The sequence below is a fragment of the Thermobia domestica genome, chromosome 10 (genome assembly GCF_964235325.1).
Source record: "Thermobia domestica chromosome 10, izTheDome1.hap1.1, whole genome shotgun sequence".
Lineage (NCBI taxonomy): Eukaryota > Metazoa > Arthropoda > Insecta > Zygentoma > Lepismatidae > Thermobia > Thermobia domestica.
Window position 1 is genome coordinate 180,462,258 of NC_137463.1, and position 522,627 is coordinate 180,984,884.

General features: G+C 36.4%; 4 protein-coding genes across 8 annotated transcripts; all 4 read left to right on the forward strand.

Moving 5' to 3' along the window:
• The first annotated feature begins 6,471 nt into the window (after nt 1-6,471).
• LOC145662860 (uncharacterized) lies at nt 6,472-24,632 on the forward strand. The gene is made up of 3 exons (XM_081728797.1): nt 6,472-6,546; nt 21,535-22,000; nt 23,766-24,632. The coding sequence occupies exons 2-3, from the start codon at nt 21,552-21,554 to the stop codon at nt 24,565-24,567; spliced, it is 1,251 nt and encodes a 416-aa protein (XP_081584923.1). The 5' UTR covers nt 6,472-6,546; nt 21,535-21,551; the 3' UTR covers nt 24,568-24,632.
• A 43,158-nt stretch (nt 24,633-67,790) lies between these two features.
• Nucleotides 67,791-124,721, forward strand: Ate1 (arginyltransferase 1). Of its 3 annotated transcripts, XM_081728798.1 has the most exons (11): nt 67,791-67,997; nt 91,855-91,981; nt 96,393-96,535; nt 102,478-102,597; nt 103,358-103,501; nt 106,595-106,800; nt 108,359-108,520; nt 113,921-114,082; nt 117,701-117,882; nt 120,228-120,480; nt 124,332-124,721. In XM_081728798.1, the coding sequence occupies exons 1-11, from the start codon at nt 67,901-67,903 to the stop codon at nt 124,476-124,478; spliced, it is 1,743 nt and encodes a 580-aa protein (XP_081584924.1). In that variant the 5' UTR covers nt 67,791-67,900; the 3' UTR covers nt 124,479-124,721. The 3 variants fall into 3 exon arrangements, with proteins under 3 accessions (XP_081584924.1, XP_081584926.1, XP_081584925.1); XM_081728800.1 differs by lacking the exon at nt 108,359-108,520 and having other exon boundaries at nt 67,792-67,997; XM_081728799.1 differs by lacking the exon at nt 113,921-114,082 and having other exon boundaries at nt 67,794-67,997.
• A 20,534-nt stretch (nt 124,722-145,255) lies between these two features.
• LOC145661695 (uncharacterized) lies at nt 145,256-145,750 on the forward strand. Its single transcript, XM_081727025.1, has one exon. The coding sequence runs from the start codon at nt 145,256-145,258 to the stop codon at nt 145,748-145,750; it is 495 nt and encodes a 164-aa protein (XP_081583151.1).
• A 29,155-nt stretch (nt 145,751-174,905) lies between these two features.
• On the forward strand, nt 174,906-441,645 carry LOC145662862 (brefeldin A-inhibited guanine nucleotide-exchange protein 3). Of its 3 annotated transcripts, none has more exons than XM_081728801.1 (32): nt 174,906-175,094; nt 181,557-181,684; nt 182,850-182,983; nt 188,626-188,760; nt 192,084-192,249; nt 193,572-193,710; nt 195,504-195,779; nt 197,791-197,923; nt 201,057-201,154; nt 202,951-203,135; nt 210,664-211,013; nt 215,241-215,348; nt 221,656-221,803; nt 226,578-226,759; nt 228,132-228,294; nt 229,664-229,693; nt 237,542-237,649; nt 252,830-253,048; nt 254,703-254,934; nt 261,224-261,385; nt 264,561-264,725; nt 266,680-266,971; nt 275,548-275,727; nt 282,289-282,553; nt 287,467-287,635; nt 289,700-290,007; nt 297,502-297,672; nt 300,706-300,829; nt 388,191-388,419; nt 391,400-391,653; nt 395,732-396,848; nt 434,118-441,645. In XM_081728801.1, the coding sequence occupies exons 2-32, from the start codon at nt 181,600-181,602 to the stop codon at nt 434,331-434,333; spliced, it is 6,543 nt and encodes a 2,180-aa protein (XP_081584927.1). In that variant the 5' UTR covers nt 174,906-175,094; nt 181,557-181,599; the 3' UTR covers nt 434,334-441,645. The 3 variants fall into 3 exon arrangements, with proteins under 3 accessions (XP_081584927.1, XP_081584929.1, XP_081584928.1); XM_081728802.1 differs by lacking the exon at nt 174,906-175,094 and adding an exon at nt 175,105-175,658; XM_081728803.1 differs by lacking the exon at nt 229,664-229,693 and having other exon boundaries at nt 174,907-175,094.
• The last annotated feature ends 80,982 nt before the right edge of the window (nt 441,646-522,627 follow it).

The following is a 522,627-nucleotide window of genomic DNA, read 5'->3' on the forward strand; positions in this document are numbered from 1 at the left end:
TGTGACCATCCTTCCTTGAGAATGATATAATCGAAACATTACAAGTTCCATCACCGGATATCATCCTGGCTGGCGTAGCCAAATTTGTTAGAAAATAATTTTTTTATTTGTTTATGTGTGTATTCTTGTCTACTGTGGTTCTCAGATGTTCGCTTTCTCGGGACCAAGGTGCGTTTGAGTATATCACCAGTTTAACCAGCTACAAGTCTATGTGGCCATCACAGAAGAATAGCTCGCAACCGGGGATGCACTCACTCGCTCCATAGACATGAGAGAAAGAATCGAACTCAGAAGACCTGCCTTACAAGTGTATTATCTAAATGAAGTTTGCGCAACGGAAAAAAAAATAAATAAATAAACTCGAAAATTTGGAAAAGTAAATAAAAAAAAATCTCAGGATTCGTGACATTCACTGATGGGTTCCCCGTAACGTTTCACTCATATCATTTTCCCTTCGATGATTCATTTTATCGGATTGATAGGAAGACGCACTATTTTGATCTCGACTAAATCATGTTTTACTATAAAATTTCTACTCTACTGTATCTCTTGTATATGGAATAAAACATAATTGTCAACCAGAAGCTTTACTTGTTTCACCGAAGCTCTATACAAACGGTTTACATTTAGTTTAGGGGCACAACAATACATCGCATTACACTTTTAAAGAACTATTTTTCCCGTGCATGTCACAATTCGTGACCAGCCATTTTAAAATATTACATGCACACATACTCCCATAGCTTTCAATTTTATTTTACATATTCCCAAGATTTAATACTTTATTAATAGTCACTTATTCTCGACTATATCAAGGAAAGTGCCTCTCATTGGCATTCATATCTTTAATTTAAAAAAAAAATGATCATAAATCTTATGTTTTAGCTGTTCACAGCAGTTACTACTACTAGGCACCCCTTTTCCATATTTATTCTTTTCTTGCCTACACATTCTGTCGCAAAATACACATGAAATCACTAAATCCTTAACCTACACTAACCTAAGACACATTCACACTACACACTCACACCAACAAATTTGTTTGTTTACAACGTAAAAACGCTTTGGTTGGCAGTCCAGGCCACATTTCTTTTAATGGGAATTTGTTACTTAAAAAAAACAATTATATGAATGTTCGCACGGTGTAGAAAACCAATTGCCCCTATCGAAAACCTGTGACAAAACGACCCATCGTGCTTCTTTCATCAAAGTACAGCTTCGGTTTATTTTCTCATACTTTACGGATACGTTGAGGTTAAAAAAAATCTTTAAAATTAAATAAAATATATTGAATATATGTTCTATACCGGAGAACGTCATTCCTATCCTATTTGTTTAACTTGGTTCTAATGGACAGCCAAATGATGCATAGCCAAATAAAAAAAAAAAAAAAATCGCAACAATAATAAAGGATACTGCATATAACCTTACACATTTTTAGGCTTTCTTTGAATAACAGGAATTTAGATGGTCACTCTAAATGAAAATTTTACACTCGCATGCATATTCCGTCAGTATTTGCTCTACCTTTTATTCCCCCCCCCCCTTTATAGATAAGCCTAAGCCGTCACATATTGTCTCAGTAATTGTGTAGATCCTACGGGAAAGGAATTTACGAAGACATAGTTATATTATTATGCTTCACTGAACACCATATTCCAACTGTATAACTTGGTGAATTTCGAGGTTAAAAGAAAATATTCATAGATCCAGGCTACCAAGTTACTTCGATTGAAACCACTTTAGAAATAAAGTAAACCTTACTTACAGTTCGGATGAGTTTATATATAAGAATCCAATGGTTGTCCTTACGAGTACCAGTTCCTGTCGACCATTCTTATTAGTCTTGTGATGAATTTCATAGTTCCATAAGAAAACAACTATCACTCACATCCTGTATAATATCCAGTCCAATCTGAACCAGTTAAAGTCGATTAACTATCACGGTTCTTCCAAAAAATCAGGATCCAATTATGTAGAAATCAGATTCCGTCCATAGTTCATACAGACAATTTACAACATTGGGCTGCTTCGCTTCACTAATTCCCCTCGCTACTCGCTCCGTTCCGTTCCAAGAAATAACACAAAAATATCGCAAATTTTGCAATCAAACCTTTTTAGATCTTTTAGTAGGAAAAATCCGGGGGTATGTTTAGTACAAGGGGTCCAGAAGCACGTAAAAAACACAAAATTTACAGGAGAAATGAGTGATGCAAGTACTTAGACGTAACATAACATTACCAAATCTATGCTAACCTAACATAAACTAACGTAAGCTAACCTGAACTAACCTAAACTAACGTAATATTAGTAGAAATAAGCGAAATTCTAACATTTTTTGGAAAATTATGCGGGACTCCTACACTAGTATAACATAAACTAAACTAACCTAACGTAACCTAAAATAGCCTAATCTAACTTAAACTAACCAACCCTACCCTAAACTAACCGAATGTGAACAGAAATTACCAAACTTACAACATTTTTTAGAGAAAAGAGCTGGACCCCTTCTGCTAAACATAGGCCAAAATCCGTTCTGGAGCGGCTTCCTTTACCACTTTATGCCAATAATATCTGACGGGCAGTAACTGAGGATTGCTCTCTTAGGCTGACGCCATTACAGTACAACAACAATGTGACGTAACAGTCTGAAGATTGAAGATGAGCTAATTATCAGAGAGTTCAAAGGAAAGCGACCAATTGTAAATAATTCTGTAAATCTGTGCTACTGACGTCACACAAGACAAGATTGAAGATGATGCACCAAAACCGAGTGAATCTTGACGATTTTCTATCAAGATGGCTGAAAATCTAAAGAATTTTATGAAGAATAATTTTAGAATAAAATTTTTAAAGAAAATTTTGGGAGAATTTTCAGAATGTTTTTGGAGATAGGAAAAGCGTTCTACAGATGAAAATAAAAGAAATAAGCAGAATATTATTAAAGAAATATAGGAAATTAAGATAGAAATAAACAAAACATAGACATTAAATACGAAATAAAATCCTAACCTATTTTAATGCACGTCCTAACTTAATCCTACCTTCTATATTACAAGTAAATTAAATGACAACATTACATCCTTTCATATCCTATACTATATGTTATTCTACACTATTATACAGAGCGTTCGAAAATTTTCAACATGATAACTCCATGTTGGGAGGTATCAACCTGGGCAATTCGCACGGGATTGAAAGGTGCCCTGCAACGAAAAATATCTATATTTGGCGTCTATACTTCTGTAGTGATGGCTTTAATGCACTACAAGGAAGATGTAGAACCTCATGGGTGTCTGCAAATCATGAGCGGAGCTAGGAATTGTCTGTTGGGAGGGGGCAGACTTCTTGGTATTTCTTGGAAGTCTTAGTATGTGGCCATCTTATAGGTGGCATTTTTAGTTTTTGTCAAAACGTTGGGGGGCAATGCCCCCCATAACTCCGTTCATGCTGCAAATACGTGACTACACATTAATATTATACATGGCTGTAAGTCAACAGCTTCGAATACTAGACAACAACGAAGTCTGATATCATTAGCAGATATGCAATCCAACACAGCACGCCTATTGATCTCCGTCTTCCAGCATCCTCCTCTCCGAGCTGTTGCTACAGCAACGACAAACTGAATAGTGCTCCTACCAACAACAACGATCAGGACCTGGGATTTACTTAGGTCTTACTGAAAAATTGAACCTCTTACCAGCACGAGAAAATGGGAGGCTCCTCATAATGATTAGAAAACATTGTTGTTTATATTCTCGCCTTCGTCTTCATATTGCTCAGACTCCCTTTCATCAATATAAACAACAACAGCGCCCCTCCCACTTATGTTCTTGCGGAGAAGAAGAAGGTTGTATCGACCACTTGACTTTTCAGAGCTCTTTATTGCCTGTTTAACGTCCTATACTCAACACACTCACTCATTCTGTTTATTTCACTACTCCAATAACAGTAATCTTCTTACTAGCTGACAAAAACTATCTCGTTCTTTATCGTCTGTTACAATATTACATAGTGAGCAACTTTGGTTTATAATGTGGGCTACAAAGTACAACAGTGTAGTGCTCTCTTTATCATAACCAGGGTAACCATAACATTTTCAGCTGAAGACGGGACCGGTTCCGGCTCTTCAAAAATCATGAGAAATGAGAAACAAGTCAGTGCGTAACTTAGTTCCTGTTTACCTTAGCAGCAGTACCTAATACATTTATATTGCATTTGTGTCGCCAACGCTCAAAGAACACCATCGCCTGCCAAGTGTCAATTTGCCAGCATCTGTTGCCATGTCCGTAAGAAATTTAGCGTTGAAAAAATTTGCGATTAAATTTCGGTAATAGTATACATGAGACCGCCCTTGTTTCCGGTGCTCCAGGATACTTCTTACTCTTGCATTACGTAGGGAAATGATGTTATTTCATGTGCAAGTGGTAACAGAACACATAGGAAACCCAGATCATCTTGTATTCACACTCCAATATAAAGTGTGAATACACCCTGATCTGCGTTTCTTCTGTGTTCTATTACCACTTCCACATGAAATACCATTTCCCTACGTAATGCAAGAGTAAGAAGTATCCTGCAGCACAAGACATGCGATATGCGTTAAATCCCCCCCCCACAGTCATATATAAAATACAAGGGCACTACACATGCACATAGAAAGTACAAGGGCAAATGTGAGGAATCAAAGTAAAAAGACAATAAGGAGCAGAAGGAGCGCAAGACATGCGATATGCGTTAAACCCCCCTTCCCCCCACACACGCTCAAGGATAAAGTACAAGGGCACTACACATGCAGATATAGAGTACAAGGGCATAATGTGTTAAAGTAAAAAGAGAATAAAGAACGGAAAGCATTAAAAAATCGAGTTTAACTCTACAAAAGAACGTTCCATTGAAAAGCGAGGAGGAAAAACTGCACCTCGTTTTCCTCCTCGTATTTCCAATGAAACGTGTTTTCCAACAGCGAAACATGTTCCTTTGCCTAAAATAGAACCGCATCCCTACCAATCCATAAGACAACTTACCGATGCGGAGCAGCACGTGCTCCTGCATCACACCAACAGCACAGCACTTTTTTATTTTATTCTTATTTCGACGATCCCACACTTATACAAGAAGCAGTTCACGTGAAACGAAATAACCATTACAATCCTACTTCCATCTTGTTAATGACTTCTTTTTCATACCATGCTGCCACCTACCGCTGCTTATATCAGTGTGTGCAAACCCATCACTAAAATGGCATCTGTGCTTAGAGTTCCAAGATGTAATACGATTAGCGAGGAATTTTCCTCAATTTATACACGTAATTCTAAGCATCATAATTCGCATTGAAATGACCAGAAACTAAAGTAAACATAAATAAAGCAAACTTCGCGTTACGTTCTTTTCACGAAAACCTGTACGCAATGACTCCCAAACTTCCTTTCTGACTGCAAACACCGCTAAGCAATCATGCATGACTTGGTACTACTAGATACACCTCAGACATTTGCACATCAGCAGTCGTGAAGGTAAACACGACTGAGGAACAACAACAAAGTATAAGACAACTACGTTTTTTTTTATTTTCGTATCAGTCGGTAAGTAAATGAAAGTGGGTTTGTTACCCCCTATTTAAGTTCGTAGATACTCAATGAATAATCCCTAAAAGTATGAGCGTCCAGCTCCTTCTGGAATTGATGCGGTCTTACGTATACTATATCCTAAGTTTCCTCTATCTACATAAATACAATTTACTTATAATGACTATATTTTTAAATACCTAAGAATGAATGTGAAAATTGACTATATAATGGCTAGAAGTGAAAAGAATGTGGCTAGGATTGCTACTGGCCCTGAAATAGCAACTCTGGACTTTTAGGCCTACCTTTGTTCTTATCATCGTCCTGATATCAAAGCTCCCCTCCTCTCCCTCTGACTTTCTCTCTCTCTTCGTTCAGAACGGGGTCAAATAATTTGATACTTTGAAAAAGGAAGGATGTTGAAATTTGTTCAACGAACAACAAACTGCTAAAACCTCTGCTGCCTTTCGAGCAGTACTACGAACTATAGATCTTTTTAGTTTAGGGAATTTCAGTTCAATTCTTGCCTCTTTGTTATTATTTATTATTATTATTACAAGGAGTAAAGGTACAGGGTTTGTTATTTACTTCTTTCACGTGCATAAAACGGGACAAATACTACATTTTTCCATCCACTGACGGGACGACCGAGACACGCCGCTAAAACGGGACGTATTGTCGCCCTATTCATAGCAGAATGTGGTATATAGTATCTTCGTAGTTAGTGTTCCACCTGAAATGATTGATGTATTGTGCTTCTCATTTCGTTCCCGGATTCATCCTGGATAATTCATTTTTAAATATCCAGATCCCCATTTTGCAGATTGGACTGCTCAGTGACCATCTGTCTGGAGCAGCAAAACATTGGAGAGAGATATACCATTTTACCGTTTGGGTTGCTCATTGGTCATACACTTAAACCATCAAGGGGGAGAAGAAAGAGACGTAGCAGTAAGACGTATTAACTTAATAAAAGGTGATTTGATGTATTTTGTGTAATACTTTGTGTTTTATGAATGGAAAGTATAGTCTGTTTTATTTATTTCTGCGTTGAACATGACCATATATTTATTTAATAATTATATATGATAAAGGTAACAAAAAAAAAAAAATATTCGTGTTCCCCAGTTAATAGATCCATATGTAATTCACGAATCTACTTGTGCGTGTAGGTCAAGTTTTGGTACACCACTGAAAACGTTGAAAAGTAATCATTCTTTCACTAATCATCTTCAGGTTATCTTTACAGTGCCCGCTCCACCTGGTATACTCCCTCAGAAACGAGAAATTACACCCTATTAACTGGATCAAAACTTCCCTAAACATAAGTTAACCCCTTATTACACCTTCCCTACTTATCCCTTTGTTACTCTACTCTTCCCTATTCTACTACGTCCTTTGAAAGTGGACCTTCTCGATGCGCAGCTGGAGCGTGTAAAGTTCACCGGGAAGGTTTTAGAACACGGGTCCCCCAGGCCCATATCCACGGTTGGCTACAGGACTGGAACCCCTAAATTTTTATTGGCCCCCTGAAATTTGCACGGACTTGCAATTGAACTATAATATGGTTGGATCATGCCCCCCTAAATTCTGCCCCCTTCCTACATTTTTGGGTTGGCTACGGGCTTGGCCCACATAAGTTAGTAGCTGGGTTTGGTTTCTTTCTCTACCAAAGTTTAATATTCATTTCACACAGTTTACAGCATAGATAAAATTCAAGCGGACGTCAGAAGTAACTTGAAAATTACAAATCTTTTATGATTTGCGTATAAATACGGAGTCGACAGGGCAAAAAGCGAACAAAATTTGTGTTAGGTAGCCACTAAGATGCAAAAATATAAAAGGCACGGCAGTACGAGGCTAGTGGCCCTGTGCGATAGCTACATTCGAGAGGGGCAGGCGCGTAGGCGACGGTAGATAGATATGTAAGAGACTTTAGTGATTTTTTTTTGTTATTTTATTTTATTTATTTATTTTTTTTTGGGGGGGGGGCAATGATACAAGTTCAATAGCGCTTGTAACGGTTGTACATTAGTAACGCTCCATTGTAAACATAAAATACAACTTCGGCTTAAGTTTTGAATTACCCCTCCAGTTTCAAACCTACAAAAAAGCAGTTAAAACATTAAAAGTTATTAGGTTAGGCTAGGTTTGGTTAAAGTTAGGTTAGGTTACCCGGTAAGACTTTAGTTAGACTAGAACAGTGAATGGAACTAGCTCTCATAAAAATTTAATAGATTCTGTTCATTATTCTTTTATAATTCTGTAAAACTCAACACGGAAATATCACATTCAACGCACTAATTCGTCACCCTATACGACAAACATGCTGCTGAATCATCAAAACTTTCCGCGTCTTGCAAATAAAATGAAATCTTTGAGTTTTACGTCCCACGATTATGCCGGTTAGGCTAAAGGAGACGGTGATGAGTAATGAATGAAATGGTGGACGAAGAAAGTGGGAGGAAACTGGAGAACCCTGAGGAAACCCACGCACACGGTGTTTGTCCACCACAAAGTTCAATTGGGGGGGTCTGGGATCGAACCCGGGGCCCCAAGCACAAGAGATGAACGCTCTACCACTGAGCCACCGCGGCCCCACGTCTTGCAAATAGTATCACTTCTACATTATTATTTTTCTTCTTCATATTAAACAAAACTTTACTGTCAAACTTACGCATCTAAACATCACATAAGTACCCCACATTATTATTTCTTACCTCATTTCTCCTGTAAATTTTCCTAATTTTTATTTCCACTCTAAACTTAACCCACAACTTCTGTATACTGTGAAGAAAAAGTGTAAAATAGTATTAAAATGAAATGAAATGAAATTTTGAGTTTTACGTCCCACGGTTATGCCGGTTAGGCTAAAGGAGACGGTGATAATGAGTAATGAATGAAATGGTGGAATGAAGAAAGTGGGAGGAAACGGGAGAAAACCCACGCACACGGTGTTTGTCCACCACAAAGTTCACTTGGCGGGAGCAGGGTTTGAACCCGAGACCCCTAGCACCAGAGGTGAACACTCTACCACTGAGCCACCGCGGCCCCCAAAATAGTATTTAATACAGTTATGTAATGCACTCGCATGTTCTATCCGTCGTAAAGCACTTTTGAACATTAGTAACCCTACACTTGTAAACCTAAAATACGGCTGTATTATTTTGTATTTAATTCTGTCACCGTCAAAAATTTCTTCCTTCTAAATATGTATTTTCATACAGAATATTGAATTTTACCTGCAAATTTTTCAAAATGTGATGTGCCAAAATTTGACCAGCACCCTTCTTTCATTGGGAAATGCACTCCTAGTATGTTATGAGTTATTTCTCGTGGAAGAAATTATATTTCTGGGTGGCGGATTCACTTCATGGGTTAAGCTCCGCAGATGGCGGCCCCGAAATACTAAAGTTACGGGAAAATGAACAGAATTAGACGAAATGCCAGCATGAGAATAAGAAAGAAGTGAAGGATGGCATTTAGAATCTTCCCCAACTCGTTTCGTGGTTCCAGAACCGAGTACCTAGCTTTTGTCTAAATTATGATAAAGGTAGAAAACAGCGATCCCTTTATCATAATTGGGATCCCTTTATCATAATTGGGATCCCTTTTGTCTAAATTATGATAAAGGTAGAAAACAGCGATCCCTTTATCAGCGATCCCTCTCTTGGCTCACTTAGCTATATTTTGTGAACTAAGTAACAGTGGAGATCTTATATCTCCAAGATTGGGGCAGAAACTGAAATATACCCAAAGTGAATGACCACCATAAAAGAAAGAACAAATAAGTATAATAAAACGTTGAAAAGAAGCTCATGTGGATCTTACCCAGAGTCGCCATTTGCGGCAGTTTAGCCTACTTTAGGAAGGTTAAACCGTCGTGGGTACAAATACAGCTCGTATAAAAACTACAGTACGTAAGCTGGGTAGGGCTAAGCTGGTAAGTACGTAAGCTGGGGTGTGTAAGCGCCGGTTGGTATGTGCGTAACCAAGGATACTGAAGACCGAACACCCGTCTTAATTGACGCCGTACTTGTCAGACAGCTTTCTCGTTATGGATCAGTACTTAACACACAGCGTCGACATACTAATTTAGTCCCTTATAGAACATAACGTGCTTAGAAGCGTATACTTTGGATTACGTTTTAAAATTATTAGGAATGTAAAAAGTACTATTCCCACATATTTTCATTGTTTATAATTTCTATTTGGAAATAATGTGAGATGTTTCTTCTCTAAATTTTACAAATTTATGGATCCACAAACTGGGGTAGCTAGTATATTTTTGGCATTTATTCCGAAGTTAGTCGTCCACCTGATTTTCGATAAAAAGTGTAAGGTTAGGTCGGCTAGACCAGAGATAAATTTCCGGAGTTAGTCGCCTGTCTGAAGATTGTCCTTACTATCGTACCGTTTTGTTTCACAAACTGTATTTCTATTAGTTCACATCCATGACAACGCCTCTGCACACCTGCAGTCATGTTTAGAATAAAATTGCTCGTTACTTTTCCACAATCCAACCATGTGTTAACCTTGTGCCAAGTAGTTCCCTCCGCTTGCCAAATAATTTCGTGTTTATAACCGCTTATAAAAAAAAAATAAATAAATAAAAAAATAAATAAAAACAAATTCCGCTCTCCTTACATATTGTCAAGCATACTAACGAGCAAATTATCCACTTCTCGGTAAATCTCCACATTTTTCTAGAAATGAACGACTAACTTTGGAACTTATACAGGGTGTCTATCCGTCACGAAAGTCACGAAATGAGAAAACGGTCATGAAAGTCAAGAAAATGTCACGAAATTTAGGTTTTGAGTCACGATTTTTTTTATCTGTACAAACATACGTACAGATTGGAAAATTTTGTTCTACAAAACATCAAAATTCACCACCTAAGATGTGTATGGTCGGCTTCAGACGCTACAAAATCGCTACCAAATCGCATGCATGAAAATTCGGCCTAATTCGCATTCAACTTCGCGCTTGAGGATGTTCCGAAATTTTATGGTTTGATAAAGAAAAGGTCACGAAAAAGTCACGAAATTTCATTTTGGAATTTTAGTAGACACCCTGTTATACCATAGTACCATATAATAAATATAAGAATATGTTTAGTCTGTAATATTACTATTATAGAATGAATCTGTGAGCTTACATAAAACATGTCAAGATAGTTTTATATACACAAGACATAACTATTGATGTACAATTTATCTTTTATGGTACAAATATTTATACTCGTGCAGACTTAATCCGTCAAATTCAGAACAGATATAATTTTTCTTGTGCTTCAAATGATGCCCTAAGACATTTTACACTCTAGTTTTCAAATTGATTGTTAATATTCTCTGATGGCTTCGTAAATACTAGAACAGCTATGGAAGAAAATCATGGTGTTTAAATTTGGTTCCCAATTCTGTTCTAAGTTTGACTCTTTTAAGTAGCTCTGTTTTAGCAAATTAGCGACACAATGTAAAAGCGAATAATACTAATAATATCATCATCAGAATGTTGTTGATCATCACCACCTTTATATTAGAATTGAAATGAAATGAAATCTTTAAGTTTTATGTCCCACGGTTAGGCTAAAAGAGACGGTGATCATGAGAGATGAGTGAAATGGTAGAATGAAGAAAGTGGGAGGAAACGGGAGAGCCCCGAGGAAACCCACGAGCACGGTGTTTGTCCACCACAAAGTCCATGCGGCGCGAGCTGGGAACTTTTATATTAGCTTCACTACATTTATGTTAGCTCAAATGAAGAAACATTGCCTACCTGGTAAGCTGTCCGATATAAAATTTTAGTTTGTAACGATTAATTTGTTTGCTGGAAATTGCTATTTGTGGGACCTTGTGCGATGTCTACGTTCACTTCTTTAGCGGTTGGGCCGTTGTTTTATGGTGGTGTACACTGCGGAACCAGTTCAACTTTCAGAACCTTTTAGGCCTATATCTTCAAAATTCGGAGCACACAAAATTTAGTTATTTTCTCCGTTTTGGAAGATATTGTAAAATCCCAAGTTTTAATGTAAAGATAACTTGGTTCTCAGTCCCGTCTCTCTCTTCTGATAGGTGAAAGAGGTAACTTTGCAATAATACACTTTTAACTTCGTATACTATCCTTGTCAGCAATTCCCACGCGACAGTTACTTTCAAAGATATGTCAAGAGGCTGACGTGTGACGTTTCTTCCGCATTGCCTACTCCTATAAATAGTTTTCATGACTGATTAATATTATCTGTTACCCAAGCTTTCGAAATAGAAAATTTAGACGTGAGTTTCATTGATATTTTACTCGGTTAAGTAAGTTTGTAGTGATCAATATCATGCCCGTGGGTTTTCTCAGTGTACTCCCGTTTCTTCCAAAATTCTCATTCCACCGATTTTTCCATCATTCACTTGCCTTAATCGTCCGTCTCCTTTAGCCTAAAGGGCATAATCGTGGGATGTTAAACTGGAAGATTTAATTACACTTCATTTTATTGATGATTACAAATCAAGTTTTCTTTTATCATTTGTAGTTCGAAGGAAGTATGTTGATTAGTGTTTCAGTTATTTTGTGGAAGTCAATCTGTTAGTGCGTGTAGTCTATTAGTAAATTTACCTACTCCTGAATTTCCTGCTGAGGTATATGGGTTAAAGATGTTCTGGGTTATGTATCATATATTTCACGCATACGTCCAAGTAAACTTGATCGATACTATATGAGTTGTTCGATAAACGTTCAAGTAGCATTTGCACTCATATTTTAGATCTGTACCTAGATGAGTTAGTAAGGATATTTATATGGCAAAGTAATTTTTTAGGTCGATTTATTTCTTACTCTCCTTAGTTTAGAATGAATATGTTGAATTAAGTATCGAATGTAATATGTTGCAGAAAAATATCTTAAAGATGGGTCCTAGTTCGGAATTTTATGAGTTTTTCCATTATTTTCACTAATAACCTAATTTATTGAAAAGGGTAATTTATTGCGCAAGAAATAAATGATACTTACCGTATGTTTGGCTAACTTGTTATATTAAACATTTTGCTGAAAGTACGCCATCCTGTTTGCATACTGTATAGACCACTTAGCAATTCATAATAAATATTATGACTGGACATGGAATGGGGGGTGCCGAATCTTTCTGTTGAGTCTTGCATTTTGTGGGATGCCCTTATACATATATATATATATATATATATATATATATATATATATATATATATATATATTGTAGTTGAATAAAGTAGTTTTTGTTCGGAGTATTAATGGAAGTTATCTTTGTGTCAATATTTAAATATACGTTCTTGCTTTATGGATTTCTATGACAACTTGACTGTATGGGCACATTTAAAACTACGTGATTTTGTTATGTAGATATATGATATGTTTCGATCGCATACTTTGTAGATGTTTCGTCATGTGCCACGATTTGCCTCCATTGTGCAAAATTTCAGAATTCAATGGTATCTGGGCGCATGAAGTAGTTTTGAAAAAAAAATGCTAAGTTATGAATACCACTCATTCAACCTTTGGAACTTTTTGTATAAAATAAAATACAAATTCTGATCAAAGCATATACTATCTAATAAATAGTAGCATTACAGTTTCGGCAAAGTATCTTTGCCTTCATCAGACACATTATAAAATATAATTTCTAAAACTACAGCTTATATATCTCAGTAAATGACAGGAGACCATATCTAGGAACGAAGAAGATCCGTGTTTTCATTTTTAACAGTTTTTAGTTGATTGAATACAATTTTTATAATACAACTTTCACTGTTAAGAATCTTAAACTTTTAATTGGCTATCTCTATTCAATACACCTGTCTTACCTTTTCTTTCTTGTCTGCATTATCCAATATCTTTATCCGTACATCATGTATATTTAGTCCAGTAGTCCAGTTCATAAGTTCCTCGCTTCCTTCCTTTTGTATCCATTCTGATTCTTTCCATTTTCTTAAAATTTTTCTTCTCTTTCTTTCCAGCCCCTCTACATCTATCCAGTCTATTTCATGTCCTGTCTCCTTCACATGTTTATATATATTGCGTTACTATCCCTCTTCAATCTAGCGTCGTTCCTGTGTTGTTTAATCTTTTCTTCCAACCTCTTTCCTATTTCTCCTATATAACTCATAGCACAGTCTTTGCATTTAATTCTATATACAACCCCTTCATCACTTATTTTCCGCCACAGGAAAGTGATTCAACAGTACAATAGATGCAATATGCACAACACCACCACATAGTTCAAGACGGTGTCAGCAGTTCCAATCAAGCAACTAACTGTCACAGATTATGTATATAATTCTGACATCAATCCCAATATGCATTTTTCTGAAGTTAGAAAGGCAGATCATGATTTAACAATTATGGTAACGGAGGAAAACATTGAGAAGAACAAAGTGACACAAGATTACCCAAACATAGGTCACACAGAAGGAAAGGAAGAAGTGAATAATAGTAGATATGAAATAAGGACTTCGAGGGACAAGGAAAATGTACGGATAACGATGATTGTTCTAGAAATCAATAGAAGGAATAAATAAAAGAGTAATAAATATAGACCGAATGTTAGGCAAGATGCCTGACTTTGCGGAATTTCATTTCATTCGTTCGTCAATTTGAAGTTTACATTGCGTATTTCGCCTTATATTATTTGTTTCCTTTCTTTAAATCAGTATTTCATGATAATAATTATATCATGTAGATACAGTTATTGAAAGATGATTAATGAAAGAGGAAAGAACTGATTTTTTAACACACCAAATCTTCTGTAGATGTGAATTCTATAACGTACAAAGAGTGAAAAAGTGACTGACTGGACCGGGACTCAGACCCGGGACCTCCGGCATACCGTGCAGATGCGTTAACCACTGCGCCATCCAGTCCGCTTCCCAGAACAGACACCCATTTTCGAGGTCGATGCTCTCCACTCGGACCACGTGAGTTATATCACAGACCTCTGCTGTGCTTGGACAATTCTTGTGTCCATATATTGAACACCTATGACGGTTGTAATTGCATGTAGATATTAATGAAAGAGGAAAGAACCAATTTATAACACACCAGATCCTCTGTAGATGTGAATTCTATAACATACAAAGAGTGAAAAGTGGTTAATTGGACTGAGACTCGAACCCGGGACCTCCGGCATACAGTGCCGATGCGTTAACAACTACGCCACCCAGTCCGCTACCCAGAACAGCCATTCATTCTCGAGTTCGATGCTTTCCACTCGGACCACGTGGGTTGTACCACAGACCACTAGTGTGTTTGGACAATACATGTATTCTTATATTCAGCATCTATGACGGTTGTAATTTCATATAGGTATATAGGTTTCTGTATTTCATATCTATATGAAATTACATGGGTGCACCCACTGTTTGCCCTCATTTAAACTTCCCATATTCAAGGGGACTCACATAAGATAAAACTTCCTTATTTCATTTTATATGATGTGAACATGGATGTATCGATGAAGGATGGGATAGGCTCACCATATATATATAAACTTACATGAAACAAAAATGTGATCTGAACTCATCTTAGTAAAATGTTTACTATTAGGACCCCCCAAAATAAGGTATATTTCTTAAGACTTTAAACTGTTTCAAATATTCACTCCCTCAATTAGTAAAACATGAAATGGGTCCACCATACCAGTTCCAAAAGGTGCTGCTGCTGGCCCATCATCTCAACAAAATAATCTACCATAAAATGAAACAAAAATGTATTCTAAGCCCAACTTCAGTAAAGAGCCAATTGGGTCCTCTAGAAGTAATAAAAATGTTTATTAATGTTTTAAATTCTAGGCGACACAACTTGTTTTTCTTATGGGCACCATCTTCCAGAAAAGTTCCAAGTTACGGCGTTTGTATCATTGAATGACTATCTTCATTTAGTTCGATTTTAGTGCCAATTTTTTAATAAGAGCCTTTTTCTAAGTGCTTAAACACACATTCTTTACAGGTTTACCACATTCTGGAAAATCAGGGAATGTCAGGGAAAGTCTTGGAAATCATGCATTTTGTGTAAAATGTCATGGAAAGTTGGGAAACGCAAATCTGCAAGTGTGACATTTTTTTTTTTTTTTTTTTTTTAAATCTTAAAAAATGTTCCTTTTGCATCAGTTGTACAGATTGATATGTTAAGAGGACAACAATGATACAGCATTTCCAGTGATGACAGTGATGCAGTGTTGCTATTTTCTGCTGAAGCAGTGAGGTAGTGTGTGTATTTGTGTATAAGACAGAGAGGGGTGGGGGGATAATTGAACATGTAAAAGCAGAAATCGAAGTATGACTTGTCATCTTCGTGGACATCGGTTTTAAGACAGAAAGTCTACTGAAAGAACTGAAAGCATCAGATAAAAATAAACTAGCTTTCAAGCTTGACTGTCGAAACTTTCTGCTGGGAGAAAAAGAAGTTTGTGGAAAGGAGCACTGAAGCTCAGTACGACCTCTGTCAGCTTTGGACCCCAGGGTACATAAGAACTATTCAGAACTTGTCCAGACTAGATTGAAACGCATCCTACAAACTATGCATGAGCATAACAGAATATCTGATCCTGTAGCTGAGAAAGCAAAGCTTCAATTTATGTCTTTCTGTGCTGAAATTCAGGGATCTCTTGACTTCAGATAATACGAAGAGAAGATGGGCAGCATCAGGTTAGATGACTTCTTGACAAAGGTAATGTCCAGGAAAGAAGAATATTCTGATTTGTGGCATGCTGTGAAAGTGTTTAATTTCATCCCACGGCAATACCTCAGTGGAGGCGGGTTCTCAATCAATAAGACAACTATTGTAGAAAACCAAATCGAAGATTCTGTGGTATCGCAAAGGCAGGTGCATTATGCAATTATGTACTATGGAGGTGTAGAATCTGTTTCTGTTGATCGTGGAATGCTTCTCCCAGTTCGTTCAGCTCAGAGACGCTATGATGAATACCTTAAACAGAAACAAATCAAAAATGCTGAGGAAAGTAAAATCAAAGGTGAAAAAAGAAAACTAAGTGCTGAAGTTAAGAAATTGGAAGCAAAGAAGAAACAAATGGAATTATGTTACAAACAAGAACAAGACGCTTTCGTAGAACAAATTCAAGAACTGAAAGGAAAACAAAATTTTGTTTAAAAATTTAAATGTGAGGATTAACATGTCTCAGCATTGGCAATATTAAGACTGATAGTGGGCCACGGTGGCTTAGCGGTAGAGCGTTCACCTCTGCATGGAGTCCTTGGTTCGATCCGAGCTCGCACCAGGAAAACTTTGGTGGGTAAACACCGTGTGCGTGGGTTTTCTCGGGATTCTGCCGTTTCCTCCCACTTTCTTCATTCCACAATTTCAATTATTTCTCATCATCACTGTCTCCTTTAGCCTAGCTGGCATAATCGTGGGACGTAAAACTTACAGAAAGATTTCATTTCATTTCATTTTAGAACGGATAGTAATAGGTCTCAGGGAGAGTTGGCAATATATTCTTGTCTGTATGTAATATTGTTTTTTCAAGAAAAAAAAAAGTGTAATTTGCAATGTCGAGGTATGTGGTATTCTATCATACATATGTTATACTTACGTGATAAATTTTATGAAAATAACAAATACTCATATTGAAGGTAACAAATATGTAAATGGTAATTAAAGGAGTGTGTTGCACGGCTATGGGGATAGAGGATGCTGTTAAAAAGTGTATGATTGTACTTACCCCATATTTTTCCATTTATATGCAAGAATTTGTCAGGGAAAACTAGAACTTTTGTCAGGGAAATCAATCTTCACTTTCTTGTGGGAACCCTGCTTTAGTGATCTCCCAAGATATTGCTGGGGTGAAGTCCAATTCGTCTGATCGGCTGAGTACGGTAAAAGAAGTAGTGCATGTTGAAGGCTCTTGTTTGCTATATGTCGTTTTGCCTTCAGGTTCGGGTCAGGTTGCCTTCAGGTTGTTTTGCTTACTTTTGTCGTGAAGAGACAGAGAGAAAGAAAGTATATGACACTTATTTCAAGTAGAGAACACAATGAGACGTTTACCTGGTTCTTGGCATTTAGTGTTTAAAAATCCAACTATGTTTCGGAACATTTACTTTTAATTCTCATAAAAGAATGAAGAGAATTGTGTAATATTCCTTTCACAAAGATAAAATATTTTACTCCATCTTGGCAGTTGCCTATTTTTATATTTGAGCTTCCTTTCCTTTTTTTCTTCGTTCTATGCTGAAAACTTAGATCTGATAGAACGTCTTGGACTGCATTGTCTACTTACCCGTGCCTTGTGAGATCATAGTGATGTTGTTAGCCGGGTACTTAAGTTCATTTATGATTCTGTGGTTGCTCACGTTCTCTGAGTTTTTTAGTTTGTAGTTATTGTTTTATTGCTGCTAAATTTTTATATTTTCTCTCGCTTTTAGTGTTTTTTCTATATATTGTTCTTCTTATATATTTTATCTTATTTATTCTTTTATCTTCTACTTTAGCTTTTTTTTCCTCCTGTTTATTTAGCAGCGCCTTTGTTCATTCAAACACTATTCGTTTTAGCCTTTTCCTCTTTTACTTTTGCAGTCATGAGCAGCCGAGTCAGTCGTGACGGAACTTATAGCCTCGATGCTGCGTCCCCATTTCCTCCAATCATTCATTCATACATACTAGTACTTGTTTTGAACGAGAATGGGGAATGGCTGAAGCTTCATAACGAGGAACTACATAGTTTATACGGTTTACCCAACATTGTTAGGGTCGTCAAGTCTAGGAGGCTTAGGTGGGCAGGTCATGTAGCTAGAATGGAAGAAAGTAGAAACGCTTTCAAAGTCTTGACTGGTAGACCCATAGGAAAACGACCATTAGGAAGACCTAGGCGCAGATGGGAGGATAATATTAAGATGGATCTCGCAGAGATAGGAATACAAAGTAGAAACTGGATGCAATTAGCTAAGGATAGAAGTCAGTGGAGAGTTTTTGTGAACGCGGCACTGAACTTCCGGGTTCCATAGGCCATAGAGTTAGTTAGTTAGTTAGTACTTGTTTTGAACGAAACATGTTTCAAATTTAGAAGAAGAATTTTAAAGATTTTTAAACTAATAGCTTTTTCATACTCCATGATCATCGTGTCTTGAAAATGTGTATCGTATGGTGCAAATATTAGTGTTCTTTCCAGGGACGCTGCTGGGGTGTCAAATAATTTACACCCCAGACGCCCCCTTACATGGAGCTAATGTAAATTAATTGCTATTACATGTTTCTGTTGTGCAGGACACATTCTTTAGCGAGTAGTGACTAATTGCATCTCCTTCACATTTTCAATTTTTACTACGAACAAAATTTCCTGAAAGAAAGCCTGGTTATATTTTCAAACCAAACTTTTCACTGTTTTCTACTTTCGGCACAGATAAAACTTAGTTATGGGCAGAACTAAAGTCTTCACAAGAGAGATTTAGGACTTTGGAAGCGCCCATGAAGGTTTTTATTTTTGTTTATTTTTATTTATTTGTAGGTAGCATAATTTTTCATTGAAAATGGTACAACCGAACTTCGATTGTACCCTAATGATTCCTTGAAGAACGCTAATTATAAATGAAAATTTAGCATGAATAAGCATTCTCTTTAGATCGAAAGGTCAACATTCTGACGGGAGGCGTAAGTGGACATAGAATGATTTTGTTCAAAATAAGGGTGACAGAGACTACCAAATGAAGTAGTCTACTGTTTATTTTTGAGGGATACCGGGAAATTGTGAATTGGGGGGGGGGGAACAAACACTTTGGAAAGATAACTACTGCTGGGGTAGAACAAATATTTTCATATGTAAGTGTATTGTAACAAGTAATAAGGCGATTGTAGAATATTGCGTATGAATTATTTTGTTTATTCTCTTTTCGTCAAACATAAATTCAAAGACTATTTTTCCTCTATCTGAAAGCACCAAACTTAATATCGGAAATAAGACTACTTTTCAGCAAACTCTGTTTTTGCTTGGGAAAGCCAGCTACTTGCAGACCCCACGTGAAAGCAGCAGGTATCTTGAGGGAATTAAATCATATGAACATGGCAGGAAAAATTTCCCCTCTTTCGTATGACTTGAAAGGCAGAATTATTTATTGCATGACTGTACAGTCTTACTCTTGTAGTGGAGTTCAGTTTTTAAACGCATCATAGGTTACAAGAAAACACGTTTTTCGGAAAGTTATTTTGACTAGAGACTCGATTGTTTTCAGACTTTTCATTATCCTCTTCTTTTTCTAGTCTGTTCACAGTTTATAATTGACAGCTGCTTTATGATCATGAAAGACGATTACTTTCAAAAGGGCGGACAAAAGTATGCACACTATATGCTCCTAACAATTCTTGTCAGCATGGAATATGTTTATTATTATTATTATTATTATTATTATTATTATTATTATTATTATTATTATCAAAAGTATTATTTAATATTTTAACACGAAAATCATATTCACGAAGAAATTAAATGTCGACTAAAAGCAGGGAATTCGTGTTACTATTCGGTTCAAAATCTCTTGTCGTTGCGAATTCTGTCGAGGAATTTGAAGCTTAAAATATACAAAACGGTAATCATGCCTGTTGTTTTGTATGGCTGCGAAACATGGTCACTTACTCTGAGGGAAGAACATAGACTGAAAGTATTTGAGAACAAGATCCTGAGACGAATATTCGGACCCAAGAGGAACGGGAATGGCGGAAACTTCATAACGAGGAACTACATAATTTATATGGTTTACCCAACATTGTTAGGGTCGTCAAGTCTAGGAGGCTTAGGTGGGCGGGTCATTTAGCTAGAATGGAAGAAAGTAGAAACGTTTTCAAAGTCTTGACTGGAAGACCAATCGGAAAACGACCATTAGGAAGACCTAGGCGCAGATAGGAGGACAATATTAAGATGGATCTCGCAGAGATTGGAATACAAAGTAGAAACTGGACGCAGTTAGCTAAAGATAGAAGTCAGTGGAGAGCTTTTGTGAACGCGGCATTGAACCCCCGGGTTCCATAGGCCATAGATTTAGTTAGTTAGTTAGTTAGTTAATTATTATTATTATTTATCGTACGCGATTTACCGTTCATTGTAATATCACTGCTCAAATGCAAACTTTTTGCAGCAAGACATAAGCTATCTTTCAGCAGCCTTGCCTTTCGGAATACTACATGATAGTTATTCTATATTATTTATTTTATTTCTATCACCTTAGTGTGATTGCAGTTTTACGGTGTGCATAAATGGGTTCCGTGGACATTACTCTTCCTTTGTGCTTAAGATTTAACCAATAGAATTTACATTTTTACACTGGGCTATTTTAAATCTGTGTTCTTGCCAAAATTAGGTAACTCAGTCCTAGCCAACGTAACTTCCAAACCCTGCTCTATCCTTAACCTATCCTGAACTAAATCAACAATTGTAGCTAGCTTAAGCTACAGTAGCCTACAAGTAACTTTCTCTTTCCTACGGTTGCTTATGGATAACTAAGACTTGTTCAAACTGCATTCGTTTATTTGCTGTCTGTCCAGTTAAAAATTCTTGGAACTGCATACTTATTCATGCATTAGGTGTTTAAGTCATTGGAATTTGGGCCTTTAAAGTATCCAAATAGAGGTTTATAAATTGGATTTTCCTGTGATTTTTAACACTGTTTTTATTACAACTTTCAAGGGAAATAAACTGGTCAGTTACATATAAATAATGGAGACAGGATACATTCCTAGAAACTATGAATATTGTAACACTGTTTTCATATAGAATTGGGCATTTTCTTGCTCAAAATGCAATATTTAATCAAAAGAAGGAGATAATTACATGTATGGTAATATAAAAATAAATAAGCTTGCATTGATTATTTTTTACGGCATGAAACAAAAGGTTAACTCACTGGTTTACTGCTGTTAGAAATATACTATCAGATGCTTACATGTAAAATTAATCGTGAATATGTAACTATAACTAACAGTATTTCCTTTCTTTTTTTAGATGTGAAAGCAGTCATCATGGATCCATCCATAGAATTTGTAGTAGTAAAGGCAGAGGTTGACGAAGGAAAGTTTCTTTCGGAAGAAGCAGATGATAATGATCAACGAGGACAACACCATGAATTGATAAATGTTAGGGAGAGGAATAAAAGTGTGAATTGTGATAGAGAATTCTCTGAACAAGAAATGATTTTACCTTTAGTAGAATCAAAAAGTGGGTATCAAAGTGATAACTTAACTAAAATGTCCACTGTGTTGCATAATCAAACTTCAAACAATTTCAAGTCGGAAGTTTTTCACAGTTTTGATGCTTGTCCAAATCAAGTCCTTACAAACTGTAATAGCAATTCAAATGAATTGAAAAACTGTGTTCAAGTGAATTCAAAAATAAAAGACGAGAACAATTCTGAGAGCATCGTAGAAATAAAGGAAGAGAACAACCCTGAAAGCATCGTAGGCTTTGCAGAGTACGTATATTTTCTGGGTTTTCTTTTCCTGTTGTAAACTTGGTATTCAATTGTATAAAGTTTTCTTTTTTAAACTTTCTTATGTAATCTCGTAATAATAAAGTAATTCTAATATCTGTGTCGTAAAAATTGGTTTCTAACAAAATTTGAAAAATAAATCGATTGCTTTTGTCTTAAAGAGTAAAATCCAAGTGACAGATGAAGTTAGTAATGATCTATTTTGCATTCAAGATTGATGTAGGATGTGTATAGTAAATAACATTTTGTATATAATATTATGAGAATTTAGAAAGATACACATACAGAAATAGATCGATTAACTTTCCCAGAATTCGTATATTTTCTAAATTTTCTTTTTCTTAAACGCGTATTAAATTGCATACGACTTTTTTCTTTCTACTAACAAACTTGTTTTTTCTGTACTTTATAATGACACAGCTAGTGCAATATTCTGTAACAGTTTTAACAGAACAAAAACTCTATTTTTCTTAAAATAGTCTTTAGTGTAGCATAAGAACAGTAAGGAATAAAATATCGAAATAAAGATGAAATTTAATTGTGTTACATCAATTACTAAAAGTGAACAATGAATTTGTAAATCAAATTAAAGAGTCAAATTAAACCAGTACTGGTTACAATCTCTTATTGTCATAAAGACAATATTTTATTGATGAACCAAATGATTTAAGAGGAACTGGCACATGTAGAAAGGAAGTACAGTAATATAAAGTATATCTTTCGTAACAATGTAGCCATTTAACTGAAAACATTTAATAGTATTGAGTTCGACATTTAACACATTATGTAAGCTTAATTACATAACAGATAATTCATAAACTTACTCAATACTAGCCCATTATAAGCCGAATATTCAAGTATTCAAATCCGCCTGTCACTTTAGAGACCTCCCAAAATCACGTGGTATTCAAATAGACAGTTTTCTATTGTCATACTTTACCCATAGCAGATTCTGCTTAGCTTTGACCAGACAGTGGTCTTTCTTTCTGTATGTGAAATTTTTGCGTTCGTGGAAATTTCTTGGAGGCATCTCCATTGCGACTCGAAGATTTGATGCAGGATGATCTTTCGTTGATCATCCTGGTCTTTTTATATGAATTATTGTCCTTGTTTCAATTAATTTTCCTTTCTAATTTGCTAAAGGCCTATATTGTATTTTAAAGTTTACCAAATCTTAGGAAAGTTCACATGACAAAATATTGTTGTTATCTAATGATGGAAAAATAATAAGTATTTTGATTTGTTATTCACCTCAATATTTGCTTTCAAATTTTCATGATTTTACTCGAAATATTAGTTACTTATATCTACTGACAATCAATATTATATTACTACAGATGCTTTTTGATTATTTGCAAGCACCTTTCTTCTGCTTCCGACAATTTAAGAAAGATTACATATCCTGTTCTTGTGATTTTAAAAATAATGTCATGCGTGTACAAAATTTAAGATATTACAAAAATCTTAGTCCAGTTTCATCCACAGGATTGACTTTGTGATTTTCATGACAAAATTAATGATGATTTTTTTCATTCATAGTTAATCATTTCATTACACTAAATTTCGATTTATTTATTTGTTTTAAAAAAGATATTCCCTTCTGTAAAACAATTTGACCCAAGCTTGTGGTTTAATTTTTCTCACTAAAAGTTATTATTATTATTATTATTATTATTATTATTATTATTATTATTATTATTATTATTATTATTATTATTATTATTATTATTATTATTATTATTGGTAGGTTACCAGCAGAGCTGCCTGCAAAAGAGCAGACGCACAAAACATATAAATGCCCTCGCTGTGATAAAAGTTACCACCAAAAAGGACATCTAAACTTTCATTTGAAGAAACACGCTGGGATTCGTCCTTTTACGTGTGACCATTGTGGGAAATCATTTTTCCAATCATCAAATCTTAAATATCATATAAGGACGCACACAGGAGAGAAATCATTTAAGTGTCATTTGTGTGAGAAGACATTCTCATTGGCGTTTAGTCTTAAGACTCACTTACGAATACATACTGGAGATAGGCCGTATCCTTGTCGGTATTGCGAGAAGGCTTTTATTAGGAAACATGGGCTCGAATGTCACCTGAGAACTCATACAGGACAAAAACCTTTCACATGCCCACACTGTCAGAAGAATTTTGCAGAAAAAGCTCAGTTAATTCCTCATTTGAAGCTTCATTCTGGAGACCAGCCTTATATTTGTGAAGTCTGCGGACGAAAATTTGCAACTGTAAGATATTTGAGGAAACATATGGTTGTGCACACCGGAGAGAAAAGATATATTTGCAAAGTCTGTGCGAAAGCCTTTGCAGTGGCTACTAGCTTGAGAAATCACATGAGAACTCATACAGGAGAAAGACCATACAGTTGTCAGATATGCAAAAAGTCCTTTTCTGAAGCTGGTTATATTAAAGTTCATATGAGAAGTCACACAGGAGAGAAACCGTTCAGGTGTGAGCACTGCAATAAGACTTTCATGGTAAATAGTGATCTAAAGAAACATCTAAGAAAAATACACAGAATAGTTACTTAAATTTTTCTGCCTTATCATGGTTTTCTTTGGTATTCCTATTGCAAAATTAAATACTTTTCCAGTAACCGCTTGTATCAAATTTGTGTCTAACCCGAGATGCTTTTTTCTGATTTTGAGTATTATTAAGCGGTTCCAGTTCTCACTGGATCATATAGACGTGTAACATTATCATTCTACCGAAAATCGCACGATGGTGGTTACACGACCATTTTTAAAAATTTTGATAATTTGAACACATATTGGTACATGTTTTGCAAACAATGATACGATTAGAAATATCGGATTCCATTCCGTATTCTAACGGCGGCCATATTTCCAACATGGCGTGTAGCAAATCATGAGAAAATCAGGATGTATGCGAAATTCAATATTTCAGAAATGGAGTGCAAATATGAGACAAACACCAGTGGAAAGATTATGAAGTGACCCTTAATGCTGTGCTAAAAGCTTTTTACCACCTCAATTTCAAATGCCTTCAATAATACCACAAAATCATAAATGAGCGTCAGGCAAATTACCACTTTTAAGTCTCGAAAACTCTGAGAAGGAATTGAGGCAAAAATGTCCTGTATGGACTTCGTATTACGCTAAACGTACAATCACTTCATAGTTTTAGAGTTGGCAGGTATAAAAACTGTAACGTTGGAAAGTTATGAATAAAATGGTGTCAAGATACAGGGTAGTGATAAGTATTTCTTTCAACTATAACACATGCGATAGTACTGATAAAACATGAGCACACTGTAATACGATTGCTTCTTCCTGTGGGTTTAGTTGGTTCTAGATGTGTCAGTATTCGCAAAACATTTAAGAAGGGTACGAAAGAGGCATCAGTTGACTTCGCAAATGATGTTCTTTGTTCCGCTGGTTTGAAGAATCGAATATACACATCATTCTGTTCCAGCTTGACATCTTCAACCATTGACAGCCACCATTGTAATCATAATAGCAGGCAAAGAAATCCTGAATGTGAAAATCAGAATGATGGAATTGCATGAGCATTGATATTAACTGTACATCTTCATGTTCACTTGTATTTTGATGTTGTGTAACACCGCATTGGACTTATCTATGTTTTGTTCTTATGTGAGATACGGGTTTGCGTATGACAAACCTTTCTGAAATAGGAACATTATCTTGTACAGCTTCCGTGGACACAAATATGTAGTTGATTCTGTGATATTTTTCTCACAAAAGTCGTACAAATCTTGAGCTGTCATGATCTAGTTTGTGTATGCTGTTTGAAGACAAGTTCGTGACGCTTCTCGTTTGGTTGTACCACCTACACCGTCGCTTGGGCCTTTGCCGTGAGCAGATGCACAAAATTCCACTGAACCGAGAGATCAGTCAGATTCGTGATGACAGAGGTTGTAGATTCTGCTTTTGTTTTAGATCTAGACAACTGCCCCCATCACTGAAATAAAGCTAATTTTTTTTACCGATGGCAAAACCTTCTTCAATTGAGTATTTATTTATGATTATTTATGAGTTGCATCTAAAATGTATACACAGTAATAGTGTCGTGTTGTAAATGATCACTTATAATACAGTACTGTGACTGAATATTGTACCATGTAATCTATAATAATACACAAAAGGTAAAGGATGTAGAGGACTTCGAAAATACCCAATGATAACTTTGTATCTCGTCTTGAATTACGAACGTGTAATTTTCTGCAAAATCAGCTAATACTATGCAATTAGTGTCATCGAGGTTGAATTTACATTCCTTTAAATACAGAGATTGAGCTTTTGATATATAATAATTCTGTTTCAGGGCTAACACTTTCTGTATGAGACTCAGCACTCAATGAGGGAGCACGGTGGCTCAGTGGTAGAGAACATACCTCTAGCGATGGGTATCTGGTTTGATCCCCGGCCAAGTAATTTTGTGGTGGACAACATCGTGTCCGCGGGTTTTATCTGGGTACTCCCGTTTTCTCCCACGTTCTCCTTCCACCAATTCTTTCATCACCATTCACTTGCCTTCATAATCTGTCTCCCTTAAGAGTTTTCATCCCGGCGAAATTAAAATACCGCTAATTTTACAGTAATTATGTGATATCTTCAAATAGATAAAAGATAATTGAAATATGGAACAAGAGCGCCCTAGACAATATTATTTTGCGTGAGGTACCGTTATCAAAAGTCACCTAGTGGCTTTCCGTTTTCAGCTGTTTAGAAACGCGAAAATAAATGTCGATTTTCAAAATGGCTCGAAATCGAAAGCAGATAAGTGAGTCGTGATAACGGTATCTCATGTAAAATAATGTTGTCTAGGGCGCTCTTGTTCCACATTTCGATTATCTTTTATCTATTTGAAGATATCACATAATTACTCTAAAATTAACGGTATTTTAATTTCGTCGGGATGAAGACTCTTAACCTAACAGGCATATTCGTGGGACTTTAAATATTTCATTTCAAGATTCAGTGAATTCACTGGAACTGAAAACAGTGTTTGTTAATGTGAACATGTCTGTACTCACTCAGATTTAACATTGATACCTTCATTCATTTCAGTATTAAGTATATCATCAATAATTTCTATAGAACATACATTCATCATACACCTGTTCCTACGTATATAACATGTCATCAATTGTAACAAGTCTTAGGAGTCAACATTTAGATGTGTTCCTTCTAACATAAGCTTGAGATTATGATGGTAAATATACGTAAACTGTGTGGGTACCTGCGGACCCAGTAACGACACATTATTTAGATCTCAAGACAGAATTTGGAGAATTGGACTCCTCCGTGGCTAAGCGGTTAGCGTACGCGCCTTTAGCGTGGGAGGCCCGGGTTCGATTCCCGGCGGGAGCTCATGTGGTTCGGATTCCACGTTAATCAGTAGGTCCACGTCTCATATAGCCTCGCTGCTGAACGGGACGTTAAACTCAAAATCAACTCATCATCAATCATCATAATTTGGAGAAACCTATGTATCGTTGGGCATATAGTTTTGAAATGAATGTACAGTTCTTTCAAGTTACACAAAATCACTCGTTTTTGTGTGCATTCTTTCACTGAAATACAGTCAATTTTCCAACAAATATTCTGCTGTTTTTATCGAGCTGGTAAAAATCTTCAATGGCCTTTATTACTTCCACACTAAACTGTTTTCGACCTTTCTTCTCAAGATCTGGAAGAACACTATGTTTCTTGATTAGTTTCTTACTGATTCGCATAAGATGTTTCGACACCTACAGTTCGTCGCAAATTTTAGACTTCGGGCAACTTCTTGGCATTAAACTAATAATTTTAACTTTTTTTTTTTTTTTTTCATTGGTAGCACGCGCGCACTTAATCTTCTATTTTTCAGTAAGGACATCATTTTCCTTGCACCAAGCATTAGCACAATTCTGTCTTCCATTCATAATTATACTTGCTGAAAATGTTTGCTCCAAGTTTTTGTGCAATATGTTTGCTATTCTCTTACACTTTTTACGTAATACACCCTTCCGTTTTCCAGCAATGAATCTTTTTAGTTTTGATACTGGTGATATAACTAATAGAGACGAAGTGTTTTCGCTAATACAATATGTGCGAAATGTTAAAAGATGCGTATATGTTTCAGGAAACCTCAAACTTTTCGTTTCAGAGCCAGAAATCGCGCTGATATTATCGCGAATTTTTTAGAAATTCGACATTACTTGCAATAAATGCGGATGAAAACGAAAAAGTGGAATTCTTGCTAATAATAACTAAAAAGCGCATTTTCAATATTATTTAACTTAAAAATCGTTGCATTTTACCTTTGAGGCTGTTTCGTATGTAAGTGATTTTTTTTTTTTTTCAAATTAGAATAATTTTTCAAAATAAAGTCATCATCTCATGCAAGTCAGTGGCTAGGAAATTTTAGCAATATCAAAAAACAGCAAATTTGAGGTTCAAGTGCAAGCATCATTTGTCAGTGAACATGGAAGTTTTGTTATTCATTTGATTAAGGAAATAGAAGGGTTCAATTACTCTTATGCTCACCTTATTGTCTGGAAAACGAAAAACTTCCGAAATAAATTAGAGTTAGCTCAAGCGGGAAAATTTGGGTCTACTCCTGCAAAATTAATTAAAAAGGGTAGTGTTTTTCACCAGACTTAAATTGAAGTAAAGTTGAAAACCTACGTGTCAAAAGTATCGATGAAGCGGCAAAATTATACGCAAGCAAGTGAGGACAATTCCGTGTGAAGAGTTTACGAAAAGCTCTGCGAATTATTTTATCCAGAAACAGTTTCACTTCATAAAGATGTAGACATCAACAAAACTGAACTGTTGTTTAAATCGTTGACTGTTTTGTGGTGAAAATATTCATGATCTGTTGGTTGCTTACCGTGAATTTAAAAGTAAGGTTATTGAAGTTCTCAATAGTGAGGATAAGAAAGTTGGCATTGTATCATTGTTAAACAGTTTAAAAAGTTAACCATAGATCTTTTGCTATCAGCTCATTACTTTCAATATGGCTGCCAGTCTCGAGTGTTGATGCCGAGAGATTCTTCTCCAAGTATAATATGATTGTTACTAACAGAAGAACAAACTTAAAAGAAGAATTGGTTTTGCTGCATGTTATTCTTTAACTGAGGACGAAGTTAGAGTAAGTGTTTAAATTTTTGCATTAATTTATATATTTCAGTGAATACATTAGCTAGAATGTGCACCTAATCAAGGTATATCCTCATTTTTGTATTAGATTCATCTTACTATCAAAAGTATACTGTTTACAAGTACCATAATTAAAAAAAGAAATTTGTGCTGCATAAAAAATAAATACAACAGAAATGCGAAAATTGTGATAATTAATGCTACAAAATATCAAAATTGTTGCGAAAAAGTTTCGTCTCTACTAATACAGAACACGCCTCGTCTACTTCATTTAGGTTAGATTCTGCATATACATACTCTTGGCCACTCCCTGGTTCCGTATTATCTACATCTGCATAAACAATATTGCTTTCTAGCGCGTTGAACATAGAACTTGGCAGGCACAAGTTCCAGCGGTTTTTATTATTATTATTATTATTATTATTTTATTTTCCACATGATCATACGTTATTTGCATCTGTAATATTTTCCATAAGTAGAAGCTTTGCTGTGTACGTACTTAAACACACACTATTTGGTAAGCAAAACAATATATTCACATTAAAAAAGAAGAAAAAAAAGAAAGAAAAAAACTACATACGTGTTACACTTTCGCTAACTAACACTACGGCTTCATTAGACACTATCTTCTGATGATGTCTGATAATCTCTGATAGAAGATAGTGTCTGATGAAGCCATAGTGTTAGTTAGCGAAACTGTAACACGTATGTAGAGTTTTTTTTTTTTTTTTTTTTTTTTTTTTAATGTGAATATATTGTTTTGCTTAGCAAATACTTCGTTTGTGTTTAAGTTATTTCCATGTTAAAGTAGAATGTCACACAAATTTATTAGGAAGTTAATTTGAGTCACAATCCTGCTTTGGGCGCATGATTTGCATGTTTTAGTTCACCAAAACATTGAGTGAATGCATAAAATTTCTTTTGCATTCGATCCCCCCCCCCCTATCAAATGATCTCGGATTCACGGAGCTCGAATTTAAAAGAATAAGTGTGTATCTAATTAGAACGTGGAGCTCCTTCGTGACTAAAAGGTTAGCATATACGTCTTTTGCGTGAGTGACCCGGGTACGATTCTCGGCAGGAGCTTATGTGGTTCGGATCTCATAGCATACAAGGATAGCATTCACGGATTTCACCGGAGGTTGCAGGAATGTATGGATGATGATACAAAATATAAGGCTAAATAAAGATCTTAACATTTATTTCACTGCAATATCATTATTTTTTTTTTTTTTTTAAAAAGAAAGTTATAAGCATTTGTTTTATAGCAAGGACTTTAGAACAGCCCTGTATTGTAGAATTACTACATGTTTGAAATTTATACAATAAAAGACAAATTCTGACCAAAGCATACACTGTTCTATTAGAGATCTATCAGGCATCATCAAAAGATAGTGTCTCATGAAGCCAAAATGTTAGTTGGCGAGACTGTAACACGTATGTAGTTTTTTAATGTGAATATAATATTTTGCTCAGCAAATAGTTTAGGTTATTTCCATGTTAAAGTAGGGTGTCACCCAAATTTATTAGAAAGTAAATTTGAGTCACAATCCTAGATAGAAATAGCGTCTAATAAATAATAACGTTACAGTTTCGGCTTCATAATGTGTCTGATGCGGGGCAGAGATACTTTGCTAAACAGTAACGCTATTATTTATTAGATAGTATGTGGTTTGGTCAGAATTTGACTTTATTGTATACAAGAAGTTCCAAAGCTAGAATGACTGGTATTGAAATTTATATTGTAAAACTCTGTCCCATATAGGGTGTAGGTAGAGCGAGGTAATAAAAAGAGTGCCCGGAATCGACTCCCACTACCGGCTTTTATTATAAAATTCCACTAATTAATAGTATTTTACAAAAATAGTACAAAGGTATTTTCTCTATGCTTGTGAGGTTAGAAACAGGTAGTCTTTGACCGACAGGTCGCAAACAGGATCTCCACAAAGCCCCATAGCAGGCTAGGCAGAGTGGCGAAAGATTCCCCAAAGCTTCGTGGCAAGCAGTGAGGGGATTAGGATTGCAGAGCCCCGAAGCAGGCTAAGCCAGGTGAAAGGAAAAGCCTAAAGTCCCGAAGCAGACTAGAGGCTTGGGGTTAGGTTACTCCTAATGTTCCGAAGCAAACAATAGGAGGGACACCAGTGAACTGATACTGATCCAGAAACAGAAACAGAAAAGTTAGAGAAAAGGACGCTCCTCAGGAAAGCCCGCGTCCTGACAGACCGGGCTTGTCTACATGCCTCATCCATCAACCATCTGTCTACATGCCTCTCCTCACATGCTGTTAGTACCCTAAAGTATCTGTCGGGGAGAGTGTGTGTATCGCGGTTTCTATCTTTTCGGAAGACATTTACACGCGAATCTATAGTTGTGTAGATAGAAGGAAGGAAGGGTAAATTAGAAGATAGGAAAGCGCGTAAGAAGAGTTATTTTGATTTTGATAGAGGGACAAAACACCTGGGAACCAGGAAAAAAACCTTAGTCCTTAGTCGGTCGTGCTGCATGATTAAGTATTTACATGGTAAAACCACTTTAGAAGGGTGGTGAAAATCCATGTAAACATGTCTGTAATATATTAAATTAGCTGTTAAAGCAAAAAAATCTATCTGAATATTAGTGATGCAAATCTGTGTTGTCTGTAATGGGGAGATGTATGGTTAGTGGGGAATTTTGTTATTTTTTGAACATGCTATCCTTAATCATCTGGCCTTCTTCTGCCCGGTTGTCGTCTGTACCTGAAAAAAGACTTATGTTGGTTTTTGATAATGGTGTAGTACATGCCTACATGCCTCAGATTGTCAGTTTTAAGATAGTCATGTTAATACGTTCTGTACTGGTATTTACATATTTACACTTATCATAGATGTTACAATATATACTCTTTACATACCTTTTGTATAAATATAAATATACATGAGGATATACCACATACTTGTTTTGCACCGTTTTGGTGACATCATCATTTTATAATTTTAGCTTTATAATTTATATTATTTATTTTTATTTTCCTTTTTATATTTTTTATAAATTTTGATTTTTGTCATTTTTTGTAAATTTTGTATTTTATGCTTTTCAAATATTTATAAGGTCATTTGTCGTATATTTGATTATAGTTGGTATGTAGTTTTTTTTTTTTTTTTTTTTTTTTTTTTTTTTTTTTTTTTTTTTTTGTTAATACAATAAATACAGTAGTTCTTAGTAAATTGAATAATCACCTGAATACATGCATATCAGGTTGGTCAGTTTGCTATAGAAGGATTTGTTTCGGTATTTTATGTTTGTTGCAGGGTCCTATGTCATAGTTTCCTAATGAATTTACTAATTTGTTTTCTGAGTTTTCTTTATCTGTATAAAATTTGATTGCCAAGTTCTTGATTGTTTTTTCGATGGGTAGGATGTTTAGTTTGTATTGTAGTGGAATTAGTGTGGTGTATCTTGGGCAATTGGTGATTATTTTAGTTATTTTGTTTTGAAATAGTTGTAATTTTCTTAGGTTTAGTTCCAAGGCTTGTCCCCATGAGGGCGCTGCATAGGTTAGTATTGAGCGTATTAATGTTTTATATAGAATTGACTTTGCATGTTCGCTAATATGCTGGCTGCTTAGTACGCTTTTCAGTTCATTTGTTCTGCCTGTAGCTTTTGCGATTTGTGCATTGATGTGATCTTTAAATGTTAGTTTGGAGTCTAATATGATTCCTAGATATTTTACCTTGGTGGTCCAATGAACTGGTTCATTGAAAATTTCGACTTGTGTTGTTGGTGCCTTTTGCGCTTAGTGAAGTAGATGGATTCACACTTATTTGCATTAATTTTGATTTTCCATTTTTCAAACCAACTTTCTAGCTTTGGAATATGTTTTTGTATGTATTTTACGGCTTGATTGGGTTGCTAACTATTAGTGTAGATGCAATTTCACCTGCAAATAGGGTCAGGTTTGTGTCATCGTGTTTGGGTATGTCGTTTATGTATATATTGAATAGGACTGGTCCTAACAGAGATCCTTGTGGCACGCCTGCTTCTGTTTTATGGGTACTGGAGGTTGCTGCTCCTACTTTAACAAAGAACATTCTGTTACGCAAGTACAAGATTTTTATATATATATATGTCAGGTATGCCAATGTTATTGAGTTTGTAGAGTAGCCCTTCGGTCCAGACTCTATCGAACGCCTTTTTGATGTCTAAGAATAGGGCTGCTGTGCCTTTTTTTTTTTTTTTTTTTTAATTATCTCTTACATTTTCTATTAATCGTACTAGTTGTTGTGTAGTTGAGTGCTTATTCCTTAATCCGAACTGTTCATTAATAAGGGTATTGCGTGTTTTAATGAATTTCTTAATTCTAGGAGAAGCACTGACTCGGTTGGTTGTGCAGGTGTGCATAGTAAGCTGATCGGTCTGTAGTTTTGCGGGAATAGGGAATCTTTTCCCGGCTTTGGCAATGCTATTACTTTGGCTATTTTCCAGCTCTTGGGAAAATAGGCTAGTCTCATTATTGCATTGATGATTTGAACTAGAAACTGTATTGCTTTTGGTGGTAAGTTTTTGATGCAAATGTTTTGTATGTTACCGTGACCCAGTGATTTAAGTGGTTTTAGTTTGGTGATTATTTTTGTTATTTCGTTTCGGTTAGTTCTTTTGGCTGAGGTATTTAAATTGGCCGTTTTTATACTTTCAATTTTTTGCTTGTCAACTCTTTCATGCCTTCTATTGTCACCAATGTCATTAGGCCTGAAAGTTTTCTCAAGTGTGTCTGCGAGTGCGCTTGCTTTTCTTCGTCTGTGTAGACTAACCCGTTTTCGCCATGGAGGGAAGGGGTGGGTGTGTAAGGCTTCGTCAAGTTTTTGGTTATTTTCCATATGCTTCCGTCTGTAAAGTTTAGAGTTACTATCTTTTTGTCCCAAGAATACACCTTATAATTCCTGATTTCAGATTTAATGATTTTTCTTACTCTGTTAATATTGTTTTGCTGCTGGATTTCTATTGCTTTGATAATGTTTTCTTAAGCTGTTTCTGAGTTTTATTATGTCTTTAATACACACTGGTAACTTAATTCGATTATGCTGATTGCCTGATAGTTTAAGAATAGCTTCATATGCTGCTTTTATTATACTCTCTGTTAGTATTTCTACTGCCTGATCTATATGGTCATTGTTAATTATTTTGTACTCGTCTGGAATGCTTTTTTTTAATTTTTTTTCTTTATACACGTTCCAATTTGCTTTCTTGTAATTTAATCCGATTTGTTCAATGGTTAGGCCGGTTTGCTTTTTATGGTAATGATGATAGGTTGATGGTCAGAGTCTAGTTCATTTTCAGTGAATATTTCCAAGTTACCGTTTATGTTTTTGTGTAGAGCATAATACAATACATCTGGTCTGTTGCCATTCGGTGGGTAGTGTGTTGCTCTGTGCTGAAATAATACTTGTATGAAATGCAAGAAATTATGCAACGGATCGTGTTCCGTTGTTGTTGGTTACTTTACTGCAAAATAAGGGGTGATTGGAGTTAGTCCCAGGCTAGTATTACGGATGGTGCTGTATTTGCTAATTTACGTATGCCATCTGTATTAATAGGTATAGAGGGTGAGTTATATATACCGAAAATTGAAATTGGTTTATTATTTAGATGTATTTTCACCCCCGTCGCTTCAACTGTATTGTGTGTTCCTAATTTTAATTCTGCATGTTTAATATTATCTCTCACTATAGCTAATGTTCCTAATTTACTTGTTCCTACGTTTTTGTCGTTTCTATATAGTTTGTAGCCTGAAATTTTTGTTTGTGGTACCAGGTTGGTTTCGCTAAATATTCCTATATCAATTTTGTTTTCTTGCAAAAAGTCCGCGAGTTCGTCTACCTTTTCGTTAAGCCCGCAAGCATTCCAGGCGAGTATTTTGAAATTATTATTACTATTTAGTTGTTTACCCATCTTCTTTTTTTTATGGTGTTAAGCTGCTTTTAAGTAATTTTCCTATCCATCTGATGAAATGCATTAAGAAGTTCTGTACGTGGCCAAAAACAGAGTCTGTCAAGATTTCCTGCAATGTGAAATTCTAAAAAGTGAAGTTTAGATTCTATATTTTGTTCAGTGATAGGTTCTTTCTTATTTGTGGTCTGTTGTCGTTTGTTTGGTCTTGTGTCTCTTTTGTGTATGTGATTGTTTCGTCATCTGTCGTGGAGCTGTCGTCTTGATTCGAGGTGCTTGGTTATTTAGGTTTGCTGGGTCTGGTTCTATTCTGAGGAGTAGGATTGGGTCTTGTTGGTTTTGGGTTTGATGGTGTTGCTTGAGTTTCTGGGGACTGAGATTTGGGTTTGGGAGTCTTGTCCATATTACTACCTGTAGGTGCGTGTGCTGTGTTGTTGTTTCTTTGCGTTCTGCCAGCCACTCCTTCATTTTTCTTACCAGCTGTATATGCCAGGAGTTTTCGGTACTCCGCGCAACCTCTGTAATTGCTTGGGTGGGGGCCCTTGCAATTAGCACAGGTAGGCGGGACACTCTTGGGCTTTCCGCACTGTGCAAATCAGTGGTCCTGTTCATATTTCACGCACCTGGGATGCAGAGCGCATTTGCTTGCCGAGTGTAAAAACCCTAGCATCTGTGGCATTGTAATAATTCTATTTGGAGGGCCTATATTCCTCGATTTTTATTGCCATACATAATATGTGGCGCAAGTTCGCAAATCTCTGTTTCTTAGCTACGTCTAGTAATCTTATTAGAAAGAGTGGTATCGGAACTTTCACCGTCCCTTGTGCTTTGTTGTTTTTGTCTCTGTATTGTCGTTTGCTCATTTGGTGTGCTGTGATTCCCTGTGTCTGTAATGCAAAGTTTATGTCTTCAGCAATCTTGTCTGTGGGTATGTTAATAGGAAGCCCCCAAACTACCATCTTGACACACTTGTTGTTTGATTTAGCAGCGTAGATGTGCGCTATTTTGTGTCTCTGTACATAATTAAGGATTTCTTTGTAAATGAATTCATTCCTCGCTGTGATTTTGTATCCTTGCTGCGTGTGTTTTCCTGGAATGTTTCCGTCTGTCTGGATACATTCATAAAGTCCTGTCTGTTTTGTATGATTATGGGGAGAAGTGTTTTTTAGTCCTTGGCTGACTATTTCCTGACCTGTTATGATTATTTACATTAGTTTTTTGATTTAGAATGTCTGCATAAGTTAATCCTCTTGTTCTAGCTAAAACACTTTGACTATCTGAGTTAACGTCTGAAATGTCTGACAGTTCTAGTTGTAAAAAAAAAGTAACAAAAGTAACCAGAGCAAACTTAGCTAAGGAGTAACAGTAACCAAACTAAAGATCTCAACAGACGTCAGCTTTTCACAATTAGAGTTCTAATTGTGAAAAGCTAACGTCTGTTGAGATCTTTAGTTTGGCTACTGTTACTTTTATAGTTAAGTTTGCTCTGGTTACTGTTATTACTTTTTTTTTACAACTATGATAATTGTTTGTGTACACTTTAGTCGTATCGTTCACTTACAACGTTAGGCTTACCAGTTAGGCCTAACGACATAAAAATTTTCCCACATATATAACATCCCACTAAAACCAATCATTACCAAATTGTAAATACGAATATATACTTTTATACAATCCGTAATTCCATTAGGAACTGATACAAACAAAAGCATATTTATAAAATATAGAACTATCAACAAATACTTCCAGCAAAAAGTATGTAATCTTTTCACTTTCACTTTTCTCCCTTACGGGAGATTTATAGTCCCAGCCGTAGAGCCATGTGGACTGTTTCACTAAGTTTGTTTCGAATAAAAGTTAGTTGAATTAAACATTTGTATTAAAATGGCCGAAGTTGCCTGTTTTAAATAGACTTGTTTATCACACTTTCAATGTAATAAGGAAGGATAAGCGGCGCATGTAGATATTAAAAGAGAAAGACATTGTATTAAAATTGTATTAAATATCAAAATTGTCAATAGTAATAAATTGTAGAGTAAAAAATTGAAGAAAAACTGAGAGCAAATGCTCTCCAATACTTAGGTGTACAGCGCCATCTCTTATCCCAACTGAATTTAAGCACAGCACACATGATACTATTCTTTGTGTCTTCTTTTAAACATCTTTATACTTTGCCATGTGCAGGTACTGATTACAGCACTTATATCCCAACATCTTTCCCGGGTCTCCGCAAACAGTTAACTCCGAACATTTTCGTCGGGTCTTCGTAAAAAGCCCTCCTGTACTACTCGTCCTACCTTTATGAACGGCAACCTACTCACTGACATAGTGTTCCTGTTCTGAAGCACCTCGACATCCTAATGCTTCTGAGCACTAACCTCCTTTTGAGCACACAGCTTCTCCTGAGCACCAAGCTCACTTTAATCTGAGCACAAACCCCCCACTGAGCACTTAGCTCCTCCAAAAGCTCCTCCTGAGCCTCCACTGAGCACTTAGCTCCTCTTAAAGTTCCTCTTGAGCTTCTACTAAGCACACAGCTCCTCTAAAGTTTCTCCTGAGATTCCACTGGGCACACAGCTCCCCTGAACTTCCACTGAGCACACAGCTCCTCTAAATGCTCCCCCTGAGCTTCCATTGAGCTCACAGCTCACTTTAATATGAGTGCAAAGCTCCAACTGAGCATACAGCTCCGACATCTGCATAGGATTTTCGATTCTTCAGATACTATATTTGGCTACATTTGGTCGAACTAAACTTTACTTATCCACTTGTCTTTGCTTGATTTTATCTGGGAGATATCGATCTTTTCCAACACTGCGCCATTTGTTACACCTGTGATATTTGTATATGTGATGGAGGCTGTGTTATATACTTTAGCCGCAACGTTCACTTATAATGTTAGGCTTACCAGTTAGGCCTAACGACATATAAATTTTTCCACATATATAACATCCCACTAAAACCAATCATTACCAAATTGTAAATACGAATGTATACTTTTATACAATCCATAATTCCATTAGAAACTGATACAAACAAAAAACATATTTATAAAATATTGAACTATCAACAAATACTTCTAGCAAAAAGTATGTAATCTGAATTTAAGAACAACCCACATGATACACTATTCTTTGTGTCTTCTTTTAAACATCTTTATACTTTGCCACGTGTAGGTACTGATTACAGCACTTATATCCCAACACTTTTCGTACTAGGTTTACTTTTACTACTGCCTACGCTGTTACCACTTTTCTGGCTGTCACTATCGGAACTATTACTAGTGGTGCAAGTTGACTTAATATCTGAGTTACTATATTCGTCTTCAGATTCTGAGCTCGTAGTTTCAAGGCGCTGTCGTCACTGTCTCTCACCTCTATTAGGGTTTTCGCTGCCTCCATCGTCGTGGGCATTGGCGCGTCTCCTTCTTCATGGTTGATTCACTATTGTCACACCACTGTTGTTGGACACTCACTCAAGCAAGAATTAATCCGATTTAGGCACTACTAAGATTTGTTTTTCTTATTTCCTATTGATTTCTGCCCCTTTTCCTTTTTCTCTAACACTCACTAGAAACTTTTGGTAGCTAACTCTTGTTTTTCAGGCGGCGCGCGTCCTGGATGGTCCTTGCATGTTCCGGTTTCGTTACACGTTTATGCTAACAAAATTTATTATTGGGCGTTCCCCTTACCCTAACTCTCAGGGTTTAGATCTCCCTAGGAGGGTAAAGACCTAATTCAGAACCCCGAAGCACTTCCGCACGCGAAGACACTAATTTCGGCACTCCCGAACTGATTATTTGCTGTTTTCATCGACTAACGTATATTTCTAATATATTTAGGGACGGTACCCTATTCCCTAATTACCAGGTCTCTACACGTGTAGATTCCGTAAACCTAGTCGCTCCCATTCTCCTCCTCCTCTCTTCACTGGTACTGATCCTGTGCTTCGGTGCTTTCTTGGCAGGCCTGGGGCCTCTGTAGGAAGTTACGGGCCGAAGCCCTTGTCTTCATTCATTGTGTTGGAATTCTCGGTTTTGTTGTGCTTTTAGATCACTTGGATTGGGGTTGCAACTATCTCAAGGCCCATTTGTTCAGTTGTTGGTTGAGTGTGTTCATCTTGGTGGTCCGGACATCTTGTATGAGTTTCTTCTGGGTGTCTTCGTTCCGATTGCTGCTATGTGTGGATGCTGGGAGTTCGTGATAGTTCTCCAGAATTTGGCAGAACGTCTTTGCCTGACTTCCTGAAGGAATGGAAGATCAAGATCTTCATGAATTTGCTCCAGCCTCGTGTCCTTTGAGTGCCCTGTGATGGCCCTGACTGCTCTGTTTTGTATGACTTCTTGGGAGTTCAGTTCAGTCGGCTTTTGAATATGTGTTCCCACGCAGGGTGAGCGTATAGGAGTATGGGGCGTATGTTCATTTCGTATACGTGTCTTCGGGTTTTGTGGGTGAGGAAAGGGGGAGGAGGATGGGAAAGAGGGCTTGGAGCCTTTACGACGCTTTCTTTGTTGTTGCTGTTATATGGCTTTCGAAGAGCAGTTTTCTGTCAAGCTGGACTCCTAAGTACTTCGCTTCGTCAGCTTGAGTTAGGGGTGAACCGGCTAGCTGGAATTGGAGTTGCTGCCGGTTGCGGTTCCTGGTGAAGTCTACCACGACTGACTTTTAGGACTCTGTCCAATGGTCCAGTTGTTCAAGATGTCTTCGGAGATAGGCGGCGGCATATCTGATGTTCTCATGACTTCCAAAGATTGCCGTGTCGTCTGCAAAGGTAGCCAGGGTTGTGGTTGCGGTAGTGGGACAGCTGTGTATAGTGCGTAAAGGATTGGGGATATGCAGAAGCCTTGGGGGACCCCTGCTTGGATGGCACGTGGAGTGGTGGTGTGTCCTGCGTGGGCAACTCTGAACTGTCGGTCACTGAGGTACGATTTGAGGAACCGTATCTGGTAGTGTGGGAATTGCTGCACGTGTAGTTTATGGATTAGGCCGTCTTGTCACACATTGTCGAATGCTTTCTCGACGTCCAGGAATACACCCAAGGTGTGACCTCCTTCGTTGAACCTGTCCTTTAGTAGCTCAACCACCCGAACAAGTTGCTGTTGGGCGCTGTGGCCAGCATGGAATCCAAAGTGGTGCTCTGTTAGTAGCTGTGCGTTCTGGATGTGTTGAAGAAGTCTGCTCTTGAGGATCCTTTCGAACACCTTACTGGTGTGTGACAGAAGGCTGATGGGCCTGTAGTTCGATGGTTGAGTTCTGGTTTTTCCTGGTTTGGGTATAATCACTATTCGAGCTTCTTTCCATGGTTGAGGGTAATGGCCAAGAAGGAGAATCGCATTAAATATCCTGGTGAGCAGCACAAGGGCCTTTCGTGGTAGATGTTTGAGGGCCTGTGGACTGATGTCTGGACCTGATGCTCTATGTGCGTTGATCTGCCGTATTGTCCGTTCTACCTCCCTTGGGGTGGTGAGCACTTCAGGTGAAGTTGGTTCTTCTAATGGAGTATGGTGGAGACTGCGGTGAAACTCTGCTCGAATGTAGGCTGGTGGGGAGTTCGAAAGTGGTTGCATAGTCATTTCTAGGCTGTCTGCGAAGAGTTCCGTCTGTTCGTCTGGTTCGTGGAGCTGGCCTTGCGGTCCTTGAAAAGGTAAGGTTCTGGTTCCTGAAGATGGCCTCGAGATGGTACGGACCAGCCTCCAGAAGTCTCTGCTGTGACTTTCAATTTCCTGTAGCTTGGCGTTCCATCTGGCCAGCTTGATTCTGAGTAGGCGATTGCGCACCCTCGTTGTCAATTTGTTCCAAAGCGTTTTATAGCTTGGGTGCTTGGTCCGTTGCCACTGTTTCCTGGCCCAGCGTTTGAGTTGGATCAGAAATGTGGTCCAGCATTCCTCTGCTGTTGTGGGTTGCGGCGTCCCTCTTGTCGTAGTGGTTGTGAGCCTGTGAGCGGTGTTGATCGATTTGACTGCTGCCTCCAGCTCGTCCGTCGTGTCAAGTGGCATTCGTGGATCTGTCAGTTCTGCCATCAGTTGTGTGAATTAGTCCCAGTCAGTGGTGGCGATTTTCGGGAGCCGAGAGCTGCTTAGGTGGTGAGTAATGGAAACTGTTTGGATGACTGGAATATGGTTGGAGCGCATGTCATGTATGACATCCAGACCTTCGAGGATTGCAATGTTGGCCAGTAGAACCATGTCCAACACATCCGGTCGACCCCCATTGCGAGGGTAGTGCGTCGGCTCGGTGGGTGCGGAATGAGGTCCATGTGCCTTAGGGCTTGATGTAGCAGCCTGCCGTTGGCGTTGGAGATCCTTGAATTCCACTCCGGATGCTTGCAATTTAGATCGCCACCGATGACAATTTTTCGCCCTAGTTGTCGTAGCGTCTGTAAGTCGTTTGGGTCCAGCCTGGTTCCTGGAGGTCGGTAGGGGGCGATCATCTGTATGCGTCCTTCAGATGAATGCAGTGTGATTCCCGTGACCTCTAGGGATGGCAGTTGCATGGGTGGGAGAGGGCCATGCGGTAGGGAAATCTTGATAAGGATTGCTGTTCCTCCCCGGTTGGTTGCGCCAGGGCGGTCAGTTCGGTATATACTGTAATTGCATATTCGGAAGGAGATGGGAGGTTTGAGGAGGTTTCCGTGACTAGTAGGACTTCTACTCGTTCACGATGAAGGAAGTCTTCTAGGATGGGTTTCAGAGTGCGGATCCCTTCCGCATTCCAATGGATGACACGTAGGTCACTGAAGATGTTGCTCTTAGTTTGTGCCATCAGCCATGGGTCTGGCAACTACTTCCAGCATGGTTGTCATCTTGTTGATTGAGTCAGGCGCAGCAGCAACTTTCTGGAGGCCTTTCTTGAGGTTGTCGAGGAAGGTCTTGAGGTTGAGCCCTTGGAATAAGGACATGATTTCTTTAATCGTTGAGGCAATAGAGTTGTCGTTCGCTGTCTTGTCGGACGATGGGGCACTGGACGGAGGGTGTGTTGGCTCTTGCTGTGTTTCGGTGTTTTTGTTTCCTTTCTTCTGACTTTTCACATGTATGTCATTGGTTTTTGCTTTGTTCGAAGTGGACGGTTCTGCTTGATTGGAGCCGTTGGTTGGCGTGGGCACTGGTTCCTTCGGTGGTGTGGGTTTCTTGATGTCTGTGAGATCTGGATGGACCTGGTTGTCCTTCCTGTTTTGTGGCTGCCTCCTCGCTCTCAGCCTTGAGAAGAGGACACCCTTGGTAGCTCGCTGGATGATTTCCGCCGCAGTTCACACACTTAGCGGGGGTTTCTCTTGACGTTTGCGGGCACATTGTGCTAAGATGTGAGTTCTCGCACTTAACACATCTGGGATTGGCCCTGCAATATTTTTGGGAATGGCCTACGAGCTAACATCGGAAGCACTGTAACACATTTGCCCCCGGTAGGCTTCCACCTGTGTTATGTAATTCATTTGATATTTGAGGTTGTATATTTCTGCTAGTCCTGGTGATTTTTCAAGTGACAGAAGGAACAGTGGACGTTTGCCGCGTTCGTCACATCGTCCCTTGAGCTGGGTGACTTTTTCCACTGGGTACTTGAGAGATTCCAGTTCTTTTATTTCAGCTACGTCGGTATCAATGGGCAGTTTTCTGATGACCACCTTGAGTAGTCGACCTGCTTCTGGAAGCTCGGATGCGTACTGCGTATTGGTTTGCATGAAGTACGTTTCGATTTTGGCGTAATCTTGCGTGGATGAGAACTGAAAGCGGATAGAGTCTTTGCAATGCCGAACGGTTGGTGGGACCTGGCAAAATTTAGACAGATCTGATGAAGTTGTGATGTTTTTCAATTCCATACACTATTAGAGGTGAGACATTCTTTTTGGCCACTGGTGGCATTTCTTCATCATCGGTTGGAGTGTCTGGATTGGGATCGTCGCCATGGTAAAGGGCTGAGAACTTGTTTCGGTCACGGAAGTCCACAAGAAAGGTGGTTGGAGATATGTTTGGTCGACGGGTCCTTTTCTTGGGGTGCTTAAAGTCAGTGTCCGAATATCGAGAATCACTTTCATCAGTATCTGATGCCATTTCCATCAGTTTGCTTACTGTTTCATCTGTTTTGTCAGGGGTGCCGTTTCCTGGTGGCGGGGGCATGCTGCCGGAAATTTTGGGGGGTTGCTGGTGGTAGCCACTGATTGCAATTCTTGACTCAGAGGTGGAATGGGTTTGGCTGAACGTTACGGCGTCGTTGCACTGACGCTAGACTGATAATTTTCATCGATTTAAACTGCTTCGTTAGACTGCCCATTGATCTTGGTTGGGGGGGCTTTCTCACTGGGGGGCATTTGGGTCCGTGGGGGTGCCTTGCCCTGTTGGTTCAGGAGGTTGCTTCGTCATGGCTGGTAGGTATTTCTAAGACAGATGTCACTGTACGGAATCGATATGGACCAATACACTCGTGGCTCTTGAAAGAGCTGTTGTGCACAAATGTGACCGTGGCTCTTGAAAGGGCCGATACGGATCACTATTTGGGGTGGTGTTTTGACGGAGATTCAACTACTCTGTACGCTGTAATTGTCGGGAGCCTTTTGGGCTTGCCCCCGACTGGCCTATTTTTCTTTTTGCCTAGTCAGTCTATCGTTGTTGCTGTATGTTGGGAATATACAGTTTATTTGTATGTGAGGGCACTATTTTACTCTTCTCTTCACTCCAGGATCACCGGCTCCTGTCGGTGGTGAACTGCGATGGATACGGAAATAAATTAGAGATAAAGAGGGCCCCTTAGCAAGACAGCTCACCCCCTTGAGTGATGTACAAACTTATATCTACGTGCGCCTCCTACATACAGTTAGAGATCTAAGGCAGCATGTCGAGTATTGTGTCGCGTCACGGTTTTTATCCAAAGACATTTACCGGACACGTGTGTATTAGAGAAAGAAAGAAGGGTAAAATCGAAGATAGGAAAGCGCGTGAAGATTTTTCGCCTCACCATTGGCTTGAGTAGTAGGAGGAAAAACCCATGCTAAATGGGTACTTCGATAAGCTATTTCAGATTGCGATTGATAAAACAGAAAACAGAAGTTAAAAATAAGGACGCCCCTCAGGAAAGCCCACGTCCTGACAGAGAGTAAGGCATCAACCATCTGTCTACATGCCTTTCCTCACATGCAATTAGTACTCTAAAGCGTCTGTCGGGTGTAGGTGTGTGCTGCGGCTTCTATCTTTTACGAAAGACATTTACACGCGATTTCGGTCAATGTGTGAAATAGAAGGAAAGAAGGGTAAACAAGAAGATAGGAAAGCGCGAGAGAAGATTATTTTGTTTTGATAGAGGATAAAAAACCTGGAATAGTATTTACATGCAATGCTGCATGCAATAGTATTTACATGGCAAAACCACAGTTGAAGGGTGGCCAAAATCCATGTAAAATTGTCTGTAGTAATAAATTAATAAATTATCTGTTGAATTGCAAACCTATCTTAAAATCTGTTAATTTTCTATACAAATCTGTGTTGTCTGTAATGGGGGTAGTGTGTTGTTAGTGGGACATCTGTTATTTTTTGAGCATGCAAATCTGTAGTCTTGTTCCTTGGCCTCGCTTGGTCGTCATCGGTTTGCAGTGGTCACAGCGTTCTATCTCTTCCTCTCCAATGGTTCTGGTTTCTCGCTGTTTCCCCTGCTTTTTGGCTTCTGATTTACTGTTTTTGGCTTGGTGATGTACATCTGACCATTTGTCGTGGTTAGAGTGTTTATTGTTAGGTGAAAGATATTCTTGGTGGCTGTAGCTATTGTTTCAGGGCCTGGCAGTTGCTGGTGTTGTGACCGTCAGTATTGAAGTGACCCATGTTATGATTTTACTTTTTGCTCTTTTTACTGCCTCTTCTATTGCTGCTATTGGTGGTGGCTGGATGGATTCTTCCTGTTCCTGTATGCTTCTATTGTATTGTTGGTTGCTGGTTTGGTCCTGTCTCTGATTTCTTGAAATTTTCTTCTGTGATTATCCTTGGTGTGTGCTTCTGGTTAGTAGCCTTTGGTCTCTTAGGGCACTCTCCACTCCCCGTCCTGTGGTCAGAGATCTTGCAAGTGGCACAGAAATTCCTGTTGATTGGTAGTTTGCATGGGTCATTATGGATATCACCACACCTGTGGCAAACTCACTTATTTGTGCACTGATGTTTCAGGTGGCCATAGAAACAGAAACAGAAAAGTTAGAAAAAAGGACGCCCCTCAGGAAAGCCCGCGTCCTGACAGAAAGTAAGGCATCAACCATCTGTCTACATGCCTCTCCTCACATGCAATTAGTATACTAAAGCCATTGTCGGGTGTAGATGTATGCCGCGGTTTCTATCTTAAACGTAAGACATTTACTCGCGAGTCTGTAGTTGTGTGAGATAGAAACAATGAAGAGTAAAGAAGATAGGAAAGCGCGATATAAGATTATTTTGTTTTGATAGAGGGATAAAAAAAACCTGGGAACCAGAAAGAAACCCTTTGTCGGTCATGCTGCATGCATAAGTATTTACATGACAAAACCACAGGGAAGGGTGGGTAAAATCCATGTAAACTTGTCTGTAGTAATAATAAATATTTTTTTTTTTTTGTTATTTTGTAATATCCTTACTTAAAATCTGTTGGTTATTATACTAATCTGTGTTGTCTGTAGTTGGGGGAATATATTGGTAGTGGGACATCTGTCATTTTTTAAAGGATGCAAGTCGGCTCATTGTCCATGGCCACGCCTGGTCGTCAGTTTGCTTCCGTCATAGCTGCTTTATCCCCTGTCTTCCTTCTCAGCTTGCTGTTCCTTCGGCTCTGGTTTCTTATGGTCTGTGCTGGTTATCCGTTTTACTGTGTCAGCGAAAGTTATTGTGATGTAAAGGTGCCCAGTTGTAGTTTGGAGTGTATTTACTGTATTATCAAAAATCTTTCATGGAAGCGGTTTGTAAGGCCATTGTAAGATTTTTCTGCTGTTGTTGTGATGTTGTGGTGGTTAGTATGTATGTCATCCATGTTATGATCCTGTTTGTTGCTTCTTCTATTTCTTGCTTTATCCTTCTTTGTAATTCCTTGTTAGGTGTTTCCGAGTTGTTGGTTTCTTCATGGTGAGTCGCCTGTTGGTCCTGATAAGAGCCTTTGGTTGTGATTGTTGTTACATCTGTGTGCGTTAGAAGTGGTGGTGGTCTGGTTGATTGCGTGGCTCTTGGTCTCTTGGGGCAGTTTCCGCTACCAGTACGGTGTGTGTCGCTAATACATATAGCGCAGAAGTTTCTTTTCCTGGGTGTTTTGCAGTTCTCTCTATGTGGTTTCCCACATCGGTTGCAGATTCTTTCGGCTTGGCACCGGTTCTTGAAGTGCCCATATTGGTAGCAATTATGGCAGGGCAATGGTCTTGGTACTGTTCTTAATGTTTCTACTTTGTAGTGGGTATGCCGAATTTTCACTACAGTTAACAGTAATCTGCTAATGTGTTCCGGGTTCTCTGAGAAGATCCTAAGTAATGGTGTGGGTCCTTTGTCAGATTTTATGCGAGTTATGTCTCTAATGTTAATCATCTGTCTTCTTAGTTCATCCTTTACTTCATGGACTTCTATGCTAGTAGGGACACCTTTGACAACACATGTAAATGTTGTTTCTTTTCTCTCTCTTTTGGTTTCTGCCTTGTTCTGCTTGGTTCTGGGTCTTCAGGTGATTTATTCTTCTTACTTCTATTTGTTTCCAGGGGAGTACGGGTCGCTGTCTCTTGCTGCTTCCTATTTGTGTCTGTTGTTGCTCTGGATTTGTGGTCCTGAGAAGGGCCGAGTCCTTGTTTGGTGTCTTCTTTCTTCTGTTTTCTCGACTTCACTACGGTGAAGTCATCCTCTTTCTTGTGATTGTCAGGCATGTCCTTATCTTGAGGAGATGATTCGTGGTATTCATAAGGGCAGGTCTTCTTACCAGTGTGTGGTTTCTGCATCCTGGTTTTCTGGTTTTTCACCTGTATGTGCGTGTGGCCCTTTGAAGAGACGGGGCATGGTTTTTCCTCCTGGGTGTGGTTAGTTTTCTCTGCCTGTGATGGGAGTCTTGTTTTGGCTTTGACGATTTGACCTTTTCTCTGGGTTTGGTTTCGGTACGCTTCTCTAGGATCTTAGCCCTCGTGCCGAAGTCTGCATCTTGGAAAACTTTCAGGAATCTGTCCCTCGTAGTTTCCGATTTGAAGAGTACTCTGTATGTGGTGTCTTCCACTTGTACCACATGGAATTCTTCTTTTAGTATCCTCAGGCTGATCACTCTGTTTAGACAGGCTACTGTGGCTCCTAGGAAAGTCTTCTCTATTGTAACTGGGGCAACTTTCGAGAACGAATCTTCAGGCTGGGTTGCTTCAGTGACTGTGACCACATCGATGAATTCTTCATCTTCCTCCTTCTCTGGTGGTCTTCTCGTCGGCGTCTTCTTCCTGGGTCTGGGCATGACTCTGGTGTGTATTCACTTGGTCCTGAAAATGGCCACACTGTTGTTCTTAGCACTTGGTGAGAACACTGCACTCGGTTAGGGTTTTGGTCCTAAAAAGGGCCACACTGTTTTTGGAGCACTCTTTGCACTACACTAAGTTTGAGGGTTATACCCCTTGAAAGGTACTCTCTGTCTCTAATTAGAGTGTTTTTGCTGCTCTAATGCTGTCCCGGGGAGATAGTACTGTGTTCCCGTCAGCCGACTGTCGCCAAAGGCTGTACAACCTATATGGCCAGCGCGAAGCTTGACTCCGACCAATCGGATTGTGACTTTTGGGATAACTTCGAGGTCGCGCAAGAAACTGAACAAAAACTAGTTGCAGAGTTCGAGAGAGATGGCTCCGCTGCTGCTCCAAATTTCTAAGGGGAGAAAAGATATTGACTTACTAAAGTCTACAAGATTCCAGAAAATGTTACCTGGAAAGTTCTTATTTCTAAAATCAAGGCAGTACATGAATGATTGGAGTTCCCGTTTTGCAATTGTATTTAAAAACAGCACGGCATTTAAATTTCTCAGTGTCGCTATCTTCGAAGTGAATTGAATTGAACTCACTAGAACTTTTCATGTTTCTTGCATTTTCCAAACCGCTCTCGGCAAACGGTATGATCTTATGGAAAGCCTAAAAAGTTATCTCTTTTCTTAGAATTGTTCGGACTGATCACAACAGCACAAGTAGAAGGCACATTTTTTGTAACATGTGTGTTGAGCTCTCATGTGGCTAAGCGGTTAGCATACGCGCCTTTGGTGTGGAAGAGCTGCGTTCGATTCTCGGCGGGAGTTCATGAGGTTCGGTAAGCTGTAGGTCCACGTCTCGTATATCTCACTGCTGAACGGGACGCGGAACTCAAAATCAAATCAAAGTAATGTGTGTGTCATTCCTAATTACTCGATAATACTAAAGACAAGTATTAGAACTATGCAAACTGAAAATAGCTTAATCTTCAATATACTTCTGCATAATGCGCGCGCCGTCAACAAGAGATGTAGTCTGCTCCTGAATTATTATTATTATTCAGGGTGCGAAATCGTTTGAAAATATGGGGGGGTGGCGGAAGAAGTTCAATGATCCACACTAATGTCTCGCTGTGCTTCACACATGAAATGGGGGCTCCAAAAAGTTAAAATATTCATGGATTATTATTATTATTATTATTAGTGTATAATAATAATAATAATAAATGTTCAAACTAGTCGTCATTGTTATTTAAATTACTTTAATAATATTATTTATTCATTTAACCAAAATTGGTAGGCATATCTACTGCGTTTAATATACATTTCGGTGCGTATGGCCCAGGGTTAGACTCCCGTTTGAGCACAGTTCCGTTGTGTTTACCATCATATTGAGGACTGCATTCACGAAAATAGCGGTATGAGATCTAGAAGACAGAAATAATACCGCCTGAGAACCGATGTGCTAAGTAAGCATTAGACCTATGAAGCTGAAGCCCTCCACCTGGCCAGCTATAAATCCCCATAAGCTGTAGAGTCAGAGTACAGTTTTATTATTATTATTTATGAAATTTTGCGTTTCTTCGCGTTTCTTCGTAGACATGAAATATGTAAATTACATTAAATTACGATTTAACACAATAGCCGGCATAACTGTGGGACATAAAACTAAAAAATCTCGAACGTAAATAGAGTAGTAGTTCTGAAACTACTTTGAACATTAGTTGTTGTCCCATTCAGCCTAAGCGCTGAAAAGGGACACTAAGTACAAATCAATCCAAACCAATAACATACTAGATTACTGAAATATACTAAATCGCTCTGTAATAATTTTTAATTAACCTATTGTGAATGGGCTACTTATTGTCACAGGTTTTGAGAGAGTAGAAACGCTCCAGTACAGAATAAGAAAAGCATTATGCTATGGTACGGCTGTTTCTGTTATGTATTGTTTGACTACGTAATGTTAAAATTCATAATTACCTAGGTATACTTATAAAATTCATTCATAATTTGATTTCAGTTTTGTGTCTATGCTTAGATCAGGGTCTATATTTCTGGTTCTCTTCTCTCTCAGCAAGCGCTCCGGTACAGATAAATTTTGCACTACAATTCTGCTTATTAGAAATAAAGTCTATTATTGTGGCCTGTGTCCATTGTGCTTTTTGATCAACGTCAATTAAAACATGATTCCGATAGAGCATGAAACAGATAATTTCAAATTCACACTATTTCTAAAGGAGGATCGTGGATATTATAACATTATATATTATATACATTAACCAGTTTTAAGTAAAACCAGTCTTGGGAAGTAACGTAACGCAAGTAACGCGTTACTTTTTTCCAAAGTAACTGTAACGGTAACGCGTTACAATTTTTTAAGTAACGTATTGTCATCCGCAAAAAAAAGTTCGCATATACTGTAACTTCCACATTTTCATTAATAACTCAGTTTTCTTAATATATTATCGCTTCTTTGTGCTTTCCTTAACAAAGCAGTGTAGTAATGAATAATTATTTATGATTTTTGTGAAAAAATAAAGCAAAATAAGAAAATTATTTGGTCTAGGAATTAATTCGTGCGGGTGGACAAGAGATGGCGCAACGAACGGAGCGTCCCACAGTTCCGTGTATCCACACATGTGTTGCAAACCCCTGTCATCGCGTATCGTTCGTAGTATAGGGCAGTGGATTAAAGCGTCAACAACACCAGTTTGTAGTTAAGTGAACATGGCGCAATTTGTGCCTGATAAAGTGTTTTTGCGGGGTGTCCTGCTGCATTACTTTAACATGCAGAAAAGTGCGACTGAAAGTCATCGTATTTTGGTGGAAGTGTATGGTGACCATGCTCTAGCTGAGCGAACGTGTCAGAACTGGTTTGCACGGTTTAGAAGTGCTGATTTCGGCTTGGCAGACCAAGAGCGAGCTGGACAGCCAAAAAAATTTCAAGACGAAGAATTGACAGCATTGCTCGAGCAGGATTCGTGTCAAACGCAGGAACAACTTGCATCAGCATTAGGCGTTGATCAAACAACAGTCGCCAAACGCTTGAAAGCCATGGGAATGATTCAAAAGATGTCACATTGGGTTCCACATGAATTGAAAGACAGAGACGTTGAAAGACGAAAAACCATTTGCTAATTGCTGCTTCAACGACAGAGCAGAAAGGGGTTTCTGCATCGAATTATTACGGGTGATGAGAAGTGGATCCATTACGAGAACCCTAAACGAAAAAAGGCCTGGGTGAAACCAGGTGAACCAGGTCCATCACAACCAAAACGAGATATTCACTGTGCAAAGGTTATGCTGTGCATATGGTGGGATATGAAAGGTGTGGTGTACTATGAGCTGCTGCAACCGGGTGAAACTATGAATGGAGAACGTTATCGACGACAATTAATGCGTTTGAAGCAAGCTCTGGCCAGAACACGACCAGAATGGGAGAACAGACATGATAAACTTATTGTTCATTATGATAACGCTCGCCCACATGTCGCAAAACCGGTCAAAACCTATTTAGAAAATGTCGGATGGGAAGTTTTACCCCACCCGCCGTATTCACCAGACGTTGCTCCTTCGGACTACTACTTGTTCGATTGCATGAACAACGATTTGATTGGACAGCGGTTTACTTCTTCAGAAGATATCGAAACATGGGTCTCTGACTGGATCGCTTCCAAGGATGAGGACTTCTTTCGCCACGGAATCCGTACATTGCCTGACAGATGGGCGAAAGTGGTGGCTAGCGATGGACAATATTTTTCTTAAGGTATTTATGTATTTTGTGTTTGTACTACAGCTTCAATGTGTGCGTACCAACCGCACGAATTAATTCCTAGACCAAATATAAGCAAAAAACTGTGATTGTTATGAAACTTTAGTCTGTCAGATAATTACGCGAAGAATATCCCGAGGGAAATTCACTCCATACAGTGCACAGGTATTAGGAGCACTCACAAATACGTAAAATTGAAGGAACAGAAAATAATGCATTTTTGAGATGAACATACAATTCACACTTCACGTGAAGTTCCAATATGGGAAATCAATCAATATCTTCAGTTGAAATTACTGAAAAAAACAGAAAATGGCTATTTAAAACTCCAAGTGTAAACCTGCGCTTGGAGCGAGTCTATTTCTAATATCAGAACGCGTTATTTCGTAACATGCCTGCGTGGTCAAGCGGGTTTAGCAATGCTGTTGAAATTCTAGAACCGAAGGGTGGCAGTTCGAGTCTGAGTGCGGAAGGGCTTTTTTTTTTTTTTCTTTTTCTTTCTTTTCCTTCCTTCAATATAGTGAAATATTTTTTAAAATATAAATGTCTAGTTTGAAGTGCTTAAAAACACAAGACCAGATGAACAATCACTTTTCAAAGCTCAGTCACATTTATTCACTATGTTCATCAATTAGGCTATATACGAAGACACTAAAATGTGGAACGTTAACGATCCTTATTAACGTTAATACCACATTCGTTATAATAAGAACAGATTTGTGATCTGAATACCAACCTTAAACCATACATCCAAAATGAAAATTATTCATGTTCTTGATACCTATTGCAACACTCAGTTGTAATATAGAGAGTGAGAGTGCGAAAGAGAGATAAAATACTGTATACAGGGTGCGGAAAAATTCCCGGAACGGTCCAATATCTCGCGAAGTATAAATATCACCAAAACAAAAAATAACACATGTTAAATAGTTTTAAAGAAGCTATCCAATGATAGAAAACACAATCACCTATCCTTACCTCCTTAGGGACTACGGGGGATAACTAAAATTTTAAATGGGAACCCCTATTTCTTATTTCATATGTGGATTCTCCAGAAAAAGTGATAGTGATTTGATCAAAAATTGAAAACAGTGTGTGCGAAGATGAAGTTACATGGAATACAATATCGATAATTGTTTTGCAAAGTAGCTTTATGAAGTAGTTCTTAGTAGTACGGTTATTTACAACAAAAATAAGTCATTTTTGTCACCATTTGTATTTTCTTGCAAATTATTAAATATGGACAAATGCATTATTTTATGAAAGTTAAAATGTATGAATTCGTTATGTGGGTAAAAAAAATCACATGAAAATTTTACTCTGCGTGGAAATCGAACTCATGACCTTTCATGCCGCAGTCCCGTACGCTAACCGCATGGCCCAGAGCTCGACACTGAGAGGCCACATTTTCATAAAGATTTGCCGCCTCCATTTTTTAGGTGTCGATTCAAGTGCTATCCGTGAAGGCACTGTTTTCAATTTTGGGTCAAATCACTGTTGCTTATTCTGAAGAATCCAAATGTGCAACAAAATATGGGGATTTCCATTTAAAATTTTAAAGTTACCCCCGTGTGAGAATGGAGGGTTGCGTTTGGTATCATTGGATAGATTTTTCAAAACTGTTTAACACGTGTTATTTTTGTTTTGCTGATCTGTATATTTCGCGAGATATTGGACCGTTCCGGGACTTTCCCCGCACCCTGTATAAGCTTGTATTTTTAATTAAAACACTGTAAATCATAATCTGGATTTTTATAAAGTAAATGAAACAATCATATAGAAAATGTATACAGTTTAAAATTGAATTAAATTGCAATTCCAGAATCTGTAACATTATACATTTCTTATTTATTTACATCGAATGTTAACTTATTGTATAGTTTATAGCATGAGTATCAGCTGATATGTAACACAAAATTATCTATAAATTGAATTTAAATAGGAAATGATATAGTTGCTATAAGAACAAGTTTATGAAAATGAACTGTATAATAATGGTTGTATTTGAAACAGAGATTGCGTAATGGAGTAAATATTTACACCGCCAGCTTTGCAATACTGTGCGGTTTAAATTGTCAATCTCATCAATTTTACTTATTTCGCTTGAATGTTTATGGAATTTAGTATAGCATTATGAAACATTCAACAACTGATCTAGTAGTGAAACATATTTAATAAGATTACCGCACATTACGGTAGATTCCGAGATCGCTCCCAGCTTTGCGAGCACTTGATAATATCTTATTATTATTTCAGATAAAATATTATGTGGAAGAGCTAAATTAAATTAGAAAATGAAATGAAATATTTAACATCCCACTATTACTCCCTTTAGGCGGGAAGGTTCTAGATTGCTGGTCCTCACATAGAGGAGAATTTGGATTAGTAACCAGTTTGGTTCTTTTCTTTATCAAATCTCAATACACAATTCATATAGTAATGTCGAGCAAGCGATAGCGATTGAAGGCAGGTTAACCAGGTTGATTGCTTTCTTCATCACCACTCAATTGGTATACGGACCAGTGTTCTAGAATCCTGCTATATTAGGCTAAGGGAGAAGATAATTAAAGTAAGAAAAATGATATAAGAATTGGTGGAATGAGAAAGTGGAAGGAAAAGGAAATGCTTTGAGAAAAGTCACGGACATAATGTTGTCCACCACAAGCTTACTTGAACGGAATAAAACCAGAGACCGCATGCACCAAAGGTAAGCGCTCTACCAGTGAACCATCGCGCCCCATAAATTAAATAAGAAAGATAAGTAGTAGGCATTTTATAATTGAATATTGTATGTAAGAAACTTATTGTCCATAAAGATTCTTTCTCTTCAAGCTTTTGTAATTGATGTTTAAAATTGTCCGATGCTTTGCAATGCGAGTCAAAGGAATAAATGCATTTTTTCGGGATAGTATCGTCTGCCCCTTGCTGCTATTGGTGGTATAAAAGTAGTGTTGAGTTGATTTTTAGTTTCTTGTTCCTTTTGTTATGTGAATATAGACTAGACCAAAATTTTTTACTGGTGTTCATTTCAGGATCACTCGGTAGCATGTTTTTAGTGGAGGAATGTTACGTGAATATAGATTACACCAAGTCAAATATTTTGACAAAGATATACATTTTTATTACACAAATAGTTTCTGCTTTTCCTTTTACTGCAAATGTTTGTTTCTAATAGTGATTTTTATTCTTATTGTATCCGTGAATACACATTCAAGACTTTTTTTAAAAAAAATAAGTTGTTTAATAAGGCACTGAAAAGTGTTGGATTTTGTAACACTCTAACACTTAAAAACATAATACTGAGTGATCCTGAAATGGACACCAATAATTAATTTTGGTCTAGTCTATATTCATGTAACACTTTCAACAGCGAGGCTATATGAAACGTGGGCTTACTAATTAACGTGGAATAAAAATAAAAAAAGTCTAGTGGCTAGCGCGAGTGTTTTTGGTTCTTGTAGTCTCGGGTTCGATTCCCGGTAAGGGTCGATTCAGGTTAAATTTTCAGGGGAGTTTATGAGAAAAACGTTAAAAAATATAATTGCAAAAGTCTGATGCCAGTGTTTTGTAAGCTATTGACAAAATAATAGAAAGACAGGAAAGAAATTCTCTTGAGAACTGAAAGTGAACAATGTTTTCGCATTTATGCTTAATTTGCTATTAGTGTGATACATTAAATTGAATATAATATAAATATTAGACACAAAATTCGCTACTTCACGGTTGATAACATGGTAAATGCTAGGTATTGTTAAACATTAAACGTAACACCTCAATTTTATATCAATAAATAACTTAAATAAATAAATAACAAGACAGAACAATACTAACCTATATTTGCATGGTACATAAATTAAAAACACGTTGTTTATCATAACAAAAAATGGCTGAACCGTTTGAAATGAATTTTATTAACATAGTTAACACCTACCTCGGACTGGGTTGTTGTCACGCCATTTTTATTGAAATGCGTATCCAAACAGAAGAGAGGGGGTTAAAATGTATGCCAAAAATAGAATCTCTCACGTTTGTGAGATGAAATATGATACATAAATTCCTTATTTAAAACGAGTGTGCACGTGTCCGACCGTGTTTAGAAATTTCGGTACTAAATGGAGAAGAGGGGCAATTTGTATCGTTTTTACTCAATATTTAAGAATGAAGACATCGAGATTGTGTCTTGTCTTCACAGCAAAACGGATGAAGCACTTGAAATTATCTTTTAAATATACGGTATTTAGCATTTAGTCCAGTCGGATTCATTAACACATATGTCGTAAGAGGAACAGATGGATATAAACACCTTATTTTAAAATATGTGAGCCCATCTTCCGTTGTCCTTAAAAATCCACTTTTGAGGGGGAAATGGGGCAAGTTCCAAATAAGGCGGTCAATATGTAAAAGTGACGTCGTGTTTGTCTGTCCGATCATCACGGGAAATCAAATCAGCCGTTTGAAATAAATATTTGAATACATTTAGTATTTGGAAGAAAATGGTTAGCTGACGTTCACTAGAAACTTGACAAAACTTCGATACAAATTAGAGGATAGTCAGCTATGCCTAAATCTAATATTGTAGGTGGCAGTGAAAACGACGAATGAAGTAACAGCGGATTAAAATTTAGCATTAGAAGTCATTGAAAAACAGAATGTGATGCGCGAAAACGAGAAAAAAAAGAAAAGGAAAGACATAACGTTGCCGACGACAACACACTAAATGGTGCTTATTGAAAGACCCATAAACGCTATTCATTAGCTCATTCTTCACGGTTTGGATTGCAAAAAATAAAACTATTTTTTCGTGCTAATACGCCTCTCAAAACGAAATGTTATATTTCTGCAAAATTTGTTTTTCTCACATGACTGGATAATTTTTTAAAAAATTCTATTGTGCTGAAGAAAACAAAACCATATGACAAGCTGTATTTGATCTGAAGACCCCATGATCTTTACTACATGTTGTTATTCATTACATCAGCGAGACGTTGTTTGCAATGACACTGATACATTGAGTGGTTTGTTCGAGAAAGTTGCTTGTCTCGATTTTGTTTACTCTTTAGGTTTTTCGTAGAATACATGAAAAAGAAATACATTTTTCGCTTAGATATCCAGGAATCCTGTTTTAACTGATCAGAAAACAGCAATCTACTGGTGAAATGATATGGGGTAATGTGTAGCATTTTGTTTTCACGCCATCGATAGCAGCAAGGGGCACATGAATTACATAAAAAGGGAGTGTGTTGTTGTGAACTACTAATATCTTTTTCAAAAAATCTACGTGTTACTTCGTAGCTCAGGGTATATGTGAGAGATTACAATACACAAGTTCGCACGATCGAATCTTGTCCACTGCTATTATGTTTATTTTTTTTTTTCATTTTCATTGTTTAACGGTGAAAGTGACGTAGATACATTTTCATTGGCATTCAAAAAAAAAAAAAAAAAAAATGGAAGGGAATACGTAGTCCTGAAAAGGGCTGTTTATATATAAGTGTCTAATAGGAGGTCCAATGACCTTCTACATCGATGACTGCCTGGAGCCTTCTGGGCATGCTTTCGGTAAGTCTGCGGAGAAAGCGTTCACTACGGGAGACTTCCTCCCAGCTGTTTTCAACGATTTCCCATAGTTGATTTTTTGTGGATGGAGGCGGGTTAGGCCAGTTCTCCTTCATCACCCTTTTGACCTCTGCCCATACTGTCTCAATTATATTCATATCGGCTCCACGCGGTGGCCAATCTAGGACCTCTAAATCAGCCTGCTGCGAGAGCCAATTCTGAACTAATTGACACATATGAACCGGAGACCTGTCGTGCTGAAACTGGATTACTCCATCGGGGTAGATAAAAGGCACAGATGGCAACATAACATCCCGAAGGATATGTAAATATTGTTCACCTGTAAGACGCCCCTCTACCCTATGGAGTACTCCAAGACACTGTGATGTCATGAAACCCCAAGCAGATACAGATACGCGTCCACAGTGACGTTTGTGGAAAACGTATCTGGGATCATGCCTGGAGCCTCTCGGACGATACACGACTACTGGGCCATTATTTGAGGAAGAAAATGTGCATTCGTCTGTGAAGACAACATGTCTCCAATCACGGATCACATTTTCTTCCGCAAACTGAGGCCGTCGTCTTATATGCTCTTCCGAGAGGAATTCTTTCACCGCAGCACGACGGGCGTGAAGATTAGCCCCCTAAGACGCCGTACAGCAGTATCTCGAGAGCCTGGAAAAGCTTATGCGTGCCGAAGTTGTCTGGCGGTCATGTTGGGATTAAGTCGCGCAGCAGCAACAAGCCTACCACTACCTCGGCCTATGAAAACGCCTACCACTACCTTGGCGCCGCATAGTTTCTCCAGTCTCTCGAAAACTCTTTATCCACTTCTGTGCTGTTCTTGGTAAAACTCCACACCTTTCAGCGGCTTGCGCAGCGCAATAGCCTTCATGCACTAAAGCAAGAACACGCTCTTTTCTATTCTCAGCCATTTCTGACTTCTACCCTTTTCACAAATTGCACGTTGAATGAGCACCCCTTTTAGTTGAAGCTATTAAACAACATGCGCAGTTGGTTACTCCAAGAGCTAGTAAGATCGTAGTTTTTATTTGCTAAGAGGCAGAAAACACGTTATTTCGATATATGTTGTTTGACTACAAGGGAGCACTTCACAACTGATTACTGAGTGATAAGATCTGTGGTATTCTGTTCAACTTTCCTTTAGGCAATTTTAAACGTAATAGACAATATTTGTCTGACCTTGTCAGTGCCTGAGGCAGAAGACAAAATCAATGAAAATGTTTTCAACATAACATTTTCAATTTATGTTTATCTCCTATCCGTTTTTGTTACGATTGCCTCCTTTAGAAATATCAGATTTTTTTTTTTTTTTGCCCCTATAAGGAAATGCTATTGCGGTTTTCCAACGTTCAATATTTTTGGCAAAATTAACACTTTCAAATAAAGCTAAACAAGCATGTGTTTCACAGACAAAACAATATGTAAAGTTCTACTTTACAGTTAGGCAACATTCCTTCAAAAAATTGCAACTATAGTTTGCATCTCAAGTAATAGGGTAAATGTGCCAGTAGTCGACCATTTAAGGAGATTTTCAACTTTGTTAAAGTATAAAAAAAATCATTTTTTACTAATAACTTTTACTGCATATGTCATTAGAAAGAACAGTGTTTAAATTTTACGTTTGTGTAGCTCGCATAGGAAATCTTCTATACATAATTACATAGGAAAAAGAAAATACCAGAAACCCTGAAAAAAACAGTAGTCGGCCTATGAAAACCAGAGGTCAGCCATTACTTTAACCAGTACTCAGCCACACTATAGAATTGACTTTTTTAATGGAATTTTAGAGATCAATTCCTCAGTAGCAAATTAAGGGACAAATATATTGCACTCAGAGTTCCTACAAAGAAAAACTACGTGGAAAACAGGCCCGCAACTAGAGAGAGCTAGGGGACCTGGCCCTCCTAAACTTTTCGTGGCCCCTCCAGACCTCAACACAATTTAGATATGTGTAAGAGATTTTTAATGACTTGCCCCCCTAACATATCTCTGCCCCCCCAAACCTCTGTGGCTAGAAGCAGGCCTGGTGGAAAATATATTGCGATACAGGAAAAAAGACTTCTTGTATGATATTTACCATAAACTAAGAAAAATGTGCCTCGGCCTAGACTAGCCTATTTAAAACTAATATATAGGCCTCTTTATATTTACATTTATATTTACATTGATATTTATATTTAGCTATGACATTAACCCTTTAATATGAAGTTCATTAAGCACATTCAGGACACATAAGCACTTGTTTAGCAGGTTCCTCGTACAATAATACACTGAGGCACGTGCATTTAAAGTGGTACCAGTGATCACAAAAGTGACACCCAATATATTTAAGTGTATCGTTCTCAATATCACTTATAAATTCTTCTTCAGGCCTTAGACGGCATTTCAACAACTTCTTGCGTCTCGTCTTTTTAACTACTAATGCTACTTGGCTTGATAGTCCTTTTCTTTTTGTTTGACTTAAAATTTTTCTTTCTTTTGTATTCTCTCCCTTTTTCATTTTAGACATTCCTCTTCTAGTTTTCTTTTCTTTTCATTCTTTACCATCTGATAATTTCTCCATGCTTGGGAGGATACTGCACTTTGAACTTTTTCTCTGGGCACATGTTTGGTAGTTTTGTTTTTGATTGGAGCTAGCCAGAAAAGATGCTAATCAAAGCCAGATGATATGGAAGTATTTTACGAAGGTTTTCTTTGAATTTCTTCTGAGATCATATGGAGTTATTTCTGGCTCTACTGACTGTAGAAACAGAAGCAGACCTTTTACCTTGCGTCGCTTCAGTACAAGATGCCATAACGGATATGTTGTTTTCCTAGTTTGAGTCAGACGTAACGTCTATTTCTGATATCGAAGATATATTTGTAGGCTCTAGACGGCCAATTGCTAAAATTTGGTATGTTCCAGGACTAAGATATTGAGCATTTCACTAGCAAGTATCTACTGATAGCAGATCGATCCTCTTCGGACAGAACAATAGCCTTATATGTGTTCATTAGTGTAGAATAAGAAGACTCTTTGGATAGAGTATCCTCAACGCACCTGATTGCAAAAACATCTGACACTGAGTCTATTCCAGTAGATGTCTTTGGACTGGTTGAAAGAAACGCTAAATCACGCGTTCTTAAACTGTTAGACATATTTTCCTCACGCTCATAGTGAGTTAGAACGTAAATATTTATGATTATTCTGTATTGTTTCGGCAATCAGGCAACTCTAGGAACAGAGCAGATAAGAACAGATAATAATAATAATAATAATAATAATAATAATAATAATAATAGTTGAAGAGCAATTGCAGCCTTGGAATTAAAAACGTGCAGAACAGAAACGCGACATTGTGCGGAGTAATTTAAAAAAATAAATCAATTAGATATGGATAATCCTTACTTCCTCATAGCTACCTTAGATTAAAAGACTAAGCTATGATCAGGGTCAAGGGCGTCGATCCTGCTAGGGCCGGGGGCCCGGGCCCCCAAAGCTTATGTAGGGCGTATGCTTAGGGTAAAATAAATACTCATTACCTGTCCTTTTTAAATTTTAGAGAAATAATTCAGACCAGCCATAAATCCTTAACCTTTTTTCCCCCAGTTCTAGAAAAATACAAGAATTGAAATGGTTACAATACCAGACTGATATTAAAGTACGGGACAAAAATAAACGACCAACATCGTCATAAGTTTTAATGGCATTTTCGATCGTTTAATTTTGTCCCGTACTTTATAACTGTTATACTTGTATGATGCAATTAGTGACATCATAACAGTTACTTTTTCATTAAATCGTTAGAAAAGTCTTCTACGTATTAGTTAAGTGTCTTAGTTGTATGTCATGTGTCATTTAAATTGAATGAATGATAAGTGGATGACTACTGGAGTATATGTATCCAGTAGTCGTCCGTTGAAAGTAATGGGGGGCTGACCATTGGAAATTGAAGTGAAGAGTCATTTCCAGTAGTCAGCCCCTAATGGCTGACTACCGGAAAACGTTATCAAAAATGCAACTTGTAGTCAGCCCCCCTTATTTCTACGCAATATCTTGTTTTGTATCACAAACCACGAATTTTTGATAAGCTACGATACATTCATGCATAGAAGAAAGCAATAACTCGTACTATTTTACAATAATATAATTTTAACTTAACTTTGAAGTAAAGCTTCTTCCTTATTTTTTTATTAACAAAATGCGCACTTTGCTCACTTGCATCAGCAGACCTCAAATGATAAATTTTCTTTTCTGCCACGAGGAGTCACACCAGGCCAGAACAAATGAGGTTGAATACTGGAGCTCTGATTTAAGTTGTAGTTGATTATTTGTTTGATAACAAGCTACTGTATGTTTATTTAATATGCTTTTTACTGAAAAATGGCTGACTACTGGAGACGGCTGACTTTAGGCACACTTGCCCTCCTAACTAACTAACTAATTCTATGGCCTATGAAACCCGGAGGTTCAATGCCGCATTCACAAAAGCTCTCCACTGACTTCTATCCTTAGCTAACTGGATCCAGTTTCTACTTTGTATTCCTATTTCTGCGAGATCCATCTTAATATTGTCCTCCCATCTGCGCCTAGGTCTTCCTAATTGTAAGCTCAAGTAATATGTAACATAATAATAACAATAATAATAATAATAATATCTTAGTATCAAACTTTAAGCGATTTTTATATGATGCATATATTCATGAAAATAGTCACTACTTGTTATGTACTCATTTGGTGTTCCCCTAGGGTTACTAGGAATTGAAATCAGGATTTCTGACTGTGCAGTCCAGTATGCTAACTGTATGACTACAGAGCACGGATCTGACAAAAATCATTTTCATAACGTTTTGCTACCCCTCCTTTTCCCGTATCGATTAAAGTGCCATCCGTGAAGGAATTGTTTTCAATTCTGGGTGAAATCAGTCACTTTTTTCTGGAGAATCGAAATGTCCAATAAGAAATGGGGGTCCCACTTTAAAATTTTAAAGTTACCCCTACCGCCAAAGGGAATGGGGATAGCGGATTTTGTTTGGTATAATTGAACTATACATATAAAGCAGAAACATATATTCTCATTTTGGGCGGGTGTTTTCAATTTGATATTAACTTAGAAATCTATTTGAACTTTGGTAGTGCTAGCATTTCCATAGCGTCATCTTCGTATACAAACAGATGATGAATAAAAGTGACAGAGGTTTGAAAGCTGACAGTTTATCTGATTTTGTTTTTATAACCAATTCAAATGTTAAAAATGTAACGTTGTATTTAGAAAAAATAAAATATCCTTATATTGAAAGAAAACCGGACTGGGAACCGAACCGTCAATCATTACTGTAATTCAAGCGCCTCGCTAAACCCACTTATTTTCTTCTTAATTTACGTCGCGAAAGGCGGCCCCGAAGTTCACTTACCAAAGTCTACTTTCCCCTTATCAGTACTTTCTGTATATTTCCTACTCAGTTATACACATTTTACAGTAACCTTGAATGATAGGGACACAAACACAGACACGTCGAGAACATTGAAAATTCCAAAAGTTCTCCCACCGGGAATCAAACCCGGTACCCTATACACCACAGACACACATGCTAACCAGTAGACCACACAGCCAAGTTATAAAACCAGCGCGTTTTAATAATTCTACTGGAAATGCACGAGATATGCACTTGTAATACATTGAGTGATTTATTCGAGAGGCAAAGCACTTTACTTTGAATTCATTTCTTGGTTTCGTTTCTGCTGTGTTTATTCTTTGTATTTTTCGTACACTACTTGAAAAAGCAAATACATTTTTCGCTACGGTGTCCAGAAATACTATTTTAACTGATCATAAAACAGAAATCTTTCGGTGAAATAATATGGGGTAATGTGTGCTATTCTAGTTTCATACCGAGTTCCTTCGTAGCTAAGCGGTTAGCATACGCACCTTAGACCCGGTTCGATTCCCGGTGTGAGCTCATGTGGTTCGGATTTCACGCTAATCAGTAGGTAAACGTCTCATATAGCCTCGATGCTGAAATGGATGTTAAAATCAACTCAACATTATTTTATACCATCAATTGAAGCAAAAGGTAGACGATACTATCCTGTTAAAAACATGCATTTATTTCTTTGGCACATATTACAAAGCATCGGACTATTTGCGACACTTCAAGAAAAAGATGCTTTATGAATATTAAGTCGCTTCAAGCGTTCAAATCGCTTTGTAAAAATCCAGATTATGAATTGCAATAACTTTTTACGTTGTAATTAAAATTACAGCATATATTGTTTTCTATCTCTCTCACATACTTTCTCTCTCTCTCTTTCTTTCTCTATCTATACACACCTGTATATTACAATAGGTATCAGAACATGAATAATTTTCATTTTGGACGTGTGATTTAAGGTTGGTATTCAAATCAGAAAGTTGTTCCCATTATAACAATGTTAACGTTCCTCATTTTAGCGTCTTCGTATATAAATGATGACAGGGTGAACAAATGTAACAGGCTTTGAAACGTGATAGTTCATCTGATTTTTTTTCAAGCACTTCAAAGCAGAACTTTATATTTAAAGAAATGTTTCCGTATGTTGAAAAAAATCAAAACTGCCAGGATGCAGATTCGAACTGCCGCCCTCCGATGCTAGACTTTCAAGAACACTACTAAACACGCTTGACCACCGAGACAATTCATGAAAGAACATGCTGTAATAATGCTCATATATCGCTCCAAGCGCACGTTCACACCTGAAGTTTTAAATAGTCATTTTCTCCCTATATCAGTAATTTCAACTGAAGATATTGACTGATTTTGCATATTGGAACTGTGCATGAAGTATGAATTGCATATTAAACGCAGAAATACGTAGTTGACTCTTCAGTTCATGTTTCTGTTCAATAGCTTCACATGTTAATGAGTGTTTCCTAATACCTGTGTCATTTTCCCTCTTTTTTCCCACGGGATATTCTTCGTGTAATTATTTGACACACTAAGGTTTCATAAGATTAAAGGTTTTTTGCTTATAATTTTCTTATTTTGCTTTATTTTTTCTCTAAAATAATAAATAATTATGCATTATTACACTGCTTTGTTAAGGAAAGCACAAAGAAGCGATAATATAGTCAGAAAAGCGAGTTATTTATGAAAATGTGGAAGTTACAGTATATGCGACCTTTTTTTTTTTTTTTTTTTTTTTTTTGCGGATGAGGATACCTAGTTTGCGTTACTTTTTCGCGTTACATTTCGGATGAGTAACTACAATATATGTATATTTTTTTTTTTCGGAAACAAATGTTATTTCCTGTAAGTGAATTTCTCAGAATGGAACAATGGAGCATAAGCGATGTCAGTGACCTACAATTCCTGCACTCTTCGCCTTTCCCGTTTCGCCTTATGACCTCTAGCAATGAAATTAGCATGTAAAACCTGTTATCACTTTTCATCTTAATGCAAGGCGGAACGGGAATCTCGATGTGCATTTTCCCGTTTCGCTTTACGAACTTTACGTTGGTAGGCTTGCAAATACATTCATAGATACAATTTGATTTGTTTATTTACACAACAAAATATAGTGCCACTTGCTGCTTTTGGAAGATGAGGACAGCCTCAGGGAAATCACGTGTACTGATTGCAAGTACCTGGAAGATTTTGTCTTAGATTTTGACAGCTCCAAATCAATACATTTAGTGAGTGAACTACGAGTGCAATAGTACTGGTAGTCTATTTTACTTTGAATGTGTTGTTTTTATAAAGATGGAGAACGAAAATATTTTATCGTTCGAACAATTGAAAGAATACTTTTTCTTAAAAGCTGAAGATGGTGAACAGCAGTGGCGTATTTACGGGTGGGGCTTCCGAGTTTAAGCCCCCCCGAAATCATAGTAAAGTATATAAAATATCTTGCAGAATTTTCACATTTTCAGGCAAAGCCCCCCTGAAACAAAATCGTAAGTACGCCACTGCTGAACAGAATTTAAAAGTAAAGTGGTGCCCCGGCGGGAAATATTTATCAACAATTAGGGTGCCATAATGAACGACATTCAGTAAGGGTTTAATATGAATAAACGGTGTTTTGATGAGCAGGCCTACTTTGTTGATGTAATATTGATGGTATGTAATATTAGGGTTCTTTTAGATCAGTTTGCATATCTTAAAGTCCCGTTGATTATAGAGTTTGGAACAACTAGCTTTAAAAAGCATGTATCGATTTTAGAGTTATTGGCAATTTTGATTCACCCCCAGTTCATGTGTTCTCATTTCGTCAGTTGTAGTGTAATGTTTCTCAATATTCTGTATTTTTAATTTTACATAGCAACATTGTTATTATTATATAATTAGTTTAGCAGAATAATAATAAGCAACCATTTTTTCTAACGCATAGGGATGGGCACGAGTCAAGCTAAAGCTCGACTCGAATCCAAATCGAGTTTCGAGTCGAGTCAAAAGTAATATTCTCGAGTCGAGTTCCGAACCGATTTACTGTTTTTGGCGTCGAGTTTCGAGTCGAGTCGAGTTTAATAAGTGGCTCGCTCGTTTTAACTCGTTTTGAAATCATGGGCTGATTACATTGGAAAGCGAAAGCCATGAGAAATGTAAGCTAAGCAGTAATATGGAATACTTTTAGTGTTGCTCACGAGAGGGGACACTGCTCGCATCTCGTCTCGTTTCGATAGCGAGACTACAAGAGATTTTTTATAACAAGCTTAGCTCGGCTCGGCTTAACTAAGCCGATGGCTCGAGCTGGCTTGGTTGGGATAAGCCATCTGCTCGGTTCGACTCAACTAAGCGAAGGGGTCTAGCCGACTCGGTTGGGTGAGTTGTTGGCTCAGATCACATCTCGGTTTGAGTCGATAGTGAATGAGCTGTGAGCCGATCTGCTCGAGTCGTTGACAATTCTAAACCCGGGCCGAGCAGTTTTGAAGATATTTGGCCAGTGCCCTATAACTTTTAACAACGTTTGGCTCGAGCCCGAATACTCAACCTAGACCCTCAACCCAAATTCAGAAGCTCTTGAACAATGTCCTTTACTCCTAGACTTCACGACTACCGAGGTTGGCAATCAACTACTTTTTTAGTATTCATATATACACCACCTATCTTTCATGTTTATACACAGTATTGTTATAATTATAATAATAATAATAATAGAAGAAGAAGAAAAATAAGTTGTAGTAGTAGTAGTACTATTGATAGTAATTACATTGTCTATGTAAGATACTTGAAGAGAGTACTCGAAACTATACACCAGATTTGACTCGACTCGACTCGAAACTCGACCCGAATTCGAGTCGAGTTGGAGGAAATTTTTCAAGCCAAGTTCTCGGGTCGAGCTCAAAGATGTCTGTTTCTAGTCGAATCGAGTTTCAAACAAAACTTGCTCGAATTCACTCGTGCCCATCCCTACGAGTAACGCAGTATGGCATTTTAGTCAATGTTACATTACATTAAAATGTTCATATAGTAAAAATTTGTCAAGTAAAAATTTGTCCTTGCATTTACATAAATCGATTTAGAACGTGTAATAATAATAATAATAATAATAATAATAATAATAATAATAATAATAATAATAATAATAATAATAATAATAATAATAATAATAGCGGTAGTAATAGCAGTACGGAAAACCGAAGTAATAAGATTTTTTTCCACATATTCAAAGTTTCGGACCTAAAAGTAACGCGTTACTTTCGAAGTAAAGTAACAGTTACTTTTTTGAGGCAAGTAACGCGTTACATTTTAAGAGAAAGTAAAGTAACTTGTAACGCGTTACATTTTTACGAGTAACTTACCCAACACTGAGTAAAACCAAAGCAATGTGACTCAGCAAGCGAAAATGTCGCTCTTGAACTCCGATTGAACATTATAGCAAAAGAATAGTAAGTACTGTATATATAGTAACTAGCTTAGCAAAACAAAGAAAAAAGTTCTATAATAGACGCAAATGTAAAAAATTTTGGTAAACGTGTAGTCTATTTTGAAACACAGATTGACTAATATATCTTAATAATAAATATGTACAGTACATCCTAACAATAAAAACGGAAAATTACTCTTAATTAGCTCTCTGGAAAGGACGCAGAATTAAAGCAAAAATGAAGCTAGAAATCTTAAACTGCAACATCAAACGACACAATTTGATACCTATAATACATATATAATAGCCTTCTACAATATTTCACGGTTTGGAACATGTGAAAAACTGCATATCAATGTCTCGCATGTGATGTGAGCGCTCTGCCACTGAGCCACCGTGTTCTCTTGTTCATCTCAAGGAAACAACTGCAGGAAAAAAGAAATATATGAATAAGAAAACTGTCAGCCTCAACCATCCTCATCGACTCTCCTCTGACCGGTCATAAATAAGCCAACATACTGAGTTTGGTGACATCGTTCACCACTTACGGTGTGTCGGCATCGGACAAACATTGTACATGAAGAGAGCGAATGAACTTTTATTTTCTTTTGGATAGCTCCAAGTCTACGCTAGAAGATAAAGGTCTTCATATCGTTACAACTATTTTTTTTTTTTTTTTTTTGAACTGAGATTTAAAATTGTTTGTCAGAGAATTTTCACTATACTTATATTTTCATATTAAGGTGTTCCCCCTACAGATTTTGGTGGGAGGGAAATGCAAGCATAAAATTTTTGATGGGGGAAAATTTCTCCCGTCCCCACAGGATTTCGCACTCTGTTATTATTATTTTAAACATTAAGATATGTGTAATTAGATCGTATTGTGTATGTGATTGGGCTGAAATTGTATGGGGTTGCGTGCTTGAACCACTCTTCACCTTAAAGATATTCTGGTTACGCTAATGGTACGACTACTAGTTAAAATGCTTTAAAAAAATATTATTAGTCATTTTTTATACCCCAGCATTTTGAAACTGTTATATGCGTTGGAAAGTAGGAGGAATTCCCAGTCAGCGATTCATTTTCCTTCGACCTTGAAATTACCGACTACAGACGGAAGACAACGAACCTTCGTGTTTTGCGTCTGTGATTCTAGTTCTGCTACTTTTCCGTTCACTGTTCACTGGTGTGCTTTCTGTTGTTGATGTGTTCATGCATGGAATACAGTGAAATATGTCAACGAAAGATTACAGCATTGTAGAATATTTTGCTGAACATGAAGGATATCGTTGTGGTTACTGCAAATCAACAGACACCAACTACAGTCATGGTAAATGAAATTTTTATTCAAAATGCGTATTTAGTATGAAAATGTGGTGGTAATTACCGTCTCATGTGTGTTGGTGTTTTCTTGTTGCAAGTATGAAGCTGTCATACCAGGTCGAAAGTTTTGTGTGAATTTCAGGTTTCCGTATTTATTCATTGTCATTCATCCTGAATATATTTATTAATTTCCGAGGTATTCTTTTTTTTATACAAACTAGAAGCTAGTTATAAATTAAAAAGTCGAAGACCTTTCATTAAGGCAACCGAACGGCGTTCATACTCATATATCAATAAATTTTAAGGCCTATGTTTAGCAGAAGGGGTCCAGCTCTTTTCTCTAAAAAAATGTTACAATTTTGGTAATTTCTGTTCACATTCGGTTAGTTTAGGGTAGGGTTGGTTAGTTTAAGTTAAGTTAGGCTAGTTTAGGTTACGTTAGGTTAGTTTAGTTTATGTTCTATTAGTGTAGGAGTCCCGCATAATTTTCCAAAAAATGATAGAATTTCGCTTATTTCTACTAATATTAAGTTAGTTTAGGTTAGTTCAGGTTAGCTTACGTTAGTTTATGTTAGGTTAGGTTAGATTTGGTTACGTTCTGTTACGTCTAAGTACTTGCATCACTAATTTCTCCTGTAAATTTAGCGTTTTTTACGTGCTTCTGGACCCCTTGTACTAAACATACCCCAATTTTAATTTCACTTAGGTAGCATGATCTTAAGTTACTCTTCATGGTATAGTGGGTAACGCGCAAGTCCCAAGATCGATACGCGGTGGGATGCTTACCCGAAACGAAAGTCTGGTAGTAGTTTTGTTACGTTGTACAGTAATACACAATGGCTAAGTGATAATGAGCGTTCACTTAATTGTGCCAATCCAGTTTATGGGACCGTAGATTTATACGATTTACAGAAGGAATACCGGGTTAATTATAGGGTCATATTCTGCAGAAGGGATCCAGAAGCACGTAAAAACAAAATTTACTGGAGAAATGGATGATGCGAGTACTTAGACTTAACATAACGTAACCAGAGCTAACCTAATATTAGTAGAGATAGGCGAAATTCTGTCATTTTTGGAAGGTTTTGCTGGACCCATACACTAACACAAACTAAATGTAAGCAGGATTTACCGAAATTGTAACATTTTTTAGAAACTATTGCTGGGGGTCCATTGCAAACCATGAGAGAAAATACAACGTAATGTAACCTAACCTAACCAAAATTAGGCCGTTGTTATTTTAAAAAAGTATGAATTCTTAGGAAAAAATTCTTGGCCCCGTTATTAGAATTTATTAGAAATATGTAATGCTGGTGCAAAAGAGGAGTGGGCTAGACTGCCGCAGGTGGCGGCCCCAGATGTGATCCACACGAGCCTCTTTTCGACGTTGTATTACTGCTTATTTGTTCTTTTTTTAATGATGACCATTCACTTTAGTATATTTTGGTTTCTCTCCCAATCTTGCACATATAAGATTTCAGGTGTTATTTACATTAAAAATATAACTGAGCGAGTGAAGGGGGGGAAGGTTCTAGAACACAGGTCCCCCCATATAGGTTAGTAGCTAGGTTGGTTCCTTTCTCTACCAAAGTTTAAGGACAATGTGTAGCAGACGGGGTCCAACTATTTTTTTCTAAAAAAAAGTTACCATTTCGGTAGTTTCTGTGGACATTAGGTTAGGATAGTTTATGTTAGATAATATTAGTGTAGGAGTAGAGCATAATTTCCGAAAAATATGATAGAATTTCACATATTTCTGTTAATATTAGGTTAGATTTGGTTAGGGTATGTTAGGTCTAAGTATTTGTATCTTAAATTTCACCCGTAAATTTTGTATTTTTTACGTACTTCTGGAACCCGTCTGTTAGACATGTACCAAGTTCAATATTGAATTCACATGGTGTTGTCGAATGAGTGTTAGAGAGAGAGAAGGCGGGTTAGAGCCCCGCAGAGCACGTTGTTTTAGGTCATTATTACAGCTAAATAGGAACGGGGACCTGTGTTCTAGAACCTTGCCAACGAAGGGGTTGGAAGCTCCGCAGGGCTCGTTTTCTACGTTTATCACGATTTACACAAAAACAAGGTACTCGGTCTGGAGCAGTGAAACGAATTGGGAAAGATTCTAAATGCCCTTTTTCAATTCTTTTTTATTCTCATGCTGACATTTCGTCTGATTCTGTTCATTTTCCCATAAATTTTGTATTTCGGGGCCGCCATCTGCGGAAGTTAATTCGAGGAGTGTAAGTAATCAAAATATATCTTTAACACCCATAATAATACTCGAGCCATTCCATGTAACATCAACCGAATTATCAGGGAGAAAAACTCGTCGTCTCAGTATTCGTTGAAACTTGGTGTACATGTTGGCCCCTATGAGAGATGATCATGCATCAAATTTTAGCTCGGGTTTGCTCGAGCACACGGTTCTACCAAATAGAAAATTCATAGGTAAAATACGATGTAAAACATTTTTCTTTAAGAAATGAGTGTGAATAAAAAAAATTACTCTCAGTGCGCAGCATATTGAATTGAATTTTGAGTGCTAGTGAATTTAGTGGATGTGTAGGTTTGCTCTTTACCCTGGTTTATGCGTATACCCCTGTCGCTGACGCACTTTCTCCCTATGGACGCACCCCATCGCTGTTGCTCGGGCCTCTTTACTCTGTGGAATAGCGTTCGGGCTTCGTAGTGGCCACCTAGCACGAGTTGGTTCGTATTTTATACACTGTAGTTTTCGTGCCATACGTCCACACTGTATTTACACTCAGCTCTCCTAAAGTAAATCTGCAAGAAGTGATGGTACTTCTCTTTTCCTGCATGCTCTGCTGAAAGAAATAAAAAGCTCTTAACCTGAAAGTGTAAGAAATGTTTCCAGATTTGGTGGAACCGTCTGCTTGAGTAATGCCTTTAACCTTGTTTCCCCTGAAGTTTCAGAGTACAGGGTGATATAAAATGGACAGATTTGATGTTCTTGTAGCTTCAATTGGTCATATCTCCTGTAAATATTAAGCTAGAGAGAGAAATAATATTCCATATTGTAGAGGAAAGAATAGGCTACAAGATACGGCAGGAACATTTGTTTGAAAATCAAACATTTTCGGGAAAATTTTGGATCAGCGATATCTCGGAAAATGCCCATTTGATTTCCTTGAAATTGTGTACCAAGATACCCCATATATCCGGCATATGTGTGCCAGATATCAACTTGGTCCAGGGATGGGCTCGGAGTCTACAATGATTTTCGTGTGACTTTATTGGGAGAGACACAGGGGTACGAATGTGGCAACTTGCCAATTTGTCAGTACTGGTAAAGTAAGGTGTAACTGACCTAACAGTAATGTTTTTCTGCTGCAATCTGTAATTCAGTAATCCTGCTGGGATATTTGGAACATTCCATTATCAATCGTAGTACATTGCATTGATCTAAATATGTGAACATTCTGGAGGATTCGTTACAAAGCAGAGGACATTGACACTGCATGTCAGTAAGGTCTTAGCTGTAGACTAAAGTGTTCAAGCGTAGCTAGTGATATCCCAGTGACTATACGACAGGTTTCCGAGTGTCAGTAGTGGATAGTCCCGTGATCCAGGTGCAGCATTACCTGTAACTGTGCATTCAAAAGCTGCAGTGCTGCATAGGTGATTCGGACTAACATTTTCCTCCAGATGTAGCAGATGTGCTCTCACTGTCTGCTTGTGACACCGTCTCTTTTGTTGATCCCATAACTGCTACTGGCCGTACATACACGCTCAGCAACAAAGGGATGGAAGAAGCAAGTCGACTGCTTCAACACAGGAACCACTGACAATCGATCACTTCCAGCAGATCAGTAATAGCTAAATATTTCTTACACGTACTTCATCAGTATTGCCAAATTGGCACGTTGCCACATTGGTTCCCCAGTTGTCTCTCCCGACATGGTCACACGAAAATCATTGTAGACTCCAGACCCATTTTTGGCTCTGGACATATGGGGCATTCTTGTGTCGGATATATGGGGCTACCTTGGTACACAATTTCAGGGAAATCAAAGGGCACTTTCTGAGATATCACTGATCCAAAATTTTCCCGGAAAATGATATTTGATTTTCATATAAGTGTTCCTGACACATCTTGTAGCCTATTCTTTCCTCCTCTATATGGTATATTATTTTTCTCTCTAGCCCAATATTTACTAGAGATATGACCAATCGAAGCGAACAAGATGCTACAAAAACAATCAACTTTGTAAATTTTCTGAAACTACTTTGTAAATTTTCTGAAACTACAGGGGATAAAGGGCTACAATTTGGTGCATGATCTTCTCTTATAGAGGTCTACATGTACACCAAGTCTCATCGTAATCTGACACCATGAGGTTTTGGACTTGGTTGATTTCACATGGAATGGCTCATTCCTGAACGTAGTCCAAATTGTATTTTCCACGTAATAGTCTTTAGGGAAGTCATGATTAATTGAATTGCTATGAATGCAGTGTGCTAAGTCATAATCCTTAACGATGCAAATGTTCGAAAGCCGTCCCACGATCTTCGTTTACTAGCATACCCACCTCGCTGACGCACCTGCTTCCTACCAGTGCACGTCCTCACAGGTCAACTAATTTCGCCCTGCGTTATGCAGGTTATAAACATTTCTTGCATTTAGTGGCAATCAACCATAGTTTGGTTGGTGTTTTGTTGCATTGTCATTTATATAGTATGTGTCCGCACGTTGTACTTTATATCCATAGCAGTTACGCCGTAGTAAACTGAATCTGCACGCAGCAGTATAGCTTCTCCCATAAGAAATATTTTCTAACGTACTAGGAGTCAATTTCGTGATAAAAGAAATGTAAATCATGAATCCATGTACGAACTCATGAGCTCAGCTTCTACACACTTTATCAATTCGAACAGATTCAGTGGATCAGATAAAGTGTTTGTGCTTATGTCAGGTGAAGCATTACGCTCTCTGATATCTTCCCAAAGAATATTTTATTTATTTGGTACAGAGTAAGATCTTTTTGTGTAAACTCTTCAATGCACGCACCAATTGCGCATCGATAAGTAGGACTGCTTTAAAAGGGTATAGTAGAGTAGGGACGGGTTAGTTTAAGGTTGGGGATGTTCGGACTCGCTTTTCAAAAGTTAATCGAATGTAATTTCTCGTGTCTGCATAAGGGTACCAACTAAAACCGGCATTGTAAAAGTTGTCCGTTTTTCTTCATCAAATTAACAGGTAAAAATTACTAATATCGCAAAGGAGAAGAACTTTTCAATGAACTTATTCATGTAGGTAGAGAAGGCTAAAGTTCCACTGATGACAACCTTATAAACCTGTTTTCAAAGTTATTTTCCTAATTAATTGTGGTTATATTAATATATCTTACCCTAGTCATGTTTCATTTCCCTCCTTCAGTTGTAATTATTATTTTTATTCTTTTTTTTTCTTTCTTCATTAAATACGTATGCATCTATATTGTATTACTGCGCAAAAGTAGTACCTTTAAAACAGCTAAGTGCTGCGAACTCCATACTATTCAGAGATAACAAAAACAGTGATTCAAAAGAATTATTAACTTTCATTGCCGTGTTTCTGTCAGTATCCGCTTTCATTTTTCTTTCAAGAGCCCGTTGGTGGCTATATGGATAATGTCCGTGCCCTTGGCGTGGAAGACCCAGGTTCCATTCCCGGTGGGAGCTCGTGTGATCCGGATCCCGCGATGGTATTTAGGTTCACGTCTCATATAACCTCGCTGCTGAAAGAATTACTGAAAGTCAAATTCAAGCCAACCAACAGTACAAGCAAACTCGATGTAGTATGTGTTCCTTTCTTTTCTTATTACACTGTTAACAGCCATCGTCCCCGTATCAAGAGGTTCGGGGACCTGTAGAGGGAAGGGGTTTGGGGACGGAGCTCCAGTAATAGTTCACAGTGCTGATACATCCAGCTCTAACGAAAATGTTTCACTAACACACTAAAAGTGGGGGATTTAGAGTGTTAGTGAATAAACTAACAATAAACAGTCAGCTAAGAACAAACAATAAGAGAAATTAAGTCAATATCTGTATGGATAACAATAAGAAACTATATAAAATGGCATATGCAGATCAGTAGAGTGCTGTATACTTACTTTTGGACCACCCTGTACTAAAATATAAAGTAATAGAGGTAGCCTAAGGGTTTTTTAGTGAACACCGTAGAACTTTGTCTAAGTTTGTTTCATAATCCTGTTTTAACCTGAAATTATCTAATATAGCCTATTAGCCTATAGGCCTATTATAGTCAACTCACAAAAATATTTGAATAAATCATTACTTATTTCTACTTTCTTTCTTAGTTATTTTCTTGTAACTCAGCCAAATATTTGTATATCTGTATGTAATAAACACATAATAACGAAAACTTCTTTGTTTCACAATTGGAGTCCTTTATACCTCTGTACCACATACAGAAACCTAGGGACAATAGGTGTCTCATAATTACCCTTTGGAGAAAAATTATGAATCAGCACAAATTTGACATTCACTGATCAATTTGAAATAACAGGAAATTTCTTAGCAGTAAATTGTTACTCTATTGGTACCATAAACTGCTGCCTAGGTTAGCTGCTTTCAAAACTAATGTAAGCTGAGTAACGTGGAAAAGTTGTGAAATATGTCTCATAGTTACCCTGACTGATCCTACTTAGAAATGAAGTGCCAACTGTTCTTATTTTTGTAGAGTATAAATTTTGCATTTATAATTACAAGATTACATTGCCACGCGACAAACATCGTTCTTCACTATAATTCACGGATAGCGTTATTTCTGGCTCTGTGTATGGCACAGATAGTGAAGTAGGCCTGTTGTGCGGTAAATCTTAAATAATTGATTACTATGTTCAACGCTGAAAACTATTATTTCGTCTCCTGAACTGAGTCCCCTCTCGAGGTTAAGGGTATATGCAGCTGCAAAGTTTACGTAAGCGCTAACTCAGTTTTGATTACTGTTGGCCGTAGCAAATAATTGTAATTATAGTGAAACTCGTTTCATGATAGGCTACATAACGCAAATAATATGTTATCTCTTCATTTTCTGATTACCATTAGGAAAGCGTATTGAGGAATCCAAATTTTACAACGATTTAGCTATTTTGTTAGGTAATATTGGCTTTCTTTATGTTTGCTTGACTCATCATTACTTATCTTGTGCAAATAACTTATCTATGTTAAGATAAGGTAGAATATATGCTGAGCACAAATATACAGTATGCATAGACTAGATTGATATTGTTCGAGTCTTTTTTTTAAACTCTGTTGAAGTTATCTGGTGACGAAACAATGTGTATAATTTAATGAAGTAAATTATAAGAAAATATCATTCTTCGTTCTGTTGGTTTCATGGGAGTGGCGTGGTGTAATATAGCATGCATTTGCCTCATTATTACATAAATATGTATGTCTATTAAACGACGAATCGTGTGTTCATAACCAAGAGGAATGTAAGGTTAATAATGAACAAGTAATTAAAGCAGTTAGCATATTGCCTTCGGCTTTCGTCGGACTCATTGAATAGAAACAGGGAGGTTGAAGTTCATGAAACGGCAGAGTTTGAAAAGCTCTCTTCTAGCCTAGGCACCAATTCTGAAGATCAGACGCTCCAATAATATAAATTCATTTCAATATATAGGCCTAAATGTTTTGGTCTTAAAATATACCCTTTCTTTCCGGTATGCTAAGATAACTTTTCAGTCAAGATTGCTTCAAATTCTGTGTTTGAATACGGTATTTGATATTTCACGTTTCATAGTTAACCTGGAAGGTTCTAGGACATATCGGAATACTCGCAATTCAACAGAATTAAATATGTTTGAAGTTCAAGGTAAATTGGAAACATCCGATTTTATAACAAATTTAATACGAGGGAGGGGGGGGGGGGTCAAAAAGTAATGCATCCTGTGTCACAAAAAATGTATTAATGAACATAGAACAAGACAAACTATTGTACAGCATAGCCTGACCTGTCCTCTACAGAATCCTACCCTTCAACATATTCTCCATGAATTTGAACACATTTACGCCATCTTCGAACCCAGACGTCAAAACTTTTTTGGAAAAATTCAGGAGGTTGCTTTTTGACGCATTATTTTACAGCTGTTTTAACTTCATCCAGATCATTGAATCGGCAACCATGTAAGTGTTGTTTTAAAGGGCCAAACAGATAAAAGTCAGAAGGGGCCAAATCAAGGCTGTAGGGTGCGGCACAACTGACCAATCCATTTTCGCAATCGCCTGAGTTGTGAAAAATGACGTGTGAGCGTGCTTTATCGTGATGGAGTTTGATGGAATGAATGTCTTTCAGTGGTCTCTTCTTTCATAGCACTTCCTTAAGTTTACGAAATGTGTTTACGTAGGTTTCGCTGTCAGTTGTGGCACGATCTTGCAGGAAATAAACAAGAATAACACTCTGTGTATCCCAAAAGACTGTTGCCATAATCTTCTGGGTTGATCTGGAAAACTTGAATTTCTTGGAACGGGGAGAATCACTGTGGCGCCATTCCTTGGATTGCACTTTGCTCTCAGAGTCATACAAGTATGCCCACGTCTCATCTCCACTGATCACATTTTGGAAGAAGTCTTGATTTTCAACTGCAAATGCGTCCAGGAGCTATTGACAAATGTCCACTCGCCTCCTCCGATTATCAACAGTCAATTGCTTAGGTACCCACTTAGCACACACTTTGTGATATCCCAAATCAGTAATTATTCCTTGGGCAGAGCCATACGAAATGTTCAAACTATCAGCAACACTGAAATGTAATGCGCCTGTCTGCTCGAATCAATTCCTCAGCACGTTCTCGATTTGCATCTGTGATCGATGTTGTCGGCCGGCCGCTTCTTGGTTTATCAGCGATTTCTGTTTCTCCGTTGCTAAACTTCTTCACCCAGCGCCGTACATTGCTAATATCCATTACCGCATCCCCATAAACATTCTTCAAGCGCATATGGATTTCCTTAGATGGACAACCTTTAGCCAAAAATTCAATGATGACTCTCTCTTTTAGCTTCTCATACATGGTTCTAATAACTCAATCTGAAAAAGACTACATTAGTGGAGGAAGGCTACCTCTATAACGCCATGCATAGATAAGTCAGTAGCTGTAATAGAAAAGGAAATGAGGGAGGCATTACGTTTTGATCCTCCCTCGTATATATATATATATATATATATATATATATTTTAAATCAATTCAAGAATAAAAGTCAGTACTACAAATAGGCGAAAAGGCTAGGTGCCAGGTTCATATTGCCATTCGTAATAGCGACCTGGCCCCTGAAGTTTTCCGAACCCCTATTATAAGAATAACATTCTCAGAACTAGATAATTTTGTAAAATAACTTATGGGAAATTACTTGTTTGTATTACAGCAACAGATATCTTAAACTGATAAAGTTATATTCCTATTAAGATGAAATAAAGTTAACACTAAACATATACAAACAGTGTCTGGTTCTTAGGCCCCTGTTAGTGAATGTTATATTTCTTTCCTTCGACTCATATTGAAGAAACTGATTAATAGACTTCTTGTAGAAGGGAAGGGCTTAAACGGAACACTGGACCACTAGATAGTTTGCAGGAGACTGGAGTAGTTGATTCGTCGTCATCCTGGAATTGTCGTAATTGATTGCTAGAATCCTAAGTTGAGTAAAAGTGAAAATTCTCCCAAGATAGAAGTTTCTATATAAAGTTGGGTCCATATCGCATCTTGAAAAAGCGAATGATAAAGTAGAAATTTTACTTTGCATAAGTTATAAAGGAAAGTTGAGTGTAATACTTGACCAAAAGTTTATTTTCCATTCTTTAATTCCATTCCCTCTCCTTCAAATCATTTCGTATCTTGTCTTTCTGTCTCATCGCGGGCCTTCCTTCTTCCTGTTATTTTCATATTTCGAATTATCTTTCCCATATAATCGTGCCTACTATAAAATCGTTCTTCATTCTATCTTTGCTCGTCACATCACACATGTGTCTTAACATTCTTATCTCCGCCATCTTCATCTTCTTTTTCTGGGTCCTTGTTATTGCCCAGGCTTCACATTGTACATTATTGCCGGCCTTATTATCGTTTTATGTATACGGCCTTTTACCTGTAACCTACTTTTTTTTTATGTCACAGCATCCCGCTTATTCTCCTTCAGCTTAGTTAGCCAAATTGTATTCCGTATTGGGATTTTCTATATGTACTCCCCCATCCTGGTCGAGGTAGATCCGGTAGCGATGAGAATCCACTGTCTTTGTTGAGTGCCATATATTCTGTCTTTGTACTACTTATCCTCCGATTTCTCCATTCTTGCAGTTTATTCTCTGACTTATCTTTGGATATTTCGCATATAACGACATCATCTGCAAACAGCGTACGCCATGATGCTTTTACTTTTTATTTCCAATAGCAACATATCCATTACTACATTGTACAAATATGGACATAAAGCTGATCCCTGATGTAGACCAGCTTCCACAAGGAAATCTTTTGTTATATCCACACTACTCTTCATTTGGGGTTGTTCCTTCGTACATGTCTCTTACCAACCGAACGTATTTCTCAGGAACCTACTTTCTAATGCATCTCCATGATTTTTCTTGCCTAGGTACTCTGTCGTACGCCGTTTCCAAGAGTATAAAAACGAGACATAACTCTGCTTACATTTTCCTATATCGTTCCATCAACAGCTCAGTGCAAAGTTCACGTCAGTTGTTTCTCTTCCTGGCATCAAACCAATTTCTTTCTCTCCAATGGTGTTTCTTGTTCAACTACTCTTTCCTAGATCTTCATGGTATGATAACTTAATTCCTCTGTGATCAGAGAAGTAACAAAATTTTACTAGCCCAAGAAGAAAGCTACTATTCCACATACCAGTCATGATTATTATAGTCTTTACTGTTTAATAACTTACCCGCACCGATGAACCACTCGCCCCGGGCAAGTGGGCGAGTGCTTATTTGCATCCCTGATATATATATATATATATATATATATATATATATATATATATATATATATATATATATATATATATATATATATATATATATATATATATATAATATGAAATCATATATACGCTATCTATTCCTTCTTTGCCCATACTTTGAGAATTTGATCAGTTCCCAATGATTTCCTATTGTTCATTTTCCTAACTGTGTTTTCCACTTCTCTCTCTGTTGCCACTCCATCCTCATAGATTTCCCTCTGATTCTTCTCATTTAGCTTATCTAATTGTCGTGGATTATCTTTTGGTTCTGCAGCACTTTGCTCTTGTCGTCTTTTATCTGCTTGATTGATCTGATGTCCTCAGATACTCTACATTATGCTTTGCGTAGTCCTAGTATATGTCTGTTTCTCTCTCTTTCCCAGCCCTGCATAAGCCTCGTGTATTGCTTTTGCTATTGTCATAGCTCATTAACTATCTGTTTTGCTAATTCGTATTCCGCTTTGTGTTCATACTATATGTTTCATCCCGCCTTTTCTTAATCTCTTTCTCATACTCTATTGCCACTTGCACTCCCTCGTTCCACCACCAAATCTCCTTTTGTTTTATTGGGTCTTTCCCTGTTTTCCCGAGCACTTCTTTTCCAACTTTTTTCATGGTATGACTATTCATATTTCATCATTGTTGCACGTTTTGTTTATTGTAGAACTTTTCTTTGAACTCAATCCTTGGAACTGGGACATTTTTAAATCTCCTCTATTATCCCACAATCGGATAAGCAGGGGGGAGCGGTGGCTCAGTGGTAGAGCGTTCACCTCTGGTGCTTGGGGTCCCGGTTTCGATCCCAGCCCCCGCCAAGTGAACTTTGTGGTGGACAAACACCGTGCTCGTGGGTTTTCTCGGGGTTCTCCCGTTTCCTCCCACTTTCTTCATTCCACCATTTCACTCATCTCTCATCATCACCGTCTCCTTTAGTCTAACCGGCATAACCGTGGGACGTAAAGCTCAAAAGATTTCATTTCGGATAAGCAGTCTATGCTGTGGAGTCATACTTTTTCCATTTATCAGCGTGCTGTATCTGATTTTAAGATGTTTCCTGTGGCACATAATATAGTTGATCTGACTGCTTCTGCTGCCATGCTTGTAAGTTAAAAGCTGGCTGTTTTGCTTCTCGAAATCGATGGTAACTATAGTGAAGTTGAATGCAAATGCATGGTCTTCTATCCTTTCACCTTCTGCATTCCTTTCTCCAAAGCTATGTTTCCTTAACAGTCCTTCTTCGTCTGCTTTGCTCTTTCCTATATTTCCGTATAGACTGCCTCTTCTTCCTTGCATTCTACTTAAGGATCATAGGCACAAAATATAATCACTTCATTACCTCCAAACTCCAGCTTCATGCTCATAACCATGTCGCTCTTAACCATCCCATGCTCATAACCGTCCCATCCCAACTCCTCCATTTTTTCCTCTTCCACTTGCTCAGCTGTAAAAAAACTTATGTCATTCACTGATTTCTTTTTATTTTATTTCCTTTCCGTCGTGTTTTCACTTCTCTCTCTTTTATTTATTTATTTATCAAGTTTACGATCTCCCTGCTCTTTCCATTTAAAGCTCCGAAATTCATGTTTCAATCCTTCCATTGATTTTCTAGTACTTCACTTCCCTCCAATGCAGTCCCAGGAGATGCTGGTATCAAGTCCATTTAAATTATCAGGAATGGGATCCGATAAAACCTTCCTGAATCATTATGGAAGATGGAGTATCGTAAAGCAAAGATTTATTATTTTTATCAATAACACAATTTATAGTAGTGTAAGACAATAAGTTTCTCTGAAATACTATGTAGTACTGAGAATTGTTGCTGCCGGCGGAGGCGTTGACAGGTACAGTCTCTCCCAAAATTGATTTTAACTGCTTATTAAGCTTCATGAGTTTTAAATTGTAAAATTTCGCAACACAGTGGTTAAGAACCACTAGTCTAAGGAATAAAGCTCCTGTATTTAATAGCCGACGGCTCGACTTATATGTGGTACTTTATTTCTCTGCAACAACTCGCCGGATCTGAACCTAATTTGTTGTGCAAGTACCCTATAAATAAAGGAATAAAGATCGCTATATTTTGTGACAGGTCAACAAGGGACAGTCTCAGTTTGGCTCGCATTGTGTGTGGTACTTGTTATTTCTCGATAATTATTGGCTGGATTTGAACGAAATTTGGTGGACAAGTAGCCCATCATGTAAGGGTTAAAAATTGCTTTGTATGTGGTACTTTATTTCTCGGTAACTATTGGCAGGATATGAGGGAAACTTGGTGGGCAAGTAGCTCGGCAACAGAGGCCTGTATCCCGTAGGTTTCACTCCCAGAATCTTCTAAGTTCAGTTTGGCTTGTTTTTCAGGTGTTCAAATAATAACACGCTTTGTTCAATATATGTGAAATTGTAATTGCAGGATCTGTTACACGAACATTTGAATTGGGAGCTTCTTTCAGTTTTTTCCGGTCTGCTGCTTATATTCCAAGTTCAGAATGTATGCATGCCATAGACCGGTCATTCATATGTTATAGCAATAAAAATAGGTTAATTATTTTGTATCCAGTTCAATGGTATTTGCGGAACTGTACTGTACATGACAGGTTATATTTTTGTATTATCTTCAAAGAAGGACATATCATCAGGATTATGTCACTTGCCTTCACATAATTTTACCAATGTTTTTTAAGTCCTTCATACATCTTTGTTGTAACGAATATTTTTCTTCCTGTTCTTCCCCTAGAATTTCCTTAAGGTCCAAACTATTTAATTATAACACGACTTTTCAATTCAAGAACTTGTGGTTATATTCAGTAAATTAGGTATTTTTATCTTTTAACAATCTGATTAAACTTGCGAAAATGTGAGAAATACATTACGATATTCTTTGATTGAAATGAACTTTACGCACTGCGTGATCTTATTCTGTTTACTGCTATGGTATTTGCGGAATGCTGCTTTTAATTGCCGTGTACTAGTATTTTTAGATAAGGAGGCATAAACAAGAATATCCTGTCCAAGTGGTTTGACAACTAAATTACCTATTAATTCCGTACTAAAAAGAAAGAAAAAAAGGAATAATAGGTTGAGTTTCTTCTTTACTGATAAGCGCTTCTATTTTTGCACGTTATCATATCAGGATTTGAAATACTGTTTATGGATATGTACGAGGTGTGTGAGAAAATTAATGGAATTTATTTTCTTTTAAGTAAGTTTTTATTCTTTTTACAAATCAAGGTTATTCTCTTCAAAATGGTCTCCTTGCACAGCTACACAGCAATGGAAACATTATTTCTATTCTTCGTAGCAGTGCTATAAACCTTCTGCTGAAATGAGTCAACGGGAAGGGTTAACTTGACTGCCGTGTGAAGGTGTAAGTCAGCAGCGTTGTCAGTTCGTGCACAGTGTTGCATCTCATTATTTTTCTGACATACCTTGTATATGCTCGTCAGTAGCCGACTAAATAAGAATAATCTGTTTGTCAAGTTAAATATGTGTGTACATTTCAGTATATTATTCGATATTTGTGTTTATTTTATTTTATTTTATTTTATTTTATTTTATTTATTTATTTTTTTTATTTTATTTTATTTTATTTTATTTTATTTATTTTTTTTTTTTTTTTGTGGGATTAGCAAGGAATGGAAAGATCGTTTACATGAAAGCAGACAGCTCCCGATGTTAGGTGAACCTGGCAAATAAGTGATATTCAGTTCTGAACGTACTGGCACTAATGTCAATCCTAAAACTTAGTGAACATTGCTTGAGGTATATGTTGCCCCTTATTTGAAAATAATAGTAATTGTTTAAAAAACTTAAATTATTTTGTAATTAATGCATTATCACCATAAGATTTCTGCCATCAATGGTGGGCAGAGGTGCAAAAACGCTTTCTTAAAAAAAAGCCTCATTAGAAACCGGATTCTGGTGGGAAAGATGGAATTCTTTCATTTTTTGAGTAATTTTGATTTTCTTATTCAAGTACCAAATTTGTTTCCCTGTAGTATATTCTACGATTAAAAAAAAAAAAAAAAAAAAAAAAAAAAAACCTTTACAGCATTCACTACTTACGAGCCCTATGTCAGTCCGAGCTCTTGTCTTTGTTGGTTTTCGAACTGGTATTTCATGTTGGGTGAGGACGTTGAAATTATGCAACCCAACATATCAAGGGAATTATGTTGGTTGCGTAACTGCTTTACTGCTTTACGAGTATCTAAAAGATATATGTATATCTTGTCATGTGTGTGGTATACGGGTTGCCTAAATTAAAACAGACAGACAAGAAAAAAGTACTTGAAACTAAGGAACGTATATAAATCAACATTTATTTTAGTATAGAATTTCTTTTTATATCTGGTTTTTTGTTCGGGAAACAGTTCATTGTAAGCTTCGGATGTATTGTTAGAATCAAATATAAGTTTAGTTTGCAAAATTAAAGCCATAAATGCCCATTTTGGGATGATGTTAGTGAACGGTAGTAAAAGTAGTGTATTCTGTTTTTCTTTATATCGTGTCAATACACAGTGTCTGAAATAGATAACTTGAATATAATGTGTTTTAGCCTTCTTCTGTTCGAATTAACAACCTCAATAAATAATATGTATATAGATAGTTTGCTATGTATATAGATACTTGTTTCGTGTAACACCCTACATAAAAGATGCCAAGATGTCTTTCGCTTAAAAAAAAAAAAAAAAAAAAAAAAAAAAAAAAAGTAGTTTGTGCATAAATTTTAAGTGATAATTTCCCAGTAAGTCTAACTACTACATTTTCAGAACGGTTATTGTTAACACTTAAATTTTCACTAAAACGTTTTTGTTGTAGAATATTACTCTAATAGCTCTACAAACAATTCGTTCGATCTTAGAAAATACACTGAGTCTTCCGATTTGGCTGTTTTCTTTCCCATCGAGTGATCGATTATCCGTGATTTTGAAACTTATATTTTTTTCTATCTTCAAAGTGCAGTAATTAAATGCTTTTTCATGTTATAATGGAAAAAGAAAGGTGGAACGTACTATTATTTCTCCATTAAAATTGAAATGTTCAAAACTTCCCAGGCAAAAGCTGTGGACAGAAACAAGTTTTTTGTTTTTTTTTTAAGTGCTGTTTTTGTTATGGGCCCATGTATTTCCATTGCTTTTTTTTTTTTTTTTTTTTTGTCGTGAGATATTGCTTCAGAAGCAAAATCCTTGTACAGTCAGCAACAAAAGTTTTTTCCATTTGATGACAAAATTAAATCCTGAAATTCTACGTCCCACGTCAAGGCTAAAGCAGACTGTGATGATGAGAAATGAACGAAATGGTGGAATGAAGAAAGTGGGATGAAACGGAATAACCTTGAGTAAACCCACGCACACGGTGTTTGTCCACCACAAAGCTCACTTAGCGCGAGCTGGGATCGAACCAAGGACCCCGTGCACCAGAGGTTAACGCTCTACTACTAAGCCACCATGGCCCCATATTGGAAAGCATCATAGGAGTACACTTTAGTACCAGTTTTATCTTAATAGGTAGCGTGGTTATCTTACGGTATCGTGCTTTAATTCGTTTTTCTCAAAAAACTACGCATTAGGATTTGCACTCACCATATCATTTTGTTCAGTGAGCTGTGTCGATTGGTATGTGTCTCATCTTAGGCCCATATAATAGTAACATTAATATTGTTCAACACTAATAATATTGTAGAACTATATTTGACATTGCCAATTATAATATTCTACCTCCCTTTTCTCTGTCTATCGCACATCGCTGAATACAGTTTCTCAGAATCTAATTCTTTCATATCATTTCAAGCACTGGCAGTATTCTGTTATTAGACTTACAAACTATGCTATGCATGTGTCGGAAGTTTTATAGAACAGCTATGTCCGTCCATCTGTCTTTTGACAGATATCATAGCAAAGATGGTAAGATATAGCGAGAGGCGATTTTTTGCGATCAAGTCAAGGTCTCAAGAATAAGTTCCATCTCCTCTCTTAACCCTCTGTTCAAACCGGAAGTGGTAGATATCAACCATTTCCAGTTTCAACGTTGATCGCCATCCCCCACTCCCTGGATGAAAAACTATAGTATAGCGACAAGCGGTTTCTTGACACAAATTTGACGTCCTAAGAATGAGTTTTATCTCAACTTTTTATCTATCTGTTCTAACCGGAGCTGGTGAAACTCTACAACACTGATCGCATAGTGGATAAAACAGAAATGGATATTAACAAGCAATTTCTCGATATAGATTCAGTGCTGGAAGAATATGTTTCACCTCTGACTTTATTCCTCTGTTGTAATGGCAAGTAGTAGACATGAATTAGCGTTATGTTTCAATATTAAGTTCCATAGAACAAAACACTGTCTACTAATAGCTTTTTTATATAGATTCAGAGTCCGAGAAGTAGGTTTTACCTTCGATCTTATTTCTCTGCTGCAAAAAATAGTTATAGATGTGTTACTAGGTTTGAGTATTGAATTTGCATAGTTTGAAAATCTGCCGTAGCTTCACACTGTGAAAGGAAACCTTTATCTCTCTCTTTTTTTTTCTTTTTTTTTTTCTCAATATTCTCAGGCTGGTTTCTACCTTGATTGGTTTATGTGAATCCGTTACAACCGGATAAGGAATTTTACTCTTTTTCACAGTTCTAGTTCTTTTACAAAATAATCTATTCCTAACTGTATAGCTACGGCAAAAAAGGTCAACACTGTTCTGGACCTTTTCCAAATTAAATTTTCTGCTGTACCTCAACAGTTTATTACATATTATTGTTAGACTTCCAAATTATGTTGTACATAAGTCCGGAAGTTGGAAGTCTCATAGAACGGCTTTGTCCATCTATCGACAGGTATCAGAGCAAAAATGGTAAGAGGTATCGAGATGCGGTTTATTCCTATCGATTCGCCGTCCCAGGGATAAGCATAATCTCCCCATTATCTCTATTCAAATTGAAAATGGTTCAAATTACAGGACTCATACCGAGTCTTTTTTTTTTTTTTTTAAATAACTAAAAGTTACTTTTTGGGGGGAGTAAAGTAATTTTTTCGTATGATTTATGTTTCGCATTGGCAGTTTCCTAAGAAAAATATAAAAGTAAATAGTAAAAGGCTGAGGCTTGTTAGTAATTACTCTTCTGAAAACTTTGAGCTCCTCTGTGGCTAAGCGGTTAGCGTACGCACCTTTGGCGTGGGAGGCCCGGGTTCGATTCCCGGCGGGAGCTCATGTGGTTCGGATTCCACGTTAATCAGTAGGTCCACGTCTCATATAGCCTCGCTGCTGAACGGGACGTAAAACTCAAAATCAACTCAACTCAACTCTTCTGAAAACTTTAGTATTTGCTGCTATGTACAGCTGTTCTGCCACATGTGAACCAAGACAGCTTTATTCTCACTTCAGCCTTTTATTCTTTCTAAAGCACAGTGGGTGGTTAGTGGGTGCTTAAACTCTCAATGCGGGTTTGAGAGCCCTTCTGTGTTTATTCTTTCTTCTAGAACCATGCAAAGTATGTAATTGATAATGAATCTCTAAACGCAAGTAGTCCAATTTTTTTATTAGCTGTCAAACTTCAGTAAAATAATTTTTAATTTTAACATGTTAAAATATTACGTATTTCAGCTATGATCCAACCTGCCCTATGTTGGTTGAAAAAAAAATAATGTAAAATTCAGTTTATGTCCACGTTTGGCATCAAGGTTTAAAGTTACTTTTTGATGAGATTTTGGCCACTTTTGCATGTGCATTTGGTAGCTTTTCAACTATTTAGAAGAAACAGACCACTATGAACCCTGAAATTAGTCATTTCCGGTTTCGTTGTTTATAGTCAGGAACGGAAACGGTAACAGATTGGTTTTTTGTACATCATTCTGCGTCGCAAGACAACACAGCATGACTATCCACAACATTCTACCAAAATCAGAAGTGGCTCAAATTTAATATTACTTCCGGTTTCAACATATATCGCCATAGAACGAAAATGGTAACAGGTAGCTAGAAGCTGTTTTTTGCAAATGATTCAGACTCTCAAGACAACATATCATGACTATCCACAACACACTGCTGACGGAAGTAGTTCAAATTTACTAGTACTTCCGGTTTCAATAGTGTTCTCGTAGAGAAAAATTGTAATTGCTATTAAAATATGTTTTTTGCAATCAATTCAGCGTCCAAAGAATAAGTTCTAACTGCTCCATTCACTCTCTATTCAAACCGGAAGTGGTTATAATTGACCATTTCTGATTTCAAAGTTTATTGCTGTAGAACGAAGATGGTAACATATAGCAGGAGACTTTTTTTTTTTTTTTTTTTTTTGCAGACATTTCACTGTCTTAAGACAACATATAGCCATTCACAACAATACCGAAACCAGAAGTGGTTTATATTTAATATTATTTACAATTTCAATATTGATGTCCGTTGAGCAATCACGATAAATGCTATCAAGATTTGGTTTTCTGCAGTCGATTCAGCGTCCCAAGGATAGCTTTTATCTGCTCCGTTAACCCTCTATCCAAACTGGAAGTGGTTCAAATTAGTCATTTCCGGTTTCAACGTTTATCTGTATAGAATGAAAACGGTGACAGCAAGAAGTGTTTTTTGCAAACGGTCAGCGTCTCAAATAATGTACCATGGTAATCCCGAACATTATCAAAACCGGAAGTGGTTGAAATTTACTACTTCTGGTTTCAATTCTGATTTTCATAGAACAAAAACGGTAAGAGAAAGAGATTTTTTTTTTTTAATTTAGCTTCCCAAGAAGAGATTCCGCATTCTCTACTAACTCTCTAGTCAAAACAGAAGTGGTTTGAATTACTCATTTCCAACTTCACCATTTATCGTCATGGAACAAAAATAGTAATATATAGCGACAAGCGGTTATCTGCAGTCGATTCAGGGTCTCAAGAGATCATACCATCACCGTCTGCAACTATACCAAAGCCGGAAGTGGCGGTACTACTTCCGGTTTCAGTACTTCCGTAGAGTAACAACGTTAAGAGAGATCGAAATTCTGTTTTTCGTAATGTGTTCAGCTTCGAAAGAGTACTTTCTATCTCATCCGTTAGCAATCTATTCAAACTGGAAGTGTTTGAATTAAACGATTTATGGTTCCAACGTTTATCGCTACTAAGGGAGCGCGGTGGCTCAGTGATAGAGCGTTCACCTCCGGTGCTTGGGGTCCCTGGTTCGATGACAGCTCGCGCCGTGCGGACTTTGTGGTGAACAAACACCGTGCTCGTGGGTTTCTCGGGGTTCTCCTGTTTCCTCCCGTTTTTTCATTCCACCATTTCATTCATTTCTCATCATCACCGTCTCCTTTAGCCTAATAGGCATAAACGTGGGACGTAAAACAAAGATTTCCTTTATCGCTACAAAACAGAACAGTAAGGGAAAGCGAGTAATTCTTTCTGATATGAATTCAGTGTCCAGAGAACTGGTTCTGTCTTTGATCTTATTAATCTATTGAAAGCAGTAGTTATAGATGTACTACTTTGAGTATTGAATTCACATAGTTTGAAAGTCTTAGTTCGACACTGTGAAACGATACCTGCTTGTTTATTTTTTGTTTATTTGTTTATTTATTCTCATTGTTTATTTTTTCTTTCGTTATTGCTATATTACATTGTCATTTATATACGTCTGCTTTAGCTGTAATTACAAAGTTATGTAACTTTTTTTTTCACCATTTCGTTCTTTATCATTTAATATCATCACCGTCTGCCTCCCTTAACTTTGAAGCACAAACATTCAACAAAAAATAAATAAATAAATTAATTAATTAAAAAAATAAATGGTTACTATAATAAATTTACTTTTGTTCGTTAGTTTATAGTCTTAAGTACAAATTAATATTTCTGTCTTTTTTACTATTTCATCTCGTATTTTGTAAACTTATACATATATTTACCGTCTATTGGCTGTCTGTTAATATTAAAACATGATATGAACTTACTTTATATGTTCTCGTATTTTATCACTCCAAAGTATTCGAATTTTCGAAGTATTTCATGTATCGGTCCGAAGGAAGAAATGCTTGTCAGTTAAAACAGCCGAAAGGATAGGTACATAGTCTTTTTAAAATAAATAAATAAAAATAGAAAACTGACTATAGATCTCTGGAAAAATCCAGTATTCTTAATCATAGATAGAAATTAAACAAGGTAATTTTGAATCCTCTTAGCCAATCGAGATTCTTTTTTCAGGACAAAATATTAAATGTAGTTATTACTCTTATTGTATGAGGAAAAAGTCTCAGTCTGTGAGTAACGCTGTTTCCTAATAGTTATCATTTGCCGCTCTGCGATGTGTACTGGCTTTCGAATGACAACAGATGGCACTAGTGTGCTTTCAGTTTCGATTTAATTATTTCAAAATAGGGCAAGGTCGTAACCGTATTTAGATTTTAGCAATTAATATTTATGTAGTGCAATCTAATTGGTGGGAAAACTAAAAAAAAAAAAAAAAAAAAAGTAAAAAAAAATTAAATGTAAACAAATTACAATTTCCAATTAGCGACAACTGTAATCTATAGTGAACAGCAAGCCGAAGGCTTGGAAAGAACGAGTGGTTATTTTAAATTAACTATCCAACTAACTCTATGGCCTGTGAAATCCAGAGGTTCAATGCCGCGTTCACAAAAGCTCTCCAATGACTTCGCCAACTGGATCCAGTCTCTACTTTGTACTCCTATTTCTGCGAGATCGATATTAATATTGTCCTCTCATTTGCGCCTAGGTCTTCCTAATGGTCGTCTTCTGATTAGACTTTCAGTTAAAACTTCGAAAACGTTCCTAGTTTCTTTCATTCTGGCTACATGGCTCCTCACCTGAGCTTCCTAGATTTGATGATCCTAACAGTGTTTGGTAAACAATACAAATTATGTAGTTCCTCGTTATGAAGTTTCCGCCATTCCCCATTCCCGTTCCTCTTGGGTTTGAATATTCGTCTCAGGATCTTGTTCTCAAATACTTTCAGTCTATGCTCTTCCCTCAGAGTAAGCGACCATGTTTCGCAACCATACAGAACAACAGGCATGATTATCGTTTTATATATTTTAATCTTCCTCGACAGAATTCGCGACAACAAGAGATTTTGAACTGAATAATAATACGAATTCCCTGCTTTTAGTGGACATTTAGTTTCTTCGTGAATATGGTTTTGGTCTGTTCATATTGATCCTAGATATTTGAAAGTATCCACTTTATTGAAAGTATTATTTGATATTTTAATGCATACATAATTTGCAGTATTACGATGACGACAAACTTCCATGTATTTAGTTTTCTCTGCGTTTGCTTGTAAACCCATGTCCCTGTAGCGTTTAATAAGACCTCTGCATTTCTTTCTGTTGTTCTCTTTATCATCCTCTATTAAATTTACATCATCAGCATACGCCATAACATGGTGAATACCTTTCAGCTCGAGACCCTGGTTACTGTCTTTGATTTTCCTTATAGCGTACTCCAGGACAAAATTGAGTAATAATGGTGACAAAGCATCTCCTTGTTTCAAGCCATTCTTGACCTGAAAGCTCCTGGAGTAGAATTTTCCTACCCGGACTTTACTTTGGGATTCATTTAGACATATTGTAATTAATCTAATTAGCTTTTTTCGTATTCCAAATTCTGTAAGAATGTTGAACAAAGTTTCTCTCCTAACTGAGTCATAAGCATTTCTAAAATCAATAAATAATTGATTTTAGATAGATGGTTATTTTAAATAGAAAAGTTAAATGGATATCATGTGTGAATTTTAAGAAAAATGACACCAACAAGTTAAAAAAATATCAATTAAAAGTAAGTTGAGACCATAAAAACTGAGAAGAAAACTGGATTGACGTATTTGTTATATCTACGAGTAACCAATATGTTAAAAGGAGTTCCCAACGAAGCCAACTTAAATTCTCCTTTTTTTGTTGTTTAACATTTCTTCTGCACCTTCTTCTTCATGTATGATAAAAGACTTAACGAATGTGCTTGAAATACATAGTTTGTGTGTTTGTGTATGTGTTGTGTGGTTTTGCGTTTTCGGTAAACAGTCGGTGTTTCTTGGGATCTTAACAGTATTGATGCAATATATTGAGGTGTCAAAGTTCGTGTATTGTCAGCAGAAATATCACCAGAATTAGAACTGGAAATCTAAAATTTGAAAAAATTAATCTTGTAACAGAAAAAATTAAAATTATATTAAAAAGTAAAATTTAGAAATCAAAAGCTCATTCGGGTCATTTTTTTTATAAAACACAAAATTTAATCAAAAAGCCGTCGAGATCCGACAGAACTGGTTGCGTGATTTCAAGATCTGAAGAAAGGAAAAAACAAGTAAATCGCTTATGTTCTTGATGTCATATGGCTACCATTATTAGTTAATTCAGTGTTTAGGAGAGCAGCCCCTGGATTTTTTTTTATATATATTTTAACAAATCCATAATATTCTCATGTACCTGTTTCTTTCCATTGTCGTCTATTTTTTAGTTGATCCTTTCTTTTTTGATGACAGAACATGAAGTGATTCATGACACAGCTATAGAGCGTTCATTTCTGGTACAAAGAGACCCTAGTTCAACCACAGACCATGTAAGCTGTTGGTGATCATTATCGTGTCTGTGGATTTTCTTGGCGTTCTCCCGTTTCCTTTCACATATTTTTGTGTAATTTTTTTTCTTATTTATCATTTTCTTTTTCATCATCCGTCTCCTCTAACCTATAAAGTGCACAACCATGTGTCGTTATGCTAAATTTCACTCCCATTTTCATGAAAAACTTCGAAAATTCTAATCAGTGAAATATTGTAAGAAAGATATGTACAGGTAAATTCTATTTTACAACTAGGTTGTGCAATTTGATTTCAGTTCAGCGTCTTCATATATTCATATTAATAACTTTTTTTTTTTCCATAGGCATGTGGGCTCACACCATGACAGTTGAAGATTATCAAAATCTTATTGATAGAGGATGGAGACGTAGTGGAAAGTACTGCTATAAACCTACAATGAATGTTACTTGTTGCCCTATGTATACTATCAGGTAAGCTAATATATGAGTTTAACTCAAAGCATTTCTACGGTTAAAATATATGGCGCAGTTTTATGTCGCAAGCTACTAATACTAATACTGGTTAATAAGCTACTAATTGTCTTATGTAATGTGTAAATTGTAATTTTTCCCTATGTTGCAGGTATGGTCTGTATTACTTTTTAAGTTTATTAGTGTTAGGAGGAAAGAAGCTCTTATAATGTGTAGAATTGAGTAATTTAGAAGTGGACCTACCTGTGAATATCTGGTACTTAGGAAAACAAAAGTAATAGTGAGCGAACGTTACCCAAGATAATGTTTTCATATTTAGTCTTCCAGTACAGTATTCTCATATCGTAATTTGAGGAAAATTATTTGGTAAGACTGAAACTATAAAAGGTATTATGTAAAGGAATTTTAACTTTACATTTCCATTAGCTTATTTTAGTGTGTCCTGTGTTGAAAGCACACTTGCTGAAATTTTTGGTAAATATATATACTATATTTTCTACGATGTTCACCTTCATGGAGAGAAGAAGATTTACTTAAACGTTACGATGATTCCATCAAATCTGGATTACAATCCATCCTTAATTGTTTTCTTCCTCATATTGCATGGCTTCAGGCTTCTCTTCCGATCAGTTTTGGAGGATTAGGCATCCGACGAGCCTTAGATATGACTATTCCGGCCTTCTTGGCATCATTCTATGGTTCCAAATGCCTAATCGAATCACTTCTCCAACAGGATATAATTTCTCATGAAACTTCTGAGATTGAGGATTGCTCTACAACTTGGTCAATATTAGTTGGCTTAGAATTACCGGAAATCAACACCAGATCAAAACAAATCACATGGGATATGCTTATCATTAAATCACACCTCTCCTTTTTACTCCAGTCAGCAGACAACTTAGAAGACAAAGCCAGACTAATCTCTGCTTCCTCCTTAGAAGCAGGTGCTTTTCTCAAAGCGCTACCTTCGCCCACGCTCGGCCTTCACCTAAATAATGAATGTTTCCGAATAGCCATTGCGTTACGTCTAGGGGCAGATATATATGTGAAGCCCACAAATGTCAAGCATGTAAGAGCGAAGTAAATAGAAAAGGTTTACATGGCCTTTCATGTTCCAAAAGCGCAGGTAGACACTCTCGCCACTCAAATGTTAATGACATTATAATGAGAGCACTAATCTCAGCCGACATACCTGCAATAAGATAACCTATTGGGTGTAGCAGAACAGATGGAAAAAGACCAGATGGGATGACTCTGTTACCGTGGAAGGGAAGTAAAGCGCTAATTTGGGACATTACATGTCCAGATACGTTCGCTCCTTCCAATCTTCCCTTTTCTTCAATTCAAGCGGGAAATATAGCCAGCCGAAATGAAACGGAAAAAAGAGAAAATACAGTAATCTTGCGGAAAAATATCATTTTATAACTATCGCTATTGAATCCAGTGGTTCATGGGGCAGAGAAGGTATTAACTTTATAAAAGAAATAGGCAGACGTATCACGCAGTTATCTGGCGATGACAGAGCAAGCACTTTCCTCATACAAAGAATAAGTATGGCAGTTCTAAGAGGCAATGCCGCCTCAATACAGGGTACCATGCCCAAAGGCAAAGAACTAGAAGAAGTATTTCTACTGTAAGGCATTAACATGAAAGATATGAATGACACGCTAGAACAAACTGGAGGATTATCTATCGTCTCTCTACGAGAAACCATTGACCTTTTCTTAAACATTAGTCTTAATGTATTAGGAAGAGTTTAGTGCGAAGCTTTCCATGAGAAATCCGCAGAATTTGTTGGTGAAAGTGTCGCTCTAGGCATCGAGCCGTTTTATTTATTCACTTATTTTTAAATTCTAACATTTATTATTGTATTATTATTGAAGTTAATTATTTATGTTTCGATAAATGTGAATAAGTACTCATCTAATCAATAACTATTTTGGGTAATTGTTTGTTCTCTATTTCGTTATCTCATATGACAAATGGAGGAAATAAATTATTTACATAACATCAATTTCTCTATAGGGGCGAATTCAATTATATACACAGAGTGAAAAAAAAATGCACTACAGGACCAAGAATTGGACTCGAGTATCTTGCTTACCGTACCGATGCGTTAACTGTTATGCTACCCAATCTGCTCCCTGAACATTCTATCTCTTGAAATTAGTGCTGAGCCATTCAGACCATTTTAATCGTGTATTTTTCACTTTGTACATTATTGAATTCGCTCCTATCGGGAATTGGTGTGGTATGAAACCTGTTAGTTCTCATATAATACACATCAATCTTCAGAGGTATAATGGCAGAAATTTCATTTCATTTTTGGAAGGCAGTACGTAGAAAACACACTTGCGAATCATATTGTACGCACCACAGAGTGCCATGTATGAATTATTAATTTTACTTCTAAAGGACAATAAGGAAAACTGTTTATGCTTCCGCTATTCAGAAGCCTGGGTGGTTAATGAGGCTTCATTCCTCAATTTGCGAGGAAAGAGCAAATTATACTCATTCTTTTCGACGAGTGTGGACATATAAAGAGCATGCAGCAGAAGACGGTCAGTGATTTGTAAAACAATGTGTTTCTTTATTTCTTCAAATTTCCTGAGCAACCAGTGATCATGATGATTAATACATTTGGCACAAGTGCTTTTCATAAGTGTCTAAAGACATTTCTTGCTTTAGTTTTACCATAGCACTCACAGAATCAGTGTGTCCCAACTTGGAAACAGAATACATACCTACACAGTCGAACTGGTACCACAAGAAAATCCATCATCGCAGATACACGTAATACTTCTATTTATTTCATTAGATATGGTTCACTGGTTACGTAATTCCTATCTTGTTCTCGTTCCTCGTTACAACATTTTAGTTATATATGGTGGTTCTATAAATTATACTTCTAGTAGGGTCAATTCATATGAAATGTTTTTTAAGGCTCCTTGGGAATTTTCAGTTTTCATATATGTACTATTACTGTATACATTGGCAGCAGGAAACTGGTTTCTAGAATTTTTAATTCCAGCCCGTTTGTGAGTGGCGACCACTTTTGTTGGGCAGCGCGTGCCAGTTAGTGACTTCGCAGACGTTCGCATAACTTGTATATCTCAGAATTAGATTATTCAAGAAGCACCATTTTCTTCAGCGTTTCTTTAAGTTTGTCTCTTAGCATGAAAAGTCTTAAGTGAATCCTAGAATAGATGGAAATTCGTCTCTAAGTGTAGTATCGAAAGTTAACGAATTCCACTTTTTAAAGCTGAAGTTTATAATGGAGGAGTGAAATATCGAAGTTGATTTCTTTTATAAGTATGTGGTACTACACTTAGAGCAAGTGTAACAACATTGACAAGTGCATCCTACAACTTCTATGATTTTAAAAAAATTGAAATTCTGTAATTGTTTACAAATCTTGAAGTATATCATCTCTGGTGGGATATGGAATATATAATACTCTAATATAATCAGATCTGCTGTCTCTTTTGAGGTATTATACAGGGTGGTCCGGAAGTGGGCGTATCCCCTTTAGTTTCAACAGTATAGTGTTATGGTAGAATGTCGGTACACAATTACCTTGAAGTCTTAAGAGTCACAAACATCGGTACGATCACCATCCATGTCGTAACACAGCTGAATTCTGTGCCAAGTTCTCGCAGATGTTTTGCGGAGATACTCTGGGGTCACGAGGGTGAAGGCGTGTTCCACAGCTGCTCGTAATTCCTGCGTTTTGTAATATCGAGTGTTTCTTACTTGTTGCTTTATGAAACCCCAGAGAGCATTATCTGGTGTCGTCAGATCGGGACTTCTTGGAGGCCAGGCAAAGGGAGCTTGTGAAGATGCACAACCTCTTCCAATCCAGCGGCCAGGAAATGTCTGATTCAGGTAATGGCGCACGCAAATCGCGAAGTGTGCTGGTGCTCCATCGTGTTGTATCACAACAATATCTTTGATACCATTTTCTTCCAGTTGAGACACTAACACTCATAAAGCATCTCCAGATAAGAATGTCCGTTATCCATTAACATTGTCTTCGAAGAAGTACAATTAGGGGTACGCCCACTTCCGGACCACGCCGTAGTACGAATCCAATAAAGAATAAATCGGTCTACCATATAATATTCACTTACAAAAAAAATTAAACAAACACTTACCATGCTTTGAATAATTTGCACAGAAATAGGGTGCTTCTGTAAGAACGTAGAGCAGGCAAAATGAAAAAGACATACCGTCATATGAACAACTCTTCTGATATATTAGAGTACGTAAATGTTTAAAGAAAGCTGTATTACGTTAAGTTGTTTGCACATAAATATCATGTTTAGATATAGGTACAACACACGAGGTGTATATAAATTATGACATGTCAGTATTGTATAATGTTCTTTTTTAATTATTTTTTTTTTTCCAGATGTAATGTTCTTGATTTTAGAATTTCAAAGTCTCAGAAGAAGGTTTTGAAAAGAATGCATCGTTATTTATCTCACGGAACAACTAAAGCCTCAAATGACGAAACTAAAAGTAATCCAGACCAACAAGACTATGACCCAGGAGGTAGGACGCTAATTTGATTTTATTTAATAACAAGCAGAATTGTCCGTTCTTGGTCCAGTAAAGCATAAAATTAAAGAAAAATATTTGAAATACATACAGTCCTGGCTTTTGAGTTGATTTTGAGTTTAACGTCCCTTTCAGTAGCGAGGTATATGAGACGGGGCCTACTGATTAATGTGGAATCCGAACTACATGAGCTCCCGTCGGAAATCGAACCCGGGTTTCCCACGCCAAAGGCGCGTATGCTAACCGCTTAGCCACGAAGGAACCCAGTCCTTGCTTTTGACTCAAGAATTTAGTCTTCTGTATTTTTTTTTTTTCCGAGAAGTCATTAAGTAGTTAAAGTACTTTCTTCGAATCGAGAAACTATAGATTAATCCCATTTCATTGAAAGCATTGGGAAATCTAAATGGGAAACAAATTAAGTACAGTGCGTTTCTTTGCGCTCGAGGCTGAGGGCACGACACATAATCGGCCAGTGCTGTAGGAGTTTCCTGAAGACGCAACCTAGTTGAGATTAACAGAAGATAACGTTAGAACTAGAATACATAAAATGTGTTTCTTAATTAAAATTAAAGTTAGTGAATTAACTCAACTTAGTTTTTCCATTCTGTTGGTAATTAATTTATGCATTGTACGAGGGTTGCTATATATATTTCTGGCCTAGGCAACACTAAGTGTTGCCAGGTGCAATCTGACATTTCCATTGGAAAGTTTGACATTTTGTAGCATAAATGTACTCAGAACTTTTTGACTTACGACAATTTTTTTTTCTTTTACAGGTACTTGAAGAAATCAACTTGGCAAAAAAATGGAATTAACTCGTGAACATTTTCGTGCGATCATTTTTCACAACTTTCGACGTGGATTATCACGACAAGAGTGCATCGATGAACTTAAATCTTTGTATGGCGACGAAGCACCATCCTATAGCACTGTGAAAAACTGGTACAACGAATTCAATCGTGGCCGACGCTCGCTCAAAGACGAATTCCGTGAAGGTCGTCCAAAAACAGCCGTTGTGCCAGAAAACATCGATGCCGTACGTGAACTGATAATGCAAGACCGTCATGTGACTTACCGTGAGATAGAGGCATGCCTAGGCATTTCTTCCACCAGCATACATTCGATATTGCATGAACACCTGGCCGTAAAAAAGGTTTGTTCTCGTTGGATCCCGCACAATTTGACAATCGCTCAAAAGAAAGCTCGTGTGGATTGGTGTAAAGAAATGCTGAAAAAATACGATCGCGGTGCTTCAAAAGACGTTTATAAGATCGTCACAGGTGACGAATCATGGATCTATGCGTATGAGCCCGAAACAAAACAGCAATCGACCGTGTGGGTCTTCCAAGACGAGCCAAATCCAACGAAAGTTGTTCGTGGAAGAAGCACTTCGAAGCAAATGGTCGCCTGTTTCTTCGGCATAACTGGTCATGTGGCGACTGTTCCGCTTGAGCAACGTAGGACGGTCAATTCTGAGTGGTACACCACCATTTGTTTGCCTGAAGTCTTCGGAGAAATTCGAAAAATGAACAAGAGAAGACGAATCATTGTGCACCATGACAATGCGAGCTCTCACACATCGGCTCAAACCAGCGCATTTTTGACCGGCCAAAACGTCGAAGTGATGGGTCATCCGCCGTACAGCCCTGACTTGGCACCCAATGACTTCTTTTTATTCCCACACATCAAGAAAAAAATGCGTGGTCAACGATTTTCGTCGCCAGAAAATGCTGTTGAAGCATTCAAAAACCATGTTTTGGAGGTGTCTCAATCGGAGTGGAAAAAGTGCTTCGAAAATTGGTTTGAGCGCATGCAAAAGTGTATAAATCTTGATGGAGAATATTTTGAAAAACAATAAAACCATTTTCGTTGATAAATATTCGTATTTTCATTATTAGGCCAGAAATATATATAGCAGCCCTCGTACAATACCTACATTGAAATTATATTCGGAATTGATACACACATCGCAATTGCATTCGAAGAACAGCAACAACACTTGAATCATTGACAAACGTATGTGTCCTGCATCGTATTCCTACGTTCTACGTGCAACATTTGTCGATAATAACCGCTCACTTCTTTCGGCCTTCAGCGAGGTTTCAATTTTCAGTCAATTTTAATTACAAAGAATTTCAGTTACATTATTATTATTAAAAGTATTTATGTATTCTAGCTCCAGCTTCAAGGTGGAATATTATCTAAAATATTTAATATTTTTGTCTATTGATCTGAGAAAGCTAGAATTTACATTTGTACCTCTAAAAAGCGTGCAATTTATCCAGAAACCTGTTTTTTTTTCTCAAAATTATCATTTTTACTATATATATATGTTCAGTTTCCTTATGGGCTTATCTTTTGTGAGTACGCGGATGGCGACCACGAGGATACCTTAACTGAAGTTGTTTCTGCTTTCACTTGCTTGTGACAGGCTTCTTTCTTTCTTATTTATTTATTTACTCGTTCCTGTAGTAGAGTTCCCATAGACCTGGAAAGTCTTCAGGTAGAATTTCTACTCATATTTTATACAGCACGCTTTTTGTTACAACTACATTCCGTGTAGTATAGAAAGCTTCTTCTCATTTTCATTTACGTATATTAATCCATATTGTGAATTCGGAATATTTTTATTGTGTAATTTGTAACTCTATCTCTGTTTTGCTAGTCATTCCTTTTTCCCTCGTGGCCATGTGGATAGCGTACTCGTTTTTGGCGCAGGTTCAATGCACGTCAGAAGGTTATGTGGTTCGGATCCCGCGTTAAGCTATAGATCCAAGTCACATATAGCCTTGCCTTGCTGCTGAACAGAACATATATATATTCTCCTACTTTCAGTGCAGTGAGTTAATATTGATCCGTTATATGAGTAAATTTTGTAAGAATAAAGTCACTGGCCGTCCCTCATCCAAGAATATGCGGTAATATGAAATCTTAATGTTGCCATGGAAGAGGGAGAAATTCTTCTCTGGGATTTTACTTGCTCTGACACTTTTTGCGTCATCTAACTTACTCTGACACTTTTTGCGTCATCTAACTTACTCTTTCTTCATCACTTGAAGGCACTATTGCAGCCTGCAGAGAATGCGACAAAAAAAGAAAAAATAAAAATCTACGTGATGGATATATGTTCGTGACCGTAGCATTGAATCAAGCGGCGCTTGGCGCCTCGAAGGTCTTAATTTCATCAAAGAAGTATGCCAACGTATTGCATAGATTACTGGTGACAATCGGGCTACTGCTTTTCTTATCCAATGTATGAGTATAGCAGTTCAGTGAGGCAATGTGGCTTCCATTTTAGGACATTACCTCCTGGCAAATCATTAGAAGAAATTTTTCTTTTATAACTAACTGTGTAGAATCAGTAGTTGTTTTTCTCATATCCTTTTTGTTTCTTTCTTTTCTACTAATCATCGTTTTACCTTTTTGTTACCTTCTCTGTCTTTTATATCTTTCACAATTGTAAATATAGTTACTTCATTCTTTTCAACCAATTTCTTTTTAATTGTTGAGTGTTACGACAACCATTCAGCATTACAAACTCTTTATTGTATTATAATTCAGAAAAGTGTAAATAGTTAAGAAGAAATAAATAAATGTATGATATCAATTTAACATATGCTTAGAATTAATAAATTTTAGAACTTTTTTTCTACCAAGAGGCCTGAATCACATGGCAGTTAAAGGTGAGAACTTTGCTTGCTTTTGTTAGTCAATGCACATTCTTCTTAACTGGCCATCTGCGATACGTATATGAGAACGCATTCTCAGAATGAAAATATAACTTGAGTTTCCTGACTTATGTGGAATTTATTGTCCCTTTGCAGTACCGAGTACATGTGGTTTGGGTTCCACGTTAAAATTATACCTCCACGTCTCGTATATCTTTCGGCCTGAAAAAGGCTCAAAATAAATAAGTAAACATAACTTTTTGATAGTAGATGGTTGGATGTAGCAGTTGATTTACCTGTTTTTCTTGTGAGTGACTATAAGTGAAATTAACATAGGAAAAAATGAAACAAAAGTTCAAAGTTTGTACATGACACTATGGTTTCTCTCGGAAAAATCCAGACTTGTATAGTATAAAACTATTAACAGGAGTAAGCTCTTCCTGTTTCAGGAAAGATATTAAACCACGATAGTTTACTGGTGAGAATGACACACTTGCTTGCATTATCTCAGAAGCGTATTTAATAATTTTGTCACATTAATAATTATAAAGAACATTTCGACAAATGAACGTTTAATTTATGATCCTATAATGTAGCAATGTTTACTTCTCCGAAAGATTCAGGTAGAGTATTTATTAATGGGGTGATGAATTTGTTTTCGCGATGTTCTCGGATATGATTAGAATAAATTTGTTTACTTCATAAATATATATCATTAATGGTTCTACAATGTGCCATTAACTTCTCTTTAAAAAATCTTGACAGGTGAAGGCTTTTATAAAAATCGAACCGTAATATAGTGTGTTAATTTTGTCTTTTGCCGTGGTACATGTTCATTTGAATTCCATCACACCGTATGAAATTCCCGGTGGACAAACATTGTATGCATTTTTCTTTTTCTCAGGAGGGTATTTGATTTGTCACACATTTATCATTCCAGCCATTTTTCTGTTCATTCATTTTCTTAGCATTATTTTGTATAAATCTATTCAAATTGAAAGCATACAATATTATCTGGAAATTTTATTACAAATATTAGTCATAAGTCTTCCAATATTTCCACAACTCAAAGAGAGGGCATGTATACGGCATAATCGAGCGTAAGTACAAGGTCAAACTGGCCTAAGAGGTAGTTTGACAAGCGGACTATATAAAACGGAGACCTTCACTCCATCATCAGTTTTTAGTGGCAGTGACAAAAAGTGATCAGCAAGATCTGATACGTGAACTGTTACTGTACGAATTCAATTTTGGGCATAACGCTGCGGTAACAGTCCAAAACATATGAAAGGGAAAGGTGAAGTGAAGTAAAGTAAAAGTGAAGCATAACACAGCAAATCATCGGTTCTGGAAATTTCGTGCAGATTGTAAAAATGTAAAAAATCAGCCAAGGTTCGGATCCCCAAGGATAACAGATTCTGAGGTCATATGAAACATCATCCACCAGCACACAACCATTGTCAGACCAACTCAGCATATCCCAGACTCAGTAATATGCTACCTTTACGAACTCCAGGAAACCAAGAGGAGCTCCCACATTACACCACATGAGTTGACTCCAGTTCAGGCCCAGAGAAGCGTGAATGTGTGCCGATAACTGCGTGATGTGCGTTTCCTGAAACGAACTGTCACAAGCGACGAAAGTGTGTTTTCCCGAAATCCAGATGTGTAAAAACAGCTGTTCTGGAAGGACCAACATTCAGAACCGGTTGTTAAACAGTTTAGTTTCAAGCTTAGTTTTGCTGTGTTTATTATGGAACTACTAGGAAGTAATTCACTTTGAGTTCGTTCCTAACTTCGTATCATCAATACTGACTTTTACTCTGAACAATTAAAGGGGACATATGCTGTAGTACGCCAAAAATATCCTGCATTGGTGAACAGAAAGCGCGCCCTGCTACAACAAGATAACCGAAAACACACTCGGATCGAAAACGCAACAAAAATTTCAGGAACTTGGTGGCGTTGAACTGAAGTTACACCCGGCTACACCTTGCCTCTTCTGATTACTATTTTTTTCGGTCCATGCCTCGCTTCTTGAAATCTTAACCAGGAAATAGCAATGACTGACTTCTTTGTCTCTAAGAACAAGACGTGGTATTAACGTAAAATTGAGGAAGTGACGTAAAAGTGAATACGATGGGCTGTACGTGAGTGTTAACCTGGTTTCATTGTGCTTTAATAAATATAGGTTTGTTATGTACCAGAATATTGCAAGACTTACAACTCACTCTTGTATTCTTATCATTTTTATTATTATTATTTCAGAGGGAATGGGTGCTGGAGATGTTCCAATAGCAGATTTTCAAAACAAAGCATTGAGGGCAGAGAAGAACATTGAAAAAACCAAAGTGGCTTCTGTCGATCCTTCTTTGAAGGACTCTATAGGTAAGATTATTTAAAATACCGTATCTAGATCGTGATACTCATAACACTTAAATAAAATGTGAAGGCTTGATAGAAGTTAAAGAAAAAGCTAGTTCTTGGATTTTCGTGAAATCACTTAATTCCTATGCATTTAAACTTCTTGTATTAAAGAGAATAAAGGAATATTTCTTTATTTCCGGTATTTAAGCTTTTAGTTTAAAATAATGAAAGATGGATTTCAGGGCTTTTTGATGACGCAGAAGAGAAGAAAAGGTGTTAATAAATACAGTTAACAGTTGAGCCAACATGGGTTTTTATAATTTCAATTGGACTGAAATTCATATTCTAAAGGAAAAAGGAGCTTAAATTTTTCGTAAAGAGTAATGCCATAAACGTATTCTACCTGTGCAAAGAATAAAGAGGAAACATCGTACGGCTCTGAGGTAAATGAAAACTGATTAAAAATGTGATTATTTTTCTAAACTTAACCATAAATAATAGTGTTCGCGGGTAAACCTAACCATAAATGATAGTGTTCGCGGGTCATGTAAGATTTACTTAGTCATGGAAATTGAGGGTAACCAATACCATAATTTCAGCGCGAAGACCAAGATGAGTACCTTCTGAGGTATGAATAAGATTGCTCGTTACGTGGTTTGAAATGTAATTGTGATAGGTGAGTGTGATATCTGTTAGTATCTGTGTTGCATTGCACTTATAAGTGATCCATACATTAAAATAAGATGTAAGGTTTCTGTGCAAATTACCTCTTTCTTTCCAGCTCCATCTTCAGCTATTTGTCAGACAGAAGCAATGGATGTGGACAAATCACAGTCCCATACAGTGGTAGGAAGAAGCACAGATGACAGTTCTAGACCGAAATCTGAATCGGATACACCTCTTAGCCCAAAGAAAACTCCAGCTGGTAAATATTTGGGAAAATTTTGTGTTCAAGGCCAATGTAATCCGTTGACTTTCTTAAATTATTAAACTTAAAGAAATGCATAGTACAACAATAGAGTATTAAAATGATTTTTAAAAAATAGTGGATGGATTATGTAACTTTGTAATAGTGTGTTTCAAAAGCAAAATTTTTAAAAAAAATTACGAATAGTTTCCATCCAAATCAAAATATGCTGTTTCAATCGTAGCATGGAAACTGGAATTATCTTTGGTATACGTCTATCATTTAATAATTACTGAAATATTTAATGAGTACTCTCGTCTGCCTCAGATAATTTTTGAGTCATTTCAAGAAAAGTTTATAGTAGTTCTGTGAAAGTTCAGAATTTAAGAGTGGAACTTTTGTTACTGATAATAGCGAAATACCCATATATGAAAAATACCCAGACCGAATGGAGGGAAGAAGGGAATGAAATACGTGTTGCATATCAGTAAGTTGTGGCACCCCCCGGGCACGGATACATGCTTGATGCGGCTTGAAAGTGACTTGTAGTATCGTTCCTTGAGGCAAGCAAGTCCGTAGCTGCTGTAACTGCGTGTGGTCTGTTTGGTGGTAGAAAATCAGGCTTTCCAGTGCTACTATATTTCCTGTTTTTTAACGAAACCTCCTATATTTTTGTGGCATTGCTACTTCCACTTGTAAAAATAACATAAGGAAATAAAGTGTGGGTGGTTGGAGGGCCTTTTGTCTCCATAGTAGGGTGGTTGAATGGAGACTTTTCTGTGTTTCATGCTTTCTGCTTATTGTCTAAAGATAATTATGCCTACCTGTTACAAGGCAATTAATAGGTGCTATGCAGAACGCCTGGAGAAAGTATAAAGATTACTTAGAGTGCGGATATAAAGAGGCCGCAGTGGCAGAAATTCCCAGAGAAGAAAGTGCGTTAAGAAATGAGAAGTAAGGAGCTATATTAAAGGAAGTTTCAAAGAGTGAACCGTCTTTGAAGAAACTAAATAAAATGACGAAACAGTACAGAAGGAAATGGAAATAGCTACTAAACTGATGAATAGAGGCACGAGTTTTTTGCAATGCGCGATAAAACGAAATGCGTCAGAATTAAGTGATTTTCAGTTTCTTGACGTTTTAGGATATTCTATGTGTACTTTTATTGGTTTCCATTGCGCGACAAAACGCGAAATTGGCAGTTTTGCGCAAAATTTCTAACAATACGCGAAATAACGCGATATTTTAAAAATACACTTTCATTAAATTTAAAAACGAAAGTTTTCCGCGGACGAAACGGTAGAACGGTGCATTTTGGTAATACGGACACTGCTATAGAGAACGTACAACTTTTAACAAGTGATTCGTCTGGAAAGTGCAGTGTAGTGAATGTTTTAAATGGGCAAAAGTTCCGAAGTGATGATTGTTTCTAGTTTGTTGTAAATGCACTTACGTATGCGTAGCTTCCAACAAGCAGTGCCAATTGAGAGATTTTTTTTTCCAAGTATGGACTGGTAATAAGTGACAAACGTACAACAATGAAGGAGGAAAATGTGGAAACATGTAGCATGCTTACGTTTAATGCTTAATTGTAACTTGTGCCTATGTGTTTTCAGAAGACAGCAAAACTTTCCTACTCATAATAAGTTTAGTTACTGATTTTTCTTCAATTTGACTTAAAAATATATAATTTCTGTAAGTGAAATATTCAGTGTATTTTGTTTTTAGGTAATTAATGATTTATTTCTGTAGTGATCTATGAATAATAGGAACAACTGTAAAAATGTCAAGGAATATCTTTCCCACAAGAGCTACAAAATGCGAAACGTTGTTTGGAAAATGCGACAAAACGCGAAATTTTCAAATTCTTAGCGCGAAAAACTCGTGCCCCTACTGATGAAAGATGCTCAGACAAGATTATCTTCTGTGCTATCAAAAAAGGACATGGTTGACGTTAGTGTTGCCCAGGCAATGATCCAGACCGCATTCTTGAGGATGAATAACTACAAAAAATTCAAGACGAGCAGAACAAAGAGAATCGAAAGATGGCAAATAAGCATATTCAGGCACTGAAGAAAATGAAAATGTAACTGATACTTTTACTGTTGTATATATATTTCCTTAGATGCACTAAGTTCTGTATGCAATTGTGTATTTAGATGCTTAACAAACCAACTCTATATCGTGTGTGTGTGTGTTTTTTTTTTTTTTTTAAATTAATTTTGTATTGATTTTTACAACTTACGTATATAATTTGAAAAAAAAAAGGGGGGGGGGGGATTTACATAGAAATGATAGGATGTTGTAAGTGATGAAATTATTCATATCTTGGAAACATATACTTACAAACACTGATTTTCTGATACAGATCCTTTTTACATTTTGCTTTTGGTCGTTACTTAGTACTGGTGAGCTACGTACGAAAACATTAAGAAACTCGTATAAAATTTTGCAACGAGATAATTACCAATTTAGTTATATTTAGAGTAGAATGTATGTTCATGTAACAATTGGTATAATTTCCATGTGATTTTTTTTTTTTTTTTTTTATTATTTCTGCCTATTGGATAATTGATGTGTACCTTTTTCACAGCTTTACGAAACCTATATTTTTTTTCGTTATTTCCTATATTTTTTCATTAGCATTGGAAAGCCTGGAAAATGTATCGAACTCGGGTCTAATTTAGGTAGAGCCACTCCTCATCCAGAGTATGTACCCATTTTCACATGTTTCAGTTATATTTTATACAGTTTTCTGGGGTTTGTGAACTACTACTGGATGCGGCACTTTGGGAAGCGGTGTCTCTGTGACGCGTTTCCGATATGAGGTTATTCCAGGTGACGCTGGAAACCGTGCTTTTTGAGATACAGTGTCCTATGGGCAAACCTTTCTGTGTTAGAGGATTGTTCTATGCCACTGCTTTTCTGATGACGAACACTGTATTGGAGATTCGAGCGGGCTGGAGCCATGTTCGTTTCACAATGTCGGGTCGGGTACGTGCCGCAAGGGTTTGTTGGGCACATTGGCGGATGATGAGACCTAGTGGTAGAGTGGTAGAGATTGTCTTGCTGTCTTTAATGATTAAACGTTCTGTCATTTCTATTCCACAGACAGTGGTTCTGATAGCAGTCGACCTCCATGTAAAAAGGCAAAACTTTTGAGGTTGGAGAGGAAGCGTGCGAAATTTCTCTCTCGAGGCTTGACGGAAGAGGAAGCCAACAAAGTCATCCAGCAAGGAAAAAGAAACAATAAGCCTAAGTCACTAGAAGCATTTATTGACGAACCTTTACCACCAAAACCTGCTCATAGGTTACAGGTACGCTCAAACATTTTTAAAAAAATATATTGTATACTCTTTATCATTACGAGATGTTAAATATGAAATACTGAAGTAAATGAATACTCCACTGCAGTAAGTGTGGTTTTCCGCCATCTGCTGTCGTTGTTGTTGTTGTTCACCATATTGGATATCTTTCATATCTGAATTAGAATGGAATGGATTGATTCTGAGCAGCACCAGGTTAATCAGGCGAGATCTGCTATTTAAAGTAGGACTCGAACCAATACTTGGATTTCATCCGAGGCAGGTACTTCCACTGAGAATTGAACTCTGGACAACGTTTACAGAAAGCACGTGCGTGCGTGCGTGCGCACAGAGAGGAGACATATTTCTTTTATATCTTCACCCAGCATTAGTATAGATGATACCAAGATACGGGTTCTGATTTCATACTTAATTCTGTGGTAATCTTCTTCCTATTGGTATTTCGATAATAACTCCTTTCTATATTCTGTATAATCAGCATAAATAAGTACACTCATCCTTAAGTTTTACGAACCTTCCATCTAACGGATATTGGAGGAAACAGACAAAATCTGGAGCAGTCGATTCAGTTCGAAAGGTCTGCCTTTAAACTGAAAATGTTGAAGTACTGAATGTATATTTGCAGTGTAACAAATATTGTGCACTGCCAGGTTGAAGAATATACTTCATTAAAAGTGCAGTACTGTATTATTTCTCTTTCTTTCGTAGTATAATTATGGGTATTAGCCACTACAGACTTAGTGTCGGAACGTAACGGATATCCGTAACATCGAACTGCTATTACCTTCTTTTAGTCTTAATCAAGGAATGAGTGTACTTGTTAGTTCATTATTTCCATTTTTACATACATTTAAATGAGATAATTGATCATGGCAGAAACATAATCTGTAAAATGAATTGAAATCTCCCAGTTTTACGCCCTACATTTATGCCGTGTAGGCTAAAGTAGACGATGATAATGAAAATGAATGAAATGATGGAATAAAGAAAGTGGGACGAACCGGAAGAAGCCCGAGAAAACTCACACATACAATGTTTGTCCACCACAAAGCCAGCTTGGCGCGAGCTGAGATCAAACTAGGAAACCACCGCGCACCAAAACTTAATCTGTTAGTGAAGTCTGGAGCGGAGAGTGAATGCAAAAATGTAACTCTTGTTATTTTGAGCGTATTTTTGATAAGTGTGTATTGCACTGTCGGTCTTTATAATTTTGAATTTCATAGAAACTTCTTTTACTCAAAATTTTTCATTAAAAGTTTTTATTTTATGAATGGGCACCTTTAGTTATTTGAAGAATCTTAATTCATAGTAAATTTTCTCGAAAGATATTTATACATCGTAAGTTTCTTTTAATGCTGCATCCAGATCTGCATTGACGCAATTTTCATGTTGGTTCTAGCAATCCTTTTCTTATATTTATTTGTTTAGGAAGCAAAATATTGCTTTCTAACATTCAGACTATTTGCGTAATTGTATAGTTAAATTTTTGTTAGTAACTGTACTTGCTTTCTTTGTATGTGAATAGTGTTATATGTATGCTACCTCGTAGATCAAACTTGTAAGATCGTCACCCCCAAGCAAAGAGTTCGAGCGAACATCCAGGCAAGCTTATCATGTGTACAAGAAATACCAGATGATCATTCATGGTGACCCGCCAGAGAAATGTTCAGAGCGACAATACACAAGGTTTCTTGTAAATTCACCATTGAAGGTAAATGCAGCATTACGGAAACAGTACAGGGAATTGAATCAAAGATTTTGAGTCTCTAATTTCGTAGATAAAGCTGTTCCCCTTTTTGTATTTTGGGTAGAAACTAAAGATTAAAGTAATGAAGCTTTTACTTCTGGGGAAACAATGTAATAATGTCATAAATACAATCTTTATATCGATTATACACAAACAGCTCTTCAGCATATATTATATAGATACAAGATCTTTGATTCAGTTCTCTTTATGTTAAGTGTCAGTTATAAGTTTTAAGTCTAATTGTGCTCTTGTTGCATTCTTCTTTGAAACAGCTTAGCTAACAAAATCATTATGACTTTTCAATTATTACCTTGTTTCTTCACGTTCACTGCTGTCAAATAAGTGCGTATTCGCCATATTGATGTCCTTGAATCGCCTCGCTCAATGGATCTTGTACATGGAAATATTCATGGGTGGATATGATTTGTTTGAACTTGTCTCCCGAGTAGACTCTAGCATAAATTACATTTTCCCTGTCTGCGCCCGCTACAACACGCGAGTCCTTGATATTAACAGTATTCAAAGATGTGTATGCAACCATTTACGAGTCTTGATCGTGACGTAAGGGAAATATTACGAGACCACATATTATTAAAATAACTATACAAAAGACAAAGTATGTTCATTGGTACAGGTGTATCTGGCAGTACATTTCAGTGGATCACAAATTGAGGAAAACTTAGTTCAATGAGCATTCAATAATAGAAGAAGAGTTGGAAACAAATTATATAGTGCCTGTTTTTGGGCTAATTTACGATTATGTTAGATGAAACAAACAACAAGATAAAGTTAATTCTGTAAGTATTTGGAGCAGTTGTTTGTGCATTCAAAAATACCAAGAACGTGAAATGGAGTTGACTTTAGCGTTAATTGATCATTCCATTGTTAACCTGGTGAAATAAAAGAGAAAAATAACTTTGCCAGTGGCATACTGAAGAGACTGTAAGTGACTAATAAAAACAATATATGGCTAGGAAATATTAAACCGTGAGGTTTACGTTCATTTATTTATTAGACTTTCAAACTATGCTCTGCATAAGCGTCGGAAATCTTATAGAACGAATTTGTCTGCCCGTTTATTTGTCTATCGACAAGTATCAGATCAAAAATTATAGGAGATATCAAAAGGCAATTTTTTGCAATCGACTCAGCGTCCCAAGAACAGGTTTAATTTTTCCGTTAACCTCTTATTCAAATCGGAAGTGGTTGAAATTTATCCATTTCTGATTTCAATGTTTTCCCTGTATGACAAAAACGTTAATAGATAGCGACAAATTGTTTTTGTAATCGTTTCAGCGCCTCAAGGGAACATATCGTCACCATCCGCAACACACTACCTAAACCAAAAATGGTTGAAGTTTAGTACTTCTGGTTTCAATACTGATTTGCATAGAGCGAAAATGGTAAAATATACCGAAAAGCAGTTTTTATGCAGTCGATTCAGCGTCCCAAGAATAGACTGCATGTCCTCGGCTAACCCTCTGTTCAAACCGGATGTCGTAGAAATCAATCTTTTCGGTTTCCACATTATCGCCATAGAATAAAAGTGATGACAGAGAGCTACAAGTTGTTTTCACAGTCTCAAGAAAACATATCATCACCACCTACAACACTCTACCGAGACCGGAAAGTAGTTGAAAATTACTAGTACTTCCGGTTTCATTATATATTTTCAAAGAGCAAAAACTGTAAATGATTTCGAGGAACTGTTTTTTTTGCAGTCAATTCAGCGTCCCAAGAATAATTTCTGCCTCCTCCATAAACTATCTATTTCAACCGGAAATGGTGGAAATAAACTATTGGTAGTTTCAACGTTCATCAAAACAGAAACGGTAATAAATGGCGATTAGCGTTTTTCTAATCGATTCAGAGTCCCAAGTGTAAGTTAAACTAATCCTTTATTCAAACTGGAAGTGGTATAAATCAACTATTTCAGATTTCCGCGTTTATTGCCTTAGATTAAAAACGATAACTGATAGCGACAAGCTGTTTTTTGCTGTCAGTTCAGCGTCTCAAGAGAACATATCATTATCACTTGTAGCATTGCTGAAACTGATTGGGAGTTACCAGTACTTCTAATTCTAAAATTGATTGTCATAGATCAGAAATGGTAAAGGATATCGAAAAATGGTTTTCGGCACAGATTCACCTTTCAAGAATAGTTTTGTCTTGACTTTTACATATATATCTGTGAACCGGAAGTGGTGAAAATCTGCAAGTTTTCAATTACAACACTGATTGCATAATGGATAAAACGGAAATAGTTAGCGAGAAGCTGTTTTCTGATACGGATTTAATACCAAGAATATGTTTCAGCTCTGGTTTTATTCTTCTGTTGCTGCTGGAAGTGATATACATCAATTACCACTTCCGGTTTTAATATTAATATCCATAGAGCAAAAACAGTAATAGCGAGTAATGGTTTTCTAATACGGATTCAGCATCCGAAGAACATGTTCTATCTTGTATCTTATTCCTCTATTGTAACCATTAGTTACGGATGTACTGCTTCAAGTTTGGGTATTGAATTTGCATAGTTTCGAAGAGTAGCGTAGATTTACCCATAAGACTAAACTCAATTGTTTATACATAAATCTCGGTTAATAATTACTGAAGACTACTGACGCATTATTCATATTAAGTTTAGTAATTGGCTACGTACTGGCATTAATTTTATTTATGCTACCATTTGTATCTGTTCGCTAGATTAATTTTGTGCATTACATGATTTTTGGTAATCACTACAATTAAATTAACACCACCTATAAAGCCTACTTTTCTTCTTTCAAAGTAATATGAAACCATGTCATTTATCGCACTGATAACTTATTTTCAATGAATATACACAGATGGAAAGCGGAATCCTCTATATTCTTCTAGTGGGATTGATAATTCAATAGAAAATGAACAAATAGTCAGACTCGCGAATTTTTGAGATCTTAAGCTTGCAAGTTGAGAACAACTCCTATACGAATCTTAATCAAAGCGTGTAAGTAATTTGTGCTATTCAATTTCCGAGATAAAACGGGGGGGGGGGGGGTATGCTCGGTCAAAAAGGTGTAACAGTTTTCAGGCCAGCCATCCTGAGTAAGTTTTTCTTGGGTTTTCCTTATTCACACCAGCCAAATGCCGGGATCGTACCTTAGATACAGGTCTCAGGCCACTACCTTCGCACTTCCCGAATAGTGTGCTCTCCGAGGGGCTTCATCATCCATCATACGTGACGGGCTTAAGACCAGAGACCAGTAATGTCCACAAATATAAATAAATAGTGTCTAATTTTACATTATTATTTTTTTCCCACCGAGAATAGTGTGTTCGTGAAAGAGGTTAACAAACAAATATTTTTACTAGCTGAAATTCCGTTCTTCGCACGGGGATGAATTTAGACTTAAACGGCATCGAGAGTATCACTATTTATGCCGACGACATCGAAAAACTAATATCAAATTGAACACTAATATCAGTCGTTTTTGGATTTTTTGTCACCCTTCTATACTGATGAGGGCTGAATTTGGATTTAAACTGCATCTGGAGTGTCACTAGTCATTTAAGCGACCGCGAAAACTATGGATTGGATTCTTAATATCGGTTGTTTTTTATTTATTTTAATACCCCCCTCCTCCTTCTAACCCTTGCAAAAAATTTGATACAAATTTAAGGCCAGGGTCCACTCATGTACAAAAAGTCATGAAAATCGATGCACCAGTCTAGGAGAAGTAAAATATTAATCATAATTACATTCATTTTTATTTATATAAATATAGTACACCAAAACATGGTAACATGGTACTTATCTATGTTATACCAAGCTATATGAACTGACGTGACCCACTAACATAAAATCACAGTTACTTCTGGTTGACATGGAAAGTTGAAATTTGGCATACTTATAGCTTTAGGAGAAACTAACAGGAAAATGGTAAAAAAGTTTTTTTTTTTTTTTTTTTTTTTTTTTTTTTAATAAATACATTTTCAGTAGGTGAAAAGGGTTTTAAAATTCCTTATGTTATTTATTTATTTATTTGACATAAAATCTCGTGTTTTAGGTAATTGAAATCAAAATAAAAACTTAAATTCATCATATTTTAATTGATGAGGTCATGAAATATTTCCGTTTAAAGTGAAGTTCCCGTTTAATAAGGGGTCCGTTGAAGATAGTTTTTATTGTATATTATCGCCTCCATCGGTATGCTCGTAGGTTTTTGATAGCGTTATCTACGTAAATCACCAACAATAAAAATTTCTAACTTTAGTGATTTTTTATGGTGAACTGAAAGATCTCCCATTATTAGGCACCTCAGGTAGGACTTACAATGATGAAATTTAGCATGTTCATAGCCTTCCGAGACTAACGCACAAAAAAATTGCGAAAAGTGAATATTTTTATTTCTAAGACGTCTAAGGAGGAGAAGAATAATTTCCCCATGTTATTTAAATGATATTATTTTTCAATGAAAAACTTAAAAGTTTAGGTATTTCTAATTGTGATGGAAACTCAAAGCTCGGCATGATCGTAGGTTTTTAAAACTAACGAACAAGAAATTCGTCAAAAATAATTAATAAACAAAAGGTTTTTGTGAGATTCTGTTGGACTTTTTTAAAATTCGATCCCATGTATTTTAAACGGGAGTAATTCTACATTCCAAAATGTTTAGATACTTCCATGTTTATATACATAATATGTACCTAAACCGATTTTATAAATATAACGAAAGTTGTTGACACGATAGCATTCACAATTTTCATCGTATCATGGCGATACATGCTGTGCATTTGGTTGGTAGAATACTTGGTTTCATTTGTTGATCAGTTATATCCGCCATATTAATTCAAAATGGCGGCCGATTGAAGATACAAAAGACCTATAACTTCCATAATATTGATGCTAGAGGAAGAAAAATTAAAAATGTTAATTCTCGTAAATTATCTCTCCAACTCTTTGTTTCAATCACTTTTCGCTACGTCATCTTGTTTCAAAATGGCGACAGTTTTAAAATTTAAAACATGCATAACTTCCTTATTATTGGTTGCAGAAAAGTGTTTTAACAAAAAGTAAAATTGGTACCAAAGAAAGCACAATCAAATTGGAAAATCATTTGAGACAGGAAATTCATCACAAGACTAAAGGTAATCGCACCTGAAATCGAACTTTGCAATGAAACCGTATATGACAACGCGACCGAACTCTGTATTCATAAAAATAGTTCGTGACGCTTGATAATTCTTTGAAGCACTTAACAACTAAAAATCAACGAGGAGACGTATAATTATTTTGTTAGCTTCGCTGTTGTTCAAATATTTTCATCAAAATTTCAATTTAATACTTATACAATTAGATTTATTTATTGATTTTTTTTATAGATTAAACTTGTACGTTCTTCGCCTCCATCTCCCGAATTTCGGAACACTTTTGAAGAAAGTCATAAATTATTTATGAAATACCAGATGATAATCCATAAAGAAACCGAAGAGGAATGCAACAAAAATTGTTATCGTGATTTTCTTGTTGTATCACCATTAGAGGTAACTACAGTAGTGTTGTTCGTTAATTCTTTGAATGTAGTTTGTAAAGTTTCATTATTATTTTTTAACAAAAGAAGTTCAGTTGCAAGTTAAACAAATTACACAATAATAAACAGCTCGTAGTGTAGAAACTGCAAATTTCAAGAAAACGAACATAACACTAATTGTAAATACTTCACTGATATTTTCTAATAATATTGAATGTTTCGGTTGGTCCCATCAAAAGTCTTGGTTACTCTTTTTAGCAATCGTATAACTGCTACTATATACTTGTTTGAGTCAGTCCAAAACGAATCGAATCTTGCCAACTGTTCCTGTGAACAAAAATATGTAAACATTTACTCTAATGGAAAACCAACTTCATTATTCTCTTGATATTTCTAATGGTTTCCAAAATATGTGATCTTAAATAAATAAATAAAAACTTACCACACGAGATCTGATTCAGGTCGAGAAAATCTCTGTTCGTTTGGACTGATAAAAGCTAGATCCCAGACTATTTATTTTGTATTTTTAATTTGGTTTTGTTTTATAGTAAATCTTCTACAAAACTTTTACAAAATATTATCACTTAAAAATATATATATATATATATATATATATATATATATATATATATATATATATATATATATATATATATATATATATAGATATATAGATATATAGATAGATAGATAGATAGATAGATAGATATAGATATATAGGAAAATGAAGCAGAGAAACGAAAGATTTTTCTCATTCGTAGCTTTTAACTTGGCATACTATTTTGACAGCATATATGTGTAATATACCATTCATTCAAAAGAACATTTTGTCAGCTTTCAAAGGGTATGAGGCACGTCATTTCACACATTGATAGAAAGCTAGAACTAAAAGAAAACGACATCGATTGCTGAGACTGTTTTGCACCCGGCTATGTATTAATCCACTCGCTGGGCCGGGCTGTCTCACAAACGGCTGTGTATGGCAAGGAGTTAAATAATTCATCCTAGAGGGAAAATTCATAGAATCTTGTTGGGTGATAACTTTATGAAGATTGTTTTTGTAATTAGATGATTTATTTCAAGAGCATTAAGAGTGAAATATTCATAGACAGTGCACGAAAAAGTTTATCATGACCTAGGTTCCAGCTCTAAAAATACTGTACACACTTTTTAATTCTTCCAAAAGTCAAGGAGAGTTTTCTGTACACGTTGCTGCTTGGCTTCCCACAAACATTTCAGCCTCAGAAACCACACTAAGCATGTAATAATCATACCGTAACTGTATGAAAATTGCATTTCGTTCAAAACAGTCACGTGGTATATGTGGACTTATATGACGAAACGGCCTTTGTCGCCTAAAGACTAAATGTGTAAGTAGAATAACAAATGAAGGAAGACCTTTTCATAGAGAATGTAGTGTGTGTGTGTATATATAAATCTCTCACAGGGTGTCTAAAAGTATTCTAAAAGCCGCATTTCGGGACTTCAAATTTTTTGTTAAAAGACTTATTTTCATTTCCGTTACTCGTGTAACACAGTTTCCGTTTAATGAAGGAAATTCAACACGCTTTTCATATTTTAATTGATGAGGTCATGAAATATTTCCGTTTAAAGTGAAGTTCCCGTTTAATAAGGAGTCCGTTGAAGATAGTTTTTATTGTATGTTGTTGTGGTAAACCAGAGATTCGGGTTTGGTTTCCGACCCAGTTGCACATTTTCATCCTTCAAAATCCCCACATAATATTATTTAGACTTAGTTGGTAATTGTCGAATACTCATTCTTGTAAAGCAAAGCCATATGGCTAAGTATATAATGGAGACTTAGAAATATAAAGACCTAATCTTGTGTCCGGGGAGCAAAAGGTTCATACAGCTTCGATGCTCTCTGACATCTCTGCAATGTCTTCAATTGCGCTGTTAAACTAGTTACTTATGGGTGGGTTCCTTCCTTCTATGTAGACTCTTTTTTTAAGAGAAGTAAGTAAGTTATATATTCACTTCCAAAAATTGTCTTAAATATTAAAGAAAATTTAAAAAAATGAATAAATAAAATAAACTATACGTGTAAACACATAAACACAAACTTCTAGAAAAATGTGAAATGTATTTTATTTAAAATTTGAGGATTTCATGGCTATTAAAAGTCGGTTACAGCGCCGAATATTAAGAAAATTGTGAATTAATTCAGATAAACTGTTACAAGATTTTCATTGCAGATTTTTTTTTTTTCTTTTTAAAATATTCGTATACAATTTGCTGTGAATAAATATTAAAGCTAATAAATACACAATCTTATTTCAGTATTTAGGTATATAATGTCTTTGCATTTTGGAAGTTATTTCCTAAGAATTCGTTAGTGTACTTCCAATTATAAGAATTTTCTATTACTTTATTATTATTAGCAAGAGCAATAGGGTTTTCAAGCATTTAAAGACAAACGTGTAATATATTTTCTGAATTACAATTTTGACAGGTTCTGGTAAGACAGATTGTCGTTCCCAAAGAGTAATAAATATTAATTTTTATTTTAAGTAAAATTTCGTTTTAACATTTTGAAGGATATTCCTAGCAGCTGCTAAAATGGCAGCCCAGTTTACATAAATTATCACACTTTGTTATTATTAGTAATACATCCACATTTTAAACAGTAAGTAGTAAGTAAAGTGGAGTAAATACAGTTGCAATTTTCCATGTAAAGTAGGTGCACTTATCTTCCTGTTGTTAAGTAGAAATGGTGAAAGGTGTAACAGAAGAGAAAATTGCAACTTCATGGCAGCGCAGTTGAAAAAGAAGAAGAAGAAGAAACTAAAGAGCATCGAAACTGTATGAACAAAGTTTTGCTCCCAAGATACAAGTTAAGGTATTTATATAGGGTGTTACAAAAATTTGTTACAATGTTTTGGGAATAGATTCCTCACATCGAAGAAAGAAAAACGATCATGTGAACTTAGGGTCGGAAGTGCATAGTTTCGCAGTTATAGGGTGCCGAAAACGTGAAAAAATGAACTTTAAAGGTTCACAGTTTTACTACTATAGGACCGATCGTAGTCGGGTCAAGACATCACTGAGGAACTAGTACGTAAACTATCCAAATATCCAGCTTTCAGAACCTCCAGTACTTTCACAATCATTTGTAGAGAGGCTGTTTGGGATCACACTCCACCTACTTCTCTAAAAATTGGTGTGCAAGTGCTGGAGCATTATTAAACATGAATATTTGGATAATTCACATACCAGTTCCTCAGTGATGTCTTGACCGACTACGATTTAAAGTTCATTTGTTTCACGTTTTCGGCACCCCGTAACTCCGAAACTATCCACTTTTGAGCAGGTGCAAGTGAACTTTTTTTTTTTTTTTCTTATTTTGATGTGAGGAATCTGTTTTCAAAATTTTGTAACACCCTGTATATCTAAGTTACAAAATATACATCCTATAGCTACATTTAGCAAATATATAATGTGCGTTAACAAATACAATTGTAATACATACCCTATATATATATTACAACAAATATATAGTTCTTCACGTATTGATTTGACTATCGCTCTTTCGTACTTCAAACAATTTAATGTTGCATAGTTTTCATACTGCCCACTTTTGAATATTTAATAGTGTTTATTACTGTTTTAGCCGTTTCACAGCGATGAAGGACCACCTCAGGGCTATGGCTCGTTTCATCAGCAATATTGGTTGGACGAACGACTGATAGCAGTCGGTGTGATAGATATTCTACCACATTGTGTTTCATCAGTGTATTTTTATTATGATCCAGATCTAAGTGAATTGTCCTTAGGAACCTACGCCTCTTTAAGGTAATGATTTACTTATTATTTTTCACTTATTTTATTCCGTCTCGGAATTTACTGCTCGAATACATGTTTTTGCATTTTTGTAAATATACCTAAATCGAACTACAGAGGTTAGGAATAATAAAGTACACACACACTTCAATATGAAAAAATATCTCCATAAAAGATTTACTACTAGGTTTGTAAGTCAGTTTTAACTTCTGCATTCACATTAGTTGCTCAAAAATAACATTAACTACCATTAATATTCAAACACGTCTGTTTTCGGCAGACTGTTGCACGGACGATATAAACTACAGTGGTCGCAATTACACTACTTTCAGTGGCTTCGGTTATATATATAACTTTTAGAGTAATTATTGTCGTGTACTTGATACTCACTTTCAATTTTCCGATACCATTTCAAAAACAGTCTTGCGTAGCTCGAAAGTCAGACGTACTTTATATATTTCTACTCTTGACGGGCAATGCTATCTTTAGCAATGTTTATTTTTTGACAGTTCCGGAAACAACCTAGCACCATAGTCCAGTTTGAATTTTTAATAAGAGCATAGACAAGTCATTAGAATGTTTATACCTATATTCTTGTAATCGATCACTCCCTTATCTCTTGTTGACATGGTGTTGATTAGCGCATCAATGCAGATTTTTTAAGACTCTTGAAGTTGTCTTGTAGACGTTTCCCTGTTCTGTATAGGGTTAATTTGGTAGATGGTCGGTGATTAAGTAGGACACTTAAGCGTATCAACTGTCTTCAAACAAAGAATCTTCTGAACGAGTCGTAATTCATTCTTTAAATCATCGTCATGCATTAAAATAAACTAACGATTAAAAACACACCTTGCCTAAGGTAACAAAATATCAAAACCCGATGTACATTTGCAAGTCTGTTTTTTCATCTACGGTATGAAATGGGCCAACTCAAGATGCGATAAATACATCGTATAGCATGATGACAGAACCATTGCCGGTATTAGTTTAATCTTTGTGTGATGTACTTAAGTTGACTCGCTGGTTGATTGTCGATGTGCGAACTGTATTCCATCTGTTTCTGAACATAAGCTTCTTTGATTAATCTCTTTTCCCAGTGATCCCTTGCTCTCAATATTTTTAAGACAGAAAACTTGTGTGTTGACGTAGTTGGAGAATTGCCAGAATGGAAATAGAAAATTGGCGATTAATCTGCTTTAGCAGGTTTACTAGCTAACGCTGCCAATAGCATATTTAAGACCAAAGAACACGTCAATAATGTAAATTTTAACATAAAGAAATTGTAATCTTGATAAGCGATAAACATACAGTAGTCTTTACAAGTGTATTTTCAGCATAATTATCTCCTCATGTCTTAGTTGCATAGTAACAGTTTTGATTTTCTTTTTCATTACAGTAATGAAAATCAACGTTTTTTTTTTTTTTTTTTTCTGAAAATGAATGTTTTCATTATGATTTGGTACCATCGAAGCATGTTTGTTTTATTAAATTAATTGAAGGGGTTAGAAGATGAAGGTATCATGTTATTCTTTTTTCTTTCGAAAAATTGAGTTCTCGTAGTGAATGAAAGTATTGTGTTACTTTGCTACGTAACACCTCTATTAAGCGATTCCTCGTTTAGATGCAGAGATAGAAATTTGTAATATGTATAGTGATTCACTAATAAATGCAATCATAAAAACTTTGACTTCAATTTTCTCGAAATATACAATTTGTTACATATATATATATATATATATATATATATATATATATATATATAGAGAGAGAGAGAGAGAGAGAGTTGTGATGGGCAAAATAGTTTCTATAGGTTTTCCCAACGTTCTGCAGCTTTCTCCCACATTCTCATTCCATCAGTTCCTTATATGTTCAGGGGGCACGATGGCTCAGTGGTAGAGCACTTACCTCTGGTGTGTGGGGTCCCTGGTTCGATATCCGGCCAAGTAAGTTTCTGATGGACAACATCGCGTCCGTTGGTTTTATCGGGGTTATCCCGTTTCCTCCCACTTTCTCATTCCACTAACTCCTAGATCATCATTTACTTGCCTTAATCATCGTCTTCCTTAGCTTAAAAGGGCATAATTGTGGGACGTTAAACTAAAATATTTCATTTAATATTTCCTTTCATAATCACTCGCTTTCATTAATCAACCGTCTCTTTTAGTCTACAGGACTAAAACGGAAAGAATTTAATTTAATTTAATTTTAGCTAGCACAGTATATCTCGTAAAATTCTTGAGAGAGGACAATACATGAATAGAATAAGTGAATATATTCCAATAAAGTAACGTTTTGTTCGTTAAATATCTTTAAGTTAGCAAATAAAATTAATTACTTTTTTTCTTCTTCAATTTCAGAGAAATAGCGTTTACGAGGTCTCTGCAGAGGAGCGTACCAGCGTTGAAATATTATTATATGGGGTACTATATCCATTCTTGTCCAAAGATGAGGTATAAAGGACAGTATCATCCTTCTTTTCTTCTTTGCCCAGAAATCTATACTTGGCATCCTATTGCATCTTGTAAACCGAAATTAGACGTTCAAAAATATTGTAGGTTTGAAGAAGACCCTAATGCAGTAGACGAAGATGGACAAGTTGCAATTAATGAGGTACAGTTGGATCCATAAAATATAAATGAGACTGATAAAACTTTCTCTGTAGATATGTAGACTGAAAATTAAATCCGTGCTAAGTGCCAAAAATAGAAAAGTTCGGTTTAGTGTCAAAATGTGGGCTATGTGCGTAACACTGCTCAGTTAAAATCGGGCTGTCTACTATTCACTGTGGAAGTAGATCAAATACTCGTCAGAAGAATGCGCGTAAGCCTATGTGCTATCAGATCTGAAGTAATATTTGGGCTTTTTACTCAGCATTTTCATTTTGGCACTAAGCACGGATTTTATAGTCAGTCTATATGTAGTTGCCAGATCTTATCTTTGCCGCGTAAGTTTTACGTTTTTTTTTTTTTTTTTCACGATTTACGCTATACGTTTTTATCGAATTTCTTCCATTTTTTTTTTTTTTTAATAAATAAGAGAATTGATAGTCATTTTTATATGTTAATGCAATTTCTTTTTAAATTAGAAAAACTGGTTTCTCACACACGGTTAACAACTCAATTCAACGATGTAACTTCATAGTTAGAAAGAAAGTGCAACATGTTGCGATTTTATCTCCTATCTAACCGACACCCCAGCCTTATGTTTAAGAATAATTTTTTAGCATCTTACCCTTCGTCTGTTAATACGATGTCCGTCATATTGCAGTTTCGATCGATGTTAGGAACAGAAGCAACTGAGAGCTAATAAAAGCAGAACTCCAAGTGATTGTGAATTTCTATTTCTTTTTAACGTACAAGAACATATTTGGGACTGTTAAGAGATGCAAAATCCTGATTAAAATATAATTAAATGTAAGTTTAGCGTTCTTCCAGCATCGAGCTATATGAATAAAAAATCTACAGCTTAATGTATTATCCGAACCATATGAGCTCCCACCGGTAATTGTAATATCCTTTTTTTTTTTTTCTTTCTTCCTTTTATATGTTACAATTATTTTTAATAGAATTTCCCAGTTTCCAAATAAAATTATTCTACGTTCCTATGTAAAACCATATATGTTTCTTTTGTGTAAGTTCTGAATATCATACGTATTCCGGCCCGGGATGTTAAAATCAACTTTTTTTTTCTTCTTTCTTAAAAAATCGTAAGATCATTTTTCTTTTAAAAATCTCACTCGTTTTTCTCTTAAAAATCGTAATATCCTTTTTTCTTTGAAAAATCTCAATCATATCACTAGATCAGTGCTAATTAGGAAAACTGCTGTTTGCCTCTTAAACTTAGATAACCTCGAGACAGTGTTCATGACAGTAATCTGTCCACTTTTAATTCAGTGCAAGAGATACGAGGGTCCTTGCAAAAGTAATGCTCCACAGTTTTTTCTGTTTGTTTTTTTATGTATACTGTATTGTTTGCTATTTATGCAGCACATTAAACAACCTATATGCTTTTCTTGTCATTAGTTTAACCCGCTCCCACACTCTCCTGCCTTTCAAAATGACTGCTGCGCTTGATGAAGCAACGTATTGTGATTTTTTTGATTGCATAAACTATTTTTTTTCTCGTAAATACGCATTCAGTTACGTATTTCTTTATCATTATGGACACAAAAGTCCCGGCAAACTCATAACAATACTTTTCGTTTTCAGTTTAAACTGGTCGTCTCAATACACTGCCTTTCCTTCGTATTGGGCCCATGACTCATTCCTTTTATATAGGTAAAACAACCTTGTGTAGACATTAACTTCCGTAACTGGGATTGGATTTCAATGACTGAGACATTGAGTGCCTTAATGCAGCGATCCAGTTAAACGCACAGGTATCGTGGGTGCAAGGAGGAGCTAACCCCCTCTCCCGTATAGACGTGGCAATGATCATTGAGCTAGAAAGACAACAAATGCTACTCGCAAGTTTTTGCACAACTAAATGCAAACGAAAACGGGCGTAATTGCTGCACAATGCGTAAGTTTTGAGATCTAGCATGAAACATATCCAAACATTTAAATTTTTCCGGACTACGACCATCGTCACGCACGTGCTTTCTACGCATTTTTTACCATGTCCTCACTTTTTTCTCCATGTAATATCAGTGATGATTTTTTGCAATAGTTTATTCATATACAGAATTACTTTGTGGCCTAAGCATCAATTTTTTAGCACTTTGCCTTCCTGAAATATTACGCCTCAAAAATGGCATCAAAATAACAAATTTCAACTTTCGGACCCCCCATAAATCTGCGGTGCCGGTAGTATTATAGCTGTGGATATTTCTGCAGACTGTTTACATACAGTAGTACTCAAGACAAAATTTATGACCCCCCACTTTATGCCATTCCAAAATACAGTCCCTTTACAAGTGTAATTTTTTGTCGTTTTTCTGATGATTTCATCTATTAGTTTGCAACCCTGCATATTTATTTACAAGCAAATATTTATATTCTCCGTGTACCTCAGTCTCTTCTAAACATTTGTTTTTGTTTGGTGTTCGTCTGATTAATACGTCTTGAGCAACTGTAGTTTTCGTAAATGCTTGCAAATACAAAAATTGTCAGTCCACCTACAACAAAGATGGCCGCCATTCAGGAACACTTGTACATACTACAACGTGAAGTGTTATTGATCTTCTCATACTTAAGGTTCATCACACTCCAATTTCTATAATTTTCGGAAAGGTAGTCGCGCAACCACTTTCACCATTTTTGGACCACTTCAGATGGATTGACCCATATAGGTCCCAACCGCTTCCTTCTATCCCCATTCCTTCCTTCCTTCTCCATATCTCCAAGTAGTGTGATAGCCGAGGGATGTCATCCCTCGTACGTGACGGGCTAAAATGAGCATAGAGGCTGTAAGCCCAGAAATAGAATTTGTAAACTTGGATTGAATTTGAGCTTACCATTCATTTCAGCAGCATGGCTATGCGAGACGTTGAACTACAACTTAGCGTTGATCGAATCTCATGAGTTTCTGCCAGGAATCGAACCCGAATCTTCAACGCTAAAGGCACGTACGCTAACCACACAACGACAAAGGACCTCATTATCGTTTACAGTTTGTGCATAAACTAAAACTTGAGTTAGTAACGTTTTACAAACTAAAATCCCATTTCATGAAAGAAATTAGGCTCAGAACAAATCTATCTTTTATTGAGGCCGTTAAAATTCGAGGGGAAGACAGAAAAGCAGTATCCAGGTTTCCTATTTCAGACATATTGAAACGATATAACAGTAAAGAAAGAAGTTGTTCTGTAAATAATTAAGTTTTAGTACCGTTAATCTAACATCATACCCAAAACTGTCGTTAATATCTTTAATTTTGTAAACTAAATATAGTGTTCCACGACGGAGAACGAAATGCAAAAGAAATTTTATACCAGAATCGAAATAGTATTGTATCTGCTTCTGCGGTTTTGATACTGTTTTCTTGTCTGTCAGTTTGAATTAAAGCAACTCGTAAAACACATATGGCAAGATGCGTAACTTAGACAATGCATCAGGTGTTCCGACAACCAAACTGACACTATGGATAGATTAGTTAAACACAAACAAACTATTTGCTGAGCAAAACAATATATTCACATAAAAAACTTCATACGTGTTACAGTTTCGCCAACTAACATTTTGGCTTCATCAGACAATATCAGAAAGATAGCCTCGAAAACCAAATGTTATGTGCACTTTTACCCATCATAGCATTTATGATTATTGCTGTAGTTTATTAAGTTGAGATAATCATATATAAATGTATCTTTAATACATGAATATTCCCACAAAATTACAACCCTAGACAAGAAAAAAATTGAAAGAGAAAGAGACATGTCCTTTGGGGTTTACAGATTCTATTATGTATGTGCTAAGCTATATACTACAAAGCAAATCTGAAATGTCTTCTTGTGTTTACAGGTTCTAATACTTTCTCATCAGAGAGCTATGCCGTACTATATTTATAAGGCTATTAAGCCTAACGCAGGTGACGAAGAGGAAATCAAACAGTATGCTACACTTGCAGGAATGAAGAACGCAAGGAAGATGCTTCTAGTTAGAGTTTAGTAGTGTGTGGAAAAATTGTTCTGTACAGCTTTTCTTTTTTGTTTATTTGTTCCTGACAGATTGGTGTTATTTATATATAATACAACCTTTTATCACAAATAATGTGAAATTAGCGTTCAACGTTTAGCTTTAAATAGATGAAAAATAAACCCATTTTTTTGATTATTTACAAATTTTATCTGTAATCACACTGTTTAATTTTAACAGTGGTTTGAAAAAATAAATATTTATTTTGAAACTGAATTTGAATATTCATTTTTCAGCCTAAGTTTTTTCAGAGTCCAAAAACTTTTGAACAAACATAAATATGTTGAGAACTAGTGGTTATTATTTTTCCACTGAGTAATGGAATGGTACCAAATTAAGGTGAATGTGTTTAAAACTTTTGTATAGATAATCAGAAACATTATAATCAAGATTTCTGTACAAGTTTTCGTAGCGCACGGTAACGCTATAACCTACAATTTAAAATTGAATTCTTATAATTTAATTTTATGAAGACATATTAATTGCTTAAAGCCTTTAGTATTAAACTAGAGGAATAATCGGGTCTCCTATACAGTCGAACATTTAAACCGGAGCTGTCATCAAATTTTTGTTCCACCAAGGAAAGTCACTGAAGCAAGTTCATAAGGAAATCACCGAAACTCTACGGGACTCTCCTCCGTCATATGCAGTTGGGGAGAAGTGGGCATCACAGTTTAAACATAGCTGTTTATCAAGAGATGATGCCCAATGTGCAGGAAGACAGAAAACAGTGACTGTCCCCGAAATCGTGGATGAAAATCATCACATTATTCTTGAAAGTCTCGGAATCTCAACAAAATGTGTGGCAGAGATTGGACATGCGCAAGCTCTCGGCAAAATGGGTTCCCAGAAATCTGTCAGCAGATCGAAAGCATGAAAGAGTGAGGGCATCGAGAGAGCAAGTCATCTTCCATTTTGACTGCAATGCTGACCAATTTCTGTCACGAATAGGAATCACGGACAAAACATGATTGTACCACTACGATCCTGAAATGAAAGTAGTCAACGGGTGGCACTCAGGTTCTCCTCGCCTCAACCATACTTCTAAGATGTAAGGGCGAGTCTTCGCGTTTACTGTGTATATTTAATATTAAATAAATAGTGAATTAAAAGTATGCAGTCTAGATGTTTAAAAGGGTAAGTCTAGCCAGACGTATATATTGTATAGTATAATTAATAGCTATATTCATATATGTGTGTGTTGATAAGATAAAATATTTTAAATTTTATTCTTGTAATTGTATATATGCTTCCTTGTATATTATTCTTGTTTCTTCTAGTTGCTTAACGTTATACGTTCAAATTTTTTCAATATAGCTTTTCTAGTATGCGATGGAAAATTCCAGAGAGTAAGGACGGTTACAAAAACATTTCAAACGATTTTTTGCGGATTTTTTTTTTTAGCGAAAATAAGAAATAGCTTAAAAAAGATATGGTTACTCAAGGATATATAAGCGAAGGGGGCCATTGCATTGTGCGGGAGTTGGGAAGGAATCTTGTCTGTTAGAAGTCTCCCGTCGTTGGTCTAGGTCATTGCCTCGCCTGGATTTTTTTAATTTTTTTTTTTTTAAATATATAACTTTCCTGTCTGTGAGGGATCGGTTTGAGTGCTAACCGAATGACGGAGAATTAAGTTCTCTGAAGCCTGAATGATGGATGTAGATTTTTTTTTTTTTTTAAGTTAGGCATTCTTGAGGGACTAACCTAAATGATAGAGCAAGGAAGAAATTCCTTGGTCTGAGTGATGACCGTGGTTAGTATGGAAATTTAGTTTCAGATAGAAATAAGCTTGAGTGATAGCTTATTGGGATGAATGATTCCCGTAATCTTCTAGCTAGGAGAAAGTAAGATATTGAGAATTAAAAAAAAAAAAAAAAAAAAAAAAAAACTGAGGCAAACTTAATTAAGATACGTACTTTTTTTTTAACCAAAGAAACTTAAGTAATGATTTTCTCTTTGAAATAAATAACCTTCTGTGGACTGAGTGATGTTCTTTGACATTTTTTGACGGAAGGTTGGAGTCAGGCCTTCGTGATAGATTTAGGGTAGGGCTGAGCTGCGAAGAAATGACTGATCAGTGAAGCCTGATTAGAGACTGATAGGTTGTTGTGCTTGCGTTTCAACATTAAGGAACAGGGCTCCGAAGTTAAAGAGCCCTGAAGAAGATTGTCTTACGCTAATTGGAGAATTCATTTTTTTAAAATTATTCTGATTTAATTCCTGAATAAAGATTTTTCTTTTCCCTGAATCTGGTTACAAGTTTTATTGAGAGGTATTCACCTGAGTGGTTTGGATTTATTAAGTATTATTTATGTTAGTGTTCCTAATGGTTAATATCTCCTAGAGGAGCCTGAAGAGACATAAGAAAAGACCAGCGATAGATGTTAAAATTAAAAAGGTGGAAGGAAACACTACATAAATTGGGGGCTCGTTGCGTGATTTTTTAAATATTAGACGAAAGATAACGACCCACCTCATAATAGCGGAAGATTAAGTTATTAAGATCAAGCAGAGTAAAGAAAGAATCCATGACAGTACAATAAGCTTAGAAGAACTTGAGAGCGCTCTGGGGTTAGAAGAAAGTGAGGAGGCTAATGTGGCCAATATACTGGAAGAAATTAGGAAATTAAGAAGTTCTAGTAATAGTGAGGATACAAATGAAACAATTTGTAATTATAGAAAACCAAAGAAAGTGATAGATACTAGACTATCAACACCAACCTTTTTCGGAGAGGAATCAGTGCCCCTTTGAATTTCTCGATTTTCGCGAAGAATGGGGGAAACAGAAAAATGTGCCGGAGAAAGATATTTTGGACTTAGTACTTCCTAAAGTGTTATTGGAAGAACCAGGGCGTTGGTTTAAGTTCAGAAGGCCATTTGAAAGCTATGCCGAATTCAAACATAGTTTTCTACAGGAACATTTCAGTTTTGATTATAATTCGGAGATTGAAAGTATGATATCAAATAAGCTTCAAAATCTGGATGAATCATTAGCAAGGCTCATAAGAAGTATGGTAACCCTGTTTTCGAGACTAAGACCCACCGACGGAAAAAGAACAGATCTCAAAAACAATAGCAAAGTCCCACCCAAAATTTAGGCAAGTTTTACAAGAATTTTGAATCGTTGAAACAACTCGAACAGGAATCATTAAGGATCCAGTCCTATCTTCTAGGAGAATATAACTACATGCAGCAGGCGAGTATTAAAAACTCATATTCTCATGCTATTGCAGCTATCAATACTAGAGAAAGAATAGGAAAATCAGACGCAGCCCAGATAGCAATTTCTGCCTTAGATCCGGCTAAAGTAAATAGTTCGCTTAATGAGATAAATACACGGCAAATTAGTCAAAAAGAGGAGAAAAGAGAGTGTAATGCTTCGCTTGCAGGAAATACGATCATAAAATCTATGAATGCCCAGATAGGAAAAGAAAGACAGGAAAAAGTAAAAACGTATCAGCCTCAGTTTTAGATAGAATAAATAGGGAAAAAGTTGAGGCCTATTTATTTGCATTTTTTACAGGAGGAAACATTATATGTATCTATACAGTGGTTCTTGCATTAGTTTATGTAATACTAAGATAGCAAACCAATGGAAAAAAAGCGGTGCTCATTACGAAGAGAAAGAATTTGAAATTTCGCTGGCTAGTGGCCATACAAAAAGTGTAGCAGTTATAACTCCAGTTTTTTGTATAAAGTCTAGAAAGATTAAACATAAAGTCTACGTTTTGGGAGCTTTGAATATTCCACTCATCTGTGAAGCAGACCTGATTCAAAAGGTTGGCATATCTTTACACTTGAAAGATGGTGGGTAGAAATTCTCAGATGAGAATTACATAACTCCTTTTGCTAGACCAGATCGGACAGATAATGAAAACAGATCAACATTATGTTACCAACGTAAGCGTTTTAGAAACGATAATTCACGGGTATATTTGCAAATAATTGAGGGCCGAGAGGGGGGAGAGAATATTTGTGACCAGAGAAAAAAAGAAAATGGGAGAAAAAATTCCGAGGCGAAAATTGTCACTTTATTAGGTCATATTCTGTCCATAATTTATGTCGTTCTTGAAATAAACAGGTGATCTGTCGATTTTGGAATTTTCAATGCACGATCCTTTTATTTTTTGAATATTGCGCAAAGCATTTTCTGTTCATAGAGATTGGTGAGATAGTTTGTATTATGTTGATGTGAATGAAATGTCCGGTTTGACGTCTGGTTGAGAACTCATATCAGCGACAAAACACATTGATGGACTGAAGTTATGCATCTAACGTTACAAACACTATACACGTTTAGCAAACGGGCTGGGATACCCGGACAATTAGGATACAGTGGATTGTGGAGCAAGGTAATATGAAAATGCACCATAGACAACACAATTGCGAGTTATTTTTCTTTACGAATTAAAATTGGGATATTCTACACAAGCCGCTAGAACATTAACGTCGCATTTGGGCCAAGAATGACGAATGAACACGAAAGTGTTTTATTCGTGTGATATTGTGTTGCCAATGAAATGAATAAAAAGAATAACTATATGGGATCAAAATACAAATGTGACATGCGCAAGCTCTCGGCAAAATGGGTTCCCAAAAATCTGTCAGCAGATCGAAAGCGTGAAAGAATGAGGGTATCGAGAGAGTAGTATACTCTGTAGTATATACTGTTCACAGATTTCAGTATTTACGTGCAAATTATTCACTGTTATTCTAGAGAGTTATATGCGATATGTTCAAAGTAAGACCGAACTTTTTAAATAGCGGGTCAACGGCTGCAGGTGGCGTGCTCTGGCTACCGTGCGCACATAACGGCATATTGATGAAAGATCACTTTTATTGGGTTCCGATGTATGAGTTAGTTGTCGAGTAACAACTCATTGAGTGACGTCGTGCATAAGCTGTTCGTCACATTACTGAAAAAGCAACAAAGGAGGAGTTGGAGGAACAGCACGTCTATGTGGAACTGGGAAAACTGTACTGGAAACATTCCAAATGCTTAACGAAACATAGAAGAATGACTGCATGAGCCGAACGCGGTGCTAGAATTGATGAGTTTAAACGTTTTACGGGGGGTTGCCGAAGGTCCAAGGTTTAGACGAGCTTTCACGTCAACAGACAGACAACATCCTGAGATTGTGCGCGATGTAATTGAGGTTGCTGAATACTTGGTATAAGTGTAAAACCTTACTATTATATCCTAAGTGAAAAACTTGTAAATTACCTGGCAAACCATCGCACTTCCGTTGTGCCCCACGCATCCTATTCTCCGGAATTGGCCTCTGCAGGTCTTTTTCTACTTTCCAAGTTAAAACCACGTTGCAAGGACGTCGTTCTAAGTCCACAGAGGAAATGCAGGAAAATGCGACAACAGTACTGCACGGCATCGAAAAAAAAAAAAAAAAAAATTCCAGTAGGCTTTCCAAAATTGGATTCCAGCGGTGTATTAATAGTAGAGGGGAGTACTTTGAAGTAGATAATCGTTAAAAGTTTGTGTAATGAGTAATATAGGAAGAACAAGAAGTTCGGTCTTTTTTTTAAATACGTTCGTATATTTTAAAACTAGGTTTTAACAGTTTTCTGGGAGGTAAATTTCGAAGTCTGGGGGTTAGTGTTCCTGGTCATTTCCCTGAAAGAAACACTGGCCATAATAAATTCTTTAAATTGTTAAATAACTGCATCACTCATGTATACAACATTTCAGTGGTCGAAGTGAGACGGTATGCGGTGGTATGCCATACCGCCTCTGGTTTTTAATTAATGAAGACATACTGCCTCTGCTTTTTAAATGATCAAGACATACCATCACTGGAAAGTGGGTGCTAATGTTCCTTTAATAAATCCATTTTTACACACAGTAGTTGATGAAGAGCTTTGCATGTCAAAGATTTTATTTGTTATGTAGAAATAATTTCTAAGTTGGCAAGACCAAAAAAAAAAAAAATCATATTTTTTGTATCTTTTGTTTTTAAAATAAGGTGTCTGCAAAGAAATTCACACCTTCCTCCTATGCAAGAACTCGTATTGGTTGTAGATAAGGGTCACACGACAGAAAGGAATGAGTCATGGGCCCAATCCAAACATCTAATGTAATTGAGGCGACTTGTTTAAACTGAAATCGGAAAGTATTGTTATTAACCCGTAAGTACTCGCGCCCTTTTTTGTCATACCAGTACTTGATATTAATTTTTTACAATATAAAATATATTTTTATAATAATTAAGACAATGTAGCATAACTCTAGACATGTTTTTAAACGTACTTGCTGCAATTAATTTTTTGTGTTCGTTTTGAGACATTTTTTAAATATTTTTTCATCAGGACTTCTGGCTAGCAACACAAAAGTTACCTGTTTGAGGGTCTGTGAACACCCCGCGCGAGTACTTAAGGGTTTTGCCGAGACTTCTTTTGTGTCTACAATGAAGTTCTTCCAAGGTTTTGAGTCATTGTGTAAATAGAAATGCAATCTTTTAGGCAACATACTCGCACCGTATTTCAACATTTAGATAGCCGGTATTTCGAGTCAAAATCGTAATAAAACATACCACCTCTGCTTTTTTCCACTTTGAACACTGTAACATTTACGTAGAAAAATGTCATGACTCAGGAATTCGTAACATTCATACCAGGTTGTGATAGGACAGTAAATGCAGTCAACTAATTTCATGTTTGCTTCGTAATAGTGATTGATGTCTGTTAAATAAAGCATGATGTTAGTTAAATGAAAAGCAATGAGACAGATTTCTGTGTAACTTCGAGTTGCACCGTTGAGAGTTATATTTGACGACCAAACCAATATGAAGACCAAAGCAAACTTCAATGGAACCGGGTCCCTAATACACTCCAATATCAGCCTACATGGTACTAAGGGTATCTTCAGTTCGACAGCAAAAGCTGTGATACTAAAGGTACTAAACGTGTTAAAAATTTTCTTTTTTAGTTATCATTTATATTGAACTAATCACTCAGTAATGATATAACCCCTTCTTTGTTGTCTATCGTCATCAATAAGAATGTTAAAATCAATGCGAAGTATAATGCAAATTTCGAGGAAACTGGGCCCCTAAACACTCTCTAGGATCGACATTCATGGTACTAAAGGTATCTTCGATTCGACGGCAAAATTGTGGTACTATAGGCAGTGAACGCTTCAGTTTTAAATCACCAATAAGATTACTCGCTTAGTGATGAAATAAAATGTTGACAGTTCAGTGGCAGTGTTCGATTCTAATATGATACGCAAAGTTGTCTTTATTGTGAATGATCAACAATTACTACGTATGAGTGCAAACGGAAAGGAACTGTATTTAAAAAAAACGTTTCATCAGTAAATTGTACTGTCCTCGAATGTTAAAGTTATTATATGTTCATACAATTAAAAATACATCCAAGTACAAAAAAGTAATTATCTTTATTACATGTGGCTCGAGATTCAATAACTCTGATAGCTATCAACATTAAGTTTGTGGTCTTGACTGGGCTTGAGTTTCACGCTTTTTATTTGATAGTGCTAAAATCTTGTCTCAACGAATAGATAAATTTATCAATGAATAAGCTTTCTTAAATCTCACAAGAATTGGTTAAGAAAAGACTACAAAAACAGTTTCCTTAAACAACTAATTCTATATTTAAAAATGTAAATAAATTATACGAGGGAGGAGTAGATATGCCTCACTATGACAACCTGAGTCAGCAAAATTTTGCGTGGGAAAAACCGTGGGAACATTCTCGTGAGAAGAATCTCCTTGTTCGTGGGAATATTGTCATGGAAGCGTGAGAAAAAAAATGAAACGTAAAGGAAAATAACTGTTGAATAGGAGACTTTAATCTTGAGGTCATTAAGATAATTTTCCTTGAGTGGCGTTGGATTGTGGTGAAATGATAATAAATATATGTACTAAGGATGTAACATCATAGAAATTTTAAACTGTAATTAACGAGAAATTTTCATTACAGTATACAACGAAGCATTTTCAACGATCACTTGATTCATTTTCTTCAAACAGTGTGACATAGACATGACTTTTCTCTGTTCGTAACTTCTAATCATAAACACGAGAAGTTTGCTTATGATGTACGATTGCAACTAGGAAAGTTAACATGATATTTAGAATATGAAACCATTTTTGACACTGAGTGCACTTTATCAGACCACTTTAGGATCATGTGGATAAAAATACTGCAAACAGACACTATGCAATAATTAGGAAATGGTGCAGCACAAGTGGTTCTTCAACAAAAAACTATGAAAAGTAAAGGACAATAACTGATGAAGAGGATATTTGACTTAACCTTGAGGTCATTGAGATCATTTCCTTTGAGTGGCGTTGGATTGTGGCGAAAATATTAGTGGGAACAATTTCATGAAAGAATGACCGCGGAAACATTCTCATTTAAGTGTAAGAGCCAAAACTTAAGGATGAAAAGGAAATCAGTTTGTGTGTGTGGTTGCTCGTTACATCTTGCTTGATTATGAATGAATCTTGGGATGAGATGTGACATGAGACGTCTTGTAAGACTACTACTACTACTACAATGATGTTGACTAGTTTACGATTTAAGGCAATTAAAATAGTAATACTTTAACTGTACAAACAGCCTGAGGAAAGAAAATGCAGCGTGAACTCTGTCTGTCTGTCTATATCACTGTCAAATCTCAAACTAAATGAAATGTAGCGTTCGCGGTGAACCAAGGAAAGACGGTGAAGATGATCGTGGAAACGTTCTCACGTGGGAATATTCTCATGAAAGCGAGAGAAAATATTACCGATCCGTGGGAACATTATCAGATGATGATTGTGTAAGACATGACGTCATATTGATGAAGTTTATCTATTGTGTGTTTGTAGAGTAAAACGTTAGTTCTTATACAAAACGTGGCTAAATATTTGGCATACACGTCTTCGGTGTGAGCGACATGGGATAAATTCCGGGCGGGAGCTAATATGGTTCCAGTTATTAATATAGAGTATTATCCAGAAATAATATGAACATACTAAAATGTTAAGTTATTGGTTCCCGTCTTATATACCCTTATGAAACGCTAAATTTCAACATAAAAATTACGAAGATCTTCGTGGGAATCCAGTTGGATGGAAGTAGTCCCTCGTTTGATTCCGTCAAACTTTGGTCCACCTTCTCATATAGCCTCACTGATAAAAGGATGATAAATTTCAACTAACAAACCCCTATTGTAAAAGCCAAGTTATGCAAGTACAGCAATATAATAATTTTCATGAAATTTAATATGAAATACACCTTTCTCTTCCTTATCTAATTTATATAAATTCGACAATCACTATTTAAAATATGAAATAAATCCGATCAATCGCAAACAACAACAAAAAGTTATATTTTTGAAGTTAGGTTTTCAATTTTATATAAGTTCCATATAATACAGGTAGGTAGGACGTATAAAACTGGGCGTTAAAGATTTGATTACGCAAATTCCGTAAACGTAGCGAATTGAACCATTACTAAATTATTTATACCCACTTTTTGAGGGTCATCAATTGCTTTAATCAAAAGGAGATAGTCAGTTTGTGTTAACTTTGAATTTATCAACCAAGCCTCGTATAAAACGGAAAATTCCTGAAATTGCCTCTCTCGCAAACATATGTATGTTTGTCTATATATATATGTGTGTGTGTTTGACTTTGAGTCGCCCAGAGCACCTTATATGGAGCAAAAGAAAGGAAATAGCCCACTCACTTCGTCACCGTCAGGCTTAGCTTTCGTTCGGTCCCGAAGGTGTAAGAAATCGGGAAATTTTCTTAGAGACTCTCTCTCAACACAAAGAGAGCTCACGAAAGAGACTATTCATTCGCCCGTGTGGTGTTAAGAAAGAAGGTTTGTGCAGACGTGCCCTGCCTAGATCCACTCATCAGCAGAAGTCACGTGGATTCAGTGATCATTATATTGTGATTGTTTGGATTGTACGTTGGTTTAAACTAATAATTTGGTTGTTGTTGTTTGTTGTGTTTAACTTGGAAAGCGCGGAGAAAAACTGTTTAGGAATCTCACCTTGGACGCCGTTGGAAGGACTACAGTTCAGTGTGAGTGGAGAAATCATTCGGCACCACCTCCATCACTTTGGGAAGCACTGCAAATTGGGTCGTTGGTCTATGATTTGAATCCGGGCCAGAAGGCAACGCGAGCAGACACCTATGTTTCTTTGCTGTCTCGTCTGAGTAAGGAGCCATTTCTAGACAGGGTGTTGACGTGTGATGAGAAATGGGTCCTGTACGAAGCTCCACGGCCCCGTCATCATTGGTTAGCATCCCATGAACCGGTTCCAAAACAGCTGAAACCGGCTCTGCACCAGAAGAAGATCCTCCTGTGTGTTTGGTGGACTACTCGCGGCATCGTACATCGGGAACTGCTACCAGCTAGTCAGAGCATCAATAAACTGTGTGCTTTCAGTAGCTGACCCGTGTTAAAGAAAAACCGAAAACTCTGGAGCAAGCACTTTGAATCTCAAAGTGGTCCTTCTGTTACAGAACAACGCTAAGCCTCACGTGGCTAGGATGGCCCGGGACACAATTTTATGCCTTGGATGGGAAACACTATTGCATCCACCATTCTCCCCGGACATTGCACCGTCCGATTATTACGTGTTCCATTCCTCGGACAATCATCTTAGAGTGTGTCAGTTCAAATTTCTAGTAGAGGTGAAAAATGCACTTATACATTCTTCGCTTCACGGCCCACCAAGTCCTACCGCTATGGAATCCATGACCTTCCTGAACGTTGGCAGAAGGCTGTTGATGCTAATGGGGACTATTTTTGATCTTGTAGGTACGTCAGGTGACATATCGATGTTCGAGGGTGGTGGGTGAAAAAGCGACAGAACTTAGTTCCTTTATACTTGGTTCCTATCACATTAATATTTCAACAATTGACTACGGGCATTTCCACGTGTTTCGAACTGACAGTTGGGAACACATGATGCACTTCCAGTTAACACCTTTGCTGAAATAAAAGCTCCAGGATACTGTAACTTTGTTTGGTTATCAGACATTTCAAGGCCTTCATTTTGACTAGGATACCATTTCTACAATGACAGTACTTAAACAGAAATTAATTATTGAAGTTGCTGTTCCGGACTGACAGTTTTGCAACCTTAGTTTCAAGCTAAACAACTCATCATTTTAATTATCTGAAAGTACTGATAATCAGATAGGGTCCCATATCACAAATTACAGCAGAGAAGTGTAGTATTACGGTATATATATATATATATATATATATATATATATATATATATATATATATATATATATATATATATATATATATTGTATGAAGGTAATTTATATAATTTATAATAACAGTGATATTAAATTTATAAGCCATGTACCGGACTGACATTTCTATGTTCCGGACTGACTCTTATGAAATAATACTAGGATACTGGGAATACGAGTGTAATGGACAACAGTGTTGTGCACTAAATGATATATATCAGCACTTAAAACATGTGTGCATAAGCTAATAATCATAATCTTACAAAAAATGACCACAAAAGCTTAAAAAAAGAAACTTACATTGTAGGACGATATTGACTACAAATATATAATATTGTAATTCTTCCACTTGAAATGGGTCAACATCAGTTAATTGTAATGGACCATAAAATACAAACTGCCGAACTATATTGTCAACTATTTGTGGCCAACGAAAACTCTTTCCTATCTGCTCTAAGAATTTAATTGTAACAACAGTCATCTTTGCTGCAATTGAGAGCTCTGCCGATGTAGAACTTCTGATAGTAAAACACGGCGTAATAAAGATGTTCTTAAAGGGTTACTTCTTCAGATGTTGCTGAAGTGTCTTGTGGTGGCATGTGGCGTAAAAACTTGTGTCTCATCTTCTTTTCTGATGCATGGTACCTGGCGCATTCCCTCTGGCAATATCCTATTACCTTGAAGAAGTGGTTCTCAAGCAGTCTTGGAATGGCCACCATATCTTTCCAACATTCATCAGGATCCTTTTTCTCAAATTCAATTTCATCCACTGGCACTTCAAAAACCTTGATATGCCTAACCCTGTTTTCAACTTGTTTTACGAATTCATGTGCATTTCTAATAAAGTTTCCACTTAACATCAGAAGTTAGCAAAATGTACGTTGCTTGTTGATGTTTTATGAAAGCATGGCTCAAAAAAACAGGAACATAACCAGTCAGTTCATCCAGCAGGTCTTGAATTGTAAATTGCTTGTGTAAATGTAAATTGTCAAAATACAAATAAGAACCTCTGAAGTATAAGACCGCGTTTCCATTTTACATGAATCTTGTAGCTGTCATAAAAAATCTTGAAACCCTATAATATTTCTCCATGTAAGCATAGTCTTGAAAGGGATATACAACATTTTTTTTTCATCTTACAAGGAGTTAAACCATATGCAATTTTCTGGGGCGTCTTGCTTGCTACCCTGTTATCGTCCTCCCGCTGACATAAAGGGAAAAAACAGTTTCGCAGCTTCAGTAATAACGGAATCTTTTGGACAGGGAGGGGAAGCAAGCCAAAATACACGTTTTTAATGAGGAGGTTCACTATTTGTCCATTAGAGTGTAGTGTTGCATGGGTGGGGATATTTTTCTTGCTTTCAGAAAATTGTAAGTTGTAAACAGTAAATAGAAAGATTGGTGTGAAAGATTTTTTGTTACAGCTACAAGATTCATGTAAAATAGAAATGCGGTCTTAGCTAGATGTTTATCCGGCAGAATATCTTATGAGATTTGGGAGCAACAGCAAGTCTAGGCAGGAAAAAGAAAACATCTGTCAGTCCGGAACACACACTTTGTCAGTCCGGGACACAGTTTAATGTCAGTCCGGAACACAGTTTACTCGGTTATGGGAGAAGCTACAGTAAAGTCCTATGGCTCATTTGAAAGGCTGTTTAAAGTAGGCAGAAAATATGAAATATTTTTTAAATTCACAAACATAGAGGCAAGCTACATAACATTAAAAATGGAGAACGTTCCGGGCTGACACAAATGTAAATCGTACTTATTTAATTTGGAAGATAATTATATTTACGCACACACACACTATATTCATTTGCTTGAATTATGAAGTACTGATCAAAATGCATCAGTGAAATCTAATCACTTGGATAATCTATGATTTAATTAGCATTATTTGACAGTAAAATACAAATTGTGTTCAATTAATCTGTTTTGATCTGGAGTCTATATGAAATTAACTTTCAAATGCTGTATTGCACATGTGCATGCCAGCAGTTTCATTTTTTCCATAACAGATTGACATTTGTCTAAAAATGCCCTTCTCGGAATTTTGGGGGTAGTCAAGATACCAGATGGACGGAAACGAGGTGTCTGACATTCTTGTCAACGAGGTGTCTAGCCAGCATTATACAACAAAAAGGAATAATATATACCTACAGTGGTGCTATTCAGCCGGTTCACTAGAACCGGTTGTTAAAATATTTCGAGTTCGCAGAACTGTTTGTTATACCCAGACATAAACGCACACATGCACGATCTAACCAAGAGTCAAAGAATCCAAACAAATTAGTGAAACCATCTCTGTACTTTTCCCGCTGGCTTGTATTGTTTTGAGAACAAACAACTTTCAATTGTTTCAACTAAATGGATAGACAGAAAAATTTGAATGGGTAGATAGAAATTTGAATATGAATTCCGGGATTTTGTTCGGGATACTGGGAGCTGTGAGTGTAATGAATGTGATATGTATCTAAGGGATCGTCCACATATTACGTAACACGGCAAAGGGGGAGAGGGGGTTCGACCTTGCGTTATGAAGTATGACACGAGGGGGGAGGAGTTTAATGTCTTCGTTATGTAATCTGTTTTTTCTTTAATCATTATTTTTATTCTCAGGTTTATATGCAATCTTTTAAACAAATAATTTTATTCAGTTCTTTTCATTTTTATAAGTACATATTTACATTAATTTGGAAAATTGAGAACATACATCCTGTATAAATTGAATCATGCAGAAAGGATTTGAAGACGTCACTAGAATCAACATGACTGGTGACGAACCCTGCGTGTATTACAATACAATAAAGCTCTGTTTTGTAGCTATCGCCGCGATGCAATTACAGTACACGCTTTTCTGGAGTTAGTTTTTAGCGATCGTTTAAAAATGCTCTAGCGTTCTCACACGTATCAATATTTCTGAGAATAGATTTAAAACTTTTGATTTGAATCTTTACCCGCTCTATTTTCCAAGGGTTTTCGCATGTGAAATACAAGAAACTCTTTTTCGTGAAATAATATTTTCCGCGACAAAACGATCCAAGCAAAATAAGAAATTAAACACCGAAATCGTCGGGTATTAATCTCATACTGATTTTTTAATCTTTACATTTGAAATTTTCAAGAAAAATCGAGTTTATTCGCATTCTACCACTGATTTAGGACAAGAAGAATTTGAAAAGGGGTAAACTGAAGTTCAAAGAAGATGGCCGAAAGCTTGTTCACAAACGAGATGTCCCTGCTCCTTCACGTGTCCAGCCACGTCTAATCTGTGATCTACGGGGAAGAGAACTTCTTTGTATCGTCGACACGGGGAAACTTCAAATACAGGAAGCATCCTGGATTCCAGGAGAAAGAGGTCAATGTCAAATCTCTAGATCCTGTTTCACTTGTAACTTCCTGCAACACTTCCTCCTTGCCAATCATCGATGACTTAAGAGGTTGGGTGCGATCTCCTTGGGAAAACGACAGTATGAAATTTCGAAGAATTAAGACTGGGTAATTAAACATTACACAGGCCGACGTTTTTAAACTTTTGAAAAGTTACAAAAACAAAACTCACTGATTCTGACTAATTTTAGGTCCCTGAATATGAATATGATATCCATTTTACTATATTAGCTTGCATTTTTGTGTAACGCATAGTTGCCAGATTTACCATAATAGGGAAAATGAGTTATCATGAAGTATACCGGCCAATGAGCTGTTTGCGTGCCGAAAGGGAATCAACTTCATTTCGACAGTTGGTCAAGAACGACATTCAGTTTTAAAAGTTCTTAAAATTAATTTATTGAATCAAACCAGTTAAAAAAAACTATATATTTTGTTTGTGCATTAGCACTAAAAAAAACTATATATATTCTGTTAGTGTAGGCCTATTATATTAGCATTTACATACACAGAGTAATTTATAAAGTCTAATGTTTAGAGCTGCAAATAACACCATCTGCTTTATTTTTTTCTTTTATGAAATGTTGGGTCCTCTCTCTTCACCGCCAGCAATAGTCCCCCATCATTGCAGGGTCCCAACGTCCTTGATATCGAGTTTCCATCGTTCCTATATCATGGTAAAACCGTTCTCCCATTTCATCGCGTACATCTGCAAGATTTTCCGGAAAGAAGTTGAGGTGGGAGTGCAGAAAGTGGGTTTTCCAAGACATGCGACATCTCAGAGCTTCATATGTGACCAGAAGTTGCTGCACCAGAGGCTTGTAATTTTGAGCTTTAGTTTTGCCCAAAAACCCTTTTACAGCTTGAACACAAGTATGCAAGGCATTTAACTCTTTGTCGTTCAAACTCTTCAAACAATTCGTCATTGATAAATTTGCGAATATCAGGCAGTGACGACGCCAGAGGGGGCAAGGGGGCGAGCGCCCCCTTAGTAGCTACTTCTGCCCCCTGACTGCCACCTAGACTGCCCCGCCCCCAGACTCCTACAATTCTACATGTAGTATTTTATATCAGTATCATAACCAATCTCATTATCAAATTGTAGTCTACTTTCCATGCATTTACTATGTGGCAAATTAGTCCTCAAGCTTTCTTTTTGGAGCGTCTGGGTATGCACGCATATTTCTGTTTTCTAATTTAGTGCCTTTTGAGGTAAATTTTAGTTATACTTCTTTCTTATGATTTTTAATTATTGTGCCTAGCGAACAATAGTAGATTTGGTTGACTTGTTTTCTTCTCATTGGATCAACTTCGATTGGAAACAAAAGAAAGGTAAAACCAGTTACGTAACTTGTTTGTATTTATCCAGATTTGAAGTTTCCTGTTTCATATTTTGTTTTAATTAAAGGTTCTATACTTCTTTTTTCTGAAACATTATTCTCGGCTTTCAATATTCACGAGATGTGCTTATATCTGCTTAGTTTGCAACTACCAGGGCTTAATTTTTTGAAGGGGACAAAAAGAGTTGTGTTTTCCCTTCCTGCAAATGATAATAATAAAATTATGGAATGAAATTGATTCCCAATAAAACGTATTGTCAGAGTGATGATCTTTAGTTAGTAATTGGTTTATACTAGTGCTCCCTTACTTATTTTGTTTCAAAGTACTGACGTGACGTCTACCATATTGACTAGGAGCTGCTGAAAAATTCGTAGCTCAACCCAGAAGGAGTGTACGTGGAATGGTGAAGTTTTACCTCTTCTACACTTTGCCCGAGAGTCAATATACTACCTTGTACAGTGCTCCAGTATTTGCAGAAAAGTTAAAAAATCAGAAGATTTCCTCGCACCACTGTTCGTAGCACTACCCCTATCAGATCTAAAATAGCGTCCTTTCAAGTGTTATTTAATTTTGGGAAATAAGTACACGTAATAGTTAGACTGAGCTAAGTCTGCGGAATAAGAATGATGATCTAGACATTGAAATCCTAGATTATGTGATGCCAGTTGTGTTCGCAGGGGCTTGATGGACAGGTGTATTCTCCTGAATGAACAGAATTCCTATCTTTTCATTTTCCGCGGCGTTGAACTTTGAATTTTTCTTTCAGTTTTGTAAGTAATGTAGAGATTCTGGATTAAATATCTGACCGTTGCAGAGGTATTCTGTGAGCACCACTCCATACTTATCCCAGAAGAATGTTGCAACCTACTTCTGTGTCTTGAACTTCTTGGGGCGATGGAGAAATGAGTGCTACTACTCCATTGACTGTTGTTTCGATTCAGGATCATAGTGGTGCAACCATATTTCATCTATGATTACTATTCGTGAGCGAAATTGATCAGCATTACGGTCAAATTGGAAGAAGACTTCTCTTAATGCCGTCACTCTTTTATTCTCCTGACAGATTTTTTGGGAATCCATTATGCCGAGAACTTGAACATACTCAAGCCATTCTGAATTATGCCACCGACGAGTTCCAAAGAAATGTCCAGAATCTCTGACCAAGTTTGGCTGAGAAGGTAAAAACTGAGAAAGCCGCAGCCAGACCTCAGACTATAATAAGTATATCGTGAGTTTACTATACGCTTTAAAAACTATATAAATAATAGCTTAAATTATTTTTGTAACTCAAAAACTGGGGTGACCTAGGCCCTCCGGCCCTGAGCTATATCCACCACTGGCTGAAATGCTGCAATCTTCAAGAATAATGTCACAAATTGCATCCATGATTTTGGGAAGAGTCATTGCTTTTAATCATCCTGGATGTAAAGCATAATTTGTTGAGAAATCGCCACGTTTATACTAAGCCACTTACTTCTCCACCACTGTATATAACGAAGGAGAGTCCTGTGGTGTTTCACTGATTTCCTAATTAATTTACTTCGATGACTTTCCTTGGTGGAACAAAAATGTTATAAAAGTTAGAATCTGGATGTTCGTGAAATTATCTGTTTGGGCACACATAATCACTTGAGAGGCCTGAGAAACAACAAGAATTTCATTATTAATATGAAAATTTTTATTTGTACGTACAGACATATGTTTTTCTAAACTCTTGTTTCATTTTTCTACCTAGTACCTACACTCCTTCTGGATTGGACTACGACATTTTCAGCACCTCCTCATAAATTCTCTCTCTCTCTCTCTCTCTCTCTCGCTCTCTCTCTCTCTCTCTCTCTCTCTCTCTCTCTCTATATATATATATATATATATATATATATATATATATATATATAGAGAGAGAGAGAGAGAGAGAGAGAGAGAGAGAGAGATAAGATATATACGTAGCATATAGTACTAGACGAATAATGTGTTACTTGTAGCATACGCGAAAGTAATTCAATTTATGTTTAGGCTTCAAAGTTTCATTGAAAAATATTTCATTTGCAGACGTTACTTATTTGTTAGTTACAAATTTTACTTAAAATAAGTTTAATTTATAATCATATAGGTCTAATATGAAAACAGCAACGAAATTACACAATGTAATGTTAAATAAGTCAAACGTAATAAATGTCATTTTTGGTATGGCAAATAGCCGCCACCCCAAAAATGTATCTGCCCCTCCTTTGCCCCCCTTAAGAACTTAAAGCTGGCGTCGTCACTGATATCAGGTCCTGGGAAAACTCCTTCTTTTAATTAACCATCACTTAGTTTAGGAAAACACTGTCTAAGATACTTAAATCCTTCACCTTCTTTGTCCATAGCTTTTAGAAATTCTTCATGAGACCCAACTTAATATGAAGAGGTGGAATCAGCACATTGGCTGGATCGATCAGAGGCTCGTACTTGACACTGTTGGTACCGGGCTTAAATGTCTCTCTGGGGGCCATTCTTTTTGTGGAAAATGTTTTCCTGTGGCTCTTGAGTCCCAAAGACATAAAAAACAACAGTACTTTGTAAATCCACCTTGCAGACCAAGTAATATTGCAATAACTTTCAAATCTCCGCAAATTTGCCAAGCATATTCTTTTTAGTTAAAACGATTTAAAATGAGTGCGAGATTCTCGTAAGTCTCTTTCATCGAAACAGAGTGTGCCACAGGAATAGACGGCAGCTTATTTCCATTATGAAGTAAAACTGCTTTCAGACTGTACTTAGACGAATCTATGAAAATACGCCAATCGGATGGATCATGTTGAATTTCTAATTCATTCATCAGACCATTGATGTCCGTGCATACGTAAAGGGAACCTTCCATTCTGTAGTATTCTGAAAAGGGCTCGTTCCTTTTCCTGTAGTGAGTGTAAGTAGTTCCAGGAGCCAGTAAATTCCACTCTTTGAGTCTAGCGCCCAAAATTTGAGCTTTCTCTTTCGAAAGTTGTAATTCTCTCACTAAATCATTCAACTCGTGTTAAGGATGAAGTGAGGCTCATCTTTTACGTGGAGGGAACTGTCTCTCCGATCTTCATCTGCAGATATTGAGTTGGTGTTCTCATCGCTCCCTGTAGGCGCTGTAATATCGATAGTTTCCCAATCTTTCGGAGGAGTGGGTAGGTAAATTTTCTCTATGGGGCACTGGTCTGATCGCGTATTGCAAGTTTGGGTATTCGATGGCACGTTGTTTCTTCTTCTTACTTCCTGCTGTATTCGTCATACAGAAATAGCAATCATCATAATGATTCCGGGGTTCTCTCCATATCATCGGAACAGCAAAAAGCATCCTTCGTTTGGTTCCTTTAAGCCAGGCAGTCAGAGTCGCATAACACATCAAACAACACACATGAGGGGCCCATCTTTTATCTTGATCACCAATCTTGCAGCCAAAATAAAAATAATACGCTTTCCTAACGTCATCATTTATCGATCTAATCTGCAACTTAACCATAAATACACCACAGATATAACAAAATCTGTTCGGTGAGTTTTTACCTCTCCGGGGAGAACTTGACATTTTGCACAGAAAAGCGAAACTTAGAGTATCAGCACAACCACTTAGTCCATAAAATCACTAAAAGATACTGAAAACAAAGGCAAATAGTTCTAAAAATACGGTTGAGGAGACCGGGGCTTGTTGTGACAGTTTTGTTTCTATTAAAAGTGCAAACAATATGCACGATCTGGCGACGCTGATTGACGCCTACAGTCACGAATTCACAGTCTATTGTTTCCCATCAGTGTGAGTCGCGCCGAGCCAGAGCAAAGTAAAATGCTGGTTTTGTGGAGGTCTTGATCTATTTTTGAAGGTAAGTTTGATTTCTGTTTTCTTTAATATAAAATAGTTGGAAATATTAATGGCATTTCCTAAAAACTAAAGCAACTATAATACACATTTAAACGGTTTTGTTTCTTGGTAAAGTAAAACTGAAATACTGAATTGCCAATAAAAGCAAAAAAAAAAAAAAAAAAAAAAAAAAAAAAAAACATTGAGGTTAGTTGTGACAAACTGCTAGGGGTAAATTGTGACAAATGTCACAACTGACCCCGCAGAAAACCAGACAATAGAAGTTCATTGTCTAATTAATTTTATTAATTTTACATAAGGGATATTATTCATGTTTTGTTAGGAAGTGGATACTTTATTAGTATTGGGAAGAAATTTCCGATTTCTAACGCATAAAATCATTAGCACACTGTTGATTGTATATACATCAATGTTTGCAGATTTAGTCTGGTTTCTTTTGAATATGTCTCTTGTGGATGAGTGTACTCAAGGAATCCCGGATTCGATTCCCGGTGGAGACACAAATGGTTCGGATCCCACCTTAGTTGTAGATCCCTCCTTAGGACGTCATCACCATCCCATGGAAAAGAAAGGCAAACCGCCATGGGTTCACCATGCCCAGATACTTTGAATCAAATACTGGCCTTTGGACAGAACACCACATCATCATTAACAATAACATCCTTTTGCATGTAATTTGCAGCAATTTGAATTTGCATTTTAATGTTTGCTTCAATCTTTCTCGTTGCAGATGGTACGAACATATAAGAGAAAGAGAAAGGCCAGACTCCAATTGAAGTGCACATAGATGCAGCACGAGCATACCACGAAAACAAGGGATCTTCAAGACAAGTGCAGCACAATATGAGGTTAATAGACAGTCACTGTACAGATTCTACAAGAAGCAATTTGTTGCAGGTAATTAGAACCTAGGACTCAGCTTAATTTGCATGGAGAAGAGATTCTACCGACTTAGATTTCATGGTAAAGGTCCTACTGAAAGTATTGCAGGAAATAATCCATCAGGTTGGACGACAGGAGACCTGTTTGTGCAATTCATGGAGCATTTTGTCAAACATACAGGCAGTTCTCTTCAACATCGTGTCCTTTTGTTGTTTGATAACCATGAATCTCATATCTCAGTGCAGGTAATCAATTATGCCAAGAAAAATGGTGTTATTCTTCTGTCATTCCCACCTGACACGTCCCATAAGCTGCAACCCCTGGACAGAGGAGTATATTCTTCATTTAAAAAGTTAGTTGTAAATGGAATAGATGCATGGATGGAAAACAATCCTTGGTGTGCATTTAGTATCTATGACATTCCGACTATTGTGAAAACGGCATTTCCTCTTAGTGTAAATCCATCTAATATTACTAATGCATTCAGAATAAGTGGTATATATCCCTTTAATAGAGACATTTTTACAGATGATGAATTTTAGGAACCGCAGGTAACTGATCGTTACATTGAAGATGATGGCCACGTTATAAAGTTAGCACTAGGACGTACTTCGCTAGACACATCACTCAAGTTCAACAACATCCTCATCCAACGAACTTTTCAAGTCATAATGAAGAACAAGGACCAACTAACATTACACAAGAAGTGAATTCAGAACTCCCAGATTTACCTGTGAGGAAACAAACCAGCCTTATCCAGCAACATACCGTAAAGAATCTGAAACCTTATCGACTTTGTCAATAGACCTTCTACAGGTAAAGAAAAACCACAACTGTCGTCTATGCAAGTAATGCGCCTTAAGACGAAACATCCAGAAATGACAGTAACCCTCATCATGTAGTCCCAGCGCCCTTCGTCCATTACCAAAAGCTATACCCAGGGAAATTAAAAGAGGAAGGAAGAAGCGAGTGTCCGCTGTACTCACTGATACTCCAGTTAAAGAAGATTAGGAGCAGAAGCAGGAGCAAGACATGAAAAATCTCTGAAGAAAGGTATAAGCCGTAATATTCTGAACGGCTCTATGTAAAAAGGGGATGAAAATTTCAAAATGTAAAAATGATAGTGACGATGATAGTGAAGATGATTGTTTTTGTTTTGTGACTCTGGAACCATTTTCTAATTCCAAACCCAGAGAATCGTGGATTCAATGTGTCGACTGTAATCAGTGGTCACACGAAGCGTGCACAGAAGGTAATCCTATTTATGTGTGCCACAATTGCAACTCGGACGATGATAGGGGGTCTATGTGGTCTAGGTTTGCATCATAAGTCATTTCTGAAAGAAATTGTGATTCTATTATAAAACTGAGTATTAGGAAGGAAGTATTGTTGGTGCATTTAACTGTGTACGATAACGATAATTTAGAAAGAGTATTCACATGAGAAATTGAAAGTAGTTTTTTTTATGTATGCAAAATATTTTTCTTAGGAAACATTACTTTTGCGTTATGTTTAGCACAATTTATATTAAAATTACATTGGCGATATCGGGCACATTTCTTTCTGTCACAACTTACCCGATCAAAGTCACAATCTACCCCAGCAAGGGGCATATTATGACAAAACATTTGTGTTTGTTTTTTCTATTGTATTGTTCTTATAATGAAAAATACAGATGCAGAAAAAATTATGGAAGTAGTCTAATGTCCAAACTTTATTTTAAGACAACATTTTCTGACATTTAATAAAAAATAAAATCCTAGAAAAAATAAAAACTTATTTTTGTCACAACAAGCCCCGGTCTCATATAAAATAAAACTGAAGTTACTGACGTAAAAATTCCAAGTCAATTCTCCCGACAAAATACTTAAAAACTTGAGAGATTACTTACTGCAATACATAAGAGCAAGACTGAGCCACGCAATAACAGCACAGTCGGCGCTTTTTTCGCCCGCGTCATCGTGTCGCTCACACAGACCCTATTTGTGCCACATAGAACCTATTTTTTTAAACCGTTTTCTGTGGTCTAAAAACAAACAAACAAAGGGTCCTCCCGGTATATATATATTATATATATATAAGCCAACAACAAGGGGGTCCTATCTGTCGCCAACTGAGTGAAATCTAATTTATTTCTTACTCAAATAGCATTGTCAGACCGGTTACTTCGATGGCAACTGAAGCCTCCCTACAAAATGGCAAAATTGGCAACAAGTATAACGCCAAAATACGAGCTAAAGTAGTAAAACGGCTATCAATTTCGAATTCAGCATCCTGAAATTAGTCAGAATCAGAGATTTTCCATTTTGTAACTAAATTGACGTCTGCCACAGGGGCGTCATTTCAGACTTCGCTTGGGGGGAGGGGGCAAGAGCACCACCGACATAAGACTTTAACGTTTTGTACTAGTATATTAGTAGACAATCGATTAAAGTATATGTATTCTTCAAACTCTTAGGGGGGGCAATTGCCCCTTCCTGCCCTCCCTAAATGACGCCCCTGGTCTGCCAGTGTTATGGGTTTAAAATATTATTACGATACTACCATTTTCTAATACTTTGATTTGTTGGCGAAGAAACACTACAAATATATTCAAAATACAAGCATTTTGTAATGAAAAGTTCTTCCATTAAAATTATTTTTTGTTGTTATAACCCCCAAAATAAACAAAATTGGTGAAAAACCAAAAATCAAAAAGCTTTATGTGACAATGGGGAAGGAGTTCAGCCGTGTGACAAGGGAAAGAGAGGGGTTAAAATTGATCAAAAACAGCGTTACGTAATATGTGAACGGCTCCTAATGCCTATGACTTGTGCTATCTACCTGCAACACATTTTTAAATGACTCCAATGTATTCATTAGTTCTCGAGATGTCCACTCATGTCCCAAATGATTGTCACACATCTATAACTGTCTTCTTGTAAGAATATAATTTGGTAATGATTTTGGAAGGTACTTTTAATACTGATACTATGTGTATAATCGGGAAATGAATATTTGTGATAAATTTCATGGTAAAAGAATTATAAGTACGGAAATTAGAAATAGTAAAACAAAATGTTGCTAAATGGACAAGGAAGTTTTATTTTTGTTTTATTGTTCTTATTTACTGTTCTTTTGACATAAAATTTGCCACATGCATGTCTTTGCAGATTATACATATACTAACATTGTAAGAAATACCGGGCGAATTCGTTATCAAATTATATTCCTACAACAACATATTTATAGACATGCGACAATAATTTTGGACATGAGTGTACCTTCGAAGCAATGCGTACAAAATAAAATGGTGTTTTCATTGATCTCGATCGATTTCTTGTCATGACCAATACTATCATTCCTCAAAATAATGGCACTTTCTTGGTCGGATACCCTATATATTATATATCAGGGCAGAAAGTTTCAGGTCGCCAGGTCGCCAATGGCGATGATAAACTTAGAGCCGACGACCAGTATTCAGTAGGAATGGTTTCTACCTAAACTCAGGGCTGCTCAGTTTCTGTTTCGCCCGAAAATAGTCACTGAGTGAGAGAGAAAACGGAATGTGAAGTCTTCACAACGGACATGGAAAGTGATCTTCACAACGTTGTAATTTGCTCCTCCTTTATAGTGAAAACTTATTACAAGATTCCCAAATTTCCTTCTAATTGTCACATTTTGTGCAGTTTTACCTATGTGAGTACTGCTTCATGTGAGAGAGGCTTCAGCAGTCTCAACAGAGTCAAGACTGCCTACAGGAATTCACTGAAGATGACACACTGGATGATTTTCTTACGATTTCCATCAATCGCCCTTCACTTAAGGAGTTTGATCCGAAAACTGCAATCGACAACTGGTACATACTTCAGTGCAGAGAGAGAATGTTAACAAACGTGGACGGTAAGATATTTTTTAACATGCATATGAATTGTCCAATTCAAAATTGATTATCCTGGATTTAATTGTCTTCTTTTGAAATTTTATGTCCTGATGTAATCTCTTTCTTTGTCAAGCTAAAAGCTTTGGAAAGGAGTGGGGGCAGAGAGACGGGCTCTCATAATTTGTACGTGAGAGAAACTGGCGACCATCATTTTCGAATTGGCGAGTGCGTCTGATTTTGAAATTTTGCGCCATATATATATAGCAAGAGAGAGAGAGAACCGGTTGTTAAAAGATTAGAATAGCACCACTGTATGTCTCACTAAGAAATAACATATATCAGGATTCTTAGAAACTTAAAGAACATTCAGGTGCAATATTCCATCCGAGATCTGCAAATCTTTTCTACTAGTGGAAACATTTAGCAAATAAAGAAAAGGGGAACGTTAAGGGGAAAATACTGAAATCCAGGAAAATAATTATTCAGTTGTAGTTTGAATTTTATGGTTCTATATTTTTTCTACCTTCTTTTGAGAGCGAACAATAAATCTGAACTTTCTACACTTCCTTTCGTAATTTTTCTTCTTTTGAGGTTTTGGCAAATGATCCAGGCCGCACTTTGTGTCTCTTTCTCAGGGGTGTAGCCAGCAGGTTTGTATAGGGGGGGCCCGTCGTTTCTGAGGGGGGGGCAGCTACAATGTACTAAGCCAAAAAAAAAAAAGTGTTGCTGCTAGTGTTTTTGAGGCCTGAAAGAAAGGAAAATTTTGGTTTTCATCTGGAAAACTAAAGACACTATTTTAGCTTCTTCTTCTTCTTCTTCTTCTTCTTATTATTATTATTATTATTATTATTATTATTATTATTATTATTATTATTATTATTATTATTATTACCCATAAATTATATTCAAGATAGTTTTTATTATGCTTAATCAAGAACTACTGCCCGGGACCAAACGCTATACTTTTGTGCATAACTATAAAGGTAACCAAGAAAGTTCTGTCCCTTTTCGTGGAAGTCTGTGTTCAATTGGACCTCACACCGTGAGTTGAATACGAGTGGAGATAAGACGAACGTCAGTTGTTGGTGTGGGTATATCCAACATACTACCTGGTTGTGGCAATTCAGACACACCGTGAACTTGCGTAAAGACAGAGGGAACATGGGACATCCACAGAGCGTCATAAGAGCATGTATGCTGAACGAGTTCAAATGGAAATCAAACGCCGCTGTAGCGGGACAGAAGATATGCCAGGCCTTTGGTGAGGGTGTCGTGACAACGCGGACATTGCAGCGATGGTTTAACAAGTTTAAGGACGATGACGAAACACCCGAAAACATCATGTGCCGGAAGACCAACACATGTACAAAGAGAAACTGGGACTATAATTCAGTGTGTGAAGAAACCATTCGGCAGCACATCCATCAACTTGTGAAGCACTACAAGTTGGGTCAATTGGTCTCACATATTTTGACTCCGGGCCAGAAGGAAACGCGGCAGTCGCCTGTGTTTATTTACTGTTTCGGAGCCATTTCTGGACAGGGCGTTGACATGTGATAAAAAGTGTGTCCTATACGAAGCTCCACGGCACCGTCATCATTGGTTAGCATCCCATGAACCGATTTCAAAACAGCCGAAACCAGCACTGTACCAGAATAAGGTCCTTCTGTGTGTTTGGTGCATCGTGCATTGGGAACTGCTATTAGCTGGTCAGAGTATCAATGCAACTGTGTAGTTTCAGAGGTTGAGCTATGCTCAGCAAAAACTCAAAACTCTGGAGCCATCGCTTCTGAATTGCAAATGGGTCCTCGTTTACGGGACAACGCTAAGTCCCAAGTGGTTAAGATGACTCAGGACACCATTTTCCGAATTGGATGGGAAACAATATTGCAACCACTATATTCCCCGGGTATTGCACCATCCGATTATCACCTGTTCCATTCTTTGAACAATCACCTTAGAGGACGCCAGTTCAAATCCCTAGTAAAAGTCCAAAATGCACCTGATACTTTCTTCGTTTCACGGCCCACCAAGTTCTACCGCGATGGATTCCGTGGCCTTCCAGAACGTTTTCAGAAGGTCGTCGATGCTGATGGGGACTATTTTTGATCTTCCAGGTTACGTGACATATCAATGTTCGAAGGTGCTGGGTGAATAAGCAACAAAACTTTTCTTGGTTACCTTTAAATTTAAGACCTTGTATACAGAACCTATCTACACAAGATTAATTTTCTTTGAAATTTCACTTAATTTCTTTACGGTTTCCTGACAAAAATATTTACTATTCGTGACTAATATATATATATATATATATATATATATATATATATATATATATATATATATATATATATATATATATATATATATATATATATATATATATATATATATATATATATATATATTATTACACTGAGTAGAAATAAAAGAGAGAGCGAATGAAATCCAAATTGAATAAAAACATTGTTTCTCACCAAATTTTCCATCCTCTATGTCTTTTAAAACACTTGTTAAAGCATATAAAAATATATTTGTTAAAGCATATAAATCGCAGTAAATTGTGTAATCTGCTGTCACAAAAAAAAAAAAAAAGTATCCTATTTTTCGATCGGTATAAGGAAGAGATACTATACTATTTTTCGATCGGTATGGAATAAAACAATATTTCTCCTTACTATTTTACCATAAATTATTAATTGTCAATAAAATTTGTTACTTTTAAATGAATGAAGAGAGATAATTTTACTATGATGTTTTAAAAGCTGGTCATTTGGGGGGGGGGCAGGAAACCATTTGGGGGGCCCGGCCCCGATGCGCCCCCCCTTGGCTACACCCCTGCTCTTTCTCTTTAATTATTGTGCAGATGGATTTCAGTTGTAAGACAGAGAGAGGTCTCAAGTATTACTTATGGGTGACGATCCCTTTTTATGACAGAAAAGATTTATCCATGTCCGTCCATATGAAGAGCAAAAGTAGATGATTGTCCCTTAGAACTCAATAACATTTCAAAAACATAGAAAGTACATGAAAATATGAGTAAAAGTAAAAAGCTATTTACTTTTATAATACTATTTATATATAAAATTGGAATTCTTTGGACTTTTTCTACTCCAGGAAGTTTGGACGAAGAAAACTGAAGCAACTAATACTGCACGTTTTTAGATTTTTTTTTTTTTTTTTTTAAAATCTGTATTTCATGTATAAATTTATATTTGTATGTTATAAGTAGGGATGTAATGGGGCGTAAACGAGAGTATACGGCGTATACCCACTTAAAATCTTTGTAGTTCAGCGTATACTCACCTTAAATTTACGAAAGAATGAGCGTATATTGGGGTGCGTATACGGCAAATAGTCTCCCGTATATGCTATGCTTTTGAAAGCGATCGAGCGTATACTTACCAAAAAATTCTAGCATTACACCACTGGTTATAAGAATGAGTTTTGTACCTATCCAATAATAGATCACATTTTCTAAATGTCATAATTACATATTCAAGTGTTGAGTTAGGTATTGAGTCAAAGTCTGTATGGGCACTATAGCCTTTGGCTAGCTGGGGACTTCGTCCCCAGATCCTCGCTTTCCTCGGTCTACGGCTCGAAACACATTTCATATATCAAATTTCACAATACTCACATGTCTCCAGTCTTAAGGGATTTCGACATATGGCTACCTTCTTATAACAATTGCAAAACCCACCCTTTTTCTTCCATTCTAGGGCAAATCAAAAAACTGTAAGATACTTGTTTAGTTATTTTAAGTGAAAAGCTATCACCTTCAGTCCCCCTGAAACGTCCAGGTTTTTCGTTGGTTTATATGTATGAATGTATGATAGGGATACTATATTTCAAAACTAAAAACCTGGGACACTATGCTTTCATCTTTAAAGCATGAAATAAAAAGGGACAAAGTTGAATACACTTCCTTTTAACAAAAAGGAAAAGAAAATAAAAAAAAGAAAACCAAAGCAACCCTAACGTACGATAGCCTCAAATTATCCCTCCAAAAAATAAAGTTCTGGCTGCGGACCTCTTCAAGGACTGTGTATAAAGATGAATGCTCCACACTTCCTTGACCTCGCCATTCATGTATTATACTGCTTGTAGACGATTCCAGAAAGCTTGAACAGGAGTCTTGTTCAAGATCATTCAAGACCATTTGATGAAAAAGACGTCGGCACTGACGTCATTTTTGTCTCGAATTCAATAGTTTCGTTCAAGAAATTTCGTTTCGGTTCTGTTCTAAATAGAGATGCAAAAAAACCGGCTTTTTTGAATCGATGGTTTTTTGCACATAAAAAGCCGGCTTTTTTCGAAAAAAAAAACAAGAATTTGGGAAATTTTGGCTTTTTTCATTTTCATGATTTTTCTGTTTAAATAGCTTTCTTATAGTATACTCTAAAGTTAAATAAGATTTCATGACCTGAATGCCATATTTCGCTCTGGAATTCACCATTATGATGAATGGAGCACATGGTTTATGAATTAAAGTAAACATAAATTACGTAGTATTTGAGGGCAATTTTAGAAGCTGTTTAACCTTATTTTAACTTCTGAATCATCGACATTTTTTTCTTCTCGAGATCATTTTTTTTTAAGTCATCCGTGTTTCATATCTTGGAGCTTAGCTTCTAGCACATAATTAAACTTATGTTTTTCAATATATCCATCAGAGCGTACTTCCACATTTCCGTTATACTGTAGCTGTGCAATGATTTAACAATAATCTTCCGGACACAACTTTGAATACCATTTGATAGAAATAATCAGTATCGGATTTAGAAAAATATCTGGGAGGGGCTTTTCTGAATAATGTTTGGTTTTTCTAAAAATTTCTAATTTTTATTAAAGAGGAGCTTAAGTTTATGAGTACAGGCATAATAAATATTTCGTTTCGTTTGTATGTTCAGCTATAATCTTTCAGATACAACCTTGAAGACCATTTTATACTGATAATCAGTGGCGGATTTAGAAAAATATTTTGTGAGGGGCTTTTTTTTTATTAATGCTTAGTTTTTCTAAAAATTCCTAATTTTTTATTTGAAGACAGCTTGAAGTTTATGAGTAAAGGCAAAACTAATATTTAGTTTGTTTTAGAAATTCCGTAATTTCGGGGTAGAGACTTCAATCCGAAAGACATCCCCACCCTAACCCTCTTTGCAAATCCATCACTGCTGGTAATTAGTAATAATAAAGATTTAAAAACGATTAGAAAGGAAGTTGGCCAGGACACACAGTACACGCACTATCTCTACATTTACAGATGGGATCAAGAAAACTTTTGTCAAAATGGTCGAATGTGGGGTTGAATCCCGCGCGAAAGAAGCGCAAAAGCTAACCACTCACTCATGTTTGTTGTGCTTAACTTAAATGTATTCTCTCTTTCTCTTTCTCTATGGCCACAAAAGCTCTCCATTGACTTCTGTCCTTATCCAATTTAATCCAGTTTCTATTCTGTATTCCTATTTCTGCTATATCCATCTTAATATTGTCCTCCCATCTGGGCCTAGGTTTTCCTAATGGACGTTTCCCGATTGGATTTCCAGTTAAAACTTTGAAAGCGTTCCTACTTTCTTCCATTATGACCTACCCACCTGATCCTCCTAGACTTGATGACTCTAACGATGTTTGGTAAACCATATAAATTATGTAATTCCTGCTTATGAAGTTTCCACCATTCCCTATTCCAGTTCCTCTTGGTCCAAATATTCGTCTCAGAATTTTATTCTCAAATAATTTCAGTCTACGTTCTTCCCTCAGCGTAAACGACCATGTTTCACAACCATAAAGCATAACAGGCAAGATTATCAATTTATATATTTTAAGCTTTAAATTCCTTGACAGAATTCGCGAAGACAACATATTTTGAACTGAATAATAACAAGAATTTCCTGATTTCAGTCGACATTTAATTTCTTTGTGGGTATGATTTTGGTCTGGTAAAACTAATTCAAGATTTTTTAGAATATCCACTATGTCGAAAGTATTAATTGATATTTTAACGCACTCATAATTTGCCATTACCAATATCCTTGCAAGCGTTTAATAAAGCCTCTGCATTTCTTTCGATTGTTCTCCTACTAGATTTACATCATCAGTATACACCATAACCTGGTAAACACCATTCAACTCTAGGCCCTGGTTACTATCTTTGATTTTTCTTGTAGCGTACTCCAGAACACACCTGAATATAACGCATATCCTTGTTTCAGGCCAATCTTGACGTGGAAGCTTGTATTTTTATACTTGGACTATACTCTGGGATTCATTTAAACACTTAGTAAATCTAGCTTTTTCGGATTCCAAATTCTGTAAGAATGTTGTACAATGTTTCCCTCCTAACCGAGTTGTAAGCCTTTCTAAAATCAATAAACAGTCGATGAACTGGGTAATATATTCCCAATTCTTTTCGAGTATTTATCGAATGGTAAATATCTAATCGATTTCGACTAAATACACACTGATAATCTCCAATAATTTCATCTCCGTATGGGGTCAATCTTATTAATATAATGTTGAGAAATGCCTCGATAATTATTACAATCAATTTTGTCTCCTTTCTTGTGAATGGGAACAGTGATTGATTCTTCCACTCTTTTTAAATATATTCCATAGTTTTTTCTTTTTGGTAAAAAAAAAAAAAGTTTCGTAACGATATGTTGAATTTTCTTGTTAAAAATTCAGAAACCTTCAGGACTGGGTAAACCGTGTTGGTGGTTATATATTCTACAGTCTAGGAAACCATACGCTCAGATGAACAGTCTATTACGTATATGATCCATGAACAGAAAATTCGATACTTTCCCGATTCTGCACAAGCTTAAGGAACAGTCAGTGCATTACAGAATTTGGAGCTTTACCGATTTTGCAGATCCGAAGCACCTGATAGGTGGTAACAGATTATTACGTTTGTGATCAATCAGTGAAAAATTTGTTCGAAATATTCATACAATGTATATGAAAGTTAAAACTTAACTGAAAAATTTCAAGAATGTACAGAACTACCCGAAACGAAGCTCTTGATGTGCATATTTGTCTCATGTTTTTTCTTTATTTTGCTTCAAAAAGATGGTGTGTGATATTTTGAAGTAAAAATACTATATACAATTTTGCTAGTTATTTATGTATCATTTTTTAAGTTCTTATTGTATATAAGAGGCTAAAATATTATTACATATATTGGTTAATCCTTTGAAATTCATAATGTAAAAATGTTAAGAATTAAAAAAAAAATCTTTTTGAAATTCATAGTTTATTTTCGAGGTTTCATATTATTATGTGCATCAACCACTAATTAAATGAGTTTTCTGTTGTACAGAAGCGAAATAAAGTCTGCATTATCAGTTTAAAGCAAAATTTTCAAAAAAGCCCAAAACTTCCCAAGCAAAAAAGCGAAGCAGAAAAAACCGAGTTTTTTTTTCAAAAAAGCCGGTTTTTTTTTCGAGCCCTTGCATCTCTAGTTCTAAATAATCCAATTCAAGAACGTTCAATAGACAATCAGCGCTCGAGTTGAGTGCAGGAAATACGAAAGAACTATGATGGCGTCGTGACAGAACGGCAGTTGTTGAATAAATATCTTTTCATTACTCTCTTCCATAATTATCTGATGTTCAAAGCAGTGTTGGGAATGGGAAGTAACGTAACACAAGTAACGTTTCCTAGTAACGCATAACATTTTCCCAAAGTAACTGTAACGGTAACGCGTTATTAATTTTAAAGTAACGTACCTAGTTTGCGTTACTTTTTTTCGCGTTACATTTCGGATGAGTAACTACAATATATGTATATTTTTTTCCGGAAACAAATGTTTCTTTCCTGTAAGTGAATTTCTCAGAATGAAACAATCGAGCATGAACTACGTATGTCAGTGACCGACAGTCACAGACACACAGAGAAACAGATAAGTTCATAGTGCCACTTGCTGTTTTTTGAAGATGAGGACAGCCTTAGGGAAATCACGTGTACTGATTGCAAGCACCTGGAAAATTTTGTCGTAGATTTTGACAGCTTCGAATCAATACATTCAGTGAGTGAACTAGGAGTGCAATGATACCGGTAGTTTATTTTACTTTGATTAGTGTTGTTTTTATAAAGATGGAGAACAAAAATATTTTACCTTTCGAACATTTGAAAGAATACTTTTTTCTTAAGAGCTGAGGATGATGGTGGACAGAATTTAAAAGTAAAGTGTCTGAAGTGCCCCGGCGGAAAATATTTAACAACAACTAGGGTGCCATAATTAACGATTTACAGTAAGGTATTAATATGAATAAACTGTGTTCTGATGAGCAGGCCTACTTTATTACTAGAAAATAGTTTGCTGATGATATGTAATATTGGAGTTCTTTCAGATCAGTTTGCTTATCCTAGAGTCCCGTTGATTATAGAGTAGTGTAATGTTTCTCTATATACTCTATTTTTTAATTTTACATAACAACATTGTTATTATTATGTAATTAGTTTAACAGAATAGTAATAAGCAATCATTTTTTCTAACGTATAGGGGTGAGCACGAGTCAAGCTAAAACTCGACTCGATTCGACTCGAATTCAAGTCGAGTTTCGAGTCAACTCAAGAGTAATATCCTCGAGTCGAGTTCCGAGCCGATTCAGTTTTTCGCGTCGAGTTTCGAGTCCAGCCAAGTTTATAAATGGCTCGTTCGTTTTAACGGGATGATCTACCTTTTCTCGGCACAAAAATTTTTATATTGGACCTTATGGGGAGAACATGGCTACCGAATTTCCTCAGTTTCTAAGGAACTAGGTATCTCTAATGGGAAAGAAAAATTTTGCAGCATTCTACAGAAGTTTATTAACAAGTTGAAATACTTAAATTGTATATTTGTGTGCTAGTTTAGCAGAAATAAATTATTAAAAAATAAATAAATTAGTTTCTTTTTATACAAATTATAATATGTCTAACTTTGGAACCAATTATGGTAGAAAGATCAACTTTTTTTTGTTTTATTCCTTGAGAAGAAACGACTCTAATAGTTTTAATCACAACCATATCTGATACGCCAATTAAAAAATAGTATTTTTATATAAGTATTAAAGTCCACCTGTCAAAGTTTGACGAGGGTAAGTCACGCCCCACTCTAAGCTTGGCCGCGGAAAGGGCGGGGGTTGGTGAAATGGAGGGGGAAGGGGGTTGATGTCTGAATGAAGCAGGTTCTCGACCAGTTTCTGAGATTACCTGTCAGCTGCCAAATACTGTTAGCTTTATAGAGTTTGTCTCCTTCAATGGTTCCATGCTAAGAGACTGGACGATGCGGTGTGAAGTATCCTCTTTTCCCCGTTACCTCTGGATGGAAGTTCATCAAGATGCATTCTAGAGTGCGCGGGAAGAACAGTATATATCAGAAAACGCTGTTATTTTGGGAATTTTCTTCCCTTCCGGACAAATATTATAGCATACAGTAGTGGCGAAGGGAAGGGGGGCAGAGGGGTGCCCCCACAGGACTCCGACAATGTAAAGTCCTGGTCTCCATATATAGGTGTCCGTAAAAAAATGTCACCTAAGTTTTTTTTTTTTTTTAAATAATGTCTTGGGAATATATTTCAAATTTGAGGTGTTTTCCTGGTAGCCGTCATTTTCCAATATGGCCGCCGCCCTACGTAAATCTCTCTCTCTCTCTCTCTCTCTCTCTCTCTCTCTCTCTCTCTCTCTATATATATATATATATATATATATATATATATATATATATATATATATATATATATATATATATATATATATATATATATAAAGAGAGAGATCGTGAACCAAGGCACTTAGAAAGATAATTTTGGTGTCAAACTATAGGTTTCTGAGGCCGATGAATTTAAATATGGCATTGTTTATTGCCACTTAGAAACCTTACAACCTGGCAACACTGTTGTCTAACGATTAACTGTATAAAGTTACAAATGCGTATATGCACGCATTACTCTAGGATGTAGCGTACTTCCTCAGGACTAAACGAAACCTACTTTTTCTGGTAGCTGTCATCACGACAAGACATATTTTACATGGTAACATGAGAGAACATTTGTCTAAATCCAATATGGCAGCCAATATGATGGCTAATTACTAGGCAACCAAGTAATGAACTTATTCAAATGCCTGTCAGTCCTAATTGGCCTAGAGCCTAGAGAATGGGAGAAAGAGGCAGGATACGGTCTCATTGAAGAAGCGTCTCCTGAGGGGGCGAGGGAAATTTTAAAGACTCCATTTTTTAATGAAAAACACGGTTTTGCCTCCTTGTCCGCAGACAACACTGCACACCAAATGCTCTATAAGACGTTCTCTAAATAGCCCTGTTAGATCCAACCTGTATTGTATGTAAACCGTGCATTTTCACGGGGGAACAGCGGAGCAAAAGCCCTGTTTTTTGTGATATTTCTGGTTTCTCGTGCTTACTTCGCTAAGACTAAGCACTGTAAGTCAATCTCCAATTATCCTATAGCAGTGTTAATTTCAGATCATTTCCTCCGGAGGCACCACGCACAGGGGGGAAAGCGACTAAAAATTGCGTGCTCCACAGAAATTTCTGCGAAGATCTCAAGCACCCGAGGGTGAATTTCGTAGCTCTTGGGAGAATTCCCTCCCCCCCAGAATCACCCCTGAAATCATCACTGTCCTAGGGAGTTGAAACAAGAAGCAGGATACGCAAAAAAGAACAAACTTTCAGAGCATTTAGAGTTTAGGCTCGTTGCGCTAAGCGCCTTCTTAGGACGAGGATATGGGAATTGAAAAATGCACGTTTTCTTTTATTTATTTATTTTTTATTGAAAAGCATGTTTGCCCTTTTTCGTCTCCAGACAATCATGCAGACGACACACACCAATTGTCTTATACAAAAATGTTGGCATGATAGCTCCTATAAGACCCATTTGGAACGGTGTCCATACTGTGCATTGTTATATGGGGACAAGGGAGCAAAGCCCTGTTTTCTTTAACTTTTTCGTTTTCCGCGCTTACCCCGCTAAGACTACGCACTGTCAGTTAGTCTCGATTTATCCTAAAGAGTTGAAACAAGAAGCAGGATACGCAGAAAAGAATATACTTTCAGAATGATGACGTCCTATGAGAGGGACCTACAGCTTAACGTAGGATCCGAACCACTTGTGTCTTCATCGGGAATCAAACAAGGGACTCCTTGATTATAAGGGATGAGCGTAACTATTCATCCACGACACACACATACATACATACAAACATATATATATATATATATATATATATATATATATATATATATATATATATATATATATATATATATATATATATATATATATATATATATATATATATATATATATATATATATGCAGAAAACACTGGATAGATTTCCACATCACCCGAGGGGTACTATCCATGATGCGTTACCTTTTTACTTTTACAATGGAAGGTTCCTCTGTAGGCATATGAAACCATTGATTTGCAGTTTCTGTATGCAGATTAAGCTACTGAGACTATTCACTAATGACATCCATGCACTTATTTACAATATTTACATTAGAATACGATTAATATTTTGTAAACAGTACGTTATTGCAAATGTTTACTGTGATGAATTACATATGAGTAGTACAGAGGAAGAATGACGAATATCACATTTTTAGTAAGGTTTGGTTGTTAGGTTTAGAATTTTTTTTCCTGCACCAAGATATATAACATGGGTGGTAACAATAAGTTGTAATCCAGTCGTGGATGTACCCATGAGTGAACTACAACCTGCGTTCACCATCCATTTTATATATTTTGGTGCAGAAAAAACATTTTCTAAACATAACCGAACCTGACTGAAAATGTGGCTTTCATCGTTCTTCCCATGTACTACTTATATTTGAGTGATATATGAATTTGTATATTTACACAAAGTGACAGTTTCTCACAAATAAACTTGTGCTTAAGAATGCGTTACACTGCCCAGTACATACTTACAATATGCTTTATATTTGTGGCCACTAAATAGTTTTATTGTTACTGATAGGGATGGCACCGAGACCGAGACGGACTTTTAAATACCGAGACGAGACCGAGACAGACCTCTATAAAGCGAGACGAGACCGAGACGAGACTTAGGTCAGTCTCGAAAGTCTCGGTCTCGTCTCGAATATTGATATAGATAAATACTAAAATTTCCTTCACTCAAAATTTGTTTCGTTGCTGTGTTAGATAATATGAGAACGGTTGACTGATGTACACTGGCGTATTTAGGGGGTGGTTATCGGGCTCAAACCCCTCCCGAAATAAATTTGTGATAATTTTTTGCATTGCACGTACAACGCAAATGTTTCTCACTCGTTCCTCAAGCCTCTCCCGAAACAAAATCCACTGCTGATGCGAATAGAATTCTCTCTCTCTCTCTCTCTCTCTCTCTCTCTCTCTCTCTCTCTCTCTCTATATATATATATATATATATATATATATATATATATATATATATATATATATACATATATATGGTCGCGGTGCCACCCAGGTCCGCCCTGCCTGGGTTCCCGGGGCCCAACTTTAATTTTAAATGGAAGCAAGGAGTGAGTGGTACCTCGTTCGATAGATCTTGAAAAACTAAAAAGCGTTGTGGCAAAAGATCTTTCATATCGGGTACTGTATTCAAAATGGCCGCCAAGACATGTTCCTTCTATCAGATACAGTAAAATGTGCAATACCACTAATATGAAAACGGTTGAACATAAATGAACCGAATAGAAACTCAAACAGAAAATGTAATGTGGCACATCGATTGATATTGTCGCGGAGACTCCCAGGGCCACCCTTCATGGGGGCCCAGGGCGCAAGTTCAAAATTGTAAATGGAAACATGAGGTGAATGATACCTCGTTCGACATATCTTTAAAAACTAAAGAGTGCTGTTGCAAAAGATTGTTCATATGGGTCACCGTTTTCAAAATGACCACCAAGACATGGTACCTGCATCAGGTAAAACGTCCAGTATCACTAATATGAAAACACCAGAAGAAATATTCGAATAGGAAACCACAGAGGGTATTTATCATTCTATAGCTCGGGAATGTTGCAACAGTCGAAAAAATGATTAGAGAAAAAGTGCCATAATGGAAAGAAACAAATCTAACTCCTAGCTCCAACCTCGCTCCGTAAGTGAGTGAAGCGCGAAGGATCAGTGAAATTGCAAATGAGAGGCTTAGTTTTTGCAAATTGTATCTACGAAACAAAGTTGTTTGAAATGTGTTTTTATAAGAGACTAGCAGCGTTCACCCCGCTTCGCTGCGGTCACCCCGGAACGCAATAAACTTTGTTACTTAGATAATTTTTACTTTTTCGCTTTCAAGTGATATGATAAAAACCATAGAAGATTGCAGTAAATCTTAACATTATATCGCCTGTCATTTATGTTAACCCGCCCCGCTTCGCTGCGGTCATCCCGGTGCTGGCATATTGTAAAAGTGTCTGTAAAAATAAGCAAATCAATTAAAAAATTTTAAACAGAAGATTCAAGCTATTTTCCGCTGTATATCGCCTGTCATTTATGTTAACCCGCCGAGTGACACGGTCATGCGGGTTGCATATAAATACGTTTATTTTTACCTATGATGAACTAATAACAAAGGATTTGTACGTTATGGACACTTGAATGGTCAATTATCTCAAGACACTGGTAATTAAAAATTAAAGTGATATGATAAAAACCATCTAGGGTCCAAATCCTAATAACCCCCCAAAAATGAAAGAAATTGGTTCAGCCGTATTAGCGTGATGAGCGGACAAAGGATTTTGTACGTTCTCTTTTATATATATAGATAAATGTCTGTAATCGAGATATCCCCGTAAAAAGATTAAAATGGGCCATCCTATATATATATATATATATATATATATATATATATATATATATATATATATATATATATATATATATATATATATATATATATATATATATATATATATATATGTATGTATGTATGTATGTATGTATAGCCGCGGACACAGTATATGATCAAGGGAGGGGCTAAACCATGGTTAGCCGCTTTACCCAGTGTAAAGAAAGTAGGATTGAAGCCCATTTTATCCAGTGCATACCTGAGCGTTAAGGAGGGCTAAACAAGCAATGTTGCTAAAGCAAAATAAAGTTGTATTTTCTCAAATTGCGCTACGTAAAGTATTACATATTTAGTTATTTAACAAAACCACAATAGCCCATACATTATTTATGTAGCTTGCAAATCTCCAATAACTCAAATGGCATGGACGGCAAGGTATATAAAATAACAGGTAGCCCCAGTTCGCGATTAGCGTTCTGATTGGCTCCCTGTTCGTGACGTCATATGGAGGTATCGGTGAAGATTTTTTTTCGCTTGCCTGCTTGTTACACTTCGCGCTTTATTCGTAAAACTGGATTCAAAACATAATTATGATATTCCTTGTCTTTCCAAATACAAATAATGAGTTATTTCTACTCACAGATTAGACAATATAATGTAATAAATATATAAATACCGTCAATAATGATAAATTATCTATACAAATGAAAATGAATATAATGTTTACTTACTAATTCATTCTAGAGCTTTGGATCGATTTTTATAATTTTTAGTACCGTACATGAGTTGACCTGGCCCTTATTATCTTAATTAAAGGCGAATCCTAAGGGGTAGAAGGGGTTCAAAATTTGTACCTAAAATACAGTATCTCACAAACCTATTAAGTTAGAAAGATGAAATTCGGTATATAAACTCCTCTTTAAGCTTAAATAAAAACATGTCCCATTGTTTTTGAAACTTTCCGTTCTAAGGGGAAGAGGGGGCATTTTCTATTCATTGGAACAATGTTTGATTGCTAACCTCCTCGATCAACTTTAACGATTTTTGGTACTTTAATGCAACCAGACCTAACTTAGGATCTTATCATTTTTTCGTCCGGGATGAGAGGAGATAGGAAGGAGGTGACAAATAATCAGAAACAATCGAAATTGGTGTCCAGTAAATAATTTTCAGGGTCACTGAATAGTGACCACTGATACCCTTTAAAATCAAATTCATCCTCTTTGGGCGTGGGGAAGGGGTGGCATTATGGATTTTTGTCGTTGCAATTTCATTGAAACGTGAATTCTAAGGGTGGAAGGAGTTCAAATACTTTCCATAAACCAATCCTCTCAATAAGAACATTTCAGGTAGTAAAAAAATAAAGCAAACATTATTCAAAATTTCAGAGATTCCGGGTATGTAGTAACAAATTAGGTTAGGTTGTGTTAGGATAGATTAGGTTATGTTAGAAATCTTATCCACCCTAACCTAATATAACCGAATCTAGCCTAACCTCATTTGATTAGGTTAGGTTAAGGTAGGTCAGGTTAGAAATCTAACCTAACCCGTTGTATTTAGTGTGTATTAACCAAATTGTCAGAATCATTACTGCAAAATATTTCCTTTACATTACTAATATTTGTTTATTACTCAATATAACACATTTTACATTATGTATTACAGGTTATAAGTTGCACAGATACCTATAGAGTGGTATACATACATAAAAGAACCACCTTCACAGGAGAAAATTTGCAGTTATTTGTCCTACACTGTGCCCTTCGATTCATCGGAATTTAGTTTTTGTCGCTTAGCCCCCTCTCTCGGCCAGCCCTTTAATTATAAGGATATGGTAAGAGTGCACTTTGATCAGAACAAATGATTTTGTCACACGATGTGGCATTCGAGAAGGAATAAAATCAATGTGATTTGTACGTAACAGGTACGGTTCGGTTAAACAAGATTAGATTATTTTAGACTAGGTAAAGTTAGGTTAGGTTCGGTTCGTAATAGGTTCCTATGAATGTTCTGCTCAAAATGCACTTTGAGCACTTTGCTAGAATAATGTTTCAGATACTTAACAAAACTCACGAATATCATTTAAACCTAACAAGGGAACCTTCCGAAAATGATAGTTGCAATGAAACATGTGACCTATACCAATTGAAAGAGCTGTAACAGAGATGAGCATTCGCAAAAAATTAGCTGCCCATAGCAATAGGTTCAAGTAATATAAGGAGTGGAAGTTCGGGAAACAGTAAGGTTGGACAAGTGGGAAAAAGTGCAATTTCGAAAAAAAAAAAAAAAAAAAAAAAAAAAAAAAAAAGGAGCACGGCAAAATACAATGCTGACAAGTGATGTCTAGAAAGAGACTTGCCACAATAGGGAACAAATAAAGGCCACCAGTGGTGTTAACAGTGTTGCCAACTGGAATAAAAATACACGTTTTGTAAAGAGCACTATATAAATCGAGTGCATTATTCAGTGTCAACCTGTCATGTAGAACATAAGATATGACGTGTATAATCAGTGGTACAATCTAACAAAAGAAATAGAAAAAAACAGAAGTACGAAAAATACGGAAAAGACGGAGTTGGCCATAATGCGCCACATTTGACCACGAGCTGTACATATTAGAATGAACAAAAAGAGAAAGCACCAATTATGCAGGAAACCGACTTACCTAGAATCGAAAAGAAAAACGAGTTCCAAAGTTGGCAATACTGATAATGAAAATCCAGACAATTCTAATATAGTTAGGCCACTCGCTTCACAAAAAGAAAATTCCGGCAACAGGCATTAGCCTTCGCATCATTTGTGCATGCTCGTTAACATTGTGCGTGCAATTGTTCGATGAGACAATGGTCTAAGCAGAAGATACATTTGCAGTGACCACAGCGGAATACTGCCAATCCGTCACACATGGTACAATGATCGCCTGTGAATGTCTCGAAACAGTACTCTAGAGGTGTGGGAATCTTTGGTGGTCTTTTTATCACATATCCACACTTGTAGAAAGCATACATAATCAAAGGCTTGATTAAACATGCCATAAGGTGGTAATGGGTTAAGTCTTGAAGTTTCAGAAAGTTCTCGCGGGACCAAATGTTAAAGTGAGTATCTGATGACACAAGCTCTCTAACGCAGCGCTCAAAGTTCTTGTATGGTCTAAAAAATAACATCAAGTGGTTGTATCAGACCCGTACAACCAGGAGATATCAGCTCTACTTTGAAATTCGGATTGTACATGCTCGTAGAGCAAGTTGGTTTCTTTGATCGCTGTCCAAGAATCAACAAGTAGCACAACATCAGTTAGGTTTCTTTCTGCCAAACTTGGTCAAAACACGTTGGCATAAAACACGCTTAAATCACTCTTCCGCATGTTTGCGGTTGTATTTGGGAAGGCCTTAATATTCGGAAGAGTTGACAAAAAGTCAAAATGGCCGCCAAAAATATCTGCTCGGTGACAAGAACAACGTGCATATTTGGCGGCCATTTGGAAACCCGTGCTTCATATAGCAAATGTTTCTTATAGGCGGTGTTGCATCTATCCAAAGAAATATCATCCGCCCCCTGTTCGTATTTGAAATGTTGCGTTAACCCCTCGAGCCGTATGATGGGGGCCCTGGGGGACTTGCTTCTTACAAACTTTTCTTGGCCCTCGACATAAGTACATTCCTGTGCAATTGGATTTTCAACATCTCTTTTCGCTTCGCAGCAATTTGAGATCACAATGTTGGATGCCATGTTAAGACACAACATATATTTGTGGCGGCCAGTTTGAAAACCATGCTTCATATAGCAAATGTTTCCTATAGGTATTGTTGTACATTCCATGATCTATCGAAAGAGGTACCACTCGGTCCCTGTTGTCATTTGAAAGTTTGAAGTTGGCTTCTGGGGCCCTATGATGGGGATCCTGTGCGCCCTTGCCTCTTACAGACTTTTATCATCCCCTGACATTGGTACATTCCTGCACAACTGAATCCATTTCAATTTTGTTCGTTTCGCAAATCTTTCAGGTCACAACGTTTGGTGAGACACCCTGTATATTCAGACATACGACCCAACCATGACATAATACACACTACAACTATTATCGGTTCTCGGCTCAACCCAACCATTTCATGTTCCCCGACTTGACATTGTCTCAATCACTCCAGCATTGATGCATTCCGAGTGATGCCTGTTGCCGGAATTTTCTTTTTGTGAAGCGAGTGGCCTAACTATATTAGAATTGTTTGGATTTTCATGACCAGTGTTGTCAACTTTGGAACACGTTTTTCTTTTCGACTCTAGGTACGTCGGTTTCCTGCATAGTTGGTGCTTTCTTGTTTTGTTCATTCTAATGTGCACAGCTCGTGATCAAATGTGGCGCATTATGGCCAACTCCGTCTTTTCCGTTCTTCTACTTCTGTACTTCTGTTTTTTCTATTTTCTTTTGTTAGATTGTACCACTGATTATACACGTCATATGTTCTACATGACAGGTTGACACTGAATATTGCACTCGATTTATATAGTGCTCTTTACAAAACGTGTACTTTTCATTGCAGTTGGCAACACTGTTAATCCCACTGGTGGCCTTCATTTGTTCCCTATTGTGGCAAGTCTCTTTCTATACATCACTTGTCAGCATTGTATTTTACCGTGCCCCCCTTTTTTTGCGGAATTTGCACTTTTCCCCCCTTGTCCAACCTTGCTGTTTCCCGAACTTCCACTCCTTATATTTCTTGAACCTATTGCTATGGGCAGCTAATATTTTGGGAATGCTCATCTCTGTTACAGCTCTTTCAATTGGCATAGGTCACATCTTTCACTGCAACTATCATTTTCGGAAGGTTCCCTTGTAAGAATATATGAGAGTATACATTTATATTCTCGTTGGTACCCCCTTCCACTTCGCTTTACGTACATAAACTTCTTAAGCTTCAGGCCCTCAGAAACAAATGTTATAAAAGTAAAATTAATTATTGTTGTTACACACCTGTTTTTCAACTTGACTAGTGTCTAGTTTATTTTTCCCCATGCCAGTTTGTTATCAATAATGAAGGAACAACGTCAGATCTTAAACACTACTTTTGCAGGAAACTTAGAAGCTCGTTTTTTCAAACTCTTTGATAATCCTCTGGTGAAAAGTGAGCAGAACATTCGTGCGTTATCCACATTAAAAGTGTTCTTTCGCTTACAGCGGGAAATCAATCTTCTTCGAAGTTCATCATTTTTAGGGAATCGATGGAACATTATTTCATTTGTACTGCTTCCTATGTTATAAAAATGAGCTACTGCACAAGTAAGATAACTTTTCCCCATCTTGAAACAGTAGTGTTATTGTTTATGCAGAATTTCACATATTTTGAAAAATACCGCGATACCTTCACGTGACGTCACCGACCGCAAAGTATCCTGGGAAAAATGAGAGCAGAAAAGCTATGCCGAGAGTTCCCTGCATTTGACGGTGCAATGCGCAACTCAACTGTACCTCAGCGTCAAAGACTATGATCATGGTATAATATATTTCGAATGAAGGAAGGAACAAAGTTACAAGAAACGGAAAATTTAAATGTTTCTAAAGATTTTACTTCGAAAACGCGCTGACATATCACGTCTCATCATGCAGATGCTTCCAAAAGACTTATGCTTCCAATGCTTATAACGCCATTTACAACAATTGTTATTTCAAATCGTTTCAGAGATACCAAACACATTGGTAGTGATTGTTATACTGCTTAAAATGACGCATTTTTATTAAATTTTTATAATGATTATTGCTTTCCTTTGCTTCTATAACATTACAACAGTTTTTGGTGGTTTTAATTACAAGTCACAGTTACATTATTTTAAGCAGTGTTGCCCACTTAAATAGATAGCTAAATGTTATTCTAAATATGTGCAAATAACGTAGTTAAACTGCAAAATATTTTAAAATTACTCGTAATTTGTTTTATGGTGCAAGAATGCTTTCAAGAGACGATGTTTTTCATAGTATTTGGCTACTTATAATGTTAATGTTTAAATCTTCGTTCCTAAATGCAAATTGTAATTGAGATTAAATGTAACTGATACATTTTCAGTAACACTAGTTGTTCTGCTTAAGCCTTAGGCCTGGTGTACACTTTAGATTAAGATCGTGCTTAATTAAAAGTTCTAATTGCACTCTAATTACATTTCACTTGCTTTAGTTTGACCACCGATCACCCCAAACTCGATCGATACCATATAGCTATATGCAATTATTCAAGAACTTACAGTTAGTAATACACAGTGTTCACTTTTGTTTTGTTTTGTTTTAGTTTAACGTCCCACAGTTATGCTAGGGCGGCTACAGGAGACGTGGAGCTAATGATTATAGTGGAATCCGAACCACTTCGGTCGTTCAACTTTACCCCTACCGGAAATCGAACTTGGGACCACGCGAACCGAAATCAAGAGTTCTAGCCGCTAGAACAAATGGAGGTCCTCACATTGTGTTGATTGAAATCATTCAGTCAGTGTTGTCAGATCCGATTATTAAAAAGTATTGTGTCTGTACTCCGAAAGTAGCGAATTCGAACTATTTGTAGCCCAAATATACAGAAATGAATACTGATGGTGCTAATGAAATAATTTAATATGAGCTGGAAAGTGTGCTGGACGTATTGCAAGAAGAAATTATGATCGACGGACGACAACAATTCTAGACTGGATACCACGAGACAAAAACAGCCTAGGAAACCTCAGCATACAAGAAGGTGTGACGAAATCAAGAGCCACTGGAGGAGTAACTTGGAAAAGAATTGCCCATTAGATAGTTGTGGAGAAGACTTGGAAAGACCTTCATCCAGCAATGGATTGATAATGGTTGATTATGATGATGGTGATATTTTATTATATCTGGACCTCGGAGGTAAACTAAACCAAGTCATAATTTCGTAATTTTACAGAAGCGAAAAACTGGTTCCTCAACTAAGACTAAATATATAACTTTTACTAGGTAAGGTAGGGTAACAATGGATCCAAAATTTAATGAAAATCATAGAGCGAAAAAAGTATTTTTGACTATTCAATCCATCATGTTGCAGCAAAACTACGAAAATTAATACAAAAGAAAACTAGAAAGTTAAGAATCACTTGTTTTGGCGAGTGAGAAACAATAGATACAGATAACTCGAATTACCTATATACTTATATAATATGTATATATTATAAAATTTCAACGTAATAAACGCAAGATTAGTTTTCTCGAATAAAGATTGCATGCACCGTTGAGAGCTCAAGAATAAGATTAATCTATGTTACGGCACTGGATATGTGCTTACGTAATGCATTACGACCTTATGAACTAGTATAAGAACAGAATGCACTTAAAATGAGACGCGAACTATGCGAAACATCGGACTTTGAATCTAACTTGTTTTGTGATCCAACTCGAGACCTCACATAGCAAAGATGAGTGTAGTAGCTCCCACCACAAGGTTCAGGACGTTCGTGTTATAAAGTGTCAATTAAACACGGAGATGTGAAACGGTAATAAAGCATTTCATAAATTTCAAACAAATACGTATATTGTAGTAATACTTTACCCTATTTGTTAAGATAATGAACGTTATATTCTGTTTTTAAAATTATAGTCAAAGCAGAATGTATTGAATAATGAGAAATTCTAAAGTTTCAATTTCAGTACGATTAAATACATTCGTGCTGCTATGTGTTGCGTTATCCGTTAGGAGGTATTGAACAATTCTGATTCAAAGGAAGGAAATAAACTACTGTATAGTACTGGAGTTAATTTAATAGAGTTTAATTGTATAGGCAGTTCTAAGGCTAGATGAGACAAAGTCTATTGCTGAAAGTGAAATATGGGTTCTATTAGGGTTTTAGGGTGATATAAACACTGATCATTGAACTTGGAATAAAAACAGCACTAGCAAATTAGCTATGAAGAGGTACACCATAACATAATTCTAAGTCAAAATGAAAGGAAAAAAATAAGCGGAAACGACAGACTGTACGAGAATAATGCTTTCACTATTTTAATTTCACACTATTTATCTCGAGACTTTCGAGACGAGACCGAGATTTGGTACTCGAGACCGAGACCGAGATCGAGACAAGCATCTGTCGACCGAGACGAGACCGAGACTGATTTTTTACTCGAGACGAGACCGAGACCGTTATTCATAAACCGAGACGAGACCGAGACTGTACAAAGTCTCGTCTCGTCTCGTCTCGATACCATCCCTAGTTACTGACACCGAGGTTCACATCACTACTTCCTTTGTACCTTTTTTGTGAATTGTCATCTGCCTTCGTGAATGGCTTCTTTGGTTCCCTGATTGGGAGCCCACGAAACACACGAGAATCAGCGAGCTCTGGTAGTATACATTTCATATACGTAAAACCATCGCAGTTTTGGCACAAGGTCATTGAGGAAGTCTTCATTACGTTCTATTGTTATAATGTCATAATTTTCATTCTGATTACTAGGTATCTCACTTGCTACAGGGATGAACACGAAAAGATCACACTTCTTCATTCCAGCACAAAGCATTTGCTGTTGAATTTGGTAGTAGTACGTGTGATTTTTTGGGAGAAAAAAATTTTCATTCTTGCGTAGCCAGAAGGATTTTATTTTTTCGTAAGCTTCAGCGATACTTTCGCAAAATTGTGCACTGTAAGGGCACTTTATTTCCAAGAGATATGGTTCTCCTTCATCTGGATAAACGACACCATCAGGACTTGCCCCTAGGAAGGGGTTTTGTTTGTCTATGAATAGGCCACAAGGAATAACTGAGATTCCTAGAACCTGTTCATATTTTCTTCGTGCTATAGTCTCGTGTGCTTTCCCCCAATTTGTCGCAACAGTGTTATATTCCTTAGGATACACCAGGTCCTTCACTATCTTTGCACAACTAGTGTTTTGTTTTCTGGAAGCAATCCTTTTTGCATTTGATGCAGTAATCCGGGTTTTTCTTTCCTCAAACCAAGTCTCAGTTAGGCTTTGATCACGTGTTTGTTCCTCAATTATCTTGATTCTTTCACTACTGACTGCCACCTTCCGTTCATAATAGTCCTTACAGGGCCGGATCTGACACGCCGAGTTTTTTTATACAGCCCGCGAAATTGGCCGTTATTAAATTATCCGATAATTATTTCTTCTGAAAATGTCATATATTACCTTTTACAGCCCGTGACGACAGTAAGATTTCTGTGATTCGGCCCATCCCTGTTCCTACTTGCAAATGCCTGATTTATAGCATTTACGCTATTAGTAAGCGCTACTGAGGTCAATAAGAGTTGAATTATATTTTTGCGAGGGGCGCATTGTTATAGCATGTTTTCTAACGCACAAAGGGATGTTCTGAATGGGGGCAGGTATGTGTATGTTTAGCCAATAGAGCCATTTGTATCTTCGTGGCTTTGCACTCTAACTCCAAATAATAATAATAATAATAATAATAATAATAATAATAATAATAATAATAATAATAATAATAATAATAATAATAATAATAATAATAATAATAATAATATAACTTTTGCCTCCTGAAAATAACCAGATGGTAAAGTTATAGTCGATACATTTTTGGAATTCGAAGGCATTTTAGAATGCTTGTCTATCATCTGGCTATCAGAAATAATTGATCACCATTTTCTCTACATACCTATAATTTCCTTACAGGGTAGAAACACCTCCTCGGAAGAGTGAGAGAAAAAAAAGAGAGAGAAAGTGGCCGAACTTGGGCTATTGAACGTGAGGACAGGATGTTTACATTCGCACATTGACACCTGCTGTGAAAACGGTCCCTTCATATCTCTCGGGACGAAAACAGAAGAAAAGGGTGGGCGCGGATGCCTTACCCTCGTCAAACTTCTTGACAGGTGGACTTTAATACTTATATTAAAATACTATTTTTTAATTGGCGTATCAGATATGGTTGTGATTAAAACTATTAGAGTCGTTTCTTCTCAAGGAATAAAACAAAAAAAAAAAAAAAAGTTGATCTTTCTACCATAATTGGTTCCAAAGTTAGACATATTATAATTTGTATAAAAAGAAACTAATTTATTTATTTTTTAATAATTTATTTCTGCTAAACTAGCACACAAATATACAATTTAAGTATTTCAACTTGTTAAAAACTTTGTAGAATGCTGCAAAATTTTTCTTTCCCATTAGAGATACCTAGTTCCTTAGAAACTGAGGAAATTCGGTAGCCATGTTCTCCCCATAAGGTCCAATATAAAAATTTTTGTGCCGAGAAAAGGTAGATCATCCCGTTAAGTCGTCTTGAAATCATGGCCTGATTACACTGGAAAACGAAAGCCATGAGAAATGTAAGCTAAACAATACCGTAATATGGAATACTTTTAGTGTTGCTCACGAAAAGGGACACGGCTTGCATCTCGTCTCGTCTCGATAGCGAGACCACAAGAGACTTTTTTATAGCAAGCACAGCTCAGCTCGCTTCAACTGAGAAGATGGCTCCAGTCGGCTCACTTGGGGTGAACCATCGGCTCGAGCTGGCTTGGTAGGGATGAGCCATTTGCGCGGTTCGGCTCAACTGAGCCGAGGCTCTAGCCGAATCGGTTGGGTGAGCTGTTGGCTCGGCTTACTTCTCGGTTCGGGAGGATAGTGAATGAGCTGTGAGCCGAGCTGCTCGAGACGTTGACAATTCTAAACCCGGGCCGAGCAGTTTTGAAGATATTTGGTCAGTGTCCTCTAACTTTTAACAGTGTTTGGCTCGAGCTCGAATACTCAACCTAGACCCTCAACCCAAATTCAGAAGCTCGTGAACAATGTCTTTGACTCCTAGACTTCACGACTACCGAGGTTGGCAATCAACTAGTTTTTAGTATTCACCTCCTATCTTTCGTTTTATATGCAGCGTTGTTAAAATAATAATAATAATAATAATAATAATAATAATAATAATAATAATAATAATAATAATAATAATAATAATAATAATAATAATAATAATAATAGTAATAGCGGTAGTAATAGTAGTACGGAAAATTTAAGTCATAATTTTTTTCACATTTTTAAAGTTTCGGACCTAAAAGTAACGCGTTAGTTTCGAAGTAAAGTAACAGTTACTTTTTTGGGGCAAGTAACGCGTTACTAACGCGTTACATTTTAAGAGAAAGTAAAGTAACTTGTAACGCGTTACATTTTTACAAGTAACTTACCCAACACTGGTTCAAAGTGTGCTATGATTAATTTTTTGCGTTGCATTTTGCTCAGCAATTTTTGCGAAGGTCAGTACGGAATAAGTCCAATGAAGAAGATGATTATGTAGAACAGTGCTGTCCAAATGGCGGCCCGCTAAACCATTTTCTGCGGCCCACAAAGCTCTTAGGATTTACGATTGTTATTACTGATATTATTTTCTTATTTATATTTATTCATTCTTTTAATGTTTCTACTCTTCTTTCGAAACAAAACATCCATTTAGCGATTTTGTACAACAAAAAGGTGCGGGAATCCATGCAACACCTTTCCTTTAATTTTGGAGTTCGGTCGGAAAAGAGTGTCAGTGATTGATAGTAGTTATTTGTGTAAATTGCATTTTCCACCATGGAAATTGTGAAGAATCGCTTCAGAAGCTACCTTGGAGATTCTTCTCTTTTACATATCTTGCAGGCAGGAGCGTCATTTCAGATTTGCGTGGGAGGGAGGGGGCAAAACCCCTTGATATAAGTAAAATTTCGCGTATTTCACTGATTTACTACTATTTTATTGATAAAATATATAGAAATCTCAAACTCAGGGGGCAATTCCCCCTCCCTTTCCCCCCCTAAATGACGCCCCTGCTTGCGGGTCTTGTAAACGCTACTAGTCACCCATATTTGTTACACTGAATAGGTACACATATTTCAAATGCATTTTTATGTTTTTCTTTTCTAGCGTATTATTATTATTATTATTATTATTATTATTATTATTATTATTATTATTATTATTATTAATAATAATAATAATAATAATAATATTAATATTATTATAAGCTGCGGCCCTTCACTTTGCTGGTAAAGACGGTTATGGCCCTCAGGTTAAAGCTGGGTATTTTTGGTGTTGGTGGGAAATTTCTGTTCTCAAACGTGAGGAAACTAGAACTGCACATACTTGGGGGTGTTGCACTTATTCTAATACCACAGACTGAGTGCGGGTACTGCGTGTGTGATTTCTACACATATGTTGCAGTGATAATAAAAGAAAATGATACCTTATTTTAAAAAGGAAATTGTACATATGGAGGTAAATTCATTATATTCGTATATGAAAACCTATGGATATCCTGAATGACATTAATGCCTGCTGTTGATTAAATGCAGGATGTTGATATTGAAGAACCGATTTGTTTTGTCAAATTTGTTAGTTTTATAAAATAAAAAGTGAATATTTAGACATTTCTGAACTTCATTGCTTATGTTCATATCATTCTGCTTCAGAAATTTTTCGAGGATTGTATGCGTAGATACGTCGATACATAGGTCTGCCTTCGTGGACAATCAATACTGCAGATGTGGCATTTCTTCGGTTGCTTGTAAAAATAAAACTAACCCTATCTTTCTCAACCAGTAGTGAAATAAACATGAAGTCTTATCTAAAGATATATTGTTGAATGTTGGGAATAGTCACTTACTTGGATGTGTGTGTATTTGCGTATAGATACGAGTCAGAAGTGCAAGGCTGATTTCGCAGTGAATGTTGCAATTATAAAACACCTCCTGGGAGGTGATCAAGAAGATTAGCAATGTTGTTAATGGTCTCAACATGTAGTTAACACAAGATCCTTCGTCTCTCTCTAATAGAATAAGCGTATGTAATTAACTTGACTGAATACTCAAACCTGTAATGTTAATGTAATTCTTGAGATACGTAAAGCGACTACTTGAAATGAAAGGATTAAAAATCGATTCTCAGTCAATTCACATATTTGCTTACTTTGCATTAGAGTTCCATGCCTTCGCACGGTTTGATGGCTTTTTTTCTCCACTATCATGCCGAATGAATGCTAGGTTCTTTCGTCAATGGTAGGTGAAACAGTTCATCCTAAAGTTCTTTAGTGTACGCAGTAAGAGAACATGAGTGACAATTCATAAATACACTTTCCATTTTCTTACAGATGTAAAGAACAATCAGTATAGTTTCCTGCTGAAGTGTGTCACTGGGATCAGAGTGGTGGTGTATTCTGCGTAATCAGGAAACTAGACTGGGTCTGTAATAAATAAATAAATAAATGGAATCAGCTTCGGCTTATTCAAAGCAGGAACCTCCTTTGTCTACACACCTTTTTACGATCCAGTGCATCATGGACAGACTACTGGAAGTGAGGGCATTACTCGCGCAGACGGTTTTACCAAATTTTCACGTTAGGTTAGGACTTCGTATTTTTTTTAGCAGAGCATGCATTAAATGAAGAGCTCCATTACTACTTGCAGTTTGACTTGAGGAGGGCTCAGTATAAAAACAGAGTGGCCATTTGGCATAAAAACTACAGTGCATAAGACACGAACCAATTTGGGCTAATGTTTAGCAAACGGGGTCCAGAAGTACGTGAAAAGACTAAATTTACGGGAGAAATGGAAGTACTTATATCTAATATAACCGAACCAAATCTAACCTAATATTAACAGAAATAAGCGAAGTTCTATAATTTTTTTCGGAAATTATGCTGTACACCTACACTAATATAATCTAACATAAACTAACCTACCTACCCGAAAATAACCTAACCTAATGTGAACAGAAACTACCGGGATTGTAACTTTTTTTTTTTTTTAGAAAAAATGGATCCCGTCTGCTAAACATTGTTCCTAACTTGTGCTAGGTGGCTTCTAAAAGTTAGTCAGAGGAGGAGCGCAGCAGGGGATGTGATCCATAGGGAGCAGGGGCGGGGGATATACAGAAAAACGAGGGTAGTGCAAGAGCACAATCACACACAAAATACTCACTCAAAATTGAGGCATTTATTCCGAAGTTGGGCGTCCGCTTTCGCCAGATTTTTTCGCTGTTTTCTCTTTTCCATATTTTCTGCAATTTGTTATTAGGTTCCTTAATCCGTGCTCTTCACAAACTTTTAAAAGATTTTGCTCGTTATCAACGTATTGCTTCATAAATGTTAAAACTTAGTTCATTGCCCTTGTACATTCGCCATGTTGATATCATAAATGCTCGTTTCTTTCCTACAATGCAACTGTTCAGTTACCTTGCGCCAAGTAGTTCCCTCCGCTCGCCGTATAGTCCCATGTTTATAACCGCTTATATATAACAAATAAACAGATTTTTCGAGACTCATATATTATCAAGCACACAAACGATCAAATTATCCATATCCTTCCTGTAAATTTGAAAAATTTTGCTGCAAACGGATGCCCAACTTTGGAACTTAACCCAAAATTGATATCAATATGCTGTGCACTGACAATATTTGCTTATATGCAAACTCTCAATCCTTCAAAAATGTTTCACATTGTAATTTACTATTGATTTTCTATTTGGTAGAACCGTCTCCTCGAGTGAACCCGAAATGAGATACTTTGGTGAAAAGAAAGTAGTCACCGGGGACAAGTCTGGGGAGCACGTGAGCTGCGGTAACAAACCTTTTTATGAGAGGAGGGGTACTTACGAACAAGTATTATGTTCCTGCGTTAAGGAATCGGACACGAAAGTTGCACACAACTTCCATTCCTTTGAATTGTCCTTTAATATTTGGTGAACAGTTTCCTTATTCACCACCATGAGGCTTGATATTACTAGCATTTCGACAATTGAAAATATACATGGAACTTCGTCAATCATTTCAGTTGTTCTGATACATGTGGTTAGAGTGTCATCTTCCATAGACTCCCAGCACTGATTTTTTTTTTTTTTTCTTTCAGCAACACGGCAACTAAACAGGCAATTATTCTCATAAACCATTTTCAAGATTTCGAACTTTCCGTTGGAGTTCTCTCTAAGCGTACTAGAACTCTATATTCACCCTTGTTCCATTGTGGAAACAATGAAGAGACAGCACAACACCAGTCTATACACTTAGCCGCCCCGTCTCACACCGCACTGTCGACCAATTAAGTAAGAACTTTTTGTATGTACTCCCAAAGTTACACGCAAGAATCACCAATATGCAAAACATCCGTGCCAAAGCTAATTTCGCAGAAAAAAAAATAGTTTTGTTTCCTAATTACCGAATTTCCTAGTTACCTTAATTCCGAACTATTTCTGACTCATTATAAACATAATAATAAAACGGACTTTATTATACGTGTATTTGTCCCGTGAAAGATTTTAAGTACCCTTCTGAGTGTAGATTCGTCGAGTACTCTTCCTCTTGTCGTCAGTGAGTTGCAGGCTTTTAGAATAAAATTAATTATTTGTTTCTAATAGGCCCTCCTGGAATTTTATGAGTTTTATTAAGGTGTTCGGTTTTTCTTTGTATATTTACTCCGAGAAATACAGATCTCAAGAACTTGAATGGATCACCATCAATTTTGAGCAAGTTGTAGACAGTAAAAGGTTAGGAATTAAATTTGTTATTGCAGGTGATCCCAGGTGGACAATTAAAAAAAAAAAAAAAAAAGTCCGTTTCCCATGTATTTCTATGGGAGTAATTATGGATATCGTCCTTGCTGGATAGGCTACCCACAGTGCTCATGAAGTTAGCGGGAGATTATAATGCTCAAGATGCAAAATACTAAATTGTCCTTGAAATAAAACGCTAAAATGAAACTGACTTACTTTCTACTCTACAAATGTAAAGGCGTAAATATTTTCTATTGTAAAGTATTTATCCACTCTACTGAAGTTTTAATTTGGAGATGAGGAGCGAAGGGAAATGCAAAATTTCGTATTTGATGTTTCACATTATATACAGTATGAGAAACCCAGCTCCTTCACGTGTGTACACTACGAGACTCTCAATTACTTTTAAGACTTTTACTCAGTGCCATTTGCTGTTACGCAGAAAAACTACGATTTCATCCGTTGCTTTGAGTGTGTATTTTCACCACACCAGAACATGAGTGTATGCTTAAACGGCCCCGTTTGATGACCGGTTCTGAAGTTGACCCTTGCTCAACCACTGTTTTTGCACATTTGGATTTCGGGGGAGGGCGAGGGGAATCTCGTCACAGGTGATAATTCGTTTCGAGAAACGCACGTCATACGGAATCCGCACCAATTGTCGGCACATGTCCACTTTTCTCTGGGCTGAGCTAGGGTCAACTTGTATGTTATAATGCAGCAGCTCCTGATGGTTTTCCCGACTTCATGAAAGCAACGCATTACAGTACATTGGAACGTGGCGAGTTGCTTTTGTAATCGTCGGGTGCTGGTAGGTGAACTTTCTTCAACCTCAGAATCTATTATCCTCGGGCAGCCGGACCTTTTCTGATCTTCGACATGTTTACAATGTGCACGAAGTTTCTGGAACCAGTGAATTAAAGGAATAGAGAATCCAAAAGTAAACCAGCATTGATTTTCTTTTTCTTGAATACGAAATAGTTTAAAATGAAATTATGAGAAGTGAGATGAGTTATAAAACTCGGCGTTCGTAGATGCAGAGAAGTCCGTAGGTCTCCCTTATTTGCGAAAATTCTCCCGCGGAGGTGATTGTCGAGGGAATGAGACAGGTGGTAATCTGGTAGCACAAGGTTCGGTGAGTTCGATTCCAGGTGGGATCACTCGGTCGAAAAAGTGTAAGACGCTTTTTCAGGCCAGCCACCCTAAATGAGGTCTTCCTCATTCACACCAGGCAAATGCCGGGGTGGTACCTAACTTATAGGTCCCAGGCCGCTTCCTTCCTTCCCCCATCCTTTGTTGCTTCTCTTTCCCGGATAGTGTGCTCGCCGAGGGACGTCATCCCTCAAAACGTGAAGGGCGAAATGGCCTTAGATGCCGAAAGCCCAGAAATTTAAATCCTAACCTAACAAGGTCCGGTTAATATGGTGCATGACACTATCTCCCAGCCAAGTTGCTGAAGGGTCTTCTTTGCCACATGTGACTAGGAACAGCACATCCTTGCGATCCATCAATCTCGGCTCCTGTCGCAATGCACAGTGCACCCTGTGCAACTGCTGAGAGTAGAAGTCAGAAGTGATTGTCTGATCAGGAGGAAGGAGCTGGTAATGCACCACTTGCCGACAATTCCACCATACAGAGAGCATAACCTTTCGTGGGTGCAGAGGTGATCTTGAGATGTGAGGAAAGGGTCACGTGGTGGCAACGAAAGTCTAGTGCGCTTGGGAGTGTCATAGAGGACTCACTTTCCGTCACCAGTGAGCATGCGATCAAAAATGAGTGTGTTCAGGTGCCGAGTGAGCACGTCAACAGGCAGTCACTCGTTCCTTGTTGGCTGCCACAATATGTGGGGTATCCACTTTCTTAACTTGCATGACTTCCTTTCCCATGCGGATACCCAGCGGACACATGGTATCTTCCTGCAAGTTCATCACACGTTAGACCACTGTTCTCCTCGATGGCTGTTTTCAAGGCGTCGTCATCCAATACATGTGGTTGTCCATTTCGAGGTTCATCCGAAAGGCTCACATCTTCCGTACTGAATCTCTTTACCCAATGCCTGGAGATGTGTTTGTTCATGGCATTCTTCTCAAATGTCTGGTATATGCGGCAGCTGAGAGGCCCATCGTAAAGCCATACAACAAAAACACACTCGAACAAGCTGCTTCGATACCTCCATCTCTCTTCGGCACAGGATGAGCTATAACTGCTGTGTTGCGGAGCGTGCCTGTATTACTAAAGTTCGATGATCAGACTAACTTCCGATAGTTTGTCTGACACGTGCGTCATTTCGTTTCCTCTTTGTGAGCGCATGATTAATGGGACTTCAGAAACTTCAAAAACTTTTTTGCTTACATTGTATAAAACAATCCTTACAGCAGTACAACTGAAGTACTACTTATAATACTTGTAGTATAATATTTGATAAGTTGGAGAAATAACTGATTTTGTATCACTCCAACTCTTCTATAGATGAGAATTTATTTATTTACAATGAGTGAAGGAACACATGATTAACGGAGCACCGACCGCAGGAGTGGAAGAATATATAGCTGTTAAGAGAGCGGACTGAGTAGAGTAGTGATTAACGGATTGTACGGTAAACCAGATACTTAACTTCGAATCGAGGTCCATTCGTGTATATTATTATTCGTTGAGTATCACTTGTATTTAATATCGCTTAAAATGCGTATAATATTAAAATAGTGTAATTTAAATTCATTATTAGTGTCTTTGGGAGAATTTAACAACAAAATACTGATGAGCATTTGCTTGACTACAGCAAGTGGTACGGTACCATGTATTAACAAATTGAATTTATTATTTGTAACGTGGTTATCTATATTAATGCAAATAAATAACACTTGTGATACGAATATGTGACAAATTTATAAGGAAGGATATTAAAAAATACAGGTTGATATAAAAGAAATGACAATAAAAAATCTTATGTATTCTGTACTGTTTGTGCATTAAAAGCATAGGACTTCCGTGTTATTATAAATCAAAATTGTATACTCATACCAAGAAATTGTTAAATTATTTTTCTCAGTATATTTGAGAAGATTTTTCTTCTTGATACATAGAAGTTCGTATGTAAGCATCCAATAGTTGTGAGAGGTTTTCTTACTTTTCTTGTACCATTCTATTCCAATTTTGTCATTCATCATGCTTAAGTGCTGGTTCTTTTCTTTGTAGACTTGAATATCGTAAAAGGAGGATTTAAACTAGGAAAAACAAGATGGAAGATTTACTTTCTCAAATCGTAAAAGATGCGTCCAGTAGTAAATTATCTGCTCTTCGGCAGGCATCTCAAGATGCATATCGTAAGTATATCACAAAATATTTCGGTACTATGGTTAGTTCTCTCTTTCTCTCTCTCTGCCTAGAGAAAAATGTGTTAATTCAACATGTAATTCCTTTAGAATCAAGGACTTAACTTAGTTAATTTTTGGATAATTTCAATAGAAGGCTTCTGCTTTCCTCATTGGTAATAATGAAACTTCCGCTAGTAATCACCTCACGTCTTGTAGTACTAACTTCTTGAGATTTAAAGGTAACATTCTGATACGTAAAGACGAGTACCAGCTTATACGAACGAAGAAAGTAAAATTGTATCAGCAAGGTGAGTATCTTTGACAGTAACAACAGTTCACTACAATAAGTTGCATTAGTCTCTTAATAAAAGCTGTAAGGAAATTTCAAGGGATGTATCATATGAATTATTCTTTCTAAAAAGTTCAGTTGGATAATTTGTTATTTTTGTGAAACTGCAAAATGAAACAAAATCTTAAAAAAGAAAATAACAAAGGTGGAAAGTAAAAGAGGGAGAGCGAAGGGGAATAACTTTGCCGAATCTCACCCTCCTCCTCAAAATTGTTTCATAGACCAACCCGTGAGAAAAATTAGCTCAATTGAATAACATTAAGTGATGCTCCAAGCAACCTCAAATTTTGAATGCATTTACAGTCTGCTTGGAAAGACAATTGTAAGTTAATAAACATATATATTATGAAGGTAATAACTATTAAACGATGAGATAAGTTGGAAATAACGTCATGTGTGTTTGTGGTGAAGAACTACTCCAAAACTGTCATATGCACCCTTCCTATTAAAAAGAAAATTGTATCTGAATCCAAGATGGCCGACATAATGGATGCGGTTTTATATCCATTATTTCTAGCCAAGATATGGTGTCTCTTTAGCCGTTCCAAACGTACCAAGCACCTTCGCATAATATTGTATATTATAAACGCATTCGAAGTGTAGGATCACGTAAGGCATCATTTAATATTATAGAATTGAGCTAATTTGTCTTATGGGTTACTTTGGTCTCATATGGAACCATTTTAGAGTTGTGACTCGAAAAATATTCGGAAGTCAAAAATAAGGACCACTCTAAGATATATGTAGTATAAATGTACACTGAGTATGCAATATCCTGAAGATTATATTATAAAATTTTAATTTGTACTATCGTTTTTGTTGTAGAATTTTTGGAGTCGCAGCAAGGGTTATTACGAAACCAGCCCTATGAACTACGAAGCAAATGCTTTTATGCGTTCCAGTTGGCTTTGGAAACGAAGAGGAGCAAATTCGTTAATTATGGAATAACAGGTCTTCAGGTAAATTCACTTTCTTCTGTTTGTTAATACTACTATTTTCATCTTTCATTTGATTTTTTTTAAAAATCAGTCATAAGGATATATCGTTCGCAATCGACGGAACTCTTTCGATCTTGACCAAAATTGTCATGGCGGTAGACCTTGACGAGATTAATACACATGTGAGATGTTATGATGTGGAGGCCATTAGTTCCCGAGCAATTGACCATCAAAGTTAAATTAAGGTTTTGTGGAACATTATGTATCACTTGTTATCAATGAAAGTAATTCAACCTTGACCTAAGGTGATAGACCATGAGACTCTTAGCATGCATGTGACATACATAATATGGTATGTAGATCTTTGGTTCCCAAGTTATTAGCGATCAGACTTCGGTTTGAACTCACTGAAATCGAGAAATTTTACTAAAACAGAATTGATTGAACTCATTCGATCTTGAGTGTTCCGATAGACCTGCACGAGCCTAGTACACATGCGAACTTAGCATGAGATATTATAGTGCACAGACCTTTGGCTTCTGAGTTATTCACCAGCAAAACGGGTTTGAACTCAGTAATATCATTAAAAAAAAATCACTAAAACGGTATTGATGGAACTCATCCAATCTTCGCCAAAATTTGCGTCGTGGTAGAGCTTGACGGGATTAGTGTGCATATGAAATATTATGGTCTGTAGACCCTTGGTTCCTGAGTTATTGTCTGTCATAGTTGGGATTTGATCTTTTTAATAACACCAAACTTAGACTATATAACTATGTAGTCCAGAACCAAAAGTCTGCACAACATAATTCATATGCCCACTAAGCTCATCAAAACCTACGACTATTTTAGATATGGTGAAGTGGAGACCGTTTGCGCTTGAGCTATGTGCTATCCCAGTTGGAGTTCAGCTGTAGTCAGATTTTCGGGGAAAAAATAAAGAAATCACTATACGCGATCGATAGAACTCATCTGAGTGAAACCATATCTATGGCCATTCTTTGCGCGAAAATAATAACTTTTTGGAAAGTATCTGAACCCCTTGCCCCTTACGGTGCACAGTTCAGTGAAAGCATAATGATGAAAAAATGTCACCCTTTCTCATCCCAACCCTCACTCCCTCTCACCTCCTACACCGACAGGCAATGAATTTGGACTTAAACGGAATCAGTAATGTTACTATTCATGTCAGTAATCCCGAAAACTATGGATGGGATACTAATATTGGTCGTCTTCGAGTATTTTAACATGTCACCCCTTTTCACCCCTCCCCATATACCGATAATATGATAAAAACTTAAATCAGACCATGAACCACTTATGCACTAAAATGGAAATTTCAGAAACGTTGGGATATGTTTCTTTACTTTTAATGAAGAGTTTATACCGAATTTCATCTTTCTAACTTCACCAGCTCGTGATGTACAGTATATTTGACACATTTTAAACCTCCTCTACTCCCTTCGAAAAAACTAGTGTGATAAAAATCTAAGTTAGGCCATTATCCACTCATGTACCAAAAATAATAAAAATCGATCAAGCGGTCTAGAAGAAGTTGGCCGTCAAACATGTTTACATTTCACTTTTATACTAGTATATATATATATAGTAGAGTAAGTTAATTTCAAAGCAAATTTTCAGTCAAGCTATAATAATTTCAGATACTTTTGTTGTTATTTTTTGTACTTCATCGTTTTCCTAGCTAGATATACAGATGGTGATCAGATAAATGGAAACACCTGTAGTTGGCAACACGTCAGATGTATGGGTTGGCAGTGGTGTCGTGGCGCCCGCAGCGCCGGACCGCTGGTAGTGGTGTGTTAGGTCGGTCTCCATACTACGTCAGGCGCAGTGGAATAGCAGTGTCCAGTGGCTGCAGCAGACGGAGGTAGTGTAAAATGGGAGACCTCTCAGATATTCAAAGAGGGCAAATTGTTGGTGCGCGGTTATGTGGAGTGAGTGTGACGGAAGTGGCTACTGTCTTAAGTGTGTCGCGTGGGACAGTGTCGAAGGTGATGACGGCCTACACAACACACAGGAAAACCACATCGGCGAAGCGAAACAGTGGGCGGAAAAAAATCATGAGTGACAGGTCACGCCGGGTATTAAAGCGCATTGTCACGCAGAACCGTCGTGCCACTGCGGAGCAAGTGCCAGAGAACTCAATCAGCACCTCCCCCACCCTGTTTCGACAATCACAGTCCGTCGCGAATTACATGACATGAACTTATGGGGTCGTGTTGCACGTTCCAAACCTCTCATCAGGGACCATAACACTTTCGCACGCCGCAAATGGTGCCGCGACCATGCAACTTGTACCGTTGAGGACTGGAAACGTGTGATATGGTCGGATGAATCATCCTTCACCCTATTCCCAACCACGGGCCGTGTTTATGTGTGGAGAACGCCCAAAGAAGCTTATGATCTGCAGTGTCTCCGCCAAACTGTGAAACATGGCGGCGGCTCGGTGATGCTGTGGGCCGCCATATCATGGTTTTCATTGGGTCCTGTGGTCACATTTAGCGGACGAATCACTGCAAACGATTATGTCGCAATTTTAGGAGACCACTTGCATCCTATGGTCCGGATGTTCCCGGACAATGACGCCATCTTCCAGGATGATAATGCACCCATTCACACAGCTGGCGTTGTTGCAGCGTGATTTGAGAAACATGGGGATGAAGTTCAACACCTCCCCTGGCCCGCCCAATCCCCAGATCTCAACATAATTGAACATCTGTGGTCCGTCTTGGAAACACGACTCCGGCGACAATTTCCACCTCCATCCTCTCTCACAGAACTGGCCGATGCCCTGCACGAGAAATGGTGTAAAATTCCACTTCCTACCATTCACGACCTCTATGCCTCCATCCCACGTCGCATCAAGGCTGTTCTGAAAGGAAAGGCGGCCCGACACCATATTAATCTGGTAAGTTGCAATTTCGTTCAGGTGTTTCCATTTTTCTGATCACCATCTGTATATTGTTTAAGAATTCTGATGTTAATTTCTATACAACCAGAACTCTGGCATTGAATCTTCTGTTGTGATATAACTGAATTTCATAACTGGTACTGGAGATTATTTCACCTTTTATGCTCGACAACTCAGAAATTGAGTTATACAATCCAAGATTCTCCTCATAGAGCTGATTTGTGGCTATATGGTTGTTATACGCGCCTTTCGCGCGGAAGATCCAGGTTCGATTCCCGATAGTAGTCTATGTGGTTAAAATAGAATGTTGAGCAGTAGATTCACGTCTCATGTAGCTGTGGTGCTGCAATAGACATTAAACTTCATTACCTAACAAACATTTTCTTATTACACACACTGAAGGATCTAACGCTAAAGAGGATGAGACCTAGAATAAGAAAATATACAGATGGTGATCAGAAAAATGGAAACGCATGTAGTTGGCAACACGTCAGATGTATGGGTTGGCAGTGTTGTCGTGGCGCCGGACCGCTGGTGGTGATGTGTTAGGTCGGTCTCCATTCTACGTCAGGCGCAGTGGAACAGCAGTGTCCAGTGGCTGCAGCAGACGGAGGTAGTGTAAAATGGGAGACCTCTCAGATATTCAAAGAGGGCAAATTGTTGGTGCGCGGTTATGTGGAGTGAGTGTGACGGCAGTGGCTACTGTGTTAGGTGTGTCGCGTGGGACAATGTCGAAGGTGATGACGGTCTACACAACACACGGGAAAACCACATCGGGGAAGCGAAACAGTGGGCGGAAGAAAATCATGAGTGACAGGTCACGCCGGGTATTAAAGCGCATTGTCACGCAGAACCGTCGTGCCACTGCGGAGCAAGTGACGGAGGAACTCAATCAGCACCTCCCCCACCCTGTTTCGACAACCACAGTCCGCCGCGAATTACATGACATGAACTTACGGGGTCGTGTTGTACGGGCCAAACCGCTCATCAGGGACCATAACGCTTTCGCACGCCGCAAATGGTGCCGCGACCATGCAACTTGTACCGTTGAGGACTGGAAACGTGTGATATGGTCGGATGAATCATCCTTCACCCTATTCCCAACCACGGGCCGTGTTTATGTGTGGAGAACGCCCAAAGAAGCTTATGATCTGCAGTGTCTCCTCCCAACTGTGAAACATGGCGGTAGCTCGGTGATGCTGTGGGCCGCCATATAATGTTTTTCATTGGGCCCTGTGGTCACACTTAGCGGACAAATCACTGCAAACGATTATGTCGGAATTTTAGGAGACCACTTGCATCCTATGGTCCGGATGTTGTTCCCGGACAATGACGCCATCTTCCAGGATGATAATGCACCCATTCACACAGCTGGCGTTGTTGCAGCGTGGTTTGAGGAACATCAGGATGACGTTCAACACCTCCCCTGGCCCGCCCAATCCCCAGATCTCAACATAATTGAACATCTGTGGTCCGTCTTGGAAACACAACTCCGGCAACGATTTCCACCTCCATCCTCTCTCACAGAACTGGCCGATGCCCTGCACGAGAAATGGTGTAAAATTCCACTTCCTACCATTCACGACCTCTATGCCTCCATCCCACGTCGCATCAAGGCTGTTCTGAAGGCGAAAGGTGGCCTGACACCATATTAATCTGGTAAGTTGAAATTTCGTTCAGGTGTTTCCATTTTTCTGATCACCATCTGTATATAATGTACTGTTATAAGTATCGTTGTTTTTGAAGTCTAGGGGTTCTTTTCAGCACCGAAGCTATAATAGACGTGGATTTACAGTTTAAGGTGGGAAGGGAACTACCATAATGCGTTAAATGCTCTCCCTCTGGGAACCAAAGCACCACAGGCGCGCGGTTAGTCTCAAAACCAGCAAGGAGGACTGTGCAGAAGAGAGGACTGGGTAGCATAGTGGTTAACTTTTCAGCACGGTCTCCCAAGTCTCATTAAATTCTCGCTAATAGAGGAATTGATGTGATACGAAATCGGTTATTTTTCCCTTTTGTCATGATTTATTGTTGACCATTGTATTGACAATAATGTTATATTGTAATAACATGTAATAATTGGGCGATGCTAACAGACCAACTCTTTGGAGATCACAGACTTACCTAATTTTTTCACAATGCATTAGAAAAGAAATGAGTGGATGGCCGACGAAGAAACTTCGCAGTTGGCTGTTTTGCTGCTGATTTGTTGTTCGAAAGTGGGTAAAAAATTAGTGAAGTCAGGGAAAATTTTCTTAGAAGTGGAATAGTGACACGGATATGAAACAATGTGGTTTACCATTATACTTGCAGGGATCGTGAGTAGTACGCATACATGCTTTCTACACTCATAGTTCTATCCCTGATGGAATCCTATGTTTGGATCCTACATTAAACTATAGATTCTCTTTCAAAGCCTTTGTGAAGGAAACAATCGGACAAAAATAAGTATTAAGCAATCAATATGAAACATACCAACAGATTATTACTTCAAACTGTCGTATTCCAGGAGCAAAATTAATTACGATTTTGTTGTAAGAGATGAGAATTATAAACAGCACTGAATTAACTGCTTGTCTATAGATATTAAGATTTCATTATTTCGTCTGTTCTCGTGAAAAGCATCTCATTATTTTGTAGTGTGTTTGGTAATAATAAATATGAACATGATTTCGAATAATATTTGAATTTCATTTTGAGGACTAATTTTAATGCTGTTTCACTTTGGCAGAAACTTCTTCGTGATGACCGATTTCATTCGAATTTTGAACCAGAAGATGACTCCCTCTGGCTACCATCCCAACTTTTGCATACAATAGGATCTATTCAATCTCAATGTGATGATACGCAGGTGGACATGTTGAAAGTGAGTAAAATTTCAAAGATTTTTGGAATATAAGTGGATTGAAAATTTACTTTGTTCTTCTACAGGAAAGTGAAAGTTATTAAAACTATGTTTGAAACGTATAAACAATACAAGTAACAAAAATTCAGAATTATAAGTAAACAAAAATGTGTGACTTACAGTTTATGTAGATTTTGATGGATAGCAATGAAGGAAAAGTCATACAGCAATATTAGTTGTATTTTGCAATTACACTTAAGTTCCCTTAATTCACTGAAACTGATAGCCATTGATTGGGAAACAATATCAATTCCCATATCTTTGTATGTTCATTCAGTAATTACTATTGTTGCTAAATATTTTGTTTTCTCGAATGAATAACAATTAATTAATCATGTACTGGCTAACATTCCAGACTTTTATGCCGCAGTCATAATTAAGGTTCTCCGTGATTTTCCGCAGTTTCAAAGACAGTAATAGTTGCGTTTTAAAATGAATGTTATCTTATTTAGAGATGTAAATCACAAAGTGGAACAAAGTAAATTGTATGATGTCTTAGGCAGATAAAATGGAAATAGCCCGTATTGTACGATATATTTAGTGTCCAAACCTCCGTATATATATATATATATATATATATATATATATATATATAAAATTCAGTCTTACGCGAAGGTACCATGCAGTTGCGTGAATCGTCAGGGTCAACTTCTGTAGGAGAATAGCTGAATTGCCCATTCTTCGCACAGGAAGTAGGCTTGTGGAAAGTGTGTGAACCCTCCTTCTCCTCCTTGGGGTACGCACTTGAATGGAAGTGGAGAGGACCGCGGTGGCTTAGTGGTAGAGCGTTCACCTCTGGTGCATGGGGTCCTTGGTTCGAGCCCAGCTCGCGCCAAGTGAATTTTGTGGTGGACAAACCGTGTGCGTGGGTTTTCTCGGGGTTCTGCCGTTTCCTCCCACTTTCTTCATTCCACTATTTCATTCATTTCTCGTCACCGTCTCCTTTAACCTAGCCGACATAATCATGGGACGTAATATTGAAAGATTTCTTTTCATTTCATTTTCAATGGGAGTGGAATGATAAAAACTCAAAATATATTTTATTTTTGGCAAAATTTCTGAAAACTTCCACTGCTCTAGTGCCAAACGTGTATGCCTTTGGTGCACGTGGTCGCGCGTTCGATTCCCAGTGCAAGGGTACAAAAATATTTAGTTCACATTTACTTTTAGTAATCACCCGTCTCCTTTAGCATAAGAGGCATAAATGTGGGATGTCAAACTAAAAAAAGAAATAAAAAAATAAAATCATTTTTCTTTTCCATTTCATATCTTTTGACCCCTGTAGGATACCCCTTTTATCAAAGTGATATGATGAAACCCTAGCTTAAGGTAAGCACTAACTGTTTTCCAAAATTGATGTCAAACTGCTGAGCTGTTTTCCTATAATGTGATCACAAACAATAGACAACGTCAATTTCAATGTGGCGAATAGATATGCTTGGAAACCAGGCCTGTGAGGAAAAAAATGTAGAAGAGTGATTTAATTTTATTTCTGCAACTAGAATCACCTTTAGGAAATAGCCCGACGATTCGGTCTATTTTGGAATCATCCTGATACAGAGTGACTCAAAAGTCCTTTACCATAGGACAAATGAATATAATATACATCTCAAATAAAAATAGATGAGAACAGAAGTTCAGTAGTTTCAAACATAGTTTGCAATTCTGTGAAAGCCAAGTGCTCCCAGCACCTCCATCATAATCCCTGCAGAAAGTTATATTTTCAGATCCTACAGTAAAAAGAAAGTAACTTTTGTCTGTGTCACTTTCTTGAGAAAACGTAATTTACAGACAGTACAGTATACAATACATAATACAGTACAGTACATAATATAAGTTACAGACATTTTAAACTTTCAGTGACCATTGTTTTATTATTATACATTGTCAGTAGATCTTATCCAATTATCTCAATCCTACAATTCATGGAATTAACATGCTACTTATAACCATTGCAACCAAAAACTCAATACGATGTTCTTCTTACGACGGAAAGAAAGAAAAGTGCGTGGACTGCAAGACGATGACGAGTAGAATTATTAGTTTCAGTTCAGCTGCCTGTCGAATATTCCTTTTTCCTTTTGTATATACACAGTTCTATTCACACAATTGAGAAGATAATAGTATTAATGTAGCAGAATCTATTCCAGAATCGGGGCCGCGGTGGTTCAGTGCTAGAGTGTTCACCTCTGGTGCATGGGGTCCCTGGGTCGATCCCAGCTCACGCCAAGTGAACTTTGTGGTAGACAAACACCGTGTGCGTGGGTTTCCTCGGAGTTCTTCCGTTTCCTCCCACTTTCTTTATTTTACCATTTTTGTTCATTTCTAATCATCACCGCCTCCTTTAACCTGGCCGGCATAACCGTGGGACTTAAAACTCAAAGATTTTATTTTATTTCATTTCGTTTCTATTCTAGAATCAACCAGTGGAATTGGAGCGGTAATATTTTTGTCAGACCGCGATGGATATCGGTGACAGGGGTACTAAAGTTTTTCTCAAAAATCCTTGTTTTCTTTAGTTAATTTACTAATCTGCAATTAAAATATTTTCTCAAGAAAGTGATGGAGATAAAAGTTACTTTCTTTTTCACTGTAGAATCCGAATTCTAAAAATACAATTTTTGTAGGTGTTACTATTTGAAATTTTCAAGTTGATCCCAGGAGTTCTATGATTGAGATCGAGATCCTGGGTGCTTAGTTTTCACAGAATTGTAAACTAAATTGCGTTTGAGACTATTGATCTTTTCTTCTTCTCCATTTTTATCTCAGCTGCATCATTTTGTAGATAATTGTATGAAACTTGTTGATATCACGTAGCTATTTTTTTTATTTGTTTATTTAGTGTAGGATTCTCAAACATAATAGGGATTATCATTTGAAAATTTCAAGTTGATCCCAGGGGCTTTGTGATAAGGATTGGGGTCCCTGAGAACACTTAATTTTCCAGAACCAAGAATCAGGTGCCTGGTTTCAGAATAGAAAATCTGGATCCATTATGATCCGTGACCCGGGCATCTCAGAATCTGGTTTTTGTGGTCCCTAGTATATGCCTCAACTTGTTGGGACTACTTTGAATGTCTTGAAGTTAATTACACTTAAATTTGAACATCCGTGTAAAGATAAGGAATTAAGAATATTAAGGATATACAACTATTTATATTACACTATAAACCACGACTCATGCCTTGTTGATATTAAAAATTATGTGTAGCAAATATTAAAACTTACGAAAAATTTGTTGTGATCAAAACAAAAAAATACATAGAATGAATTCAATATTCCAGGTTCTGTTGAATATGGCCTGTACCAATTATTGGACAATGAATGGGAGAATTATAATTCAGATTTTGACATTGTGCAGCGAATGTTATGAAACTGGAAATCAGGCAGTTAGAACCGCAGCAAAGGCAGCTACTAGTCAAACACTAAGGTCCTTTTGTAATTTTTTGGGTAAGTATAATGCTTTCAAAATAAGTTAAAAGAGATGTAAATGGGAATGTTAAAATAACGATTAAGGTTGGCCGAGTAAATGTAAAAAACAAGATGTAATTCGTATGTTTTCCTCCATGTTTTATCCATCACTTTTAAACTTAATTCCTCAATTGTTCTTTAATCTTTATATTTATAAGATAATTTATTTCCTTTCATTCGTACTGAATTTTTCCTGGTATTGGTACTAAGTTCTTCTTCCTATTTGCGCTACAGTCCATTGTAGACTAGGGCATCCTTAATAGTGTCTCGGCGCTCGACTTTGTTTCCAGCTTTCGTTATTATATGAAAACAGGAAAATTCTGTTAAGTGAACTTTGTATAATTCTAGCATAAGCTTTTATACTTTAATAAAATGACACAAAGTGTGAGTTTACAGTAGCATAAAGTTAACATTGGATGTGTAATTAAATAGTGAAAAAGTCACATGTAAGCGTCCTATAACACTGTAGATAGCTACAAGCTATTTCAACGAACAATCGTCGTTTTTGTCAGTGTCAACTGAAATCAAAATATAAGCTGTAAACACTTCATATTATGAAGTTTCTTCCAACTCACAGATGATGGAAAACTATATACAGACGAATCCTCGTACAAGTGAACTGATTACATGCTAGATTCCTGCGGTTCAATTATATGGTCGGGACTGCGGTGGCTTAGTGGTAGAGCGTTTATTTCTGGTGCATGGGTTCCTTGGTTCGATCCCAGCTTGCGTCAAGTGACCTTTTGTGTTGAACAAACACCATGTGCCTGGGTTTTCTCGCTATTCTCCCTTTTTCTCTCATTTTTTCATTCGACCATTTCCTTCATTTCTCATCATCACCGTTTCCTTTAGCCTGGCCGGCATAACCGTGGACGTAAAACTTAAAAAGATTACATTTCATTTCATTTTTAATCATAAGTTAATTTTTCTTTAGTTCAAGGGATCCAGAATGTAATCATGTCACCTGGAAATAGTGTTCAAGAATTCATCTGTTTTATCTGTACATAATAATCATTATCTGTGAACTAAAGAAAACTTCATAATGTCAAGTATTCAGCAGCTTAAGTTTAATTTAAATTGACACCGACGAAGACAGAGATAGTACCTTGAAACATTTTACCGTTGTATAAAGTATTATAGGATACTTATAAGTGAGGTTTTAAGTAGTTAATTTACAATATTCATTTGCAGACGTAATATCACTCTTTAAAGTGTTCTTCTTGATTTTTTGAGAACTACTTATAATTTATGTGTGAAATTATGTTCTTTGATTTATTTTTTCTTTGCGTCTATATGTGTAGAGGAAGAATCTCAAGAATTTGAAAGCAGTGTTAGAGGACAAGGAAAATTACGGAACGAACTAGGATCTGGAGTATCGTGTTTCAATGAAGTAATACCTATTTTGCAATTCATTTGCAGCAAAATGGAAGAAGCCCAGCTGTAAGTAGGGTTTCTATATAAACTAAAATTTAGGTCTTAGATATATCTACGAGTATAGTGCAATACAATTGTGTATTTAATGAGAGCTGAACAGCACCTCCTTTTGTAACGAGAACGTGAACTTTGAAAAGAGGAATGTGAGAAAGTATTAATGTTTGTTAGGGAAGGTAACCCAAGTGGCTTAACGTAGTCTTCTAAAAATTTCGTGAAAGTTTAACGTTATCAGATATGTTCAGCTCAGTGAAATTTGTGGATATTAAAAAGTGGGTACGCAAGATCTTCTTGCAGTGAACTAAAGAATTGTATAAAGTAAAGCTATCACTTTCCATTCCTTAATGCTACCATCACTAAAATGACAAATTTCTAAGCACATCACAATGAATATCTGGTAACCCGTCATGTCTGGTAAAAAGCGTAGTGTTAAATTGTGTACGTGCAGCTAATAATTTCAGCTGCTTGAATCGTTGCCTTCTACACAGCACTTAAAAGTATGGAGTAAGGAATTTAGGCTTCAGATTTCTGGGCTTTCGGCATCTATAGTCATGTTAGCCCGTCACGTGTGAGGGGTGATGTCCCTCGGCAAACACACTATCCGGAGAAATGGAAGGAAGAAAGGATTGGGGAAGGAAGGAAGCGGCCTGGGACCAATAAGTTATGTACCACCCCGGCATTTGCGTGGTGTGAATGAGGAAAACCTCATTCAGGATGACTGTCCTGTAAAAGCTTTTTACACTTTTTGGACCGAGTGCCTCCACAGGAAATCGAACCTGGGACCGCTCGCACCGAAGGCAAGAGCGTTAGCGACTACGCTATGCGGGGCCACGAGTAAGAAATTTAGGTACTACAAAATGTAAGAAATAAGTAAGAGAGCTACCTACTTCATTTACTACACTATTTAAAGCTCCTAAATTTCATAAAGAGCTCCCTCGTAAGTGTATGGTTAGCGTACGTGCCTTTGGCATGGGAAACTGGGTTTAATTCCCGGTGAAGCTCATGTGGTTCGGATCCCACGTTAAGGTGTAGCTCCAGGTCTCATATAGTCGAAATACTGAAAAGAATGCTAAACTTCAAATCAGCCAACCAAACCTAAATTTCCTAAGTGCTTAGAAGGGTATAATACGCGTCGCCGAAATTATTGGCAGCAAGTACGAGCTTCAACACTGCGAAGTCAATAGAGATTCAGTATGAATAGTATAAGTTCTTTGCTGCAGATCATCAGTTTTTTTAGTACATTTTTGTAGGACTTATATTTTTTGTACTTATTTGATCTTGCTTGAAGTGTTTGATTAGAACATAAATATATAACGTAGGGTTTACTATTTTATTTCTTCTTCTCCAGTTCTTTCCTTTCTAGAATTTCCGAGATCATGCTCGTAGTATATTAAGTAATTTTTATTAGGGACAGAACGATATTTTGTGTAATGGGAAATTGTAGGTTGTTATTTCGTGCATCAAATTCAATGGTACTGCTTCATTACCGATGTTACACAAGAAGATGGCTTAGAGAGCAGGTAACAATAGAAGAATTTGTATTTTCTTTTTAATGCTAGTGTTAGCATTTAAAGAAATTATTGACAAATTAATAATTGGCTATTGAGTAACTTCAGCTATAACGTATTTATTTGTAACCGTTAACTCCTTTATTTCAAGGTCAGTATTTACTATTCTTTATTTATAATTGTTGATTAGGTAGTGGTAACTATATATCAAACCTATATTAGTGTATTTTGTTACAATATCCACAACAAATTGTTTGAATTACTTACACGTGGTTTTCTTTCTTTCTTCCGTAGAATGCCAATGGGGCGATCAGGAAATGCAGTGGTGTTTCTGTTGGAATGTTTGCATACCTTAATCTCAAGCCTCCCCCAACAGATCCACAACAATAAACATTTTACAATGTTTCTTTGGCAAAAATTTTGCCCCTCACTTATTGCATTCCTTGGTTCACCTCGTGTAGATAAAAATATTATTTCTAGTAACAAAGCTGAAGGAGAAATGGGTCGTGGTTCAGGTTGCTTAGCTACAGCTCCAAGCTTCAATAGTTCAGAAGCAAAGACAGTATACAGGTAAGAAATAAATAGTGCTACCGTAACTTCTATCCTGAGCATCCATTTCGAGCTTGAAATAAATTAACATATATATAATATGAAATAAATTTACATATAATGTATATAGGGTGTATTTTCCCTCTTTCTTTCTTTTCTTTTTTTTTAAATAGAGACGGGGGGTCGCGGTGGCTCAGTGGTAGAGCGTTCACCTCTGGTGCTTGGGGTCCCGGGTTCGATCCCAGCCCCCGCCAAGTGAACTTTGTGGTGGACAAACACCGTGTGCGTGGGTTTTCTCGGGGTTCTCCCGTTTCCTCTCACTTTCTTCATTCCACCATTTCACTCATTACTCATCTTCACCGTCTCCTTTAGCCTAACCGGCATAACCGTGGGACGTAAAACTCAAAGATTTCATTTTTTCATTTAAATAGAGACGGTGAACTTCAAACTGGCAACACTGTTTTCTGTGACAGCTAATATTAGTTCTCGATTGTTTTGAGGTTAGTTTGGTTTGGCAATTCATCATGAATAGACTCACGCCAGAGCAACGTTTGCCAGTTGTGCAAATTTATTTTGAAAACTATGGTTCAATTCGACAAACTCATCGGGCTTACGTGTATTTTACGGTGCTCATAATCGTCCATCAGAGCGGTTAATTCGAGAAACTATGGATCGTTTTCGCAATATGTTTACTCTATACGATAATACGCATCCTGCAAGACGTCGTACAGTGCGGAAACAACAAGCGACTGATGGTGTAATCATTGGTCCATATGTATTAAAAAATGATGCTGGTCAAAATGTTACAATCCACGGTGAGCGGTACAGAGACATGATTACTAACGTTTTTCTGCCTCAATTGAAAGACATTAATGTTGCAGACATGTGGTTTCAGCAGGATGGCGCCACTTGCCATACAGCGTACGCCACAATTAATTTACTAAAAGAAACATTTGACAAACGATTAATTTCACGAAATGGACCTGTTAACTGGCCACCTCGTTCATGCGATTTGACGCCATTAAATTATTTTCTCTGGGGGTATGTAAAGTCGCAACAATTGAGCACTTGGAAGCCAACATTCGACGCGTTATTGCCGAAATATAACCTGATTTACTGCTAAGAGTGTGTGAAAATTGGACCTCCAGATTACGCCATGTACGCGCCAACCGCGGTGGCCACATGCCCGAAATCATATTCAAACATTAATGCCATAAAAATGACTGTCAGATAAATAGCTCACTTTTCGGCAACGGCGCCAATATTCTGGACTTAACGCACTGGACGCACACGAAGATACCTTGTGCTGTCACGAGCTTTCTGCCGATACTTGTGTACAGTCGGCGCAGTTGGTGCATAATTTCGACCGAACTTCTTTTTTAAACATTGCACTGTTTCGATAACATAATCACTTGGAAAATAATAAAGTTTTCGGTATGTCCTAACGTTGTTCAAGCGTAAATCAATTCATTTCATACCACGGAGACATGATACTGTGTTTGTGTCACTTGTATAGGGACCAATGAGCTGTCACCCTCAACATAACATGTACGTTCGAAAGAACACACCAGGTTGCCCATCCGTTATTTGCAACAATGAAGTTCGTGTTGTAGGTGTTTCCGGAAGTAAATAATGATGTAAAATCAGTTAAAATTTCATAATGAAATATTTGGTGGAAATATGAAATGCCTAAGACAATAAAATGGGAATTAGCTGTGATGCTGTTCCACAATGTCTGCAAAGCCTTTTAAAACAAGCCATGTACATGGAAAAACCCGAAAGCTATTCAAAAATATTTCAAATAATTCAAGCTATTCGAAAGCTATTCTTCGTGACAATACCGACTCGATGGCTAATCAAGAAAACACCAGTACTTGTTTACCTTTAGAAAGAAGGCTTTGTTATATGTTTTCATGACTTCGTACTTGAATTTGGATATTTAAGTATAATATTTATAAATGCATTTTTTTAAAATATGTATATAGTTCTTTTGCATAGTGTGTTATAATATGTAATTCATATTTTTTTTCAGTATTGGGACACAATTATTGAGACTTATAGGATGCGTGGGCTCTTTACGACCAGTATTAGAATCAGTATTTCACCGCATGCTACTATATCCTCCACCGCAGCATAGATTGGAAGCGCTAAAAGCATTGAGAGAGGTATCTATTAAACTTTTTGAATAAGTATCTGAAATCAGAGTGAATCTTACTGGAAATGTTGACATTAGAAATGCTCTTACCGAGATCGTTATGTATGCTCTTGTAGTAGGGCCACCCATAGGTTCCTGGGCCCCCAGACAAACTGCGAGGGTTCCCATACTTTCTGTGTGTACCCACTCCCTCACCTTCAACAATCGTCAGTACTTTTGCCAACTCCGTTTTTTGTGAAAATAGCCAAGTAACAATAGTTGTAGGGTTAAACTCTTTTTATTTCTTTTTTTCATTCTTTTAAAATTAAATACTTTTTAAACAGCTTATGTGGGAAAGTATCGCTTACAAATATACATAGCACTCACCTTTATGTGCTCTTGTAGTGATGATCAGTTTCCTTTTAGGTGCTCATCAGTATTTCTGGTATAATGCACAAATACCCTTCATCAGGGTGTTTTCTAAGCTAAATTGTGAAGGCGTTGGATTATTCATATTCTAGGGTTTAACAGATTATAATCAGTATCTAGCAAACACTTACATAACTTACTTATTAAATATTGAAAACAACGTAAATTATACAACTGAAAAATCGGACAATGATGAGGAATTGTTGACCAATAAACACTCACGGAATATAAGCGCAGTAAATGTTGTAATTCTGATTTCCGCACGTTGAGTTGTTTCGAAGAGAACACCTTTGAGCATTGCGTTCTTGAAACAAGGTCTGATGCAGTTCAAGGTAAATTTTTGAGTAAGAACTGTTATTACAGTTCTTATACAGATTTTCTTCATGCAGGATATGATGAAGAGAACAGAGGAGCTGTTGAAAATTTTCACAGAATAACAATATACAGACATAAAAAGATGTATTTTATTGTTAAATGAATAACACTAGCTCCATCATTTCACGAAATTTTCAACTGTAGGAATGCTCTAGGTTGTAAAGAACATTTGCTCTAGGATACTTGTATGCTTTGTGTAAAAGACACGCTATGATACCTCAAACTAACATAGCTAGGTGTGACTAATAAACTAAAAGAAAAGAGAGTGAGCAGTTCTTGTTGGTTGGATTGGATTTTAGCGCCCCTTTCAGCACCGAAGCTATATAAGACGTTGATGTACAGCTTAACGTGGGACCGAAGCACATGAGCTCGCGCCGGAAATCGAACCCGGGTTTTCAGCACCAAAGACGCCTACGCTAACCATATAGCTATGAGGAAGCTCATAAGTATTTTTTTCTTTGCATATAGAAAACTGAAATTTAGATAGCTGAAGGGAAAGGATATACGCTTAAAATTATATAGGATCAGGGTGGAAAAAATCAAGATTTCTTTTTTTAAAAATCATTTTTGTTGATTTTTTTATTTAAATCGATTTTTTTTTAGTTAAATCAAGTCTTTCTCCTCTATAATACAAGTCGTGAGCAGAAGAAAAAACATTAGGAATTAGTATTAAATGTTAATTATGACATTTAATTGAAAGTTTTGGGGTTGAAATTTGAATTAATCCCCAATCGTTAACCTATTTCAATCCCAAACAATGTTTTTTAAGCATTAAGGAAGAAGTACGGAAACTTTATCAGCATGACTTTTTTTTATCACAAAAGTTTCTGATATTTGGCAGGGGCACATTTAAAAAAAATCGGAATTAGCTTGCGGTACGAAATACATAAAATACGTAAATTTCGCCTAAAGCTATAAAATCTAAAAAGAATTAAGTTTTGGAGGGGGGATCAGATCGGACCCCTCTAAATATGCCCCTATTATGTGGGAACAAACAAACAGAAGCGCACACAGAGGAGTTTCGTCTTAAATGTCCATAGTGATTTCCCCGTTCGAAAAGTTTACGATTTAAAATTCTTATGTTACGAAGTGAAGAAAGCAGGATTCTCCCGTTACCCGTTTTAAACGGGATTTTCCGAATCATCCTCTGCATGAAACACTCGTTTTCATACTGTGCTGTACATACATTTGTGTCTTGTTGTATTATGATTATTATATTCCATAATCGAAATAACAGAACAGAAACGGGATTTTATTTATTTTTACTTTAAATTAATTTATTTCGGAATTTGATTTAAATCAACGATTTTTATTAGAAAAATCAAGTAATTTATATCGTGATTTAAATCAGATTGATTTAAATCAATCCACCCTGTATAGGATTAGGGAAACTACGTTTACTAGATGTTATAGATTTCAACACTTGATTACACGGGATTATTCACTTGTACACATCAGTTAATATTCTTCCGATATAAGGCGCTTTGTCTTTCTTGACAAGTTTTTGACTGATATTAAGAACAAGAATGAAGAGGTTTTAAAGACAGATAAGAATATGAAGAAAACAACAGTGAAATGATTGATTGATTGATTTTTGAGTTTTACGTCCCGTTCAGCAGCGAGGCTATATGAGACGTGGACCTACTGATTAACGTGGAATCCGAACCACATGAGCTCCCGCCGGGAATCGAACCCGGGTCTCCCACGCCAAAGGCGCGCATGCTAACCGCTTAGCCACGGAGGAGCTCTAACAGTAAAATGAGTTCAGACCAATGACCTTAAGCAGTAGGTCGTATGTAACAACGAAAAGTACTGCTCTTTAGTAAAGTAATTTATATGTTGTAGTTAATAAATGCGTGAAAGATATTGTCAATTACTCTGTCCCTAGCTCTTTGCTTATATATATATATATATATAATTTTGAACCTCCTACTGCTTGTTCTCTTGGTCTCTGAGAACGTCTAGAGCGTAAGCAGGCGAGATATTGTGATTGCTGTTCTTCATTCTCTGTGAATTAGTATAGTCTTTGACTCCGAAATCTTTCTTGTTTCTGTTTGTTCACATAAAAGAAATGCAGGTAGTTTGTTGTCTTTTTTTTTTTTTTTTTTTTTTTTATTTTTTTTTAATGGAAAATTATTGAGGGATGTTGCATCACAAAGCATAAATGAACAAGTCAGTAGCATTGGATTAACCTAGGAAAAAATGTGTATGCAGCAATTTCACAGGAGCATTGTTCTGAAACAGCATTTTTCAGTTAAATGTTCTTTTGCATATTTTTGTCAAAACAGTATTTTGCTAACTTCAAAATGTTATTTTAAAGATTTTTCTATTACCCTTTTGTTTTGCTTCTTTTTTTAAAGTTATTGAGAAGTCCGAACCGCATTGTGGATTTTGCTGGTCCTATTCTAGTAGAAGATGAAAAAGGATCAACACAAAGTGATATGGCGTTGATGAGGCTGTAAGTATTCTTTTTAAGTGTGAAATTGACGTTTTCTGATAATGTAGCATATGCATATCTTGTCGTCAACCGATAAGATCAAGCAAATGTTGGAGCATAATTGCAGTTAAGAAAGGACAGTTGCGAATTTGGTAGGGGCTTTCATTCTACTGGATTGTCCAAAAAGTTAAGATCTTTTTCTTAGGTTAAATTGAAGTAAATTTTGTCATAAGAAAAACTGTTCAGTAGTCAAAATATCTTCACTTTTGCTATAACTTGTGTTCATATTTCCTACAAGTTGTGCTTTCTAGCAGTATTGCTAAGTTTTCTCTTTATCCAAAATATTCTGGACAGGCCCTCGGAATAAGTCGGATGGCAGGTGATCAGGATGTTGTATGTAGGACTAGAGATGTAAAGTTTACGGGAATTGTAAACCTGCTGTAGAAAGTAGTTTTCCTGCTTTCCTCAGAAAAATATTTATTCGTATAGTATTTTCGATGATACATTTATTTTCTGTATCTGAAACCTGTTAGTGGAAATTTAATATTTCGTGCTTCAAATACGAACTACTAGTAATTAATAACAATGACATGAAACGAAGGATTAGTTTGATTTTCAGAGTGATTATTTTAAATTTTAGACACTGATTTACAAAATATTTTAAAATGACATATTATATATCTTTTAAATTGTATTCGCTTTGTGTCGTATTGTTGTAATGTATCAATGAATTAAACATGCAACTGTTTAAGGAGTGGTCATTGAAAGAACTAAATTGACGCTTGTGTGGACATTCAGATAAAAGGTTCTCTTGTCTTCCTTATGGCTTTGAAAGTTCTGCTGCAAACTTACAATGTATCCTATAATAGAGCCGGTACTAATCAGACGAAGAATGCTGTTGCATCACCAGTTGAACGATGCAGTTTATCCTTGTGCATACAATTTATCAACTTCTTATGTATACGTTTGACTTTTTTTACAAGTAATTTAAAACGGAATATGCACTTCCATAAAAGTTTCTAAACGTTGAGCAAAACGATGTATGTTTGAAGATACGTTGTGGTTGAAGAATGTCACTTCTAACGATCTGAGTGTTTCAGGGTTCTGGTCAGATGATGTATACTCACCGCATGTTCTTACGTAGTGACACTATTTCCGGCTTTGTCAGATTAGGAATTAATAGTGAAAACGGACAGGCTATACGTTATGTCGTCTTAACGCTACATAACACGAGCACTGAGTAACATAGTGGTTGAAATGGACAATGGTTTTAGCAACATAGATTTAACTTGAGTACTGAGTAATAAAATGGTTAATACGAACAGACTATACTTCCAACAAAACTGACATAACATAAGTAATACAGTGGTTAAGACGAACAGACTATACATCTAATAACGTTGGCATAACGTGAGAGCTGAGTAATTCATTCAAAGTTCATCATGTTTGATGACGTTACTGCCAAAGCAAGTTATCTACAAGATCAGTGATTTATTGAAATGGGAATTTTATCATGTATAGCTACATAGTTTAATTTCTGAAATTATTGGAGTTTAATCGCTAATTTTAGACACGAATAATTCGTATTTCTCTTTTCTGTCTTCTTTTTCCTGTTTTCGTTCAGTTTTAACCGAAGATAACCATTATGTAATATCGTACTATTTTGTTAATTCTTCTGATTCTCTTTGTTACTTACGTCTTACAAAATAGGAAAATGTGTATTCACACACCACAAAACAGTAAATGTTCATGCTAACAACAGGAAGATGTTTTCTCTCTTTCATAAACGTTTTAACAATATTACTTTTCATTTCCAGCGTAATGGATTCAATCGAAGAGTGTAGTCGGTGTCAAGATACAACCGTGTGTAGCATGAGTATTATGTGCATTGTTGCCATGCTTAGTTCACTAGAGGAACTCTGTACTGGGAAAGGAATTACTGATAAATACATGGAGAAAATTAACCTTCTTTACGAAGACTTAGAGGATTGTGATTATAAAGGTTAGTATTTTTAGAATAATTGTTTTCAAAATAGTATTTTACTTCAAGAAAAGTGTAACAGCCAGTCAATAGTTCATGTGCATTAGATATAATGTAAGAACTCCGAGGAAATCTGGTAAAACGAAAAGATACTTGAGGAAATTCATTCCAGATAGGCAGATTCAATCAAAACGATTCCCCCTTCTCCCTACCTCTTTGCCATTGCAGAATTGGAAAACAAGTCGCTAAACTTGACAGAAAGGGAAACCTTTTTAAGGTACACTATCGTATAAAATCTTAAAGTCGCTGACACTTGATGTTGAAGAAACATTGATTGTTCCTTTTAGCTACTATCAAGCTCTACTATTAACAATTAATATTTTTAATTTAAAAAAAAAAAAAAAAAAAAAAAAAAAAAAAAAAAAAAAGAGAAATATTGATGATGGCATTTCGGTAGGAGGTAGAATGATTCGATACATAAGATTTGCAGACGATATGGCGCTTGTTACAGAATCTGAAAAGAAAATCAATAAAATGTTAGAAAAAATGAGAAAGGGCTTTGAAGAATATGGTATGAAAATAAATGTTAGAAAGACAAAAGCCATGGTGATTGGAACGAAGGGGTCTGCGTCAAATATAAAAGTAGGAGGGTAGAAAATAGAACAAGTGAATAGTTTTCGAAATCTGGGTAGTGTTCTTAGTAATAACATGAAGTGCGAACGTGAAATAAAAGCAAGGATAGGAATGGCGAAAGAAGCCTTTAGAAGGAAGAAAAGTTTGTTTTGTGGGACCTTGAATAAAGAGTTGAGAAAAAGACTCATAAAATGCTTCGTGTGGAGTGTTGTACTGTATGGGGCGGAAACGTGGACATTACGTAAAGGTGATGAAAATCGACTGGAAGCCTTCGAAATGTGGGTGTGGAGAAGAATGGAAAGAATTAGTTGGGTGGAGCGGAAAACGAATGAGAGAGTGTTAGAAATGTTGGGTGAGAAAAGAACACTTTTAGATATTATTAGGAAGAGGAAGAGAAACTGGTTGGGACATTGCCTAAGAAGAAATTGTATTATGAGGGACGTTCTAGAGGGTATGGTGACGGGAAAGAGAGGGAGGGGGCGAAGGAGACTACAATTAATGGATGATATAAAAACAGAAAGATCATACGCGAAGAACCGTGGAGCATGGAAGCTTCTCAGCTGCGGCAAGTGACCTGCCAATAAAGGCAGAATACCTATGATGATGATGACATATGTACTAAAGATTTGACTCCAGTCGTATTTTTGTTTTTTTGTTTTTTATTTTTTTTATTATTATTGTTTTTTTTAGAAATGAAAACTCATTCGTGATAAAGTTAATTTTCATGATCCTTTTATTTAAGGAGTCGGAAGAGGTTGTAAATCCTACCATACCTGTTGAAGTACTTTCATGATTTTCGTTCTTCTTTTCTTTTTAATGCAAGAACATCTGTTTGTAACAAGACCGGTTGAGACACATGCAGTTTTTCTTTTCATTTTAAGTTTCGCCGTTATCGTGATACTTTTTTCCTTACATATTTTATTTGTTCTCGGATTTCGTATTTCTGTAATATGAAATTATTGTATGAATCCATTCCATACCTAACCTTGCCATCGCTTGCATTTCCGGCATTTAACAACTCCGACTACTAAGAAAACAGTAACAGTTTATTTAAATTTACGCGTACTACTATACAGAAAGATGTGTTACTTATCACACTAATACAGATAAATGTAATGGAGTATTCTAAAATATGTAGAGCTGTTATGAATGTTATAATTAATCCTTTATTAATCAGACCGCGTGCGTGAGTGTGGTGGGGAGAAGACTTGTGTTGATATCCTATCAGTGGCGAAGGGTGATAGTTTCAACAAGGTAGGCCCAGAGTTATAATAATAATAATACCACTTGCATTACGTATATCTTCTTATAAATTAATTCCAGGCGTCAGGGTTTCTTCTCATCAAATACGTCTATTACTTCTTGAAAGCCGGAACCGTGGCTAATACCCTTAAGAGTTTATTTCTATAGTGATTGAAGCTAACGCACCAAGTCTGTCGTCATTCATTGTATTCCTCTGGAATGCTTTAATTCTCTTCACCCACGCTTGTCTCACATGATGCTGTAGTAACTAGAGAATTCAGGCGTACATGTAACAAACTGAAACATTCTGTATACATTTCATTTAATGAAATGTACTGAGGCAGATTAATAAATCTAAGATATTTATTTTCGTCGTAGTAAATGATCGTTAGTTCATTCCGAAATTCATCAACGTCGAAAATGGGATACAGTTTAAGATGATTTTTTAAAGTTTCTTCCTAAGAAATATCAGTTCTGTAATCCTGGAACTGTTCACAATCAAGTAGTTCTACAAGTTCCCAAGAGAACAAATTACGAAAACTAGTTTTCATCTTAACTATAAGTGTATGCATAATTTTACAGGAGACTTCTGCAAGAAACTTTTGTCTTAATAACTCAAACACAGTCTCTTCTGGACGCAGACAATGTTTGCATGACTCCTTTGCAGCACAGTCTGACATCAGAAGTACATCTCTCTTTTTGCAAAATAAGAAACAGATTTTCGGTAGACGTAAATATTTTACTACAGAAACACAACAAATAGACAAAGGCACATGAATTTAAACGCAATTGTACACAGGGTTGAAAAAAAAACATGTTTAAAAAAAACAAAAAGAACGGTTTTTATGTTTAAAACATGTTTTTTGTTTAAAACGTTTTAAACGTTTAATACAAAGTACTTTGTTTTAAACAAAAAAAAAAACATGTTTAAAATGTTTATTTTGTTTAAAACAATAATCTAAATAGGCATATATATTACATTTTTACACTCTTAGGTATTACTTGCCATCTATATTCAAGTGCTAGATCAAATTTCGGGAACTTCTCTAATCTCAATCCGCCCAAATGTTCAATTCCGGAGAAAGAAATCGGGATTTTTCCCGATCTCCGTTCACGGAATATGTAGTTTAGTTTCTTTGTGTTACGTTCTACTGGTCGTCTGCATTCTTAATCTTTAAACGCCCATTGACGTAATTGCGTGTCAGGGCTTTAAACCTCAATAGCTCAGTCTTAAACCTCAAATTAAGGCTGAAAGATGGTTTTGGTATCAATTTATTCCTGAAAGATGCAGCTTTGCTGGTGTGCATTTTATGTATATGGGAGGAGGGTAAATATCGTGTTTTTTTTTTTTTTTTTAACAGATTTTTGGGGGGCATTCCCCCGCTTGGGGAATAGATTCATAAAAATTGGTACGTGAAGCAATGAAGTAGGCCACTACATGGTAATATCGTGTATTTGTACTTCTTGCTTATATGAGGGAGAAAGGAGAGGGCAAAGTTAGCCAACTTTTGGAGTTTTTTTTTTTCTTTTTTTTTAACCTAAATTACATTTATTTTTACAACAAACATCAATAGCTCAGTCCGTAATTAAGGTAGAAAGATGATTTGGTACCGAAGTATTTTTGAGGGATGAAGCTTTCCGTCAGTTGCATTTTATGTATATAGGGGTACGTATGTACGGCCGATAAAGGGAGGATGAAGTTCGTTTTTTTAAATTTTTCATCAAATTTTTTTCAGTTTTGGCGGGTGTTCCTCCCCCCTTTGTGGTACATCCATAAAAATTGGTATATGAAGCAATGAGAGAGATAGTCCCCTACATCATAGTAACCTGTATGTGTAATTGTTGTTTATAGAGGAAGAGGGGGTCAAATTTGGTTAACATTTATTTTCGGGACGGTCCCATATAACACAAGATACATTTCACTGAAGTGGTCTAGAAGCATACTTATTGTTCGTATACATGTGTGCAGCAAAAATGATTTGCATATGGACGTGGTACTAGTGGGGGAAGGGAGAGAATGTCTAATTCAATGAATGTTTTCTGTGCATATATATATTTTTAAATATTTCCTACATAAAACGAATTCATTACGCAATGGCAGCAATGGCTACCATTTCTTACATTATTGTCACAAGTATGTGGCCTACACATTCATCATTTTGTCAGCGTAGGGTGGCTGCAAGGGTTGCCAGGGCCCTGTAAAGTCAATATTTTTATATTTTTAATGATTTTTTATGTCTGCTCTTTTTCTACGAATATGGCGGAAATTTCACGAATGTTACCTCATTGGAATTTGTGGTCTATAAGCTTTCCAATGGTGTATAACTCATGACTCTGTGATAATTAGGGGGGTACCAGAGCCCCGAACGCGAGAGTCTACCATTTTGTTAAAATCCCTGGCGGGCGTCTCGAGTTAATTGTGTTGTTATGCCGTAGACATTAATCATTATTAGCTACCCATGTTGCAGATAGAGATGTATCTTGAAAACTGTTTAGTTAAAATACGAGTATATCATTTGCTCCTTGTAGGCTAGTCACTGGTCTTTTCTGAGTTGTATTGTATTTGTCAGAGCATTTCTTCTAGCTTATGATGTGAGAACTGTTCATTATTATGGAAATGATAGTGATCAAAAAATACCCAAGTTTTGAATTTGTGAATTTGGATCTTAGAATAGTGTATATTGTGTTTAACTTCCGTTATTCTTGGAAATTAAGAAATGTTCAAATACTTCACTTGAATTTCTGTTGGTTTAGTTATACGCACACTGATGTGCAGAATTTCATTCAGTAATTGCTGTTATAATAAGAATATAACTCTGCTTGTAATTTACTCTATGCACAAATCCTGCGGAGGATGGGTTGTTTGTTAGAAAATTAAATTAACTTAATCTGATATTTTAGTTGTTTTAAACATGTTCAACCACCATCGAAAAAAAAACACGTTTAAAACAATTTGTTTAAAACGTTTAAAATAAACTGAATAAAACAACAGCCCTCGTTTTAAATATGTTTTAAACATTTTGTTTTAAACATATCAACCCTGATTGTACACCATCGGCAGCACTTATTGGATGCGTATCCCAATAATCGTACTCAAATTCACGTATGTGACTCATATCTGATCTTAATTCGCCGAAGTGCGATTTAATTGTTTCAACTGCGCGTGATCGGATGGAGATGATGGAAACTTTATTCTCTCAATAGCTCAGTCCTCTTTGTTGACCTTTATAACAACGAATGAATCGCAGCAAAGTCACAAATTAACGTTTTATGTTGTTGCACAGTGTGTGTACAACATCAAGTTTAACTATATTCTCTGACAACTGAGGCATTTTTTCTCGTTCACTTTTACAAATGATAAAAAAAGCTTCAAATTTCAAAAACATAGTCTGTTCCACTCATCTGTAATAAAGATCATGAGTCTTAATTTCGTACAGGTTTGCGTCAACACAATGCAAAAAGGGTTTTTTAGTTTGTGTAAGGTACAGCACTTACAATTGCTTGTTTCAGCTTTTGCATTGCGTTGAAGTCTGCAAAACTAAGTGAAGTTGATACGGAATGGGGCCTCACGTGTTTTTGCTCTTTATTTGTTTGACATATCGAATCGGAGTGAAAGGCAGTCGTAAACTCGAGGTAAACATTGTATACAAATGGGAAACGAAAGTCGATAAGCGCTAAGGACGGTCTCTCTTGCAGGTTATTACCAACACATTTTCCCGCGAGATTTCTTGAGTAGAATGAAGATCGTTCAACTTCCCGCTAAGAACCACGATTTCTTTATCCGACAATAAAATATTTTTGAACTTAGAAAATTATCTTACATTCTGCTGAAGGAAAATTAATGAATTATAATTTCTGATAATAAATGGGTAGGCCGGGCCTCAGGGCCTTTTACCACTCTTCGCCACTGTATCGTATCAGATTATCTGGAATGATCCTTAGTTAAATAGATAACCATATGAAAGATGACTGTATCGAAACTAGATTCAACTTATCAGATACTTGTGAGGACATTTAAAAATTATTTTAACGATAACAAAACATTCTGTGAGAAATACAACTTTCATAGTGATCGAATATTTTGCAAAGTATACTTGAACACATCCACAGTTTCAAAAAGCAGATGTTATTCGATCGTCAGGTGGCAGACTGACCACTTGTATGGTGAATTAGCTAGCATGGTCAAAGGCATTAGACTGATAATAGCAAGGGATGTTTTCGAGGCTTCGAATTCCATAGCATAATCATGGGATGTAGAACTAAAAAAATAAAGTTGTAAAAGGACTTTCAGTGGGGAAGAGAAAGAGTTTTGCATTTTACAATTTCACATCAGTAGTTGTATGTGTATGTGCTTCATACTGTTGTGGTGAAGCAGCATTTTTGTACGTGTGTTTCAACGAAAACACTTTCATGACCTGATCTTGAGGAAATGAAACAGCAACTACTTTTTTCACTCGATACTTATGGTTTCGCGATCTGTGACATCCTTCATAGATCCAGGATATTGATTGGTGCTTGTTTCCAGGATCGAAGTGGTACAATATGTTTGATAGCTTGCATTCACTTCAGACAATAGTTTTGAACTTCCACATATCCGTCTTTGATAATTTTCTTCTCTTCGTCGTCAGCAATTGTGGCACCCAAAAAGTAGCTGATTTTATTATTATTATTATTATTATTATTATTATTATTATTATTATTATTATTATTATTATTATTATTATTATTATGTTTATGCAATATCGTGCTCAACGTTGTGGACCCAGTAGTTAGTTCCTCTTCCAACGTGTGATTACTTCATCTCAGATTCTCTCTGATTGATTTTCAGGAGTTAGTTGTTCAATTTTGAGCCATCTAACGAACCTTTCCTATGGCTGCATAATGGCTTATAAATTATTACTTTTGAAAGTGTAGAATGCTCAAATATCATAACAATAATTTCCGTTTGTTGGCGACACTGTCACTGTTGTTATTCGAAAAATGAAAACGAAGGATGAAACAATGAAGTAAAAAAAGATACATAAATTTTGTCCGTGTTACATTTGCAAACTAAGTGAAAATATGTGTTCTTAGATTGGATAAAGGAAACTTTTAAGTTGAAAAGAGAACAACTTCGGTTGAGTTTTAATGGTTTGGGTGTGAGTTCCTTTGCACAGGACAGAGAATTTACTTTAGAAACTGATCATGTATCTATGTGTCTAATCAGTTGAAAATTGTAGTTGTTTTGAATGTGTTTGTACGTGTCGAAGAATAGAATATTGCATGATTGCAATACATTAGCTTTAATGTTTTGCAATTTAAATACAACTCAATATGTGGGGGCCGCGGTGGTTCAGTGGTAGAGCGTTCACGTCTGGTGCATGGGGTCCCGGGTTCAAACCCTCCTCCCACCAAGTAAACTTTGTGGTGGACAAACACCCTGTGCGTGGGTTTGCCCGGGGTTCTCCCGTTTCCTCCCACTTTCTTTCACTATTTCATTCATTTCTCATCATCACCATCTCCTTTAGCCTAACCGGCATAACCACGGACATAGAACTCAAAGATTTCATTTAATTTCATTTATAACTCAATGTGTAATCACAGTCGATTTTCTTGTTTTAGACTTATCTGATTTCTAGGTCGTGCTGAAATTAAATCAATTAATACTTACTTGCCTTACTATTTCTATCAATAGGACCATTAACATACCAATCTTTAGCGAGACTTCCGAAGAACTACCAAGAGCGAATCGAAAAGGAACGGGAAATGCTGGCAGAGTTGAATGGAGGCGAGTCAAATGACGCTGAAAGGGCTGCAGATATTGGAAGCGATGTGGATACAGACAGCAGTGGAATCGAAAGAGGTGCTGATGATGAATCCAGTTTCAACGATTCAACTGTCGATGTAGTACCTAGATCGAAAACAAAAAAAGGAAAACGTAAGAAGAGAGCGGAGCAGAGTGACAAGAAAGAATGGGGTTGTGAAAGTGATTCTTCTGGTGATACAGAAGGACCAGAGGAAGGCTTTGAAAATGAAGATAGTGAGGTAAATTCTGTCATATATTTCATACTATGATGTATTTATTATTATTTTATTTATAACTATACCCAAGAAACACAAAATGTATTAAAGTTGTTACTAGTTCCAATTGATGGTAGATTATCTACATATAAGAACGTGAAAAAGATGAGTAGGGAGAAAAACGTATCAATAGGATAGTAGAGTAGTTAGTGTAAACATCTTCAGGCATATTTTTCAAACCCTCATGGGGGCTGAGTTCATTTTGAGGAAGCAAAGGTTGGTTAATGTTTAGAATTACATACAGAGTTAGGATTTTTAGGGACAGTTTTCATAGGGAGAAAAAGGAAAGGAAACAGCGCTAAAACAAATCGTAAAAAAAAGTCTCTGTTGTTCCTTATTTGTTTTGACAGCTGTCTTTTTATCTAATTGAAAACAATATCAGATAAACTACGTACCTCTCTCTGTAATATATACTACTACATGCCTATATTAGGAAGAAAAACATAAAGCTGTTGTATTTAAGAACATTAAGCATCTCTAAACTGTTAAGCATAGGCGTGTTTGTGTTTAGAGATAAATCGTCTTTGTAGATGTTAAAGCCTCTTTTCTTGTCTACAGACCAGTGGGGCAAATTTCGTATTCGGTTGGAATTGCAACTCTGTACGTGTGTCGTGTCAAATTGGTTCTTACGAAGACTAACCTCAAACTTTTCTTTCACAAAACGATTTAACTCTTGCCTTATGGAAGTAGATAGCCCACTGTTCGTTTTCTAAGTGGTGGAGGTCCATTTTTTTAACAACACCCATCAAATTTGTAACCTTAGATATAAAACAGTTCTACTCGCAATTCATGAATCTTCTCTGGATGAAGAAGTTGTTGCGCCTTAAAAATGCACCTGCGGTGTTCAGTCCCAGAGGAAGCAGAAATTGCTTAATTGTATCCAAGTTCTCGCCTAGAAAATAATACACTCGATCCACGATGGTGGGAAATCTTCAATGAAATCTAGAAAATAGTAAAAGAAGAGAAAAGGGGATTGGAGAGGCAGATTTAGGAAAAAGGACCCAAAAAGGGGAAAATTATCTGTATTTCGAATTGGATTAAACATTTGAAACATCGGTAATTTCGAAGAGCTCGTTTTTGCTCTAAAAGAAAAATTATGCACCTAAAAATCGTATCCCTAATAGAGAGTTTTTTTTTTTTTTTTTTTTTTTTTTTTCGGCAGCAGATCTTCGGTTTTCTTAAACCATAGAGTAGTTGAGTTTATTTTTAAATACCATGTAAAGGTGATTCCTATGCCATTTAACTTATTTACCAAAATAATCTATTCTTGTAACCCTAAAGATCAACTCAAATATAAAGAATTCGATTATTCAAAATTTTACATTTTCAACGGAGCTTTCCATGAATGGAAGAGAGGAAAACAATTAATACCCAACGTGATAATTATGCAACTGTGGCTAAACTAACACAAGTACGTGTATAAAGTACATTATTATTACATAAATTTAATATATTAATTCAGTACTGTAACAGTCGTAATTAGGATTTAACCTGAAAATTTTATTGAAATTGAAATTTCCTCTATTTATAAGTAATAAGGAAGTTTTATACACTATTATCCTGAATGTAACATGTATTTTAATATAAAGACAGTACTCGTATTATAACCGTAACCTGTTCTTTTACACTTTAAAAAGGTGATTTCATCACACAGGACTACCATTTGTATCACTCTCATACAACTGTGTGTGACGTTGCGTGGCTCGTCAAGGTCAGACGCATACAGGATATAGGTAATGGCAGTGGGGTCATTATGATTGGATTTGATCGATGGCTAAAATTTGTTATTAATTTCAGTTTCAGGGTTCCTACCAACCTGGAAAACCTCGAAGGGTCAGTGAATTCAGCTTACTCGTAAAAAATCCCGGAAAGTCAAGAAATTTCATTAAAAGCAGAAAAAAAAAATAAATAAAAAAAAAAAATTAGATAAGTCAGAGAATTTCAAGTATGAATTTTTACTTCTCAGGTCCCATTTTTCTTTTCGTCTTACCCGGGTATTTGATAGGAGATATTTTAGAAAAAAAAATAGTTTGTTTTGGAAGTCTTATCTATACACACACACACTATATATATATACAGAGGGTTGATTAATTCGTGTGTCAATTTCATTTGTTCACTGTGCAGAAGTGTAGGAAGTAAACCCGTGCAATTTGGTGTAACTTTAGACGAAGGACATAAGTTTTGTTTCGCCATAGAAGCATGTCACTTGTACTAAAGATTGAAGAGATATAGGGTCAAAGATCAAATTTCGATTATTTCCTTATAGGACTGCAATGGTAAATTCTGAAAGAGCCTGAAAAAACGTAAATTGAAGTGGTAACAAAGAAAAAGCTGTGTGGTATGATTCCACGTCACAAGCCGACGAAATATGTGTCAATCAAGTGTCAATGTCAGAGGTCACAGTCAGATCAAGGTCACAGGACACCTTGAGAACCCATTTGAATACACTGAAAACAACACAATGTCCGTATCAAAACACGTTAAACATCAAAATGAAGCAACAGAACAAGCAAAGAACGCTCAATAGTAATATGAGGTCAAAGGTCACAGGCAAATACAAAGTCAAAGGTCAGCCACAAGAATTAAATAGTCGCTGGAAAAACAGCAGTTGTTATATATATATATATATATATATATATATATATATATATATGAGGAACCTGCTAATCGGGAAAAATATAGTTCCTTTTTTTTTTTTACATTATATATAGACGTGAAAATTTGTAAATTATGACCTGGAAAACCTGGAAAAGTCAAGGAATTCGTGTTCACCAAACAAATGTGAACCCTGACTACGCGTCCACGGGGTACCCAAATCAGTTCAAGTATACGAATCGAGTACTTAAGATGGAATAATTAGCACTAAAAAATGTGCAATCAAGATTTGATTTTAATCTTAGAAGGCTTTACATTGGTAAAGTTGTCCATTCAAAAACTTGGGGTCGTACATATTCAGGGTCGTTCTATAATTTAGGCCAATACGGTATTTTTGGAAAATTAGATATTTTTTTATTAGTTTGGAACTGTAATGTATGTTTTGAAAATTTAAAGTAAATGAGTTAAGAAATCTACTACAGTAAAAGTAATTGATACTTTCATTGCAAATATACGAGTGCAAATGAAGACATATTTTGAAAATCATCCAATTGTGTATTCGAAGTAAACACCACTACTTACACCCAAGTCTTCTGCCTTGGTACTGCTGAACACTATAGGTTAAAATCGTGATTAAATAAAAGCTCTAATTCTATACATGGATTTTTTTTTTTTTTTTTTTTTTAAACCGCTAGTCCAAACTCCATTCTATATTTTGGATGTAGTGATCAAAGGACTTCCTTCTACAAAACATTTCAGCAAGTAGTGACATCTATTAACATAGTGTGTTACTATAACGAATTAGCATGACTAACTGAGAGCTTCTTGTACCCGATGTATTTCTACAACCAACGTTACACATATCTTAAGCAGGGTTATATGCTATGCATTAGTATTACTCGTAGTCTAACATGTTTTTCTATTATAAATAAGATTTTAGCAAAATTTCATCCTAAATTGCATTTTAAAAAGAAAGAGAAAAGTGTGCAGCTTAAATTCTGGTAATAAACTAACCAAATAATGTTACTAGGTACATTCTAAACGAAACAATTCGCATTATTTCGTCCAGTTCTAATTGCATTCGTTACGAAGTAAAAGATTTGCCATTATGCGTGATTGAAAGGTTAGGGGTGTTGACGCATGGTGCCGCTTTAAGCTATTTTTGCCAGTCTTTTTCTTATTCACATAAAAAAAAGATAAATAGGATTTGTGAACTTTCAGATTATTCCTAGAAGATTGGGCAAAATAGTATAATGTTTTTAAAACATCTTTTTTTGGGCTTTGTAATTTTTGGTAGGTGATATGCGGCATTTACAAAACAAATCTCTCAGATTAAATGCTGTTTTATTATTTAATTTTTATGTGTAAGACCTGCATTTGCAAAGCTGTATGTAAAATATTGGTTTAATAAGCTGTTTTATGTATTATGAAACAAATATAATTATACAACACATGGATTTTCGCATTATAAATCGGAAACTATTGCAATTTGCTTTTTCATCCTATGAGCATGTCATGTTTTGAAATTACTTTTCTAAGTAAAGAATATTATTACTGGGACATAGTAAACATTTATGTTGTATTTATTTGTTGTAGTTGAATAAATTTTTGATGGAAGCAGAACGGCAGTTACAAGAAGAAGAAGCTATTAGAATTGGGAAAGTGCCTAAAACACTTCACGAAAATGATATTAGAATAGGTCAAGTAAGTAGCCTTTATTTTAGTTATTTCGTAAATTACAGTAATATTTTAAGTAATAAACAGATGATAAGGTATGGTCACAATCATGATCAAATCCAGAAAATGCTTTGATGCTATCAAATATGATCCCCCCCCCCCCCTAGATTTCACAGTTCTTAGTAATAAACAGTGTGATTACATTTTAAAGTAGAACTTTCTAACCTGTGGCACGAGTTTGGGCTCTGGAGCAAGTACTAAAGAAAAGTGCCACAATTTGCTGAATTCCGAATTATAGTTCAAAGAGAATATGATTTGTGGATCTCTAAATAAGTAATATAGTTGTCTTATTTTAGATTATTTATTTATATTTTATTACTAGCAGAAATGCCCGTTCTTTGCACGTGGAGATTAGATTTATGGAAAATGTTACAATCCACTTTTCCTTTAGGATACGCGTTTCAATGAAAAATAATGATAAAAATCCATAAGATACTCTACATTTAGCATAAATTTTGAAACACCCTTCTTCTCTAGAATAAGCCTTTATCAAAGTGACATGATAAAAACCCACTTGAGGTGCGTACTATGTTTCAGAGGTAATTTCAAACGGGTCAACCGTTTCCCCTGACCCTGCACTGTGATTAATGTAGAATTCCCTTAGCTATGAATTCTACATTAATTGATCATTTTGGACATTTTATTTTTCATTCTTTCTCACTCGCATACTGCTAGAGCTGAAGTTAGACTTAAATGGCAACCTAACTCTCACTATTCACTATCGGTCGTTTTCGATTATTTTACTTGCCACTCTTAGGGATGCTAGGAGTGTCTCACCCGCACACCAAGTTTGAAATTGCTGTTGGCGTTTCAGAGCTATGCTGGAACACACATACCTACGTACACACAAGCATCCATTTATACACACACACACATATATATATGTATATATACCGGGTGCGTCATTTATAATGTCAAATCTTGATGACGGAGAAACCAAAAGAGAGAGAGAGAAGCGAAACTTTGCACGAAGCAACTATACAAAGGGGCACATTGGTAGATGTATTATTTAAAATCACCGGATAAACAGTGTTGCCAATCCAATATAAAGTTATGATTTTTTAAATGGAACGACCTAAATTGTATTTCTCACGTTTATTTGAAGTTGATAAGTCAAGTACTTACCGAGATATTTGGAATTTTGTAAAAACTGAGAATTTTGCGCTGTAGAAGTTGGTAACGTTGTCAGCGTTTACAAAATTCCGAATATCTCGGTAAGTACTTGACTTATCGACTTCAAATAAACGTGAGAATGCTTCTTATGACATACCAAATTGTCTTATAAATTTTAAACCGTAATGTACTTATGCCTTTTTCGAGTTATTGCACCATATTCAAACTCGACTTTTGTCTTTTCTGTAATGTCAACACTGTTTAACGGACCCATCTAAACTTGGTATCAATTTAAACAGTTCTGGCCAATATTTAAATTATTGTGCAAAACTAGTGTGTACCTCACTCCCTGTGTGTGCAAAAGACGTTTAAATGTAACACATATTTAACGTTATTTCTCGAGAAGTTTGCAACACTGACCTGTGGGTGGCATATCTTTCGTCTTCCTTTTTAGTGTTGAATTCAGTTATGAAATACAATTTAGGTCGTTCCATTTTAAAAATCATAACTTTATATTGGGTTGGCAACGCTGTTCATCCGGTGATGTCAAATAATACGTCTACCAATGTGCCCCTTTGTATAGTTTCTTTGTGCAAAGTTTCGCTTCTCTCTCTCTTTTGGTTTCTCCGTCATCAAGGTTTGACATTATAAATGACGCACCCGGTATATATATATATATAGAGAGAGTATGGCGCTAAATTCGTTGTACAAAAGCAGAGGAGTGATTCCTAAGAGTAAAACAAACAAAAAAAGTTCTAATAAACATAGGGCGAAAACCCCAACGTGTTATAGGCTGCCAAAAACATGAAAGAATGAATTTTAAAGGTTCATAGCTCCAAAACTATGGGACCTACCGTAGTCGGGTCTAGACTTCACTTAGGAACTAGTACATGCCCTATCCAAAAAATGCGTGTTTCAGAATCCTGAGGTGTTTCCACAACAATTTTTATAGAGGGAGTTTGACTACGGGCCGTACCGTACTCTCCAACTACCTTCATAAAATTTGTTGCGTGAGTACCTTAGGATTCTGAAACATGTACTTTTAGATAGAGCACATATTAGTTCCTAAGTGAAGTCTTGACCCGACTACAGTAGATCCCATAGTTTTGGAGCTATGGACCTTTAGAATTAATTTTTTTATGTTTTCGGCAGCCTGTAAACGATGGGGTTTTCGCCCTGTTTATTGGAACTTTTTTTGTTTGTTTTACTCTCAGGAATCACTCCTCTGCTTTTGTACAACGAATTTAGCGTCATACTGTATATATATATATATATATATATATATGGGCGGATCCAAGGGGGGGGGGCTATAGGGGCTATAGCCCCCCTTGACCCTCAGGTATACACTGGATAAAATGGACTTCTATCCTGTTTTACATTGGATAAAGCGGCAAACTATGGTTTAGCTCCTCCTCTGATCATATCCTGGATCCGCCACTATATATATATATATATATATATATATATATATATATTTAGGAATTATAAGGATACAAAGTTATGCCATATTATCTTGTGTCAATATACTCAAAGAATTGGAAGTATTGAGTGTTAGTTGTTAATGTGAACTGTATCATCCAGATAACGAGCTCAGTGTAATATTGTTCGACGTAGCGCAGTTTTTATGCGACATATAGCAGTAAGCTTTGGCCTTATAAGAATATACACAAGAATTCATTGACATGAGAAGCATGACATACATAATTACTGTTAATGTATGATGATATTAATTTCGCTGAAAATCTGATAGTATTTAATCGGGAAAAAAATTGGAAAATGTACGGGGAAAAGCGGGATTTTTAAAAAATCATGATCGCTGGACCTTGATTTAGTCACATATTCGAATAACTAAAGGAAGTTTTTATGTCAATCGTAAACAAATATTTTATTTCACATTTTATAGAAGTATTTAAAACTCAAGGAAGAAATTACTTTTTCTTCCATTCCCAAGATTTCCGTTTCAAACATTATGACACGACACTGCAGTAAATAAAGAAGGTATTCTGTATAATGTAACTTACTACCGTTCTTGGCTTACACGCCCCAAGATGACAGCTCACTTGTTTAATTGGGCAAACAGAACGTACGTTAGTCTCTTCCAATGAAATATTGGAAATTTACGGAAAACTGTTTTAAATAAAGCTTTCTTGCTTTCAAGTCTATTTGTCTATTCAAAGTAGTATTGTTTTTGTTGCTTACAAGTTAGATGTTAGGCAGCGAGGAAACTAAATGACAAGGTATATAACTTGCATTGCTCAGAACAACACAAATAACATAAATGAAAAGTTCGATTGGGCACCTTTACCTTGCAAGTAAACAAGGCAACAGTTTGAAAACCAAGAAAGAAAGCGAATCCTGGATCGAATCTATGATCTACAAATACTATATACTGTAAAATCTCTCAGGAGAGTAAAGTTGGTAATTGAAATAAAGACATTATAAAAAAAAGGAAAAAAAAATATTTATTTATTTATTTATTTATTTATTTATTTATTTATTTATTTATTTATTTATTTATTTATTTATTGTGATTGAGTAAAGTATTAATTAGAGATTTAAGTCTTTATTTTATCTATCCTTTTCTGAATTTTAATCTTTTAACAACCATGCAACACAAATGTGTCACTTTCAGGTAAGTCCCTAGACAACTTCGGTCTAAATGCTAGTGCTGCTCGGTATGAAGAGTCTTACTTAGCGATTTTTTTTTAAAAAAATTAACGTCCTACGATTATGCACTGAGGCTAAAGGAGGCAGTGATGTTGATAATGAATGAAATGATGGAATGAATAATGTGGGAGAAACCGGGAGAACCCCGAAGAGACCCCACGTACATAATGTTTGTGTACCACAAAGCCAAGCCAACCTGACACAGCGGGGATCGAACCAGGGACCGGATCATAATTGAGATCGCATAAAGATTAGCTTAGGTATGTATTTTAACAGAAATTAAGATTTTTTCTCCGATATTTTTTATTTGTGAAGTACAATAACGTTACTAACCTCGTGGTTAGATTCCTGCAAGTGCTTTACAGAATTTGGTGTGTTCCTTTTTAGTATCCATGATGTGTGTGTTAATTAAAAAATATCACACTGACAAAGTGCTGTGTGCTGAGATAATGTGGTAACTCTCTGCTACTCCATCTTCATATGTCAACCACACTCGTGATCTACTCACAGCTTGATAGCTTCACCCTACAAGAGAAGCTAATTAAGTCTAGACCCGTCAGCTCTAAACTTACAGGAAATACCAGATTTAAGATTAGGATTAGGAATTAGATTTCTGGGCTGTCGGCAGTTCAGGCCATTTAGCCGTCACGTATATGAAGAATGATGTACCTCGGCGAGCACACTATCCGATGAAAGGGAAGGAAGGAAGTGGCATGGAACCATTATGTTAGGTACCATCTCGGCATTTGCCTGGTGCGAGTGAGGGGAACGCAGGAAAACCTCACTCAAGATGGCTAGCCTAAAAAAGCTGTTACAGTTTTTTGACCGAGTGTCCCTACCAGATTTCTGTAACTATGTTCATAAACTTTGCAATTGTGCTACGTATAAATATAGAGTCTGTCGGTATCAGAAAAAAATCGGTAAGAGATATCAAGAAACGGTTCTTTGATATAGATTCAATGTCCCAAGAATGAGTGCCATCTTCTCTCTTAACAGTCTATCCAAACTGAAAATGGTAGAAATCAACAATATGTGGTTTCAACGTTAATCGCCATAGAGCAAAAACTATGAGATAAAGAAATGGTTCTCTGATTGTGTGAATTCACTGTCCTAAGAATAAGTTTCATCTTAATCTTTATTCCTACATTTCCGGTTTTAATGCTGATCACAATAGTGTAAAAACGATAATAGATAGGTAGAAGCGGTGTTTTGATGTGGATTCAGTGTCGCAAGGATACGTTTTGCTTTCTTTCTTAACTCTCTATTCAAACCAGAATTGGAAAAGTCGTCCATTTCTGGTTTTAATATTGATCAATACAGAACAAAAACAGTAATCAGTAGCGAGAAGTTGTTTCATGAAATGGATTCTGCGCTCCAAGAACAGTTTCCGACCTTACCTTACCTTTTGCAATCGGAAGTGATATACAGTAAAACCTATCTTTAGCGGAATGAAACGGGACTCGCAAAAATTTCCATTTAAGACAGGTTTCCGTTTAACGAAAGTAGACCTATAAAAAAAATGATTTAATTGACATACTGAGATAAAGTAAGATGCTGTACGTATCTTAATCAATTTACAGTATTTATTTCTACTACGAATTAATGGACACAAAACTTACAATGAACAAAAAAGTACTATACACACGTTTACTTACTTTTTCCAGTAGTCAAAGAGGCTTTTCTGTACACATCGTAGTTTGTCTGCTCAACATTTCAGGGAGACGTTAGCTTAAGAAACCATACTAAGCATATCAGTGTCATCTCCACGTAAGACAAATATTGCAGGTCCTTTAAACTTTTGACAGAATCTTGATAAGTCTTTAGCCTACACTCTTCTTCCAACTCAGTTCCTTATTTCTCTTCTTCCTCCACCTTCCCTTCTCCTTTCGGACTTTCTGTATGATTCTCTTTTAAAGCATGTGCATCCATCGTCTCTGCTTCGGTTTGCACATCACTGTCTGTTTTGCTAAAAATATATATCTAACCTCTCATGGAATGTCTAAAAACTTTCAAAATGCTGCACTCCGAAATTTGAAAATTTCCGTAAGGGACTTATTCTGATTTTTGTTATCTGCGTAACACAATTTCCGTTTAGTGAAGGTATTTTAACACGATTTTCGCCACTAAATTCAGGGGACTGTGAAATATTTCCGTTTAAAACAACTTTCCGTTTAATAAAGTACTCGTTGAAGACAGGTTTTACTGTATATGTTACTTTTGGTTTCAATATTAAATTCCTGTAGTTTGGAAGTTAACCACAATTCATCAGTGTGAAATATATCTCTCTTGTTTTAAATATTATTAGCAGTTAAACTAAAACTTTCATTTTCATTTGACCTATAAATGGATTCCATATGTAGCCATTACCAATATTTGGAAGAAAAAAATATGACAAGCAGATAATTTTTAATCAAGTTAATGGCAGTAGATGTCATTTTTTAAAATTTATTTTAATGTAGAACTTAATGATCATTAAGGATTTTACAAATTTCAGGTTCGAGAAGAATATATTGACATTGAAAGACATAATGCAAGACAATTTGCAAGGACCTTGCAAAGTTTAATTCCATCACTTTTATCATTAAGGAGCTCTATTGAAGTGGACGAGGCCTTACAGGAATTTTCTTCCAAGTACTGTCAAGGTAATTATCACGTGATAGAAACTGTGATTTGTATGTTTTTTTTCCTTGGAAAGGACAAATTTTTAACATGACAAAGGCTGTAAAATACGTATAATTTTCTGGAACAAATAAACGTTCCCAATATTTTAATAGCTTTCACTACTTAATGAACTCACATTTTGTGCTAGTTCTTTCAGAGTTGCGCAAGAACACTATCAAGGCAATGAAACAACTTCCAAATGTGACACATGTAAGATGTTTAGCTACATTTGAAAGTGACCTTTCATAACATTGGTTCTTTGATTTAGGCTGTTGCATAAGCAGTTGAAAGAATAGGAAGCATGCGTCTTCATTCCACTAAATATTATTTTATTATTTTGGAATTTCATAAATCTGGCGTTCACATCTTATTATATAAAGAATAAATGTACTTTTTAGGGTATATTCCATATCTAGAATATCAGTTATGTGCGGTGAATTTATGTATAAGAACAGCAAGCTATCCAGGATAACTATGCAATGATGAACAAAGCTGTTTCAAGTCATGTAAAAAATATCGGAAGAACTGGAAGTTCGGTAAATCGGATTATGTAAGGTAAGGTTTCGTAGATTTATTTAACACAAGACGATAGTAGTGCCTCTACACTACTCTTTACCGCATGCTTTATCCCATATTGGATTCGAGCAAAGTTATGTAAGAACTATTAGCAAACAACACTGAATTACACAAAACAGAGAGCGCGAAATCACTTTCCAATATAATTCAATTGATCTTATTCTGTTAAGAATTTATTGAACAAATATCAGAAGGCTGAATAGCAAAATCTACAACAATATACTCAACTAGTAACAAACGAGTTTAAGATAATATAGCAATGATTTTAGGTAATGTCTGTTGTTCACAGATCAAAGTTTACAGGTAAAACAATGACTCAGTGAAAGAACGAGGGTGTGTCTGATTCTATCTCAAACAGTGAGTTTATTGTGGACTTCATTGTGTCCGTTAGTTTTTTCTTGTGATTCTGTCGTTTCTTTCTATATTATAATGCCACAAATGTTGCATAATCATTCTTTTGTGGTTATCACCGTTTTCTTTAGCCTAAAAGACATAACCGCACAGCGTTAAAGTAAAGATTTCATTGATGTGCATCTAGTTATGATGAATTATCTGAGATCAATAGAATTATTACAGAAATTAGTGAATTTTCCTATTCATTCTTCTAATTAAAAAAAATTATAATCTGGTCACAAGAACTATAAACAATTTTCGTATGAATCCTGTAATATATACAAATATTTATTATTTTAAAGGAAATATCTTTTAAAAAAAACTTACCAGATTAATATGGAGTTGGACCACCTGTCGTCCACACAACAACTCTAATGCGATGTGGAATGGAGTCATAGAGGTCGGAAATGAAAGCATGTAGAATATTACGTCATTCCGCATGCAATGCATCACCCAGTTCCGTGAGAGAGGATGGAAGCAAAAATTGCATCAGATTTGTATTGCCAAAAGGACCAGAAATGTTGAATTATGTTCACGCCCACGGATTGGGTGGTCCAAGGGAGGTGTTCAACTTCATCCTGATGTTTCTAAATCACACCGCAATGTTCAAGCTGTGCGAATGGACGCATTATCATCCAGAAATCTGGCGTAATTGACCGGAAACACCATTTGGACCATAGGATGTACAAGATCCTCTAAAATGACGACATAATCACATTCTGTGACGCAACCAGTAAGTGTCAAAAGAGCACAGGACCAATTGAAACTAGGATATAATACACAACATTACAGAGCTCCTGTCATGTTACATGGTTGGGCGGAGACACTTCGGATCGTACTCTTCTTTGGGCGTCCGTCACACGTAAACACGGTTCGTGGTTTGAAGTGACATGAATGATAACTTATCCTACTGAATCATACGTTTCCAGTCATTGCGGTCCATGTTGCTTATTCGTGGTACCATTGGTGTCGTGCTAAAGCGTTATGATCTCTTATCAGCGATTTCGGTTCTGCAACCAGACCATTTCATTTAACTCGTGACGAACTCTGATTATCGATACAGGTTGGGAAGATGCTGCTCTAGTTCCTCACTCACTTGCCCTGCAGTTGCACGACGATTTTGGCGGGATCTGTCACTGAAGGTTTTATTTTCGATCACTGTTCCTTTTCGCCGATGTAGCACTGCGGTGAGTTTTGTAGCCCATCATCATCTTGGGCACAGGCTTTCTCAACACACCCAACACATTTGCCACTTTCGTCACATTCGCACCACATAACCAGTGATAACAATTTACTCTCTTTGGAAATCAAAGAGGACCCATTTTACCCTATCATCGTCTGCTCAGTTCACTGCACACTGCCGATGTACCTGTACTGTTCCTCACGTAGTACGGAGTTCTTCCTAACACACTACGACCAACAACCTGGAGCTGCGGTCGCCACTTGACCGTTGCCAACCCAGAGTGTAACATGTTTCAACTCCAAGTATTTTCCTATATTGATAAGTATTTTTATATACAGATGGTGATCAGAAAAATGGAAACACCTGTAGTTGGCAACACGTCAGATGTATGGGTTGGCAGTGGTGTCGTGGCGCCCGCAGCGCCGGACCGCTGGTGGTGGTGTGTTAGGTCGGTCTCCATACTACGTCAGGCGCAGTGGAACAGCAGTGTCCAGTGGCTGCAGCAGACGGAGGTAGTGTAAAATGGGAGACCTCTCAGATTTTCAAAGAGGGCAAATTGTTGGTGCGCGGTTATGTGGAGTGAGTGTGACGGCAGTGGCTACTGTGTTAGGTGTGTCGCGTGGGACAGTGTCGAAGGTGATGACGGCCTACACAACACACGGGAAAACCACATCGGGGAAGCGGAACAGTGGGCGGAAGAAAATCATGAGTGACAGGTCACGCCGGGTATTAAAGCGCATTGTCACGCAGAACCGTCGTGCCACTGCGGAGCAAGCACCTCCCCCACCCTCAATCAGCACCTCCCCCACCCTCAATCAGCACCTCCCCCACCCTGTTTCGACAATCACAGTCCGCCGCGAATTACATGACATGAACTTACGGGGTCGTGTTGCACGGGCCAAACCGCTCATCAGGGACCATAACGCTTTCGCACGCCGCAAATGGTGCTGCGACCATGCAACTTGGACCGTTGAGGACTGGAAACGTGTGATATGGTCGGATGAGTCATCCTTCACCCTATTTCCAACCACGGGCCGTGTTTATGTGTGGAGAACGCCCAAAGAAGCTTATGATCTGCAGTGTCTCCGCCCAACTGTGAAACATGGCGGCGGCTCGGTGATGCTGCGGGCCGCCATATCATGGTTTTCATTGGGTCCTGTGGTCACATTTAGCGGACGAATCACTGCCAACGATTATATCGCAATTTTAGGAGACCACTTGCATCCTATGGTCCGGATGTTGTTCCCGGACAATGACGCCATCTTCCAGGATGATAATACACCCATTCACACAGCTGGCGTTGTTACAGCGTGGTTTGAGGAACATGGGGATGAAGTTCAACACCTCCCCTGGCCCGCCCAATCCCCAGATCTCAACATAATTGAACATCTGTGGTCCGTCTTGGAAACACGACTCCGGTGACGATTTCCACCTCCATCCTCTCTCACAGAACTGGCCGATGCCCTGCACGAGAAATGGTGTAAAATTCCACTTGCTATCATTCACGATCTCTATGCCTCCATCCCACGTCGCATCAAGGCTGTTCTGAAGGCGAAAGGTGGCCCGACACCATATTAATCTGGTAAGTTTCAATTTCGTTCAGGTGTTTCCATTTTTCTGATCATCATCTGTATATTGCTGCAGAAAACTTAACAGTGGTGTTATATCGTGCTATTGAGACCATTTGATTGGTATATTTCACAATTCTTGAAGAAAGTAAGACCAACAACTACTGTTGTTTTGAATGCAGAACATACCGTTATTACATAATATCAGAAGGTGGTTTCCGGCGTGTCGGACTACTTTAGCGTGGTTGCATTCATGAAGAAGTGTAGTGTTAGTAAGTGGTAGCTTTTTCAAATAACTAGAAACAAATCGTAGCCATTATTTATGTTGTGACGTAAGTCAGATTACTAGAATATTAAAATTGGATCAGATGCAGGCGAAAGTGGCCATGGCTTTTAATGTGGATAAAAATGCAGTATGCAGGCTATAGCATTGATTGGAATATGGCTCTCATACTAGTAGGTGTTATGAAGGAGACTATCCTAGTGTTGCCTCAAAAGCAGAGGACTGTAGCCGACAGCAGTCGTGCTCTCAATTGACAAATGATCTTTGACGTGTTACAGAGACACACGTAACCTGTGAAACCGTTCGCCGACTTCTGAACAAAGTGAAACTATATCAGAAAACCGATAGTATGGATGCATATGACATTGCAACACAAACATGAACTTTCCATAGTGTAAGGAGCTTCTTTGTGGCTATATAGTTATCGTACCTGCCTTGGGCGCAGGAGACCCGGGTTCGATTCCTGGTGAGAAACTATATGGTTTGATTTTCACAGGTTTAGTTCAACGTCTCGTATACACTTGATACGGAAAGAAACATTGAACTCCAAAAAACAATACCTATCGTAGAAGCCAACTTGAACAAGGATTGAAACATAAATCCCATACATAGAATCTCTTTTATGTACTACTTCCGACTACTATTCCAGACGTAGATCCCAGTTTTGTGATAATGCATTAGTTTATCAAATCACATAAACGCAAAATAGAATACGAATGGCTTGTCTCTTACATCAGTTTTTCTATTTATAGGTCTTCTTGGACAGCAACATATTAATTCAGATGAGATCAGCACTACTGAAAATTTAGCGCTCATAACCATCATCAATGCTGATGGCATTTATTTAGCCGTCTATTCTGCTCTTTTATTGAACCTGAAGCTCATCAAACAGGGATACTATCAAGATGAAAGAAAATGCATTCCAGTTACAGAGGTATGTGGTCGAATTTAAAGACAAATATAGTTTTAAGTGTTAATGTACCTAGGTACAATTGAGTTTGAAAAATGGTTTTGCCTCAGCAGAGAAAATGAATGCACATAAATGTCCAAATTAGGCTACGTAAGGTTGTAATGGAGATAAAAGTTGAAATAGTTCGTGTTTTATTTAAATCCATTGTGCTTACCTTTCGAATAAGTGTAAGGTGTAACCATTAGAAAATTACTCAAACAAAATAGCGTTAACGGAGTAGGTATAAATAGAGTATTAATGGAAATGAAACACAAAAAAACACCCGAAAGTAACACAGTTTAGAGTAACAAAATATGGCTTATGACAAACGTATTATCAGAACTATATACATATATATTACTTAAAATAAGGCCTAAGTTACCTGAAAAAATGAGAAAATTACATAACGCAAGCGAGCTGTGCGAGAGACATATGTGAAAGGAGACAAATCAGTACTAGCGCAACATGTATTAAGTTCGAGTCTTTTTAAGAATCTTTTCAACACTTCGGTAATGGAAGATAGTTAAATAAATAAACCATGAATTTCCATATTGTAGTTTTACAGGAAGTCTTTAGAAAAAAAAATAAATACATGGCAAACAGTGAACAAAAAAGTACGATATAAATTAAGCAATATTTGCGATACCATATTCGTGAGTAACTTGAAGTTCCGTAAAATATTTCTTACATTTGTTTAGTTTTAACAGCTTCTTATAACATCTTTGATTTGTGTCAGTTAGTACTGATTGAAATATTCCAATTATTGTCAACAGTTCCGACGACGAAAAAGTTATAGTTTATCGAAGCAGAAGCGTAACGAATTTAAGATCATGTGAAACACGGATGATATGCTAGCAAACTTCTATTATTAACTATCTGAATTTTTAACAGTTAATTTGACGAATACATGCCTAAAATTTTCACCAAATTCGGTGAACGGTTTTTCGTAAGTATCATTCAACAAATTGAGATCTTTTGTAAAACTTGTTGTATCTGTATAATGTAAAACCAAAATCATCGCTTGAAATGTTCATATAACTTCTAAGTGATCCTTTGTCATGTCAGTTGTTACCCAGTACATATTTTCTCTGAACTCATTCTTTTCCTCTTAAACCGAAAACTTCTCAAAGACCTAATGTAAATATTGTGTTAACCATAGTGAGATGAGGTAGTAAAAGCTTAAGTAGATAACAGAACAAAATGTAGGAAGTGGTGATGGAAGCACTGTTAGTTGTTAAAGGATATGCACATTGAAAGAGATAGAGGGAATAAGATGGTAAAGTAACGTAATGGGCTTTTAGCAATATGGAAAACTTTGGGTCAGACTTTTACATTAAATAGATTTCTTTTCTTGTAGGAGGAATTTATTGAAGATGTCCATGGTAGTGGTGTTCTCGTTTATCTATCGGCTGCTTGGTTAGCAGAACTTTATCAGCAGGTTCTTAGTTGTAGTTTCCTCGAAAAAGCTGGATATAATCCATCCTCTTCTAACAATCATGCTCTTATTAACCTACTAACAGGTAATAACATTGTTGGTTAGTGCACGTATATATAACCTTTTAAATATTTAGATAGTGATGCATGAATGTATACTGTAAAGTACGTCAAACGTGCTCTTGTTTGCTTTCCTCTTTGATGCATTTGTAACGTCTTAAAAGCAGTTACTTTATTTATTTATTTTTCATGCTTTTCGCATGTTATACTGTTCGCTTTGTTGTAAATTTTATCCAAACTATATTTGTATGGAGAGAAAAAAATGAAAATATCACTTTAAAGATTTTCTGGCCACGTATAATAGAGACAGAATTATCTCTTGTATGGAATCGAAACCAGGATGAAACTACCTGAATCTGGCAGCTTCCTAAATCAGAACGATACATTATACTTTGTTTACATGCTAATTCAAAGAAATTACCGGCATTTAAAATTTAGTCTTGATTTTGTGGAATCTACTGATATGTAAGCCTTAATATTCCGTTGATAGGGAAAATATATAGGTTTTTGAGATATAGGTACGTGTATCAGATTTTAATTTACGTCCTAAGACCCTAGTTAATAATATTGGTCCGCACTAGAATCGAACCAGGAATTTTCTTAATGCGAGGTAATACGTAACCAGTTGCGTCTTACGGACAGTAAAATAATTGTAAAAGTTGACTGAATGATAAACAGAAATTCATAAAGACCAGATTAAGAATAAATATTGTAAAGATAATTAACGAATGCACCAAATCCTCTTGTGCTTGGCATTTATTTCCGGTCCGAGAACCAGTTATGATATCTGCATTGCATATTGTTTTTCAATAGTGTTTTAATGCACAAAAACACGTAATGCGGTACAAAACCACCCTTGGATTACCTATGATACGGGGAAAGGGGAGGTTACGATGGTTCAGTGGTAGAGCGCTTACCTCTGGTGCGTGGGGTACCTTGGTTCGATCCCCCGCCAAGTAAGTTTGTGGTAGACAACATCGTGTCCGTAGGTTTTCTCAGGGTACTCCTGTTTTCTCCAACTTCTCATTCCACCAATTCTTCAATCATCATTTGCTTGCCTTAATCATCGTCTCCATTAGCCTAAAGGGCATAATCGTGGGAGTTTAAAGGCAAAAGATTTTATTTTCTTTCATTTTTGTTACCTATGATAAGATATTAGTAATAGTGGTAATTTAAAGTAAGCATTAAACTTGAATCTTCTTTCGATACGAAATCAAGTCTGAAGTTTGATTTTACAGTCTATTATTATATTCACCATCTTCTTTTGTTAATTGTTAGTTTTCTTTTCTTTTCTTAATTTTGAAGATTGAAATTATTGTTGCTTAATTATCGTTTACTTTTAAATTTCATTTCTTGTTTGTACTGTTTAGTTATGTTCTGTTTTTTTCTCTGTAGATTTGCAGCATGGCATCAGATGGTGTATAGGTAATATTATTTGTCTTGGAATTTGTTTAGAAATGCATGAAAGCTACATGGGTAGTAAGTAGATAACTTATCAATTTAGAGTATTGCTGATGGGCTGTAGAAGTTAGAAGCTTATTAATTTTATTTGTTTTTCAGAGTGCAATAAGAAGTTACATTTCATAATTCAAATACAAATATGTTAAGCTAAATTTTGTACGGTGAAAACATAGAGAACAACAACTTGCTGGTATCTTAAAGCGCCCGAACCCAAAGTTATCGCCGCCTTCGGCGGCTTGCATTATTAACTGTCAATTCTCTCTTCAACAAATGCAAAGCCACAAATTCCACAGTCAAAATATGCACTAAATTTTAACTTCATTGTAACTAAATGAAGAATGAATAATATTGATTTATTGTTGTTAACTCACTCTGCTATTTAAATGAGAATATGAAATTACAATAATTGTAACAATTACGAAACCTAATAAGTAAGCTTTCGTTTGCTATCAGTTTACAGTAGCAACACTAGTTAATATGATAGAACCCCGCTCTGAACGACCTTTGTACTGCTTTGTAAGTAGTTATTACCTATGTAGATATGTAGTTATTAAATTTCTAAATTATGTTATACATAAATATCGAGAAAGGTTCCATCTCATCCGTTAATCCTCACGGTTCAATCCAGAAATGGTAAAGAGTAACCACGTCCGATTTCAGCGTTGATCACCGTAGAACAAAAAGGCAATATATAGCGACAAGCGGTTTTCTAAGGTCGATTCAACATCTCAAGGAAAGATTCCATCTTCATCTTTCTCTCTTTCACACCAGAAGTGGTAGAAAATTAACTATGTCCAGTTTCAAGATAGTGACAAGCAATACGGTAAGAGATAGTGACAAGCAATTGTCTGGAATTCATTCAGTGTTTCAACAATAGGTTCTATTTTCTTCTTTAACCCTATATTAGGACCGTAAGTGATAGAAATTCGCTTCTATTTCGGTTTCAACGTTGATCGCCATAGAACAAAAATTCTCCGTTAACTTTTATTGAAACGTGAAGTGATAGGAATTAACAATTTCCTATTTCAGCGTTGATCGCTACAAAGTAAATCCAAAAAGAGAAAGCGAAAAGTAGTCTTTTGAAATCGATCCATTGTCCAAAAAATAAGTTCGATAGTAGTATAAATCAACCATTTCTGGCTTTAACGCTGATCACCACAAAATAAAAGCAGTAGGAAATAATGACGGGCAGTTTTTTTTTCTTTTTTTTAAATCGATTCAGTGTCGCAAGAAAAGACACCATCTTCACCTAACTCTTTTAAAAACTGAAAGTGGTAGAAATTTTGTACTACTTCCGTTTCAATATTGATTTCCATGGGCCAGAATATTGATATCCATAAGTGATGGCGACAAGCGAGTTTGGGAGCTCCAACAATAAATTTCATTTCTTCCGTTAATTCTTTATTAAACCAGAAGTGGTAGAATTAATGATTTCCGGTTTCAGTTGTCATATTTGATTGCCATAGAACAAAAATGATAATAAATAGTGACAAAAAGTTTTTGGAATATGATTGGATAAAAAAAAATACTATCTTCATCTACTTCTCTCTATTCTCTCTATTGAAACAGAAAGTGGTAGAAATTTTCTATTACTTCCGGTTTCAGTCTTGATCTCCGTAGAACAAGAACTGTAAAAAACAAAGGGACAAGTGGCTTTTTTTTTTTTTTTTTTTTTTTTTTTTTTTTTTTTTTTTTTTTTTTTAAGGAAAATAAATGCAGTGTCCCAGCAGTAAGTTCGTCTCCTCCGTTTACCTTTGTTCAAACTGGAAGTATTAGAAATTAACTATTTCCGGATTCAACGCTAATCCCTAGAGATCGAAAACGGATAGGAAGAAGCACTCGATTCAATGTCTTAAGAATAGGTTCTATCTCTTTCATTAATGCTATTCAAAGTGGAAGTGGTAGAAGTCAAGCGTTTTCGATTTCAAAGTTGCCATAGAACAAAAAGGGCAATAAATAGCGATTTTTAAAAATTGATTCAACGTCTAAAGAAAACGCTCTTTTTTTTTTTTTTTTTTTTTTATCTCCCTGTTAAAATCGAAGTTGTATAAATTTACTGCTACTTCCAGTTTTAATATTCATATCCTAAAACGATAAGAGAGATAGCGAGTTTTTTTTTTCTTTTTTTTTTTTTAGTTGGAATGAACGTCTCAACAGCAACTTTCGTCTCGACCTTCCGCACTCTGTGCAAACCAGTAGTTTACCATAGTGGAAAACTAATATACGAAGTGTATCCAAAAGTATCCGACCTTATTTTTCCCCCCGTAAACTAATGAAGCGCTGGAGATTTTCTTCAGTGTAGATGTAGAGGGAACACTCATGCGCAGTCGTGAATTTTTTTTCCCGCCCGCAGAAAGTGTCAGTTGCTGGTAGTCGGCCAACGAGTGAAGACGTGTAGTGAGCGGTCGTCGGATTTCAGTTTTTTGTAAAATGACAGAAAAACTTGAGCAGCAATATTGCATCAACTTTTGCCAAAAGCTTGGCTATACCCAAGCGGAAACCATTCAATTGTATTGGTATATTCAATTTTGAACGAGAATATGGGCATAAGGAGAGTGTCCGCGAAATTTGATTCAAGTTTTCATCTTCAAACACAATATTCCTGTGTATCGTCAGGCTCCCTCATACGACATGGCTCCGTGTGACTTTTGGTTATTTCACAAGCTGAAAATGTCACTAAAAGGGACTTGATTTGAGTCAAGAGAAAACATCATGCGGAATGCAACGTCACGATTGCTAACCATTCGAGGTGATTGAGTTGAGCTGATTTTTAGTTTAGCCTCCCGTTCAGCAGCGAGGCTATATGAGACGTGGACCTACTGATTAACGTGGAATCCGAACCACATGAGCTCCCGCCGGGAATTGAACCCGGGCCTCCCACGCACTAACCATTCGAAAACCTACGTTCCAGAAGTATTTCTAGCAATGGCAGGAGCACTGGGAGAAGTGTGTACATTATCAAGGAGACTACTTTGAAGGGGATTAGTGTTGCGGATTTCCAAATCAGTAAATTTATTTTTGCCAATTAAAGGTTCGATACTTTTTGAACACACCTCTTTGAACACACGGAAAGCAGTTTTTTATATAATGTATTCAGTGCCGCGAAAATAGGGCCATTTTTGACTTTATTCCTCTATTGGAACCAAAAGTGGTAGAAATCAACTACTATTTCCGGTTCTAATGTTGACTCCCATAGATAAACGGTAATAGGACACGACAAACAATTGTTGGTATGTATTCCGAATCCCAAGAATAAAAGTTCGTCTCAGCTCTATTCTTCTATTAAAGCCAGAAGTCGTAAGAGCTAGTACAACTTCCGGTGTCAATATTAATTCTTACACAGTAATAATCGTAAAGAAATAGCGAGAAACTGTTTTTAATATAGTCAGTATTCGATGAACAAGTTACATCTCTCACATCCCTCTATTGCTGCTGAAAGTTTTAATCTAGTACTTCCGGTTTCAGTATTGAATTCACATAGTTTGGAAATATATTGTAGTTTCTCAGTGTACAATGAAAATCACTATTGTGCTGCCAAAATGTCTTGAGCCGTGGCAAAAATGCGAACTAAAGCTAGCACCCTCACACACCCTCGTGTTGAGCCAATAAGGGTTCAGCTGGTGCTAAGCGAGAGAAAGTGAGTGGAGTTCCTTCAGCCGATAGCAGCACTTGCAACGGAAGACTAGGGATCAAGTCAATGTAGTATATATATAGTATACCTATGTAATTACGTAGATGGCGGGAATCTGCTTCTACTTGTGGCGCCGTTGCGGCAAGATTGGAACTACGTGCATAATCGGCGGCGGTTTTAGAGGTGCTTATTCGATTGATTCCCTAATAGATTCGAATGGGGTTCTGAAATTCATATTGGATTTTTATTCAGTTAAACAAAACAAGAAAGTAGTACGGCTCTATTTTATATTTGTTCAACTTTAGTGCTTTGTTCAGATTTTTGTTTATCAGAATCGGATATGACAAGAAGGTGCAGTCAAGGTACCGTGTTTCTGATTATGCACAATCTGATAATTAAATAAAGAAGAAAAATCTGGAGATATTATTGCACGAAAGGTGCTTCTGCTGGCAAGATCATAGTTCGAAACTGGTTTGAACTCTTAAAACTAGAAAATATCAAGGGGTTTACATAAAACTGTTCCTTTCCTTTTTTCTTTCTTCTTTTTTCTTATGGCAGTAAAAACGAACATATTTATACACGTATCATGAAATAGATAAATTGAATGTCAAAAGATAGTTTCAAAGTTGTTTGTATTCAAAATGCCGTAGAGGTATACTTGATAGTACCATTGTATTAAGTATGCCATAGGAGTATAATTGGTAGTACCATCCTTGCCTCATACAGAATAGTCTCAGGATTCTGACTTAATAGCAGGAGTAGTTTCCTAATTTTTCTTTTGTACCCAGTACATGTCACTGTAATATCATATCAGAAATAGGAGAACGGGCTCTTTTTCTATTTCTGTGTAAAATTCAGAGTGTGATATCTTGAATATACTTCCAATGTAGCTATTACTTGCATTACTTAAACTGTTCAAGTCTAATGTGAAATTATACTCAGGAATAAAGGTTTGTTTTTCAGAATACGAATATAAAGTAGTTCGTCAGTGAGATGAATGTCTTTCTTGAAGATAACAACAAGATAACTTTATCAATGTAATTACTACAAATGTTAGTTAATCTTACCGATTTCCTGGTCTCAGTACTCAAAGACCTTGGAAACTGTTTTTGAAAAGTATCAGACAGTTTAAATTTTCGCAGTATTATTTCATAGAAGTTATGTTCTAAGAAAAACATCATTTCAAAATGATGCACATAATTAACAAAAAATTAGGCTACTTACCAATGAATCCTCCCTTGGAAAGTTTAAACACTTCTTTGACGTTTCGGAACTCAGCTGGTTCGTTCCTCAGTGGCAAGGTGAAAAGAATTAAAACGGAAAGGAGATAAAAGGAGTAAAACAAGGAATACATACTACTAAATAAAAGTAACGTACAAAATGGATCCTGAAATGAGCAGAGCAGATTGAAAAAGGAATGAACTGAATCAAAGAGAACGCGGTGTTTATGTTACGTCACTGTTGCCAGATTCAAAGTATGCGTAAAAGGTAGGTATCCATCTTCGATCAATGTTGCCAGTATCAAGGTTCAATGCATGTTTGTATTTATGAATAAAGAACGATTCTTTAATTTTCCGTTGTTTTTGTTGAACCTATTACCTTAACCTGTTTTATATTGTGTGAATGTTGTTTTAAATGAAGCGTCAAACCCGACATGCCTCCTTCTTAGGATTTTTTTGATTGTCTAACATGTTCCTTAACACGCGTGTTAATATTGCGTTTCGTTTGGCCAATAAAGTCAGGTATTTACCGCGTCCAATGCGAATGTGACTCCTCATATATTGGCCAAACAAAACGCAATATTAACACGCGTGTTAAGGAACATATTAGACAATCAAAAAAGTCCCAAGAAGAAGGCATGTCGGATTTGGCGCTTCATTTAAAACAACATTCACACAATATAAAACAGGTTAAAGTGATAGGTTCAGCAAAAACAAACAAACAAACAAACAAAAAAACCGGGAAATTAAAGAATCGTTCTTTATTCATAAATACAAACTTGCATTCAACCTTGATACTGGCAACATTGATCGAACATGGGTACCTACCTTTTATGCATACTTTGAATCTGGCAACAGTGACGTAACATAGACACCACGTTTTCTTTGATTCAGTTCATTCCTTTTTCAATCTGCTCTGCTCATTTCAGGATCCATTTTGTACGTTACTTTTATTTAGTAGTATGTATTCCTTGTTTTACTCCTTTTATCTCCTTTCCGTTTTAATCCTTTTCACCTTGCCACTGAGGAAGGAACCAGCTGTGAGTTCCGAAACGTCAAAGAAGTGTTTAAACTTTCCAAGGGAGGATTCATTAGTAAGTAGCCAAATTTTGTTAATTTGGATTATTCTTCCATGCGCCATGTAATTATAATGATGCACATAATGTTTGTATATTGTTTGGGTACTTGCTTTATGCGAAGAAGAGCTCTTATCTATTACATATTTAATTTTATATATATATATATATATATATATATATATATATATATATATATATATATATATATATATATATATATATATATTACAGTAGCAATTTTTTTAGTGAAACACAGTTGGCATTGCATGCACTTCAATACATTCATGCTCGTATCTCACAGCTTACCTTCACATTTTACTGTAATATAATTAAAAAAAAATAAATAAGGTTTCTACTGGTCAGGGAAGTCAGGGAAAATGGTGCAGGTCAGGGAAAGTCTGGGAAAAGGACAGAAAGTCAGGGAAATTTTATAAAACATATTTTTTCTAACATTTATTGTACACCAATTTCAGTTTAGCCAACCATTAATGATCACAGTATGGAATGTTGCTCAGACTTTTATTGGTGGTAAGTGGAATGTACATATGAGCGGTTGATCATTATTTGTCTCTATAGAATAAATGTTCTTATATGTAAATATTCATCGTTATTTATTCCTTACTTATATGTCAACGTCATCCGACACCTGTCATGAAAGTCAGGGAATTTCCTGCCAAAGGTCAGAAAAGGTCAGGGAGAAGTCAGGGAAATAGATTTCTTCAGATCAGTAGGAACCCTGTATAATTAAAAATTACTGTATTGCATATCGGGAGGTTTCATAAGTAAACATCTCGAAGATAAGAGTTTGATTATAACAAGTATATACACAGTATATTATAACAAATATAAGTCACAAATATTGTGACTATATTGAATGAATTTGAGGAAAATAATTGTCAAAATAATAAAAACATCTCCTTGACAACTGTTTACATCACCATAGCAACATACAAACAGAAAGATACAGTGCTTACATTCTTTCTTTCTTCTTCTTCTATTTTATAGCAAAATGCTTGAGCACTGCTGTCCTGATTACGAGCTAAATATATAAAATACAACGTTATCGTTGTAAATTCTCTGAAACATTTCTTAGTTACGGATGACTTTTCATAGGAAGTAGTGTTGTATGTTTTTTTGCTTTATTCATTCGAATTAACAGATAGTATAATAATAATTTCAACCTTTAGTTTACAAAATAGCTTTTGGAAGTCACTTCAGATTAGACCGAGTTGAAAGTAACTATTTATATTTACTCAGACTCTGTTGCATTTAAAATGTCATTCCCGCATGCTTTGCTGCATATACGTGTTCTTAGTAGGTTTATTTATATTTGTATTTTTTTATTCTTTTAAACACGCTTGTACTTATTATTATACGTGGTTAATTGGAGGAGGGAGGGGGAAGAAAAATTGCATTTTATTCAGAAAAATATCTGCTTTAAGTGCGTTATCTGCAATTTTATTTCCGCACGAGAAGGCAGAAAATGCTAGTTGATTTTTTTCTTCACTAATGCTTATTTATGTTCGTTATTGTTAGTTGAGAGTAGGTATATGGGAGGAGATATGGTATAGATTAGCTGGGAATCTGAGACCAACCAAAATTGTCCCCAATTGGGCCTCGCTCCTCCTACAGCCAATCCTGAATATTAGCGTGTCTATCTTTGAGGTGAGGGAGAACGAGTTCGATTCCTAATGGTAGTTCATATAGCTCGAATTTGTATTTCATTCAACATCTTTGCTAGATCTTAAATTCCAAACACACAAACGAAAAAATTTGAAATAGTATATTTATATGATAGAGGTCTAACTATATCAGTTGGCTGCATATCTTGTGAATACGAGTAAATGAAGTGAGCTAACTTCAAGTTTTGATTGTATTTCAGATCTAGGTGGACTTGGTAGTAGTCAACAAGGGGGCCAGTTATTGTCGGATTATCAAAGATTGGAGCGAGCTACGTCTCATATCGATCTTAGCCCAGAAGTTGAAGCAGGTGAGAAGTAGAATTTTTCTCCCATTTATTTTTCATTTATTTATGTTTGTTAACTTTCTAGTAATCATTTTGTGTTACGATAATATATGAAGTGTTCATACTTTGTGCAAGAATAAGGGTGAAGTAGGAAATGATATTGCTGTTTTGTGAAGGTTTCATTTCACGATTTGGTAGGTGTAATGGAGGAAAACCATAGTAAGAATGGTTTGCGTCGTAATGTAAATCTAAGATCGTCAAGTACTACTCTATTATCCAGATGTTATACTCTGGTCCAGTATTGTACGAAAATGGTATTTCCGAGTTTTAACACCCACCGTGATCTCCATATCGTGAACAAGATGAAGAATAACCATTTGCCGTGTTAAGATTGTATTCAAAAATTCTAAAACGATATGAATTTTGTAGCTTGAACTTTTTCTTTAATAAAATTGTGCGTACGCTACTGTTCTGGCCTCTTCAATAATCTGTAGTAAATCTGCTACTAACATACCGGGATGTTAAAAGTTCGGGACCATAGACCACTTCTGTAAGTAATAATAATAATAATAATAATAATAATAATAATAATAATAATAATAATAATAATAATAATAATAATAATAATAATAATAATAATAATAATAATAATAATAATAATAATGAAGAAGAAGAAGAAGAAAGTTGTTGGAAATAGATGGTTTCCAGTGCCCTATGTTAAACGAGAACAGTGCTTCAGTTCAGTAGGCTGTTTGACGGAACGTAAGGGCACACACAAATGACACAGGACCTTAGACCCCTCGAATCTGTTTTCCAACAATGCTGTATCGTTGATATGGTGAGGGCTGAAAGGAACAGCCTGCTGAACTAGCAACATTGTCTTTCCATCTAACATAAGTCACCGTACCATTGGGCTCAAATGGCTGATGTAATTGGAAAAAATCCATTTTAGACTGAAAACCATATATTTCCAACATATTTTCTCTCGTTCAAGTTTTCCGCATCATTACTTATAACGAAGTTGGTGTATGGTCTCGGACTTTTGCCCAAACTGTGTAAGCTGAAAACTCAGTTGTGAAGAGTGTGTGTGATATTTTAATTTCTTAAAAATTCTTCCTTCCCCGATAAATCACCTTTATAAAGATACTTGTGTATCAGGTAGGGAGGATTGCATGCTCAATAAAATTTAGAGCTATGCTATCTAAATGATCTAAATGGAGTATCCAGACGAGTAATGCCTTGGGAGAAGATAGCATTTCTTTCAGTAGTCAAGTTTGCGAAAATCATAGTGATTGTTACGGCAACTTGGACATTAGTCGTAGACGTAGTCAAAGTGACTTTAACGGCTGGGATACTGCTGAGTTGAAGGGAACGGGAAACCAGCACTCTATTTTCCCTAGTTCACTGACAACAGGAAGCGAACTTCTGTACAATGGTCTTTCGCAGGTCAAAATGTAATTCCGAAGATAAAATACCACCTCCCCCTATTCGGATCTTCGGATGGAGAATGTCTTGTAAAGGACTATTAGAAAAATATATTGGCTGAGAAGGAACTGTATCTTGAGGAAGAGAGGGAAGGGCGAAGAAGACTACAGTTGATGGACTGTATTAAAACAGAAAACTCGAACGTGAAGATGATGTTCGCTGAAGACCGTTGCTCATGGGAAGCTTCTCACTTACGGCAAGGATTGCTAATAATGGCAGAATACCTATGATAAAGATGGAAACTCTTCCAGAACATCCTTTATTATTATGTTTTAGTAAGTCAGTGAACTCAAGGATAGTCTGTGAGAGAAGGTTTGTGTGTGTTTCACAAAATTCCTTAGACTATCCAATTTTCGCACACATGTGTAGTTGACTATCTTGGGTGAAACAGGAATTCCTCTTTTGCCGAAACGTTTCGCGAGAAACTGGTTAAAAGTAATCACTAAAGGGACAAAGATTAATAATTTCTGATGAAACATTTGTACGCATGTCGCAATGCGTAGTATCGTTCACTTGAAAAAGCGACTGTATCGAATCGATATTTATCCTGAAATTATCGAAATGTGGTCAAGGCTAGTCCTGATGGGGTCAGGTTTTTTTTCTTCGTTTCTGGGCAAAATTGTATTCTAACTAAATCCCTATTTAACATAAAACCGGGGAGTTTCTACACTTTGGATAATTTTTAGCTTTATGTAACTCAGACGTTACACGTGAGATACAAATACATATATGTACAGGGTGTTAATGAACTATACTTACAAATTGTAAGAAGTGGTTCCTCACATCAAAATAAGAGAAAAATTTCATATTGACCTATGGCGAAAAGTGCATAGTTTCAGAGCTATCCAAAATCGCGAGAAAGCTAAATTACAATAGGCACTATTTCCAGAAATTGTGGATGGTGGTCCTTATCAGCGTAAAGGAAGCCACGCATACACAATTCAAAAGTGCATATTTCATGAATTGTCAGTAGGTGTATAGGGTATTCGTTACAGCGTGTAATTCTCAGATATGCTCTCAGTAGAGTTTTCAGACATACCCTAATTTCAAGAAGGGTCCAAAGTAGGTAGGAGGTAAGCCTTGACAACAATGAACATCCAATGCTTCGGAGGGAAGTCGAAAGTGTTAGGAACCGGCAGCTCCATGGTGTTTTTTTTTATTTTTTTTTTTCGTTCGTTCGTGTGTGTGTGTGTGTGTTCGGAATAGCGTGTGAAGCAATGTATTTTGTCACGGTATATTTCATGTTTTCTTCACTTATAAGCGTGAAAGAAAACATCGCAGCATGCGTTGTCCCGAGTACGAGAAACCGTGCTGCTGATGATCTTCAACACTTCCAACATCGCGCCAAAGGATTATGTGTTCACTGCTATCAAGGCTTATCGTTTGCCTACTTTTGATCAATCATAAAGTCAGAGCATATCTCAAAATTCGGTTGATGTTATGTCTGGGAATTTCACCCTGCAGGAAATACTCTGTACACCCACTGAACATTAATGAAATATGCATTTTGGATTTGTATGCGTTACTTCCTTTATGCTGTTAAGGACCACCATCCACTGTCTCTCGAATTCGAAATAGAGCCTCTTGAAATTTGGCTTTTTCGCGATTTTGGACAGCCCTAGCTCTAAAACTATGCACTTTTCCCCACAGGTCCATATGAACTTTTTCTCTTATTTTGGTGTTAGTAATCACCTCTTACAGTTTGTCGGTATAGTTCATTAACACCCTGCATATATATCTATAATATAGTTTTTTTTTTTTTAACTGGGAGGAAATAAAAAAATAGTATTAGCATTAAAAGTACGTAATCGCAATTAATAAGAAATTAATAGGCGTGAAATTGTCACAAAATACAAGTTTGTGATGTTGTGTTAAGCCAGAAGACCGTTACCTCCGAAAAACTCATCTAGAGTATGAGTAAAGCTAACTATAAGTACGGTATTAGAAAAGCTCCAAGGGTTGTGAATTTTGTCATAAATGAAAACATCCCATTAATTCTTCTTAAGCCCAAGAACTCTTCTCTATTTATTACTAAAAATATCTTTCCATATTTCGATTGATTTTCTAGATCTTAAAAGAAGTATCAAACTTCGCATTTCTTCAATGGTAGATGATTACTAGATTCTAAATAACAATTCCAACAAGAATAAAAAATTCTTCGTTTTCTTCTCTAATTTCGCTAGAATTCTCTAATATACGTAGGGCTATGAATTAGCTACGTAGGCGTATATTTTCAAGCGTACACCTAACTCGTACTTAATTCTAAAGAGTTCTGAATTTACTCAGACTCTGGCCTGACACCAAATTTGTGACTGTTCTCGCTGGATGGTCACTACACAGGATTCTAGCTAAAATTTCCATTTAACTAGGAAAAAGCGTGGTTAGAATTGAGAAAGTAGCCTCCATTTAAGGCTTGAGATGCGCATTCGATTAGGATTAGGATTTAGATTTCTGGGTTTTCGGCATCTATGGCCATTTAGCCCGTCACGTATTAGAGATTACGTCCCTCGGCGAGCACACTATCCAGGGAAAGAGAAGGAAGAAAGGATTGGGGAAGGAAGAAAGCGGCCTGGGATCTATAAGTTAGATATCACCCCGCCATTTACCTGGTGTGAATAAGGCAAACCTAGGAAAACCTCATTCAGGATGGCTGGCCTGAAAAAGGTTTTTACACTTATTCAACCGAAGGCGAGAGCGTTATCGACTACGCTACGCGGGCCACGATGCACATTCGAGATCGGATGTAAAAGATCAGACAAATCTGTATTCATAAATCCTTATATTAACTTTTTTCGAAGGTCTGAGCCTAGCACTATTGGATCCCTGGATATATATTCCTAGTAGTTGCTGTCTTATTGGAAACAGTCTTACAAAAGCTTAAATGCGTGGCTAAGCGGTTACCGTACGCACCTTTGGCTGAGAGACCCAGGTTCGATTCCCGGCGGGAGTTCATGTGGTTCGGATTCCACGTTAATCAGTAGGTCCCGTCTTATATAGCCTGGCTGTTAAAAGGAACGTTAAACTCAAAATCAACTCAATTCAAAAGCTTAAATGCCTCCAAAGAAATACATACTTCATTCATTTTCCTTATTCGGAGTTGAAGGAAAATTCTCTAATATACTTAACTAAACTAAAATGCATATTAAAAAAAAAAAAAAAAAGTGCAAAATCGGCTTCACCTACTGATTGTCCTCAAAGTAGTAAAATTCCTCCTACATGATAATTCATACTCTTCGGAATCTTTCATTTGCTAAGCAGAACTACCTCATAGAGGACATAATAACTTAAACCAGCCTTACTCTTGGCCATTCCTCAGAAAAGACCATATACGACGCGAGACTACGCCAGCACGCTTAAATTGGTCGCAGCCCTCTCCTCCACACACACACACACACACTATGGTTGGCAGTGTGAAAATTGCGGGGACCCTCACTTCATTACTGCCTTCGGGTAACCGGGTGTATCGGGTTCTCGTATCTTTTGCAAGCTGCGGAAAGAGAAAAAAATCAGCTACAAATCTGACATTGCTATGAAAAGCTCAATAATTACGAGATATATTGATTAAAGTTCACGTGTGTAAAATCATGTATCCGGGGTACTAACGCGTTGAGAAAGTTATTATCGGGGAACGGAAGTACGTCATGCAACTTCTGCAAACAACACTATGCTATTGGGGAAACATGTAAACACACCAACATACATGTACCACATTGGGGTATAATGTGTAAGTACAGTTTTTTTCTCTGACATCTTGTGGGGAAACATACGATTCCATCATTTTTGTACATTGCAGTTAAAACGTACACATTGGGGAACTTCCGGTCTATCAATACGTCATGGCAACTGTTGCAAACTCACCGTATATTTCTGCTAAAATTTTGGCTATCAGTATTCCACGCTTACACTTACAGCCTCATTCTGTATTGGTGTGCAGCAACGCAACACAAAACTTGGGTTTTAGTTTGCGGTAGTCAGCATTGCAATTATTATTGGCTTTCGCTATTTTTGTGTTTGGTTGCGATATGCAAAGTTTGCAAAGGCTGATACGGAATGTCTATGATTCTTCGCTTATCTGTTACATATTGCGTTGTCAACCTATCAAGGAGAACAACTGCAAATATATATAAAAAGAAAATTTAAACATGAAATGCCTTATGCAAAGTTCTGACGCATGATTGGTTCCATACTAAAGAGTTCAAAGAACATATGTTTCCTTTAGTAGTCAGCCTTTAATATGACGCTAATCATACGTCAACATGACTCTATGGAACCCGAAGCGTTTATCATATTGCTTAAATATATCATTACCAAATATTGAAAGAAGGCCTCATTCCGTACTGGTTTGCTTAGACACAACGAAAAACTTGCTTTTTGGATAGTGATTATCGGCATACCACGTTGCCAACCTAAAATTTTGCCAAAACCTATACCGAATGAACAAGGGAGATTGCGTATCGCTATTGTATGCAGTTAAAACTAGTAGAGAAAAATTTAAAATTCGGACTCAAATCAACTTGTATCTGAGCCATACGAAATGAAATAACGTGCCAGACCGCACCAGTCATCTTAAGTATGAAATCAAGTTGCAGCACGGACCGACGATAGACAAAGTCGTTAAATAATATTGTGACCAGTACAGCCTGTAAGGAAAATGCATTGCTGTTACAAGTAGTTAATAATAATAATAATAATAATAATAATAATAATAATAATAATAATAATAATAATAATAATAATAATAAACCTTCGATTAAGATTTGGCACTAAAGGACAACATACATAGTCGATATCAATAATTCCTTAACCAAGGATCAACAACAAAGAACAAATTATTAAGGGTCTTGAATACCTCCACGATTTTTCTTCTTGAGTCCATTGATTTACATGAGAAGTGTTCTGTTTCCTTTGAATTAATTGAGTTTCCAACGGCTTTATTTTATAGATATTTTTCGTCAGGTCTGTTTATATTTACTAATAGCTGCTTAAAAATCGTTACAAAAATTTTAAACCCAAATTAATTACAAACTCTTGCCCGGCTAGCTTATGCATTCAGAAACACACATCTCGATCGTCTACTTGGTTTGGCATTGAATCCAACTTATCCACTCCCTTACCTCTCCTTGTCTAAATTGGGCACAGCGGCTCAGTGGTAGAGCGTTCAACTCTGGTGCGTGGGGTCCCTGGTTCGATCCCAGCTCGCACAAAGTGAGGCTTCGTAGTGGGCAAACACCATGTTCATGGGTTATCCCATTTCCTCCCACTATTCATTCCACGATTTCATTCATTTCTCATCATCATCGTATTCTTTAGCCTAGCCGTCATAACGTAGGACGTAAAGCTGGAAGATTTCATTTCATTTTCCTTGTCTAGGGTAGTGTATGACGTAATATACACTTTCCATTCAGACGGAACAAACAGGAACTAGGTTTTCAAGTTTCATAGCTCTAAAAACCGTCTCTTTCATTCGTTTGTTCTGAAATGCCTTTTTAGAGCCTGAATTAAAAAAGTTACAAAACGTTGCTATAGCTTTACAAACGCCTTTATTTGCAATCTTTCCCTTCTACAAAGACTACAAGCTAAGAAGATGGTCCTTGTGAAATCTATAGAAACTGTCAATCACGACAGTAGATTTCTTAAAATTCATAAACATCCAGCAGAGGGTGTAGGATATGATATACAACAATGGGAGGAAACCCCGCCTTATTGTGTGACGTCACATGAATTACCTTCCGTTCAAACACCTAAGTAAAGCTACCATTTTCCTACTGGTATGAAAATTGCTCATTACCAAGTTTCTGTTAAAAGCAGGATAATTGCTTTAGTTGACCATATGGGCATGAAGTACAGTGAAGCAGGCGCGTGATATGGCGTTAACCTTGCAACAGCACGGAGTTGGAGGAGGAGATATGAGGAAACATGAGATGTAAGACTAAAAAAGGAACTGGGCTCAAAAAGGTTTCTTTGCTGAAAACAACCAAAGGTTAACTGCCCAATGCTGTGAGAAGCCTTTCATGTCTGCTCGAAAGTTGCGAGAGGAAACCAATTTCCCAGGCGATCCTACAATTATCCGACAGATTGACAACCTGTCCGACTGTTATTTAGTTTGATGTCATACAGGGCTGCTGTTAAGGAGCGGTTAACAGACGACCACACGCTTGACGTCTGTAATATGGGGCAGGTAAATATTGCACTGTGTGGAACGAGATCGTTTATACATGTGGAAAATACTTTCCGGTGCAAATATCGGGACAAGTGTATTTACCGCCCACATGGAAAAAATTATGCCTCTGAATGCGTTTGCCGTTCAGGTCAAAAAAGTACTGTAACAATCCACTGCTGTTGGTGGATATGCAAGACTTCAAATTTCAGTAGAATCTACAAGATTCCTTGTCATCTGAACGTCCACAAGTAGGGATGCTCATGAGACAAGATTTGTGGCTGCCTCGTCTCGAAAATGTGCTGTAAAAGTTATGTCTCGACTCGAAAAATGTATATTTCTCTATTGGAAGAGCCGTGTCTCGACTCGAATGTTGTCAGGAAAATCCTGTCTCGGTTCGTCTCGTGTGCATCCCTATCCACAAGCATTCGGAAAATCTGGAAGAAACGCTTCCGGAATAAAATCTCATGTAGGTGACGACATATCATACTTACAACAGGATAATACATTGATACTTAATACAAATGTGATTCGGACATGGTTGCAGAGGCAACCTGATATCGAAACAATTGACTGGGTTCCTCGTGGAGCAGATCTGATATCTATTGAAAATGTATAGGCCTCTGTTGCCCGACCATTGCGGGAAACGTGATTAAATAATCCTCCACGAAGATACGACGAGTTATGGGAACGTGTTGAAGATGTGTGGTCAATCTTTTGCACACAACGCTATATCTCTCGCCTGGCGGATTCAATGCTACAGCGTACGGCAGCTATGATGGAGTCCTAAGGCAACTATACATACTATTAATAAACGCTCGCCCACAACAGGATCAGCCGTCTCGAAGGGTACCTAATTCGACCCACTTATTAGCAAAGTTTTATCAAATACTTTACGCGACACCTGTAAATGTACGTCTCAATGAGTTCTGCACTAATAAGCAGACTAATTTGTGAGTCATTATGGCTGAGTGGTATTACGCTTACTATGTAAACAAATATTAGTTGAAGCAGTGGTTCAAATCTTGCGAAGAATTGCCGTACTTTTTTATCCCCAGGGAGATTTGCATTACGTCTCCTGCTATGTCTGCCTACGTAGTTCCGTCACATGATACATTGTACGGTCCGCCATACGTTTTAGTTAAACAATTCAAAAATAAGTAAACAAATAAACAAGTACCTAGGTATATACGAGTAACAATGGAATATAGTATTTTAACTCGACTGGCGTCGTTGTAAAAATGTTCATCATTGTTTGACATCGGAAGATGAGTTAAATTAAGATTTCAAGATTTTATATCAAAGTTGAAACGTAAATTAAAGAAAAAAACATGTAATAGTAGTCTCATATTTGAAAATAACTTTGGCTATATTTAATTAACTAGCTGCTTTTATACTTAATTCAAACCCGAAGGTCTGGAATGCACAAATTAACTGTAGCCAGAAGAAAATAGTAACAAGAACGGCCAAGTTTCGAGGTCAGGACCACCAGCGTAGGAACCTCCTTATCTAACCTTTTATCTAACAAGCCATGACGTAACCATGACATTTTGTAAGTTATAAATCTGCATCCAAGTGACACCATTATGCGTATAAGCTAATAACTGTTTTGTTCTTTTCTCTTGGAAAACGCGACAGATTTACGACGATTTGTTGCATTCTCAGCTAGAGCTTCGAAATATATGTTTTGTCTGAGTATATTGTCTCCTTTATCAGACAGTTCTACCAAATACAACTCAATTCCTACAGCAAAAAAGAAACCCTTACTGCCTTAGAAAATATTCCTAAAAAGAGGAAATGCCATCATGCGCATGGACGGCGAAAGGTGGGGTAGCTCCAAGGAAAGAGAAGCCCTATTTAAGTTTCATAAATCCACTCTGCAGGTTTTTATATAATTTCACACTTTTTCCTCATTGTCTAAAATGCACACTACTTTAGCTTCAGATGAACAAGAAGTAGTGAAAAAACCTATAGGCTGTGAAGTCTACTCAAATGATGTATCACCTCTTTTGCAACAACTTTAAATTTTCGAACACTAATGAAGGAAAAGATTGAATGAATTTTCAACTTAGATTGAATTATCTAAAATTTTAATATTAGATAACTGTCATTGCTAGTAGTGTTCCGTATTTGTTTAGACTATTACTCTTTTATAACCGTATCTCACATTTCTGTGACGAGAGCAACTTCTAAGCGAGCATTCATTCAACTAAATTCCATTGAAACCTATATTCATAGTACAATAGTGCAGATGAAGTTGGGCTCTTTGACCGTCTTCAGCATGTAAAGCGAAAAGAGCTACCAAATTGATACTGAAAAAGCAGTTGCCGAATCAAACCGTCTCTCGAAAAAAAATCAACCGCATAGTTGTTTTTCAGATGGTAATTTATAAGTATATTTAAGTTGGTTGAAATTCCTCCGTAGTTGTGGGGGCGAGACGCTGAAACAATCCCTACTAAGGGGTGGAGGTAGTCAACGAAAGTCAGAGGGGGAAGGTATATGAACGATATTAGTGTCGAATTAATAGTCTTCGGGGTCGCAAAAATGAATAATGACACTATAAATGATGCGTAACTCTAAGTTAGGCCTTAGTTGGCATGACGCTCAGAGTTTGGGAATGACACTCAAAAATAATCGAAAACATCCTATATTTGTATCGAATGCATAGCTTTTGGGATCACTAACATAAATAATGATATTCCAGATGTGGTATATATCCAAGATCGGCCGAACTGGTCTGGGGGTCACTAGGGGACTAGGCGAGAACTAGTGAAGATCTAAGGAAATGTCGTTGCTGCAGAGAAGCATTAACCCTGACCATTCTTTAAAATCATGACTGCTTTGCAAAGATGTAGGCAGGAATTTATTTGAAAGATGGAAAGCTTTTTGAGGGATTCACATTTAGTACGAGGACAAACTAAGTTAAGATATCGAACATCATTTCTCAAGGTAGTTAAAACTTAGAGAAAAGTGTCTTAAAACTGTAAATGCACGCCAAAGCACCATATGCGTATATAGAACTATTAGACTATATTGTTCAATGATCTTGATCTGCATCGAAACGTACAATTTCAATGAAATTTCCCCTAAGAAACACTTTCTAACACGGACGCTGTAACAGTTCATTTGATGCTAAAAGAAGTTAATATTTCATGAACGTACTTATGTGGTCGTAAAATAGGACAACATACACATTCCTTCGGTAAATTTTACAAATTTATGTTGTTGTAAAATATCTCACATGGTCACACTAAAACAAATAATGTTAATTGAAGTAATGTAAATGTCGTCTTACTATATTATAGTGTGCATCGAAAATGGGAAGATGTCCTTATACATAATAAAAGACTCCAACCCTTTTAGGATTTCCGCTTTTTGAGGTAAATTTTACGCTTTCACTCAAACAGCTACTGCTTCCTTACTGTCTATCGTAGAATCATGATTCATACCTCGCCTTTTTTCAAGGTAAAGTATACTTTGTAACGGCACCACTCGCTTGTCCGTATTATACACCAGAACCAGGAAAATCCGGAAAATTGGAAGATTTTTCGAAAAAATTCGAAACTTGTATCCTCTGGCCTAGGCCTGGTTTCACATAGGAATCTGACTTTTTACAAAAAAAAAAAAAAAAAAAAAAAAAAAAAAAAACGCGTTGTTATGTACATACTACGTGCGCAAAATTTTAATTCTGAATCTTGAAAACTAAGGTCGGGAGAAATTTTTGCAAGTCTGAAGATGACTCATGTATATATATATATATATATATATATATATATATATATATATATATATATATATATATAGGGTGTTACAGATAAAATGTCCAGTGCTTATAAATCAGAAACGGCTGAGAATAAAAAGGAGAAGCGAAAACTGAGACAGGAAAATGTTATAGGGCACATCACATGATATTGTTGTGATGAACCCCAGGGCCCTCCTTGAAGAAAACCCAGGGGCGAACTTCAAATTTTCAAATTGAAACATGTATTGAATCACAGCTCATTCGGTGGTCCTTGAAAAACGAAACAACTTTTGTAGGAAACAATTTTTGATTTGGGCGAACGTTTTCAAAATGGATGCAAAAAGTGGGTCCTGTATCAGATAAAACTTCCAGTGCTTATAAATCAGAAACGGCTGAGAATAAAAAGATGAAACAAAGACTGAGGTAGGAAAATGTCAAGGGCACATCACATGATGTTGTGGTGACCCCCCAAGGCCCTCCGTGAAGGTTGCTAACTTCCAAGTTTCAAATAGGAACATTGGGTGGTTCATACTTTATTAAATAGTCAAATGAAAAGAAACGTTTGTTGGAAAGAAATTTCGATTTGGTCCACCATTTTGAATTAGTGCAATTGGGAAATGTCATAGAGTGCATTGAACACAACGTTCTTTATTCCCACAAAAGGCGCAACATGTTTCACCTTTCGGGGGAGGATTGTAGAGACCAGACTATTGTAAGGGGAAATGTATGTAGTTTACTTCATGGTTGAAAAACTGAACAAGATACGTTTCTTGCAGAATGTTTTTCCTGTCAGGCAGCGTTTATTGAGATCGGAACGATTGAGTGGTTTAGATTGGTAATACGAAGAGAGAGCAAGTTGTATTTTTGCGCTTTACGCGTTATCTGATACAGGGGGTCCAGGGGGTACTTCAAATTTTCAAATGGTAACATGTATTGAATCAAACCTCATTCGGTAGTTCTTAAAAACGAAACAGCTTTTGTAGGAAACAATTCTCGATTAGGGCTTCCGTTTTCAAAATGGGCGCAAAAAGTGGGTCCTGTATCAGATAAAACGTCTAGTGTATATAAATCAGAAACGGCTGAGAATAAAAGATTAAACAAAAACTAAGATCGGATTTATGAGCGCTGGGCGTTTTATCCGGTACAGGAACCAATTTTGCGGCCATTTTGAGAACGGTGGCCCAAATCGAAAATCTTTTCCTATAAAAGTTGTTTCGTTTTTCAAGGACTACCAAATGAGTTATGATTCAATACATGTTCCCATTTGAAAATTTGAAGTTGGTCCCTGCGACAAATTCAAGGAGGGCCCTGGGGGTCACTACAACAACATGTTAAGTGCCCTATGTCATTTTTCTATCTCAGTTTCTGTTTTATCTTTCGCTTCTGAACAGTTTCTGATTTATAAGAACTGGACGCTTTATCTGATACTGGATCAACAATTTATATTCATTTTGAAAACGAAAACGGTTTTTATTCTTAGCCGTTTTTGATTTTTTACCTTATACAGGACCCACTTTCTGCAGCCATTTTGAAAACGGTGGCCCAAATTGAAAATTATTTCCTACAAAATTTGTTTCGTTTTTCAAGGACCAGCGAATGAGGTATGATTCAATACATGATTCTATTTAAAAATTTGGAAGTTGGTCCCTGGGCCCCCTTCAACGAGGGCCCTGAGTACCACCACAACAGCACCATGTGATGTGTTCTATGACATTTTCCTATCTCAATTTTTGTTTCATCTTTTTATTCTCAGCCGTTTTTGATTTATAAGCACTGGACGTTTTATCTGATACAGGACACATTTTTGCGTCCATTTTGAAAACGGTGGCCTAAATTGAAAACTGTTTCGTACAAAAGTTGTTTCGTTTTTCAAGGACCAGCGAATGAGGTATGATTCAATACATGTTCCTATTTGAAAATTTGAAATTTGCCCCTGGGCCCCCTTCAAGGAGGGCCCTGGGGGCCACCACAACAGCACCATGTGATGTCTTCTGTGACATTTTCCTATCTCAGTTTTTGTTTCATCTTTTTATGCTCAGACGTTTTTGATTTATAAGCACTGGACGTTTTATCTGACACAGGACATTTTTGCGTCCATTTTGAAAACGGTGGCCCAAATTGAAAACTGTTTCGTACAAAAGTTGTTTCCTTTTTCAAGGACCACCGAATGAGGTATGATTCAATACATGTTCCTATTTGAAAATTTGAAATTTTCCCTGGGCCCCCTTCAAGGAGGGCCCGGGGGCCACCATAACAACACCATGTGATGTGCTCTAAGACCTTTTGCTATCTCAGTTCTTGTTTCGTCTTTTTATTCCCAGCCGTTTCTGATTTATAGGCACTGGAAGTTTTATCTGAAACACCCTATATATATATATATATATATATATATATATATATATATATATATATACACTTCAAAAGTGTACTCCGTCATTTATATTTTCTTCAGTCTAACCATCTCTTTCCAACTGCACCACTCACATGGAATAATCATTAAAAACAGGAAACTTTTCTGAAAAAATCACCCCTTGGGGCCCGGCCCAGTTTGACGTATAGATCTAAAAAATGTAGAAATAGCCAAAGGTACACATAATCCGTATGCAAAGTTTCAATCTGATATCTTGAAAAATAAAGACGTGAAAAATGTTTGAAATTTTCCTTAAGAAAGAAAAATGTCACGTCCCCCCGCCCCACTTGGCGCCGCCAAGTTGACCACCAGCTTCCAAAACACATCTGAGGTGTTCTTTGTTCCATTCTTGGCTTGACCAATAAAAAAATCCGGCTTAAATACCTCTTATAGAACCTAAATAAACGGTCAAAGACGATACTACGCCATAGTATAAAATATACCATAAATCCTAAAACGGTTAATTAAGTAATGTATACGTCCTTCTTCAATATGAGACTTTTTTCTAGTAAATACCATCGTAAATCCTCGAAACACACACCTTTGCTTCAGAGGAACAACGCTGGAAGAGTTGGCAACATTGCACGGAAATCTATCAACTCGAAAATCATCATACACTCATTCGAGAGCGGGAAGTCGCTTACACACGGAACCGATTGTGCTGCCATCTATTGAAGAACATTAGAACTATTTTACACACATTGTGTAAAGTTTACGGGTATAGAACCCTTTACTTGGGGAACGTTGGGGAACTTTCCAGAAGTCGCTAAAAAACGTTTTCTAGCATATTTTGGCCCTTATGAGACGGTTAAAACTATTTTTTCTTCCGGGGATCCGACTTTGTTCCCCGCATGGAAAAACCGTTCCCCACTCGCAAGGTGTGTATTCTTCAAAAACTCCCCACAAACTCATTTTCGTCAACGCGCGCGCGCGCGCACACACACACACACACACACACACACACACACACACACACACACACACACACACACACACACACACACACACACACACACACACACACACACACACACACACACACACACACACACACACACACACACACACACACACACACACACACACACACACACACACCAAAAAAAAATAGCAGCTAAAAAACCGTTATCACCAAACAGAGTGGAATCTAGTTAAAAAACTCTCTAAGAATAAAGTTACCTATTAGCGTAAGTGTTTTACTATTTAGAAAGAATATATATATTCCAGCAAGTGACAAGAAACTGTCACTTGCAGACGATGTGTGCTGTGTGTCGCTTTATTTGTGAAGCCATGAGTATTAAAACAAAGATTTGCTGTAGAAAATATTCATTACCTTTAAAAATAAAAATTAAAAAATAATAATAATAATAAAGTATCCTGTCATAGAGAACTATTCTTTTTATGTTACAGGTTTGAAGTTGTCTCGTAGGGTTTTGACTTGTTGCTGGGATTCAATGTTGGCCGTGTTGTCAGCTTTACTTAGTGAATCCGGCCAATTAGGTATTACAACGAGCTTGGGGCTATTACTTGGCTCTGAAATGGCTAGAGAAGAACATCGACGCACAAGAGATGCAATTGTAGCGAGTCTCGAAGGACTGCAGAAGGCTGCAAGACTAAGTAATATCTTAGGTATGTTTAAATTTTGAAAACACATCATTTAATGAAATTAAGAAAAGTAAGGAGTCATTATTATTTCTCGTTTTTATTTTCTTCATCTGTTGTAGTATTAACAAGTAGTATGTGCGTCATTGGTAGGAAGGAGTGTGTGTGTGTTATCGTTAGTAGAAAACAAACAATAGATACAATCTGCTAGTTAACATTGTATTTTTAGGTGTACAGTACATAATAAACAATATCTCAACAAAATAAATTTATGAATTAATATTGACAACAAACGACATACTTTTTAGCACCATAAAAATTAATTTTTGATTTTCTCGAGAACTGCACATAAGAATTTACCCTTAAGTACAGGGTTATTGCAAATAATTGACCCGATTTCATAAATTCACTGTAGCTTTATTATTGAACATATTGTCATTAACTTTGCAGACGAATTGTGTGTGTTTTTTTTTTTTAATTTTATTTTCAAAATTTTTTTATGACATTCACATAAAACTGTTGCTTCATCACTGAAGATGAGCTTCTCACAAAAAACCCATCTCCTTCCAAAAGCTGTTGCAACTGTGCTAAAAATTCAAAGAGTCTGACTTCGTTATCAGGCGTCTGGGCTTTTGTACCAATAGCAAGCGGTAAGGCTTCTGCTTCAGTCGTTTTCGTTAGATCTTCCAAATGGTAGGTTGTGAAAATGTTCAGCTCTCTGCTTGCTCTCTTCATCGATTCATTGGGCTTCGTGCAAAACTTGCTCTCACGCACTCAACCGTTTCTCACCATAGGCCGACCAGTTGATTTTCCCTTACAGAGGCATCCTTAAGCTGTAAACAGTGCATACCATCGCCGAATGAACTTGGCAGTTGGTAGATCTTTTTTGAACTTTGTTCGATAGTGTCGTTGCGCTGTTAGGACAGACTGATATGAATGAAACTCGAGCACAACATTAGCTTTCTCTGCGCCTGTCGCCATCATGAATAAATGCTCACTGTTGAGTTCTCGTGACAGGAATCATAAGCAAACCTGCAACACACACAATAAATAAATAAGTAAATAAATAAATAAAAATAAAAGTGAGTCTTTCAATGTGTGTGCAAAGCTTCGCGAATATGTCCAATAACTAAGTTACAATGAATTTATGAAATCGAGACAATCATTTGTAATAATCTTGTGTGTAATTTTGTTCAGCTCGATGTCATTTATCAATTGATGTGTGTCCTATCTTTGAACAGTATTATAGTTGAATAAAAATCAATGTTTAAGAGTTAGCTATAATTTTGGGCTATATCTTATTAATCATATTGAGTACTGTCGTCTTGCTAATGTCAGAACGGAAAGCTTGGTGAAAGTATAGTTCAGCGTAAGTTCCATCTTAACAAGGGGTACAGAATCGGTTTTAGGTTTAGAGAAAGCATAGTTTTTGTCCATTTACTCCAAATTTAGGAATTTGAATCTACACTTACCGATATGATTTTAGTCAACTTGATGAGGTGTATTGATTCGTATATATCTTTTTTCTTTCTTTTTTCTTCTTTTTTTTTTTTCAAATTTTATTAATATTATAGAATTTATTCATACATTTATACAGTGCAATAACAAGCTTCTTGGAGAATTGAAACTGCAAGAATAACAGACTACAAGGATAACTTAATTTTCTGCTTTCTTTTTGCAGGGTTGCAGAGCAGATGTGGATCAGTATTTGCCCTGTTGGCAGTAGCTTCTTGTCCTAACGAAAAGACTGGACAAGAGCAACCGAGACATCGCCTTCATCGCCCCACAATGATGAGTTTATTACAGAGACCACAGCGGTTGCACACTTCTCATGCTCTCAGCATGGATGTTCTGTTAGGTAGAGGATTGGAACTTGGAAGTCACAGCAAAGACTGTTGGCAGCATGTTTTCAGGTAAAAACTTCTACATCAATGCAGTAAAACAAGTTTTGTTCGTTGAAGTAGTTTTAAATCTATCGAGTTAATCTGTTGTTGTTAATAAAAAATTTGAAAATTATCGTTTTTAACGTACAGGAAAAATAATTTAAAAATAGGTATACTCTGCTGCCTTTCCTCTTGAAATAAATTTAATTAAATCCGTGTATTCGTGTGCTCCCACATATTTCTTCGGGAATATGTGGTAAAAGAAAACCGTGTTAAATTGTTTGAAATGGGTATATTATCTAAAATTGATCATATTTGAAGTAAATATGTCTTCATATTTTAGAAATACCCTAATAAAAAATGTAATGTTTTTAGGCTTCTTTACACTAAATGCCTAATCTTATTTTAAATTACGTTAAAAGGAATGAAAGAAGATATAACTGTTATATGCTGTACTATATTTTACTTACGTACCTTGTTCATTGTTTAATTCCGTTTCTTTTCCTAAGGGGGCACGGTAGCTCAGTGGTAGAGCGTTCACCTCTGGTGCTTGGGGTCCCGGGTTCGATCCCAGCCTCCGCCAAGTGTACTTTGTGGTGGACAAACACCGTGCTCGTGGGTTTTCTCGGGGTTCTCCCGTTTCCTCCCACTTTCTTTATTCCACCATTTTCACTCATCTCTCATCATCACCGTCTCCTTTAGCCTAACCGGCATAACCGTGGGACGTAAAACTCAAAGATTTCATTTTTTCATTTTTTTTCCGTTTCTTTTCTTTTTGTTTTGTTTTTTCCTTTTGTTTGTTTCGTTTTGTTTTAATATATCATCATTATCAACGTAAGTTATGATTCCAGCGTTTTGCCAGGTCTAGATGTGTACAGGATTTCTCCAACATACTTCTTTATTCCAAGGGCCGCGGTGGCTCAGTGGTAGAGCGTTCACCTCTGGTGCTAGGGGTCTCGGGTTCGATCCCAGCCCCCGCCAAGTGAACTTTGTGGTGGACAAACACCGTGTGCGTGGGTTTTCTCGGGGTTCTCCCGTTTCCTCCCACTTTCTTCATTCCACCATTTCATTCATTACTCATCATCACCGTCTCCTTTAGCCTAACCGGCATAACCGTGGGACGTAAAACTCAAAGATTTCATTTTTTCTTTATTCCACTATTCGTGTTGGTAGTTTTCTATCTTACTTCTCTTATTTCCTCTCATTTAGTATTCATATTTCATTGTACCATCTATTCTATGATCTTCTTTGTCATTTTCATGTAAGAAAACTTCGTAGATAATCATGTTTTGTCATTCTTTCTGCCTGCCTCTACCACCAGAGCTTAGATTTTTTGAAAAGCGAGTTTCTATCATTATTGAACGTGGATGTGCCCGATTTTGATGAAACTTAGCGTGCGCTTTCTTTACGACTTGATGGTTGACGTTAAAATTGGTCAAGAGGAGAGAGAGAAATTCACGGCATAATAATTAATAACTTTTCACAATAACTTTGGTAAAAATTCGATTCTAAGAAATTTGGCTTTGTGTGTGTGTGTGTGTGTGTGTGTGTGTGTGTGTGTGTGTGTGTGTGTGTGTGTGTGTGTGTGTGTGTGTGTGTGTGTGTGTGTGTGTGTGTGTGTGTGTGTGTGTGTGTGTGTGTGTGTGTGTGTGTGTGTGTGTGTGTGTGTGTGTGTGTGTGTGTGTGTGTGTGTGTGTGTGTGTGTGTGTGTGTGTGTGTGTGTGTGTGTGTGTGTGTGTGTGTGTGTGTGTGTGTGTGTGAGATACGTCCAATGGCCTTTATTTCTTCGAATTGAAGTCGATCAATAGAAATGGAGTGAATATCCTCAACCTTAAAATGTTTGCCCCCCCCCCCTTTTTTTTGTTTAAGTCTCCGATTTTCATGTAAGTTTAAATCGAGATTTAGGAATTATCCTTATTACTTGCGGTTGAAATCAGTTGGAGGCAAGGCGGTTAATTCACCCCGTCTTGAAGTAGAAACATGCTTATCAATAGCTTTTCAAAAAAATTATACAGCAATGGGAAAAATAATAGAAACTCCATATAATTTTGTGCGTTTACAAAGTTTAATAAAAAGAAAAAAAAAATCTAGGTAAGTAAGCATAAACATACAATGAAATTTACATCAATTTAAAGGAAATTTTATGCAGAATGCAAATTAAATTACAGAAGTTACCTATATCTGCAGTAATGGGTGATACTTTACAAAATGTGACTTAAACGAAACATAAATCAGCCTTTCCGAACGTTCATTCCATAGGCGACACGGTCTAGTTTACTATGAGGTTCGCGCATGACTACTGAACAGGAGAATCATGCAGTACCATTCTCGTTGTATAGGTGTTCAGGATTAGGCAAATGGAGTGTTGAAATTTTCATTCTTGTAGTGAAACATATCAGTTCTGAAATTCAAATTTATACCCCCACATTTTTTCTTTTTTCATAAAAAATGTACGTGGTGCAGCTTAGAAGAAAAGTTGTGCAGTTCATTTACGTTGGAATGGTGAAAAGGAGTGATTTAACACCGACAAAAGCAAGTACGAGGGCGGGGTGAAAAGTTCTCAGCCTGACAATGAAAGACTGCGAATTTCAGTTAAAAAATCATTTTATTTTTCGACATAATCTCCCTTAACTTCAACATACTTGGTCCAGGGTTTCTCCAACATCAGTATTCCTTCCCGGAAGTGAGTCTGGAAGGTTGTGAAAATAGTCCCCCACAACCATCTCAACTTCTTCATTCGATGTGAAGCACTTCCCAGAAAGAAATTTCTTCAAGTTAGGGAACAGATAAAATCCGATGGTGCCAAATCAGGAGAATATGGCGGATGGCCGAACAAATCGTATCCCGAATCCCGCAGTTTTCCCATCGCCAACGCATCCTTGTGCACAGGTGCGTTGTCCTGGTGAAAGATAATTTGCTTCTTCTTCAAGCCAGGCCTCTTCTTGCGAATTTTGGCATCCAGCTGGTCAAGAAGATTGGAGTAATATTCGCCTGTAATAGTTCTCCCTTTTGCAAGGTAATCAATTAACAGGATCCCTTTCGTATCCCAAAACACACTGGCTATGACCTTCCGGTCGATACGATCGTCTTCGCTTTCTTCGGCGCTGCACCACCAGCTTCCACCCACTGCTTGGACTGCTGTTTCATTTCTGGTGTGTAGTGGTGAACTCATGTCTCATCCATTGTCACAAATCGCCGCACAAAATCGGTCGGATCCCTTTTGAATCGATTCACAGATTGCTGCGAAAATCGTTTTCGCATTTGCTTTTGGTCGGCAGTCAGCAAATGCAGCACCCATCTTGCACAGAGCTTTCGCACCCCTAGTGCTTTGTGCAAGATGTTTCGCACCCGTTCCTCCGATATCCCTACACTCTCAGCTATCTCACTCACCTTCACTCACCTGTTGTCCAACACGATATCGATTGTTTCCGGTGTGGTTGCGGTTTTCGGCCTTTTTTCACGTGGGTCATCTTCGAGGGATGTGCGACCACGTTTAAATTAAGCTGCCCCTTTTTAACGGTTGACATGGAAGGAGCAAAGTCCCCGTAAACTTTTGTCAACTTTGGATGAATTTCCGTAGGGGTTAATCCATCCAAAACGAAAAATTTGATTACCTCACGGTATTCAAGTTAATCCATTTTCACAACACACGCAAGACGTCTAATTGCAACAATGCCTGCACACAAACTACTTGAGAGAACAAGTTGACACTTGTTATACGAACAACTGAAAAGCGATCTCAGGCAAGAGCAATAAAAATTTTGCTGATTGGAGTGCCATCTCTGGGTCAGGCCGAGAACTTTTCAGCCCGTCCGTGTAGAATTTGAACGTTAAATGAATGTGGTAAAATCAGTTCTAAATTGCGCACATTATGAAAGCGCATAAAAGCACAACAGGTAGGCAGTTAGCTAAAATTCGAAAGTAGAGTTCATAAGAAGTGGAAGGATTGGCAGATGTGGTCGAAAAGTGAAATCCTCTCCTAGGCAGAACAGTGCTTTGCGGCGGTTATCTTGAAGACAGATTTCACCCATCACAAGATCTTGCAACGAGTTCGCAGGAAACATCTGATTTCAATGTCCGTTCACGTACAAAGAGAAACAAGTTCAAATCCATAGGTTTGCGTTCACACAGGGCTGTCAAGAAGCCATGGCTTACGTAAAAACAACGTACAATGTATGCAGTGGGCTAAGGATCACAAGAATTGGACTAGTGAACAGTGGTGCAAAGTACTGTTAAGTGATGAGACAAAAATCAATTTAGGGATATGATTCACATGCCAGGATATATCGCATGTCTGGTGAAGTACTTAGACCTGCGTGTACTGTTAAAACTTCGAAGTACTCTACAAATGTCATGATTTGGTGGTTATTTTTCTTCCAGTGGGGTCGGTAGAATCTATATTGATGTATATTTGTGATGATGATGTTAACGCACGAACATACAAAATGATTCTTCAGACTAAAATGATATCTTCGGAAAGAGATTTATTTAGCAATTAACCCTTTATTTTTCAAGACGACTCTGCTCCTTTCCGCCGTGCCAAAATTATAAAAGATATATTTTTTCTTATGGCATGTGATATCACTTTCTTGAGATTGCAAAACTTAGCGAACTTATTGCCAAAATGGTACAATCTAGTTATCAAATCGCGTGGATATTCAGTTTATTAGCTCAAATCAAAGTCACTCTTGCGCAAACCTAAATTTAACTTCCGTTAACAATGGCTGTCACATTTTGTAAAGTATCACCCATTGTTTCAGATAGAGGTAACTGTTGTAACTTAATTTTATTCTATGTGGTGGACAAACACCGTGTGCGTGGGTTTTTCGGTGCTCTCCCGTTTTCTTCCACTTTATTCATTCCATTCATTTCTCATCATCACCGTCTCCTTTAGCCTAGCCGGTATAACCCTGAGACGTAAAACTTAAAGACTTCATTTTTTAATTTAATTTGATTCTCCATAAACTTTCCTTTAAAGTAATGTATATTTCCTTGTATGTTTATGTTTACTTATGTAGAAACTTATTATTAAACCTTATAAACGCAGAAAATTACATGGAATTGATATTAGTTTTCAATTATATATATAATATATATATAATATATATATATTTCGTTGAAGCTTTCCAATGGGCTTATTGCTTTGGATGGAAAGTGCATTGAAGGGTTGCTCACTCAATCCATTAAAAAGTATTTAAAAGTGATCCTCATACAGCACACTAAAACTAAAGTACCACTGCTATATATCTTTTAAGATGCCGGCAGACGACTTATGATGTGGATTTTGAATTCAGCGGAAGATATAATTATCTCCACAAAAGCAGGTTTAATACATTATTCTGAATAATTTGTTGTATTGTATATTTTATCAGTGTTTGCGATGTTATCCGATGTGGACGTAGGGGAGCCAGGTTCGATTCCTGCCGGAAGTTCATGTGGTTCGGATCCCACGTTAAGCTGTAGGTCCACATCACAAATAGCTTCGCTACTGAATGGGTCGCTGAACTCGAACTAAGTCAACCAGATACTCGATGTGTTATATGAAAACATTCTGAGCATAAGTATCTTTCATTATTACTCTGGTTAATAGAGAGAGAGGAGAAAATATATTCAGTTACTTTTATGATGCGAAAGGCTTGCCTACTAAAACTTATGCAATCACTAGTGTTCGAATCTACTATGTTAAACTATTAAACAGGAAGTGCAGTAATCCAAAAAGGTGATAAAATGAAGTAAAATAAATAAATAAAAAGCTACATGCAGGACTTACAATCATATAAGAGAATTTTCCAGTGTCACTCTGCCATAATATTGACTGACAAACGAATAACCGCAAACTAATGATTACAGAGATCAGCAATTAATTGCGAATTTATTAATAATTTTTGTGATGTGTAAGATGTTGACGAAATAAACCCAGCAAAACAAATCATCATCATGAGATTATAGGAATCAAATGAAAACTCACTTGAAAACTCTGAAAACCTATATGGATTCCAGCCTCCCAGGTCGTAATTTCGATACGTTTTCAATATTCGTACTAAGCCCAATTTTTCACCAGACCAACTTAGTTTTACTCCGTTATTGTAAATTTTCCTTGACAGTATATTTCCAATAGTTGTAATCTAAGTAATTCTTCTAGTGTTTACTCTCACCTTTATTTCGTGCGTTTTCTCCAAGAAAGTTAGGAACTTTATTTTGGACTGCTTAAACGTTATTATAATCTTTAAGCCATAGAATAGCCAGTTAAGTTATTCAATGAAATTTGAATTACAGCACTTAATATATGTATTAAAATGTTAACCACATTTTCTTCCAGGTGTTGTATGTATGTGTCGCGACTGGAACATGAATTCTTTAGTCACAGCGAGAACAGAAGCCTTGGCCCGAAAGTATCTCTGAAGCAGCAGGTTTTGCCGTCTGAGAATAACTCTGATCATCAAGGTTTGAATTTCGGTTACAAGGGAGATGAAGAATATTGGTAAATATTGATATTTGTCCTGTATAAAATAATGTCCTTATGTTATATTACAAATACTACTATGTATGCATAATGTGCACTTATACACTGATACTAATGTACAATTAACACTTTATCTTCAACGGTAGAAAGAGATTTTCTTTGTTATATGGGCTGTGGAGGACACCTACTTAAACTTATTTTTGCATAAAGCAGAATTTACGTAACGAATGTCCATACATAATTCGTTAAACAAGGTTCAAGTAGTTATTAGAGAAAAAATAAATACAGGAGGAGGTAAGTTTCTCCATATATAGCTAGGTAGTGTGTGGTATGCTATAAAAATTACCGGGGGGAGGGAATTCTTTTTTCTTTCTTATACACGGTTATTTCATTTTATGATTGTTACGATAGGATTGATTTATTCAATACAGGACGCGTCGGATCCTTACTCTCAGTCTCATAAGGATTTCTACATAAAATGTAGAGTTAACCGTTCTCCGGAAGGTAAAAGCTCATGGTGGACGATCCCTCTGATGTCACAAAACACAATGAGCATGGTCTTGATCTTTGATTTCCTCATTCGAGCCGCCTTGGGGCGAGGGGACGCCGAGGTTTGCCACTTGGCACTTTACGTCTTTGTGTCCGGGTCGTATTGGAATATCCACATTTTATCACCCATGATAACGTTAATAAAATGTGGATATTAAACGCACATTCATTTGACGGTCTGTTTGGAAACGTTCTTTCACATTAGTCACATTTTCATTTGAGGAGGTTGAAGGTTGTCCAGCGCGGGCTTAGTCATAGACCTCTTGGGGGGCACGGTGGCTCAATGGTAGAGCGTTCACCTCCGGTGCTTGGGGTCCCTGGTTCGATCCCAGCTCGCGCCGTGTGGACTTTGTGGTGGACAAACACCGTGCTCGTGGATTTTCTTGGGGTTCTCCCGTTTCCTCCCACTTTCTTCATTCCAGCATTTCACTCATCTCTCATCATCACCGTCTCCTTTAGCCTATCCGGAAAACCGTGGGACGTACAACTAAAAATTTCATTTCATTTCATAGACCTCTTCACGGTCTTCCAAAAACGCCTTGTGCCTGTAGACGTGCATCTATAGTAAATACTAATCGCCGAAGGCCTGTTGAATCATTGGAAAAGTTTCCGCTGCAGATTTGCCGAGGTTTACACAAAACTTGATCGCGTATTTTTGTTCCAGTATGCGCTGCATCACGACTTGTACAAGAGACGAAACAGAGGTTTACGAAATCACCCGTCCTTCATTTCCGAGAGCTCGGAGAAAACTGAGCAAGCACTCACTCGGTTGTTGACTTATACCACCACTGAACGCGCTACAACGTAGAGTCGCTTCGCAATAAAATGTATGGCATTATTTTCTGGACAGACCTTTTAGAGCTCAATGACACATTAGGTTATCGCTTATGCTGACTATATCAGTCTGATAAGGGATGATACGAGAAGAATTAAAAAAAAAAAAAAATAGATTTCATTAAACGCCTCCACTAACATGGGTTTCGAAGTAAATGAAGAAAAAACTAAATACATAAAAATTCATCGTTACCGTGATACTTAAAATTATGGATACATTAGAATATCAAATAATACTTTCGACAAAGTGGATGCTTTCAAATATCTACGATCAACATTAAGAGACTGAACATATCCACGATGAAATTAAATATGGACTGAAATCAGGAAATTCATGTTATTATTCCGTCCAAACTCTTTTGTCTTAGCGAATTCTGAAAAAAGTTTGAAGCTTAAATATGTAAAACGATGACTATGCCTTTTGGGCTATATGGCTTCAACACATGGTCGCTTACTTTGAGGGAAGGACGCATATTGAAGGTATTTGAAAATAAAATTCTGAAGAAAATAATCAGACCCAAGAGGGACGGGAAAAGGGAATGGAGAAACCTTCATAGCGGGGAACTACATGGTTTAGATCGTTTTTGCAACATTATTAGGGTCATTGAGTCTAGGAGGCTCAGGTGGCCAGTCATGTTACCAGAATGAAGAAAGTAAGAACGCTTTAAAAATTTTAACTGGAAATCTAATCGGAAAAATATCATTGGGAAGACTTAGGTGCAGATGGGAGGACAATATTAAGATGGATCTGGCTACAAAATAGAAATTGAACGCAGTTGTCTAAGGACAAGAATCAATGGAGAGTTTTTGTGAATACATCATTGAACCTCTGGATTCCATGGGCCATAGAGCTAGTTAGTTAGTTGATTATTATTATTAGTGTTTGATTGGAGTTTAATGTTCCTTTTCAATACCTAGACAATATGAGACGAGGCCTGCATTTTAAAGTGTGATCCTGACCACTTTGTATCCAACGCAAGTATCCTTACCACATCGAACCCGAGACCATACGTACAGTTAACACAGCCAGTACACGCTAAGCTTTAAAAGAGTAATATTATAAAGATAATCCTTCTGTGATTTTTACGATATACTCATGCTTTGTGTCAAAACAACGTCGACAATGTTTAGGAGATGATTGCTGACACTAAGATATGACAAAGGATATAGATCATCCTGGGCGTAGAATTGTTTCCTTTCGGCGTTATGACAAACCGAAAATTTATTGGAAAAATTCAAAAAGTGTCATAATTTAAGATCAAAATATTGAATCAGACTCGTTTAAAAGGGAATGTTCATTGTTGTAGTTATATTTTCCACTAATGCTCAATTGGATATGGTGCAGTGCTAGCGCAAGGCTAACCTCCAGAAGAACGAGAATTCCTGGGATATTATAATATAAGAATAAACAATGATCAAATACAATATTTTCACGAGTAAAAATCATAGTACATTGTTCAAGTTCAAAGAACACTGTTAGAATTGGAAAAGAAGAAGAGATAGACATGTCTATAGACATCTAGATCACATTCTGATATAGTTCTCAAAATTTAACTTGGCCTACTTCCTCAAAAAGACTAGGCTATCTTACTGAATCTTATTTATTATGTAGAAAGCTTCCATATTTTAGTAACTTGGACGGGTTTCTTTCTTGTTTGACCATACCTTGGTGAGTTTGCCTTTTTCTGCCTAGATGTTGAGCACTAAAGTTTATTCGAAGTAGTTGACTTGATTGAATAATCTTTAAAAAGTGTGAAGCTAATTCACTCACTTATTTTGTATTGACATGTGCTTTGCTTTCTGTTTTTAGCGGCGATTCATATAGTTTCTTAATGGTTCCCGCATCGTCTGCTGCTCAAACCGCATCAATCACAGAATTGATCCAGGAAAGTAATGCTGACGTCACTTCGCATGGAGTCCTTAGCTGCCACTATGGTGCTAAAGTCATTTGTACTCTATCTCAACAAGTGGATAGGTAATGATCTTTCTATTCATGTTGTTAATTGTACTAATAGTATTAAAATGCCCTTTTCTACGCTTTCCACTCCTCTTCTCTATCTTTTGTTAATAAAGCAATCAACAGTGAATATTATGACAATTATGGGAAATAAACTATTCCATAAAACTATTATTAAATGAGCGAATATTAAATAAATGCTAGCAATGCCGTAGACGTATTGTTACATTTGTTTCCGTGAGGTTAAGGAAGTAAAGCAGTACTGGGATGGGTAAACGCTAGGACTTTCCAGATAGTCTGGCTTTACAGCGTTCACCTAGGGTCGAGAAAACAATTGGGAAAACTAATTGAATGAAAAATCAACGACCTCCGGGCAGGATACCTGACATTAATGATGAGGGAAACCCAAGCGCTGACTACACATCTCCCAAAACACAAGTGCCAAGGCCAGCGGAGTTGTTTTTAATAAATTACTTATTCAATCAAATAAACCGTAAAATGTTAAGTGAACTAATAGCTGTATTCAAATCCTTTTACATAATTAATATATTTTGAAGCGTGATAACTACATCATAAGCCTCACACACATACAAAGTGTCTTCCTTTCTAAGTTTCCAATATTTTTCGTTTAATTCATGCTTTTTACGAAGATTCAAGGAGATTGTGAAGAGCATAATAAAGAACTTTAAGAAACAATAAGACATGTTGTAATGATAGATTACTTTTGTTGTATTGTAGAATTTTTAGTTCTACAAATAGAAACTTCCAAAATCAAAGCCTATACTCATCTTCTACAGTTCTATCTTAAGCAATTTTAATGAAATGTGGAGTAACTCATTGTTGACTGCAGTGGTTAAATTCACCCGCATGTTTCCGGAGATAAATCTCAGTGGCTTATCCGAATCCCCTTTTTCTCATTGTATATTATTCCAGGTTGCTTGAAGGAATTTACCAAGTCAGTGGAGATGAAAATTTTGAGTTCTCGTATATCTATCTTGACTTTTGAATCTGCGGTTGGCTATTCTGATAAGCTTCTTCGATATTTTCCTCAGTCATACTTTGAGAAGTGAGGATGGTACTTTTAATATATAGACCCCACTGACTTCCAACCCAAAATTTTGTTTCTTCTTCCATTGTTAATATTTCGAATAGTCTTCCATCTGCATCTAGAATACTTCAGATAAATAAACAAGCTAATAAATAACCATTCTATAATAATATGCAATCAGCAAGGATTATTAATTAGTAGTATGCCGTGAACTCCATTAATTATATTTGTTAAATCGAGCTACCAGTTGATAATTAAAAGAGTCTGAAATTTGCTGTACAGTACATTGGATATATTTTTAAGTCGCAGCTAATTTTCAACCGTTCCGTTTGACAAATTGTAGAAAGATAGTTAACTAAGGCATGAAATAAATAGACTAGACAATGGCTTGGTTCTATACCATCGTGCAGTGCATTAAAAAAATCCACTTCCTTTTCCTGCACGGAACTTACAATGAAGTAACATTTTCATCTATTTAGTAACTTACGGAGGGTTATGTCTTGTCTAGTATAAAAAAACCGTACTCATGTTGGTACATTTTATTATCAGGTTTTCAAAAGAATATGTTGAAGGAAGATATAGCTTTTGTTCCGGCTTTTATGCAGAGTCTTTATAAATGTGGGATGTCGAGTATGTTCGTTCTATTTCCTGAATGAGTGTGTCTAATGACTACAGTAAATAGTACTGTGAAATATCTAGTTCCATATTTTTATGTTGCGAGTGATAGACTGCCTCTTCAATTGTTTTATTATGTAAGTAAAATAAAATGCACAATGTTGTGCGTATTATGCCCGTATTTTCACTTAACTGCTTTATTAGAGCAGTATTTACTTTAAATTGTATGTAGTAAGAATTAATATCTTAGTATTGCAATTTATAATTAACTATCCTGTTATAATACAGTATATGTTAAATTTCTTGCAGATTATTCGACGACGCTGCAATGAAATTAAACCTTCAGGCATTGATCAGTTTTCTCCAGGAACTGTGCAGTGCTAGCCAGTCGCAACTATTTGCGCAACATGTGAACAAAGCGTCACCAGCTGCAAAGTATTGGTGGAAGCAGCCGTTTGTGAAAGACAAGAAGTCAGCATTAAGTGGCAATATGTTGCTTTTGAATAGAGTAGGCGATGTTATGCTTAAATGTGTAAGGAGTGGAAGACCCTTGATCCACATCATGAAAGTTTGGTCCGTTGTTGGGCCACATTTTATGGAGGTAATTATTATGTTACAAAGAATAATAGTAGCAATATTAAATAGAAAACACATGGTGAGCAAAATTATCAGTATAAAACTAATTTGATTGTTTATATTTGGTACCATATATAATGCATACTTTATTTCCAAAATGTCTAGCCTAAAAAGTAGGATGTGCAATATACATGGAACATTCTGACAGCTATATGAAACTGCGCATGCTTTCTTTCAGTCACTGCATATAACACTTAGATTTTGTGGTAAACTTGTGCGAAGTTAAATACGTGTAACAGTTGCACTTTTAGTTTGAATATTCTGAGCAAATAGATGGTAATTACTTACTATTTTTATTTTAACGTAAATTACCGTGACCGAATAAGAAATGAAGTTAAAACTAATCAAGTAGTAAACACGTCGTGTATCTGATAAATGGTGCTTTCGAATCGGTAATACTCTTTCAAAATCCTTAAATGGTGACTCATGTTATAAACATATTTTGCCTTCACTGATCCCGGTCACCATGGGCAGTTGCCCCCCAGTTTTTTGAAGTGACTTCCTAATTTATATAATTACATTTAGAAATTTAAACAGGGTGTCCATACAATTTGGAGAAAAGATCTCTGACTTCCCTGACTTTCCATGACGAAAGTTGCAGATTTCCCTGGCCCCTGAATAACTTAAAAATATCGAAAAAAGAAAGAAACCCCAGCCTCCACACTCCCCATAGTTGGCCTTGTTCTATTCCACTTCTGTTTATTTCTTTTTTCAATTTTCTTTCCAAAGGAATGTAAATTTACCAATATGTGCATTAGACCGTTATTGATTAGGCCAACATATTACACAAAATGTAAAGTTACAAACAAAAGTGTGCAGTATACAAAGTACTTAAGATATGAAAAGAATTACACATTATATGCTTACACATTATAATACCAATTACATAGCATTATAATATTGCCTATAGTAATAAACAGTTCATACATGATTTTACTAATTATTATTTAAAAAAAAAAAAAAAAAAAAAAAAAAAAAAAAAAAAAAAAAAAACATTATGTAACACATACTTTTGCTGGTGCAGTTGTTAAATGCAACAAATTTAGAAATTTGTTTTCATATTTTCTCGTATAGTTTTCTTCTCATTGATCTGAATATCCTTGTCTTCGCAGGTTAATTTTCTCTTCTTCCTCCAGTTCCTTTAGTTGTTGCTAAATCTTCCGTTTCTATCTCCTCTTCTCGTCTCGAGCATTTATTTCTCTTTTCTTTTCCAAATACACCTGATATTGTCTCATTGAACTTCTCACTGAATTTATCATACCTCTTGTAATTATTAATCCTGATGATCCACCTATTCTCATCACAGAATCATATATGAACCGTTGAGTCACTAGAGATTCTTCTTGTAAGTTGTCAACAATGAAAATTTTATTTATTGTGAAACCACTTTCAAAAAATGCGTTTCCGTGAAAGAAGATAAAACATATTTCATAACTGACCATAAGTCAACGAAGTTCTTCCCATTTCCTAAGACTGAGTAAAAAACTCATCAAGTCCAATACCATCTCTATCATTGGCTATGAATTCATTCGAGTGTTCCTTAAATTCTTCAGTCTGAGCTTTCACTGTGAGCTGGAGATACTATTTCTTCGCGTTCTCAGCAACTTGTCCAGATATCCTCGTGGCACCATGGCATTCTTCTAGAACAGCCTCTACCCTTTTGAGCAAATATGCCAGGATGTAGTTAGATGTGTTTTTCGCAGAAAATTAGTTTCAACGACTATATCAGAGAACACTGACTCCCTCAATATCATCATTGAGAACACCACATTTTGCATCCAGTAACAGTAAAGAAATCAACAATATTTCATAAATTCAATAATTGAACAATGGACCATAATCGATTTTCTCCAGACTTTCCCTGACCAATTTGCCATTTCCCTGACTACATCTGATACATTTTTACTTCTCTGACCTTTCCCTGACTTTTACTTATTTTCCAGAATGTGAACACCCCGGTAAAGGTTTTGTATGTATTACTGTTTCATAGAAAAAATGGTGCCATATGATATTAGCCGTTGCGTGAGTACGTATTGGTTATTTGTCTTCCCATAGAGTTAAGAAAGCTACAGGAATTGCGTTTTAATTGCAATTCAAAGCAATTAATATTGCAATTGCATATTTCTTTAAATGTCATAGCATATGCTTGCAGTACTTACTGTATTTCATTTTCTAAGACTAAAAACATTCATTTAATGGCATGTGTAGCATTAAAAGTATAAATTGTTCATTAATTCCCAGTTTCAATATAACTTGTGCAAAACAAGCGTCATTATTCATTACTATTATGATTAATATTATCCCTTCTATTTATTTATTTATTTTGCAAATTTATTGAATAACCTGATCACACAATTTTCCAGACAGAATTTTAAGATGTTAATGAGCAAGAACTCAAATCTCATCTTACACTTTCGTTGTTTAAGAGTATAAAGGGCTATTACCTACCTGTATTGCTCTTATGAATTTACTTAATAAAATAGAAATACGATATACAACATTTTAAGTGAAAAAAACATAGTATCCTATTAGTTATACAACCTTTCATCAAACAGTGTTAGAAACACTCAGGAAATCTAACATTGATATACAATTGTTCAGATCATGTCTTGCCCCCCCCCCCCACTTCTAACGTCCAACCGCCACCACTGCCGGTCACCCTAATTTATTTTCCGGTAACATGATTGGTGATATTATATTAACGGTATCCATTTTGTTTTAAAACGAGATTTCCACTGACAGAGAAAGAAGTACACATTGCGTCAACTTTAGTTTTATGGTATTTTAATAAGGGGAAGTAATATATGTAAGTAAATATGGTAATTTAGGTTTGAGAGTTTTTTTTTTCTTTCTTTCTTTCTTTTTCAGAGTCAAGATTTTTACAAAATTTTTATTTGGTCTAGGAATTAATTCGTGCGGGTGGACAAGAGATGGCGCAACGAACGGAGCGTCCCACAGTTCCGTGTATCCACACATGTGTTGCAAACCCCTGTCATCGCGTATCGTTCGTAGTATAGGGCAGTGGATTAAAGCGTCAACAACACCAGTTTGTAGTTAAGTGAACATGGCGCAATTTGTGCCTGATAAAGTGTTTTTGCGGGGTGTCCTGCTGCATTACTTTAACATGCAGAAAAGTGCGACTGAAAGTCATCGTATTTTGGTGGAAGTGTATGGTGACCATGCTCTAGCTGAGCGAACGTGTCAGAAGTGGTTTGCACGGTTTAGAAGTGGTGATTTCGGCTTGGCAGACCAAGAGCGAGCTGGACAGCCAAAAAATTTCAAGACGAAGAATTGACAGCATTGCTCGAGCAGGATTCGTGTCAAACGCAGGAACAACTTGCAGCAGCATTAGGCGTTGATCAAACAACAGTCTCCAAACGCTTGAAAGCCATGGGAATGATTCAAGAGATGTCACATTGGGTTCCACATGAATTGAAAGACAGAGACGTTGAAAGACGAAAAACCATTTGCGAATTGCTGCTTCAACGACAGAGCAGAAAGGGGTTTCTGCATCGAATTATTACGGGTGATGAGAAGTGGATCCATTACAAGAACCCTAAACAAAAAAAAGGCCTGGGTGAAACCAGGTGAACCAGGTCCATCACAACCAAAACGAGATATTTACTATGCAAAGGTTATGCTGTGCATATGGTGGGATATGAAAGGTGTGGTGTACTATGAGCTGCTGCAACCGGGTGAAACTATGAACGGAGAACGTTATCGACGACAATTAATGCGTTTGAAGCAAGCTCTGGCCAGAGCACGACCAGAATGGGAGAACAGACATGATAAACTTATTGTTCAACATGATAACGCTCGCCCACATGTCGCAAAACCGGTCAAAACCTATTTAGAAAATGTCGGATGGGAAGTTTTACCCCACCCGCCGTATTCACCAGACGTTGCTCCTTCGGACTACTACTTGTTCGATTGCATGGACAGCGGTTTACTTCTTCAGAAGATATCGAAACATGGGTCTCTGACTGGATCGCTTCCAAGGATGAGGACTTCTTTCGCCACGGAATCCGTACATTGCCTGACAGATGGGCGAAAGTGGTGGCTAGCGATGGACAATATTTTTCTTAAGGTATTTATGTATTTTGTGTTTGTACTACAGCTTCAATGTGTGCGTACCAACCGCACGAATTAATTCCTAGACCAAATATATTTTCTAATTCCCGGGTTTTCTGCCGTGTGCCTGCGTCTTATATGCGAGATATAACTTTTCCGATTTTCCCTGTCGGAAACACGTGTGCATTATACATGCGTAAATACGATATGCGTCTCTGATCTCTAGAATCAAATTTATACAGATGGTATTGTGAAATATGGAAGCTATGGTCGGAAAGAACTATTTCATGCATCACGGCAACTTGAACAAGTAAGAAGTTGCAGTAATTATTGTGTTTGTCGTGTCGATGCTACCTGTTTTATTTTGGATAACATTATTGAAATTATTTATTACAGATTCATTAAATCTGTTGCTCAGTTGCTCATAATGCACGTTTGAATTTTTCATACAAAAACAACCTCTTCTCAACGTTTCGTGGCGCTAAGAGGTGAAACAATACACCATTAAGTTATGTTTACATGATGACAGTTATCTGACGTGTTAGACACATTTCTGGTAGTCGAAGATGGAAAATTGCACCTAACACAGTCTTGCAGATACGCATTCAGTGCAGTAGGTTGTGGTGCCCGGGAAGCAGAACAGATGTATAGACAGAAGTTTCCGAACACACGTCTCTCGAATCGGGAGACATTTTTCGCCGTAGAGTGAGTCTTTCATAATGATTACGCTATTTTCGCACGGTCAAAATACAACAACTATTTAAACTTCACTGGGCAGATCAGCTCTTATACAGAAGGTCGATCCGCGTATATGTGTCCAATTTTACACCCGTACCCCTGACCACAGAAGCGACCGAACCAAGTGGTTAAACGCGTGTGCTATACTTGGAGGTCCATTCTATCGTCTGCCAAGCGAAATTGTGTATCATGTGCATCATGGCTCCAAAGATGAACCGTTTTGGGAAGGGCTACATAATTGGAGTTTTCCACGCCAAATATTCGATTTCTAAAGTTCAAAAGCAGTGCAAAGAAAATGGTTGTGCATTGGGTGCGACGACTATCAAGAACATAATCAAGCAGTATAAAAAAGAAGACATACCAGATAAGCATTCACCCACTAAGGGGTCGAGGAAGCGAGTGTGTACCACAGTGACTCCACAAGTAGCTCAGAAGTTGCGGCGAATGGCCTTACAAGAAAATCCCCCTCCGCAACGTGTGATGGCAGCTCGACTCCACATACCACAGTCAACTGTTAACCGCGCCCTGAGTGGGAAATTAAACCTCCAGAGGGTCTTTAAAGGTCATGGACATTACCTAAGTGCGGCCCATCGCCGTGAGAGAAAGACCAACATCAGGCGCCTCTATGAACGCCATCTATCTGGGGAAAAGTGGAAGTTTGTGGCCACACTAGATGAAGCATGGGTGTATCTATCAGATTGTGGCAAAATTTGCTCGATAACTTACACTTCGCGAGATGCAAAAAGCCGTCCTGCGTTCATCCGTCATTGCAAAGCAACTTTCTCGAAAAAGGATTTATGCTTGTCGCCGGTTACTCTTATCAGGGCAAGTTAACAATTCGTCAAGTCCGTAAAAACTGTAAAATCAACTCTGCATTCTTTTAGCAACATATACTGACCCCAATTTATACAGAAAATCTGCCTCGTTTATATGGGCATGCCATAAAGTAAGTGTCTGTGCATATGGATAAGGCCTCCTCACATACATCTCGTTCTACCCAGAACTTTCTGAAGCAGATGGAGACAGACACCGGTATTCGTGCTATTTCATTTCATGATATACCTGTGAAATCACCAGATGTCAGTCCCATGGATTTCTGCAGGTTTGGTCTACTGAAAAGAGCACTTTCTTCTCGTCGTGTCACTACTCTCGGGGGCCTGTGGAAAGCCTGCCGGGAGGAATGGGAGAAGATTCCACTTCCTGTACTTCGTCGTAGTCTTCTACAGTGGAAGTTACGGTGCATGGCTATTGCCAGAACACATGGCCATCACATTGATGCCAACCGATGGTGGTCCCATGGATTTTCATAAGGTTAGTGCTATTTCAAAATTGGACACATATACGCGGATCGACCTTCTGTATTACAACAAAAGAACATGCTTTTGATATACAAGTGAAAGGAATATTTGTGGAATTACTCTACTTAATCTCACAAACATACTAAGCTAACAAGAGATGGCTAGAGTGCTAGACGACGAACAATTCGTGCACCAGAGTTTAAGGGAATGGTGTTGAATCATGTGGAAGAATCTCCATTAGCAAGCACCCGTCAAATTGCCCGTCACTTACGCGCTTCGAAAGATAGTAAGTTATGTGGCGCGTACTAAGATACCAGCAATTACACCACTACTATGCACAACAGGTGCAAAAATGGGACCAAATAATTTCGCATGGAATTCTGTCAATGGCATATCTAGCAATGTGATATTGTATCAAGCTTAATACAGTGTGTTTTATTCATGAATGAAGCTGTTGGTGATGTTTTCAATAGCCGTAATAAGTTCGTGTAGAGTGATAACAATCCACATGCTATTCGCTTGTCTCGTCATCAGCAGTGATTCTGTATCGATTTGTGGGCTGGGATTGTACACGATCAACTAATCAGACCTTATCTCCTACCGCCCCGTTTGGATGGACATCAGTATTTGCTGAACCTTCGAGATGTACTCCCGAATGGTTTGGACACATTGCATCTGCGAGGGACGTGGATGAGGGCGCACCTGCCCACTTCAATATTGATGTTAGCCATCATTTGGGTACCAACTTTTCTCATCATTGAATTGGAAATGTCATCCGGTAGCTAGCGCGCTCGCCGGATCTCGCTCCCCTTGATTTTTTTCAGGGAAACATTCAGCCATTAGTGTATGAAACACCAGTAGAATCTGAGAAAGACCTGCTTGCTAGAACTGGTTGATTATGCAACAGACTCCGGGGATATTTGAGAGAGTGCGGAAAAATTCCATGCGGTTTTGTGTTTCATGTATCGAGATTGATGGTCGCCATTTTGAACAGTTACTGTGAGTTATTTGTACGTACAGTGAAGCAGTGGTTTGTTTGTAATAAAAATTAGTCAGTCAGGTGTAATGCTATGGGAAATAAATGCACAGTGCTATGCAGGTTACATAGACACAATAAACATAATAATTACTGCAAGTTCTTACTTGTTTCAGATGGCGTGGTGCTTGCAATAGCCGTTATCATATCTTAAAATACAGCAAACCTGTCTACCATCTGTATAAATTTGATCCAGGAGGTCAGAGACACTCTGCATTTATGGTATAATAATCCTGAGACGATAGCCTCATCTTTTGAGCACTTTAACCAAAGTGATTATTTTTGAAAAGAGTCATGGGTGCCCACAGAGGGAGAAAGGGGTCATGATGCGATAGAGTCAGTGAAATTTTAGAGACAACGAAAAAAAAAAAAAAAATGTTGAAATATTTCGACCAATTAGGAACTTTTTAGGAGGAACATTGGAAGTCAGAACTATTGAGTAACTTAATAACTAGTATTGATTTTAGGAGGATGATACATTTAATAAAAGAATTTAGGACCATGGGGGAATATGTTTATTGAAAATTGGAAAAACTCTGTTCGCCGACTGATTTCAGGTTCAAACTTTAGACTTTCACTTGCCTGAGGAAAGTTTTGCCACTTGAGCTAGCAGCAGTGCAATCTATGTTGGTTTTAACTATTCTCTGGTTAGTCTTCATATTCATAGACATCGTTTCTTTTAAGTACTCTCTATTAAAAACTTAGTGTAATCTGATGAACGAGTATATATATCAGAGAACTGCTATATATATATATATATATATATATATCTTAAATATACATTCCTATTATTTGTGACAGCTAACTAACGTTGTGTCAAGTGTATATACAAATACTTATCAGTTTAATGGTAACACCTGGATTTGGAAATATGTCAAAAGTCTGGTTCGGCAACTGTCAGGTGGCGACCATGTGCATGTGACCAAATGGCTAACACGCGTACTTTCTGTGCTCATTACCTCTAGTTCGGTTCTACGGATACTGTTGATTTTATCCTGCCCCAATTCAATCCGAACACGATGATTAGTATTTATTTTTGTAAACTTATGCTTTATATTCCCCTTCCTTTTTAAAATTAAATTAAATTCAGATATCGTTGATTTTACATAGTTTTTTTTTTTTTCCGTAGACTATTCACTTGAGATTGTATACACTTAATACGCATTCCTCGATTTCCGGCTAATTGTAGATTTCTCTATTTAATGATCTGCACTGTATTCGATCATGAGTACATGTTGTTGAGTTTTGTGGTATGAAACTATTCCCGTTATTTATTCATCTGTTTTTGCACTCCTGTATTTTCCTTTATTGCTTGTAATACGTTTTATAAATTATGATAGCAGTTGTAATATTTTTGTGTAATACGAATGAAACTGACGAGATATTCTTTCTTTGCAGGCTGCGTGTCACAAAGATCATGAAATATCCAAGAAAGCTATTACGTGCATTCATGATACAGTGAATGCCTTGCTAAATGACCAATCCGAGCTGCCGCATTTTCATTTCAACGAGGCGTTGTTCAAACCTTTCGAGAATCTGCTTTGTCTTGAGTTGTGTGACGCAGATGTTCAGGATCAGGTAAGTTTTTGTTTTGAAAACGCATTGCTTGAAAAGTTTTGTACGTTTTAATTGTAATGAATGTATAATTAAACATTCTAATTATACGCTCAGGAATTCTAATAGTCATTCTGCTTACAAATTTATGCAATTCCTGAATACCATTTGCACTTCCGAGCTTCCGACTCTGCCCTGGAGTCTTGATTACGGAGGATAAAAGCAGGAGACAGAAGAATAAAAACATCAGGGAAAAATAAAAGGAACTGACTTACCAAAATAGAACAGTGCTAGAGCACACGTTGTCAAAAACATAGATCACATATCAAATGATAGACACGCAAATTGTGTTGTTGCGGGATTAATTTGAGCATTCGTTTGTTCTGAAGTGGAAGGTTGCGACTCTTTGTATGTATTTTTATTTTATGCCAATGCTGTGCAAATTTTGTTATTACAGCTTCCCATTCATCACTTAAACCTCCCCTGTCTAAATTTACTTTTTTTCTTTAAACTGAGTAAACATATTTTCAGTCACGGGTCCTTCTATTTTACTTTTATCCCCTAATAAAATTTTTGAATTTTCTATTATTCTGTGTTGTGTTTCTTGTAATTGTTTAGAGAGACCTGATACCGAAATTTCCCTTTAGCATTCCTAACACGCACGTTGAGGTTTTAGTCTTGCTTGCCTATGTAACTCTCGTGGCAACTGAATTTTATTTCATACAAATCTCATTATGATCTGTGGAATAACCCTTAAATTCCTTGATGTTCTTCTCTAAAGTTTTTGGGGGCTTCAAAGCAATATGGAAATCATGCTGAGTAAAAATCATTTTCAGTGCTATTGGTAATCTGGGAAAAACAGGTTATCCTACCCATTTTGGTTCGTTGATTTCGGTCCCAGGTCTATCGAAAGTAAGTTCCTCTTAACCTGATTATACCAAATTAATAATAATGGAATTAGATACCCATTCATATAGCCAAACTTGAATAAATGGTGTGTCCATGGGTTTTCTCTGAGTACTCCTGTACTTCCGTACTTTCTCATTCCACCAATTCTTCCGTCGTCGTTCACTTGCTTTAATCATAATCTCCCTTAGCCTAAATGACAATCGTGAGATGCTATACTGAAAGATTTTCTTATTTCTTTCTTCAATAATTGGGCAATTTCTATCTGTAAGTCTGATTCCAATGAAGTGAATCGAATGGCACGGAAAAAGGCACTTTTTTGAAATATTTGCTTTAGCCTTTGCTGAATGAGCGGGTTTATAAAGGATATATTGTGTGCCCACAGTGAGCTTATGGTGGACTCTAGTAACGAACTTACTGTTGTGTCTGCCTATACTAAGATTAAATAAGTAAGTTTGCCTTCCTTCTCATTCTCTACCGTAAATCTCAAAAATCACTATGAATACTATTCAGTTACTTCATTAAGGAAACAAGCTATGCACTATCTTGTTACAAAAATACTATGTCGTCAGCGCATCTGCAATAACGTACCGTACCTAATACCCATTCTTTCAGTATCTTACTTTCAGACGTATGAAGTGCCAAATTAGAGGAAGATGGAAAAAACAGCTAGACCTTTGACCTGGTGGTAAATATTATCTTCAAAAGAAAAAAAATATATTGCGTACTAAGCAATATTTTTCCTTTCTCTCTTCTTTCCAGACAAGACGAAAAGAAATTTCAAGGGATGCTAAAGGGAAATTCCGATATCAGGTCTATCTAAACATTTAAAAAAAAGTCAGCACGGAATAGATAATTCAAATTTTATTTGGGGATAAAAATAAAGTAGAAGGATTTGTGTTTAAAAATGTGTTTAAACGAAAAAAAAAGGGGGCAATGGTTAAGTGATGAATGGGTAGCAGTAATAACAGAATTTGTACAACATTGGCATAAAATACCTACATGCGTTTCAACCTTGCACCAAAGAACAAAAGCATACACATCAGTGCTGTGCCGGAAGGGGGGTGGGGGACGGCCCCGGGCACCGATTCTCATCCTTTCGCCGAGCGCAAAATTCGAGAGGAAAAAAGAAAAGGAAAGACAAAAGAAAGAGGAAAAATTACCTGGAATATTACTAGTATGTACTTAAATCCTCTTCTTGCTTTAGGAAGTGGTCCTATAATATTACACATGTTAGAAGACTGCATGGGCACATATATAAGATGGAAGGACAAAAGTATGAAAAGTGTTCAAAATCAAGGAAAACAGGGTTTATTTTGGAAATTTTCTTACGTTTCGCGCCAACCATGGTGGCGCTTTGCGGCTGGTCTGTCGACCTCACACATATGTACGGGGCTGCTGTTGTATACTCTCCCCGGGCGCTGATTTTCCATGGCACGGCACTGATACATACATTAATCCCACTATAATGCAGTACGCGTGTCCATCATGATGTGTGATCTATGTTTTTGACAAGGTGTGTTCCAGCACTGCTCCATCCTGGTAAATCCGTTTCTTTTATTTTCCCCTAATGTTTTTATTCTTCTATCTCCTATTTTTATCCTCCGTGATCAAAATTCCAGGGGAGAGTCGAAAGCTCAGCAGTACAAGTGGTATCCAGGAATTGCATAAACCCGCAAGTAGAATGAATGTATAATTAATTGTGCTTAAGTTAGAGATTACTAGGACTTCTATCAGCTGTGGAAATCACGAAGAAATCCAAAGATGGATTGAAAAGAAAACTTAAACAAGAAAAAGTCACAAGACAACTAATATGTAGAAGTTACAACTATTTGATGAATAAACTGATTCCACTACATAACATTCAAATTGCTCAGGAAGAATGTTCATGATATTTGGTTTCTCATCCTTCAGTGTTGTCAATTTCCAAGACTGACTGACTGCAAGATTCAACTTAGGGGATTTTTAACACGTTCAAATACCTAGACAGTCTTGGGAATTGGCAACACCGAAGAATAAGAAATCAAACATTGTGCACATTCTTTATGACTGTTAATGTGGTGTATAAAGTTTATGTTTATTAATCAAATAGTTTTACATTCAGGACAAATTAGCATTCTTCTAATCTACCAACGTTGAGAAGAAGAAAATAAGGTATATGTTCATCAGTTAAGTTCCTTCGTAAAAACGTTCTCAGGATACCTCAAGACCAATAGAAGTCGAAATATCGGAATAAATAAAATAACAGTGCATTATAAGCTTAATAAGCTGTACTTTATTTTCTTATTCTCGTATTACTAACCGTATTACTAATAAATAAATAAATAAATAAAATAAAAATAATAATAATAAATAAATAAAATAATAATAATAATAATAATAATAATAATAATAATAATAATAAAACATGGAAACTACTTACCCTTGAGATAGATGTGACATATAAACATGCATCCGATCATTCCGTTAATGACATGTGGTATATAAACAAAACACTTTAATAAAATAACAGACAAATTCTGACCAAAGCATATATTAACTAATAAATAATAGCGTTACAGTTTCGGCAAATTAACTTTGCCTTCATCAGACACATTATGAAATACAATTTCTAAGATTACAGCTTATATACTTCTTAAAGTGAGAGGAGGTATTCCATGAACCAATCATATTCGTCCTTTCCTTTAACAATTTTTAATTAATACAAATGCAACTTTTAATGATCAACTTTCACTTAAGAGCTAAACTTTTAATTGGCACACCTGTGTATGAATAACTTTCACTTTTGAAAAACATAAACTTTTAATTGTCTATCCGTTGTTCAACACACCTGTTTTAACCTCTTCTTTCTTCTCTGTTTTATCCAATATCTTTCTCCATACATCATGTATATTTAGTCCGCTATTCCAATTCATAAGTTTCTCGCTTCCTTCCTTTCTTATCCATTCTGCCTCTTTCCATTTTCTTATAACGCTTCTTTTCTCCTTTTCCAGCCCCTCTACGCCTTCCCAGTCTATTTCATGTCCTGTCTCCCTTACATGTTTATATATAGCGTTACTATCTCTCTTCAATCGAACGTCGTCCTTGTGCTGTTTAATCCTTTCTTGTAATCTCTTTCCTGTTTCTCCTACATAACTCATATCACATTCTTTGCATTTAATTCTATATACAACCCCTTCATCACTTATTTGAATCTCTGTTACCTTCCTTTTCCTCATTCGCAACGCATTTAACATTCTTCTGCTACCTTTTCTGTACGTTCTTACTCCTCCTTTTCTCAATAAGTTTTTTAAGACTTCCGTTTTTTCTCCTATGCTCTCTATCCCGAACCATCTTTTCTTTTCTTCTTCTCTATCTTCTCTCACTTCCTTCTGCCTTCTGCCCTCTTCTTTCTTGCTATTCTTCTTCAATATATCCTCACTATATCCATTCTGCATTAATAAAGTGTGAAATTGCTCTATGTCTTCTTTTCTCTTCTCGTCATCACTGTCTATCATTCTTATCCTTCTCTCCATGTTTCTAATAAAGTTCCTTTTAGTTCCTTCATCTACATCACTTCTTCTATGGCAATAAACACCTGCTGAACATTGTTTTCTATACCATGTTGTTTCAAATTTCCCTCCTACTTTCCTTATTGTCATATCTAAAAAGTTTATTTTTCCCTTTTCCTCTAATTCTACCTCCAGGCTTATTCCTTTTTCTTTATCTTCTATCCTTCTCACAAATTGCTCGAATTGTCTCTTCGTGACTTTCCAAATACCTAAACAATCATCCACATACCTGCAAAACATAATCAGTCTTTCGCCTCCTTCTTCTTTAACTTTCTCTTCCCATTTATTCATCACAATTTCTGATAACACTGGGCTTAGTTTCGATCCTATACTTAGTCCTTCCTTTATTTTCACTAATTTTTCTCCTATCGTACACACACTGTTCTCCCATATCAGTTTTAATGCTTTTATCACTTTATCTTTCTTCCATTTCCTTACTGTTCTATTCTCCATTTCTTCTTCCAATACCTTCAAAATATAATCCCTTCTTAAGCTGGGAAACATTGCTTTGACATCTACGCTAAACATCAGTGTTTTCTCATTTCTTCTTCCTACTTTCTCTATCATCCTCTTGACTTCTTCTGTATTCTTAACTCTATTACTTACTTGTTCTCCCCTTATTTCCTCTGCTATTATCTTTATTTCCTCTTCTAATGGTTGAAAAATATTCTTTCTGCAATCCATTACTGGTCTCAACTTTACCTCTTTTTTGTGTATCTTCGGGAATCCTTTCATATCCGGAATTCTTCCTTTTTCATCTAATAACTTTCTAAAGCCTGCCTTCTTCGCATTCTTTATTATCTCCTCTTTAACTTTTTCTTTCATCTTTCTCTCACCTATCACCTCGTATGTCTCGTCGCATAATTCATCTAATTTCTCTTTGTACCATTTTTCTTCCATTACTACTACTGCTCCTCCTTTATCGGCTTGTTGTATAACAATGTCTTTCCTTCGTCTTAAGCTCTTAAATCCTTCTTTCTCTTCTTTTGTAAGATTCCCTATTTGTTTGTTCATATTCTGCCTCACTATAGCAGCAGCTTTTCTTCTTATCGTGTTCCTTTCTTCCTCTTCTTTTATGCCCATAATTGCTTCTTCCACTGAAAAAACTAATTCCCTTGTATTCGTCTTTTCTTCCTTCACTTTGAACTTGTATCCCAAATCAAGGCACTTTTCTTCTTCTTCCTTTAGTATTACGTTTCCTATCTTCACAACTCTATTTGCTTTTCCGTTTTTTCTTTCTCTTCATCCTAAATTCTTCCCTTTCGTTTCCAATCTTCGCCACTCTTTCTTTTCAAACCTAATTTCCCATTCACTTAGGCTTTTCAATACTTCTTCTCTCACAAACACTAACAATGCATCTTCAATTTCCTCCTTTATCTTCTTTGTCACTATTTCACTCTTTTGAACTTCCCTTGTCTTCTCTCTAATTAAATCCCATACAAGTTGCTTCTCTGCTTTCTTCACCAACTGTTTATATCTCCTTGTTTCATACTTTACACCTTTTTTAACAATCCTCAGTCCTTTTGGTGTTGTGTTTTCCTCCAAACATTTTCTTAAGAATTTTATTTGCTGTCTCTTAGAAATCTCCTTCCTTCTCCTGTCCTTCCATCCGTTTATCCTCCTATTCAGACTTGGAGGTACTTCTATCTGAATGCCACTCATTCTAGCTTTGGAACTTCTTGTAAATCTTGATGTGCATTTAATATGTCTGATGCGTAATCAATACCCAATCATAGGCTTGGATGGCGTTTTAAGACGTGTTTTCTTTTATATTGTATTGGAGTCCCGGGTTCGATCCCAGCCCCCGCCAAGTGAACTTTGTGGTGGACAAACACCGTGCTCGTGAGTTTTCTCGGGGTTCTCCCGTTTCCTCCCACTTTCTTCATTCCACCATTTCACTCATCTCTCATCCTCACCGTCTCCTCTAGCCTAACCGGCATAACCGTGGGACGTAAAACTCAAAGATTTCATTTCATTTTCTTTTATATTGTCCCTAAATGACCCCTAAAGCCGTCTAAAAGGTCAAAGAAGAAGAATGTTTAAGAGATAATTGGTACTGGTATGATGAAAGGTCACATGTGAGCACCAATTCTTAATAGCTTGTTCTTTCTTTTCTTTTGTTTTCCAGATTGTGAGCTCCATATGTGAATTTGTTGAGGCGAACACCACGGAAATTCGTTCTGGATGGCGACCATTATTTGGAACTCTTCGTGTGGTTCGAGTTTCTTCTCCATCCGTGTTGCAAACACCCGATGATGATTGCCATCCGAACAAACATTTAAGTGTAATACTTGATGTGTTCGAGGCTTTTCTAAATACAGAGAGTACACTTGTGTTTGCAAATGCAGCGGTAGATTGCATTCTCTGTCTACTAAAGCATGTTAGGGGACCAGGTAAGCAGTGCTTAACATGTTGTAGTTCAATATTTTTATCAGGTATAGCGGAAAGAAAAATCCTATAACATTTTTTTTTTTTTTTAATTCACTGAAAAGTAGAACTGAATATTCAATTTCCGGTATTCCTTTCTTTTCACATATATCTTCAATATTAGGTAATATATGATATGTAAAATGAGAAAAAGCATGAGCAAAAGGTTATCTAATTTTACTACAATACACGGCTATAATTTTACGTCCATGTTCAACTAAATTGAAACCTTACCTGTCTTGGAGAAGCTTTATACTTTTAACTAGGGATGACCACCGGAAAATTTATTTTCCGGAATCGAAATTTCACTTTCCGGATTTCGGAGAAATTCCGCAGTTCGGAATTTTTCCGAATTCCGGATTTTTTCGAAATTGGAATTTTTCTAAATTCCGGAAGTTTTCCGACGTCGGATTTTCCCGAATCCGAATTTTTTCCAAATTCCGGGTTATTTCCGAAATTTGTAATTTTTCCGATTTTACTTTCCGGATTCCGAAAGTAAAAATTCCAGATTTGGCCATCCATACTTTTAACAGTAGGTAGGATTGTAGCAAACGTAGAATGTACTCGTCGTGCCTTCGGAAATCTATGTATAAAAATGTGCTGATTGCAGATACACACAGAGAGAGTTTTAAAGGAAAGGTTAGTGTTATATGAATTTTATGCGTTTTTCATTTCATACAACTATATTATTTTATTATTTGTAGTGTCTGACTGGAGCATGCTAAATTATGAAAATCAGAGTATATGGTATTAAGAACAGTTATTCTGTGGCTTGTAGTAATGCGCGATTTTTATTTTTATTAATCAAGTTTCCCTTGGGGATGTCACTTGAATCTTTTGGATATTTGAGTTTTGACGTCGCTCTCTCTCTCTTCCTTTCCTGATTTTATAAATAATTTCAATTATTATTTCTATAATCATATTAGGACATTACTTCTGAAACGTTTATCAGTTTTGAGCCTTGCCGGATCTCAGCCGTATTTAACTTTATACAAAATTAGTTGAATTCGCTAAGTCATCCGTGGAAAATGAAAGTTCACGTTAGAAAACATAATAGTTTGCCGCGGGAGCCATCAAATTGAGGGAAAGTCTTCGAGAAATTACTTCAAGTTGAATGAGGAATATATTTCCTTTTTACTCCATACGTGCAGTATCGATCAGTTTCACAAATAAAGATCTTGAATTACGATACTTTCAGTATTGTTAGTCACAGCGTTCAAGCGTGTTTTTATAAAGTTCTGAAATTCATGGAATTTTTTCTACCTCTGAAATATTAGTTTTGCTAATACTTTCTTCTTGATCCTTGTTATGATATGACACGCTCCAGCCGAAGACTGAAAGCTTGTAGGAAAGAGAAATAAGAAATTAGTGATCTTCATTTGTAGTCACTGTAATAACGTCCAGAGCGTTACAGACTATGAAATATGATGACTGTTCAATAAAGAGTGATAACTTTGTTTTACGTATCTTCACTTAGTGGTGTACACAAGGAGGCGTTTCGGGGTTTAAACCCCCTCCCTTTTCTCTTGAGCAAGATAATATGCAAAATTCAACATTTACCATGTTAAGGCCTGAAATTATATGAACTTCAGCCTTCCCCCTTGACGAACTTCTGCGTACGCCATTGCCTCTACTTTTCCTCATACTTGTGATGGTCTTTCTGAAACTAATTTCCATGTGATACGATGTATTTACTACCGTATGTGCAATTACCACTCCTTGAATAGCAGAGAAAATGACTGTAACCTTCCTTGCAGAAGCCTGCACTTGTACTTTCTTTATAATGACGGTGATTTCTACATAGAGCTTTGTTGTTTACGTTCAGGGTCAAAATTATGTAACCACGTTTCATCTGTAGTTATCACTTTTGCAAGAAAATCCTTCTTCCTTGAAGATTCGCTTCAGTTCCAAACAAACTTGTACACAGATATCCATTTGTCCTGGCGTGAGCATTCGTCCCAGCAAGCCCAGCACATCTCATGTTCAGTTTTCTGTTACTAAGGTGTAGTGTGACATCTAAAATTTTCAATATGTCTGCTAATGTTCTTAAGGAACTCTATACAATACGATCACAATTACGACAATCGTGTTTATGTTCTCTTGAGTAAAAGAAGTTACTGGAGTCCGAGGACCATCTTCCTTTGAAATGAATTGTCTTCCATCTTTAAACATTTCAGACCACTTCCAAGTTGTGCTGGAGAACAGAATAACTTCTCCATGTGCCTCGAAGCATTTAATGTACTTCAGCTACTGTTTCCTGTGGCGAAAACTAAACTTCAATACAACATATTGTTTCTCTCCAGTTAATTCCATTTTCCCCATAGAGAAATCAGTGAACGTGTCTCGTCATACGTTTGTTACAAGTTCAGTCTTGTATAAGATAACGAAATTATCTTAAAATTTTAATAGAACTTACTCGTAAATTTAAACGTAACGATCTGTCCGTAAATTCATATTCATACCAGTGGAAAAATTGGGTAATTTTTTCACGGTTAGGGTATTCGTGAGTTATTGTACACTATGAATCATGCTTCAATATAAGTTTTGCATTTGTATATCGAGTTGTTTAAAGCGTTTGGAGATCAAAATTGAAAATACATTTATTGATATTTGAGAATAACATTATATACATCATTTTGTTCAGTGACCACCTGTCAACACCCTAATTCCGTTGCTGTAAAACTCCGTGGTTTCTGGTCCAAAATATCGTGACATGGTTTTCACAGGTTTAATATGAGCACCATTCATAGCGTTACAGAGACTGTCAGAACGATTGATCGTGTAAGGTTCGGGTTGTACGGTAAATGCATTAAAATCGTCCAGCCAATTTTTCTTAATTTATGACTTGTCGTTAAAGATATATGCGATCTGGCGTTGTCAGCTTCGTATATGAGACCCTTTCTATTGACCAGTTTCGGTCGTTTCTTTTGAATTGCTAGGTACGCTTGAACAACTTGTCGACAGTACAAATCAAGTTAATCATTCTGCTGGTGGCAGCTTGTGATGCACGATGCCCTTCCAATCCTACCAAACACAGAACATAACCTTCCTGAGCGTGAGTGTGAGCTTTGCCACAGACTGTGGAGCTTCAACCGCGATTTTTTTTAGCACTTTGTTGTCATAGGTTATCCATTTTTCATCACTCTTGATCTCCGCTTCAGAAGTGCCTCGAGTTCGTTACGTTTCATTATAGATTCGTAGATAGAAATTTATGATCGAGTAAATGTTTTTAAGTCAGATCATGTGGCATTCAAATGTTGAGTTAGGTCATTGGCAATGTCATGATTACTTACATGCCAATCTTGGTGGACTTATGCGAGAATACCCTTCTTCCAACTGTGGTTGGTTGCTCACTACGAGGAACATCTTGAACATCGAAGTTTCCAAAACGAAAGTGATCGAACCATCTTTTGACTATTGTTTTTGATAATGTATTGCCTATAAGCAGTGCAAATTTCTTCACAGATCTGTGCAGCATTTGCTTCTTTATCAAAATAAAATTGTAAAATGCAGTTCAATTTTGCTGACAGTTCACTCATCTTCACGGCGCAGCATCTAATACCTGATTATAAGAATTCCAACACTTTTTGTACCTTTACTAGCTGCAACTGTCAGCTGCCAAAGGACATTAGACCTGACCCGCTGCGACTCATACGCTGAGATTTAGAACACTAACGCCATCCCGTGTGGAAAAGGCTCAATACTCATTAGACTACCGCATGCATTCTAAGAAAAATCTTCGCTACAATAATGTGTAGAAGTATATGCAGATATGCTTTCACGTTCGAATAAGCCCGTTTTTAACATATTTTATATAAAGCATCTCAAAATGGTGTTACTTTTAGTGCACAGAAACTTTCCGAACATCCTGATTATTCTATGTCATTTACATATCTCTCTGTTTGTATTTATTCTTCATTATGTGCTTAATTCTACCAGATTGCTGCTTATATTGTGAACTTCCAGTTCATCTAAGCATTTTTTCCCCGAAAACTATACAACATAATACATTAACACAAAATTGATTATGTACCAACATATCCTCCCATCGAAAAACTAAATATTCTTCAGACGTATCGGAACAACAAGTTAGTTCCGTCTTCAGTGGTAAGGTAACAAGGATGAAAATGGATAAGAGAAATATGGTATGGGAACAAGATTACATGACATGAAATGAACGTAACGTAAACATGGGTATTCAAAAGAACGGGCAGAGTGGAAGAAAGAATGGTTTATCGTACTCAATGTGAAACATTATTTTGTTGATCCACTAAATAAGTTAAGTATTTATCGTGCTCAGTGTGAATGTGATTTTTCATATATAGGTCAAGACAAGTGCAATATTAACACCCAAATTAAAGAACACATTAGACAATCAAAAAAAGTCACAAGAAGGGGATATGTTGGCATTGTCACTTCACATAAAGCAACATGCACGTAATGTAAAACAGGTTGATGTAATAGGGTCAGGAAAATAAAAAAACAGACATTAAAGAATCATTCCTTATTCATAATATAAACCGGCTTTAAATCTGGATTCTGGCGACGTTGATAGTATTTTAGTTCTGACAACAGTGACGTAGCATAGACACCACGCTTCTTTCAAACTCGACACTTTCCATTTTCCACTGTCTCTGCTCGTTCTTTTCAGTACCCATTTTTTTTACGGTACGTTCATTTGGTGGTATGTGTTCCTGCTCCCATACCATATTTCTCCTATCTGTTTTTTTTTTTCCTGGAACTAGCTTATTGTTCTGATACATCTGGAACATATTTAGTTTCCTCAGGGAGGATTATTGGTAAGTAATCAGTTTTTTTATTAATTTGAACCATCCTCCCGTGCGCGTACATAATTTTAATATAATACATTATTTTCAAGGGGAAGCAGAAGAAGGTGACGAAGAATCTCAAAATGGACCCTCAAATGGTAGAGAGAACACATCTCTAGATTTGTGTCTAGCAGCTCTTAAATATCTTCATCGTTGTTCAGTCATTTTGTCTTCCATGTACATCATGCCGGCGTGTCCAATGTTTCATGCAGCTAACAGGTAAATATATGTTTCAGTTGTGCAATATAGATTGTTTTAGAAAACTACACAGAAAAGAAAAAAGCTTTCTGACTTTGACGAAATAGTATGCAGAATAAGGAATGGATACTGTATTATTACTATTAATGTGATAATTGGTTATTCCATGGTAACAGATGTAGAACCCATTGCTTCGTTTCTACAATTTTCCTACAATTGTTTCTACAATCGAAATGAATAACCAAGTAATTAATGATAATAATGAGTGTATTGAAATGAAAATAAAAATAAAACTTGTTACCATAGTTACGTTAAATTCTATCCGTATCAATATTTGAACATGCGTAAACTCCTGCAGACAGTGTCGGGGTTTCAGTTTTTTCTTGCAGGTAAATACGATTTTTCTTATGTCTTCTTTTTTGATTACTGTCTTCATAAAATTGAGTTCCTTAAATTTGTATATAAATTTGAAAGAATACACGTAAAATACTTGATAACTCCCACTACTTACTTTTCATTATGTGTTCAGTTCTACAATAATCCTGCTTATATTGTGAAGTTGCAGTTTATTTAAGCGAGTCTTCTTTTTCCGTAATGAAATACTAAAGAAGTAGAGATGAGCATTAAATATTGTAATGTTTTTTAAGTAGAAGCAAAGTACATTAGAAGTTTGACTTTTTTTCCTTCACCTTTTTATTACAAAAATTCTTACAGTATAAAGTTTTCTTTACAAACCTGGGTTCGAAGACCTGTATGTAAGTTCCTTATTCCAGTAAGTAGGATGTGATATGAAGGATGTTCAGTTATGATACTCCTCGACCCAGGGCAGACGAGAAAGTGGGTAGAATTGGCAGGATGTTTCAATCCAATACAGTCGGAACAGGATCTTTAAGGTTTAATGCAGCCGAGAGGTGGGGCCTCTCAAGGCCCACAGCAACTGAGAGAGGGGTGATGGGTTGATCTCAAGGCCCATAACAACCGAGAGAGGTAATTAGGAATCTTAAGGCCCGGAGCAGCCGAGAGAAAATAAGGTGTTTATCCCAAGGCCCATAGCAGCCGAGAGACATAATTAAGAATCTCAAGGCCCAGAACAGCCGAGAGAAAGTAAGATGTTTATCCCAAGGCTCACAGCAGCCGGGAGATGTAATTTGGAATTTCAAGGCTCAGAGCAGCCGAGAGAAGGTAAGGTATTTATCTCAAGGTTCACAGCAGCAGGAATCTCGAGGCCCACACAACCCGAGAAAGGTAATTAAGAATCTCAAGGCCCACAGCAGCCAAGAGAGGTAATTAGGAATGCCATGGCCCAAAGCAGCTGAGAGAGGATAAGGAATGTACCTCAATGCTCACAGCAGCCGAGAGAGGTAATTAGGTACCTCAAGACCCGGAGCAGCCGAGAAAGGGTAAGCTTATATCATGGCCCACCGCAGCCCAGAGCAGCTATGGGAAAGTAAGGAGTTTATCTCAAGGTCCACAACAGCCGAGAGAAGGTGAGGGTGTTTTCTCGAGGTCCACAGTAACCAAGAGATGATGATCAGCCCTACGCAGACTGATATTGAAGAGTACAGTGTCCCTCATTTTATACGGAAATCTCGTGAATTTCGATCAAACTCGGTGTTGGCGCTGGTGTTTTCTTTCTTCGAATCATGTAATGATTTTTTGACACTTCATGTGTCGTCTGCTTGCTGCTGTTGATTATTAACACATGGTTGGGATATTACAGTATTTTAAGTATCTTCTCGTAGATTTTGTGATTAAAAAATAGGTACTTAGTAATAAAAAGATCGTAACAAAGAAGACGTAAGCAAATTGTACTTACTGCAAGAAGAACCTAAAGCCCCGACATCTGCAGGAGTCTAGGCAGACAAAATATCTATTCAAATATTGGTACGGATAAGATTTCACGCAGCTAAGGTAAGTTGTATTTTTATTTTAATTTCATATGTCGCGTAAAAAATGAAATCAGTAATAATAAATGTTCCTCAATTTCAAGAAAATTTTAGCATCTAAAAGTATTTTATATTTATTTACTGCAATTATTGTATCTTCACATTACTATGAATCGAATTTCTATTTCTTTCCACTCAGGATTCAACTTAACAATATTCCTCAAACTGTAGATCCTGTAATTCGAAACATTGAAGTCACATATTTCGACACATCCAATGAATTTGATCTGAGTGCCGCTGAAAGAGAGAAAATTTCATATAAACCGTTGTCAGTTACTAGTGACACAACTACGTTGGAGACAATGGACAGAAACAGTGGAATTCTGTACGTGTGGTTCTTATTGTTGGAAGGCTTAGCAAGTGCAACGATTATGTGTCCACGAAAATATCAACCTCACACGCTGGAAACTCTTTTCACGCTTCTAAGATCTTTGTTGGAAGTACCAGGTAATTAATGTCAATATAAGTTAATATAATTATACATGTATTTACTCTCAGAATTTGTTTTCTTCATGATTCTATTGAAATGATTGAAATGCGTGATGGGGGGGGGGGGGAGGTGTCACACTAGAGCGAATGATGCAGAGACGTTGCTTGCATTGTTCATTGAAATTTGTTATCTCTAGTTTAAGGGGAATTCGAACCTCCGTAATGCTTTAAATTTTAATACTCGTTCACGGCGAATCAATGTCACATTGTGGATTTCCAGATGCTCTGCCGGACATGATATATACTATGTTTTGCTATTACAGAGTGTATGTTAAAGTGGAACATGAGAAATTCACAACGTAGCGGTTTTGTATAAATTTAAACTGAGACATTCTTCGTAATTTGACGCTTATGATACTCATATTAGCGCGAAGCTTCAAGAAGATATTCTCAATAGAAACACTACAATTGTAATATGCCACATAGGGAATAAGAGCTCAGTATGCGAGTGATTAATTCATGTAAGTTTCGTGCTGATGTTCTCAGGCTTGATGCTCTGTAGGAGCAAGCGTGGTTCGAATTCCAGGTCAAATTGTAAATATACGTCCCATATACAGTAGGTTCGATACTTTGAGGACTGCGCAGAACACACAAAACTCCTCAGAATAAATACCAGTGCTGGCACTCAACTTGTCTTAAGTGAGCTCCATAAGAATACCGAAGAATATGTCTCACGAGTATATGTTCATGCAGTGGTTTACAATTTTGATATGCATCATACTACAGTTGTTCGACACGACAATGTCAGTAATTCTATGTAACATTAAAAGTTATACATAGCATGCCGCATGACTTCACAACAGCCAACAAGACCTCTTTTAGAAGTGTTAAGTTTCGTTATTTTCTGAAGTTCCAAAAAAGAGACTCGTTTAAATAACATGGGGAATTTCTTCATCTCCTTTTAGACACCCTAAAAATTAAAAATATTAATTTTTTGCAATTTTTCTGTCGGTTAGTTCCGGAAAGCTGCAATCATGCCAAATTTCAACTTTCCATGTCAACCGGAAATACCCTTTAATTTATGTCAATTCATATATAAAGACTAGCCTTTGGCTAGCTGGGGGCTCCGCCCCCAGTCCCGCGCGTTTGCTCAACCTACGGCCACACATCACTCATGTATCAGCATTTGCATCAACTGTGAATTTCGTGCATTTGCTCTTCATATTTCCTGAATTTGTCCAGCCAGGGGCTTCGCCCCCACACCCCCGCCTTTGCTTGACCTACGGCCTCGCATCCCTTAAATCCACAATTCTACCGATTTCCGATTGATTTATCTATTTCAACTATCGAATAGATAACATTTTGTATCCCAAGTAAATTCCTATTTAAATAACATGGGGATTTCTTTATGCCCCTTTAGACACCTTAAAATTAAAAATGTTCACTTTTGGCAATTTTCCTGTAGGTTAGTCTCGGAAGGCTACAATCATGCCAAATTTTATCATTACAGGTCCATAAAAAGGCCCATTTAAGTAACATGGGGAATTTGTTCATCTCCCTTTTAGACCCCCTAAAAATTAAAAATATTCCATTTTGGCAATTTTACTGTCGATTAGTGTCGAAAAGCTACAATCATGTCAAATTTAATCATTGTAGCTCTACAGGAAGTGCCCAATAATTTTGGGGTGTAAAAGCTGTCCCATATAAATAACATGGGAAAGATTTTTTAGTTCCCCATAAAGCCGCTCTACAGTTGGAAATTATTTTTTTTTGTGTGTTTTATTTATATAATACTAACGAAAACGTACAAGCTTACCGAATTTCAAGTTTTTATTCTAATTCCAAGTATCTAAAACATGAGATTATAGGTTAAAAAAAAAAAAAGACCCATTTAAATAACATGGGGGAATTTTTCATCTCCCCTTTAGACCTCCTACAAATTAAAATAGTCGCTTTTGGTAATTTTCCTGTCGGTTAGTCTCAGAAAGCTACGAACATGCCAAATTTCAACTTTCCACGTCAACAGGAAGTACCTCTTTAATTTATGTCAGTTCATGTTGTTATATATATATAGTTAAGAAATTATATATATATAGTTAGTTAGTTAGTTAGGTATACGGCATCTAGGCTAAGGTATACGGTGAAAGTGAATGATTGTAAAAAGAATTGGTGCAATAAAAATGTAGGAGGGAACGGGAAAACCCTAGAAAACCTGCGGGCAGGATGTTGTGCACCACAAACTTAAGTGACTTGAGATTGAACCAGGACTCTTTCATAAGAAAGGAGCGCTCTACCATTAAGCCACCGTGCTCTGGATACTTCTTGAGTTATATTTTGACTTTAGCAGATTGTTAGGGAATAAGAATTGACATCTGCCGTTTAATCGGAACTTTAATTTTATTTATAGGCGTCATTTATGCAAGATCTTATGCGCAAAATAAATATTTGGCTAACACCGTATCCCTGGGCTAAACGACGCATGCTTCAAGAGAGACTCTTGTTGAAAGAGCCTAACATTGCTATCTTCGTCCATGCCTACACTGTTCTGGATTTCTTTAGCTACATTCACTGCTTAGATTTTCCAAGCAGTTTTCTCGCGGTTGATGGGGCTTTGTCGAGTTGGAAGAACTTGAAATATTCTCGTGCTACACCCTTATGCTATTAACATTTCTCCACTTCTTGTCAGTGTCAGTATCACTTGAATTACGTTGCCTACATCAAAAGATCAGTTTGGTGAAACCTGAATCACCAAAATGCGTTCAAATTTCAATGTTCTCTCATAGTGAAACGAATCCAGGACCCTTTGCACCAAAGGCGTGCGGTCGACATTAGAGCAAAAACAAGTATAGCATTGAACTCATGACAGAATTTCCTATCGAAGTAAGGTTCATAATCTGTGATGAGATTTAAAAATTCACTTAAATTCCAGATGATGAACTTCAAGACAACAGCCCTGTTTCTTAAAGTCTATGAGCCTATTACAAATACAGGGTGGTGCAGGAAAATAGGAAGTTTTGAATGTAGCGTCAACATTTGTTCGGAACAAATGAGACATTATTGAGAAGGCTTTGCCATTTTAGTAATACAGAACATTGGAGTTGTGTGCAAGGTGTGTTCACTCTGAGCTCAGTGAACACAGCGTTTTCCTGTAAGGGTATCTCAAAGACAAAGTAGGAGGCACATGTCCTGTAACCATCGCTGAACTGAGACGGAGAATAGAAGAAGAAATCGTTTGCATTCGTCGAAACATGATATGCCGAATAGTCTAGAGGTTTCCGTACGCTGAGATGGAACTCGTCATTCCGATGTTATTGTCAAGAAATAAAGTCACATGTAACTGCGATACTAAATGGCAATTTAAATGGCCATTTACTCTGTACTCTATTTCCGTCTTTACATGCATTTTTCCTGTCTTTATTCGTGCAGTTCACATGTACTGAAATTTTCCAGTTTCCTTGCGCCACCCTGTACATACGTGGGTCTTTATTAAAGATGTCCTTTGATCCACTTACCGTTGACCGGGATAAATAAAATTTGATACAGAAATTAGTCCTTCTCTCCAGTGTCCACACACTCTTCCAGTCGCTTATGCATTTGTGGAAACCTTGTTTGTAGAAGTTCGATGATTGTTCCAGAATCCTTGCTCAACCGCAGAAATCAAAGTTTCATCGTATTTGAAATGCTTTCCCTTCAAAAATGACTTCATGATGAGGAAGATGAAAATCAGATGGTGCAGGGTCAGGGAAGTGTGGAAAATGGGGAAGGGTTTCATTCCTGCAGGATTATGCTTCTGTCTGGGCGACATACGAGTTTAAATTGGAGCGTTGTCTTGAAGGATACGGACACCTTTGGTCAGCATTCTACTCATTTTGATTTTAATAGAATCCCGTAATTTCTGCAGCAGTAAAGAATAGTATGTCTCTGTAATTATGATACTCCTTGCCAGGAAATCCATCATCACTACTTCATGCTGGTCCCAAACAATTTTCAGCATGACCTTGTCCGGTGATTGTTAGATACAGGCTTTCTTTGAAGTTGGTGACTAAGTATGGTTCCATTGCTTTGACTAAGTCTTAGTCTCTGGGCCATAATGATAGACCCACGTTTCATCCTGAGTTATTAATCTGTCCAAAAAAAAAAAAAAAAAAAAAATCGTCCTGGTTTTGTAGTACAGAGTCAAAAGTTCTTGGGAGAAAGTGACGCGTTTGTGATTTTGAAAAAGTATCAGTAGCCAGAGAACCCATTGGGCAGACGTGGATTTGTAATTGCGCATGGATTATTTTTTTCCACATACCCCACAGTTATCTTGTCATTTTCAGTTAGTTGGCGAATGTATAAGCGGCTATCTTTCAAGATGGCAACTTCCTTTTGCTCAGTGGTATCTTCCTCTTGTCCAATGGTGTTTTCATTGATGGTGGACTGAGGTCGCCTGTAATGGGAGCCGTTTCTACGGAAACCTGACGAACTTGAAGATGCCAGTGCTTCACACCATATGATAGTGCTTTCTTTCGATAAGACTCTTTTATCTCCTCAAATGTTTCCTTTCATGTGCGGCCTCTCAATTTCAGGAACTTGATCACCGCCCGGGATTCAATTGGACCCATCTTCACACTTTCGTTCAGTTTGGTGTCTGTAACACAGAAGATATTGGGAGTTAAAAATGAAATATTCCTCATAACTTAGAGAGATTTGTATCAATACAATTGTAAAATTTCATTATTCTGCAATAAGTACAAGTAGGTCAGGGGAAATCTTTGATGCATGTCCCATCTACTGTCAGATTTACTCAATTGCGTTTCTTTATTATTATTATTATTATTATTATTATTATTATTATTATTATTATTATTATTATTATTATTATTATTATTATTATTATTATTTTAAATTTATGTATCGCCACACTTTCGGACTACTCTTTTAATGTGTAAAGAGAATGTCTAAAGTTAAGTTTTTCTCCATTCCGAAAGTGAGACCTTGAAAACATTGGAGGAGACCTTCTAAATAAATATATTGGATTAGCTTTTGAATGCTTTGAATAAGTCATTGTCTTCTTCTGGTTTGTGTTTCTGGGTTGATTTTTAATATTCTGTTTCTTTCAAAAATCTGGAGTAGATATTAGCATATTTGCCTTGTTCAGAACACTTCTCAGGAAATTTTGATTTCATCTCCTAACTTCCAAGTTAGTATATACTTCTACTTTTGAATATAAGTTTGTCTACAACGTCTCTAGACATCTTGTGCACCTGAAAAGAAAACGACAAATTATTATTTATTGTTCGAAACAAATTTAGAAGGTAGTTGCAAGCAGATGTAGGTTGAAAGCCCCATAACCTCGTCAAGGTCTCCACCGTCTGTGAGGGCCTACTTTTGACTGGAGAGGGACGTAAGATTATATGCACCATACAGTCGTACGCCGGAGAACCAGATTCTAGCAAATTCCTTGATATTTCACTTAGCAAACCCTTTGGAATTCCTTTAATGCCAAAGGTTTTGCTGCGATACTTTATCAAGTAACTTGCTAGTGGATGATGATGAAGGGTGGGAAGAATTCTAACAAATTCCTTGGCATTTCACGACGCAAACCCCATGGTATTCTTTCAGTCCCAAACGTTTTGCTGCGATACTCTACCAAAGAATTTGTTATTAAAAATAAAAAGAGAAGGTGAAATAGAGGATGCTAATGTGTGTGTAGAGAAATGGTGAAGATGAAGGAATAAGGAAATTTTGAAGAAAGTGTTCTATGTGAACAATTAAGAAAATAGAAAAAAAATTAATGAAATGTTGCTATGGAGAGGAATATTGTTGCAACAATTCTCTCTCTTTTTTTTTCTTTTTCCTAATGTTAAATATTCTTTTCTCATAATTGTTGATATATTTTTCCATAATCGTCATCAATCAACTCAGTGATTTAATTAAAACGTTTGGAAATTTTGTTGTTGGTTTATCTTGATGTTAGTAGCAAAACCGAAGCAAACAATATCACTCAAATGGGCAATCAAGACTGCCTCCGAAGAAATATCTTCCGAACTAAACGAAACGTTCTCATTTCTAATGAAGATGATCATGTGTCACACCCGGCCTCACAAGAATACCTGAACAAAAATATTACAAAGAACTAAACCAATAACAAAATTACAAGATATGTTACTTTTTATACAGTATACTAGCTTTGGCTAACTGGGAGTTTCGTCTCCATGTCCCCGCGTTTACTCGGCCTACGACCTCGCATCTGTTACGCATCAACCTTTGCATCAACAGTGAATTTCGTGCATTTGCTCTTCATATTTCCTGAATTTGCCCAGCTGAGGGCTTCGCGTCCACACTCCCGCCTTTGCTCGGCCTATGGCCTCACACCTTTTAAACTCACAATTCTACCTAATTTAGTTTCTTTTCCTATTTCAACTATTTAAAAGATAAGATTCTGTATCCCAGGAAAACGCATATTTAAATAACATGGGGATTACTTCATCCGCCTTGAGACCCCTTAAAAATAAAAATATTCACTGTTGGCAATTTTCCTGTAGATTAGTCTCGGAAGGCTACAATCATGCCAAATTTCATCATTCTAATTCTGCTGGAAGTGCCTAAACATTTTGGAGTGTAAAAGACGTCCTATATAAATAACATGGGAAAGATATTTCGGTTCCCCATAAAACTACTATAAAGTTGGAAATTTTTATTTTTACTGATTTACTAAGGTAACGATAACGTACAAGCATTCCGAATTTCAAGTTTGAATTCCGATTCCAAGTACCTAAAATATGAGATTATATGTTAAAAAAAAGGCCCATTCAAATAACATGGAGAGTTTCTTCATCTCCCCTTTAAATCCCCTAAAAAATAAAAATACTCACTTTTGGCAATTTTTCTGTCGGCTAGTTCCGTAAAGCTACGATCCCCAAAGCTAAATTTAAACTTTCCACGTCAATCGGAAGTACCCTTTGATGTCAGTTCATTTATATATATATATATATATATAACGTATCGTTAATGTGTGTTTAAATTTACAAATTTAAGTGCAAACGTTTGAAACGAAAAGTTGAATCATATTTCTAGTGTTAACACATGTTTGACATTTTACTAGTACAAGTAGATAAAACCTTGAGAAAGGTGTAGTAAACGAATTGATTTTACTCTTTTCGAGTCTAACTAACATAATGTAGTGAGTGAGCTGTAAACCTATGTGCTGAGATCCAACTGTTCATGGATCGCATGTGACATACATTAAAATATACTTTGAATTACACACAAGCCACTTGTTTTCCATTTTTATTCCCACCAACTATGTAACGAAAATTTTACATAATCTTTGTAGTTGTTTAAAAAGTAATGTCCTAAACACTATCGGTCTTTCTGATTGATGTAATCTTTTCAGAAGGGATAAAAGTCTTCTTATTTATGTATTTTTCTTTTCCTTTTCCCTTGTAACGTATCTATTTAATATAATATCTTAAAAATAATTATTTTTCTGAATCATATTCAAAGAATATGTCTTTTATGTACTTCTAGGTCCAGATTTTGCTATGTACTGCGTAAATCACCTGTTGCTGCCAATGGTACAGAGCTGGCTTCGAAAAACAAGTCGTATTTCTCGCGGCTGGGACAACTTCGCTCCAAACTTTAAGCAGTGCTGTGGACTTACTACAGACCTTGTCGTTGAATACCTGACGTTTTTGAAGGGTAAGTTACTGTTTAATATATATAATATCAATGTTCGTCAGAAAAAACGGACTATTTTATCTGTTCTTTTTGAGTGTGTTAAAATTGGTTGTTCCATGTATAGGCATTTTCTTTCTTTTATTCATTCTTTTTCGTGTCATTACACTGGATTATTTCATTTATCGATTCCTTCTAAACAGTTTCTGTTAAACCGCCGTAAACTACTTTGGTTTTCAGAAATTATGATGTCTTTGGTTTCACATCCTTTGTTGTTTGAAAACAACGGGAAAAAGTCTCTCTTAAAAGCTCTATCCATAGGTAGAATACCAGGAATCATATGCACATATTAAGTATTGTTTTAAACTTTCATAACGATTATAGATCATTTCAAGTAACTGAAGGGATAATTATTTTTTAGAATACCGTTGTTAAAACCTCAAATACCTTGATTTATTCGTAATAGTAGTATATTTGAAGACGTGCCTATTCTTCGTATTTTTAAAACCTTTTTTTCAAGCTTGTGTGTGAAAACCTCTGCTTATGGATGTAGAGAGTGTAGATAAAAGGAAAAGCAATGTTTTTTAATAATTTCTTTTTGAGCGTAACTGTAAGAAAGTAACTAATAAGTAGGGTCTATTCATCATTATCAATTATGGAATCATCAGTTATCATAAATTAAAGCAAAATACCATTTTAATACTGTGTCAAAAAGACATGAAACTACCTCCTAACTCCGCCACTGATTCGTCTTTGTAAAATGGTTCAGAGTAAAAAGAATAGTAGTCGGAAGGAACAAAATTAGGTAAGAGATGAACTACCTCGTGGCTATATGGTTAGTGTATGCGGGAAACCAGATTCGATTACCGGTGGGAGCTCATGTGTTTTGGATCTGATGTTAAACTGTAGGTCCACGTGTCATATAGCTTCGGTGCTCAAATGGAAACTCTACTCCCATCCAATGCTGGATGCAATCAAGTATCAGTGAACCACGCTGCATAATGAAATATATTTCAGGACTATCTAAATATTGCAACGGGAAAAACTATGTAGCTTGCAGGTGGACACTATATTAGAATGTAGGATCACGTGATCACATACAGTTGTTTGATGTAAAAGTTTTTCCCTGTTTTGGCTCTAGATGACTATTGAAGCGCAAATCTGAAGTGTTTACTACTTCTGTTGTTGTAACGAAAGGAACTTCCGTGAGTACACGGGGGAAAAAATTGCGTGATTTGGTTGTTTTGTTTATCTTTCATGCAGCATGAACAGTGACGAAAAAAAATAAGGAGCGCTTTCTACATATCATACTTTTTTTATTTCCGAAAAGGTAAGAATAAATCGCAGACACAAAAGAAGATATCTGCTGTATATAGTGAGGGTGCCTTCGATGATTCTACGTGTCGTAAGTGGTTCGGAAAGTTTCGTGAAAACAATTTTAATGTTTGTGATGCATCACATTTGGCATAGAACAACTCAAGAGATCGTAGAAATTTTTGGACTCAGCTTAGTCAATAATGTTAAGGCGATTACATCAACTTAGAATGATTAGCAAAGTCGATATATGGGTGCGGCATGAGTTAACGGAAAGTTTGACAGTCTCGATTGAAACAGATCAAAATTGATTCATTTTTAAAACGATTGGTTACAGATGATGTAAAGTAGATTGTTTATAATAGTGTTAGACGTTAAGAAATGTTGGTATAAGCGCGGGGATGCCTGTCAACTAGTAAAAAGCCAGTTTACATGTGAAGAAGGTTATGTTAAGCATTTAATGGGACTGGAAGGGCATAGTTTATTATGAGCTGTTACCTGAAACCCAGACCATTAATTCAGAGAAATAATATTCACAACTCCGTGAATTAAAGCGACAAATGTACCAGAAATGTCCTGAATTAGCCAACAGAAGGAGAGTTGTGTTCCATCATGACAGTGCTAGACCACGCGTGTCTTTGGCCAACCAACACAAGTTGTTACAGCTTGACTAGGATGTTTTGGTCCACTCACCGTATTTCTGCTACCTTGCACCTTCCTACTACCGTTTATTTCGATTGCTTAACAGCTTAAATGATAAAAGTCTTATTTTCTTAGAAGGCGTGAAAAATCACCTGGATCACATCTTTCGCCTGAAACCTCAGAGCTTCTATGAGCGTGGGATTACGCAGCTACCGGAGATGGAGAAAGATCATTGAATAGAACGGGACATACATACTTGATTAGATCTTACATTTAAGAAAGCAAATGTTGGCACAGAAATGGGCCAAACTTTTGCATCAAACTAATGATACTATCAAACTCAAAATAGATGGAGTTTAGTGGAGGAAGATAAAATTAATGGAATAGGTAGATCGGTAAAAATGAGGGAGAGCGAAGTAATAATCATTAAAGAGAAAAATTGAATATATTGTAAAACAAAAAAATAAAAAGAAGTTGACAGAAATAAATAAATAAATAAATAAATAAAATAAAAAAAATCAGTAATAAATTAAAATGGAAGGCAACACAGAATGTAGAATATGTAGGATAAATAATAATAATAATACAAGAAATATTTTTCTTTGCTATCCTCTCTGTACGCCATGTGATTGAGTTGTACCATCTACCATCAATTCTGTCATCTGTTTGAGTTGTAGCTATTGCTTAATGCTTGCAAATTTCCGAAAGGATCTTCTATTACAGACTTTTTTCGGAAATATTATCTGGTGAATTTGCCAATAATTGATTACACACATTGACTATTTGTGGGTTACGACCTTGTTATAACACATAGACATTTCTGGGGTAAAGTGGAGCTAGTTGGGAATGTCAGCTTGTGGTTGTGTTGGAAATCCTACAAGTATGGGTTTAATCAGTTGACCTCGTAATGTACTAAGTTAATTGATGAAGCATCAGCAAAAACCAACTAATTCTAAATTACAAGTTCGAAAGTAACAGAAGTGAGTTGGGTGGAATCAAAGGAGCTTCAAAAATAGTTCCTAAGCAATAGAATTAACTAGACAGTAAGCTATTATATCTGTTTTTTAATTTACTGTTTACTTATTTATTTATTTTTTCTAGACAAAGACGAATACAGAAATTCCAAAAGCTCGACATTGATGATCAAGCAGCTTCTTCTGGTGATGATCGAGTGTGTTGTGCAGTCTACTGAGAGTATCGCCAGATTGGGTTGCGCCTGCATAAGGTAGAGTGCTTGTGTTCATTTTTATAGCGACAAGGATTTTTTTTTCTTTTTTATGTGTAATTGGGATAGTAAAGTAATGTCCGGGTAGGAAAATTTTTGTCCACGAGCTTTCCCGTCGAAAATGGCCTGAAACAAGGAGATGCGTTGTCGCCATTATTATTCAGCTTTGTTTTGGAATACGCTATAAGGAAAATCAAAGATAGTAACCAGAGCTTAGAGTTGAACGGTATTCATCAGGTTATGTCATATGCTGATGATGTAAATTTAATAGGAGATGACAGGAGAACAATAGAAAAAAATGCAGAGATCTTATTAAACGCTTCAGGGACATGGGTTTTGGAAGAAATGTGGAAAAAACTAAATACATGGAAGTGCATCGGGACCGTAATACAGCAAATTATGGATGCGTTTAAATATTAAATAATACTTTTGATAAAGTGGATACTTTCATATATCTAGGATCAATATTAACGAAGGAAAATCATATTCACGAAGAAATTAAATGTCGACTAAAAGCAGGGAATTCGTGTTATTACTCAGTTCAAAATCTTGTCGTCGCGAATTCTGTCGAGGAATTTGAAGCTTAAAATATATAAAACGATAATCATGCCTGTTGTTCTATATGATTGCGAAACATGGTCGCTTACCCTGAGAGAAGAACATAGACTGAAAGTATTTGAGAACAAGATCCTGAGACGAATATTCGGACCCAAGAGGAACTGGAATGGGGGATGACGGAAACTTCATAACGAGGAACATAATTTATATGGTTTACCAAACATTGTTAGGGGCATCAAATCTAGGAGGCTTAGGTGGGCAGGTCGTGTAGCTAGGATGGAAGAAAGTAGAAACACTTTCAAAGTCTTGACTGGAAAACGACCATTAGGAAGACTAAGCACAGATGGAAGAACAATATTAAGATGGATCTCGCAGAGATAGGTAGAAACTGGATCCAGTTGGCTAAGGATAGAAGTCAATGGAGAACTTTTGTGAACGCAGCATTGAACCTCCGGGTTCCCTAAGCCATAGAGTTAGTTAGTAATCTGGGGTGCTCACATTCAGGTTTTAGGACACAAGTTGTGCCCATGATATTTTTTTAGGGGACAATTTTTTGTTGAAAATAGTAAAATCGAGTCTGCAAAGGAAATTATCTTGGTTTTGTCACAACCAGTTACGGTTTTCTCTACTATTCTTTTTTTTAGGGGAGGGGGGTGGCGGAAGGGGTCCTTTATAAATGGTCAACTTTATGGATGTCTGCCAACTACTCCTTACGTACAGCTCGATACGCCTGAAGACCGGCATCTTTCAGGTGTCGTCGAGCAGTACAAAAGGAACCAGGGAAACGAGATGCCAACAATAAATGTCAGAAAATCATGAAAGGGTTTTGGCATCTGATATTAATCAAGGGTGATGTTCAACCTGGGTTGAGACCTTTTGAGGGTTGGTGCCGGCTTTAGGAGCCACGTTACCTGTTTCTCTATACTTCCTTCATGAAGTGTATGCTGTAGTGTGGGTAACACCAAGTTGTTCAACAGCTTCAGTTACACTTATATTAGCGTATTCAATCAGAGCAGTGAATTGCCCTCGAAACGTTTGACAACGATGTTCTATGTTTTATGGGTGTCTGACTAGTAAATTTGCAAAGAGGTTCGTTTCTTACCAACGGGGTAATCGGGGTGAATTGCCTGCTAGCAGTTTTCCCTTAGGGAGAAAACAAGGCTATCGAACTCGCAGATGATTGAGACCAAATGCCTCAAGACTTTGGTTAAAGGATTTATTTGATTGCTGTCCTATAGATTCAAGAAACTACAAAGCAGATATTTACAATTATTATGTTATAATCTATTTTTTGAAATCATAATTGTTATAATAGTTATTTATTGGTTATATATTGCTAGTTGGTATTCTCTCTGTAGGTTCCGTCTGCGCTGAAAGAGGAAGTTAAACTCCAACCCGATCGATCAATATGTGCACGTTTGAAACCTTTTATTGTTATTATGGTTTATTATTATTTAAGTATAAACATCCAGAAGCTTTACAGACATGAAAAGCATATTTCGATCAGAAATACGGTCAAGGTCCAAATATTACAGGTATGCAAAATGAAGGCAGAAGAAGATAAAACAGAAATTAGAATGGCTTGCGTCGGGCAAACATAATCTCGTTATTGAGGCGAGGTTTAACATTTCACTTATAGCAAATTCTCCAAGAGGTAGTTTCATGGGAGTTTTTAATGGGCCATCTAGGTTTCTGTCACCAGGACTGTACAAGGCAACCAAAAAAATTCGTGCCTTTTTTACGTTCTCAGATCAAACGAAATGACGCACGTCCCTGCCAAGCGATCGGGAATTATTCTGACTATTGACCTTCAGTAATACAGGTACGTTGTGCAAAAACAGCAGTCAAGGCGTGTCCAGTGACGAATGGAGGTATTGAAGCAGGTTCTTCGCGTGTGACTTAAAGTGGGCCTGTCAACTGCCGCATCAAGTCGTTACATATGCCAGGCATTTGGGAAGAACGCCGTGAAGCAATGCACTGCCAGCCATAGGTTTCAGAAATTCCGTTTGGATAAACTTATAGTGGACGACCACATGTGTTGGATGACGAGACCCTGAAAGCAGCTATCGAGGAGGACAGTGGTCTAACGTGTGATGAACTTGCAGATAGGTTCCATGTTTCCTTCGAAACAGTCAGACTGCACATACATAGAATAGGGAAGTCATACAAGTAAAGAAAATGGGTACCCCACACATTGTTGGTAGCCAATAAGGAACAACGAGTGTTAACCTGTTCGTCCTTGCTCACTCGTCACCTGAACACGACACTTGCTCACGGGTCACGAAAAGTGAGTCCTCTATGATACTCCCAAGCCTACCAGACAGTGGTTGCCGTCACATGATCCTCTTCCTCATACCTCAAGTCCACCTCTTCACCCACGAAAGGATGCTTTATGTGTGGTGGAATTGTCAGCAAGTGGTGAATTACGAGCTCCTTACCAGGTCAGACCATCACTACTGACCTCTACTCTCAACAGTTGCAAAGGGTGTATTGTGCATTGCGGCAGAAAGAGCTAGCATTGGTAAATCGCAAGGATATGCTGTTCCTGCACGACAATGCCAAGCCACATGTGGCTAAGAGGAGCCGGTAGACCCTTCAGCAACTTGGGTGGAATACACTGTGCCGTGCACCACATTCACTGGATCTTACGGCAACAGATTACCACCTGTTTCATTCCCTCGACAACCACCTCCGTGGGAAATCCTTCGCAAATGAGGGAGACCTGCGGAACGCACTCACATCGTTGTTTGCATGCAAAACCGTGATAAATCACCAGGACATTGTGCAGCTGCAGGAACGTTTGCAAAAGGTCTTGGATAATGATGGAGATTAAAGGCACGTGTACCGTCCACTGTATTGCTGTGTTTAGCACTGCTCTAGAACTGCAAGAACTTGTTCGGTTACCTTGTAGAGTTGCTTTGCTTTTCATATATTATAAGGAGTATTAGCCTATAGCTACTGTTCTCCTTTACAAAATATAGTTTTCAATCTTAATAAAATATGACATCTTCAGAATTGCTAGAAAGAATCTGGATTAATAAAAATAAGTACTCTCTTTACATTTCAGTTAAATGACAAATTGTTTGCTACCTCAAGTATTAATATGACTTTCCCTTGGGTTCTTTCCTTTGGGCGTCGAATTAACGTACACGCATTCGAATCGAGAGACCGGACATGATTCATGGTGATATCTCACGAGATTTGACATCCTTCGCCTCAATTATCTTTGCGTCCACATCTCACTTATGTTGGGTGCTTAAAAGGAACGTTAAACTTCAAATCAACTAAACAAAACATTAAAAAGTCGACTTAATTATGATACTGGTAAACGTGGCTCAAAATGCAAAAATTAATATAAAAGTCTAATCCTCGCTTTAAAAACTATTAATAATAAAAGCTTCAGGTGACTAATTTGCCATACTGAATCAATTCAGAAATATAGGACATTTCTTCTAACACATTTTAAACTGAATTGAAATACAGCATAACTTTTGATATATCTTTTTTTGGTTTAATGAAAAAGAAATTTCTATTTCAGACAGATAACAAGGCTAAGCGATTAGTGTCAAATAAATTCACAAATTGAGAGTGCGAGTATGGTGGGAGCGTCTGTGACAAAAGTAGCGCGAATGTTCGGTGTATCATTCTTAATCATAATAGACATTGCATGCTAAGCTTTAAAAAATTTTGCTATTGTTTTATGTGTTCTGCATACATCTGTTTTCTCCATGATTGTATCTAAAAGAAGAAAAATTTTGCTCCAGTGCAAGCACGAAAGCATACGAGTTTGGGCCGATTTATATCGTTATTAAGAAGAATAATATCAGGATATACAGGGATGGACAAAAATATGGAAACACCTGCAAAATTGCACATTATCTTTATTAATAGCGAGCATGATCACCTTTGGCACGCAGAACGGCCTGCAGTAAACAGGGAATGGAGAAATACAAGTCTTGTGTGGTTGTCAATGGGATGTTGTACCATTCTTCCGCCAAAGCAGCTGCAAGTTTTTGTAGAGACAACGGTGGTGGGTAGCGGGCTCGTATCTTGGTCTCCAAAACTGACCATAAGAGCTCAATGATATTGGAATCTGGCGATTGTGAAGGCCATGGCAGGTGTGACACTTCATCGTTGTGCTCATCAAACCAGTCCTGGACGATGTGAGCTGTATGAACAGGTGCTCTTTCATCTTAAAACACGGCACTACCATCTGGAAACAAAGTTTGCACCATGGGATGCAGCTGGTCACACAAAATGGTTACGTAGTCCTTGACAGTGATATGTGCATGCAGGGTGATGATGCGTCCGGAAGAATACCAGGATATGGTTACCCAAATCATAACTGAACCACCGCCATCTTCACTCTTGGTAAGTCAGTCAATCTGTGTCGTATGCTTGTGCAGGCGTTCTCCATACGTAAGCTCGGTCAGCAGTTGGAAGCAAAGTAACGAAAGACTCATCCGACCAGATGACAGTCTTCCACTGCTCCATTGTCCATTTCTTATGGAAGTTGCACCACTGTCCCCGTATAGCAGCATGGTCAACAGTCACGAGTGGTTTGGGAATTGCAGATCTGCCATAAATATCCTGCTTGTGAAGTTCTCTTACTGTTTTGATCCTAACAAATTTTGTAAGCACTATATTCAGCTCAGCTGTGACTTTTGGCGCCGTGATGGTCTTCTGCTTGGTCACAATCCCACCCAATGTGCGTCTGTCTCGGTCACGCAGCACCACTTGAGTCCACGCTGGTGCTTCGCAGATGCGGTTTTTCCGGAACGCTCGTAGGCAGTCATGATCTTTGACACTGTGCCTCTTGATACACCGAACATTCCCGATATTTTTGTCACAGACGTTCCCACCATACTCGTACCCTCAATTTGCCCTCTTTGAAATTGTGTCAGCTCAGACGTGATTCACGATAACGTGTGGGGATTGGTCGCTGAACTGTAACCGGCCCATCTGTTCAATTAGCCAGGTTGTATACCTCGCATGATATGCCGGTGACCAAGGCGACACCTACCATTAAGACGCAAATCGCGTTTGAAATGGCTACCTCTTTTAGACCAGGTGTTCCCATATTTTTTGTCCATCCCCTGTGTATATTGTAGTAGAACGTTTGCACCCCTTGTTACCGTCTAAAGAATTACATTTTTTAAGTCATTAAACCACTCTGAAAAATGATTCAGTTTTCCCAAGTTTGAGATTCGAGCGCGCGAGTTTCTGTATGCTCTCCTTCCTTCCTTCCTCTTTGTCCTCCAGCATTTCTATTCTTATATTTGTTATGAAATTTCTCTTTGTACTCCTATCCATGTCGCTCCTCTCATAACAAAGAGAAATTTCATAACCAATATGATAAGAAGAATAGAAATGCTGGAGGACGAAGAGGAGGGAAGGAAGGAGAGCATATAGAAATTCTACACACAATTAGAGAAGAACGGTTACAGCAAGAAGGAGTTAGAGAAGGAAGAAGAACGCAGGAAAAGTAAGAGAGGGAGAAAGAAGAATGAAAAGGATGAGAGTGGAAAATGGCATGATACAGAAAGTATGGAAGAAGAAACGGAGAAACTGAAGAATTTATTGAAGAAAGGAGGGGTCAGAACTTATAGAAAGAGTGGAGAAAATTTATTAAGATCAATAAAGAAGAAGAATAGAAAAGGAACTAAGAAGATTAATGTTGAGGAAGAAGGAATCATCTACAGGGTATGGTGTGAGGACTGCGAAATGTCATATATAGGAGAGACAGGAAAGAGAATGAAAGAAAGGATAAAACAACGTGAAGATGATGTTAGGAGGAAAAAATATATCAATGCCATATATAAACGTGTTAAGGAGACGAATCACGGAATTACTTGGGATAAGACGGAAGCATTGGAGATGGAAAAAAGAATGATAATAAGGAAGTGGAAAGAAGTAAATTGGATAAAGAAGGTATCAAGAGATAAACTGATGAACTGGACAGGAGGCTTACTTATTAATGAATTATGGCAAGGAAGTTTGGATAGCATAGACAAGAAGAAAATTAAAAAAAAAAAGGCCCTTATAAGAACCAAAAATGGCGGAACGTGATTAGTTGGGAAGTGAACAAGAAGGCTTACGGGATTGGCTGAAGGCCTCAGCAAATAGAAGAAAGAAAAAAAAAGTATAACAATGACTATATATATGTCTGTTAAAAGAATTTAAACTTTTTTCATAACAATGACTATATATATGACTGGTAAAGAATTTAAACTTTGTCATAACAATGACTATATATATATGTCTGTATTTTCATTTATTGTCGATAGTGTGTGAAGAAGGATATGTTAGATTTCCGAAACCGTTACAAATTATAATTTAAACTAAAGTGGTTTTTAAGCTTTGGTTAGTGTTTCTTTGTTTAAATAATCAATCCAAAGCCATAGTCTTATTATTTTAGTGTGATTTACTCAGGACTAACGGCTCAGGGTTGAGTCAACAGTTTAAACTTCCGTAACTTAGCTTCTAATTAAACAAAGAGATATGATTTAGGTGTCTATCTCTTCAGGAAGGATGAAACTTGCCAGTGGTGTGCATTTCATCCATATCGGGGTGCCGCAGTGGAAGGGTTGGGGAAAAATTTGGATGTGTTAGTTCCCCTCCCGCTGAGCATTTGCGATAGGGAACTTCTCCCTAGTTGTCACAGAGATATAATAGCTCGTTGGAAAGCTTATGGGACACCGATTCCAACGAGGTAACTTTTGTGCCCCCCCGCACCCAACCCCTAAAAGAAGAAGAAAATAAAAAAAAAACGGGAAAATACACTTTTCCAAAGTTTGTGGGGCTATTGGAACACTGTTATTTGTCGTACGCAACGGGGGTACAAAAGTTACCTTGTTGGAATTTTGTCCCTTGAGCGTTCCAATGAGTATGGCTCATTATGTCTGTGACAATTAATTACGTCGCAAGGGTTGCCAAAATTAGCGTACACGACAGTCCAACAGTTCATTGAAAAATATACAGGATGGTTCACGTAGGTGCGATGTTCCGAATGTTTTTCTCCGTTGTTATAGGCTTTTTATTTTCTGTACAATGGTCACCAATGTCTAGTGTAAATGTGAGAACTTTTTCTTCTTCTTGCGTACAAGTAACAGTGTTGCAATAGCCTCACAAACTTTGAAAAATGTTTTTATTTATTTATTTATTTATTTATTTATTTATTTATTTATTTATTTATTTATTTATTTTACTTCATTTACGGGTTGGCTACGTCTTGAGTACAGGGGGCACAAAAGTTACCTTATTGGAATCTGTGTCCCTGAAGCTTTCCAATGAGGTATGACTCATATCTCTGTGACAATTAGGGGCGTCGCAAGGGCTGCGGACGTCATGGCAGACGACAGTCGATTGAAAAATATACAGGATGGTTCACGTAGGTACGATGTTCATTATTTGAGTTCTTTTGTACGCGTTCGTGAACAGCAAAAATTACACCTTTATTTTAGGATTTTCTGAAAAACTATGCGAATGTGTTTCTATGTAACAATAAAATTTGCTATTTTCTGAACAAAATTCAGTAATTATTATTACGAAAATAGACCTAAATGTTTAGACATTCCAACAAAATAAAGTAAAAATAGCTTACCGGAAGAAACAGCAATGCTTCCGCCATGTCAAAAAACAATTGTAGCTGAATAATAGGCCACTGGATGTAGTACCTGTAGGCCAAGATAGTTCAGCAATAAACGTAGGTACCGGTGCCAAAATATTGTGAACATAATTGAAGTATGTGAATAAAATGCTACGAATCTAATGTACACGATCGTGTATACAGGTCTGAAAGGGTTAATTTATAAATGTTGAAGTATCATAAATCGGTGAAACAATTATTGTAAATATTAACGTAAATATCTATTTCTGTGTTAATTTTGTTAATTTTAAAGCCAATGTGAAGTTGCCAGTCAATCACGTACGCACGAATTTATTTCGGAAGGGGTCCAAAGCTTATGGGGGGGAGGGATCAAAAAATCCCACATGAGGATAAATTAGAATCGATTTCGTAAAATCAACCCTAAAATTAGACTAAATTTACAGAGAAGTCGGGATTTTAGAGGGATCCGGATTCCCAGTACCCACCCCCTGTGTATGTCCTGGGCGGAGTTTTGTGGTTTTGGGTATATTGCTGTTTCTTTGCTGCATAACATTAGCATGTTATTTTGGTAGTGTAACGATTCAAGTGTTTTCAAAACATTTAATTAGCATAGTGTTCTAAATTACTATGAATTCGGGAAATAACCTATCGAACTCCTATGTGAATTGACTTGGTGTCACAGAAATCGTTGTCATATTTGATAAATAGGAACACTTTTAGCAAATCTGACACGCTTAAACCTCACAATTTCTCTGCACTTCAATTGTACTTATCTACTACCTCACGACGTCAGTGTCCCTCAGTCTCAACCATTTACTCACTTGCAACCTCACGGTGTAACAAATTCCTTTAGCTCACTTCCTGAAAATTGAACGTGCAAAAAGTAAGTGCATAACTATGACTACATTGTGAATTTTCATAGTCTCCCGATTGCTTAGTTTGAAACTTTGGGAATCCTACATATATAGAATCTTGTAAAATCACTTTAGTATGGAGATCTCGAATTTTTGGTTCCGCATTTGAGAAATATTTTAATTTATTTAACCAGCTGATTCCAGTGTTATGTTCTATATACAAAACGGATGTTTAATTGTTGTCCGCTGGCTGTATGAAGATTTTAAAGGAGTTAAAGAGGTTTGCTGGCTGAGTTCTTCATTTTGTTTGCGGGGAGAGGTGGTAAGAGGTCAGTAACATTCACATAAAATGATGTATTCGTAAATACTGTCACGCTATTTCAACAAAAGGTGGTTCTATCTTGTTTTATTCGTCACGGAATACGCGTTTACTTAATTTTTCTACACTCTCCAAATGTTAAAAATTTCATTCTTGAGTTTTGCGAGCCCGTGTTTGTTGCCCGGCCACGTATGATCTGTAAATCATGGGTTTCACACATTTGAACTATGATTTTTTTTAAACATCCTCGTGCATCACCAGAGCCTATTATTAAAGTAGGCTTCGAATCAAACCTGGGGCTTGTAACCAATGCAGTTGACGGCTTTATAAACCATCTTACAAGATCAATTCTTACAACATATGCCATTTCCATTACACTATCTCGCCTACAGAACAGGATTACAGTACTATGCCAACGGCTGCTTAAGCCCGGAAGCCGCCCCCTTAAATATGCCACTGCATAGAATATTAAATGTCTTGCGTTGATTCAAATAAAGTTTCTTCTGAGCATTAACATTTCTAGTGAAGTCATTATCACGTGATATGTTACTTAAATGCAGCATTGTACGTAATTTAAAGTGGGAGATGCAAATAACAAACGCTTATCAAATTTGGCAAAATTTGACAGGTAACAGTAAGAATGTACGTGCTTTTTTCTCCCCCCATTTTCAAATATGCAGGAAATGAAAACAGCAAATGAGGGTCTAATTCCCCTCATCCCACATGCAAATCCCAGACAGAAGAAAATATGAACTACGCTTCAAAATATTTGTTGTGGAGCTAAGTGGGAATATTAATTTATCGGGCCTACCTTACTTCTGAGATTACGCTTCGCCATTGGTAACCAGTACATATATATATCTATGGTTCAATGTGTTTTTGGTGTTTATGTCTACGTTTCTATGTTTTCATTCGACTGTACACTGTTGCCGCAACCGTTGTTTACTCTTACCCCACCACTTGGGGCTCCTTCGTCAAAACTATGTTATTCCTCTGTATCCTCTGCTTCCTTTGTCGCAATTAAACTGTATATGTTATTAGAGATAACAGGCTTTCACATTAAGAGCCTGTCTGCCTTAAAAAATACAAAATTTACTATTTTTCTTTTGCTTGTTTATTCATCAGTGAAAGGAGATAATGAAATGCTCGTAATGCTATTCTACAACAGAAAATATGAACCTGAAGAATGTTCAGTGTTGCCATCCATAGAAATTACAGTGTTGCCAGAAAAACAATTTCCCTAAAATCTAAGTTAAGACAGCGAGAAGAGGAATGAACTCAACTGCATTTGATTACATATCATGTTCTTTTAATTTCTTGTGAACTACTTTTTAATTAACATTATTATTTAGTTCTAATAACTGTATGTTAAAACTATTTTGTTTATTACAAACAAAATACAACTATTATTTAAAAAGTAGTTCACAGGAAACCAAAACAATATGATACGTAACCAAATGCAGTTGAGTTTGTTCCTCTACTCGCTGCCTTAACTTAGATTTTAGGGAAATTGTTTTTCTTGCAACACTGTAATTTTTATGGATGGCAACACTGAATATTCTTCAGGTTCATATTTTCTGTTGTAGAATAGCATTATCTATGATTGTGGTGACTTGCATTTCATTATCTCCTTTCACTGATGAATAAACAAGCAAAAGAAAAATGGTAAATTTTGTATTATTTTAGTAAGGCAGGCTCTTAAAGACATATTGCTCTTTTTTTTCTGTCACTATTGCACCGTAATTCTTAGATTTACAAAATGGGTTCACTCTTGCCCTGGTTGTCCATAGGTAGTGAATCGTACCGATTTTATGTGAGACGCCCTGTATTATGTCATAAGCACATTCTGACGTGATAATACACTTACATGATCTAAACACTTGATTCAGAAAATTTTGGCATCTGTGTAAGTGTAAACTCGAAATAAAAAAATAAAGAAATAAATATTTAAATAGATTTTTATTGTGAGCATGTTAAAGTTTCGTTTAAAAATTGAGTGAAAATAATTACAATTATGCTTAAATTTGGACTAGAGATCAGTGGCGGTGGTTGGATTTTAGAAGTGGGGGGCAAGACATGATCTGTATAACTAATAGGATACTATCTTTTTCACTTAAAATGCCGTATATTCTATTTCTATTTTATTAAGTAAATTCATAAGAGCAATACAGGTAGGTACTAGCCCTTTATACTCTTAAACAACTAAAGTGTAAGAAGAGATTTGAGTTCTTGCTCATGAACATCTTAAAATTCTGTCTGGAAAATTGTGTGATCAGATTATTTAATAAATTTGCAAAATAAATAAATAGAAGGGATAATATTAATCATAATAGTAATGAATAATGGCGCTTGTTTTGCACAAGTTATATTGAAACTGGGAATTAATGAACAATTTATACTTTTAATTCCACACAGGCCATTAAATGAATGTTTTTAGTTTTAGAAAATGAAATACAGTAAGTACTGCAAGCATATGCTATGACATTTAAAGAAATATGCAATTGCAATATTAATTGCTTTGAATTGCAATTAAAAAGCAATTCCTGTAGCTTTCTTAACTCCATGGGAAGACAAATAACCAATATGTACTCACGCAACGGCAAATATCATATGGCACCATTTTTTCTATGGAACAGTAATACATACAAAACCTTTACCAGGGTGTTCACATTCTGGAAAATAAGTAAAAGTCAGGGAAAGGTCAGGGAAGTAAAAATGTATCAGGTGAAGTCAGGGAAATGGCAGATTGGTCAGGAAAAGTCAGGAGAAAATCGATTTAGGTCCATTGTTCAATTATTGAAGTTATGAAATATTGTTGATTTCTTTACTATTACTGGATGCAAAACATGGTGTTCTCAATGGTGATATTGAGGGAGTCAGTGTTCTCTGGTATAGTCGTTGAAACTAATTTTCTGCGAAAAACACATCTAACTACATCCTGTCATATTTGCTCAAAAAGGGTAGACGCTGTTCTAGAAGAATTGCATGGTGCCAAGAGGATATCTGGACAAGTTGCTGAGAACGCAAAGAAATAGTATCTCCAGCTCACAGTGAAAGCTCAGACTGAAGAATTTAAGGAACACTCGAATAAATTCATAGCCAATGATAGAGATGGTATTGGACCTGATGATTTTTTTTTTTTTTACTTAGTCTTAGGAAATGGGAAGAACTTCGTTGACTTATGGTCAGTTATGAAATATGTTTTATCTTCTTTCACGGAAACGCATTTTTTGAAAGTGGTTTCACAATAAATAAAATTTTCATTGTTGACAACTTACAAGAAGAATCTCTGGTGGCTCAACGGATCATATATGATTCTATGATGAGAATAGGTGGATCATCAGGATTAATAATTACAAGAGATATGATAAATTCAGTGAGAAGTTCAATGAGACAATATCAGGTGTATTTGGAAAAGAAAAGAAATAAATGCTGGAGACGAGAAGAGGAGAGAGAAACGGGAAATTCAGCAACAACTAAAGGAGCTGGAGGAAGAAAAGAAAATTAATCTGCGAAGACAAGGACATTCAGATCAATGAGAAGAAAACTATGCGAGAAAATATGAAAACAAATTTCTGAATTTGTTGCATTTAACAACTGCACCAGCAAAAGTATGTGTTACATAATGTGTTTTTTTTTTTTTTTTTTTTTTAATAATCAGTAAAATCATGTATGAACTGTTTATTGCTGTAAGCAATATTATAATGCTGTGTAATTGGCATTATAATGTGTAATTTTTTTCATATATTAAGTACTCTGTATACTGCACACTTTCGTTTGTAGCTTTACATTTTGTGTAATATGTAGGCCTAATCAATAATGCCCTAATGCACGTACGGTATTTGTAAATTTACATTCCTTTGGAAAGAAAATTGAAAAAGAAAGAAACAGAAGTGGAATAGAACAAGGCCAACTATGGGGAATGTGGAGGCTGGGGTTTCTTTCTTTCTTCTATATTTTTAATTTATTCATGGGTCAGGGAAATCTGTAACTTTTGTCTGGAAAGTCAGGAGAAAGTCAGAGATCTTTTCTCTAAATTGTATGGACACCCTGTTTACATTTCCAAATGAAATTATATAAATTAGGGCACTTCAAAAAAAAGTGGGGGGCAACTGCCCCCTCTTGCCCCCTCTAATCGCCGCCCATGTTAGAGATTATACACAAAATGGATATTTTTCCATCAATATTAAAGAAAGAAGGAAAGAAAGGTATTATTCTACTTGAACTGGTAGTAGTTATAATGAGATCGTTTATCAATGAGTGAATGCTAAATCCAATGCTGTTACTTTGGGTACTGCTTGTCAGACTACTACGTATTCTGCTTTATTTGTCTTGCTTTTAGGACATTCACCTTTTCATTTAAACAAGCCAAGTATCTCTAAACAAAGATTGAGATTAGTGCAAATTTTTTTGTATTGTTATTTCTTTCTTGAGTAGACGTGTATGTTGAATGAATCGTAGCGTGATCTTTGGACTCGTATGATAAATTTTAACCATCGAAGTTTCAGCCAAAGTTATCGGTGGATGTTTAGCTATGAAAGTACATTTCTCTTTGATATGCTGACTGGTAGATAGGTTTTAAATTCTTCACTTCACTTGACCGCAATTTAACGGGCAGTTGATGAGTGGAAAACCACAAAAAGAAACCAAGTAATACATTATAAAGCTGTTCATCACCACGGGAGTTCTTCATCCATTTTTTTCTTCCATTTTTTAAAGAAAAAATAACTTGGTTGCCAGATTTCAAGACCAAATTGATAACTTTGTGATACTTTATCTTAATTCTTATTGTTTTTCTGGTCAACATGAATGCTGCTCACATTTAAAAGATTCACATTTAGAAAGGCTTGAAGTAGGCTGCACAAGGCCCTTCGTCTTCGATCAATCTATCATCGTTGTTGTAGTGTAGATACCAATTTCCATAAGAATATTAACATTTTTATACATAAAGATTATTACTGTTTAACATCTTGCCGGTTTATATTCTCCTATTTTCTCGCTCGTCATTTGTCTGAAGCTCCACACGTGTTATTATAAAGGCATTAGTGGTGTACAGTAGCTGGTTTTCCCTCAACAGTGGCTCTTATAAATGCTCCCTTCGCTTAAGCCACGTGTCAGTTGCTTGAAATATTAATAACCCAGAGTAAAGATATTCCTTTGACAAGGAGAATATACTGAAGAAGGCTGAACATGTTTCGCAAAGCCCGTAATCAAAAAAATGAAAGTGCTTGCACTTTTCAAAAGTGGCTGTGGAATTAGAAGCGCAATCAGATGAGAGATTGCTCTGACCCAGGGCTACTCAAATTTATCAAAAGCAAATAAAATGGAAGTCAGGAACAATATTTTAAAGTAATTTCCATGTGTAGATGTTTCAGAGTTAAATGTCAGTGGTGTTTGCGAGAAATACCGATTAAATGTTCAGCATCATTTCAAAGTGATAGTAGTTCGAGCATCATCATCGATTTGAATATACAGGATGAGTCAGAAATATGGCTACACGTTTGATCGCGTTGTGCGATGACACTATTATATATATATATATATATATATATATATACGAGAAGTAAGATATGAACGTTCGAAAATCAATTGATCTAATTAACGTAGGATACATGACAATACAAACGACTCACTTCATTGCCTCAAGCTGCTCACTTTTTATATCCATGCATAATCAGCAGTTACCAGCATTGCTGCGTCGCACAGTGGGGCCAAACCAGGCAAAAACTCGAAAAATGAAGTAAAAGATTGACTCGATATAATTTGTTATAATGAAACCTTAATAGTGTACACATAAGATAGTGTGCAGAAAGAAAGTGATAGCAGCTTACAATGAGCTCATTGTACGTGTAAACTTGGTTATCCGCTGAAGCGGGAAAGGCGCTGCTTAGTTGACTTTGAATGATTATCCCTACATTGCGTATAGATATTTAGTGGCTGGTAAACATGGTGACACGACCCACATATGTATCGTTTTGTATATTTAGAATGTTGATGTTATGTGTAGTAGTATTACTTAATATCATAGTTGGAAAATGCTGTGGTACTGAAAGCAAATAAACTATGGTCAAACGATAAAATAGCATTTTAGTAGAAAATATGGCATAATATGTCTGTGATTTTTTAATATGTCGTAGCGGAAACCTTGTTTTTACTGTATACAAAGAGAAAACCTTGTTTTTACTGTATGCAAAGAGAAAACCTGCACATATTTGCACTTTTGGAAAATATAGTGCATGAAACTGTTTTTGGAAAAACGCATTCAGGATGTAGTGCTGCTTTTTAATTGAGCTGGGATGAATGTGAGAGCAAGCGTTAGGTTATTTGACGTGTTATCCCCATGCACGCACTGATAAAGTTGAATATAAGCAGTGGTTTATTTGTGGATTTTGCAAAAGGGGGGAATATTTATAAAGAATTGCTACTAAAACATGCAGTTGAATTATTGTACTTTAAAACAGATTATGTAGCCTATGAAAGGAGGAAAATATCTTTCCAGGCTGGGAAGACTGAATTAAACTTAGAGACAGGGAAGTCAAGACTTAGAAGGGGGGAAATTCCCAGGCTTCCCTGGCTACAAATAAATCCCTGAATATAAGTCGATTGTTGGAATTTTGCCCAGAGATCTCGTTGGGGGCTTCGCCCCCCAGGCCTCGTCTTGTTCTCAACATCTAGTCATACTTCTCTGGCATTAACCAACAAAACTAAACCATATTTGATTAATGGTGGCGACATTTTGAAACGCCAACATTTGCTAAATAATCTACTAACTATAATTTAGCACCATATTAAAAATAGTGTTCAATTCAGTGTTTTGTTTTTGTGATGCATGCACAGAAGTAACATTGGAATCAACTGTAATGAGACTCCGCTCGCTCCAGATCAGAGTGTTCCAATCAAAGCCCTGAAATGAGCCCACGTATTGCACGATACAATATATGAAACAACATGAACAGGTTGTCGATGCGTGTAAATCATAATTCGCCATATGCAGAGTCGAGGCCTGACTACTGTAGGAAACATATGTTAGTCAAACTCTTTAGTGTGGCACTAATAACGCGTCAGAACGACTCTGCATAAGGCCCAATATGTTTAATATATCTAATATTATATTCATATCGAGAACGATATGATGAAATAATTTTTATATATTGAAGCGTCCTTGCATCTTCATTGTCTTAACGAATCCTCCACAACTTTAAAATAATTTTGTGAAGCAAGAACTTTTCTTTAATTTTATTATTCTTCAGTTGTAAATTGAATAATTACACTTTCTCCTTTCATGCGCAAGAATGTAAGCCAATCATAAATTGCCAAATGAAAGCATATTGCCCACGCGTGTGTTTATGCCAATCATATAATGTGTTATATAATTTAGGCACCTTTTGTGATGCAAAACTCTATATTTTTGATGAAATAATGTTGAAATAACAAACATTTCAGTCCACAGATCTTCTTTTACACTTCAAAGACATGTTCATACAGTGCATATTGATGCGTGCCATCTAAAACCTGTTTTTTTTTTCTTGTAAATTTATTTTATGTTCAAATCCTTCATCTACTTATTGAATACACTATTGTAGCCACTGCACATACCGAACTAATTGGTTTTCTTACAATTTTCTGCTTCATATTGCGTATTGCTACTTTTTGCCAAGAATTCAGTGCTTTGGCCCCACTGTACGTCGGTACTACTGCGAGGACCGCCAAGAAGTTATTTTTCCTGGATGTTTCCCGTTGTGAGAAACATCTTTAGTTTCTCATAGTCGACAACAGCTCTATTACGTTAAAATCACGTCTTAATAATAATATTACGGCCTCATGAATATTCTTGATGTGTAATATTCTATGTTGTGACTGTAACTTGATGCTACTGCACAACCAGCGCCTCGGGTTCATTACTCTCATCTGAAATGAACATTTTTGTCTGAAGTAAGATTTATATGCTATTCACTATTTTCCTCTACAACGTACAATAACACACTACACTTACTTCAAACGTGGAAACATATTTCTGAGCCACCCTGTATGTTGAGAACAATTACTAATCTTGTTTGTATGCAGATTAGTTCTAATAATGTATGAATTTTGTTGGTTGTAAGCAATGCTTTTTTTAACGGAAAAATGTGCAGCATTAGAATGTTTGTATGCATCCTGATTGGCTGCGAAGACAAGCATCAAAATTTAAACAAGTGGAAGAATGAAAAATTAGCAGATGCTGCCATCTATTGATCGTATTACCTTTTAAATGCTTATAATATACTTTTGTTCGAATCTTTAAATCAATTTAGTTTGAAAAATTCATATCATAACGGCGAAAACAAAGAAATGGGTAGGGAAACCGCTGTTTTTCAAAACATTTTGAAAAAGGTGCCAGTATTACGTACCATTGCGTGCTGTCAGAGAAAAAGCACTTGGTGTAACTATAAAACAACCGAACAAACGGGTAAATGGAGTAAACTGTGCGACGTGGAAGTACATCACTGAGTATCATGCGGATAATTCAACTGAACATTTTGCAAACAGGTCTTTAGATAGAAGGACAAAATTGGAGAATTATGTAAAGTAGAGTCATGGAAAGGTAAATTAAATTCTGATACTCGTTTGACATAAAAAGGGGATGTTTCTGTAGCGATCGATTATTTCTTAAACCATTGAGTTAATTAGAAATGAACTGTGCTTAAAAAAAAGTAAGGGAAATCACACAATTCTGTTTCTTTTTGTTCTAGGCACACATTTCTTTGTTATTGTGGTTTCAGTGCTATGGATACCCACCGTTAACATCATCGTTACCGTGAAGATGTTAACGGATTAATTCCATCAACGAACGTATTTGAGATGATGGGTGTATCTGTCTGTTGCAAAAAAAAAAAAATTAAAAAAAATAGTCATAGAGCTCCCTCGTGGCTATGGGCCACGTCTCTTCAGCGCGACGTCGGGGCACAGTGGCTCAGTGGTAGAGCGCTTGCGTGTGGTGTGTGGGGTTCGTGGTTCGATCCCCGACCAAGTAAGTTTGTGTTGAAGTTACCGTGTGGAGTAACGGACGGATGTACTAATATTATATTCTTGCGAAGTCCCACTGCGTTATCCTAATAATCAGGGAACTTCACTGAATTACAATTCTATCTTTATTCAAAAATATTTTACGCCTTGTAGTACCATTTTTAAAGGGTACTGGTAAATTTAAGATGTATGACTTTAGAACTGTGGTGACATTGTCGGTAGTGCATCTACCTACCAACTGAAAGTCCTAGGTTCGATCCTTGGTGGGCCAAACTGCTGATTATCCAGTGTATGTCAAATGGAAATTAGGGTAAATTTTCGGCCAAATAAGTTCGTGTGTGAAAACGGGTGTCTTTGTTTAATTTAACCAAGTTCTTTAGTGTAGCGCAATGCTTGTAGCATACGCGCCATCGATGCACATAATTCCAAATGTCTTTTCCGGTGGTTGCCCAGAATTTTTCGGTGTTTATAATAAGTATTCATAGGGATCGGAGAATTATTCAGACTTCGTTTCAAAAGGGGACAAATAACTGAGGTGAGAGTCAATGTGCTGAGTACACAAAATTATAGTGAAAACTCTAGTACTGTTAAAATTTCAATTATTCCAAACTTTAATATTCGGACAATTTATTTCTATAGTTTTGTCAACATTGTTCGCTAAGTCCCTTTGCAAGCTGGGACGCTCACATTGGCGGCTCGTAAGGGAAGTTTCATTACAGTTTTCTTGCTACGAACTAAGGGAAGAAAAATTACGTAATGCACTAACAAGAATTGATGCATGAGGTAATTTTTCTTTTCTTAGTTTGTAGCGATAAAATTGTAATATTTCCTGATGTGACTACCTTCATGAGCCGCCACACGCCGGAGAGGTGAGATTAGAGTTTTAATGTGAACAAATCAGTTCGTTTCTTTAGGTCGTGTGAACCGAATTCTTTGAGACTGTAACTCCATATAGGTACGTCTTAGAGTGCAAGTACAATGATAAGTGAAATGTTAGCTTTTGTCATATTTTAATTATGTGTACCAGTGATTCTCAAACTTCTTTCAAGTGGGGACCACTTTTATTACGGACTGTCCAACTAGAGTCTCTTTCGAAAACGAATTTAACTTTCTGTTTTGTTTTGAACACACACACACACACACACACACATATATATATATATATATATATATATATATCGGCCTACGGCCACGCACTTCTTAAACTCACAGTTCTACCGAATTGCAAGTTTCGAAAATTAAAAATATTCACTTTTGGCAATTTTTCTGTAGGTTAGTCCCGGAAGGCTACAATCACATCGAATTTCATCATTATAATCTTGTCTTAATTGCTTAAACATTTTGGGGTGTAGAAGATGTCCCATATAAATAACATGCAAAAAAAAAAATTTCAGTTTCCTATAAAATCACTATAAAGTTGGAAATTCTTATTTTTGGTGATGTAGTTGGGTAACGCGAACGAAAGCGTACGAATAACAAGTTTTTATTCCAATTCCAAATACCTAAAATATGAAATTATAGGTCCAAAAGAAGGACCATTTAAATAACATGGGAAATTTCTTCAGCCCCTCTTTAGACCTCCTAAAAATTAAAAATGTTCACTTTTGGCAATTTTTCTGTAGGTTAGTCCTGAAAAGCAAAATTTTAACTTTCAACGTCAAGCGGAAGTAGCTGGTATTTTATGTCAGTGAGTCAGTTCATGTAGTTTTATAGCGTTTTATTTAAGCGATATAGCGTCACAGTTTGCTACACAAAGTTCTAGAAATGCGATGTAAACGAAAAATGGTATCGCAAAACGCGATTAATCTATTATTATAATTTATTATCGAAGTGGGCTATTTTTGCAACAGAAGACAGTTTATCATTATCTTTACTTTATTAATGCTCAGTGATTAGTCTTCTTGGAAATCCGACGTTTACCTTTAGGTGTCTGTTGACCCTCAAGAGTACAATCTACTACTGACTACAAACAAAATTATTGGGAACAGACTGTAGAACTGATGACAGAAGCCATATCCTCTTTGACACAAATATCTATAAAGAAAGTGGCTCAATCGACTCTCCGAATCCAAGCTTTGAGCTTACTTTTCAAAAACCAGGTTACTAGTTAAAATACGGGACCTTATTATTGGCCTAGAAATATATATATCTGTTTTGCTATGCTCGCTTATTTTACATTAAAGTTAAAAAAATAGTGTTCGTTTTAAAATATGGAAAACGAATTGGATCAGAGTAGCAGTTAGCTACAATTAGAAACTGGACTTTGTGTGAAATAAGTTAATTTTGTTTTTTCGTTTAAAAAATGAACTTAATGGTGCCTAATTCCAATCCATTACGGATTTTTTTTTAAAAAAAGCACATTCGAAAACAGCTATGTGCTTAAATGATCTGTAGAATGTCTAAATTCAAACTTCTTAAAAATAAAATTGATATTACTTTTTCCTTTGCGTTTCATTATCATACTTGTTTGTGATGCATAGGACATTTTTACTAATTCACTATATGAAATAATAATAATAATAATAATAATAATAATAATAATAATAATAATAATAATAATAATAATAATAATAATAATACAGTAATAATAATAATAATAATGATGCTTCTCTTGGCTGTCGAAAGTTCATTTGATATATTGTACAGCATGTTGTATACACTCACAAAGAACTTGACAGAAAGTGAAAAGCAAGAACAGAACTTGTATTTAAATGAAATGTGACAAGAAATACAATATAGACAATCCTTCAAATCGCAAGGTCTCTTCTCAACTTCTTTGCAATTTTATCGTGAGTGGCTGTAAAATGACAAGAAACTTTTAAACTATCATTTTTTTAAAAAAAATCTAGATATATCAGTTACAGAGAACAGAAGTGAAATGAATTCTAGTTTTGGAAATTGAGAAAACCGTCCGTCAGAAAGTCTTCAGACCGTTTACACGATGTCGTACTCTGTGGTAAAACTCACTCTTGTAGTAGTGGTCTTTGGAAACTGACATATTTCATTTGGGAACGTTATATCGTTTCTGTAGAAGAAGAAGTAATTATTCTCTCTCACACACACCATTCCTTTCCATATATTTTTACAATTTGTGTCGAATATCTTGCATTGTTCTCCTTTTTAATCTCCTTCCTTCGTCTTTCACATTTTCGTGGCCTGTTCCACAAACTCTTGATTGGTTTGTCACCGCAGTCGTTGTGTGTGGTATTCAATATTTCCTTAGGAACAATGTCTGAGCCTGAAGGCTTTGTACCAAGAAATCTGACAGCAAGATATTCATTCTTTCACAGGTTGTACCATACGTATGCAAAATAGCATAGTTGGGGTAAATCTCGTGACAGAACTTCATCAATTCTTGCTAGGATAGAAAATTATTCGAAATGACACTTTGTTTTTATGTAAATACAAACTTGGCATTTAACTTTGTCTTGGTGTCGATTAAAATTACCAAATTAAGGTCTTTTGATGGATGATGATTTAGACGTAAACTAAAAGTATAGTACATTTTTCCTGAATATTTCCATTAAAATTGGATATAGACATATTGTGACAAATTACGTTTGTGAACCTTTCAGTCTCTTCAGTCTTCTGTTTATGGGACATGAAATAAGAAAAGACGCACACATAACCTTACATTAAAATGTCATCAAATATATCATCACAGTAGAATCTATTCTACATAATATACTCGCCTTCTAATTCGTAGCAGCATTAAGTAAATACGCGCAGAATATCTCATGTGGAAACTGATAGGGGCCACAAAAACTGGGTTTTGTAGTAGAAACACTGAAACCGATTTTTAAAAACTTTCAAAAAAAAAAAAAAAACTTTTTTTCAAAGCTGGGTCCGGTATTCTGTCAGACCGAGTTTGGTTTTAAAACCGTTTCGCTTTTCTATCCAAATCTTTCTGCTTCTTTGTTAACTTATTTGGAAATGGGTACTGGAAGAAAGAAAGAATTAAAAAGCAGATACCGGCTTCGGCGAAAATATCAGTGGTTCCAGTATAAACCCAAAATATATTTAGATAAAACGGAAAACGATTTCGGTGAAAGGAACCGATTTTTGAAGAAAACAGAAGCCGATTTCGATTAAAAATCGAAATGTCGGTTTCCCTAGAACCCGATATCCGTATACATAGCTATTGCAAACGGCTTTGTTCATCCTTACTAGAAACCTTTGCATTTTCTTTATATAAATCTTTCTATCTTAATAATTAGCTTGCAATGCTGTAATCAATACTTATACGTCAATCCATTTGAAATCATTCAATTTCAGATTAAAAGGTTGCTGATAATATTGATTAAAAATTATTTTATTTTTTGTACACAAAGTTTTACTGTATTTAGAAAGTTGAAAACAAACATTGATTCATGTATTTTATGTTCAGTTTTTCTTTATGCGGCCATTTGGTATAGACACATAAGCCTATTTCGCACTTTACAAAGATTTCTGATAGCTCCATTATTTTTAAAGATATTGGTTTCAAACTAAAACCGTTTGAAAGAGAATTAAATGAACAGCATTTTAAGTCCAGTGCACGTTTAAGTCTACTACACTACACGTATTTTTAAAATATTGGTGAATGTTAAAGTTAGAAAAAACGCAAATTTGTATTTTTTTAAAAAAAACAATGAACATTTTAAAGAAAAAATAAGACTTAACAGTTAATTTTCTTTCTTAATGTAGGTTTCGTGTTTTATATTACTTCCCAAAAAAGTTTGATACCCAAGTGGCTCATCCTTTTTTTTTTTTTTTAATGAATTTTCAAACATTGCGGGTTTTTGAAAAATGAAATGAAATCTTTAAGTTTTACGTCCCACGGTTATGCCGGTTAGGCTAAAGGAGACAGTGATGATGAGAGATGAGTGAAATGATGAAAGTGGGAAGAAACGGGAGAACCCCGAGAAAACCCACGAGCACGGTGTTTGTCCACCACAAAGTTCACACGACGCGAGCTGGGGTCGAACCAGGGACCCCAAGCACCGGAGGTGAATGCTCTACCACTGAGCCTCCGCGCCTCCTTGCGGTTTTTTGAATATCAGCTATGTTCAATCTAAAATATCTCAAAAGGGACATAGTTAAAAATCTCAAATTTTCACCACTACCCAAAAAAAAAAAATCGTTATTTGTGATATAACAAGTGGTTAAAATTAGATCACTGAAACTCTACTAGTTTTTGTGTTGTGTTTATAAATATATTATGAAGTTCTGCAGAAGCAAGTAGAAGGTAGAGCAATTACACATAGAAATAATTTTCTTCTACTACCAATTTTATTACAGAACTTCCAGGTATAACACAATATGATACAATTTCACTAAAATAGATATGAAAGTTCACTAATAATTAGGGTAAGTAGTTGTCTCAAGAACAAATGGCCAACTCATAATGCTTCGCTGCAAGCTGAGTGAGGCGAAGTAGGAGTCTCAGTGCTCCGCTGCAAGCAAATAGAGGTTGAAATCTCGCAGCGTTCCAGAGCAAACTAAGCGAAAAAGGTGAATCACGAAGCCCTACTGCAGGCTTGGTGTTTTTGTGATAAGCGATCTCTCAAAACTTCACTGCAAGCTATGAGGAGTTAGGTTCCCAACAGAACCCCGCTGAAAGCTAAACGGGCAGGAGGCCCCAGAACTCCATAGCGAGTTAGGAGGCTTGGGTTATGTTAAGGTTCACTGCAAACTAGGAGAGTAGACTTGACCAGCCAAAGACTGACTGACTGCCCGTTGCGATGATCTTCTGAACTTTATAGTTGCTCCTGTGTAGCACTGGTGCTGGTGTTCCTCCTCCATCACGTGATGAGTAATGGTGCTGATGTTGTGTTGTGTGCATCTCATAGTGGCTTGTAGTAAATGCACGTGGTATTGTTTATAAATAAGAACACGTTATTGTTTACAAATAGAATCATGTGCGGAATATTGCACGCCCCAGGCCGGTTAAAAAAAATAGAAAGACGCATAGATCGTTGCAAAGGTTGCTCTCTGAGACATTTGATTTGTTACGAAAAATCGTGTTTTTTCTAAGCTCCATCCTTCCTCATATGTTTTTTTCTTTAGAGGTCGAGTATTTTTTATGCTGTTACTATCTGAAATGCTTATTAGCACTGGGAGAATATATTTATGGAAAATACTTGAACCAGTTGCCCCTCAGATATTCATTTCAATGAAAGTGTAGTGATAAAAAAAATCGTAAATGTCACTCCTTCCCACCGTCGTGCTGATGGGGCTGAACTTGGAGTTAAACAGAATCGGTAATGTCACTATCCATCTTAGTGACCCCGAAAACTATGTGATTAACCATTAATATCGGTTGTTTCTGATTATTGTTATATGTCACCTCTTCCCACTCAACCCCTCACCCCATCTTCCTCTCATGCCAATAATGTGATAAAGGCCTAAGTTAAGTCATAGTCCACTTACGTATCAAAAGTCGTCGAATTTAGTACAGTGGTCTAGGAGAGGTTGACTGCTATACATCACTACATTCATAGAAAATACCGCTCTGTTCCCCCTTAAAACAAACATTTTCAACATGGGTCCCCTTATTTTTAATGAGGAGATATACCGAGTTTCCCTAACTTAAAGCTTTCGTGAGATATTGTATTTTTGGTGTAGATGCTTAATCACACTACCCCTCTTAAGATAACCTCTTCCAGAAAATCAATGTGATAAAATCTAAGTTTGGTTAGAATTTACTCATGTACAGTTGCGGCTTTAGCGGGTAAGCACTGACCTACTCAAAAATTTCGAAAAATGTATAAACGTTAAAAGATACAATAAAGAGTAAATATATTTTCCACTATTTGTATTAATGGTAGATAATTATTTAACAAATAGCATCAAAATAATTTCGTACTGTTATTAATCAATCAAATGTATATATGTATCCATAAGCGAGGGAGCGAGCCTACCCAAAATTAAAATCCTAAGGTCGCGCCTGCTCATGTACCAAAATTATCAAAATCAGTCTGGCAATGTGGGAGGAGTTAACCGTCAAACAGTTTTATATTTAATTTATATATACGTATAATTGAAAACAGTTGTACGATGTAATATACATACTACTACGGTGTTGGCCATTAATCAATGAAAATCAGTTGCAATTAAGCAATCAATTGAAAGTAATTGTTGTGGAAATCAATTGCAATTGAATAAATTGTAAACGATGTTGCAGTTGAATGAATGCATTTAATTGCAGTTTTTCTACACCAATTGCTTTCAACTGATTGATTAATTGCAATTGATTCTCATTGATTAATGGCAACTTATAATTAACAGTTGATCATTACTTACGGATTAATTGTTAATTCAATTAAAATTTGTCCAACACTGGCCTGCATCCAGCCTCAAGGAAAATAATTGGAAAACTGATTGGGGCTCTTCATGCTCATCCTCCCTAGTAACATCTTGCGAAAGGGTATCAATATATTGTCAACACTGTGTTTATGTTCCACTCACAAACGTCTGACACTATATACGATATAACTAGGTGACACATATTGATATCCTCTTATACTAAGTAATTACGTGTAATTACAGGATATTTATTGATGTAGGTATATGAATTGTATATTCTAGCGTAACTGTGAAACACCTGGAGCAATTTCAGTCAATCTTGGTAGACATATGACTTACAATCTGAAATATATATATATATATATATATATATATATATATATATATATATATATATATATATATATATATATATATATATATATATATATATATGCTACAACAGCAATTAAAAGCGCCTGAGCTCCAACCTATAACTTTAGCTTTCAAATCTTTCATTTACGGTTATGTGTAATTTCACGTTTAACAGAGACAAACATTTTAAGTATTTGTACTTTAAATAGTCTAAATTAGTTAATATATCTTTTTGATAAAGTTTATGATATAAAATTATTGTTCAGAGCCTTTGTATTTTAATAAGCCTTCTCTAAAATCAATGCATGTGAGTTGTGCTTTCATCTTCCGAACTCTTTTAAACTATGTTTATATGTTTGTGGTCAATCCTTTCGACAATAAGATCTCGGAAACTACAGGCTCTAGAAAGATGATGTTTTCACTGATCGATTGAGAACTTTGCGTAGATTGTCCAGTTCTAATTGAATATTTTTTAAAAAAAGCGTGGCCATTATTTCTTTATTACATTTTTTAGGGTACGCTGGAAGCGTTGAAATTAAAAAAAAAAAAAAAAAAAACAACTAAAGCATCATATCCTGTGTGTTATACATTCCAACACCACAATGTTGTATATTGTGGTTGTATATGTCTCAGGCATTTGTTCCATGGCCAAATAATACCGGTAGTGAAAAAGGAAGGATAACCATTTCTCGAGTCTAAGATAAATATTTATTTTTTGAGTGTTTTGCTCAATGAACACCATATATGACTGGCATTATAATTAATTGTATATGTAATGTATTTGCTTATTACATACTGCATGCAAGAAAAAAGAAAACACTGGTCATACATGAATTAGAAACTCCAACCGGAAGTAAGCTCAAATCTTGCAAACGGTGCGAGATATTGAGAAAAAAATAATCGAAAAAATCTCCCCTTTATGATACCCCTTGCCGATTTTTTTTTTTAAATCAAGACGTCTTTCACTTGTGTCTGTAAAGGGACATGTACATATGTTGTGAGGAATGAGAAGGGGATTTATGCTCATATGCGAATGATGCGCTGTGTAGAGAGCGCAGGTTCAGCTAGTATATATAGAGTAGTCTCATTCATAATTCTCGAGGTCGAAAAAGTGGCTGACCTATTTGAGAAGGATTTTTGAATCATAGTCAGTACCCACATCAAGCTTTTTTTTTTAATATCGATTTGATTACAGGGCATATTCTATGGTTGTAGGGTATTTCAAAATTTATGTCAAAAAGTAGTGTATCTTCCGTATTTTTATTATTACTGTACACTTCATTGAAATACTTGTAGCGAAGTTCGTTTATTAGTATCTTAAGCACAACAAAACTAATGATGAGTTATTCTACAACTGAACTATAGCTATGTTAGGTATTAAAACACACAGTTCAGTTCATTTGTACATGTTGTTTTGTTGTAAAAATATTTTACTAACAAACCTAATTGTTAATCAAATTCTGAAGAAAATAACCACTAAAAAATAAAGGCCGCTTTGTCTTACGTAATTTTTGAGCTTATATAACCCATAAAGCAGTAGATTTAGTATCAACATTACCTACTTTAACTAAAATTTGGAAAGACGTAACTACTTGACAATTCACAGATCAGTGCTATGGCACAAGATTTATCTACGACGTTGCAATATCGTTAAATTTTTGGTTAGTCATAACGTCTGAAGGAGACCCCGGAGAGTGTAATACTATATAGCATTTTTGCTTTATTTCAGTTTGTAGAATAGTTTTTCGAAGTTCGTTCCGCCAGTTTTGGAACACCCGATATAAAGCTCGTATAGCAATATAGAAGTATAACAATATTACTTAACACTTTAAGCGGAGATACTTCATTCAAATTTAGTCTATTATTGAGAACTATGAGCAAATACATTATGCACACTTCACGTATTATTCAATAGACCAGTGAATGCTGTTGGTTGCGGAGTAAAACATCAGATTTTGGGCCTTGGCACTTAGAGTGTTAATCAGGAGTTCGAAAAATAGCAAGTCATACACCTGCGGAGATGTAAACAAGAAATAACTTTTCTAAATGTAATAGAAAGTAGTGCCTACCCTCAAATACTGTGGGTACGGTAGGCGCATACCCAGAAATTTTTGTTGGGAGAGATCCAAGTTTTTGGGGTGCAACACTACAAACCACTACATCTATGTAGTATTGAACGGGTAGTATTCTGCACCCGAAAAGACAATAAGTAATTGTAAATTACCTCTACCTATATTTTTAGAAGAAAAAAAAAATGATAGCTGTTTAGAGAGAGAGAGAGAGAGAGAGAACAGAGAAGTGTAAGATCAAATGTTCATACTACATCAGTCATTTCACTGTTAAACAAGTATAGTTTTATTGAGAAAATGTGGGCGGGTCCGGACCTGGTGGACTCCCCGTGGGTGCGCTCCTGGTGTACGTCACTGTTGTTCAGTACTGTGAGTGCGGACATAATCAAAAATATAATCACGTGTATTATTTTATAGATACAAATCTAACACAGAACCTCATGATTTCCTCTCCTTTCTTTTGAGCTTGGTGAATAAAATAAAATTAAATTATGTTGCTGTAGAGATCAGCTGAGTTGTAAGTATATATAAGAAGTCGTGTGAATTTTAAATTTGCAGTTTTTCGTTACTGTTATGAGGATGTCATTTATGCGCTGCCCCTCGCGGTGACCGCGATCACGCACTTTCTTGTGGCCAGGTCGTTTGTTGGATTTTCCCCATCCTCTTTCAGCAGTCATCTCCTGCCCACTAGGAAGAAAAGAGAGAATGCCACTTATAATGGAAATTTCTCAAATCAATGCCAGAACGTGAAACATAAAATCAGTGAAGCGTCAACATAATTAACTCGTACTGCAATGATTACCTCACACCTGTAGTAGAGAGGCAATATGAAAAAAAAAAAAAAAAAAAAAGCGTAGGTGTAATTTGTTTAATATATTACTATCACTAGCGCGATGAATTTGCACTAGAGTGAAATTTTTGTATATTGCATGAACATCGTAAAATAATTTGTTAAACTTCTCAAACTATGCAGTGCACTGATATGTAAAATCGTATAGAAGGGCTATGTTCATCTGTCTTTTGACAGGCATCGGAGGAAAAACTGTAACAAATAGTGATATATATATATATATATATATATATATATATATATATATATATATATATATATATATATATATATATATATATATATATATATATATATATATCGGGGGTTCTAAAAATGCGGCCCATGAACTACAGAGAGGACTAGCTCGGGAGAGTAATACTCCTGAAAGTACAAACGAATTACACGGTTCTGTTGGTTGGCGTTATCCGTTTCTTCTTACGTAGCATACAAATGGCAGAAATCAAGAGCTTGCTGCTATTAGTCCTCGTGGCAGAGCGTGCTAGCGCTACTGGCTAGTAACGGACATTGCTTTTGGCGTGAGTTCAAGTCCGGTCCAAGGAAAGTTTTTTTTATTTTTTTTTAATTCTCTAACACTTTTTTCATTAGAATAAGATGAAAATAATACTAAAAAGTGATTTACTTACTTTTGTGCAGATAAGTAGTAGTAGTAGTAGTAGGAGGAGGAGGAGGAGTAGAAGTAATAGTAGTAGGAACGGGTTAGAAGCCCCGCAGGGCTCGTTTTGTTTCACCTTGACCCCGATGATATAAATTTTGTGTCCAACTTAAAATAGCTGTCTAGGGTGGCGCGTAAAACAGCTGGCTAGGGTAACGTGCAAAGAAAAACGTACTTCCGGGAATATTACTCTCCTGAGCGGGTCGTCTATAGAACACTACTCTACAAGTCAAAATAAAGCGAAAAATATACAGGTCGACAAAGCGGTGAGCGGATCCTGACCACAAGTGAAACTAACGAGCAAAACATTCCTTGGCAGCAGGGTTACCAACTACAGAATATGTTGCAATAATCTGCGTTCCAAGTAAAATACCTTCAACGCATTTTTGTTTGATGGAATGTTGTGTGAAATATACGAGAATTTTGAAATACTATTCAGTACATTATTAATTTTAATAATGTTGTGCAGTATTATTGAATATTGTGTTTAGAGGGGCTTTGAAAAATTTAGTCGGATGACTGGTAGTTGATGGACAATTAGATTTTTCGCCAGTAACATTGATATATATTCGCGGAACAATATTTTTACTACAAATAGACGATCCTAGGATTTGAACCCGGGATTTCAGCGATTTTGAAACCAGAACGCTAAATGCTAACTTTTATTTGTTCTCATTATGTTACAGGAAAGAAACTAAGATTTGCTTTAGGAAGTCCACCATCTGAAAAATATTTAAAGTCCTGGCACGTGTCATTTTTTACAATTGTTCAAAAAATAAAATAAAATTGTTAACTTACTTAATAGTTAAGTTTTGCAACACCATCCATTGCAGGGTATTCTCCAATTTCATCCGCCTGTTCATTGAACTTCCTTCTGCCGTGTCGGTCTCTGAATCTGTGATGTCGCCATTTTCACTAGTAGAATAATCACTATCATCATCTAAACCAACAGATATTATCATCTGTTCAACTTCTTCTAATAGCCCATCTCTTATCCAGTATTGTTCTGTTATCTTCTTCGTATGTTCAATAGCGTTCTTCCATGCCTTCCGCGTAATCGAATTAAAAGCTTCGGGGACTAATCGTTTTAATGGACTTCTGGATAAAGTGCCCGAATTTTTAGCGGCTACTTTACCTTTGACCTGGCTCCATATATATTCAATGGGATTTAAGTCCGAATGATAGGTTGGCAATCATAGTACTGTGAAACCATTTCTTTGCAGGATTTCATTGATTTCGAAAACTTCCTTTGGGCGGTACTGCTTCACTAACTCTGACAATTATGATCTTCTCATGTCTTCTTCAAACGCAATATTGTTCCTTCTCAACCACTCTTGAATATCGCGTTTCAAGGAATTTGTTGTTGGTGCTTTATTAGTCTGTATTATGGTACGGAGCATTGTCTAGCACAATAACATTCCCGGTGGCAATCCGGAACTACTTGTGTTGCAGTCCACTTTGTAAAATTCTCACTGTTCATTTCATGATGGTAGTTACCAGTTCTAGATTTTGCGTCATACATGAGAAGCGCACCAGGGATAAATCCGTTCTCACTACCGACGACGTGGGCAACTATAAGTCTTTGACCCGCACTGTCATTTGTAAAAACTCCGGAAACGTTTACGTCTTTCCAACACTTATGCACTGTGTAATGAGTATGGATCCAGGTCTCATCAAGGTAGAAGACAGCTTTTTTTCTTAGTCTTATCATTCTTTTTCAGAAAACGAAGATATGCTTTCCCGTTTGGTTATGATGTCGGATGCAAGAATATGTCGGCGATTTTTACACTTTCTAAACTGGAATCCCATTGATAGGATGATCTTTCTCAAAGTTTCCTTATAGCCCCTAAAATTGATCTCTCTCTTGCAAAATGTGTGCATTTTTCAGTGTTGGACTTCCTCTCTTTCGAGTATAATACAGAGTTTCTCTCTTTGTATGTCTGAAACTGTCTTCTAATAATGCATTTATCCGTGTCATCTATCTCTATTTTATTTTTTGGTAGTATTCTTCTTCTCTTAGGTGTGGAACTATCTAATCCGTTCCGTTGTGCTTCTTGGCTTTCTTTTCGTATTTTCCTTAGTTTTCTTATCTGCACAAACTACTGCTGCCACACGGCTTATCGCCCTTGACATTAGAATTACTACACCTTCTCTTCTCTGAATCACAATATTTAATTACATTGTATATAACAGACCTTGCTTGGCTATGATAAACCCGCGCCTTCTTCGGAAACATGATTGCCGACATACACTACGTGAAGCTTACGTTAGTTGCTATCACGTCAATTGTAATTTTTGACAACAGACAAAAAGAAAAATGCAACATTAATATTAAAAACACTGACACGCCAACACGCCAAACACTGACAGATTAGATATACTTGCAGAGAAGTTTAATTCTACAAACCGAGTACACAGAACACTTACAACTCTCGATACCGATTACTGACATTACTGAAAATGAGATATCTATGCAGAGTTCACTAACACCACACCCGTTCCGTTTAATCACTCGTTGTATAGTTTCACACTTTGTCACTAGTATGACAGTTGTGTGGACCGATTGATCGTACTGGAATTTCGAAATGTTCCCACGAAAAGTATGACAAGGAGTTGTCAGGTATTTCTAGTTCACCGAAATCTGCGGAATGCATGCATTGACCTCACCATCTGAACATTCATTTCAACCCCTGCTTCATGTCTTATCTCGCAGATGTCTCCTTTGTTTCCGACAAAGCAGAAAGAAAAAAAATAAATCAGTCGGCATGCTCATTCGCTTCTTGTTAAAAATCGTAGTAAAATTGAGTAGTTTACAAAAATTATACACTGAAGTACAACATTACACTTGCGTTGGACCACTGCCTTCAACATCCGTCCGACATAAGCATTTTTCGAACGCTAGTTAATATAAAGAAATTAATCCGATTCATTATGTCAACATACAGCTAGCAGCGTATTAAATTCTTACGTTGCCCTCGGCAAGAAATGTATATGCATCCCTGGACAAGTAAAGTTTGTAACGTCTCCCCTTTTTTAAACAGCTAATAATAATAATAAATTCTCGAAATCAATCAATCTCAACCAGGGCCGTGCTGGGATACTAATGAGGGCGGTGGACAAGTCTACTAAAAGGGCGCCTACATATATGTATATATATATATATATATATATATATATATATATATATATATATATATATATATATATAGAGAGAGAGAGAGAGAGAGAGAGAGACGGACAGAGACAGAGAGACTTTGAAAGAAAGTATGGGTGCCATTTTATATCAAAATCACCACAAATTTGTTTTAGTATTAACGTAAATAGTTGACCTCGAATCGAAATCCTCTTTACTACAGAAAAACTTTTTAGTTCCTGTAATAACATTTCTGTCAAATAAAAAGAAGCTAAATGTATCAACAACTTAATATAGCGCGCCTATGGACGCAAGAGGCTCATTGCCGCGTTTACAAAAGCTCTCCATTGATTTATGTCCTTAGAAAACTGAACTCAGTTTCTATTTTATATTTCAATCTCTGCGAGAACCATTTTAATACTGTCCTCCCATCTGCGCCTTGGTCTTCCTAACGGTCATTTTCCTATTTGGATTTCCAGTTACAACTTCGAAAGCGTTTCTAATTTCTTCCATTCTGGCTACATAAAATGACCATTTAAGCCTCCTAGACTTGATGACCCTAACAATGTTTGGTAAACGGTATAAAATTATGCAGCTCCTCCTTGTGAAGTTTCCACCTTTCCCCATTCCCGTTCATTTTGGAGTTCGAATATTGGTTTAAGTATCTTTTTTTTTAAAATACTTTCAGTCTGCGGCGATTTTCCCTCAGTCAGTTACCATGTTTCGCAACCATACAACACAACAGACATGATTATCGTTTTATATTTTGAGCTACAAATTCCTCAACAGAATTAGCGACAACAAAAGATTTTTAACTGAATAATAGCACGAAATCCCTGTTTTCAGTTGACATCAATTTTTTTTAGTGATTATAGTTGTGGTCTGTTAATAATGATCCTAGATATTTGAAAGTATCCACTTTGTCGAAAGAAAATATTATTTGGTATTTTAACGCATCAATAAAATGCAGTATTACGATCCCGACAAACTTCCATTTATTCAGTTTTCTCTGCATTTACTTTTAAGCCTATATCCCTGCAAGCGTTAATTAAGATTTCTGCATTCCTTTCTATTATTCTATCATTACTTATTAAATTTACATCATCAGCATACGCCATAACCTGGCAAATACAATTCAGCTCTAGGACCTGATTGCTGTCTCTGTTCTCCGAACAAAGTTAAATAATAATGACGACAACGCATCTCCTTGTTTCAGGTGATTCTCAACGTGAAAGCTCGTGAACAAGAATTTCTCTACTCGAACCTTACTTTGGGATTCATTTAAACATATTTTAATTAATCTACCTTTTTCGGTATTGCAAATTCTGTAATCATTTTGTACAATGTTTCCCTCCTACCAGAGTCTAAAGTCAGTGATTGATGTGCCAGGATGTTGTATTCTCTCATTTTTCAAGTATTAGTCGAATGGTAAATATCTGGTCGATATTTGATCGATTTTACCTAAATCCGTTCTGATAATCTCCAATAATTTCATCTGCGTATGGAGTCAATCTTGCTAACACAATGTTTAAGAGGATTTATTGGATGTTGACAGAAGAAAAATCTCTCGATAACTATTAAATCTATTTTGTTACTTTTCTTCTGAACTGGAACAATGATTGATTCTCTTCAATCTTGTGGTAATTCCTCCTTGTTCCAGATAATGAGTTTGTGTATCTTGCTCTACAATTTTTTCCCTCCAGCTAAAATTAAGTCAACCAGAATTTCGTCTACACCCGGAGATGTGTGTTGATTTTTTTAAATAGCGATTTCAATTTCGGTATGGGTAGGTTCTGGAATATACGGTTATGCTGCATGCATTTCACTTTCTCCCCACGCATTAGTTTTTGGCTACGTGTTAAGCAAATCATCAAAGAAATCTTTCCATCTATTTAAGATGCTATCTGTATCAGTGAGAACTGTTCCTTTAGGTTTCTTTAATATATAAGCACGAAGTTGATAGCCTTTCTTAAGTTCGTTGATGCATTTATACATGTCCCGAATGTTTTTGTTTTCACTTTTATCTTCAAGTTAATTAATTTTAACTTTCAAAAGTCGCATTTCTTTGTTCTAAAAGTTTTAGAAGTTTTAGAAGTCACTGCCGGATGACAATGAAATTTTATGTAGTTATTTCGTTCGGATTTTGTAGCCAATGCAGTTTCTTCTGTTTTCTCTTCTCTGCTACTTTAGTACATTCCTGGTTGAACCATGAATGCGTGCTACGTATTTATGCGTGCTCCAATATTTCTTTTGCTGAAATTTTAATGTTATCTCTAATTTCAACCAAGTATCGTGAACACTAGTGCACTCCGAACCGTCTAAAACAGAGAATCTATTCGACATTTCAATCTGGCTCCCTCTCACCTGACTCTCCTCTAATTTCTTTAAATTAAAACGCTCCGTCTTCAGATATTGAATATTTCCTTTATTCAACGACAGTCTCTCTCTTATTATCGCTGCTACCATGTGGTAATAAGTATCACAATCACCTCCTTTGAACGACTGAATATCAGTTGTGCAAGACTGTTTTCTTCTGTCTACTAACATGTGATCAGTTTGAATATGTGTTTTTCCATCTGATGAAGTCCAAGTATATTTATGAATGTCGCGATGTTGGAATTTTGTAATCTTCACGATAAGGTTTCTGGATATTGCACAGTGCACGAGTCTAACGCCATTGTTACAACCTTCCTTATGTAAACATTTATTCCCTATAATCGGTTTGAAAATACCCTCTCGTCCTACTTTCGCATTGAAACCGCCTAACAGAATTTTCATATGGTATTGCAGGAAATGATCAAATACCCGTTCTATTCTTTCGTAAAAACTGTATTTTTTAAATCGCCATCCTTATTTTCTGTTGGGGCATGTGCATTTAAAATAATATTACACTACCGACCCCTAAGAGAAGTAAAAGAAAATATATCATTAACAAATTCAACCTATGTAATTGCTGATATTATGTATTCGTTTGTGAACGGAAAGCCCTGTTTCTAGTTGGTAATTTTTAATTTGTTCCCCGTAAAAGAACGTAAAATTTCCCGATTTGACTCCTACATTTCCCCCTCATCTAACTTTCTGATATCCTACTAGGTCCAACCTCTATTTCTAAACTCATTTTTTACAAATTTTAACGCGCCTGACATATAGAGACTTCTTACATTTCATGTTCCAAATCTTATGTCGATTTTACTTTGCGGAATTCTTGCCAAGTTATCAGTTCTGATCCTAGGATTCTGCGAACTTATCTGAACAATCCTTTTTTTACAGAATGAGGTTGTTAGCCTCACACCAAATTCTCAAGCTGGATTATCACCCCTAGTCTGTCCGCGACTGCTTATTCAGTATATTCGCAGCTAACCTTTATATCCCAGAGGCCTTCTCCTCGATCCACAACCTGAGGACGTGCCGTGATGACAGGAAGACCACATTTTACGGAAATTAATACAGCTATATTTCAGAAATACAACAGGTACTGATTATCCAAATACTGCTTTAAAACACACAGGAATAATCAATATGCTCGCATATATGGATGCATATTAAGACTGTGAAAGCTTCGATGCCATAAAAATCGTAAATTAGAGACTAGTGTTAGTGTAGTATTACATAAATGCATCGTACGTTTGACTATCCGAACTATTCTTGATGTATCACATCGTTTCGTTTTATAGCTATATAACTTTATAATATTTTTGTAAGTGATTATACTCTTTACCTGTTCTCTGTCAATAGCAACTGTATGAATTCATAATACAAAACTGAAATACAGAAGAATAAAATAAAAAATAATAATGTGACATTTCGCAGGGCATCCAATGTAAAGGGCGCCTTGTATTCTTCACAGGTTCTGCACTACCAGTCGGTATTTGAATTTATTAAACAAAGCTGGTATACACGATAACTAAAACCACTTATCTATATTGTGATGTTTCATAGGGCGCGTTATGTAAAGGGCGCACTGTACCTTTCACGGGTTCTTCGCCAACAGTAACTGTGTGTTTTTATTGTACAGAACTGTGCTATACAGAAGAGTAAATAAAATCGTTCATCTTTGATGTGGTCTCGGAAGGGCGCCTTATGTAAAGGGCGCACTGTACCTTTCACGGGTTCTTCGCCAACAGTAACTGTGTGTATTTATTGTACAGAACTGTGCTATACAGAAGAGTAAATAAAATCGTTTATCTTTGATGTGGTCTCGGAAGGGCGCCTTATGTAAAGGGCGCACTGTACCTTTCACGGGTTCTTCGCCAACAGTAACTGTGTGTATTTATTGTACAGAACTGTGCTATACAGAAGAGTAAATAAAATCGTTCATCTTTGATGTGGTCTCGGAAGGGCGCCTTATGTAAAGGGCGCACTGTACCTTTCACGGGTTCTTCGCCAACAGTAACTGTGTGTATTTATTGTACAGAACTGTGCTATACAGAAGAGTAAATAAAATCGTTTATCTTTGATGTGGTCTCGGAAGGGCGCCTAATTTAAAGGGCGCACTGCACCTTTCACGGGTTCTTTAACAATAAAACTGTAAGAATTTATTACTAAAAACTTGTACCATTATTTATAGTGTGATATTTCGGTTGGCGCACCGGGACACGTCCCGGTGGGCCAGCACGGGCCTGATCTCAACGATGTTATTAGTGCTAGACAAATGAAAGATTCGTTTGCTTTCATTATTGTAAGTTTTAAAAGTAAGCTCACTGCCTGTCGCCTATGTTACTGGCCTAATATTACAAGAATAGATGATAAATTTGTTTCTAGAGCTCCTCCGTGGCTAAGCGGTTAGCGTACGCGCCTTTGGCGTGGGAGGCCCGGGTTCGATTCCCGGCGGGAGTTCATGTGGTTCGGATTCCACGTTAATCAGTAGGTCCACGTCTCATATAGCCTCGCTGCTAAACGGGACGTAAAACTCAAAATCAACTCAACTCAAATTTGTTTCTAGCTACCATTCTGTAATGTTCTATGTAAATAAATCCGAATTCATAATTGTTTGTATTTACATTCTTAGTTAATGAATCGATGGGTCTTTATAAAAGTCAGTGTCAAATTATTTAGGCTCGTTGGTCTTAAAGTGCGAACCTCTGGGTCATCGCCCACTGCTTGCGACGCCACTGACAACAAATGCATCACAACTATTAAATATAATAATAATAATAATAATAATAATAATAATAATAATAAATTATTTTCAAATGGTCGTGCCGTCTTGTTTAATATTAGAAGAAAGCAAAAGTTTTTTTTCTTATTTCTGAAATAACCATTCTTTCTGTTGTTCGTATGCCGATCTTTTAAGAAAGATAAAATGCAGAGCATTAACAAAATGTATTATCTGCTATCGCCACTGCCTCTCCCTCTCGATTACTTACTGGTTTTGTCTCTAGCACGTTAGTTTCCTAGCGCTTTAAGCCGTTGGCAACTCTGTAAAAGTACCTGTTCTACGATATAAACAAAGCAACACTAGCGACTCCAAGAAAAAGGGAGCCAGCTCTTGGTCGCACAGTATGTAATTGTATACCTTTCGGGTCCTAGTCTGTAGGCGCGTATTGCACTATGTGACAATGTCACAGATAGAGAAGTACCAATCAATCAAATAGTTACATCGATTGTTTCCAGATGGCAGTTCGAGTTGATAGGCATTGACACTATCACCACTTATTAGTGGACGTAAGTGCTTGATGGATTCGTAAAGGAATGCTAATGACTCCGAGTTAATCTGCGACGGTGCCACATTAAGAAATTTTGATTCCTAATAGGGACTGAAGGAAGCCCTGGAGGGTTGTCCATTTATAGCATTTTTGCTTTATTTTGACCTGAAGAATAGCGCTCTGTTGGCCATGGGCGCCGTTTGTAGAACATTCGAAATATTTGCATCGATTCAGTGTGCCAAGAGTAGATTCCATCTCCTGAAAATCTACGGAAATGGTAAATATCTATGATTTCCAGTTCCAAGACTGATCGCCATAGTAAAAAAATAGTTAGCAAAAAACATTTTATATAAAATATGAATTCAGTACCACAAGAATAGATTTCATTTTCGACTTTATTCCTATACTGCACCCGAAAGTGGTAGAAATCTAATTCCCATTGATTCAAATGAAAACAGTAATAGGAGAGGCAAACGGTTTTCTTGATATGGATTCAGGATCCGAAGAATAGATTTCATCTCAGCTCCTCTACTGAAACGAGAGTTGGTAAAATTAGAACAACTTGCCATTTCAATATTGATTCCTATACAGTAATAATTGTAAGACATATCGAGAAACTCTTTTTTGATTTGGATTCAGCGTCCTAAGAACAGATCCCCTTTCTGACCCGGTCTCTCTATTACAACCAGAAGTCATAGATCTACTACGTATGGTTTCAACGTTGAGCCATATTTGTAATGCAAAAACATGTCACTATCAATAACGCTAATATCTTGGAGAGCTCACTCGTGGCTAAGCGGTTAGCGTACGCGCCTTTGTCGTGGGAGACCCGGGTTCGATTCCTGGCGGGAGCTCATGTGGTTCGAATTCCACGTTAATCAGTAGGTGCACGTCTCATATAGCCTCACTGCTAAACGGGACGTTAAACTCAAAATTAACCCAAGCTAATATCCTGGAATGTCATAACCCTTGCTTGAGAGATGTAATGTTGGTTGAAGTTAGACAAGGAGAATTCCTTAAAATAAACGGCAAATAAACAAGGAGAAAGCAGACTTTGGTAAGTGAACTTCTGAGCCATTATTTGCAAGGTGATAGTGCACATTTAAAGTGTTCGCATTACAAACTGAGATAGCGCAATGGCCTAATATAACAGAGAAAAAGCGTCTTAAAGTTTTCGACTCGCTGCGTATACCGTACGATGCGCAAAGTTATCAAGTGTCGGTGTGGCAGAGCCAGTAGCAGCTCTGACTCACGTGTCAAACGTCCCGGGTTCGACTCCCGCCGGAGTGAACTTTTTTTACTTCAACCAATAAAGTAGCCATTTGTAGCTACAAGTAAAATGTTAATTCGACATATGTTTATAATTAATTAAAACAATAGAAATAGTCAAATCAGTTGTAAAATCTTTCAATGTTCTATGTTAACTAGCAACTATTTCGTAAATATATTGATATCACGAGTTATAATATGGTTATTACGGTCGTTGTGTAAAAATGTTCTTGACGCTTCGTGTCTACATCTGTTGACAGTGTGAGAATTACAAGGGGGATGAGAAGGAAATTCCCTTTGGAAATACTGGATGTTGCTATAACCAAAGGAGATTTCCCCCTTATTTCCCTTGTAATCAGCGGCGCAAATCTGTCTTCAACATGGGGGCGGACGGGTAAGACCGTTCCAATATTTTTTAAAGCGATGTTCAAAATATTTATGAAGTCTAAAAACAAGTGTGGAAGATCAGGGCAGCAGAGTTGTCTTCAACAATGGGAGGGGGCAGATTTGAGGCTTATTCTTGGGGGTATCAATTTCATCTCACTTTCCTTTGTAGCAATGGACACAAATCATCACATTTCTCCCACCCCCCAAAAAAAACATTTCAAATCGGATTATTGGGGGTATATTCCCCCAGTTCCAAGATTGGAGGGAACATGTCCCCCTCATCCCCGTGCCATTTGCGCCAGTACTTGTAATTCACATACTGTCAACAGATGTGTGCGTGGGTTTCCTCGGGGTTTTCCTGTTTCCTTCCACTTTCTTCATTCTACCATTTCACTCATTATTCATTATCACCGTCTCCTTTAGCCTAGCCGGCATATTCGTGGGACGTAAAACTAAAAATTTCATTTCATTTCACTCTCAACAGATATAGACACGAAGCGTCAAGAACAGTTTTTACACAACGACTGTGGTAACCATAATATAACTCGTGATATCAATATATTTGCGATATAGATTACATTTTGTTGCTAGTTAACATGGAACCTTGAAAGATTTTACAACTGATTTGAATATTTCTATTGTTTTAATTCATTATAAACATATGGTGAATTAACATTTTACTTGTAGCTACAAATGGCTACTTTATTGGTTGAAGTAAAAATAAAGAAGTTGACACCAGCGAGAATCAAACCCAGGACACTTGGTACTTGAGTTACAGATGTTACCGACTCTGCCACGACGTCCCTTGGTAACTTTGCGCATCGTATGGTATATGTGGCGAGTCGAAAACTTTAAGACGCTTTTTCTCCGTTATATTAGGCCATTGCGCTCTCCCAGTTCGTAATATGAAAACTTTAAATGTTCACTATCACCTTGCAAAAAATGGTCCCGAAGTTCATTTTATCAAAGTCTGCTTTCTCCTTGTTAGTGAATCAAGTAATTTTTAATAGTAAACAGTCACATTAATAGATGTCACTGCAAACGCTATCAGCCTGTCTGTCGTTAATAGATGTCACTACTTTCGGGATTGTTGTGTATAACGAAGCTCTTGTGTAATTGCATAAAAAATATAGTATGGAATTTGGGGTAGTTTGTTAGTAAACTAAAAAAAAATACTTTTCTGAAATATAAACAATTAGAGCTATTAATTAAGCACGATTTTAATCTATAATGTACAGCGGGCCGAAGGCTTGGGCTCTACAAGTACGTATAGTTAGTTGGAAAGTTTATGTACTTTTACAATGTAAAACGAAACTCACTTGTTCATATCCGTTTCTAACATTCCCTGACTTGATACGTCATTCGGAGGACATTCTTTGTATGGTTTTGATTCTCAAAATAAGTGCAAAACAAAGAGCAGTATTAAACTGTTAATAACAATGCACACTGTAGGATAGGAAGTAAGTGAAAAGAGTTTTGAACATAGTATTTTCATGTGCGAAATTCCTCTTCTATGACCATGTTATATCCTCATGAACTTTTTATTTTTTTATCATCTGAAAATAAATGTATAAAAGGCGGCCAGAACTTCCGTTAGTCTTATTTCATTGCAGTTCTTTGTTCAGGGCGCTATGCTTTTCATTTTTACATTTATTTCGAATTTTCTTTTCAATAACTTATTGCGTATTGGTCTATCAGCGAGCATAAAACATTTAGCGTTCTCTCTTGATAAACTGACACGTGTGGAGATCTCAGTTTTGATTCCGTGACCGGGTATATCTTGACTAAGATCTTTCCATGGTGTTTTCTTCAGCTTCTTTGGGTGAAGATAAATTATACTTAGAGTCTTTTCACTCGTTATTAATATTATGTAAATTCATTTTCTGCATCTGTTGCTTTGCTAATAAATTTAATGTATAAATTTCAACTAGAATGATACTTGAGCAGAAGAACTAGACTATATACTCTGGATAAAGAGATTATAAATTTTCGGAATTTTCTGTAAGGATTAGTATGAAGAGAATTGATGTACAAAATTCCTCTCAAATTTCCTCCAATTTCCAAAATGCTTGTATTACTATTTTTCACGGTTTTGTTTAAGAATTAATATAAAGGTAGGTTTTCTACCTTAAAAACAATATATTTTTTCAACATAACTATGACTGATTTCGCTCAGATAAGTGTAAAAGCAGAGGGAAGTCCTAGACTTCTTTATGCGCCCGACTTCAAAATTGTCGCCACTTTCGGTAGATCCCTAACTACATAATACACAAAGGGGTGACCCCTTGGCGCCTAACGGTGGTGGGAACTAGTAACTACCGATTCTCTCAAGAACTCAATTCTTCAAGCGAGGGGCCGCGGTGGCTCAGTAGTAGAGTGTTCATCTCTGGTGCGTGGGGTCCCTGGTTCGATCCCAGCTCGCGCCAAGTGAACTTTTGGTGGACAAACACCGTGCTCGTGTTTTTTTTGGAGCTCTCCAGTTTCCTCCCACTTTCTTCATTCTACCATTTCATTCATTACTCATCATCACCGTCTCCTTTAGCCTAACCGGCATAACCGTGGGACGTAAAACTCAAAGATTTCATTTCATTTTTCATTTTCAGTTCTTCAAACAAATCCAGTGTTATAAATCCAGCAGTGTAATGAACTGTGGAACTGTGTTTAAAACTTATTTCATGTTACTGAATTTCTTCTTTCAACTTACCCAGTTATTACAAATACGAATATGAAATTTCAGCAGTGGTACGCTTCTGGTCAGAAAAATCGAGACTGCCTTTCAAAGACTAAGTTCAAAAAAATGGCACTAGATCCTTCGGTTCTTTTAACACACAAATAGTGCTGGAAATTATACGATAACTCTGGTATGCATATCATAATTTTGCAATCTATATGATTCACAATCAAAACGTAGCTACTATCTAGGAAATTACTGTAATTTTGAAGTCGCAGATTTGATATTTGATTTATATTTTAAATCTATAACTACAAATAAACTTAGATGACTATTCATCGGTGTTAGACCTACGTGTATTGTTAATAGTTTTACTGCCAACTCGAGTGTCCCCACGGCACGGTAAATTACATTATTAGAATTTAAATTTCATAAAGCAGAAAGTAAACCAAAATTTGAAACGCGGATATGCGTTTTCATACATTTTGCTGCAGATGTAGCATTTAAAAAAAATGTTGGAATGTTAAAGCAATCGTTTTTTTTTTTCCGCAATGCAGAATATATATTTTCTGTTATATTGTATTATTGTAAGTAACGGCAGGTAATTTTTGATATGTCAAACTTTAAGTAAATCTATAATTTCTGTTGGAAATAAGCATGTAAACGCTGACGGGTAATTCCTTTCCTTTTTAACCTGCTTTGTTTCCAAAGGCTACTTTTATCTGTTGATCCCCTGCCACTTCAGTTCCTGTATTTTCAGTACCCGTTACTCCTGTCCAGGTACGTCCGCAGAAGGTGGCTTCTGGGAATACGGATCCCCCGAAATTCCGACTTTTATATAAATGTAGTCTACTTTAGGGGTAATTTTAAAAAAAAATAATGATTTATCCTTATATTAAATTTTGAACCCAACTGAAATAAATTTCTGCGTATGTCCTTAGTCCTGTCATTCTGATCATGTAGTTAGTTTACTAGTCTTATTTTGTTAAGGGGCCGCGGTGGCTCAGTGGTAGAGCGTTCACCTCTGGTGCTCTGGGACCCGGGTTCGATCCCAGTCCCTGCCAAGTGAACTTTGTGGTGGACAAACACCGTGTGCGTGGGTTTTCTCGGGGTTCTCCCGTTTCCTCCCACTTTCTTCATTCCACCATTTCATTCATTACTCATAATCACCGTCTCCTTTAGCCTAACCGGCATAACCGTGGGGCGTAAAACTCAAAGATTTCATTTCATTTTTTTTTCTTATTTTGTTAGTATCCACATCTCCGATCCAAATATCAAACCAGGTAAAAAATGTATTATCTGTCAGGAAAGTAAATGTACACCTATTTTTCGAGTCTGACATTCCTGCGCTCCATCCGTGGAGAGTATGAGAATTAAATCAATCAAATGTTTACTGAGGGACAAAAATAAAAGTTTAATCTGAATAAGACATTGTAGAGGAGCACAAGCTGTGAATACGAATAGTGCATAGTGTAAATAAAGGATGACACCGAAAGAGAAAGCCAGAAACAGCTGTTAAACTTAGAAAAAAAGAGTAAAAATTGTCGAAGTGGGAACATAAAACTCAAATACAACAAATACACCGACAACTAAACGTTCACCACGCCATGATCTTGGTGTAGAGGTTAAGGTGCTGGCTTACAAATGAAAAGAACGCGAGTTCGAATCCCCATCAAGGACGCTTTTTAAAAATTTTGTTAATAATACATACAGCTCATGAGAGATGGTAAAAGAGGTCGTATTTAGTCTTTCGTAGCAATTATTATTGGTAATGTTTAATACTGATAATACTTTTTGTCTTTGCGTATTGCTTTTATTCTCTTCTTAATTTTGAAAGAGAAGAATATCCGAACAAATGCCACCAAAATTCCTCATATTTTGAATGTAAACGCCATTTTCAATTAGTAAAGAATAAAAATTAAACGTTCCGATGTAGCTGCAAAAAGTAAAAAGAAAAACAGGGAAGTGGAGTGTTCGAATCCATACTCATGGTTATTAAAAATACAATTTCTACATGCTTTACACCTCCCGACCACGTTTCTACGTTAGCAATTAAGAGGTTTGTGTTTAGGTTAGGCTGGTCAGTACGTTTTGCAAAGGGGCCCGGTGTAGCTCTGACGCACCACAGGTGCGAGCAGGGAGCAAAACACCTTTTCTCTCTCCCTCTGTGTGTCTATTTATCTATCTATCTGTATATATATATATATATATATATATATATATATAACGCTATTTGTGAATGCCATAACCACCCTAATTTTCAGCGGATTGAGACGAAACTTGGCACAAACGTTAATTGTTGAAATATCTTGATGAGTTCGTTAACCAGAATAATCAGATGAAAATGTTCAAAATGGCGGCCCTTCAAACTCTTAAAAACTTACAAGGGAACCAAATTTCGCCCATAAATAGGTATTCAGAAAGTTTGAATAACTTTTCCTCTTTTACTGAGATATTTGTGTGCAGGGACTTATTGGATTTGCTTTTTAGTAACACATTGTATTGCAAATAAAGGTAGGCAACATTAGTGGTAAGTAAAATATTAATAATAATAATAATAATAATAATAATAATAATAATAATAATAATAATAATAATAATAATAATAATAATAGGTGTTGTTTGTGGCAAGACAATATCTTCCTCAATTCTTCTTCAAACGTAATAATTATAACGCCATATCTCCCTTACAAACAAAATATTAGCAATTTATATCGAGAGAACGGGAAATTGTAGAGTGATGGGAGCAACGTTGGACAGTATGCACTCATAGTAATCAGAAAAATAAGCGATTTCAATGCAAAATGAACGAAGAGTCATTGTCATGGGTAGTCATGGAGCCACGGCAGAGCCCTCTTTAGGCAAAATGTCGATAACATATCGAGAGAACAGGAGGTAATAGTGGGATGAGACGAACGTTGGACACTATGTACCCATAAGGCGCATCGAAAAAAATTGGGGGGGGGGGCGCCAGCCAGCCTTACTTATTTCCACATAATAATATAAAATTATATTGTCGAAACACACACGAGTTAGCTAGTAATATTTGACATTATTATTATTATTATTATTATTATTATTATTATTATTATTATTATTATTATTATTATTATTATTATTATTACTATTATTATCATCGACAGCGTCTTTTCATTACGTGTGCATGTTTGACATGAAGCCAAAGAGAAAATCCATCATTCGTAGAAAGAATAAGAATAGTCAGTTACTTTAACTGTGAACGACAGCGAAAAGTACGGAAAGAGTAATTAGCTGTAGCGAAAAGAAACAATACTTTCTCTCAAATGGATAAAAAAACCAAGCCGATATAGATTCGAACTCGCATGGACGGCGTGAAAAGTCAGTGCTTTGTCCACTTTTCTTTTTAACTGACTCACCGAACGTGTTTCAGTAACTTACTTATTGCTAATTTTACTTGCTTCACTCGTTTAACTTGCTTTTTCTAATAACTTATAACGACAGAGACACGAACACAGAAACATAAGGAACATTTAAAAATCATAGATGCTCTCCCGCCGCGAATCGAACCCGGGACACCAGACACCAAAGTCGCACGCGCTAGCCACTAGACCATGGGGGAGGGCACTGCTCACTCTCTGTGTCGTTAGGGATTACGACCACTGTATTGCCAGCTATCACTTCTGTGGGTTGTATACTATGATCACATGTTTCTTCTTTGCTGGAAGAGTTAAACCTACATTCTATGTAATACATGAGGTATTTAGACCTACATGCTGTTCATATAATGTAATAAAAGGGTCATGCTGGGAATAAGAAAAAAACATTCCTTGGACAAAACGGAAACTATTGGCATCAGAAATATTTATTTACGAGGCATGCGCAGTAGTATATTTCAGAATAGTTACTGTTTAGTTCAGTAAGCGAACAAAGGGGTATAAAAAAGAAAATATCTCGCGTCAACGAGATCGACCGGAGTTGACAGAGATGGAACCTGATGTGTAGTAATACAACAAATTGGTTAAATTGATAATTGGTTCTTTATTCTGTAGTAGATCGTATCACAACTTTACGGGAGAGCAGAGAAAAGACTTACTAACGCTGTCATATAGTAAGCTTTAGTAACACGATCATATAGACACAAATGGATGTAACTGTGAGTACTACAACTTGGATTTAACGCAAGCCGTTTAGATATTTAGTGGTTTGCAGGGTTGTATAAGACACAAAAAGATAAGACACAATACAATTCTTCATACCTCAGCTTCCAGTAGCTAGGATACATGCAATTTCTGGTTAGATACTGAAACTGCTGTCGGATTTTAATACATGACGTATTGCAGGATACAGAATTCTTTGCATTACTTTTTTGTTTGTAGACAGCTACTAGCTTAGTGTTCTGAAAGGTTGTGTATAAACTACGGATAGCCAATTCCGGAATTATTATTTTCCGGACTCCCAAAGGTAAAACCGGACAAATTCCGGAATTCGGAAAAATCCGGAATTTAGAAATTTCTGATTTCGTTAACATTCCGGAATTGGGAACAATCCGGATTTTTTTCGAAATCCGGAGTTTTTCTCAATTCCGGAATTTTCTAATCATAAAAGAAATACGAAAGACATTTTGAATCGAAGAAATATAACATACAAGTTTGCAAGCGGAGACAAGGAAACCTAACGTAACCAGACTAAAGATGAATCGTTTACCGCGTAGCGATCAAGGTCAAGCTGTTTTCGAGGGCAAATTTCGTGTTGAGTCGAGTTTGATAATGGCTCGCTCGCGTGTTCAGTTCCTTTTAACTCGTTTTGAAATAATGGCCTGATTAGACTGGAATTGCGAAAGCCATAAGAAATGTAAGCAGTAACGTGGAATACTTTTAGTGTTGCTCGCGACAGGGGTGCGTCTCGTCTCGTAATTTTAGTGCATCTCGTGGGGCAATTTTAGTGTATCTCGTCAGTAGTAGAAAATGTATCGATCTGGAACAGTATAGAACAACTCAGGAGCCCCTGGGAAATTGACCATCGTACACCGTGAGCCCACGGTCTTTTACGACCTCCATTTTAGGGGTGTACTTGTTCCCTTTTATGAGCACTTTTTAGGGGGTGTATTCGTTCTCTTTTATGACTACTTTTTAGGGGTGAACTCGTTCCCTTTTATGAGCATATTTTCCAACCCCTATTCTGAACATAGCAGATAACACATAGAAGAGCAGATAACACATAGCACTATTTTAACATAGTAGGTAACATAAGATTAAGAACACATATAAGAGCAGAAGACTACATAACATAGCAGGCCTCCATTTTAGGGATGAACTCGTTCTCTTTTATGAGCATATTTTTCAACCCCTATTTTAACATAACAGATAACACATAGAAGAGAAGATAACACATAACACTACGTAACATACAGCAGAGGAGATAACACATAAGAGTACGTAACATAACAAGGGTGTATCCATTCCCTTTTTTGAGCATATTTTCCAACCCCTATTTTAACATAGGAGATAACACATAAGATTACGAACACATAGAAGAGAAGATAACACATAACACTACGTAACACACAGCAGAACAGATAACACAAAAGAGTACGTAACATAAAAAGGGTGAATTTGTTCCCTTTTATGAGCATATTTTCCAACCCCTATTTTAACATAGGAGATAACACATAAGATTACGAACACATAGAAGAGAAGATAACACATAACACTATTTTAACATAGCAGATAACATATAAGATTACGAACACATAACATAGCAGGGTGTACTCGTTCCCTTTTATGAGCATATTTTCCAACCCCTATTCTGAACATAGCAGATAACACATAGAAGAGCAGATAACACATAGCACTATTTTAACATAGTAGGTAACATAAGATTACGAACACATATAAGAGCAGAAGACTACATAACATAGCAGGCCTCCATTTTAGGGGTGAACTCGTTCTCTTTTATGAGCATATTTTTCAACCCCTATTTTAACATAACAGAAATGACATAAGAATACATAACTCATTCCAACCCTTATTTTAACATAACGAGCAAAGATTACAATCGAACACCCACGGTCTACAGATAATCATTTTAGAGGGTGTATTCATTCATTCTCTTTGATGACCATTTTTTCCACCCCTAATGAAATTACATAGGAGAGCAGATAATACATAAGATTCGTTCCCTTTTATGAACACTTTTTGGGGGGTAAACTCGTTCCCTTTTATGATTACTTTTTCAACTCCTATTTGAACATTTTAACATAGCAGAAATGACATAAGCATGTCCTCAAACTACTGACCATCGTGAACAAAGGTCAAACTCGAAAACGAAACAACATATCGAGGTGCTGTTTCCACATTTAGCAATTGGTCATCAAAAAAGTACTGACCATCAAGGTCAAAAATTAAAACTCGAAAACAGAGCCACATTTAGTAATTGGTCATCAGGTACTACATGTCCCAAAATTAGTGGCAATCGCTCGAAAACGGAGCCACATACTCAGGTGCTGTTTCCACATTGAGTAATAGGTCATCAGGTACCACAAGTTCCAAAATAGTGGCCATCGAGGTCAAAGGTCAACATACTTAAAACCTAATTACTCGAAAATGGATCCACATTTAGTTATTGGTCATCAACTACTACAAGTTCCAAAATAGTGACCATCGAGGCCAAAGGTCAAAATACTTAAAACCTAATAACTCAGAAACGGAGCCACATATTGAAGTGCTTTTTCCAAATCTAGTAATTGGTCATCAGATACTACATGTTCCAAAATAATGACCATCGAGGTCAAAGGTCAAAATACTTAAAACCTAAACTCGAAAACGGAGCAACGTATTGAGATAGAGTTTCCAAATCTAGTAATTGGTCATCAGGTACTACAAGTTTCAAAATAATGATCATCGAGGTCAAAGGTCAACATACTTAAAACCTAATTACTCGAAAATGGATCCACATATTGAGGTGGTGTTTCCACATTGAGTAATAGGTAATCAGGTACCACAAGTTCCAAAATAGTGGTCATCGAGGTCAAAGGTCAAAATACTTAAAACCCAATAACTGAGACACGGAGCCACATATTGAAGTGCTTTTTCCAAATCTAGTAACTGGTCATCAACTACTACAAGTTCCAAAATAATGATCATCGAGGTCAAAGGTCAACATACTTAAAACCTAATAACACGAAAACTGAGCCACATATTGAGATGCTGTTTCCAAATCTAGTAACTGGTCATCAACTACTACAAGTTCCAAAATAATGATCATTGAGGTCAAAGTTCAACATACTTAAAAACTAATGACTCGAAAACTGAGCAAAATATTGAGGTGCTGTTTCCACATTTAGTAATCGGTCACCAAAGACCACATGTCTCAAAAGTGTCGACCATCGAGGTCAAACTCGAAAACGGAGCCAAATATTGAGGTGGTGTTTCCACATTTAGTAATAGTTCATCAATCACTGCAAGTTCCAAAATAATGACCATCGAGAGCTTGTAAATGGAGCAACGGATAAATTTTGTACAAAGCAGAAAAAGTGAAGGAGGAATAAATTTGAGTGGCCTATTGAATTTTGTACCAACGAGAAATGCCATTTTAACTAGCTGAGAATTATATGTCTTCTTGTACTAATTAAATAAACGAAGGAATATTGTACCAATGAAAAATGCCATTTTTTCTAGACCATGTTCTAATATTTAAACAAACGAAGGGGTGAATTTGAGTGACCTATTCAATTTTGCACCAATGAGAACGGTGTATTTTAAATCATTTTGTACTATTTAAATAAACAAACAATCGGATTATTTCCCTAGGTACCAACTGGAAAAAGTGAAGGGCCATTATTCAAATAAACGAAGGAATAGAGTATTTAGTTTTTTACAGGGCAAAAGGGAGTGAAGAATTAATAAAATTTGAACGAAATATTTTCTTTTGTACCAACTGGAATGTTCTATTTTTGTATCAATCAGAAAAAAACGAAGAAGAGCCATTTTAACAAGTTCATAGTTTCTGTAACGAAAGAATAATTTCGATGTTCTACTTTTTATACCAACGAGAGAAAATGAACTAGCTGAATATTTAAATATACGAAAGAATAAATTTGAGTGATCTATTCAATTTTATACCAATCAGAAGAAAAGCAAAGAAGAGCCATTTTAACTAGCTGAGTATTTTTGTGATACACAAATCAACAAATGAATAAATTTGAGTGACCTAATACCATTTTAAATAACTCAGCATCTTATACCTTTTTGTGCTATTTAAATAAACGAAGAAAGCGAAGGAGGTCCAATTTAGCTAACTCAGAATTTTATACCATTTTGTACTAATCAAATAAACGAACTAAAATTTTTGTGACCTATTCAGTTTTGACAACAAGCAGGGAAAGAAAAGAATTAACATTTTGTACTAATCAAATAACCATATTAACTAACTCAAAGAAACGAAAGAATAAATTTTGAGTGGCTTAAGCAAAGAAGGTCAATTTGTACCTTTTGTGCTATTAAAACTGAGTGACCTATTCAGTAGAAAAAATTTTGTTTGCAATTAAAAAAACGGAGAAGGTCTATTTTATGTACATTTTGTACTACTCAAATTCTACTTTCTGTACCAACCAGAGAAAAACAAAGAAATACCATATTCTGCTACTCAAACAAACGACGGAATAAGCTCAGAATTTCTATACCTTTTTGTGTTATTCAAATAAACGAAGGAATAAATTTGACCTATTCACTTTTATACCAACCATGAAGGTCCATTATACCATTTGTATTACTCTATTTCATTTTTGTAACAATCAGAAGAAAACAGCCTTTGTGGTGTTACATATTGTATATTTTTGTGTCATCCAGAGAACAATTTAATTTGACTCTCCCGTCAATAAGAAAGGCTCATAAAATATTGAACGTGAGATTTAACAAACCAGAGTTGAGTCATAATTGTGTTGAACAGACTACATAGCAATTTGCGTACTAAAGAAAAAAGAAACAGCATACTTGTAAATTTTGAATCACAGCAGAAGAATCAGCTCATCAAGGAAATGAAAAGTTTTCAAAGTTCCATGTTGCTGCAGATATTAAAACAACGTTACGAATGCGTTACCTTACGTTTGTATTGCTAGTATAATGAGAGTCCTAAGGTACTTCGTATTGCTCAACGATTCAATTATTTTTTAAAACTTTTTCCTCGTCTAAGGTAAATTATATGAAACTTCAAATATATATTTTTGCATTTATGTATTTTATTATAATAGAAAGTTTATAGAGTATATATGGAAAATAATAGAACATACATCATGATGTTTTATATTGCTTGAAACATATTAAACAGGGAGAATGCATAGAATGCTTTTATTGTAGGTATATAAATAGATGTATCACACTTGATTTGTTTTTGCTGAAGAGCATGGAGAATGTTTATGTTTCACCTAGGGAAAAAGAAATTCAGCGTGAAAACGAAAAACCTATACTTTTAATTCACTCGTCTGACCCCGATTTGCCAGATGAATTACGTGATAAAGTGAGAATCATATATCCAACACAAGAAATAGAAGAAGCGTATTATTTTAGACGGTATAATAGATATAATGATGAAATACTCCCGGAAAGTGACGATGACAGTGTTTCAAATATTACCTGTTTTGAACTGGAAGCTAATGAGTGCGAGTGTACTAGTGAAAGTATTAGTCATACATGTGTTACACAATTATTTAATGAGTATACACCAAATTCAGTATTATGTGAAGCATGTTCTAAAAATAATGAGAATGAAAAAGATCACAACTGTTTGCTGCAACATGATTACGAATTATTGCAAAAGGTGTGGACGATCTTAATTAAACGTGAAATGAGAGAGAAAATCTATAAACTTTATATAAAGAAGCATTTTAAAAGTTGTAATATTAAGAACACTTATATTTTGGAGAAAAAATTTAATCTGGTATATGAATACCTTACAGTGTGATTATTATATCAACAAAATAGTAGAAATGTTTTTAGAGAAAGATAAACAATTATTTAATTCTGTAAATAAACACTGAGCCCACTGTAGCATATGCATTTGATTGTGTAAGAATAGAAGAACTTGAACTGTTAACTGGATCAATTTCTAGTACTGTAATATTAAGAATTTAATATATAACTAACATTGGACTCTGGCAACTGAATTGTCAGGGAGAGTCAATTTAAATTGTTCTCTGGATGACACAAAAATATACAAAATGTAACACCACAAAGGCTGTTTTCTTCTGATTGTTACAAAAATGAAATAGAGTAATACAAATGGTATAATGGACCTTCATGGTTGGTATAAAAGTGAATAGGTCACACAAATTTATTCCTTCGTTTATTTGAATAACACAAAAAAGTATAGAAATTCTGAGCTTATTCCGTCGTTTGTTTGAGTAGCAGAATATGGTATTTCTTTGTTTTTCTCTGGTTGGTACAGAAAGTAGAATTTGAGTAGTACAAAATGTACATAAAATAGACCTTCTCCGTTTTTTTTAATTGCAAACAAAATTTTTTCTACTGAATAGGTCACTCAGTTTTAATAGCACAAAAGGTACAAATTGACCTTCTTTGCTTAAGCCACTCAAAATTTATTCTTTCGTTTCTTTGAGTTAGTTAATATGGTTATTTGATTAGTACAAAATGTTAATTCTTTTCTTTTCCTGCTTGTTGTCAAAACTGAATAGGTCACAAAAATTTATTAGTTCGTTTATTTGATTAGTACAAAATGGTATAAAATTCTGAGTTAGCTAAATTGGACCTCCTTCGCTTTCTTCGTTTATTTAAATAGCACAAAAAGGTATAAGATGCTGAGTTATTTAAAATGGTATTAGGTCACTCAAATTTATTCATTTGTTGATTTGTGTATCACAAAAATACTCAGCTAGTTAAAATGGCTCTTCTTTGCTTTTCTTCTGATTGGTATAAAATTGAATAGATCACTCAAATTTATTCCTTCGTTTATTTAAATAGCACATAAAGGTATAAAATGATCCTTCTTCGCCTTTTCTAGTCAGTACAAATTCTTTCCTTTTTCTGCTTGACACAAAAAATAATACTCCATTCAAATTTAGTTTTTTTCATTTGTTTGAATGGCACAAAAGTACAGAAATTCTGAGCTAATTAAAATGATCCTTCTTCTGTTTTTTTGTTTATTTGAATACTACTGAGCTGGTTAAAAAGGCATTTCACGCTGGTACAAAAAGTAGGACACCTAAACAAAACGTATATAAATTCTGAGCTGCTAGTTAAATTGGTCTTTTTTCGTTTTTTCTTTCGTTTATTTAAGTAGTACAAAATGGTATAAAATACTCAGCAAGTTAAAATGAAAAGTAGAACACCCAAATTTGTTCTTTCGTTCATTGAGCTAGTATAAAGTTACCTTCTTCGATTTTTCTGGTTAGTACAAAAACAGGTCACTCAAATTTATCCCATCGTTTGTTTAAATAGTACAAAAAGGTACAGAAATTCTCAGTTAGTTAAAATGGGTCTTCTTCGCTTTTTCTGATTAGTACAATTTTGTTCTTTCGTGAAAATCATTTGGTTGATACAAAATTAAATAGCTCAATCATATTTATGCCTTCGTTTATTAGACTAGTTTAAAATGATATAAAATGATCCTTTGTTTGTTGAAATAATACAAAATGATATAAAATACTCAACTTCGGTTTTTCAAATGCATTACTTCGTTTAATTAATTTTAGAGTTGACACAAGTTATAATTCCTTTGTTTATTTGAATACTCCAAAATGGTGCAAAACTAAATACTCCATTGTTTATTTGAGTAGTTCAAAATTGAATAGGTCACTTAAATTTATTCTTTCGTATATTTAAATATTCAGCTAGTTCATTTTTTCTCGTTGGTATAAAAAGTAGAACATCGAAATTATTCTTTCGTTACAGAAACTATGAACTTGTTAAAATGGCTCTTCTTCGTTTTTTTTCTGATTGATACAAAAATAGAACATTCCAGTTGGTACAAAAGAAAATATTTCGTTCAAATTTTATTAATTCTTCACTCCCTTTTGCCCTGTAAAAAACTAAATACTCTATTCCTTCGTTTATTTGAATAATGGCCCTTCACTTTTTCCAGTTGGTACCTAAGGAAATAATCCGATTGTTTGTTTATTTAAATAGTACAAAATGATTTAAAATACGCCGTTCTCATTGGTGCAAAATTGAATAGGTCACTCAAATTCACCCCTTCGTTTGTTTAAATATTAGAACATGGTCTAGAAAAAATGGCATTTTTCATTGGTACAATATTCCTTCGTTTATTTAATTAGTACAAGAAGACATAATTCTCAGCTAGTTAAAATGGCATTTCTCGTTGGTACAAAATTCAATAGGCCACTCAAATTTATTCCTCCTTCACTTTTTCTGCTTTGTACAAAATTTATCCGTTGCTCCATTTACAAGCTCTCGATGGTCATTATTTTGGAACTTGCAGTGATTGATGAACTATTACTAAATGTGGAAACACCACCTCAATATTTGGCTCCGTTTTCGAGTTTGACCTCGATGGTTGACACTTTTGAGACATGTGGTCTTTGGTGACCGATTACTAAATGTGGAAATAGGATTTCAATATTTTGCTCAGTTTTCGAGTCATTAGTTTTTAAGTATGTTGACCTTTGACCTCAATGATCATTATTTTGGAACTTGTAGTAGTTGATGACCAGTTACTAGATTTGGGAAAAGCACTTCAATATGTGGCTCCGTTTCTGAGTTATTAGGTTTTAAGTATTTTGACCTTTGACCTCGATGGTCACTATTTTGGAACTTGCACTAGTTGATGACCTATTACTAGATTTGGAAACAACACCTCAATACGTTGCTTCGTTTTCGAGTTATTGGGTTTTAAGTATTTTGACCTTTGACCTCGATGACCACTATTTTGGAACATGTAGTACCTGATGACCAATTACTAGATTTGGAAAAAGCACTTCAATGTGTGGCTCCGTTTCTGAGTTATTAGGTTTTAAGTATGTTGACCTTTGACCTCGATGGCCACTATTTTGGAACTTGTGGTACCTGATGACCTATTACTCAATGTGGAAACAGCACCTGAGTATGTGGCTCCGTTTTCGAGCGATTGCCACTAATTTTGGGACATGTAGTACCTGATGACCAATTACTAAATGTGGCTCTGTTTTCGAGTTTTAATTTTTGACCTTGATGGTCAGTACTTTTTTGATGACCAATTGCTAAATGTGGAAACAGCACCTCGATATGTTGTTTCGTTTTCGAGTTTGACCTTTGTTCACGATGGTCAGTAGTTTGAGGACATGCTTATGTCATTTCTGCTATGTTAAAATGTTCAAATAGGAGTTGAAAAAGTAATCATAAAAGGGAACGAGTTCACTCCCTAAAAAGTGTTCATAAAAGGGAACGAATCTTATGTATTATCTGCTCTCCTATGTAATTTCATTAGGGGTGGAAAAAATGGTCATCAAAGAGAATGAATGAATACACCCTCTAAAATGATTATCTGTAGACCGTGGGTGTTCGATTGTAATCTTTGCTCGTTATGTTAAAATAAGGGTTGGAATGAGTTATGTATTCTTATGTCATTTCTGTTATGTTAAAATAGGGGTTGAAAAATGTGCTCATAAAAGAGAATGAATACACCCTTGTTATGTTACGTACTCTTATGTGTTATCTCCTCTGCTGTATGTTACGTAGTGTTATGTGTTATCTTCTCTTCTATGTGTTATCTGTTATGTTAAAATAGGGGTTGAAAAATATGCTCATAAAAGAGAACGAGTTCACCCCTAAAATGGAGGCCTGCTATGTTATGTAGTCTTCTGCTCTTATATGTGTTCGTAATCTTATGTTACCTACTATGTTAAAATAGTGCTATGTGTTATCTGCTCTTCTATGTGTTATCTGCTATGTTCAGAATAGGGGTTGGAAAATATGCTCATAAAAGGGAACGAGTACACCCTTGCTATGTTATGTGTTCGTAATCTTATATGTTATCTGCTATGTTAAAATAGTGTTATGTGTTATCTTCTCTTCTATGTGTTCGTAATCTTATGTGTTATCTCCTATGTTAAAATAGGGGTTGGAAAATATGCTCATAAAAGGGAACAAATTCACCCTTTTTATGTTACGTACTCTTTTGTGTTATCTGTTCTGCTGTGTGTTACGTAGTGTTATGTGTTATCGTCTCTTCTATGTGTTATCTGTTATGTTAAAATAGGGGTTGAAAAATGTGCTCATAAAAGAGAACGAGTTCACCCCTAAAATGGAGGCCTGCTATGTTATGTAGTCTTCTGCTCTTATATGTGTTCGTAATCTTATGTTACCTACTATGTTAAAATAGTGCTATGTGTTATCTGCTCTTCTATGTGTTATCTGCTATGTTCAGAATAGGGGTTGGAAAATATGCTCATAAAAGGGAACGAGTTCACCCCTAAAAGGTAGTCATAAAAGAGAACGAATACACCCCCTAAAAAGTGCTCATAAAAGGGAACAAGTACACCCCTAAAATGGAGGTCGTAAAAGACCGTGGGCTCACGGTGTACGATGGTCAATTTCCCAGGGGCTCCTGAGTTGTTCTATACTGTTCCAGATCGATCCATTTTCTACTACTCTCGTCTCGTCTAGATAACGAGAAGACAGGAGTTTTTTTTTGTTTTTTTTTACGAGACAGCCTCAAATGTCGTAATCACCAATATAAGTATATACTGTAGTCCTTAAAATCAAGGCTGAGACCTGCACTGTCGAATTCTTGAGCCCAAGCAGAAGACCAACTCGGGTAGTGATATCAATCGGCTCGGCTCGTATCAACTGAGCGAACAGCTCGAGTCGGCTCGGTTGGGATGAGCCGATGACGCGAGCCGGATCAGTTAGAACGACATTTGAGCTGAGTCGATGGCTCGAGCATTCTCGCTTGGGATGGGTCGCCTACTCGGCTCATGTGAACCGGTTCAAGCCAGCTAAGTTGAAACTAGTCCATCGGCACGTTTCGATTCAGCTGAAATAAGCCGATGGCTCAAATCGGCTCGGTTGGGTGAGCTGTTGGCTCGCCTCACTTCTCGGTTCGGTTCGATAGTGAATGAGCTGTAAGCCAAGCCGTTGAGAAGCCTAAACCCGGCCCCAGCTGTTTTGAATAAATTTGGCTGAAGCCTATAACGTTTAACAATTTTTGGCTCGAGCCCGAATACTTACCCCTTCCTAACTCAAACCCAGAACGTGACCGATGTCCTTTCCTCCTGAAGACTTCTCGACGACCGAGATCGACAGTCAATTAGCTTTTACTATTCAGATAAAAACCGTATATCTTTTAAAGATTATACACGGTGTTGATATAATAATAATCATAATAATAATAATTATTATTATTATTATTATTATTATCATTATTATTATTATTATTATTATTATTATTATTATTATTATTATTATAAAAAATTTAAACTTGCCCTGGAATTTGGCAAAACTTATTTAAAAGTAGAGATTTCGGGGAAAGGGTTCCGTGCCTTCAAGACACCTCTGCAACTACCAACATTTTATACTAGAGCGTTCCGTTGAAGTTTCATGTAGAAAGTATTCTACTGTATGTTTTAAGGAAAATAACTGTAATAAATATAACTGAATATCACCCAACAGTAAGGCATATAATAAACTAATTTTTAGGATATGCAGAGGTAAATATAAAAGCTTTGCTACAAAATACCTACACAGAGCATAATTCAATGAGCTCTGAAATATAATATAACGAAATAACCTATGAGATTCAGTCTACAGAGCAATTGTTACTTAAAGAATGGACATACACTATTTCGAGAATCGAGACAAGACGGGAAATGTTTACGATACTTTTTGTCTCGTCTCGATTCTCATCTCCAAAGAGAGACGAAAATTTTGAATTAGCCTTGACCTGTCTCCAATGTAAAATGTTAATTCTCATGTTATATTGTTTGTTTTAGAAACAAGATGAGAAATTCCTCTTCTCGTGAGCAACATTAAACCAAACCGAAATATTCTTTCCAAATGTCACGTTTCTGCTTGTAATGGTATGACCTGAGCGATAATTAGCTTCTAGCTTTTAATCTTCTACGAGATAATAATAATTATTATTAGTTTATTATTATTCCTGAAGATTTGATAGTTCAAGTGTTGAAACATCCGAGTATTCAAATATCTGAATATAATAAAACGTATGTTATAGCTGATCAATCGCCATCAAAAATCCTAAAGTAAGAAAAAAATAATAATTGCAACGTGCATTCGCACAAGCACCTTGACCACTGAACCGCGATCGCTACGCGGTAAACGATTCGTCTTTAGTCTGGTTACGTTAGGTTTCTTTGTCTCCGCTTGCAAACTTGTATGTTATATTTCTTCGATTCAAACTCTTTCGTATTTCTTTTATGATGTCGGCAAAGTTTACATTAATTGAAACCGTTGGTTCACAAGTTTGTTTTTTCTACACACGAAACTACAAATATGACAGATTGAATGCTCATACTCTCTATTTCTTTCAAAGCAGTCGCCGTTACCTGGTCAAAGACTTATTTCCGCCACGATTCATATTAACCGAAATAAATTCATTTTTCGGAAACGGAACTTCACTTTCCGGATTTCGGAAAATTATGGAGTCCAGTTAAACTCCCTAATTCAGAAGAATTCTGGAACTCGGGAAGAACCCGGAATGTAGAAAATTCCGGAATTGAGAAAAACTCCGGATTTCGAAAAAAATCCGGATTGTTCCCAATTCCGGAATGTTAACGAAATCAGAAATTTCTAAATTCCGGATTTTTCCGAATTCCGGAATTATTCCAAAATCCGAATTTTCCGAATTCCGGAATTTGTCCGGTTTTACTTTCGGGAGTCCGGAAAGTAATAATTCCGAAATTGGCTATCCCTAGTTTATACACAACCTTTCAGAACACTAAGCTAGTAGCTGTCTACAAACAAAAAAGTAATGCAAAGCATTTTGTATCCTGCAATACGTCATGTATTAAAATCCGACAGCAGTTTCAGTATCTAACCAGAAATTGCATGTATCCTAGCTACTGGAAGCTGAGGTATGATGAATTGTATTGTGTATTATATTTTTGTGTCTTATACAACCCTGCAAACCACTGAATATCTAAACGGCTTTCGTTAAATCCAAGTTATAGTACTCACAATTACATCCATTTGTGTCTATATGATCGTGTTACTAAAGCTTACTATATGATAGCGATAGTAAGTATTTCTCTGCTCTCCCGTAAAGTTGTGATACGATCTACTACAGAATAAAGAACCAATTATCAATTTAACCAATTTGTTGTATTACTACACATCAGGTTCCATCTCTGTCAACTCTGGTCGATCTCTTTGACGCGAGATATTTTCTTTTTTATACCACTTTGTTCGTTTACTGAACTAAACAGTAACTATTCTGAAATATACTACTGCGCATGCCTCGTAAATAAATATTTCTGATGCCAATAGTTTCCGTTTTGTCCAAGGAATGTTTTTTTCTTATTCCCAGCATGACCCTTTTATTACATTATATGAACAGCATGTAGGTCTAAATACCTCATGTATTACATAGAATGTAGGTTTAACTCTTCCAGCAAAGAAGAAACATGTGATCATAGTATACAACCCACAGAAGTGATAGCTGGCAATACAGTGGTCGTAATCTCTAACGACACAGAGAGTAAGCAGTGCCCTCGCCGCTGGTCTAGTGGCTACCACGCGCGGCTTTGGTGTCTGGTGTCCCGGGTTCGATTCCCGGCGGGAGAGCATCTATGATTTTTAACTGTCCTTGATGTTTCTGTGTTCGTGTTCCTGTCGTTAGAAGTTATTTAAAAAAGCAAGTTAAACGAGTGAAGCAAGAAAATTAGCAATAAGTAAGTTAGTGAAATACGTTCGGTGAGTCAGTTAAATAAAAAAAAGTGGACAATGAACTGGCTGTTCGCGCCGTCCATACGAGTTCGAATTTATCTTGGCTTGATTACACACGTAATGAAAAGACGCTGTCGATAATAATAATATGAAATATTACTAGCTAACTCGTGTGTGTATTTCGGCAATACAATTTTCTATTATTATGTTTAAATAAGTAAGGCTGGTTGGCGCCCGCCTCCCTAATTTTTTCGATGCGCCTTATGGGTCCACGGTGTCCAACGTTGGTCCCATCTCAGTATCACCTCCTGTCCTCTCGATATAAGTTATCGACATTTTGCCTAAAGAGGGCTCTGCCGTGGCTCCATGACTCCCCATTACAATGACTCTTCGTTTATTTTGCATTGAAATCGCTTATTTTTCTGAGTACTATGAGTGCATACTGTCCAACGTTGCTCCCATCACTCAACAGTTTCCCGTTCTCTCGATACAAATTGCTAATATTTTGTTGGTAAGGGAGATATGGCGTTACAATCATTACGTTTGAGGAAGAGTTGAGGAAGGTATTGCCCTGCCACAAACAACACCTATTATTATTATTATTATTATTATTATTATTATTATTATTATTATTATTATTATTATTATTATTATTATTATTATTATTATTATTATTATTTTACTTACCACTAATGTTGCCTACCTTTATTTGCAATGCAATGTGTTACTAAAAAGCAAATCAAATAACACTCCTCGCCATTAACGCTCCCGAACTCGAAATACATGATTTACAGTTCTCTGTGTTAGGGGAAAGCACATTTATTATATTATTCTTTCAAATAACACGTTTCACAAGTTACTTCACTTTCAATGTGTAATTTCATATCATCACTAACAATCATCTTGTTCTGTTACGAAAATAACCCCCTCCTGCAAAAAAAAAAAAGAAAAAGAAAGAAAGAAAAGAAAAAAGGCTGACCGTAGCGAAAGGGCGTGAACCTTCTTTATGCGATTAATCGGGTCCAATATTTCAATAAGTTTCTGCACACAAATATTTCAGTAAAAGAGGAAGAGTTATTCAAACTTTCTGAATACCTATTTATGGGCGAAATTTGGTTCCCTTGGAAGTTTTTAAGAGTTTGAAGGGCCGCCATTTTGAACATTTTCATCTGATTATTCCGGTTAACGAACTCATCATGATATTTCAACAATTAATGTTTGTGCCAAGTTTCGTCTCAATCCGCTGAAAATTAGGGTGGTTATGGCATTCACAAATAGCGTTATATATATACAAATAGATAGATAAATAGACACACAGAGGGAGAGAGAAAAAGTGTTTTGCTCCCTTCTCGCACCTGTGGTGCGTCAGAGCTACACCGGGCCCCTTTGCAAAACGTATTGACCAGCCTAACCTAAACACAGACCTCTTAATTGCTAACGTAGAAACGTGGTTGGGAGGTGTAAGGCATGTAGAAATTGTATTTTTAATAACCATGAGTATGGTCCACTTCCATGTTTTTCTTTTTACTTTTTGCAGCTACATCGGAACGTTCTATTTTTATTCTTCACTAATTGCAAATGGCGTTTACATTCAAAATATGAGGAATGTTGGTGGCATTTGTTCGGATATTCTTCTTTTGAAATGAAGAAAAGAATAAAAGCAATACGCAAAGACAAAAAGTATTATCAGTACTAAACATTACCAATAATAATTGCTACGAAAAACTAAATACGACCTCTTTTACCACCTCTCATGAGCTGCATGTATTATTAACAAAAATTTTTGAATATGTCCTCGCCGAAGTTTCGAACTGGCGACCTTTGCATTTGTAAGCCAGCAACTTAACCACTACACCAAGATCATGGCATGGTGAACGTTTAGTTGTCGGTGTATTTGTTGTATTTGTGTTTTATGTTCCCACTTCAACAATTTTTACTCTTTTTTCTAAGTTTAACAGCTGTTTCTGGCTTTTTCTTTCGGTGTCGTCCTTTATTTACACTATGCACTATTCGTATTCACAGCTTGTGTCCCTCTGCAATGTCTTATTCAGATTAAACTTTTATTTTTGCCCCTCAGTAAACATTTGATTGATTTAATTCTCATACTCTCCACGGTTGGAGTGCAGGAATGCCAGACTCGAAAAATAGGTGTACATTTACTTTCCTGACAGATAATACATTGTTGAATATTTTGCATGGTAAATACATGAGTACTTAACTTTTTAATGTGAAGCTGTTAATTCTGAATTCTTTTGAGCCTGCACACTACGTATGTTAATTTCTTCTTTAATGTTGCCATCCTAGGTACCTTTTGTCCCAGATAGAGGTAACACGTAAGTGTTCACTTCTGTTCCGAATTTTGATGTTTTTCTTTCTTCGGACGTTGTTTCACATCACTATTTGTCTTTTCCGTGATCATTTTCCGACATCCTTGCTCTTCAAATTAATGTCTTGTATCATATTTTGCAGTTCATTTACGCTGTTTACGATCGGAATTATATCTATGTCGTCAGCGAAACGAAGATGTGTCAGATGTTTCAGATATGTTCTTTAGTTCTCATATTTGAGAGATCGAAACATGTATTCAGATGCGCTTGTAGAAACCTTATGTTCTCTTACTCCTTCTGGATTCTTACACGCTTTGTTTTACATCAAAACAGTTGAATAGTTGCACGAGTTTGGTTTTACATACTATTAGTAACTTCGATGTAAGCTTCTTCGGTATCATTTGATATAAGAACCTCTGCATTATTTCTAGCAAAATATCAGACAAGAAAAATTGGAATGAAAAATGTCAGACTCGTGTGCAATAAATTTTCTTCAGTTAAGGTTTTGTTAAAATACAGTACTTTAAAAAAAATAAAGTTTTAAAGAACAGAGAGAAAGATTTTTGGTGAAAGAAATGCATCTTGTAATAGTTGGCACCAATCGTAGGAGCAGTGTGTAATTGTTCTTTGACAATAGCAGTTTTAATCTGAGCGGTAAATGCAGTCTTTATCAACGCTTGGATAACCAACCGTGCAATATGGTCGCTGTCGACCTCGTTGCCAAATGATCCTTTTATGTTTTACGTGAAAAACTTGCTACATGATACACAATATTATCCTAAAGAATGCCTGTGTTTAAACTAAATAGGATTGGAGGAATTATACTGACTTTTTTTTAAAAAAAAAAAATATTGTATATAATAATAATTACTTTTTCCTGTTCTTTCTCGAAAGAATTACCTTTTCTCATTTTGATTTAAGAAGCTTGCATTCTAGTGCACATTTGAGCAACGCGTTGTGTAATAGATACATGAACAATCTTTAGTTAGATTAAACGAAAGTTTTTATTTGAAGTAAAATCTAAAAATAGATATTCAAAAATAGAACGGGAAGTCAGCAAAAGTAGAATTTTTCTCGCCTATTATTATTATTATTATTATTATTATTATTATTATTATTATTATTATTATTATTATTATTATTATTATTATTATTATGCACTTGATGTTTATAAGTAGAGTTGGGAATGTTAGGTTAAAAACTTAAGTACAAAAGATGCAAATTTTAGATATAAATATTGGTACAAACAGTACCAAAACTAGTTACATCATATATAGGGACTCAAAATTCACTGATGTATTACAACGTCTGCGTAAAACGAGTCGCAGAACACTGAATTATTAATCACAAGTTCAGAAAATTCAGATGAACAGATAACAATTCAAAGAGACTGGAAGTGAGGTGGCTAAGTAGATATATAGGGAAGCACTCAACAATACTAATTGGTGATAGCCGTGACTGGTCAGTGTGATGTTACCGCCCTTCTTTACTTTTATATTTAATAGCTTTCGCCTAATGGGACTCACTAATGCAAAAGTGATGTGATGCGAAAGTCGCACACATTCATTGTGTTCCTTGTTTAATTATTACATGGTAGGAATAAAACGCAGCAAAGGAGCCGAAAAGAGGCCTGCATTGAATAAAATAATAATAAATATCATAATTAGAATTATAATAATAAAACAGTGCAACCAAAATACAGTTAGGGTGCTTATTTAATGTTTTCTTTGCAAGAGAAGCTAATTTAGGCATTTTAATAGCAAAAAGAAAGTTAAGGTGCAACACCTAAAATTCCTGGCTCTGTAAGTATTGTGCCAGTTTTCATTCTGCAAATGGTTGAAACATTGTATTGAGATTAGTTTCCCGATACGAAATAGTGCAATTTTGGAATGGCAATACGTAGAAAGTGTGTGATAAACCTCGAGGTTTAAGTCAATTAGGTCCTCTTAAGGGTTTGTCGTATATTCTTGTTTCTTTGGCCAATACATTTTATGGAATAGTGAGCTAGATCATCCTAAGGTATCTGAGCCAAAGGATTTTTGATTTCCCTATCCATATTTCGTAAGTCATCTTTCTCAGTACGCCTGCTGCGACAGTTCGATTTAGCTGCTTTCAGGAACGTACGCAGGGGGGGACCTGGGGGTCCGGACCCCCCCGAAATTTCGACTTTAAAATTTAGCCTAATTTTAGGGGCAATTTTAGGAATTTTAATATAAAATACCTTCATATTTAGTTTGGACCCCCCGAAATAAATTACTGGGTACGCTACTGGCTGCTTTATATCATGATACTATCTTATATTGCTGCTACAAAAATGTTTGGTGACTTCTGATTACGATTCATTATAATGTTGCGTAAACGAGCCATAAAATAAAGGAACGTAATGATTTCTGCTGTCAATTATAATTATGGAAAATATCCGAAGTTACATTCATTTATTATCAGTAAAAAATGAAAATAGTTAATTTGATGCTCGAATATATATATATATATATATATATATATATATATATATATATATATATATATATATATATATATATATATATATATATATATATATATATATATATATATAGGGTGTTTGAAAACAATGCCGACAACGTTTGAGAGGTGATTCCTGACACTAAGATAAGTCAAAAAGTATAGACCAACCTGGGTGCACAAATGCTTCCTTTCCGAGTTATAAGTTGCCTAAAACATGAAACGAATAAACTTTAAAGGTCCATAGCTCCTAAACTATGGGATCTACTGCAGTCCGATTAAGACTTCACTTAGGAGCTAATATGTGTCCTATCCAAAAATCCATGTTTTAGAATCCTAATATACTCACGCAACAATTTTTATAGACGGAGTTTGGCTACGGGCATACAATTTGAAGTAATCACCAATTATTTTTATAAAAATTGTTGCGGAAGTACCGCAGGATTCTGAAACATGGATATTTCGATAGGACACATACTAGTTCTTAAGTGAAGTCTTCACTCGACCACAGTAGGACCCATAGTTTAGGAGCAATGGACCTTTTAAAATTCATTTTTTAAAAAATGTTTTCGGCAGCCTATAACTCAGAAAGGAAGCGTTTGTGCATCCCAGGTTGGTCTATACTTTTTGTCTTAAATTGGTGTTAGGAATCGCCTCCCAAACGTTGTCGATGTTGTTTTGAAACACCCTATATATATATATATATATATATATATATATATATATATATATATATATATATATATATATATATATATATATATATAAGGACAGTTTTCATAGTAATGTTTAACTTTCTGGCGATTACACAAGACTCTTGTAATGGCGCATTCGACTTTTAAGAGTTAATGTGTGTTTGGCAGTAGAATATTTGTATTGACGATAAGTGTTCAATAGGATAACGCATACCTGCAGATTAGTTGTGTAATGTGATGTCAACGATATGATTTTTTTAAAGTGTAATTATGTTGAGTAGTAGATGTGGAATTATGTTCATATACGCCTACATAAGTGTATAGCATGTATGAGCTGTAGAAGTGAAGATAGTTATATAAAAGAGGTTATTGTTGTGAATTTGAATAAAGGAATTGTGAAAAAAAAATGATACCACTGCATTGTATTACAATAAAATTGCAAAGCAAAAATATACTTAAGGAAGTTACCGATAGAGATATTATGGGGACCTACATTTATTTATACCGTAAATATATTTAGGTGGCAACAATATGAATGTCTGAAATATACATTTTCCTTCTTTGTGTTGTGGATTAGATTGCATGTGTAGAAAACTTCAGCCGGTTTCGTTAGCAAGGAACCTTTTTGTAGATCCCATGTCATTGACTCTGCTATGGCATCTCATCTCATGAAAGGTAGAAAGCTTTGTGAATTAGCTGTAGCAATCAAAAAACACCTGAGATATTTTGCTGTCATGGGAGGAGCAAAGGTATCTAGTGTATATGGATGTCGTGCTTGGATACGAGAGGAGACGAATGGGATCTCCCCATGAAAAGTACGCTAGAGTTTGTCGGAGAAGAATGGGTGAGCGGGTGCAAGGTGCAGGACTGCTGTGAGCGAGAAATTGCTGTACTTCATCTCTGTGTCGGATGTATTTTTTCGCGCTGTAGGGGGACCTGTTTTAACAAGCTCTGATCGATGAATATAAAAAGCCTTCAGCACTTCGACACTTTAAGAGGTAATTACTTCTCCTTTTTGTATTAAAGTGATGAACTGATATTTTCTCTTCTGTCTGGACAAGGTAACTCGAAACTATCACAGTTCTCCCCACTGGTCGAGTTACTTGCGCGCTCGTGCGTGTTTGGTGTACGGAGTTCCAGGTTCGATTCCCGGTGGAAAGCCTTGAAATTTGAACTCATTATGGCGGTTTGGATTCCACCTTAAATTGTAAACCACCGATAACGTTTGGGAGGTGATTCCTGATACCAAGATAAGACAAAAAGTATAGACCAACCTGGGTGCACAAATGCTTCTTTCGGAGTTAAAGGCTGCCGAAAACGATAAAATGAACTTTAAAGGTCCATAGCTCTAAAACTATGGGATCTACCGTAGTCTTAGTATGTGCCCTATCCAAATATCCATGTTTCAGAATCCTAAGGTAAGTCCACAACAATTTTTGTAGATGGTGAGTTCTTCGAATTATATGCCGTAGTCAAACTCCCTCCTCTGAATTAAGGTCTTTCCAATACTTTTTGATAACTATCTATCTTGGATAATTCGTTTCCAGGATATTCGAAGTGCTACCTAATTTCGTGACACCACGTTGTAATAGGATACTGTGTAGCTTTCTACTTGTCACTTGTGGTATCCAGTAAAAAATTTGCTTTTGTCTACTAATATAGGTTTTGTTTTGTTTCCTGAGATAAGTATATCTATCCACTTACTTATCCATATACCTTACCTCTCTCTCTCTCTCTCTCTCTCTCTCTCTCTCTCTATATATATATATATATATATATATATATATATATATATATATATATATATATATATATATAATAGGGATTGGACAAAAAATCTAAAACGTTTGCAAAAGTGTGAAAATCATACCTAGTATGGAGTGGGGCCTCCTCCTTTTGCGTCCAAAACAGCTTGGATCCGACGTGGAATGGACGTATACAGTGTCTGAATCGTGGTGTGTGGAATTTTGTACCATTGTTCCTCCAAAACATGCTCCAGTTCCTTAAGGGATGCTGGTGGAGGGTAATGAGACCGAACACCCATTTCTAACTCAGACCACAATGGCTCAATGATGTTCAGATCTGGGGATTGTGAGACCCAGGAGAGGTGTGATAGCTCCTGGTCGTGCTCCTCAAACCATGATTTCACCGTTTTTGCAGCGTGACAGGGTGCCAAATCATCTTGCTAGATGCCATCACCATCAAGGAACAATATTTGGGCCATGGGTAGAACCTGGTCCCCCAAAATGACCTCATACGCCTTAGCATTCATCATTCCGTGCAGGTCTATGATGGGACCTGCAGAAAACCACGATGTCACTGCCCATACTGTAACAGAACCACCCCCTTGCATTACAGTTGGGAGCAGACAGTCTGTATCATAGGCCTGCGACGGTGTTCTTCATACATAAACACAACCGGTTGTTGGAAACAAAGTACAGGTCGATTCATCGGACCACATTACGTGTTTCCACTGCTCATGAGTACACGCCTTGTGGTCCGTGCACCACTGGATACGCCTCTTCACATTTACTGCTGACCAGGGATTTGGCGATAGCGGCCTTGCCATGAATTTTCATTTTATGAAACCGGGTCCTGTAGGCCGGAATTGAGTTCAGACGTAATTTTCATTGCAGTGGCCTTCTTTTTAGCTGCTACAATCCGTTTTAATGCCTTCCGGTCCCTATCTGACAGGATTGTCTTTCGACCACTGTTGTGCTTTACAGACGTCGTTTGCCCATGAATTGTGTATGCCCTCGTGACATTGGACACAGGGTCTTTCGATACCCCCACAATGTTCGCCACTGTTGCCACTGAAGCTCCAACCAGACAGACACCAACGATCATGCCTCTTTGGAAGTCTGTCAGGTCGCCCATTTTACCGCACCACTCACACCACGACACTCACAGGTGAACTGGTTACTGCTGACGGAAGAGGAAGGTCCACATGAGACATTGAAAACAAAAAATGATCGGCAACCGCAACACGTGTTGTACAGTGGAGGGCCAAACTTACGTGTCCTATTTGAAGTGTTTTTAGATTTTTGTCTATCCCCTATATATATTAAATAAGTAAATAACAACAAAACTTCACTAACCCAAGAAAAAAGCTACTGGCCCACATCCACAATAGAAATCATTTACTTACCCAGTGGTATAACTAAAGGCTTGGAGGCCCTCCCGCGGACAGCGTGGAGCGGGGCCCTTCTCTCCGTCCCACTTCACGATTTGGGGCCCCCTGATGGCTTGGTGCCCCCGCATTGCGGGGTCTGTGGGCCCTTATTTACGCCCCTGTACTTCCTACGGTATAATATTAAATACTTGCCCGCACCGATGAAGCACTCGCCCCTAAGGATGCGCACGAGTTGAGACATGACTCGACTCGAATTCTAGTCGAGACACTTCGTAAAATTCGAGACGAGTCGAGACAGACCATATTTCTCGACTCGACTCGAATGTATCGAAAATCTTTGTATAATTCTTAATATTATTTTGAAGAAAGTATTCACTCAGAAACAGCCTTAAAACCAATTCCAGCATTTGTTACTTTAGAAAGGTACAGAACGCGGAATGCCTGCTAGTCAGACACACGTACGGTGCATGTAGTATCAGTGAGAGTGCTGGCCGTGTGTAGAATGGAGAAGGCGTGCAATCTATCTGAGTTTGACCGAGGGCAGGTTGTATTGGCCCGGAGACTCGGCACGAGAATTTCCGAAACTGCAAGACTTGTAGGTTGTTCGAAAAGTGCTGTGGTGAGTGTCTTCAACAAGTGGCGAAACCAAGGGGAAACAACGTCCAAACGTCGAGGGGTTGGGCGCCCTCCACCTCATTACAGATGTCGGCTGGGCAGACTGATAAAACAGGACAGGCAGCGAACTGTGACGGAATTAACATCAGACTTTAATGCTGGGCAAAGTACAAGTGTGTCTGAACACACAGTGCACAGAACACCCCTAATGATGGGCCTCCGCAGCCAACGACCCATCCATGTGCGAATGTTAACACCACGACATCGGTAACTACGACTGAAATGAACACGTGACCATTGCCACTGGACCTTGGCGCAGTGGCAGAGCGTTGCATTGTCTGATGAACCCCGATATTTTCTTCATCATGACGATGGGAGGGTCGAATCTGTCGTGTTCCAAGGGAACAGCTCCTTTACACCTGTACTGTGGGACGGAGACAAGCTGGCGGCGGCTTAATTATGCTCTGGGGAACATTCACTTGAGCATCCATGTGTTTAGTGGAGCTCGAGCATGGCACCATCACGGCCGAGGCGTATCGCACACTGCTTGCAGACTACGTACAGCCCTTCATGACGACCATGTTTCCCAACGGTAGTGGCATTTTTCGACAATGTAATACGGCATGTCACAAGGCCAGGAGTGTGATGGAGTGGCTCAAAGAACAAGGGGCGAGTTCCAAGTAATGTGCTGGCCCCCCAACTCGCCTGATCTGAACCAAATCGAACACATCTGGAATGTGATTGAACGTGAGCACATCGCCCAGTTCCCCGGAATTCACGGGAATTAGGTGACCTGTGTGTGCACATGTAGTGCAAACTCTCTCTAGCGACCTACCAAGGATCATTGCGTCCATGCCAAAACGCGTCGCCGTTGTTATCCGTGGACATACTGACAGTTAGGTAGGTAATCATAATGTTCTGCCTGATATATGTGTGTATATTTTAACTCCTATATTTTGTCTCGACTCGAACTTCGAGACGTCTCGTCTCGAATTCGAGTCGAAACACGAGACAGAAACATTTTTGAGTCAAGTCAACATTTGCTCGAGTTGTCGAGACAGGCTTAAATCTCGACTCGTGCGCACTCCTACTCGCCCCGGGCGTGTGGTTATTTGCATCCCTATATCTTATCTCTCTCTCTCTCTCTCTCTCTCTCTCTCTATATATATATATATATATATATATATATATATATATATAGAACCGGCTGTTAAAAAGAATTCATAGAGTTATTTACAGCAAAAACCATTTTTGTCGCAATTTGTATTTTCTTTCAAGTTAATAAATTATGGACAAATACATTATTTTTATCGAAGTTAAAATGTATGATACAAAAAATACACATAGAAATGTTACTCTGCGAAAATCGAACTCAAGACTTCCGACTCCGTAGTTCAGTACGCTAACCGTACGGCCAGAGAGTATGAGACTAACATTTCGCATTTTCATAATGTTTTGGTTGGTACCCTCCTTTATTGTGTGTCGATTCAAGCGCCATTCGTGAAAGCGGTGTTTTCCATTCTAGTTCAAATCACAGTCTCTTTTTCTGGAGAATCCAACTGTGCAATAAGAAATGGAGGTTCCCATTTAAAATTTTAAAATTACTTCGCGTACCCCTGAAGGGAATGGAGATAGGGGGATGCGTTTGGTATCATTGGATGATTTTTCAGAACTATTTAACGTGTTTTTGTCTTGCTGATCTGTATATTTCGCGAGATATTGGACCGTTTCAGGACTTTTTCCACACCGTGTATATAAACTCGTAAATGGGACTCACGCATGCATATATATTAAAGGGGGTGCACGTGAATCCCCCCTCCTTCTTTGTAAATATACACTGTCTAAAATGAGAAGCTTACAGTGAAAATAGCAACAATTTCTGAAACTTTCTGCCATTATTTTTCCGTTTGGATCTTAAGAGAAACCAGAGCTTTGCAAAAGCAATGCTTTAAGTCGATTTTCTGAAGGTTGAAAGAAAACGATTCACCAAGCCAAACAACACAACGTTTGTAAAGTAGGGAAGAAAACAGAAGCCAGAAGGAGAGAAGAATATTTCTTTCCTGTGCATATCCTCCTTAAAATACTAACCACGTTCTGTGTATCAGTATTGTAAGGGATAAAAAAAAAATATTGTCACATGTCACTTTAAAGACTTTCAGTGTGATTGGTTATTTTGGTAGCTATTGGTGCATCCCCCTCAGAAAATCCTGGATCTGACTCCGTATGTATGTATGTATGGCGCGAAATTTTGACTGCCATTGGTAGCCAAACATTGTAGTTTGACTATAGGTAGTTTTTGCATAAATTAGTAATGTGCGAGAAAAAGTGGGGACCAGACCTAAAATTTCGAGCCCATCATGTAAAATATTTACTTTCTTTTTAACCCCCCGTGTAAGCATGCGGAGCTTATAGTTTCACTCGAAGTGTATGTGGTATTCTATTTCTCGATAGATACTGGCCGGATCTTAACGAAATTTGGTGAGCAAGTACCCTATCGTGTAAGGAATTAAGATAGCTATATTTGGTGGCCGGGCTCTACCAGAGACAGGCTTGGCTTGGTTTGTGGGGTTCTTTATATCCCGGTAACTATTGGCTGGATGTAAACCTTTGGTGGGCAAGTAGCATATCGCCTAAGAATAAAGATCGCTATCACTAGCTCGGCCAGAGACAGGCTCGCCTTGCCTTGTATATGGTACTTTATTTATCTGTAACTCTGGTCGGATCTGAACGAATTTTGGTGGGAAAGTAGTCATCGCCTAAGAAATCAAGATCGCTATATTTGGTGGCTGTACTCCACCAGAGACAGCCTCAGCTTGGCAACAGAGTCTTGTGTTCCACATCTTTGTACGGTGGGAGCTTCTGAGTTTGGTTCACGTACTGTGTTCCACTTGTTAAATGGTTTCTTTTCGCACCCACATATGGTAAATTTTGACGCATATACTACAGAGAAAGAGCTCAAAAAGATTAAGGATGCACCATATTATTAGTTTGATGAATTCTTATGAAGGGCTAAATTCAGAGATTCTGACGAGTAAGTTTCTTTCAACATGGCTGTGCAATATTTTTTTGTGATAAATTATTTAAAAAAATGACGTCATAAAATCGGGATAACACATGGAATGTATGCATGTAAGGAAAATCAATTTTCAATATCAGTGCACTAGGGGGGGGGGGATTGAGTCGGATGAAACCCACTTGTCTCGCCACTGAATCCATCTTTCATCTGTCCTTGATGCTGGAAAAGGAACGGTAAATTCCAACCAACCAATCAAAACTGTCACATTTCAGTTCATAGAGCTATAATAAAATGTTGTACTGCAAAATCTGTGAATGTGTAGAGGAGTAATGGAAGACAGATTTAGAAACTGCCACAGCCATACATATCAACCAAACTCATGCTGATTGACTGTATAATTGGAGACTGATAGCGGTATTTTATATCCGTTAATTGATGTTTAGACCATATAAAAATGAAATGAAATTCAAGTTCTAGTTTTACATCCCAAGATAAGCCCTGTAAATCAAAGGATATGGATAATTAATGAAAGTGAATTATTGTGAAAGATTTGAGGGAATGACAATTGAAAAGAAACGGAAGAACAGTGAAAAAACTATCTGGTTGGAAGTGACTTATGTATGAAAGTCAAGATCCTGTGAAATGCTTCCAGTAAGAGAGCGTGTCATTCTCCTCATATTCTCATGGAAATAGGTTGCAGTACTCGGGTAGAAAAAGAAAATCAATTATTGGTTCAAAATTCTTTTGCAACCAATTATTTATTTTTAGCGTTCTCATCCTTGATGCAGAAAAACTGGGTTCGATATCCTGGGGAAAATACTTCTGTTGTGAGTTCCATGTTAAACGTAAGTCCACGTCTCATGTACTCGTATCGCTACTGAAACTCCACCAACATCAAACAAACAAACCTCATAGTGATTCGAATCTTCTTTATCATATTGGTCTGAAAAATAATCCATACTTATTTATCCCCATGCAATTCTGTCATAGTTTCTTCCCGGAATCTGATTAACTTTTTTTTTTTTTTTTGTATTTCTTTCTTTCCCTCCCTCGAATTTTAAGCAGCATATTATATTCGGATATTGCCTTTTCTCTTTCCTCTTTAAAAGGTGTGCTTATTTTCAGGCCACTATGATGATTCCTGTCCTTCATGGCCTCACTGCTACACAAGAACCTAACTATAATTAATTAAATATAAAATAGAGTAACATCCCATATATGATTATAATATGATAATACAAACAGATGAAATATTAAATCTCAGTTCCACTCCTGTAGACTAAAAAAAAAAAATGTATCTTCAACAGAAATCGAATTTATTAATTCATATGTACTCCCAAGAAGGCAGTTGCATCTGACATGTTCCAGAAAGGTTCCTCCATTTATATTAACGTATATCATTGAGATATAATCGTTTATTTATTTATTTGGATTATCTATACCCTCTCCTCAAAAAAAGGTATCTATCCCAAATTGCAGCCAAAATACCGTTCTCTGTATCTAAGGTTCCTTTATATACTAAGCATTTGCCTTAATCAACCAAGTAAAATTTCAATACTGCTGGAGGTAAAAGAAACCTTTGAAGTGGTGGTGGTGTTTATATATCATCTCAGCGGATCATTTCTCATTGTAGCTGGTGTGTAAGGTAAGGTGTGCGGAGTTACGTAGTGGAAAATGAAAATGATCCAGGCCAAACAAAAGCACTCAGAAGTTCTTGTTGGAAGCCGATAGCAATGCAATGACAGAGCTGTTCACGCGAATCTAATTGGATTTGACTGACTTGTCTGTAACTATTACGCCTTAACAAGGGAAGAAGGACCACCCAATGGTTTTCTAAAAGTTGCTCCACCACCTTCTACTGGTTAATTACGCTTTGTAGTGTAAGTGTACTGTATTCTGGAAGTTTTGCTACAGAGCAAGAACCTGTTTCTCATATAAATAGCAAGATAATTTTATGAAGACTTTATGCGAAAACAATACTCAATTAAATAGTAACAAATTGATACAATTGCTGTATAGTTAATATACTCGTCCTTGATGTGTGCAGTCTCCAATTCGATTCCCTATAAGGGCAGAAATTTCATTGTACCGGTAGACCCAGCATTCTATTCTTGGTCTGGCTTAGTTTGTGATTCGGGAATGGGAAGAAAACTAAACGTGTTCGAGTCCTGTGAAATTATTCTGTCGAGTTTTCTTTAGCTATATAGTACTATAGCATAATGTGAAGAAAAGCCAAGCAGGTGCGTCCTATAGTTTGTCTCGAAAAGCGTACTGTCTGAAGGATGACGTAACTTAAAATACTTTTCGAGGTATTAAAACTAATTAAATGTAGAAATTCAAAGTAATTACAGAAGTCGATATTGGAAGTAATTTTCGCTTCAGTCTAAAAGATGGACGGAGAAAATACAATTCATACGGTTCTGTTGTGCTGCCATTCGGATTATATCTTCAGTTCCACTCATTGTAATTTTGCTTGCCTTGTATTTGTTGCTATATTTGTCTGGCTAATGTTTTGACATCTTTCAAGCGATGATAACTGATCTTTCTCCTAACTATAGAGAAATCTTCGTAATGAACATAAGATTGTTAAACTATTGCCGGCATGATAAAGTTTCTTTTCTTTTTCTTTTTTTTTTTTTATTGTTAGATGCATTTGGTTTTAAAATATTAATTTGTATGAGAAGAAACAAAATGAAAGTTCCTCAATTCCAGTCTAGACATCTACAATTTGTTCACTTTGTTAAGCAGGGATTTTTTTCTTTCTTTTCCTTCTTGGCCACTTGTTCGTAAGCCGCACGCTGTTATCATTGTGGCTGTTGATGGAACGTCGGTGTTATTGTGGGATTCGTTGAAATCTCCAAATTGTCCAAGCGGTGTGAGGTGCTGTGGGATCAGTGGCTGTGGTTCTTTTTGTGGAAGGCCGCGAACCGCAGTCGTGACCCTGCTGATCTAAGGCGGTTCTTCTGCTTCTGTGGCTGGCTAGTTGACTTTTGCTGTGAAGTTCAATATAATGAAAACCAGTTTGTGGATTACAATAAAAATCCATATAAGCAGAAGCTTTTGATGATAACTGTCTTATAGCTATTAGCTATTTAATATTGAGTCATTTGGTCTCTTCTAGTCACATTAGGTGACATTTAGCTATTCTTAAATACAAGTAACATTGTATGAATATCGTTAAATAGCTTCTTATTCATAGTGAAATTAATTGGAGATTTTATGCTTCGTTCAAAAATTAGCAGTTTATCAACTCGTCATTATTTAATTTTGAAGATATGTTTACGTCTTTGTAGCTGATTAGTTCGAAGTGTGATTGGAAATGAAACTTGAATGTCTTGAAGTCGATGCAAGAATAAATGCAGGTATTTACTTCGCTGATGCAAGTGAATATCCGTCCCAGGTTCGTCATATCAAAGAAAAGAAAGAAAATAAACTATAATACCTGGTTAAACATTATAGTAGACCTCTGCAATTAGCCACACACTTTTGACAATACTTAGTTAATGGTTGGATTCCGTGGCGAAAGAAGGCTGTAATCCGCGATGCGAAGAAGTCTTCAATCGCACGTTAAGCCGTCCGATCATCAGCGAAGGTCTTCCTTCCCAAAAAGTGATTGCAATGCCAGAAGAGGTGGTAGTCAGTGTGCAACATATTGGAGGAATACGATGAGTGAGAAATGGTTTCATACTTCAACTCAGTGAGAACCTGCACCGTCCTTTGCGAACATGTTAACGAGCAATGTCGTCCAATATGAGGACCCAACCTGTTGACCATTACTTGATGTTTGCGGACGAGTTTGCCGTGAATTTAATGGAGTTCAGCTCTGCAACGGTTTGCATTGACAGTTCTATCTGGCTTGAGAAAGACATAATGGATCTCTCTCACCATAGACCGCAACACTAGCAAGAATACCTTCTGTGGATCGAGAGGTTTAAAAACCGTATGGACGTTGATCACGATCCAGTCATTCTTCTCGCCGTTTAGGATTGGCATCATTCTCGCCGTTTACGATTGTCTATAGCAGATAAACGTTTCATCTGAAGTGGCAATCTGATGCAGGAAACTTTTTCAGATATTCCATACACTCAGAGAACTGCACACCTCCAAACGGCGATTCTTGTTGGCTGGTGTCAACTCATGTGTCATCCATCAGTCCAATTATCTGCACCTTATCGATTGCACAGAGCCGCTGAACGACAGTGATGTGGTGTATGCTTAACTCGGCAAAACACGATCAGCTTCCTGAGGGTTTGCTTCCACGGTGATCCTGAGCAGCTCATCTGCATATAATGTTAATCAGTAGCCACGAGACTAATTTTGTACTACTGTTGGTTTTATGTACTTCAAACATCGTGCTGGTGATTCATATGACCGTACGCATTGATGTGACGCATCCGTGCTCCTGGCAAGATGATGATGCGGTGTGACGGGTGGGTAGCTCGCGTTGTGTGTTCATTCTTCATCAATGGGTCTCTAACAAAAATGGGTTATTGGTCGATGTTAAAAGACATTTTGCCATCAGTGCTGTCGGAGGATAATTATTCTCTGAGTTTCCCAGCACGATGGCGCCTCACCTGATTACGACACCTGTGTCCGTGAGTACTTCGATCAGCAGTTTCCTAATACATGAATTGGTTAGCGAGGTACTATGGAATGCCCACCTTCCTTCCCTGACTTAACGCAACTGAATTAGTATTTGTGGTTCCATGTGAGTTCTGTTATATAAGCGGTGAAATTTTTCACGGAACAAATTGTCAACTCATGTTCCAACATTATAGCCGACACTTTACGCAAGGTTTTGCGTGACTGGGAACTCAGAATGTATCTGACAATCGACCGGGATTGGGAACACATTGAACACATCCTCTAGCAGTGCGTGGTCCCTGCCGTATGACCAACCCCTTTTGTTGCGGACACAACAAAGAAACAGTTTTAGCTTTGTGATGGTTGTCGCTAGAGCAAAAATAGCAGCGCTATTTAATTTCTACGAAAATTTAATAAAATGCTTGTTTCATTTTAAGACAACTATGTAAAAATTCAAGGTGGAGGAGTCATTGTAATATATTCTCAAAGATTTTCCTCATCCCTATTCCCCCACCTACAATACATTGTTACTTTGGTTATATTTTGCTACGTTTACCACTTCTTAAAGTGTTGGGGGCACGATGGCTCAGTGGTAGAACGCTTGCCTCTGGTATGAAGTTCCTGGTTCAATCGCCGAACAAGTAAGTTTGTGATGGACAACATCGTGTCCGTGAGTTTTCTCGGGTTTCTCCCATTTCCTCCCACATTATCATTCTACAGATTGTTCCATTATCATTAATTTGCCTTAATCAATCGTCTCCCTTAGCCTAAAAGGGCAAAAACGTAGGACGCCAAACTGAAAGATTTCATTTTTCTTAGTGACAATTTTGGACCACTTTATATATTGTCGCCTGTTGGTTAGTAAGACAATGTTCAACAAGGTTCGTCATATAGTCGCAGTGGATTGACTTCTCGCAATGCAGCTAAAGCCTTTTTAAGAGTTCTGGTTTTATTAAAAAAAAAAATATTTGTAGTTGGTGTAATTAATTAAATTGGCATTGAGGAGTAGGTTTAAATATTTCTTTGGAAAGTGATTCAAGATTTCTAATTTTGGAGTACTTACACCAAGTACAGGGTACTACTGTAGTCTTGTGGTACAGATCCCTGTGACAGTGATCCATTAGGCGTGAATTTGTCGAAGTACGTGTTTCTTTCACTTTCTTGTGTTTTTAATTTGTTGTATTTGCTATCATCTATTTGTACGTATTAAAACCTTGATTAAGGCACAATACAAACTTGTACAAATTTGAACTAAATGTATTCTTTCCATTTGGTCTGATTTAGAAAGGCTGAAATCATATATGAAATTTGAACAATGTTATGTCCGAAGGATTTTCTTTCTGAATTTCAAATTTTAGAATAAATTAATAAGTTTTTATACTACTACTTTCCTTCTGATATTGGAGTGGTATCTTAAATTTTATGCAGATAGATTCAGATTTTTTAAATATATATATATATATATATATATATATATATATATATATATATATATATATATATATATATATATATATATATATATATATATATATATATATATTGTTTTGAAGCAGTTTGTAAATATAAAAGAAAAAATAATGTGACACTGCTTCGAAACAATATATATATCTATTAAAAAATCATTTGGGACATAGTAAAGATAACCTAATAACGGATGTGTGTGTTAAGTAATATCATATTTATTTATTTATTTCATAAGGACAACACAACAGACTTAATGCCCAGTTATAGTGTCGTGTATACAGAATTATTTACATACACTATTATACATACATTATATACATACACAAATATACGTTATCTAATTATGCATAAGTTATTGCATGATAATTCTTTTGAACTTGTTCTCTGACATACTAAACACATCTATTACATGAAATCTTATCATTTCATTATATGAAGCACACATTCTCCACAGAGGAGACTTAATGTAATTTTTTGTTCTTGCTTTTCTACAATAGAATGTCCCAGAGTTTGCTGTTCTAGCCTTGGCTATTGGGACACGTAATAATACTTCTGGAACTAATTCTGGACAATCAATTTTACCATTTAATAATTTATGTAAGAACAACAAATGCAAACACGTCTCCTTTTTTCTAATGTTTGAAAATTAAAATTCCTTACCAAGTCTTCATAGCGGACATACTTTGGGTAGAAACCGGTTTTCTTGTGTGCAACCATTTTTAAGAATTTAAATTGTATATTTTCTATTGCATCAGTGTATTTAGTGACATTTGGTGTCCAAACAGTACAACAGTATTCTAATTTTGACCTCACATATGAAAAATATAATCTTATAAATGTTGGACCCGTTCTTGTAAACCCGTTCGTACTTTAAGCATTATACCACTTACAGAGGGGGAAAAAGAAGATTCTTTGGCATTTAGCTACTTTTTCTTCAAAGAAGTTGCTGATGGCTTTATTGGAATAGATGCTGCCCGGAAGACCACCCGCAAGCTGTGGCTCATTTTACTTTCTTGTGTGAATGCCGTCATTTCCTTTTTAGATTATTCCCTATTGCGTGCAAGGGGAACATTTTTTTTTTAAAAATGGGATTTTCAGTTTATAATTTTGTTCACTGTCTTTGTTTCGTGTGGGATAGTAAGGGAAAATCTGATTGTCAATGTCATACGTTATTTTAGCTTTAAATTTAAAAAAAAAAAAAAAAAAAAAAAAAAAAACTTTTTTCACATCATCAAGTTTCTTTTGTACTGTCTGGACCTGGAGTAATAGTGTATGTGCTGGTAAGTACAAATAGACCTCACCTTTGAAGATTAATACTCAAATTCTCTTTTCACACTGAAGATGAGAACTTGCGATAAGTGGGAATTACAGTACAGAAGTGCAGCAGCCGGCTAGAGTGGTCGAGCGATCTGAGGCTTTAGCACGTTGTATACTCCAATTCTCCTTAGAGCGTTGTTGTTATGTATTGTTCGTTCACCTTTCATTTCATTAACGTTACACTTCCACTAGATCTTTTAGCCTAATGGAAAAGAGTAGGACGCAAAATTCAGAAATAAAATAAATTAGAAAAATAAAACAGAAATGCTGCAGTCGCTGATTGACCTAATATATCGACTTAAGAAAATATAATCTTGTGCACATTGTGAGGAGTTTGGCTTCAGCTTCACACTTTAAGAGATTAAATGTGCCTTATACTGGAGGAGCTCATCGTGTGTAAGTGAACATCTGTGTATTGAAGAAATTATTGCGTACTCCGTCTATATTTTAAATCTTAATTATCAGTCTATTCCTATTACTTACCCTCTCTAATCTCCGGTTGTACACATACTCTTTCAAACTACAAAGAAAATGATCTGAGCCTCTCCTTGTTCTGGCTTAATACAGGGGTGCCCACAAAGGGGGGCTATGACGCAAACTGCGTCATTGAAATATTTGGGGGGTTAAAAATCTATATAAATATGTTTGATGGGGTGTAAAAATTAATCGAAAAGATTTTTTTCATGGAAGAACACCTACGGATAGACAATTGAGGGGTCGTGCGTCATGGATATTAGGGGAGGTGGGCACCACTGCTTAATAATCCCGCATAGTTAACTTAGCTAGTGGCTTTACATGACGCTCAAACAAAATAATGTTCTGTAGCTCTCTTCAGTCCTTAAAAAATATTTAGGGTACTGGTAAAGTAATCAGTTTCAATAATGTATTTAAGGATATTGCTTATATGACATACATTAATCGATATTGACCTTTTGCCAACGATCAACTACGTGTAAAATGCCATAATAATAATAATAATATAAAAGATTTCATGCGTGGAGGAACGAGATAGCTCCACTGCCTTACATATTTTTTTTTCAGATCATTGGGATAAATGGTAGTTAGTGTGGGCTATATCCTATGAATATGGAGGATAAAGTAAAGTTTCCTATCTTAGCTGCACATTTATCGCTTTCATTTAATTTTGCAGAGTGTGATCTGGCTTTATCGTAGTGTAATATTATAAGTTTCGGGATGATAAGATTTGAAGGTTTAACTAACAGTGCTTGATGTGTAATCCCTCCATTTGTTTGCAGACAATGGCCGATGTTATAGTCTGGTCTGGTTCCGTCGAGTTCATAATGAATAATTACCACAACACACATCATAGGCCTCTTTTGGGATCAAGTCGAACTTTTTTACATTTATTTCCGTTCTTGTCCCGGCTTGAAATGGAGATGGGAGAAATTAAACTCTCTTTTTTTTATGTGAAAACAGCAACATAAATCATAAATTTTTAGCTAGATAGAGATTTGATTTCGCTACTTTACGTTGAATAGTTTTGCGCTTAGAAGATCTGTAACTATTCTTTAAAAATGTATTTAGTATTTGGCGGTTTTGCGCGTGTCACTAAGGACATTCGTGCCTCAGGTTGATCATCACTGCTGTAGGATGATAAATATTTTTATTTAAATTCGACCAAGGTTAAATAATTCAGCAGACTCGCATTATTTTTTCAGTTCTTATCATTCCTAAGAGGAATTTCTGAAACATAACACTTAAACTTTCGCAGCTCCACGTAGACAAGTGGCAGCAGGAAAAATACGACTCATTAGAACCACTACAACTCGCAGACAAAGGCGACGAAAAGTCTACTACATCAGTATTTATGTTCATTCAGTCTGACATCTCCTTTCGTGTGTAAGGTATTAGTATGACAAGTTCATGATATTCACTTGCTGCAGTTGTTGATGTGAATATACATTTTTAATTAATAAACTTATGCAATCAACAACTGGAAGAGTAATTTTGCAAATAACGAGAATTTGGGAGCAAATGTTACTATGCCTTTAATTCTTTTCTTCAGTCCACCTTAAAGAGTATTTACTAAAAAGTGCAAACCATAAAAAGTATCAATAATATCATATTACAAAACATACCGAAATATTAAAAAGTCACAGGTTAAAGGCACAGACGAGACAACTAATTACTGTAAAATCAATGCTTTGCTACCCAAATGGATGCTAATTCCGATAGTTAGAAATTTCTTCTAGTCAATAAGAGTTCTCATTCCTATCTTCTGGAGAAAGAAATTAGCATAAAAAAGAACAATGGCAATAGATATTCAAAGGAAGAAGAGGATGCAACAGAAAGAGAAGATGAGGTCTACCTCTAGCTGTAATATTTTTTCTAATTTTAATTTGGAATCAAAGAATCTCGTAGGGATCGCGGCCAAATCATCTCGCTGTTGTCTCTCCACACCACTTTAATCTTTTAAAATCATAATAAAGTGTAAATATAAAATTGGTGTTTGGTGTGTTCATTGACAAGATATACTGTGGTATAGAAGTTTACGTTAGATCCCGAAGTAGAAATATCATCTCTAAAATGGACTTTCGCGCATTCGATCTTTTCCGTCACTGTATTGAGTGTTATGATAGACCAATAGAACTTGTTTCCAATATTTGATAAGTACGAGGGGTGATCAGGAAATAAGGTTACAAAGCCTGCAGTGAAACGCGTATAAAATATTTCATACAACCAATACAGTCAACAGACAGTACACACATTAGATTACAGAGCTTCCATATTGGTTGAGGCATTTGTTGCATCTTGCGATAAGTTTGAAGATTCCCTCCCGGTAAAAATCCTGTCCTTGCCTGTTCAGCTACGTTGTCACGAAGTGTTTCACCTCCTCGTCTGAAGCGAAGTGACGGCCTCCTAGATGCTCCTTCAAGTGCAGGAACCGGTGAAAGTCGCCTGGAGCAAGGTCCGGGCTGTAGGGACAGTGGTCAATGTTTCAGCGAAACTGCTTCAGCAGTGTGGTGGTCTTCTGGGCTGCGCTCGTCGTCGATGACGTTTTCTCTACCAGCCACAAACTTTCGACACCATTCTGCGACATGCTGACGAGACATTACTGTCTCTCCGTAAACCTCTACCAGCTGTTGGTGAAATTCAACTACAGTTACATGTTTCGTGCCACAGAAATTGTATAACTAAGCGGACTTCTTCGCGAGACCAGTTTTCCAAACGAGTCACCATTTGTGTTTACATACAACTAACACCGTAGGTGGCGGGTGGCTTAAACTCTGTACAGTAGCCAACTCCATGTTTTAAAATTACTGAACACTGTTTATTACTCTATAACAGACGAAGCTCCAGGAATATCGACATTGTAACTTTAGTTTGTGATCCTTCCTCATATGAGCTCATTGTGTTATTCGTTTTCATATTTGTTTTTGAAAAGAAAGCTCTTTTGCCGTATTAATAGTATTACCTGTCTGACGAGGTCGTGAGTATGTTTTGTTGGTCGCTATTGTGTGTTTAGTATTGAAGGGGATGTCAGAAGGGGAGGTATGAGAGTTTTTCTGCCTTAATTGATATTTTACGAAGTAACCAAGACATGCGAATAATAAAAAGTCAATACATTCTTCCTTGTGTTATAATATTGTTAAAATGATAGTTGTAGTTTGATATGGAACAAATGAAAAAGAAAAATACCTCCGCACAATATTTCAACAAATTGGTTATATACTGAATGATTCTTCTTTTGGAGAGAGGAGCTCCTTTTCGTCAGCATAAAATCAAAATGTACCTTCTGCGGGTGCGAGTAAGAGCATTGAATAAGATACAGGTTGCTTTATTTATTTATTTATTTTTAATTTTATTGACCTGTTTACTGTTAGCCGAATTGCAAACGCACGAGACTTGGTAGTGCGTGGTTCCTGGTTCTACTCCCAGTTGGGCAGTTAACTTTCTGATGTTGATCCATAATCATGAAGGGCCTCAGTAGCTCAGAGGTAGAGCGCTCCCCTCCGGTGCGTGAGACCTGTTTTGATCCCAGCTCGCGCCTAGTAAGCCTTATGGTGGACAGCTACCATTGATGGATTTTCTTATGTTCTGTTCCCTTCCACTTTCTTCATTCAACCATTTCGTTCAGTATGATCATCTCCCTTAGCCTCCAAGCCATAATCGTGGGCCGTTAAATTAAAAGATTTCATTTCATTTTCCACCACAATTGGGGGAACTACGTGAATTAAGAAGTAATGAACTCAGGTCCAGAAAGTCAGACATAATGACATCTGAGACCGGATGCATTGACCACGCATCACCACATTGAACGTGCCACGTCTAGCTAGTTATAGCCCTTCATATATTGTAGCGGTAGTGAGTTGAGCACTTCCATCTGTTTATTAACTATTTTATCAGAGTTTCAAATCCATATGACTATAAAGAAAACTATTGTCTACTGTATCCCCTGCAATTCGTCTCACCTCTTTGCACTGAAATAAAATAGTTAACATGATGTCACAAAAGCACGTAAAAGCCTATCCGGCCTTGCGGCTAACGTTTCAGCCGGTGACACATAGTCACCGCATCGGCTTAGATATACAGGGTTATTATAAATGATTGGAGCGATTTCACAGCTCTATAATAACTGTCTTACTGTATGTATTGCGATGAGTTTTTTCACACACATAGAAAAACACAAAAGACGTTTCTGTTAACGATTACAAATGTTCGATATGTGCCCCCTTAGTGATTCGAAATATATCAAGCCAAAAATTAAGTTCTTTCCACACTCGGCGCAGCATGTCCCTATCAATGAGTTCAAAATCATTGTTGATGCGGGCTCGCAGTTCTGGCAGGTTTGCTGGTATAGGAGGTGTGAACACTAAATCTTTCACATAACCCCCCACACACAAAAAAATAAAGATCTACATATGGGGTTAGGTCAGGAGAGCGTAGAGTCCATGGCATGAAATACTTTCTCGGCGCCTGTCGCCATCTTGCCTCACTGCTGCTCTCTCGTGGGAGAAATCTGAAGTACACCTGCAACAAACAAAACTTTTTAAGTTTTTCTACGTTACTGTTGAGTTTTGTTACAATATCTCAATTACTAGAGCTAGAGTTAATTTATGAAATCGCTTCAAACATTTATAATAATCCTGTACATAGTTGAAACATAATGGTATAAACACCACTTTCGATTAAATTATGTTGGGATCCAAGGACAGACCACTATAGTTAGTTAAATTTCAGAAATGTACCTGCAGATGGCAGGGAAGCTTGTTTGATGTGTGTTATTGCATTGAATTGCATAGAAATGTTTAACTTTTTTTTTTCGGTTTACTCGAAAGTTGGAAAATGTGATATACCATTGTGTTCTCACGAACCACTCGCTTCTTCGACGTGGCAGTTTATTAGTCCTGTGATATTTTTTCTGGCTCCACCACTGCTGTAAAAGTATTATATTAATATTCTCTTTTAATACTATTTAAGTTTTTAAAGTTCTATTTATATGGGAAGATTAAATGTCCAGCTATCTACTTGCTTTATTGTTTCATCCGAATATTAAATAGTTTTATGCATTCAGTACACAACGACTTAAAGTATGTACACAACTGCTCCCATTAAATTTGATTCGGTTCAGCATATCCTTTTGATTTTCTTGAAAAATGGCGTATGAAAGAAATCTTAAGTAAAACCAGTACCTCTGGCAACCCTGGCATGTGACTGACGTAACTTGTAAACAAGAAAAGTAGTTCACGACTTAACCGCACACACAAATACGACGGTCACTAAGAAAGTTTTGAGATGTGAAATAACTTACATACTTAAAATCAATTTAGCACTTACATTTTCTGAAAGTATTCACCATTACACTGTACACACTTTTGCATCCTCGAAAACCACTTTTGGAAGCAGTGTTGCCAGTCTTTTTCTTCAAGTGTTGAAAGTTCATTCTCGTAAGCCACTGCAGCTTCTTCAGGGCCACTACAGCTTCTACTCACGCATGCGATCTTTGATCCTGGGGAACAGAAAAAAATCACACGGGGCCAGGTCAGGGCTATACGGCGGATGAGTCATAAGTTTGACCTCCGTAGATTCTAAAAACTGAATTGTGATGTTGGCTATGTGTGCGGACGCGTTGTCATGATGAAGCAGGATCCCACGCAATCCAGTTCTTGGACGCCGTTCCCGAAGCTCCTGGAACACTTTTGTTAGGCAAACAGTGGTGTACCACTGAGCAGTAACAGTCCTTTGTTCTTCAAATGGAACAGTTGCAACATGGCAAGATTTGGAGAAGAAAGTTGCGATCATCTTCTTCCCCACACTTCGCGGTCGCTTCACTTTCGTGAGTGGATTTTCGTCTGGAAAGATCCAAACTGTAAGACTGGCGTTTATTTTCAGGGTCAAAGTGATAGATCCAAGTCTCATCACCAGTAACAATGTCAGCGACGCGTCGAGAATTGCCTCCATCAAATCTTGCAAGCATTTCTTCACACCATTCCACACGCATGCGCTTCTGCTGTTCAGTGAAAGTGTGAGACACCCAACGAGATGAAACCTTACGCCGAAGATGATCATGAAGAATTTTTGTTACTGCTGGCGATCCAATGTTCACTGTAGATTCAATGTCCTTGAAAGTTGTTCGAGGGTTTTCTCGAATCATTTATTCCACAGCGGCAATATTTTCATCTGACACGCTGTTGCCGGACGCCCAACTCTCTCTTCATCTTTAAGCAAAGCCCGGCCTCTTCTGAATTCACCAAACCACCGAAAAATTGTAGCACGGGAAGGAGCAAGGTCCTCAAATGCCCCCCTGCAAACGGTCAAGGCTTTGTGTCTCGTTCAAACCACTTTTGAAATTGTAAAGGGTCATTGCAAGAAAATGTTCCCTTTCGAGCTCTATTCTAGACAGCCGAATACTGCTCACATAAACAAACAAGTGAAGGCAATACGGCCACGCCGATAAGCGAGGCGAGTTGAAACTTGCTTCGCTTCTTCGCTCTGGATACCACTACCAAACGCAATTGTTGGAATTCAAATACTGTGCCACAACAATGCGTATCTCAAAACTTTCGTAGTGACCCTCGTAAATGAAACGATATATACAATGTAGTTTTTATCTAAACAAATATTCTGAAGCTCTTGTACTGTTACTGTTGGAAAAAGGCACTTGTCTCAAAATGTATGCATGGTTTCCTTTTTTTTTTAAAAAAAAAATACATGTGCATATTTTTTGTAAAATCTAATTAACATGTAGTTTGTTTTATTGTATATTCCAGACACCTAATCTTAACTGCTGGACCTCTACTAACTGCTGAACAATGGGAAGTTACGTGTGTAGCGGTACATAGAGCTTGCAGTGTCTCTCTGCATTCTCTTCGCCAGTTGATGGTATCATTTCATGCAGATTCCCACAATTTCTATGGCGATGTTGGTTCTGTTAAAGTTGCTGCCAGGAAGGATTGCACTGTCCGTGAAAATGAGAGACTAAAGCAGCTTGCGCAACAGGTAAGGTTATATCAGATACAACTAAGTGTGGCTTTCAGAAATTAATGTTTCAATCTTGTATGCTATTTACTTTTTCTTAAATAACATGAAATGTTTTGGAATGTTTCTTGAAAGTATTCATAGAAAAGAATAGATATACAATTTCTTCATTTTAAGATAAATAATTCCTCACTGTTATGTGGTCTGATGTTTAATGTCGTTTCCTGTGTCTCGAAATTCGAGATTCGGACAGTTTATTCTTTTTTATTGATTTATTTTTATTTTTTATTTTTGGTTAGTTTTCGCTACTCAAGAAATTCAGTCGTTATGGGTTTTCTCCCATTAAACGTGAAAAAGGTTTATTAAGGACCATGTACGTATGTTCTACGACAATTTACATCTTGTAAGAATTTTCAGGTATTAAATTGAATGCTTTATAGATAACGAATTATAATTAAGAGTGGAAGTTGGGAAATAAGGGACATTTTATTTGCAGTGGAAAGTTGAGGATTTTGGAGAAGGTTCTGATCCCTAATAGACCTATCCTTCCTTCAGATTTAAGTTATTATTTGAATTAAAAGACAGTCAGTCATTGTACATTTTTCCAGCAAATTTCTGTAATTTATTTTGGTAACTACTACATTAAGTATATTTTTATTTTTCCTAATACAGGGTCTGTATTTTAAGTAATAAGAATAAATCCTAAAAACAAAATTTATCACAGATATCGCAACCAACCTTTAGTAGTTTCCAAAGATGCTCCTTGAGCGTCAACACCTGCAGGCGAGTTTTCCACGCTTCGTACGCTCCCTGAAAGTCAATGACTCGAACAGCTTTCAGAGTACGCGTGCAAGCCGCTTTGACAGCATCCAGGGTTCTGTGGAGGTGTCTTTTGAGTTTTTTTTTTCACTCTGGAAAAAAGGAAAATGTCTGCAGGGGCAAGGTCGGAGCTGTAGAGAGGCTGAGGAATCGTTGTGATGCTAGTTTTTTTTTTCAGGTACTTTGTAATCACGAAACAAGTGTGACATGGCACGTTGTCATGATAGAGCTTTCAATCGGCGGCAATTTCTGGTCGCTCTCGATTGACCCGTCTCTGCAATCTTTTTAACACTTCCACGTAGAAGGCGCCATTGACTCTCTGTCCTTCAGGCACAAATTCCGAGTAAACCAAATTTTTCTTGTCGAAAAACACGAACAGCAGTGCTTTGATTCTGGACTTGGACATACGAGTTTTTTTTTTTTTGGGGGGGGGGGTCGAGGCGATGCGAGTGTGTTATTCGGTGCTCTGCTGTTTTGTGTGAGTCATACTCGAAGATCTTTCATCTCTGGTAATGACATTGTTCAAACACGAGCGTTTTCGTCAGTTCATTTCAAAAGATCTTTCGAAACGACCTCACGGTTTTGCATTGACTGGTTCGTCAAAACTTTCGGGCCGAACTGGGCGCAAATTTTCCACATCCCAAGATCCCCGGTGATGATTTTGTGAACAATCATTTTATCGGTTCCTAGCGTATCTGCGATAAAACGAAACTTAAACGCTGGTCCGAGTTCAGCAAATCTCGCACACGTTCGTTGTCTCCGGTTCTTGAGGTTAACGGGTGACCTGCGCGGGATTCGTCCTCCGCGTTCTCCCGGCCTTTTTTGAACATTTTGTGCCACCCAAAAGCTTGAGATTGTGATAAACTTTCACTGCCGTACGCTTGCCGAATCATTTCCAGCGTTGTTGCACCAGATTTTCCAAGGCGAACACAAAATTTGATTGCGTAACACTGTTCAGTGCTTTGCTGCATTTTGCTCCTGCACACACATCTTTGCAGACATCCACGCCGCGCGTAATCAAGCCTCAATGGAAGCCAGCAGGCAACTGCGCTTGGAGCGTTTTCAAGGTCGAACCTCACAATACCGACTCCGTCTGGTCCCAGCGCGTTCTGACGTATAGTCGCATCAGGACAAATATATTCTCATTATTTAAAATACAGATCCTGTACATTGAAGCAAAAAATACATATTATTTTGTTTGTGTAGAAAATGAAGTGAATTAAATACTCTGCAGCAGCTTTTCTCAAACTGTTACCCTCAAGGTACGCCTTTGTGGTCCTCTTAGATTGCATATTTAGTTCAAAAATATAACAAAAATCAGAATCTCAGACAGGTAAAGATTAGAAAAATAATCCCATACAGCATACCATTAATACCAATATACGAGTAAAATTAAGGTAATATTAACTAATACTATTTTAAAAATATAAGTATACTGACATATGCTCAAAACACAAGAAAAAATGATAAGGTGGATAAGAGTAGGGTGGTCCGTAGAACATTCTAACTAATAAAACGTTCGCAGTTTCAAAAACGCTGCTTCACAGTATTCATAGATTGGTTGTTTGCAAAGAATTGAGATTGTACATAATATAATTACATAAAAAATACAAAGAAAGTAATAGAAAAAAAGAGAATGAATATGTAATATTCTAACAAATGCAAGTAATGACATGATACAATAAATTATGGAAAAATTGCGTGGAATATTATACCAGTGATATACACAAAGGATGGATTTTAAGGTTTCAACCCCCTCCGTTGACAAAGATAGTATGAAAAAACAAACATTTACCATATTAACATTTATAATATTAGATAAGGGGATTGAGATATATGTACAAAAATCCTGAAACGGTATGCAACTTGAAAGCTTGACTCCCTCCCGTGAAAAAATTCTGCATACACTACTACATCACACCTTTGTAGAAACATGTTCACTCATCTGCTCTTTTGTGGTCGTAGTCTTACCAATTCGTTGTGCTCTTCTGAACGCACAGATAACTTCTAGAAGCATATGATACTGCAAAATGTATTTGCGAGTGTCTATTTGTGATAAGACGAGAAGATCCATTCGTAATAATATTTTAAAATAAATAAGTTAAAAAAAAAATTGATTATGCACATACATTGATAAATAATATATTTAACATTAATATAAAGATGTATGAATATTTTTCAGGTCTTTCTGCTAGAAGGTCAGCGTGCCGTAGAGGATGTACCTTCATCTCAATCTTCCATTGTGTGTGATGACAGCGACGAAAGAAGTTATGTGTTCCTTTTGTATCCACCTAACGTTGAAAAGACTCTTAATCCAGATCTCTTCATTATCCGCGTTCCTTTCAGGAACCTTGTTGTGGGACTTCTAGCACATCAGATTCTCTTACAGACAGTAGGAAGTGTACTTTTGCAAGGAACCCACCACGTGGTACCTAGGTAAATATTTCTTGTGTCGTGGCTTTAGTATATTATCCAGTATGACAGTATACGACATTGCCCACTTATTGTAATATTACAAATTTAGTTTCATTAATATTTTAATTTTTGTTCCGTGAATGATTGACTAAGATTAAAGTCAGCATCTAGTCAGAGGAGCGTGTCTTAGAAAGAACAGCTTAGTAAAAGAATGGATATGGGAAAAAAAACTTGGGCTTGGGTAAATCATTAGTTTAAAGAATTGAAGTCTGTATTCTGATCATATGAATACTTCTTCCGATGTATTGAAGATAATCATTGGCCTGTTAATCATTGTCATTCTTGCATCTAAAGGTAAACACAATTACCTTATGTATGAAGGTGGTAGATTAGAAATCCTATCCTTTTGCTACAGGGTTATTCACAAAAAGTGCGCCGGTTCTGTCACATCAAATTATGAACTTTATGTTTTCAAAACACACTAACAAAGTTCATAAACATATTCATCATACATTCCGATTTCAGGTAGAGTGAATGACGTCGGGCATATGACCTCTACTGCGCTGGCATGCAATAAATCTGTACGTGAAATTCGCTATGACTGCCTGACAAGTTTCCATAACGACCACTACGACGACTCCCAGGACTTTTAATGTTCACTGTTGAACCCGTTTCAGTGAACTTTTTCGTAAGTCTGTGAACTGTTGATTCATTCGGTGCCTCATTTCGCCCCTGGACCGCGCGAAGTAGCCTGACAGTTGCTGCATAACTTTCACCGTTCTGATAAAAAGTTTTCACAATTAGCACACATTGCGCTATAGTAAACTGCTCCATGGCTAGTCACAGACTGAAGAAATGCGAGAAATTCAGACTAAGGCGAAAGTCGGAATGTTTGTGGGTAGAGCAACAATACAAAACAATGTCGGCAACCGAGAAACAAAAATTTCCCAGACGATCCAAAACCGGCACGCTATTTGAATAACCCTTTATTTACTAGGTAAGAGTTTCAACTGCAACAGAGGGAATTACAAGAGTGGATCAAATATATTTTTTTTTTTTTTTTAATTTGCTGTATTGAAACCGTTATAAAAGTGCTTGTCCTTCAAACAATAAGCAATAAGATAAACTTATGTACAGCTAACTACGTTTAATTCATCTCAGAAAATCGAGTTCATCAAAGTTCCAAAACGCTTGAAACAGTTTTCCATTATCGCATCTATTTAAATCGCTTTCTGGCCTTCGAAAATGATGGATTCACCCCTTTTTATGAAAATCATCTGTCAAAAGTTTTGTCTCCCAATTGAAAATAATAATAATAATATGTCTCAAATTCGTTCCTACGCAGCTAAAACCAAAAATATTTCATAAATCATAGATATAGTTCATATCATAGAAAATCACTGGTTCTCCTGAAATGAATCTTTCCACATTTGACCATATATATAAATTTTATCAAATAATTTTAGTTGTAAAGAGAGATTGATTAGTCCCATTGGTTCGAAATCATTAGGCAGAATCCTTAGCTTTCCGATGCGAATGTTCTCAATGTCAGTCTTAAGTGTAATTACCGAATCCTTCGCAGTCCAAAGCGATTCAAAAGAACTCGACATATTGCGATTTACGTTCAGCAGTCCTGACATCTATCTTTCAACAATTATTCGGAATTGAAGCTTTGTGGTAATAACTGTCTGCACATCTCCGTAACTTGTATTAGTTACTACACATAGATCACAAACATTTATTCGTTGGTCGTCGTGAATAATATTTAAATATGCTGAATGTTGTGCAGCATAATGATATTTTTAGGCTTAATAAACGTGAGTTAAATTATGAGCATCTTGCCGGCCTTCTTAGATGAATTTCTTCCACTTATACAATAGAGAATTTGAAAATGTATCAGTCCTAAATTGTGTACGCAATGTGTGTGCAAAATTTCTGCTATTTTAACACTCCAGTCCTAAAAGCTAAATAAGTATATATTGCACAACTGAATCATTTACCTGCCGTCCGCTCGTTATTGTCTATCTACGAGGTTAAATTATTCGGTGCCTATTTAAGAAGTTTCTTTTGTATTTGATCCACCCTCGTATGCAGTTAATTTTAAAATTATTGTTCCTTCTTCTGTTACTGCTTACTTTGTTTGAGCGATTATTGAACTTAATGAATTGTTAATAGCAGTTATTAACACTGAAACACTTGATCTACAAGGAGCTCCTTCGTGGCTAAGCGGTTAGCGTACGCGCCTTTGACGTGGGAGACCCGGGTTTGATTCCTGGCGGGAGCTCATGTGGTTCGAATTCACGTTAATCAGTAGGTCCACGTCTCATATAGCCTTGCTGCTGAACGGGATGTCAAAATCAACTCAACTCAACTCAACTTGATCTACAGGGTAGCCAAAAAGTCCCGTTATCCCTAATAATAATTAACATAAAGCACTAAACGTACGTGTCTAACTACACGGAAAGGACTGAATGACACGAACAACAATGCTTTCGAGAATTTTTATTGAGATAGGAAACATTAATTGTCCAAAGGATCAATCTATCGACCGTCATTGTCATGACAAAGGATAATACACCGCCAGGTTCTGTGTGACATTTTGCGAAGCATTGCAGGTGGAGCTTGAGTGAAAGCTTGTTTCACAGTTTCTGTCAGTTCGGCAGTGGTATTGTAACGGTTTTGTACAACGATGCCCTTTATGAATTCCCATAGCACATTATCACAGGTGGTGAGGTCTGGGCTTCGTGGTGTCCAGTCAAGTGTTGCGGGCAGATCCGGACTACCACGAACAATCCAACGCCTAGAAAGACTTTCGTAAAATATTTGCGTACGGCGAGGGCATAATGGGCATAATGGACATCATGCTGAAACCAAGATGTCTCTGATTCCGTGCTCCTCCAAGAGAGGAACAAACCAGTTCTGCAACATGTCCACGTATCGCTAGTGATTCACAACACCGTCGAAAAAGAACGGCCCAAACACGCGTCTGGTGTCCACGCCTGCCTATATCATCACATGCGGGGGATTCTGATCCATCAGTTAATAAAAGTGTGGATTGTCCTTGGACCAAAAGACAACATTGCGTGCGCGAAAACTCCTGTAAATTGCACACTCATCGGTAAAGATCATTTTGCCTTATTTTGGTATTGTGTCGAACGTCTAAAGGAGTGCCGCATATGCCTCACTCTCTGATTCACGTCTGCATCCGATAATTCTTGCACGGGGGTAAGTCGATATGGATGCAGGCCTAAGTTTTGTTTCATGTGCATTTATAAAGGAGTAACGGGAAAACTTACGTTAGCATTCATCAAGCGGTAACAAGTGTTTGTAGCTACCCTGTATAGTAAATGAGGCGTTCTGGGTAGGAAGAGCGAACTCAACATGAAGAACCTTGATTTTATAATTAATGTTTTTTTCGCCAACAATCTTTTGTACAAATATTGGTTTGCTCTGTCTAGTTTTATATTTGTTTCAGATTCTTTTAATGTTCATTCATACTGTTCTGTGTATCCAAAATGAAAAGAATGAAGAGTAATAACTATGATTCGATAGTAATTATAGGAATTTCAGCAGTGGTAATAATAAGAAAGTTAATAATAATAACTAATAAATACAGGAACGTGTTGTTGAGTTTTTCCTTAGGAAGAAAGTTTTAAATGCATATTTTCCAAAACAAACTTTTATTGAGTGCGCACTCTTTATCCAGATCGCCTCATATAAGGTATTTTAGTTTTATAAACGAAGTCTTAACTTAATGGAGTGAGTGGATTCTGTAAAATTTCCTATACTTACAGGTATTGGAAAAAGATATATCAAAAATAAAGAAAACTAGTGAAAGCTCAATTCTTAAATCATTTGCGTAGCAGGAGAAAGATATGATTATAATCTAACCATTAGAACAACTTCTTATTTTTCATTCATTCATTCACTTATTTATTAGTCCAATATCTTCTACAAGATTGTCAAAAAAGAAGGAAATAAAATAAAATGAAACATGGTGGTGCATTTTGAAATGTTAATTATTTATGTATATTACTCCATAGTTACATAAGAAGTGTGCATAACTAACCCTGTTTTTCTTTTTTCTTATTCATTTTAGTCTTGCTAACGTTCTGCTTCAAAGTCCAGCAGCGACACCTGTTGATGGAAATTCCAAACTTCCAGGAAGCTCTTCCACTCATCAGAAACAGTTAAAAGGATTAATAAGTTATATGAATCCTAAGCATATACAAATATTACTCGATTGCCTAGACTTGTCGTATAAGAGTGCTATTGACTTTGACTCACGTCCGGGTTTGAAGTTTTTAGTTCAGAAGGTCGCTCATTTGGAAAGAGCTGCTAACTTGTATAAACAAGCAGGTGCTTCATGGACAATTAAAGCAGTGACGTTGTTTGATTTATGTTTACATGAAGTTTATCAGAATGAGGTGACACCAGAAAAAGTGAAGATGTTACTGGAACATCAACAAATTAATGGTGACGACTATGCAGATATACAGGATAGTGATAAACTTGAAGCGGAGAATGGACCGTCGTTCATAACGATGTTGCGACAAAGTTTTAACGATTTGTGTGAAATATATGTTGATGTGGTATTGGATAAAGATGGTCACCACTCAGCAATTGACCAAATATCTGACCAACCAATGTTTTTCCTGATTGCTCAGCCCGATGATTTCCCAGAAATCAAAAGAAAAGAATCTATTTCAACTGACAATATAGTAAAGGAGTCGAATTTATCAAATATTACGGAAGAAAAAATTACTGATCTACCCTCAACTTCGGAAAATACAACTGAGTCTGTAGATGAAACACCTAAGACTGCATTAAGGAACGAAATTAAACCATTTGCTTTATCAGACTTTGCACAGGATTCTTCTGACAGCAGCGATATGGAAGATTATGTAGATGAGCAACCCAAGTGCAGAATAACAGCACAAGACTTCAAAACACAAAGGTCAACAGAAGACGGTGTTGATGCCGGCTCAAACCTAGATGATGATGAATCAATGGATTCTATTTACACCGTGGCTACTGAAAAAGACATTCAAAATGTTGTGGGAGAATATAAGAAACGAAAACAAATCCGATCTATGCCATCTGTGCAACGAGAACAGAGAAAGAATCCATTTTTATGCGAGAAAAAAATTACATCGTCAGTGAATGAAAATGTACCGCCTGAAATTGAGCAGCAACGGAAAAATAGTTTGTTCAAGGTTAGTAAACTTTTTGTACTATTTGTTGGTGTACAGTTTTTATTTCAGAGTATCTCCACAGACATTTTGAAAACTGGCTTCGCTTACAGAGTATCCATGCTTCGCTGCCTTACCTCCATTTTAAGGTAAGTAGAGTATACAATCTTCCTTTGGGTAAAGCACAAACAATTTACCTATCATCGATTGACTAACATAGTGACATGTTTAATTGTTTTTTTTTTTTTTTAATCGAGTTATTGCCATTTTGATGTGGTTTATGATTATATTTATCAGCTCAAAAAAGTACATATCTCAAAATGCACTTTTACTTAAATTAACGTAGCGACGTATTTCAAGATATCTCAGTTTCGAAAGAAAGGAAGAAAAACGTCACTATGTTAGACAGCCGATGATATGGTTCCTTTGTTCATTTCTGCCGTATAAAACAAAATATCATCTGTTGTTTTAGATTTTTTTTGGTCAATACTAAGACTACATTACATAGCGGGATGCAGTTTATCATAACATCCAAATCTCATGAGCTCCAACCGAAAATCGACCCTAAGTCTCTTTACCGAGGAGAGAAGACAACTGTATAACCATGCAGTAATCTGAATTGTAAGTCGGCGAAATTTATGACGTCGTTCATTTGTCTAACGTTCATAAATTTGATCGAATCCAGTCTTTTAAATTTCCGACAGGTTCATTGCGTTGGCACTGACGGAATGAAATGAACGGAAATGCTTTTGATACTTAAAGTTTCGTATATTTTCCAGTAGCGGTTCGTGGTCTGTAGAAGCATCGGTTGCAATGTTGCAATATCAAAGATGTGTAGTACGCGCAAGTGTTCCCTTCCCCCAGCATTCTTGAGTCTTATCCAAAAAATATTCAGGAAATATGAAGAGGAAAATCCTTTAGCATTTCTTTGTATGAATATAAGGGACAGAGTCCATTTTCAGTAACCACGTATTTTTATCTGCTGTTCTACTATAAAGAAGTATGAAATCTAAGATTTTTTCCTTCGAAAATGAGAAAAAAATAATATTAGTTTAACATTCCAGCAATTTAGGCTAAAGAAGACAGATGGGTATTGAAAGTGAATGATCTGAGATTAATTTTTTATGCTCTCCACCGAAAATCGAACACGGGATCATGTGCACGAAAGACACAGACCTAAAAATTAGACCAGTGGTAAGACATTTTCTGCTTCAAGACTCGATCCTCTCCCCCCAAAATAAGATATGTTTTATTTTAAAAATAAAACCTATAACAAGAATTTTCACCTTTGTATTATAAATGTAAAATAAAACCTATTGACTTCGAACGACCGCCCTCCCCCAAACATTCAGCCTGAATCCGCCCCTGCTACCACCAGACGCGTATTTGTTCTTTGCGAGTTTCTGTTTTGTGAATAACTTCTTTTTTCCAAGCATCTATATCTCACTCACTCTATCAATTGAGTCTATCGCTGCCAAGCGGAGTGATTCGTAACTATTACAGAAGCTGACTATATACCAGTGGCAGAAAAAGGTGCAACTGGAAAGAAGCAATACGGGAGGATAGCAGCGACGCAGGAATAACTCCACTTCCTCATGTTAAGAGATAGGAGCTTGCTGCCATATGCTCAATGTTACTGCTTCTAGTGGCAACGCTTACTGCAACCGGAAATGTAAATCACTCTCTTTCTTTCAGTTTTTTATTGCATTTTTTAGAAATGCATCAATACTGTTTTGAGCTCAAGAGAAAAGGTTTATTTTTTACTGACACACTACTTTAATACCTAAAAATATCTTTAGTATTTAAAAAAAATATCCGGTTGCACAACCATGCAACATATAGTACCAGCCGCCGCTGATATTTTCATTGTCTTCTAGTTGTTTGCATGTTATACAAACGAACTGTTGTTGCTACGATTCAAAGCGAAACGAGATTGTAAAAGATAGCTTTGCTGTAAATATCTTTCTATCATTACTAATTTAAGTAAATAAAATGATGTAACTGATTTAATTGAAAGGAAATTTTTTAGCGTATTCCATATATCTTGCTAAATATACAGGAAGTCCCAGAACAGATGAGAAGTAAGACAGGAGCTGATTCCTTGAGGCGAATAGAGGAAATGTGTTCCGGAGAAGTATAGGTTACAAGTTGATGTTTTGCCGGCTCGATAACTCTGAAAATATTGGACTAAGGACAATAAGGGAGAACAAGAAAAACACAGGAACACTATTGGTATGATTTAATGAAACAAATCAGAGTATCCCTACAACAGATGTTCGAATTGTTACCGTTGGCTTAGAGACAGGCACGGACACGGCGCTAAATGAAGTCTCACACTTGGACCTAAATACCGAGCATGTTTTGGATGTGTGTGAACACAGTTTGAATGCATTCATGTAAGGAAGCAGGTCAGAGACTGATTTCTCGTACACAATGAATTTCACATGTTCCCACGGATAATAGTTGAGAGGGTACAACTCAGGTGAGCGGAGAGGCCATAACGTCCAATCCACCTGATACACCTGATGCGGAAGGTCAATCTAAGACTGCAGTGCCTTTCTAGAGAAATGAACAGGAGCCCCATTGTCCATATACCACATGATCCTTGTCGTCTCATATGGAATATCGTCCAGCAACATAGGGAAAACGTTGTCCAGAAGTGGCTCTACATTCGTTCAGTTAGCCGCGCTGGTAGTACATGCGGTCCGATAAAACAGCTGTTGATGGGCTCCTACTGTTGCATACGGGTTTGCCTCCGTCCCTACATGTCGGTCATGAAAATCGATAATGTCGTCACGTCTAAAGGATGCTGCGTTCGTAAATAGCGCTTTGTTGCCAATGCTGAACCCAGATACTGCTGTCGAAACCATGGCAGAATGTGAATCGTTATCAATCGATTGGAAAACCTGGGTCCATTGCAGATGGTATGGGTATAGATATTGTGCATGTGCATCGCACCGTACAGACTTCGCCGTAACTGCTTGCTCACTTGTCGTGTACTGGTTCCTGGATTCTTGCTGACCATGGCAGTAACCTCCTCATCCATTTTGAGGATGCGCTCATTTTTCTAACGCCCACGTTCGTGACTGATAGGTGCAATACAACTCGTCTCATGTAGGCGCTAATGTAAACGTACAAATGTCTTCCTAGTGGGGATCCGTCGAGGGGGAAAGCGTTCATAGTTCACTTGCTGAGCGCGTACGTTACACATAGTTAATATATACAGTATGTGCATATTCCTCATTATGTGTATACAGTACAGTATGTGTATAACACCATTTTCACACGTTTGGCGCATGTAGACGACTATTAACACAAGTAATCGCTATACCCATACCTACACACGTCGAGTACTCCTTACACTGCTAATAACCACAGTGTGTAACTACAGTTAATGCACTAGTAATATCAGTATCACGTCGGTTACATTAGTCAATAAAGATCATTATTCAGTCACATTCTACATTGATACTTTCACCTCATCCTCTGCAGAATCTTCCCTATATCCCGTTCATGGTTTGGAGCGTCAGAGCCATCTAGCATGCAAATTATTATCAACTTTACCGATATTACTAAGGAACATATTTAATATATTTGCTCAAGAAATTACCTCCTGCCTTATTTTCCATTTATTCTAGGACACCCTGTATCTCTGAATGAAATTGCCATGTTTATATTTAACCTTCAAAGCAATAAGCCCTTTCTGCGTTTAGTAAACACCAACTTTTAAAAAATTAATAGAGAGACTTTCCGGGGAAAGTACATTTTGTATTTAAAATTGTTTCAATTTGAGGAGTAAAAATTGTGCACTCTAGTTTTATTAGAAGGAATAATACATCTCTGCTATATTACTTAGAGTCAGTGATCGAAAAAATATATATAGTACGTTATTATATGTTCGTAATTTGATTTTACCCATAAGTAAATATTTTTACATCTTTGACTTGGTGGATGATAATTGCAACTTTCTGTTGATAAGTTAGTAACGTAAGTGAAAAGTTTTGATTAATGTGCATTCTTTTGATTTCAGAAACTAATTTTTATTTTATATATCGTCTCAAGTTTAGCAATTACTGTTATTCATTAACCAGAGACGCGCATATTTATTTACAATTTATAAATTTGAATGAAATTTTACTAGATAGAAAATATGGTCTCATGAAAAAAGATAAAAGAAAAACCGGGATTTACATACAAAAATTACTATTTACTATTCCATTGTATAACATTTTGACTCTATTATTGTTTATATATATATATATATATATATATATATATATATATATATATATATATATATATATATATATATATATATATATATATAATGTGTGTGTGTATTTTCTTTTCCTCTGTTTTCACCGTGCCCAGCTTAACTATTTTATTGTGCCTATACTTGTCACTTGTAATCGTATCCTCCAGTTTGTCGGCGGAGGTCAATTTGGATGACATTACACTAACTACATATAACAAAGGCATGTAAAGGGGATACGGACAAAATCTCGCGGCCGAAACCTCGCCGACCAAAATCTTGCGTGGCCAAAACCTCGCCACCCAAAACCTCGTTGGTCAAAATCTCGCCTGGTCAAAACCTTGCCGTCCAAAAACCTCGTGGACCCAAAATCTCGGTTGGCCAAACCTTGCGGAATGAAACCTTTTCTTAAAATTTACCCAATGAGTTTCTTAATATGCAATTCCATATTACAAATAATAATAATAATAATAATAATAATAATAATAATAATAATAGAAGAAGAAGGAGAAGAAGAAGATACAAAACATCGTGAGCGTGGGCTTTCTCGGCGTATTCCCGTTTCCTCCCACTTTCTTCATTCCAGCATTTCCTTCATCCTGATCATCTATGTTTCCTTTAACTTACGAGATATAATCGAGGGACGTAAAAACTCAGATGTTATTTCATACTTTCATAAATATTATTAGATTTTGTTAGAAATTCCTAAGGTCACCATCAAAATGAAATAAAAACCATTCTAGGCTTAAACCCCATATATGTTGAAAATTTGATCGAGACCAGTCGAGTGGAACAAGAGTTATTAATTTACAAACGCAGCCACTTTCATTTTTATGTATTTCTATATATCTCCCCCTCCCCATTCCCGTCAAAGTGAAAAGATAAAAACCATCCCAAGCTCTTAACCTGATCTGTGTGACAAATTAGATAGAGATTGGTCTCGTGGTTCAGGAGTTAGTTAAGTTTTATTTATTTTTAAATATTTCCCCTCCCCTTCGTTGTAACGTCAAAATGAAATTATAAAATACATCCCAGGCCCGAACCTCATCTATGTTAAAAATTTCATCTAGATCGATCGGGTAGGTCAAGAGGTATGATGTCACAAACATAGTAATTTCATTTTTATATAGGATAGATTTTCAAAGCACGCGTTAGAATTTTTCTTCTCATTATTTTAATGCAATTATGTTTTATTACAAAATATATACATATAGCAATATATAGAGCATTCTACATGGAAGAAATCGTCGGGACGACGTTTTATACTGACGACATTTCTTCTCAGGCGAGATTACGTCCCGTGTAGTTTAGATCAGACGAGATTCTATGTCCCGAGATCAGGGCCGCGAGGTTTTGGCCATGCGAGATTTTGGGTATGACGAGATTTTGGGTGGCAGGGTTTTGGTTTGTGAGGTTTTGTACCCAAACGGGCATGTAAAGGTTTACAAACGTCTTAAATTGTACAAATACAATATAAGATACTTTCAGTTCTACACTTAAACACGTTCAGAAAAGTTAGGTATGGGTATCTCTTGCAATTACCATGTAATCATAGACTGTTTGTGTGTGTGAGAGAGAAGGCGCCATTTTTCATTTGGAATTACCGTAACTTTTTTGACATCTGTGTATTGTTAATTTCAATTATTGGATTTTGATACATTATTCGTAACATTCTCCAACATTTTTTACGTACAGATACATATCAGTTTAATGGAAACACGTTAATGTGTGGGTTGGCAACAGTCAGGCAGCGACTGCAGTATCATATTGTTGGTTTTGGTGTGTCAGGATAACACCGTGCTATGTGAGGAGCAGTAAAATACCAGCAAGCAATGAACTGACCAAACGAACGATGATAGCGTAAAATTGGTGACCTCTGTTTTCCAAGGAGGGCAAATTGTTGACATTCGAATATGTTGTACTTGCATGATGAAAGTGGCAAGTGTGTGAGGTGTGTCGTGAGGGACAGTGTATAAAGTGATGACTCACATCGACGAAGAGGAATAGTAGTTCCAAGGAAACTCAATTTCCGCCGAGGGTTAACACGCATTGTCATTCACAACCACCGTGCGACTGGATGCAAGTGATGTAGGGACTGAAGCAGCAACCTACAGCCTGCGTTAACAATCACAATCCGCCGCAAGTTACATGAGACGGACATCGGGGTTGGGTTACATGGCCGATGACTGGAAATGTGTGATAGGTCAGATGTAGTCATTCGCCTTATTTCAAACACAGGCCAGGTTTGTGTGTGGCGGACGCCCAAAGAAGCATATGAGCCGTAATGTCTGTTTAATCGTGAAACATGGCGTTGGATCTGTTATGCTGTTGCCGCAATATCGTGGTCCTATGCTGACACTTATCGATAGTGTCAATATTCGTCTTTAGTTTAGGGGATCATGGTGCATCGTATGGTCCAGATGTTTTCACGCCAGATTTCAGAATGATAATGCACCAGTCACACAGCTATTGCGGAGTGGTTTGAGGATAAAGTTGAACGTCTCCTTGGCCTGTACAATCCACAGACTTAAATATAATTAAATCTCTGGGCCATTGTGAAGACACAAATTCGGCACTGATTTCTGCCTCCATCTTTTGTCACAGAACTGAGTGATGCACTGCAAATGGAATGCTCTAATATTCCAGTTACTACCACTCACGACCTCTATGTCACAATTCCACATCGCATCAAAGCTGTTCTGAAGGCAAAAGATGGTCCAACTCCATATTGATGTGCTAAATTGATTTTTAATTTTTTTCCAATAAAAGTGATAAGTACCTGTACTTCTGAATTGTTACTGAGATGAAATCTTTTGTTTAACGTTCCTTGGTTATACCATGAAGACTATAGCACGGCCAACAAGAGATGGTCTCTGACGTTTCTTACCACATGCGGTGGGACATTGCAGGCCCTACTTTGATACCAGTGTTACCAACCACGATCACTCTGTCTTATACCATTAATTAAATTGCCACTACAGTTGCATCGAAAAAAACCTCGACACGCGAGTAGTGGCAATGTCACTGCGAGCTGTCAGAGACGTTCTCTTACTGGACGCACTATAAAGAAGATGAAAAATAAAAACGATTCACAGTACAATAATTGGTTTTTAATTGATTAATCATAAAGGAGTAGAACGCATTAGATCGAAATACTTGTTTTATCTGGAAGAAATGAGTAACATATTTTATTATTTATATTATTTTGTATTATAGAAGAAAATGTAAATCATTTACCTTTGACTCATTTTTATTTGACATATTTCTTTTTATTCGTTCCCTCATAAAATTGTATAAAATGATAAATTCAAATACAATTTTTTATATATATACTCTAGTAGAAATTGAAAAAACGATCAGTCAGAAATCAATCGCACGTAAAATGAGAGCTTTGTACACAGAGACAGATTATACACAGTACATAATCGTGCACATAGGGTCCAGGTGTGTCTGAAGTCCGTATCAATAAGTTTGTACCTCTTGGATACAGCACTGTGCATAGAAACGGTTATAGAAGTGCTGGTGTCACCCTGGAAAATATCCCACGCTTTTTCACCTGGTGGTGAAACTGGTCAAGATTTGTCACCAGTTCGAAAGATCGGAATAGATGGCAACGAATCGAGTCCCATACATGTTGAATGGAAATAAGTCTGGTGATCGTGCAGACCAGGAAAGTGACATATCTTAGTGAGTTCATTGGGTAACACAAATGATGTATCGGTTTACATTATCGTGTTGAAAGAGCATTTCCCTATGGTGCAAGAATAACAACAGAACGGTTTGGGTGAAGTTCTCTGTATGTGTGATAGTAGTTCTGTATCCAGCAGATAGTTTCAGATGGTCCTAGCTGACACCTTGCGTGTAGTGTTGTTCCAATGCGGTAGTTGTGCGATTTGCAACATTAGATTGTCTGATGCTGATGTTTAGACATATACCACTAAGGTGCAAAACAAATCTGACATATGTGTATATCTTCCTCGGACCAATGGTTACAGTATGAAGAAACAACGAACACTTCCTGTACAATATGTTATGCAGTTCTACTGAACGATCATCCAGTCTGTAGCAGGTCCACGTCTCTTCTTGTTCAAAGTACGTTAACTGCATTTGCCTACACTTCAATGGCATGATTCCTACATTCACAGTCATTTTGATTCACAATGGAGCGCGGAAAGCACTCAACCACTCCTTTTGTAATAGCAAATTACCGATTTCTGTTACGGTTCGGTAGTTTGCAGGGCCAATATTCGCTTCCTACTGCGTCCATAGCATCGTATGTGCCTACTGTTACTACTAACTAACATAAATGCGATGTGTCTACGTCACTTCTTAGTGTTCATTATCTACCAGTATAAACGAGAAACTTAATAGAATTCCAAAATATCTAATATTACGCATAATTTGGGCTTGGATGCTTTGTTGGCATGTTTATGTTGACTTATGTTAAGATAACTTGACAAATTAAACCCAACAGAATAAGTCTTAGACTATGAAAGCCAAGAACTCAGACGTAGAAAAAATTACCGAGTTTTGCGCAGGCTTGTATGCTAATAAGTATGTAATATTCATAAGGCCTTACGTATATACTAAGACCTTAGGACAAAGTCAAGAAACTTAATTTACGTAAAATGAACTTAGCGATGAGGTATTTTCTGTACTGACAATTTTGTCAATTATCAGTACCAAGAAATTGAAGGGTTTTATAACTAAATGTTACTGATAATAATTTATAACGGCAAATAATATTCATTAAACAAGGAAGACACATCCGATTTAAGATTGCGGAATACTAGTAGCGATAGCAATGAATTTTTATTTTGAAGGTGAACTGTAATCTGGTAAAGCAGCTCCCGATTTCCAACAAAATAGCAAAAGTTTTACCTTGTAACAAATATTTCTCCATAAATACTTATTGTATGAATATCGTTTTTGGTGATAAACATTTTCTTTTTGGTGCTCATATTAAGTTTGTTCCACTAAAGTTAGTAACATTTGGATTGGCGTCCTTTACTAATACTCTTATCAGTATCTAGATGACACTCATACTATACAAGTACATTATGTGGAACATTGTCATGATGAGGTCGATAAAATTTAGATTTATGAATTTCTATATCATGTAGCAATAAACATGTTGGTTATTATTATTATTTTTTTAATTATATGCCATGTGGATCGAAATCTTAGCAATGAAAGCAGAAAGTGTAACATTCGGCTACATTTTTCTTGCAATAATGGATAGTAATTATAGTATTAAAAGTTTCATTTAATATTTAATGGTGTTTTCATTAATGTAGTTTGTATAAAATATGTTAATGTTCACGGTTAAAAACATGTTAGGAATAGGAAACGGTTATGTATTTCTTGTTTTAATAACTTTTACTAGTTTATTCGAGAGTTAGTGTGGTGATGTATACATTAACTTTAAAAATTGCGTCTTTGTATGTGCAGTAGAAGGGCATAATGAACTTGTTTTCTTCAGGCTGCGCGTGATGAAGCACCACGTGTACTTACCACGTGATAAAGTATTCAAGAAGGGGGCTTTTTTCATGAGTAGTGTTTAGTAATGTTCGTGCTCTTAACACCTTCTTTAATATGCCAATTTTTCTTCGCTTAAATGAGTCTGTTATCCAGCCCCATGAGGTCTAGAGGCACGCTCAGACGCTCCGTTGGGTGCCACGCGAGCCACTCTGTCAACAGTACAGCGATGTCATTATTAGTTCTTTCCTATTATATTGTTGTGTTTTTTGGATGCAGCATAGGTTATGTCCAGGAAAGGCAATTTCTTATTATCCAAATTGAGCTATGGCGGACCTATGTAAAAGGCTTTATTTATTTGTTCAAATTGACAAAAGATATTTTCATGGTCTTTCTCTCTTTGATGGTTGGTATCTTCCTTTGTTATAGAAGTTGAGTGAAGTTATTTTTATATCTTTTGAGTTCAGTACTGTAAATACTTAAGCAGTGGCGGCGTTAGGCTCTTAATACTAGGGGGGGGGCAAGAGGGGAAGCAAGAAACGTTTTGGAGAGACGAGGCAACCACACTTGTTTTGCTTTGAATATTATTATTATTATTATTATTATTATTATTATTATTATTATTATTATTATTATTATTATTATTATTATTATTATTATTATTATTATTATGTAATTCTGAGTTTTAACCAATCCAACTTATTTCTGACTGCACACCTTTATGTTTGTGGGTACCAAATGAACATTGTCACGTTTCTGGACACACTAATGAAAGCACAACACAGGAATATAAACTTACAACAAATATTGAAAGAAGCATATCACACAAATACAGTAAAGTGAATTGTAAATGTTAGAAGAAGCACGTATGTCTACAGCCTACATGCTATAAAAGTGCACAGTCATGTCCAAAATGATTGTCGCATATCTATAAATATGTTGTAGGAATATCGTAATTTGCGTAATTTGATCATGATTTTGCCCGATACTTCTTACAATGTTAGTATATGTATAATAGGCAAAGACGTGTACGTTTTAAATTTCGTGAATAAGAACAATATAACGAGAAAAAAAATCTTGTTCATTTAGCAACATTTTGTTTTACTCATTTAATTTTCGTATCTATAATTATTTTCCTATGACATTTACTACAAATATACATTTTCCGATCATACACATAGTAACAGTATTAAAAGTACAATGCAATATCATTATCAAATTATATTTCCACAACAAGACAGTTATAGATGTGCGGCAATCATTCTGGATTTTGTACTTGAAACAAGAAGTAAATGAATTTTATAAAGGCATGTAACAGTATTATGAAAGCCATTACATGTAAAGAAACATTAATGTCCACTGCTGTGAGAGTTTTTCGGTTTTAATATAAAGTTCTGTTCTTGTAATGGCAAACATAAAAAGTAAAAATTCACAACATATCTAACAAAACTGGAATGGATCTTAGCTACAACAAAATTCTTATGTTTATCACCAATCGTGTTTCTCAAATATGACTTCAGGATTCTTAGACAAGAGAAAGTCTTTTCTCACTCTGCTGTTGATGGAGGAATGCACATTGCAATTATGCACAGATTGTGAATTCCGGTGAAGGCGAGCTTATAGGATTCCAGCAGGAACTTTGATTTGGTTTTGTTTCCCACATCTTTTAATTACTTTTGGAAGCAATTTGACCTCCGTTTCCAAAGTCTCTATGTCGCATTTATAGTGCGCTGCTAACGGCAAAAGGATCATAGGTTATAAATAGTGGTCACTACCGAGATTCAAAGCACTTACTCCTTTCAGAATCGAATCATTATCAGTAAACCTGGCTTTTAGTTCACCAATAATTCTATATAATGTGGGAAGATAAGTCATTGTTTTCCGATTGTCGTCAGTACTCACTTTACTTTTTCCACTGCTCCTCAGCTCCGAAATAAAGGTTGCATACTTCTTGGGGAGTTTCCGAACACGATCAGCAGGACACACTGTTAGCTCGCTGAGGAGGAAGAGGAGTTAGCAGGACGCTCTGTAGCCGAAACACAAATGCCATTATATTCCGCAAATGCTCTTTATTTTAGTATAGTTACATCAAGTATTCCACTCATGTTTTTCTGAGATCACTGAAATGGGAAACTAGAGTTTCAACAAACGTGTTTGTTGTTGCTAGATCACAGTCTGATTTTTGCAGGTAATCTAATAGGATCTTCAGGGTGTGAAGAAAGTCGCAGAACAAAAGATGAAAATAAAACCAAGTCTTTCAGTTAGTGACTGAGCTTCCAGTTTCTTCTCTGAGTCCTTATCTCCAGCCATTTGATGCAACGTTAGCAAAGTAATAGGGAACGTTTCCTGTACAACTATACATGACGAAATCTAACAAATCCATCTTGTGTCGAAGATTCGTTTTAGCTCTATAACCTTGGAAGCGTTTCGTTTCTGTAGTTCAGTGAAAACTGAATGGACAGTAGAACGAGATATGAAGACATACAACTGCTAGAAGACAGTGAAAAAAGCATCAACTTCCTCTATTCCCCGGCATACGTTCACTATCACCAAATTTAATCTGTGATTGTAGCATCAACATACAAACCTTCAGTTTTTTTTTTTTTTTTTTTTTTTTTGTGTGTGTGTGTATGTGTGTGTGTGTGTGTGTGACAAAGTAGCATTAAAGAATGCTTCAATGAACGAAAGTAGCTTTTATATCTGTAAACATGTCAATGAACAACAAAGATTTCAATGTCATATTGATTTCTGTGGCAAATTCTACAGCAGCAGTTCGTGATCGTGAGTTCACCGATTGTACATAGAAAAATAAGGGGGCGAAAAGGGAGCGAGAAAAAATATTGGGGTGGCGGTTGCCCCTCCTCGCTCCCCTGCACCGCCGCCACTGTACTAAAGTATGGAAGAGACTAACTGAAACATGATTTTCATGTAGTGTAAAAGCATGATGCAAATACAATACAAAAATATGGCTTATAAATACATCTAATATTCATTCGTTTATTATTATGTACCAACTCTGGCCAGTAGGATTTGTGTGTGGGTGATGACACCTTTCCGAAAACAAGGAGAAAAAAATTAAGTATTTAGTACTCAAAACTCATCCATCTAGCGTAACTAGAGATTCTTAGCATATGGCTCATGAACTCAAATCGTACCCACTGAATCTTTTAGGCTGAAGGGACAGAAGACTATTTTGAATCTGTTATCATGTGAACTGTACTGTGCCCTATGCATATATTTTATTTGATAAAGTCTGTCGTTCCTTTTCAGCAGCAAATCTATATGGAATCCGAACCACTGAAATGGGTTCAAATTTCAATACTCTTCCACCGGAGATCGAATCCAGAACGCCATTCATTAAAGGCGCGCGCGCTAGCTACTAGACCAACAGGGAGAGCTGTACTGTACATTTCGTTATATTAAGTGGGCAGGAACAGAGTGGAAGCAGCATGGGTCTTAACTTAGTATACAATCTTATTTCTTTGTATGCGTCAGTCACCACTGTATTCGTCAATCAAGCTAGTGAATGCTTAGAATACAACCGAAGTTCTGAGTGAAACCCGAGTTAGCTTTTCGCTACCCATTGACCGCAGGTCTTATTTTGTGTTTACATATTGCTTTACTGGATCTTTGACCCATCAATTACGGAAAGTTGGTGAATTTTGATATATCTGAAAGGCCAATAAACATTGTAGTGATATAATTAAGTGTACGTTGGATCATCATGTTCGTGGAATTTCTCTATTTGATCTGTCTTAGCGTGCAGAGCATAACCGTTAAACATTACAGACTCAGAATAGAAATAGAAGTCAATTTCTACTGAGCAAAAAACAGTGTATTGTAAAATAGTCGTTCATTATGAGTGTAGGGCACGAACCTTTCATCTTGGTCATTCAGGTCCACAAATTGACTTCTAAGAAACATTTGCCGTAACCCTTTTCGACGAGTAATATAAATAGTGTCGCATAACATGTGAAATCGAATAGGATTTTACTTAGATAAGACAGTCTAGTTCCAAATCATCAGTTTGTACTGTTGAATACGACAGTGGCACTCAAGGGCGCTGACTTCCCCAAATTTATGTGGGTGCATATCAATGGCGGAACGTGTTAAAGGTTTTCAGGGGACTATCGATATTTTTTGATTGATTTCCTTTTAGTTAAAATATTTTATGAACACTATCATAAAGGGCTGTGCTGTGATATAGTAAAATATACCGGTACTGTAAGGATAAGTTGAGGCTGCCCTAGCTCAGTCAGTAACACGAACGACTTAAACGCAAGAGAAATGGGTTCAAACCCGGGTTCAAGGTTAAGGATAAGTTACTGTAATGAATATTCTCAACATATGTAATCGCAGTATTAAGTATAAAATTTAGACAGCTTACATGATGCACAATGATTGCAAGGGGCAATGATATTATCAACAGGTTACTAAAAGAAAATCACATTCATACAAATTAAAATGAAAAACCATCATAAAAGCAAATAATTTTAATGGTATTGCATAAAGAACTGTGCAAGAAATTGTTGTGGACATAAATTACAAAATGACTAACTAAAATTTGCTGATTGTATGCCTTTGCACAAACAAATTTGAAACAAACAATTATGTTTCAGAGGTTAGAAATTTTAACTTTCATCTCAATATTTTAATTGCTTATTATTTTTTGATAATGACAAGTGAGAAATTTATATTTTATTTTATTTCTATGAAACTAAAAATCTTGTGGGTGCGCCGCACTCACAAGATTATTTATGTGGGTGCTGGAGCCCCGGAGCACCCACGTAGTCGGCACTAAATTATGTGTATTTCAGGAACATGGCATAACCATGGCAGATAAATTTCATTTACAACAATTTTGATTTACAAGATCCACTGCAGCGAAAAGAACAAAAATAATTGGCCTCGTGACGGTCAAATAACCTGGGAGCTGACGTCCCCATTTAACACATCAAAAAGAATTTAAACGTTTTGTGCATAACTTACCATGCAGAATACCAAAAGGGTTTAAAATTGGAGAAAATCGTGAGTTACACTATTCGTTTTGGGTAGAAATCCGCATGGGTACTGGTTAGTGGTGTTATTTTGTCTATTCTCGGTCGTTTTACATTATTTTCAAAAAGTATGTTGAAAATGGAAGTACTTGAGATTTGGATGAACAGTGCCATCGAATCACTGTAGAAGGTCGACAATAAAATAGACATTTCCAAATCATCGGAGACGAAGTGACTGAAGCGGTAGAAGCTACAAAGTGAATGTTTTAAGAGATAAGTGCTTGGTTGCCTGCGTTGCATTATTTATGTGATTAATCACAACATCCTTCGTTTATGATGTAAGGACTCCGTTTGTTTGTCAAAGTCAGAGGCGGCGCTAGGCTCGTAATAGTAGTGGGCAAAAGGGGAGGAAAGAAAAATTTGGGGAAGGCGAGGCAAACACGCTTGTTTTGCTTCTATTATTATTATTATTATTATTATTATTATTATTTAATTCTGAGATTCTACCAATCCAATTTATTTCTGACTTCACAGTTTTATACTTGTGGGTAACAAATGAACATCGGCACGTCTCTGGACACACTTTAATGTAAGTACAACACAGGAACAAACTTACAACAAATATTGAAAGAAGCATATCACACAAATACAGTAAAGTGAATTGTAAATATTAGAAGTACGTATGGCTGCATCGTATATGCTATAAAAATGCAGTCATTTCCAAAATGATTGTCGCATGTTTATAAATATGTTGTTGTAGGAATATAATTTGAGAACGATTTCTCCCAGTATTTCTTGTAATGTTAGTATGTGTATAATCGGCAAAGACATTCAGGCCAATGTAAATTTCATGTGAAAAAACAGTAAATAAGAACAATATAACGAAAAAAAAAAAAGATTGAAATGTCATATAAATTTCAGCGGCAACTTCTACAGCAGCAGTTCGTGATCATGAGTTCACCAGTTGTACAGTCCGTAGCAAAAAAAAAAAAAAAAAAAAAAAAAAAAAAAAAAAAAACCCAACATGAGCAATTAAGTTTAATGTGAAACGACGTAGTCTTTTGCTCCAAAACAAGTGTGCAGGGGAGGACGCCTAAGTTTCTCCTGGCGTGTATCGTGCCACTTAGACGTTATGTTTTATGTTTATTCCCTGGGCTGTTAGACGTACTTTCACAATAAACTTACATGCTCATGTTGCAGGTTTTTTGCTGCGGACTGTGATAGAAAAAAGGGAGCGAAGAGGGAGACAAAAATATTAGGGTGGCGGTCGTCCCCTATAGTGCCGCCACTGACCAAAATTACAAAATGTGTAACATGTGGATTCCCGAAGTGCCTTCTCTGTCCAGAAATCCAGTCTACCACCACCTACAGTCTTCAGACGAATAGTAGGTCAGTCTGTCAGATACCTTTCCATTTTTATTATTACGAAGGTATTTCCAAAAGTTCCGTCCTAACACAGAAATAATGCACTACTGGTAATAAGATATTCATAGCATATAGTTCCATCTGTGGAAGAAATAATGTACCAGTTTCAGCTGTATCTAGCTGTATCAGTTCATTGGAAGCAGTCATTTGAGTCAGGTGCTGTGCATTGAGCTCGCATCATACACGACTCAATACCAAGGCTGTAGCGCTAGACCTGGGCTGTAGAGTGGGTGTTGAATCTCCTCGAAGCCACACTTTCAATGCAGCCTTGGGAACAGACGTGTGTACTAGACCATTGTCATGCAGAATGCGAGCTCACTACTTATTCAAATGACTGCCTCCATCGACTTGACACACCTGAAACTATAAATTATTTCTTTTTTCTTTTTTTTTTTTTTAAGATACACTATGCCATAAATGGCTTGTTACCAGTGGCTCCGATATTTCAGTGCCAAGGCCGGAAACTTTTGAAAATTCCCTCGTAAGAACGATAAGATGGGCAAACGTATGTCGAGTGGACAGCTCTGTAGTGAGCAAATGTTAGAGCAAACTAATGCTATTCGAGAATGATTGTATTGTGTGAATTATGGGAACATAGTGCAAGCATTTCGTTCCAAATTGTTAGATTCCAACGATAATGCAAAGTGGTGTCGGGGTGTCCTTTCCGAGAAGACAGTTGTTTGACTTGACAGAATTGATTGAACGACAAATCACAAAGCTATTCAGTAATGGTCGTGTTCTTAAACTGGTTGAAAAAACATTTAAGAGTACCTTGTATTCATCGGACGGTATAATGTGTGTTTGTAGAGGGCAAGCTGATCTTTGTTTGAAGGTCCCAGCACACCAGTTACCTTAGATGCCCTGCTAATATTAATGTCAATAGAGGGGATACTGATAACAGTTTGAAGATCATCGGATAATACGGTGAGTATACTACGGATACTATGGTGAGTGGTAGTTTCTTATGCGAATCAATTTGTGTAAATCACAGTCTGTGTCTACGATGTCAGGACGACGCCAGCGAACGCCTATTGTACAATCAAGTGACTTCAAGCTCGATGTGTCAGTGGTTTATCAGAGTTGTACGCAATATAAAAACTAAACGTGTCCTCGAGGAGCAGCTCGACAACAGGATCTTTCCAACCGGTCTAACTAACAGAGTGTGGCAGTCAGTACAATCAGAGCCACCATGACCTCCCACGTAAGATCACAAATACTCAACGATCGAATGTTGAAAGCAGATGTTCGTTCCCACGTTTGTGTGTGTGTGTGCTCGTAGACGTAGAGTTGAGTTGAAAAATTCTCGTTTCTTTACACCTACAAGACCTATAACTGGACCTGGCATACTGGCATTGGGAGGAAGAGTAATAAGCTACACACATCCCTTGTGTCTGGACTTCGTTGAGGGGCTATGCCTAATGAGTCGTGCATTATTTTCTTCGCCAATCCTGTCTTGCTGTCTTCTCTGGACACTTCGAGACTCCCATTTTCCAGCAAGATGCGCGTGTTCAACGTCCTCTAATGGATATATGCCATCTGTTTTGGCCTGGTAGGTCTCCCATTCTAAGCTCTATCGAGCATATGTGAGACATGATGTAATGGCGCCAGACTTCCAGCCCGGCTCCTACAGCACCATCCAATTATGCCTAGATCTGCGGCGAGTGTAGAATCATCTGCAAATATTTATCATCTGTACGACCAGCTATTTGCTCAAATAGCTGATTGTATTGCCACTTGAGGTGGTTACATATGTTAAGACGAGTACTGTATGCGCCTTAAACCGCCTGTATAACATGCTTCGGGTGTCGCACGGCATCATGTTCGAATCATCACCATCTGCCATCTCTCTTTCTTAGGTGGTGGACAAACACCGAGTGCGTGGGTTTTCTCAGGGTTCTCCCGTTTCCTCCCACTTTCTTCATTCCACCATTTCATTCATTACTCATCATCACCGTCTCCTTTAGCCTAACCGGCATAACCGTGGGACTAGGCATGGGCGCGAGACGCGAGAACGCGAGAAGTCTCGTCTCGTCTCGTCTCGCAAACGAGACGAGAACGCGAGACGAGACTTATAATATTTTGCGAGACGAGACCTGATATCTTTTGCGAGACGAGAACGCGAGACGAGACTTCAGCAAGTCTCGCGAGACTTCTCGCGGTCTCGCATAGTTTACATTTTGTGATATTCATATGGTATTCTTTTGCAATTACCATCATACATATTGAAGAGAAGATAGTTAATAATGTCAGGATCGAGTTTTGTAATAAACATAGGTGTACCGACAGTAGAGCGCCAGCAAAGAGAGTGATGGCAAAAGAGCGACGACCAGGAGAGCGTTAGCCAAGAGATCGACGGGTCAAAAGGCGACGCACAAAGAAAGCGACAGCCAGGAGAGCGACGGTCCAAAAGGGCGACGCACAGAGATCGATAAACCATGGATCAAATGCTTGAAACGTGGTCATAATTCAAAATCAGTAAAAATTGACAAAAAATTGCTATAATGAGGCTTTTGATCTTGTTAATTATCAATTTGACATCAAATAAAAAAAATTGGAGGACCAAATTTGGAAAAAGTAAAATTGGCGAACTGGATTGGTACATTGGTGCATTTCACTTTGTTGATTACAAACTTACTAATTTGACATTAAAATTTAAAAATTCAAAATGGCGGATCCATATAGCGGACTGCGTCTGAAAAAGTTTGAGATTCGAGAAAGAAAAATACTTTGTCTACTTCAATAGATAGGGCAGAGTCAATCTACCAGTCATTTATTAATTAAAATATAACTTAATGAAGTCATTTTAATTTTTCAGTTAAACAATTGTTCTTCTCCCCCTTATTTTTCGAAAGCTTAGTCCTCAACCATATACAGTCATTCCACCTGAAAGCGAAAAATCGAGCAAGACGTCGATTATGTGAATGATAATGACCAGAAATATATATAAAGTTCTCAAACGTGTGGAACAAAAAGGCTGCACGTTCCTTGCTGTTTCACGTTCCTTAGCAGCTGTAAAATTCCACAAAAACATTCTAGTAAACAAAGTCCGGGTGTAAAAAGGAATGCAATCACAAACGGGAGTCGTGTTTTTCTGTTTTCACTCCTTTTAGTAGACTCAGTTCACGATTGTTTGTAATTACTTGCAAAATTTGATTTTGTTTGTAGCGGTTTCAGACCCTGGAATGCAGACAACACAACAATCTTGATGTAGCGTTGGAGCTTCAAAAGGCTGTAATGGTCACATCCGTTTTGGAGATTGATATGTATTGATTTCTTTCTTTCTTTCTCTCTTCTTGTTCTTCTTCTTCTTTTTTTGAATTTTGGAGCAACAACAACAATATAAAGTGACAACATGAAAACAGATACTTTAGTGAGGCTCAGAAACACAAATTTGAGCGTTTTAGTCATTTCCGATCAAAAGTTAGAGGGGGCATAGCTCAGCATCCGTTCTCTATGCACTATATACTTTATACCACTAGCACTAATAGGAATTAGAAACACAAAAGATGATTTTTTTTCTATAGAAAGTACAGATGATACTTATTATTCTCTCAAAATTACGTTTCCTTTGACACAACAAATTTTTCAATATTTCTTCCGAAAATAAAATTTTGGTTTAATTCATCGACTTGGACTAAAAAGATACAAATATTTCGTAACCCAAAATGTGTATTTGCGTCACTACTACGTGGTAAAATAAAAGGACTGTCCACATATCTATAGTGCAATTTTGAATTTATTTATTTATTCATTTTCGATAGAGCTCCAAGAAAATGAACATAAGATTCAACTATGGCCGTATCTTCAACATGAATGGCGTGCATTACAAACCATTCCATTTTCCTTCCTATCACATATTGATAAGTGTTCAAACACTCAAATCTCGAATGCGACCGCACGAAGATTTTGGCATAATTTGTCGTTTCCACATGGAATAACTCTATAGGTATTGTCTACATGTTCAGCCGAATCTCCATGGAAGTTATTCCCTTCATCACCTTCGTTTGAATCGTCTAAATTTTTGTCAGCTTCCGTGTTGGAAATAATTAAAAGGTTTAAAGCTTCAGATGACAAATTCTTCATTTTTTTATGAAATGATTTGCCTAAAGAAGAAATGAAAGGATCTGTTGTTGCCAAAAGCTTTCGGAACTTATAATCCATGTTTTCAATACGAAAACAGTTCCGAGAGAAATTCTGACAAGCTGACAAGAATTCAGACGGTTCAGACGATTAATTCGATAAAGATTCGGCTGAACGTGTAGACACTTATATGGTTGAGGATGAAGCTTTCGCAATAGAAGAACAACAACAATTGTTTCGCTGAAAATATCTTCAGTAAATTGTCCACTGATTTCGCGTGTTTATTCTTTATATAACTCCTCCTGTACCATTACCACGCTAAATAAACACCAAAAATGAATTGAATTCAGGCCTGGTAATGCCGAAAGTGAAAATGTTTACTATTTGCCTAAACAAACAGCTAAATTTCCGTATTTTGTTTTGTTTAATCTTGTTTTTGAGGCGAGAGATAGAGACTGGGCGAGACAAAATCAAATCTGTCTCGCATCGTGACCAGGACTGGTGATATTCAAGAAACAGTTCACATTTGTTTCGAGATAATACATTAACGACGTCTCAAGATAGACTAATTTTTCCTCTTGTCGCATCTCGTGAGCATCACTATATAAAAACTACTAATACTATAGAATTAAACTCGTTTAGACCCGACACTACTCGAAACTTGAGCAAATATCGAATCGAATTGGAGATTTTTTGAACCGAGTTCTCGAGTGGATATAAAATATTTTTATTTCGAGTGAAGCCAAATTTAAAGAAAATTTGTTTGAACTTGCTCGTCCCCAACCCTCGAACAGAATGGGTCCAGAAAAGGTAAATCAATATTGTGCGTTCGTGCTGTACTTTGCAGTAAGGAACAATGTTGTCATAATTATGAACTCCCCAAAGATGTTAATGTTCTACAAAATTGATACCTTAGAAGTGCATGGTTCTCATCGAAACATCCCCTCCACACATCATCATCACCTGAAATCGTAGAGACAATCGCAGACGAAGGCAAGTCAGTAACTAATAGTTTATTTCTAAACTTTTGGGCTAGCATTTATTTGAACATTTACTTTAAATTATGTCGACTAGTGGAAATAAAAAAAAAATTCCTTTGTATTATGAAATTTGTATTGATTTTTTTTTATGTTTTACTGTTATTTTGGTAGTTTCAAAGTATCTAGTTAACGGGGTAAGTGTTGTGACTTTTCGGCAACACTGATAGTTGCTTAGTTAGCTGTTCTTGTTTCTTGAAATGGTTTGGTCAGGTTGTCACAATTACTGATTTCATGATAGGTTTAAGTTAACAAGGTTAATCAAAATCTAGTTATTTTAGGAGATTTCCTCATGGCAAAAGATTCAAGAAATAAAGATTGTGTGTTTTTCTGTGTCACTATTTTCGCAAAATGCAATAAAATAGATTCTTCCATTATCTACACCAGCGTTTCCCAACCGGTGTGCCGCGGCACACTGGTGTGCCGCGAATGGACCGCTAGTGTGCCGCGAGGAAATCGAAACAAAACTATTAATTCTATAGCAACCAAACTGTAAGACATAGGAAAAAATGTATATTTTTGTATTTGACATTACTATGAATTTCTACCATGGAAAAAAATTACTGTAATTGTAATATATTATTCTACATCTATTACTGTGTAGCAGACAGTATTTCGGCTCGTACACATTTCCACGGTTAGAAGCTATATTACATTTCAATTGAGTCATACTAACACCGAGAAATGGAAGCACTTGTACGGTACGCGTCAAGCGAACGTTCGTAGAATACTCATTCGCACGTGAGTGACAGAATAACACTTTGTTCAACAGCTGTGTTTTGACTTCGACGTATCGCAAGCTGTGTGATTGGAATAATATGCACTGGTTTTGGTTAAAACAGCAAAAGTACAAGACATTTGTTTGTTCGTTCGTTATTTACTGATCTTCGTTCTTAATGAAACGTTGGATACAGTTTTCGAAAAAGAAAGCGTATTTTAAAAAATCTCAGTACTATATTTCATTGCAATTGTTTTCTATTTTAAAATTAGAATAAAAAATAAGCATAATGCATTAGCATAGGGGAAAACCAGTGGTTGAGCTTTCATCTCTGTGAGAAGGAGATCAGTAATCACAGGAAAAATTACCATGGCATTTTATATTTGCAAATAATAATAATAATAATAATAATAATAATAATAATAATAATAATAATCTATGAGTGTGCCGCGAGAGCTCAAGTTACACCCGTAGTGTGCCGCAAGTTGAAAAAGGTTGGGAAACGCTGATCTACACTGTTTTCTTTATTTTCTCTTTGGGGTCCTGAGCCAAGATCTTTGGTCATAAAGTTCTTGAGGAGGGGGAGGCAAATAGGTGGAAAAAAACGACACGTTTTGTCTTGTGTATCCACCCTCCTCCTGATGATGAGACAACATCTTGACAAATCATAAAAGCAGGATAGCAAACACCAGTACATTTTTTTTTTATTTCTTTATTGAGGACATATATGGAAGCTGTCTTTTCGGAAAATTTTGTAAACGGAAATAATGAACTTAGGTAACATTGCATATTCGCGGCTGCGGTTTCCAGTCTTCTGTTATTGCACCCTCGGTAAAAATATCCTAGTTCAAAAATATACGGCTCGCTTTGATTTTTCATTCAGTGTAGAAATTCGAGGCGTCGGTCAGAGGATACCATATCTTCTCTCTCTCTCTCTCTCTGTTTCTGGCACTCTGACTTTCTTCTTTCTATTTTCAATGCATTATATATATATATATGAGGGAAAAAGACACGTCTTTAGTTCCAATGTGATGTAAAGCCTCTGGGTTTAGAACGGATATGTCCCCCCTGCCCACCAAATTGTTTTCTTACGGTAACTTGTTTTATGAAGGCAGAAAAAGGGCCTATTGGCTTGTTTAAGAAGGAAAATTTTTTAGTCAAAATAAAGCAGTTGTTTCTTTCCGTAAACATAAATTTAGGATAAATGGATTTATGACTGCAAGACGGATCCTCTCACCAAAACCAGAACTGATATCTGCTTAGCTTTTATTCGTCAGAAAAGGAGGGGGTGAAACACTACTTTTTTATGGTTTTGTTTTGTCAGATTGCAAACAGTCTGAAATATTATTTCAGATGAGCTTGGTTCGTTGCGTGAATTTCATTCCATTCCTCAGTTTGCGAAAGACGGTTTGTATTGAGATGAAAGTGCATTTAAGTTGTGAATTATATTACTAACGCTGCATGTTTACTATAAATACGGCTATTTGAGTTACCGCTCTTACCAAGTTGTTTGAAAGTTTTTATCTTGCAAGTAAGGTTATTCAAATGTAACATGTCGATTTCATTCATACTTCACATAGAGACTACAGAAAACTGGCATTTTTTAATACCGAGAATGTGGGGTGTAAAATCAAGCATTGTGAATCGGAATGAGTGGATAAGCATTGTGTAACAATGCAACTATGAAACAAAACTATGTAAACTTTGAGTATACATTATTTTAAAAGGGTCGAATGAAGACTACATTATTCCAGTATTGATTTGCGAGACCGCAAGACGAGACTTCCAAAATTTTGCGAGACGCGAGACGAGAACTTAGGTCTGCGAGACGAGACGAGACGCGAGACGAGAACAGCTTTTGATTTTGCGAGACGAGACGAGACTTGTTTCAGTTCTCGTCTCGTTTGGTCTCGCGCCCATGCCTACGTGGGACGTAAAACTCAAAGATTTCATTTCATTTTTTTCTCTTTCTTAGGTACCAACTTCAAACCAGATCCGTGAATTTCAAGAATGTGTTCCCACTGATGTATATTTTAACAACGCTAGGAATCAAAACCACTAAGCACGTGCAGTGCAGAAATAGTTAGGCGTCATCATTGGACTCTCCTCGATTGGCCAAATCAACTTCAGATCAACATAATGAAGTCGTTGGGGAAAAATCAGTTGAAGTGATTTATCAGCGAGAAGTTGCAGACGTAGCAAAATTATTATATTATTTCAAAGAAAAATGGAGTTAGTGAATAATTGCTGTTCTTGCTGAGTCCTTATTTAGGGGTTGCGAGACTGATGAAAGATAATAGATGTGTTAAAAAGTATTAGTGACATTAAGTCTCGTGTAATTTTCGGTATTGTAATGTTGAATACGTTGGATTTTCTTTCAAACGATTTTGTGCGTTTTAATTTTTTTCTATGCTATTGAAATTATATTTTGATACGAAATTCCTCTTCCTTGTTAACGTTCTAGTAAAATATAGTTTTTGTTACTGAGATTATTTTTAAACATAGAGTTGTTTATTACAAAATTCCAAAGTTATCTATTGAAAAGTCCAACAGTTTTCTTAGAATGTCCGTGGGAAGATTTTGAGACCGATTTTTTTCTTTTTATGGCTCTCGTGTCACTTGGTTTAAGCTAACTAACGAAATCAAGATAGCGAAATAGTTCCTGCTGGGAAGAAAAGCTGTGTTAACTCGAGATGCTATCAGTAACCCTTGTACGTATACGTAATCTATCTATGTACTTCTTCTACCCTGAGTTGTTGCTGCTTGCTCGTGTCAGATACAAATGGGGATAATAAATTTAAGAATCTACTTGAAGCCGACAGATAAAGCTTGATAATTCTTTCCGAAATCAAGCAAATGTACACAAGAAGGTTCACACCTGATTGCAAATTAGTTTTGCACCCAGAAAGCATAGCGGCAGTAGTTCGTTCTTTTGTCTGTAAGCAAGACAAAAGTTGTGGTTGTATCGATTGTGGTCCAAGTTGGTTGTGGTCGGATAAATCACCCGTTCCAGAAAGAGGAAATGTAGAGCTGGGTGACTCTTGAGCTATAAACATTTCACACGGTTCTTTAATTATCCCATTTCATGGCTTTTAGCACGAGCTTTTATTTTTTTCGGTACTCTTGCTTCTTGCCGTCCGATTAATTCCGTTGACTGTGTACCGTACCTCCTTCCAATGTACCTTCTCCCACTCCCTGTCTGTCCTTGTTTGGGGGCAGTGTTTTGGAGGAAAAGGAGGGAAAGTTACAGCGCTGTTACCGAGATCGTTATGCTTTAGAAACAAAATAATGCGAGATTCAGATCGAAGATGTGTTATTGGTAGGAGTATTATTGTATTTGTTAGATAAGTTGTTCCTCATTATTCATCATATCATAAATATTTTGCTATCACTGGTGGGTCGGTCATCGGATGCAAACGAGAAGATCGCATGCACTCTAGTCTTATGTTTTGTCCTGTTAATACTATCCATCAATATCAATTAAATATTTTTCCTTCTCTACTCTTAGTATACTCCCTGTTGCATTCCTCAAAATACAGTTGTTAATCAAACTTTGATATAATCGGCTTCTTTTCTTCAGTTTGCTTTTTATTCATTCCACTTTCACGATCACTTCCTTACACTGTTTCATTCCACCCAATTATTCATTATTCTTTAAAATAGGCCTGAATTAACGCATAGTCTGAGTAGGCTGAAGCCTTAGGCGGCATATTTCTCTCACTCTCGCTCTTCTTAATTATTATATAAAATTTATTCTGCTAGAAATTTTCCTTTTAGGCCTGCATTACCGATTATAATAAGTTTTCCATTTTCGTATGATCTTGTCCCATAAGCATGTATTGAACAATGAGACTTCACGTTTCTAGCGAATGACTGCTAGATGCATTTCATTTTCTTCAGTCTTTCGAAAGTTGGATGTTTCGGTAAAACGAATATAATTTCTTTATGTTTTAGGGTTCCCCAACATGAAAATGAATTAAATTAGTGTTAATTCTTGTTTTCATGATAATGGCACTATTGAACTGCGGAGTCGTTTGTGCTATACTATGCACATATTTTGGGGACTGCATTTCCTGTGATCTTTGACCAATATTCACTAAATTTTTTGATGATGATGCAGGTCACCGCGGGAAAGGTTCTTGTAGGCGGAAGAGTTTGTTAATTCTACATTGCTTTAAAATCACAATCCATCTTCGTAATATTTATGCTGATCATTAGTAGACTGCCCGATTTTCTTTTAAGTAACCTATTAATGGTAATATGTCCATAGGGCATGCTTCTGACATGTTTCATAAACATGTAGCTATTCTTCATCAGACTGATGTGGATATTTAGTTGACCACACAAGGCAAACAGTAAAGTTTTTATTTTCTTGAAGTTAAGTGATCAAATTCGAAGTTATATCACAGTTCAGTCGAATTCGGTATATGTTATATTCCGAACACGTTTTCATTTTACATATTTTATGATGTACGTTTTTATTTTCTTAATTTCTTTTGGTGTATACCTTATCAGTAAATTATTACATGTTCAGAATATAACAAAATTACTATAAAAATGTTCCCCGTGTGCTTCTCAGAGAATGCTTCTTTTACCAAAGACCAAATTTAACTGAAATATGATGTCTCCTGGAATTTGACAATAACTTCAAGAAAAACGTTTCAGGTTGGTGGATCGCAAGGGCAGTGTTGCAGTGAAAGAAATATTTGCAGTAAATGAAGTGAAATTCTTTAGTTTAAGGTCCCACATTTATGTCTTTAAACTAAAGGAGACTGGTAATTAATGAAAAGTGAATGATTATGAAATTAAATGTTTGTTCTGTCGTACCGGAAATCAAACCTGGGACAACGTGCACCAAAGACACACGAGCTAGCCAGAAGACCAGCGTAAAGGGCTATATATGGGCTATATCAGTGGTATACATGCGTTCTGTGAAGAGGAACATTGATAGGTGAACAATTCAGGGTTTGCCCAAGTGGGCCCAGCCCGAAAAAGACCACCGGGTTTTTTCGGGTTGGACCCACCTGAAAAAAACCATCTTAAAACCCACCTGGGTTTTTAACTTTTTTGTTAGTGTATTATTGTTACAACTAAGGTGATCACATTGAAAGTTATTTTTATCAGATTTTAAACTTTCTTTGGGCGAATTATATGCTTTCATGTTAAGATAGACGACAATATTCAACATAAGACCTTTATAAAGCTCTAAATGCACTAAATGAATGAATGAATGAATAAATAAATAAATAAATAAATAAATAAATAAAAACTCACCTTAGCTTGAGATAATTGTAGAACAAATTAATGTGCGGATTATGCTTATAGCCTATTTGAAGTAAAGTAAGCGATTGTATATTTTAGAAAATGCTTTCCGTGAATAGTGTGTTTCCTGAATCGGCGCCGCCGAAGGACGTTATCCCTCACACACACATTTACCACACCCACAGTGTTGACGGGTTTAAGGTTATAGGTGCCGGTACTAACAGTAAATATGTAAAAACATTAGTAAAACTATTAGTATTATTTCTTACCTTTGATGGTAACAAAAGTATTCAGTAAAATTTGGTTTTCCAACAACAGTTAAGTTCAGTCATTTATTGCTAGTCTTCAAATAAGCATTCTGTAGAATCAACACTAGCAATAATGTAAAACTTCTTGTCAAAATTAAGAAGCTTAATGCTCGGAGCTCCGAAGACTACGTAACGCTTACTATTTCAAGTGCTGCATTCAAACTTCAGTATTAATGGAAGTTTCGATGTACAGTAAAGCAAGCTGCATTTTCAGGGAAATCCCGTCGTGAAAGAAGTGTTCGGGAAATTCCCGCAATTGAACCCACAAAGCATCGAAAGTGAATACTTCAACAATAAATCTATTTATTTTACGCTGGATGGTATTTCATTTCATTTTAAACATTTTGAAACATTTACTTTATAAAATATGAATTATAGGCCTATCTTTGTTGTTTTAAATTAATTTTCGGAAAAGAACGGTCTTGCAACAAGTGCTCGGGTAATTCCCGTAATTGAATGCACAAAGCATCGAAAGACCATTTATTTTACGTTGAAAAATATTTAAGACATTTTGATGAATTATGTCTTTGTTTTAAATTAATATAGCTATTTGGTATTCATATTTGGCGAACGTCACTGAGGCTCCTAGGATGACTCGATCTAGATTTGTTAGTTTGTCTGCCTTTACCACACAGTGTTCAACTTTCGGTCTTTTAAATTTTCAGGATACAAACCAGAGACACTCTAAATTTTCTGTTTAGATTTTGGCAGCATACCAACGTAAAATTACAAAATGGCGCGCTTTTTTTTTAAAAAAAAAATAGCTGATATCCACTAACGAAAATCCCGGGGGGTGATGGGGACATATACCCTACAATCTTGGAACTGTCCCCCTCAATAATCCGATTGGAAATGTGTCTTTTAGGAAGAAATGTGATGATTTGTGTCCAACTGTCACAAAGGAAAGTGAGATGAAATTGATACCTCCCAGAATAAGCCTCAAATCTGACCGCCTCCGAATGTTGAAGACAACTCTGCTCCCCTACCCATGTTGTCCCGGAGTCCCACACAGGGGACATAAAATATGACGATATTATTATTGCTTTACAACTTTAAAATCAGACTGGCAACATTGCAAACTGTTTACAGGGAATTATCATATTTGGATCATAGACCTTCCATGGTTTTCATACTACGGGTACTGGAGTTTCCGAACCATATCATGGCGGCCATTTTGAAACTGGTGCACAATATGAAACATATTTTGATACAGCGTTACTTAGTTTTCCAAGACCTTTCGAACGAGGTATTACTCGACCCATGTTCCCATTTGACATTTCAAAGTTACCCCCCGTTACCCCCATTTAGGGGGGGCGGGGAGGGGTACTTTTGGCGGAATTGGTTTTCCTCCTTAGCAATATATAACATGTACTTCAAAAATTTCTTCTATGTTTTATCATTTTTCAGATATTTCCGTGGATTAATTAAAATGGCCCACCCTGTATATATATATATATATATATATATATATATATATATATATATATATATATATATATATATATATATATATATATATATACCGTCTTACCCGTCCCTCCAATGTTGGAGACAAATTTGCGCCGCCGCTGATATCCACGCTACAAAGCGCAATTTTAGGTCTTTCAAGTTGAAATTTTCAAAGGACGCACGAGAGACTAAATTAGCTGTATATATTTTGGCGGCATAAAATTTCAAAATTGAGTCCATTTGTCAAAATAGCGGGTATCCAAGTTACAAGGTGCAATTTTCGGACTTTTTAAGTTGATATTTTGAGGGTAGAAGCACAAGACATTCTAAATTTGCTGTATAGATCTTTTTCGGCGATCCAATATAAAATTTCAAAATGGCGGCAATTTTTTTCAAAACAGCAGTGAATAGAAAGTTGTTGAAAGTTGTGACAATGACACTCATGAAATGTAAATCATATTTTAACATTTTTACCCCAAAGAGATTGAAATATTTCGAAAAAAACAAATTAAACCCGGAAAAAACCAATAAAACCCGAAAATACCCGAAAAACCCACATGGGCCCAGGTGGGTTGGGTTTTTTCAAAAATACCCGGGTTTTTTCAAACCCTGGAACAATTCCATTGATTTGATACAGCAATTACGTTTTCGCAATTTCTAATGGCTGATATTGCTAGTGTTAATTTTCAAATATTTTTTTGTAGACTGTACAAACACTCATTTAAAAATTAATTATCTGTGTGCTAGCGAACATCGGGTCTCACATCGTACAAATAGTGAAATTACTTATGAATGTGTTTTTTATTATTTCAAACACTTTTGAGCGTATTTTTGTTACGGCATTTATATATTTTCTTTATGAATCGAGAAACTCATCCATAACATTTCAGAAATAAGAGTACACATTTGCTTTCATTTTCAAATTTCCATTCAAATATGCGCTCAATTCTAACTTGAATCAAGATTATTGAAACACAGGGTGTGCGAGAAGTCCCCGTACCGCAGGTTTAGTATTACATAGACCAGTGAGTGAGCGCCAAACCGTTAATCGCGAGCTATAGCATTTTGGGTAGACCGCGTTAACGCTCCGGTTGGCTAATCGTGATTTCTCCAATTAGCTGACACTAACGACAGGGGACGTTGACGATAAACAACTGATTGTTTCTCCCGCGCGACTGCCATTGTCGGCTTAATCTCACAGATGATTGTATACTCGTGGGGTTGTGCATGTTGTGTTTGTCGTGTGTATATTAGACATTTGCTAACTTTGATAGTTTGATTTCATTTTTACTAGAAATGTAAGTTTAGGGGCAATAAAGAAATGTAAGATTTTTTTTTTTTAAGTTAGTAGTTCTTTTGGTTGGTAGCTTACAGTAAGATTTAAAAACGATACGGTGGCTCAGAAGGTTCATAAGTTTGGCGACCACCGACATAGACCAATGTCAGTGTAATTTTAGTTTATTTATTTAGTATTTACTATAGTTAAGCATTTACATATTCAAACTATGTATCAGGGACATCTGTATGTGTTCCATCGTGCTGTTTCCACGTCCTTTTTAACGTGTTGCCGAATATTTGAAGAGTTATCGTTCGAAAGACTTCCTGCACACTTTTGCGCAATTTATCATGTTCATGTGATTTACGAAGGGGGTTCTTGGCAAAATGATCTCTAAAGCTAGTCATTGCTTGACCTGTGTGTGGTCGTTCGGGCACTTCCACACGTGCCAGTAACTGTGTAAAACTGCAACTACTCACATTAGTCATGAGTTCACAATTGAAGTGTTCTATAGGTGACATTGAACACAGGGATACCAGACACTGTTCTCTGTGATACTCAAATTTAGGAGTATGAGAACTTTTTGGACATCCTATACTTATAGAATAGGAAATGTTTGTTTACCTTGTTGGATTGTGATTAGGTAAGGATTTTTTCAATGCTTTAGAACAATGTACAAAATAAGAACTATACAATAACGTTGTCATCTCTAATTTTGTTGTTGATCTTGTTCTTTGAACTCACGCAGTTGCTTAAATACGGGGTGGTTCGGATTGCACGTTAATCAGTAGGTCCACGACTCATATAGCCTCGCTGCTTAAGGGACGTAAAGCTCAACTCAACAAAACTTCATTGATATCAAATTGCTAAAATAGTAACAATTACAGTGCACAAGGCTATGTATCTATGTAATAAATAAATAAAAATGAAAGCGACTATATTTGTGACTTAGTAACTCTTGAACCACTCGACCGATCTCGACCAAATTTTCAACATAGATGAGGTTCGGGCCTAGGATGGTGTTTATCCACTTTGACGGTGCAACGTAGAGAAGGGAGAGAGGTAGATGTAAAGATGATCGAAAATGCTGGTCGAATCCAAAGTTGTCGGGATCGCTGAGATGAACAGTGACACTTTCGATGCCCTTTAAATCCAAATTCAGTCCCGCAACTTGGGGCAGGGAGAGGGGAAGATATCGGTCGTTTTCGATCATTTTTATACATCAGAGAGTGTTTCAGTAATAGTAAAAAGTGACTAACGGAACATATTACTAATTTTTCTTACTTTAATCTAGTTAAGCGGGTAATTAACGCTAGTTATTGATAAAAGTCTAAATGATAGTGAGATAAATAATCAAATCAAATCTCAACATAATCGTGTTGGATTCGACAGCTATATGTTCAATTCTTGGGTGAGTAGTACTAAAAAGTCGGGTGTCATTTAAAAGTTATGCACTCCATAATATGGCAGTAGTTTGTTTGGCCGGGGATACCTTTTCATCGTTTGAGAGGGGAGGAAGGTAGCAGTAATAAAGTGGTGATGATTCATCATTAATTGAAATATGTCGTTGGTATCTTAAAGGAATTTTCGTAGTCTCGTGGCTAGATAACTTCCGTAACTTACTTCCGAGTTCGTATTTGCAAGTCTAAATCAGTGGCGGATCTAGAAGATAAAAACTGGAGGGCTAGCCAGTACCCAGACTATGATAGGTATATACAAACTTTCAAAAATATATGAATAATAGCTTAAATTATTTTGTCACGCCCCCCCCCCCGGCCTATATCCGCTACTGGTCTAAATCTCATTGGGAGTCAGGTGTCGTGTACAAACCTAGTAGCATTTGGATTCCATTGTAATAAGAGACGTAGGTTTTTCCATAACTGGCTGCTACACGAGGTCGTAACGCACAATCATTTTCGGAAGGAGCAACGAACATTACTTGTGCTTGTATTCTATAAGAAACTGGCAGTAATATGGAAAACCCAAAAGACAATCCGCTATCGGATATGAACCCACGACGTTCCGTTTTTTAGGCGTTCACGCGCATGTTGTCCCACCCATTTCGGCGAAACCTGTAGTTAGAACATTATCGTTTGATAAACTATTAAAATAGTGTTCTTAAGGTTATTACTGATCAACAATCCATGTATTGCCAACCTTCGTTTCATCTTTTTTCTTTTTCATCATTGCTGTTATGTATGGCTATAGGTCAGAGGTGAGGTCTGTTGTGTGACACCTGCGCACATGCCTCAGTAAGCATTTCATCATGCATCCTTCGCCATATGGTACCGAGCTTTAAATAATCCCTAATTGTCGCATTTACAAGTGAAAATGACCGCTTTTTATCGTCTGGCGTATCATCATCGTCCAGTGTTCGCTGTTGTTTCCCTGCTCCCAACAGGGATCATTTACTCCTGATTACATGCTCTTTTAGTTTTTTCGCCTCCTACCACCGCCGTAATGTTAACGTTATTATTGAGGTAAGTAAGAAGGTTTCTGTATTCCTGTGATGCCTTTGGGCAGTTCGCTTTTTGTACCTATTTTTTGTCTTATATATAACCCCAGGCAGGTAGAGCCTCAAGCGATTCGGATTCATATGTGAACTTCTTTATAAAATTTTCAGTACAGTCGTTTTAGTAACTTAACTATCTGTCTTTCAATCCAAATCACTCTGTGAATTTGATTCGTATATAATCCCCGTTAATGAAATAAATCACAGTTCAATCGCCTTCTATAAATTATATTTTTATGAGTGACGCATGACTTGAATGAAGCTAAAAAATATACCTGCCTACAGGTGAAGGTAGAATCACATTTAAAAAAAAATGAATGCCCTGCAATAAAGTTCATTTTTCCATTCATCCATGAGTCACTGTTTCGAATTGACAATTATGCAGTTATGTCACACATTTTGTTTATTTATATCTATATCTATATCTATATCTATCTATATATATATATATATATATATATATATATATATATATATATATATATATATATATATATATAATCGGGTGTTCTAAAAATGGCGTCCACAGAGCTCTAGAGGCACGACTTTTCGCAATGCGCAATGAAACGAAATGCGTCAGAATTAAGTAATTTTCAGTTTCTTGACGTTTTATGATATTCTGTGTGTATTTTCATTAGTTTCCGTTGCGCGATAAAACGCGAAATTGGCAGTTTTGCGCGAAATTTCTAACTACGCGATATAACGCGAAATTTTAAAAATACATTTTCATTACTTTAAAAACGCTAGTTTTCCGCTGACGGAACGGTAGAACGTGGCGTGAACTGTGCATTTTGGGTGATTAGGACATGACTATAGGTAACATATTACCCGTTAGTTATCACCATCGCAGCAGGATGGAGAGTTCCGAAGTGATGATCGTTTGAAGTTTGTTGTAAATGCACCTACATATGTGTGTCTTCCAACAAGCAATGCCAATTGTGAGAGATTTTTTCCAAGTATGGACTGATAAGTGACAAACGTACAACAATGAAGGAGGAAAATGTGGAAACGTAACATGCTTATATTTAATGCTTAAATGCAACTTGTGCCTGTGTGTTTTCAGAAGACAACAAAACTTTTATACTCATAGTAAGTTTAGTTACTGATTTTCCTCAGTTTGATCTGGAAAAAATATAATTTTCTATAAATGAAATTGACATTGTCAAGTGAAATATTCAGTGTATTTTGTTTTTAGGTAATTAATGGTATATTTTTATAGCGATGTATGATAAAAGTTTCAGAGAATTCTTTTCCACAAGAACTACAAAGTACGAAACTTTATTTGGAAAATGCGACAAAACGCGAAATATGAAAAACGAAACGCGAAATTTTCAAATTGTTAGTACGAAAAATCGTGCCTCTACAGAACACTGCTGTACAGGCAACGTTGTAGATTAACTTGGAGTCATTACCATTACTTTACGAATACAACAAGCAATTGAATCAATTGCTACATTAATAAGTGATGCTAGTGTCAATCAATATGGACTTCAGCCACCATCTGGACAGAAGCGATATAACTAGTTGATAGATCTAATCCAGGTTCTTTATTCGCGATGTTGCCACATAGTGCAATTTGTGTCTCCAGATGAGGACCTATATAGGTTTATTTTGACTTTTAGAACAATGCTCTCTGGTCCTTGGGCGCCATTTTTAGTACACCCGATATATACCGGTATATATATATATATATATATATATATATATATATATATATATATATATATATATATATATATATATATATATATATATATATATATGGTCACCCAAAAGTAGGTATACACCCCTGGATTATAGTTTGTGGATCTATTTGCTTCGACTGCTCTTGGCTTAAGTTACAAGTAAAAAGATGTTAAGGACAAATAATAAAGAAACTAGATCTACCTGTTTGATAACAATAAGAAATTATATAAAATACAGTGAGCTGATCAGTACGAGACTGTATACCTACTTTTGGGCCACCCTATATATATATTCCAAATTGTGATTAAAAAAAAATACGTACTTGTTTATTATAAATGACTTTTGTGCTGAATATGGACACTTAACTTCACCACATGGAAAAAAAAATCCTGCTGTGTGTCAAGAGGAATAAAGTGTTGAACAAAAATAAACGACTATAATAGTCATTAGTTTTCACGCTTTTATGTATATGAATATCATATTATATCCTTCACGATATTAAATCAGCCCAGGGTTCAGGTAGACTAAAGATTTTAGACACGCTGCTACAAAACTGCTCTTCAATTAGCTAATTATCTAACTGCTAAAAAGATGGTAGTGTTTGTCATATGTGTTATATTTTGGTGTTTGTAAATTCCTTTTTTCTCCTTCGTAGAACCAATACGACGTAATAGATTTTCGGGAGCACGGTGGTTCAGTGGCAGAATGCGCTCGATCCTAGGCTATGTGTGTTTGTGGTGGACAAATCGTCGTACCCATGGGTTTTCTTGGATGCTACAGTTTTCTTCCACATTCTCATTCCGCCAGTTCATAATCCACTTTTTTTAATTATCTGTCTTCTTTAGCCTCCAGGGTGTATGCATGGAACTTTAAATGTTGAGTTTTTGTTTCGTAATTGACTTTGAAGACAAACGGGAGTATAGCCGCAGGTGAGGGAATAACACTTCATTTTTTTTAAATAGAGTTTGATAAGTGATTCGATAAATCGATAAATTCGTCATAGTCTTAGAAGTGGATAACTTGCTATATCTAGTCAGGTAAAATTGAGTATGACAGCTTGTGAATACGTAAGTGTGATACGTAAATTCGTACGTAAAACTAAACGATTTGATATAATTTGATGAGTGAGATATCGATAACTACGTCATAATCATACTTTAGAACTGAATAAGCACTCAGGGGCCGCGGTGGCTCAGTGGCAGAGCGTTCACCTCTGGTGCATGAGGTCCTGGGTTCAATCCCTGCTCCCGCCAAGTGTACTTTGTGGTGGACAAACACCGTGTGCGTGGGTTTTCTTGGGATTCTCCCGTTTCCTCCCACTTTCTTCATTCATTACTCATCATCACAGTCTCCTTTAGCCTAGCCGACATAATCGTGGGACGTAAAACTCAGAAATTTCATATTCATTTTTTGAATAAGCACTCCCAGTGTAACCATCGACTACGCGCGTAGTTTTCCCTTGCCGCAATGGTAGCACCTTCCCGCCCTCTACACGTCCACGCCCTTCACGACCACGGCCATGTTTGTAATCCTGTAGTGTGGTTATGTTGCGCAGTTCACTGCCCAATCGTTGGTGCATAAAGTTATCTTCTTTCCATTGCTTCTACACACACATTATCATTGTCTTGGAGGCATGCCCTGTACGCGCACCAGTGTCACGGTACGAGAAGTTACCTTCCCATAGACCAACCATGTGGACCAGTTCGAACCCATTAGTCTATTTACGTTGCACAGTTTGACTTCGACGTCGAGCTATAGGGACGCATATCGTCACACCAGTATTGAGTGGTGCGCAAAAGATCTTGTGGTACTACCTCACACACCGAACTGAGAGTAGTTCTTGGCTCAAACAGGTGTCATCCCGCTGACATTAAAATCTTTCGTACATCGAAAAAGTGTTTATGCCATTACACACGAGTTAGACATACACGACTATCGTTCGGCAACTCCCTGTAATTGGTGAGTATCACAAGAGTTGGCACTGACCAACAAGAATCACCATTTAAGGGTGTGCAGTTTTCTGAATATAAAAAATAACAGGTAAAGTATTTTTGCATCGAATTATCACTTCAGATGAAAAATTTAAATGCCATGATACTCCTAAATGGTCAGAACAATGTTTGAATCGTGATCAACGTCTACGAGGTTTCCTAAACCACCTGAACCTGTATATGTTGCTCGTATGGCGGTCTATAGTGGGAGTGGTCCATCATGTCCTTGTTAGGCGAAGTAAAACCATACATGCAGATCGTTACGCTACTGAACTTCATGAAATTTATGGCAAACTTGCCCTCAAACATCCAGCAAAGGTCAACATACGTGGTGTTCTCATATTAGACAACAGTGCTATTTCACAAAGAATATAATGCAGGCTTTCCATGAGTTGCAGTATGAAATCCTTTTCACTCACTGTATTCCTCCGATATGTCTCCCACTAACTAAGACCATCGCTTCAGCATCTCAATCACTTCTTGGGAAGGTGGGCAGTGCAACTTCCAGTTGAGGACTTCTTCCAATCGCATACTCCAAACTTCTTTCGTCACGAAATCTAATCATTTTCTCAGCGATGACAAAAATGTATGGTTGCAGACAGCGACAGTTTTGAATAATCTGGTATTAAAGTTTTCTTTTCTTTCTTTGAAAATTTCGCACCTGTAGCCGAGATTCCAACCTATTGATTGCTTTTTATCACATCGTCAGAACAGGCTATAGAGTTCATGTTATTTAGAAATATTTGCATTCTATGTCTCATTTTAAATGTCATTAACGATGCAAGGTAGTATAACTTAATGTCTTTTTCTTTTATTTTCTAGGATAGTGAAGCTCATAGGAAGGTGTGGGCTGAGATGTTGGTTTCAGTGTTTGATTTAGTTGCCCAGCTTGATGACTGCCATTTCAGAACGCTACTACCTGTCCTGTTTCATGGCGTACGATGCCTCACGGCGCACGCAACAGATGCTAGTCTGAAACAAGTCATTGCCGAATTTTTCAATCGTGTCGCAATGGTATATGGGTTTTGTCCCGAATAAGTTTTTGAGACCATTCATCATATCAAATCCGTAACAATTATGTCTGTTACAGTTATCAACCGGCATTTTATATTTATGTCAGTATTAGCACTTAATCAGAAAAGCACTAACGCCTAGTATTGAATTCACAATACATTACCTAGCATATTTACTATAAATTTCTATTTCGAGTAAGCCGTCGCATGAGTGTTTCACAAGGAACAGCGGCTTAGCAGCTTTGAAAAAGAACTTTCTGAAACGTATTTAACATATGCAAGATATGAAATATAACTTTTAGATGTTTTTAAGGCCAATATGCTCAGTCATGTCCAAAGAATCCTGTTGTTCAAAAGCTTGATCGCAGGAAACCATATATTCTTCCATCTCTTTCAACCTGCCTTGTTTAAGTATTGTGCTAATTTTCAAAGACAACCGAAGTCCATTTTACACTGAAAACAGCTATGGGGAATTAAAAAGAAAACTTTATAGAAGTTAATCAGAGCCTACATGCTTAAGGGCATCAATTTTATTTCTGTCTTGATAATACTTCGAAAAAAATAGGACAAATAACAATCTTGCAAAATCTGGGTACGAGGTTCAAACTGGAACTTCGTAAGTAGAGTTAATCTTCACCTACATCGATTTCAAGTTGATATGTCAAAAACATATTATCTACTAGTCGGGAGTATAGAGCTCTGTAGGAAAGATAAATGTTGGAGTTTTCTTGAAGCGAAGAACCTAGTCAATTCTGAAATATTTACAGTAAAACGGTACGGTACTTACATTCCATTCGAGCCAAACAATGTTGGCTTCGGGCCGTGTGAAAATAAGACTTTGCTTTCGCATGACGTCGGCACATATTGTGATTATCACTGTGCCCTTGACTATGTGATCACCACTGTATTAATGCAATCGACTTTATTTTTTAGGCTTCTCCGGTCACATTTTGATTGGCTGAGTAGAGCAAGCGAATCTCTTTCGTGCCAAGAATTGAACCACGACCGTCAGGTTAGTAGATAGTTCGCCTTACCAACTACGCCACCATTCATGAGTTGCGTAAAACAGTGTACAAAGGTCAGTTTGAGTGTATCGGAAATTTTTCATGTTATGTATTTATCTAACATTCCACTGAATGTAAATACTCCCGGGAAAAGATTGACGCGTAATTATTTACTTTAAAGAAAATTAGACGAAATGAGTGTAAGACTACTTATTTGGCGTTAGTATAAAGTGGGTGTTATTAGCTACTAATATGTTACTGTTATTATCGGAATTATTGGTTGTGTATATTTTGTAAACTTTAGATGGTTTATGAATAATGTACGACTATAGTAGTATCTCAATAATACTGCGTAAGAAAAAAACCGTTGCGCAGAACTATGAACCAAAGAAAACGATGCATTCTTATCAACTATCTTGGAAGGACATGTTTGTAAAGTTGCTTCTTATCCCCCTATCTTTAGATTTAATTCTGAGAGAGTATGGTATCTACTAAGTCTCACAATCGTTTATTCTGCCAACCATTTCGACTGAGGGTTTTTTCTCAGTAAGCTGAGAGGCTCAGCCCGCTACCAGACAGGTACAGGCATAATAAGTAAATTCTTATCTATTTTCCGTATTATTTCCATTACCAACCAAGCTCTTTGTAGTATATAAAGTGTATCTCTGAAATACTGTAACCAAGCGCGTGAGAATTAAAAATTAGTACAAATTACCAAGATATCTTGCTGAACTTGAACATTGTTCTTAAGACTTCAAAATGTTATTTTTAAAATGCACTTAGTTTTTATGTCAACTAAAAGTGTGTTATGTTAAGCAGTTTAATAATATCATTTGCACCACAAAACATACTAATGCCAACACTGTTGTGTCATTACTATAGTATTGAAACAGGTTTATAAAAGGAAATAACTTTCTATAAAGATAAAACGATAGTCTTAAATTCGTAGAAGTAAGTTATTATGTCAAACTTACTACATAGGTACAATTTTAGTTTAATCTCATAATGCTCACAAATGATCAGTACATATTGTTGAAAGTATTAAATGACTGTATGTTATTGTTGGTACATATTAGGTGATGGTTGCTCATTTTACGTTAATTACATAAGGTGAGCGGAATAAACTCCCTATTGAAAGTTATTTATAACTTTTTAAAATATTTAACCAATTTTTATTTTTTTCATTAAACGAAAAGCGTTTTGTTGCTTACAATGGTAAAATTGTTATACATTGCTAAAATTTGACATAATCAGCACCTTTATCCACTAATTTTTGTAAACGAATGGAAATGTTTGCAACCGTCTTCTGCAGATACTCCAGTGGTACGTTTGCAAGAACGTAGCAGTAATGGACGTAAATTGAACTCTTCCTTCAGAACAATTCGGGTTGCGTGTCGGGTTAAACCACGTAGGCGAGATGCTTGTCCTTGTGATTTTTGAGGACTTCAACTGAACATTTGCTAAACCACTTGCACATTTTCCTTCATCCTGGACCACGACTCCTAATATCTGCTACAGAACATGTCCATGAATTTCGAATGGCAATTCCTTATGGCCTTTGTATCTCCCGGCACACGAAATCCTTTCACGCCACCATTTCTGTACTTGTACCACAGACGGCCGGAATGGTAGCTGAGCCCGCTCACGCATCATTAGATGTTGCACCATGGTCCGCCACTTAAACCTGCAATACCATAAATGAAATGAAATAAATTCTATCATTGTAAGGAACAAAATGATTGTTGTTTCATAAAAATTCGTTACGTGTTAAAAAAAAATTATAAACAATTTTCAGTAAGGAGTTAATAATATGTACAGTCTTATTTTAAGTTACGAATACTTTTTATTACGAATTTTATTTTGGTGTAACTATTTATTGTACGTAATATGTTTATCTAACTGAAAGGTGATCAGAATAGTTCTTTCAATAATTTATATTTTTATTATTGGTATTTTAACGGTATGATTTGCAGCTATTGCTCGCAAGACCTCGTCATTTTATTATTTATTTAGTTATTTGTTTGTTTGTTTGTTGATTTTGCTTTGTGTATGTGTTAAGTGTGTTATTATTTTGTTAAAAATATATTGTTAAGTTTGAAAATTATTATCTGTAAACTTAAAAGAATTGAGAGCCAGATTAAGTCATCCACTCCCCATAGCGAATGTATTGCAATTAAACTTTCACGTCTTAATATATCTGGAGGAGATGTCCATAAAAGTTTAGGGTTTTGTTGTAGGTATGTCAGAATACATTAAAATGACAGTATTATTTCTCAGTTTTAATCATGGCAGGAGATGGCTCACTCTGACTCTCAAGCCTTTAATTGTAAGAATTTAATGGACTATAGCTATGAAGATATATGTTATATCCAAAATGTATACAACTTTTCTTAATTCGTCCTCTCGATATTTTAGGGGGGATGAAGGGATTGTCATACATATATGACAGACGTTTGGTGTGATTATCGTTGAACTTCTGTGTCACTGAATTTGTATAGCGAATTAAAATAAGCATATGACAGAACTTGAATGCAAAGTTGGAACCCCAAAATTGCAATATTACTTTCTAACTTGCTTGGGTTTACAAACTGTCACATTTTAAGAATTTGTTTTAAGTAGTAATATATGAATTATTTGTTGTAGTACAGTGAGTTGACGTTTATAGATTGAAGAATCACTCGTGAAACTTACAAACAATAGCTGAAATATTTAATTTCGGATTGCAAAAGTTAAATAAAATCCACGTCCTGTGCGATCATTTAATAATCTCGTAAAACGAATGTTTTGTACTTGGAAAATTCTGTAAGTAAACTTAATATTCTAAGGAACTATAATTTTGTAAATAAAAGTATGATTTCGTTTTATTGATTAACGAACTTTTAAGTTTTAAATCATGCCGTGAAATAATAAAATGTAAACATACTTGCCTCGACGCCCAGTTCCATTTTTCTGGCGACATTATAACATAACAACTATGAACCCCGATTGCTGAGATTTAAATGAGTCAGTTTACATGTTGTTAGATTTAGTTTGCAAATAATGCAACAGTATGCCACTATTCATTTGTAAGTGTGGAAGATGGTCAACAGAGATACATTTTAAATTAGTAGTTGCATGCATTTTGGAAAAGTAAGGAAGTATTTAATTCTGTTTGTTGATATCGAATGAATGTCGGAAGATGCTAAAGTCTGCTCGAAAATTGTGTATAACAGACATGCGAGTTCGGCGAATTTTGTAAATATATTTAGTTAATCATCATCGTAGCTAAAATGATGTAAGTTATGAAATGAAGATGAGTACAATTCAAGTATATGGTTTTTGAATAAAGTTAATAAGACATGGCAATGTCGATAAGTGTCATTCGGTCGCTTATCTCCTATTTAGAAACATATACACCTAAGAAATACTGCTTCTGACTATTGCAGTCTTTCGCTCTGTTTCAGGTATTTTCTAATTTCCGTCAACCTAAGAGACATTTACAATCCATGTATGAACCCCAAAACTTGCATTACTGCCTTTAATCAATGGGTTAAAATAACTGTTTCTTTCCACTTTTATTTTCTAACTGATTCTGACTAGCGCTGTTATGTGACAATTCTTTGCTACAGCGTAACGTGTACCATCGGATTTCCTTCGTGGTATTGAGTTCAGGCAAATGATAAATAGACTTAAATAAAAATTAATTAGTAAGCTCGGATATTTACCAACAAAAATACAGGATAATTAAGAGAGCTAATTTAAATACGAAGAAAGTGCACAGCTTAAAGCAGATCTGATAATTATTTCCTAGTTGTATACACGTCGTCTTCAAATTGCATACAAGTGCACAAATTAGAATCTAATGTTTGCCTATAAACCATATACTCATATTTACGTCTCCCATTTCAGTAGTTAAGAATTTAACTACAATTATCTGCGAATTAATACTGGAAAGTATATCTTGAAATACGTCTAGAGATATTTCAAAGTTTATTGTGCCGGTATATGTACAGTGTACACACAAAAGTCTTACTATACTTGGAGCTAGCATCTATGCGTTCGTATTATAATTACGGCATTTATTTACTTTGATAGTCTTAAGGTATCTAGTCATTGTATTTTAAAGTAATATTCCATTAATCTATGATTGTTAGTTGTACCATAAATTAATAGCGGAATTGTGCCTACATGTTAGAAATATCAGTTAACCCTCTCAATATCACGCGGGGTCGAATTTGACTCCATCCCTCGTTTCACACAAAATTGATGGCAGCATAAGTTTTGAGAAAATTCCATTATCTTTCTTTATTGCACATTATCTTCGCCACCAAAGTTTAGTACTTCTCTACATTTTTACTTTTTCCAATAATTTCGTTAATATGAATTAAATTTGAATATAACCGAGTGTAACTCAGCGAAACCAATTTTCTGTAAGTTATACAAAACATAACCGAAAAAATCGCATATGAGTTTATACTTTGTTATGTTTATTACTGTACAAAATAGGGCATTTTTGTTTAGGGCATTTTATATAATAAGGAAAACTAAATGATACGAAAATAAACAATATTTTCTTTCATTTAGAAACTTACCAATCAAATAACTGACATTTTAGAAATCTTTGCTTATATTTTCATTTTGAATTGTACCTAGTTGTTCGTTTTTATCAAATTTCTGGTTTTCACAATTTAACAATTGAGTTAATTGACTAATGGTAACCATCTTCTAAGAACAGTTAGGGAAAAGGGACCGAAATGTATGTACTGTTTTTGTGTACCAATTTCATAATGTTAATACCTAAACTTTTGTGTACTTATGTTAGTATTATTATTTCTTATTTTTAGATTTCTTGTGTGATTGTGTTAAGATTTTAAGTGAAATCTCCAAATGTGTATCGAAATTATACTACAAAAGTCAAGTTATGATTGAGTTTTCTTAAAGACTGTTTTGCAATTCTTTTCATAGTAAATGTGGGTAGCTAATTATTTTACGGTATTAACCGAATATTTTGTATAAGAAAAAGATGTACAATTTATCTATGAACCGAATCTCCTGATAAAGTATACTATTGATAATAAAATTCTTGATATTTGTACCTTAAGCTTTAACGTACTGTAGCGAAACAAAATATTATCGGATAATATTGAAGATAATAGATTATTAAAATTTGTTATATCTCATGAGCCTTGACACACAGTTTAACTTTTTGAAAAAGCACATATATATATATATATACTGTATATTTTTTATATATTCGATGAGTAGATGCAGGCATGATTAAATACTTCAGTATGCTGATTGGAAATATTAACTCATTCGAGTCTAGTCTATTAAATTCAATACTTGAAATACATTAGTTTTTATTTGTAGATTTCTGATCTCGTACATTCCATACGAGAAATAAAATTATGTAGTTAGAACACGCTATTTTTGTATCGATACAATGGATTGATATAGCAAATAATCTTAATAGCATTCTGGATTTGTGATATAGCCACTTGTAACTTCTGTTAATTATTCAGAAAGCGGCGTAACTAAAGTAAGAATGTAGTATTCATAGTACAGGGTCTACTTATAGCTCAGCATCTGCCACGTTTTCTTTTCAGTAGTTGATACAGGAATTATTGTCAGAGAAGTGGAAGACTTCATTTTGTGTGAATAGATCTTATTCATAATTCTCTTCTGGCCGTATTAATTCTTTGTTATTTTCTAGAATAACAAACATAATTAAACGTAAATGATTATTTTGAAACTGTAAAAACTTCTTTTTTTTTTTTTTAATCTGTGTAAACTCGAAGGGTAAAATAATCGACATATACTGTATAAATTCCAATTATGTATTTTATAGCATTACTTCCGTAACACCTGAAAATGGCCAGTTAATTTTCTTTGGTTTGTTGAAATCAGCCATTTTTTCTGCGTTTATCACTTAAGGGTAAGTTTGTGTACTAGAATAAAATAAAATAAAATCAAGAGTGCAGCTTAAGACGCTACTAATGTACCAAATTTTATGATTTTAGGGATCTCTTGTAGTGCACATTTATATGCGAGTGTAGTTGGTATCATAGATAATCGTAATAGTCCAGTATTTTCATGTATGCATTGTAATATGGGGACAGCTGGTCTGTATATCTGTGTGCGTGTAATGGGTTCTGGTATGTTAACGAATATTTATATAATTAAATATTTTTGTCTTTTAGGAAGAAGTATGTAGTTATTTGTGGATTAGGTATCCTAGTTCTTCCGTGTTTGTATGTGAGTTCGGTGTTAATAGATATATTTATGTGTATACAAATGTATGCTGAAACATAAGATTATTTGTAGAGAATATTAATAAAGAATGCATCAGTAAAAGGTCATTTTTATTATTACATGTTATTCTTACAATGATTCAGTTGTGTCCTCAAATCTTGTAACCTTGATCATTTCCTGTCATTATACAATAATGAAACAAACACTTCTAACGCCACGACAAAAAATGCTGAAGCTTGGGTTAATTTTAAATTGCGCTTTTTATACTAATTTAAGGACGCAGGATGCAGTTAAACTACTTCTGTACGTATCCGTGTCTCGGGGAAAATTAACCTTAAGGTTCAGGATCGCTGAAATATTACTTGTGCCAATGGAGGAAGTGCCCACACTTGGGTAAGCTTTTTATATTAAGCTTTTTATATTAATTTGAGGACGCTGAATCCAGCGAAGCTTGTTTTAAACATTCTGATACTTGTCCATGTGATCACGAGAAAAAATATCTCAAAATGGGATACGCATATCCAAATGTGACATTTTTCTCATGACCCCCACGGGCGAATATGTTCAGAAGTAGTTCCATTGAATTCAGCACCATCAAAATTAACCTTGTTAGTATAATAAGGTATAAGGTAATACGTTTTACAAGTAGCATTAGTTCTTTGCACAGTGACTTAAGTCGGGTGACAATACAATAGTCAGTCCATTGTTATTTTATATATAGGGTGAGCTTTTTAACTTGAGACAAAATTATAACTTCTAAACCAACAGACAATAAATACGGAAATTTTGTACGAAGCAAATGAAGAGAAGAGGAAATTGTTTCATATACCCTGCAATACCAACAGTGTTGCCAACCCAATATAAAATTACATTTTTGTTAAATGACTACAGATTACAAAATTTATTGTTCAGTGTTACAAACTAAGGACGTTATAGTATGACAAACATCAAAAGTTTGGAAATGTGTTACGTAATAGCATAACTGAGATGGACGGGGCAGCGCACATCCATAGTACTATTAGATACCATGATTATGATATGAAGCGTTTCAAATAAATGGGACCGATGTTAAAAGGGGTTGAAAGAACTCTCATTTCGAAAAAAAATAGCTTCAATAAATATCATAACTAAGTACTTGTATTGTTTTCAGTGGATGAACAAATCATTTTCGTTTACAGTATTTTGATATCGAAAAACCGATCCTTAAATACGATAAACATTGGTAAAGCTAGCAACACGGTTTAATATTATAAAATTGTTGTATTTACAACTATCAAAACCTATTTTTGTAATATTATATAAAAGCAAAGAAAATCATTTTAAATATTTTTCGCAAACATGCTATTTTAAACTATATTGCAAATTTTACCAATGTTTATTACCGGAACAATATGAGATATTAAAATGCTGTAAGCGGCAGAATGATTTGTTCGTCCAGTGTAATGCATACAAGTACTTAGATATATTTACCTAAGCGTTTTTTTTTTTTTTTTTTTTTCGAAATACAGACTGGAAAAAAGTCAAATTTCAAACTTGTAGCTTCGTTTTTACTTATTCAAAATGCCTCAAATCATAGTCGTGGTATCCAACACTAAAGTACTTCAGATGTGCATTGCCCTGTTTACCTCAGTTGTGCTGTTACTGTAGTAAAAGCTTCAACTTTTGATGTTTGTGGTACTGTACTAGCCTTACTGTACTGTACTGTGATGCTGTACAGTTTGCAACACTGAATAATAAATATCGTATTGTAAGTTTTTGTTTTTAAGATGCAGATTTTAAATATATAATGATCTGACGTAGTGCCATTTCAAAAAGTATAACGTCATATTGGATTGGCAACATTGTTCATATGTTGGTATTTCAGGATGTTAAATAGTTCTCCCTATTATATTTACTTTGTGCAAAATTTCAGCCTATTTTGTTCATTTGTTTCGAAGTTAAAAAGGTCTGAACAATAAATAAATAAATAAATAGAAAATACTAGATGCTAAAATAGTGGCGACAACGGATATAGTCGTCTTGTAGGAGTTCTCAAAAGAAGCAAAAAATGTGTAGTAAACATAGGACGCAAAATGCGTGCTTCCAAAGTTGTAAGTTTCCGAGAATGACGGAAAATAAACTTTAAAGCTCCATAGCTCGAAATATATGGAATTATCGTAATTGGGCCAAGAAATTACTCAGGAACTAATTTATGCCGTATCTAAGTATCCATGTTTCAGAACCCTGTGGTTAAGGCAAAGTGAACTGTATGGAGAAAGTTGAAATACGGGGAGACACTTTTAAGCTCTAATTAAACATAAATAGAAATATTCATATAGATGTCATTTAAAAACTATTTGGTTTGTCTGTTAATAATCGAAAATGACTAATACCACTTTTCGAGCAACAACCAATATAATTTTCACGAGTTATGCAACCACACACAACATATTTTAACTTCAAAGAATGATTTTCCATAATGAAATGGAATCAAATTTTGATATTAAAATATCATTTCGTAACGTTTTAAAAATATATGCATTTATTTGTTCTTGTTTAGGGGGGCTCAGTGGTAGAGCGTTCACCTCCGGTGCTTGGGATCCCTGGTTCGATACTAACTCGCGCCGTGTGGACTTTGTGGTGGACAAACACTGTGCTCGTGGGTTTTCTCCGGGTTCTCCCGTTTCCTCCCATTTTCTTCATTCCACCATTTCATTTATTTCTCATAATCACAGTCTCCTTTAGCCTAACCGGCAAACCGTGGGACGTAAAACTCAAAAGATTTCATTTCAATTTTGTTCTTGTTTAAGAATAAAAATACGTCATATCTTAAGAGCTCGACAACAATTTGTAACTGGGAATATTTATGGTTATATTTTTTAGAAAGCGAACGAGTGTAGCCTAATTGGTTAGAAGGAAAACCAAACATCTTGTCGTTCAGCTGGTAGATAATTTAAGTCAGGTCTCTGATTTGCCTACTGAATTATCAGGAAATAAATTTTTCCGAGAGCGTTTCATAACATTGTGTGAGAACTAAATAATTTAAAATATTTTTCTGCACATTTACTTGAAATAAATCCTTTTAAAATGCTTGCAGAATATTTTATTCGAGTTGTTAGATTAATGGAAGTTTATGAGTAGCAACAGGGGTGTAACCAGAGGAGTAGTGGGAGTTCAAACGATTTTCCCGAACAATTTTCTGCTCCCCTAAATCTTAAGCGTTTATTAAATGTGTTGGCCGGTACCAATTCATGAGTCCAACTTTCTCACTTTAACAATTGTACGGAGCCACAAAACGACAGTGGTACAATGTGTAACTCTTCTTTATTGGCAGGAATTCTTTTTCCGATGATCCACTTCGAAGGTATTCCTTAGAAGCTCAACCGAATATCATGTTGGTCTGTGCCTACAGGACGCATTTTGCAGTGCTTTATTACTGCAACGAGTTTATATTTTCTCCATAGTGCACCTGCTTTTGACTGTCTGACTGTCCTAGCCAATTTTCTAGAAGTTTGCTAAGTTTGTGACGTCATACACGGGTCCTTAGTTCATTCCTGTGATGTACTACCTTAGTGAGCTTCCAACCAGATGTCAAAATGGATATTTCATTCGCAACACTCAAATAATAGAATATTAAAATATATTTTTAAATAATTAAACCAAGTCAATACGTGTTAAATTATGTAGGCCACAAGACTGATGTGGTGATTCGTTTTTAACATTGCGCCGAACTAAATACTTACATTTGCGAATTTTATTACTTTACTATTGAGTAAAAGTGTCATATATATATATATATTAGAGCTTTTTAATATACCACTTGTAAATTCAAAGAAAACAAATTGACTTCCATAAACAGTTGTTTTCTTAGGGATATTTTATTGGCATATTTAAATTCTAATTTCACACAATGCCATGACCCGTGTTTCAATAAGGTTTTCTTTGTTTAGCTTATTCATTATCAAGTTGAAGCTATGGTGTCTAGTTTCTGAATATCAAATTCATTAAAAACTGGAATGAAATCAACGGGACATTTGATGTGCAAATTCACTTAATGTTATTTAACTAACTACTTATGATGAATCGAATTCCTGCATTCCACGTATTAGCATCTGAACAGTGACCAGAGAATTTCTCAACAAAATGTCAAATAACCAGATGCATTCTGAAAATTATTCTACTGAGTTAACCAATGATTTTGTGGACATTTTAAGTTAAAAATATTCGAAATTTTAAAGGGAGTGTAAGTAAAGATAACTTCCAGGAAAATGAGAGATCGAAATTTCTCTCCAATCCAACATGTAGAAATGTTTGTTGTTCCACCATTGTTTTGTATCTGCAGATAGTAAAATGAAAACAATTTAAATTTTAGTTGTTTTTGTTTCCTGGTAGAGACATGCAATAAGGTTAGGAAAAAAACTTTCATCCGAAGTACTTAAACCTTAAAGCAACCGTCGTCAAATGAGAAGTCTGGCATCAAATTCTCTGCGAATTGACTGATGACCTTTTACAACCCCCCAGTGCTGTGCTGTGGAAAATCAGCACCCGGGCCGAGAGTATACGACGGTGCTCCCAAACATATATTCCAAGTAATTTTTCCTCCCGAATTTTGCGCCCCCTTACTTCGGCGCCCAGGGCCGTTGCCCCGCTCTTCCCAAACGGTAGTGATACCTCCAGTGGAAGTAAAATTGATCGGAATTGGTCCAGATCGTTCGATCATCACGCATAGTGACGTAATACGCATAATTTTGTAGGAGGAATAAGTGAAACTGTTAGCCCCCTCCCATGGAAGTATAATTATGTTAGATTATTCATAGTACTAGAACTGTAAATTGATAAAGTAATTGTTCAAACAATAAAGAGCATTTATTAACGATTTAAAGATATGCAAGTCATTACACAATAAACTCCAATCATAAATTTGATTTAAATGTTAATATAATTCATTCACGAACCTCTTATGACGCGGAAAGATTCTGGTGCCTTCTATATGAGATTTAGAAAGAAATCAAGGCATAAATTTTGTGTAATGACTTGTACGAGAAGAGAGAATAAAATTTTCGAGGCAAGAGTAGAAATAATTCTTTGAAAATTGAGACAAGATCCACAAAAACTTAATGAGACGAGAAAACTTTATTTCTTGTATCGTCTCATCTCGTGGGCAATACTAATTATTATATATTTTCAAATATAGTTTATCATATAAAATTACATTGAGAGAAGTGTGTCTGAGTGCAGTACATACATACGAGAAAGTATAAATTATTTTGAGGCAATATACACTGGTATCACTGCTTGACGCGAGAATTTCATTTGATATAGTGTCAATAACCTGATGGATTCTTGTGTTCTGGATATTTTTGATACAATAAAAAAGAAACAAATCGTAAGAAATTCACACATTTTCAATCAGAGAAGCAAAACGTATGATTCTGAAATATAGATAAAAAGATTTATTTAAAAAAAGAAGAGAGAAAATAAAGGTAAATTTGCGGTGCCAGGATGTGAATGAGACCGATTTTTCTTTGTGCAACTAATAGTATCTGTTTCTGTTTTCACAAGGCATAGTCAACGCCTCCAGGTATCTCATTCAGTATCAGAGTACGTGATATTTGTGACCCGTTCAAAAGAAATGTTCTTTTACTACATTTGACCTGATTGAAGATTTGGAAAAGGGATTTTTCGTCAACCGCATAGTTTGCCTCGGGAATTTGTATAATTTGATCTGTGGTCATGTTTGCACTACGAAAAGAAGGAAAAATGACATCAAAATTGCAGGACATCTAAAAATTAAAAAAAAAAAAAAAAAAGTCCTCCGTTACAATTGAAAATATTGACATTATAGAAGTTCCAAAATAATGTATGAGAATGAAATACCTTCGCAAGTATATTTTTCTGTTCACAGTCAAAGGTTTGATTTGTTAAAACATCCTTTAAAGTTCATTATTTTATCTTTATTTTACATTACTTTTCTTAGATAGGGTTAAGTTGAACCAAAAAGATTGTTTTGCACAAGTATAATCCCACTGGACCATTGAAGAAAGAAGCACAACATTAGGGGCCAGAATAAGTTTAATCCCAATTACCGCTTATGAGGACAATTTGATAAGTTTTTGAATGGCCTACAAATGGGAGCAATAGTTTTAAAACCTACTACGTTATTATTATGGACCATCTTCCAATTGTACGCTTGAAGGAACTTTTTGCAAGATGAGTACCGCGGCTATTGAAAATTTAACCAAAAACGAATCAGATGCCGAACATGTTGATATATAACTGCCAATGGGAATTTTAGTACTTATTATACCGGACATTTCAAAATGTTTTCGGTCGGGGGCACGGTGGCTCAGAGGTAGAGCACATACTTTGGTGTATGAGATCCCTGATTCGATTCCTGACCAAGTAAGTTTGTGATGGACAACATCAGGTCCGCGTTTTCTTGGAGTAATCCCGTTTCCTTCCACATTCTGAATTCTACCAATTCTTCCATCACCATCAATTTGTCTTAGCCTAAGGGACATTAACGTGCGGCGACGTTAAACTGAAAGATTTCATTTTTATTTTCGAAATGTTTTCGAGATTTCGAAGGTTCATTAGAAGTAAGCTATTAAACTAACTGGATAAAATCAGAATGAAAGAATCATTGGCCTTTTTAAAATGCCTACAGATGCTTTATACGCGTACCATGTGTGACCAGCATACCGTATTGCGATGGTTCCCAACCTTTTTGACGGACGAACACTTTACTGACTGCTCACGATGTCGTGACACACTTATTATTATTATTATTAGTTAATAATAATATAAATTATAACAGTAAAAGTCTGTGAGTTTCTATAAAGTAGTGACACTGAAGTTACGCATGTTTTTTTTTTTTTTTTTTTTTTTTTTCGTGACTTGATTTTGGTGTTGTTCTTCACGGTATTGTTCTTGCTGATTTACCTTATATTATAATCGTGAAGACTTACACAACATCGACTCAAAAGCTAATTGTTAGCAAAATGACTACATTATAGCAAATAAACCCATTAAATTTATAAACACAACATACAATGGTACCAAGTAGAGATGGCCAAAACCGGTTCTTGGCGGAACCGGTTTTCGGCTCTGAACGGATCCACTTCCGGAACTGGTTTTTCGGATCCGGGTCTGGAACTGGTTCTGAAAAACGGATCTTCAAGAACCTGCGGAACCGATTCCGCCGGAACCGGAACTTTGTAGCCAACGCTGAATCTAGGCATATCATCACGACCATCCACATGGGTGTGGTGCGGTGGGTTGCAATCTCGAAAAATGTCGCGGACCCGGACCCTTGGAAAGGGGCATGAAAAAGAAATAACTGACAGAATAACCGTAAGCACATGTTAGTATTCCCCATACATTTCTCTTTTGATAAAGAAAATTTGTAATGATGTTAATCATTCCTTTACAAAAACTATAATGTTATTATTTATTTAACCATGCTGAAGTATTGCACAATTTTTTTCTAACACTTAGTAAAGTTTTACATTGCTTTATTAAGTCATTTAATTTTATCAGTAGGATGATTCTTGTTGAACTTTGTAGAGTGAAAAACTTCATTGCTGTGCCATGAATATTCACAGAAAATGAAACAAAACGTTGGAAAATTACTGCTGACCAGATTATTCGTGCAGGCCCACCCCCTCAAATTTCGGGAAGGACTTCTTAAATTTTGGAAATTGTCAAAACTAAAAATTTAGTATAGTAGTATAGGACCAGGTATGTACCTTTGTACGTTTGGTTCATTTCACCTCTCTCCCTTATATGGGTTAATTTGCCAAAAATTCAACCTTATCACGTTATATGGGTAAGATTAGGGGCTTATTCTGTTTCATTGGACATGGGTACATTGATATATTTCTTTTACTTTTAAAAGGAGTCCATAGGATCACACCTTAAATTTGAGAATTGTCAAAAATAAATATTGATAAATGTGCTCTAGGACTTAAATATATACTTCTGCAAATTTGGTTGGTCCTGCTTATCCCCTTCCATGAGTTAAAAAAGTGCAAAAATATAAGTAAGTAATGTGTATTACCACGTGTAAGGTATTGATCTAAATTGCCTTCTTTGATGAAGTTCCATTACCATATACGGCTTTATAGATACACTAAAAGAAATCTATAGATAAAAGAAAAAAAAACTATGGCAATCTGTTTGCCAAACCTCTATGTAAATCAATTGACAACTATAAAGTAAAATTACTAATATGAAATGGTGTAAAATTACATTTTTATCAATAAAAATATATTTTCTTATAAATTTACTGGTAGAAAAAACAGCAAATTTTGTAATTTAATCCAAGGAAATGTATATCAACTTACAAAATGAAAGATAAATGAATTTACGTTGATATTTGGTAATTTAAACTACAGATTTTTTTTTGCCAGTGTAGATACACGGTCAATTCTCTTTCATAAGACGTAATAAGTATCATAATGTACCGCTCTTAAATTTCGAGTAGTGCGTTGGCCCACCCTTAAATTTTGGAAATTGCTAAAACTAAAAATTGGTAAATGTTCTTCGGGACTAAGATATACACTTCGACAAATTTGGGTGATCCATGTTGTCCCCTTCCATAGTACAACAAAAATCGCCAAAGTGAAAGGCCATTCAAATATGGGAGTTTTGTGGCCTTAATTTATCCTTTAAATGTTATTTTATTGTAATATAGATGAATATAGGGACTCATTTTCTTTCATAACATATACACTTTTTTTCATAACATCCTCATTTTAACACTTTATTTCATACCTTAGTGTAGACTTTTCAAAAATCTTAATGAAATATACGCCGAAAATTATTTTTTCAAAGGGCTATATGGTTTGGTGCTGGAGACACGGGTTCGATTCCTGGCGGGGTTTCATGTGATTCCGATCCCACGTTAAACTGTAGATTCACGCTTCAAACAGCATCGGTGCTGAAAGAAACGCTAATCTAGAAATCAATTGATATTGTTTTCAGAATAATATTTTTATGCATGGTGCTCGAAAGGTTAAAGGATACATTTTCATGTAATAATAGGTTCGTGAATAAATTTTTGATTGAAGTGAAGTATATGTGTAATGTTTTCATAGTGTTAAATCGCAATACATTATTTATTTACATGTGTGCGGGTACCTTTGGAATTACCTTCTGTTTTGTTCGCACAAGGAAATGCACAAAATCAAGTTACTGCCCAGCGTCCACGCGAAGAAATGTTCACTCATGAGAATACAAAACAATCGAAGTATCAGTAGATATTATGGGAATGTAAACTTTTTCAGATTATTTTATTTTCAGCTCCAATGCTTGCGTTCCAGTAGCGTTAACTGCATGTTTCATTATAGAAGGTAAATCAAGTTTCATATATTTGACTTTCAATTATGACAAAATGACAACTTTATGAATGTCATGAAAGAGAGTCAATTTGAAATTTACGCATTAGAGAAAAAAAATATGTACTATACACGACAAGTCATTTTACTATTAACTATGCATACAACAAATTTGGAAACGGAAGTATACCCCTTTCACCTGAAAAAAATTAGAACAGTTGGTAAAGTCAAATCTCAAAACTCTATTTTATAGAATGTAAATTTGAGAATTTCGAAGAGCATATTTTGATTCCCATAATTCTCTCTATGAATCTTCCATCGTTTTTGGCCTCATCAATTTTCTCATAAGATATGTTGCAAAATGATACGGATGATTCAAATATGTAACATAACTTTTCTAAACACGGATGAGATATATGATATGTAAAGATGCACAAGGAGGATATGTATACAGACCATGGATAGTTCACTCACTTCCAAGGTTAGTCACATTGAAAACAAAAACCAAAAAAAAGGTACCGTGTTGACTGTTGCAAAATGATAAGAACTTGATACAAAAGTTAGTTCTAATAGGCAACAAATGAGCTACTGCGTAACATCAATATAAATACTCGATCAAACATGTTCTCTACCAGCGTTTGCAATAGAGTTATATTAATTTGATTCCATGCAGCGACGAAGTCATCCTGAAACTTCCAAACATCTTTGTACTGGGTACGATTGGCATACACCGTGCGAAACAATACTCCCCACAGATTTTCCATCGGGTTTATGTCCGGGAAACTGGAAACCAAGTCTTTCTCCCGAAACCAATCTCTGGCGGTCCCAGCAACGTGAATACTGGCATTGTCCTGTTGAAAGATCCATTCGCTTGTCTGCGAGTACTATTTGGTACGTGCTTGATGTCATACGAGATGTAGGAAAGTTTGTAGTACCGTAATAACCAGAGCCCCCTTCCCTGCACACACACCATTACCAACTGTCCTCCTTATTGCCGTTTGGAGAACAATTGTTCCTAATTTCGCAGATCATACCAGTACTATCACTAGCCATTGGGACCATACAATTTTTTTTCGCCGCTGAAGATGACGCAGCTGTTTATTCATTTTCGTTTCGTCCTGTCGTCTATACGTGTCTATTTCTGCAGTACCTGTTTTACTGTAACATAAATACAACACTGTGTCGTTCACTCTCCCTTCCATTTTTCAGTTCTTGTCGGTTCACATAATATGACGATATCTTGTTTCGTTCGTATCAGTTTGCAGAGCACTTTATAGATGACTTAAACAATAAAATTTGTGCTCTCTAATTTAGGCGAAATACTGATGCTTATTTTCTCTAATCTTTGTCACGATTAAAACGGTGCACAAGAAAAAAAATTGCAAAAATTGAAGTAAAGTATAATTTTCTCGAATTTAGAGTTTTCTTCATTTTCTTGAAGCTCTATCTTTTTTTTTTTTTAAAAAAAAATTGCATTCAGTCAGTCAAAAAACGAGCAGTCCTCAATTATTATATTGACTTCCCAGTTTTAAGGAAAATTCAACTTTTAATTGACTTTCCCACCAATTAAGAACATTTTTTCCTATATAAGAGAAACTATAAAAAGCATAACTGCAATTTACACATACGGTTGGTACCTTGAACATAATTGTGGTTGCCTAAGGGTCCAGAAGAAACTAATTTTAAAAGCACAATAAAGCATAATTTTAGAAAATAAAGCATAAAGAATAATTTAAAATATATAGCAACATTCTTGGAAAATTCTGTTTAACTGCAAGCTTAACATACTGTATAAATATTTTTTAAAATCAACATTTATAATGCAAAATCATTGAAAACATAACAATGCAACATTGAAAAACTTCCATAAACTTTTCTGCAAACTTTTCGGTGTAATCCTTTAATGTGCGGAAAACTAAAAAAGGAAAAGAAGAAACCTTTCCGCCAACAATGAATAGTACACAAGAACTCCACACTATTTTGTTATGTGTACCTCTTGAGCATTTTCTGTACTTTTTGATGGCATCTTTTACTTTCCCTTTCTATATATATGCTCCTCTAAGGCACACACAAGTGATAGAAAAAACGGTGACCACCCTTTTCGTCCAAAGCACATTTCGTCCAAAGACATTTGGTCCAGGGACATTTAGTCCAAAGAACAATTCGTACAAATGACATTTCGTCCAAAAGACATTTGGTCCAAAGGACACTTCGTTCAAAAGAAAATTGGTCCAAAGGACATTTCGTCCAAAAACATTTGGTCCAAAAGGCAATTGGTCCAAAGGACACTTCGTCTAAAAGACAATTGGTCCAAAGGATATTTCGTCCAGAATTTGGTCCAAAGGACACTTCGTCCAAAAGACAATTGGTCCAAGGGACATTTCGTCCAGGGATGTTTAGTTCAAAGTACATCTCGTCCAAAGGACATTTGGTCCGGTAATGCATGGGGTCCTGGGTTTGTTTCTATTAGAAGAATAAAAGTGATGCCTATAACATTATGACTCAGTAGCTTCTTATTTCTAAAGGAAATTTGAACTAGAGATTTATTCTGCAATTTTCATTTCGATAGATCAAATATATGTTGAGATATTAAAAAGAAAAGAAAAAGTAAACGCCTGAAAACAAAATGGCCGAACAACAGGAATGAGGGAAAGGTTGGAGTGGGAAGTATGTTGCTGCAATAACTGCTAACATGACATCTACAATTTTAATGTTGTGAATGAAATAGTTTTAAAATAAGTACCTTTAATTAATGGAGTTTAAATTTGAGTAAGTTAAATATTAGGTATTCAAACCCTTGTTGAGTTGATTTTGAGTTTAACGTCCCGTTCAGCAGCGAGGCTATATGAGACGTGGGTCTACTGATTAACGTGGAATCCGAACCACATGAGCTCCCGCCGGGAATCGAACCCGTCAAACCCTTGTGTTAGAAAAGTGAAAAATAATGTGTTTCAAGTTTCTTTGAAGAAATACCGAGAATAGAAAAATACACATGTGTGAAATATATTCTTTTTACCGTTAATAATACTCTTAAATAGTCACATTCTTGGCTGCAACATTGTGATAAGTGATTGACAAATATAAGATGAAAGTTGGGACATTTCGTGTAGAATATAGGTATCTTTTCAGGTTAACCACAAGTCTGGTTTTTATTCGTAGATTATTGATAGTGTGCAACTTCGGCAGACGTTTCTACATAATTAGTGAGTTGTATGACAAACCAGAATGGTTCACTTTTCTTGTATTTTTATTTCAGTGTTACTCCTTATGCAAATACAGTATATACTTTGGCTTTCATATTAATTTTCTCGGTACAGTAAAGTATATTTAAGATATCCATTGCAAAGTCTCAAACCAAATAGAAGATTCACATGACCATGCGGAGGCAATGTTATCCTCAAATGAAGAGGGAGTTTGCTCTTCAAAGGGTTGTTTACCATTTCGGGAAGAGATGAATTCCTTAACCAACGAAGCTACAACTGTATTTTTGTAAAATTATTAATGAAAGCAAAGAAAGGTGGCCATTTTGTTTTCAGGCGTTTACGTTTTTCTGAATATCTCAGCATATATTTGTTCTATCGAAATGAAAATTGCGGAACAAATCTCTGTTTCAAATTTCCTTTAGAAATAAGAAGCTACTGAGTCATAATGTTATAGGCATCACTTTTATTCTTCTAATAGAAACAAACTCCGGATCCCCAAGCGTTACCGGACCAAATATCCTTTGGACGAAATGTGCTTTGAACTAAACATCCCTGGACGAAATATCCCTTGGACCAATTGTCTTTTGGACGAAATGTCCTTTGGACCAAATGCCTTTTGGACGAAATATCCTTTGGACCAATTGTCTTTTGGACGAAATGTCCTTTGGACCAATTGTCTTTTGGACGAATTGTCCTTTGAACCAAATGTCTTTTGGACGAAATGTCCTTTGGACGAAATGTTCTTTGGATCAAATGTCTTTGGGCGAAATATCCTTTGGACCAATTGTCTTTTGGACGAAATGTCCTTTGAACCAATTGTCTTTTGGACGAAATGTCCTTTGAACCAAATGTCTTTTGGACGAAATATCCTTTAGACCAATTGTCTTTTGGACGAAATGTCCTTTGGACCAAATTTCTTTGGACGAAATGTTCTTTTGACAATTGTCTTTTGGACGAAATGTTCTATGGACCAATTGTCTTTTGGACGAAATGTCCTTTGAACAAATTGTCTTTTGGACGAAATGTCCTTTGAACAAATTGTCCTTTGGACCAAATGTCCCTGGACCAAATGTGTTTGGACTAAATGTTTCTGGACGAAATATCTTTGGACGAAACGACCCCCAACCAGAAAAAACTGACTCGAGTAAAATATCTCTCTTTACAGTGCATTAAGTAGAAAGTTCATTAAATATGAAACAAGCTGGTTGCATAAAATATTAATAAATAGATCAAGATTTTATTTAGAATATTTAATGTATAGTAAATATTATACATTATACGATTACGGAAAAACAATGATTAAAACCTATGTATATAAAATTGGAAATCACTAAGTTTGTGACTCTAAATCTCCTGAACTGTGCGATCGATCTTGATCAAATTTGTAACATGGATGAGGTTCAAGGCTGGGCTGGTTTTAGGCTATTTCACTTTGATGGTAGAACTGAGGGGCGGGAGAGGGGGTATAAAAATATAAATAAAACAATAACTCCTGAACCACTCAACCGATCTTTATCAAATTTTCAACATAGATAAGGTTCAGTCCTGGGATCGTTTTTATGATTTAAATTTGACGGTGCAACGTAGGGGAGAAGGAGGGCGAGATATATAAAAATCAATTTATATAAGACTGAAAGTGACCATTTTTGTAACTTAATAGCTCTGGAACTATCCGACCGATCTCAATCAAATTTTCAAGATACATGAGGTTCAGATCTGGAAACATTTTTGTAATTTCACTTTAACGGTAGATCCTAGGGAGGAGAGGAGGGGGACGTATAAATAAAAACTAATAAAACCTAATAACTTTTGAACTACCCAACCAATCTCAATCTAACTTTCAACATATATGAAGGTCGGCCCTTGGATGTATTTTTATCGTTTCACTTTGACAAGCCAATCTAGGGGAGGGGGAGGGGGAGATATATGCAAAAAAAATTAAAATAAAATGACTGCTTTTGTGACTTCATCACTTTTGAACCACTCGACCGATCTCAGTCAAATTTTCAAAACACATGAGTTTAGAGGCATGGACTACTTTAGGCTATTCACTTTGACGATGCAACGTAGGAGAGGGGGAGAGAAATTTAAAAATGATCAAAAATGGCCGATATTAGTATTGAATCCATAGTTTTCAGGGTCGATGAGTGAAACAGTGACACTTCTGATGCTGTTTTGATCCAAATTCAGCCCTGATAGTTGGAGAGAGGGGAGGGTGCAACGTAGAGGAGGGGGATAAACATTTAAAAAATATCAAAAATGACTAATATTACTGTCGAATCCATAGTTTTAGGAGTAGTGAGTTTAACAGTGACAATTCAGCTGAGTTTAACAGTTCAGCCCCGTAGGCTGGCGGAGGGACGAATGCTAGTGTGGAATCCATTGTTTTCGAGGTCGCTGAGTTGAATACTGACCTTTCCGATACCGTTTACGACCAAATTCAGCCTCGTAACTTGGAGGAGAGGGAGATACATAGAAATCATTTTAAAAAATGACCAAATATTAGTGTCGAATCCATAGTTTTCGGGATCGCTAAGGTTGGCCGATATATATAAAACCGAAAATAACCATTATCAATGTCGAATCTATGGTTTTCGAGATCACTGAGATGAACAGAGACACTTTCGATGTCGTGCCTTGGAACATGGGGGAGGAGGAGATATACTTTTATAAATTTATTGAAAATGACCGAAATTAGTGCCGAATCCATAGTTTCCGGGGTCTCTGAGATGAACAGTGACACTTCTGATGCCATTTGTATCCAAATCCAGCTCCGCAACTTGGGGAGGAGGAGGGGAGAGAAATATAAAAATCATCGAAAATGACCGATATCAGACAGCTCTTTAATAATAGTAAAAAAGTGACTGACTAACGAAATATATTATTATTATTATTATTATTATTATTATTATTATTATTATTATTATTATTATTTAACCCATCGAAGTGGGAATTGATGCTAGTAATCCATATTCACAAGTGAGACTGATTTTGTACAGTTATTTCAAATAACTTGGCGTTTGATGCCGTTATTTTGTATTTCTAATATAGGTTAAAAGTATTTATATAAATTGAGTTTACACAAAAGACATAGACAATTTAGTCATTTATAGTTTTCACTCAAATTATTCTAAAATATAGCCTAATAATTATTATTTTATTTTTTTCTCTCTTTTTTTGGTCAATATTGCTGAACATATCATCATCATAGCTATTCTGCCATTGGCAGGTTACTTGCTGCAACCGAAAACGCTCAATGTACGGTGGTCTTAGCTAGTCTCTTCGTTTTGACGTAGCAATTTTCTGTTTTAATATCTTCCTTCAACTAGTCTCCTTCGCCCTCTCCCTCTCTCTCCTTCCACCATACCCTCTATCACGTCGCTCATAATACAGTTCCTCCTCAGCCCATATCCCAACCAGTTCCTCTTCCTCCTCTTAACAATATCTAAAATTCTTCTTTTTTCCTTACTGCTAATATTTCTAATACCTTCTCATTCGTTTTCCGTTGAACACAACTAATTCTCTCCTTTTTTCTTCATGCTCATATTTCGAAAGCCTCCAATTTTTTCATCGCTTTTGCGTAATGTCCATGTTTCTGCCCCATAGAGTACATATTGGAATCAGTAAAATAATATCTCAATATTTAATTTAAAGTTCTTTAATATAAGGAGTAGCTAATCGTGGTTGAAAAGAAAAATCTCACACCTTTAGAGTGTAAAAATAATTTTGCAATTCATGGTATTTCAATAATCTGTGCCGTGTTGATTTTCTTTCATACGTCTCAGGGGTAGCCTCCCCAGTTTGGGAACCAGTGAAGTGTTGGATTTGTTAAAAAAAATATAAAAGATTGCGAAACGTTGTGATTTATGTTGTAGTGAAGCGTGGGCACCCATTAAAAAGATAAAGGTCATCACCTATCAGGGGCGGCTTGCCTATAAGTGCTGCAGAGCTGCAGAACTACCAGCTATTTTAGTGGCATAAATGTATTTTCAACTGAGTTGAATTGTGTTTAATTTAATCAAGGTAATAACATGTAATGATGATATTTGGTCTAACGGTGTCCTGAAATTGTACTGCTGGATATGCTACATAGCGTAGAATTACTGGAAACACCTTCTGAAGCTTAATAATATTGCAAGAGCTGTGCACGGATTGCCCTATGCTTTAGCATTGAAACCAAAATCTTCACCAGCCGCACTGTATTACTGATTTCGTTGTCGTCTATACGTGTCTATTTCTGCAGTATCTGTTTTACTGTAACATAAATACAACACTGTGTCATTCACTCTCCCTTCCATTTTCCGCTTTCAGGTAGCCCCTATTGGATAATAATAAAATAATGTGTGTATCTGTATGTTTATTTGTCACCAGCTTTTCACACAGAAAAGCGTCACTTTGAGGTATCAAACTTTGTAAACAGAGAGACCTTGACCGGATCTAACTGCGTATGAAGCCTTTTGTTCGATTTTCGACTCAGAAGGGGGAATTTGTGAACAGTGTTTCTTTCAGACATGTTTATTGGGGGCACTGCCCCTCCGGATCTCTGAGAATGCTCCCCGGACGAGACCAAAATAATACGTCTAAAATATAATAATAAATAAAATAGTACCAGCAGTGCCCCCCGGAATACTACGTGTGCCCACCCCGGAACACTTTTTCTGAAAGAACGACTGTTTGTGAAATGGGTTAAAATGTATGCACATTTCTCGCAGCTTCTAACAGCGCCTTTCCAGTATGCTGCTAACATTACGTATTGGTTATGGGGCAAGAATAAGTCCATAAAATAAGGAGATTCTTCTTCCTCTCTTTTATCCAGTTGCGATTTGAGGCCCGGCAGCGACAGGTTTACAGTTAGTATTTGTATATAATGTTGTTATATTAAAATTTCTTTAGATTACTTAAGTACATTCAAAGAAAATTGAAGTTTTCTTAAAATTTTACCACTGTCTGGGTCAGGGGCCGCGGTGGCTCAGTGGTAGAGAGTTCACCTCTGGTGCTTGGGGTCCCGGGTTCGATCCCAGCCCCCGCCAAGTGAACTTTGTGGTGGACAAACGCCGTGTGCGTGGGTTTTCTCGGGATTCTCCCGTTTCCTCCCACTTTCTTCATTCCACCATTTCATTCATTTCTCATTATCACCGTCTCCTTTAGCCTAACCGGCATAACCGTGGGACGTTAAACTTAAAGATTTCATTTCATTTCATTGTCTGGATCAGTGGCGGCGATTGGACGTTAAAAGTGAGGGGGCAAGATATGTGAATATGTGTATATCAAAGTTACTGTTCCTGGTTGTTTCTAACACTGTTTGACGAAAGGTTGTATAACTAATAGGATACTATCTTTTTCAGTTAAAATACCTTATATCGTGTTTCATATTTAATTACGTAAACTGACAAGAGCAACGCACATAGGTACTAACCCTTGATTCCTTGCTCATGAACATCTTAAAATTCTGTCAGGAAAATTGTGTGATCAAATTGTTTAATAACATATTTGTAAAACAAATAAATAGAAAGTATATTATTAATCATGAATAATAATGACTAATGAATAATGACTAATCACTAATGAATAATGAGGCTTGTTTTGTAGAAGTTATATTGAAACTGGGATTTCTCCATCATGTATCTGAGGAGGGAAAATCGCGAAAAAAATGATCCTTGTTAAAAAGATATATATATTTTTTTACCTTTTTACCTCTCTGGACCCCCCCCCCCTCTGTTTTATCGCAGAAATCTGAAAAGAATCTGGAAAATATGAAGGGGTGCACTGAATGTGTGTGCAAAATTTCGATCTTCTAGGTACAAAATTAAGCCCTGCAAAAAGTAATAAAAAAGTCATAACAAAAAATATTATTTTTAGTTATGACGTCATCACACTCTACGTCTCGACGCAGAAAGGCGTGAAAGCATATGTGACATGTTCTACAATGCCTCCAGGCTTGAGAAAAAAAAAGGAGTAAAAAGCTTGTTACTTTTTAAAATCAAATAATGAAGATTCTAGCCTATCACCGAAAAATAGATGATATAATTTAAAACAGTTAAGTGGTCACTTCAAAAAAGTGGGGGGGAGCAACTGCCCCCTCTTGCTCCCCCTAATCGCCGCCCATGGTCTGGGTTCAGAATGGTATAATTTTTTATTATGTCATAATTTTATTAGTTATGTTCATGGTATAACTAATATAGACACCTTCGGACGTTTTTTTCTAAATCTGCATTCAGATTATTCAAAATTCATGTTACAATTGGGAAGCATTCCTGGTGAACTACGTAGTCATGTGTTCCACACCTGAAACATACTTTTTTTTTTTACGTATTCAAGTGATAGGTATAATTTTGTTGTGTGAAACTTAGCATACCCAGGTATTATTGTTATTAAGTAGTCTGCCTTTTGTCAGGTCCTGGTACTAATGAGATAATTTTAGCTTTGAACCTGAAAGTGTTTCTTCCATATTTCTCGATCTTTTAACAACCAATACTTTCTTGTTTTTCAAATCATCGATTAGTTGTGTTCTTCTTCCTATTCCTCATTTTCCTTCCATCTCTCCTCCTATGACGGTATGAAGGAGACAATTTCTTCGCAATAGGTGTCCAATCCAACTGATCCTAAAGGGAAGATGAACCACAAGGTGGTCAACGGCATGGAGATGTGGAAAGGAAATGGGAATACTACCACATTATCTTTTTCCCAGGACGGACGGAGGAGGAGAATGATGGTTATTCTTGAGGACATAAGTATAACAAATAATTTTCTAATTTTCTTGCTTGTTACTCTATTTCTACTATGTGTTCTACTACTACTACTGAATTAATAATTCTAATATGTGCTTTTATTTTATGAAGATTTACAGCTTCATAATAATAATAATAATAATAATAATAATAATAATAATAATAATAATAATAATAATAATAATAATAAAGAAAGAAAGAAAGAAAGAAAGAAAGAAAGAAATGATCCATTAAATAAAGAAATGAACTCACGTTTTGCGAACTGATTTTCTCAAACCATTCAATCAGTGTTTCTTCCAGGCGTACTTTCAGCATATTTGCTTCCCCACTTCCTCCGACCATAGATAAATTAAATTGCGATTCTTTAGTAAATAGTGGCCCAGTGCAGCCTCCTGACACTTTGATCCCCAACACAGATATATATATATTATTTTTCCTGGATAAAAGCTTGTCATCCATGAAGTAATGGATGCAAATCTACATTTTATTTTGTGAAGGCTAATGACAACGGGTGTTAAATTTCAACCGACAAATTTGTATCCTTAAAAGGATGTTTATTATTTTATACCTACATTGACACCTAATATTTTTTTTAATTATTCATTGTAGCTTTGGAAAATTCAAGATTACTAATAAAACTCTAACTGACCAAAGCAGTATATATATTTTAAGATCATATATTTGTGTTACATAGCCGAAACTGTATATATCTTTTAAGTATATATCTTAAAATATATATACTGCTTTGATCAGTTGGAGTTTTATTAGTAATATTTTTTAATGTCCCACAATTATGTGTTGTTTTATGGCGAACAGTAAACTTTAATTATTTTTTAAAAATATTTTTTGCATTGCGATACCCCATTATTTATTTTATTTCTGCATTCATTTTCATGATATCAGTCTCAACATCACAACTATCGTTACCTTTACATTTATCAAGTACGTAATTGTCTATTACAAAGTATTCACATACTAGAATTTGAAAGCGTCGGAATATATAGTATTGTGATACATACAAATTTTGTGTACTGTAGGACAGTAGCGATTCGTAGTGTGCACAATCAGCGATTGCAATAACAAAGGTTTGTTCATGTCTGTTGGTACTTTCGAGTCTTACCCAAACAATATTTAGGAAATATTAACAGAAAATTCTTTCAAGCTCAGTTTTATATTTATTGATTTAAGTATTATTGATTTAATATAGGTTATACTAGCAGCGTTCACCCCGCTTCGCTGCGGTCACCCCGGAACGCAATAAACTTTGTTACTTAGATAATTTTTACTTTTTCGCTTTCAAGTGATATGATAAAAACCATAGAAGATTGCAGTAAATCTTAACATTATATCGCCTGTCATTTATGTTAACCCGCCCCGCTTCGCTGCGGTCATCCCGGTGCTGGCATATTGTAAAAGTGTCTGTAAAAATAAGCAAATCAATTAAAAAATTTTAAACAGAAGATTCAAGCTATTTTCCGCTGTATATCGCCTGTCATTTATGTTAACCCGCCGAGTGACACGGTCATGCGGGTTGCATATAAATACGTTTATTTTTACCTATGATGAACTAATAACAAAGGATTTGTACGTTATGGACACTTGAATGGTCAATTATCTCAAGACACTGGTAATTAAAAATTAAAGTGATATGATAAAAACCATCTAGGGTCCAAATCCTAATAACCCCCCAAAAATGAAAGAAATTGGTTCAGCCGTATTAGCGTGATGAGCGGACAAAGGATTTTGTACGTTCTCTTTTATATATATAGATTTCCTTTTTTTAAACAAAATGAACAATCACTGTTAACGTGTGTTTATACGATATTTATATATTAAAATTCTATATCGATGTTATTGAACAAGAGATAAATATTGGGGTCGCGGTGGCTTAGTGGTAGAGCGCTCACCTCAGGCGCATAGGTTTCCCTGCTTTGATTCCAGCTCCCGCCAACTGGGTTTATAGTGAACAAACACCATGTGCGTGGATTTCGTCACGGTATTCCCGTTTCTTCCCACTTTCGTCATCTCACCGTTGTCATCCATCTCATCGTCACTTTCTCTCTTAGCTGCGCTGGAGAACTGTAAAGCATTAAACTTTTTTAAAAGAGAGAGAGAGAGAGAGAGAAAGAGCCTATTTATCCAATATATAGCATATACTATTGATTAATAAAAATGTAAGAACACAATCTTGTGTAGGTAGTCAGTATTCTACTAAAGCCAATTTAAAAATTATGGTTCTTATCTCTTCTCTGGGGAAGTCAAAAAAAGAACCGGGAGGAATACTTAAGTAAGCAAACTTTATTAACACTGAGAGAGTATATGAAAATGCAAAAACACAATAAAATTACATTAAAATAAAGTAAATTTCGTAATTACAAAATATCATACACGAGAGACCTTACTTGGCTCAGATTCTTCTCTAACTTAGATTTTACAAAGAGAGAAAAGGTCTTACATGAATGTTAGATGGAATCCTCTCGCCCACATGGCTGAATAACTTTTCCTTCGTCTTTGGCTGCTTCCGTCCCTTTAGCCAGCCTGGATTCTCCTTATATTCCCCACTTTATCACGGTTTTCACAATTAAGATGCCTTGTTCATTTGTTTATCTTGTCCCTTAGGCCAAGTTATTTGAACAAAACATTTTAATAGTTCATCTTTTTAAAATGCATTTAACCACAGATTATCTTATCCATTTGTTTTTTTTTCTTTAAATCTGTTTCCCAACACATTCCCCCACTGAAATAGTACAGGATTCGAATAACACCGTTTAGTGTGTGTCTGTCTTATCCATATATATATATATATATATATATATATATATATATATATATATATATATATATATATATATATATATATATATATATATATATATATATATATTTTAAATCTGTCCTGGCAGTGAGCTACTTAACACTATCACATCATGTCTTAGGTTCAAAAAAATGTGAATCATGTTATAAAAAAAATAATAAAAAAAGAAGAATTCGTAAAGGAATAAACGAGAATAGGAATCACAATCACAACATCGTACTGTATCACTGTATAACTGCATCACAATTTGCAAGAACACAAGAATATGGCATGACCCAGTCCTCCAGTCCGCTGAAAGGGGGGATAGACTGTCATCCATTGGGGGTGAAAGTTCCCGGGTGCTCGTCACCTGGACTTCCTCTTCTTTAATACACTCCGCCTGTGGAAGGAGTATAACAACCCGTTGTTGTCTTGAATTACCATGATAGTCCATTGGCAAGTCTGTTTCTATGAGAAACCACTACACGACCTTGGCAGTAGGTTGAATGGGTGTGGGAACCATCATCTTCTTTGGAGTTTTGGAGGAGACGTCTGCGTCATCCAGCATGGAGAATAGAACGGAAGCAGAATCCAGCATGGAGAATCGAACCAATGTGCACCATCCTGTGCGGCCCTCGATGTTGCTTGAGAAGATGTCTGCGTCGTTTAACGGAAGCAGAATCCACCATGGAGAATCGAACCAATGTGCACCATCCTGTGCGGCCCTCGATGTTGCTTGAGAAGATGTCTGCGTCGTTCAACGGAAGCAGAATCCACCATGGAGAATCGAACCACTGTGCACCATTCCTCGATGCTACTGGTGGAGGCATCATTGCTTGAGAGGAGCAATGTATGAATGACGTGAAAGGAATGAGATAAAGGAGAGGCTTGGATGTTTGTTTGTTGTGTAGGTGGGTGGGGTATTGTTTTTATACCAGATTTATGCGATAGAAAAAAGACATGCTTTTCTCATTTCAAGGCAGAGACATGACAGCAAATTCCCAGTGCAATTATAATTGTATATTTTTTATATATTTTGTCGGTATGCGTGTGAATGGGTTACATAGAAGGATTAAACTTAGATGCAGCAAATTACAGATCTGTGGGCTAAGAGAAGGTTAATATGTGGATTAGAGGTAGGTTCATAAAGGACAAATGAAAAAAATAGAAGGAACCCCAAAAAAATATTAAATGTTGAAGTTTCGTGGTTTTTTTTTTTGAATGGATTCGCCAGTATTGTGTTCCTGGTACCTGGGGATAGGTACTTATTATAAAACACAATTACTAATTCTTTGTGGAGAATAGCGGATTAGCGATGGGAAGAGAGGGTTCTATCACCTGTTGAAGGGGGATAGCCACATGCTGTCTAACTTGTTGGTAGGTTTTGGGGGCTAGGTATTTTTTATAACAGCATAGCCCTAAAATGATTAATAGTAGGAAAGAGAGGGGAGTAACTGTAATTAATGTGAAATCGGAATAAGAGAATGCAAGGATAGGATGCGGAAGTTGGGATAGCACTGCGACCCATTTTCTGTAAAAAAAAAAGTTAAGAAAGAACTGTTAGTTTATATTTTGTAATGGGATTAGTTCTGGAGCTGTAGTAGTGGATATTGTTTGCAGTTGTTTAAATTTGTTATATAACCGGAAGAGGAAAATTGAATTAGTTACGGTTAAAAGGAATTGAAGTGTCGTTAAACTAGTGGTTATAGGATCAGAGAGCTCTGGAGGTATCCAGTTAGTCCAGGAGGGATTATTGTCTGTTGCTTCTATGGCGTTTATTGTGGAAATAGTGTCAGTAAAATTAAATGGGATATTGGTGAGATTTGTCTTATATGTAAAGAGTCTGTCATTGATGTCAGTGGGAGGTGTATCATCAGGAAGAAAGTTCTGAATTGGAAATCTCACTTCCTTTCCAAATAAAATGTGAAATGGTGAAACCCCAAACTGTGTTAATGGAGTGTGATTAATTGTAGCCGTAGCCTTGTGTAAATGCAATGGCCACTGTTTGTGGTCCTGTCTGGTAAGAAATTTGAGGGCTGTTTGCAAGTTTGCAATTCTTGATTCTACTTGTCCTATGGACTTATGCAAATTCGGTAACGCGTATATGGCCTTAATGCCTAGAGAATTGAGAAATGCTTTTGATTTGGAGCTCATGTGACTTGGTTGTTGGTCGAGACGTAAACAGCGCATGACGCCGTAGGGTATAATTATTTCAGTTGTAATGAAGTCTATGAATGCATCTGCAGTAGGAGATTTTATGGGCTTAGTGACTGTAAATGATGATACTTGTTCCACACCTACATAAAAATGTGTATATTCGTCACCCTGTGATGGCATAAGTTTGCCACATATATCTATGGTCCAGCAGTCGAAGAGGTCACCCGACGGTATTCTTTGAACTGTGTCAATGTTTTGTTGGCAACTCCGTTTAAAGTAGCCACAATCTAAGCATGAGTTTACTTTGTGATGTAACCAGTTTTTTAGATTCGGAATATAGTATTTGCTACGAATGAGGTAGTATAATTTCAGGTATCCAGGATGTACTAAAGAGTTATTGTGAAACTCGTTAAATACCGTATCACGCAGTACCCTCGGTATGCATAACAAGGTGCGCGGTTGTGTTGGTGAATACATGTTACGGTATAGTAAATTCTTTTTGAAAATGTATTGTTTTTGCCATGTTTTGTAGTTTTTATCGTCCTTATTTTCCGTTAGTAAGGTTCGCACTATTTTAGAGAAGAAGGGATCATCCCTTTGGAGTTGCGCAATGTCAGTGTTTCCATCTAATGCCAAGAGATGAAAGGGATGAACTTCAGTGTCGAGAAGTTCCATATCTTCTTCAGCAAAAGGCAAGGGGTTCCGACTTAATAGGTTTGACAGTGAATTTTGATATGACCTGACGTGAACTATTGTGAAATCAAAGGTTTGTATCTGTTCCAACCACCTCGTAAGTTTAGGAGTTAATTGGGTAGTAGTCTTTAATGCTAGCAGACTCTTATTATCCGTTACTAGTGTAAAATGTTTACCTAGTAGATATTTCTTTAACTTCATTAGCGAGTAGAAAATCGCAAAAAGTTCTAAATTATGAATTGGCAGAGGTCGAATTCTTTGGGGATGACGAGCTGAGACGTAGCATACCGGATGATAATTTTTTTCTCCTATTTTTCTCTGAAAGAGACACGCTCCTATGCCTTCGGCCGAAGCATCTGTCATTAACATGTGCTCTGTGTTTTGTGTACTATATAATTGTAAGATTGGAGGATTTACCAGAGCTATTCGCATTTTTTCGAATGCTTCATCCATATCAGAATTCCAGGTTAATGTTTTTGGATTTCCCCGAAGTGCTTTGTACAGTGGTTCTAGAGTTAGCGAAATATATGGAAAGAAGTTACGAAAAAAATTTACACTCGCTAGCCAACTACGGAGTTGTTTTATGGTTTTGGGTTTTGGTATGTTAGTAATGGCAGCGATTTTGTCAGGGTCTGGCTTAATTGTACCATTTTCAACTATGTGCCCTAGACATTTAACAGAAGTGACCCCAAATTCAGATTTATCTACATTAAATAAAAGTGAATGTTTTTCAGCAATAGCTAAGACTTGGTCTAATAGTTCCAATAAATGCGAGTATGAAGAAGAATAAAGAAAAAAGTCATCAACATACAGAGAGAAATTTTGAGCTGGTATATCGCGATAGATAGTGCGTAATATGCGTTGCAAGTTAATCGTACTAGATTTATGTCCTTGCGGTTGCACTGTAAGTTCAAATTGCGTGTGGGGCAAATGAAGATCCCGAACCGAAAATGCCGTGCCCTTGCGATCTTCAGGCGCCAAAGGACACTGATAGAAAGACTGTGCTAGGTCCAGATGAATAATCCAGCGAGCAGCCGACATGTTATCCAAAACGTCTGTCATGGGCTGTATGGGATCTGCTAATGTTTGGCATTTGCTAGACAAAGTTCTGAGATCCAGAACTAGACGAATGTCCGATTTACTATTTGGTTTCAGCACTGCAATAATATTATTTCTATACTGACTGTTAGATGGTTGGATTATGCCCTGTTCAAGAAACTGTAGGATTTTTTCTTTCACCATAGGCCTAAGGCGATGTGGAATTACAAATTGGGGCATAACAAAAGGTTTATCATCGATTAAGTCCAAAGAGACTTCAAAGGTTTTTATTTTACTAAAATCAGTTTTTGTCCATTTAAAAGTAGTGACCCGCTTGTCTAAAATTTCCAACATTTGTTGCCTCTGGGATGGAGAAAGTGCAGGATTAATGTTAAATTTAGTGAGATCAATGTGATCCTTAATTTTTTCCATCCTTTCCCTTCTATTTTGTTCCGCATGTTCTTCTGTCGGTTCAAAAAGTTGCCTAACAGAGTATGCCTTATAGGTACGAGGCTCTGTAGGGAAGATTGTACCCGAGGCAATAGGTAGACCCTTGAAAAAGGTTTGATCGTAGTGAGAGAGGTTAATAATTGGTATTTGAAGGTTGTCAATTGAAGTAGCCGTGTGAACCGTGTAACACCCTTTTAGATTGGCATGTATAGGGGAATTGATATAAAAAATTTTTATGTTTGTTTTTAGAGGAATTGTTAATCTTAACATGCCAACACTATTTGCCGGAATGGTTTGTGTTTTAGCAATTTGAAAAACAAATTTGGGGTTTTTCTTAACTGCCAGTAAATTTGAAAGAAAACGAACCTCCTCAGGTTTATGTGATATGGGTTGTGCCGGTTTGCGCCCAAAATATGTTAAGCTTAGTGTGCCTGATTCGTAATCAAGTTTAGCCAGATGCTGTTTGAGGAATTGATTTCCTAAAATGGTGGGGAATGACTGCAGGGGTGAAATGCGAAAAAGAACCGAAAATGTACGACCCGCTATTGTAATTGGTAATGTAACTGCGTGGGTAAGTGTAAGCGGGAGGTTAGAGACACCGTGAAGAACCGTAGCCAAAGGAAAAGGTCGCGCTTTTTGAGGAACTAAATAGCTAGGAATTAAATTTAGCTCTGCTCCTGAGTCAAGGATTATTAAATGTCGTTTTGAAGCAAGAGAGCCCTCAATGTAAGTTAAATGCCTTCTAAAGATCAATGGGACATTCAACGTACACTGTTTACCAGACTGGTTAATATGCTCGTCTATTTGTATGGGAGGAGGAATATTATTATTTTCAGCAACTGGAGAAGGTTGCTGGATCTGTGTGTTCTTGTGTAGGTCGGATGTTTATTGTGATCGTAAGTCATTGAGAGAATGGTTAGTTGGAGGAGGAGGAGGACGGTCCTCCTCTAAGTTTAGCCGTTTTTTGGCGGCTGTTCTGTTGAGGGTAACGAAGGTAAAGTTGGGACGAAAGGGGTGGGACCACAAGGAGTTTGGGAAGTTGTAGGTAGTGGAAATGGAAAGGGAGATGGGTATGGTGGAGGGTAAAACTGTGGGTAAGGCATAGGATATATAGTAGCCAAGGCAGCCTCGTTATAGTTTGCTCCCTTTCGATTGTTCCCACCTTTTCTAAAAGGAGGACGACTTTTTCTATTAACATTCTTCTGGGGGGGGGGGGTTAGTGTGCTTAGAGTTTTGTTGTGGCTTTGGAGTTCGGCAAGAACAACATTTATGGGTGTGAGTTGAGGATGGTGTGGGAGTAGAAGGTGGGGATTGAGTTGGGTGCCTGTCATTCCGTTCCCTACTTTGTGATCGTTGCCGTGAACGATGAGTGTGTTCATCCCGTCCCCGGGAGAAATCTCGGGAGTAGTGAGGAGACGGTGAACGATCTGAGTTGCGATGCCTGGACTGCGGTTGATTATGTTCCATGAATGCAACAGTATGTTGGACGGGTTGAGCATTAAGATGGGTATTAAGTTGCACTTGAAGTGAATCTAAACGAGAAATGATGTTGTTTAAGGGGTCTTGCTGATGTGTTTGTGGTGGTGGGGGGGGGTAGGATTGGTTAAGCTGGCTAGGCGCCGCTGGGCTAACCTGTCTGCTCTCTCCCTTGTTGCTGCTAATTCGATAAGTTCATCAAATGACTTAATAGTCTTTTGGGAAAATTCTACAATGAAGTGGGGCAATAACCCTGTAATTGAATCCAACAAAAAATCTTCAAAGGAGGGTGGGTGATCTAATTGAGTGGCCAAGTATTTCTTGGCATATAAATAGTGGAGGAGTGACTCTGTTGGTTCCTGAACTCTGGATCTATATTTTTCAGCTGCTGAGAGCGGTAAATTGTTGGTCCAAATTGCTTTAAGAATTTATCCTTAAGTGTATTCCATGGCAGGGTGGAAAGTGAATCAGTACTTTTGTACCAATACAGCGGAATGTCTGCAAGACATAACGGAAAGATGGAACACATTTTGTTTTCACTCCAACCCGCCATTTTAGCTGTACGCTCAAAGTTAGTAATGAATAGGTCAGCTCTTTCTAACGGGCTAGCTGAAAATATGTTGAGTGAATTTGGATGTATGGGAATGGTGGGATCACTTGAATTTCCTTGTGTGGGTGGTGAAGTGGCCGATAATGTCGGCCCTGTGGTGTTAGTTGGGGGATTAACAACGGATAGGTTTGAAATGTTAGTTAAGGGCGATCCATTAACTTGAGGACTTGATGTAACATTGTTAATCTGATGAGAGAAATGTTGTGAGGTGGGAGCTGGTGCTTCATGCGTTTCCTTCCACTTTGCTCATCCCATCATTTTCATTATCATCATCACCGCCTCTCTTAGTCTCGGATTATTGATTGATTGATTTTATATCGACACTAGCGGACCACCAGAGCCATTGAGAGAGCAAGGAGCCGAGCCTGTGGACATCAGTCTTGATAATCGAGGAGTGTCAACTTTTGAGCCCATACGTCGAAATGAAGGTATTCCTATCAATATCCTAATCACCTTCCCTTACCCAGTCTCTCTCTTCTAAGAAATCCTTCTGCGAATTCATTTCTAGATTATTATTATTAAGTATTATTTCACAATGTCAGATATTTTGAAACTAACTACAAACTTAAACACTCATGTTTAAACGAAATTAATAACAGGGAATAAACTACGTGTAACTTATTATTTTTCTCTCATCTCAAATATAGCCACTATACACACTGTGAAAGCATTAAATTTAAATGAGAGGTATATCTAATAAGCTGTTCTCAAAATGGAAAGGAAAAATAAACTAGCACAACTCTCAAAGCATTTTCTAAATTACAAATTAGTTACGGTTAAATCAAATATTTCTCAGTTGTTCACATAGTAGGGAACATTCTTTCGAAATTTCCCTCCAGTTTTATTTCCGCGATTTTTTTATAATCCATCGTTTTAGGCAAAACGGGGATTAGGCCAAACGAGTATCCTTATTTCGCCTAAAATGGCGGACACAAATCTTATCATTTATCTGTCATAAAAGTGTCAGATAATTGGTTAGGCGAAACGAGGATTAGGCCAAACGATGCAAGATCATTAGAGCAACGGTGTAACTTTAGGGCCTGGAAAGCAGGCAGCCTTGTAAAGGCTTATTGGGCTACAGATTCTGTTTCTTTTCTGAATGAGAGAGGTCAAATTATGTGTTACGACGGTTCTATATTATAGTCTTAAGTGTTTATTATGGGTGAAACAGAAGAATTATCAAAATATGAAACAATTTCATATTTGATTTTATTCTCAGTTCGGTTCAATTTTTAAAAATGTACACCGTCCCAAAAGTTATCCAATATTGGCTCTGTCTCTCATATGCAAAATATTTCCTTTCTTTTGGTATTGGGACCGCAGTGGCTCAGTGGTAGAGCGTTCACCTCTGATATGGGGGTCCTGGGTTCGATCCCAGCTTCCGTCAAGTGAACTTTGTGGTGGACAAACACCGTGTGCGTGGGTTTTCTCGGAGTTCTCCCGTTTCCTCAAACTTTCTTCATTCATTTCTCATAATCACCGTCTCCTTTAGCCTAGCCGGCATAAGCGTGGGATGTAAAACTTAAAGATTTCATTTCATTCTTTCTTATGGTATTGTCATACGTATCAACCGTGAAATAAGCACATTAAAAGAAGAAAAATCAGGTGTCTTATGCATTCAACTGAAAGTGTAAATGCAGTTAGCAATGAGCAAAACTGAAATAGATTTAACATTTTTATGATATTCATTACTAGTCCACTCAATTTAGTAATTTATAATTAACCCCTCGTCAATATTTTTCATTGCTGTATAAGTAACTGTTATGAAATGAAATTTTTCAATTTTACTTCTATGGTTTATGAGACCTGTAGGCTACAAGAGATGGTGAGGGTGAGTGAATGAAATGGTGGAATGAAGAAAATAGGAGGAAACGGGAATACGCCAAGAAAACCCACTCACGCTATTCTTTCACCACAAAAACCATTTGGCACAAATTGAGATCAAAATATAGACCCAAGTAACTCTTAACTTAGGAAATAATTACCAGTAGTGACAGTGAAAGAATGATATTGAAGATTTTAATAATAATCTTGCGTACAACAGAAGTCTATATATACTTGTTATTCTTAATCGGAACTTTGATTTTGATTTCATCAAATTCTCTGATTCAAAACATCGTTACACTTAAGAATTCAAATTAGGAAAACAGGCAAAAATACATGCAATATGGTGTGCAGAACGAATAATAAACAAAATAAGATAAAATAAACATTGATAATGGCAGAAGTGTCTAATACTTACAATCATGATACGAGCCCGGAAATATATACTTTTGCCACATACCCAAGAGAATTTCATATATTCAAAGAAATTTTAGCATCAAATTTAATAGTTTTCGAGCACACATCTAACCTCCTCTCATTTCATCTCTATAGCAACAGTCTCCGTAGAAACCATAGTAAATATATTAACCGTGTGTTGGATAAGGCTGTCATTTCATCGAAGAAAGACCTTCTAGACGAAATGTCTCTGGGATAAAGATGACATGAGGCGGTAGTTAGACTGTGAAAAGAAGAAAGAAAGAAAAAGAAATGAAGAAAAAGAGAAGTACAAGAAAAATGAATGAAGATATCAAACTTATCCACATTAAAGAATAACCTTGAAAGAGGACATTCACAATCCAATTCTGTTGTAAAGAAAATCATTTCACCATTTTAACTATTAACTGTTTCAACGATCACGCTATCTTCTTCTGTACTATGCAGCATTGAATATATCTAGATTATATTTAAATGAAATAATAATAATAATAATTGGATATTGCTTCATAAGTTTCATTGATATTGTTTCCAATGTAACTACCGTCTCATTTATTCTTTATCCTAGAGACATTTCATCTGGAAGGTCTCTCTTCGGTGAAGTGACAGCCTTATCCAACACACAGTTAATATATTTACTATGTTTCTACGGAAACTGTTGCTATAGAGATTATATGAAAGAGGGTTGGAGTTTTTGGCGTCTCAAATCCAGGATTCATTTCCTTTAAAATGAGACCAAGTATTGAATTTAATTAACGGTAAAAAATAAGAACATTTCACACAATAATTCCCATTAATAGAAAACGACAAATCAGAGCAAATAATGATATTTATTAAATAATGTTTCGACAAAAAAAGATCTTTAAATTTCGTGCTTCTTTACAGTAGAGCAGCAAACAAAAATACATGATCACTGAAAATTGAATTTCTGTTCCCTATATTAATTTACTGTAATAATTATCGAGGCATTTCTCTTCTGTCAACATCCTATAAAATCCTTTCAAATATTCTATTAGCAAGACTGACCCCATACGCAGATGAAATTATTGGAGATTATCAGTGCGGATTTAGACGAAATCGATCAACTATCGACCAAATTTTTACCATTCGCCAAATACTCGAAAAAAAGTGGGAATACAATACCCCGGTACATCAACTATTTATTGATTTTAGAAAGGCGTACGACTCGGTTAGGACAGAAACATTATACAACGTTCTTACAGAACTTGGAATACCGAGAAAGCGAATTAGATTAATCAAGATATGTTTAAATGAATCCCAAAGTAAAGTTCGGGTATGAAAATTTTTGTCCACGAGCTTTCACGTCGAAAATGGCCTGAAACAAGGAGATGTGTTGTCGTCATTATTATTTAACTTCGTTCTGGAATACGCTATTAGGAAAATCAAAGATAGCAACCAGGGCCTAGAGTTGAATGGTATTCACCAGGCTATGGCATATGCTGATGATGTAAATTTAATAGGGGATGATAGGAGAACAATAGAAAGAAATGCAGAGATCTTATTAAACGCTTGCAGGGACATGGGTTTAGAAGTAAATGCAGAGAAAACTAAATATATGGAAGTGCGTCGGGACCGGAATACAGCAAATTATGAATGCGTTAAAATATTAAATAATACTTTTGATAAAGTAGATAGTTTCAAATATCTAGGATCAATATTAACAGAGGAAAATCATATTCACGGAGAAATTAAATGTCGACTAAATGCAGGAAATTCATGTTACTATTCGGTTCAAAATCTCTTGTCGTCGCGAATTCTGTCGAGGAATTTGAAGCTTAAAATATACAAAACGATAATCATGCCTGTTGTTCTGTATGGCTGCGAAACATGGTCACTTACTCTGAGGGAAGAACATAGACTGAAAGTATTTGAGAACAAGATCCTGAGACGAATATTCGTACCCAAGAGGAACGGGAATGGGGAATGGCGGAAGCTTCATAACGAGGAACTACATAATTTATATGGTTTACCCAACATTGTTAGGGTCGTCAAGTCTAGGAGGCTTAGGTGGGCAGGTCATGTAGCTAGAATGGAAGAAAGTAGAAACGCTTTCAAAGTCTTGACTGGAAGACCAATCGGAAAACGACCATTAGGAAGATCTAGGCGCAGATGGGAGGACAATATTAAGATGGATCTCGCAGAGATTGGAATACAAAGTAGAAACTGGATGCAGTTAGCTAAGGATAGAAGTCAGTGGAGAGCTTTTGTGAACGCGGCATTAAACCTCCGGGTTAGTAGGATAGGGGCATCTTTTCGTCACTCATAAATATTCATGAGTGTTTACTTTTTTGACATTTTAGCAGTTCCTAATGCACGTTTTTAAAAAATGGATACACCCTTTTTCCCCGCATACTAATGACACATAATGTATGCAGGTGCGGCCGGAGGTTGTATATGGGAAGAGAATGTCACGTATAATAAATTGCTTTCCGGTGAAAAGAAATGTTAATTGGACAAGCAGAATACAGAAAAGACCTTTTGGAAATAAAATATTCAGATCACACATGTAGAACAAGGTAATTGATTAATATGCAGCACATGTAACGCGGCAGCTGCTGCTGGAGAATATGCTAGAAATTTGGATCGTTGGTATGAGTGAAAGAAAGAACTGGAAACTTCCCGATCTTTTTTTCTAAGCTTATTATTGTTGGAATAGGGGAAAGAACACACTCGAAACTTCTGGAAAGATTTCTTGTAGTATACTTGTTCATTTTTATATGGGAAAGGGACATATTGTAATTGTTGGAAGTATAAGGGGACGGAACTGCTTAGTTTTAATTGGGAATTGATTGCGGATTTTCCGGCATTGAAAGTGATATGACTCGGTGTACTTTTATGGAATTATAACATGACTAAGATATAGTGTAGTGTAATATGGAGGGAATCAACATTAATGATAGCACCGGGAGTCGAATGAGTATTCTCCCATGTGGAGAACCGTACGCTAAATATTTTGCTTGCAGTGCGAACATGTTACATATATATAGCTATGAATTGTGTATGACATAACAGGTATATATAAATTATATTGTACAGGAAGTTAGCAGAATGCGCCCCCGGGACTCGAATTAGTATTTTCCCACGTGGAGAACCATACGCTAAACATTTTGCTTAGCAGATGTTGTTACTTATATGTAGCTATGAATTGTGTAAGTCATAACAGGTATATATAAATTATATTGTACAGAAAGTTAGCGGAATGCGCCCCGGGAATCTAACCAGAGCTCTTCCACGTGAAAAGCCGTACGACAAACATTTTGCTTAGCAGATGTTGTTACTTATACGTAACTATGAATTGTGTAAGACATAACAGATATATATAAATTATATTGTACAGAAAGTTAGCCTAATGCGCCCCGGGAATCGAACCAGAGCTCTTCCACGTGAAAAGCCGTACGACAAACATTTTCCTTAGCAGATGTTGTTACTTATACGTAACTATGAATTGTGTAAGACATAACAGGTATATATAAATTATATTGTACAGAAAGTTAGCAGAATGCGCCCCCGGGAATCGAGCCAGGGCTCTTCCACGTGAAAAGCCGTACGACAAACATTTTGCTTAGCAGATGTTGTTACTCATATGTAGCTATGAATTGTGTAAGACGTATAACTGGTATTTAGAAAGTAGATGGTAAGAATTATTATTATTATTATTGTAAACTGTTGTGTTTTGTTTCATAAACGCTAGTGTAACAATGAGGTTATATGACGACAGAACGTTTAACGTTACCGCAGATTGAACTTAAGGGTTTTTTATGTTGAAAGCTAAGGCAATAAAAGAGAGACCCGAGACTGTTTGAACATATTACCCAGGATGAAATGTAGTAGTGAAGTTAAAAAGGGAAACTTTATACTTATATTTTGTAATTGGAAATCGTAATACAGCAAATAATTAATATTTTAATTCTTTTATTGTTTTAGGTGGTGAAGGAAATAAAAATCTTAATAGAAACAGTGGAGAACAAACATTATTTTCCTGAATTGTTTGTTGTTGAAATATAGCGGAGTTTTTTTTTAGTGAAAAGGAGTTATAGATTGGTCTTAAAATATGGATTTACTGAAACCGTTGGATCTTAGTTGTATGAAATATCGAAAATATTGGATAATGTGTGATATGAATATTGAATACTGAAATATCGGCATAAAAGTTTCTACATCCAACGAATATACTGGCTAGACTAAATGAGACGGTGATGATGCGTAATGAATGAATATGGTGGAATGAAGAAAGTGGGAAGAAGCAGGAGAACCACGACAAAAACCCACGCACATAGTGTTTGTGCACCAAAAAAGCTAACATGAAACAAGCTGGGATCGAACCAAGGACCCCATGCCCCAGAGGTGAACACTGTATTGCGTACCCACCATAGCTTTTCTATGTATTATATTTGGATGGATAAAAGTACGCATGTATAAGTTGGTGTATTGGCACAATGTTTAAACTATAAAATACACTTTGATTGAGGGAAAGCATTTTGTTTCAGAAGTGACTTATTTTTATGATCAGCGCTATTTAATGTTTATGAAGGAGGAAAGAAACTGTAGCAGTTATTGGAGAATTATACTTTTGAAACTCTTTATACAAAATTATGTGTTTATATAACTTCATACATAAAGAAGATATATGATGTACATTAAGGACGATTTTGACATTATTTAAATAGTGTAGGTAACGACTCTTAAGGCAATACAAGAGACGGACAATTATTTGACAGCGCAGATTAGTTTATATGCAGATGGAAACAATTGCTTTAAATAAGAGATAGCACTTTGAACGTATAGTTTGGTTAAAATTGCTTTACTTTAGAACTCATAACATTAAGTACAAGGTAACCAACACCATTGGCGATAACTATTAGCAGGACTGTGACCGATGGGAATTAGCGTGTTGGAGAGACAGATACATTTTGCGTACATAATAATAATGAGTATGAATATTTGACTTTGGCACCTAGAAGATTATGCAACCGACAAGTTAAAAATGTTTTGAGGATTGCATATAATATTTACAGACAGTCTGATACGATTTTGTATTTTATTTGAAGTGTGATGAATGTTTGTTGAACTAAAAAGGGTATTTTATTTATAGGTCTTGTTTGTAAGTTAGAAAAACAAGAACATATTCTTGTAATGGTGTTATAGTCGCTAGAAGCGAAATAATAGCTAACATGTCCTTTTTTTACACTTGAAATAGATATCTCTCAATTTAAACTTTAATAAAAACTAGTCTGAATTTCGACAATTTTAAACTTTGTTGTAATTGTTACAAATGCATAAGAAAATAGTATTTTAATGTTTTAGTTGTCTGCATATACAGTGCAGATATATTTGTGAGTGAATACACGACATACAGTTATAACATATCAGAAGTGTTGTGCTCAAGAAATTAGATTTTTTTTAAACGTTAAAGAGATTATATTGTGCAGTTTTCACTTATTGAGTTAAATTTGGTAATTTAAGACGAACTATGGTTTTGCTCTTTATCCACTGCAGTTGTATTGGATTGAAATACTGAACTTACTATATCTGGATTTTTAGTTACTGTTTTACTGGTTCTATGAATGATTTGGGAGGGCTGTTGTTTAAAGTGGAATTTGAACCCTTACTAATGCTTGTAACGAGAAAGTATATCTATTGAGAAGTGTGGATTTTCTTTGACGCAGATGAGAAATAGCCCGTGTTTAAGACAGCTTGACGAAAACGAATGTTTGCACAACGAATTGAATCACTAATGCTCACACCAAGATTAATTTAACTGTATCTGGGACTTTTGATTGATTAGTAAATGAGTAAATTATATTTTAAAGCGGTGTTGAGATTTATTTCGTATTAGGTTTTTTAACTACTGTTTGGATTATTTTTAAATTTATGTTTTATATAATAACAAGGTTATAAGGAACAGTATATTAACAGTAAAATGGGTTTTGAACCACAATAGGGACAACGTTAATGCAGTTGCTGTGTATATGAACTGTTATGGAAGATTAATTTTCATAGTATATATCATTTCTTTTATGTTATCGTAACTGCAAGAGTATATCGTATTATAAGACTACCTACCACATGTAAATAATAGGTAGAGCTAAAATACTGAAGTACTGGCAACTGAATTGTCAGTGAGAGTAATGTATTGTTTTAAAGAAATAAATAAATAGATATTAGAAAAAATAATCTTAGTTGTTTTCTATGGTATATGAAGAAACTAGTGTTTTAAGAAGCAGTGCATTAGAAGAAAAATAATTGGTTTCGAAGAATATGGTAGGAAACTGAAAGTATTTAATACTTAATTTAGATTATTTTTACAGACATTACCAACGTAACTGAATGATGAACTGTTGTCCATTGAACAAGAGTCACTGAGCTTGATACCTTGTGTTTACTTTATGATATGAAGACTTTAAAACTTTTCTTTTCAAAACTTTTTAAAGAAAATTATGGTTGCAGTAGGAGAGAAATGCGTGATATACTGTAGAAAAGTTGATGTTACAGTACCCTTGTGCTCCTTTCTTATAAAAAGAAGTTAGTGTACTATTTTGTTGAGAATATAGATGAAAATATTGTAAAATTACATCTTGTTTTATTGCAAGTAGAATAATGCTACTTCAATAATGCTTAAACGCAGTGACTGTTAGGGTTGGATCCACCCTTCAACAAATTTCAGGATGTGCACACCCTTACTTGGTATATGCTTTTTAAAAGAATAAAGCTTAGAGAGCTCAATACTTTGAGGTAAAAGGATAAAATGTCTATGAAATGCATAGAAATATACAGGAAAATACTTCTTCTTATTAAGATGATAACGTGAAATACTTATTCCATTTTATATAGTAAAAGGACAAGATTGTACTTTTGTGAATAATTACCTTGGACTTGAAAATCAAACACAACCCTTTTGTTAGACAACCACTAGAAATCCTACGTATAATGAATTGACACACACTGCAGACGCTTTACTTTTATTGATCCTGATAATAAACATTGTATGGTAACCTCTTGAAACTTGTAGACCCACAGTGAGGTATACTCGGATATGGGGAGAGCACTATGACTCAGTGGTAGAACGACATTTTGATGGTCGTGATTTAAAAACGACCAAGTGAACGTTGTGGTGGACAACACCTTTTTTTCCTGTTACTTCCATTTCTTACAGCATTCATTTATTGGCTTAATTGGCTTATCCCTTAACCTAAAGGACGTTCTTCAGAGTAAGGAAGCTATCATGTTTCATAATATATAGTATAACAGGTACGATTGTCGTTGTATATTAAAACCTCAACTTCCTCGATAGAATTTTACAACGACAAAAAGATTTTGAATTGAATAATAATACGATTTCTATGCCTTGGCGGGCTAAGATCGAACCATGGATTCATCATGCGCCAGAGGTGAAGGATTTGAAGGCGATGAAGAATATTTTATAATTCCACAGTAGTATTAATGATTGTTTGAGATTCTTAGTATACTATGTGATACAAAGGTTACATGAATTTTATTTTGTTCTTTTTGGACTAATGTTTAAGAGGACCAGAATGATAGATTTCAAGAACTACCTATGGTGCACGGATTACATTTTTAATTTTACAGCTTTATACACATGCATTCAAAATTATAAGGCCATTAGTTTTTTGTATAAGACTCTTGTTGGACTTGATTTGATTTGAGTTTAACGTCTCTTTTCATCAGCGAGGCTATATGAGACGTGGACCTACTGATTAACGTGGAATCCGAACCACATGAGCTCCCGCCGGGAATCGAACCTGGGTAGACTTTTGTTGGAATAAATGTTTTCGCTGGAACCTTTTTTAAAATTTAATGTAAAACTTTAAACATAATGAAGAAAATAAGAAACTAAGAACATACTGAGGTGAAATAAACTTGAAAACTCCCACCGTGCAAAAGAATTAAGGAAAACAGCCTCTGTTTTCAAGCTGAGACTATCCATGGTTGAGATTGACCACCAAATATAACGATTATTTTTCACAGATGATGAGTTTGTATGCTTATGCCACTAGCTAAAACTGGAAAAGTGAACCAGGTAGTGTTTGCAAAATGGTATTACATGGTTTAATCTTAGAACATGTACAATTGTGATGGACAAAAAAATCCATGGGTAGTGGGGCTGGTGGACAACAACAACTTCACGAAACATCTGTTGGTATTAAAATTAACGATACATGAACTTTCAAAAGACGAAATGTTTCTTTATCTGGACAGTTAATACTTTTTTTTGAAATTTCATCGGAACAAGCATTCAACTTAAACTATAATAAATGAACGAACTATTTAGTTGCATTATAGGAGGGCGATACAGGTGTGGATGAAAAGTTTATGTATTGATTTTTGAATACGAGTTGTGTGCGAGTAATTCAATTTTATTTAACGTTTAATATTAGAGATTATTTTATACGACCATTTAATATTTTATTATTTCTTATACATATTCGCTTTCATCATTTGTCCATTGTAATGTTAGTAGAAAAAATGTTTTATTTAACAACATGAGCACGAAAAACCTACAAGAAAAATATTAGACAACATTCATAATTATCACTGTACGGAATACTTCTTTAAATGGAAACAGTTTGATCCATTGGTAGAGTGCACCCATCTGGCACGAGGATCCCTAGTTCACTCCCAAGACCGTGACAATTTGTGATGGACAACACCCTGTGGATATTCTCGGGGTTCTCCATTTCCTACCAATTTCTTCATATTCAATATTTTTACAATCATTAACCATTCAACATTGCCTACTTGTAAAATGTCTCGAGTAGATGAGTATATAAGACTCATACCAGAAAAAATGTTTTCTCTTTGCTCTCAACCAGAAAAAAAGCAGAAACTCATATCTACATGCCAGAATAAGTATTTTCGCTTTGCTCTCAAGCCAGAAAAGAAGAAACTCGTATCCACGAAACTTGTGAAATTTGGCGAGTAGCAACTCGAGAAATTTCACTTCGTGGATACGAGTTTCTTCTTTTCTGGCTTGAGAGCAAAGCGAAAATACTTATTCTGGCATGTAGATATGAGTTTCTGCTTTTTTTCTGGTTGAGAGCAAAGAGAAAACATTTTTTCTGGTATGAGTCTTATATACTCATCTACTCGAGACATTTTACAAGTAGGCAATGTTGAATGGTTAATGATTGTAAAAATATTGAATATGAAGAAATTGGTAGGAAATGGAGAACCCCGAGAATATCCACAGGGTGTTGTCCATCACAAATTGTCACGGTCTTGGGAGTGAACTAGGGATCCTCGTGCCAGATGGGTGCACTCTACCAATGGATCAAACTGTTTCCATTTAAAGAAGTATTCCGTACAGTGATAATTATGAATGTTGTCTAATATTTTTCTTGTAGGTTTTTCGTGCTCATGTTGTTAAATAAAACATTTTTTCTACTAACATTACAATGGACAAATGATGAAAGCGAATATGTATAAGAAATAATAAAATATTAAATGGTCGTATAAAATAATCTCTAATATTAAACGTTAAATAAAATTGAATTACTCGCACACAACTCGTATTCAAAAATCAATACATAAACTTTTCATCCACACCTGTATCGCCCTCCTATAATGCAACTAAATAGTTCGTTCATTTATTATAGTTTAAGTTGAATGCTTGTTCCGATGAAATTTCAAAAAAAAGTATTAACTGTCCAGATAAAGAAACATTTCGTCTTTTGAAAGTTCATGTATCGTTAATTTTAACACCAACAGATGTTTCGTGAAGTTGTTGTTGTCCACCAGCCCCACTACCCATGGATTTTTTTGTCCATCACAATTGTACATGTTCTAAGATTAAACCATGTAATACCATTTTGCAAACACTACCTGGTTCACTTTTCCAGTTTTAGCTAGTGGCATAAGCATACAAACTCATCATCTGTGAAAAATAATCGTTATATTTGGTGGTCAATCTCAACCATGGATAGTCTCAGCTTGAAAACAGAGGCTGTTTTCCTTAATTCTTTTGCACGGTGGGAGTTTTCAAGTTTATTTCACCTCAGTATGTTCTTAGTTTCTTATTTTCTTCATTATGTTTAAAGTTTTACATTAAATTTTAAAAAAGGTTCCAGCGAAAACATTTATTCCAACAAAAGTCTACCCAGGTTCGATTCCCGGCGGGAGCTCATGTGGTTCGGATTCCACGTTAATCAGTAGGTCCACGTCTCATATAGCCTCGCTGATGAAAAGAGACGTTAAACTCAAATCAAATCAAGTCCAACAAGAGTCTTATACAAAAAACTAATGGCCTTATAATTTTGAATGCATGTGTATAAAGCTGTAAAATTAAAAATGTAATCCGTGCACCATAGGTAGTTCTTGAAATCTATCATTCTGGTCCTCTTAAACATTAGTCCAAAAAGAACAAAATAAAATTCATGTAACCTTTGTATCACATAGTATACTAAGAATCTCAAACAATCATTAATACTACTGTGGAATTATAAAATATTCTTCATCGCCTTCAAATCCTTCACCTCTGGCGCATGATGAATCCATGGTTCGATCTTAGCCCGCCAAGGCATAGAAATCGTATTATTATTCAATTCAAAATCTTTTTGTCGTTGTAAAATTCTATCGAGGAAGTTGAGGTTTTAATATACAACGACAATCGTACCTGTTATACTATATATTATGAAACATGATAGCTTCCTTACTCTGAAGAACGTCCTTTAGGTTAAGGGATAAGCCAATTAAGCCAATAAATGAATGCTGTAAGAAATGGAAGTAACAGGAAAAAAAGGTGTTGTCCACCACAACGTTCACTTGGTCGTTTTTAAATCACGACCATCAAAATGTCGTTCTACCACTGAGTCATAGTGCTCTCCCCATATCCGAGTATACCTCACTGTGGGTCTACAAGTTTCAAGAGGTTACCATACAATGTTTATTATCAGGATCAATAAAAGTAAAGCGTCTGCAGTGTGTGTCAATTCATTATACGTAGGATTTCTAGTGGTTGTCTAACAAAAGGGTTGTGTTTGATTTTCAAGTCCAAGGTAATTATTCACAAAAGTACAATCTTGTCCTTTTACTATATAAAATGGAATAAGTATTTCACGTTATCATCTTAATAAGAAGAAGTATTTTCCTGTATATTTCTATGCATTTCATAGACATTTTATCCTTTTACCTCAAAGTATTGAGCTCTCTAAGCTTTATTCTTTTAAAAAGCATATACCAAGTAAGGGTGTGCACATCCTGAAATTTGTTGAAGGGTGGATCCAACCCTAACAGTCACTGCGTTTAAGCATTATTGAAGTAGCATTATTCTACTTGCAATAAAACAAGATGTAATTTTACAATATTTTCATCTATATTCTCAACAAAATAGTACACTAACTTCTTTTTATAAGAAAGGAGCACAAGGGTACTGTAACATCAACTTTTCTACAGTATATCACGCATTTCTCTCCTACTGCAACCATAATTTTCTTTAAAAAGTTTTGAAAAGAAAAGTTTTAAAGTCTTCATATCATAAAGTAAACACAAGGTATCAAGCTCAGTGACTCTTGTTCAATGGACAACAGTTCATCATTCAGTTACGTTGGTAATGTCTGTAAAAATAATCTAAATTAAGTATTAAATACTTTCAGTTTCCTACCATATTCTTCGAAACCAATTATTTTTCTTCTAATGCACTGCTTCTTAAAACACTAGTTTCTTCATATACCATAGAAAACAACTAAGATTATTTTTTCTAATATCTATTTATTTATTTCTTTAAAACAATACATTACTCTCACTGACAATTCAGTTGCCAGTACTTCAGTATTTTAGCTCTACCTATTATTTACATGTGGTAGGTAGTCTTATAATACGATATACTCTTGCAGTTACGATAACATAAAAGAAATGATATATACTATGAAAATTAATCTTCCATAACAGTTCATATACACAGCAACTGCATTAACGTTGTCCCTATTGTGGTTCAAAACCCATTTTACTGTTAATATACTGTTCCTTATAACCTTGTTATTATATAAAACATAAATTTAAAAATAATCCAAACAGTAGTTAAAAAACCTAATACGAAATAAATCTCAACACCGCTTTAAAATATAATTTACTCATTTACTAATCAATCAAAAGTCCCAGATACAGTTAAATTAATCTTGGTGTGAGCATTAGTGATTCAATTCGTTGTGCAAACATTCGTTTTCGTCAAGCTGTCTTAAACACGGGCTATTTCTCATCTGCGTCAAAGAAAATCCACACTTCTCAATAGATATACTTTCTCGTTACAAGCATTAGTAAGGGTTCAAATTCCACTTTAAACAACAGCCCTCCCAAATCATTCATAGAACCAGTAAAACAGTAACTAAAAATCCAGATATAGTAAGTTCAGTATTTCAATCCAATACAACTGCAGTGGATAAAGAGCAAAACCATAGTTCGTCTTAAATTACCAAATTTAACTCAATAAGTGAAAACTGCACAATATAATCTCTTTAACGTTTAAAAAAATCTAATTTCTTGAGCACAACACTTCTGATATGTTATAACTGTATGTCGTGTATTCACTCACAAATATATCTGCACTGTATATGCAGACAACTAAAACATTAAAATACTATTTTCTTATGCATTTGTAACAATTACAACAAAGTTTAAAATTGTCGAAATTCAGACTAGTTTTTATTAAAGTTTAAATTGAGAGATATCTATTTCAAGTGTAAAAAAAGGACATGTTAGCTATTATTTCGCTTCTAGCGACTATAACACCATTACAAGAATATGTTCTTGTTTTTCTAACTTACAAACAAGACCTATAAATAAAATACCCTTTTTAGTTCAACAAACATTCATCACACTTCAAATAAAATACAAAATCGTATCAGACTGTCTGTAAATATTATATGCAATCCTCAAAACATTTTTAACTTGTCGGTTGCATAATCTTCTAGGTGCCAAAGTCAAATATTCATACTCATTATTATTATGTACGCAAAATGTATCTGTCTCTCCAACACGCTAATTCCCATCGGTCACAGTCCTGCTAATAGTTATCGCCAATGGTGTTGGTTACCTTGTACTTAATGTTATGAGTTCTAAAGTAAAGCAATTTTAACCAAACTATACGTTCAAAGTGCTATCTCTTATTTAAAGCAATTGTTTCCATCTGCATATAAACTAATCTGCGCTGTCAAATAATTGTCCGTCTCTTGTATTGCCTTAAGAGTCGTTACCTACACTATTTAAATAATGTCAAAATCGTCCTTAATGTACATCATATATCTTCTTTATGTATGAAGTTATATAAACACATAATTTTGTATAAAGAGTTTCAAAAGTATAATTCTCCAATAACTGCTACAGTTTCTTTCCTCCTTCATAAACATTAAATAGCGCTGATCATAAAAATAAGTCACTTCTGAAACAAAATGCTTTCCCTCAATCAAAGTGTATTTTATAGTTTAAACATTGTGCCAATACACCAACTTATACATGCGTACTTTTATCCATCCAAATATAATACATAGAAAAGCTATGGTGGGTACGCAATACAGTGTTCACCTCTGGGGCATGGGGTCCTTGGTTCGATCCCAGCTTGTTTCATGTTAGCTTTTTTGGTGCACAAACACTATGTGCGTGGGTTTTTGTCGTGGTTCTCCTGCTTCTTCCCACTTTCTTCATTCCACCATATTCATTCATTACGCATCATCACCGTCTCATTTAGTCTAGCCAGTATATTCGTTGGATGTAGAAACTTTTATGCCGATATTTCAGTATTCAATATTCATATCACACATTATCCAATATTTTCGATATTTCATACAACTAAGATCCAACGGTTTCAGTAAATCCATATTTTAAGACCAATCTATAACTCCTTTTCACTAAAAAAAAACTCCGCTATATTTCAACAACAAACAATTCAGGAAAATAATGTTTGTTCTCCACTGTTTCTATTAAGATTTTTATTTCCTTCACCACCTAAAACAATAAAAGAATTAAAATATTAATTATTTGCTGTATTACGATTTCCAATTACAAAATATAAGTATAAAGTTTCCCTTTTTAACTTCACTACTACATTTCATCCTGGGTAATATGTTCAAACAGTCTCGGGTCTCTCTTTTATTGCCTTAGCTTTCAACATAAAAAACCCTTAAGTTCAATCTGCGGTAACGTTAAACGTTCTGTCGTCATATAACCTCATTGTTACACTAGCGTTTATGAAACAAAACACAACAGTTTACAATAATAATAATAATAATTCTTACCATCTACTTTCTAAATACCAGTTATACGTCTTACACAATTCATAGCTACATATGAGTAACAACATCTGCTAAGCAAAATGTTTGTCGTACGGCTTTTCACGTGGAAGAGCCCTGGCTCGATTCCCGGGGGCGCATTCTGCTAACTTTCTGTACAATATAATTTATATATACCTGTTATGTCTTACACAATTCATAGTTACGTATAAGTAACAACATCTGCTAAGGAAAATGTTTGTCGTACGGCTTTTCACGTGGAAGAGCTCTGGTTCGATTCCCGGGGCGCATTAGGCTAACTTTCTGTACAATATAATTTATATATATCTGTTATGTCTTACACAATTCATAGTTACGTATAAGTAACAACATCTGCTAAGCAAAATGTTTGTCGTACGGCTTTTCACGTGGAAGAGCTCTGGTTAGATTCCCGGGGCGCATTCCGCTAACTTTCTGTACAATATAATTTATATATACCTGTTATGACTTACACAATTCATAGCTACATATAAGTAACAACATCTGCTAAGCAAAATGTTTAGCGTATGGTTCTCCACGTGGGAAAATACTAATTCGAGTCCCGGGGGCGCATTCTGCTAACTTCCTGTACAATATAATTTATATATACCTGTTATGTCATACACAATTCATAGCTATATATATGTAACATGTTCGCACTGCAAGCAAAATATTTAGCGTACGGTTCTCCACATGGGAGAATACTCATTCGACTCCCGGTGCTATCATTAATGTTGATTCCCTCCATATTACACTACACTATATCTTAGTCATGTTATAATTCCATAAAAGTACACCGAGTCATATCACTTTCAATGCCGGAAAATCCGCAATCAATTCCCAATTAAAACTAAGCAGTTCCGTCCCCTTATACTTCCAACAATTACAATATGTCCCTTTCCCATATAAAAATGAACAAGTATACTACAAGAAATCTTTCCAGAAGTTTCGAGTGTGTTCTTTCCCCTATTCCAACAATAATAAGCTTAGAAAAAAAGATCGGGAAGTTTCCAGTTCTTTCTTTCACTCATACCAACGATCCAAATTTCTAGCATATTCTCCAGCAGCAGCTGCCGCGTTACATGTGCTGCATATTAATCAATTACCTTGTTCTACATGTGTGATCTGAATATTTTATTTCCAAAAGGTCTTTTCTGTATTCTGCTTGTCCAATTAACATTTCTTTTCACCGGAAAGCAATTTATTATACGTGACATTCTCTTCCCATATACAACCTCCGGCCGCACCTGCATACATTATGTGTCATTAGTATGCGGGGAAAAAGGGTGTATCCATTTTTTAAAAACGTGCATTAGGAACTGCTAAAATGTCAAAAAAGTAAACACTCATGAATATTTATGAGTGACGAAAAGATGCCCCTATCCTACTAACCCGGAGGTTTAATGCCGCGTTCACAAAAGCTCTCCACTGACTTCTATCCTTAGCTAACTGCATCCAGTTTCTACTTTGTATTCCAATCTCTGCGAGATCCATCTTAATATTGTCCTCCCATCTGCGCCTAGATCTTCCTAATGGTCGTTTTCCGATTGGTCTTCCAGTCAAGACTTTGAAAGCGTTTCTACTTTCTTCCATTCTAGCTACATGACCTGCCCACCTAAGCCTCCTAGACTTGACGACCCTAACAATGTTGGGTAAACCATATAAATTATGTAGTTCCTCGTTATGAAGCTTCCGCCATTCCCCATTCCCGTTCCTCTTGGGTACGAATATTCGTCTCAGGATCTTGTTCTCAAATACTTTCAGTCTATGTTCTTCCCTCAGAGTAAGTGACCATGTTTCGCAGCCATACAGAACAACAGGCATGATTATCGTTTTGTATATTTTAAGCTTCAAATTCCTCGACAGAATTCGCGACGACAAGAGATTTTGAACCGAATAGTAACATGAATTTCCTGCATTTAGTCGACATTTAATTTCTCCGTGAATATGATTTTCCTCTGTTAATATTGATCCTAGATATTTGAAACTATCTACTTTATCAAAAGTATTATTTAATATTTTAACGCATTCATAATTTGCTGTATTCCGGTCCCGACGCACTTCCATATATTTAGTTTTCTCTGCATTTACTTCTAAACCCATGTCCCTGCAAGCGTTTAATAAGATCTCTGCATTTCTTTCTATTGTTCTCCTATCATCCCCTATTAAATTTACATCATCAGCATATGCCATAGCCTGGTGAATACCATTCAACTCTAGGCCCTGGTTGCTATCTTTGATTTTCCTAATAGCGTATTCCAGAACGAAGTTAAATAATAATGACGACAACACATCTCCTTGTTTCAGGCCATTTTGGACGTGAAAGCTCGTGGACAAAAATTTTCATACCCGAACCTTACTTTGGGATTCATTTAAACATATCTTGATTAATCTAATTCGCTTTCTCGGTATTCCAAGTTCTGTAAGAACGTTGTATAATGTTTCTGTCCTAACCGAGTCGTACGCCTTTCTAAAATCAATAAATAGTTGATGTACCGGGGTATTGTATTCCCACTTTTTTTCGAGTATTTGGCGAATGGTAAAAATTTGGTCGATAGTTGATCGATTTCGTCTAAATCCGCACTGATAATCTCCAATAATTTCATCTGCGTATGGGGTCAGTCTTGCTAATAGAATATTTGAAAGGATTTTATAGGATGTTGACAGAAGAGAAATGCCTCGATAATTATTACAGTAAATTAATATAGGGAACAGAAATTCAATTTTCAGTGATCATGTATTTTTGTTTGCTGCTCTACTGTAAAGAAGCACGAAATTTAAAGATCTTTTTTTGTCGAAACATTATTTAATAAATATCATTATTTGCTCTGATTTGTCGTTTTCTATTAATGGGAATTATTGTGTGAAATGTTCTTATTTTTTACCGTTAATTAAATTCAATACTTGGTCTCATTTTAAAGGAAATGAATCCTGGATTTGAGACGCCAAAAACTCCAACCCTCTTTCATATAATCTCTATAGCAACAGTTTCCGTAGAAACATAGTAAATATATTAACTGTGTGTTGGATAAGGCTGTCACTTCACCGAAGAGAGACCTTCCAGATGAAATGTCTCTAGGATAAAGAATAAATGAGACGGTAGTTACATTGGAAACAATATCAATGAAACTTATGAAGCAATATCCAATTATTATTATTATTATTTCATTTAAATATAATCTAGATATATTCAATGCTGCATAGTACAGAAGAAGATAGCGTGATCGTTGAAACAGTTAATAGTTAAAATGGTGAAATGATTTTCTTTACAACAGAATTGGATTGTGAATGTCCTCTTTCAAGGTTATTCTTTAATGTGGATAAGTTTGATATCTTCATTCATTTTTCTTGTACTTCTCTTTTTCTTCATTTCTTTTTCTTTCTTTCTTCTTTTCACAGTCTAACTACCGCCTCATGTCATCTTTATCCCAGAGACATTTCGTCTAGAAGGTCTTTCTTCGATGAAATGACAGCCTTATCCAACACACGGTTAATATATTTACTATGGTTTCTACGGAGACTGTTGCTATAGAGATGAAATGAGAGGAGGTTAGATGTGTGCTCGAAAACTATTAAATTTGATGCTAAAATTTCTTTGAATATATGAAATTCTCTTGGGTATGTGGCAAAAGTATATATTTCCGGGCTCGTATCATGATTGTAAGTATTAGACACTTCTGCCATTATCAATGTTTATTTTATCTTATTTTGTTTATTATTCGTTCTGCACACCATATTGCATGTATTTTTGCCTGTTTTCCTAATTTGAATTCTTAAGTGTAACGATGTTTTGAATCAGAGAATTTGATGAAATCAAAATCAAAGTTCCGATTAAGAATAACAAGTATATATAGACTTCTGTTGTACGCAAGATTATTATTAAAATCTTCAATATCATTCTTTCACTGTCACTACTGGTAATTATTTCCTAAGTTAAGAGTTACTTGGGTCTATATTTTGATCTCAATTTGTGCCAAATGGTTTTTGTGGTGAAAGAATAGCGTGAGTGGGTTTTCTTGGCGTATTCCCGTTTCCTCCTATTTTCTTCATTCCACCATTTCATTCACTCACCCTCACCATCTCTTGTAGCCTACAGGTCTCATAAACCATAGAAGTAAAATTGAAAAATTTCATTTCATAACAGTTACTTATACAGCAATGAAAAATATTGACGAGGGGTTAATTATAAATTACTAAATTGAGTGGACTAGTAATGAATATCATAAAAATGTTAAATCTATTTCAGTTTTGCTCATTGCTAACTGCATTTACACTTTCAGTTGAATGCATAAGACACCTGATTTTTCTTCTTTTAATGTGCTTATTTCACGGTTGATACGTATGACAATACCATAAGAAAGAATGAAATGAAATCTTTAAGTTTTACATCCCACGCTTATGCCGGCTAGGCTAAAGGAGACGGTGATTATGAGAAATGAATGAAGAAAGTTTGAGGAAACGGGAGAACTCCGAGAAAACCCACGCACACGGTGTTTGTCCACCACAAAGTTCACTTGACGGAAGCTGGGATCGAACCCAGGACCCCCATATCAGAGGTGAACGCTCTACCACTGAGCCACTGCGGTCCCAATACCAAAAGAAAGGAAATATTTTGCATATGAGAGACAGAGCCAATATTGGATAACTTTTGGGACGGTGTACATTTTTAAAAATTGAACCGAACTGAGAATAAAATCAAATATGAAATTGTTTCATATTTTGATAATTCTTCTGTTTCACCCATAATAAACACTTAAGACTATAATATAGAACCGTCGTAACACATAATTTGACCTCTCTCATTCAGAAAAGAAACAGAATCTGTAGCCCAATAAGCCTTTACAAGGCTGCCTGCTTTCCAGGCCCTAAAGTTACACCGTTGCTCTAATGATCTTGCATCGTTTGGCCTAATCCTCGTTTCGCCTAACCAATTATCTGACACTTTTATGACAGATAAATGATAAGATTTGTGTCCGCCATTTTAGGCGAAATAAGGATACTCGTTTGGCCTAATCCCCGTTTTGCCTAAAACGATGGATTATAAAAAAATCGCGGAAATAAAACTGGAGGGAAATTTCGAAAGAATGTTCCCTACTATGTGAACAACTGAGAAATATTTGATTTAACCGTAACTAATTTGTAATTTAGAAAATGCTTTGAGAGTTGTGCTAGTTTATTTTTCCTTTCCATTTTGAGAACAGCTTATTAGATATACCTCTCATTTAAATTTAATGCTTTCACAGTGTGTATAGTGGCTATATTTGAGATGAGAGAAAAATAATAAGTTACACGTAGTTTATTCCCTGTTATTAATTTCGTTTAAACATGAGTGTTTAAGTTTGTAGTTAGTTTCAAAATATCTGACATTGTGAAATAATACTTAATAATAATAATCTAGAAATGAATTCGCAGAAGGATTTCTTAGAAGAGAGAGACTGGGTAAGGGAAGGTGATTAGGATATTGATAGGAATACCTTCATTTCGACGTATGGGCTCAAAAGTTGACACTCCTCGATTATCAAGACTGATGTCCACAGGCTCGGCTCCTTGCTCTCTCAATGGCTCTGGTGGTCCGCTAGTGTCGATATAAAATCAATCAATCAATAATCCGAGACTAAGAGAGGCGGTGATGATGATAATGAAAATGATGGGATGAGCAAAGTGGAAGGAAACGCATGAAGCCCAAGATAAACCTTACAAATATTTTTGTAAGGTGCACTTCAGCGTGGTATCTCATTCAATTCAAATGTATCTATTTCGTCTCCCTTAGCCTGAAGGGCATAATTAATTGTGGGACGTTAAACTCAAAGATTTTTTTCAAATGTATATATTATTTGTGTAACTATTTAGTCACATAATCTAATGTAAAGGCTTTTTTAGCAAGTATATTTCACATGACATTGGACTATTTTTTAGTATTTACTCAAATTTCAGAAACTCAAATGTACAAAATGATTTCAAAGCTCTTTCACTACTTGTATTTGTGTTCTTTATTGCAAAATGTTCTGAAGTACAATAAAGTCAGCTGTGCACGAACACATAGGAAAGGAGCTCCAGATAAACAAGTATTCTTCATATCCTAGTACTTTGTTTTATACGTCTCTGCTTCACTTATGCTTTTGTCGTCCAAATGCATTACATTTTCAATTTTCTTAATCAACTACTTTTTATTTTCATAGGTGAAACTATATATTTCGCATTTCTTAATACTTCTAGGGAATTTTCTCTTGTAATTTCCCTCTAGTTGAATTTCCACGATTTTTTTCATTGTCCGCCATTTTAGGCGTAACGAGGATTAGGCCAAACGAGGGTCCTTTTTTCGCCTAAAATGACGGACGCAAATCTTATCATTTATCTGTCGTGAAAGTATCAGACAATTGGTTAGGCGAAACGAGGATTAGGCCAAACGTGGCGACACGGCTCTAATACATTTTTTGCACTACCACCCAAATTTTCTTCCAAAAGATGTGTCCGAAGAGGGGTAAAATCAAAACATGAGGACGCTACACTGGGACACTATTTTGGTATAATGGCAATAGCAATTTAATTGTTCGTAGCTCCGGGTGAGCATAGCCAGCTGAAATTGTGCCTGGAAGAAACACTGCTACCCAGGCGTGCACCCAGAATTTTTGTTGGGCAGAGGTCGAATACTACAAGTCACTATATCTATGTAGTATTGAACGGGTATTATTTTGCACCCGAAAAGACGATAAATAATTGTAAAATACTTTCACTTATATTTCCAGAAGAAAACTAGATTGTTTTTATAAGAGAAAGAATACAGATAAGTGTAAAATCAAACGTTCATGCTACATTAATCATTTTTATGTTAAAAAAATATAGTTTTATTAAGAAACTGTACAAATGTATGTTGGGTTAGAAAGTTTTTTTGGGGGGAGGAGATCCGGATCCGGTGGTTCCCCCGTGGGAGCACCTCTTCTGCTATCACCAAACGTATGTTTGCTCTTTGTGAGTTTGTGAATCAGCCTTTTCTTCCAAGTTGCTGCGACTCAATAATCCTACCAACTGAACTGAATCACTCCACTGATAAGTGGAGAAATTGGTAACTATTGAAGAAACCAACTAGTGGTTGCCGAGTGACTGCAACTGCTAGTGGGCAATACGAGAAGATAGGAGTGAAACAGGCAGTGATGTAATGCTAATTTTTTAGGTGGGTATACGCTCCATCCCTCGTTAAACACACACACACACACACACACACACACACACACACACACACACACACACATATATATATATATATATATATATATATATATATATATATATATATATATATATATATATATATATATCATATGTTGTTTCATAATTCATATTACAGCACTTGGGGATTGAAAGTAGACACAAAAACAAGCAAAAAAAAAAAAAAAAAAGTTTATTACACCGAAATCGAAAGCGGCGTCTTTTTCGACTTATGAGCTCGGGAAAGTGCAGAAAATTGAACTTTGAGAATTAATAGCTCAAAGACTAATAATGTTAGGAGACGCAGTATGGTGAACTTCAGAGGCAACCATACTTGTATTTTCGATAAATGTCACATTCAAGATGTTCGGGAAATTACGCAAAATTTTATTAAACCTTGCTCCATTTAATCCACAATTAACCATGAGACGTTCAATTAATTTGTGAAATTCTGTATCTGCTTTCTCCATACTCCTGGATTTGGTATTTCCTGACAACACAGATGTGGTTTCTTCCGAAATTCACCACGACACTTCCTTTAATACTATTAGTCTTTGCACTACTAAGATTCAAAAGAGCAGAATATGTATATGAAGTAACAAAAAGAAAAATCTGGATGGAGGGCTTCATATTGGAGAATAGCTATAGAAGCAATTAATCTATCAACCAGAGACTACGAAAAAGATTACTTACAGTATCATAGATTAATTTAAGACCTTATTTAACTCTCTGCGTTAAGTAGGTCAGGTTGTAGAAATGGTTGTATTTCCAATTCGAGGCCGATTTATGGCTGAATTAACCCCTGATGCCAGCTCCGACGATAGAGTCGGTAGTATCGGTGTACCCATCTAAAAGTTTAGTCCAATATATTTTTTTTTTCGAATGGAGGCTTAAGTTTCCAGTTACTAGCGATTCATAAAGAAAAAATCACAAGCGACAATCTTACGGCGAGAAGTAGTTTAGAGGTTAGCCTCGCATTCGGGAGAACGTGGGTTAGATTCCCATTGGCAATCATTCTGATTGGGGTTTTCCTTAGTCCTACCAGTAAAATGCCGGGACAGTACCTACTAAACAGGCCCTCGCCGATAACTTCCCAAATCCTTTCAATTATTATTGTTGTTACGTATCCGATATAAAATGGCCTCTTAGCTCTATCTGGTGATTGTTAAATAAATGTAATGAAATAAAATAAAACAATACGGACCCTGAGAAAAAAAAACGAAAAATAGATCAAGACAAAAATTCCTCCCCTTCTAAAAGAAAAAAATGTTGTAAACTAAAAATGGGAGCTTTTCCACTTTTTAAATACAAATTAGAATTTTTAAGACTGTTTTAAAAATAAAACCGAGGAAGCAAATAAGAAACCCCACAAGTCTAGCTCTTGTAGGTAGATCAGACACTTCCGTGATCAGATTCTTTCTCAGATGTTGAAAGGTGTTTCATCATTGCTTACTAAATTATTAAATCTTGAGCATGCTGCCTGACAAAAGGATTTGAAAAGGACGCTGCCCGAACTTGTAAGCTGATGTACTATTCCAGCATTCACTTAATCCGTCAAAGGAAAGCTTGGAATGGCCAGTAAGAATGGACGGCTATTATTATTTAAAAAAAAATAGAATTACTCGCACAGCTGTTTCAGCTAAATTTAAAACAGGGCCGTTCACACAAGTGTAAATTCCAGTAATAATAATAATAATAATAATAATAATAATAAACCGGTGAAGAAGGTATGAAAAACCCTTTGTAGATCAGCTATCCTAAGAGAGGTTTTCCTTCATTTGCACCACGCAAATATCGCTCCCCTTCTAAAAGAAATATCGGAATAGTACCTAACTTATAGGCCCCAAGTTGACTCAATTGCGGCTGCAAATGAATTGTACTAATCCGAGGTTCGCTATTGTATTTGATAGTATTGGGAATGACGGTGAATGCTTCAAACTAGCCCGACAATAGGTCACATGTTTTATTATTTTTGTGGATTCCAACGATTTCTTGGCGCAAATATATTCATTTAATTTCTTCTTAAACCTTGAACCAAAGGAAAGACCACATTTTTTTTTTCGGAACCTTCTTCCGCGACTGGATAGGAACTGGTTCCATCCCGTACTGTCTTACTCAAATTGTATCCAAAGGGTGGCCAGATTCTGATAAGCAAAAAGTAAGACACAAGTGTAATAGTAAATTATACTCTACTGCGTCGACAATAGACAATACATAGACTTTGAATCTGGATCAAAGAGGGTGTGAAAACTGTGGTCATTGCTATGCCAAAAGAGAACAACTTCAATGTCATCGCATGGATATACGCCCTACTCCTCACCCTCCTCACCACTCAATTCTATCTACCAATGATCTTTATAAACCAAAGAATTTCTAAGAGAACTATTTGGAAACAGCTTGACTTTATTTTATTATAATACCAGAGATCAGCTTTCAGAAGTAAGGAAGTGCATCTGACATCGTGAGGAAAAACCACTGCAGGTTCAGAATGCAGTTTTCCATTATAGAAGGGATTCTCGGAAAACTCGTTTCCCTACCCCGAAAACGCAAACATTTTAAAAGAATTTAGACATCATTCACGGCAACAGCCTGACGACCAGCTGTTTAGTGAGTGTTTTTGCTTTAAAATACAGTACATGAACTGCAGTTTTTTTTTTTTGGTCTAATTAAGTGAGTATACTATGAATCGAATGTAGCGTATACCCTCGTACTTCCTAAATTCTAGGTGGCTATACGATTGTTTCTAAAAATTAGAGATGAGTATACGCCGTATACCCGCGTATACCCTCCATTACATCCCTGGCAGTGATGTAATGCTAATTTTTTAGGTGGGTATACGCTCCATCCCTCGTTAAACACACACACACACACACACACACACACACACACACACATATATATATATATATATATATATATATATATATATATATATATATATATATATATATATATATATCATATGTTGTTTCATAATTCATATTACAGCACTTGGGGATTGAAAGTAGACACAAAAACAAGCAAAAAAAAAAAAAGTTTATTACACCGAAATCGAAAGCGGCGTCTTTTTCGACTTATGAGCTCGGGAAAGTGCAGAAAATTGAACTTTGAGAATTAATAGCTCAAAGACTAATAATGTTAGGAGACGCAGTATGGTGAACTTCAGAGGCAACCATACTTGTATTTTCGATAAATGTCACATTCAAGATGTTCGGGAAATTACGCAAAATTTTATTAAACCTTGCTCCATTTAATCCACAATTAACCATGAGACGTTCAATTAATTTGTGAAATTCTGTATCTGCTTTCTCCATACTCCTGGATTTGGTATTTCCTGACAACACAGATGTGGTTTCTTCCGAAATTCACCACGACACTTCCTTTAATACTATTAGTCTTTGCGCTACTAAGATTCAAAAGAGCAGAATATGTATATGAAGTAACAAAAAGAAAAATCTGGATGGAGGGCTTCATATTGGAGAATAGCTATAGAAGCAATTAATCTATCAACCAGAGACTACGAAAAAGATTACTTACAGTATCATAGATTAATTTAAGACCTTATTTAACTCTCTGCGTTAAGTAGGTCAGGTTGTAGAAATGGTTGTATTTCCAATTCGAGGCCGATTTATGGCTGAATTAACCCCTGATGCCAGCTCCGACGATAGAGTCGGTAGTATCGGTGTACCCATCTAAAAGTTTAGTCCAATATATTTTTTTTTTCGAATGGAGGCTTAAGTTTCCAGTTACTAGCGATTCATAAAGAAAAAATCACAAGCGACAATCTTACGGCGAGAAGTAGTTTAGAGGTTAGCCTCGCATTCGGGAGAACGTGGGTTAGATTCCCATTGGCAATCATTCTGATTGGGGTTTTCCTTAGTCCTACCAGTAAAATGCCGGGACAGTACCTACTAAACAGGCCCTCGCCGATAACTTCCCAAATCCTTTCAATTATTATTGTTGTTACGTATCCGATATAAAATGGCCTCTTAGCTCTATCTGGTGATTGTTAAATAAATGTAATGAAATAAAATAAAACAATACGGACCCTGAGAAAAAAAAACGAAAAATAGATCAAGACAAAAATTGCTCCCCTTCTAAAAGAAAAAAATGTTGTAAACTAAAAATGGGAGCTTTTCCACTTTTTAAATACAAATTAGAATTTTTAAGACTGTTTTAAAAATAAAACCGAGGAAGCAAATAAGAAACCCCACAAGTCTAGCTCTTGTAGGTAGATCAGACACTTCCGTGATCAGATTCTTTCTCAGATGTTGAAAGGTGTTTCATCATTGCTTACTAAATTATTAAATCTTGAGCATGCTGCCTGACAAAAGGATTTGAAAAGGACGCTGCCCGAACTTGTAAGCTGATGTACTATTCCAGCATTCACTTAATCCGTCAAAGGAAAGCTTGGAATGGCCAGTAAGAATGGACGGCTATTATTATTTAAAAAAAAATAGAATTACTCGCACAGCTGTTTCAGCTAAATTTAAAACAGGGCCGTTCACACAAGTGTAAATTCCAGTAATAATAATAATAATAATAATAATAATAATAAACCGGTGAAGAAGGTATGAAAAACCCTTTGTAGATCAGCTATCCTAAGAGAGGTTTTCCTTCATTTGCACCACGCAAATATCGCTCCCCTTCTAAAAGAAATATCGGAATAGTACCTAACTTATAGGCCCCAAGTTGACTCAATTGCGGCTGCAAATGAATTGTACTAATCCGAGGTTCGCTATTGTATTTGATAGTATTGGGAATGACGGTGAATGCTTCAAACTAGCCCGACAATAGGTCACATGTTTTATTATTTTTGTGGATTCCAACGATTTCTTGGCGCAAATATATTCATTTAATTTCTTCTTAAACCTTGAACCAAAGGAAAGACCACATTTTTTTTTTTCGGAACCTTCTTCCGCGACTGGATAGGAACTGGTTCCATCCCGTACTGTCTTACTCAAATTGTATCCAAAGGGTGGCCAGATTCTGATAAGCAAAAAGTAAGACACAAGTGTAATAGTAAATTATACTCTACTGCGTCGACAATAGACAATACATAGACTTTGAATCTGGATCAAAGAGGGTGTGAAAACTGTGGTCATTGCTATGCCAAAAGAGAACAACTTCAATGTCATCGCATGGATATACGCCCTACTCCTCACCCTCCTCACCACTCAATTCTATCTACCAATGATCTTTATAAACCAAAGAATTTCTAAGAGAACTATTTGGAAACAGCTTGACTTTATTTTATTATAATACCAGAGATCAGCTTTCAGAAGTAAGGAAGTGCATCTGACATCGTGAGGAAAAACCACTGCAGGTTCAGAATGCAGTTTTCCATTATAGAAGGGATTCTCGGAAAACTCGTTTCCCTACCCCGAAAACGCAAACATTTTAAAAGAATTTAGACATCATTCACGGCAACAGCCTGACGACCAGCTGTTTAGTGAGTGTTTTTGCTTTAAAATACAGTACATGAACTGCAGTTTTTTTTTTTTTTTGGTCTAATTAAGTGAGTATACTATGAATCGAATGTAGCGTATACCCTCGTACTTCCTAAATTCTAGGTGGCTATACGATTGTTTCTAAAAATTAGAGATGAGTATACGCCGTATACCCGCGTATACCCTCCATTACATCCCTGCAACAGGTATAAATTCTCATTCCTATGTTAAGAAATAGAAGCAATATGCCATAAGTAGAGACCGGATGTTAGGCAAAATGCCTGTTCTTTAATATTAAAGATATGATAAAAAATAACGTTTTAAAGTTTATATGGGGGGTTATAGTTTCGATTTAAGCCAATTTTATTTTGCCTATTTTGCCTATTTTGACCTTTACTGCCTAAATAATTGCTTTAGTGCCTAATGTTGCCTATTCTATGCATTTTCTTCAAATTAAGCCTTCATTGGAAAAATGTAATTTATATAACATAAATAATACACACATATATATTAGGTGTTTGGAAATACAAGCACGTGGTACGTTGCAATATATATACAGAGTGAACTTCAAAGATGTGCACATACTTCGGGAAGTGATTAGTGATATCAAAAGAAGACAAACACTCCTCGTGTATTTTTCACAGAGTGCCAACTTGGAATCGAAAATCGAATCCTGACAATTGGAACGAAACCAAAAGATGTGCGCATACTTCGAAAGGTGATTCGTGACATGAAAATAAGACAAAGGGTCCTCTTGAATGTCACGAATCACCTCCCGAAGTATGCACACGCCTTTATGTCTCGTTCCAATTGTCAGGATTTGATTTTGGATTCCAAGTTCGCCCCCTTGTCACTCCTACACGACGTGGAATTCAACAACATGCAAAAGGACTTTTTGTCTTCTTTTGATGTTATGAATCACCTCTTGACGTATGTGCACATCTTTCCGGTTCTCCCAGTATATATGGAATGCATAACAAGCTTCGTTTTTATATATACAATAAAAGAAGATATTAACAAAGAAGTATGTTTCTATATTCTTTGAACATTATCTATGACTTGGATCTATTTTTTAATTATATTGAGTATTTATCTTCATTATTTCGAGTTACATTTTAGTGCCTATTTTGCTGCTTATTTTTTAAATTTTTAGTGCCTATTTGCCTGCCTATTTTCCAGGTTTTTAGTGCCTAAACATCCGGGCTCTAGCCATAAGCTTAATGTTACTGAGTCCGGTAGCAACGCTTGTTGCAACTGGAAATGTAAACCTCTCTCTCTTTCGTTCAGTGTTTTTAAAAATTTTTTTAGTGGTGCATCAATACTATTTTGTGGTGTTTTATTTTTATCTTAACACTGCTTTAATACTTAAAAACATTGTTTGTTGTTAAAATAAAATAAAAATGGTATGCGGTTGCACAACTATGTAACGTATAGCACAAGTGACCCAGTTTTCTCTGAAGTGTTGGTTGATTAGCTTGGATGGAAGATAAATATTAATAATCACCATCTATCCACGTTAGAAACAAACAAAGATTGTCAATATATTGTTTGAAAAATCGATTTGTAGAACATGTTTTTTTTTTTCTTGCTGGTAAGAACTACTTGAAACTGTTGGTACAGGAGTTAACATCATATAAAATAAAATAAAATAAAATAAAATAAAATAAAATAAAATAAAAGTTCAATTAACTGTACTGTAGTAAATATTATATACATAACTTTTTTTTAATAAGTAGACTGCACGCAACACTTGAGTCTCTGCAAATGTGAATTACAGCACTCCTACGTTTATTTTTTCTTCTTGACTTTACAAGTACTGTGTAGTGTGTACATAAAAAGTGTATGTGTCAAAATATGATCAACAATGTAGATGCAATCCGTTATATTAATAGTGTAATTTGCCTCGTATATATATATATATATATATATATATATATATATATATATATATATATATATATATATATATATATATATATATATATATATAGTGACCGCAAGGAGTTGTGAAGCCTGGGCTCTACACTAATCGCAGAACTGTCTTGCCTCACGTGTCATGCTTCGGAAGGATTCGGTTCGATTCGTGGAAGGCAGCTAGACAAGAACATACAACAAATATAAACATAACGAAACTTAGCGGCAATCCGACAACACTGTACTCTCGGGAGATGTTCTCCGTATAGCTCGAGAGACGATACTGGTAAAATTTCATGGATGAGGGCCGAAGACCGGGACACATCCTCGCGTTCTATTGGATACTGAAATTAGTAGATCTAGATCAAGCTTCAGGACTCCGTGCGCACACTTATAGCACATAAATAACAATTTCTTCCAGCAAAACAGACTATCCATTACTACTGGCAACAAACCACATACATTTTAGTGCCACAAGTTTTTATTTTATTTTATTTTATTTTATTTTCTTGAACACTACGCCCAAAAACATACTATATTGTTCACCTTGATTTCATCTACCGGTCTTAGCTTTAGGCAATAATTTATTAAGCAGAAATTAAAATTTTAATTGTTACTTATACTTTACGACTTACCTCATTAACTATAGCCTGCTACGTATTGTCATCGTGCTCTTGTAGTATAATAATGAAGAGTTTTACCAGGCATTAGTCATATGCGAAATTTTGTTCCGCATTATTATATTTTCATTATTAATTTCCTTAAGTTTAAGGGGAAATATTTTAACTTTTGTCTAGCTATCCCTTATACTTTCATTGCTATTATATATATAAAGGAGGAAAGGAGTGAAGCCTTTCGCGGACAAAAATTCTGTGCGGGACTAAATAAAGTGATCTTTTTTCCAACTTCAATATTTGGCGCTTTTCTACAAGTTTACTCTTTGCTGAACACAAATGAGCAACCGTTTCACTACAAAAAAGTTGTTTGTTCAGGCTAACACTCAAAACAACATGAAAAGGAGGGATTTTCTGAAATTTTTTGCTACAGAACTTTGTTTAGATCACGAGAAGGCACGAGTAAATTTACAATACCTGTCGAGAGAATTGAAATCAAGTATAGGGTCCCCGATAAGTCCCTGACCATTTGTGGGAAGGAGCACTTGAATTCAAGGAAGTCAATGAAATCATGGCACTTCGACATGACTACCCTCCATATTCAAGCAGAATTGCCATCTCTCCGGAGTGCACCTGGACATACGCTGCAACGTTGCTGGAGTAATTGTACACACAGATACCGAAATGCGTTCACACAGGTGCACAAAATTCCTGATCTTCAAGTGTACAAGCAGTTTGACTTCATACCTATTCTGTGGTACAAAATTTCGTAAGTGACTACATTTATAACTTTCTGAACGCGACTAATGTTTGGTTAATGAGGATATCTTGTAGTGTCAATTTCCGAATGCCAGAACAAAATGTTCATTGAAAGTAATGTCTGCAGTAACTTGATAGAAAACTTCATGTTGTTTTACGTGAAATAAAACGAAACAATCAATTCTGAATAACACAAGATAGAAGAGCATTTAAAAGGTAAAGGATAGCGATGCAAATTTTTAATGGCTGCAGAGAGCAACCTGAAAATCTTAAATCTTAATGAATGCTGTTCATTCTAGCTTTGGAATCACGAGGGAGGATCACCAACTATGGTTACAAGGACGATATTTCTAGAATTTCGTCTGATACAGAGGAATGAGAAGTGTGTGGTAATTGTAATAGATGGGTTGGCAATTTTCCAGAGTTTCAACCACCTACGGCGTTAGTTGTACGTAAACACAAATGGCGATTCGTTTGAAAAAACTGATCTCGCGAAGTCCGCTGAGTTATTCGATTTCTGTGGGCGAAACACGTAACTGCGGCTGAAATTCACCGGCAGCAAGTAGAGGTTTATGGAGAGACTGTAACGTCTCGTCAGCATGTCGCGGAATAGTGTCGAAAGTTTGAGGCTGGTCACCGACGAGGAGCGCAGTCGTCGACTCAGCACGGCATCAACATACTTGAACACAGCTTGCATGGAGGAGCTGATTTAGAACAACAGAATGATCGCGTTACGGCATCTGATATCAGAACTGGGAATGTCGTTTGGAAGCGTTTGTATACACGACTCCAAAAGTGCATTACCACCTGCAATTCTCCTTTTCCTGCAATAGCAGGCAACCCAAAAAGCTCGGCGGTTGGGTTGGTTCCAAATTCGAAAGGCGTTGGACAAAACCTCAATTTTGTCACAAATATATCAGTGTGGCAAACTGCAAATAAGGGAATAAAACAAATTGTTAAGAATGACAATTTTATTATTGTGATGGAGTTGGATGGCATCAAAAGTTACAAAATGAATTACTTAAGCAGTTCAAACAAGATGAATGGTAAGAAACAGATATCAGAAGAAAGCATTTCTCTCTTTCCCCCCGCCCCACCCAAAAAAAGAAACTCATAAAAAGAAAAAGTTACATAATATAAAAGTTTCATATAAAAGCCTAACAGCACAAAAACAAATATCTACACGAAACGAAAAAGAGACAAACACAGAATAGGGAACACCAGTGGCGTAGCAGACTTGCGGCCTTCCCATGCAAGATAAAGAGACAAGACCCTAGTTGTAAACCCCATTGTTATAATAATAATAATAATAATAATAATTATTATTATTATTATTATTAAAAAGTCGTTTCCTTTTCTAAATCTCTGACTCTGCCTCAGAGCATAAATGCATATAGCGATCATGTGTGCACCTTTTGTCAATTAGCGGTCCCAAAGGCCAAAAGGGATGGAAATCTCCAAGGAAGAGAAACAAAAAACTTTCTTACGGTAAATTCTAGTTCAAAGTTCGAAGTACTTGCTTTTCCAAGTGATTTTTTGTTCCTTTCTTCAGGGAACAAAAAAGTTCTAGCTCCTAAGAAATTACATCATATAATATTGCAGATTTGCAAGTGGATGTATTTACATTGCAATGTTTGGTAATAAAGATATTATGATTAGAAAACAATCTTGCAAGAAGTAAGTTTAATTTCTTCATCCATCGCAAGTCTTAGGGGACCTTTTTACCTCGCATCCCCACTCCCCGAATATCGATATCGAAAATTTAGAATGATTATATTCATGTCCATATATTTGCGATATCGAATGTTGACATATGATAATATAGATATCGATGATAGCGATATATCGACATATCACAGGCCCAGATTCCGAGAAGTGATGCTTGAAATATACTGGAATCAACAATCAAATTCTAAATAAGTTTTTCATTTCCGTATCCAATGTTGAGGGGGAAGGGTGGGAGTCTACTTAGCTACAGAGGCCATATCAATTGTGTTCTCAAACCAGCCATTACACCAGCTATTATCAAAGTGTTAAGTCAACCATTGTCTGCGAGTTACCCCAGTTCCATTTGAAGTTTGAATTGAAAACCTGAATTACAAAACATCCCAAGTCCACTCTTTTTCTTCGTATTTTTCGTTTTCTGTTTTTTATGTTAGTATCTATGTTTCAGGGATATTCACTTGCATAATACGTAAGTCCAAGTCAAAACTTTTTAAAAAAAAAATCAAAATAATTTCAGCTAAACAGAATAGCATTCCAAGTATAATCTTCTTGTCTTTCTTCTAAAAACAAAAAAGTACTCCGGTGGACTTCGGATGTTCTGCAATTCAGATCTTCAATTTTATTTACGGTCTTTAACCATCTTTAACTCGCAGGCTCCTTGCTTTCATAAAAAGCATTTGTTGTGTAGATTAAAATCAAAAATGAATTAATCTATATTCTTGGGAACTTATTGTTGCACCAAGACACATATATACAGAGTGTAACAAAAAGGTACGGAAAAATTTCAAGAGGTGGATTCCTTATGGGTAGACAAGCAAAATCATTCATATGACCATATGTCGGGAAATGTATCATTACAGAGTTACGGCCATTGAGCCGCCTAATGGTGGAAATAGTCATATTCTGGTCGCTCCTTAATGTGACTCAATTTAAACCTCAATAACTCAGACCCTAATTAACCTAGGAAGATATTTTTGATATCTATGTATTTCTAAACGACGATGCTTTCCGCCTATATATATATATAGGGTGAGTCAAAAGTCTTGGACACCTGCATAAGTTTTAAAATCGACGGGAAAAGTAAAAAGTGATGATGGGAAAAGAGGTTTGATGAGGGGCTGCAACTTTTGGAGTGTATGTAATTCATGGCCGCCATCTCGAAATCCGCCATTTTGGATTCAAGTCTTTTTTTAAATGGGAAAGTGTATGTCACATCAAATAACACTAGCTTGAGCTAAGAAATTTAGTGGTGTAATTTGTTTTTTCTATCTTGTACAGTTTAGAAATTATTAATGTTCAAAAGTGGGAAATTACCTTGATACTGACCCAGTTCTCTCTGTTCCAGGTGATCTAAAATAGGTCTGACACGTGAACAGAAGATCGAAATCATCTTTCTATCAGTAGAACGCAGCTACCGAACAATAGCAGCTGACTACAACCGACGGCACTCAGACAGAGAACCGGTATCGCACAGCACGGTGGCTCACGTGATCACCAAATTCCTAGAGACGGGCTCTGTTCAAGATAGGGCACGTAGTGGGCGACCAAAGACTGCCACCAATGACGAAACTGCAACGGCGGTTGTTGCGTCGTTTGTGAAAAGTCCTACACGAAGTACCCGTCGTGTGTCCCTAGCATGTCCAATAAGCCAATCCTCCGTTATCCGGATATTGCACACCAATCAGTGGCATCCTTACAAGCTGCACATGCAACATAAACTGAAAGAGGATGACCCTGATCGCCGGTTGAGGTTCTGCATGTGAGCTACTGAACAACACGAACTAGATCCTGCGTTTGTCAAGGGCATACTGTTCAGCGACGAGAAGTATCTCACTTTGAACGGGGAGTTTAATCGACATAATTGTCGACACTGGTGTGACGCAAATCCGATCTGGGTTGACCCGAGTCGAGAACATAGTCCAGCGAAGGTGATGGTTTGGTGTGGCATATGGGACACCCGCATCATTGGGCCATTTTTCAGTTACAACACCTTAACTGCACCACAGTATTTGATGCTGTTGCAGGACTTTGTGTTCCCTGCCACACTGAACGCTGACGGCATTTTCCCATCTTATTTTCAGCACGATGGACCCCTCCACACTATAGACTTGGTGTCCGTCAATGGTTGGATGAACAACTGCCACGGAAGTGAATTGGTCGCCGTGGTCCCGTGGAGTGGCTGCCCAGATCCCCTGACTTAACACCCCTTGATTTTTATCTATGGGGACATCTTAAGCAGATAGTGTATGCTGAGACAATCCGTGATTTGAGACACCTGGAGGAACGCATCCAACAAGCCTGTGACCAAACTTCAGGAGACATCTCCGTGTGAGACTCCAGTCAGAGTGGTTGCAGGGACTACAGTTGTGCATTGCACGAAATGGACAACACGTAGAACATGTGTTGTAGCATTCAGTATCAAGGTAATTTCCCACCTTTGAACATTAATAACTTCTAAACTGTACTAGATAGGAAAAACAAATTACACCACTAAATTCCTGAGCTCAAGCTAGTGTTATTTGTGGGTCATACACCCCCTTCCCATTAAAAAAAATGACGTGAATCCAAAATGGCGGATTTCAAGATGACATACACTTCAAAAGGTGCGGCCCCTCATCAAACCTCTGTTCCCATCATTACTTTTTACTTTTCCCGTCGATTTTCACTTATGCAGGCGTCCAACGACTTTTGACTCACCCTGTATATTTTATGTATGTGTGGGAGCACCACGGTGGACATGGGGTAATTACTTGTTTTTTGTTTGATTTTTGCATCAGCATTTTGGAGATGGCATTCCTTGGGGATACACTCATAAAATGCATATCAGCGGAAAGCTTAATTTTTGCAGAACACGTTGCTACTAAAATTAACTTCCTATCTTAATCAGAGTTTGATATATTGAGGTTTAAATTGAGACACATTAAGGAGCGATCAGAATGTGACTATTTCACACCAGTAGTCGGCTCAAAGGCCGTAATTCTGGAACGATGCATTTCCCGACATATGGTCATCGGAACGCTTTTGCTTGTCTACCAATAAGGAATCCACCCATGAAGTTTTGTCGTACCTTTTAGTTATACCCTATACAAGATCCGTTTTGTTGATTTACGAAATCACTCTTTTTTCCTCAAAAAATTTACAAAAAGGGTCTTGAATGAGGTGGTCACACTAGTAATGACATCCCGTAGCGTCGTTTCGTAACACACACAGTATAAATAAAGCTTCAAAACCACAAATTTCAAGTTCTGCCGCAGATAATTCGGTAAGGTGTCTGCTTGTTGAGTGGGCAACCCAGATTCATATCACGGCTGGTACGGTTTGCTTTTTTTCCCTTTCAAAATACGTTTCTATATGTTTATATTTCTTCTTAATAATTACTTTCTTGCAATCTTAAATTAGTCGGGGTTAAGCAGTCAGAAGATTAAAATACATGTATGACTACTTTATCCGTGTGTGTGTACCCATATATGTATCTTTACATATTTGTTTCTTTCTTGGGGTCGCGGCGGCTCAGTGGTAGAGCGTTCAACTTTGGTGCTTGGGGTCCGGGTTCGATCCCAGTCCCCGACAAGTGAACTTTGTGGTGGACAAACACCGTGTGCGTGGGTTTTCTCGGGGTTCTCCCGCTTTGTTCATTCCACCATTTCATTCATTACTCGTCATCACCGTCTCCTTTAGCCTAACCGGCATAATCGTGGGACGTAAAACCCAAAGATTTCATTAGTTTCCTTCTTTCAACTAGTGTTGCCACGAGACCAGACAGAAACCTTTGATACGAGACACGAGACGAGACAGACTACTTGTCCCGTCTCGTTTCCGAGACGAGACAAGACGTCTCTGGAAATGCCTCGTATCGTCCCATATCTCAAAAATGAAAAGACAGTTTTTGAAATTGTTGTAAAATTTATTAACTCGGAATAAATTATTGCCTTCGAAAGTATACCAGCGTTTATTATTTCAAATGAAGACTATCCTAAAAGAACAAGGAAGACCTAAAGTTATTTTTTAAATGATTCTTACAAACAGATTTCATTTCTATTTTCCAACCGATTCAAGCTTAAATATTTAGTGATACTGTTCCAGATTCAAGTAAAATGTTAAACCATCCTTTGAGATCAGTGTTTCAGAATATTTCATTCCGAGGGCTGGTGGTTATATCTATGTATAAAAATCCTTTATAGAAATACAAGTTCTCTTAATGCCAGTTTCATCAGCAACTAACCATTGTTCATGAGTTTTCTCGTTCCGAACAAAGACAGAAACGTGTAGGCCTTTTCCTGTACTGAGTTTGAAAGGATGCTGGTTTGACAATAAAATTTAGTTTCGTTTTATTGTTTTATGATGTTATTCGAACAAAAGTCATTTTTGAAATCAGAAAGTCACATGAGCCTTCTTATATTTTGAAGTGGCGCCAGAGGTTTTGAAAAAAGGATTTCAGAATAAGTGGGGAAGGCTTGCCTTTCGACTGTACCGACGATATTGACAAATATTCCTGTCGTAATAATTCATTACTGGAAACCATTGGCGCCCGAAGAATTTTTAAGGGGGTCATCTCCTTGATTGCTATATTACGCCTGATATTTAATATACCTAGTTTGCTATATTACACATATATTTTCGTGAGCAAGGGCGGCCGAGCCCCTTCCCCCTCCCTTCGGGCGCCCGTGATCGAAACTAAGTAGTCGTTGTTTTAAGCAGTGTTTCTTCCAGACATGTTTTTGGGGTGCTGCCCCCTGGAACTCTAAGAGTACCCCCCACGGGGAGACCAAAATAATACATCTATAATAGAATAATACCAGCAGTACCCCCGGAATCCTAAATATATCCTCCCAGGAACATTTTTTCTGAAAGAAACACTGATTGGAAGATTGTAGTCGTGTTGTGTGTTGTGCTGATTACCAAACAAAAGTGGTTAAAAGCTGTAATTTTAACCACTTTGTATAACAGCTCCTTTTTGTGGGCCTCATCCGCTCTAGTGTTGCCACGAGACGAGACATTTCTCGTGTCTCGTCTCACGAGACTACACAGCTTGAAGTCTTCTCTCGTCTCATCTCGTGGAAACACTACTTTCGACCATGTGGGTTACTGCCTCGATCTTGGAAATGTCCTCGAAGGGATTGAGCTATGAATAACAGATTTTATTCGAACTAATTGACTGATTCCGATGCAACATTGTTCCAATTTCGCCTATTCGCAATGTAATGGAATAGACAAACATACGTTTATATGGTTACATGAAGGCGGTCCCATGTTCGATTCCTGGTGGGGGCACTCGGTCGAAAAATTCAGAAGTTTTTCAGGCCAGTCACCTTGAATGAGATTTTCCTTGGTTTTCCACATTCACACCAGGAAGATGCCAGGGTGATACCTTAGGTTTCAGATCACTTCCTTTCTTCCCCAATCCTTTCTTCCTTCCCTTTCCCCGGAAAGTGTGTTCGCCTAGAGATGTCATCCCTCGAACGTGACGGGTTAAATGGTCTCAGATGCCGAAAGCCCAGAAATCTAAATCCTAAATCCTAAATTTACAAAGTTACTTCTGGGAAACATTGTTCTTTCAAAATATATTTCTATATATTGATATTTATTATTATTAATTGCTTTCTTGCATCTTTCCTACATTATTCTAGATTAGTTACTATCGGTTAGTTTAGTCAGATTATGTATAGTTAAATACGGTTACGTATGTTTACCGTTTCTTTTCTTTTTTTCAAAATACATTCCTATGTGATCACATGTATTGTTAATAATTTATTTGTTGCATTTTTTAATAATTTATTTCATACACACAACAGATAAAACAACTCATACATTTTAATTACACAGCAAATAGTTCTTTGACATGGAGGGAAATCTCCTTTGGCTATAGGAGCATATAGTATTACCAATGGGGATTTCCCTCATCCCCCTTGTAATTCGCACATCGTCAACAGATATAGAACATTGTTGAACATTTCTTGAACCACTTCATCACACTCCTGGCCTTGTGACATGGTGCATTATTTTGTCGAAAAATGCCACTACCGTTGGGAAACATGGTCGTCATCAAGGGGTGTACGTAGTCTGCAAGCAGTGTGCGATACGCGTCGGCCGTCATTGTGCCTTGCTCGAGCTATACTAGATACATGCTCACGTGTATGTCCCCCAGAGCATTATTATTATTATTATTATTATTATTATTATTATTATATTTGAAGTACAATCAAATATCACGACATTAACTATTAGTTTTAATTAACGGAATTGAGCTGAAAATTAGATCTTGATTTCGAAAGATTAACCATTAAGTTTATGCGTTCGGTACCTTTCTAAAGTAATAAATACTGGAATTGGTTTCAAGGCTGTTTCTGACAGAATACTTTCTTCAAAATAATATTAAAAATTATAGAAAGATTTTCGACACATTCGAGTCGAGTCGAGATTTTTACGAAAAGTCTCGACTCGACTCGTGTCTCGGCTCGAAAATTAGAGTAGAGAAATAAATTTGTCTTGACTCGTCTCGAATTTTACAAAGTATGTCAACTCGAATTTCAGTCCAGATTCGAGACATGTCTCGACTCGTGCGCATCCCTAAATATTCATATTTTAAATGTGCAATACTACCTCGCGAAAAATGACCCCGAAGTTAATTTACCAAAGTCTACTTTCTTCTTGTTAGATTAGTGATCGTGGTTTAGGATAGATTATGTAAAGTCAGACATGGTTATGTATGTTTACAATTTCGTTTCTTTCTTTCAAAATGCATTCCTATCTGTTCCCATTTATTATTAATAATTTATTTCTTGCATTTATTAATAACTATCAGAAAAACCCATTATTCGCATGGTGGCTATATTTGGAAGTCAATGCTTCTATAGTATCACCGTTGATTTCAGCGAGTGCGAAAACTTTGGATTTGATATTAATATCGGCCATTTTGGATTATTTTTACTTGTCAGTTATCATCTCCGGTACCCTGACCCTCAACTAAGTGGGGTTAATTTGGAAGTTAATGCAATCGGAGTTTCACCATTGATCTCAGCGACCGCCAAAACTTTGAATTCGACACTGATATCGGTTATCTTCTACTACTTTTACATGTCCCTGTAAACGTCTCCTGAGACTTCCTGGTTCGATTTAAAAAAAAAAAAAACGCTTCGTCTTGATCCGGAACCTGGGCCAAGGTACCCAAGATCAAAATTTGGTAACTCTCGGTCCTCTTGTCTGGTCTCCAGGCAGCACACAGATACATACATACAGACAGACACACAAACAAACTTTTTATTTTATTTATATTAGATCAGGTGTATTTCAAACAGTGCTTCTTGCAGAAGTGTTTTTAGGGGTACTGCCCGCCCGGAGCTCTGAGAGTGCCCCCCGGAAGAGTCCAAAATAATACATCTATAATATAATAAAAAATAGAAAGTTATCGATAGTGCCCCCGGAATACGAAGTGTGCCCCCCTCACCCCCCCCCGGAACAAAGTTTCCGAAAGAAACACTGATTTCAAACACAACAGATAGAACCAACGGCGCCGACTTTCCAAAATGTATGTGGGTGCATATAAATGGCGGGTCGAGTTATATGTTTACAGTGGTCTCGATTTTTTTTTATTGATTTCTTTTTATTTAAAATCTTTTATGAACACTGTCATAAAGAGCTGTGCTGTGATAAAGTAAAATATACCGGTAATATAAGGATAAGTTGGGACTGTCCTAGCTCAGTCGGTAACACGGCTGACTTAAACGTAAAGAAACAGGTTGAAACCCGGGTTCAAGTTTAATTCCTGTAATGCATATTCCCAACATATATAATCGTGGTATTTAGTGTATATTTTCAACTACTTACATGATGCACAATGAGTGCAAGAGGCAGTGATATTATCAAACGTTACTAAAAGAAAATACTACATTCATACAAATTAAAATGAAAATATCATCATAAAAGAAAATAATTTTAATGGTATTGCAAAAAGAACTTGGAAGGATTTTGAAAATGAAATCTTTGAGTCTTGCGTCCCACGGTTATGCCGGTTAGGCTAAAGGAGACGGTGATGATGAAAGATGAATGAAATGGTGGAATGAAGAAAGTGGTAGGAAACGGGAGTGCCCCGAGAAAACCCACGAGCACGGTGTTTGTCCACCACAAGGTTCACTTGGCGGGGACTGTGATCGAACCCGGGACCCCAAGCACCAGAGGTGAATATTCTACCACTGAGCCACCGCGCCCCCTGCAAGGATTTTGTTGTGGACATAAAGAATAAAGTGACTAACTTAGTGTGTTCCTTGGTTGCCTTTGCAAAAACACATTTGAAACAATCAATTATGTTTTAGAGGTTAGAAACTTTAACTCCCATCTCTATGTTTTAATTGTTTATTTTTTAATAGTGTCAAGCGAGAAATATTTATTTTATTATGTTTATTATGTTTCGAAACTAAAAATCTTGCCTGCAGCGCCCTGACAAGATTATTTGTGTGAGTGCTTTAACCAGGGAACACCAAGGAGGCGGCGCACATAGACAGAACAACCCCTAGCATTTCTTACACAGTACAACGTTGTTTGGCATATAACGTTGCTCCTGTACTAGCGAGTTCCAGCTAGTTAAGCCTTTTATTAACAGCCGGAGGCAGCATTCTGTTACATCGTTGTAGTGAGTGGCGTGTTAAAATACTCCTAGTATCAGTTTTTTCATTGTTCGATTGACCTTGAAATACCAACAAATGCCTTTCGAGGAATACAAGTTCCCTTTAATTCATGAAGTTAATATAGAAATGACCTTCAAACCTATGCTGTGCATAAATGCTGGAAGTCTTATAAAACGGTTTTATCCGTGTGTCTGTAGACCAGAGCCCTGCAAAGCCAGGCCCGAAGACAGCCCGGGTGGATCTGTATTCTGTGTCCGTCTCGACCCAATCCGGTCCGAATCTCGAGCCGGGCAGAGAATGGGCCGGACTCTAAACTGGCCGGGCACAAAGGAGCCGGGCTCTAAACGGGCCGGGCGTAACCGGCCTGAGAACAACCAAGTTGATAAATCAAGTCAATCCTTCAATATGTAATGGAAAATGAGAAATATGTCGTCATAATATTGCACTGTCTATTTGTCCTTCTCAAATAGGAAAATCGTGTGAAAAGTTACCCAAGGTTTGTTTTCTATATCCCTATACTGTCTGTCTATTTGTTATTTGTGTTTTCTCTGTCCAGCCATGTTTATTATACAATAATACAGCTCATGGACGTAAAAGTCTTATACTACACTCATTAATGCATTACAAGTAACAGAGAAGATATGTAAAACTTCTACACCGTATGTGATACTAATACTACAACTACTACTGCTAATACTATTATTACTATTGCGATTACGAATGCTAGTGCTAATTCCACTATTGCCGCCACTGCTACTACTGTTACTATTACAACTACTGCTACTACTTATTACTATACTAATACGACAGCGAATACCACTACTGCTATTACTAGTAATACGAAAACAAAACAATGCAAATGAAATCTTTGAGTTTTCGTCCCACAATTATGCCGGCTAGGCTAAAGGAGACGGTGATGATGGTGGAATAAATTAAATGAAATGGTGGAATTGATAAAGTGGGAGGAAACGGGAGAACGTCGAGAACCCCCACACACGGTGTTTGTCCATCACAAATTTCATTTGGCGAGACCTGGGATCGAACCAGGGACCCCATCCACCAGTGGTGAACGCTCAATCACTGAGCCACCGTTCCAGGAACACCTAATCCGCCCTGGCGTCTTGGTGATTTATTTTATCATAATATTTTGTTATATTTGTAGTATCATACTATGATATAAAGAATACAGGAACATGTAACATCATTTGGTATTTGGCTTGCTAATTGAACATAACTACAAATTGCACTGATCTTATGAGCACGCCAGTTCACGGTTTTGGCCTCCGTGGTCTAAAGGTAGCGTACCAAATTCTACTTAGTAGGTCAAGTACTTGACTTTGTCATATGTTCTTTAGGTAACTACGGCTCAGGCTGTATGGATGATGATGGGATGAATTGGTGGAATGAAAACGGTGGGAGGAAGCGAGACCACCCCGGAAACTCCCACGCACACGGTATTTGTCCACCACAAAGCTCACATAGCATCTGGGTGGTAGTTCTGTACGGATCCAATGAACTACGGAATAACGTAGCAGAAACTCCCTACTCTGTAAATATATACTGCTAATATTCGTAAGTTTCAAGCTTGTAAAAGAACGTAGCTGTTTTGTCTTTCTATTAAGGTTTACGATATTTCTATCGTATCTTGTCTGAGCTGCAAAACGTGAGGTAATACGTTTATCGATTTATGGTTAGGGATTGATCCTTTAAAACATTTAATTAAATCGAGAGGTGATAGAAAGAAACTATCCCGCGAAAAACGTACATTTTCTTTTGTGACAGATGATAACACTACTTCAAGTTTCACTATTGAATTCATATTGTTTGGAAATCTTCGTTTCATACTGTGAAACGATACTCACTTCTTTTAGTTTGGTATTGGTACTGGTAACTCCTCTAATATATGCAACAAGTTGAAACTCTTCGTCATAGATTAAAAATTTAGTAATACACGTTGAAACCGAGCTTGGCTAACTTCAGCTACTTCTTTTTTGAATAGGAATTGGTGGAAAGTATTCTTGGGATGCTGAATTCTTGGAGGAACATTTCCTTACGACTCTGATATATTTAAAAAAGCCGTATCTTGATATCTCCTATTGTTTTGATTCCTGGAAACAAGAATTGAAATAGGAAATGATAGTTAATTGGAACCACTTCCTGTTGATCGTAAAAAAAAGCCGTATCCTGATATCTCCTATTGTTTTGATCTATGGAAAAAAGAATTGAGATAGGAAGTAATAGTTAATTTGAACCACTTCCTGTTCCGGTAGGGTGTTGACAATAATTGTGGTATGTTGCCTAGAGACGGTAAATCGTTTGGACAAAAATGTTCTATCTGTTACTGTTTTTGCTCTATGGCGAGGAACGTTCAAACAGAATATGGCTAATTTTAACAAATTCTGCTTTGATCAAAGCTGCCACGGAAATGGAGGAGGCTATTCTTGAGACGATGAATCGATTGCAAAAAGCCACTTTTTAATATTTTTTACCATTTTTGCTCTACGGAGATCAGTATTGGAACAGGAAGTACTAGTAAATTTGAACAATTTCCAGTTTTAGTAGAGTTATATGGATAGTAACGATATGTTTGTTGAGAGGCTGAATCGTTTGCTTAAAACTGTTTCTAGCTATCTGCTGCCGTTTTCATTCTATAGCGATAAACGTTGAAACCGTTATTGAAACCAGAAGTTATAATAAATTCTAACTACAGCCGAATTTAGTATTGTAGATTTTTGTCTTTAGACTCTAAATCGTTTGCAGAAACCACTTCTCACTATCCGTTATCATTTTCTTTATATATCGACAAACGTTGAAATCGGAAATGGCTAATTTGAAGCAATTCCGGTTTGAGTAGAAGGTTAACGGAGGAAATAAAATATATTCTTTGGACACTGAATTAAATGCAAAAGACCACATCTTGAAGCATTTACTATTTCTATTAGGCGGAAATTGGAAATTGAAACCGGAAGTAATAGTAAATTTCAACCATTTATAATTTCGGTAGAATATTTTGTGTACCCATGATGTTGACTCTAGATGGTAACTCGTTTTCAAAAATCAGTTCTCGCTATGTTACCGTTTTATGCTATGACGATGGAAGTTGAAACTGTTGTTGAAACCGGAAGTAATAATAAATTTAAACCATTTTCAATTTTAGTAGAGATTGTGAATGACCATGATATGTTGCCTATACACGCGCAATCGTTTACAAAAAAAAGTTTTTAGGTATGTTACCGTTTTCATCTATGGGTTAAATGTTAGAACCGGAAATTGCTAATTTGAACCACTTCTGGGTTCAATATAAAGTTAACGGATGAGATGGAACCTATTCTATTCATTGGATGAAGAATCAAGAGCAGAAAACCATTTCTCTATACAGGGGCGGTTCCAGGACCGACTTCTGGGGTCGGCGGTGGGTTGTCATAATGCTACTTTTAAGGGTTCCAAACTCTGGGATGGATTTTATTTATATATAAAAAATAAGAAAGTTTCCTCTTCTGGGGGGGGCATCGCCCCGATCGCCCCCCCTTGGATCCGCCCCTGTCTCTTAAACACTTTCTGTCTTTGCTTTGGTATCTGTCAACAGACACACGGATGAAACCACTCTATAAGATTTCCGACTTTATGCACAGCACAGTTTGGTAGTTTAAAACCTGTCTTTGGTTCCATAAATATTATTTACACTAACATATCAATGATACTCTTGTGTATGATTCAAAAAGTTAGCCGTGAAATTTAATCTAGATTGGAAGTAGTTGTGGAAAGGCCTCTTGCTATAACAGATTTGTGGGTGTTCAGATAAAACCAACATAATATTTCTATTTCACAACGGGTGAGTAATGCATAGGTCATTTCTACTGTATATCAACTTCACGGACCAAAGCGACTTGTGACTTGATGTGAAACCATTTGTTAGTTCTTCAAGGTCAATAACAACAAAATAGCTAATACTAGCACTACACGCTACCCATTACTTCGATAGAAGAGGCAGATTCAATAGACGTGTTTACGTATAAAAGAAGCCCTCCGGCACTTAGGCTGGGTAGAAGCAACAACATTCTATGCGAAAGAACGCTGTTTGTTCTATCTGTTCAAGTTTGCTTGTGTGTCTGTCTGTGTGCGGCCTGTGGATCAGACGAGTTGACAAAAAGTTACTAAATTTTAATAACGGATACTTTTGTCCAGGCCCCAGACCAGGACCAAGTGGTTTTTATTTTTAAAAAATCGAACCAGGGATCTCAGGGGAGGGGGACGTTTACCGAGACATGTAATAATATTAGAAAATTGCCGATATTTGTGACGAATTCATAGTTTTCACGGTCACTGAGATCAACGGTGACACTTCAATTAGCGATGACTTTCAAAATCAGCTACCATTGCGTACGGCCGGGGTCACCGGGAGGGGGGAGATGTACAGAAACACGTAAAAATAATCCAAAATGACCTATATTAGTATCAAATCCTTAGTTTTCACGGTCGCTGAGATGAATGGTGATTCTTCCAGAGGCATTGAATTCTAAATACAGCTCCCATCGCTTGGGAGCCAGAGGCGTTCTTTTTAAATTTTGAACCAGGGGGTCTCAAGGGGCGTTTCCCGTGATATGTAAAAGTAGTAGAAAATTACCGATATATTTTCGTTTCGTTGTTCAGTTTGTTAACATAGATATTTTATCTGACCCATGCGAAAAGTGGTTATTTTCAGCTAGTTATTATTAAATGCAAGAAATAAATTATTAATAATATACAGGGTGGCCCAAAAGTACGTATACAGTACCGTACTGATCAGCTCATTGCATTTTATATAATTTCTTATTTTTATCCATCAGGTAGACTTAGTTTCTTTATTATTTGTTCTTAATATGTTTTTACTTACATCTTAAGCTCGGAAGAGCCGAAGCAAATAAACTCATACACTAGAATGTTATAGTTGATCAATACAAAGGTGTATGCCTACGTTTGGACTACGTGAACAGATAGGAGTGCATTTTGAAAGAAAGAAACGAAAATGTAAACATACATAACCGTATTTGACTTTACATAATCTATCCTAAACCGCGGTCAATAATCTAAGATAATGTAGGAAAAAATACAAGAAAGTAATTAATAATAATAAGAAATATGAACATGTAAAAATATATTTTGAAAGAAAAACGTTCCCCTGGCAGAACTTGTTTACTCCAGACGCCGAAACGTTAACCAGAGTTGGAGTGGGTGAGTGGGTCGAGTTTTCTGAGTGGGACGTGGGTCAACAGCATGTGACCACCACCCACCGTGACCCACTGCGACCCACCACCCACCATGACCCACTCTGCTCACTGCATTGTAAACAGCATTTTCTGAACAGCATATTTTTTTCACCCTCGACTCTAGCCATAGAAAGTAAAAACTAAAAAGAAGAAGAACATTGAAAAAGCAGTTGAAGTTAAATTTATATCATGGCAATCACGGTGGTTCATATCAAGGACTGCCTAATATCAATATTAGGCAGTCAACTAATATCGATCGTTTTCGATTATTTTTAGAAATCAATCCTATATATAGAAAATGCCCCCCCCCAACAAAAGGGAGTTTTAAAAAATGATATTGAGATTAGGGCCTAACTATGTATATGCCAATGTAATTTCAGTTGACTTTGATGTTGATGATCACACATACATAGTTATATTAATTTTTTATATAATAATTCATACATTATAGGTGATTCAAAATAAAACAAGTAGTTAGCTCCTCTAAAAACTCTTAGGCTGTGTCTGAAAAGTCAAGAAGTAAGTCCTATTGCTATTATTACAATTGCAAATATGATCAATTTCCTAAAGTTCTGCAAGAGTGCCTGAAGTTCTTTCTTCAATAGAAACAAATGAAAAAGAAGAAAAAAGAAGGCCTTGAAAGTAAAACCTAGACAAATTCACCAGTGCTCAGAAGAAGCTGTCTACAATGCACTGAGCAGAATGGGTTGGTGAGTCACAGTAGTTCCGTGGGTGAGCGTGGGTCAGAACGGATTGTTTGGTCAAAGTGGGTCACGGTGGGTTGTGTGTCGCAGTGAGTCATATCCTGTTGACCCACAACCCACTTAAAAATCTTAATCCAATTGACCCACTGACACTCCATTATTTCAGTCATTTTTACCGAAATCCAGAACATCAACATTTTCGATTGCTTTCCAAAATTGACCCTGTAGTGGCGAAACGGTCAGTGACTAGTGGTTGTGCCTATTAAATCCTTTTCTCAGAATCACAATATCTACAACATATCACAATTTCAGTCATATTTACCGAAATCCAGAATATCACCATCTTTGGTTACTTTCAAGTGGCCTGGTTGTGGCCAAACGGTCAGTAATTATTGGTTGTACTCATTAGGACATTTTCTCAGAATCACAATATCTACAACATATCACAGTTTCAGTCATTTTTACCTAAATGCAGAACATCACCATTTTAGCTTACTTTCAAAAAAGTCATCTCGTAGTGTCCAAACGGCCAGTGATTATTGGCTGTGCACATTAAGACTTTCTCTCAGAATCACAATATCTACAACATATCAGAGTTTCAGTCATTTTTACTGAAATCCAGGTCATCAACATTTTCGGTTACTTTCAAGAAAGTGTCCTGTAATGGCCAAACGGAAATTGATTAGTGTGTGTTCCCATTAAGACCTTTTCTCGGAATCACAAGATTTACAACATATCACAGTTTCAGTCACTTCTGTCGAAATCCAGAACATCGCCATGTTCCGTTACTTTCAAGAAAGTGACCCGGTAGTGGCCAAATAGTCAGTAATTATTAGTTGTGCTCATTAGAACATTTTCTCAAAATCACAATATCTACAACATATCACAGTTTCAGTCATTTTTAGCGAAATCCAGAAAATCAACATATTCGATTACTTTCCAAAAAGTGGCCCTGTAGTGGCCAAACGTTGAGTGATTAGTGGTTGTGCCCTTTTCTCAGAATCACAAGATCTACAACATATCACAGTTTTATTTTTTCGAAATCCAGAGCATCATCTTCGATTACTTTCAAGAAAGTGGCCTGGTTGTGGTCAAAGGTCAGTGATTAGTTTGTGTGCCCATGGAGACCTTACAAGATCTAAAACATATCACTTTTCAGTCATTTGTACCTAAATCCAGAACATCACCATGTTCCGTTACTTTAAAAAAGTGGCCCTGTAATGGCCAAACTCAGTGATTAGTGGGTATGCCCATTCAGACCTTTTCTCGGAATCACAAGATCTACAACATATCACAGTTCCAGTCATTTTTACCGAAATCCAGAACATCAACATTTTCGATTACTATCCAAAAAGTGGCCCTGTAGTGGCCAAACGGTTACTGATTAGGTGTTGTACCATTTTCTCAGAATTACAAGATCTACAATATATCACAGTTTCAGTCATTTTTACCGAAATCCAGAACATCACCATCCTCGCTTACTTTCAAGAAAGTGGCCTGGTTGTGGCCAAACGGTCAGTGATTAGTGGATGTGACCATTGAGACCTTTGCTCGGAATCTCAAGATCTACAACATATCACAGTTTCAGTTATTTTTACCGAAATCCAGAAAATCAACATTTTCGATTACTTTCCAAAATTGGCCCTGTAGTGGCGAAACGGTCAGTGACTAGTGGTTGTGCCTATTAAATCCTTTTCTCAGAATCACAATATCTACAACATATCACAGTTTCAGTCATTTTTACCGAAATCTAGAATGTCACCATCTTTGGTTACTTTCAATTGGCCTGGTTGTGGCTAAACGGTCAGTAATTTTTTGGTTGTTCCCATTAGGCCATTTTCTCATAATCACAATATCTACAACATCTCACAGTTTTAGTCATTTTACCTAATTCCAGAACATCACCATTTTAGCTTACTTTCAAAAATGTGGTCTCGTAGTGTCCAAACGGCCAGTGATTATTGGCTGTACCCATTAAGACTTTTTCTCAGAATCTCAATATCTACAACATATCACAGTTTTAGTCATTTTTACCGAAATCAAGAACATCGCCATCTTCGGTTACTTTCAAAACAGTGGCCTCGTAGTGGCCAAACGATCAGTGATTAGTGGTTGTGCTCATTAAGACCTTTTCCCAGAATCACAATATCTACAACATATCACCGTTTCAAGCAATTGCTATGAAATCCAAAATAACTTTAAGTTCTGCTGTTGGCAAAAATGTGGCTCTGTAGTTACCAAACGGTCAGTGATTGGTGGTTGTGCTTATTGAGACTTTTTCTCAAGATGACAACATCTACAACGCATCACAGTTTTACTGATTTTCATTGAAATCCAGAATATCACTATGTTTGGCTGTTTTGAAAAAAGTAGCCCTGTAGTGGCCAAATATCAGTGTTTGGTGGTTATGGCCATTAGGACCTTTTCGGAATCACAATATCTACAACATCACGGTTTTAGTATTTTTGTCCAAAATCTCGAATGTTGTTTTCTTCCGTTTTTTTAAGAAAGTGGCCTCATGGTGGTCAAACGGCCAACGATTTTTGGTTGTGTCTATTGAGACTTTTTCTCAGGGACATAATATCTACAACATAACACGGTTCCAAGCAATTCCACCGAAATCCAATTTCCATAAAGATTGTTCGGGGTCCTTTCTCATTTCGAAGGAGCATTGCCTCTGCAAAACTTCTCTGTGAAAAACTTCAAAATCCGTATTTTGTACTTTGAAGTCATCTTTGCATCGGCAGAGTATCGTTCCTTTGATTTGGTCCTTTTAAATCAAAGGTACCCTTTTTTAAAAGGGACTCTTTGCCTCCTTTAACCTGTTCTCCGAAAGAAACAAAAAATCATGTGTGCATTTATTTTCGGTCTAGTATATATGTGCCAAGTTTGAAGAAAATGAGATGAATAGAAATCCTTGTGAAGCTATCTCCTTTATAGTTTCACTTTTTGGACTTGACAAGTCGTTTGTCCCGAAGTCCTCAATTTCTTTATTACCTCAAATTGCATTGTAAATAAATGCACTTGCAAATTTGCAATATTATATACTGTAATTTCTTAGCCGATACAATTTTCTGTCCCCGAAAAACAAGAAAGCACCCGTCAAAAGCAATTCCTCGAACTTTCCCCTAGAATTTATCATAAGAAAGTTTTTTGTTCCTCTCTCTCAGAGATTTGCATCCCTTTTACCTTTAGGGCCACTCATTGACAAAAGGTACTCACATGACCGCTATATACAGACATGCTCTTAGGTAGGCCAGAGATTGGGAAAGTAGACGATTTTTAATAATAATAATAATAATAATAATAATAATAATTATTATTATTATTATTATTATTATTATTATTATTATAACAATTAGGTTTACAACTAGGGTCCCATCTCTTTATCTTGTATGAGAGGCCCGCTAGTCAGCTAAGCCATTGGTGTTCCTTATTCTGTGTTTCTCTCTCTTTCTGTGTCGTGTGGATGTTTGTTTTGGGGTATTAGGCTTTTATATTAAACCTTTACATTATATAATCTTTTTTCTTTTTTACGAGATTTTCTTTTGGAAAAGGAAAGAAACTGCTTTCCTCTTATGTGTGTTTCTTACCATTCACCTTGTTTGAACTGCTTAGGTAAGATGATTTTGTAACTTTTATGTCATCCATTGCCATCACGATAATAAAATGGTAAGTCTTAACAATTTATTTTATTCTCTTATTTGCAGTTTGCCACACTGATATATTTGTAACAAAATTGAGGTTTGGTCCAACGCCTTTCGAATGTGCAACCAACTCAAGCGCTGAGCTTTTTGGGTTGCCTGCTATTGCAGGAAAGGGAGAATTGCAGGTGGTAATGCAC

Bases quoted from the DNA above. Each gene is read 5' to 3' on its own strand.
- LOC145662862 (XM_081728801.1), top strand. From the start codon at position 181,600: ATGGAAGATTTACTTTCTCAAATCGTAAAAGATGCGTCCAGTAGTAAA. The intron at 181,685-182,849 runs GTAAGTATATCA...TTTTTGTTGTAG, and splicing joins GGCATCTCAAGATGCATATC to AATTTTTGGAGTCGCAGCAA. The intron at 195,780-197,790 runs GTAAGAAATAAA...ATTTTTTTTCAG, and splicing joins GAAGCAAAGACAGTATACAG to TATTGGGACACAATTATTGA.
- LOC145662860 (XM_081728797.1), top strand. From the start codon at position 21,552: ATGGATCCATCCATAGAATTTGTAGTAGTAAAGGCAGAGGTTGACGAA. The intron at 22,001-23,765 runs GTACGTATATTT...TATTATTGGTAG, and splicing joins AGCATCGTAGGCTTTGCAGA to GTTACCAGCAGAGCTGCCTG.
- LOC145661695 (XM_081727025.1), top strand. From the start codon at position 145,256: ATGGAGAAGAGATTCTACCGACTTAGATTTCATGGTAAAGGTCCTACT.
- Ate1 (XM_081728798.1), top strand. From the start codon at position 67,901: ATGTCAACGAAAGATTACAGCATTGTAGAATATTTTGCTGAACATGAA. The intron at 102,598-103,357 runs GTAAGATTATTT...CTTTCTTTCCAG, and splicing joins TTCTTTGAAGGACTCTATAG to CTCCATCTTCAGCTATTTGT. The intron at 108,521-113,920 runs GTAAATGCAGCA...TTTTTTTTATAG, and splicing joins TTGTAAATTCACCATTGAAG to ATTAAACTTGTACGTTCTTC.